Source organism: Carcharodon carcharias, chromosome 14, assembly GCF_017639515.1.
Source record: "Carcharodon carcharias isolate sCarCar2 chromosome 14, sCarCar2.pri, whole genome shotgun sequence".
Classification (NCBI taxonomy): Eukaryota; Metazoa; Chordata; class Chondrichthyes; order Lamniformes; family Lamnidae; genus Carcharodon; species Carcharodon carcharias.
In genome coordinates this window covers 133,175,031-133,751,746 of record NC_054480.1, presented here as the reverse complement: position 1 = coordinate 133,751,746, position 576,716 = coordinate 133,175,031, and the positions used below count along the sequence as shown (strand labels likewise).

At 45.1% G+C, this 576,716-nt stretch overlaps 1 protein-coding gene and 1 non-coding gene across 3 annotated transcripts; one reads left to right on the top strand and one right to left on the bottom strand.

Annotated features, from left to right (window-relative positions):
• Nucleotides 1-20,361: 20,361 nt before the first annotated feature.
• On the bottom strand, nt 20,362-20,465 carry LOC121287697. Its single transcript, XR_005945229.1, has one exon. It is a non-coding gene; the product is annotated as a U6 spliceosomal RNA (small nuclear RNA).
• Nucleotides 20,466-111,721: 91,256 nt separating this feature from the next.
• LOC121287280 (ephrin-A5-like) lies at nt 111,722-482,881 on the top strand. Of its 2 annotated transcripts, XM_041205006.1 has the most exons (5): nt 111,722-111,949; nt 434,646-434,938; nt 468,902-468,967; nt 470,735-470,806; nt 482,270-482,881. In XM_041205006.1, exons 1-5 carry the CDS (start codon nt 111,828-111,830, stop codon nt 482,383-482,385), a joined length of 669 nt encoding a protein of 222 aa, XP_041060940.1. In that variant the 5' UTR covers nt 111,722-111,827; the 3' UTR covers nt 482,386-482,881. The 2 variants fall into 2 exon arrangements, with proteins under 2 accessions (XP_041060940.1, XP_041060941.1); XM_041205007.1 differs by lacking the exon at nt 470,735-470,806.
• Nucleotides 482,882-576,716: the final 93,835 nt, after the last annotated feature.

Here is a 576,716-nt window from a genome sequence, read left to right as displayed (position 1 = left end):
AATGACAACCACCCAAGGCCCAGGATGCAGGCCAGAGCTGAATGATGGCAGGAGGAGGTTCGGAAGGTGGGGATTGTTGGAGGGAGGAGGCGTAGGGGAGTTGGCAGCAAGGGCAGCGGGTTGGCTCTCAGCGAGCTCCCCTTTCCTGTTGCCAGGTCCCTTAATCAGGCACTGATGTCTCGAGTGTCTTTGAATGAGGGAACCCCCACCCCCAACCCCCCCATCCCCTCCCCGTCCCCATCCCTCTCCCCTCTTTTCAGTTAAGACAGGGAAGGGGGCACTACAAGATGGAGGTGCTCCTTCTCCCACTTTTTAAACATTTAAATAAAAAATGCCCTCAGCAGCCGGGCCACCATTGTGGAGGGAATCCTGCTACCACCGAGAAATTGCCTTCAGGTAGTTGGCTTAGACCCCAAGGCCTCTGGGACCGAGAGGTTGACTGGAAAATTCCTTGAGTGCCCTTTAAAGAGCCTTAATTGGTTACCCCACACTCACGGGTGGGTGGCTCTGACACCTGTCTCTCGGCGAATGCCGGGGAAGTGTAGGATGATGCTGGTAAATCTGTAAGCTGGCTGGTGGCACAAATATTCATGTCTGCCCCCTGTGTGCTCACCCCCCATTGTGAGCTAAAAGCCCTGCCTATTGAGTAGCCAGTCACTGAGTATTAATGATATATGTGCAAGTAAATGGCCAAGAGTTAGCACTTTGATACACAATTTGGCTTTCCCACAACAATGACTTGATCCGCCCCCCCTGCACCCCCCCTCCCCACCGTCCCCCCACCCATGCTCTGACCCATCCTCCGGAGATGTAAGTATTAACTTTAAATGTTGCTCATCTTCATTCGACAATCGAATAAGGTGCTTTTTAATTTCAGTACCAGTTTCTGTGATTGTTGTCTCCACTCAGGAATGAGTAGCAAGAGGTTGCGAATAATGCAAATGAAATTCAAACCTTACAATACTGACTTGATCAGATCTTGCAAGTGTACCGTGGAGACAATTATATGGGCTTAGATTCTTTGCAAGGATGCAAACTGTTCTGGGAGTGTGGTGCAGCAGGAGCTTTGCTTACTTCATGTTACAAGCAATGAACCTACTGTAGTTTCTGGGATTAGTATGATTTGCAGAATTCAAGCAAGCTGTCGCCATTACAAACACTCTCGCTTGCCCATTTCGAGATGAGATATACCACGTTTCTACAGAATTTAAGTACCTGCTGCAGCTTAAAGAGTGGTCATCGTTTGAAGAAATTCTGTTCGTGACCACAAGAGCAAAGAGATAGGAGCAGGAGTAGACTGTCAATATTATGTGAATGATGTTAAGGGGGAGATGGTGGTGTAGTGGTAGTGTTATTGGCCCAAAAAGTCTAGAGGGTGAGGCTAATGCTCTGGGGATATGAGTTCAAATCCCACCATGGTAGTTGGAGGAACTTAAATTCAATTAATAAATCTGAATTTTTTTTTAAAAGCTAGTCTCAGTAACATTGACCACGAAACCACTGTCGATTGTTGTAAAACTCATCTGGTTCACTAATGTCCTTCAGGGAAGGAAATCTGTTATCCTTACCTGGTCTGGCCTACATGTGACTCCAGTCGCATAACAATGTGGTTGACTCTTAAATGCCCTCTGAAATGGCCTTGCAAGGCAATCAGTTGAAGGGAAATTAGGGATAGGCAACAAATGCTCTTTGGGATAAGGAAAGGAAAGATATGCTGCATAGAATGTCTGAAAAACCTGTTGCAGGGCACAGAGTGCCCAAATTTGCTCATGCACATGTGACACTGTTTCTGCAGGAGACTAGGTATGGAGGAAACCCCATTTGGAATGGAGAAATTTTGGGCCCCAATTAAGTCAATTTGGGGTCAATGGAGAGATATATTCAAGGCTGTAAAAACAAATTCCATATTGCTGTATGTTGACTTTCATTGCAGGAAGTTTACCAGGTCAGGCAAGGCAAGGGAATTCAGCCTCACTCTTTTATGACTGGTTTTCACTGCGCATGTCTGCCATAAACAAAGACCTCTCCTCACAAGCTGCATCGGTGCTTGATTTGCTCAACATCAATGATCAGCCAGTAATGCAGTGCCCTTCACACTTCCTGCCTTCACCTGAATGTTGTCCTTTGTTTACAGATTTACATGCAATCACAGCAATAATACCAATTTGCATTTGCCTTCAGCCTTTAATAACCCTAAGTGCCTTAACGGAGTAACAAAGGGACAGAAATACAGTGCATGGGGTGTAAAATAGGAGAGGATTGGAAGAAAAGGGAGGGTGGGTGGAAAAAGTTTTCAAGAAGGTGAGTAAGGGTCTTGGGAGAAAATCCCAGAGAGCAAGGCCTAAGCTGTTGAAGGATTAAATTTCTAATAGAGGACGTTGTGGGGAGTGGGGTGGGGGGTCAGTGGGTGGCGTGGTAGGATACTCAGAAGTTCAGAAAGTTTAAGGCAGAGATGGATAGATTCTTGGTAAGTGATAGTTATCGGTGGTAGGTAGGATGCAGATTTCAGGCTACTATCAGATCAGCCATGATCTTATTAACTGGTGGGGCAGGCTCGAGAGGCTGAATGGCCTACTCCTGCTCCTTATTCGTATGTTCGTACATTCAGGAAGGAGAGTAAAGCTGGAGGAGATTGCAGAGGCTGCTGAGCTAACTTCAAAGTGTTCCATTCAGTCCCGCAACTAAGTAGAGGGAATACTATGTATGATATCATTTTTGATATTATTCCATATTATATCCTGTTGTATGTATTATTACAATATTGCAAAATATTAGTAATCTTGTCCTTCCTTCAACAAATGCAACATTTAGTGTAAAAGGTTGATTTCATTCTTATAGCTGTCATGGTTCGTGCAATTCTAATGGGTTATACTGATCCCAAACATCCCCTGAAAAAATCAAATGTTATGGTATTCAGTCAACAAGGGAGGTCTATCACGCCCAATTTGCCAGCCTTGTTAATGATGGCAAACAGGCTCTGACACGAAGGGGCCTTATGTAAAAGTGAAGGAAAAAATGCAAGCATTAAATAGCCCTCATGCTATGTCACTTATTCACATACTCTGTGAAATGTTAAAGTTTGAAAGTAAATGAATCAAGATTCCCAGTTGGCTCACTTGGTGACAGCACTCCAGCTTGAAATATGCCAACTTTGAAAGCCCCAGGTTTGTAACCCTGAGTTAGCTGATCTCAGGTGAGGTGAAAATAGGGACAGTATAATTGGCCTCAGTGCCTTGGACAACCGAGGAAGAAGAACAGCTCCTGAGTGAACCAGTTGGAAAGTGAATGTGTGTTGGATAAGGACAAGAGCTGACTTGGTTTTGATACGCCTCCCATTTTTGAAAGTCTAATGAAACACACACTGTTCCAAGTTAACAGTGGTTAATGGGCCCTTGTGTGAGATTCAGAGTTGGCCTTTCCCCTTGGGACCAATATGCCAATAAGACCCGGGGCTTTTAAGAGGGATGAGAAAAATTTGGAAGTATTTGAAACACTAATTAAAAATAAGGCTTTTAACCAAATGAGGAGTAATATAAATAGGAAACCATACAAAATCCACAAATCCTCCGTGAGTTTATCCAGTGTGTAGTGGAATAATATTGACTGTTTGTTACTTTACAGTTATGACTACACTCAAATGTGCATTATTTGCTATAAAGCACTTTGGGATGTCCTGAGGTCACAAAAGATTCTATATAAATCCAATTTGCTCTTACGTTCAAGATTGTCCCAGGTTTGATCCTCAACCTGTGCTGAGTTAGCTGATCTCCATTGACACAACGCAACTTACCAACCCTGGGCTAGGGAATATTGGTTGGATTCCCATTCCTAATTGCTTTCCAGTGATCCCTGCTGGAATGTGACCATGGACATTGGAGGAGGGGATAGGATCAAGATGAAGTTTAAGTTTGAAAGATGGATAGTGGGAAAGTAATTGGGAAAAGTACTAAAGATTGACTGGCGGTCATGGAACAGTACAAGGCTTCCAAAAGGCTTGTCAATCCTTTCAGAAAAGGAGGTGGGAGGGACATAATGAAGAAGACGAGGCATGGGGCCAGATTTTAAAATGTTTGTGGAGGTGGGAGCTGAGGTGGGTGGGCCTGTAACTCCCCGCCACCAGCCATGTGCCAGTTTATCAGTGTGTTCCTGCCTCTGGGCTATTTTGGAACGCGCTGGTTTGTAGGGGAACCAGCTACCCACCCACAAGTGGCAGGTAGCCAATTAGATAGCATTAAGGGCCTATAAAGGCCACACTGCGGATGCTGACTGGCATTTTTCAGTCATTATGCTGGCCCCCACTGAGGTCAAAACATGGCTGAGGGTTGGACGTGGTCTCCAGGTGGCCTGTCACTTTCCAATCCTACAAATTTATCTGCCCTTGCATCCGCAGGTGCAATTGGCAGAGGCTCAGCCTTATCCGCCCTCTCTTTCTCCTACCCACCACTGTGAATGTACTTACCATGATATTTTGTACCTGGCAGTGCATTAATTATTTCACAATAAAGCTCAGTTTAGCTGTCGCATAGGATCTTGGAACATTTTGACCATTATGTCTATGATCAGCGTGGTTGTAAAGGCATAATGATTGTTGTGTTTAAAGCAACAAGCTACAGGAAAAGTTGGTCTGAAGCCAGTACAAATTAATGTTCTATGATACACTTCTTGTGGTCTTAACTGATCATCACACGTTGTTTCCATCACTAACAAGTCTGCAGCCACCAGAACTTCACCCCTTTGTATCACAGGCCAAGTTTGAAAGAGCAAAACCAAAAATCAGGTATTTTTCACAGTTTAGTTGAACACATCTCACACAAGCACGTTACAACACAGTTGTCATACTTCATTTTATCATGCTTTTGCAATTTGAAGTCAGTGATTTTGTGATGTTGCTTTCTAATTTCCTTTAATGGTGTGGCTATTACAACACCCAATCAGCTAATGTTATGAAAACTTAACATAGGACAGGATTTTCCCGTTGGTGAGCAGGAGGTGGGGCCCGCTCACTGACGTGTAAAATGACACACGGGATGACATTGGGCGGAACTCCTGACATCACCGCGCCCCATTTAAATTTTCAGGTAGGCGGGGGCCCCGCAAAATCAGCTGTGCACCCGCCGACCGGTCAATGGCCAATTGAGGCCATTGACAGAGTCATTTAAGTAATTAATGGGGACCTGCCCGTCCAACCTTAAGGTTGGTGGGCAGGCCAGGAGCCCAGGCGGGCTTCAGAAAAAGCACAAAACCTCATCCACAGGCAGGATGAGGTTTCATGGAGGTTTTAAGAAATTTAATTAAAGTATTTTTAGAAGTTATGGACATGCCCCAACTCATATGCGACAGTGTCACATGAGGGGACATGTCAGGGAATTTTTTTTTTCTATTTTTAATATTTTTTAATGTACAGCCGATCTCCCTGGGGCAGCACTTTGCTTAGGGAATCCACCCCCCCCCCCACCGCCCGCACAGGGAGCACATAGCGCTTCCGTGCGGACGTCACGCTGGGCGGGCTTTAATTGGCCCACCCACATAAAATGGCAGCGCGCCCCTAATCAACTTCACCCCCCCACCCCGATGGGGGTTAAATTCTGCTATACTTGTTTTACTAAAATCCTAGCGACAGTATCCAGAGAATAGGGCGTGGTCCGATAAGATATGCTATTAAAATTGCAGGAATTTTCTTTCAAACGGATAGGAACTAAAGATTAATTGAACATTCAGACAGTTCACATGCTGATATTTTCCATTGAGCTAATTGACAGGCTGGTTGCAGTTTGAGTAGGTGGAACGGTATTGATGTATTATTGCATTAAATTCAGGTTAAGTAGGAGATGTCAAAAGGTCGGACATTTAACAATGACATAAAATAGATACTTCATTGTGAACTCCTGTTTCACATAATAGATCAAGAGGTACATACACAATGCTTATAAGTTTTAACAGACCTTAACTATAATTAGGAGATTTATACCATTAATGGACTAAGAAAGAAATTTTGCTTCTTAAGTTTAAAGTCACTAGTTTGGCTTCTTAAAGAACAGTTCAAAGGCCAGTAGAATATGATTTTTGAGCATCTGCATGTTCTTGCTGTATCCCCACTGTGTTGGAACTAAGACTCACCAGGCTATCTTTTACTCTAGTGTCCTTTCTCAGGACATCAAATTTGTGACACCTTTTTAACACTTCAATTAATCAAAGGCCACAAACAAATTGGACAACGCTGCTCCTATTTTTAGGCACTAAATATCCTCCAACGCCTCCAATATGGCAGGCAGAAAGTGCACACTCTTTATGATGCCAGAAGTGTGCTGAAACAGGCAGTAGACTCTTTGCATATTCAGGTTTGGGTCCTATATATTCTACAAATCTAGCATCATTATGAGATGGCCGATGAGACAGTGTGCCTTCTTTCATGCAGTATTAATGAACTAGAACACACAGTGATTTACCTTAATGCTTAGCTAGGCATTCATTTACATTATCTGAACCATTCGTTCTGCTGTCAAACCCTCTTGAGATTCGAAGCCTCTGCAAGCACAGAGTGGATATATGCAGCTTGACCTGCAGATACAGGTGTGTATGTCCAGCAAATGGACAAGTACTAAAGAAGATAAGTAACACTGGAGTATTGTTGGAGCAGAGTTGAAGGGACTTTGCCCTGCTTTGCCTTGTGTTGCACTTGATCTGGGAGTGCTCGATGCTGAGTGTCCAAATTTGAAAAGCATTTATTTTCCCAGAGTTGACAGCTCACCCTTCATGAAATTCACACAACAAGTATTTTTTAAATAGTATGATTTTGATGCCTGATGCTCAGATCAAGTAGATTTAGTGAAGTGATATTAGAACAGAAAAGAGCAGGGAACTGCAATTACACATTCTACTCACACCATAAAATGTGTCAAAATATAATTTTATAGTTTTTTTTAATGATCAATCTTGCATTTGTGTTGTTATTTTAAACACTGAAAGTAGGATTATGTGTTAGCAAGGAGCCTCCTGTCACCTCCTGGTAATTACTGGGAGAGTGTGGAATAACACTGGATGGTGCAGTAGCTTTGACAATAGAACATAGGAACTTAGTAACAGATGAAGGCCTTTTAGCCCCTCAAGCCTGTTACACCATTCAAATACCTGTCTTTGCCCCATTGACTGACATTTTACCCCTGGAAGCTGCATACTATATTGATGAACATCTCTGTTTTACGTAAAATGATTTGGGCCTCACAACCAATTGATTTAAAGCTCAAGACTACCCCTAAATTGGTGAAAACAGTTTCAGAGTCTCAGCAGAGTAACGGAGCAGAAAACAATAAAAGCAGGAAGTTGGGACTATGACTGTTTGGAGCAGTGTAAAGGGAGTGCTCCATTGTAGCTGGTAGTGCTATATCTGGTGCTGTATTTTCTTGAAAGTACTTTGATTGCTGTTGACTTGCAATTTATATCATTCATGCAGTCGATGGCACTAGCTAGCTTAAACTTACCAGCCTCTCTTCAGATAACAGCAGCTGAGAACCACTTTTTCCCTGGGGTTGCTAACCTGCTGCCTGTATTCTGAACTCTCTAGGCGTTCATAAAGTTATACAGCACAGAACAGGGCCATTCGTACCATTGTGCCAGTTTCAGCTCTTTGAAAGGGCTATCCAATTAGTCCCACTCTTCTGCTCTTTCTCCATAGTTCTGTTTTTCCCATCAGATATTCATCCAATTCCCTTTTGAAAGTAAAAACAGAATTACCTGGAAAAACTCAGCAGGTTTGGCAGCATCGGCGGAGAAGAAAAGAGTTGACGTTTCGAGTCCTCATGACCCTTCAACAGAACTAGGTGAATCCAAGGAAGGGGTGAAATATAAGCTGGTTTAAGGTGTGTGTGTGGGGTGGGGGGGCGGTGGGTGGGGGGAGAGAAGTGGAGGGGGGGTGTGGTTGTAGGGACAAGCAAGCAGTAATAGAAGCAGATCATCAAAAGATGTCACAGACATCAGAACAAAAGAACACTTGGGGGTTGAAGTTGGTGATATATATCTAAACGAATGTGCTAATTAAGAATGGATGGTTGGGGAATTAAGGTATAGCTCTAGTGTGGGTGGGGAGAGCATAAAAGATTTAAAAATATTTAAAAATAATGGAAATAGGTGGGAAAAGAAAAATCTATATAATTTATTGGAAAAAACAAAAGGAAGGGAGAAGAAACAGAAAGGGGGTGGGGATGGAGGAGGGAGTTCAAGACCTAAAGTTGTTGAATTCAATATTCAGTCCGGAAGGCTGTAAAGTGCCTAGTCGGAAGATGAGGTGTTGTTCCTCCAGTTTTCGTTGGGCTTCACTGGAACAATGCAGCAAGCTAAGGACAGACATGTGGGCAAGAGAGCAAGGTGGAGTGTTAAAATGGCAAGCGACAGGGAGGTTTGGGTCATTCTTGCGGACAGACCGCAGGTGTTCTGCAAAGCGGTCGCCCAGTTTACGTTTGATCTCAGTTACTGCTGAATCAGTTTCCACTGCACTTTCAGGCAGTGCATTCCAGATCACGACAACTTACAGCGTGGAAAATATTCTTCCCACCTCCCCTCTCATTCTTCTGCCAATTAGCAAAAATTCACGGTCTAGTAAACACAATGAACCAATTCAGCATCATTTTGCGCAAGCATGTCATGATAAAATATGATATCATCTGGGATGCGTATTGACACATAGGAACATCCTGGCATCAGCACATTGACTGTTCAGTGAAATGCTAAAAAGCTGATAATCCCAACACCAGGAACCTGCATACACATGGAGCTGGCCAACATAAAGCTCGCTGCATAAACGCAGACGAGCAACACATATAAGTTATCATCTGAAACTCAGAACCAAACCCTGAATGAAACATAAAGGCCCATTGGGATGGATTCATGCTGATACTGGGTGACTAACATGAAAAAAAGCATTAACAATTACATCCTTCATCTTGATTAACGTATTATTCACCTAAATCTAAAGGGTCTGTTTTTATGTGACATGAGTTGTGTTTATCATATTGTTATAACAATAATTATAAAAAGGATATAGAGGCACTCAAAAGAGTATAGAGAAGATTTACAAGGATAATACCGGAAATGTATGAGTATACATTTTAGCAAAGAATGAATATGCTTGGTCTCTTTTCTCTTGAAAGAAGGTGGCCGAGGGGTGAGCTAATAGGGGTCTTTAAAATAATGAAAGGTTTTGATAGCGTGGATACAGAGAAAATGATTCCTCTTCTGGAGGCCGTCAATATAAGATAGTCACCAAGAAATCCAATAGGGAATTCAGGAGGAACTTCTTTACCCAAAGAGTGGTGAGATGCGGAAATCACTACCACAGGGAGTGATTGAAGTGAATAGTATATATGGATTTAAGGGGAAGTTAGACAGGGATACGAGGGTGAAGGAAATAGAATGATAGATTTAGATGAGGAAAGATGGAACTCTCGAGTGGAACATCAATGCTGGCACATACTGGTTGGGCTGAATGGCCTATTTCTATGCAATATCCTTTGTAACCTTGTGTAATTGTGGAAGTTGACCTTTAGTTGTTTATGATTCCAATGAGATATTATTACCTCAATCATATTGAACACATCACAGGACTCCTGGCACCTGCAAAGATCACATGGTAACTATAACAAGAATGCACACAATACATTTTCATTTTTCAAACCACAGACGCCATTTCGGGGCTTAGCAACATCAAAGACCACTCAAGAACCACTTCGCACAGTAATGCGCCAAGTGTCTCACTGCTGCTACTTTATTCATTTAGCCTGGTAAGTCCACATGAAATGTGAAACTGTTAAAAATATGTATTTTAATGCAAAAACCTGCAGGATATCATATAATCAAAACATAAAGAAAAAAACCTGTATTTAGAAAGTACCTTGATCTCCTCACATCCCAAAGCCATCAAAATATTTTTGAAGTGTGGTCACTATTGTAACATGGGGACATGTGGCAGACAATTTTGGGCACAGCAAGCTCCCACAACGAGCACATACATGACCAGAAAATCGGTCTTCAGAATATTGGCATTTGATCTGAAAGGCCAGACGGTGTCTCGGTTTAACAGCCCGGTCTAACAGGTGGATGTATGCTGGGGAACATCAGCTACCAGAAAATAAACTCTACAGCAGCAGATATAGGGAGCTCACAGTTAAAAAAAGTGAATACTGTGATTTATATAACATCACATTGTCAAAATGTTTCACACCATGCAAGCAGCAATTCTGCATTAGCAAATCGCTACACACTGCAGTCAGGTGATTAGTCAGTTAATCCGTTTTGATGGAGTTAGTTGAGGGAAAAAGTTCCATAAAATCTTTAAAGCCCACCTGAAACACACAGACAGGACCTCGGTTTAACATCTTGTCTGAAGGGCAGAATCTGTGACATGCAACCTAATGCCACATGTACTCAAGTCCTGAACCCACAACCTTGCAACAGGATTTAATGGTCATGCTAAGCAGTGTGTGCAGTACAAGCCAGCTTCTGGTGCTTGTGCCAGTGTTTTGAGTAAGTGATCCCAAATGTGTCTTCTAAGCGAGTGTAAGGGAGCCGGGAAGCAGACAATTGGTGAAAGACAATATAGCAACAAAGAGACTTATGAAATATGGGTTGACTCCATGATCAGGTGCTTTCAGGAAGGCAGGTCAGGAGGTTGCAGACCCAAGGGATCAAGTTACATTTTGTGACACCCATTGTCCTAAGAAAAAGGAATACAGGTACACTCTCTCAAAACCAGCAGTCTCGGGACAAAGGCCGTGCCAGGTTTTGGATTTTGCCAGATTTCAGGTCGGATGCTTTGGGCAACGGGCATTTTGGGTCAATCTGGGTTGGATGGAGTCAAGAGTCACTTGGAGCGCAGGAATAGACCAGCACGCAAGCCCTGATGGGGATAAGAAGTCTTCCGTCATGCGGTGCCCAGCTGAATTGGCCAGGTAAGTTAATATTAATTGAGTAAAATATATTTTTAAAAAATGATGCATGGCGCATTCTAAAAATGTCCAGTTTTTGGACAACTCTGGTTCTTAGACAGCTGGTTTTAAGAGAGTGTACCTGTAGTTCCATTTTATATGCATGAAAATGTAATATACTTTCAAATGGGAACTGAACTTTAAAAATTGCACTTTTATTCTGGAGGAACCAAATTGAAGACCCATAAGAGTAAATTCATCAACCTTGCATTTCCAGCAGCGAATAGTACTTGAGAAAAAAAGCAGATTGGAGATGGGGCTACAACACTGCAATGCTGATTTTCTATATAACATTCTCCTAACAACAACTTTCTAGGGGAAACATGGGATGGGTGAACTTGCCCTACAGGACAGTACACCGCAAAGATTAAATAAGACAAGAGAGAAGACAAAGCCAATTAAGAAGTAGTGATAAATGATGCTTGAATTTCAAAGGCCTGAAGATTGGTAGAAGAGGGAAGACTTTGGGAGGTAAAGAACTGCACTGTCTCAAGGTAGAATAGGAGACTGTGCGATGAGCTGAATGTGTCACACAGTGAAGAGGCAAAAGAAGGGGAAAAGAAGAGAAGCAAGGCCTACTTAAAGTTCATAAGGAATCATAGTGTACTCTGAGACCAGATCATTTTCCAGGTTCCATGTTGAAAGTTCCCTTCAATGGTAAGAACTTGCATTTATTTAGTGCCATTCACGTCCTCAGGATATGCCAAAGTGCCCTTACAACACTTTCTGAAGTACTATTAAGACGCAATCACTGTTGTGTAGACAAGTTATGCACAGCAAGGATCCACATGTGATAAATCTGGGCAGGATTTTGTGTCCCGCAGGTGGGCGCGTGCCTAACTGGACTGGGTGTAAAATAATGCGCGGTGACGTCGGGCACTCACGCGATATTTTGGTTGGCAGGCGGCTCAGGAGTTGGCAGTGCGCCCGCCAACATTTAAGAGGCCTATTAAGGTCCTTAACCAAATAATTGAAACCCATTTCTCACTGTCCGTTCAACCTTATGGTTGGTGGGTGGGTGAGTCGGCCAGGCTGCCTTTGGATTTTTTATGAAACCTCATCCATGGACGGGATGAGGTTTCCAACAGTAATTTAAAAAAAGATTTTTTTGGACATCATTTTTAATATGTCCCTGTTCATGTGACTGAGTCACATGTGGGGACACGTTTCTCTCATTTTTTGTTTGTACAATTCTTCAGCCCCCTGAGGCAGCTCTGTGCCTTCAGGGAGTTTTCAGTGCGCGTTCCACCGCACATGTGCAGACTTTAGCGCTCGCGCTCTACCCCACCCCCGGCAGCGCTGAGCTCCTCAGCACGCCTTTCACGCCGGCTGGCCGTTAATTGGCCAGCCAGCGTGAAATCATGGTTGGGGGCCGATCACGGGCGGTGGGCCGTTTCCCGGTCGCTCCTGGGTCCACCCACCGCGCCCGTCCAATGACCAGAAAATCCTGCCCTCTCTTTTAGCGGTGATGTTGGTTGAGGGGATAAACATTTGTCAGGCCACCAGGAAAACCTCCCCATTCTTCTTCAAATAAATGCCTAAGATGACAGACGAGGCTTGATTTGACAATTAAACAGAAAGACAGTAGCTCTCATAGCACTGCACTCCCTCGGTACTGCACTGAGGTGTCAGTCTTGATCATGTGCTCAAGATTCTGGAGTAGAACTCAAGCTGAAAAGCTTTTGATTCGGAAATGAGAATGTGACCACTAAGCCAAGCCTGTCACCAATATGTAGGCTCTGTATTGATCCCCAGTGGCTTATTCCAGATTTAATCAGGCCTTAATGGCAATACTAAGAGTGAAAATGAGAATTCTGGCTAACAGTAATACTTTGTTGAAAAATCAGGCACAAGAATTATAGTATTAAACAAATATGAAGCTTTCCAAATGGATTGATCCTCTGAGGGTTAATATTACAGTATCTCTACCTATCAATAATATATTACAAATTTTACATCTGCATGCATTTCCTGTCAACTTTTTTCTATTATAAATTCCTATGCACACAGTTATAATGGAGACTACTTATGTAAAGCTAGTCAGGCTGTAATCACACCCTCCAGCTAGTGGAGGGACTGAATTACATCTGCACACCCTGGTCTAATTATCCCCCAGCCCCTAACCTTGCTTGATTTGAAGGCTACACTTGGCCTTTAATTCCCAAACATATGCAACGCAATAGGAGATTGACTATTATGTATATTCATAGTTGTGCAACTGTCTGAATTTATCATGCACTTGCGTTTTTCTTTTGCCTGAATAATGTATAACAGGACGAATGAGTAATGTTTGTGCTATGAAACATTATAACCAGCTAAACTATTCACGTTTCCCACTGTACTTGGCTTTCAATTCTGCGCAAATTAGGTGGCACTACTTATGCTGCTTTTAACTTGAGCTGCACAGTGTGGAGTCCAACTCCTCGACCTGTTCTCCAGCCTTGGCTACCAGTTTGCATTGGCACTGCCTCCCCATTGCCCTCCACAACAATTCTTTGGGGTGGGTGGGGGTGCGGAGCGCTCGTTATTCGTTCTTTTGTTCATATCAAACAATTCCAGCTCTGTTCAGAACTGAACTTCAGGAAATTCAGTAGCAGCGGTAAAGTGCATCATCAGTAAAATGAAACTAATACAGCGTGTTCCGATGATGTGGAATTCATTGCTTGAAGGCTGGTGGAATCAGATTCAACAATAACTTCTAAAGGCAGTTGGATACATAAGAAAACCTTACATTTATATCGTGTGTTTCATGACCATGGGATGTCTCAAAGAGTGCATTTTACAACCAATGGAGCACTTTTCAAGGGGAGTCAGTGTTGTAATGTTAGAAAGGCGGCAGCCAATTTGCACACAGCAAACTCCCAGAAACAGCAATTTGATAGTGTCCAAATAATTTGCATTTGTGATGTTGACTGAGGGATAAATATTGGTTAGGACACCAGGGATAACTCTCCTGCTCTTCTCTGAAATAGTGCCAAGGTGGGTGGCGGTGGTGAGTTTTAATTCAATAACTCTTTCAAAGAGCTTGCGCAGGTGCGATGGGCCAAGTGGGCTCCTTCTGTGCCATATTATTCCATCTATTATTCTAAGCTAGCCTGTGGAAGAAGGGGGTTTGTTAGGCTGAAAGGCCTTTCATTAGTTCGTGTAGTATTTCCAAAATCCCAATGGGTCACCCAAGCAATGAATGTGTCAGCAAAAAACAACATTAGTAAAGAATTGATTGGGGAATGAACTGGAAGGAGAAAAAAATAATAGGAGAGCAGGGTAAGGATTTTTAAAACTAAGAGAAGGAAAGGCACAGAGAATAGGATAAAAGTGTGAGAGTCTAAATAGTCAATATTAGAAGGGGTCTGCCATGATTAAAAGGGCAGTTTTGAGAAATGTAAAACCTGGCAGCAAAGAGAGCCATGAAAGAACGCCGATGGAAGGGGAAAAAAATTGCTGAACTTCAGACATGAGGGAAACTGAAGGGCCAAGGGCCTGATAAACAAAATAAAGGATAAACTGCAAGTGCTGCAATCTGAAATCAAAACAGATGATGCGAGAAAAACATATTAGGGTTAGTGAGGACCTGGAATTGACAGGTTAATGTTTCCATTGTTTTCAAGAATGTTCCCAAAACTTTAACCCCCCCTTGTATTTCAGATTCTGATCTAACCTGTTGTCTATGTTCAGCTTGTTCTGTTTTACTGTCAGGCAGAGTGTTATGTTTTACTACGGGGTCGCTTTGCTCGTGAACCAGTTTCACACTTACCTGTCGGCAGGCAGGTTGATTACAATATACTGCGGATGCAGAGACCAAAATGAAATGAAGCACATGATTTTTATTTGCACAAACAAAAGAGCACTAACATGCTTCTCCAACCAGACCCTACCCTAGACTAATATTAATATGATAGCCCGCGCTACACAGTTGTTGGGTCTTAAAGTTATGTGGTTAATCTGCTCACAGTCTCATAAAAGTGTATTACACCTCAGATTACTACATCCCTCCCCCTTTACTTGAAAGTACATTTTACAATATATTAACTATTTACAAAAATAAACTATTTACAAATTTAGTCTCTCAGGAGGCTTTTTGAAACATGTTGACCGTTGTAGTTCTATGACTTTGGATGGTTTATCTGAGGCCTCCCTCCTGGGAGTTATCTGTCCACTAGGCTCCCCAATAGGAACCTGCAAGTTTGCCTCTTTGATTCTCTCAGGCTCAAAGGGTTCTACAGATACTTCCAAATGGGCTAGTTTGGTGCACCTTTTCTTGGTGGATCTGTTTCCTGTTTCCTGAGGTGACCTACATGTCTCCTGATTATCGGACCTTCAACCGATATATGGCAAGACAGGGGTCCTGTCACTGCACTGACTTCACCTGGTAGCCATTTGGGCCCATTTCCAAAGTTCTTTGCAAAAACAACCTCTCCTACAGTGAAGTTTCTTTCATGTCTGTGGTAATCCCATTCATTTTTCCGGGCCTCCTGACTTCTCTCTATCCTCCCCACTAAATTTGGCCTTATGAGGCTTAAAAGTGTCTTGAGGCGTCTCTTCATTAATAACTCTGTGGGGGCAATACCAGTGGTCATATGTGGGTGAGAAGTCCTGTAGCTGAGCAGGAATCGTGATAACTGCATTGCTATAGAGCCCCACTCTAGTTTTTCATTCCAGCCTTGAAGGTCTAAACTGCCCTCTCGGCCAACCCATTGGATGCAGGGTGGTATGGTGAGATCTTGACATGTGTCATGACATTTTGCGTTGTAAATGTTTGGGATTCCCCACTGGTGAATGCCATTCCATTGTCAGATACTATTATCTCTGGTAAACCGTGTATCGTGAAACTCTGATGCAATCTGTCTATGGTGGCAGCAGATGTGGGTAATCGCACCTCGTATACATCCATCCATTTGGAGTGGGAGTCGATAAGTAAGAGGAACATTGTGCCCAAAAAAGGCCCCGCATAGACAAGGTGGAGGCAGACCCATGGCCTTCCTGGCCATTCCCAAGGATGCAGTGGAGCAGAAGGAGGCAATTTCTATACCTGTTAGCACTGCATGCAGCTCTTGACCATGTTTTTGACTTCAGTGTCTATCCGTGGTCACCATCAGTATCTGCGCGCCAACATTTTGCTGGGAGTGCAATTCTATCAATAATGGTTATCTACCTCTGGGAGGCACAATGACTCTTGCTCTCCACAGTAAGATGCCATCCTGGCAGGTGAGCTCACATCTCCTGTTAAAATAGGACTTCATTTTGTCCGCCTTTGGCTTGTTAGACCATCCTTGCAAGGCTTGTTCCCTAATGTGAGACAAAACTGGATCGCGGTTTGTCTATTCTCTGATTAATTTGGCTTTCACTGGTGATTAATCCAGAAAGTTTACTAACAAGACAAGTTCTTGAGGAATGGGGACATGCACATTGCTGTCCTTTAGAGGTACTCGGCTCAGCACATGGGCATTGGCAATCTGGCTTCCTGGCCAGTGGATAAAAGTATATTCGTAAGCAGCTAGAATCAGCGCCCACCTCTGGATGCATGCCGAGGCAATAGGGGGTTTGCCTTACCTTCCCCAAACAAGCCTAGTAGTAGCTTGTGGTTAGATACTCTGGTGAAGTGGTGACCATGGCTGTATTGGTGGAATTTCTGAACACCAAATACAATGGATAATTCTCCATTTGTACCTTAGTTCTGCCAATGAGAACTGAGTGTTCTTGAAATGTAGCCAATGGGCCGTTCAGAGCCATCTGACATCTGGTGGGAGAGCACTGCCTCTACTCCGTAAGGGGATGCATTGCATGTTATGATCAATTGTTTCTTTGGCTCGAAATGTACCAACACGGTCGATGAATGTAGTAACTGCTAAAAGCCTGTTGTTGCGGGGCTTGCCAAGTCCACCTGTGGTTTCTCTTGAGTAACCTGTATAATGGAACCAGTACTGTCGACAGATTTGGTAGAAAACGATTGCAGCAGTTAACTATTCCCAAGAAGGACTTGAGTTCTGTGGCATTTTTCAGGGCTGGCGCATCACAAATAGCTCTCACCTTGTCTTCTACTTGGTGAAGGCCCTATGTCCCAGGTAAATCAGTTCTTTGGCTTGGAAGATGCCTTTTCCCTTTTCAAGCAGACTCCAGCATGTGAGAAATGTTTCAATACCTCTTCTAAGCAAGGCAGGTGTTCTTCATCAGTCAGTCCTGTTACTAGGACATCATTGAGATAAACCACCACATGGGGTAGACTTTGAAGCAAATTTTCCATAGTCTGTTGGAAAATGGCATAAGCTGACGAGGCTCCGAAGGGTAGTCTGGTATATTGGTATAACCCCTATGTCTGTTGATAGTCACAAAATCCCGAAAGGCCTTTTCTAGCTTGACTTGCTGGTAAGCGAGGCTCATGTCGAGTTTCATGTATGTGGTTCCCCCTGCCAGCTTGGAGCACAATTCATCAATTTTCGGTATAAGGTGCCTATCAAGTCTGGCGACTTTGTTAACGGTCAACTTGCAGTCCCCACATATTCGCAACTCTGGTCAGGCTTTAGTGCTGGAGCTATGGGTGCTGTCCATTCAGAAAATTGTACAGGTTGTAAGACTTCCAACCTTTCCAGATTGTCTAATTCAATATCCACTTTTTCTTGTAATGCATAGGGGTCTGGCCTCACCTTCAAATATCTGGGGGTTGCTCCTGGATCCACATGGATTTTAGCCTGCTGCCCCTGAATCTTCCCGAGCTCGACCCTGAACACAGGGGCATATTTCTGTAATAATTCTTGCAGATCTTTCATTCTGAGTTGAAAAATCTCCGTCCACTCCAACTTTATTTCCTTAAGCCAGTTCCAACCAAGTAGAGTTGAGCCTTGGGCCCTCCCCTGCTACCAGTATCAGGGGTAGTTAGCAGACTGGCTTCCATATTGTACTGGAATCTTGCATATACCTTTCACTTGTATGTTTTTGCCAGTGTGTGTCTTTAGTATGGCATCTGAGTTTTCCAGCTTTAGTGAGTGGCCTCCTCCATTCAGGTACTTAAATGTGTGTTCCCCATGACTGTCATGGATGCACTTGTATCCACCTCCATTCAAATGGGTTTTCTGTTGACTTCTACTGTCACATAGTAGGCTCTGTTTTAGTCATTTTTAAATTGTGTAGCGAGTAACTATCTGACTTTGTTTCTACTGGCTCCTCCATTATGTAAATTTCACGACATCTGCCTTTTTTGTTTGAACTTTGACCTCAATCTTTCTTTACAACAAGCTATAGGGACCCTTTACCAAAAATTGATGAATTGTACTCCAAGCTGGGAGGGGGAACCGCACATACAAAACTTGACATGAGCCTCGCTTACCAGCAAGTCGAGCTAGAAAAGGCCCTTCAGGACTTTGTGACTATCAACACACATAGGGGGTGATACCAATATACCAGGTTACCCTTCAGAGTCTCATCGGCTTGTGCCATTTTCCAAATGACTATGGAAATAGTAAAATGTGCCCATTGCGATGGCAATAGAGGCATTCGCTTCTTTTAAATTGTCATTCGTTTGTAGGCTGTCTGGTTCCAATTCTGCTATTATGAATGTGGTTTTTTAATCCGTTGCGCCATTGCTTTATGCTGGTCTGTTAATGACGGCTGTTTGCTGCCTTTCCGCGATGCCCTTCGCTTCCACACCATTTCTAGCCGGTGCTTCCCTCCTGACGTAAAGAATGGCGCCATTTTCTGCTGCCTTTATTTCTTCTGAGTCCCTGACTGCGTTTTCCATTGCGAGCGCCGACTCCAGGGCTTTGCTGAAATCCAAATTTGTCTCCAACAGCAACAGAATGGTGTCTTTGTTAATCTCACCCACTAATTGGTCTCTTAACATGTCGTTAATCGACGTCCCGAACTCACAGTGCTCTGTCAATTGTTTTAAGGCTGCTACATAGCAAGCGACTGTCTCTCCAGGGGTGCGACACCTCGAACTGAAGTTAAAACGCTACGTTGTTACTGAGTTGAAAGTGGCCTTTCGCTAGATTCACCAACTCATCAAAGCTCTTGGAACCTGGGGTGCTGGGTGTTGGGATAGACTACCAATTAGGCCGTATGTTTTACTGCCACATGTTGATAGGAGGATCACCCGCCTCTTCTCCTCCCCCGATATATTGTTGGCTAAAAAGAATAATGTGAGGCATTCAATATAATGTGACCAGTCCTCGGTGGTCTGATCAAGCAGTTCGATGCAGACAGATTGTGGCGCCCTGGAGAGCAATAACTTCGTCAACCATGGTGAGAGTTTACAATTGTAATGTACTTGCACTCAGCCTTCAAGGCATGGCTAATTCAGTACAGTTGAGTTTTCGTAGCTTTCCTGGGTGTCGTTGACTGGTCGTGTTCTGCCTTGTCGCCAGTTGTTATGTTTTATTACGGGGTTGTTTTGCTCGCGAACCGGCTGCATGTTTGTCTGTTGGCAGATGAGTCGATTACAACTTAGTGCAGATGCAGATGGAAAATGAAATGAAGCATATGCTACTTACTTACACAAACAACAGAGCACTGACATGATGTGTGCTTCTCTAACCAGGCCCTAATCAATACTAACATCAACATGATAGCCCGTGCTGCACAGCTAGTGGGTCTTACAGTCATGTGGGCAATCTGCTCACAATCCCTTAAAGATGTATTACACCTCAGGCTACCACACAGAATGACCATAATTAGTGTTACTCACAATAAGTGCTTGTCGTGGAAGAATGAGTTCAAAGCTAGTCTTTTACCTCAAGCTGGTTTATTCCCAAGGCAACTCCTCTCTGCAGCAGACCTCCGCAGTCCCTTTCACACTGGAGTGTTGCAGCTGTACCCATTTATAATCTTTAGAATGGTCAACCTAAACCGAGTTGGTGTATTTGGTGGCTGCTTTCATGCCTTCGGGGATAGCACGTTTGGCCAGTTCTCCTTGCAGTATGAGGCAGACGGTGCTCTGGATCTCTCTGGCCGAGATGGTGTGGCACTTGTAGTGAAAGAAGTGTGAGGCCTCAGAGGCGATGTGCTTGAAAATGTCAACAAAGAAGGAGTTCATGACACTCATGGCCTTGGACGAGAACCTGGTGGAAGGGTGGACCTGGGTCAACACCATGTACACATAAGTGGGGTAGCTCTGCTTGTGAGATTTCCTCTGTTTCTTGGGCGGCTTCTTGGTGACTTTAGTCAGCGACTACTTTGACGCCTTGTGGCTCGCACCGCCCTTAGCCACAACTGCCACCTCAAGATGATCTTCAGGCAAGGGGAGGCGTTGTCTTCAGCCACTGCTGGCCTTACCGGGAAAGGGCTGGGTGGGGGAGGGGTGACAGAAAGATGGTTTTCACCACACACACACACCCCCTCTCTTCCTTCCCCAAACCCTCCGACAGTCTTCTAAAGGTGAAATGTTTTGTAAGTCTAAAATATGGAACGCTTCACGAATTTGAGTGTCATCCTTGCGCAGGGGCCATGTTAATCTTCTCTGTGTCGTTCCAATTTTTGTATATGTGCTACCGAAGACAGTCTTCTAAACTTGGACCAACTCAAAACGTGAACCAATGCCCATCACCTGTTTTAACAAGCAGTTGTATTAACAATATAATTGCTAAACAATGTAATTGCCACTCAACATGGAGATTGTTACTGGACCTTGACGATGTAATTACTGATACATTGGCAATTAGGAGGGGGGATACAAATTAGCAGCAAATGACCATGTTATAGTGTATCTGAGGCTGAAGTGTTAAGTTGTATTTAAGGAGACATGAGAGAGGTGGCACAGCTGAACTGTGGGTCAATACCCCCAAACATTGCTTAAGACACTATTTTCTACATTGATGATACTGGGAGTAATTGTGAATATAGTATAATGTTTGCAATGGCGATATGCTGATGATTAGTAGTAATCATTAGTAGTAATTATGCAGATTTGAGATCACGCAGTTAATAATGAATGAGTTTGGGCAAGTAACAGTGAAAATTACAGGACTGAGAAGGGTCGGATTTATATAATAAAGTGTATCTGCTTTCAGAGCGGCATCAGTGAAAAGGAGCACGAGAGGAGCTGGGCGTTGAAAAAGAGCTGGGAGAGCAGAGGTGACTGAGGGAGTTTGGTGAGGAGGGAGGAGGTGCTCTTTTCCTTTTCTACCTTCCTTTAGAAAGAAGAATGGCAGCTTTGGTAAGTAGAGCCTGGTGAGTAAATTAGAAAACTGTAATATTTTTAACCAAGTAGCTATATTTGGATTTAACTGAGAAGCGCCAGGAATAAGGGAAATTTAAGGCCAATATATTAAAGTAATATAAATAATCCAAAGTACAATAAAGTTAATGTAAGGGAGTAGAGTTAAGACATGGCAAGGCAGCTGAGTCGGGTGGAATACGTGTGCTGTAATATGTGCAAAGTCATGGATGTTACTGGTGTGCAGGAAATGCTGCCAGCTGCAGAAACTTGAGCTCAGGGTTTCAGAGCTTGAGCAGCAGCTGGAGTCACTCAGAAAGGTGGTCACACCGCAACTTAATGGCTTGGAGACAGACAGGGAATGAGTGTCCACCAGGTAGTCCAAGAGAAGTAAGCAGGTAGTGCAGGAGTCCCCTGAGGTCCTGCTCACAAATCAGTTTTCTGTTTGGAAGCTGGTGAAGGTGCTGGTTCCTCAGGAGTGCAGTCAGAGCCATGTTTGTGGCACTATGAGCAGCCCAGCTGTACAGGAGGGGAGGAAGAAGAAAGGAAGAGCTATAGTGATAGGGGATTCATTGGTTAGAACAGACAGGCATTTCTGTGGCCATAGATGTGATTCCAGGATGGTATGTTGCCTCCCTGGTGCCAGGGTCAAGGATGTCACAGAACGGCTGCAGAACATTCTTCTGGGGGAGGGTGAACAGCCAGAGGTGGTGGTCCACATTGGTACCAATGGCTTAGGTAGGAAGGGGGATGTGGTCCTGCGGTCAGAATTTAGGGAGCTAGGTAGAAAATTAGCAAGCAGGATCTCAAGTGTCGTAATCTCTGGATTACTCCCAGTGCCACGTACCAGTGAGGACAGGAATAGGAGGATAAGGCATATGAATGTGTGGCTGGAAATATGGTGCAGGAGGGAAGGCTTTAGATTCCTGGAACACTGAGACTGGCTCTGGGGGGGATGGCACCCATACAAGCCAGATGAGTTGCACCTGAACAGAGCTGGGACTGAGTTCCTTGTGGGGTGTTTTGCTAGTGCTGTTGGGAGGGCTTTAAATTAACTTGGTGTGGGAACCATGAGAAAATATTAGAGAGGAATACCAGGGTGCACAAAATATTGGGAGGGACAGATAGCACTAATATAGAGAATAGTAATTTAATAGGTGAAGTTGGGGTGAGGAAGAAAATAAAATCTAAATCAGGGTTACTATGCATGTTTGTGAATGCATGGAGTATAGTAAATAAGATTGGGGAGTTACAGGCACAGATTGCCATGTGGAAATATGATGTTATGGCAACAACAGAGACCTGGCTCAAGGAAGGGCAGAACTACTTGTTAAATATTCCCAGGTACAAGGTGTTCAGAAAAGATAGGAAGGGAAGGAAAGGAGGGGTGGTGGCATTGGTTAAGGAGAGCATTGCAGAGCTGGAGAAAGAGGATGTCCCAGAGGGTTCAAGGACAGAATCAATTTGGCTAGAGCTAAGGAACAAAAGGGGTGCAATTGCATTGCTTGGTATAGTAAATAGACTACCAACTAGTGAGAACGATATAGAAGAACAAATTTGCAGGGAAATTGCAGAGAGATGCAAGCATTATAGAGTTGTTATAATGGGGGATTTTAATTACCCAAATGTAGACTTGGACAACGGTAATGTAAAAGATGGAGAGGGACAAAAGTTCCTAGATTGTGTTAAGGAAAAATTTCTAGAGCAATGTGTGTCTAATCCAACAAGAAAAGATGTACTGCTGGACCTGGTGCTTGGAAATGAGGTGGGCCAAGTAGATCAAGTGTCAGTGGGGGAACATTTAGGAGAGAGTGATCATTGTATTGTACATTTTAGGATGATGATAGAAAATGACGATAGGCAATCCAGAGTAAGGATAATTAACTGGATGAGAGTTGACTTCGATGGGTCAAGAACGGAGCTGGGCCAGCTCGACTGGAATGAAAGATTGGTGGAAAAAACTGTAGCTGAACAATGGGCTACCTTCAAAAAAAAATTGGTTAGGGCACAGTCAGGGTATATTCCATCGAAAGGAAAATGTTGACCAAGCAAATCCAGAGCTCCCTGAATGATAAAGGAGATAGAAATTAAGATACCGAAGGAAAAATGTGCTAATGTTAGGTGTCAGGTCAAAAATACAATTGAAAACCAAGAGGAATACAGAAGGTTCAGAGGGGAGGTAAAAAAGCATACCAGAGCAGCGAAGAAGGATTATGAGAAAAGACTGGCAGCCAACATAAAGGGGAATCCCAAAGTCTTCTATAGGCATATAAATAGTAAAAGGAGGAGTAGAGCTGATTAGGGGTCTAAAAGGGAATTTACACATGGACAAAGGGGCCATGGCTGAGATATTAAATAAATACTTTGCATCCGTTTTTACCAAGGAGGCACATGTTACACAGGCCGTAATGGCACATGAGGAAACTCTGTCACTAGAAGGGTTCAAAACTGATAAGGAGGAAGCGTTGAATAGACTGTCGGTGCTTAAAGTTGACAAGACACCGGCACCGAATGAGATGCATCCGAGGATATTGAGGGAGATGAGAGTGGAAATTGCAGGGGCACTGACCATAATTTTTCACTATTCCCTAGACTCAGGGAGGTGCCAGAGGACTGGGGAGTTGCATACATTACACCCTTGTTCAAAAAAGGTTGTAAGGTTAAGCCCAGCAATTACAGACCAGTCAGTTTAACTTCAGTGGTGGGCAAGCTTCTAGAAACAACTGCTCAGGATAGAATTAGTAGTCATCTGGAAAAATGTGGGTTGATAAGGAAGAGCCAGCATGGATTTCTACAGGGGAAATCATGTTTAACTAACTTGCTGGAGTTTTTTGAAGAGGTAACAGAAAAGGTCGATGAGGGTAATGCTGTTGATGTGGTGTACATGGACTTTCAAAAGGCATTTGATACAGTGCCACACAACAGACTTGTGAGAAAAGTTATTGCTCATGGAATAAAAGGGACAGTAGCAACGTGGATACAAAATTGGCTGAAAAATAGGAAGCAGAGAGCAATGGTCAACGCATATTTTTTGGGCTGGAGGAAGGTTTGTGTTGGAGTTCCCCAGGGTTGGTTTTGGGGCCTTTGCTTTTCCTGATAGATATTAATGATTTAGATCTTGGTGTGCATGGAACTATTTCAAAGTTTGTGGATGATATGAAGGTTGGGAGTGTTGTACACTGTGAGGAGGACAGTGTAGAACATCAAAAGGACATAGATAAGTTGGTGGAGTGGGCAGATAGATGGCAGATGAACTTCAATGCGGAGAAGTGTGAGGTGATGTATTTTGATAGGGAGAACATGGAGAGACAATATAAAACAAGGGGTGAAATTTTGAAGCGGGTGCAGGAGCAGAAAGACCTGGGTATATATGTGCATAGATCATTGAAGGTGGCAGGACAGGTGGAGAGAGCAGTTAATAAAGCAAATAGTATCCTGGGCTTTATTAATAGGGGCATAGAGTACAAGAGCAGGGAGGTTATGCTGTATTTATTTATGACATTTGTTAGACCGCAGTTGGAGTATTGTGTACAGTTTTGGGTGCCACATTATGGGAAGGATGTGAGCACATTAGGGAGCGTGCAGAAGAGGTTTACAAGAACGTTTCCAGGAATGAGAAACTTCAGCTATGAGGACAGATTGGAGAGGTTGGAACTCTTCTCCTTGGAGAAAAAGGCTAAGAGGACATTTGATAGAGATGTTCAAAATCATGAGGGGGCTGGACAGAGTAGATAGGGAAAAGCTGCTCCTGCTCGTAAAAGGATCAAGAACGAGAGGGCACAGATTTAAAGTGAGTTGCAAAAGAAGCAAATGTGACATGAGAAAAACTTCTTCACACAACAAATGGTTCAGGTCTGGAAAGCACTACCTGGAAGTGTGGCGGAGGCAGGTTCAATGGAGGCATTCAAGAGGGCAATAGATGATTATTTGAATAGAAACAATGTGCAGGGGTACGGGGAAAAGGCAGGGCAATGGCACTAGGTCATAATGCTCATTTGGAGAGCTGCTGCAGACATGATGGGCCAAATGACCTCCTTCTGTGCCATTAAAATTCTGTGATTCTGTGAAGTGTTAGACACTGTAAAATCCATTGGTGCACAACAATGGAAACATTCATTACACTGTCATAACTGGAATAGAAATATATTGCATGTTATTTGCATACTACTGAAATCGGTTACACAATCTGCGAATGTAAACTCCAGTGAGTCCAATACAAAACATATGTACCAATATATCAACACAATAAAAAATTAACCAATTTCCCCATGCCTGTGGGTAAATGGTGAGATAGCACTAAGCTTGTAGAGCAGGGCCAGTCTGATTTCCCGTCTATGACTCAATTACTTGACCATTGCTGAAATAAAGACCTGCATTTCTATAGCACTTTTCACTACCTCATGTCATCCTGAAGTGCTTCGCAACCAATGGGATACATTTTTGAAGTGTAGTCACTGTTGTCCTGTAGGAATTGCAGCAGCCAATTTACACACAGCAAGCTCAAACAAACAGCAATGTCATAATGGCCAGACAATCTATTTTAGTGGTGTTGGTTGAAATATTGACCAGGACACCAGAGAGAACTTCCTTGCTCGTCTTTGAAATAGTGGCATGGAATCTTTTGCAGCTACCTGCAAGGGCAGTCAGGAGCTCAGTTTAATGTCCATTCCAAAAACCGGCAGCAGCAACAGTGCAGCACTCCCTCAGGACTGGTACTGTCAGCCTAAATTTTGGTGCTCAGTCTCTAGAGTGAGATTCGAACCTTCTGATTCAAGAGGCCAGAGTGCTACCACCGAGCACATAATGAGCTAGATTTAGTCTCAGCACCCCTGGGCAAGGGAGAGGATGAAATAGTGTTCCAGTTCCCACTCCAGTACACACTCACTGTGTGAAACGATTTTCCTCATGTTGCTTTTGCTTCTTTTTTGGCAGTAAACTTAAGTTGGTGCCTGGCTCTCGATCCTTCCGCCAACGGGAACAGTTTCTCTCTATCTACTCTGTCCAGCCTCATGATTTTGAAAACCTTTATCAAATCTGATCTTAATTTTCTCTTCTCCAAGGAGAACAGCCCCAGCTTCTCCAATCTATATTACTCAATAAAGTTAGTCCCACTCCCAGCCTCTTTCTCCATAGCTTTACAAATCTTTCCATTTCAAATAGAGATCTGATTTTGTTTTGAAAGTCTAAATCGAATCGGTTTCCAACACCATTTCAGATACTGCATTACAAATCATAATGACTCACTGATGTGTTCAAAGGAGTCTCTTCCTCTACTCCTTGGTCCTTTTGCCAATTATTTTAAATTTGTGTCCTCTGACTACTGACCCTCCTGCCAGTGGGAACAGTTTCTCCCTATGAACAAAACCCTCAAAATTACTTGCCATATGAAGTCACAGTTAAATTTCACTGCACATTTTTCCTCTCTCACGGAGAACTAGAGAAAAAAAGAAATGGAGAACAGGCATTGAATCCCAGTATGGGCAAAATTCCAGAGCTGCAGAACAAAGTGAAGACCAGGGACTCTGGAGTAGAATGTTGGCCAAGAGCCACAGGTTAGAAGGACGTGGGCTGGAAAAGTACCTGGGTGGGTAGACAACACTGGGCCAGACTGATCTCAAAGAAGTGTCTTCCTTGAGAACTGTTTGGGCAGTGCTGAGCTGGTTCCTTGTAACTGAAGCAAAATTCCAATCCAGAACGCAGTGTGAATCATTCTGGAGCCAAGGAATGTTTCAACTGTGACAATCAATGGAAATTCTGGGGTGCTGATGAAGAACTGGTTTGAGAAGTCAACAGTTTGGTTACTTTTTGGAACGTATTAGTGAACGTTTGCGTAGTTTAATAATTAAAATGGGTTGGATTTTATTGGAAAACTTTATTCCACCACAAGATATTTATTACTTCCTTTAGTAAAATTATACTGGGCAGCATTTTCAGACTCGATCACTCCACTGACAATGAGAAGAAAATCAATCTCTGACTAGCTAGATTGCTGGCAATTCTATATTAGTATTTAACTTCCATTAACATAAACATTAACAAAATAAATATCGCTTTTTAAACCAATGTTAATTGATTCAAAGTAACTTGATCAATTTTGCCTTATGTCTACAGAATGGGAAGAGCAGGGCTTTGTATCTCAAATTTGGAAGTCAAGTAGGATTTGATCTGATGAAATTGATCCAAATGTTCTGAACCAAACGGTTTTGCATGTAGCTGACCAGTCACTATAATTGCACCCAAGCTGATCGTTTGTAGCAAAGATTTCAATGGACCATGGGGTGAATTTACCATCCTACCTCATCAAAGAATGTAACAGAATCTGTTCATGTGAACTGTATGTGCATCTGATATTACCATTGGCATCTGTGCGGAACAGGTTCGAGAAGTTAAATGACCTACTCTCCTCTTCCTATGTTTCTGTTTGTGTCAGTAGCATTTTCACAAAGAGTAATGAGCCTCTGGAATGGCTTACTGGCTTGTGTGGTGTATACTGACCTTCCACAGGAATCAAGAGGGAGCTAGACTGCCTCTTGGCTGAAACAGAGATTGGATCGTATAGAAGGTAAATGATTTTACAGTTAACAGTAATTGATCTCTTGGACTGGTTCTGATGGCATATTTCCCCAGGCTGGGGGGTTGTGGTGGGGGGGCGGTGGGGGGGTGGTGGGGGGGGTGGGTGGCGTGGTGCGGTCTTGAACTAGGGGGTCACAATCTCAGATTAAAGGATGAGCTATTTAGGATTGGAATGAGAAGAAATCTCCTCACTGAAATACCTTACAGAGCTGTGGGTTCTGTGTCATTGTGTATATTCAAGTCAGAGATTGATAAATACTAAGGGCATCAAGGACTATGCAAATAGCGCGGGGAGGTTTAGGTGAAGTAGAAGATCAGCCATGATCTTCTGAATGGCCAAGCAGGCTCAAAGGGCCAAATGGCCTATGTCTGACCCTCTTCCTTATGTTCTTATGCTTTTCTTTCTGTTTCTTTGCTTCTCCCTGGAGATTACTGACCCCATTTTGAGTCCACGTAAGCGAATGGGGTTTGAATGTGTTAAGTTCTTATGTTACGTGTGCTGGGGTGGGCAGTGTGTATAATGGTGTAGTTCTGATGCTCAAGGCATCATGAGGGTAGAGCAAGCTTGATGCAACAGTCTTTTCCGTTCAGTCATTCTCATAGGTTTGCATCAGTAATCTAGAGATATTACAGACAACTGCATCACACCAAATATCACATGTTGGAAAGCTGGCAGTCTGTCTGATAAGGACAAGGCAGGAGCACCATTATTTTCAGGAAATTACCATTGACAAGCCACAGAGATTGAAAAAACATCTGAATCTTCTCCGGAAGAAAAACAGATTTGCATTTATATAGTGCTTTTCACAGCCTCAGGTCATCCCCAAACAATTTACTGCCTTAACAAATATTCAGCTTGAAGTACTTTTGAAGTGCAATTATTATTGTAATACAGGAAACATGGCAGCCAATTTGTGCGTCGCCACAAACAGCAATGATCACTTTATATTTTTTTTAAACGCTGATGAAGGGAAAGGATGTAAGATGTATGTAATTCGGTAGGTCTCATGAACAGTTGCTGAGTCTTGTATACTTTAACAGTAAGTGTTCATTAACTACTTGTAACTATATACAGTATAAGATCTAACCTAGGAGCTGTCTCCATGCTTGTCTCTACACATGTCTATGTCCAGTACAAGACTGCTCTCTAGACTCAGGTCATGTATTCCTTTACATCATACTGTAGGCAGTACTGTACCCAGACCCACATTCACCCTTTCTATGCCAGACCTATACTACACCTCCTTCCCAAGTCTTTATCCAATGCATTCCTGTTTACCCAACTTATTTACATTACTTGTACTGCCCCATCTCCCTGCCTCGAGTCTCTGTGCTTACAGGTTCAGACAGTCTGGAGACTTTATAATTCTTCCAGATCTTGTCTTTACAACAGTTGGAAGAGTGGTAGACTCTTTGTACTGGGCAAACCTTGATGAAGAGGAGGCTTTTTTGGATGTTGTCATTCTGGTGTTTGGCTGGTTTATCTCAAATCTCTTTTTTTGTTCTTTGGAGTTGAACTGTGTCTTCTCACCTCCCCATCTGGTGTTATCGATGGTCATTAGTTTTTCTCGTTCCTTATGGGGAGAACAAACTCACTGTTGTCTATAGTGCTCATTCTGTTTTTCATGCTATGTGTAGTTCATCATGATGCATGCTGGGATGGAAGATGTCTCTTCCTATTGCGTGGGTGTGACTTATCAACGGGCTCATCTTGCAGCTTAGCCTTCTGTGCAACAACGTTCTCATTGGCTTGCTTCCTTGCCTCAGTGAGGTGTGCTGTAGTTGGTTAATAGCTGCTTCGCTGCTCCAGCATTCTCCGGCTAATGACTGTATTGGCTGGAGGTTGAAAGTTTGTGTCATGGTGACTTGAGGTATCTTGCCAACAGATGTCGGAGCTGGACGCTGAGGCTCTTCTTGCTGCTGGATCATCGCTTGGCTGTCTTCCACTCGAAGCGTCATGGCAATCATTGGAATAGTTGGCTGGTCTGGCCAACGAGGAGCTTTTGGCACCTGCAAAGTAAATGGACAAACCGGCTCGCAAAGGCTGAGGGCAATTCAGAGCTGAAGTCCCAGTCAAGAGTATCTTTTCTTTTGGGGCTCTCAGGAACTTTCGGTTCTGTACAATTGATGACGGAGATGGTTTTGACGTCTTCTGCCATTTCAAGAAGGTTCAGGGCAACACAGGCACCTCTGCTCAGAAGAGAAAAAGACTGGTTACAGATGACATACATGACTTCAAAGATTTGTTTGCCGCTGTATCTTAAAGTTTCTAGAATCACGCCTATAACTGGAGGTCAGATTCCTCCAGGCCCATAGAGTGTGTGCCTGTTGGTCATAGCCAGAGGTCTCTCAGCCACGATTCCTTGATTGAAAGGACCGTAACACTGTCCAATTTAAAGTTTGCGAGATGACCACTAACCAAGATGTCCGCATTCCAGAATGTAAATCCCGTATCCTTGACCTCACCTAAGAAGCATGGCTGTGTTTCCTCTTGGTGTGGTATCTCCAGCTCATGAATCATCTTGGAATCATCTGTGCATCTAGTTGTGTTAGTTTGGCAAAGCTTTCCAAAGTGTTGTATGCAGTTGCAATTAAAACACCATGCTGAGACTGCCGACCAGTGATCATGCCTGTGGGGTCGTTTGGCTCCACAGCACTGGCATGGTCACCCACCTCCTACTGGTCAGTTAGGGTATTGTTTCCCTTGGCCTGGAGTGGCCCTGCTCCTTTGCTGTTTTACTAGCTGGAGAGTGGACGTTGCCCTGTTGCTTGTTTTTTCCCCTTATGCTGGATCTGTGCTGCAAATGGATTTCGGATTGCTTGACAATCTGAATGGCATTTTCAAGGGTTAAATCTTCCTTAGCTTGAATCCTATCTGAGAATGTATTGCCCACCATTCTGACAACAATTCAGTCCCTGATTAGTTCTAATTTTAGGTTGCTGTAGTCACAGCCTTCAGCCATTCTGTACAGCTTATTAATGAAAGAATTAACAGGTTCTCCTAGCTATTGGATACATTTGTTAAACTTTGCTCTTTTAAGGATCTTGTTACTGCTCAAATTAAAATATGCATCAAATGATTTTAAAACTTCATCAGTTTTGCTGAGGATTCATTGATTCCTTGTCTAGCTATTATATTGTCAGCTATTGGACCTACTGAATAAAACAGTATGTTGACCTGTTCAGCTTTTGCCTTTTGTCTAGACCTGTAGCAATCATATATCCGAGGAATCTCTTACTCCAACATTCCCAATTTTGTGACTGGTCTGGGCTTTGGATGAGTCCAAACTGGTCTGGTAAGGTGGATTTTTGGTTCATGGTCTTTTAAAATTAAAAGTGTGTATAGCTTTAAATGCTATTAGGAAATCCAAACGCACTGCTTCTTCTCAATGAGTTTCTTGCGCTTGTTGGTTTTGGCTGCCTCCCACAGTGGTTGCAATTTCTGTGTTTTAAGTTTTCAGCAGTGACTCCCTGGACTGACCTTTTTTGAATCTTCCCCCCGGTATCTAAGTGCTGTCAGGTCATGAAACTGTCGATTCCCAGCTTTGGCTGGGTCTTTTAACTGCCAATTATTTGTTTATATAATTTACTTGTATTCTGTTCAGAGTGAGCTTGGCCGCCATGTAGTCAGGCGCTGACTCGGAACTTGACACTTGCTTGTCGTGACCTCACAAGGAAAGGTTTTTTAAAAAAGTAATGCCTCTTCTGCCCTCTTCCCCTTAGGGTAACCTGATGAGAAAGCCACAATGGTCTACCGCTCAGGCTTATGGTTAAAATAGCAGTCAGGCCCTGATAATGTCATCAGAAACCTATCAGTATATTTAAAAGACCCTGCTAATTTCTGGTAGGTGCCCTTCTTGCCCGCTCAGAGGAGCAGGTTAAAATCATAGCCTGTGAGAAGATAGAAAGTCCCATTGACGATCTTAAATGCCCGGTCCTGTTCCCGCTAGTGAGCAGGTTAAAATTGCCCCTTATATCATACCTAAATTCATAAAATATTATACAACTTTGGTATTAATATAAAAATCAATTTACAATAATGAAGTTCATTTATACCACCTATCGGGATCGCTTGTTTGTCTACTAGTGACAAGGGTGAGGACCAATGATGTTAATCAAGAGTTCACTGTAGTAGATGAACAGCATAAGGAAACCTTTCTGACCAAAGTGCAGCTCAGTGTTAGATTAGACTGGAGTCAAAGCTTAATTAGAACACCACAATGGAGAGCAAATGCCTCCTTTATCCACCTATTAAAATTCTGAAGGACGTTGGATGAATTGGTGGCTGCATAAATGTTCTCTTTAAATAATTCAATTTACCTATTTTAATTGAGCAGCCTAGTTGATGTGCATAGGATTGAAAGCATAAGAGAAAACACAGGAGTCTTGAAATCGTACTGTAGAGACTGGCAGGTGAAAATGCAACCATCCAACAAAAGAAGTCTGCTATTTTGGCAGATGTGTTAACTCATTTGCTACAAATAATGCAACATCTCGACTAAATTAGCAGAGAGAGAAGATTTTCAAACAAATGTCCTAAGCCTTCCCAACTCATACAATGATGCTGGTAGCAAAAACCTCCATTGTGAATCCTGCTGAACAATTGAGAGTATACTGAATGGGAGTGGGATAATTGAGGTTTCGCCGCGGGTTCATGTTAGCTTTATGACAGTAGTGCAACTTGATCAAAGTCAAGTTAAAGTTAAATACTTTCTCCTAATAGGGTAACGTCTGTGATGTCCATATCATTTGTTTAAAAACAATGGCATTTTCAGTTCAATGAGGACAAAAGTATAATCTTTAATATAATTATGTAATCGTGTGTATATCCAGTAGAGGGAACCTCAGCATGGAGGTCATGCTATTTATTAAGAAAAGGAGGATCAACAACTTGGATCACGGCTCATGAAGCACTGGTATAAACTGGAGTAACAACACTGATCTCGTGAAAGGAATGACTATTCCTCAATTTTGTCCAAATCGAGTTACACACACTCGGAAAGTATTGACGGATACAGAGCAAGTTTGGATAAATGAACATACCTGATTTCCCAGGGTAAAAGAATCGACTCACGGATCACAATAGCATCATGCCGAAACATCTGATTTTAGTTAAGTTAGTTGGCAACCTAGTATGAAACAGCATTATGTTTAAATTTTGTTTTGGGAATTGTTTCATATTAAAGTGTGTTTTAGCGTCATGGAGGTGTGGGAATTAATGGTATCATTCTGCACAAACTGAATTTCCCATCTTGAATAGGCAGCCACAAGAAGGTCCTACTCCAAGAACAGGTTTTAAAAAAAAGGGCAATTTATCTCCAGGCTGCTCTTGCACACTGCAGGACGAGGCTTCCTCTATGCATTAATGACATTGTAAACAATGCAGGAAATGTTCTTCTGTTTGGACAAGATTGCAAATTATTTAGGGGAACCTTCCAGTTATGTTCACGAGTTTCTGACACACCAGAAAATATTTTTGCTCCCTCACGTTGACTGCTTTTGGAGCAAAATTAGCCCCCAGATTAGCGATACAGGGCGAGTTGCAGGATGAAAACCAAGTGGAGGGGGAGAAAATGATGCTGATAAAGAAACAATGTCTGCATTATAAACCTGAACTTTGGTTTGTGAGAGGGCTAACTAATTGGTTGGATATGTTCTGCATCGCTGTATCATGATATGTGGTTATGCTGTGACATCCTTTATGTATAGAAGACAATGCTCATTCTGGTGCATTATTTTCTGAGGTAAATCTGATTTTTTTTTTAAAAAGCGATAAGTTTTAGCTGTTTATAAGCTCTCTCAGAACATGCAATGATTTTCTACAGACCATTTGAGCTAGCTAACCGTAAACTAGCAATAAAACCATGAGGTTGAGCTGCTTTCTAAGGGATGACATAGCTGGACTCCGCTTTCCAGGGTCCAGTTCCACCTTCGCCCAATAAATCTAATGTACACTGACAAATTGTCCCTGGGGATGGACTCCATGTCAATCTAAATTGGCCCAAATTAGATTTATTTAGAATAATACAAATTTTGGACCATGATGGATGTGGGCGAAAGATGGCGTAGTGCACTCATGTGATAAGAATTCTGACATCTGTTTTGTCTGCCCTGAATTGCAGGTGATGCAAATGCAGATCCAAAGTTTGCAAACTCTTCCTCGCTGTCACTTTAATAAGCGGACGGAGAGTACGAGAAAAGGAGACAGAGGTAATGGGGCAGATATATCAATGTCCAGAACTCAGCATTAGGAAAGCGGTTTATTTATGCTTATTTTCTGCAAGGGGGCCTTCATTTGTTGATGTCAGAGAATTAAGTCGCCCTGTTCTCAAGAGGTTAATGGACTGTACCTTTCATGAAGATTCATTGCCGACAAGAATTTGATTTCACTGACAATGATGCACATCATTCAGAGCCAACTTTGTCAGTTCTGCCACATCTTGTGCAGTACAGGAACTGGGTGAAGCCAGCTAATTCAATGTTTTAATAATACATTGTCTCTCATTCTTATGAGCTGGGTTAATGTGTGCCATGCAACATGGAAATAAGAATCAAATTCAATTGGCCAGCTTCAAGCAGCAAGCTGGGTATTTTCCATAAAAGGAATTAACTCTTGAGGAACTGAATGCTGAGTTGAAAGCATTAAATAAAAGCGCTTATAACCTGGATTTCATACTTGGGTCAAGGAACACCCTGTGTAAGGCAGTGGTAAATTCAAAGTCAAAATGAATTAAATATGAATAGAAAAAAACACCTGCAGCTGCCGCAAATCTGAAGTAAAGTCGGAAAAGGCTGCAAATGCAGTGGGTCGTTTGGTTGCAAAGGCCTTGTACACACTGAAGTTCGGCCAGTCTCAACCCGAAACTGAGTATGTGCCCATGGCACTTAACTGTTCGCAGTTCAGCATCCAATGAATATGTTGAAACAAAAGGTCAGGAAGGTATAGAGGCAAGAGGGGACTGAGAACAGCAAGAAAGAATGGAAATGGGCAGGGAGAGAATGTGACTTTATGCTCAGAGGTAGTAGTAGATTTGAACAGTCTCGAACCTAGGCAAATGCTATGCAACTACCATTTCTCTCTGCCTGGTAACAGTCCTAAGTGAATTGAGTCTGAGCGGTTTATTGCCCTTTCACCTCTGGGACCTGGGCATAGATCCAGTCTAGACAACTGCAGTGAAAGTCTCCTCTTTCCGACAGCTATTAAGAAAGGGTCATAAGTGAAATGAGTTTGGGCAGTTTCAATTTAGCTCTCAGTGGGCACAAGTCCACAGCCCAGGGCTGCCCATAATTCAGCAATAATTGACACTAATTAGACAGCCTCATTCAAAGAGGGCATCAGGTTGGCAGGTGTGGGAAATGGAAATAAAGCATTATTGCAGTAGGGGTTGCTTTTGAGGTTAGAGTGGCAACACATTGTTGGGGTGAAAGAGATGGACGTTTAACTAGCCCATGCGAAATATCCTAGAACTGATTCGTACTGACAGTTGGTGGAACTTGTTCTGATTTCAGCAATGTTTTTATCTCCTCCTCCAGGAAGGCAAACAAATCACCCAAATAAAGCAAGCAAACTGGACCAGTGTCCGTAATAGAGAAGTGCATCTATGTTTTTTGCTTTGAGCTTTTATTTTGCCTTGATAGTACCATATTAACAACAAACACATAAATACTGGTACAAAATTCCTCTGTGCAGTATTTTAACAAGCACATCAGCTCATTTAATTAATCATAAAATGTTTCAGAGAAATGCCATACAAATCCATAATATACTCTTTAGCTGCACTATAAGGCACGTTTCCTCCTGTTTTCCTTTTTTCCCTCTAGCTGTTCTCATCCTTCTTTTTTCTCTTTCTTTACCATCTTTTGATGTTGTCACTTTTCCTTTTAGCATTTTGTTTTTTTTACAATTTTCATTTCTCTCTTTTGGTTGAGTTTTTACAGATATTCCCTCAAGTGCTAATGTTTCAGTTAAAGCAATTGGGTTTTATCTGGGTTAGAGAATGGAGCCGTGTACAAGGTAGAGTCTGTAAGCTCACTGTCAGCTGTTGCATTGTCTTATGTAGGTAAACAATAAATCTCACTGATTTTCCACTGTCATTTGATACTCAATTATCAGGAATACAAATGGCAATATATAGGGCTGGATTTTCACTACTCATGTGGGTAGCTTGAGTCCCAACTTTCTCCAACTCGGTTGACTAGCCCTGGTTTAAAGAGTTCTATTAGATCCAACTTTCTCTCTGGGGAGGTGGCATCGAGTCGGGCCTGTCAACCCTGGAAGCAGATCCTAGGTGGCAATGATGGCGAGTACCGAGGTAGGCTAATTAAAAGCCCATCTCGGTTTTCTGAGACTTTGCCCCAGTTGTTTTAGAAACTGTTAGGCCCTCTAGCCTTCACCTCTCACCCTTCTCATCCCTCAACCCCACCACCCCCCACGCCCCCACATGGCCCACCCATGCCAATAATGACCTCCACCCACTCACTTGCCATCTCATGTTCCCATGGTGCCTCCATACCAACTCATACCCACCATGCCCTCTCCATAGCGTTCACCCAGTATTCACCAAGGCAGGCCTCAGGAACTATGTGGCGATAACAAAAATTAACTTCTAACAATCTAATACAGCTCTCGCTCATACACACTTGATCGGGGAAAAAAAACCTTCCACTCATGAAACCCATTTAAATCATTTAAATCTCCCCAAGTGGTTAATCTCTTATAAAAAAAACCTTTTAATCAGACATCGCATCAAAGACAGCTAACTCATTTTTAAACTGTCAATCAAACTGTGAACTCAGAACATCCCACTGAGATAATTGTAGCTTTTAAAACTCAGCCAAGCATTCATAATGACATTTCCTTGGAGAAATGTCAAAGGACGCTATTAAAATTGTACGGCTAGATGGTTTTATTTTCTAACTTACATCAGATGGCTTGTTAATCAAAACAGTCCAGCAAATGTTTTTTTTTAAAACTCTCACAGGCATCAGTCTTTTTTTTCATGTTTGAGGAGGAGGAAATCTAAAAAACTTAAGATCATAACACTTAAACAGACCTTACAGCCCTTCAGCAGCATTTATGTCTACCGCATAAACTTGCGGTTCCCACATTGTGGGTTAAGGCCCTTGCAACAGCCAAAATGGGGTCTGTTTGACCTCAGCATTAAGTTCCAATGGCCCTGCTGAATTTGGGTTTCCCTGCAGGTTGAGTCATGCTCTGCCGTCTCCCTGCCCACCAGCAAAAATTGGATCTGTAGGAAATTGGAGGCAGGACCTCTGCAACCAGGTCCCGCCCATCATTTTTAAAGTCTGCTGAGTGTTCCCAGCTCTGCTAAAATCTGGCCCACAATGTCAAAACGAAATGTAAAAGCAAGACACTGGGGAGGAGGAAAATTGCTCTTTGGAGTATAGCAAAACTGGTGCTAGTGAATCAGCAGCTTTCTTTTTACCCCACCCTTATTTAATTCATTTTTTCATTGACTATAGTCAAAAGAAAATTGTGCAGGTTGTAATACAGGGCTGCTAATTTGTTATCTCCCATTTTATGTTACCGTCAAAGGCCAGTTTCACAAGCCAATGTCTCAGAGGTGTTGAATGAGAATGAGAAAGTGAAGAATCACTGTAAATTACTGTTCCTTTTTCACATTTCAAGCTTACCATCTTATACACTGTGATTGTTCCAGTGCACTAAAATCTTGAAATCGGTACCTTATTAAAGCAAAAAGACCCACCAAGTGCATGAGCAAACAGGAGGCTGCCCTGTTCCATTGTGAAACAATGGCTTTGATACGAGGAGGAGTTGTGCAGGTTGGAAGGCTTGGCGTAGAATGAGTTGAGTAGAAATCAGCATGTTAAGGCATGATTTCAACACTATGAGGATGCATGGAGGAGTCGTCGAGGGCAATTTACCCATAACTTTTTCCTCCAAAATATTTCCCACTGATTATTGTGTACGCAGCTACTGAACATTACCTGTAAAGGAAGAACTCCAAGGTAATCCTGGAGGATTTAGTCTTCCCCACATTAAAGCAAATGGCATTGATGAACGCAGGACCACAGTCCAAAATTTAGCAGACAATATTCAAAGGAAGACACCACTAAACAGGTTGACTAACTGGTGGGAATTTTTCAGTCTAATTTCTACTGCACCTCTTAGATTTCCATACCTGGGTAGATTGGGACAATTGCTTATGGTTCCTAAAGCTCTTCACCGCTGATATTGTCCTCACATCATGCTTGGATCTGTTGTTGACTAATTGAAAGATTACTGTGATTTATCAACAACTCCATTATCATTCTATCATGCAACCAACCACAGAATGGTAGCAGACGAACTGAATGAATGTTGGTCTTTTTCACTTTAGCAATTCCTATATCCCCATCTGATTAATTTTATCAGCAGGCAAACAGTTACTTTCTTTATTCTTTTCACTTACTGTGGTCAATCACTTGGCTACTATCAGCGACTGTTACCATTTCCGACTCATTATTCACTAGTTCAACTAAAGGTCATCTCACTGTTACGTGAATAAAATTGGTGGGATTATTGGGCGATGTTATCAAAATGAAATGAGGTCTTCCAACAACAACAGCAATTTGCATTTATATAGCTCCTTTAACATAGAAAAACATCCCAAGATATTTCACAAAGCCAAAGATGGAGAATTCAGGAAAGTAAACCAAAAGCTTCATCAAAAAGATGGATTTTGAGTATAGCGGATCAGAAGTCCTGAGGCAATTTCCAGTGGAGGTGTTTAAGAAATGAGTTCGAGAGAGTGGCAGTAAGTTGGCTGACGGATTTTCTGCCAGTATTGCGATGAAAGAAGGGGGGTGGGAGGGTACTCCGGAGGCGCGAGTTAGAGGAATGGAACATTCAGGGGGGTACACTGAGCTGGAGAAGTTGCAAAGATAAAGGAAGGCAAGGTCATACGGGGATTTAAAAATGATGGCACAGGTTTTTTGAGATCTTAAAGTTGGATACTTAAGCACCAAGCCAATGCCTCCGTGATTTTATCTGGTGAGTAAATAAGCCATGCTGATAGGTTCCTGGTTCATTTCCAGCCTTTGCTGAGTTAAGATCACCTTAGCCAGAGTGATGTTAGTTCAGGGTCTCCTAATTGAGCTCTAGTTAGGGAGGGAGAAAATTCCTGCGCAGTGACCTTGTTGGGAAATGCACGTATGGGCATTGAGTAAAGACAGGACTTGACTCAGCTGTAAACCTACCTGTAGTCCAGTAACCTGCTGACATTTGCTCTCCTTCCTTCCTGAACTCAAGGGGCTAAGACCCGTTCTAACATCCCCAGTGGCACCACAGCTGAGACAAGCTATTTCAGCAAAATGGAAGGATTAGAGCTCTGACCTTCTTGGTTTACATAATTAACTCACAAACTGGGAAGCATATGTATCACTTGGGCCATAGGGAAAATGATTGTAAAACCAAGTAGGTGCCCATTAATAACCTTAAAATCTCTGCACTTCTCCAGCTGGGGCCTCTTGCATATCCCCAATTTTCTTCACTTCAACATTGGTGGGGTGCATTCAGTTGCCTAGGCCTGAGCTCTGAAATTTCCTTTCTAGACCTCTTTACCCCTGCCTCCTCCTTTAACATGATCCAGAAAAATGCCCATATGGTCACCTGTCTTAACATCTCTTTCTGCCGCTCTGTCAAATTTCACTTTTGTGAAATGCATTGAGACATTTTATTACATTAAAGACAAGTTATTGTTGCCCAATTGGACAGGAGTCAACTGAAGCACTGTTGCAGTTTTTTTTTTAAAGTTTATGAAAATATCTAATGAATATAAGTCCTATAATCCCCAGATAAGGGGGGAATGACTCCGGAATAATTGCCTTCTTGTGCGACCATTTAGCAATGAACCTATCACATGCACCAGAGTGTCATGTAAATAGCCATTAGCATTTGCAAGCAGTAGGATACTTTACCATGATAAACCATCAAACAGGATACCATTTTTTTTTGGCTTGGGCTCCATCGATTGGTAGCACCTTTAATGCAATTGAACTCTTGTAAAATCCAACTTCAAAATGTATTCTTTGAAGGAGACTCATTGTGCTGCACTGCACCCCTCCTTTGGGGCAAAATGATACTTTGCTGAACGAACACATGATGCAATCAAAATACTGTGACCTGTGTTTCAAAGCTCGTGATCTTTTAATAAGCCCGGTTTTGTGCAGTAGATCAACCTGGTATATAACAGGACTGTGACTCTGCCATTAATGACAGTGAGAGGAGTATATAACTGGATTGATTGTCCCATTAAACTGTGTGAAGAGTATATAACAGAACTGTGGCCATCCTTTAACTGATTGTGTGAGGAATGTATTACAGGACTGACTGTCACACTGGCGATTGTGTGAAGAGTGTATCACAGGACTGTGACTGTCCCATTAAACTGCGTGAGGAGTATATAACAAGACTGTAGCTACTCCATTACTGACTGCCTGGGAAACACATCACAGGACTGACTATCCCATTACTGGCTGTGCAATGAGCATAAAACCAAACTGACACTCCCATTACTTAATGTGTAAAGAACATATCACAGGACTGACTGTCCATTAATGACCCAGCTGGGGAGGAAAAGTTTGAAAGCCATATTTTTTTCAAAAATATACCATTTTATTGTCAAGCTTAAAGTTTCAGTAACAAAATCACAGAAGTCTAAATCTTTGGACACTTTACAGCTCTCCACAGTCCTGTGTTCAGGCAGCAAAGTCAGTCATGTCAGAAGATGCCCTCCAGCAATGGCACACAGAGTAGCACAGCAGCTTCTCATTGACACTTGTGCCAGCGGCAGATCTGTGCCATCTGTGTCCTATACTGATGCACGTTCGCTCAAGTTAGTTGTGGATATTATACCCTGTTATCTTTTGTATAGTCACCAATGCAGGCAGCCAACACTTCTATTCCCTCAACTTGTATTTCTCTAGCACCTTCCATAGGACTATAGGAGATAGAAGCAGGAGTAGGAGTAGGCCATTTGGCCCCTCGAGCCTGCTCCACCATTTAATTAGATCATGGCTTATCTTCTCAATGCCATTTTCCTGCACCATCCCCATAGCCCTTGATGCCTTTACTATCTAGATCTCTATCTTGAGCATATTCAATGACTGAACCTTTCCAGCCCTCTGGGGTAAAGAATTTACCACCGTTTGAGTGAAGAAGTCCCTCCTCATCTCAGTCCTAAACGGCCTACCCCTTATTCTAAGACTGTGTCCCCCAGTTCCAGACCTCCCAGCCAGGGGAAGAATCCTTCTTGCATCTACCTTGTCGAGTCCTGTAAGAATTTTGTATGTTTCAATGAGATCGCCTCTTATTCTTCTAAGCTCCAGAAAATACAAGCCCAGTCTCCTCAATCTCTCCTAATAGGACAATCCCGCCATCCCACGAATCAGCTTGGTGAATCTTCATTGCAATCCCCTTATGGCAAGTATGTCCTTCCTTAGGTAAGAAGACAAAAATTGTATGTAATACTCCAGTTGTGATTTCACCAAGGCTCTATATAATTGCAGCAAGACATCTTTACTCCTGTTCTCAAATCCTCTTGCAATAAAGGCCAGCATACCATTTGCCTTCCCAATTGCTTGCTGCACCTGCATGCTAACTTTCAGTGTCATATGAACAAGGACACCCAGGTCCTTTTGAGATCAACACTTCCCAAATTCTCAACTTTTAAAAAATACCCTGCATTTTCTGTTTCACATTCCATCTCCCATGTTCTTGTCCACTCATTTATCCTGTCTAAATCCCCTTGAAGCATCTTTGCATCCTCCTTACAATTCACATTCCCACCTAGTTTTGTGTCATCAGCAAACTTGGAAATATAACGTTTGGTCCCCACATCTTTGAAATGGTGCCATGGAATCTTTTGTGTTCAACTAAGAAGCCAGACAATAGGGTGTCGGCTTAACATCTCATCCAAAAGATGGTACCTCTGACAATGCAACAATCTCTATGTATTAAAGTGTCATCCTAGCTTATGTCCTTAAGCCTATGGAGTGGGAATTGAACCAACAACCCTTTGACTCTGAATTGATCACTTTGTTGTGCACACAGGTGATGAGCACAATGTTCACAACACACAAGGGGAAACCAACCAGCCAAATTCTTTAAACACTCACAACCACAAACACTCAGGCCAGAAACTTTGGCTCGGCAAACGGGGGCAGGGACCACTTGCCTACGCATAAAATTACACGCGGTGATGTCAGGCATGCATCCCAACATCACTGTGTGTCATTCCAATTTTCAGTTCGGTGGGCGTGTGCTGGAGTTGGCTGCACACCCACTGAACTATCAAAGGCCTATTAGGCGATCGCAGGTGGCGATCAGCTGCTTGCCTGCCCGCATCCACTCCCACTCCTGCCCAATCCCCACCCCCCACCGACGGAGAAAATTCTCCCCTCAATAAATTTAATTTGATTTTAATGCATTTCGTGGTATGCACTCCTCTCATTGTGTAAAACAGAAAATCTTGGTTTCCCCAAAGGGCAAAGAGACTGATCTCTGAGATTTTCCCAGCACCTGCCTGGAAGGACCCTGTGCCATTCAAGTGGTAATGTCACTGGACTAGTAATCCTAAATAATAAATAAACAATTAGTAAATCTGGAATATAAAACTAGTCTCAGTAATGATGACCACAAAACTATCATTGATTCTTGTAAAAGCCCATCTGGTTCACTAATATCCTTTAGGGAAGGAAATCTGCTATCCTTACCTGGTCTGGCCTACATGTGACTCCAGACCCACAGCAATGCGGTTGACTCTTAACTGCCCTTGAAATGGCCCAGCAAGTCACACAGTTCAAGGGAAATTAGGTTGAAGGCAAAATACTGTGGATGCTGCTCCATCCCCTCTTAAACAGTTTAAAATCCATCACATTTCTACTTCTCTTTAGCTCTGAAGAAAGGTCATACAGGCTCAAAACATTAACTCTGTTTCTCTCTCCACAGATGTTGCCAGACCTGCTGAGTTTTTCCAACATTTTTTGTTTTTATTTCAAGGGCAGTTGTGGATGGGCAACAAATGCTGATCTGCCCACATCCCATGAAAAGAAAAAATATGGAGACCTTCACTGTTGCTGTTATTTGATTGACTGTGTAAATCTTTGGGAATCACCAGCAGCACAGTCTCTCCAGTGAGCCTGAGTCTCCTCATCCATTGCTTTTCAATCATGCCTGACTAACTCATAGAATCATAAAATCATACAGCACAGGAGGAGATACATATGTCTAGTTGCCTTTTGAAAGCTACTGTCGAATCTGCTTTCACTAACCTTTCGCATAGTGGTTTTCCGAACATAACAACTCGATGACTATTTTAAAAAACTCAACTCCCCCATGGCTTTTTGGCCAGTTATCTTAAATCTGTGTCCTGTGGCTACTGGCCCTCCTGCCAATAGTTTCCCCTGTCCACTCTAGCAAAACCTCTCATAAATTTTGAACATCTCCAGCAATTCTCCCCGTGACGTTTTTTTCACTAAGAACTAGTCTCTTGACATAAACAGAATTACCTGGAAAAACTCAGCAGGTCTGGCAGCATCGGCGGAGAAGAAAAGAGTTGACGTTTCGAGTCCTCATGACCCTTCAACAGAACATAGTTCTGTTGAAGGGTCATGAGGACTCGAAACGTCAACTCTTTTCTTCTCCGCCGATGCTGCCAGACCTGCTGAGTTTTTCCAGGTAATTCTGTTTTTGTTTTGGATTTCCAGCATCTGCAGTTTTTTGTTTTTAGGCTCTTGACATAACTGAATTTGATGGTATAGTCCAGGCTGGTTATCTATTACCTGGGTAGTACCTGTTGTGAATTATGTAACTCCGATACCATCTCTTTCTCTCATCCTCTACTGCCTCCAATACCTTAAACCCGCTAGTGATCAATAGAAAAGACTACATACTTTTGCCTCTACTGTGCTCATATTTGGGAACAATGCTTTAACTAACTGGAGCAGAATATCCTCTTTAGTGCAACTGGGTTTAAAGGATAATTGGGGATACATTATAACAATTCGCAGAGAAGATTGAACATAAATGATGACCCTTCTCTGATTTTCCATTCATCACATAGTGTAATGGTTATGCTATTTTTTTCATTCATGGGATGTGGGCATCGCTGGCTGGGCCAGCATTTACTGCCCATCCCTACTTGTCCTTGAGAAGATGGTGGTGAGCTGCCTTCTTGAACTGCTGCAGTCCATGTGGTGTAGGTACACCCACAGTGCTGTTAGGGAGGGAGTTCCAGGATTTTGACCCAGTGACAGTGAAGGAATGGCGATATATTTCCAAGTCAGGATGGTGAGTGACTTGGTGGGGAACTTCCAGATGGTGGTGTTCCTGTCTGTCTGCTGCCCTTGTCCTTCTAGATGGTAGTGATTGTGGGTTTGGAAGGTGCTGTCTAAGGAACGTTGGTGAATTCCAGCATTGCATCTTGTAGATGGTACACACTGCTGATACTGTGGGCAGAGTTTTACTGTCGGTGAGCAGGGGTGGGGTCTGCTCGCTGACGCGTAAAATGATGCGGGATGATGTGAGGGTGGAACTCCCGACGTTGCCCCGCCCCATTTAAATTTTCAGGAAGGCGGGGGCGGAGCAAAATCAGCTGTCCGCCCGCCGACCTGTCAATGGCCAATTGAGGCCATTGACAGATCAATTAAAGTAATTAGTGGACCTGCCCGTCCAACCTTAAGGTTGGTGGGCAGGCCAAGAGCCCCGGTGGGAAGTAGAAAAAAACATGAAACCTCATCCAGCGGCGGGATGAGTTTTCATGCACGGTTTTAAAAATTTTAATGAAGTTTTGTTGGAAATTATGAACACGTCCCAACTCATGTGACATTGTCACATGAGGGGACATGTAAGGGAATTTTTTTTTCTATTTTTATATCTTTGCACGTAGAGCTGATCTCCCTGAGGCTGCACTTAGCCTCAGGGAGATGAGTGCTCTCTTTCATGCGCATGCGCGAAAGAGCACACTCTCAATTTTAGGAATCACCCCCCACCCGCACAGGGAGTGCATAGCACTTCCCTGCGGACATCATGCTGGACAGGCCTTAATTGGCCTGGCCCACGTAAAATGGCACCGCACCTCCAATCGGGGGCGCCGATCGGAAGCGCGCCTGCATGAACCTGCCTATCAACTTCCCCCCCCCGACGGGCGGAAAATTCAGCACTGTGTGTCGGTGGTAGAGGGAGTGAATGTTTGTGAATGTGGTGACAATCAAGCGGGCTACTTTATCCTGGATGGTGTCAAGCTTCTTGAGTGTTGTGGGAGCTGCACTCATCCAGGCAAATGGGGAGTATTCCATCACACTCCTGACTTGTGTCTTGCAGATGGTGGAGAGGCTTTGGGGAGTCAGGAGGTGGGTTACTTGTCGCAGGATTCTTAGCCTCTGACCTGCTCTTGTAGCCACAGTATTTATATGGCTAGTCCAGTTCAGTTTCTGGTCAATGGTAACCCCCCCAGGATGTTGATAGTGGGGGATTCAGTGATGGTAATGCCATTGAACATCAAGGGACAATGTTTGGATTCTCTCTTGTTGTGAATGGTCATTGCCTGACACTTGTGTGGTGCAAATGTTACTTGCCACTTCTCAGCCCAAGCCTGGATATTGTCCAGGTCCAGATATTGGACATGGATTGCTTCAGTATCTGAGGAGTCGCGAATGGTGCTGAACATTGTGCAATCATCAGCGAACATCCCCACTTCTGACCTTATGATGGAAAGGTCATTGATGAAGCAGCTGAAGATGGTTGGGCCTAGGACACTACCCTGAGGAACTCCTGCAGTGATGTCCTGGGGCTGAGATAACTGCCATCCAACAACCACAACCATCTTCCTTTGTGCTAGGTATGACCTAGTGGAGAGTTTTCCCCCTGATTCCCACTGACTCCAGTTTTGCTAGGCCTCCTTGATGCCACACTCAGTCAAATGTGACCTTGATGTCAAGGGCAGTCACTCTCACCTCGGGAGTTCAGCTCTTTTGTCCATGTTTGAACTAGGATTGTAATAAGGTCAGGAGCTGAGTGGCCCTGGCGGAATCAAACTGGGTGTCAGTGAACAGGTTATTGCTAAGCAAGTGCCGCTTGATAGCGCTGTTGATGACCCCTTTCATTACTTTACTGGTGATCAAGAATAAACTGATGGGGCGGTAATTGGCCAGGTTGGATTTGTCCTGCTTTTTGTGTACAGCACATACCTGGGCAATTTTCCACATTGCTGGATAAATGCCAGTGTTGTAGCTGTACTGGAACAGCCCGGTTAGGGGCGCGGCAAGTTCTGGAGCACAAGTCTTCAGTACTATTGCCGGAATATTGTCAGGGCCCACAGCCTTTGCAGTATCCAGTGCCTTCAGGCGTTTCTTGATATCACGTGGAGTGAATTGAATTGGCTGAAGACTGGCATCTGTAATGCTGGGGACATTGGGAGGAGGCTGAGATGGATCATCTACTTGGCACTTCTGGCTGAAGATTGTAGCAAATGCTTCAGCGTTATGTTTTGCACTGATGTGCTGGGCTCCTCCATCATTGAAGATGGGGATATTTGTGGAGCCTCCTCCTCCTGTGTGTTGTTTAATTGTCCACCACCATTCACGACTGGATGTAGCAGGACTGCAGGACTTAGATCTGATCCGTTGGTTGTGGGATCACTTAGCTCTGTCTATCACTTGCTGCTCATGCTGTTTGGCACATGTTTCAGCTTCATCAGTTTGACACCTCATTTTTAGGTATGCCTGGTGCTGCTTCTGGCATGCCCTCCTGCACTCTTTATTGAACCAAGGTTGATCCTCTGGCTTGCTGGTAATGATAGAGTTGGCTCATGAGGTTACAGATTGTGTTCGAGTACAATTCTGTTGCTGCGGTTGGCACACAGTGTCTCATGGAGGCCCAGTCTTGAGTTGCTAACTCTGTTCGAAATCTATCCCATTTAGCACACAACACGATGGAGGGTCTTCTCAATGTGAAGGCAGGACTTCGTCTCCACAATGACTGTGAAGTCGTCATTCCTACCGATTCTGTCATGGGCAGATGCATCAGGCAGGTTTGTGAGGATGAGGTCAAGTATGTTTTTCCCTCTTGCAGACCCCAGTCTAGCAGCTATGTCCTTTAGGACTCAGCCAGTAGTGGTGCTACCGAGCCACTCTTAGTGATGGGCATTGAAGTCCCCACCCAGAGTACATTCTGTGCCCTTGCTTCCTCCAAGTGATGTTCAACATGGAGGAGCACTGATTCATCAGCTGAGGGAGGGCGGTACGTGGTAATCAGCAGGAGGTTTCCTTGCCCATGTTTGGCCTGATGCAATGAGATTTCATGGGGTCTGGAGTCAATGTTGAGAACTCCCAGGGCAGCTCCCTCCCGCCTGTATACCACTGTGCCACCACCCCTGCTGGGCCTGTCCTGCTGGTGGGACAGGACATACCCAGGGATGGTGATGGTGGTGTCTGGGACATTACCTGTCAGGTATGATTCCATAAGGATGACTATGTCAGGCTGTTGCTTGACTAGCGTGTGAGACAGCTCAGCCCCCAGGTGTTAGTAAGGAGGGTCGACAGGGCAGAGATTGCCATTGTCGTTTCTGGTGCCTAGGCTGATGCCAGGTAGTCTGTCTGGTTTGGTACAACTGAGTGTCTGGCTCGGCCATTTAAGGGGTCAACCACATTGCTGTGGGTCTGGAGTCACTGTTGGCCAGATAAGAATGGCAGATTTCCTTCCCTAAAGGGCATTAGTGAACCAGATGGGTTCTTACAACAATCGGCAATGGTTTCATGGTCACCATCAGACTTTTAATTCCAGACTTTAATTGAATTCAAATTCCACCATCTGCCGTGATGGGATTTCAACCCGGGTCCCCGGAACATTACCCTGGGTCTCTAGATTACCAGACTAGTGACAATGCCGCCACACCATTGCGTAACAAATAAAGAGGAAGAGTTCAAATCACACCACAGCAATTTGAGAATTCATATTCAGTCCATGTGGAGTTCTGCTATTAGTAAAATTAGCGTTAAAACCTAACTGGTTCTTCACAGCCTTTTCGGGAAAGAAACCTGCTATCCTTACCTGCTTTGACCCCAGATGTGACTTTAGTCCCACAACGACATTATCTGCTCTCTGAAGCGACCAAGCAGGCACTGGATTATAACAACTATTGCCAATGGTTCAAGGATAAGATCTGGCAGCATCTTCTCAGTGCAGCCAGGATGCGAAGGACATGCCAGTGGACACCCACATCCTGAGAACTAATCTTAAAAATGGAAAACAGTCAGGTTCCCTTATGCACAGATAGTCCTCTTCTGCCCGATTCATGTAAGGTGCCCTGAGAGAAAAGTCTGCCCCGAATGTAACTGAAGTAAGACATTTGCCTTTCAGTTTGATTGTGCAGCTGTGGAATACTGCAAAAGTTCCTCATTAATGATGTTAACGAGGCCTTAACAAGCAAAGATCAGCTTCTTTTATCCCCTGGCTGTTAATGCTGCTAATCTATTTTTCTGGAGGGATTGAAATGACTAGAGCAGTGCTGAACATTGACAAGTTAGTCCATTAGTGCTTTCTAATGACAGTCCAGCACTTCTTAATCTACTCGTTAACATGAGCAAAGGGAGAGATTTTGGCCCCGAAAGCCAAAACCTGGCAACAAATGCCCAGGCTTTGGAGGGCAGGTTATTAGGAAGATTCTGAAACAGAAAATGCTGGAAATACTCAGCAGGGCTGGCAGCACCGGGAGCGAGAAGCAGAGTTAACGGGTGGAATCTTCCAGTCTCAGAATATTTGCTGGTGGTGGCACCATTGCTGGGTCATAACACTGCATGAGTCAGAGGTGTGCTGACCTGGGGATTCATCCAGAAGGTGGTCAGTTAACAGGTCCGCTCCATGTGAGGCTGAAGGCACAATCAGGGGGCATGCAACCCCAGTGGAATTGATAGGAGCTCCTGAGACAGGTAGGAGAACATGAGGGTACCGCAAGATGGAGGTGCCCTTGAAAAATCTGCTGAATATTTAAATGTAAGAGAGGCCCACCGCTCTTAGGGCCACTACTGTGGAGGGGAAACTCCTCATGGTCATGGTCAAGATCGCAGTTGCTGGATTCATGCCACTCAATAATGGGGCCAGTAAGGGGGGGATTGATGAGCCTTTGGCCTAGTTGCTGAGAGGCTGCGTCCCAGAGGCTGATGGCCTTCATATCTCAGCGGGGGGACTGAAGTCGGGAAAATCCTGGCAGTGTCTGCACCTTGGTCCGGATCCGGACCCTGAATTAGATAGCTGCCGCTGTTACCTACAGCCCGTCTACGACCAGATCTCTTGGAGGCGGAAATACGTCTAGGAGCCGATCCGATGCACGGCTTTCAAAATGTGCTCCTGGCCCCTCCTCCAAATCCATCTCTTGTGGGGCAGGGATGATTCCGCCCTACGTTTCAGCTTGATGACCTTTCAGTGGAATTGGAAACGGTCAGAGATGCCTCCATTTTTAAGGACAGCAGCTGTGATGATTCTGCTTTTCCTATCTACTCTCTTCCGGACCCATCTTCTGTTCCTTGACTTGTCCCATTAGCATCTCCTTTTGCCTTGCACCATCATCCCTTTTATCATTTAATCATTCCTGCCTTCCACCCTTCACAAACCTTCCCCTTTTGTTCTCGTCCTCCTCTCCCCAGTTTCCCTTCCTCTGCATTTGCTTGAAACAGTCTCTAACTGTTTCCAGTTTTGACAAAATTTGAATGTTAACTCTCGTTTCTCTCTCCACAGATGCTGCTGAGAACTTCCAGTATTCTCTGTTTTTATTTCAGATTTCCAGTATCTGCAGTGTTTTGATTTTGGGTTACTGGGAGGATTTATCTGTACAGCGAAATTCTAAAGCACATAGCTGACATTTGCAACCTTGCAATCTGTAGCATACAGAGAGTGGTTTGCACATTAATACATCAGACTCCACTTTAATTTCCCATTAAAAGAGGTTTGGCCTTGCAAACTAATATGAAGTATATTACAGCAATATAAATGGGAAAACTCTTTTTGTAATGGAATATTTGCATAAATGATAAACCCAGAAAGAAATAAAATTCTGAAATTGATTGTGAAATGGAACATTTGATATCTAGGGACACTCACAGCGACTGCTGCTAATTTTAAGAGGAAGCGTGTGGGTTCCTATATTCCATGATTACACATTAGTCATAAGCTGTGCTTTCTCAGCTTCTTTTGATGTTGCCTTTCTGTGCTGTATGTTTAATGGCTTTAGTATAAATGCAATTTTTAATTTTAGATTTGGAAGCGATTGCCCACAGCATTTTGACTTTAAAAGAACGCGGTGAGCTTTAAACAGGAGCTGCTGTGAAGTCGTGGACAGATACTGCTTGCCCTGCACTCCACTCTGCCACCACTAGGTGAAGTCTTGTTTTCAAATTGGAGGAGGCAGATGCGACTGAGACTGCAAGTGACTTTAAGCAGGATGGAAAGATAGCAAAGATGGGTTCAGAATGAACCAAACTTAGAGAGGAAATAACGCAGAAGAAAGAAAACAATTTACAAGAAAAAAAATACAGGTCACAGAATTATTTTTAAATTATCTAGTGGTTTGATACAACTGAACAGTGCGCTCTGCCATTTAAGAAGGCAGTTAAGAACCAATCACATTGGTGTGAGAGTGGAGTCACATACAGTACAGGCTGTACAGTGTAAGAATGGCAGATTTCCTTCCCTGAAGGACGTGAGTGAACCATTTGATTTCATTAGGACAATCTACCAGCTTCTCATTCACTTCAACTGGTAAAAGCTTTTCATTTTGTTGCTTTTCAAAAAGAAATAAAGACTTGCATTCATATAGTGCCTTTCACACCACTGGACATCTCAAAGTGCTTTACAGGCAATGAAGTATATTTGAAGTGCAGTTACTATTGATACGTAGGAAACACTGAAGCCAATTTGTGCATGGCAAGATTCCACAAACAGGAATGTATTAAGGACCAGATTATCTGTTTTTGTGATGTTATTTGAGGGATAAATATTGGCCAGCATCAGCATACCGGGGAGAAATCCGCTGCTCTGTTTCAAAACAGTGCCATGCTATCTTTTACATCCAACTGGGAGGGCAGGTGGACCTCGATTTAACGTCTCGTCTGAAAAACAGCACCTCTGATAGTGGAGCACTCCCACAGTGCTGCACTGGAGTGTCAGGCTTGATTTTTGTGCTCAAGTAATTGCATTCAAATTCTCAGTCTGCCATGAAGGGATTTGAACTCATAGGGCAGAATCATCCCAGATTTGCACAAGTGCAGTAGTGGACGGGGAAAAAGGATGTATTACCCGCCGGCCGCAATGGCGGCTTTTCACGCCATATTGTCCCTCCTCATTAATAATGCATTCCTGGGAAACATGCCGGGTCACTGGCATCAGTAATCTGGGTGCCATATTTAAAGGGCATCCCTGCACAGAGCTAGGACTCTACAAGGATTCAAAACTGCTGCAAAGTCATGACTGCCAAAGGGAGGAAGCATGTTGACCCCAAATTTAGTGACACCTCCCATGGGCACCTACTGGATGCAATGGAGGCCCACCTTGAAGTCCTCTGTCCCCGGCCTGGGCGAAGACCAGCAAGCAAGGACACCAATCCAGCATGAGAGGCTGTGGCAGCGGCGATCAGTGCCATCACCCTGCAAAAGAGGACAGCCACCCAGTGCCGAAAGAGGATGAATGATCTCTTCCGTTCCACCAGGGTAAGTCACCCTTCTCATCGCTCTCAGCTCACAAACCCATTACACATCCACCCATATCTCACTTACTGTCACCATTCACATTCTCACACATACCTTCATCTGCCCTTTGGATCATGTCCTCATTCCGTCAATGGCACCACTCATGGTCCACATGTGCCAGGCATCCTTCTCATCTGGCCTGGCAGGCATCCTGCTTACACTCTCTCCATCTGTATTCATGCAGGACAAGCTGGCACACAACAAAAGGGAGAGGTCACAGACTGGGTGGAGGAATGCCTGAAATGAAGGTCCTCACAGACTTTGAAAACAGAGCCATCCAGCTGGCCGGAGACGATCTGGACCATTCCTGTGCTGACGGTGAGGTCAGTGGTGCTCAACCAAGTGAGGATCCAGCTGTGCGACATCCATCAGACTATCATGCTGTGAGTGAGTTCCCCTGTTCCGCAGTCCCCTGCCATGCACTCACTATCTCTCCTTGCTTTCACAGGTACATCTGGGAAGGAGCTGAGGGGGTCCATAATCCAGGTCCTCGACTCAAGCCCCAAAGGCACCTTGTAGGAAGAATCTGATGACACCCTAACTGAAGACCCATCACCGCGCTCACCCACACCCCCCACCAGCACAGAGACACACACCTTGGTGGAACCTAGTTCTAGAGTAGCCTCGGGGTTCACAATCTGGTGGGCAGATGAGGAGCCTCTGGACTCAGTCATACCTCAGTTGCTGAAGCTGCAAAGGCAAGCCCAGGAACATTAGGAAGGGATGTCCACTGCACTCCTCAGATTGCAAGACACGATGGAGGAGTCCATCCGTCTTCAGGCTGAGGCGATAGCGCTGGCATGCTAACACACTGAGGTCAACACTGGTAGGATGGCAGTCGCCATGGAGAGCTGGGTCCAGGATATCAGTCCTCCACTGCTGCTTGGGTTGAACTCCATCACATAGTTGGCCACCAACAGTGTCAATGTGAGAGGGTGTGGGGCTGCTCAATCTCACTCCAGCTTCCTCTTCTCCTCAGCCAGGGGCATTCTGGCACCCATAGGGAGGAGGAGCAGCAGGTGAACACCCTGGGGAGTTCCACCCAGGTGACTCCGGGAGTGTCCGGCTCTTCCAAATGCCCTCTTACTGTGACCCCAGCAGCTCCAGCTCCACTGGCTGAGGAGGGTGCCACTGTCACACAACAGAACCCCAAAAGCAGGCCTTGAACTCCAGGTCTCGGCCCTCCGGAGGATGCCTGCCAAGGTCATCACAGACAGGGTGTAGCAGTCAGCAGGCTGCCTCCACCTCTGCTGTGGAAGTCCAGGAGCACCAAGATGTAGTGGCAGGGTTAGGAAAGTTAAGAAGAAGTAGTTGCACAGCTTGGGCAAGGATGTTAATCACTTTACTTAATGTTCACTATTGTAAATAAACTCCCAAGAATGTCTCCTTGTCTATGGCTCCTTGTTATGATGAGTAGTGTTCGTGTCACTCAGATGTGAAGCCTTGGTTCCCGCACAAGACAAAGGCAAGTGTCTCACTCCCGGGCCTCTTCCCTGTGCAGTGTATGACCTTTAGACCAAAGTTATGGTCCGGTTTCACATTCACAGGACACATCAGTGATACCTGCACCTCAACGGTGCTGGTCATTGCTGCCAGAATGTAGTGGGCAGGTATCACAGAGTTCCATCATTCTCTCTGAGTGCTCTCAGCACCTATAAGGTGGGGCTGGCCCCCCCATCTCTTCAGCATCTGTGACCAGTGACGCTGTGCTCCTGAAGGCATCAGGGGGTGATGGCTGTCAAAGGATCAGGTGCATTTAAAGTTTCACAGCTGAGTGTCCATGATATGCCCCTGATCACAAAGCGCAAACAGGCAGGAGTCAGACATTCCCAGAGGCTATGTGAAGGTCTATGGAGTGTCCTCACTACATGTCATCATCATCTTCCTGGGATCTAGCGACTATTAGGGCCTCCACTGCATCTCCATGACATGAGCCTGTATGTGCACTGCCATCAGCCACACAGGAGTCAAACATTCACAGATGCAAGGTGAGGACGTGAGGACCATCCTCACTTGCATCTTGTTGTCATCCTCCATGAACCTTGTGACTATGAGGGTCTCCTGAGTGCGCCTGCCTTCTCTGGCCAGTGCTTTGGCCTCATTGCCAGCATCCTCACTTTTAAGGACCTCTTCATCGTCATCCCCTTAAATGCCCTCCTCATCAGAGGATCCATCTCCTCCTCAGCCAGGTTCCCCCCCGCTATTGCAGTGCCAGTTTGTGGAGTGTGCAGCAAGCAACGATGATGCGCAACACCCTCTGGGGACTGTACTGCAGTGCTCCACCGGACCTGTTGAGACACCGGAACCTCATTTTCAAAATGTCTATCATTTGCTCCACCAAAGTCTGGATTGCAGCATGACCCTCGTTATACCATCGCTCTGCTGTAGTCAGAGGCTGTCGCACAGGCACCATCAGCCACAAGGAGCCAACTCTGCAGCTTCTCTGGACCCTGGAAGATAGTCAGGGATCTGAGACCTGCTAAGGATGTAGGAGTCGTGGACACTCCCTGGGAATCATGTACAGACCTGCAGGATATGTTTGTGGTGGTCACACACCAGCTGAACATTCAGCGAGTGGAAGCCCTTGTGGTTGACATAGTTGACTGCTTGTTGCCACAGAGATCTAAGCGCCATGTGAGTGCAGTCGATGGCACCCCTCACCTCTGGAAAACCAGAGATCTGGGCAAATCCCAGCGCTCTTGCTTCCTGGCTTTCCTGATCTGGGCAAAATGCACAAAGTTCTGTGACTTAGTGAAGATGGCTTCTATGACTGCCTGGATACACTTGTGTGTGGAGGCTTGTGAGATCCCGCACAGGTCACGTACTGATGTAACACATTCCCTGTTTCCCACACCAGCTGTCCTGTGGCTTCTGTGATTGGGCATTGCCAATTACAGGTTTACGGCCAGATCCTTTGAGGTTTGCTGCACAGAAAGATCCCACTGTTTCTGTGACAACCTTGTTCTCTCAGTAGAAGTTTGCTCTAGGGTCTCTACTCACTAGGAACTGTATTGAGGTTACTTAAACTAATTTCAGATAGCACCTTTTTCCATCAGCAAGGAAAACTTTCATGAAAGACCAGAGTTGCATTCACTGTGATACCTGGTCTCTGCCCTGTGCGTTGACTTACAAACATAATTATCAACAAGTAATTCATTGCTCTGACCATAGTTAAATGCATTCAGGATAAATTAGCCAGGTTAATATAACCACACAACGTGAACGTAGGCCATGTACTTTCTGTTGATTGAATGTACATTTCTGTGTGACCTAAAAGCTTGGATTTTAAAAGCCTGTGGATTGTAGAGGCGCAGGAAGATTGACAGAAGTAAGGAGTTTGTTAAAAATAAGTTTGAGTAGGTGCAATGAGTCAAGATTGCAACATAAGGTGGTTGATGTCGTAAACTGGGAGAATAAAATAAAGTTTATAAAAATATCAATTGAAATCCAAAATTAGATTATAATCTTGATCTTACCTGGCAGCTGTTATTTGCTACATCTATCTTGTTTTAAAAACTGTAGGTCTATGTGCATTTCCTTTCCTCAATGTAAATTCCTATGGCCACATGGAAGTTGTCTACACATAAGGAAAATACTGCAGATGCTAAAAATCCGAAATAAAAATGGAAAATGCTGCAAATACTCAGCAAGACAAGCAGCATCTGTGGAGAGAGAAGCAGAGTTAACGTTTCAGGTCAAGTTCCTTTCATTAAAACTGCTGTTGCATACTTGCCCCACCATAATTGTGCCCTCTTGCTAGTGATGGCACAATTAGAGATCCAGTTTGTGTCTCAGCTTTCAAAGTACAGTAACTCCTAGGCTCCAATCAACTCCACTCTCAAATTGCTGTAAGCTTTATCAAATGGTGACATAAAAATTAATAAGAACAGAATGTATGTCTTTAAAATGAGAATGGAATTATATTGCATCCTTTGGTTCAATTATCCACTGTTCTCTTAATCCTCTTTCAATTGAAGACTGCTCTTGGCTTCCCTTTGCCACAAGCAACACTACAGCAGATCCAGTGATACTGTTTAATATGTGGACGTTCACATTGTTGGCCAGTAGCTGTAATTATACCGTGAAAATGGCAAAGGAACCTTTAATACTGAGTCTGCCATATAGGATTGATTGAGTTCTAAATTTACATCTTGAGAGAGGTCATCATAGACTCCATTCACCCATAAAATGAGCCCTGAAGATGAGTAGTCAGTCAGTTGTGTTTAGAAAACTGAAATCCAAGGTTAGAATCTTCACTGGTTAGATAAGTGGTAACCAGTAGCTCTTCACATACGCTTTTTCAAACCCATGGCCTCTACCATCTTGAAGGACAAGGGCAGCAGATGCATGGGAACACCACCACCTGCAAGTTCCCCTGCAAGCCACACACCATCCTGGAATTAGAACTATCTCCCCATTCCTTCACTGTCGCTGTGTCAAAATCCTGGAACCCACTCCCTAACCACACTGTGTACCTACACCAACATGGACTGCAGCGGCTCAAGAAGGAGGCTCATCACCACCTTCTCAAGGGAAGTTAGGGATGGGAAACAATGGCTAGCCTAACTGGCGATGCCCACATCCCGTGAAAGAATAAAAATAAATAAATAATGACACAGTGCGCAGGACAACTCACCTGAAGTTGCAGGAGAGGATTGTCATCACCTTCCCAATAGTATTTAAGGCACTCACGAATCCCCATTTAACAGTCACTCCAACAGTTCCAAGTGCAGAGTTTCAACAGTGTCTTCTTGTCCGTCTATAACACGATAATGGCAGACACTGAACTTTAAGTACATCTTCTCATACCTAGCCACCAGTGACTACTTTCAAATTTCCCAACTCACCAGAACTGCCTCAGTAAAAAGTACCCTGAAATGCGGGAGTTTTGCCCTGAGGGATTTGGTGCGGGAGAGAGTCTGGCCCACTGACCCCAGAAGCAGAGTGTAGGTGGCCACAGGGATGGGCGAGTATCGAGGTGGGCTGGTCAAAAGACTCACCTCAGTTCTCTAGGGCTTTGTCCCAGTTGTGTTAGGCCCTCTAGTCCTCACCCTTTGTACACCCTTACCCCACTACCCATTCCCCCATGGTCCCTAATACCCTCCAAGCTAACTCAATGCCAACTCACCCACTATCCATCATGGTCAGACCTCAGGAGCAGTGTGGAGATGGAAAATAGTAAACTTCTAATAATCTCTCACTCTTACACACAAGATCTTGAAAAATAAACTCCCAGTCATAAAACCCATTAGAAGCTTTTAAATCTCCTCATGTGGTTAATTTCTTATAAAAATAAACAAACTTCTATTCAGATCCCACATCATAGACTGTTAATTCTGCAATGGGCTGTCAATCAACCTGTGAACTCAGAAGCCCCTGCTGAGATAACTGTAGCTTTTGAAACTCGGTAAAGCATTCATAATGACATAATCATAATAATAATCAAAACAAAGAGCTCCATTGAAACTGCATGACCAGATCTTACTTTTTTTTCCTTAGCCTGCAGCAGATGGCCTGTCAATCAAAGCAGTCCAGCACAGGTTTTTTTAAAATTCTGTAATAGCTGCAGCCTGTTTTTTTTTACGTTGAAAGAGCAGGGGGTTTATAAAAACATCAGATCATGACCACTATACAGACCTTATCCACCCTTTAAGAACATTTATGTCTGCTCTATTAATTCATGGCTCCTGCACTGCAAGTTAAGGCCCTTGGAACAGCCAAAATGGGGTCTGTTTGAGCTCAGCGCTGAGGCCAAATGGTTCTGCTGAGTTTGTTTTCCTTCCTGTGTGAATCGTACCCAGGCCCCTTTCCCCTACTGGCAAAAACGGGATCTGTTGGAAATGGGGGTGGGACTTCTGCATCCAAGTCCCAACTGCCATTTTTGAAGGTCTGCAGAGTCTTCCCGACTCCGTGAAAATCCAGCCCCCAGTGTCAGCTGTGGCTCAGTTGATAGCACTCTTTACCTCTGAGTCTGAAGGTCATAGGGCAGAAATTTGCGCTGAGTGGGCGGGCACGCATTTCACACTGGCTGGCCTTTAACTGGCCAGCCAGCGTGAAATTGATGTTGGGTTCTGATCGCAGACAGCTTCTCAACTGGTCCCAGGCCCGCCCACCACGCCTGCCCGGCAAGCTAAGAATCCTGACCATAGGTTCAAGTCCAACTTCAGGAGCTGAGCGTAAAAATCAAAACTGACACTTCAGTGCAATATTGAGGAATGCTACATTATAGGATGTGAATGTCTTTCATATGGAAGTTAAACTAATGCCCTGCCTACTTTCTTAAGCGGATGTAAAAGATCGCATGGCACTATTTTGAAGAAGAGTAGTTGAGTTACCTGGCCAATATTTATTCCTCAATCAGTACCACAAAAACAGGTTAGCTGGTCATTAGTACATTGCTGTTTGTGGGAACTTGCTGCATAAAATTGGCTGCAGTGGTATCTGCATTTCAATAACCGCTACACTTCAAGAAAAGTATATTTCATTGGCTGTAAAGCACTTTTATGTGTCCTCTGGTTGTAAAATGCACTATATAAAAATGCAAGTCTTTCTATTCTTTCCATCCAGGTTTACTCATCACGAAATGCTTGGCCCAGGTTCTTGGACAAAAGGGTTTTATACATATGTGCTGTGTTCCTGCACCACTATTCAAACAGTCTAACTTCAAGGCAGCTCACATGTGAATAATGGCCAATTGATTAAGTTCTCCAGATGAACCAGCAGATACAGAAGAGGGGAGGAAGCAAAGGGAAAGGAGAAAATAAAAGAATTAAGAGAAGCAAAATACATCAGATTTGTTGGCAATGTTGTTCCTTTGAATTTTTTGTGCTCTATGCTTTCTGATTTCCTAATTTTGCATTACACATCATAAATCCTGAGATTTGCAAACAAGGATAAGAAAAGCCTATGTTTTAATGCAGCTATGGTCTTGCCCTGTGTACATAACTGATCAACTGATGTTGATTAACATGGCTTTTTAATAGAACTTTCTAAGATTCTTGCGATGTGGCTGTGGTTAATAATAGGTTTGATTTGGCCTTTCATAGAAAGCTGAAAATGTTTCATTGAGTTCAGATCAACTGAGAGTTACAGCATTGAGGTGTTTTCCAAATTGGGTTTAGGTGGTATGGTCTATTGCACTGAAAGGGGAAGTAAAGTATACTGGGGAACAGGTTTTGTTCAAAATTGTTCCTAATACCTACGTTAAAAGTATCTATAGTTGGAAATTGATATTTCTTCCTCCTCCAGATATGTGTGAATCCTAAGAGGGCATGGAATTGGTCCATGGTCATGTTTGGCAAAGCACTGCAGTGGTTTGTTGTTGCCTTCCACAGTATGATTGACCAGGATACTCCCCCACTCTTACCACCTGCCATCAGCCATAGTAGAAAGATTTACAGGTCGATAATCAACCTGTCTGGCCATGTTATGAACACACCTTCCAAGGCCATCAAGTACTGAAGTGGGACTTGAAGCCAGAGCTTCTGGCCCTGAGGTTGGGACTCTACCCACTGTGCCCCAACTAGCTTTTAACTAGCAAGTTTCCCACCTGCCATGTTGAGACTGGGCCCCTCAAGATCACACTAATTATGGCATTTCTGAGAGGACAGTCTCTATCCTAGGGTTTCTATCTTTACACGGTTCCATCAGAAGTCAAGTCAGAGCTTACCACCCCTTCAAATGATACCGCCAGAACTTGGAAAGAAGGAAACCCAAAATGGCAAGGATCCACTGGTGATGAAATGTTCAGGTTTGTGTTAGAACGGGATGGAATAGCTCAGAGGTATAACTTCTCCCTCCAAGACAGATGGGCCAAGATGCCCCCAGGCTTAACTCGTCAAGAGTTAGCTAACTTCAGACAGAGGCACAAAAAATTGGGAAGAGCCTGTGAAGGCCAAGCGAGAACATGTTTGGGTTCAGCTCTTGTATTCTCCACAGTCATACTCACTGTTCAGGCTCTCAACAGATGATGGCCACTTGAGCGAGATATGGAGGGAAACTGCTGTGTATGGATTGAGAACATGTTTTAATAATTTGTTCTTGGGATGTAGATGTTGGTGGCATTTATTGCCCTGGTTTGTATCGATTTGATGTAACTTGTGGCTTGCTAGGCCCACTTCAGAGGGCAATTAAGATTCAATCAGATTGGTGTGGGACTGGAGTCACATTTAGGTCCAGACTGGGGAAGGACAGCAGTTTCCTTTCCTAAAGGACATTAGTGAACCAGTTGGGTTTTTACAGAAATCTAACAGCTTCTTGATCACTTCTACTGAACCCAGATTTTTATTTCCGGTTTTTAAAAAAAAACAACAATTTAAATTGTCAGTCTGCCATCATGGGATTTGAACTCACAGCTCTTGTGATTATTAGACCAGGCCACCTTTTGGAGAGGGGGAGAATGGGAGAATTTTTTTTTTAAATGGTAGGGAATATATTTCTAATTAATTTTTTTTTAGATAAACATTGAGGCTGTGATTTGGAGCAAAAGTGTTCCCTCGGCTCTCCTTCCTCTTTAGTTGTCTATTGAAAGCCAGAATTTTCTCTCACTGATCCCTGCGGACTCCTGCTCTCATAACGGTTCAATAATAAAGAGTTATTTTCTTTTAAATACCATAATTCAGGTGTGTAAATATATTTTCTGCTTTTAAGCCCTCAGGATATAAAGGCATGACTTGTGTTCCTGTTTGATTTATAAAAGATGGTGAAGACGAACAGGTCAGCCAGGCTATTAAGTGGATCCATTTGACAGAACCTAAACAGCTCCTTCTCTAGTACTTACTGGAGTTTATTCAACGCAAGTAGTAGAATGCCATTATAATAAACTCTGCAATTACAAACCTTCCTTTTTCAAAGACTGCTTCTCTGGTCCCAGTTGAAGATCCATTGTGTACATTTGAAAATATAGAAATTTACTCTGATTTATGAAAATAAAAATGCTTTTTTAAGAAAAAATGTTTCTTCTGTGATCCTCAAGTGTCAACTTGACTCAGTTGGTAACACTCTTGCCTCCAAGTTAGAAGGTTGTAACTAAAAATCCTGATTTAGGCTGACACTTGGTTGCAGTACTGAGGGGACGTTTTAAAGATAATTGGCAAAATAACTGAGGGGGAGATGAAGACATTTTTTGTTTTAAATCTGGAATGGGCTGCCTGAAAGGATGGTGGCCATAGATTCAATAGCAAAATTCAAAAAAGAATTGGATAAATACTTAAAAAGGAAAAAAAAAAGCAGGATGATGGGGGAGGAATGAGGGAGCAGGACTAATTGGATAAAATTAAAATACTGCAGATGTTGGAAATCCAAAACAAAAATAGAAAATGCTGGAAAAACTCAGCAGGTCTGACAGCATCTGTGGGGAGAGAAACAGAGTTGACGTTTCAAGTCAAAGAGAAGTAGAAATGTGATTATTTATACTGTTTAAGGGGGTGGAGCAGGTGAAGCTGGATAGAGGACCAGAGATAAGTGGGGGCAAAGGAGAGATTGACAAAGATGTCATGAACAAAAGGACAAAGGGAGTAGTAATCGCAGTGGTAAGGGCTAAAAAACGTTCTGATGGTGGCATTAAGGTAAGAAAGCAGAATGTGATAATAGCAGGACAGGGGTAATCCTGTGAAAGAACAACATGAAAAAGTAACAGATGGCCCTTGTGGGGGTGGGGTAGGGAGAGAGGGCAGTGGTGGGGGAAGAAAAAGGGATTGAAAATGGGATAAGAAGGAGGCATAAAAAAGAGGGATAAAACAATGAATAAATGAATGAAAATAAAAATAAATAAAAATAAGCGGATAAAAAATAAAAATGAATTTTGAAAAAAGGGATAACTGGATGGCTCTTTTAAAGTGCTGGCACAGGCACAATGCAGCAAATGGCCTATTTCTGTGCTTTCAGAAACTGTCATCATATGTTACACTACTGGGAATGTTATTGATTGAATGAATCAATAAACCCAGGCCCATCTGATCCCCTGACATTATTTGAAAAAGAACAGGGAATTCTTCGAGTGTCCCGGCCAACATTAACCTCTCAGCTAATACCACCAAAAAAGAGATCAACTGGCCTTTTGTCTCTTTTGCTGTTTGTTGGTTCTTGCTGTGCGTAATATTTGGCTGTTGCATTTGCCTGCAAATCAACAGTGAGCGGACACCAAAATTGACTTCATTGGCTGGGAGGTCATGAAAGGTACTATGTATGTTGTCATGAACACTTCAGTCTCAGAAAATGGTTCATCTTCAAGGACTAAGAACATTCTGAAAGAATCCGTGGGCAGAATCGTCCCAGGTTTGCACAAAATGCGATAGTGGGCAGGAAAAAAGTTGTTCTACCCGCCAGTCGCAATGGAGGGTTTTCGCTCCATATCGTCCCATTTTATCCTCATTAATTATGCAGCCACAGGAAACACGCCGTCTCGCTGATGGGCGGCCTCTGATTTGCCCACCGCACTATTACCTCGCCCCTTCCTCACGCTGGGCACCATGTTTATACTGCAGCCATGCGCACACCTCTCAATGCTTGTAGCCCAGGGCTGCTCTGATGAAGACATGACCTCAAATGCCGAGAAGAATGCAGCTCCACCCCCCCCAATTCAGAGACACATCCTTGGAACACCTTCTGGACACTGTGGAGGCCCCCTGCCATGTCCTCTAACCCCGCTCTGGCTGCAGAAGGCCTATCAGTCTCACCACTCCAGTGGTCAGTGCCAATGCTGCACACAAGAGGTTGGCCATCCAGTGCAGAAAGAGGATGGATGATCTCATCTGTGCTGCCAGGATAAGGCAACCATTTTATCACTCTAAACTCATACACACAAAAGGCCATCACACATTCGCTGAAATTTTATTGCCAGCTCAAGGGACATTGCCACTCACTCTCTCTCACACACATGCATATCTCCCTCTGGCCTCATCTCCACTGGAGACTACCTCCTCAGCTCTCACCATCTTGAGGCCATTTGCACAGATCAACATGTGCCCCCACACACACCCTAGGATACCACATTTCCCTAGTACAGCCCTCACCCTGCAGCCACATCCCTTGTCTGAGGCCACTTCTCCCCCTTCCCCAAGCAAGCCCTAGCCGTGCAACCATTGAAAAGCTTTCCCTGCATTACGGCTGGTCTGGTAGGTAGGGACCTGCCCGTGAGCCCCGTTTAAAAGTGATGTGGTGCTGCCTGTGAAGCCTGGTGCTGATGACTGCAAGTGCTGCCCAAAGCAAAGTAGGCAAACAAATCTCAAAGTCCCAAGCGAAGTGCATCTCGCCAGGTGCACATTGCTTATGTACAGTTGTGAAAGACATCAGTGTGCAATCACGCCATTGTGCCTGGATGATCCAGCTTGGGTGGCTGATTCTGGCGAGAAAGGCTTATAATGAGATATTAGTTTCCCGATGTGCACCGGTGGGAAATGTGGCCTGTCATTGACGGGTGGAGCGGACAATTGCAAACTGGTTTCACGATGGCGTAAAGCTGATTTTTGACCTTCTTGCCAATGTTGTCCCCTCACACACGTCATGACACCGGCTGCCAACGGGAGCAGAAAATTCTGGTCTGTGTTTTGAAAGAGACTGTTTCTTAAAGGGTTAATTCCAGGACACTGATTGTTATCCCTGGAAGAAATATCCCTTTAAAAGAAAAGGTAATTAAGCAGTCTTAAAGATGCTGGAAACCTCTTGACCCTGGTGGACTGTGTACAAAGGAGGCCACAATGGTAGTTTATGGCTCTGGGAGAAAAACATGCCTGGAAAACTATTGAAAAGTTGGTTTTTATTTTGATTTGAGGAAAAGAAAGACCAACAGCTTGTGAAAAGAAGACAGCAGCCTTTTTGCAGTCCTGAGCCAGTCCACAGCGGGCAGTGAATATAAGCTGCTCTTAAATTGCTCCATGTGCTGGGATTAAGTAGCTGCAAGTGTTCCTCAAGCCCATCTGAAGAGTGCAAGAGTCATCAATTGTTTCACAGATCAGCACTGAGAGACCAACCGTATAACCTGGATGCCATTTCAAGAACTCCACCATCTTTCTTTTTCCCTTGAACCCTTAACTTTTAATTTCTGGCAGAATTCCCCTATTTTTATTTTATTTTTTGGTGGTGTGTGACTGTGTGTGTGTGTGTGTGTGTGTGTGTTTGACTTAGGGTATCTTGAAAGAGTAATTAGTACACTTTCATATTCCATACTGTATATTAATAAGCTTTTGCCTTTCTGTTTGACAAGACTAGTTTCATAGTAAACTAATACTCTTGTTTATTATTGAAAGAAGCCTGGTTAAAGTTTCTTTTATTGTGGGTAACAGTAGTGAAGGTAAACAATTGGCCATTTTGCTGAGTGAATCAAACTTTTAAGCTGATGTTGCGACCTGTGGAGTCGTGGGGCTATCCAAACTGCGCGCTCCTCCCATCCTGGTTGTAACCAACGTGTTCAAGTTTTTACTTTCCTCGTGGGTCAGTGAGTAAACGCATCACCTTGTGTCTGGGGCTGAGCCAAATAGACCACCCCAAACACTGCGTGGAATGAGTGAGTCCCTCCCCATGTTGTGACTAACATTGGCCACCAGGAGGCACCATTCACTTGATATTTGATGCTGTCAAATGAAGCATTAAGTAAGGGATGTAAACACCAATTTAGTCCTTCATGTGATCACATCAAAGATTTAATTACGGTTCTGATTTAAGATGTTGTGAATTTCTAAAGTACAGCTCCTCCATATATTGTGTGGGAATGGCAGAAAGTTGGAGTGATTACAAAACAATAATCTTGTCAAGGAATTCAATTCATCTCATAAACACAGAAACAGAAAGGCTCACGTTGTTTTAAAGATTAAATTACTCCCCGCATCACTCCAGACCAGCTTTTGATAAATGGAATCTAAAGTTTATAGGACTTGTTGGTTACTTGATTTTGGTCCTAGTTTATTGTTGGTAAATTACACTTGCAGGGGACTGAGATACAGTTTATTCTGTTATTTGGTGTCTGATAATCAACCCATGTCAAAAAATTGCAGTGTAACTACAAGTTTATTGGACGATGATTAATAGTTTATTTCTTAATAATTTATTTACTGTAACTACTACAAGTTTATTGGACGATGATTAATAGTTTATTTCTTGATAATTTATTTACTGTAACTACTACAAGTTTATTGGACGATGATAAATAATTTGTTCCACATTATTCATCCTACAAGTTCTACCTTTTCTCCCCACCCTCCCTGTGTCACCTGCTCTAACTCAGTCTTTCAGTCTTAGCCAGCAGCTCAAAACTCTGCAGCTCCTCTACCCCCTCAATACCTCCTGCCTCCTACCTTCACACTTCTAAGCTCCAAGCTCGGTATCTGCCAAATGCGGTATCTTCCCACATCTTCTCTCCTGATTTAGCTGAGATCGTACTAGAAGTTGAGGCGGTCTTCCGGCACAGTGGGTAGTGTGGCTGCCCCTGAGCCAGGAGCTCTGGGTTCAAGCTCTACCCCAGGGCTTGACGGCCAAGGGAGGAGCGTTCATAATGTGGCCAAACAGGCGGCTTTTCGACCTGCCAATCCTTCCAACACATGCCAATGACAGGTGGTAAGAGTCGGAGAGATCAGCCATCTGACGGAAAGAAATTGGAGCCTCTCCCGTCACTATCCATGTTTGTCTCCAGGTTACACAACACGCAGGTAAAAGCGTTTGTTAACTCAGGCTCCTTGCGGCCGACTGGCTCAGTTTGCTGGACGATTGGTGTGGACCAGATTCAAGAACGTGGGGTTCAATTCCTATTCTGGTTGGGATGGATCTGGGACCTGCCTCCTTCCCCTACCCATAGTAGAGGTCGTGAATCCAGATTCGCGCTGAGTGCGGTAGCAGCCGGGAAGAAAGGCGTTACACCCACCGGCCGCAATGGCGGATTTTTGTGCCGTGTCGCCCTCTTCCCGTCTCATTAATTACGCAGCCACAGGAAACACGCTGTCTCGCTGGCAGGCGGCCTCCAATTTGTCCACCATTCTGTTACCTCGCTGCTTCCTCACACTGGGCGCCATATTTAAGCTGCAGCCGTGCACATAATTCTCAATTCTAGCAGCTCTGGGTTGACACCGGTGAAGACATGGCCCCAAAAGCCAAGAAGATTGCAGCTCCCCGCCAAACCTCCCCCACCCCCGCCACCGCACCCCCACCCACCCCCCCCCCCCCCCACCCGCCGCGATTCCATGATGCATCCCTGGGATGCCTTCTGGATGACATGGAGGCCCACTGCGATGTCCTCTACCCCCGTTCCGGCCGCAAGGGGGCCTATCAGTCTCACAGCTCCAGCTTGGGAGACGGTAGCAGTGGTGGTCAGTGCCAACGCTGCACACAAGAGGTCGGCCATCCAGTGCAGAAAGAAGATGAATGATCTCATCCGTGCCGCCAGGGTAAGGCAACCATCTCATCACTCAACTCACACTCTCACGAGGCCATCACACATTCACTGGCATCTCATTCACCGCCAGCTCAAGGAACATCACCACTCACTCTCTCACACATACCCTCACATTTCCACCTGGCCTCATCTCCTCTGGAGACTGCCTCCTCAGCCCTCACCATCTTGAGGCCACTTCCACAGATCAACATGTGACCCCACACACACCCTGGTATACCACCGCAGCCCCCCCCCCGCCCCCACCCCCCTTCCCCAGTATGGTCCTCGTCCTGCAGCCTCTTCCCTTGCCTGAGGCCACTTCTCCACTTCCCCAAGCAAGCCCCAGCCCCGCATTGTTGAAAAGCCGTCCCCACCTTATGGCTGGTCTGGTAGGTAGAGAACTGCCCGTGAGCTCCTCTGAAAGTGATGCGGTGCTGCCTGCGAAGCCTGGCACTGATGAGTGCTGCCTGAAGCAAGGCAGGAAAACAGGCCTCGAAGTCCCAAGCAAAGTGCAGCTCACCAGGTGCACGTTGCTTACCTACCATCTCGAAACACATCAGCACGATCCCAGATGATCCAGTGTGAGGGATGATTCTGGCGAGCAGGGCAAATAATGAGACGCTAAAGTATTGAAATTAGCTTCCTGACCTGCGAGAAAGCTGCCCGCCATTTATGTGCAAGCTGGTTTCACAATGGCGTAAAACTGATTTTTGACCTTCTCTCCATATTGTCCACCCACGCCCACCGCTAGTGGGACCGGACAATTCTGCCCTATGTGACGGCTCATGCCCCTTCATATAAGTTTCTCAGTTTAAATGAAAGACTTGTAAAAAGCGGTATAAAGAAAATGTAAAACTTGGGTTTCTCTGTAATAAAATTGTAAATCACAAGATAGTCAGTACAAATAGCACGGTTATTAATACGTTATAAGTGCCATCAGAATCTATTGTAAGTAATGCCAATGTGCATTCAGTAATACCTATCAGTTTTTCCATTGCTGTGAATGATTTCCTTTTTGCATTCTGAACCTTGGAAAGTGGCTGTTATTCTCACTTCATTACCGCTTAGTGAAGGGGCTACATGTCTTCAGCTGATTCATTTCACCAATACATTCCGCAAAATCATCTTCATTTCACTCCCTGACAAGTATGCTTGCCTTGCCTCATTCTTTTTGGGTTTCAAATTCTCGTTGTCAACTTTTTTAAAAAAAAAATATTGTTTTAAATCCCTTTTCCTAACTTGACCCTGGCTGCTAAGGGATTTTGCATGCCAAGCCCTCATGATTACAAACAAATTAACAAGTAATCCTTAACTGTTTAATATTAATAATGTCATATACTTTGGCATTTAAGCCATTAGTTATCCAATGAGTTTATTTATTATTAATATTTAAATCAATTTTTCAAGGTGGGTAATTGCTGGATTATACGTACTGCTGCTGTATTAAATTTATGCGTAGGCGCTGGAGTGTTGAGGGACAGCAGGGAGAGCAAAAGACATGCTCTCCATCACTGCTGCAAGAGCCCTTTCACACTATGAAGCTTATGCCAGGTTAAACATGGAGAAGTATTCTAATAGGTATAATGTAATGCACTATCACTTCAGGTCCACAAATATTTGACCGGGGGCAACATTTTCAGGACTATGGGAAAAGAGTGGGACTAATTGGACAGCTCATTCAAAGAACAAACATGTCAAACCCTGTCCTCATATCTCCTTCTTTGCCTCGGTGTCCATTTTTGTCTGACTGCATTCCTGTGAAGTGTCTTGGGAACATTTTACTGTATTAAAGGCGCTATAAAAAACGGCAGTTGTTGTGATGCACAAGGGTAGGAGTAAATTGTAAATTAAAGGGTAGGAGTAAAGTCGCAGTAAATTGGATTGGGCTGCAGTTGTACTGTAGCTTTCGCACCAGAATGAATTTGCACATGGCAGCTTCTTGTTAACCATACTTGCCTGTGAAAATGACTCTTTTGGCTATGAGGTAGTTCTGCGCACGACTACTTATAGCACGAGCAGTACTCAGTTCCCAGGTGACAAATTGTATCGGGAGCACTCATGGGATCAGCTTTCTCATGACTTTATATAGTGAGCAGGAGGTCCAAAAGAGCCCCCACCCCATTGACATCTTTTCAACGTCACATTGAAATAAGGGCTAAATTTGACACCAGCTGACAACGAATGAGTGGGAAAGTTCCACGTGATGCCAGTCCCAGGTGATATAAGAGAGTTAAGGAGGCTCAAGCCACTTCCCTCTGGACTCACACACGGCATCTCTAATTCCAGAGTTATACTGCTGGCTTTCGCTGTGGGGCAGAAACAGTTTTATGGTGACCCAGGGGTGCAATCGCACCTTTCAAAAAAATAATGGCACGCCAAGTGCCACATGAAATAATACAAAGCCACATTTTAAAAAGTTGGCGCTATGTGATGTGAGATAACTGACATTACCTCAATTCATTCTAAAAACCTACGAAATGCTGGGTCAGCTCACCCGCTACATGACAAAGGTTTTCATTGAGGTGAAGAGTTTTCATCTGAGGAAAGCATGTTGCCCAAAGTGGGTGCCAAGTCACCTGCTTCCTCTTTAGTGAGATGTGCGATACCATCTATGGCAGGTGGTCTCACTTGCTACCCCAACTTCGCACTGGGCACAAAGCCAAGTTTCAAGAGTTCCAACAGACCACTTGAGGGCTTTTTTTTTAAAAAAAGTTCCATATCTTATTGAAGGTTAACAGAGAGATGACAGGAGACGTGGCTTTCTGCTGCTGGCCAGATTTAACTCACGTCAGGAAGTCAGCGAATGGAGGCTCTGTGTACGTAAGTACGCACACAGAGTTCTCTCTCTAATTTCAAAGAGCAGCCAGGAACTCGGAAACCTGACGAAGGCCTTTGGGTCCCAGGCTGCGCTAACTGCAGTACATCAAGACCCCAGGAGGAAGATTCCCTTGACACAATCATCAATCTATTTTTCTACAAAAGATCTACGATTTAATTGTACATAATCCAGAGAGGCAGTCCCAATCCCTCAGCTTTGACCCCTCCCTGTACATGCATGGTGGATATATTTTTTCTTGGGTTCATGCATGTAAAGCTACAGATCCATTTTAAAAATATATTTTGAATATATAGTATCAATTTATGGGCACCACTAAGATCTGATAAATATCTTCACTTGTGAGGCTGACCATTACTCATTCGCAGTTTCGCTGCCTGTGAGTTATCTGATCTTCACGGTACAGCTATTTATCTGTTGGCCTTGACATATTCTCTATAAAATTTGTACTGGTGAGAGACTTTCCCGGAAATCCACTGCAAGTTTCCCCGATAAATTAACTGCAATGCCTTTGCCGGTGATGTTTTTGTTGCTGGAGATGCTATGTGAGGCCTGGAAATAGGGAAGCGAAATGTTCTACAAGGGTCCCTGTTCCAAATTACTCTTCAGTGACTGTGCTGCAAGTGTGGATGCGCGACCTGAGGACATGATCAGGTTCAGAAACGATGCCTTTCACAGTCGAATAACCTGCCCCTACTCACTGTCCCTTGCATCAAGAATGACTCTTGCAACGAGAGTGACTATTCAAGCCAATTGGTGTTCGCATGGGACTGTACCCTAGCAAAATTTTGTGTTCAGCAGTTGCATTATCGTCTCTGAATTAAAAGGTTGTGGGTCTCCGCTGGTGACAAAATCCAAGCGGACACTCCAGTGCAGTACTGAGGGAGCAGCACTATTGCAGGTACTGTCTTTAGGAGAGACATCAAATTGAGGCTTCGTCTGCCCTCTCAGTTGAACGCAAAATATCCCCTGGCATTATTTCAAAGAGGAGCAGGGGAGTTCTTCCCAGTGCCCTGGCCAACATTTATCTCTCAACCAACATCACAAAAAAACAGATTATTTGGTCATTTATCACACTGCCGTTTGTGGGATCTTGCTGTGTGCAAATCGGCTGCCGCATTTCCTACATGGCAACACTTTGAAAAGTACCTGTGTTGGCTGTAAAATGTTTTGGGATGCTCTGAGGTTGTGAAAAGCGCTATATAAATGTAAGTTCTTTCTTGTTTTAGCCAAAGAATGGAGAACTGTGGAGCAAGTTTATTTTTGCAACATCGGCCTTCTATCTGTACTACGAGCATCATTTTGCAACACGACACTGAGTCACCAGCAGTCAAGTCCCAACCTATCACCATTTATAATGAACAATATGTACTTAAGATGTAACATAGGATGATTTGTAGGCTGTATATTAATTTCAGGGTTTGGATGACAAGTAATAAATCACTTGTGCTTGGCTCATGTAATTTATGACATAACACAAATCTCTCAATGAGATTACAACAGACTTTCCTATTCTCTTTATTCTATGGTTACTGATTAGTAATTTATTTTACCACCCTGCCAAGATCAAAGGTGATAGCTCACATATGTGTAATATCACTTAGCGATCACTACCATTGCTTTCTAAAGTCTTTTTAAAAGACCACTGAAGATTGTATTGGCAGCCAACTCTACTAGTGATGGTGAGAGCTTCCACAGGATTCATGTGGGTTATAAATCTTTCTCAGAACTTGCCGTCACTGGTGTGCTATTATCAATCCGAAGGCCCAAAAAGTGTGTTTTGATTGAAAACAATGAGACTCCAAACTCAGCCCATAAATCACCAGTTTGACCTCTAACATTCTGTTTCCGAATTCCCAGCGCTGATACTGGGATCTTCTGAGCATCAGAGAGCTAACTGGTCACTGGAGCCAGTGCAGCACCCAAGCTTGATGTTACCCTCGCCAGACGCCAACATGCTTTGGTGTCCCTAGAGAGTCATCGAGAATTCAAGCACCGTGTGTTGTTTTTTTCTCCTACCATCTCCAAAACTTGTAGACTCTTAAGCCAGTTGTAGTACTTTCACACCTACCTTGGCTAACAACGACTGTAACACGTAACAGGAATTGAAGGAACCCTGCCTATTCTGCTGAGCCAATCATTGACACCATTGTCGAAATAGTTCTTGGTAACCTATAGCACCCTGTGGGATGCAACTGGTCAGGGTTGAGCAACAGAGACTTGTACCCTGGACATGCCTGAGGCATTAAGTAGATGTCTGGAAGTCAGGGAATTGTATCAGGAGAAGTTATGTAAAAGTTTTCCTGTGATTATTCATCATCTTCAGGTGAAGGGACGAAACCTGTATTGAAGAATGGAAGAGGAGGAATTAGTGATTGGGTGATCCCAAGTCTGGATTTTAAAATTATGGAGATTGTTGGTGAAAGGAAAAGAACAGGAAAGGAAAAGGGAGCAGGAAGTCGGAGGGATTCCCAACGCAGAGTGTGGCGGATAAACCCGCTGAATCGCGCAATGTTCAGCTAATTAATTATGCAGCCGCAAGGTTCACATCGAATCTTGTGGCAGGTCGGGCAGGAAGTCGGCTGCCCCACCATCATTTCCGGGCGCCATAGTTAAAGGCACCCGGATCCGCTCCACTTACAGAGTTGCCCTTCCCCAGACCACACACCCTCTTTCCTCCCCTCCCCACCACCACCTCTTGCAGAGCTGCCCTTCCCTGGACACCTCCCTTGCAGAATTGCTCTTTGCCGGATTACTGACCCACCACCCACCTCTCCACCCCCCCCCCCCCCCCCCCCCACCCCACCCCCCCACCCCTTGCAGAGATCCCTTACCCCGAACCACTCCCCTTGCAGAGTTGCCCTTTCCTGGGCCATTCCCTTCCCCCACCTTGTATCTCACCTCCCGACCACCTCCCCTTCCTTCGTGTGCGTGCCATATGCTGTGTGATATTCTGCCAGCACCTGGGAGAAGAGCGGTGAGAATGGCAAAGACAGTGTCTAGTGGCGGGTAAGTGAAAGAGATTCCCCGCCGCACCGGGTGCACGCCAGGTTTGCAGACCGGGAAACAGAACGGTCTGATTTCTGGCCGGCGGGGCCGAAGATTTCACAGGGGCACAAGGTTCCGGTCTGTAGCCCCGCTGGTGAGCACTGGTGACATGCAAATTACGATCCCGACGTTCCCCAGTGAGAAAGACGATCCACCATGAACCCGCCATGAAAGTGCTGAGGGGAAGATTGCAACTCATTTCCCAATCAGCGGATTTTCAACTTATGAGGCCCTGCTCCAAATTTTCCTGCTCGCCTGCCACAATTCCCGCTGTTAGCAGGACCGGAAAATTCCACCCAAAGCCCTGGAAAGGTTCCAGGGTACGTCCTGAGTTCGACACAGTAAGAAGTAAGAGAGAAAGAAGGATATTTATGACGGTGCATTTGAGCAAAGTTCATATAGGGTGTATTTTTGGTGTATTTGGAGGAAAAGTTTGCACTTTTGCTTCACAGTTGGCATATTTTAATATTCCGAATCACAGTCAAACATTTTCTGCAGCAGCTGTATTTGCTCAATATTTCCCCGAAAGGAAAAAAAAAAAGATTTTATAAAATCTGACAAGTAATTGCAGTAATTATATTTTGCTAAGTAGTAAAACACCACATCCCAGTGTTACATTAACCCATGGAGTCATTTATAACTTGCGACCACCTTGCAGTCATTTTGAAATTGGGCAGAAAGGATCACCTGCCTCTAATACCCCTTAATCTGTGGTTTAGTTGTCTTCGAGCCATGATGTCAGCAACAAATTCTTACAGATTCCTTCCCCACACACCTTGCCTTTTAGTTCACTTGTCATTTCCGGTTCTTTCTTTTTATTGAAATTTTGGGCGGAGTTTTTCCGCTCAGCGTGCCGGGGCCACCCCGACAGGCTCGTGTGTAAAAGTGCACGGTGACGCCGGTCACACACTTGCACGATATATTGGCCGGCCGGCGCGTGTTAAAGTCAGAATCGCGCCCGCCGATAATTAAGAGGGTTATTAAGCCCATTAACGGCACAATTAACTGGGATTTTTTTGGTGCCCGTCCAACCTTACTGTTGGTGGGGTGGGGGGACCAAATCGGCCAGGCGGCCTTTGCACTTTTCAGGAAACCTCATCCAAGGGCAGGATGAGGTTTCCATCATTAAATTTTTTTTAAAAAGTAAAAACGTTTGGACAGAATTTTCATGCTGTACATGTTGAGGCGACTGTTTCTGACGTGTGGGCGTTTTCCACCCCCCCCGGTTTTTAAAATCTTTATTTTGTGTATTTAAATTCTTCAGCTCCCTGAGGCAGCTCTCTGCCTTCAGGGAGCTTTCATTCCGCGGTCCCCCCGCGCTGACCTCAGCGCTCGCCCTCCTCCCACCACCCCCCCCAACCCAATTAACGGCCAGCCAGTGTGAAGTCACGGTCGGGGGGGGGGGGGGTCCGATTGCGATGGGCGGTCCGTTTCCCAACCACTCGGGGGCACGCCCGCCAAGCTGAGAATTGAGGCCTTTGTTTGACTGGAGCTTTATTGGCAGCTCTCTGAGTGCGGAACAGAGCTTTACAATTTAGTGCCCCCTTACTGCCATTAAGAGATAATTTTTCAAAATGTCATAACTACTCTGCGTTTGACCTTCTGGTGCTTATGTTGCCCATTTCTTCCAAGCTATTTATAAATAGATATTGGTTTATATGAGATAAAAACAAAAAAACTGCGGATGCTGGAAATCCAAAACAAAAACAGAATTCTCCGCCGATGCTGCCAGACCTGCTGAGTTTTTCCAGGTAATTCTGTTTTTGTATTGGTTTATATGATATGAGCGTGAGTGGAAGAGAAACAAGAGACAGTCCAATTATAGACTGATGCTTTTATTTTGACTCCTAGAATGGTTTAATGACCAAAATTCATCTCCCTTTTCTTCCCTTACCCCTACAAGCTAAAGATTGTGAAAGGTATTATCAAGTAACCTAATATTCATAAATAGTTTCAAAGCAAGGGGGACCCTGTGAAATTAAAAAAAAACATATATAGCGTCTTTCATAATCTCAGGAGGCCTCAAAGTATTGTAGACTTTGGAGAGATGGTGGCAGGGCACTAATGTCACTGGACTGGCAATCCAGTAACTCATACTAATGCACTGGGGACATGGGTTCAAATCCCACCTTTGCAGCTGATGGATTTTAAATTTAGTTAATAAGATCCGGAATTAAAAGCTGGTCTCTGTAATGTTGAGAATGAAACTATCATTGATTGTTGTAAAAACCCATCTGGTTCGCTAACGTCCTTTCGGGAAAGCAATCTGCCATCTTTACCTCATGCTGGCCTAGATGTCTTTGAACTGCCCTCTGAAATGGCCGAGCAAGCCACTCAACTCAAGGGCAATTGGGGATGGGTGACAAACACTGGCCCTACCAGCGACGCCCACATCCCACGAAAGAGTAATAAACGAGTCAATGCACGGCTTTTGAACCATAACCATTGTTGTAACGTTGCAATTACAGCAGCCAGTTTACACACAGCAAACTCCCACAAACAGCAGCAATATGACAATGACCAGGCAATCTCCTGTGTTAATTGAGGGATAAATATTGACATGGATACGAGGGATAATTCCTCTGCTCTTCTTCAAAATAGCACCATGGTATCTTTACGTCTACCTAAGAGGGCAGGCTGGGCCTCAGTTTAACATCTCATCTGAAAAAGGGCAACCTGACAGTGCAGCACTCCTTTGTTACTGCACTGGAGTGGCAACTTAGACTTTTGCACTCAAGTCACTGTGAGTAGGACTTGAACCCATGACCTTCTGACTCAGAATGCCACCAACTGAACTACATGCTCAATGCCTTTTTCTATTTTGACTCCAAGAAAGGCATAATTATCTCCTCTGGTGGCTTGGCCGGATTTTAAGCATGGGGCCAGTTTTCAGAGATTGGGAATCGGAACTCAACCGCAGCTCCAGAAAAGAGCGCTGGTGCATCTTAACTCCGAAGCCTGAATTTAAGTCTTGCCGACCAACCATACCAGGCAGGAAAATCATTCGACCTGGAGATCAGGAAAGTGGCGAGATTGAGAGCCTTCACTGTCCTGTGGGTCATTCACAACTGGGAAGCAAGAGGCAAATCTGCAGCCATTGATTTCCTTTGGGTCCTGGATGAACACTCCTGACCCCAGTGGCAAAGTGAGAAATATAAAAAAGTCCCCCCCTTGTTTATAAAAAAGACCCCACTACAGTTACCCACTCGGACCGCCGAGTTAAAATTGCAGTTGAGTCCCAAAGACTTCCGTGCCATCTCCAGGAACTGCCTACTGCTTGCTACATCAGTGAGACTGTGCTTTGTCAATTGCACTCAAAGGTCACCACAGTTTTGAAATTTTTGGATTTTTTCAGTTTGCTACAGGGGATGATAGCTACATATCTTAACCTGCAGCAGATTGTTGCATTCTGCAGATCACTAACGTCCTATTCTCCAGGGCAGGACAGTACACCACCTTCCTCGTTGACATCAGTAGATAGCTTGTGGCTTTGCAGAAGTCACTGGCTTCCTTCAATATATTGAATACTCAATACTGAAATACATGTACCATCACCCTAACCCAGACCAGTTAATTCAGCAGACTGGAATCCATCTTAGATTGTACCTGCAGGTTTGTGTGACTCCTACAGTAGAACATGTGCCTAGGATTCAATGGCTTTCCAAAAGGTAGCTTGATAAATTTTTTCATCATTGAGAGACAGCATTGCATCCATCCAGGTCAATTATTCTCCTCCGATTTACTGAGCCCTCCATTTTACACTTTGCCAATGTAGGATTTGAACTTACAATCTCTTAGCTGTTAGTCTATTACCACAATCACTGTACTACTGCTTAAGCAACTATTGAATTCTCTCTCGATTATTTCTCCCTCCTTTTAATTTTCAGAGTTTAGGGGATTACGAAGTTAAGTCTAACAGATTGTGATGGGGTCTGTTTAAAAAGTGGGCCATTTTTGCAATGCTATTAGTGTCAGAGAAACACATAAAATACATTAGCAGTAATTAATTTATTGGTAGAAATGTATACCGTAATGAATAGAGAGGGTTAATGTGCACTCTCTGGGGACGTATAATTTGTTTCAGTCACGAGCAGCCTTTACTGTAGATGATATGTCCATGCGTTACATCTGCACATTATAAAATGCAACATAAAACTGCACCAGACAGATAAAAGCTTTTCATATATTAAACTGATGTAAAGTTGACAAGTATTTTAATTCTACTTATTTCGTCTCTATTTATGCCTTTTTATGCAGCAAGGAAACTTGAGGTGGAGGCGAAGGATTCAAAGCAGCACGGGGCTCTTCAAAATAACCATCCCATTAGTTATTCATATGGGTGTGTGTTGACATTTCTTCCCACTGTTTTTCCTGAACGCTAACTGGGGTGCAGTTCAATAAGTGGCCAATACATTCCCTGCTGAGTTGCCATCATTTATCTGAGGCCAGATGTTGTGTGCTGGCAGGCTGTCTGACTGCAGAGGGCTGAACCCATCCCCTGTTCTCACCCATGAATTGGGAATGGCAATTTTGGTTTATTATTGCCCCCAACCCCCATCTGAAACTCAGGACCTCAGGGGCCAACTTGAGCATCTCAGTAGAGAGCAGCTAAACCTACCTGGATCAGAGGTCGAGCCTGGGACTTCTGGTCCATATGGCTCAGTCCCACACTTAGGAAGGATGTGAAAACTTGGAGAGGGGGTGCAGAAAACAAAAGATATAGGAGCAGAAGGGGACCATAAGGCCTGCCAAGCCTGCTCCACGATCATGGCTGATCTTGGGCTTCAATTTCATTTTCCCCCACACTCCCCAAATCCCTTGATTCCTGGGAGAGCAAAAATCTGTATATCCCAGCCTTAAATGTATTCAATGATGGAGCATCCACAACCCTCTGGAGTAGAGATTTCCAAAGATTCACAACCCTGTGAGTGAAGTAATTTCTCCTCATCTCAGTCCGACATGTTCGGCCCTTATCCTGAGACTGTGCGCCCGTGTTTTAGATTCCCCGAGCAGCGGAAACAATCTCTTAGCATCTACCCTTTCAAACCCACCCCCCTCCCCCCTTAGAATCTTGTATGTTTCAATGGGATCACCTCTCATGCTTCTAAACTTCAGAGAATATAGGCCCAATTTAGTCAGCAAGATTTAGGAGAATAGTTCCAGGGATGGGGGACTTCAGTTATGTGGATAGATTGAAGAAGCTGGGATTTTTCTCTTGGGAGAAAAGAAAGTTGAAAAGAGATTTGATAGAGGTGTTCAAAATCATGAGGGGTTTAACCAGAGTAGATGGGGAGAAAGTGCTGCCATTGGCAGAAGGACCAATTAACTAGAGAGCAAAGGGTTAAGGTGATTAGCAAAAGAGCCAAAGGTAACATGAGAAAAAACAATCTTATGCAATGAGTGGTTAAGATCTGGAATGAACTGCCCCAGATTGGTGGAGGCAGATTTAATCATAACTATCGAAAGAGAATTGAATAACTACCTGAAGGGGAAAAGATTTCATGGCTACGGAGAAAGGGTTGGGGGAGTTGGACTGGCTAAATTGCTCTTGTAGAGAGCCAGCATAAGCTGAATGGCCTCCTGTGCTGTAAACATTTCTACATGAACTCTATCTTCTAAACCCACTGGGGAGGTTTCTGTCTATTTTTAAGGCAGAGGGTAATAGTGCAAAAATAAAAAATGAAATCTGAGCTTCAACTTTTTTTTTTACAATCCTCATTAAAGCTTGCACATCTAAATTGCATTATGAAGATGGTAATGGACAGTTGGCAGAGACTTACAAGGCTATAGTTTCATTGAATGGCCATTAAAATGTCATAAACCAGCAAAGTAAAGTTTGACCAATTTATGAATATCAGCAAAATCCCTGAGATTGAATAACAAGTAATGCCATGACGAACTGTTTGTCATTTGTACAGAACAATTTATCTTTTATCCAGTCCCTCTCCTTTGCTCCCCTTTTGACCCTGGCTGGGATATAGTTCCCTGGGCACCAGTAGGCTTCAAGATAGTTTGGAATAGGAGGAGGGCATTCAGCCTGTTCTGTCAGTCAGTTAAACCGTGGTTGATTTGTACCTGAACCTCATTTTACCAGCCTTTCGGCCATACCCCTTGATAACATTAAAACTTGTCGAACTCAAAATGTCACTTGATTTCCAGCATCTGCAGCCATTTGGAAAAGAGAATTCCACATTTCCACCCTCTTTTTGTCTGAGAAAGTGCTTCCTGATTTTACTCTCGAATGTTCCAGCACTACTTTTAAGGTTTTGCCCCTTTGTTCTGGATTCTCTCACCAGATTCTCTTCATCTATATCAAATCCATTTATCCTTTTAAAAACCTCAATTTGTCACCCTTCAGCCTTCAAAACACAAGGAACCACAAATTGGTTTAATTTCTTCTCTAGCTTTATCTAAAAAAAAATGCTGCATTATTTGACCCTGAGATAAGCTGCCAGCCCCTTATCTACTCCATTACCAAGACCATCCACTCCACCCTCCATGAAAGCACACATCCAGCCCTACCTCACTGCATCTGCTGCTGAAATCCTCACCCATGCCTTTGTTACCTTTAGACATGACTTATTCCAAAGCTATCTTGACCTGGCCTTTTATCTTGCACCCTTTGTAAACTTGAACTCATTGAAAGCACTGCTTTCCATATCCTAACTCGCATTCACCCATTGTCGTTACCATTGACTGTCCCTCGATTTGATGATGAGGTGTAGTCAGAGTTGCAAGTTTCTACTATGGTTCTTCATGTGGTTGAACATGTTGGTTCTTAACCCGCAGATCTTTGGACGTGGGGGGCAGGACGTCCCAAGAGGTAGCAGGATCCGAAGTGCAGGATTTCCTTCCTTTTCTTTCCTTCTCTGCTGCCTCATCATTAAGATGTTGTGCAGCTTGATGGACAAGTTGTCACCATTCTGAATGATTTTATTTATTCATTCATGGCATGGGGACGTTGCTGGCCATTGACGATAAAAGATGGTTCATTGCCCATCCCTAATTGCCCTTGAGAACTGAGTGGCTTGCTAGGCTGTTTCAGAGGGCATTAAGGGTCAACCACATTGCTTGGGTCTGGAGTCACATGTAGGCCAGACCAGGTAAGGATGATACATTTCCTTCCCTAAAGGACATTAGCAAAGCAGTTGGGTTTTTATGACAATCGACAATGGTTTCATGGTCAGCATTGGACTTTTACTTTATTGAATTCAAATTTCACCATCTGCCATTGTGGGAGTCAAACCCTGCTCCACAGAGCATTGCCCTGGGTCTTTGGATTACTGGTCCAGTGACAATACCACTACACCAAGCTCCTCCCAGTCATTAATGTCAATGCTGCCGTGCTTTAAGGACAGCTTCAGAGTGTCTTTGAAGCATTTTCTTTGCCTCCAACACCACCGCCCCCACACCCTGACCCTTGAATGCTGGCCATTTGAGAGTTGGGGAAACAGGACTTGGTGGGGTAATGGTTTTTGACCATTTGGAGACAGTGCCCAAACCATCAAAGTTGATTTTGCAGAAATTTTGCCTGAATGCTTGTGGAGTTGGCATTTGTTTGATGGTCTTCCCATTGAATCCAGAGGATGGAGTGGAGGCATTGCTGATGGAATTTCTCCAGTGCTCTTATGCGTCATTGGTACACAATCAAAGTCTCACAACAGTACAGGAATGTGGGGACAACAACTGCTCTGTACACTTGGACTTGTGTTGACTTGTGGAGGTTTTTGTTGTCAATCACTCACTGCTGCAGGTTATAGAAGGTTGAGCTGACACAGCTGATCCGGTGTTGGATCTCCTCATCAATGGAGACCTTTTGGGAGAGATGGGTGCCAAGGTATAGGAAGTGCTCAACGTATTCCAGAGTCTCTCCTTCAACATGTATGGGAGGTAGAATATGTGGCTGATCAGGTGTGGGTTGATAAATGAGTTCTGTTTTGGCAGCATTCAAGGACAGGCCAAGTTTCTTGTATGCAGAATTGAAGAGATTGAGAATGACTTGCAAATCTGGTACAGAGTGGGCAACAACACTGCAGTCATCTGGAAACTGTAGATCATGTGTATCTATGGTGGTCAGTTTAGTTTTGGCCTGGAGGCGACTGAAGTTAAAAAGTTTTCCATCTAGACAGGATTTAATAAAACTGACACCAGAGGGCAGTTGATCTTTGATGAGGTGAACAGCCACTGTCAGGTAGATTGTAATTAGTATGGGGGCTGTCAAGACAGTCTTGCTTGACCCCGGTCTGGATTTTGAAAGCATCTGTTTCAGATCTCCTACTCAAGCCAGTTGCAGACATGTCATCATGAAGCAACTTCAGGTTTCCGATGAAGTTTCTTTCACATTTACTTTGCAGCACAATCCACAAAGTCTTGCGATTTACTGAGTCAAATGCTTTGGTCAGGATGATGAACGCACTGAAGAGTTCCTGGTGTTGTTCTTGACATATTTCTTGGATTTGTTTGGTAACAAAGATCATGTCAAAGGTTCTTCTGGAAGGTCTAAAGCCACACTGTGTCTCCTAGTGGATTTCCTCGGTCACAGGAAGTAGGCAATTCTGGAGGATGGGTGTCAGGATTTTCCCTGCTATGAACAAGAGGAAACTACCTCAATAGTTTTCACAGCATGATTGATTGCTCTTCTTGAAGATAGTTACAATTGTCACATTCCTGAAGTTGACAGGGCTTGGGGGGGTGGGGGGGTTGGGGGGGTGGTGGGAGCAGGGAGTTCCTTTTCCCCCACGAATCCATGGGATGAGTGGATGGAATCTTCAAATGAGCAAGTGTCCACCAGCTTTGAAGACCTCAGTTGGACTATTATCAGGGCTGCAGGCTTTGTTGTTTTTCATCAGTTTGATTGCTTTTTGCAATTCTCCCATCAATGGTAGTTCCCCCATGGATTCTACGGCAAGGTACTGGGAAATAGCCTGGAGAGTGTCAGCTGCCACTGTGAATTCCTGGTTAAGGAATTGTTTAACATGTTCTTTTCAGCACTGGTGGATTGCATTGTCATCCTTAAGAAGAGAAACACCAACCTGTGAATGAAGGGATTTTGTCCATTTGACCTCAGTCTTTTGATGGTCCTGGCACCTTCAAAAAAGCTTTGCATGTCATGATAGTCAGCATATTGTTGGATCGCTCAGTCCTTGTCTTCCCGCTACATGTCCTTTATCTTCCAGATTTGTCTTTAGGCTTCAGCCTTGAGCTGCTGGAACGCTGCCTTCTTGAGTTGTGAAGCTGCTCATTTTTGTTCCAAGAGGTCACATATTTCAGCACCGTTTCTGTAGAGCCAGTCTTGGTGTTGACAATGTTGAACCCAATAGTCTGGGCACAGGAGTCTGATACAGCTGAATTTATTTGATCCCACTGTTCTGGAATGGATAAAAACTTTTATGCCCCCCCACCCCCACTAGAGCTATACCTTGAGTGCCCTACCATCCATTCTTAATTAGCACATATGTTTAGATAATATCACCAACTTCAACACCTCTGTGTTCTTTGTTCTTTTGTCTGTGACATCTTTTGATGATCTGCTCCTATCACTGCTTGCTTGTCCCTACAACAACACCCTCCCCCTCCACTTCTCTCCACACCCCCCCCCACCTTAAACCAACTTATATTTCACCCCTTTCCTTGTAAAGAAAAATCAGTTCTGTTGAAGGGTCATGAGGACTCGAAACGTCAACTCTTTTCTTCTCCGCCGATGCTGCCAGACCTGCTGAGTTTTTCCAGGTAATTCTGTTTTTGTTCTGGAATGGAGTTGGGCATGTGAAGGTTTCCCAGATTGGGTGTGAGCTGTATTTGAAATTCCTCTCTTCAGTTGGGCTGCTTTAGGATTGAGACATTGATCTTCTTCCTCTTGGACTTTTGTGTCTTGTGATCTCTTAGTGCTTCGTGGATGTTCATCATTGATCGAACGAGTTTATGGCTTGTCCAGCAGACAGCAGCCCTCCACATAGATTGAGTGATTCAGACATCGCTTAGATCTTTTGTCCAAACAATGATATAATCCAGGAGGTGCCAATGCTTTGATCTAAGATGCCTCCTTGTGGTTTTGTATTTGTTCTCTTGGTGGAAGAGGGTATTCCTTATGATAAGACTATTGTTATGATCAAGTGAGGTGGCGTTGAATGGGTTCCCCTCTTTTCCCTTGCTTTGTTTGACCACAACATTTTTTTTTGGAAAAGGATATACTTGCCATTTTAGTGAGTACTTAACTGTTTACGTGCTGTGATTATAAAAGAACAGGTTTTCTTGAATTTAATGAAGGAAAATGTTAGATCAATTTAAATGCAACAAAGCTAAGTAAAACAATAGGATATACTCTGTCTTTCACACACACACACACACACTCAAAGTTCACACACAAATGCAGATTACAGAGTGGGGAAGGATAGATTGGCCAAATTAGAGTCCATCAAAATAGTATATAGGATATAATTTGGTGATTTGGCTGCTGAATTTAATGGCCTCGATGTTTCCAATTTAAAAATGTAGGCAGTGGACTTGGTTGTTCCTCTGGAGGTGGTAGTGCTGGGTTGAACTCCTTTCAGAAATCTCTGTCTGTAGCAGAGTGTTCTGGGGTGGTCATGGTCAGCAAACAGGGCTCCAAGCTTGCCAGGTGGGTTGGAGGGTGATGGAGGCAGGAGGGATCCCACTTAGGTCTTCTCTGTAAGCTGCTTGTCCTCAGCTTTGCCGAGAAAACATATGCTTAAAACATGCTAAGGGTTGGCTTGTCATGTGACGTTCCTTCTCCAACTGCCAGGGGATCCAAATAAGGTCATTGTCCATGTATTCCAAGGGTAAAATGATTAGCTCATGCCTGGGAAGTTATCTGAGTCAGGGTCCCATTGGTCAAATGATTAGTCTTAATGGTCCATCTTCAACCTCAGGTGATTGCTTTAATGCGTTGTTAATGGAACAGGAGATTGGAGGCCTTCACACTCCACTGGGTGTGATGGGTTTTGCAGTCAGATTGTTAGCCAACTTTTGCTGTAATCTCAAATCACCTTGGGGTGGAATCGTCCCAGATTTGCACTAAGTACAGTAATGGGCAGGAAACAGACCATTTTACCCGCTGGCCGCAAATGGCAGCTTTAAACACTGTATCATCCCAACCCTACCTCATTGATCATGCATTCACAGGAAACGTGCTACTTCAATGGCGGGCGGGCTCTGATTCATCTGCCACGCTGGCATCTTGATGCTTCCTAATGCCAGGCACCATATTAAAAGTGCAGCCGCGAGCGCACACCTCTCAGTGCTTCCAGCCCAGGACTGCTACAAAGAAGACATGGTCCCGAAAGGCAGGAAGACTGCAGTCCGCTAATTTAGTGACACATGGAATGCCTTTTGGATGCCATGGAAGCCCGCCGCGATGTCCTCTGCCCCCGCGTGGGTGAAGGCCAACAAGCAAGGTCACCAATCCAGCATGGGAGGCAGTGGCAGCAGTGGTCGGCGCCAACACCCTGCAAAAGAGGACAGGCCAACCAAAAGGATGAACGGTCTCATCTGCTCCACCAGGGTAAGTCACTCTTCTCATCACTCTCAACTCACACACTCTCAAACCCATCTCACATCCACAGGGATCTCACACCTCAAGGGGCTACACCACTAACACTTGCACACTCCCTCACATCTCAATCAGCTCATATCCTCTCGAGCTTGCATTCTCATACTGTCCATGGCTCCCCTCCCCACACAAACATTCCATGCAGTGCCAGGCATCCTGCTCCACTCTCTCCATCTGTTTTCATGCAGGAGAAGCGGGCTAGTAGCAGGGAGAGGTTCCAGCGCAGAAGTGGAGTGGCCCACATTAGGCCCCTCACCCACTTTGAGGAGCGTGCCAACACGCTGACTGGTGAGGACATGGACTGTGCCTGCAGTGACGGTGAGGTCAGTGGCGAACACCCAGCTGAGGATTCTGCACCACATCATCCCTCTCTCAATGTAAATGCTTTTGACTGTACTGCCATACACTAATTATCTCTACTTTGGTTCACAGGGAGCTCTGACCCCCTCAGCCAGCCAGCCCCTCAGCTCCATCCAGGTCCTCACCTCCATCCAAGGGGACACCACCTCCATTGAAGAGCTGGAAATATGCAGCCTGGAAGACCCGACACAGCTTTTAGCCAAACCCTCCACCAGCGCAGAAACACACATCTCAGTGGGGCCTAGATCTAAAGCAGGCTCGGGTTCACAATCTGACGACATGGACACGTGTCTGCAGCAGGAGGAGGCAGGTTTGGCCGACCTCCCTGGCACTTGGAGGACTGCTGGGGAAGAGGCATCTGTGAAGTCCGAGTCGGATAACAAGCCTCCAGATTCAGCCTTCCGAAAGTCAGCAGAAGGAGGGAGAACATCACGCAGAGCTGTTGGAAGATCTCAACAGAATAGCATGCGAGACGTAGCACATCCGCCTGCTCTCTGATGAAGTGGTGCCAACATGTATGGAGGTCTCCACGGGAAGGATGGCAGACATCATGGAGATGCTGGTCCATCCGAATGCGGAGATGAGTGCAGATCTCTACTCCATTGCTGTCGCCATGGGTGAGTTCCTGAAGTGGCAACACGAGGGGGAAATGGGGTACCTCGACATCCCTCCAGGTGCTCCTTCCCCTCAAGGAGTCAGGCTGTGGACCTTGGGCACCCAAAGGGAGGAGGAGCAGCAGCTGGACACCCATGGGTCATCTACTCAGGAATCTCAAAGGCAGTCTGCTCCCTCCGAGTCCCCTTTGCCTGTGACCCCCCTCAACCTCACCCTCTGTCACTGCAGAGGGAGCAGCCAGCCCATGAGTGATTCTGGAGGGAAAAGTGTGTGCGTGGCAAGGACTTTTGGAGCCTTGTGCAAGCACTCTCCTACACACGCGGATCCTTCCCGTATCACCCTCATCTCAATGTCCTGAGCATTTTCAATGCTGCCAGCTGGAGTTCACTTTCAGTTGTCCATCTGAGCTGACCTGCATCTCCGCCCACCCACTGATCACACTCCCATGCAAAAGCCTGTTCCTGCCCAACACAAGTCTCATTTCACTTTCAGATTTACAAGCATGGTGCGTCTAACATTTTTCTTCAGGACCCCATCCTTTCCCCTCCCCCAGTCCACCCATGTCCTTTCCCCCATCACCGTCGAGCCCCCTGGCATCACCTTCCACCTCCCCATCATCACCTACCAGCCAAAACCCTTTTCTTTCAGGGATATCCAGGTGAACGTGCATGTTTCCTACCTTCCTGAAAATCCCATCCCCTACAAGATTGACTTCCCCGACCTCCTCCTTCCCAACCCCAGGGTCTGTGTCTGCCTCTGTGTCCCCACCAACCACCCTCGCCGTCCCTTCTACTGCTACCATCGTGTCCTCACCATCCTACCCTATCACCTCACTCTGCCCTCTGTCATTCTCACCATTCCCTCCTACCACGCCCACCCTCAGTTCGCTCCCCAGGAGGTAGTCATCGATTCCACAGACCCCTCCCTTGCACGTTCACCTGGACATACCCAACTCCTGACTCCTTCCTAACTTGGAACTCCTTCCCCATTTTGGAACTCCTTCCCCCGCCCCACCCCGAAATCCTTCCGCATCCCTGGGCTCCTCCTTTCCTTATTCCTTCCCCCTTCCTAGCTCCTTCCTCCAGCCTTACTCCTTCCTCCAATCTTACTCCTTCCTCCAATCTTACTCCTTCCTCCACCCTTATTCCTTACCTCCCTCTTACTCCTTTCCCTCTCCAGAGTCCTTCCTCCCCCAGACTTGTTCCTCCACCTCCCGGACACCTTCCTCACCCCACCCCCCACACTACTTCCCCCTCTGAACCCCTTCCCTTACGCCTTCATCTCCCCTTACACCACTTCCTCAGTTGGCATATTCTCCTCCGCTACCCCGTCCTCCCCCCTGTACTCCCTCCCCCCCTCCCAACCTTCTGTCTTGACACCTGTACATTGATCTTCATGCATCTATCACAAGTGTACAGATTCTTGACTGGAGACTACCAGTTTCACAGACCTGATCTGTCCTCAATTCTCCATCACCACAGGACTTGGCAAATGGACCTTGTTGGAAGCCTGCACGGAACTTTGTTTAACATGGGGACCTTGGGGCACCATCATTGCCTACACGATCTTGCCAGGTTAGTGATTAGATTTCAATGATGTGCCAAACCACTGGGACCAACCTGCTACTGCAGCCTTCCTCAACCTTTGCAGCCGGTGAGATGCACAATCTTCCTTCGCCTGCTCTGCCGTTTAGGACTTTTTGGACTGCGCTTTGTCTGGCGCCTCCCCCTGACCTTGCCACCATGGGTGGTCCTACCAGCAGCAACATCCCTACCAACAGCATTGCTCAGGGGATCGTTGGCATGCACAAGCCTCTCCACCTCATCAAGGTGGAAAGATTCACCCATTATCATGGAGCTTGCTGACTTACATTGGCTCCTTTAATGGCGATATCTCCATTTTATAAACTCATCCTTGTTTTCAAATCCCCTTCTGTCTTTGCCCCTCCCTATCTCTGCAACTTTCTCAAGCCTTATAATCCTCTGAATCTCTGCTGTCCTCCAAATCTGATCTCTCATCCATCCCCGATTCTTATTGCACCAACATTGCAGTCATGTTTTCTACTGCCTGGGCACTAATCTCGGGAATTCTCTCAGTAAACCTTTCCGCTATCCATCTTTCCTCTCTCTTAGGACACACCTTAAAACCTACCTCTTTGACCATGTTTTTGGCCACAACAAATTTTGTTGTTTGTTAACGTTCCAGGATGTGTCTGGAACATTTTTCTATGCTCATGGTGAGACCTAAACACATGTTGTTGTTGTATATTATATATATATATGTGTATGAATAAATATATGCTTTGCCCCCTTCTAGCTGTGTCCTTTCAAAATTGAAAAGTTGGCTAGATTAGAATTCAAATAAAACTGCAGTAGAACGCACATATAATCCAATTTCCAGCACTTTATCTGAGATAAGCAAACACAAAACACTTGCAGAGTTCAGGGTATCAGTACAGTGAGTCAGGGATCATTCCACTTAAGGGAATCGGGATATTGTGGCCCAAATTGATTCTATCAAGACTATATCAGTTAACACAAGCTATTACCAAAGTACTACAATATGGATAAGCGTCTGTCAGTTGGGAGGACAGGTAGTTTTTGCCTGTCATTAGAATGGGTATGTCAACAAACAAGTGCTTGTCAATAAAGCTTGCCTTTATTTTATCTTGGTAAGATTGACAAATAGCTGTCATCCTTCAAACCGCAAGGCAATGCATACTAAAATTATTCTAATTGGAGATGACAATACTATTTTAAATAGGTATGTTGCTTTAATGCACCCTACTGTCAGTATATCAAGCATGATAGGGCTCAAAAAGCACCTAGAGTTCTGATTGATTGCTCTTTGATGGACTGTTTGAAAGCACACACCAACTTTTGGAAGTAGATAATGCCTTTGTGCCCAGGCTAGTAGTTCTGTCACACATTTCCTTTGGTAAATGTTTTTGTGGCTTTTGCTGTAGACAAGCTTTGAGAGGGCAATGTGTTTATATAAAGAGCAATGTTCTACGCAAAAAGTTTATATACTCAAATGAAGTGTGCCCCCAGTGAAGTTCAGTGACTTTGACATTGGAATCATCCCAGATTTGCACTCAGTGTGGTAGCAGGCAGGAAAAAGAACGTTTTACTTGCTGGTCACGCATTTCACGCTGTATCATCCCAATCCCGCCTTGTTAATCATGCATTTCCGGGAAACACACCGTTTCAATGGCAGGCGGGCGGGCTCTCATTTGCCCACCACGCCGTCACTTTGCTGCTTCCTCATGCCGAGTGCCATATTTAAAGTGCAGCTCTGTGCAAACCTCTAAGGGCTTCCAGCTCAGAACCGCAGCACAGAAGACATGGCCCCAAAAAGCAAGAAGACTGCAACCCCCAGATTCAGCGACGTGTCCCTGGAATGCCTTTTGGATGTCGTGGAGGCCCGCTGCGATGTCCTTTACCCCTGCTCTGGCTTCAGGAGGGGCAGCAATTTCACCACTCCGGCTTGGTAGTGATGGCAGTGGCGATCAGTGCTAATGCTGCACAGAAGAGTTTGTCGATCCAGTGCCGATTGGAGGTGAATGATCTCATACGTGCCACCAGGGTAAGGCTCATCACTCATCTCATCACTCTAAGCTCACACACACAAGCCCATCACACGTTCATTGGCATCTCACTCCACTCCCAGCTCAAGAGACATCACCACTCACTCTCTCACACACTCCCTCACATCTCCATCTGGCCTCATCTCCTCTAGAGACTGCCTCCTCAGCCCTCACCCTCTTGAGGCCACTTGCACAGATCAACTTGTGCCTCCCACCCCCTCCCCCCACACACACCCTGGAATACCCGCCCCCCCCCCCCCTTCCCCAATACAGCCCTCATCCTGAAGCCTCTATCCTTGCCTGAAGCCACTTCTCCCTCTTCCCCAAGCAAGACCTAGCTCTGCAGCCATTGAAAAGCCACCCCTGCCTTCGGCTGGTCTGGTAGATAGAGACCTGCTTGTGTGCCCCCCCCCGCCCCCCCAAAAGTGATGTGGTGCTGCCTGTGAAGCCTGGCGCTAATGACTGTGAGTGCTGCCTGAAGCAAGGTAATAAACCTCAAAGTCCCGAGTGAAGTGCAGCTTGCTTATGTACAGTTGTCAAACACGTCGGCGTGCAATGAAGTTCCTGGCGTTCGATGGCAGGAAACACGGCTCACCATTGACAGGCAGAGCGGATGATTGCAAAATGGTTTCACGACGTCGTGAAACCAATTTTTAGCCTTCTCGCCATATTGTCCGCTCCCACCACCTAACACACCCACCGTCAACCCATTGTTCAAGTCCATCTTAAGTGGAAGTGACTGGAGCAACTTATTGCCTTGAAATGTAAACTGACTCTTTTTGTTGAGTTTCGATTGCTTCCCTCCCCACTTCCCACCCTCACCCTCCATATTTTCTCCCCTCCTCCCATGAATGTGATGGATTTTGCTGGTTAATACATCCACGAGCACTGGCCATTCTCTACCACCTTAATAAAGTTACATGGAATGATACATCACGAAGGTTCTTTGGCCCATTGTCCCTGCGCTAGTTCTTTGGCAGAGTTAGCCAATTAGCCTCACTCTCTTGAACTTTCCTCATAGTCTTGCAAATTTTTCCCTTTTCGAATATTCATCCATTCCCTCTTGAAAGTGACCACAAGTGGAGTATCCTTTATCTGTAAATCGGAAACAGAACACATCCAAAAACTGCACTTTTTTTTTGAATATCATTGACCTTTAGTGCAGGAAGTCCCTGGCCCGAGCCAACACAACTTGTGCCAACACCAGCCTCACCGACTGCACCCAGTCTTTAGCGTGAGAAGTCTAGTTGTTTGTCTGCACTCGACACTAACCTCGCCGACACTCTGAACCCTCTCCTACAAGCAGAATCACAGCTGGTACCACGGGTGGGAACTTATTACAGATACCCTGTATTTATTATTCAGTGATACATCTTACTTTTCAAGCCATTTGATTTACTTTAGATCACAGCTAGACTAGGCTTAAGCTATTGTAATGTAAGTAAGCCTAGTCCTATATGGAAAACTGAAATTATCTGAAATCCGAAACGCAATCGGCCCCGAGGATTTTGGATAATGGATACTCGACCTGTACTGAATCTGCTTCCACTGTCCTTTCGGACAGTTTATTCCAGATCATAACACATCACTGCATGGAAATATTATCCTCATTTCCCCTCTGTTCCTACAATTTTCTTAAATCTGTTTACAACTCTGGTTTACAACTCACCTGCCAGTGAAAGCAGTTTCTCCCCATTTATTATCATGGGTGAGTTTAGACATTGAATGTTAGCAGATAATGTGATGATGGCTGGGAGGTGAGGGAAGCAGGTGATTATGACAGTTGAATCTGATGCATATTATTCTGAATCCTACAGATGTACTTTTGTTCCATCAAACGTTACGGGATTGTGATCCTGAAAGGGGCTAATTTTTAAAAAATTTATTTGTTCATGGGATGTGGGCGTTGCTGGCTAGGCCAGCATTTATTACCCATCCCTAATTGCCCTCGAGAAGGTGGTGGTGAGCCGTCTTCTTGAACCGCTTCAGTCCATGTGATGTAGGTAATAGCTGAGTTTCATCCCCTCCCTCATCCTTAAACCGAAAACCATTTACAGTATCACATACCTTGTCCTGCCAGAGACCAGCTAACTCAGATTATAGCAGAGATGAAACCTAGGACCTTCTTTTGTAGAATTATATATGTATAAAAGCACCTACTGGAGCAAGGCTATTGCATGGGTCATATCTTTAAAAGCAGCGGCACCTTTTGAGAACAGGGATGTAAATCTGGAAAGGCTTAAGTATAAAGGTCTTTAAAAGATGACTGCTTAACATTTCCCACAGAGATTTAATCTGCTCTGGGCAATATTTTTAGTGAAATCGTAATTGTTTTTATAGAGAATGCATTTGCAATACAGAACCGAGAGGAAGTCTTCCCTGATAGCTCCTATTTCATATTGATTGGGGTATCATTTAATTGAGCTATATTTATGGGTATAATACTGGGATAAGATAAAGCCAGAATCTGGCTATTCTGGAGGTTGTTTAGCAGTAATGTGCAGCTGCACTTTATATGGGTTAACTTAAGTGGGTTACATTCTGGGGAGTCACTGTACATTGAGCAGGTTTATGGTGACTTTTTGGGGAGAGAGTTGGGTGAGGGAGACTTTATTGCCAGCATTTGAATGATTGTTGAGTGTGCTGTACTTGGATGCACCACAGTGTAACCCACATTTTACCCTGCTGCTAAAAGACCAGATAGTGACCTCAATTTTCTCTCAATCTCACCATCAGGACTAAATATTTAACCTCTCCTCAATTACTACATAGTTGGCCACAAGAGGTCATCTGTCAGTTTCAGACATGTCACAGCACTGAAGCAGGCTTTCCTAACAGATTTCTTTTTAAACTTAGTTCCAGAGATTTAACTTATTCATTGTCAATGACTAGATGCCATTTATATAGTTTCCTCACCACAGGCAGTGATGAGGAGATAGTGTAACATACGAGATTTCCTGAATGAATTACCCTGGCAGTCTATAAAAGACCATTGATGTGCTCTGTGGCACCTGACTTGTTCATTTCCCAGGGCCCCAACACTATGGAGCTCTTTATCTCTAACACTCTTCCGTTCCTGCTCTAGTCTCTAGGCTTCTAAAATCTGAGTTTTAATAGCTTGTAGCTTGCAGGAGGATAGACTGAGAAAAGGAAGGAGTGCTGTGTTTTTGTGATCCTGAGGAGGAGAATGGGTACCGATTTGGAGGAGGTGTAGTGAGTTTTCATCTCAACCCCACAAAAATACAGGGTGGAGAAAGAGCCAGGTATTTGGAAATTGGACAGAATGCGAAAGTAGCCACTAGAGAACAAAAGCATGAGTGGAAATACAACAAAGAGGAACTAGGGCCTTCAGGAGAGAAGGGGGAGGGTTTATGCAAAGATTTTTAAAGATTGAAACATTGAACAAATTAAGTTAATGAAGAATATGTTCTTCTAGAGACTATGAGCCCTCATTGTTTGAAGCAATATGTATATATAATTTTTAAAATGTATTTTAATATTTATTCCTTTGTGCATTCATTATTTATTACAAATTGATGCTCCCAGGGTATGGCTGGAAACCCAATAGATTATAATTCAGTTATTTTGACAACTGCTCATACTGTAAATTTATGAATGAAGCCACGAAAAGGATCTATTACAGGAATATTAGATGTCTAAGAATTATAAACATTGCTTTTGCACAGAATCACCTGGTAGCGATACATTGAGTAACTGTGACTTGATGGGTTATGTTAAATAGACCTCTCATTCTGCAGATTAAAGAACTCATTGTGGTTCATGTTTGATTCTTTCATCCACATTTTGATTGTAATAACTGTTAAATGTCAGAATACTTGCAGATCTGGGAGCACGATAGGAAAAGTTGACATAATGTGACATTAGAAGGCAGTACAGTCTCTTTAATTCACTGCTTGCAGCAACCTGGTAGTTCTACAAGGCTCACATCAAAAGTGAAATTTAATGCAATGTATCTCCAGAACCCCTGATTACAAACTTAAAGCTCCTGTCGTACAGCATCTTGGAACAGAGAAGCAGCGGAGCATAAGCAAGAAAAGCAATTATGAGGTGATCTCCCATGGCATTGCTCATTGTGTATCAGTGAATACAGTGGAACAGGATAAAACAAAACACAGCTACAGCATTGCCAGGGCCTGTTTACATTGACAATTTCCATTACAACTAATTGCATAGACATGTTCAATGTTAGATATTGACGTCAAAATCTTGACCAAAAGACGGAAACAGACCATTCAGCCCTCGATCCTGTTCCAACATTCAATTAGACCTTGACTGATCTTTACCTTGATTGTCTCACTTTGGTCCTATATCCCCTAATACAATTGCCTAACAAAATACTAGCAATCTCAGGTTTGAAATTTTCCATTCACCTCACCAGGCTCTACAGCTTTTAGGGGGAGAGATTTCCATATTTCCTTTTCCCTTTGTGTGAGAATGTGCATCCTTACATCACCCCTGAATGACCTATCTCTAATTTTGAGGTTGTACTCCTTCCATCTACATTATGGGCAGCATTTTCCCGTCGGTGAGTTGGGGGGTAGGAGGGGGTGGGGGGGCGGGGCCCAGGGGGGGTCGGGGCCCACTCATTGACATCGGGCCAGCATCCCAACGTCACCACGCATCACTTCGATTTTCAGTTCAGTGAGCGGACAGCTGAGTCGGCTACGCACCCGCCGAACTGTCAAAGGCCTATTAAAAAGTAATTAAAGCATTTAAATGAGCTGCCCGTCCAACCTTAAGGTTGGCGGACAGGCGAAGAGCCCAGGCAGCTTTTGCTGATTTCATGGAACCTCATCCACGGGCGGGATGAGGTTTCATGAAGTGTTTAAAAAAATCAGTAAAATTTTTTCCAAAATTTCATTAACATGTCCCAGCTCATGTCACGTTGTCACATGAGGGGACATGTTTCAGAAGTTTTAAAATCCTTTATTTAAAAGTTTACCACTGAAACAACTCTCCCTAAGGCACGGAGTGCATGCATGAAAGAGTGCAGAGAACCGCTCAGGGAATCCCCATTCACCCGCACAGTGAGCGCTCAGCACTTCCGGGCGAGCGTCATGATGGTCGGGCCTTAATTGGCCCGCCCACGTAAAATGGCAGCGCATCCCTGATCGAAGGCACTGATTGGGTTTGTGCCTACCCGCACAACCCCCCCCCCAGTGGGGGGAAAATGCTGGCCCTATATATATATATATATATATATATTCCTTGCAGTGTTGTTCACTGCCAGTCTCAGTTCTGGAGCTGCTAATCTGGAGTTTTGTTTAGCTTGCATTGTCCCTTTAGGTGTTAGCCTCAATAGTATCACAAAATCTAAGCTGTACTGAGACAGTGCTGCTTGGTTGGAGGTGCCATGTTTCGGAAGAGACATTTAACAGAGGCCCTGTCTGGCCTCTCAGATTCCATGACGCTATTTCAAAGAACAGCAGGTGAGTTGTCCCTGATATCCTAGCTACTACTTATTGCTCAGCCAGCAATATTAAGACAGATTAATTGGTCATTATTGCATTGCTGCTTGTGGGATCTTGCTGTGCACAAACTGCCTCCTGCATTGTTGACAACAGTGCCCACCCTTCACAAGTATGTAATTGCTTTGGGACTTTCTGAGGTTGTGAAAGGTATAAATGTGCCTTCCTCCTTTCTTAAGGTTGCAGTTAATTCCTGTGGGGAAGTGAATCCTGGCCAGGCTACTTATCGTAGGAAGATAGACAACCACTTGTACTTCTCCAACTACAACTGGTCAGAGGCCAAGTTATCAAGGTTAAAAAAAAGTGAGGCCATGTTTGACTTCCTTTCTCTTATTTTAGTAAATTTTTGACATTCTGAAATATGACATCTGAAATTGACATTCATATTTATAGGTAGTATTTTTTATTCATTCATGGGATGTGGGTTCGCTGGCTGGGCCAGCATTTATTGCCCATCCCTAGTTGCCCTTGAGAAGGTGGTGGTGAGCTGCCTTCTTGAACCGCTGCAGTCCATGTGGTGTAGGTACACCCACAGTGCTGTTAGGAAGGGAGTTCCAGGATTTTGACCCATAAGCTTTAATAGATGCTTATTTGTTGCAATTTATATCGTCACCTGAACCCTTTGATTATGTCTTGCCAATTGACCAAGGGCTAGCTATTATCAACTACATACACATAATTAAAGGATAAATTAAGTGCACAAGGGGAGATCTTCTCAATGTAGAGTACAGGCTTACGGTTATCTCAGAGATGCAATACTGAACTACATACTAACTATTGGAACTGATATCTTATGTTGGTGGATGAATGCACCCACTGGAGTGCAAGATGAGTCTACAGGTCACTTATAGTTTCACTGAAAGTGCTATCCAAATGTTACTCCATTTTTAGTCTGGGGTCTGAAATTAGACTGCTGTTCAGGCAAAGCTTCTTCACACACTGTTCCTTGCTAACGTTCATTGAACATGTAAAAAGATCACTCGCACTATATTGCACTGTAGCAATTGGCTTTGAACACCTTGTGCTGTGGTCATCCCCTGCTGCTCCTCCCCACACCCTCCAAAGTTCTTAGCATTGACAGACTAAATTTTTTGTTCCTGCAGCTGAATTCACTGAAGAGCATTTTTAATGCAATATATTCTACTCTGAAACTCTGATAGGTCACTTCACTCCTTTAAGAACAGATTTGCATGAACAAAATAAACAAGATTGCGGTTTTTAGGATATCAAAATAAATTGATTGCATAGATAGAAACCTTTTCCACTGGTAGGGGCATCGAGGACAACAAGATATAACCTTAAAAATTAGAGCTAGGTAGTCAGCAGAGAAATTAAGAAACACTTCTTCATAATAAGTGATAGAAGTAGTCGTTTGGTAGTACAGAACTTGAAAACTTGCCAACCAATCAGCACTCTCTTCACATACAGTATAAATTGTTGCTTTCCCCTTATATTGTTATTCTTGCAAAGTGTCCTGATGAATGCAAGACAAATATCTCTTCTGACATATCTCTTTTTTCAGCAGTGATAGAATTTTGGAACTCTTTCCCGCAAAAAGCAGTAGATGCGAGTCCAATTAATAACTTTTAATAAAATGGATTGGGTTTTGTAGCCAAGGGCATTAAGGGATATGGAGCCAAGGCAGGTGGATGGAGTTAGGAGACAGATCATCCATAATTTCACTGAATAGTAGATTAGGCTCAAAAGGCTAAATGGCATCCTCCAATGTCCTATGTTCTAATGATTGAGAACAATGTAACAAGAAAATGTATTTCAGATTTATAAGTTATTTGCTGGTTAATTAGCAATTAACAAGAAAAATAGCATTAATACTATGTTTGTTTGTTAATGCACATGAAAAATATTTACTCCCAGGAGTAAATTTAGGAGTGCAGACAATGTGTATTAGCAGTCCAATAAAGCTAACACACCGAATTATTTAAAAACAAACAATAAATACATATATTAACTCTAATGCACAGAGCGATTATAGCCCAAATATTTGGTATGATTGTGATTTTCTGACTTCTGATTCTGTAATATGCTACCTTCAATAATATTTGAGAAATCCAGGTGAAGAGCCATACCCCACACTGCAGGGCATTATTGGGTGCAGGACAGAAGTTAAATCAATGTCACCATTTCGTTCAGATTCTGGGATGTTTGCATGCCAGTATCAATCACCTCTTTTCTATTTTTCCTTTGTTCTGATGAAGAGTCCTTTGGATTTGAAATGTTAACTGTATCCCTCTCCGCAGATGCTGTCAGACCTGCTGAGTTTTTCCAGGTATTTTTATTTTTGTTTTTGTCCAATGGTGCTAAATCCTGCTTTCTTATTCAGTGGCAAGTTCATCAACAATGAAAACTGGGTCTACAAATCTGCTGCTAGGAACAGAGAATACCTCCAGCAGCTCAGCTTTAGAGTGTAAGCTGTTGCTCGGTTATTAAAACTCTTGCCTCTGAGTCAGAAGGTTTTGGCTTCAAGTCCCACTCCAGGACTTGCACACAAAAATCAAGGCGGACACTCCAGGGCAGTACTGAGGGAGTGCTGCACGGTTGGAGGTGCTGCTTTTCTAGTGAGATGTTAAACTGAGGCCCCCTCTGCCCTCTCAGATGGATGTAAAAGATCCCATGGCGTTATTTCAAAGAACAGGAGATTTATCCCCGGTGTCTTGGCCAATATTTATCCCTCAATCAACGTCACAAAAAACAGATTATCTGGTCATTATCTCTGCTGTTTATGGGCATTTGCTGTGTGCAAATTGGCACTGCGTTTCCGACATTATGACAGTGATTACACTTCAAAAGTATCTCATTGGCTGTAGCACACTTTCAGATGTGAAAGGGACTATGTAAGTGCAAAGTTTTCTTTCTTTAAATGCCAAGTCCTGGCCTCCCAAAATTCAAATTAAATGTGCCAATATAAATACAGTTCAGGAGCTAATGGTGCAGACAGTAAGCTTTGTTCTTGTGTCTTCCCCAGACATAGGAGTAATATTCTTGTGCCTTACGCATTAAGGACAATATAGTTATTTTTTGAAGAGCAACGAAGTTAGAAAAACGTCTGCAGCAGTAAGTCCTCCGATACAGAATTTCAGCACTGTGAAGACAGCTCCAATAATGATTTATTGAATTTACAATATTGTTTTGATGGCTGCATTTCATTAAAATAGAAGGAAGAGTTTTGAATAGGTGGTAGGAAGACCCAGAGAAAATGCTTGCAGTCTTCCTTTCCCACCCACTCCCCCTTAACTACTTACACTTGACTTTAATGGGGTTGCAGTCACTTTTTTTTAAATAGACTTGGAGTTTTATATGCACTTCTGAAAAAATAATTTTAAAACAAGAATGTCATGCTGAGTTAATTCTAATGGTTTTAACACTCAACTGATATGTGAATTCAAAAGGGATTTTGCCTCCTTAATTAATTTCAAAGTTTGGGTGTGAATTAACATTCAATTGAGCACATGGAATTGAGCACTGTAACTCTATTTATCCTGCATAATTCAGTGTTACAGCTACACAAGCTGAAGTTTTTATGAGCTCAGTTACAAGTATTTGATTAAATTGTTCTTGACACCCTGTGTAGCCTCCTAAATAATATTAACAGAAGAGTGTCAGTGGAGAAAAAAAAAATAAGCCATTTTCAAGTTTTATTATTTGACATTATTACATGCCTTTGCAGTAGTCATGCTGAAAAGAATCTGATTTTGTTTATTGTTTACAAAACAATTCCTTTCCCTGCATACCCTGGGAGCAGACTGAGCAGGGCAATGCTGGTAACAGATTACCCTGAAGATTTCAGGAATAGTCAGAAGCTGAAATTCTATTACCTTAAATTTTAAAGTAATTTACATGAAGATAGTACCATTGCATATTTAAGTGATAATGGATGTGCAAGAGTAGCGGTAGAGGTTATAATTGAGGACGGGCAAGTCTGATTGAAGAATGAAGGCACAGGTCACATCTTCCAATCAAACTGCTCTCCTCAATTAAAATCTGCATTTCAAGCGCAAATTCATTGTTGCAATTTGATTGTAATTTTTATGCAATTTACTTTCTTAATAAAATTAATACAAAATTATTACATCTTCCCTTTACATCTCTGGGCTGCGTGCAGTCTTGGGGGTTGGAGGCAGAATGTGAATTGGTAACTAACTTTGCTGCTAAATTAAACCACTCTGTATGTCAGATGATATGCTGTGTTATAAGTCGGGAGTGTTCTGTCATGCAATGGACAATGCTAAAATGGATCAACGTCCCTTCAAGGTTAATAAGGAAACATAAGTTTGGGGAAATCAAAATGTAATTATTGTTTGGTTACTGAACAGTGCAGATTGGAAAATGGTTGTAAGTTTTGGGCAGCAGCTCAGAAGAACCCAGCATTAAATAAATTGTTATTTAGGGTTGGTTTGCATCTGTAACAAAGTGTGACATGTGGTGTGATGAGCAGACATATGTTAGACCTAATTGGAGTAGATTCATCTTCACCACCTGGACACCCTTCATAAAATCTTCCTGATTGTCATTCCATTAATTTTGATGGAATGACAGTCAAATGGTTCTATAAAGAGCATGTGATCTTCCCTGCCAGATTACCACCCAGGCAGTGAAGGTGAGAATCTACTCCATTCTTTACATAGATATATACACAAGCAGGTTGTAAGGAAATAAGGATGAAGCAAAAGTTACTACGTTTCCCATTCAACTTACCATTTCATAACGGTGTGTCTCACTGAGTTATCCCAACACCATATTGTCATGGAGTGCCTTTGATTTCCAACAACTACCTTTCAGCTGATACATAATTTTATGCTCACTTCTATTCTCTTACTTTTCTCTTCATTGCAAACTTTCTCTTCACTATTTTTTAGCAACATCACTATAGAGAAGGTGGTGCTGTAGTGGGAATGTCACTGGACTAGCAATCCAGAGGACTAGGTTAATTCTCTCGGGACATGGGTTCAAATCCCACATGGTAGGTGGTGGAATTTAAATTCAACTAATGAAGGCTCAGATCCTACACCCGCCCACCCCCCGTCCCCCCCACCAACCCTTTGAAGGGTTGTACCCAGGAAGGTGTGCTGCCAACCACCCTCCCCACCCCTCCCCCACTGCCCCAGAAGTCCCATGCAAGGACTACATGGGAATAGCCTGGGAAGTTTGAACCCCTGTTGGGCAATTACCATGCACCTAGAACCCACCAAAACTCTGATTTAAACTGGAGACTCTGGATAGTTCTGACTCTCCTAACAGAATAGTTACAGGAAAAGTTAAGAAGATTAAAACCATTTCTAACACCACTGACCCCCCCAACCCCTGATTCACCCACTTACCTTACATACTTATTTTCTCTCCTGTCAAAGTGGTTGGGACCTTTAAACTTGGCAGCTTGTACCATAAAAATGGGGCATGGCTTCACTTCCCTGACGCTGCTGCACTGCGCTGAGAGCAGCTGCAATGCATATTTCTCAGGAGGCCCAGGTTGGAGGTTGGGGCAGGAAATGTGCAGTTCCAGTCGAGGGTAAGTAAAGATGTGGAATGGCAATCCAACAGTAATTGCCAATCCATGGAAGATTTGGCCCAAAATCTGGAATATAAAGCTCGTCTCAGTAATGGTGACCATGACAACTATCATTGATTGCTGTAAAAAAAGAGACATCTGGTTCACTAATGTCCTTTAGGGAAGGAAATTTGCCTTAGTTAGTCTGGCCATATGTGACTCCAGACAATGTGGTTGACTCTTAACTGCCACATAGTTCAAGGGCAATTAGTGATGGACAACAAATCCCAGCCTTGCCAGCGACACTGACATCCCATGAAAAGATAATTTTAAAAAAATCACTATAGTTATTGTTCTAAGGTCTCCTCTCCCTCATAATTTCAAAATATTCACTCCTGCACAAATCTTCCTGCTGTCAATGGCCTGAATGGTCTTGTTTCCCGCCATCCGAAGAGTCAGCAGGGAACACCTCTCCACCAACTTCGACTGCCCCGCGACCAATTTATGCTCCAATGAACATTAAGTGGCTGCAGGCTGAACTTCCGCCCCTCACTTGGGAAGAATTCCCGCCTGAGCCTGGGCAGGAAATGGCCCTTAAGTGGGGGCCCTTTAACTGGGGCAAGGGTGGGCTTCACAACCAAGGCCTTGCCTACCCCAATGTAAAATCGCTGTGTGGTCGGAGCGGGTGGGGACCTGGGAGGAATCCCGTCCCTTCAATTTCACACCCCCCCCCCAACTCCCACCCCCCCCACATCCCCCAACCTAAAAACCCGCCGATGGCGAAGTGTAAAATTCTGGCCCATATCCTCAATGTTTTGAAGTCAAGCCTCACCCACAACGACTCATTTTTTTTCTCTCAAAACTGAGCAGCTCTTTAACTTTCTGCAGTTTTCAAAAAATATCACCCAATCACCACTCCTTGTTTTATCTCCCATTCATTTCAACTTTGGTGTGGACCCGGATGGTGGATTTGGCTCTTCACTTGGCCTCCTCAATTTAGAAAAGTAAAGTACTCCCAGTTGACCTGGTAACTTCTTTATTTAAGACTCAAGGAGATAACATTTTCACAGGTACATTAAGTGCAAATGTTAATTATATTGAGGATGTCTGGGGCAAAGGACCCTGATTATTTTCATTCAAGGCTAACCTATCTCATTCATCAATCTTGGTCAAGTCTGGAACAGTAATTTTGCATTTAGCAAGACATAAATTTTATGGATATGATTATTTCAGTGACTGAGTTCCTTTCATGCTAAAAATGTACTACTACCTACAGTGAAGAAAAGAAATTTAAATTTAATTTTAAACTTTAAAAGTTTACTTCACATTAGCTTTTTTTAACAGGACAGATTTAGATATTGCTATAACTAACCTCAGAATGTTGGGATGAGCAAAGTAAAGAGACATGCTTTTTCCTATTATTGCGACTCTTAAAAGATAAATCAAAAATGCAAGCAAACTAGTTTTGATGGCGCTTTTGTCCTACCTAGAGAACTGCTTCACTGGTAAATTATTAGGGTCTCTCACTTCTAGTTGGGAGCAGGCATAAGTGTCCATTGACCAATCTGACCAAAAAATGTCCCATGGGATTGGACAACAGTTGACCAATTGACTGGTCTGTGTTAATGGCATCTCCTGCCTCAAAATTCCAGACCTCACAGAAAATAAGGTTTGGAAATGGATGATAGAATCCCTGGTTTAGGGTGATTTTAAAGCAGACAGATTGTGGATCAAGTCCTTGTCATGCCTGCCATTGGTCAGCACTTTCCCCTTTAACTTTCTGTACCGACACAGGAGAGACTAGGTTCAGGTCCCCTGAGAATCTTGTACCTCACCTATAGACACCAAAGGAACATTCAGTGAATTCTTGGAAGTGTTCGGCTTGATCCATGTTCTTTTTATTCCTGGGATGTGGGTGTCACTGGCTAGGCTTATTGCCAATCCCTAATTGCCCTTGTTCAGAGGGTATTTAAGAGACAACCACATATTGCTGTGGGTCTGGAGTCAGATGTAGGCCAGACCAGGTAAGGACAGCAGATTTCCTTAGTCAATCAGATAGGTTTTTACAACAATCAGCAATGGTTTCATCATCAGACTTTTAACTCCCAATTTTTGTTGGTTTCAAATTTCACCATCTGCCATGGGATCCAAACCCAGGTCCCCAGGGATTACCCTGAGTCTCTGGAATACTAGCCCAGTGACAATACCACTATGCTGCCACCCCCGCCCTGGTGCTAGTGGAACAGATAGTGGGAAACTAGAAATGCTGCATAGAATAAAAGCAAATCTTGCAAGCATAGGTCAGTCATGGCTCAGTGGGTGGTACTCTTGCCCCTAAGTCAGAAGGTTGTTGGTTCAAATTCCATTCCAGAGACTTCAGCACAAAAATCCAGTTGACACTCCATGCAGTGCTGAGGGACTGCTGTACTGTCAGAGGTGCTGTCTTTCAGATGTTTAACCATGGCCCAGCCTGCTCTTTAATGTCAGCATAAAAAAATACCATGGTGATTTTCTAAAGAGCAGGCAACTTATCCTTGATGGCCTAACCAACATTTATCCCTCAATCAGCATCACAAATATTCAGATTGCTATATGTGGGAGCTTGCTGTGTGCAAATTGGCTGCCAAATTTCCTACAATAGTGACTATGCCTCAAAGGTATGTCATTGGTCATAAAATGCATTGGAAATCCTGAGGTCATGAAGGGTGCTATAGGAATGCAAGCATTTCTTAATGGTTGATTGAAGCCTTTAAAAATATGAAAGGCTTTGATAAAGTAGATATAGAATGTTTCCGCTTTTGGGGTAAAGAAAAACTAAGGGCATCAATACAAGATAGCCATCAAGAAATCCAATAGGGAATTCAGAAGAAACTTCTTTTTCCAGAGAGTGGTAAGAATGTGGAATTTGCACAGGACTGGTTGAAGTGAGTGGTATAGATGCATCTAAGGGAAATCTAGATAAGCACAAGAGAGAGGCAATAGAAGGTTATGCTGATAGATAAGGAATGATGGGAGGCAGTTTCAGTAGAACATTAAGACCAGCATGGATTGGTTGGTCTGAATGGCCTGTTTTTGTGCTGTATATTTTACGTCATACTATGTAATTGTGGGGAGAGCTTTACCATTTCATGCAAACACAGTTTTGATTGCTGCGATGTGTACAATCGTTGTGATGTGTACTATTTTTACTCTGTGAATTCCCCTCCTTACCTTGACACCGTTTTAGGATATGGACCGAAAGTAGTCATTCTTCATGTATGAGCATAGCCAATAATTGTTGGTAGGCTATTCAACCACTGGGACATTACACTGAGCTCAATCTTTCCCTCAGCTGACATTGGTACACACACACTTCCAGGATAGCAATGAAGATCTGATCAGTTTTCTTCTCCCTAAACCAGAGACACTGAGGACAATTGTCAGATCCCTATCAGCTTTCTAACTGTGTCAACCAACTCAGCACACACTGGGGATTGAACCTTGGTACTGTCCTAATTTAATTAGCTCAGCTATTCAGAATCTATACCAGCTGAGCCACTGGTGTAGCCTCAACGCTGAGTTTTAATGAAAAGCTGATTTCACAATTGTGAGTGACTTAATAACATTGAATACAATTAGACAATGTCCATGGCCACAGTTGTGATTGGTCAATTTTTGATCTTATTTACCAACAGGATGGAAACAAATAGCATTTTCTTTTGGCGGAAAACCCTTATAAATGCCACGGGTCAACTCAATGTAAAACTAAGCGAATTATTCACTATCCTAGTCTGACTAAGACTTCTGGTACTGTGCTGGAATAGAATTGAAGATTGTTTTTACGGAGAATTGTGTAATTGATTTACAGTAATTGCATCTCTACATATAATATTCGTGCCAAGTGGATACAGGAAAAGATTTTCACATAAGTTTAGTTAATTTAGGTCTTGCAACACTAAGTAGTGATATCATGCTGGCTCTAACCATTTGGTTTGTTGTGGCATATTGGCTAAAGTTATCCAAAGACTTATATAGTCTGATGCAAAGTTTTGCATTTCTGTGTGGATTCCTGATTAAATTTCATGCCTTTTAAAAAAATTTTTAGTCACCAGTTACCGTATTTCCCCAAAGTACAAGGGCCTAACACCTAACAGTCATGCACTGGACATGAAACTACGCTGGCTGAGAGTTCAGATCTCATCCTGATCATCTGTGAAGAGGAAGGGAGCTGGCCACCCCTAGCTGATCTGGCCGACAAATGATCAATGCCCAGGGGCCAACTAGAACAGAAAAGAACAATTGACAATTATATAACGCCTTTCAGGTCATCAGGACATTGCAAAGCACTTTATGACCAATTTAAGTACTATTGTTTGAAGTGTACAAGTGTTGCAATATAGGAACTAACAAGGAATAAGTAATAAACTCTAGAGATAAAAACAAAAAAACTGCGGATGCTGGAAATCCAAAACAAAAACAGAATTACCTGGAAAAACTCAGCAGGTCTGGCAGCATCGGCGGAGAAGAAAAGAGTTGACGTTTCGAGTCCTCATGACCCTTCGACAGAACTTGAGTTCGAGTCCAGGAAAGAGCTGAAATATAAGCTGGTTTAAGGTGTGTGTGTGGGGGGCGGAGAGATAGAGAGACAGAGAGGTGGAGGGGGTTGGTGTGGTTGTAGGGACAAACAAGCAGTGATAGAAGCAGATCATCAAAAGATGTCAACGACAATAGTACAATAGAACACATAGGTGTTAAAGTTAAAGTTGGTGATATTATCTAAACGAATGTGCTAATTAAGAATGGATGGTAGGGCACTCAAGGTATAGCTCTAGTGGGGTTTTTTTTTTATTTATTTTTTTTTATATAATGGAAATAGGTGGGAAAAGGAAAATCTTTATAATTTATTGGGAAAAAAAAAAGAAGGGGGAAACAGAAAGGGGGTGGGGATGGGGGAGGGAGCTCACGACCTAAAGTTGTTGAATTCAATATTCAGTCCGGAAGGCTGTAAAGTCCCTAGTCGGAAGATGAGGTGTTGTTCCTCCAGTTTGCGTTGGGCTTCACTGGAACAATGCAGCAAGCCAAGGACAGACATGTGGGCAAGAGAGCAGGGTGGAGTGTTAAAATGGCAAGCGACAGGGAGGTTTGGGTTATTCTTGCGGACAGACCGCAGGTGTTCTGCAAAGCGGTCGCCCACTTTACGTTTGGTCTCTCCAGTGTAGAGGAGACCACATTGGGAGCAACGAATGCAGTAGACTAAGTTGGGGGAAATGCAAGTGAAATGCTGCTTCACTTGAAAGGAGTGTTTGGGTCCTTGGACGGTGAGGAGAGAGGAAGTGAAGGGGCAGGTGTTGCATCTTTTGCGTGGGCATGGGGTTGTGCCATAGGAGGGGGTTGAGGAGTAGGGGGTGATGGAGGAGTGGACCAGGGTGTCCCGGAGGGAGCGATCCCTACGGAATGCCGATAAGGGGGGTGAAGGGAAGATGTGTTTGGTAGTGGCATCATGCTGGAGTTGGCGGAAATGGCGGAGGATGATCCTTTGAATGCGGAGGCTGGTGGGGTGATAAGTGAGGACAAGGGGGACCCTATCATGTTTCTGGGAGGGAGGAGAAGGAGTGAGGGCGGATGCACGGGACATGGGCCGGACACGGTTGAGGGCCCTGTCAACGACCGTGGGTGGAAAACCTCGGTTAAGGAAGAAGGAGGACATGTCAGAGGAACTGTTTTTGAATGTAGCATCATCGGAACAGATGCGATGGAGGCGAAGGAACTGAGAGAATGGGATGGAGTCCTTACAGGAAGTGGGGTGTGAGGAGCTGTAGTCGAGATAGCTGTGGGAGTCGGTGGGTTTGTAATGGATATTGGTGGACAGTCTATCACCAGAGATTGAGACAGAGAGGTCAAGGAAGGGAAGGGAAGTGTCAGAGATGGACCACGTGAAAATGATGGAGGGGTGGAGATTGGAAGCAAAATTAATAAATTTTTCCAAGTCCTGACGAGAGCATGAAGCAGCACCAAAGTAATCATCGATGTACCGGAGAAAGAGTTGTGGAAGGGGGCCGGAGTAGGACTGCAACAAGGAATGTTCCACATACCCCATAAAGAGACAGGCATAGCTGGGGCCCATGCGGGTACCCATAGCCACACCTTTTATTTGGAGGAAGTGAGAGGAGTTGAAGGAGAAATTGTTCAGCGTGAGAACAAGTTCAGCCAGACGGAGGAGAGTAGTGGTGGATGGGGATTGTTCGGGCCTCTGTTCGAGGAAGAAGCTAAGGGCCCTCAGACCATCCTGGTGGGGGATGGAGGTGTAGAGGGATTGGACGTCCATGGTGAAGAGGAAGCGGTAGGGGCCAGGGAACTGGAAATTGTTGATGTGACGTAAGGTGTCAGAGGAATCACGGATGTAGGTGGGAAGGGACTGGACAAGGGGAGAGAGAAGGGAGTCAAGATAACGAGAAATGAGTTCTGTGGGGCAGGAGCAAGCTGAGACGATCGGTCTACCGGGGCAGTTCTGTTTGTGGATTTTGGGTAGGAGATAGAAGCGGGCCGTCCGAGGTTGGGCGACTATCAGGTTGGAAGCTGTGGGAGGGAGATCCCCAGAGGAGATGAGGTCAGTGACAGTCCTGGAAACAGTGGCTTGATGTTCAGTGGTGGGGTCATGGTCCAGGGAGAGGTAGGAGGAAGTGTCTGCGAGTTGACGCTCAGCCTCCGCATGGTAGAGGTCAGTGCGCCAGACAACAACAGCACCACCCTTGTCAGCGGGTTTGATGACAATGTCAGGGTTGGACCTGAGAGAATGGAGTGCAGTAAGTTCAGAGAGAGACAGGTTAGAATGGGTGAGAGGAGCAGAGAAATTGAGACGACTAATGTCGCGCCGACAGTTCTCAATGAAAAGATCGAGAGAAGGTAAGAATCCAGAGGGAGGGGTCCAGGTGGAGGGAGAATATTGAAGATGGGTAAAAGGATCCGTTGAACTGGGAGAGGACTCCTGCCCAAAGAAGTGAGCCCGGAGACGAAGACGGCGGAAGAAGAGTTCAGTATCATGCCGAGCCCGAAATTCATTGAGGTGAGAGCGTAAGGGTATGAAACTAAGTCCTTTGCTGAGCACTGAACGTTCAGCATCGGAGAGGGGAAGGTCAGGGGGTATAGTGAATACACGGCTGGGGTTGGGATTGGAAGAAAGGGTGAGGACAGAGGGACAGGCAGGGGTGGAGGGTCCTAGATGGGTGTTGGTGTCGATGAGTTGTTGGAGCTTGCGTTGCTTAGCACTTGAGAGAAAGAGAAAAAGTTTCTTGTTGAGGCGTTGGATGAGCTGAAGGATAAAATGAAACTGGGGGCACGCGCAGCTTTGAAAAAGGGTACGGCGGTGCTGCTGGAGGGAGAGGTCGAGTGTGTTCATATGGCGGCGCATGGCACTGAGAGTGGATTTCAGAATGTGACGGGAACAGCAGTCCGAGAAACGTTTTATGTTCCGGAGATACCTGTAATCCTGGATGGGTTCGAAACATGAGGGGTGGAATTTCAGTTGAAATCCATGTGGGGTAAGTCGGAGATGGAGACAGTCACTGAGAAAGGAGATATGGCTGTGAAAGCGGGTTTTAGTAAACACCTTGTCAAACACTAGGAGAGAAATGGAAAGCAATGAAGGTGAACAAGGCAACAGAGAGATCCGGAAATCTTGTCGCAGAGAGGAACAGAACTTCTTCAAGGAGGTAGGCATTTCTTGAAGAGCAGTGGCAGTCAATTAAACACAGAGATAAAAACAAAAAAACTGCGGATGCTGGAAATCCAAAACAAAAACAGAATTACCTGGAAAAACTCAGCAGGTCTGGCAGCATCGGCGGAGAAGAAAAGAGTTGACGTTTCGAGTCCTCATGACCCTTCGACAGAACTTGAGTTCGAGTCCAGGAAAGAGCTGAAATATAAGCTGGTTTAAGGTGTGTGTGTGGGGGGCGGAGAGATAGAGAGACAGAGAGGTGGAGGGGGTTGGTGTGGTTGTAGGGACAAACAAGCAGTGATAGAAGCAGATCATCAAAAGATGTCAACGACAATAGTACAATAGAACACATAGGTGTTAAAGTTAAAGTTGGTGATATTATCTAAACGAATGTGCTAATTAAGAATGGATGGTAGGGCACTCAAGGTATAGCTCTAGTGGGGTTTTTTTTTTATTTATTTTTTTTTATATAATGGAAATAGGTGGGAAAAGGAAAATCTTTATAATTTATTGGGAGAAAAAAAAAGAAGGGGGAAACAGAAAGGGGGTGGGGAGGGGGGAGGGAGCTCACGACCTAAAGTTGTTGAATTCAATATTCAGTCCGGAAGGCTGTAAAGTCCCTAGTCGGAAGATGAGGTGTTGTTCCTCCAGTTTGCGTTGGGCTTCACTGGAACAATGCAGCAAGCCAAGGACAGACATGTGGGCAAGAGAGCAGGGTGGAGTGTTAAAATGGCAAGCGACAGGGAGGTTTGGGTCATTCTTGCGGACAGACCGCAGGTGTTCTGCAAAGCGGTCGCCCACTTTACGTTTGGTCTCTCCAGTGTAGAGGAGACCACATTGGGAGCAACGAATGCAGTAGACTAAGTTGGGGGAAATGCAAGTGAAATGCTGCTTCACTTGAAAGGAGTGTTTGGGTCCTTGGACAGTGAGGAGAGAGGAAGTGAAGGGGCAGGTGTTGCATCTTTTGCGTGGGCATGGGGTGTGCCATAGGAGGGGGTTGAGGAGTAGGGGGTGATGGAGGAGTGGACCAGGGTGTCCCGGAGGGAGCGATCCCTACGGAATGCCGATAAGGGGGGGTGAAGGGAAGATGTGTTTGGTAGTGGCATCATGCTGGAGTTGGCGGAAATGGCGGAGGATGATCCTTTGAATGCGGAGGCTGGTGGGGTGATAAGTGAGGACAAGGGGGACCCTATCATGTTTCTGGGAGGGAGGAGAAGGAGTGAGGGCGGATGCGCGGGACATGGGCCGGACACGGTTGAGGGCCCTGTCAACGACCGTGGGTGGAAAACCTCGGTTAAGGAAGAAGGAGGACATGTCAGAGGAACTGTTTTTGAATGTAGCATCATCGGAACAGATAAACTCTAGCCAGTGTTGCCCATAAATCAAGAATAAATAAAACAAATAAGAGGAAAATTGGGATATCTGGAGCTGTTCATAAGACATGCAGGAGTGAGTGGGGGGAGGGGGCGTGCGCGGGGATGGGATCAGATAGCGAAGAGTAAAACTAGAGCAGTTTAATTTGCTCACCTGTATGCAGATCAGACACGAGAATCTTGAAATCCTTCCTTTTATTCTATCTTAGCTTAGTTTTGTCTGTTTTGATGGCTGACAGACATTGATAGTGTTCAGAGCTATTCGTTATGCTCCAAATTTTAAGGAAAGGACTTTCGTTTATATAGCGCCTTTCCTGACCTCAGGATGTCCCAAAGTGCTTTCCAATCAATTAAGTATTTTTGAAGTTGTGGCCATTGTCGTAATGTGGGGAAACAATAAATAGAGATCTACTTATTAAATAAAGGATTTTGCATTGTGAGTTGAAAAACATAGAAGTGGGCCTTGACGGTGATGTACAGTGGTGCTTACACTGGACAGTTAACAATTTTGATATAGTCACTGAAAGCTCAATGTAATTGTCAGTTGGCTAGCAGAGTATAATGCTCTGTATATATTATGCAATTTAATTTAATGATTTTACAATACCATATGTTACAAAAGCTGTTATCTTATAATGAGACAATTTAAAAGAAAACTCCCAATCTCCCCACCCAGGTCGCTTAGTGGCCCAATGTACAACTAAGCTATACAGTCAGGGGAATAGTCGGAATACTCTGACTACTCCAGCCTCAGTGGAATAATTAGATAGTATTCCGATTCTATTTGCTGACCAGTGACCTGGACTAAGAAATGTACACGTGTGGTTGCTGAATTGGGTATATTGTAATTCCCCCATCCCATCACTACCAGCCCTTCTGCTTCCCCACAGCACCCCGCACCCCCCCACCCCCCACCCAAACCACCGTCAACTCAAGTTCAAACAGCCTTGTGACACTCAAAAGTCTAGGCTCACACATGAGGAATGACCAATTGGATAGATTGCCAACACTTGCGAAAACATTCCTCAGCATAGGCTAGTGCCTTAGCAGGCATGGGAAATATTAGAATTTTACAGCACAGGAGGAGGCCATTTGTTCCATCATGCCTGTGCTGGCTCTTTGAGAGAGCTATCAAATTAGTCTCACAACCCTGCTCTTTTCCCATAGCCCTGCACTTTTTTTTTCCTTTTCCAGGATCTAATCCAATTTCAATTTTGAAAGTTACTATTGAATCTGCTTCCCCCACCCTTTCAGGCAGCACATTCCAAATCGGAACATCTTGGTACATAAAAGAAATTCTACTCATTTCCCCTCTCGATCTCTTATCAATTATTTTACATCTGTGTCTTTTGGCTCTGGACCTACCAGCTAAAGGAAAACAGTTTCTCCTTACTTTCTCTGTCAAAATCCTTGTAATCTTGAACATCGCTAGTAAATCTCCACTTAACCTTCTCTTCTTTAGTCTTTCCACAGAACCAAAGTCCCTCATCCCTGTTATAATTCTGGTAAATCTCCACTGCACCCTCTTCAAAACTTTGACATCATTCGTAAACTGTTGTGCCCAGTTGTGGGGGAATCATAATATATCCAATTCAACAACCACACACGCACGTTTCTTAGTCCAGGTCACAGGACACAGCAATCCAACTGAGACCTAACCAGTGATTTATAAAGGTTTAGCAAAACTTTCTTGCTTGAAAAAATATAAATACAAGTCCATTTTTTCCATGGGTTTTCTGCAACAACTCCAGCCCAAGTAGTCTGGTTGACTAAATGAGACAACTAGTGACCCGCATAAAACTGGATCATTAAGGATACAGCAGATGATATAAATGTTACTACACTCTACAAAATATTGGGATACAGTTTAATATTCTTCCCTGCATGCTACTGATGTTCATATATAAATGAGGACAGATTCATAGTGAAAGTACATTTAATTGCTATGAATCGCATATTACACCACTCTGCTTTCATTGACCATTCTATATTTATGAACCTGTGGATAAATTAGTAATACCATAAGCGGTAATTATGATTTTATAGATGACTTGGCTAAACTGGTTTCTATCCAAGGTCCGTTTTAGGAAGATAGTAATCCATTTGAAAATACTATCAATGTTGTATTTTAAAATTTCCTGCTCTCAAATTATTTTAGTTACGACCTGTTAATTGTTCTCTATACTATTTGTGTAGAACTTACTCTTAGACAGTAATTATACTGTGCTTGGTGTGAACACAAAGGGGTGAGAGATGATCAGGCCAGGCTCTTGTAACAAACCTCTACTGGCTGCATCTGAAAACAATAGCAAAATTTGCAGCTCCTGGAACTCTGAAATAAGAACAAATAATGCTGGAAGCAATCAGCAGGTCAGGCCACATTTGGGAAGAGAGAAAGAATTAATGTTTCAAGATCATGACCGTTCCTCAGAACAATAATTATTTACATTTTTTAAAAAAATTACCTTTAACATAGTAAAATGCCCAAAACCCTTCACAGGAGAGTTATCAAAAAAAAATTGACAATGAGCTACGTAAGCAGATATTAAAACATTCAAAGAGGTAGATTTTAAAGAACAATTTAAAAGGGGGAGGAGTGTGAATGCCATGGAAGGATTGAAAATAAGGATAAAAATATTTAAATCATGTCAAACTAGAAGACAATGCAAGCCAGCCAGCATAGGGATGATGGTTGAATGGGACTTGGTGAAAGTTAGGATATCAGGACAGGCAGCAGAGTTTTGAATGAGCTTAGGTTTACAGGGCGAGTGGCCAGCCAGGAGAGCATTGAAATAGTAGGGAACCCAAGTTATACTATTACATTCATTTTGAAGTGCAGTCTTACTGTAGTTGGATGCATATGTAAGAGGGAAGAATAATTGAGTTAACGAGCACAAGAGTACGAGGTTATCTTTTTGAATAAAATAGCATTATTGAAAACAAATAATTTTAAAAGCAGTCCAATAATCTTCTGAATTAAGACATATTCTTACCTCCTACCCTTTTTGATATTCTTCACTCTATTCAGTATTACACGTGGACAGAAAGAGGTTGATTCTCTCAGTCGCTTGTGTTGCAAATTTATAAGTGGTTTTTGATTTTCTATTAGAGGCGCTGCTTCGGAAGCATGTAGAAAGGCAATTCCCTGTAAGGATTCATGCACAAATTATGCTGCCTCCAAAAAGGCTGAAAACGCAATTTCACGAATAGCACCGTGGAATTCTAGGAGGATCATGGCAAAGAATCAGTTTCAAGTTAGCGTAAACTCCAGAGTATTTAAATATGAAATTCTAATTTGTTATATGTGATTAAAGGCGGGGGTTGCCTAAAAAAAACAATATGTTTGCTGATTTACGATGCAATTACTTTTAAAATGTAGCTGCGATTTCCATTAATCATGTTTACGACTGCAGGATGATCACAGTTGCATGCAGAATGCTAGTAGGTTGAAGGTGATGTAGCGACTGGGAGCCTGAGCAGTGTTACTGAAATCATTGAGCGAGCTCCCCATTGTGACATCACCCGCCAACCCCTTCGCCCATTGGCCGACCGCCCCCTCCGCCGCTGTCACTCAACGGGGCGGTCCTCCCTAATATGGGCTGGGTCCCGCCCCCACCGGGCTCCGATTGGTCAGCATCCACGGGGCTCGGAAACTGCGCGGCTGACAACTGGTTGAGGGTGCTTTCATTCATAATTTCCGCCTTCCCTCTACCCCCACCACCCCCGCCCCCCCCCCCCTCCTCCTTTGCTCGCTTCCACACACCTCCCTCTCCAAGCAGGGTAGGTTGCGCAAGTGTAATAGGGGTTGGATTCACTCTTAAAAAAAAAAGCTGCTCCTGTTGAAAGTTGTTGGTTCAGGCACCGTATGGAGGCGGCGGCTGGAGGCTTTGATTTGCACCAAGAGTTTTGCGTGTGAAAGATCGCTTGGACGGATTCAGCGGCGATGATGAACGTGGAGGTGGCTGTGCTGCTCTTTCTGGCCCTTTGGGTTTGTGTTTGGACGGAAGATTCTGGGAAAGTAGTTGCTGACCGCTACGCCGTGTACTGGAATAGCACCAACCCCAGGTAATGCAATTTGCACATCAGAGAGGTGGAACGGGGAGCATTTGTAATTCGGTTGTGCATTTTTGAAAGGGGTTGGGGGGCTGGGTGGGGGGCATAGTTTGCACCATCCATTCCTCTAGTTCCTTCCTACACCGATTCTCAACAAACCAATTTAACCGCCGTTTCCCATTGATCTGCAGTATTTGCATTTTACAAAAGTTAATTCTATTTCTGCAGTCTCTTGTCATTATTTGACGGCTCGGCTCCTAAATCGTCATAAATTACTTTGGGGGGGGGGGGGGGGTTTACACCCCTTTTAAAACAAAAATACGTTATCTAGCGAGTGCTTTTGACCCACGGCGGATCGTGCACAGATTTCCTGACCTGTTAATTTCTGATGTCTGAAACCGATGCCGAAAAGCGAGTCTTCGGCCGGAGAGACCTGCGCCTTGGTTCGCTTTCGAACATTTTAAACACCAAAAACTTAGGGATGGCTTTAATCTCACTTAAAGGGGAACAGGCTGCTGCACTGGATTTGCGCTCTTTTTATTTTTTTAAAGAAATGTTTTTTTTTTAAAAAACCCTTTTGTATTGAGGTGAAGACGCACTTATTATTTGGAGGTGTGTAGCCGCTGAACAAGGTCGGTTTGCAAGAAGGGGCGAATTGCAGTGACTGGCACGTAAAACGCGGCTGATCCGAACAGATACTGCAGTGACAAAGATCCCTGTATCAAGATCCCTGTGCGCTGTGCCAGCCGAAATTTGGAAATCTTCTAACAGACAGGCTTACAACAGTGAATTTTTGCTTTTATGCTCACAGTAGTAATCGATGCACTGTCTTAGGGGCTCGATTTACCTGCGTAACTTATTCCTTATCGAGTTGGAGAGGTCCAGACACACTCCATCTGGAGTGAAGTGTAGCTACCTTTTTATTGTTTGAAGTTTTTTTTATTTGCAGTGTATGAGTGTGTGTGCTCCTTTCTCGACACTATTTGGCACATGCCCTTCCCAATCGCCGGCCTCTCGGCTCGCATGGGCGCGTTTAAACCATGAAGGGATCAAAAAACAGTTATTTTTCCTTGAGGGTTGATGCCGGATTGAGGTGCTGTGTGATCGAACAACCAGTTCTACCGGGCGAGCAGTCAGGTTCGCCCAGAGATGGAGGGAGAGAGAGATTTTTCTCTTGCTGTCCAGGTGTAGCTGTGAGAATCTGTCCCCTCGTTCTGCCGTAGAAAGTGAATTTAACCATTGGGGTGTCTCTGTATCCCACACCGCGTGTGTACTCTCATGTTTTCTGTGGTTGGCACCGGGTGTAATTCTAGGCTGAAGTTGAAGTTTCCAAAGCCCCACACACACATTCGTTTTCACCTCAGCGGCGAACTTTCCAGGTTAATACATAATTTAGAGGAAGGGTTGAGTAGCAGGAAGGAAGAGCAGCGGTGAATGAACGGTTGAGGTGAGCTGCCTTTCTAATGGAAAATGCGGGTTTAGATTTTACTGCGCCTCCATTGTAGGATGCAGATACTGTTCTTAAAAACTGGGTGGTTAAAAAGAATCCAGTGAAGAAACAGGTGCTGGGGCAAAGTGCTGGCATTTGTGTGGTTCAGGAACCAAGCCTGTTGCTGAGGTTTCATACCATTGCTAAAACAAATATTCATCTTAAAATAGTTCTTGCAATTCAGAGGAACAACTGCTCGATCCGGATTAAAATCGAATTCACACTGTTGCGAAGCACAGTTTATGTGCGTCGGCTGGCAACTGCTTTAGTTTATTAAATGCTTACATTTAGCACCCAAGGCAGCCGGCAAGACGAATTAGTTTGGGCTTGCGGCTGAATGCCGTCATAAGGAACACGGGTTACAGTTCTGGAAAACCCTGGATGACTTGGTGTCCGCCGGAGCCTTTAAATACGCTGGAATTGCGCTGTCCCCGCGCTTGTGATTCCCGGGTTGTGAGGAACATTGAGAGTCTTGACAATCCCTGCTCCTTCTCACCTGCAAAGTGAAAGGCAGGGTTCCTTTCGGAGTCGCCGTCTCTCTCTCTCTGCTCTCAAAATATATAAAAGTTTGAGAGGTTGCCTGTGTTTGTGTTGCTTATAAACTTGTAAACTTTTGAGATTGCGGATCCCTTCCACGCGTGGCGACTGTCTTTCACTCTCGCCCGTGAGCTGAAACAAAAAAAATAGCCTCGCATGATTTCAAGTTTGGGTTAGGAGGAGATATCTTAACAATTTTTACTGTGCCGAGATAATGTTAGCTCTCTGACTAACTACAGATTCTGTTGAACAGTGCATGGCTGGTCAACAAGTCTGATGTGTAATCAGGCTAGTGTTTATTACTATACAACAACTCAACTTGCAAGAAATGTGGTTAATATCAGCTACAGCAAAACAGTCTGTAGAAATGGCTTACATTCGCCTGGTACTGAAGGACAGGTCCACCATCATTTTAACACATCTTGATATGAAAAAAAGGTTTCAACGTGATTCTTTTTTCACCTTATTCCAATAAAATTGCAGTTTTTGTTAATTAACCATTTGATTACATCATTTCGCGTGCAAAGTATTTCCACGCTAACATCTTTAATTTTCAGTAATTTTTGGATGCATTCAAACTTTAGTAGGAAGGAAGATAACTTAAAAAATGAGCCGAGTGCTTCCAAAGACTGGTTAAGGAAATATTGATTTAAGCATTATTCTCAATTAACTTTTAAGGAAAAGTACTTCAGCTCTCCCAGTATCTGTGTACCCCTCTATCTGTCTAATGTCTGTCTGCCTTCTGATTTTGTATTTACCCAGCCTCCATGATCTTAGCGCTGCAATTAAAAAAAATCAATAAATATGTTAGTAATTTATGTTAATACCAAATTACAAATGTGTCTCGCTAATAATGGTCGGACACTCGGTAAATGGTAGCGCTCTCAATGTTACACGGACTAATTTGAATTTACTATGCAAATTACCCAGCTAGATGCAGCATGGTGATACACATCATTATAATAAATTGTCCCTATAAAATTGATAGCCTTGCTCACAGACAGTGGTAATGGGAGTTTTTAATGAAGCTGCCTGTACGTGGTTAATTTATACATGAGTTTCATAACAACAGGTTCGTTTACATAAAACAAAGATTTTGATGTTTTAGTTGTCGTTAAGGCTTTCCACCACACTGTACGTGGACCTGGGATGTGTGACATCCTATATATCATGCACGCTCAAATTTTGCCAATAGTGGAAAACTGAAACTAAATAAGCATATCATCATTCATATTTGCATAGTTCTAAGTCCAGTGAAGTGAGGACAAAAAGGATGTTGGATTCATTGCTATCTCTTTTTCCTCATTTATTCTTTACTAAAATCATTCCTAATTCCAACATTATCCCTTTCTTAACAATTGGCCTTCCTGCTTTTGCCGATGCTACTTAGCAGTCCTGTCAGCGATCAATACAGACTTAGAGACAGACTTTTGCTGTAAGCTCCACTAACAATGGTGTGCTCCCACAAAAAAAGCCAAAAAAATGTGTTCACATCTCTTTTATTTTCCACGGAGCCACTAAGCATCATTTTAAGGAAATTACATAGGAGCAGCTCTTAACAATTTCCTTTGAAATGTTATTTGTCATGGTTAATAGTGTACCAGGGGACATCAATGGGTGAATCGACAAAACCTAACATTCACTAGGTAAGGCTGCATGATTATATCATAACTGTTTAAACATGGACTGCTACTACTTTTTATTTTTCCTCCTATAAATCCAGCAATCTCTCTCTTTTTTTCAGTCGGCTAATAGGAAACTAGACTGATTGAAAGGTATTGCCTTTAAAACATGTTGCTGTCCCTCAGACAACTCACCTATAGCACACGGCAGGGCAGCTCCTACTGGAACAAAAAACCCACTGATTGGATCCTAATTATAATAATAAACATATACTGGTCCCTTCAATTAACTGGGTTACAGTGGGATCTCATTACTTGCAATATTTCAGCTTGATACACAAGTCACATATAAGAAAGGACTGATAATTTAAAGTAATTAAATTGGGGACTTGCATCTGCTGAGCGTTTATATAATTCAGAGTTGGAGAAAGGGATTTTGTTGTATAAAGTGTATTGATAACACTGTACAGAAATATTCCTTAACTCAAATCCTTACCTTTTATATGCGTAGTGTAACTCTCCTTACCTAAAATGTAGCATTACTACACAGATAATTCATTTTAAATGGAACACGGGAACAGCAGTAGGCTATTCAGCACCTTGAGTGTACTCCACCATTCAGCTGGATCATGGTTGATCTGTACCTCAACTCCGTTTCAGTCTTGCTCCATATCTCCTGATACCCTTACCTAGTAAAAATCTATCGAGCCCTGTTCTGAAAGCTTCAATTGAATTCCTTTTTTGGGACAGAGTTCTAGGTGCCTACTATCCTTTGAGTGAAGAAGTACTTCCTGATTTTTACTCCTATTCACTCTTATTCCAGATTCTTCCACAAGAATAAATAGTTTCTCTTCATCTAACTTGTCGAATCCTTCTTATCCTTTTAAAGACCTTGATCAGATCACTCCTCAGTCTTCTATATTCAGGGGAATGCATGACAAGTGTATGCAACCTGTCCTCATAGCTTAACTCTGTAATCCCCAATATCCTTCTGGTGAATTCTGCGCTGCGCATTCTTCCAAGGCCACTGTATCCTTCCTCAGACCTGATACCCAGATCTCAGGGTTATTGCCATGGACATCAAGTAACATAATCTATGGAAGGACCATGGGATGAGCAAGTGTGGGAGAGACTGTTTCAAATTTATTAATAGGTTTGCCAAGTGCACCATTATTCATTTTGAAAATTTGATTTTAGCTAAATTTACTTTACAGTCTGTTGCTGCCACCAGTAAAAAAAAGGAAAGATGGTTATTTTATGCGGCAGTGTGCGTACTAAAGAGTGACCTTCTTTCAGAAAAGGAGAGAGAGGGGGAGAGAGCAGTCTTGCTCAAGACATCTTACACTCCATTACCAAATACGCATTGTGAACTTCAAAGATCATAGTCCCACAGAAAATGCTTTCAATAGTTGATACCTCACAAATAAGCCTTACCGCGCCACATAGTCTTTGCTGAGGGGGTCCATGAGCACTTGTGCTTTCCGCTAAACACTGACTCTGGTCACTCATTAAAAGCTTAATGGCTGGCTAATCCCGAGTTGATTTGAAAACCTTGTTGACATGTATCTTACATTTGAAAAAATTAATAATTTCTGCTTCTAATTAGGATTAGTATTCCTAATGCTGGTTCTGTTCCCTCTTCCCTTCAAACACTGTATCTTTTAAAATCTAGAATGTAATCAAAATAAACAAACCACACAGTACTCCCCAAGGATTTGCTTATCTACACTTTGAATGCCTCAGTGAGAATTTCCTTTTTGGTATTACAATGATTGTTTCAGGAAATGAAGGATATTGTACCCATTAGTGGTGTATTAGTGGATTTTCTTCACTTGCAGGAGATTTGTAATTCACATGTGCCACAGTCATGGCTCACACATAATATTACGGTGTCTCTTGTACATGAAATCACCTGTGCAAAGCTGCCCTGAACACCCTTTCCTCATCACGGATTCTACTCTCTTCCTGCCCGTTGTCACAGGCTGAACCAGACTGTTCACAATCTCCGCGTCCTTTTTGACCCTGAGCTGAAATTCATATCGTGTCCTTCATGATATCACCAACCCCCACCCCCACCAACCCTGACCCCACTTATCTGCCAGTAAAACCCTAGTTTCTGCTCTTGTTTCCTCCACACTCGACTATTTCAGCGCTCTCCTAGCCAGTCTCCCATCTTCATTCTAAACTCTGTGGCCCTAGTCCTAACCTACACCAAGTCCCATTCATCCATCGCGCCTGTGCTCACTGACTGATGTTGACTCCTGGCCCACCAGCACCTTGGTTTCACAATTCTCATTGTCGTGTTCACATCCCTCTGTGGTCTCGCCCCATCCCTCTCTTTCTAACCTCCTCAGAGATGACTTGTGCATCCTCCTGCTTCCTTCGCCCCACTATTGGTATCTAGACCCTTGGGTCTGGAACTGTCTCACTAAACCTAGGTGCCTCTCTACCTTTTGCTCCTGAAAACCTGCCTCGTTCTTCAAGTTTTTGGTCACCTGTCCCAATGTTGTCTTGTTTAGCTCAGTGTCACTTCTTTTCTTGTTACCCTCCTGTGGGGCAACATGATAAACATGCAATATAAATGTAAGTTGTATGATTGCAATATTCTCCTCATTGGGCATTTGTTAGACATATATCAACAACAAAGTTGGTCAGGTGCTATTTTAAAATGGAAGTCTTTTTTTTAAATAAAAGATTCGTAAACGGGTGCAAATTTTAAAAAGGTTTAATGTCCCCTGCTGTGATAGGCCATCCACATCACCTCTGTGACTGTCACTGCATGGAAGGATATTTGGTTTACTCAATTTTGCAGCACCTTCAGCTGTGTCAGCATTCTCTGCAGAAACTTTAACACGTGGGAGGGACTGTGAGTGTGATTTTCACACGTGTCATTGTTAATTTCACTGGTGCGAAATAGCAGTGCCGACTGCTGTGAAACTAGTGATATAAAAATACAGTGTTGTCAATCATTACTAAGCCCACTTGTTTTGCACTTTCCATGGGAAAGTGAAGACATGCCAATTTCCCAAAACACCACTTGCCATTCCGTGTTGTTTGCCTCTTTCAGTTACAGTTAGCCAGTTGCTTTAATGTGGAATAGCAACCCGTCCGACGTTGTGGGTGTTGGGGAGAAAGATCTGGTTTGTGGTTTTCAAAGGAGGGATCAGGAAAATACCACCCCCACCTCCCTACAAAGCCCTGGTTAAAAAAAATAAATCCCCCAGTGCCTTGTAATAAAGATGAATCTTGACGTGGTCAGCCACTGTAATGCTGTAGCTCTGATCAGTACTAAATTGGCCATTCCAGGTTAATGCATGCCTCACCCAAGCGTAGAATTCCCATCTGCCAAGCCATTTCCCATTCAGACCCCACCCCCATGGTATAAAATTCTTTAAGTTTAACTGTAACATCTTGATCCAAGCACGACATGTTTCGCCAATTAGAAAGGCCCTTCGCTGTCTCTCACTGACGATGAATCTGCTGGCACCTTGCATCCTGTGATTTGCTGTACAGACTGCAGAGCTCTGTTGAATAATCTGGTGAAAATTTTTGTTTTTAGAGTGCAAAAGAAAGGCTTGATTAGTAGGTTAGGGCATAGAGTGTTTACTTGTTGCTTTGCTTGGTGTGAACTGCCAAATTAATGACTTCGGTAGTCTGCAGAATGAATATTAGGAGTTTGGCTGTTTTTAGTGGACAACTTAGTGTTCTGCAAGCACTTCAGAAGAGAGTAATAAGTGGATGTGTGGAATTTTCAAACTGTAGCTATCTTTTTCCTCACTGGAGTTCAGTACAGTGTGCTGGCTGTTGATTAATAAGCATCAGTCTATATCAACATGTCCTGTAGGAGAGCTGCCAGCACCCACAATGACATAGGGACCGGTAGAAGACCACTCCGCCCTTCAAGTCATTTCTGTCATTCACTTGGAACACGGCTGATCTGCATCTTAACTCCATCTACCCACCTGGGCTCCATAGCCTTTAAGACCCATGCTGAACAAAAATCTGCCACTCGGTTTTGAAATTTTCCAGTGATCCCCAGCCTCAGCAGCTTTTTTGGGGAAGGGTGAGTTCCAGATTCCCGCTGCCCTTTGTGTGATGAAGTGCTTCCTAACATTATCTCTGAATGGCTTTGCTCTAATTTTAAGGTTATGGCCCCTTGCTGTGGAGGTAAGAGGTTTTTATATAGATGCAAGTTTTTTTAAGAAATAAATAATGCTTCTGCCTCATAAGCTGCTGCTTTACCATGGAATAAAACCAGAAAATGATGAAAAAAACTCAGCAGTTTTGGCAGCTTCTGTGGAGAGGGAAACAGAGTTAATGTTTTGAGTCTAATATGACGCTTCTTCCCTTTACCATGCATGTGTTTTTGGAGAGAGCATTCTGAGTTGTCCAACACTGTGGTGAAGCAAGCACTGCTTGTCAGTCACTGGTGCTTGGAGTGTGTAAGCAATTTCAGATGATGGGTTAAGTGGATCACTTATTAAACTGTGTTGGCTTTGGGGCGTCTCTTCTTACAGCATACGAGTACCAGTAGATTCAATAATCCCAGTGATGGTAACAGAATTTATAGAAATCTGGATTTCAAAGTATAGTGCATTTTTTTTTCCAATAGCAGGTTTGGATCCCTGTATATTGATAACCTTGTTTCTTGGGGACACCTGGATGGTGTCAAGTTTCTTGCGTGTTGTTGGATCTTCACCTGCCTGGATGAGTGCAGCTCCAACAACACTCAAGAAGCTTGACACCATCCAGAAAAAGCAACCCGCTTGATTGGCACCCCATCCACCATCTTTAACATCCTCTCTTCCCACCACTGATGCACAGTGGCAGCAGTGTGTACCATCTACAAGATGCACTGCAGCAACTTGGCAAGGCTCCTTCGACAGCACCTTCCAAACCTGTGACCTCCACCACCTAGAAGGACAAGAGCAGCAGATGCATGGGAACACCTCCAAGCCACACACCATCCTGCCCATTCCTTCACTGTCACTGGGTCAAAATCCTGGAACTCCCTCCCTAACAGCACTGTGGGTGTACCTACATCACATGGACTGCAGCCGTTGAAGAAGTAGGCTCACCACCACCTTCTCAAGGGCAGTTGGGGATGGGCAATAAAAGTGCTGGCCCAGCCAGCGATGCCCACATCCCCTTTAAAGAATAAGAAAAAAACATGTGTTTCTGTGGGCACCTGCTCTCCACTGCTGTGGAACAATTGTCATCACAGAGGCAGAACAGACAGATTGGTTATAGTGGGATTTACACCTAAGTATCTGATGCTGTAAAATGATACTCTGATTGGTAAGGCCCCAAACCTAAAGGTTATAGCCTCTGTATGTATGTATGTGACAGCGATATCAGTAGCTGTCAGGTAGCCTTTGCTCCATTGGTATCGGGTATTGGATCAATACTGTATATTTCAGTGATCACTGATTTTATTTGTGTTACAGATTGGCGAAGGTCTGTTTTCATAACTGACGATCTCTCGCACAGTTCCTTTCCTTTTCAAAGTGTATAATTTAACAGTTGACTGAGAAATATTCAAGCAATTTATTGTGCTGTAGGGGGGAAAAGCGGGGCTGGTCTAGGTGACGTCTTGTGGCAGTCAACAGATTTGTACCCGTGACGCGCTCCTCCCCCCTCCCCACTATGGGCATCAGTATTACACTTGAAATAAACATGCTCATCTAAAGCCACATAACAAATGGTCTGAGGTGGCAGGATCAGTAATGTTTTATTAACTTGTTTTATTCCAGAAAGTTCTGTACTTTAAGCTGAGCAAATGTTGATTCTGTGGGCTTCTATGATTGCACTGCACCTATAGAATTAATACTGCATTAATAATATTTTTTTAAAAAATCCCATTATACTGCAGATTTTGATAATGTAGAATGTCAACATGTGATTTTGATCCTATGTCCACTTGAATTGGGGAGGTGACAGCATAGTGGTATTGTCACTGGACTAGTAATCCCAAGGCCTAGGGTAATGCTTTGGGGATCTGTGTTTAAATCCCACCACAGCAGGTAGTGGAATTTAAATTCAATAAAAATCTGGAATTAAAAGTCTAATGATGACCATGAAGCCATTGTTAATTGTCATAAAAACCCACCTGGTTCACTAATGTCCTTTAGGGAACGAAATCTGCCATCCTTATCTGGTTTGCCTACATGTGACTCCAGACCCACAGCAATGTGGTTGACTCTTAAAATGCCCTCTGAACATGGGCAATAATGAATTTTTAAAAATTGTCCAGAATACCCAGCCTCAGAGCTGTGATTTTTGTCCCTCCAAACTTGAATTGTGTCTGGAGGAAGCAGTTTGACAGTAGTGCTGGGCATGGGTGATTTCAGGTCTACCGGTAACAATTGATCAATTAATCACAATGACTTGTCTGATTATATTTTTCTGGATTATGTATTCGCGGGTTGTTTTATGAGGCAACGTTAGACAGGCTAGGCTTGTATCCGCTGGAGTTTAGAAGAGGTGACTTGATTGAAACCTTTAAGATCCTGAGGGGTCTTGACAGGGTGGATGTGGAGAGAATGTTTCCTCTTGTGGAAGAATCTAGAACCAGGGGTCACTGTTTAAAAATAAGGGGCCACTCGTTTAAGACAGAGAAGAGGAGAAATTTTTTCTCTGAGAGCTGTGAGTCTTCAGAACTCTTCCTCAAAAGGCAGTGGAGACAGAGCCTTTGAATATTTTTAAGGCAAAGGTAGATAGATTCTTGATAAGCAAGGAGGTGAAAGGTTATCGGGGTAGATGGGAATGTGGAGTTGAGGTTACAATCAAATCAGCTATGATTTTATTGAATGGCAGAGCAGGCTTGAGGGGCTGAGTGCCCTGCTCCTACTCCTAATTTGTATGTTCATATGTATGTATCATAAGCTTAGACAAGATGCAATATTTTCAGAAATTAATAGAAATGGAGAGAAGAATAGTGTGTGGCAATGGGGTGGTGAATCTCCAGGCCTCCTAAAGCACTTTATGACAAATTAAGTATTTTTACAAGTGTTGTCATAGTTGTAATATAGCATATGTTTTATGCACAGCAAGATTCCATGAACTGCAACGTGGCAAGGATTGGATAATCTGTGTTAGTGATGTTGGCTGAGGGATAAATATTTGCCAGGATACCCAGCAGAACTTGCTTTTCTTCAAATATTGCTGCAGGATCTTTTACTCCCACCTGGGGGGGCAGAATGGTGCTCGATTTAAAATCTTACCTGAAAGACAGCAACTTAGCCGGTGCAGCACTCCCTCTGTGGTAGTGTTGGCTTGGATCTTCTGCTGCAACCTCTGGAGACGGGCTCAAACCCACGACCTACTGATTTGAGAACTGAGAATGCTACCAACTGAACGGCGGATGACTAGGTGGGGGTGGGGTGCGGTCTCGAAAGAGGGAGAGAGAGAGAGATGGACAAAATGGTTTGCAGAATAATGTTCAGAACCATGCCAGGAGATCACATAAGTTTACCAGCAGTGCTGCTAATGCACAGTGTAAAAGTGTAAATTTACAGTGTAAAACTCGTTAAGCCCAAGCTTATTGGCGGCAACACCAATGTTATGCACAAGTCAACTAACAGTGCAATTGTTGTTTTCTTGAAACCGTGCCATAGATTCCAGTCCGCCTGGTGGAGATTCTAGTATATTTTGTGTATCCATTGAGCAGGCCTGCAGCAGTCAATCTGTGCGACTTGTGATGCAGAGGTACTGTGACGGTGAAGCAGTGTGTTAGGACACATGCCACTTCAGGCAGCAGCTGTTAATTGGGCTTTGCGCCAGACTTGCAGCTGGGCTGCCTTTCCTGAACGCATTGGGCCAATGGTTCCTTGATTTAGCTGAGGCATAAAACAGCACATTCTGCCATGTGCCACTGGTTTTGAAGCAGCTGCAATGGAAAAGGATTTGAATTTGGTCGGGGGGGGGGTGTGTGTGTGTGTGTGTGTGTGTTTTGTTTTTAAAAGTCTGCTTCAAAGCTCTGCTGCTTTTTCTCTTTCACCTTCCGCCCGACCCACTCACTGTTTAGCACATGCATCGGATGGTAAATTGATGCCATTGACACAGAAGCACTGCTTTGAGAACAAGGTTTTGGCAAGATTGAATTCAGTTATGATCAATAGATCTTTGAGCTCAATTCCAGCCACTATGTCAGGCCTTAACTGTACTTTAGACAGATCAACCTACAAACACACACACACACACACACACACACGCACACAAAAACACATACACACACACACACACACACACACACACACAAAGTAGAGCATCCATAAACCAATCATTTAATCCCCTTTTCCAACTATATGGCTCGTAGACAGGTTTAGCTCCCTTTGTTTTCTTGTTGACTGTTAGAATATTCAGCGCCCCTTGTAAATGTATACCACAATAAGTGTCTCTCCCAGTTTGCATTAAAGTTGTTCCACCTTTCTGGCTTTTGTTCCCTTTTTCTCTCCCTTCTTTCGTCTATCCCACTACGACCGGATTGCTCGAGCAGCCAAACTGAGCGCAAGAGCTGGGTCCTCACTCCACTGGTTTCACATGGAGTCTGTGTCGAGGTTGCAGGGGTTACAGTCTACTTGTCACGGGGTCCTGAGATGTTACATGGCTCCACTCAACTTAATGGTTCATCTCCCATTACCCATCACTTTATTTCAATAAAAAATAATTGTTATTCGGATGTGGACAATACCGGCAAGGATGCATTTATTGCCCTGAGATGGTGGTGGATGTTATTTGTTATAGGCCCTTTAGCATCAACCATAGGCCAAAACAGGTAGCCTTATGGAATGTTCCCTTCACTGAAAGACATGAGTGACTCAGTTAGGCTTTTTTTAACCACGTATGGAAGCTTGGGTTGTCGTTTCATTTCTGCTATTCATCTATAAATGACCAGATCTATTGAATTTATGATTCGCTGCTGCAGGATTGGAAGTCGTATGTCTTTGGATAGCAAGTCTGTACCAGAAACTCCGCACTGCAGCACCTTGTCCAGTGTTTGCTTACAGTTCCATGAGGTGTGAACCTTAAGACAAACAGGCTTTCTTTTTTTTTAATAAAGTGTATAAAATTGAGGGGCATAAATAGGGTAGACAGGAAGGAACTTTTCCCCTTGGTGGAGGGGTCAATAACATGGATTTAAGGTAAGGGGCAGGAGGTTTAGAGGGGATGTGAGGAAGGATTTTTTCACCCAGAGGGTGATGGGAACCTGGAACTCACTGCCTGAAAGGGTGGCAAATGCAGAGACCCTCATAACATTTAAGAAGTATTTGGCATACAAGGCTATGGGCCTAATGCTGGAAAATGGGGTTAGAATAGTTAGGTACTTGTTTGACCAGCGTAGACTTGATGGGCCGAAGGGCCTTTTTCTGTGCTGTAGATCTCTATGGCTCTATGACTCTTTGACTGAGTGTTGAAGCTCTCACTGGTAGCATTGCTTCAAGGGCTTATTCTGTACAGCAAAGTTGCCTGCCCACCCACAGATGGACCTAGATCTTGTCCTGGATCCATTTTGTAATCTGAAGCCCAATCTCTTTTACTGTATGATCTAGCCTTTGATGTGTGTGTGGTGTGTGTGTGTATAAGATATTTACACACTACAGTTTATTTTTTAAAGCAAAGCCTTTTGTGGAAAAAGTATTCTGCTTTGCTGTATTTGCCTAATTCTTCTAACCCAATCTCTCAGCTAAACAGAGTACCCTGATTGTGGCTCATCTCTTGTCCTCAACGGCATCCCATATCCAGGACGCATGGCAACAGTGTCAGGTGTATAGAAATTCTTCTCATAGAAGTGCAGAGTCTGTATAAGTGGCCAGTCTATTTCCCAACCGAGCAGGGTTCACTGCACCGCTCCGATTCACTCCTCCTAATCCACGTGAATCCTAACACTTCTTGACAAACTACTTGTGCGGTTATTAGAATTCCACTGCACTGGGGGCGGGTCTGGGAGAAAGATGGCGATTGGGAGCGGGGTACGGGTGCTCCTCAGTTCAGGGATACCCAGTTTTCACCACAGCCTCAGAACTTGCTAAATGGTACTCTGCAAACCTGATATCATGACAGTTCTCTCTCTCTCTCTTTTTCTCTTCTCTTCAGTAATTTCCCACTATGTTGGTCCAGTGTGTCTCACTCTGTTGCTTTCCCTTTCATTAAGTGACAATGGCAGTTTCTCTGGCGCTCTCTGGGAAGGGTCCATCTTGAATGGACATAATCCCTCTTTGATTAGGAAACTGCTGTCAGGGTCTGTGAAAAGACTCAGAGGCCATGATAGGTGGGGGGTTATGGGAGATGTCAGTCACTGAAGTGTACCCTTTTTAATCCTCTGAGCTCATGGGCAGTGTTTCTAAAACTGGAAGTCACACTAGTGTCATACCACCTTGAGAGAGAGTGCAGTTTTTGCTCTGATGTGACAGTTGAATGATTAAAAAAAGTGGGGGGTGGGGTAAATCTTCAGAAGGGGATATTTCATCTTCAATGCCTACTATAGGTCAGGGGATGGGATTAAATTCAAGGCCTTTTAATATATCCAAATATATGTAACTTCAGGTTCCCACAAGCCAGTGAAACTTTTAAACTTATTCACTTAGAATCAAGTTTTAGTCAATTGACTTACAGAGAATCTCAAATAAAAGCATTATATGGAAGCAAGCAAACTATAGTTAATTACTTTCTTACCTCCTTTAGTCATCTCCTCTTCACAAAATTTTTAAAATGCCGATGTTACAACACTTGAAAAGTGCTCAATTAACTGTAAAACTGCTTTGGGATGTCCTGAGGTAACACAAGGCTTGAAAGAAATGCAGGTTGTTCTTGACTCTACTGCCAATGGGAGCCATTTCTTTCTATCCATCTTGTCAAGATGCACAGAGCATTTCACCAGTGCTGCCAGATGCAATGCCAACATAGCAGCTACCGAAGGCACAAGAACTGCCATGCGTTGGGGCGAAGGTCCAGCACCACCACCACAAGACAAAGTGGGATGTGTGCTAAATATCTCCTTGCCAGTGATTCTCATATCCCAAAATAATTTATATTTTGTATAAAAAGACAACTTACAGCAAATAAACATCCCTAGAAAACAAGAAACGATGCTATTTTAGATAATTACAATATCCCATAATTAGATGGTCCACACCAATTCTTAGTCTGGTACTTTTCAACACTACCCTGTAGTTTGGAGAGAGCCATTTATATATTTTTTTAAAAAGTCAATTTTTTGGGCTCCTTAAATGCTCCTTAATAGTAGTGATCGAACAAATTCCCAATTTCAAGCACTGGGGATCGGACGTGAGAAAATTTATCCTGTGATATGTCGAAGCCCAAACCTCAGAGAAAGGCTCTTTATCAGGCACCCTTTATTTCCCAAACCTGCCATCCTTACAAATTATTCTGAGTGTGAGGTTGCCCCGGGAAGCATTTTTGTGCTATGGGCCCCCAAACCCAGGACTAATTGGATTGAGACTGCCCAAAATGATTTCACTTAGGACCATGATATTGAGTAGAGAAAGAAAACCACCAACCTGCCAGTTGTGGTTAGATAGTAATAGGTAGATCACCGCTCTTCAGGACAGGTCCTTTGCTCATTTCTCTCTGTCTTGTGCTTTCCTTTCCAGTTGCTCATAGGCGCCTCCCATTTTTAATTTCAAGTTGTCTAACATCATCATTCTCCTTCTCCCTCTTGGTCTACATCCTTCTAACATTCCTTCTGTCACCTCCTTCAGCAAGTTCTCATCCCTTAGAATGTGGCCAATCCAACCTTGTTGCCTTTTCTTGATGATATTCACAAACAATCTTTCTCCCTCCACCATCTTGAGAACTTCTTCATTCTTCTTGTGTTTCCTCCAATTGAGCCGCTCCATTCTTCTTCAGAGCCATATTTCACAACTTTCTTGGATGTCCGCTCTTCTCAAGGTCCATATTTCGACCCCATGCAGCAAAGCACCCTAAATCACAGTTTGATAATTCTTTTCTTAAGATTTGGATAGATACAAATTCAGGAACAAGAAGCGAAAGGACAATGTGGAAATCTTTTGCATCATACAGTTTTTTTTTTCAAAGGACTCGGTTTAGGGACATGGTGCATTGTCATGGAGGGGAGATGAACAAAGAGAAAACAATATCCCAAGTTAGCCTACAATCATGATAGCAATCGTGATTGTGCAGTGTGTTCAACATAACAGGCACTGCATTTCAATGTTGCCCCTGCGTCAAGTGCTGAGAGTTGTTTCTGAGACGTGATAATACATTATGTAAAAAAGTTTGTCTTTCAGTCATCCCCCAGAAGGATGATTTCAAAATGGCTGCCGGTACTCTGCCATTGATTAACCTCCCTGTCTCCCACTTTCACCTGCGGTGTGAAGAAACCAATATTCTTTCATCAGTATCAGGAAACCACGTCTCTTATTTCATATATATTCCAATAACAGCACAGTTAGGAGTACAATATACAATCAATGCATATCAAATTCACAATTCGAATGCTGGATCCTGTTAAGTGTAAGTTTCTATAACATTTAACAGCAAGAGGCTGTGCACTTTGCAGTAATTGACTAATGCATCTGGTGAAAAAGTAATGTTCTACCATTAAAGATACCAGGAGGTGCCATCACGTGGTGGATAATTTTAAAAGCACCAATACGTAGCCATCTCGGGCAAAAATATGAAATAAAAATCAATGTTTATCTTAGAGTGCTCTGGATGAGAAAATAATATGGAAGGTGGAGGTTTAAGGATTTTCATGCTGAAAGCGCTTTGAAGCTGCCATGGAGCTCCAACAGGAGAATTTCTACTTTCACATGAAAGTTTAAACAAAGCCTTGCTTGACTTTGTGGTCATCATAAAAAAAAAAATCCCAATGCAATATTCAGGGGACAACGGGGAGTACTCTGGGTCTCCAGGCCAACATTCTTCCCTTAAACCACCCCAATTATTCTGTCATTCATTCATTTTCTCTTTGTAGAATCCTGCTTTGTGCAGGTTGGTCATTCCTTTTAGACTACGGGCGGAATTTTGCGGCTGTTCCTGCTGGCGGAATCTTCCGGTTCCTCCGAACTCAATGGGCTTTTGAATGGTTTGCCCCATTTGATGGCGCCATCACTGCCATGATGGGGCTATAAAAGCAAGTTTACTTTCTCTTCTATGGCTCTTCTCCCTAAGTTACAAATGCCCTCTGCTATGTTGTCTTCAACCCCTCTTCCTCTTGACTGTGTTGAAATCAAGACTCTTGTTGCAACTCATTGAAATAGAAATTCCTTTATGACCCATTTTTGGCACAGGGAGTGTGCTCCAGAAGCTGGAGGCCCAATGCTCACCCAGAATTTTCCATTGAGCCACAATAGTGTATTGCTGACGAATTGCAGATGTCAGTCAAGCATGCAGAGGCAGCTCACCAGTTCCACGAGGACAGAGTTGCAGCCTTTGGGTAAGTTCTGGGGAGGCAGGTGATTGGCAAAGTGGGGAAGGGTAGGGGTTGGGGTGGGTGGGTGCGGTTGGTGGTGGGAACGAGTGGGAGGGGGCTGAGTGGGAGCTGGCGGTGGTCTTCAGGAATGCTGTGGAGCTGGGAGAAGCACACCTACATGGTTATCCTTAATGTAACGGGTTCAGCAGAGCACAATTTCTGGAGGCTGTGTATAGCCACACCACGATTCCAGCTTAGAATGGAGGTGATTAAGTAATTCTCTCATCAGTCATGTCTGGATACAGCATTGTTGTAAGTGACTGAGATTGGCTCTACCCACAAAATTCGTATTATGTATCTATCCTCCATTTATTGCATTTTGCTGGGAGAAATCAACCTCCTTTTATTTGGAGAAGTTGCTGTAGTTTTGGTCATGCATTTGCTACTATGCAAAGAGACATGATTTAAATAGACTCTGTAGACTGTTTGTTTTGGTGCTCTGCTTAAACAGATTCTATTTGCTGAGTAAATACTTTGTTTGCTGTGAAATAGACCATTTGCTGTGAGTCCTGTTGTAATAACTTTAAGGGTAGAAGTAAATGGAAGTGTCACACATTTGACATTTCTGAGACTGGATTAAGTTGCTGGCTGTGGAGTTTGGCAGTAATTTGGCATTGCCTCACTGGATCATAATTACACCTGACCCGAGGGCACACAATGCTGAGGTGTGTATTTGAGAGGAAAAAAAAAAGCACGAAGATCTCTCACATTAGTCTGTTGTGAGCCACTGAATCACAATTAACACGGTTTGAAGTAAAATCATAAGGCATGTGTTGCCTTCCTTCTGTGCGCATGCACCTTCTCTAGTAATACCAGGAAAGAACTCCCTTGCCAATAGAACTAGGGGACTTCCAACCCATCAGCCTCAGCTGGTGTTTGAACACCACTTTTCAAGGTGAAAGGTGAGTTGTCCGACACGTCACTGATCCCACATCTGTATTTAGAGCAAATTTTAACATTCCTGGTGATGGGAGTGCATCTCAGGAATTTGGGGGAAGTGAGGGATTTGTGGGCCCTTTGATTTCCTGTCCATTAATTTTAACGCCGAGAAAATTGTGCAACAAATTGGGCATTCTGACTTCAGCAACTAAATACCTGATATGCACTCATATTGCAGCAAAGCTCTGTGTACAGAGTGCCATGATCCTAAAGGTTATCCCCGTACTGTGATGCATTGTTACCAATCCTAAGCATCCCTCAGCTGAACAAGCAGCATAGCTGGAAGTTTACAGAAAGCGTAGGGGGAGCCAGGGTGCTGAGACAGTTCTGGTGACCTAACAATGGCATTGGCTGAGGTTACCAAACTCAGCACTGGGGTGACATCTAATCCTGAGACCTATCTGTGATGTGTTTCAGGGTTCCAGTTTTAACAACTTGCTGATCCTAAATTTCCATTCCCTTGAGCCTGTTTCGACATATGGACCTGCTTGCATTTTTTTTCAATGAGATGCATGTGAAAGCAGACTTTTGCACCTATTTAAACCCCGAGGAGTGATCCTCACTTCAAATGTGTACTCTTGAGAGTTCTGAGTTTGTAGTTCCTCTTTTCGCACCAATAATTCTAACCCTAATATAGCTCTTGTGTTGCTAACTCTCGTTAGGCACATTCCTAGAGCGTCACCATATGATCTCCTACTTCCAGTTGCCTCACCCTCTCAGTGCTGCCACTGGTCACCTGGCATGGGTGTGCTGGCATGCACCCCCTCTTGACGCACCACCTTCCCATGACAATCAGAATGCAAATTGGCATTTCTTTAAACAATTGGTTAATCATTGACTGCCAGTCAAACAGACTTTTATCCACCCACCCTGACATTTTGATGGTTTTATGATGTAAATTAAAACATTATTAGTTTTAATACCCCTATTGTTTTTGTTTTGTCTGGTTTTTGCTTGGAGCTGTGTCCTGGTGATCGATGTTCCGACGCTAATGGTCTCTCAAGATTTCCCATCTGATCTTCAACGTGCACATTTTGATATGAGCCCAGGGTTTTAACAGTCAGCAAATTGAGGAACTACGGGCTGGATTTTCAGCCCCGCTGGGGCTGGGATCGGAGGTGGACGGGAGCTAAAAGTAGTTCCGCTGGCCTGCTTGTGGGTTCCATCCTGCCGATCGCCAATAATACTCATTAAAAACCTACTTGAGGCCAATTAAAGGGGGACGACTGGAATTTTCCAGTTGGCCTCTGGATTCTTACAGGCAACAGGGGCCAGTTTAGGTGCCTGGAGATGATCTCCCAGCAGCGGGACGGAGAGAGTAATGTTCCAGGAAGGCCTAGAGGACCCCAGGTGACCCTGTAGAGGAGCTCCAGTGCCCCCCGCCCCCACCACCACTATGGTGGCTAGGCTGCTGAATTTATTTTTTAATCAAAGATTTTTAAAAAGCTGGCGACAGGATGCCTCCATGTTGAAGCATCCCCTCTCTAACTCCCCTTCCATTATAGCCTGCTGCTCCTTTCAAGCTGGAAGACTCCTGATTGGCCCTCCAGCTTCAAGATATCACCCGTCATCTTTAATTGGATGGCGAGCCTACCCTCTTGCCATTAATTGGCTGCCCCGGGGAAAATTACGGGTGAGTGACTGTTTTGCCTCGGGATGGGTTCAGGACCTGGAAACAGTCACAACTTCTACTTCCCAACCCCGGAGGGAAAATCCGTCTGCGTATCTTCAGTTGTGTAGTGTTCACATAGCTGTTGGTCCTAAAAGGGGTTTTTAAGTTAGGATTGTTTGTGCCTTCAAGCAATTCGAGAGTTACACACTCGCCCCACTCTCCAAAAACGGACTCTCAAAACAGCTGGAGTGGCAGGCATGTGAGAGAACTCATTGCATTTCCATACCTCATGTTGCTTTAGGAACATAGGGACAGGAGGAGGCCATTTGGTCCCTCGAGCCTGCTCTGTCATTCAATGAGATTGTGGCTGACCTGTGACCTAACTCTATATACATGCCTTTGCCACATATCCCTTAACAGCTTTGGTTAATAGAAAGCGTTCAATCTCGGATTTAACATTAATTGACCCACTATCAGCTGCTGTTTGCGGAAGAGGCATTTCTTAATTTCTACCACCCTTTGCACATAGAAATGTTTCCTCCTGATGGAAAGTCTGGCTATAATTTTTATGCTATGTCCCCAGGTCTTGGATTTCCCAACCAGCAGGAATAGTTTCTCTCTATTTACGTATCACTTCCCCCTAATATCTTAAACCTGGACCAAATCACCCCTCAATCTTCTAAATTCCAGCAAATAAAACCCTAATTTGTATAATTTCTCCTCATAATTTAACCCTTCAAGTTCAGAAGTACTTTCAAAGATATTTTGATCAACTGCGATAATAAAACATTTGTTGAGTTACTGGGGTCTAGATTCCACTTGTCACCTTTACTCCAGCTCATTTGCTGAGGAGGGGTAAGGATTGTGCAATATTAAGGAGTGCTCTGGCTGATGGATCTGGTGTTCCTGCTCAGTGCCAGTTATGCCCCTTTGCTGTTACTGGGTCAGTGAGATGCAAAAACATCCAGCCATTTGCCTATGCCTACAAGATATTGACAAAAGATTAGATCAAGGCCTTATTAGACCACCAATATGTCAACCAGCTGAAAACAATCATAAAATTAAAATTCCTTTTATCAGTGAAACATTTCAATTTGCGAGAGGCAAAACATTTTCTTCAGGGCACAATGGGCGGAATCGTTCCCCCCCCCCCCCAAACCCCAGTTGGGTGGGAAGTTCAGGAGCGGGCGCGTGTAGGCACGCCTCTAATCGGGGGTGCGCCACCATTTTACGTGGGCTGGCCAATTAAGGCCAGCCCAGCGTGACGTCTGCCAGGAAGTGCTATGCGCTCGCTGTGCGGATTCCCTAAGCTGAGAGAGTGCTCTTTTGCGCATGCGCATGAAAGAGCGTACTCATCTCCCTGAGGCTAAGTGCTGCAAATTCAAAAATGTTAAAAATATAAAAGTAAAATTTCCCTGACATCTCCCCTCATGTGACACTGTCACATGAGTTGGGACATGTCCATCGCTATTAGTTAACCTTTCATTAAATTTTTAAAAACCTACATGAAATCTCATTCCACCTGTGGATGAGGTTTGATGCTTTCTCTGAAGCCCGCCAGGGCTCCCAGCCTGCCTGCCAACCTTAAGGTTGGACGGGCCGGTCCTTTAACTACTGCAATTACTTTTTAAACGGCCTCAATAGGCCATTGACAGGTCGGCGGGGGCACAGCTGATTCGGCTGCACCCCCGCCGATCTGAAAATTGAAATGACGCTGGGTGACGTCGGGAGTTCTGCCTGATGTCATCCCGCGTCATTTTATGTGTGGGTCCCGCTTCCCCCACACGCTGACCAGGAAATCCCGCCCAATGTTAAGTTAAATATTCTTTACAGAGACCTTTCAACCCTTCGAACCTGTTTCGTCATTCAGTGAATCTGTGACCTAACTCCATATACCTGCCTTTTGCCCCATATCACTTAATACCTGTGGTTAACCAAGATCGGTTGATATCAGATTTAAAGTTAACAATTGACCTGCATAATTTACTGTTTGCAGGAGAGTATTCCAACCTAATTTCACACCCGAAAGGCCTGGCTCCAATTTCTTTGACTATATTTCTTAGCCCTGGACTCCCCTAACCTGCAGAAACTGGGCACAGCCTTGAAGGGTCTGCAGTCTGCTCATGCTGCCTACTGGAGGCTCTTTCAAAGAGCTGGCAGAGGCAGGTTGTGCAAATGGTCTCTTCCTGTGCTATAGCACTTTATGTGGAAAAAAAAAGGACCTTCTTTTCTCCCCCAAAGAGGAAATTGAAATCTGAGGTGATGGGCCAAAGTTGGGGAGAAGTCAAGGTAAGTCTAGAAGTAATGTTTGGTAGGATCTCTGGGTGGAAGGGATAAGGTGGGGTGTAGGTGTGGAATCGCACGGTTGTTGTAGGGTAGCTGGGACACTACTTTACTTACACTCATAATATTGGTGTTTGGTATTAAAAATAATAATGTTTTCTTTTCATTTAAATCATAACATTCCTAATTTTGTCACCAAAATCTCAATTTATCCCTTCACAAATTAAGATGCACAACTCTTTTAAAAGCTTAGTGGCTTGGGTTGCATTGTGCCTATTCGTCTCCTCTTACGTCTATCAGTCTGCCCTTGAGGCAGAGACCCATTGTAAATGAGCATTCAGGCTGAGCAGAGATATCTTGCATAAATGTCTTTAATATATAATAATGAACAGAGCAGTAAATTGGTCATTCAACTGGCACTGAAGCTTGAACATATGCTAGTTCTGAAAAGTTGGTAAAATGATATCACAGGAAATGAGAATAACTCAGTTTATAGGATTCCAATGTTTTTGAATTGCTTCCCAGTCCATTCTATTGTATAGAATTCTCAATCTGAGTGCAGCACTTAAAACGTGTAATCCTGATCCACTGATATTATTCATGTTTTCATTACTCTGCATGCTGTCGTTTAGTCCGGTCCCATTCATTTTTGGTGCTCTAATTATGACAGGATCATATTTTGTACAATAACGTGTTTTAATTTAGATTCAGCATGAGTGATTAAGCTGACTGCAACACAAACCCTGTGTTTCAGATTGAGTGTTTTATAAAAGCAGTCAATAGACATCCTAATTAAAGTAAGGAGCAATCTGAGAAGATCTTTTCTCAGGGCAAACTGGTTAACATATCACATTCTGATTCTGTGATACAGGCTTGGTTTTCCCCCCTCCCTTTCTCCCCTGACAGCTTTGGCTATTGCTGGAGTTTGTACCTTGTCTACCAGCTTCTCTCCATCCCTCCCCTTGGACAATCAAATATTCTGCCCATGTGTGCCTTGGTGGCAATTGTTTGGACAGCTGAAAGGTCAACTCAGCTGGACTGAATCCTATTCTCTCACACAGTGTGGTAACCTATGCTTTTCAAGAAGGGACATTGGACAGCTGTCAGGAAAAGAAGAATCCTGGCTGATTTTTCTCCCCCACAAACCCCCCATCCCCCTGCACTGCTTAACCGGAAGGCGCTGAGATAGCTGGCTGCAACACCCATTCTGGCTAAGGAGATCAGAGACAGAGTCTGGGAGTTGAATTTGGTGTATTTGGTTTAGTCACCACGCAAACCATTGGAAAATGTTGATAATACTGATGCTTAACACTGAACTATTGGACTTTTATACTGGGAACGGCGCATGTGACGAAATGCTCACTTAACCCGGGACTGCGCAGTCTTCCATTGCCCACTGTTTATCAGGCCAACATCCAACTGCTTCCTACCGCAGATTAACAACAAGCCCAGCATCATTAGTCAGGTGAGGACAAAATCAGGCTCAACTGTGGTGCTCCTTACATTCGAATAGGCTACAGATGCACACTGGGTAGATTGAATGGCTGCTTAGGCAAGTCACTAGAGGGTTGGCAGCGGAATATTGATATTGCCCGTGAATTCGGTACCTGGCATTGGATTCACAAACGTCCATTACCTGGTTCATGGCATTAAACAATTCCCTCTCCTTCAAGCAATGAGGATGTGGGCATATTGTTCAAAAAAAAAGTCTTGGATTGAAGATTACCTTAAAATGCTTGGTTGATTGTTCAATTTTGGTATTTTCAATCTCCTCGGTTAAAAGCAGGGCCATTTAAAGGCAATCTGGATACCTGAATCCCATTTACAGGCGCTTTTTCACCTCAGAGTGAATTCACTCAGTGATTCTTTTGATGCCTCTCAGCCATTATTATTAAATTTATTGGTTAGTTTATGATTCTATTTTTAGCTTTCAGGATGTTTTTAGCTGCTTATATCTGAAATCTTTTGCCTTAACTATGTTTGTTAAAAGTATTTTGATAGTTTCATTCTTATTAATTATAGACAATTAAACCTACCCACATTAAAATTAAACCTACCCATATTAAAACTATCGTTTTAAGAATGATATCTAAACTATGAATTTAGTTACTAATTATCATCAGTGATTGGAATGAATAATTCAGATTTTCCTTCTACTTTTGTCATTTCCTGAAGGGACCCACCCTTTGGAGTGCAGCTCCATGAGCAGCCATTTGTTATGTAGCACAAGTGACCATTTTCCATGACTTGATTTAAGGAATGAGTATCGGCAGGGGAGCACCAATCTGCTCCAGACCACATTTGACCCTCGTGTAAGCTTTGGAATAGGTGGTTGTTAAATGGTGATCTGGGGCAGGAAAGCCCCTTGCCTCTTTTCCCTCAAAAGTCATTCATTGGTTGTAAAATGCTTCTGAGGGCAAGACAGGTGAAAGGTGCTATACAAATGTAAACCTTTGCTTCATTCCCATTGCTTTGCTCCGTGGTCAGTAGCAGATGTTTTAGATGTCATGCTGTTGCTTTCTGGAATTCCGTTCCCATTCCCAGCCACCTTGCTATATCTCCCCAGAACTTCTCAACGCTTACTCAAAATTTATTTCTTCGACAGTGGCTTAAGATTCCTCCTCTCACTTTTCCCCTGGCTCTCCCTGTGGAACACATTTGGGACATTTTTGCTATGTTACCACCACCATATAGGTGCTAATTGCTGTTGCTCATGCGGAAAAATTACCAGTTAATTACCTAGTCCCTTTCCCACTGGATTATAAACAACCATTCCTTTATATGGATTTGGGTTCAATCCCACTTTTGTGCTAAAATAAATGGAATCTTAGGTGGCAAGCAAGGGTTTAGTCAGTCTTGAATCCTGTTCTATTGCCAGAAAGATAGAACTTGCTTTTATATTGCATCTGTAATAGCTTCAGGATACACCAAAGCACTTCACAGCCAGTGAATTATTTCTGAAGTGTAATCAAATCCAACTGTGCACAGTAAGATCCCATAAATAGCAAATAAGATAAATGACCACAGTTTAATCTCTTATCTTTGGCAGTGTTGGCTGAGTGATAATGGTTGGCTAGGACACCTGGGAAAATTCCCCTCATCGTTTTTGATTTAACTTCTTGTCCTTGTATTGCACTGACCCACCAGCCTAGACTACAAATAATATAGGTTTAGGGCTTGGGACCTTTGTGACTTGAGAGTGCGACCAACTGAGCCATGCTGACGGTGCTCTGGGTCTGGATTTCCAAATCCAAACAACATTATCCATCTGCATCTGATTCAGGGCCCTGACTTTAAAGTTCTCTTACATGCCACACATCTAAGATCAAAAGCTTTGTTTAATACACAGGAAAACAGAATTACTCAAAACAGCAAGCATGCTTTAGACGTTGATCACATAATCAGTTCATAAAAGACAATTTTTCCCTCCTGCCGCTGACAACACTAATCTTCAAAGGGATACAGCCGGTTTGATTAAATAATTGTAGTTTTTTTTTTGATAGTTGAATAACTTTTTGTGACAGATTTCATCAGCAGTTTGGTTTTGTTAGTCTTTTTTTGTAAGCTGACATTATTAAACCATGTCCTCGTTTGCATGTGGCATCTGAATACTTAAGGGGCCTGTGTGCTTTTAGCTGTGTGCACTGATATCAGAATCTTTACATGGGGGGGAGGGAATCCTTTTTAAAAGCCTTACTCGTTGACTGATTATATCTGTTATTAAATATGTAAGAAATCATGAGGGAATTTTAGCAGCACAGGAAATTATTGCCATCTCTCTTACATGTCCAATAAAAACATTGAGCTAATGCAGCTGTTCTAGCTGACTAAATGCTTCTTCCGAAGAGCAGAAATGATACCCCCCACCTCCACCAACCAACCGGTTTTTATGCAGTGGTCCTGAGGTAATGGATGAGCTCTAAAGATGGTATGCCATAGCTTAAGAAATAATCTATTTTCAAAACTGCTGCTTTTATGTTTTCAAATATAGGACGGCTAAGTTGTTAGTGATTGGGAATGCTTCATTGAGATTCATGAAGTAGCCGTATAGCTGTGTGAGGGCGATTCTCCTACTACACATTGACAAAGTCATGAGGGACTGGTAAGGTCATCCACTTCAATAGGAATATGTGAACGTTAGTTCATCATTGGACATTTAAATATTCTAAGGCTTTTACCATCTTAGAGCCTCCTGGGTCTGAACAATAAGCCAGAATGCCAACCCCACCCCAACCCCTTTAATGGAATCTTACAATACAGAAGGAGGCCATTTGGCCCATCGTGCTGTACTGGCTCTTTGCAAGAATTTTCCAAGTAATCCCACTCACCATGCTCTTTCCCCATAATCCTGCCAATTTCTCCTCTTCAAGCATTCATCCAATTAAAAGTCTCGATTTTTGTAAAAAAAAAGCATAATTAATATCCAACTTTTTGTATGCTTCAGAATGTACAAATGGTATTTAGCAAATTCTGCTTGACTAACCAAGTAATTGGAACCGAAAACCCAAATACCCAACTTGGATGCTTTGCTACGTTTAACTGTGAGATTATACGTAAAACACAACGTCCCCCCAAAAGCAACTTTTTGAGGAACTCCTACTCCGATGGTAATGGTTCTCAGTTTGAAACCCTGTTGATATATCCTGCATTAAAACCCACCTGCCATGGATCTTTCCCTGTTTCTAAGTTTCAGCCACTAACACTAGAAAAGTCATCTGGACATCCTTCTGTGAGGGAGAAATGGGTGCTAGTTTATGCCAACGTAGCAGAAGTCATTGCATTTCTATGTGATTCGTTGTGCATGGAAAGGTTTGAAACAGTTACCTGAAAGTGCGTCATGGCATCGAGGGGCTAGGTGGGCTGCTCTTGTTCCTGTGTTTCTAATGCAAGATGTAAATGCAAGCCTTATTTCTTTTTAAGGTTCCCGTTGTCTGTGAACTCAACCACGAAGGACTGTTTATTGTTTTGTGGTATTGCTAAGGAACCACTATGAAAACGGAGTTGGTTAATTCGAGGTCATAAGTTTCAGGGTTACTCCTGAAACTTGATAAAAATTATGCTGAAAGCGTGGAATTACTGAGAAAATCTAATCATGTATTCAGTTGGAAGGAATGGTCTTGTATTTCTGATACCCTATCTCTGTATCTCATACACGCTCTTTTTTGCAGTTGGCTGTGGATGTCCTTTTCTCTCTTTCTATCTTTGGATATCATGTCTAAATGATTATAAAAAGATAAATGCATTAAATTAGTCCAAATTCTTAATCTATTTGTAAAAATATATGAATTGATGGTGCGGGGGGGTGGAGGGTGGGGGGGGTGGGGGGGGTGGCGGGGGGGGGGGGGGGGGGGGGGGGTGGTGGGGGTGGTGGGGGGGTTGGTGGGGGAGTTTAAATAAGAAATAAGCCCAAGTAAATTGAAATTTATTTTGTTAGCTGGAGTGAAATCTTGCAAGATGCCTGTCACATAGAACCAGTACACACTAATGTCTTCTAGCCTCTGAAAGTCTTGTAAATACGTACAAACATTTGCATTTTTATAACACTTTTAACGTGGTAAAACGTCCCAAGATGCTTCACAGGAACGTCATTAGGTTAAAATTGCCTTAGCCAAAGGAGTCATTAAGACAGGTGACTAAAAGCATAGCCGGAAAGATAGTTATGCAAGTAATATAATGTGTCGTTGCAAATTAAGTGTTATTACCTTTATTTTATATTTCCCACTTCATCTCCTGGCTGAGCTCCTACATTCCACCCTCCAGAAACGTGTGGTCATCAAAAACACTCCTGTCTGTTTCTTAACTCGCAGCAAAGCCTGTTCTCCTATCACCTACATGCTCGCTGACCTATATTGGCTCCTGGTCATACAATGTCTTAATTTTAAAATTCTCATCCTTCTTTTAAAGTCTGTCCATGGTCTCACCCCTTCCTTTCACTGTAATTTCCTCCAACCCCACAACCCTCTGAGATATCTGTGCCTCTTGAGCTCTCCTGATTTTAATCTCTCCACCATAGGTGGCAGTGCCTTCAGTTGCCTAGGTGCTAAGCTCTGGAATACCCTCCCTATTGCTCTCTGCCTCTCCACCTCACTTTCCTCCTTTAAGCCACTTTTTAAAACGCACCTCTTTGATCAAGCTTTCGGTCAGCTGACTAACATCCCCTCATGTGACTTGGAGTCATATTTTGTTTCATTTATGTACCTGCGAAGCACTTTGGAGCATTTTATCACATTAAAGGCGCTACATAAATATACACTTATCATATTGGTTTGCTAAAAGGCCAATGAGCTTGTTAGAAAACAATGCAGCTAACCAATCAGATGCCTCAGGAGTGATAATTAGCTTTTCTTTAAATAAAGCTATGGCTATTACTCTTAAAATTGTTTATGCTCAACAAGGTTGTTGGATAGTACTTTTATTTTTGTCGTAACAATATGCAAAATGGAATTGAGCAATATGTCCTTGAGATTCTCCTGCAGATGATGAGACAGATGATTGAACACAAGCTGGCAAGCTTCTCCTGACTGCTAAGTCAGATGTGGAGTATGATGGTATATGATCACCAGCAGCAGGAGCATGGTTGTGGAGTGGTTTACAATGATGGTGCTTTTGGACAGTTTCAAAGGTGCAATTTGGAGATGTCATGTGTGCAAAATACTGAAGTTGCAGTGATATTCCCAAGCATGAATATTCCTGCTCCTTGACAGCTTTTACTACAACAACAACTTGCAACTAGATAGTGTCTTTAACATAGTAGAACATCCCATGGCGTTTCATAGGAGAGTTACCAAAGAAAATTTGACACCAAGCAACATAAAGTGTTATTAGAATGGATATCAAAAGCTTGTTTGAAGAGCACGATTTTAAGAGGTGTCTTTAAAGGAGGAGCGAGAGGTGGAGAGCAATTAGAGTAGTTTAATATTACTGCTTGTTGAAACACGTTGCTGTCTGCCTGAAAAGTTGCAGGGTCAGCTGTAAACCCTTTGATAAACAAATTTGCTTTTATTTAGTGAGGGCTTCACTGCAGATTATGTGATAGATTCCATAGATGCAACATTTATCTTTTGGATGATCATAAAAAAATTCCCATGGCACAATTTTGAAGAAAAGCAGGGGAGCTCCCTCCAGTGTGCTGGCCAATATTTGTCCCTCAATCAACACACAAAAACTTGCCGTGTTCCCTACATTCCACCAGTGACTATACTTCAAAAGTAATTTATAGGCTATGAAGCACTTTGGGACATCCCGAGATCCTGAAAAGTGCTATATAAGTAAAAGTCTTTCTTTATTTGATAGCATCAATTGATTTATCGGTTAGTTATTATCAACCTCATCTGCATACTTGCTGCTAACATTCCACTATCCAATTTCAGAAATATTATGTACATGTACAATGCACATACGTGACAGTGAGTTTGTATGTGTGTATGTATAATATACAAATAGAACTTGCCTTCTTGTCAACATTTACCATTATAAATAGCCATGCCAACAATTTCCAAATCTATTTTGCCTCATGAACTGTCACAAAATTACAGACTTTTATCACTAGGCGGTATGTGGGAGCTGTTTGTGCCCTGTATCTCCCATATGTGTATAAGTATGTTTGTGTGTGCTGTTGGAGGTTTTGGATGGAGGAGGAATGTTGGCCAGGACACTTGGAAAATGCCAACTCTTCATCGAATAATGCTGAGGGATCTACTGTGTTTCCCTGAACCAAAAGGCAGGTCCTTAATCTATCATTTCACCTCAGTACCAGTTCATCCAACGCTGCAAAACTCCCTGTTGTGTGTGTGTGTGTGTGTGTGTGTGTGTGTGTGTGTGTGTGTGTGTGTGTGTGTGTGTGTGTGTGTTATATATATATAGATATATATATATAAATAATGTGTGTATAAAATGTGTGTGTATGTGTATAAACATCACCACAATAGTTTAGTTCATCATCTGAACTCTTTCACTAGGTTACAGCCTAGCAATCCTTTTCCAGGCATCTATTATCTTTCATATTTAGTGCACTCACACTATTAGTATTCCAGAGTGGGGAGGATCATAGGTTAAACAATAATGTAGGTGTCCTCCACAAATGTGTGCACTCAAAATATTGCTGTTCATGACTAATCGCCTTGTAAAGGAATCTAAATTAACTTATTAGTGTGAGTGCATGCACAAATGTAGCAGTATTTCTTCCTTTCTGTTCACTGATAATGTTGTATGCCATGAGTCAGCCAAAACACTTTAAACAGCTCCAGAAATCGTCTGTCAGGCTTCTTGGTTCCGTTGTAGGGTTGGAGCTGGTGCCTGTCGTAGCTCACCAATGGATGAGGACCAGGTGGGAGGAGTAAAGCCACAATTTTAAACCCAGTGCCTGAATGAGGAATTTGAGGGGACAAACTATTGACAGTTTGGCACTTGTCTTGCCAATGTTGCTTTTGTGTTCTGCACCGTTTTAACAGGTACATCTGGGGCAGCATGTGAGGCCTTCTCAATAGCTGAGTGCCTCATTGAAATGCCAAGTATCGGGCCAGATGATGCCATTTAGAGTCTGCTCCTTTTCAACTTGTTGGGCAGCGTTACAGTGTCACTGTGATAGCAGAAATGCACTGTTAGTGTGCAGGTGTGGAGCGCTGCTTTCTCCAATTCAAGAACAGTGTGAACTGGCAGTATAACTCTGTGATAAAAACAAAAAAACTGCGGATGCTGGAAATCCAAAACAAAAACAGAATTACCTGGAAAAACTCAGCAGGTCTGGCAGCATCGGCGGAGAAGAAAAGAGTTGACGTTTCGAGTCCTCATGACCCTTCGACAGAACTTGAGTTCGAGTCCAGGAAAGAGCTGAAATATAAGCTGGTTTAAGGTGTGTGTGTGGGGGGCGGAGAGATAGAGAGACAGAGAGGTGGAGGGGGTTGGTGTGGTTGTAGCGACAAACAAGCAGTGATAGAAGCAGATCATCAAAAGATGTCAACAACAATAGTACAATAGAACACATAGGTGTTAAAGTTAAAGTTGGTGATATTATCTAAACGAATGTGCTAATTAAGAATGGATGGTAGGGCACTCAAGGTATAGCTCTAGTGGGTTTTTTTTTATTTTATATAATGGAAATAGGTGGGAAAAGGAAAATCTTTATAATTTATTGGGAAAAAAATTGCTTTCCATTTCTCTCCTAGTGTTTGACAAGGTGTTTACTAAAACCCGCTTTCACAGCCATATCTCCTTTCTCAGTGACTGTCTCCGTCTCCGACTTACCCCACATGGATTTCAACTGAAATTCCACCCCTCATGTTTCGAACCCACCCAGGATTACAGGTATCTCCGGGACATAAAACGTTTCTCGGACTGCTGTTCCCGTCACATTCTGAAATCCACTCTCAGTGCCATGCGCCGCCATATGAACACACTCGACCTCTCCCTCCAGCAGCACCGCCGTACCCTTTTTCAAAGCTGCGCGTGCCCCCAGTTTCATTTTATTCTTCGGCTCATCCGACGCCTCAACAAGAAACTTTTTCTGTTTCTCTCAAGTGCTAAGGAACGCAAGCTCCAACAACTCATCGACACCAACACCCATCTAGGACCCTCCACCCCTGCCTGTCCCTCCGTCCCCACCCCATCTTCCAATCCCAGCCCCAGCCGTGTATTCACTATACCCCCTGACCTTCCCCTCTCCGATGCTGAACGTTCAGTGCTCAGCAAAGGACTTAGTTTCATACCCTTACGCCCTCACCTCAATGAATTTCGGGCTCGGCATGATACTGAACTCTTCTTCCGCCGTCTTCGTCTCCGGGCTCACTTCTTTGGGCAGGAGTCCTCTCCCAGTTCAACGGATCCTTTTACCCATCTTCAATATTCTCCCTCCACCTGGACCCCTCCCTCTGGATTCTTACCTTCTCTCGATCTTTTCATTGAGAACTGTCGGCGCGACATTAGTCGTCTCAATTTCTCTGCTCCTCTCACCCATTCTAACCTGTCTCTCTCTGAACTTACTGCACTCCATTCTCTCAGGTCCAACCCTGACATTGTCATCAAACCTGCTGACAAGGGTGGTGCTGTTGTTGTCTGGCGCACTGACCTCTACCACGCGGAGGCTGAGCGTCAACTCGCAGACACTTCCTCCTACCTCTCCCTGGACCATGACCCCACCACTGAACATCAAGCCACTGTTTCCAGGACTGTCACTGACCTCATCTCCTCTGGGGATCTCCCTCCCACAGCTTCCAACCTGATAGTTGCCCAACCTCGGACGGCCCGCTTCTATCTCCTACCCAAAATCCACAAACAGAACTGCCCCGGTAGACCGATCGTCTCAGCTTGCTCCTGCCCCACAGAACTCATTTCTCGTTATCTTGACTCCCTTCTCTCTCCCCTTGTCCAGTCCCTTCCCACCTACATCCGTGATTCCTCTGACACCTTACGTCACATCAACAATTTCCAGTTCCCTGGCCCCTACCGCTTCCTCTTCACCATGGACGTCCAATCCCTCTACACCTCCATCCCCCACCAGGATGGTCTGAGGGCCCTTAGCTTCTTCCTCGAACAGAGGCCCGAACAATCCCCATCCACCACTACTCTCCTCCGTCTGGCTGAACTTGTTCTCACGCTGAACAATTTCTCCTTCAACTCCTCTCACTTCCTCCAAATAAAAGGTGTGGCTATGGGTACCCGCATGGGCCCCAGCTATGCCTGTCTCTTTATGGGGTATGTGGAACATTCCTTGTTGCAGTCCTACTCCGGCCCCCTTCCACAACTCTTTCTCCGGTACATCGATGATTACTTTGGTGCTGCTTCATGCTCTCGTCAGGACTTGGAAAAATTTATTAATTTTGCTTCCAATCTCCACCCCTCCATCATTTTCACGTGGTCCATCTCTGACACTTCCCTTCCCTTCCTTGACCTCTCTGTCTCAATCTCTGGTGATAGACTGTCCACCAATATCCATTACAAACCCACCGACACCCACAGCTATCTCGACTACAGCTCCTCACACCCCACTTCCTGTAAGGACTCCATCCCATTCTCTCAGTTCCTTCGCCTCCGTCGCATCTGTTCCGATGATGCTACATTCAAAAACAGTTCCTCTGACATGTCCTCCTTCTTCCTTAACCGAGGTTTTCCACCCACGGTCGTTGACAGGGCCCTCAACCGTGTCCGGCCCATCTCCCGCGCATCCGCCCTCACTCCTTCTCCTCCCTCCCAGAAACATGATAGGGTCCCCCTTGTCCTCACTTATCACCCCACCAGCCTCCGCATTCAAAGGATCATCCTCCGCCATTTCCGCCAACTCCAGCATGATGCCACTACCAAACACATCTTCCCTTCACCCCCCTTATCGGCATTCCGTAGGGATCGCTCCCTCCGGGACACCCTGGTCCACTCCTCCATCACCCCCTACTCCTCAACCCCCTCCTATGGCACAACCCCTTGCCCACGCAAAAGATGCAACACCTGCCCCTTCACTTCCTCTCTCCTCACCGTCCAAGGACCCAAACACTCCTTTCAAGTGAAGCAGCATTTCACTTGCATTTCCCCCAACTTAGTCTACTGCATTCGTTGCTCCCAATGTGGTCTCCTCTACATTGGAGAGACCAAACGTAAACTGGGCGACCGCTTTGCAGAACACCTGCGGTCTGTCCGCAAGAATGACCCAAACCTCCCTGTCGCTTGCCATTTTAACACTCCACCCTGCTCTCTTGCCCACATGTCTGTCCTTGGCTTGCTGCATTGTTCCAGTGAAGCCCAACGCAAACTGGAGGAACAACACCTCATCTTCCGACTAGGGACTTTACAGCCTTCCGGACTGAATATTGAATTCAACAACTTTAGGTCGTGAGTCCCCTCCCCCATCCCCACCCCCTTTCTGTTTCCCCCTTCTTTTTTTTCCCAATAAATTATAAAGATTTTCCTTTTCCCACCTATTTCCATTATATAAAATAAAAAAAAAAACCCACTAGAGCTATACCTTGAGTGCCCTACCATCCATTCTTAATTAGCACATTCGTTTAGATAATATCACCAACTTTAACTTTAACACCTATGTGTTCTATTGTACTATTGTTGTTGACATCTTTTGATGATCTGCTTCTATCACTGCTTGTTTGTCGCTACAACCACACCAACCCCCTCCACCTCTCTGTCTCTCTATCTCTCCGCCCCCCACACACACACCTTAAACCAGCTTATATTTCAGCTCTTTCCTGGACTCGAACTCAAGTTCTGTCGAAGGGTCATGAGGACTCGAAACGTCAACTCTTTTCTTCTCCGCCGATGCTGCCAGACCTGCTGAGTTTTTCCAGGTAATTCTGTTTTTGTTTTAGTATAACTCTGTGCTGGTTCTGCCCATATAGCTTCAAAGCTACCACTATTATGGTGGCAAGAGCACTAACTGCTCGTTGGCGGAACATACAAACATATGAAAAATGAAGGACAGGAAAAGGCCTACTGGTCCACAGATCTTGTCCCATACAGTTATGATGCCTAGGGCAACATAATATGTACACTACCCACTTCACACGGAAGATCCTAGGCCAATTAATGGGGGGAATATCTGGAAACTTTCTCTCCTTAAGCATTCAAAACGGGTCTAGGAGACCTCTCTGGCTCCTGTTATCATATGGTACCAACCTCTTACAAAAGATGGTCTCCACCCCGCTAGCCAGAAATAGCTTCAGCTCTCTCTCGAAAGAATTCAGCCAATCAGTATTCATTGCACAAGCCAGGAGTCTGTTCTGCAGGTCCACTGCTCTCTGGAGAAGAAAGAACCTCTGCATATCTAACCTATTTCTTCCCCTGAATAACTTGTGTGAGGGGCCACTGGGCAGTGGAGCTTTTCAGATTTTCCAAACTTCTGCAGCATTTCATTGACAGTTGGATGTCGCTTTGTAGTCAATGTAGAACACTGGCTCATTCCTGTCAGTAGCTCTGACTATAATCTGGCAATACATGCTCCACACTAGGTTGCTGGACCCAAAGCTACTTTGTTAGTCAGTGCAGAATGCATTTGAACAAAAGCCCTGACTGCTAAGTGACTGTGCCTGAGTTTTAACTGCATTCTGCATGCACTTCTCCAGTTTTATTGCCAAGGCCTGAAAAGTCCCTGTCAGTGTGCGGCCAAAACAAATAAAGCAAGCACCGGTAAGCTTTTAAATACCACAGGGGCTAAGAGACACTCGCTGGTGTTGCTGAGCTGAAGCAGGTGTCCAAACAGGCATTTTTCAGAGAGTATCAGGTAAACTACCGCTTTGGCAGGCGATTCACTTTATCAGATCCCTGCAGCTTGTTTACATGAGGGTTTTGGATCAGGAAGAGTATGGAAGGTGTAGATTCCACAGATTTTTCAGATTCCACAAATAATTGCCCATTGATTGAATGCTGTAATTAGTATTCCCTAGCCTGCAGGCGAAAAGCTATTAAATATAGAAGAATCATGTCATCTCTTCACATAACACTTGCCTTTCCATATCATTGGAGCATCTGAAAACACTGCATGCAATAAATTATTTTGAAATTACATACAGTGATCTGTCTGCAACAGCAACATCCACACACAATCAAAGATGAGTGATCACTTCATCAGTTTGCTTTAGTGATTTGAGGAAGAAGTGTTGACCATGGAGAACTGTCTGCTCTGCTTCATCTAGTGCCATCCACCAGAACAGACAGACCGCTTCAATTGGTTCAGTAGCTCAGCCAAAGGATGGCAAGGCAGCATTCATTCAGTTCTACGCTCGCCCTGTTTTGGAACCCCACCCCACAACTTTCTGACCAACTGAGTGAACACATAATTTTTGCATTATTTTTAATTGTTCTATAATGAGCACTGGACACCCTGAATTTTTATATCTCTCTACCTATCTCCGTATCTTATCTGTACATAGTTAAGTACAAATTATGCTGTCACTGAATGATGCATGTCAACCTCAATCTCTGCACAACATCCCTTGTGTGACATTCTTCCTATTTCTCCCACTAGCCAAACTGTGACTTCCCTGAATGTGATTTAAAAAAAAATGAATTAGGGCAGTTTTATTCCATGGAACAGTGCCCTCAAGAAACTCGAATACCCAAGTATATTCATATAGTGCACCTGCAGACAGAAGCAGGCTTTTACCCAGTCCTTCTGGACTGGATTTCTGAGGTGAAAATCAAGTGTCTAGCTTCCTCAAATGCTGTCGCTTCCTGTCACACAGTCGTGCAATTCATGTGAATAATTCAGTTTTTTTTTCAGCTGATGTAAAACTTTGCCAAAATTGGGCAAATAATTGTGTTTAGTGGAGGTAATGAACATCATCGCTAATATTCTAATATAGCAATTCAAACAGGAAATTGCGTCCATGGCAAATAACAGAAAGCCAATGGCCTGATGATTTAGTGGCAGGAGTGTTAGCTAGTCTGGTACTTAACAGAGTGGTCTGGTACAGAAGAAGTCCATGTTTGATTACCCTTTTTAGCCAGGGTAACAGTTGCAACATGACATTTGGTCCAGGCACCACACTAGCTGAAGGCAAAAAATACAGGGCATGTATGGTGCAGTAGCAAACCAGGCACATGGTTCTGTAACCTCATGTAGCTTTTCTTATTAATTCTTGATAAGTGGGCATCACTGACAAGGCCGGCACTTATCACCAGTCTCTCATTGCTCTTAAGAAGGTGGTAGTGTGCTGCCGTCTTGAGCAGTTTGATACTAATCGAGTAGCTTGCTAGGCCACTTTATTAGGGAGTAGAGCGTCAGCCACATTGGTGAGATTAGTGTGACATATCGGCCAGACCAGGTAGGGCTGACAGATTATTTCACCACCCCCCCCCCGCCAAGGAACATAAGTGAACCAGTTGGCTTTTCACGACAGTGCGACAGTTTCATGATCACCTCTGCTAAAAAATATTTTTTAATTTCTGCATTCTTTAAAAAATTGATTTCAAATCCCATCGAAGGATTAATTCGAGCAGTTCTTTGGATTATTGGTCCATTAATATAACCTACTACACTACAGTGCCCAAGTTCTACGAATTGCATAGGACCCTAAGATTATGTCCGTCTTGCCAAGTACCGAGAGGTGCCTGTTGTTTATATTTTGTTGTGAACACTTTTTCCAATTGTTGCAAAATCCTAATCTCCATTGCAAGACATTAATATTACCATGCCAGGCTCCGATTTCTGGGACAGTAGGCTGAGAGTGATAGCTTTCTGTTCAACAAGGGTATGAAGGGATATGGAGCCAAGGTGGGTTAATGGAATTGAGGTACAGATCAGCCATGATTTTTTTTTCTGAACGATGTAGCAGATTTGATGGGCTTATTGGTCTCCTCCTTGTCCTATGTTCCGTTGGCAATGTAGCACTTATGTTGTATTACCAGCTGAGTAAGTGATATTGAAGTTGTACCCAGCATGCATTGTATTTTAATTTTGATAATCTTGCAAAAATTACCCTGACTAACCTGAGCTGATACTTATACTGGAGGGGGTGAGACTGGTTTAAATAATAAGCGCTGACAGAAATAAAATGACTCAGAAGCACCTTTTGCAAAACAAGGAAATCTAACCTCATGTGCAAGTAATAAATTTTGAATGCCTGCAGTATACTGAGGCCAAAAAAAATGCAGGTGTTGATTAAACACTTCTATAACAGTGCAAGGAAGCCACATATTGCCACATGCTCTTGGGATTTGTGATGTTTATCGCTATAAGAGTGGGTTGTGTTCCAAAAAAAAGTATTTAGTTCAAGAATTCCCATTTTTTAACTAGCTTTGGTTAGAGAAGATGTTGAACCACATGAGTCAATTAGTGGACTAAGTTCCTGGAGGTGGCACCTGTGTCTCAATGGACAAAGCTAGAAATGATACTCAGAAGGAGTCAGGCATTGGAGGCTGAGCAGATAAGAGTCATGAGAGAGAGACTGGAGAGATTTTCTGCTGGAAAGGAGTGGGGTGTCCTTCTAGAGGTACATAAGATAATTAAACAAATGGAAAGAGTAAACCTGGAATAGTACTTCATAATGCGAATTGGACAAGGGAATACAGATTCAGACTAGTAAAAGGCAAATTTAGGGTGGAAATTCATCTTCATACACAGAATGCTCAATGTGTGCATCAGAGCATGTGGTGAATGACAAAACCGTTGGATGCTGAAATAGGAGGACAGTACAGAACTCCTGGATTAATGAATTAGATGGACTGAATGGCCTCTTGTTCTCTTGCTTGCACTCTAGTTCTCTCTCCTTCTCTCCCTCTCTCTTTTTCTTCTGTGAACTTTGATTGGTAAAGCCCGAGGTATGGAATTGCCTCATCATCACAGGCTTTGTTGGTAACTGAGTATGAATGTGAGTCTAGTTCGGGCAGGATTTCTGTTGGTTTTGGTTCTTGTGTGATAAGGGAACACTTGTAATGCTGCAATCCAGCTTGAATTAACACGTCCAGGTCAAGAGTGGGAGTAAGGAGCACAATAGAGAAGATGTTGGGGGAATTGGAGAGCTATGTGCCAATGTAACTCTTGAGGAGAGCAATTGTACATTGTAACTGGCATGTATCATAATGATTCTGAGATTGCTTGGATGCTGTGATTGGATAGCAAGGGGAACAAAGCTTTACTTATCAGCAGTGACCTTTTTTACCTTGATGAATGTAAATAACCTCATTTAAATACGTCCTTAAATAGAAGAGGATGTGAGTCATACTGTTGAGGTCACAAGTACAAAATTATATAGCCTAAAGTGAGATTGATGAGGAGAATTTATTTTCATTACCACCCCACACCCCCCCACCTCTGCCCAAGCGTAGCCAATGTTTGGAATACACTCCAATCAAAATTAGTTACTGCTATGTCAATATTAGTTGCCATTTAAATGGAAGCTGGATGAATACGGGATATTGAAAGGAATTGAAAGCTTTCGGTTTAGGAAATAGATGCAAATGTTCTCAGATGCTACAGCCCCAGCCCTCTCGGGACCTTGGGATTACCACCTGTCAGGGTCGAGTAACATGAATAACCAGATCCAATCTTCTGTTCTGAGTTAGCTGGTCTCAGTCAATCACAGTTATGATATTCTAATCGACCTCAGTGCAGTGGGTTAAAAAAAGGATAAACTCAGCGTGTCGAGTTGCGAACATGATGTCTTTTCACCACTTGGAGCACAGATGATACAGGGCTTGTTGGAGACATTCTTTCCAGCTTCTGCGGAATTTTGCTTCACACAAAAGCCTAAAATTGGTGCTCGTGAAAAAGATAATGGCAAACCACTCATGCGCTATGGTATTTCCTTCCAATTCTGCCACTTTGCTACTTCACTCTGTTTCTCATTTACTACTAATTATCTGCTGTTTTGCTACACTTTGATTTACAGTGTTACAACACAAGCTCATTTACTTAATATTTACATACGAACATATGATTTAGGAGCAAGAGTAGGCCACTCGGCCCTTTGAGCCTGCTCCGGCATTCAATCAGATCATGGCTGATCTTATTGTAACCTTAACCCCACATTCCTGCCTAACCCCAATAATCTTTCATCCCTTTGTTAATCAAGAATCTATCTAGCTCTGCCTTAATATTCAAAGGGCAGAATTTTGCCCCTGGATGGTGTGCGGGCCCCACCGGTTTGGCGGCGGACGGACAGCCGACCCCTGCCACCGAAACGGGGCCCGCCGCCATTTTGAGTGGGCGGGCCAATTAAGGCCCCGCCCAGCGGCCTGCCCAACAGGAAGTGCTATGCACTTCCTGTGCTGGGGGGAGAGGAATTCCCCTTCTGTCAAAGTGCGCACTGCTCCCTGAGGCAAAGTCCTGTCTCAGGGAGATTCGTGAGAGGCAAGTAAGGTCCAAAAGTTGAAAAATATTAAAATTATTAACATGTCCCCCTCATGAAACAACGTCACACGAGATGGGACGTGTTAATAAGAAACACTTAAAATTTATTACATTTTTAAAAAACGGAAATGAAACTTCATCCCGCCGGTGGATGAAGTTTCATGAATAATCTGGAGCCCGCTGGGGCTCCTGGTCTGCCCGCCAGCCTTAAGCTTGGACGGGCAGGGTCTTTAATTATCTTAACTAGCCTGTCAATGGTCTCAATTGGCCATTGACAGGTCGGCGGGCGGACAGCTGATTTCACTGTCTACCGCCTTCCTAAAAATTTAAAGGGACCAGGATGACATCGGGAATTCCTCCCGACGTCATCCCGCGTCATTTTCCCCTCGGAGAGCGGGCCCCGCCCCCAAATCGCCGAGGGGAAAATCCTGGCCAAAGACACTGCTTTCACCGCCTCCTGAGGAAGAGAATTCAAAAGATTGACAACCGTCAGAGAAAATATTCCTCCTCATCTCTGCCTTAATTGAGTGACCCCTTATTTTTAAACAGTGACCCCTAGTTCTAGATTCTCCTACAAGTGGAAACATCCTCTCCACATCCACAGGATCTTAAAGGTTTCAATTAAGTCGCCTCTTACTCTTCTAAATTCCAGTGGATATAAGCCTAACCAGCCCAGGCTTTCCTCATAAGGCAACCTGCCCATTCTTGGTATTAGTCTAGTAAACCTTCTCTGAATTGCTTCTAAAGCATTTAAATCTTTCTTTAAATAAGGAGACCAGTACTGTACACAATACTCCAGATATGGCCTCAGCAATGCACTGTGCAACTGAAGCATAGCCTCCCTACTTTTGTAATCAATTCCCTTCACAATAAAGGATAACATTCTATTAGCTTTCCTAATTACCCACTGTACCTGTATACTAACCTTTTGTGATTCATGCACTAGGACACCCAGATCCCTCTGAATCTCAGAGCTCTGCAATCTCTCACCATTCAGATAATAAGCTTCTTTTTATTCTTCCTGCCAAAATGGGCGATTTCACTTTTGCCCACATTATGCTTCATTTGCCGCCATCTACATCACTTTGTAGCCTCCTTACATCCTCTTCACAATTTACTTTGCTACCTATCTTTGTCTTGTCAGCAAATTTAGCCACCGTTCCTTCAGTCCCTTCATCCGAGCCATTTTAAATATATTGTAAAAAGATGAGGCCCCAGCACTGACCCCTGTGGCACACCACTCCTCACAGCCTGCCACCCAGAAAAAGACCCATTTGTGCCAAATCTCTGCTTCCTGTTAGGTAGCCAATCTTCTATCCATGCCAATATGTTACCCCCTACACCATGAACTTTTATTTTCTGCAGTAACCTTCTTTTTTTCATTTGTGGGGTGGGAACACCATTTGGGCCAAATGGCCTGTTTCTGTGTAATTCAATCAAACATCAGCCAGATTTTCTGCTACTGATCATGATGCAGAGACACTGGTTGAGGACAGGACAGGACAGGACTGGGTTCAGCTGCGATGATCTCCATTCTTGCTGTCCTGGTCAGCATATGATTGTTGGCCTGTGGGGAAGCGTAAACCACCTTGCTACCCAGTGGACTTCTAAGGGAGAAGACACTTCGAGAACATCGAGAGAAAATGTAAAATAGGAAGGATTTTAAACTTAACTCGTTGGTTGAAGCAACATTGGAAATAATTTTTTGTTGCTGAAATTCTTTTAGTGGCATTCTCACCTCTGAGTCAAAAGTCCTGGGTCCAAGTCCCACTCCAGGGCTTGAGCACAAAAGTAAAGGCTGACGCTCCAGTGCAGTATTGAGGGAGTGCTACACTGTTGGACATGCTATGTTTTGAATGAGACTTTAAACTGAAGTCCTGTCTGCCCTCTCAGTTAGACATGAAAGAAAAGCAGGGGAGTTATCCCTGGTGACCTGATCAATTTTTATCACTCAGTCTGCATCTCACAAAACAGATTGTCCGTCATTATCACATTGCTGTTTGTGGAATCTTGATTTGTGTAAATTAGTTGCTGTGTTTCCTAAATTACAACAGCGACTACACTTCAAAAGTACTTCAATGGCTGTGAAATGCTTTGAGATGTCTGGTGGTCGTGAAAGGTGCTATATAAATGCAAATCTTTCTTCCTCCCTTCCCTTTATTCAGTGACCATAAGGAACTGTCAAGGAGTGTTTGGAAGAAGAATTTCTCTTATTGAGCTTGTTGGACTTTCATCATTGTGTAATGAGATTCAAACCTCATTATTACTTTGAAACTTATAAATCACAAGCACTACACCTGAGTTCCATAAACTTGCGATCCACGCCAAGACTCTTGTTGAGTGCTAATGGACAATTTTAACATGCACCAAGCGATCGAGCTTTAAGCAGTGCTCTTATTTCAGAGTGGGATTGGTTCAGGGCTGGAATGTTTGGAATGTGAGTGGTCAGAATGGGATTAGTCATAAAATGAGTGTGTGTGTTGTGATGGTGAGTCAATGAAAGGGAGGCAAGGGATGGATTTTGAACTAACTGGAACAGCTTGTACAAGCAAATAGAGGGTGCAGCTTTAGAAACTAGCCAACTGAAAATGTGCGGTCATTCTGAAATCTATTTTATTTGGCTCACACGTGCATCATATAATTATACTGGACCCAGTAATCAGCCCTTAATTTTTCTGCATTGATTCAGATTTTGATGTGGCCTGTTAATCTTTGGTGGGAGAATTATATATTTTAGATGGGTTGCTAAGGAAATTTCTGAATGTTTTCTTTGCTTTGCCTGAATTATTTTTCCTTCCCTTTTGAGAGATACAAACCAGATCTTCTGGTGGCTATCATAAGACGTACATGAAGATTATGAATGGGTTTTTTGACAGTGTTGCTTCGTATCACAACTGGAACAATTCTGACACTAGATAACCAGACTGGTGAAAAAACTTGCTTGACTCAGCGAAAGGATATCCTCCTACATATAATAGCAAACCATTGCCAGGGCAGATGCATGTTGTAAGAAAATGAAAATTGTCGATATATTTAGTCCATTTCTGTTGTACTGACACAGTACTTAATGAACCCTTATTTCACTTATCTTAGCCATTGTTTTCAACATACCTTTCAGTTGGTATAGATTTTTCTTTTCCCACCTATTTCCATTATTTTTAAATATTTTAAATCTTTTATGCTCCCCCCACCCCCACTAGAGCTATACCTTGAGTGCCCTACCATCCATTCTTAATTAGCACATTCGTTTAGATAATATCACCAACTTTAACACCTATGTTCTTTTGTCCTGTTGTCTGTGACATCTTTTGATGATCTGCTTCTATCACTGCTTTTGCCTTCAACCACACCCTCCCTCCACTTGTCTCTCTCTCTGTCTCTCTCCACCCCTCCCCCCCCCCCCAACACCTTAAACCAGCTTATATTTCAACTCTTTCTTGGACTCGAACTCAAGTTCTGTCGAAGGGTCATGAGGACTCGAAACGTCAACTCTTTTCTTCTCCGCCGATGCTGCCAGACCTGCTGAGTTTTTCCAGGTAATTCTGTTTTTGTTTCAGTTGGTATGTTGTCTCTTGAGTCAGAAGGCTGTGGGGTCAAGCCCCACTCCAGAAATTAAAGCATAAAATCTAGGCTGACTCTCCAGTGCGGTACTTAGGGAGCACCACATTGTTAGAGATGCTGTTTTTTGCATGAGATATTAAATCAAGGACCCATCTTCCCTCTCACTTCAACGTTATTCAGCACTATCGGAAGAAGATGAGGAGTTCTTCCCACTATCTTTATCAGCGTTTACCTGCCAACCAGCACCTGAAACAAATTGCCATGTTATAATGGTGTTGCTGTCGTTAGGAGCTTGTTGTCATGTTTCTGACATTGCTTGGAAAGTTAATTAACCGTCAAGTGCTTTGGGACACCCTGAGGTTGTGAAGGGCACTATAGAAATGCAAGTTCTTTCTGTTCTTTACCTGCTCCTGTCTCGACAGAGACAGCACTCCTGATGCCCCATTTCCTTCGACATTTAGAAGCACATTCACATGGTTGGCCCGGATTCTGCAGCCAACATAACGGCAAGTTTGATGGTGTTCCCTGTTATTAAATGTGTAAGTCATGCAGCAACTTGGAGTGAGGAAGAGATACCCCCCATGGACTGCAAATAACCCAAGTTTCTGGGCGACTAATGCCACTGCACCATCCTGACCTTGCAATACTGTTTCCAGTGGCCTTAACATCCCATTGAAGTTGTTGTGTTTGCACGGTAATTTCCAATGACGATGATACTCAACAGTGTAAGTTCTTATTTAATGCCATTTATGTCCCTGCAAAGACAATCAACCTCCCCGGCACAGAAGAAGAACAATTTGAACAGTGGGACCTGATTTCTACAGGTGGTAAATGGCATTCAAAGATTTTTACAATTTTAATTTAAAAAGAAAATTTCCTTTCTGTCTCTTGCTCCTTCTGTACCTGATTTGACTCTAATTCTCCCGATTTCCTTCTCCTGTTTCTTCCTCAATCCTTTTGGATTGCTAATTACCCCCTTTACCAAGGCCAAAAAAATCTTTTGAGTGGAAATGGGAGGGGAAATGTTTTAGGTAACGGGATATGCAGTGCGATGTCCCACTTCGGTACACTTTGGGCCAAAGTATTTATTACTGATGTCAGACAATGTGATTTCAATGCTTTTAAAAGGCAACTTTAGTGCAGGGAGCAAAGTGCAGCTGAGAGAATAAACTTTAAATAGCCCAGTTTCAGATCTTCTCTGCAGCAGAACTACTTCAGATAAATTGGCTCCATGGTTGTCGTCAGCACTGCTGTTGCAAATGCGTCACTGTTTTACCACATTCCAAAACCAAACACGGCATAGGTATTATTTTAATTATTAACAGTGAAAGGGTTCACTAATTAACCTCTGGAACGATGCTCGCTTGTTTTATAGTGATAGGTGCAGAGCAAATTTATGTATATAGAAAGCTTCTTTTGGTTATGTCCTTGACCACTTTGGAGCCAGTGAGAGGATAGGAATACAATACCAGTGTCTGAACTCTAGCTATTACTAACATCTTTGGGAAGATCTCTTATTAATTAAAGATCTCATTTGCGTGTCTTTGACCCTCTTTACAGTGTCTAATTACAGCATCAGCCTATAGAGCTGACTTTAGTCTCCCTCATCACTGGCTGAGTCAAACAACCTTGATACTAATATTTAGGACCAAGGAGAGGGGCTGTCCAGCTGCCCCCAGCCCATTTTCCACACATTATTTGCGGCTGTAACCCTGATACCTTCAGTCCATCCCTAACCTTCTTCTGGTTGTGACCTGTAGCCAGCCATGAAAGAAAAACAAAAGAAAGACTTACATTTAAATAGCACCTTACGAACATCTCAGAATGTCCAAAATCGCTTGACGACAACAACAACTTGCATTTATATAGCATTTTGAATACAATAAAATATCCCATGCACGTCACAGGAATGTAATCAGACAAAATTTGACACTGAGGCACAGGGGAGGTATTAGGATAGGTAACCAATAGCTTGCTCAAAAGGGCAGTCTTTCAGGAGTGTCTTGTGAATTACTTTTGAAGTGTGGTTTCTGTTGTGATAGAGGCCAGGATGGCATGCTTTCCGCTCAGCATGGTTAATGGCTGTCAGACTGATTCATGAAGCCCAGGGGTATTAAATGACACGCACGAGCGCACTCAGGAGTTTAGTTTTGCTTTCCCTCACACCATCACCTATGGTGTACCAAGGTGCCTCACTGCTTCCTTCCATTTATGTGGCATGCCTGACCACATTTTTCAGTAACATCCCAAAGTATTTTCAATTGCTTTGACCTTTATATTAGCTGCATTATTTGTGGGATCGCGCATGGTACAGTGATGGGGTGAATGGTTGGAGGCAGGATATTGAGCTGATGAGCTCCCGGCTCTTTGAATAGTCCCCTGGAATTTTTAATGTTCACCCAAACAGGTAGATAGAACCCTTTTGAAGTACAGCACTTGTGTCGATGCAGCACCCTCTCCAGCTGTATGCTGAGGTGCCAGCCTTGATTATGGTCTGTGAGGAGTATCTCTCCCTTGATGTAAAATCTATTGACTGATGTCAATCACACCTTCTTACAGACAGTAGGTAAATTTGCAAACATGTTTCCCGATCTTGATAGCGAAATGGCAAATGTCTGCCCTCACATTTTTTCGTTAGTTGAAGCAAGCTCACGTAATCAGTTGGCTTGGGATGATGTTAGACAAATGTTTGGCTGGCAGAAAAAAGATGCAAGCCTTCATTTTAACTTAAGGGAACATGGTGCATTCGGGTCAGGAACATGCTTCACAATCAGCTCAACTTCTTTTGCGAAATTAATTAGAATGTAAAATAAGGACATCAAGAGGGGCATTGGACCTGAAACTGCCCCATTCCTGCTAGCCTTGTCAGGTTAAAATTGGGGCACTAAGAGTGGAAGTCTGTCCGAGGGCATTTGCACATCAGGTTTAAAGGCCCTCTTGTGGGTGAGTGACCTCCGTGCAGTTCTTAACTTAAAAAGGATTTAGTTTGTTACTGAAGCTGTGATACTTTACCCGAAAGTGCACTCAGAATCTGTTTTCTGGGGATGCAGTGCTGTCAGTTGTTGAACATTGGGTTGTTTTTACACTTTTGAGTTTAGCCAGTAGAGGGAGGACAACAAATCTGCTGTCAGTGGGAATCTTCTGTGTGTATCAGCTCCTTGAGAGCGATGGAGGGTATTAAATGGGTGTCACTATTGCTAATGTTTGTCTGCTTTGGCTCTCACCCCTCAAGTTGCTTGCTTGGGCTTTGTAGAGAACTTTGTCACCAGAATGATGGCAGGGAGGTCCAAATGCCTCACTAGCTTGCACTCCTACTATGGGAATGTGGATCTTGGAAATGGGTGTGGGTCACTCAATTCCTTGAGTTTGTTCTGCTCATCAGTTAGAACAGTGCAGCACAAAAATAGGGGGAGATGCTTTTAACCACTAAATATTCATCATTACACCCAACAATGTGGCAAAGTCAAAAACAAAATAGGTCTATAGCTGATCTTGCCCAAACCACCACTTAATCATTGGGCACTGGATAATTAATCCATAATAAATTCTTCTTTTACAATTCCCTGGACAGTATGAAATCCGTTCTGGAGTTGTGGTGGTTGCCAAGTGTCAGCCGTAGCTGAGTGTGTAGCCAGAAGGCTGTGGGTTTAAGTCCTATTCCATAGACTTGAGTACAAAATCCAGGCTGATGTTTCCAGCGCAAGATTGAGGGAGTGCTGCACTGTCAGATGCGTCTACCCCTTCAGACAGATGGAAAGGATCCCATGGCACAATTTTGAAGAAGAGCAGGTGAGTGTCCTGACCATTATTTATACCTCAACAAACATCACTAAAGTAGATTTGGGTAGATTTCGATTTCAGGCAATAATGCAAAATAGGTGATAGTAAATTTTGAAGCCCATTTTATATCACTCCATGGAAATTAAAATTCAGGAGGGATGTCAGACAGGCTACCAATTAGTTATCACCCAGTTTATACGACTGTTCAAAGCCAAAATCATCCCTGTTAACAGGATCCAAGCCAGTTAGTAAAGTCAAAACCAAGACACAGAACTTTTCCTTACAGAGAGAGCTTATTAAGGTCGTTCAGTCTCAACACTTCTCACACACAGGCCCAGTGCCCCAGCTGTCCCCTATTTATGTGTTCCAAGTACTCAATTAAACAATGCCCTTCACCTGTGTACCTTAAGAATATAATTAACATACTATTAACAATCCCCATTCTTTTTTGGAACCTGAAAGCTGGAATTCCTCACCTGGTTCAGTTCACTTCTCCCTGGCTTTTTAAAACACAGACTTGCTGTTGCCTAGACACCCCCATCTTGATTGACTTTTTTGACCTTTCTTTTGCTCTTTTCAACCATGGCGGCATCCTGCACTCTACACCTTGGCACCTCTGCCTGGGGTTCACAGTAACAAAACATCCACTTGCACAGAGCTCTCTGTGGCAGCCTGCTGCTGTTCATGTCAGCTGCCGTTTCGAGACAAAGCTGGGAGTTTTATCATTTCGCAAACATTAGCAGTCAAACCTGCTGGCAAGTGGCCAAAGCAAGTCCCTGTACATGGGCCAGATATCACAGATTGGAGATTATTGTTGGTAGTTTTTAAATACAAAGCTGTTTGGGTAAATCGAGGGGGAGGCCACCTGAAATAAAATTATGGAAGAACAACCAATACCCATGATGTGCCTGGGGAGTCAATGAAAGGCTAAACAGTGTCATCGCACTATCTGGTAAAAATATGCGTTGTCCAGAATGTGTCTGATTTTAGAATTGCAATTATCCATTGGAAATTACTCTTATTTAACAAGTCTTTGGATGCAGATGCGTACCTATTTTAATCTATCAGCACCATCAACTGCCAGCTCATATCATACCCAGTCCTCCAATGGGACTTGTGGACTGGGGACTGCACACATCTTGTGATCATAAATGTGATGCATGTAATCGCTCAAAAACCCATGACTTTGTCCTTCTTTCTCATAATTGATTTGGATATTGCTCGGGATTATCAGCTAAAACTGTGTTCAACTCAAAAGGAGTGAGCTAATCCATGACAGATGAAGTGACAGGAAGTGCCTTCAGTCTCACCTGAGTTTATTATTTTTCCACACCAAATAATACATTTTTCTCTCTCTCCTAGCTAGAACATTTTGTGGGCTAACCCTCGAGAATACTAAATGTCCTTCCACTGTGTGAACCCTTTGTGCCTTTGTCAGGAGCAAATAACAAAGGTGTGAGGCAGCTTTTCAAATTTTAGGAAAGGTGTTAAGAGGGTGGGTAACGAGAGGTTGCTTTCATTGGTGGATGAATCGTTTAGTGGTTAAAATGTGTAACGCACTCAATGAGCTGTTGAAGCAACTTGTATAGATTCCAAGATGGGGCAGCTAGATAAGTGCATGAAGGATAAAGGAGTGGAAGGATGTGTTAATGGGGTTAGATGAAGAAGGATGGGAAGAGACTTATATGGATCTGTTGGACCAAATGGCCTATTTCTATCCTGTGAATACTTTGCAATATTTTGTAATAAGGCAGAATTTACTCAGAATTACCACCAGAACAATGAAAAGACAGCTCACGAGAAATCCTTTCCCTCCCAGAATTAGTCAAGCTTGGAATACTTTGCGATAGGATAGTTCCAATTTAAGGGTTAGCACCAGCACAGTGGGCTGAATGACCTCTTCCTGTGCTGTAAATTCATAATTTTAAGCCACCCACCTTGCAATGAAACACGATGTGGAGGCCACATTAATATAAAATCTGTGGGCATCTGTGCTGGTTTTGAAAAATCTGTCTGTTCCCACTTGCCACTAGGTTTACTGAGTCTATTGATACCAATACCCAAAAGAGGTCTGTACAAACAGTGGCCCGAGGATTGTGTGTCCTCTGAGCCTTGATAATTGGACTTTTGAAGGACACATGACTCAATCCTATTTACACTTAACAAGAATATATTCTCATCTGATTAGTAACATGGAATCGGTGTTCCCCAAGTGTGCAGGCTCGAGGACAAAAGGAAAAGCTTATGAAACCGATCCACTGAGAATGGTTGAGTTGAACAACAACTTATATTTATATAGCACCTTTAACGGAGTAAAACATCCCAAGGCACTTCACGGGAGCATTGTGAGCTCAAACGAAACGGTGTTAAGTGAATCAGATTTTCTCATAAGAATTAATGTATAAACTGCAGTTAGGTTCCCCAGCGAGTCTCTCCCCGCAGCCCCCTGCCCCACTCCACCCCACCAAGCCCTGGCAAGTTTCTCTTCTCCCCAACCAGTCCCTATCTGGAGTTAGGTTCCCCATCAAGTCTCTCCCCCACTCGCCACTGAGCCCCAGAGAGTCTTTCTCACCACCCTCAGAAAATATAGCTCAGAAAATCTAGATGCAGAGTCAGTCCGATTGAGCTAAGAAGCAACAAGGGGCAGAAAACATTAGTGGGAGTTGTCTATAGGCCCCCAAGCAGTAGTGATAAGGTAGGGGACAGCATTAAACAGGAAATCAGAGATACATGTAGCAAGGGTGCTACAGTAATCATGGGTGACCTTAATCTACATATAGACTGGGCATATCAAATTAGCAATAATACTGTGGCGGATGAATTCCTGGATTGTGAATGAGATGGTTTTTTAGACCAGTATGTCGAGGAACCAACTAGAGAACAGGCTATCCTAGAATTTGGTATTGTGCAATGAGAAGGGATTAATTAATAATCCTGTTGTGCGGGGTCCTTTATGGAACAATGACCATAACATGATAGAATTCTTCATTAGGATGGAAAGTGAAGTAGTCTGATCTGAAGCTAGGGTTCTAAATCTAAACGAAGGAAACTACGAAGGTATGAGAGGTGAGTTGGCTTAGATTGGGGAACTTCATTAAAAGGCGTAATGGTGGATAGACAATGGCTAATATTTAAGCAACAAATATATTCATTGCAAGTTATACATTCCTCTCTGGCACAAAAACACAACAGGAAAAGTGGCCCAACCATGGCTAACAAAAGAAATTAAAGATAGTATTAGATGTAAAGAGGAGTCACATAAAGTTGCTAGAAAAAGCAGCAAGTCTGAGGATTGGGAGCAGTTTAGAATTCAGCAAAGGAGGACCAAGCGATTGATTAAGAGGGGAAAAATAGAGTATGAGAGTAAACTAGCAAGGAACATAAAAGCAGACTGTCAAAGCTTTTATAAATATGTAAAAAGAAACAAAAGATTAGTGAAGACAAATGTAGGTACTGTCATAAAAGTATAATAATTTTCATATTTTTCTGGTTTATTGTGAAGTAGGTTTATGGGGGTATGTGTTTGGATCTATCTGTGTGTGATTTAATTACATTTGGAGTTAAGTAGTTGGCAAGCATTAACTAATCAAAAGAAGCTAGATGCTTGACATCCTAATGAGTAAACATGGATGCTTTCTTAGCATGTAAAGTGTGAAGAGAAACCACATTTTTAGATAGACAAAGGGAGATTTGGATTTCAAAAGGATTTTAGTCTGTTCACAACTAGTCAGATAAGCAAGGCTAAGAAATGTGGGTTGTTTTTCTCAAAGGCTACTGACAAATAGTAGCAACATGAAAGTTTTTATATTGTGAGGAAGATACAGTTTCAAAGACATATGAAACAATAGAATTTACATATTAAAATGAGAGAAGCACATATAAAGGAGAATGAGGCTATGTGTCAGTAGAAGGCCCTGTGAGATGTAACAGAAGTGTGTGAAATAGTTTTAATGAAGCCTCCAGCATTTGTGCATAAGCCTGCTGTCTATCGAAACTGAAACTGGAGAAAAGCCCTTTGATATTCTACAGTCCAGGGTATTGTGTTAATTTCTTGGATCTATTTGAAATCTAAAATCTATTTTTGGACTGTTGCCTTAAAGGGGGTGCAACTGGGAGTCAGGTTAATTAGGAATTTTAGCAATTATTATAGTAGAAATTTCTGGTATCACGTATGTGCTTGAAATCTTTTCTTTTGTTATTAAATAATTTAATTTAATTTTTAAAATATATCTCAAAGTCTTGGTGGACTTATTAATTCTGAATTCAGTGCCTGCTTTTCAAAATAAATATAAATTGCAAAACTGTTGTGATAGTGTGACCAAGTTTTCCTCATGGACTTGATCCACCTGGCACACACCTACCAGGTCATAACAGTCCCTTACAGTCCAAAACAGGAGAATTTATAATAGAGAACAAGGAAATGGCAGAACAATTAGACAACCACTTTAGTTCCGTAATCATGGAAGAAGACACAAATAACTTCCCAGAAATGCTAAGGAACCAAGTGAAAAGGAGGAATTGAAGGAAATTAGTATTACTAAAACAAAAGTGCTGGAGAAATTAATGGGACTGAAAGCCGATAAATCCCCAGGGCCTGATATTCTACATCCCTGGGTACTAAAGGAGGTAGCCATGGAAATAGTGGATGCATAGGTTGTCATCTTCCAAAATTCTATAGATTCTGGAACAGTCCCGGCAGATTGGAAGGTGGCAAATGTAACCTCACTATTTAAAAAAGGAGGGAGGGAGAAAACAGTGAATTACAAGCCTTTTAGCCTAACATCAGTAGCAGGGAAAAAGCTAGAATCTATTATAAAGGATGTGATAACAGGACATTTAGAAAATATCGATGAGGCTAGACAAAGGGAAATCATGTCTGACAAACCTACTGGTGTTTTTTGAGGACATAACTAGCAGAATAGATAAGGGAAAATCAGTGGATGTGGTGGATTTGGATCTTCAGAAAGCTTTTGAAAAAGTCCCACATAAGAGGTTAGTGTGCTAAATTAAAGCACATGGGATTGGGGTAATATATTGGCATGGATTGAGAATTGGTTAGCAGACAGGAAATGGAGTAGGAATAAATGGGTCTTTTTCGGAGTGGCAGGTTGTGACTAGTGGGGTACTGCAGGGATCAGTGCTTGGGCCCCAGCTATTCACAATATATATCAATGATTTGGATGAGGGAACCAAATGTTTTATTTCCAAGTTTGCTAACGACATGAAACTTGATGGTAATGTGAGTGGTGAGGAGGATGCTAAGAGGCTTTAAGATGATTTAGACAGGTTGAGTGAGTGGCAAATACATGGAAGATGCAGTACAACATGGATAAGTGTGAAGTTATTCACTTCGGTAGGAAAAACAGAATGATTATGAACATACTATGAAATACTATGAACAGTATTATTTAAATGGTGATACATTGGGAAATGTTGATGTTCAAAGGGACCTGGTTGTCCTTGTACACCAATCACTGAAAGCAAGCATGCAGGTGCAGGAAGCATTTAAGAAGGCAGCTCGTATGTTGGTCTTCATTGCAAGAGGACTTGAGTACAAGATCAAGGATGTCTTACTGCAGCTATAGGGGGCCTTGGTAAGACCATACTTGGAGTAGTGTGTGCAGTTTTGGTCTCCTTACCTAAGAAAGAATATACTTGCCACAGAGGGAGTGCACCAAAGGTTCACCAGTCTGATTACTGGGATGGTAGGATTGTCGTATGAGGAGAGATTGGGCCGACTAGGCCTGTATCCATTGGAGTTTAGAAGAATGAGAGGGGATCTCATTGGAATGTATAAAATTCTGACGGGGATGGACAGTTGGATGCAGGGATGATATCCCCTCTGGCTGGGGGGGGGGGGGGGGGTTGGTCTGGGACAAGAGATCATAGTCTCAGGATACAGGATGAGGAATTGAGGACTGAGGATGAGGAGCAACATCTTCACTCAGAAGGTGGTGAACCTGTGGAATTCTCTACCACAGAAGGCTGAATATATTGAAGAAAGATTTCTGGACTCTAAACGCATCACAAGGGGTATGGGGAGAGAGTGGGAGTACGGTGTTGAGATAGAGGATCAGCCATGATCATACTGAATGGCGGAGCAGGCTCCAAGGGCCAAATGACCGACCCCTGCTCTTATTTTCTGTTTCTCATGAGCCCAGCGGGTGTCTCTTCCCCCACCCCCTTGAAGCCCCAGCCAGTCTCTCTCCCACTCTCTCCCCCTGCAGTCCAGTGAGTCTCTCCCCACTTAAGCGCAGTGAGTCTTCCGCGCCCCCTCCCCCACCACCTCCCTGCCCACAAGCCCCAGAGAGTCTCTCCCCAATCTCTACAAGGCAGCAAGCAGGGCAGGAGTGAGCAGCAAGTGGGAGTGGACAGCAAACCGGGCAGGAGTGGGGCAGCGAGTGGAGCGGTGACATGGTTGCGAAGGGGATGAGTAATGATGCAATAGCCCCGCGAGTGTCTCCCCCCTCACACTACCCCCTCTCCCTCCTCTCCCCCCCCGACTTCCCAGTAAGTCTCTCCACCCCTCACACCACCCCCTCCCATTCACCCTATCCCCCACTCCCCAGTAAGTCTCTCCCCCCCCTCACACCACTTGCCCCCCCTCCCCTCCCCAGTAAGTCTCTCCCCCCTCACACCACTCCCCCTTCCTCCACTCCCCAGTGTCTCCCCCTCACACCACTCCCCCCTCCCCCCCTCCCCAATAAGTCTCTCCACCCTTCTCACCACCCCCTCCCCCTCCTCCTATCCCCCACTTCCCAGTAAGCCTCTCCCCCCCCTCACACCACTCCCCCTTTCTCCACTCTCCAGTAAATCTCTCCACCCTCCACACCACCCCTCCCCCTTCCCCTAAGCCCCACTCCCCAGTAAGTCTCTCCCCGCCCCCTACACACCACTCCCCCCGCTCCCCCCTCCTCCACTGAGCCCCAGCAAGTCTTGCACAGCAACCCCTCCCACTGCCCCCCCTCCCCGCCGCACGCATTTGATTGGCGACATTATAATGAAAAAACATTGAATGGATCAGCATTAAGTGAGGTATTACTGTAGTTCAGTTTAGAGGTAACAAAGGTATGAACAGCCCAAATAAAGGCATTACCCACACCCAGCCATTCTATGAAGTAAAGTGTGCAATCACCTGTTGGTGTACAGATATAACAGGGTTAATATAAGGGTTAATATATGATATAGATCAGTTAATCAATTTCCTCAAAGTGTGAAAACTTCCCCATAATTCGTTGCTGTTTCTAGTGAAACTAAATGTTCTCACAGGGAACTGTCAATTCTGCAGGAAATGCCCAACAAAGTAAGTTTTCTGTTGTGTTAGTAAATGTCACAAGCACACGACAGCCTGACGAAATTAACCTCCTCTGTTAGTTTCTATAATTAATGATGGGAAAGAAACTGACACCTACCCAAGTTAATGTCATGTTGTGTTTTAAAGCCTAGTACTGGATTTAGCTACCTAATTTAGGCTGACATTCCAGTTCAGTGCTGCATTGTGGGAGGGGCTATCCTTTGATTGCACTTTGAGATGGTTTTTAAGCCAATGGAAGTCAAAATAGGAGAAATGTATAATGGCTGGTTGATCAGATGTTACTAGTTTTATACTAAAAGCTAAAGTTACTCCATGCCAGTTACTCCTTTCTGGCAATCCCTCTCTCTGTCAATTCGTCCCTCTCTCTCTCTCTCTCTCTCTCAGGTCCCTTGCACTCTCTCTCCCTGTCTCTCTGTCAGCCCCACTCTCTCTCTTGCACTCTCCCACTTTCATGCGCGCGCCCCCTTTCTCTCCCGCACGCGCCCCCTCTCTCTCCCGCATACGTCCTCTCTCTCCCGCACGCACCCCCTCTCTCTCCCGCATGCGCCCTCTCTCTCTCCCGCACGCGCCCCCTCTCTCTCCCGCATACGTCCTCTCTCTCCCGCACGCGCCCCGTTTCTCTCCCGCACGCGCCCTCTCTCTCCCGCATGCGCCCTCTCTCTCTCCCGCACGCGCGCCCTCTCTCTCCCGCATACGTCCTCTCTCTCCCGCACGCGCCCCCTTTCTCTCCCGCACGCGCCCCCTCTCTCTCCCGCATATGTCCTCTCTCTCCCGCACGCACCCCCTCTCTCTCCCGCACGCGCCCCCTCTCTCTCCCGCATGCGCCCTCTCTCTCTCCCGCACGCGCCCTCTCTCTCTCCCGCATGCGCCCTCTCTCTCTCCCGCACGCGCCCCCTTTCTCTCCCGCACGCGCCCCCTCTCTCTCCCGCACACGCCCCCTCTCTCCCGCACACGCCCCCTCTCTCCCGCACGCACCCCCTCTCTCTCCCGCACGCACCCCCTCTCTCTCCCGCACGCGCCCCCTCTCTCCCGCACGCACACCCTCTCTCTCCCGCACGCGCCCTCTCTCTCTCCTGCACACGTCCTCTCTCTCTCCCGCACGCGCCCTCTCTCTCTCCCGCACGCGCCCCCTCTCTCTCCCGCACACGCCCTCTCTCTCCCGCACACGCCCCCTCTCTCTCCCGCATGCGCCCTCTCTCTCCCGCACACGCCCTCTCTCCCGCACACGTCCTCTCTCACCCGCACGCGCCCCCTCTCTCTCCCGCATGCGCCCCCTCTCTCCCGCACACGCCCCCTCTCTCCAGCACGCGCCCCCTCTCTCTCCCGCACGCCTCCTCTCTCTCCCGCATGCGCCCCCTCTCTCCCGCACACGCCCTCTCTCTCCCGCACGCGCACCCTCTCTCTCCCGCACGCACCCTCTCTCTCTCCCGCACACGCCCCCTCTCTCTCCCGCACGCCTCCTCTCTCTCCCGCATGCGCCCCCTCTCTCCCGCACACGTCCTCTCTCTCCCGCACACGCCCCCTCTCTCTCCCGCACATGCCCTCTCTCTCTCTCCCGCACGCGCACCCTCTCTCTCCCGCACGCACCCTCTCTCTCTCCCGCACACGCCCTCTCTCTCCCGCACGCGCACCCTCTCTCTCTCCAGCACGCGCCCCCTCTCTCTCCCGCACGCCTCCTCTCTCTCCCGCATGCGCCCCTCTCTCCCGCACACGTCCTCTCTCTCTCTCCCGCACACGTCCTCTCTCTCTCTCCCGCACACGTCCTCTCTCTCTCTACCGCACGCGCCCTCTCTCTCTCCTGCACGCGCCCTCTCTCTCTCCCGCACGTGCCCCCTCTCTCTCCAGCACGCGCGCTCTCTCTCTCCCGCACGCGCACCCTCGCTCTCCCGCACACGTCCTCTCTCTCTCTCCCGCACACGTCCTCTCTCTCCCGCACACGCCCTCTCTCTCTCCCGCACACGTCCTCTCTCTCTCTCCCGCACACGTCCTCTCTCTCTCTCCCGCACGCGCCCTCTCTCTCTCCCGCACACGCCCTCTCTCTCTCTCCCGCACACGTCCTCTCTCTCCCGCACACGCCCTCTCTCTCTCTCCCGCACGCGCCCTCTCTCTCTCCCGCACGCGCCCCCTCTCTCTCTCCCGCACGTGCCCCCTCTCTCTCCAGCACGCGCCCTCTCTCTCTCCCGCACGCGCACCCTCTCTCTCCCGCACACGCCCTCTCTCTCTCTCCCGCACACGCCCCCTCTCTCTCCCGCACGCGCCCTCTCTCTCCCGCACACGCCCTCTCTCTCTCTCCCGCACGCGTCCTCTCTCTCCTGCACGCACCCCCTCTCTCTCTCTCCCGCACACGTCCTCTCTCTCCCGCACGCGCCCTCTCTCTCTCCCGCACGTGCCCCCTCTCTCTCTCCCGCACACGCCCTCTCTCTCTCTCCCGCACACGGCCTCTCTCTCCCGCACGCGCCCCCTCTCTCTCTCCCGCACGCGCCCCCTCTCTCTCTCCAGCACGCGCCCACTCTCTCTCCCGCACACGCCCTCTCTCTCTCTCCCGCACACGCCCTCTCTCTCTCCCGCACGCGCCCCCTCTCTCTCTCCAGCACGCGCCTCCTCTCTCTCTCCCGCACACGTCCTCTCTCTCCCGCACACGCCCTCTCTCTCTCTCCCGCACGCGCCTCCTCTCTCTCCCGCACGCGCCCCCTCTCTCTCCCGCACACGTGCTCTCTCTCCCGCACGCGCCCTCTCTCTCCCGCATGCGCCCTCTCTCTCCCACAAGCGCCCTCTCTCTCTCTCTCCCGCACGCGCCCCCTCTCTCTCTCCAGCACGCGCCCCCTCTCCCGCACACGCCCTCTCTCTCTCTCCCGCACGCGCCTCCTCTCTCTCTCCCGCACACGTCCTCTCTCTCCCGCACACGCCCTCTCTCTCTCTCCCGCACGCGCCTCCTCTCTCTCTCCCTCATGCGCCCTCTCTCTCCCGCACGCGCCCTCTCTCTCTCTCTCCCGCACACGCCCTCTCTCTCTCCCGCACGCGCCTCCTCTCTCTCTCCCGCACACGTCCTCTCTCTCCCGCATGCGCCCTCTCTCTCCCGCATGCGCCCTCTCTCTCCCGCACGCGCCCTCTCTCTCTCTCTCCCGCATGCGCCCTCTCTCTCCCGCACGCACCCTCTCTCTCCCGCACACGCCCTCTCTCTCTCCCGCACGCGCCCTCTCTCTCTCCCGCACGCTCCCTCTCTCTCCCGCACGCGCCCTCTCTCTCCCGCACGCGCCCCCTCTCTCTCCCGCACGCACCCTCTCTCTCTCCCGCACGCGCCCCCTCTCTCTCCCGCACACGCCCCCTCTCTCTCCCGCACGCGTCCTCTCTCTCCCGCACGCGCCCTCTCTCCCTCTCTCTCTCGTGCGCCCCCTCTCTCTCCCGCACGCACCCTCTCTCTCTCCCGCACAGCGCCCTCTCTCCCGCACGCGTCCTCTCTCTCCCGCACGCGCCCTCTCTCTCTCGTGCGCCCCCTCTCTCTCCCGCACGCATCCTCTCTCTCCCGCACGCGTCCTCTCTCTCCCGCACGCGCCCCCTCTCTCTCCCGCACGCGTCCTCTCTCTCCCGCACGCGCCCTCTCTCCCTCTCTCTCTCGTGCGCCCCCTCTCTCTCCCGCATGCGCCCTCTCTCTCCCGCACGCGCCCTCTCTCTCCCGCATGCGCCCTCTCTCTCCCGCATGCGCCCTCTCTCTCCCGCACGCGCCCCCTCTCTCTCCCGCACGCGCCCCCTCTCTCCCGCATGCGCCCTCTCTCTCTCCCGCACGCGCCCCCTCTCTCTCCCGCACGCGCCCTCTCTCTCCCGCATGCCCCCTCTCTCTCCCGCACGCGCCCTCTCTCTCCCGCACGCGCCCCCTCTCTCTCCCGCACGCGCCCCCTCTCTCCCGCACGCGACCGCTCTCTCTCCCGCACGCGCCCCCTCTCTCCCGCACGCGCCCGCTCTCTCTCCCGCACGCACCCCCTCTCTCCCGCACGCGCCCGCTCTCTCTCCCGCACGCGCCCACTCTCTCCCGCACGCGCCCCCTCTCTCTCCCGCACGTGCCCCCTCTCTCCCGCACGCGCCCGCTCTCTCTCTCCCGCACGCGCCCTCTCTCTCTCCTGCACGCGCCCTCTTTCTCTCCCGCACGCGCCCTCTCTCTCTCCCGCACGCGCCCTCTCTCTCTGCCGCATGTGCCCTCTCTCTCTCCCGCACGCACCCCCTCTCTCTCCCGCACGTGCCCTCTTTCTCTCCCGCACACGCCCTCTCTCTCTCCCGCACACGCCCTCTCTCTCTCTCGTGCGCCCTCTCTCTCTCCCGCACGCGCCCTCTCTCTCTCTCCCGCACGCGCCCTCTTTCTCTCCCACACACGCCCTCTCTCTCTCCCGCACACGCCCTCTCTCTCTCCCGCACGCGCCCTCTCTCTCTCCCGCACGCGCCCTCTCTCTCTCCCGCACGCGCCCTCTCTCTCTCCCGCACACGCCCTCTCTCTCTCGTGCGCCCTCTCTCTCTCCCGCACGCTCCCCCTCTCCCGCACGCGCCCTCTCTCTCTCCCGCATGCGCCCCCTCTCTCGCACACGCCCTCTCTCTCTCTCGCACACGCCCCCTCTCTCTCTCGCACACGCCCTCTCTCTCTCTCGCACACGCCCCCTCTCTCTCCCGCACGCACCCTCTCTCTCCCGCAGGCGCCCCCTCTCTCTCTCGCACACGCCCTCTCTCTCTCCCGCACGCGCCCCCTCTCTCTCTCGCACACGCCCTCTCTCTCTCTCTAGCACACGCCCTCTCTCTCTCCCGCACGCGCCCTCTCTCTCTCCCGCACGCGCCCTCTCTCTCCCGCACGCGCCCCCTCTCTCTCCCGCATGCGCCCTCTCTCTCCCGCACACGCCCTCTCTCTCCCGCACACGCCCTCTCTCCCGCACGCGCCCCCTCTCTCTCTCGCACACGCCCCCTCTCTCTCTCGCACACGCCCCCTCTCTCTCCCGCACACGCCCTCTCTCTCCCGCACGCACCCTCTCTCTCCCGCATGCACCCTCTCTCTCCCGCACGCGCCCTCTCTCTCTCTCTCCCGCACACCTCCTCTCTCTCCCGCATGCGCCCCCTCTCTCCCGCACACGTCCTCTCTCTCCCGCACACGCCCCCTCTCTCTCCCGCACACGCCCTCTCTCTCTCTCCCGCACGCGCACCCTCTCTCTCCCGCACGCACCCTCTCTCTCTCCCGCACACGCCCTCTCTCTCCTGCACGCGGACCCTCTCTCTCTCCAGCACGCGCCCCCTCTCTCTCCCGCACGCCTCCTCTCTCTCCCGCATGCGCCCCTCTCTCCCGCACACGTCCTCTCTCTCTCTCCCGCACACGTCCTCTCTCTCTCTCCCGCACACGTCCTCTCTCTCTCTACCGCACGCGCCCTCTCTCTCTCCTGCACGCGCCCTCTCTCTCTCCCGCACGTGCCCCCTCTCTCTCCAGCACGCGCGCTCTCTCTCTCCCGCACGCGCACCCTCGCTCTCCCGCACACGTCCTCTCTCTCTCTCCCGCACACGTCCTCTCTCTCCCGCACACGCTCTCTCTCTCTCCCGCACACGTCCTCTCTCTCTCTCCCGCACACGTCCTCTCTCTCTCTCCCGCACGCGCCCTCTCTCTCTCCCGCACACGCCCTCTCTCTCTCTCCCGCACACGTCCTCTCTCTCCCGCACACGCCCTCTCTCTCTCTCCCGCACGCGCCCTCTCTCTCTCCCGCACGCGCCCCCTCTCTCTCTCCCGCACGTGCCCCCTCTCTCTCCAGCACGCGCCCTCTCTCTCTCCCGCACGCGCACCCTCTCTCTCCCGCACACGCCCTCTCTCTCTCTCCCGCACACGCCCCCTCTCTCTCCCGCACGCGCCCTCTCTCTCCCGCACACGCCCTCTCTCTCTCTCCCCGCACGCGTCCTCTCTCTCCTGCACGCACCCCCTCTCTCTCTCTCCCGCACACGTCCTCTCTCTCCCGCACGCGCCCTCTCTCTCTCCCGCACGTGCCCCCTCTCTCTCTCCCGCACACGCCCTCTCTCTCTCTCCTGCACACGCCCTCTCTCTCCCGCACGCGCCCTCTCTCTCTCCCGCACGCGCCCTCTCTCTCCCGCACGCGCCCTCTCTCTCTCTCCCGCACGCGCCCTCTCTCTCTCTCACGCACACGCCCTCTCTCTCTCCCGCACGCGCCCTCTCTCCCTCTCCAGCACGCGCCTCCTCTCTCTCTCCCGCACACGTCCTCTCTCTCCCGCACACGCCCTCTCTCTCTCTCCCGCACGCGCCTCCTCTCTCTCCCGCACGCGCCCCCTCTCTCTCCCGCACACGTGCTCTCTCTCCCGCACGCGCCCTCTCTCTCCCGCATGCGCCCTCTCTCTCCCGCACGCGCCCTCTCTCTCTCTCTCCCGCACGCGCCCCCTCTCTCTCTCCAGCACGCGCCCCCTCTCCCGCACACGCCCTCTCTCTCTCTCCCGCACGCGCCTCCTCTCTCTCTCCCGCACACGTCCTCTCTCTCCCGCACACGCCCTCTCTCTCTCTCCCGCACGCGCCTCCTCTCTCTCTCCCGCACACGTCCTCTCTCTCCCGCACGCACCCTCTCTCTCTCCCGCACGCGCCCCCTCTCTCTCCCGCACACGCCCCCTCTCTCTCCCGCACGCGTCCTCTCTCTCCCGCACGCGCCCTCTCTCCCTCTCTCTCTCGTGCGCCCCCCTCTCTCTCCCGCACGCACCCTCTCTCTCTCCCGCACACGCCCTCTCTCCCGCACGCGTCCTCTCTCTCCCGCACGCGCCCTCTCTCTCTCGTGCGCCCCCTCTCTCTCCCGCACGCGTCCTCTCTCTCCCGCACGCGTCCTCTCTCTCCCGCACGCGCCCCCTCTCTCTCCCGCACGCGTCCTCTCTCTCCCGCACGCGCCCTCTCTCCCTCTCTCTCTCGTGCGCCCCCTCTCTCTCCCGCATGCGCCCTCTCTCTCCCGCACGCGCCCTCTCTCTCCCGCATGCGCCCTCTCTCTCCCGCATGCGCCCTCTCTCTCCCGCACGCGCCCCCTCTCTCTCCCGCACGCGCCCCCTCTCTCCCGCATGCGCCCTCTCTCTCTCCCGCACGCGCCCCCTCTCTCTCCCGCACGCGCCCTCTCTCTCCCGCATGCCCCCTCTCTCTCCCGCACGCGCCCTCTCTCTCCCGCACGCGCCCTCTCTCTCCCGCACGCGCCCCCTCTCTCTCCCGCACGCGCCCCCTTTCTCCCGCACGCGACCGCTCTCCCGCACGCGCCCTCTCTCTCCCGCACACGCCCTCTCTCCCGCACACGTCCTCTCTCACCCGCACGCGCCCCCTCTCTCTCCCGCATGCGCCCCCTCTCTCCCGCACACGCCCCCTCTCTCCAGCACGCGCCCCCTCTCTCTCCCGCACGCCTCCTCTCTCTCCCGCATGCGCCCCCTCTCTCCCGCACACGCCCTCTCTCTCCCGCACGCGCACCCTCTCTCTCCCGCACGCACCCTCTCTCTCTCCCGCACACGCCCCCTCTCTCTCCCGCACGCCTCCTCTCTCTCCCGCATGCGCCCCCTCTCTCCCGCACACGTCCTCTCTCTCCCGCACACGCCCCCTCTCTCTCCCGCACACGCCCTCTCTCTCTCTCCCGCACGCGCACCCTCTCTCTCCCGCACGCACCCTCTCTCTCTCCCGCACACGCCCTCTCTCTCCTGCACGCGGACCCTCTCTCTCTCCAGCACGCGCCCCCTCTCTCTCCCGCACGCCTCCTCTCTCTCCCGCATGCGCCCCTCTCTCCCGCACACGTCCTCTCTCTCTCTCCCGCACACGTCCTCTCTCTCTCTCCCGCACACGTCCTCTCTCTCTCTACCGCACGCGCCCTCTCTCTCTCCTGCACGCGCCCTCTCTCTCTCCCGCACGTGCCCCCTCTCTCTCCAGCACGCGCGCTCTCTCTCTCCCGCACGCGCACCCTCGCTCTCCCGCACACGTCCTCTCTCTCTCTCCCGCACACGTCCTCTCTCTCCCGCACACGCCCTCTCTCTCTCCCGCACACGTCCTCTCTCTCTCTCCCGCACACGTCCTCTCTCTCTCTCCCGCACGCGCCCTCTCTCTCTCCCGCACACGCCCTCTCTCTCTCTCCCGCACACGTCCTCTCTCTCCCGCACACGCCCTCTCTCTCTCTCCCGCACGCGCCCTCTCTCTCTCCCGCACGCGCCCCCTCTCTCTCTCCCGCACGTGCCCCCTCTCTCTCCAGCACGCGCCCTCTCTCTCTCCCGCACGCGCACCCTCTCTCTCCCGCACACGCCCTCTCTCTCTCTCCCGCACACGCCCCCTCTCTCTCCCGCACGCGCCCTCTCTCTCCCGCACACGCCCTCTCTCTCTCTCCCGCACGCGTCCTCTCTCTCCTGCACGCACCCCCTCTCTCTCTCTCCCGCACACGTCCTCTCTCTCCCGCACGCGCCCTCTCTCTCTCCCGCACGTGCCCCCTCTCTCTCTCCCGCACACGCCCTCTCTCTCTCTCCCGCACGCGCCTCCTCTCTCTCTCCCTCATGCGCCCTCTCTCTCCCGCACGCGCCCTCTCTCTCTCTCTCTCCCGCACACGCCCTCTCTCTCTCCCGCACGCGCCTCCTCTCTCTCTCCCGCACACGTCCTCTCTCTCCCGCATGCGCCCTCTCTCTCCCGCATGCGCCCTCTCTCTCCCGCACGCGCCCTCTCTCTCTCTCTCCCGCATGCGCCCTCTCTCTCCCGCACGCACCCTCTCTCTCCCGCACACGCCCTCTCTCTCTCCCGCACGCGCCCTCTCTCTCTCCCGCACGCTCCCTCTCTCTCCCGCACGCGCCCTCTCTCTCCCGCACGCGCCCCCTCTCTCTCCCGCACGCACCCTCTCTCTCTCCCGCACGCGCCCCCTCTCTCTCCCGCACACGCCCCCTCTCTCTCCCGCACGCGTCCTCTCTCTCCCGCACGCGCCCTCTCTCCCTCTCTCTCTCGTGCGCCCCCTCTCTCTCCCGCACGCACCCTCTCTCTCTCCCGCACACGCCCTCTCTCCCGCACGCGTCCTCTCTCTCCCGCACGCGCCCTCTCTCTCTCGTGCGCCCCCTCTCTCTCCCGCACGCGTCCTCTCTCTCCCGCACGCGTCCTCTCTCTCCCGCACGCGCCCCCTCTCTCTCCCGCACGCGTCCTCTCTCTCCCGCACGCGCCCTCTCTCCCTCTCTCTCTCGTGCGCCCCCTCTCTCTCCCGCATGCGCCCTCTCTCTCCCGCACGCGCCCTCTCTCTCCCGCATGCGCCCTCTCTCTCCCGCATGCGCCCTCTCTCTCCCGCACGCGCCCCCTCTCTCTCCCGCACGCGCCCCCTCTCTCCCGCATGCGCCCTCTCTCTCTCCCGCACGCGCCCCCTCTCTCTCCCGCACGCGCCCTCTCTCTCCCGCATGCCCCCTCTCTCTCCCGCACGCGCCCTCTCTCTCCCGCACGCGCCCCCTCTCTCTCCCGCACGCGCCCCCTTTCTCCCGCACGCGACCGCTCTCCCGCACGCGCCCCCTCTCTCCCGCACGCGCCCGCTCTCTCTCCCGCATGCGCCCCCTCTCTCCCGCACGCGCCCGCTCTCTCTCCCGCACGCGCCCACTCTCTCCCGCACGCGCCCCCTCTCTCTCCCGCACGCGCCCCCTCTCTCCCGCACGCGCCCGCTCTCTCTCCCGCACGCGCCCTCTCTCTCTCCTGCACGCGCCCTCTTTCTCTCCCGCACGCGCCCTCTCTCTCTCCCGCACGCGCCCTCTCTCTCTGCCGCACGTGCCCTCTCTCTCTCCCGCACGCACCCCCTCTCTCTCCCGCACGTGCCCTCTTTCTCTCCCGCACACGCCCTCTCTCTCTCCCGCACACGCCCTCTCTCTCTCTCGTGCGCCCTCTCTCTCTCCCGCACGCGCCCTCTCTCTCTCTCCCGCACGCGCCCATTCTCTCCCGCACGCGCCCTCTCTCTCTCCCGCACACGCCCTCTCTCTCTCCCGCACGCGCCCTCTCTCTCTCCCGCACGCGCCCTCTCTCTCTCCCGCACGCGCCCTCTCTCTCTCCCGCACGCGCCCTCTCTCTCTCGTGCGCCCTCTCTCTCTCCCGCACGCACCCCCTCTCCCGCACGCGCCCTCTCTCTCTCCCGCATGCGCCCCCTCTCTCGCACACGCCCTCTCTCTCTCTCGCACACGCCCCCTCTCTCTCTCGCACACGCCCTCTCTCTCTCTCGCACACGCCCCCTCTCTCTCCCGCACGCACCCTCTCTCTCCCGCAGGCGCCCCCTCTCTCTCTCGCACACGCCCTCTCTCTCTCCCGCACGCGCCCCCTCTCTCTCTCGCACACGCCCTCTCTCTCTCTCTAGCACACGCCCTCTCTCTCTCCCGCACGCGCCCTCTCTCTCTCCCGCACGCGCCCTCTCTCTCCCGCACGCGCCCCCTCTCTCTCCCGCATGCGCCCTCTCTCTCCCGCACACGCCCTCTCTCTCCCGCACACGCCCTCTCTCCCGCACGCGCCCCCTCTCTCTCTCGCACACGCCCCCTCTCTCTCTCGCACACGCCCCCTCTCTCTCCCGCACACGCCCTCTCTCTCCCGCACGCACCCTCTCTCTCCCGCATGCACCCTCTCTCTCCCGCACGCGCCCTCTCTCTCTCTCTCCCGCACACCTCCTCTCTCTCCCGCATGCGCCCCCTCTCTCCCGCACACGTCCTCTCTCTCCCGCACACGCCCCCTCTCTCTCCCGCACACGCCCTCTCTCTCTCTCCCGCACGCGCACCCTCTCTCTCCCGCACGCACCCTCTCTCTCTCCCGCACACGCCCTCTCTCTCCTGCACGCGGACCCTCTCTCTCTCCAGCACGCGCCCCCTCTCTCTCCCGCACGCCTCCTCTCTCTCCCGCATGCGCCCCTCTCTCCCGCACACGTCCTCTCTCTCTCTCCCGCACACGTCCTCTCTCTCTCTCCCGCACACGTCCTCTCTCTCTCTACCGCACGCGCCCTCTCTCTCTCCTGCACGCGCCCTCTCTCTCTCCCGCACGTGCCCCCTCTCTCTCCAGCACGCGCGCTCTCTCTCTCCCGCACGCGCACCCTCGCTCTCCCGCACACGTCCTCTCTCTCTCTCCCGCACACGTCCTCTCTCTCCCGCACACGCCCTCTCTCTCTCCCGCACACGTCCTCTCTCTCTCTCCCGCACACGTCCTCTCTCTCTCTCCCGCACGCGCCCTCTCTCTCTCCCGCACACGCCCTCTCTCTCTCTCCCGCACACGTCCTCTCTCTCCCGCACACGCCCTCTCTCTCTCTCCCGCACGCGCCCTCTCTCTCTCCCGCACGCGCCCCCTCTCTCTCTCCCGCACGTGCCCCCTCTCTCTCCAGCACGCGCCCTCTCTCTCCCGCACGCGCCCTCTCTCTCTCTCCCGCACGCGCCCTCTCTCTCTCTCCCGCACACGCCCTCTCTCTCTCCCGCACGCGCCCTCTCTCCCGCATGCGCCCCTCTCTCTCCCGCACGCGCCCTCTCTCTCTCCCGCACACGTCCTCTCTCTCCCGCACGCGCCCTCTCTCTCTCCCGCACGTGCCCCCTCTCTCTCTCTCCCGCACACGCCCTCTCTCTCTCTCCCGCACACGGCCTCTCTCTCCCGCACGCGCCCCCTCTCTCTCTCCCGCACGCGCCTCCTCTCTCTCTCCAGCACGCGCCCACTCTCTCTCCCGCACACGCCCTCTCTCTCTCTCCCGCACACGCCCTCTCTCTCTCCCGCACGCGCCCCCTCTCTCTCTCCAGCACGCGCCTCCTCTCTCTCTCCCGCACACGTCCTCTCTCTCCCGCACACGCCCTCTCTCTCTCTCCCGCACGCGCCTCCTCTCTCTCCCGCACGCGCCCCCTCTCTCTCCCGCACACGTGCTCTCTCTCCCGCACGCGCCCTCTCTCTCCCGCATGCGCCCTCTCTCTCCCGCACGCGCCCTCTCTCTCTCTCTCCCGCACGCGCCCCCTCTCTCTCTCCAGCACGCGCCCCCTCTCCCGCACACGCCCTCTCTCTCTCTCCCGCACGCGCCTCCTCTCTCTCTCCCGCACACGTCCTCTCTCTCCCGCACACGCCCTCTCTCTCTCTCCCGCACGCGCCTCCTCTCTCTCTCCCTCATGCGCCCTCTCTCTCCCGCACGCGCCCTCTCTCTCTCTCTCCCGCACACGCCCTCTCTCTCTCCCGCACGCGCCTCCTCTCTCTCTCCCGCACACGTCCTCTCTCTCCCGCATGCGCCCTCTCTCTCCCTCATGCGCCCTCTCTCTCCCGCACGCGCCCTCTCTCTCTCTCTCCCCGCATGCGCCCTCTCTCTCCCGCACGCACCCTCTCTCTCCCGCACACGCCCTCTCTCTCTCCCGCACGCGCCCTCTCTCTCTCCCGCACGCTCCCTCTCTCTCCCGCACGCGCCCTCTCTCTCCCGCACGCGCCCCCTCTCTCTCCCGCACGCACCCTCTCTCTCTCCCGCACGCGCCCCCTCTCTCTCCCGCACACGCCCCCTCTCTCTCCCGCACGCGTCCTCTCTCTCCCGCACGCGCCCTCTCTCCCTCTCTCTCTCGTGCGCCCCCTCTCTCTCCCGCACGCACCCTCTCTCTCTCCCGCACACGCCCTCTCTCCCGCACGCGTCCTCTCTCTCCCGCACGCGCCCTCTCTCTCTCGTGCGCCCCCTCTCTCTCCCGCACGCGTCCTCTCTCTCCCGCACGCGTCCTCTCTCTCCCGCACGCGCCCCCTCTCTCTCCCGCACGCGTCCTCTCTCTCCCGCACGCGCCCTCTCTCCCTCTCTCTCTCGTGCGCCCCCTCTCTCTCCCGCATGCGCCCTCTCTCTCCCGCACGCGCCCTCTCTCTCCCGCATGCGCCCTCTCTCTCCCGCATGCGCCCTCTCTCTCCCGCACGCGCCCCCTCTCTCTCCCGCACGCGCCCCCTCTCTCCCGCATGCGCCCTCTCTCTCTCCCGCACGCGCCCCCTCTCTCTCCCGCACGCGCCCTCTCTCTCCCGCATGCCCCCTCTCTCTCCCGCACGCGCCCTCTCTCTCCCGCACGCGCCCTCTCTCTCCCGCACGCGCCCCCTCTCTCTCCCGCACGAGCCCCCTTTCTCCCGCACGCGACCGCTCTCCCGCACGCGCCCTCTCTCTCCCGCACACGCCCTCTCTCCCGCACACGTCCTCTCTCACCCGCACGCGCCCCCTCTCTCTCCCGCATGCGCCCCCTCTCTCCCGCACACGCCCCCTCTCTCCAGCACGCGCCCCCTCTCTCTCCCGCACGCCTCCTCTCTCTCCCGCATGCGCCCCCTCTCTCCCGCACACGCCCTCTCTCTCCCGCACGCGCACCCTCTCTCTCCCGCACGCACCCTCTCTCTCTCCCGCACACGCCCCCTCTCTCTCCCGCACGCCTCCTCTCTCTCCCGCATGCGCCCCCTCTCTCCCGCACACGTCCTCTCTCTCCCGCACACGCCCCCTCTCTCTCCCGCACACGCCCTCTCTCTCTCTCCCGCACGCGCACCCTCTCTCTCCCGCACGCACCCTCTCTCTCTCCCGCACACGCCCTCTCTCTCCTGCACGCGGACCCTCTCTCTCTCCAGCACGCGCCCCCTCTCTCTCCCGCACGCCTCCTCTCTCTCCCGCATGCGCCCCTCTCTCCCGCACACGTCCTCTCTCTCTCTCCCGCACACGTCCTCTCTCTCTCTCCCGCACACGTCCTCTCTCTCTCTACCGCACGCGCCCTCTCTCTCTCCTGCACGCGCCCTCTCTCTCTCCCGCACGTGCCCCCTCTCTCTCCAGCACGCGCGCTCTCTCTCTCCCGCACGCGCACCCTCGCTCTCCCGCACACGTCCTCTCTCTCTCTCCCGCACACGTCCTCTCTCTCCCGCACACGCCCTCTCTCTCTCCCGCACACGTCCTCTCTCTCTCTCCCGCACACGTCCTCTCTCTCTCTCCCGCACGCGCCCTCTCTCTCTCCCGCACACGCCCTCTCTCTCTCTCCCGCACACGTCCTCTCTCTCCCGCACACGCCCTCTCTCTCTCTCCCGCACGCGCCCTCTCTCTCTCCCGCACGCGCCCCCTCTCTCTCTCCCGCACGTGCCCCCTCTCTCTCCAGCACGCGCCCTCTCTCTCTCCCGCACGCGCACCCTCTCTCTCCCGCACACGCCCTCTCTCTCTCTCCCGCACACGCCCCCTCTCTCTCCCGCACGCGCCCTCTCTCTCCCGCACACGCCCTCTCTCTCTCTCCCGCACGCGTCCTCTCTCTCCTGCACGCACCCCCTCTCTCTCTCTCCCGCACACGTCCTCTCTCTCCCGCACGCGCCCTCTCTCTCTCCCGCACGTGCCCCCTCTCTCTCTCCCGCACACGCCCTCTCTCTCTCTCCCGCACACGGCCTCTCTCTCCCGCACGCGCCCCCTCTCTCTCTCCCGCACGCGCCCCCTCTCTCTCTCCAGCACGCGCCCACTCTCTCTCCCGCACACGCCCTCTCTCTCTCTCCCGCACACGCCCTCTCTCTCTCCCGCACGCGCCCCCTCTCTCTCTCCAGCACGCGCCTCCTCTCTCTCTCCCGCACACGTCCTCTCTCTCCCGCACACGCCCTCTCTCTCTCTCCCGCACGCGCCTCCTCTCTCTCCCGCACGCGCCCCCTCTCTCTCCCGCACACGTGCTCTCTCTCCCGCACGCGCCCTCTCTCTCCCGCATGCGCCCTCTCTCTCCCGCACGCGCCCTCTCTCTCTCTCTCCCGCACGCGCCCCCTCTCTCTCTCCAGCACGCGCCCCCTCTCCCGCACACGCCCTCTCTCTCTCTCCCGCACGCGCCTCCTCTCTCTCTCCCGCACACGTCCTCTCTCTCCCGCACACGCCCTCTCTCTCTCTCCCGCACGCGCCTCCTCTCTCTCTCCCTCATGCGCCCTCTCTCTCCCGCACGCGCCCTCTCTCTCTCTCTCCCGCACACGCCCTCTCTCTCTCCCGCACGCGCCTCCTCTCTCTCTCCCGCACACGTCCTCTCTCTCCCGCATGCGCCCTCTCTCTCCCGCATGCGCCCTCTCTCTCCCGCACGCGCCCTCTCTCTCTCTCTCCCGCATGCGCCCTCTCTCTCCCGCACGCACCCTCTCTCTCCCGCACACGCCCTCTCTCTCTCCCGCACGCGCCCTCTCTCTCTCCCGCACGCTCCCTCTCTCTCCCGCACGCGCCCTCTCTCTCCCGCACGCGCCCCCTCTCTCTCCCGCACGCACCCTCTCTCTCTCCCGCACGCGCCCCCTCTCTCTCCCGCACACGCCCCCTCTCTCTCCCGCACGCGTCCTCTCTCTCCCGCACGCGCCCTCTCTCCCTCTCTCTCTCGTGCGCCCCCTCTCTCTCCCGCACGCACCCTCTCTCTCTCCCGCACACGCCCTCTCTCCCGCACGCGTCCTCTCTCTCCCGCACGCGCCCTCTCTCTCTCGTGCGCCCCCTCTCTCTCCCGCACGCGTCCTCTCTCTCCCGCACGCGTCCTCTCTCTCCCGCACGCGCCCCCTCTCTCTCCCGCACGCGTCCTCTCTCTCCCGCACGCGCCCTCTCTCCCTCTCTCTCTCGTGCGCCCCCTCTCTCTCCCGCATGCGCCCTCTCTCTCCCGCACGCGCCCTCTCTCTCCCGCATGCGCCCTCTCTCTCCCGCATGCGCCCTCTCTCTCCCGCACGCGCCCCCTCTCTCTCCCGCACGCGCCCCCTCTCTCCCGCATGCGCCCTCTCTCTCTCCCGCACGCGCCCCCTCTCTCTCCCGCACGCGCCCTCTCTCTCCCGCATGCCCCCTCTCTCTCCCGCACGCGCCCTCTCTCTCCCGCACGCGCCCCCTCTCTCTCCCGCACGCGCCCCCTTTCTCCCGCACGCGACCGCTCTCCCGCACGCGCCCCCTCTCTCCCGCACGCGCCCGCTCTCTCTCCCGCACGCGCCCCCTCTCTCCCGCACGCGCCCGCTCTCTCTCCCGCACGCGCCCACTCTCTCCCGCACGCGCCCCCTCTCTCTCCCGCACGCGCCCCCTCTCTCCCGCACGCGCCCGCTCTCTCTCCCGCACGCGCCCTCTCTCTCTCCTGCACGCGCCCTCTTTCTCTCCCGCACGCGCCCTCTCTCTCTCCCGCACGCGCCCTCTCTCTCTGCCGCACGTGCCCTCTCTCTCTCCCGCACGCACCCCCTCTCTCTCCCGCACGTGCCCTCTTTCTCTCCCGCACACGCCCTCTCTCTCTCCCGCACACGCCCTCTCTCTCTCTCGTGCGCCCTCTCTCCCGCACGCGCCCTCTCTCTCTCTCCCGCACGCGCCCTCTTTCTCTCCCACACACGCCCTCTCTCTCTCCCGCACACGCCCTCTCTCTCTCCCGCACGCGCCCTCTCTCTCTCCCGCACGCGCCCTCTCTCTCTCCCGCACGCGCCCTCTCTCTCTCCCGCACACGCCCTCTCTCTCTCGTGCGCCCTCTCTCTCTCCCGCACGCACCCCCTCTCCCGCACGCGCCCTCTCTCTCTCCCGCATGCGCCCCCTCTCTCGCACACGCCCTCTCTCTCTCTCGCACACGCCCCCTCTCTCTCTCGCACACGCCCTCTCTCTCTCTCGCACACGCCCCCTCTCTCTCCCGCACGCACCCTCTCTCTCCCGCAGGCGCCCCCTCTCTCTCTCGCACACGCCCTCTCTCTCTCCCGCACGCGCCCCCTCTCTCTCTCGCACACGCCCTCTCTCTCTCTCTAGCACACGCCCTCTCTCTCTCCCGCACGCGCCCTCTCTCTCTCCCGCACGCGCCCTCTCTCTCCCGCACGCGCCCCCTCTCTCTCCCGCATGCGCCCTCTCTCTCCCGCACACGCCCTCTCTCTCCCGCACACGCCCTCTCTCCCGCACGCGCCCCCTCTCTCTCTCGCACACGCCCCCTCTCTCTCTCGCACACGCCCCCTCTCTCTCCCGCACACGCCCTCTCTCTCCCGCACGCACCCTCTCTCTCCCGCATGCACCCTCTCTCTCCCGCACGCGCCCTCTCTCTCTCTCTCCCGCACACGCCCTCTCTCCCTCTCTCTCCCGCAAACGCCCTCTCTCCCTCTCTCTCCCGCACACGCCCTCTCTCCCACTCTCTCCCGCACGCGCCCTCTCTCCCGCACGCGCCCGCTCTCTCCCGCACGCGCCCTCTCTCCCGCACGCGCCCTCTCTCCCGCACGCGCCCGCTCTCTCTCCCGCACGCGCCCTCTCTCTCTCCCGCACGCGCCCTCTCTCTCTCCCGCACGCGCCCTCGCTCTCTCCCGCACGCACCCCCTCTCTCTCCAGCACGCACCCTCTCTCTCTCCCACACGCGCCCTCTCTCTCTCCCGCACGCGCCCTCTCTCTCTCCCGCACGCGTCCTCTCTCTCCCGCACGCGCCCGCTCTCTCTCCCGCACGCGTCCTCTCTCTCCCGCACGCGCCCGCTCTCTCTGCCGCATGCGTCCTCTCTCTCCCGCACGCGTCCTCTCTCTCCCGCACGCGCCCCCTCTCTCTCCCGCACACGCCCTCTCTCTCTCCCGCACACGCCCTCTCTCTCTCCCGCACGCGCCCTCTCTCTCTCTCCCGCACGCCCCCTCTCTCTCTCCTGCACACGTCCTCTCTCTCCCGCACGCGTCCTCTCACTCCCGCATGCGCCCTCTCTCTCTCCTGCACACGTCCTCTCTCTCCCGCACGCGCCCCCTCTCTCTCCCGCACGCGCCCGCTTTCTCTCCCGCACGCGTCCTCTCTCTCCTGCACACGTCCTCTCTCTCCCGCACGTGCCCCCTCTCTCTACTGCACACGTCCTCTCTCTCCCGCACGCGCCCCCTCTCTCTCCCGCACGCGCCCGCTCTCTCTCCTGCACACGTCCTCTCACTCCCGCACGCGCCCTCTCTCTCTCCTGCACACGTCCTCTCTCTCCCGCACGCGCCCCCTCTCTCTCCCGCACACGCCCTCTCTCTCTCTCTCCCGCACACGTCCTCTCTCTCTCCCGCACGCGCCCCCTCTCTCTCCCGCACACGCCCTCTCTCTCTCCCGCACACGTCCTCTCACTCCCGCACGCGCCCTCTCTCTCTCCTGCACACGTCCTCTCTCTCCCGCACGCGCCCCCTCTCTCTCCCGCACGCGCCCGCTCTCTCTCCCACACGCGTCCTCTCTATCCCGCACGCGCCCCCTCTCTCTCCCGCACACGCCCTCTCTCTCTCTCTCCCGCACACGTCCTCTCTCTCTCTCCCGCACACGTCCTCTCTCTCTCCCGCACGCGCCCCCTCTCTCTCCCGCACACGCCCCCTCTCTCTCTCCCGCACACGCCCTCTCTCTCTCCCGCACACGCCCCCTCTCTCTCTCCCGCACACGCCCTCTCTCTCCCGCACGCGCCCTCTCTCTCTCCCGCACACGCCCCCTCTCTCTCCCGCACGCGCCCCCTCTCTCTCCCGCACACGCCCTCTCTCTCTCCCGCACGCGTCCTCTCTCTCCCGCACTCGCCCTCTCTCTCTCCCGCACACGCCCCCTCTCTCTCCCGCACACGCCCCCTCTCTCTCTCCCGCACACGCCCTCTCTCTCTCCCGCACGCGTCCTCTCTCTCCCGCACACGCCCCCTCTCTCTCTCCCGCACACGCCCTCTCTCTCTCCCGCACGCGTCCTCTCTCTCCCGCACGCGCCCTCTCTCTCCCGCACACGCCCTCTCTCTCTCTCCCGCACGTGCCCTCTCTCTCCCGCACGCGCCCCCTCTCTCTCTCCCGCACACGCCCTCTCTCTCTCCCGCACGCGTCCTCTCTCTCCCGCACACGCCCCCTCTCTCTCTCCCGCACACGCCCTCTCTCTCTCCCGCACACGTCCTCTCTCTCCCGCACACGCCCCCTCCCTCTCCCGCACACGTCCTCTCTCTCCCGCAAGCGCCCGCTCTCTCTCCCGCACGCGTCCTCTCTCTCCTGCACACGTCCTCTCTCTCCCACACGCGCCCCCTCTCTCTCCTGCACACGTCCTCTCTCTCCCGCACGCGCCCCCTCTCTCTCCCGCACGCGCCCCCTCTCTCTCCTGCACACGTCCTCTCACTCCCGCACGCGCCCTCTCTCTCTCCTGCACACGTCCTCTCTCTCCCGCACGCGCCCCCTCTCTCTCCCGCACGCGCCCGCTCTCTCTCCCACACGCGTCCTCTCTCTCCCGCACGCGCCCCCTCTCTCTCCCGCACACGCCCTCTCTCTCTCTCCCGCACACGTCCTCTCTCTCTCTCCCGCACACGTCCTCTCTCTCTCCCGCACCCGCCCCCTCTCTCTCCCGCACACGCCCCCTCTCTCTCCCGCACACGCCCTCTCTCTCTCCCGCACACGCCCTCTCTCTCTCCCGCAAACGCCCCCTCTCTCTCTCCCGCACACGCCCTCTCTCTCCCGCACGCGCCCTCTCTCTCTCCCGCACACGCCCCCTCTCTCTCCCGCACGCGCCCCCTCTCTCTCTCCCGCAAACGCCCTCTCTCTCTCCCGCACGCGTCCTCTCTCTCCCGCACGCGCCCTCTCTCTCTCCCGCACACGCCCCCTCTCTCTCCCGCACACGCCCCCTCTCTCTCTCGCGCACACGCCCTCTCTCTCTCCCGCACGCGTCCTCTCTCTCCCGCACGCGCCCCCTCTCTCTCCCGCACACGCCCTCTCTCTCTCTCCCGCACGCGCCCTCTCTCTCCCGCACACGCCCTCTCTCTCTCTCCCGCACGTGCCCTCTCTCTCCCGCACACGCCCCCTCTCTCTCCCGCACACGTCCTCTCTCTCCCGCACGAGCCCTCTCTCTCTCCCGCACGCGCCCTCTCTCTCTCCCGCACGCGCCCGCTCTCTCTCCCGCACGCGCCCTCTCTCTCTCCCGCACACGTCCTCTCTCTCTCTCCCGCACGCGCCCCCTCTCTCTCCCGCACACGCCCTCTCTCTCCCGCACGCGCCCTCTCTCTCTCTCTCTCCCGCACACGCCCTCTCTCTCCCGCACGCGCCCTCTCTCTCTCTCTCCCGCACACGCCCTTTCTCTCCCGCACACGCCCTCTCTCTCCCGCACACGCCCTCTCTCTCCCGCACGTGCCCTCTCTCTCTCTCTCTCTCTCCTGCACGTGCCCTCTCTCTCTCTCTCTCTCTCCTGCACGTGCCCTCTCTCTCTCTCTCTCTCTCCCGCACGCGCCCTCTCTCCTGCACGTGCCCTCTCTCTCTCTCTCCCGCACGTGCCCTCTCTCTCTCTCTCTCTCCCGCACGCGCCCTCTCTCCTGCACGTGCCCTCTCTCTCTCTCTCTCCCGCACACGCCCTCTCTCCCGCACGCGCCCTCTCTCCTGCACGTGCCCTCTCTCTCTCTCTCTCTCCCGCACGTGCCCTCTCTCTCTCTCTCTCTCTCTCCCGCACGCGCCCTCTCTCCTGCACGTGCCCTCTCTCTCTCCCGCACACGCCCTCTCTCCCGCACGCGCCCTCTCTCCCGCACGCGCCCTCTCTCTCTCTCTCCCGCACACGCCCTCTCTCTCCCGCACGCGCCCTCTCTCTCTCTCTCCCGCACACGCCCTCTCTCTCCCGCACGCGCCCTCTCTCTCTCTCTCCCGCACACGCCCTTTCTCTCCCGCACACGCCCTCTCTCTCCCGCACGTGCCCTCTCTCTCTCTCTCTCCTGCACGTGCCCTCTCTCTCTCTCTCTCTCTCTCCTGCACGTGCCCTCTCTCTCTCTCTCTCTCTCCCGCACACGCCCTCTCTCCTGCACGTGCCCTCTCTCTCTCTCTCTCTCCTGCACGTGCCCCCTCTCTCTCTCTCTCTCTCCTGCACGTGCCCTCTCTCTCTCTCTCTGTCCCGCACGCGCCCTCTCTCCTGCACGTGCCCTCTCTCTCTCTCTCTCTCCCGCACGCGCCCTCTCTCCTGCACGTGCCCTCTCTCTCTCTCTCTCTCCTGCACGTGCCCTCTCTCTCTCTCTCTCCTGCACGTGCCCTCTCTCTCTCTCTCTCTCCCGCACGTGCCCTCTCTCCCGCACGCGCCCTCTCTCCTGCACGTGCCCTCTCTCTCTCTCTCCCGCACGTGCCCTCTCTCTCTCTCTCTCTCCTGCATGCGCCCTCTCTCCCGCACGCGCCCTCTCTCTCTCTCTCTCTCTCTCTCCCGCACACGCCCTCTCTCCCGCACACGCCCTCTCTCTCTCTCCTGCACGTGCCCTCTCTCTCTCTCCTGCACGCGCCCTCTCTCCCGCACACACCCTCTCTCTCTCTCCTGCACGTGCCCTCTCTCTCTCTCTCTCTCCCGCACACGCCCTCTCTCTCCCGCACGTGCCCTCTCTCCCGCACACGCCCTCTCTCTCTCTCCTGCACGCGCCCTCTCTCTCTCTCCTGCACGCGCCCTCTCTCTCTCTCCAGCACGCGCCCTCTCTCCAGCACGCGCCCTCTCTCCAGCACGCGCCCTCTCTCCTGCACGTGCCCTCTCTCTCTCTCTCTCTCCCGCACGCGCCCTCTCTCCTGCACGTGCCCTCTCTCTCTCTCTCTCTCCCGCACGTGCCCTCTCTCTCTCTCTCTCTCTCCCGCACGCGCCCTCTCTCCCGCACGCGCCCTCTCTCTCTCTCTCTCCCGCACACGCCCTCTCTCCCGCACACGCCCTCTCTCTCTCTCCTGCACGCGCCCTCTCTCTCTCTCCTGCACGCGCCCTCTCTCCCGCACATGCCCTCTCTCTCTCTCCTGCACGTGCCCTCTCTCTCTCTCTCTCTCCCGCACACGCCCTCTCTCTCCCGCACTTGCCCTCTCTCCCGCACACGCCCTCTCTCTCTCTCCTGCACGCGCCCTCTCTCTCTCTCCCGCACGCGCCCTCTCACTCTCTTCCGCACGCACCCTCTCTCCCGCACGCGCCCTCTCTCTCTCTCCCGCACGCGCCCTCTTTCTCTCTCCAGCACGCGCCCTCTTTCTCCCTCACGTGCCCTCTCTCCCGCACGCACACTCTCTCTCTCTCCCGCACGCGCCCTCTTTCTCTCTCCAGCACGCGCCCTCTTTCTCCCTCACGTGCCCTCTCTCCCGCACGCACACTCTCTCTCTCTCCCGCACGCGCCCTCTTTCTCTCTCCAGCACGCGCCCTCTTTCTCCCTCACGTGCCCTCTCTCCCGCACGCACACTCTCTCTCTCTCCCGCACGCGCCCTCTTTCTCTCTCCAGCACGCGCCCGCTCTCTCCCTCACGCGCCCTCTCTCTCCCGCACGCGCCCTCTCTCTCTCCCGCACGCGCCCTCTCTCTCTCGCTCCCGCACACGCCCTCTCTCTCCTGCACGTGCCCTCTCTCTCTCTCTCGCGCACGCGCCCTCTCTCTCTCTCCCGCACGTGCCCTCTCTCTCTCTCTCCAGCACGTGCCCTCTCTCCCGCACGCGCCCTCTCTCTCTCCCGCACGCGCCCTCTCTCTCTCCCGCACGCGCCCTCTCTCTCTCTCCCGCACACCCTCTCTCTCCCACACGCGCCCTCTCTCTCTCCCGCACGCGCCCTCTCTCTCTCCCGCACGCCCTCTCTTTCCCGCACGCGCCCTCTCTCTCTCCCGCACGCGCCCTCTCTCTCTCCCGCACGCGCCCTCTCTCTCTCTCTCCCGCACGCGCCCTCTCTCTCCCGCACGCGCCCTCTCTCTCCCGCACGCGCCCTCTCTCTCTCTCTCCCGCACGAGCCCTCTCTCTCCCGCACGCGCCCTCTCTCTCTCCCGCACGCGCCCTCTCTCTCTCCCGCACGCGCCCTCTCTCCTGCACGTGCCCTCTCTCTCTCTCTCTCTCCTGCACGTGCCCTCTCTCTCTCTCTCTCTTACCCGCACACGCCCTCTCTCTCTCCCGCACACGCCCTCTCTCTCTCCCGCACGCGCCCTCTCTCTCTCCCGCACGCGCCCTCTCTCTCTCCCGCACGCGCCCTCTCTCTCTCCCGCACACGCCCTCTCTCTCTCCCGCACACGCCCTCTCTCTCTCCCGCACACGCCCTCTCTCTCTCCCGCACGCGCCCTCTCTCTCTCTCTCCCGCACACGCCCTCTCTCTCCCGCACGCGCCCTCTCTCCTGCACGTGCCCTCTCTCTCTCTCTCTCTCTCCTGCACGTGCCCTCTCTCTCTCTCTCTCTCCTGCACGTGCCCTCTCTCTCTCTCTCTCCTGCACGTGCCCTCTCTCTCTCTCTCTCTCTCCTGCACGTGCCCTCTCTCTCTCTCTCTCTCCCGCACGCGCCCTCTCTCCTGCACGTGCCCTCTCTCTCTCTCTCTCTCCCGCACGCGCCCTCTCTCTCTCTCTCCCGCACGCGCCCTCTCTCCTGCACGTGCCCTTTCTCTCTCTCTCTCCCGCACGCGCCCTCTCTCCCGCACGTGCCCTCTCTCCCGCACGCGCCCTCTCTCTCTCCCGCACGCGCCCTCTCTCCCACACGCGCCCTCTCTCCCTCGCACACGCCCTCTCTCTCTCTCCCGCACGTGCCCTCTCTCCCGCACACGCCCTCTCTCCTGCACGCGCCCTCTCTCTCTCTGCAGCACGCGCCCTCTCTCTCCCGCACGCGCCCTCTCTCTCTCTCCCGCATGCGCCCTCTCTCCTGCACGCGCCCTCTCTCTCTCTCCAGCACGCGCCCTCTCTCTCCCGCACGCGCCCTCTCTCTCTCTCCCGCACGCGCCCTCTCTCCTGCACGCGCCCTCTCTCTCTCTCCCGCACGCGCCCTCTCTCCCGCACGCGCCCTCTCTCCCTCGCACGCGCCCTCTCTCTCTCCCGCACGCGCCCTCTCTCTCTCTCTCCCGCACGCGCCCTCTCTCTCCCGCACGCGCCCTCTCTCTCCCGCACGCGCCCTCTCTCTCTCTCTCCCGCACGCCCTCTCTCTCCCGCACGCGCCCTCCCTCTCTCCCGCACGCGCCCTCTCTCTCTCCCGCACGCGCCCTCTCTCCTGCACGTGCCCTCTCTCTCTCTCTCTCTCCTGCACGTGCCCTCTCTCTCTCTCTCTCTTACCCGCACACGCCCTCTCTCTCTCCCGCACACGCCCTCTCTCTCTCCCGCACGCGCCCTCTCTCTCTCCCGCACGCGCCCTCTCTCTCTCCCGCACGCGCCCTCTCTCTCCTGCACACGCCCTCTCTCTCTCCCGCACACGCCCCCTCTCTCTCCCGCACACGCCCTCTCTCTCTCCCGCACGCGCCCTCTCTCTCTCTCTCCCGCACACGCCCTCTCTCTCCTGCACGCGCCCTCTCTCCTGCACGTGCCCTCTCTCTCTCTCTCTCTCTCCTGCACGTGCCCTCTCTCTCTCTCTCTCTCCTGCACGTGCCCTCTCTCTCTCTCTCTCCTGCACGTGCCCTCTCTCTCTCTCTCTCTCTCCTGCACGTGCCCTCTCTCTCTCTCTCTCTCCCGCACGCGCCCTCTCTCCTGCACGTGCCCTCTCTCTCTCTCTCTCTCCCGCACGCGCCCTCTCTCTCTCTCTCCCGCACGCGCCCTCTCTCCTGCACGTGCCCTTTCTCTCTCTCTCTCCCGCACGCGCCCTCTCTCCCGCACGTGCCCTCTCTCCCGCACGCGCCCTCTCTCTCTCCCGCACGCGCCCTCTCTCCCACACGCGCCCTCTCTCCCTCGCACACGCCCTCTCTCTCTCTCCCGCACGTGCCCTCTCTCCCGCACACGCCCTCTCTCCTGCACGCGCCCTCTCTCTCTCTGCAGCACGCGCCCTCTCTCTCCCGCACGCGCCCTCTCTCTCTCTCCCGCATGCGCCCTCTCTCCTGCACGCGCCCTCTCTCTCTCTCCAGCACGCGCCCTCTCTCTCCCGCACGCGCCCTCTCTCTCTCTCCCGCACGCGCCCTCTCTCCTGCACGCGCCCTCTCTCTCTCTCCCGCACGCGCCCTCTCTCCCGCATGCGCCCTCTCTCCCTCGCACGCGCCCTCTCTCTCTCTCCCGCACGTGCCCTCTCTCCCGCACGCACCCTCTCTCTCTCCCGCACGTGCCCTCTCTCTCTCTACCGCACGCGCCCTCTTTCTCTCTCCAGCACGCGCCCTCTTTCTCCCGCACGTGCCCTCTCTCCCGCATGCGCCCTCTCTCTCCCGCACGCGCCCCCTCTCTCTCCCGCACGCGCCCTCTCTCTCCCGCATGCGCCCCTCTCTCCCGCACGCGCCCCCCCTCTCTCCCCTGCGCGCCCCCTTTCTCTCTATCCCAAGCGCGCCCTCTCTCTCTCTTTCTCACCCGCGCCCTCTCTCTTTCTTTCTCGCCCTCTCTATCTCAGAGCACACGCTCTGTCTATCCCACACGTGCCCCTCTCTCTCTCTCTCTCTCACGTGTGTGCCCTCTCTCCCACGTGGCCCCCCTGTCACTCTCTCACATGCCCTCTCTCTCCCCTGCCCGCGCCTCCTCTATCTCTCCCCTGCGCGCACCCCTCTCTCTCTCTCATGCATGTGCCCGCTCTCTCGCGCGCCCGCTCTCTCTCTCATGCGCGTGCCTGCGTTCTCTCTTTTGTGTGCGCCCGCTCTCCCTCTCTCTCTTGCACGCGTGTGCTCTCTCTATCTCCCGCGCGCGCCCCCCTCTCTCTCTCACTCTCACGCCCCCCCTCTCTCCCGTGCACGCCCCCTCTCTCTCCCACGTGCGCCCTCTCTCTTTTGCGCGCACACCCTCTCTCTCGCGCGCGCGCCTTCTATCTCTCTCCCATGCGTGCACCTGCTCTCTCTCGTGCGCGCACCCGCTCTCTCTCTCCCGCGAGCGAGTCCGCTCTCTCTCATGCATGCGCTCGCTCACTCTCTCTCAAGCGCGCGCCTGCATTCTCTCTCTCTCTTGCGTGCGCACCCGCTCTCCCTCCCTCTCTCTCTCTCTCACGCGCGCACCCTCTCTCTCTCCCCTGTGCCCGCTCCATCTCCCTGTCAGTCTTTCTGTGATGCTCTCATTCTCTATATGTCTCTGGTTTGCCCTGTTTCTCTGTTAGTTCATATTAAATAGTGAAGAAAAATTTGCACTCACCCAAGCTAGTGTCAGGTTGTAGTTTAATGTTCCAGAGCAGCATTTAATGGAAGCGATGTCTGCTGGCTGGAGAGCCCCACATTGCCTCCTTTTGGGAAGGCCTGCTGTATGAAGTTCCAATACCAGGATCAAGGATCCTGGGGGTGAAAATCCTGCACCCAGAGAGCTGCAAGTTATTAAGAGACTGGCTACCGGTAATGCATCCACCCGAGGTCCGGAATCACTGAGGGAACCAGGTCACAGGTGAGAGAGGGCAGGATGCAGGTCATGGGACAGGAGGTTGTTATCTCAGGCAGCCCCCCACCCCCCACCCCACTTCCTGAGGCGAGCTTGGTGCTGGGAGAGATTTTATCAGGTGGGAGGTGGCAGGTTGGGATCCTGCTGCCTTCCTGTCTCTACTCCGATTAAGTCCACTTAAAGGCCTCATTCCCCCTCCCACCACCACTGGTATTCACCCAGCAGCAGGTGAGGGACTCCCTCCCCACATTGGAAAGCCCAAAGCACAAACCCTGTTGGAACTGCTTGCGGGCTTTTGGGGGAGGGGTCCCTTTTAGTGCCTGACCGAGAGACCTCCCACTCGCCCTGTATATGAGATCAGGATCTCATCTCTCTTTCTGTTTCTCTTGCACTCTTTCTTCCCCCCCTCTCTGTGTCCCCCTCTCTCTCAGGATCATTTTATTTTTTTTTCCCATATTGTAAAGCTCATATTAATGGACTGTCCTGGCTGTCTTTTATATATTTTTCCTGATTTCATTCCCATTGAGTCAAAGGAAGTGAAGTTCTGAAGAGGCGTATAATGGTTGGTTAATCCGATATTGTGATGGTTTTACATTATCAGTAGAAGTTAAATTTACTCCGTCTCTGTATCAGTCCTGTTCTCTTACTCTCTGACTCTGTGTGTCTCTCCCTGTATCTTTATCATTCTGTCTCTCTCTCTTGCCCACTCACATTAAGGCACATGCTCTGCACTGATTTAAGATAACTGGCGATCGTATGTTTCCAGTGAATTATTTAGTTTTGGGGATCAAGATCATAGTCCATTTAACCTGAATAAAACCCGGAATATGCATTATACCTGAGATGGAAGCGATAGCTGATGGATGATCACACTGCACTGAAATACACTGAAATAGGTTTTATGCAAGGGGTGGCACAATGGTGCAGTGGTTAGTGCTGCTGCCTCATAGCTTCAGGGGCCTGGGTTCAATCCTGACCCTGGGTGTCTGTCTGTGTGGAGTTTGCAAGTTCTCCACATGGGTTTCTGCTGGGTGCTCTGGTTTTCTCAAACTCTCCAAGGATGTGATGGTTAGGTGGGTTGTCTACAGTTAAATTGCCCCTTGGTGTGAGTGTGTGCCCTGTTCTGGGTGTACCCCACTTGGTGCTCATTGCCTGTTGGGGTAGGCTCTGACTCCCTGTGACCCTGACTTGGATAAAGCAATTGAGTTTTATGCATCAGTGTGGATACAAGTGCCCTCTTTCAGCATGCAGCACTGCAGACTTTTGTTGCTTAAAACAAAACTATTTGAGTGCAACTGAAGGCTCTGGGTAATTGAATAACATTTTGTGCCAAACAGGTTATTCACTTCCCTGAAATAGACAACACTTGACTGCTGTGTCGACCTTTTGAACACTGACGATCCTTTGGTCCTTTCAATGAAGCTGTGGCTTTTATTGTGTTCCCATTCTGTGCTGGAACAAACCCTTTGCCCTGAATATTGCTGTTAATTAGGCTTTCTGTCAGCGCAGCCATTACTTTGTTTATGGCGGCTGTGCTGATTGTGCTAATGGTGCATTTGAATACTTGGGAGATAAGGGAGAGGAAGGAGGAAGGTTACGTCTATACAGAGTGCCATGGTGATGGTCTATTTTCGGTTTAATTATGCACGTGCTGACTTTGATAGCGCAGTTAACAGTTTGCAGTTGTCACTTTGCTATAAATTTCAGAATTTTGTAAAAAAAAAATTTTATTTGCCAGGTTATGAATGGAGGAGCCAGTATATGGGAGGAACAGTCCAGACCTTTTGAGATATTATGTGAAGTGCTGGGTCAGTAACACCGAAGACAGCCTCCGCACCCAAACCAAATTTTACTTGGAAAGCAACGGGGGAAAAAAAAAATTCAAACGAAACTGATGTGGAAGTGGCAGAAAATGGTGGGAAGCCGGAATTTAAAAAGAACAGAATTTTAATTCTTCAATAACGGAGATGACATGAGAGGAAACAGAGTTGTTCTGATCTGCAATGCACTGCCTAAAAAGGCAGTGAAAGCAGAATCCATAGTAACCTTCAAGAGGGATAAATGCTCGAAGGGGCAAAATTAGCAGGGCCACGGGGCTAATTGACAGACTCATTCACCGAGCTGGCACAGGCCTTGATGGGCCGAACAGCCTCCTCCTGTGCTGGATCGTTCTTTGACTCTATTTTTGTTCTTTATATTCGTTCATGGGTCGTGGGTGTCGCTGGCTCAGCCAGCATTTATTGCCCATCCCCTATTTGCCCTTGAGAAGGTGTATTTCCAGCTCGGGGGGAGTGATGAAAAGTAAAATAAGATCAAAGGAGCTGCCTGTCCGTGACCAGCAGGACATTTTCTATTCATGAACACCATCTTTGCCTCCCCTGTGCACCTTTACGATAGAAATGGAAGTTACCCCATTGCCAAAGGGCCAGCAACCTGATCGCGAGCGGGGATTTTGTCGGGATGGGAGTTATTATTTTTATTGCTTTGGGCTAACCCTCGGAGTGAAGGCGTGGCAACCTCTATCCACTGTCAGCGAGCCCGCCCGCTCTGTATTGCGAATAACAAAGAGTGAGGCTCATTTCCAGTGACACTGAGTGGCTTTAGCCGCATTGCTGAATTTTTTTTTGCCATGTGACGCGCTTGCAGGAAGGCGGAGGAGGGTGAGGGGGGAATTAGGTACGGGTATCGTGCCGCTTTCCTGTCACTCAAGCCGTTGCGACGGCAGCGCTGTCGAGTTATGAATTGAAAGCTGGGATAATTCACGTAGCCAATAAACAGTTTGAATCTGGGCTCCCTTTGTCGTGCGTGGAAGGGCTGGAAGCCTTATTTTAATTTTGGTGCAATTTCAATGCTGGCGGAGTCGGTAAAAAAGCTTTTTAAAAGAGAAGAAAGTCCAAAGCAGGTGCAGGCAATAGAACGTCCGCCGCAGCCAATCACTGAAAGGAATGTTCGGGATGTGAGCGCAGCAGACAGGGGAGATGCTGAGGCAGTCTCAGGTTTCTCACAGTTCATTTTCCATTCCTTATTCAAATTTGCCTTTTCCATTTCCACAACCACCCCCCCCCCCCCCCCCCCCACCCCCACCCCCCCACCCCCTTCCCACCCACCAGCCCCCGGCTTCACCTCAAAACTAAAATCCTCAAGAACAGAGACCTGTTCAACTTTGTTCCTGGCTTTTGAATCCTTTATATTGTCACATCTGCATCGCGATCACAAGGCATTAGCTCATGTTTTCAACAATTGATGCCAGCAAGAAAAGGTTTTATTTCTTTTTTTTTGACGGTTTCACACTGGAAAAGCCTTGTGCCTGGTGAAAGACGCGGAGCACAAAGCACAGGAAGGTGGTGGGAGGGGGGGTTTTGGGGGTTGAAAGTTGAACTTTATTGAATGTCAAGTATCATATTATCCTGGCAATCCTCACCACTTAGAGACCTATTCCTTTCAAACTGTGTGCTCCAGACTCAATATAGCCACTCGTTCCTTTCCCCTCCTTTTCTTGTTTTGTATGGCCCATGTATTCAAGGGTTTTGAAAGACGGCCATAATTCAGTGGATTATAGCTGCTTTTCGCACACCATCTTAACACCTATGGAGAGTGGCCTGGTCCATTTGTATGGCACACAAAAGGGATTGAAATTCATCAAATTATCATCACATTTCCAAGTTCAGTGCAAGAACATTGTTCCCCATTAACCTTCTGAGGGCCACATTTCCAATGCACCTTACAGCGCATGACGGGCTTCTGTTCCCAGCTTTACTTTTCACCTCAAAAAGCGCTTCCTTTAAGGAAGCAAAGAATACATTGGCGAGATTTAAAAAGCCCCATAGTCCTTTTGTCGCAAAAGGCACACCCTGATTCCGTGTTTAAAATCCTATTAGTTATGATTAATATTAAGTGGCAGAAGTGTTTTTGTTTCTTTAAGAGGTTAGAAAATTGGGACAAAAGTCTCATTTTCAGTAATGAGATTACCGACCAAGAAAGGCTGGAATCATCTATGAAAAGGACAAATGGTTTTTTTTTGGTCTGAGTGGGTTTCTCTGCAGTGCAAAAATGGAGCCCTGAATATTGTCAATAGCAAAAGTAAATATTCTATTATATATATATATATATTCTATTATGTTATATATATATAATATATTTAATAATGCAACATCTTTCATTATAAATGGCAGTCTTGCAATAGCTGCAGCTTGTTAAGCTGTCTGACTTTTTGATAAAACCAAACTTCAAGTGCGTATATTATTGGACTTGTGGTGGACCATATTCTGCCCAGCCCTATTCAATCGTTCTTCGTCTGTTCCTTGCTGCCTCGGCATCTTATTGCCTGCCTGCCTGCCTGCCCTGCCTGTGCAGTCCCGCAGACCTTGCCCACGTGATCTCAGTCGCAGCCCTTCGCCATTATCCCTGCTACTTCCCGAACCATCCATCTTGTACACAATGCTGACAGCACCAGACGCATGCGCATTTCCTCCATCGCTGCCGCTATTGTGACGTCACCTCAGCTCCTGCCTGTGCTTGTCACTGCTGGGCCCAGCCAACGCTTTACACACAAGCAAAGGAGATTTTATGTGTCTACCTTTACACGCGTTCCATCCCATCTGTTAATTACGGTTTTGCTATTTTGCAGAATTTGTTTTTTTTTATTGCAAAAACAGCATACTGGTATCATCCGATAGATTCCAATTGTTACACAAAACGGCGAGACCGATGCAGACCAGTGACCCCTGTTCTCATTTGAGCCTTGGCTTGAATGTACTCTACATATTTCCAGAGAAGTTGGCAGCCATCTTAATACTTTATTTCCTTCCCACCCTCATCACCATTCTCTGCTTTGTTATTCTTCTTGCAATTTGTTTGTTAATTATGTGGTTTTTTTTGGAGGGGTGGGGTGTGGGAATAATTTGATGCACGGAACATTGGCTGTGAGCTGTGGACACGCTCCAGCTGTCGCAGATTGACCATATTTCCCTCCCTTTTTTTTTTCATCTCCTCCCTTCCTCCTTTTCTCCTAAACAAACTGGAATTTCATTGTAGATTGATCAACGCAAGAAGAATTGTTTAACATTTCAAGTGGCAGCTGTCTTCACAAACTCCCCTTTATCAGATACATGTTCTAGGAAAAACATATCCGTTTATTGAGGATGATATATTTGTGTATATGCTGGCAATACTGCAATATTTGGGGGCCATGTTAATTTGGGGACGCTTCCTGAGGTTCACTTAAGTCAGAGGACTATTGGAGGTTCTGCCTACTTGGAGAAGGCGGGTATCCAGGGTTGGCTCATTCCATTTTGCAGGGAGGGGTGGATTGGTTGCTTTGCTTGTACCCCCAATTTTTAATTAGTGCAGTCTTAGCTTGGGGGCGGGCTGATCTAGATGGAGATGTGGAGTATCTGCATCCCTTTTCTGAAATGTTTACTGACTCAGAAAGTCCACCTGTTTGGGCTGTTATGTGTTCCAAAGTTAAGCATATACCAAAATAAAAAAAACCTGTGGTTTTCTCATCCTGATGCTGGCTGACCAGCCGTGCTTTTCCAGAATACTTTTTCTCCGAGAGTTCAGATTTTCAGTATTAGATACTAACCTGATGCATGCAGCAGTTTTTAAAAATTAAATGTCCTTTCATTTATTAGAAAGCAACTGAGCCTTAAGGATAAATGCTGATGTTTTAACTTTTTCATTATACTGATAAATTTTCCAGCCAGTTCTTCACTTAATGTGCACGTTACTCAGGAGGATTGTAGATACGGTACAGTGATGCAAAGGCTTGAGGACAAAATCCTGGCTCAAACTCCAATGCAGCATTGAGGGAGTGCTACGCTGTTGGAGACAGTGTCTCTTTTAGATGAGACATTTAACAGAGGCTCCATCTTGTCTCTCAGATGGATGTAAATGTTCCCACAGTACTGTTTTGAAGAAGAATAGGAGATCACCCTATCTGATATCTTTCTGTTCCTTTCCCCCCCTTATGTACATCTCAAATCTTCTCCTTTATTTCATCTATGTTAATTGTTCCCAACTATTCCAAGTTCCACATTCTCATCACAGAGTTTTTTTTTATTCGTTCACTGTGGGTGTTGCTTCATTTATTGTCCATTCCTAATTACATAATTATGATAATGGAGGGCACTTAAAAGTCAAGGCCAGACCAGCAGATTTCCTTCCCTAAAGGGCATTAGTGAACCAGATGGGCTTTTCCAACAATGGCTGTCATCAGATTTTTAATTCCAGATTTTTTATTGAATTCATATTTCACCATCTGCCACAATAGGATTTGAACCCACATCATTACCCTAGATCTCTGGAATACCAGTTCAGTGACAATACCACTACACCACCACCTACCTATGAAAGAAGTTGCTACTGAATCCCTTATTGGAATTATAAGTGACTATCTTATATATGTCCACACTGGAAATGTCTTCCCCATGTCTAACTCATTGAACCGCTTCATAATCTAAGACTGCCATCAAGCCAAGCCTCTGCCTTCTCTTCCATGGAGAAAAGGGCCTTTTCACCTTGCATGCACAACATAAAGTGTAATTCCCTATATCACATCAGTCCATTACTGGATCATGTCATGTAACCTGATCACAAGTTAATTGTAGAGAGCTGATCCATCCACATAGTTACAGTTCAGCTGAAAGCAATGACAAGATTCAACTGGCCCCTGAATGCCTTCACGATCCTAACTAGAATTCTATCCCAAGGATTCACTAATTTGCCCGGATATCAGTCTATTTACCCCAGTTTAAACCTGTCCCTCCTTTTCCTCCTGCTGTTGCTGCCCTTAACAGCAACTTGCATTTATAGAATGCCTCCGACATAATAAAATGTCCCAAAGCCCTTCACAGGAGCCTTATTAAATAAAATTTGACACCGTGCCACCTAAGGAAATATTAGGACTTGCCTTTCCTATGCTGTTTAATATCTTGTATACATTTCCACAAGGTCTGTTTTCTCTCTCTCCTTCTAAGACTAAAGAGCCTTTGTCTAGTCTTCCCTGAAAGCTCATTGCTCTAACTCTGGTTAATCAACCTAGTAACTCTTTTCTTTTATGATTTACCATAAAACTTGATGTTTAAATTATACATTCAATTAGGAGTTCATGATCTGTGAAACTTGGGGAGGGCAACATAGACCTCCAGGTTGTTTTAACAGCTGCTGAGAACTTTGCCTGTAAGCATTGTCTGATTTGCTCTGTCCTGTCACTATGCCAGTGTTTGGAGAGGGGAATATGCAGAGAGCATTGCCCTTCAGAATTCTGCAGTACAGGAGAGGCACAATTGCTATACATTAAATAAACTTAGAAATTTTACAGCATGGAAGGAGGCCATTTGGCCCATTGCGTCTGTGCCTTGGGTGAAATTAGTGCCTGGATCTTCCATGGAGCGGCAATCATCACTGGATTGCAGTTCCTCTCAAACATTCCCGTGCCTCGACGGCGCTTTGCATTTCTTGTCGGGCCTTCCGAGCCTGTCTTCCCCAGAACTGTGGAGTGCTGCGCCCCTTGAAGAACTGCGTGGCAGAGCTGTAGCATCGGGGAGACAGGCGGGGCATGCCCCCTTGTTACGGCACTAGCTGCTGTTTGGCAAGTTTAGGGGTCCAGTGTGGATGTTGGTGAGTGGGTGGATGGGTTGGAGGGTAGTTGGATCAGGTCAGGAAGGGTAGTCAGGTTGGGGGGTAGTCAGGTGGTCACTGGCAAGACTGCCATTTATTACGGGGATACGACTGAGTGGCTCGGTTAAAAGCAAAATTCTGCAGATGCTGGAAATCTGAAACAAAAACAGGAAATGCTGGAAAAACTCAGCAGGTCTGACAGCATGTGTGAAGAGAGAAAAACAAAGTTAATGTTTCGAGTCTGCATGACCCTTCTTCAGAGGCTAGGTGGGTCATTTGAGAGGGCAGTTTTATTGACTGTGTTGATGTGGAGATTCCTATAAGCCAGACCAGGTAAGGGTGGTAAGTTTCTTCCCCTACAGGAATGTTAATGTATCAGTTGATGATTTTTATGTTGACAATATGACTGTTTAAGGTCATTTCCAATTCCTGTTTCCAGATATTTTTAAGCTGAATCCAAATTCTGAAGCTGCCATGATGGGATTTGAGCTGACATTGCCTGGATTACTAGTCTAATAACAAGACCACCATAAATTCGTGGGCCCAGAAGATGTAGCCTTGATTCTCAGACCCACATTGGGAGGCAGGGGCAGGTCCATGTTGCGTATAGAGATTGGGATTACCTTTAATTCGTCCCAGCTCATAACTGTTTCCCTGTAATCAATTGCACAATACCTCAGTTAAGTTTCATAGCTTGAATATATTGAATATATTGAATATAGTAATAGCTTGGATTAAAAACATAGCTGAGCACCCAAAATGCAAAGAAAGCCATTTTTCTATTTCATGCCTTGGTGCTGAAAGGCAATTAATCAGCTGGGTTAGAGATTGGAATGCTCTCCAACTCAACTCAAACCAAACTTCCTCTAATTGATTCTGCTTGTGTTAGAATGGACTACAAAGCGAGTTTCAAAGGGCTGTGGCACCTAGCTAGTGAGGTGTGTCAGCCACATTAGGGTAGAAACTTTCCACGGTAGTGGTATGATAAAGCAGTGCTACAGCTGGTCTTTCACCTTGAGCTGATAGGATGAAAATCCTCTCTTGTCAAGGTCATCTGTGAAAGGAGTCTTGAAGCTGCAACACTCAATATTAAAATAGTTACTAGGCTGTGCATTAAAACTTTTAACTAGCAATGGACACCATTCAAAAAACTGGCTCAGCCAGTGCGAATGCTTAGGGCCAGTATTCCTCTACCTGGTTGTAGGGTCTCAGCATGTGCAGCATCACTTTCACATTACACATTTGTCTTTCTTTTCTGTCTCTTTTTCTCTATATATCCTTCTTTTTCCATCTCTCTCTCTCTCTCTCCATTTTCTCCTCTCCTTTCCTTTTCTCTCTCTGTCCCTTTGTCTCTTTTTGCTCTCTTTCTCACTTTCCCTTTCTCTCCTTTCCTTTTTTTACCTTCTCTCTTTCCTTTCTTTCACTTTTGCTTTCCTTCTATCTCTTGCTTTCCTTCTCCGATTTCTCCCTCTCTCTCCCTCTCTATAGTTCAGTGCACTAATCTGCTCTATGCCACAAGGATAGCCAGTCATTCCTATCCTGTAATGTATGTAATCTGCTTACAATCAAGACTACTGCCTTTGGACTTCCATGGGAAACAGCCATAATTGTGCAATGTGATCCCCAAGATGGTTTTTCAAAAAAAAATCGAGAATACAATAAAAACCAAATTCGACTTAGTCACTAGCAACTTGTCAGAGGAATGTGAGGAACAGTAGTCTCTTTGTGTACTAGAGGCAAGGCCACAAATTTTGACAGAAAAATGGATGAAATAATAGAATACGGTTCCCATAACCTCAGCAAAACCCCCCTGTGATAAAACAAATGATGACCAATTTAATCTTTGTAAACTGGTGGTCTTTACCTCACAGCCTAATTTAAATTCAGGATCAGATTCCAAGACGAAGCTTACCAAACTCATAGGATGGAATTTAATACCTTTCTGCAAGGTGAGTTTGTTGGTTGGGGGGGCATTTAATTGGGCAGAAGGGTGATGGGCGGGGATCCCATTGCCTTCTCATCTCTGCTTCAATTAAGCCTGGGCGGGAGGCTCATGGACAGCTTTCCTGCCCTGCTGTCAGTTGAGGCCCTTAGACCCTTAAGTGGGCAACTTAATGTCCACTTAAGGGCCTCATCCCGCCCCCCACTGCTATTTGGCCGGCAGCAGGACTCGCCATGAAGGAAGCCCATAAAACAAACCTTGCCGTGGTAGCTTGCAGGCTTCCGGTGGGGGTCGGGGTCCCTCATTGTCAGGCTGTCTGTGCCTCATCGAGGGACATTGCATTGGGAAGTGGGAGGGTGGGGGTGGAGGTTGAGAACCACACCCCTGCCCTTGCTGCTGACACCCCCACTTCCCCCAAATCTCTCAACCCCATCACTCAGCTTTGGCCTGGGTCCCTCAGCGGTCCTGGGCCTTGCATGGGCACATTGCCGCCAGCAGCCACCACTCCCCCTCTGATTGGCTGACGACTCTTGGGGGAGTGGGGGAGGAGTGGGGCAGCAGGATTTTTTTCCTGGGGTCCTTGATTCCAGAGAAGGCTTGCTGCTCCCCAGTTAAATGCCTGATTGGCACCTGATATGGTGGGCCTTCCCGTAAGTAGGCAGCTTGGGGCTATTGCCAGCTCTCCTTTGGGCAAGACACCTGTAGCCTCCATTAAATACCTTCCATAGTTTCAGAAGTAGGTTAGATTATGGACACTGATCCTGAATCTGTATATCCTAGAACATTGGGATTAGAAAACTGTCCCTATCCTGTTAGCTAAATCAAACGGATTCCGGCAAACTCAGTCCAGGTCAGTGTAGAGTAACAGCACAAAACCGTACAGAATTTGCTGTTAACTGGCAATTGCAACACTTCAAAAGTACAACTTTGGCTGCAAAGCACTTTTGGGACATTTTACATTGTGAAAGGCGCTATTTAAATGCAAGTCTTCCTTTTTACCACATACATCTCTCACTCCTTTCTCTCTCTCTCATTTATTGATATATATCCTTGTGAATCACACAAGTAAAACAATGGTGCAAACATCAATAAATCATTCAGAAAATCCTTAGCGCTTGGCAATGCTGGGCATAACTTTGAAATACAGATTTCTCCTGTGGTGTTCCCCAGCCATTCATTTAGAATGTGTTCCAGTCCTGCCCTGAACGGTGATTTATACCATGGAAACAAAGCTGGTTTGTATCTGTTGTGGTGTTCCTCTTTCCCCTGAGGGCTCCTCAGGTTATGAATCAGAAAACATCACAGAAAAAGGAATTATAGTTATCGAGTTTTGCAGATGGTCTGAGGAAGTGCACTAACTTCTGACTGCTTTGAACTTTGGCTTGACGTTTGGGAGCAGCCTTTATGTTCAACTGGGTTTCCAATTCTTTCAAGAAGAAATTCTTTTTTTTTTTATTAATGTCGCCTGTTAATCGCATCAGGTTTTTTTGTGAGCCCTTTAGTCATGGAGCCCCAAGTAGATCACAAGCATTTTACTAATCACAGGAAATAAAATGAGCACAGGACTGAGAGACTAAATGCACCCAGTTAATAGGTATAGTATGTATCGGAAGAATTGTTCAGGGAGCCTCTGTGTTCTATTTGCATTGTGAACCTGCAATATGGTGGGACTGCCGTGGTCTCCAGTCCATGGCTTGGATCTTGAGCACTGGCAGCTACATTGGGAATTGCATAGCTTTGTGCCATTCTGCAGACGTTACATAAAAATAGGGATCCCCTACGGGCCAGCACAATGCGAAATCTAAATTACAACAGCAAAAGCACTTCAGAAGCGCACCCAAAACAGGCGATGTGTTCATTTATCTCATAGCTGCTGGTGGGAGCTTGCTGTGCGCAAATTGGATGCTGCGATTTCTCATGTTGTAACAGTGACTACGCTTATTGGTTGTAAAGTGCTTTGGAACGCTGTGAGGTGATGAAAGGGCGCTATATGGAATGCCGGTTATTTTCTTTTTCTTGGTCTACTTTGGAAGGTTGAGGGCTCAGATCAAAAGGAACACCTGGCATTCTGTGCCACCCATTCATGTCAATGGTACCGTGCCCCTTGGTGCCAAATATTGTACCCATCCTCATCAAATGACTTTCTGCGCTGCCAGACACATTAGTAGCACCTCCTTTGTGCCATTTTAAAGGACCGAGGCAGCATTAACATGCAACCCCTTTAATACAAGACACTAACTGTAAATTTGAACAGAGGGACCTTCAAGTTAATGGAATGGGTTTAAACTGGGTGTTTGGTGAGGTGCTGCCTAATCCAATATAACCTTGGACCTGGAGCCTGTGCTCAAGTGAGGAAGATGAGAATATAGAAAGGACACTTTTAAAGTCGGACTCAGCCCATGATGTTCAAACTAAAGCCCCTGTTTAATAAGTTTAAGATTAATAAACCCGACCGGAAAATCAGGAGAAAGTTGTTAACCCAGCGAATGCTTAGAATGTGGAACTCACTATTGCAAGGAGTTGCTGAACTCTGAAGAAGAGTCACACTGACTCAGAACGTTAACTCTGTTTCTCTTTCCACAGATGCTGCCAGACCTGCTGAGTTTTTCCAGTATTTTCTGCCTTTATTTCAGAATTCCAGTTTCTGCAGTATTTTGCTTTTGCCTTTAAGGAAAGCTAGTTATTGTGAGGAAGAAAGGAATAGAAGGACCTGCTGATAAGGTGAGATGAAGTAGCGTGAAAGGAAACTTGTGTGGAGTATAGTTACTGGCTTGGAGCAGTTTGGGCTGAATGGCCTCTTTCAGTGCTGTAATTTCTATGTATACTTTCTAGAACGCAGGCGATTAGAAACCATCATCAGCAACTTGTAATAAGTCTTCCTCTTGCACTGCCAATGATGGTCATGAGGACCAATATAAAATGCAGACATCTAAGAATATAAAACACAGAGCTAGCCAAGAACAATATTATCTAGCAGTTAAAGCCCAGACTGCGATCCAATGTTCATGTTCAGATAATGGAGTGTTAACCTGAACTTTATCACAATTTATAATGCCGCAGCCCCTGACTGGATAGCTAGCCTGCAATTCAGAAGCATCCCATACCCTCAGATGGCTTCATTGAGCCTTTTAGGCGGAATACATTGCAGCTTGTTTTGAGGGTGGTGCTCCTACAAGTTATAAAATACATTATTAACATGCAGCACAGGAACCATTTTGTTCAAACTAGGATGATAGGAAGACCACCGAGTACAAAGCCATTACATTTTCAAGCGTTGGGGTTTCAGCAGGCTTCCTGTTCATCATCGGCACATAATTAGCAATAAATCACATCTGGCAACAGTAAACACTTGTTCCAGTAGTTGCAATCTAGACTCTTGCCAGCCACAGTTCAGCCACATTGAAGACTGCCTTGGCAGCCAAGAGAATCGAGACCTCACAGTCCATGGGCTAATATGGTATGAATTTGAGCACACTGCCTGTAGGAATAGCCACATGGATGAGATGCCAAGTACCATTTACCTCAGGATCGCCCGGTGCTCTCAAGAAAAGAGGAGAGGGAAAAAAAAACTTCAATCCATCTTCTCCCATCCCCCTCACTATTTTCATCTGCACCATTTCAGATATACGAGTCATGGTTGCTGACATAGATTAAACCTGATTTTCTTGATATAACCTGGCCACTGTGCCACTGAAGGACAAGTTTCTGGCATGAAGGAGTAAACAATTGATTCATGTTCTTCTGAAGATGACAGCTCCACTGGAAAATGCAGGGTTTTTTTTCATTTTTGAAAAGAAAATTTACCCTGAAAATGGAGATGTCACAGCTCTTTTTTTTAAAGGGTATTTTGGGAAATGGCCCCTTGTCATTGACTAACACAACAGATAATTTACATATCATTTACATGTGGTTTCGGTGACCGAGTTTAATATTAAATTTGCATAGATGTGTTACTCGGTGTAACTGAAAGAAACGGATCTTTATTTCCACTGGTTTAAAATAAGCCAAAGACCTCTTGGATGATTTATGTGTGTCTATCCATTAGTAACAGATCACTCGCAGATAAGCTATGGGTTTTTAAAAAAACATGTCACTTCAAATTACTATTTCAGTGATTAAAAAGTCAGTTATTCTCAGCTGTTTCATTGCTGATAATAGTTGCACAAGTATTATCACAACTTAAATTCTGAGCTAAACAAACCCTTCCATTAGCAGATTATCTACATCTTTCTCTACCATTTCCTGCACTGATAATGGAAGAAATCCTTTTCTATTGCTATAAAATTTAAAGATTCAATTCAGCATCGGAGTGTGCAATAACCTCTCTTTGTTTCCCCTTATTGCGTTCCAGTTTGTAATTAGCGAGTAGGAATACGTTACTCATATCTTAGATATCTTGGGAGATTAGGAACATCCTTGAATTACTTCAAGTTTATAGTCTACAATTGTCGTTGGTGCCTAAGGCTACTTGTTAGTTGGTCTGGATAATGATAAGCATATGTTTGGAGCTATTACCAGTCTATGTGGACTCACTTCCAACGACCACATCATCATCTGCTTGGTTACGGAGGCTTGAGCTAGCTATCCAATAAATATTCCTGGCTGTTTGTTTGTATGTTTGGCTGTTTAACTCTCCCAAGAGAAACCTCGCTGAGTGATGCAGAGGGCATCTCCAGCCACAGAGTGACAGCACCCGTGCAGGCTTGATGGGTTGAACAGCCACGTCTGCGCTATTTTATCTGTTGACTGAATGAAAGGCGCTGCTGGTAAACAATAATTTAGAGCTGTAGAGAAGAATGGGACAAAAGTGCACAGGAAGCAAATGTGCGGCTATCCAAGTGAAATGCTTTATGTTTTATATATTGTCCTTGGTTTGGGAGGGAATGAGTTGTCAGGGTTTCGTATCAGTTTGGAAATTCAAGATGTGAAACACGCAATGGAATAAATTGCCAGCTTTGCTGCATTGGATCTTCCCGGTGCAGAGTAAACCCATCCTTTATAGAACCCTACAATTTTCATCCCACTGATTTCATTGTCATGAAAAATAGCGGAATGCACAATGGCAGACATGACAGGATTACACCTCAGGCGCTGAATGTGAAAATCTACCAAATCTATCACTGAGTACAACAGAAAGTGCTAAGACAAAAATCAGCAGAAACCAAGAGCCGCTGTGAGCTCCTGTGCCTCATATTATTTGAAAACCTCTTGGAAAAGCTATTCCGGTTCCTCAAACTTGGCTTGTGGAGAAACTGGAGAACGTTTTAAAAAGCTGAATATTACTGGGGGCAGGAGCAGATGCAGTCAGCCCAATGTGCTCGCTCTCCCATCCCATCTCCTTTCCTCTGTTAAAGTCGCTGAAGCACACTGAGGTATAGTTACAGGGTAGTAGATGTCTTACAGTACCTCACTCCATATGACCAATCTTGATGTGTCGCTCTTGAGAGCAAGAATCAGAAGGCTCTTTGGCCACAGGGCATAAACTGAGGCTAGTCCTCCCTTTACCAGATCTACATATAAATGCATGCTTTCCAACAGCAATCACCAGTGATCAAAGAGCAAGAACTCAGGCTCATTTCCTTCCTCCACAACCTCAGGGCACCCTGGCACCTTAACTACTCTCTGGGCTGAGCTGGACTAAACGCCACAATGGCCAGGAATTGAACCAACGCTTTTAATTACAGATCGGGCTGCTCAACCCTCCAGAGGGCAGGTCACATCGATCCCTCTTTGACCAGCATCAATTTAAAGCACATCCTAATTGATTCCTGGAGATCATCGACATGTGACAGAAAATCAAAAAACTCATTTCCCCTCAAAAGATTAAACGACAGAGAGAAAAAACCCGGCAGAAAGAGAGAAAGAGAGAGAGAAAGAGAGAGCTAAAAGAAAATGGCAACTGTGCCGATAATTATGACTGGCACAGCACTGAATTCATTTAACTTGGTTCAGGTAGTTTTGAAACAATACTTAGAGCATGTTCTACATGAGATACATGTCCCATGTTGGTTCTCAACACCAACCTCATAAGCCAGACAAATAGAATCTCCACTACATCCTCTCTTACAAGCATGTGGCATTCATTGAGATGTTAAACGCTGTAACCTCTGTGGGAAGTAGTGACATTTCTGCAGCAGCAGAATATCTATTTACATTTTACATAGATATACTGTTAACTCACATATAGCTTTCTACATGTAAGATATTTTGTCTACAATTTTACATATATTTTGTATTTACATTTTATTTATTTTGCATCTATATAATTTAGAAATTGATATAGAGATATTATCTACAGTGTAAACATATATTTGTATCTATTAACTTTTAGATGTGTATTATACATGTATATATTTTAATTTTATGGATACTTTTTTATATTTATGTAACATATATAATGCCTGGGATATAGAAAATAATAACTTTTATGTGTTTTTTATACACTTTTATATATTACATTTTTTGTTCTGAAGGGAATGATTAGAATTATAAACACTCTTTCATTCCATAAAACTCTTGGAACTGCACTGTGCGATATTGGTGCATGATCACAACCTGTTTGTTTAAAATTGTTCTGATTCTAACAAAACCACTTACAGGTTTAATATGCTGCTACAATTTGTGCATAATTATATTCCTTCAGAACGTATTTCTGAGATTTAGAAATTTTGTATCATTCCATGTTGGAATTTTTGTGAATAGAGATCCATTGGAGACCAACTACCTTTTCAGTGGCTGCACATATATACTTTTAAGCCTTTCTGAATGACAGTTGGCCACTGTGGATTTATCTGAATATTGGCTTTGTTCTTTAATTACAATTATTTTTTTTCCAATTTACATTTTGGTCAAATTCCTTACGTCAAGAGTTCTTCACCTTGGCATTCCTGGCTGTAGAAGCTGCTGTTTTTGTTTTGCCGCGAATGGTCTGATCAATAAAATTAATTAATTTTATTTTTTTCTAAATAGATATGTTGAGCAAGCCTCTTGGCTAACACGGGTGGTGCCGCCATTTTAAAGCTGCAGAACCTGCAGACTATACGGAATGTGGTACGCTGCAGATATGTTAGGAGTCTGCCGCCCTACCTGCTTTGGAGAAATCCGAGGAAGGCTTGGATGGACAATGAGAGAAAGATTACCTTAGCTGGGATAGAATTAGAGCAACTACTAACTCTCCTTAAAAATAAAACTGTGCACTAAAGGTATATTGTCCCCTCAGTTTTATAAATATCAAATGAGGACGCATTCTATCTTTTAATCCTAGCTGAGCTAGCGATGTCCAAGTCAGGGAGAAAAGAAAAGCAACTGTTCATAAACCGTATGGTTGGCTGGGCTGAGCTGTTGGAACAAAGAGCTTTAGAACTCTCCCTCTGTGTAAAGGATATACATTGGTGAGTGATGGTCTATTTTAAAAATAAAACTCCACTGAATAACACCAGCTTAATACTAAATCAAGGCGTGTTTTATCAACTGCAGCCGTGTGACAATCTTTTTCTATTGCAAATCCATATTAAAATGAAGCGAAGCCCCTTTCTTCGAACATTTCGGGGGGGAGGGTGGTGGTTTATCTTATCACCATGAGACCCATTAGCGAGGAGTTTTCACATTGAACTGGCTAGATATAGCTCATTTATTGGGAATTTTGGATTTTGGAACTGGGGGAAGAAACATTAAAGAAGTGCCCGAGCAGATCGGAGTTCTGCCTGTTTGGTTTGAGAAACCTTCAAGGCTCCCCGCAGCTCATTGACGCTGAAAATCCTGCGCTGATAATCTAAAGTTTTTTTGCATCCGGTTTAAAATTATGTTTCTTCAAAGTAACGAAAAAGGGAACTGCTTTCAAATTTGGGTGAGACGAAGGCCTTGAGACAGCTTTGTCTTCAATGCAGCCCCTTCCTCAATCTTGAGTCAACTGAAGACCCTCACAGATTATAGAAAGGCAACTGAAGACTGAAAAAGAATAAAGCGGGAGGGAGAGTAGCTTCATTTGTGGGGAGGACATTAATTTCCCCATTGACAGTGAATGTAACTAAGCACGTATTTTTTTCTTATACTTTATATTGCAACTTTATTTTGTAAAATTTTTCCGAGTCAACTGCAAATATATTTCTCACTCAAAGTTCCGACATCAGCAGGATCATGCCAGAGTTTATCAGGCTAACTGATATCCAGCACATGCCCTCTGTTATGATAAAATGGTGCCTCACAAAACAGTCAATGGAAATGGCTTTGTTTCATTAAATGTATTTGCAGGGTAGAAAGATTGTCGGACGGTTGGAGTTTATAAAACATTTCTTGATTATTGTTAATCTGATATTCAGTGTTTTTTTTTAAAAAATGATCATCACTTTGTACATCTTTGCCACAGAGAACTCTAAAGCTCCTTTGCTTATTTGTCACAGGCTGTACCTGGTGTAATTTTGATGCTGCGACAATAATGCACTGTAATTTCTTGACTAACGTAGCATAGCATTTGATCTCTTGCATTTGCGATCAGCTTTAAGCTTGTTCTGAACAGTGGCTAGGCCAGTGTCCTTCATTAACTCTAAAAAAACCCCTCTGTGTTAAAGGCAGCGGGCTACACAAACATCTCTCCCTTATTACTCTCCTGTATTTGCAACACAGAGCACCATTGTCTTTTACGTTGTAACAACACATATTACACAACAGAATCATAAGGCAGCAGGAAAAGTAAGGGATTAGAAAATGGCGCTCGAAACGCATTCTTTTGGCACATTAGCTCGTCCATTGTGACATCTAAAGGGAGGAAATCCCCCCCTTTCGCTAATAACCCGCTTGTGAAATTAGTGGGACGAGTCAGTTTTGATGCGATTCCTGAGATTGTCGTTTTGTTAGTGGGTCTTTCAACATTGGAGAAAAGGGACGGGAATTCTTTTTTGGGTTGGAATAGTTTCTTTTTACCCCTCGATTGTTTCCTGAGCAGCCTCAAGAATCTTTCCCTGATTAATCCATTCCGTGTCCAATTATCCCAACCAACCTCAGAAGTTGTCCCTGATGTCCGTCCTCAATGTGTGTCGCTGATAATTTCCATCTGTGGATTGCTAACATCAGGAAATTTCTTTGTCGCTCGCTCACGTTTTCGATGTAATTGAAGATTTTTGGTGCCAAGACCCTTTCTCTTGGTAAAAAGGTTAAAAACATATTTTATTGTAGAAAACCTGGATAGATTTGTTTTATCGTTTCATCTGGCGGCGGGAGGGGAAGAAAACGGGGAGAACATTTTGCGACGGCTAAAGTGCACTTACCATGAAATCCGAAGCTTCACTGAGTGTGGGGGTGGGGGATGAAAAAGCTTCGCTCGCACCATAATCGATTCTGTCAGCTGCAGGCCCCTTGTGCGGTTCAATAAAGCGATTTGCCCCAATGATCGATCATAATATTGTGCTTAAAAAAGGAAAGAAATAGCTTTATTATGTAGAAATGGTCACATAAACAGACCTGAATGACAGACTCAGATATTGCTCATATCCAGTGTTTAATGATTTCTGTTGCAAAGTGGATATTCCTTATTTACCTGGACTACAAGTAATTTAAATCTTTTTTTTTAAAATTACCTGAATAGGATTGTCTAGTGCTGAGGTTCTGGCTCCTTGGCTGACTGACTCTGAACTCCGTCTGTGTTTTGTATTGTGCCTCATTTAGATGGTTGGAGATGCGATTCCGGGAATCCAACTCCTTCGGCCCGCATCCATTTGTACGTTCCACTGTGGATTTTGTTCAGCCGAGTGCTAAGGAAAAGCACCGTTTTGCTATTAATATCCAAGATAAACTGAAAATTTGGCACATCACTCTGAGCCTTGATTTTCTGTTTAATCTGAACAAACTTCAAATTCAACAAAAAAAACTTCACCACATCTTCAAACCTTTTGTTTTTGGAAGGAAACTTGATTAAGACATATTTCTTTCCTTTTCCACATCCCCCCCCCACCCCCCGCCCCAACCCCATCCCCAACCCACTCCCCACCACTCCCTTGACCACTAATTTCCAAGAGGAAAATATCGATTACAGTCAGTTTGCTCCTGGTGCAAACTCCAGGTGTTGACAGGCTTGGATTGGTGTGGATCAAAATGAAAAGGCTCCCTGAACTGAGGTTGCTTGGTTCACCCCTTCACCCTCCACCCCTTTGTGTCTGCATTTGCATTGCTTGTGCTGAATACACCGGGGACAAGCGCAGGGCGATGGGAGCTTCAGGCGGAGTCTCATTTCAGGTGGATTGTTTGTATTTCGTAATTTTAGGAAAAATCCTGATTTGTCAGTTTTCTTGCCTCTTACCCTCTCACCTTTGATTCCTCGCTGTGGTACATTTCCAAAGGGCACCAGGCACTCTCTGTTACCTTGTCCAAATAACCATGTGGGTGAATCCCGTCAGTAATTGTTGACATGCTATTTGGGTATGGAGGGCATCACAGCTGAGCTGCATGCTCTCACTCGACCTCCAAGGACATACCCTCTCAGTAAGTTGCTGTTGAAAAGCCAGTGATCAAGACGATGGACCCTGGCCTTCTTTAACCCAGGTGTATGAGGCCAATTGTATCTTGTCTCCTGCCAGCCCACCCAAGAGAGGCTAATTCACCACAGATCAGACATTAAATTTGGAGAAAGCCAGGAAAGACTTGCATTCATTTAGCACTTTTCACAAGTTCAGGATGGCCCAAAGCACTTTACGGGCAATGAAGCGCAGTTGTAATGGAGAAGCAGCAAAATTGTGCAAAGCAGGATCCCACAAATAGCAATTTAATAATGACCAGATTTGTTTTAACGAAGTTGGTTGAAGGATAAATATTGGCCAGGACATTGGGGTAGAGTAATTCCTTTGCTCTTTTTCGAAATAGTGCCATGGCACTATTGGATCCGAGTTAAGGAGCTGGAGTCCGAGCTGCAGACATTGCACCACATCAGGCAGAGGGAAAGTTACCTGCACACTTTGCTCCAGGAAGCAGTCACACCCCTCCAATTAGGTCATTCAAATTTGGTCTGTGGTCAGGGACAGGATGGTGTGACTGCAGGTGAGACAGGTATGGGGACCCAGGGGATAGCGTTTGAGGAGCTGTGGCCCCTGCAATTGTTCAACAGTTATGAGGTTCTTGCAAGCTGTTTGGGCGAGAGCGGGTACTGCAGTGAGAATGAGCGAACTGACTACGCCACCGTGGTACAGGGAGCTATTTAAGTGGGGGAGGAAATGGGAGCGTAGTAGTGGTAGGGGACAGTATAATTAGGGGGATAGATACTGTTCTCTGCAGCTGTGAGCATGAGTCCCGAAGCCTGTGTTGCCTGCCTGGTGCAAGGGTTAAGGACATCTCCTCAGGGCTGGGGTGCAACTTGGAGTGGGAGGGGAGGGATCCAGTTGTTGTCCATGTTGGTACCAACGAGATCGATAGGACTAGAAAGGAGGTTCTGCTGAAAGAATTTGAGCGGTTAGGAGCTAAATTAAAAAGCAGAACCTCCAAGGTAATAATCTCAGGATTACTACCTGAGCCACGGACAAACTGGAAAAGGTAAATAAAGTCAAGGAGTTAAATGCTTGGCTCAAAGATTGGTGTGGGAGGAATGGGTTTCAGTTCATGGGGCACTGGCACCAGTGCTGGGGTAGAAGGGAGCTGTTCCGGTGGGCCGGGCTTCACTTGAACAGTATTGGGACCTGTGTCCTGGCGAATTGAATAATTAGAGCTGTAGAGAGGACTTTAAACTAAATAGAGTGGGGGGTGGGTAGGTTCTGGAGAGGGGATATGTAGGCTTACAAAGCAAATGGATATGGCAGCAATGCAGGGCAGCTATTTAGGTAATGATACCCAGAGTGTGACAGGAAGGGACAGAGTGTACAAACTTAAAAAAAACTGCGAATAGGATCAAAGGGGGAAATGTTAAAAAGACAAAATTAGTGCCTCTTTACTTAAATGCACTTAGTATTCAGAACAAAATAAATGAATTACCTGCACAAATAGAGGTTAATGGGTATGATTTTATAGCCATTACAGAGACATGGTTACAAGGAGATCAAAGCTGGGAACTAAATATTATGGGGTATGTGACTTTTTGAAAGGACAGGCAGGAAGGGTGGTGGGGTAGCTTCGTTAGTATGAGATGGATTAAGTACAATAGCAAGAAATGATCTTGGATCGGAAGATGTAGAATCCTTTTGGGTGGAGGTGAGAAATAACATGGTGAAGAAGACAATAGTGGGAGCAGCCTACAGGACCCCTAACAGTAGCAATGCTGTAGGACAGAGAATAAATCAGAAGATAATAAGGGCATGTAAAAAAAGGCAGGATATTAATCACGGGTGGCTTTAATCTTCATGTAGATTGGAAAAATCAAATTAGCAGAGGAAGCCACGAGCAAGAATTCATAGTGTATTTGGGACAGTTTCCTAGAACAATATATTGTGGATCCAACCAGGGATCAGTCTATTTTGGATCTGGTAATGTGCAATGAGGCAGGTTTAATAAATGATCTCAGAATAAAAGATCCCCTAGGAAACAGTGACCATTACATGGTAGAATTTAGTATTCAGTTTGAGAGTGAGAAACTTGGGTCAGAGACAACTGTGCTAAATTTAAATAAGGGTAATTACAAAGGAATGAGGGCAGAGTTGGCTGGAGTGGACTGGGAAAGGAGTTTAGCAGAAAAGACGGTTGATGAACAATGGCAGACATTTATGAAAATACTTCATGGCTCACAACAAAGATATATCCCAGTGAGGAAGAAGGATTCTAGGAAGGGGACAAAACAATGATAGTTAACCAAGGAAGTTAAGGATAGTATCAAATTGAAAGAAAAAAAACATACAACATTGCAAAAATTAGTGGTAAGCCAGAGGATTGGGAAATTTTTAAAAAACAACAAAAGATGACCAAAAAATAAGAACGAGGGAGAAAACAAACTTTGGGGGTAAACTAGCAAGTAATGTAAAAATGGACAGTGAGAGCTTCTTTAAATATATAAGGAAGAGAGAGGTCAAAATGAACATAGTCCCCTTAGAGAATGAGACTGGGGAGATAATAATGGGGAACCTGGAAATGACAGAGGAGTTGAATAAATACTTTGCATCACTCTTCATGCTGGAAGACATAGTAGCATTCCAAAAGTATGAAATAATCAAGGGGCAAAATGGGGGGAGGAAATAAATTCAATAACTATCACTAGAGAAAAAGTACTAGAGAAACTAATGGGGCTAAAGGCTGATAAGTCTCCTGAACCTGAGAGGTTGCACCGTAGGATATTAAAGGAAGAAGCTACTGAGATAGTGGATGCACTGGTAATAATCTTCCAAGAATCCTTAGAATTTGGAAAAGTCCCAGAAGATTGGAAAATTGCCAATGTAACACCCTTAATCAAAAAGGGAGGGAGACAAAAAACAGGTAACCATAGGCCAGTTAGCTTAACACCCGTCATTGGGAAAATATTGGAGTCTATTATAAAGGAGTAATAGCAGAGCATTTAGAAATGCATAATATAATCAAGCAGATTCATGGATTCATGAAGGGGAAATCATGCCTGATAAGTTTATTAGAATTCTTTGAGGAGTTAACAAGCAGGATAGATAAAGGGGAACTAGAAGGTTTAATATATTTGGATTTCCAAAAGGCACTCGATAAGGTACTGCACATAAGGCTACTTAATAAAATAAGAACCCATGGTGTTGGGGGTATTATATTAACATGGTTAGAAGGATTGGCTAACTAATAGAAGACAGAGAGCTGGGATAAGTGGGTGCATTTTCAGGATGGCGACCTGTAACTAGTGGGATCTGTACTGGCGTTTTAATTATTTACAATGTATATTAATGGCTTAGATTAGGGAAGTGAATGTACTATCGCCAAATTTTTAGATGACACAAAAATAGGCGGAAAAGCAAGTAGTGAGGATGACACAGAGTCTACAGAGGGACATAGACAGTTTAAGTGAGTGGGCAAAAACTTGGCACATGGAATATAATGTGGGAAAATGTGAGGTTATGCACTTTGGCAGGAAGAATAGAGGAGCTGAATATTATTTAAATGGAGAAAGACTGCAGAAAGCTGCAGCACAGAGGGATTTGGGGGTCATCGTGTATGAATCACAAGCTAGCATACAAGTTCAGTGGGTAAGAAGGAAGGCAAATGGATTGTTAGCCTTTATTTCAAAAGGAATAGAGCATAAAAATAGGGAAGTCTTGCTAAAACTATACAAGGCACTAGTTAGACCACACCTAGAATACTGTGGAACATCTTAGGCCCACTTATCTAAGGAAAAATACATTGGCATTGGAGGCGGTCCAGAGAAGGTTCACTAGGTTGGTCCCGGGAATGGAGGGATTTTCTTATGAGGAGAAGTTAAGTAGGTTGGGCCTGTACTCACTGGAGTTTAGAAGAATGAGAGGCGACCTTATTGAAACATTTAAGATTCTTAGGGAGCTTGACAGGGTAGATGCTGAAAAGTTGTTTCCCCTTGTGGGACAGTCGAGGACCAGAGGGCATAATCTCAGAGTAAGGGGTCGCCCATTTAAGACAGAGATGAGGAGGAATTTCTTCTCTCAGAGGATAGTGAATTTGTGGAATACTTTACCGCGGATGGCTGTAGAGGCTGGGTTGTTAAGTATATTCAAGGCTGAGATAGACAGATTTTTTATCAGCAATTGGGTTATGGGGAAAAGGCGGGAAAGTGGAGTTGAGTATTATCAGATTAGCCGTGATCTCATTGAATGGCAGAGCAGACTCGATGGGCCAAATGGCCTGCTTCTGCTCTTACATCTTATGACCTTATGGTGTTGCATACACCTGAGAAGGAAGACAGAATCTCTGTTTCATGTCTTATCTGAATGACAGGTGGGAGGGAGGGGGCACAGTCCTCACTTGCTATACGCCTTAAGACGGTTGAGGCATTGAAGAAACTCGTTTACATTGGTTGGGCTCCTACTGCACGACGTAACCTCCATTCAAGGCGCCTTTCCTTGGTAAGCAAAGGGAAATCTTTTAAGGTAACAGAATCAGACATACAAGGCTCCACAGTGGGTGTGTGGTCTTGAAGACAGAGAATTCTGGCTACCGTGTAACATCTCTATCTCCATCCCACGTTTGAGCAGGGCTCAGAGTTGTGAAACACCACTTAATTACTTTGTTTATTCAAAAACAGATAATATTTTAAATATTGAACTCTTCATCTGTCTGAAAATTCCTGAATGCAAATGTTTGGGACAGTTGGGCCTACACTGCTTTGTCATCGCTTTTCCTCCAATGGCTGAGTAAATGAGTTTGCACTATACCAGAATGTAGAAGAGACATTGACGACATGATTTTTTTCCCCTCAGAAATGGACAGCAGCCAGGCAGGTATCAGAAGGGAAGGGGACAAGAAAAGGCTAAGCAGAAGCATTAAGCTGTCCATTTCTTTCCGAAGCTCTTCTGTTCTTTCTGAGCATCTTTATATTTCAGATCTCAGACATTCAGGCCTCAATGGTAATTGGATGTATTTCTGGAGGTTTCATCGCATGACCTCCAAGTGGCCCCACCCCCACATGCCCACTATCAGTTACCCGATGTGTGCATCCTCACTGCACCACAGCCGATTAGAAAGTAAGCAGGATCTTGGTTCTCCCATTGGATGATGGTGGACTGTCAGTCAATCGACTGTTTTCTTCATGTCCGACACTTTTATTCAGTAAGTGAGAAAAAAACCCACACACAATTGTTTATAAATGCCCCCAAGATTTTTTTCATGGTGTTGCTCGCATCCATGTCCTGGAGATAAATCTTCAATGCCATGGAACTCCAGAACAACTGATTGGATAATTGGCAACTCAACCTAGCTTTTGATTGTTTATATTTAGGTTTGTGCCTGTAAATTAGTGATTGACGCAATAACATCCTTGTATCCACCAATCATCCTCCTGTAATGTTACTTAAGGGGGAGGTGGTGGCCTAGTGATCTTGTCACTGGACTAGTATTCCAGAGACCCAGGGTAATGGCCTGGGTTCAGATCCCACCATGGCAGATGGTGAAATTTGAATTCAATAAAAACCTGGGTCAGGATTTTATGGTCTTTCCTGCCTGGCAGGATATTACGGTCCCACTGAACTGATTGGAAATTTACATGTCTCTCCGCATCCACTGGTTAGTGGGACACACTGCTGTGGGGTCATAAAATCCTGACCCTGGAATTAAAAGTGTGATGATGACCAAGAAACCATTGTCATAAAAATGCACTTGGTTCACTAATGCCCTTTAGGGAAGGAAACCTGGTCTGGCCTGCATGTGTCTCCAGACCCACAGCAATGAGGTTGACCCTTAAATGCTGGCCTAGCCAATGACACCCACATGGACAAATAAAAACAAAATGTGATTTTTACATTTTTTTACATGGGATACCTCAGGTGGAGAGTCAGATTCTGTTCCATCACTAAGGATGCTTGTTAATGCCATTCAAACTCTGCTAAATTTTTGCTGTAGACACTGATTGGGGAAATTGAGTCTTGTACTGGTCTTTATAGTTAATAAAAACCAAATCCATAAGACCCAGTAGTATCTTTACAGGGATGGGAGCGAGGCTATGAATTGCTCAGAAATAGCTCTGTAATATCTGTATGCATTGTTAAAAACTTTCACTGAGAACAGAAATCCATTATCTGAGCCCATGAGGAGCATTAGGTGTGTTCATCTAATTGAATACACGCACAAGATTCTGAAACACTCTGATTCCTGAACAATGCAAAATTCACGAGGCCCAGTGCCAAATTCGATAGTGGTCAAATTCAATGAAACTAATTGCTGTAAACTCACGGAATTCTCTAGATCTGAGCAGCTAAATTGTCATTAGTGCTCACTCGTTTTCTCCGTAACACTCTCTCCCTTCTTGCTTCCCTTGCCCACCCTCCAGCTAAAGGTGATTATCAAGTGTCTTCCTGTGCCCCTCAAAACAAATAAGGCATCATTAAGTCAAAGGTGAGCCAAGGAAAAACACTTTTTACACAGCCCATTGTTGTGATCTGGAATACACTTGCCTGAAAGTGTGGTGAAAGCGGACTCATTAGTGATTTTCAAAAGGCAATTGGCTAATTACTTGAAGGGTAGCAAATCGCAGGGTGATAGGGAGAGAGTGAGATTAATTGGTAGCAGCTCTTTCAAAGAGCCAGCATAGTCATGATGGGCTGAATGACCTCCTTCGTCACTGTATGTTTCTTTTTAAATGGTAGGAACAGAAAATGGCCAAGGAATTTGGGGCTGGACCATCGTTGTGGCAATGGCATAATTTTGATTCAGTAGCCCCATTAATTTGTTAAGCTTGATAGATATGAACTGAGTGAAAAGTGCATGTGCAGGAATAAGAGGATCGAGGTAATCATTCTTGTCACCATCACCGCACCCGCCCACACTCCCAACAATTCTATGCCGTTAGCTGAATAGGGAATAAATTTCAGTGTGTACGCTGTGAGGTACTTGTACACTGCCCATTAGCAAGTTCAAGGATTCATGTAATTACTTGAAGCAAATGTGTGTATCCCCATCTAATTAATGAAGAATGTAACTTCACCATGAAGGGGAGTTCTACACGTACTGTTATGTGGGATATTTTTGGGAGCTAGCTACTATAAGATGACTGCCCAGGCTTTTAACCTTCATGGGCCACTTAGCAAGCACTCGAACCGCATTGAAATCCATGTTCCCATTAATTTGTATCTCTCTTGAGTTGCTGATATTGACCAACATTGGTGTTTCAATTTGGCATTCATCCATTCATGAGGTAGCACTGCTTAAAACCCAGCCCTTTTCCAAACCTTCTGGGTAATGAACTTCCAAGGGGATAAACCAATGACTGCAAAAAGATTAATGCAAATGGCTGCAGCTCGTGGATTGATAGAAACATGTTTATGTATTCATTCCCGGAATGTGGGTATCGATGGCAAGGCCAGCATTTATTTTCCATCTCTAATTACCCTTGAGAAGGTGGTGGTGAACTGCCTCCTTAAACCGCTGCAGCCCCTTTAGTGAAGGTACTTCCACATTGCTTTTAGGTAGCGAGTTCCAGGATTTTGACTCAATAACGAGGAAGGAATGCTACGTTAGAGTGCATTATACTCCTGTGAGGATGACTTCCTCAGGCAGCTATTTAGCAGCATCATAATGGAGCTCTGGAACATTAGCACTCATTTGCACTTCGTTTTAACAACACATTTCCACTTTCATTAGAAATACTGATGAGAAGAAATGTTTCCACATTCCTCTATAATGTTGCTACATCTAACAGCCAGCCAACCTCAACCCCACAAGCAAAATGGAACAGGGATTGCAGGATTAACTGGACAGCCTTTTCAAAGTACTGGTACAGCCACTGTGGGCCAAATGGTCTCCTTCTATGCTGTAAGGTTCTGTGAAACATTCCATGAGCTGCCATTATACAGGGGAGCTGGAGGATAATGGAAATTGGCAGATAATAGGGAACGCTGAAACTCTTGGTCTTGTGTACCTCGTCCAATCCTGTGCCTGACATGAAAAGGAGGAAGGATAATATAAACTGCACTCAATCCTTCTTGGGCAGTAGGCTGTATAGCAAGGTGATGTATTATTGACTAGAGAAAACTCAGGCAGAAAATTGGAGGCTAAGTAGTAGTTTCTACTATATTTCTAACTGCACTGCGAGAGTTGATATTTTCCTACTTTGTGATGCATTCGACAGGTTTCACACTGTATTGTTTGCAAGAAACACAATTGGATTGAAGATGTGATATTATGTATATTATGATATTATGATACTGTGTGATATTAGCAGCATAAATCCATGCAAAATACCTGTTTTAGCTGATGCATTAATCTCTTCAAGTGTTGGCTATTAATATTGCCAGTGCCATTTTGACATCTTTCCAATGACAATTTACCAAGTAAAATTGTCATTATAATTGAACAATGAGGACACACAAGCCCTCTTGAAGAATCTTTAAAATTTCCTGTTTCCCTTTAAATCATATTTTACACTTGGGTGACATTGATATGCACTACACACACACACACACACACACAAACACGTGCACATAGATATACACGTGCACATAGATGCAGACACACGCACATAGACACATACACTGTAGATGCATCTAAACATGGCTTTGAATAAAAATAATTAAAAGGGGTGGGAGGGCAGAAGGAATGATGAGTGGAAGCTATGGATTATCCTCCAAGGATTATCATCGTCATCAGTGCAAGTGACCAGGAAAAGGGAGAATAAGTATTTAATTGAAGGATGGAAATATTTTGGCAAAGAGGAATTTTAAATTAAAATTCATAAAATACTTTGAAAATGAGCAACAACAAAAAAGGTGTGAAGAAAATAAAATCTGCCTTTTTGGGTAAAAAAGGCACATTTAAAACCCTGCATAAATCACTGGTCAATTATAAAATGGTTTCATTTCAGCACATCTTGCTTATCTAATTGAATAAAGATCATAAAAGCGAAACCTGTCGCCTTTATTCAGCATTCCTTCAGGTTTGTTTTCATCGAGAGATTGGCCTGAATTGCAATTTGACACTGATCCAAGTATGGCAGCTGGATTTGTGGCTGCGATTACACTTGCAAAGTTCCAATTTTTTTTTCTCTCTCTCTCTCTCTCTCTCCCCACTCTCTTGTTTGCCTTTTTTACGTCTACTACAGTATTTCTTTTCTGACTTCAGATGTAAATATGTAGCTGTTAAAAGCCGGTATCTGCTCCTCCGGCTTTGGCCGCCACTTCCAGTACTTGATATTGATCCAAGTGGAAGAATCAGATTCGTAACAAGGCTGCCGGCACCTTGCCAAGCCCATTGCATTGCTTGCTTTTTTTATTTGGACTGCCTCAGAAACGCTCGTCATGAAGTTAATTTGAAGTGAGCTTGTCACAAGCGGGACTCTGAAGTCTCGGAAATACTGAGATGTGACCCTGACACACGTTCCCAACCAGCTTCTACAAGCTTACTTTTTATCTTGTCTGGGTGCACCCAGTTAAACTAATCTGAGTTCAGGTCAATTGACAACAGGTCAGACATAAAGCTGGGTTAAAGTTCAGCCAAGTTGTGACCTATGACACGAAATGTTGACTATCCTGCCGCTTTGTGTGTATGCAACCTCCTGTACCTTCACAATGTGACCCATCAAACAATTTATTGATTATTTCAAGATTGCTTTTTTGCTTAATGGCACCTGGAGGTAATTTGGTAAATTAGACTGTATGTTAGTGTGCAGCTTGTACATTGGTGTTCTGTTAGTTTTGCTTTAGTAAGCCAAGTTGGCTGATAATCATAGCTTCCAAGAAACTAGTAAACTTTTCTGAGTTTTCTGGAGCTTGTCAGCGCATAACTAATTTGCCAAGAAGCTGCTGTGCATTGATCACTGGGTAGTGGGGTGAGGGTGGAGGAGTGAAAGGGAGATCTATTTAATCTGATGGCTAGGATTTGGACTTGCGTGCAAAGGGAAATGGGCTATTGGAATTCTATGCTTCGATTGGAGTTGTGTTGGGATTCACTGCTGTCGAAATCATCATTGGGTTGGAAATTTGCCTTCCAGCAATTTCAAGCTATGGCACTAGGTTGACTGCAAAGCAAAAATCTTCAATGCAAAGGCTGAAATGGCTGGTGCAGCCTAAAGGAGATGGAATTTAACCCCTCTTGAGCACTAGACTCAAGATCACCGCAGTTAAAAAAAAATTAATTAACCAAACACCAAGGTTTTTCTCTCTAAATTAGTTTATTCAGACATCTTTGTGTTCTGAACTATTTCCTAATTCTGCTCTTTTGTTGGAAATTCACCGAAACGAACGAGTGAGAAAGCGAACCGTGAAATTGACGCTTGGCCAGATCAAGGTCATAAAGCAGATGCTTGTCGCTGGCTCACAGGTTTTGTGTGTGATATACATATATGTATATATTTTTATACACACAAAAAAACAACAGGCAAAACATCACCGTAACAAAACTTCAAAAGCAAATGAATAAAACTGACTCGGTCTACCTTATCCAAATGAGAAGGTTTTCCACAGGCACTGAATACACATTCGCTGGTCCAGTGGAGCAAGCAGTCTCCCACTGCTCTCATGCTAAATATTCTCGTCTCACTCGACTGGACAAATGTTAATTGCTGAGCTCTGAAAGTTTATATCATTATATACCAAAAACACACTTTTTTTAAAAAAAGGACGCAAATATATTTATTGCACAGAATTTGATTCTGGGTGAGCGGGGGTGTGGGGGGAAAGAAAATTGAACATGTCATTACATACAGTGTCTTGTTTTTTAATCATGATAGGTTATATTGCACAAGCATCTCATAGTCAGTCACTTCCATTCTATCTGGACATGCTGTTTCAATGGAATAAGAGAATTTCAAATGCGCGTTCATTCTTTGCAGACTCCTGTCACCTTTTTTAAATAAAATTGGAGACGCGGCTTCCAAATTCTTCTCCCATTTTCCCCTTTGGCTTCTGCAGGAAATAATAATCAAACGGGAAAAGGGCCAAAAGGAAATAGAAGGAGAGCGGGTTTAAATGAATGGAGCATGGAGCCATCTTCCGACACAGTGTCTGACACCCAGTGTTCCAGAGATAATGGAGCCATTACACCGGCCGTCAGCCAGTGCTAGCGGCTGGAATCACATAGGGCCCAGATCTAATGGGGGAGCCCTGCTCACTTGCAACAAAAAGAGTCGGCATTAAAAAGAAAGAGAGGAGGGTGAAAAAAGCTTGAAAAGCAGTCGGTTGAGCCGCTTGTGAAAAACGCTGATCATTTAATTTTCTTCCCAGACATTGAGGCTGCTAGAAAGTCCCTCGAAGGAGCAAGGCATTATTTTGGGGTCTGCATCACCGTAGGGTTCCAGTGCTGGGAAAAAAAAATGTGTGCAGAGAGAAAATGCACTTCCTTTCTCTGCAAAAGTCTAAATCATTCTCACTTCACTCTGAGACCAGATGGTACCGCTTCATATGTTTCAGAAATAGCTGGCCACACATTCTGCCTTGCAGCCTTTGTTAGTATAACACTGTACATAAGAAAATTAATATTCTTTAACCATCATATTTCGACGGTGAGGTGTATATTGGGCTGGAGATGATGAAATGAATGTATTGGGCGAAACAACTGAAAGTGGAAAGCCAGTAAAGCTGACATTTACAATTGTAAACTAACCGATAATGCAGTCAATAAATCCCTCTGCAGTCCCAACTGGCTGATGGCTTTACCTTTGTCCTCGAAAACTACCTAAATCTCTCATTTATTTAAGTAGCGTGAAAAGCCTCGTTTTATTTTTAGCAGCAGAGCATAAATTCTTCCAATGCAATTTTTTTTTTATTGATAGCGCAACTGCAAATGTCCACTAAGATAAAAGCAAAAAACTCCGGATACTGGAAATCCAAAACAAAAACAAAAATACCTGGAAAAAAATATCCTTCTCGTTTATTCCAAATAGAAATGACACATGGAGAAGAGGGAGCAAGTTATAACTCTGACAACAGGATTCTCTTCATTCCCGGGGTCGAATTATCAGGAATATAGTTCCACATTTCTCGCTTTAAGTTATACGCTGGCATTGAAAAAAAAACTACTGGGCGGGGGGTGCGGTGTGGGGGGGTGGGAGTAGAAAAGAGACACTTAAAAATATATTTGTAGAAAACTATATCCAAAAAAAAAAGTAAGCTCCCTCCTACCCACAGCAGAGTACCTTGTTACAAATCTCAGTACTTTTTTTGACTAAAATATGCTTTCTTCACTTTACATATTATTTAAAATCTAAACTAACGTATACCGGTATATTTGCAAGGAAAATTGACTTGTCTGAATTTCTCCAATTTTCTATTTTTTCTGATCCTGAAATACACTCCTTAAAAAAAAGTCTTTGCCAATATAATTTGATGCAGCAACGTTTAAAATAATTCATAGCCACCAAATGGTTAGATTGTGTTTAATTTTTAAAATTGTCTTCCACTTGCTGTTTAATCTTTTTAAGACAAAACTTTGAGTTCTGTGTATATTTAAATTGAGTTAATTATTCGTGGTGGATGTGTTTTTCGATTAATTCACTTGCGACTTACAAAGTAAGTCACTCAATCAAGACGTTGGTTATTTCTTAAAGTTTGCTATTAATTCCTGGTAAATACTGATGAGTATGTATGAATCTTGGAGGTGTGATTTGATTTTTGGGAAAGAGTAGATTCAATGAGTGTCTCTCCTTTCATTTTGGCTCAAATGTTCAAAGCCATAAAAAATGTACCTCCATTAAGTTTCTGCGATTATATACACACAGTATATTTGATACATATTCTAAAACTATAATGGAATTTTTAAGGACCTTTGAAATAAAGATGAGATGCATTTTGAAGTGATACCATCACAGGGACAGAGAGTTAGTTTTTTTTTGAAAATTCTTTTTTTAACCAGCGCTAATCATAAATGCAGCAGTTGTAATCTTACCTAATGCATTTCTTAAGATTTAAATTTCATTACCAATTACTTAAAGGGCTGAGTATTTTTTAAAATGTAAATTTAATGGTTTAATATAACTATTTCCTTCTGAGTCGCTTTTCAAGTGTGTATTGTTTAAATTGTGTATATTATATATCTTTCTTGTATATTATAAATTATATTATATTCAGTTATGATATATTGTATATTATATATACAATGAAGTTACTTCGATATTTTTAATTTCTAGCATTTTATCTTAAAGATTTTAACTAAGTGATGTTAAAATTCCTCTTCATTTTAGCTCAGGAAAAATATGAATGTGGGACTGAGTTTTTCATTTTGTACTTGCGCTGACTTTTCTGCTAAAATTATTGGACAAAGGGATTGTACCCTGTTTGTTCCTCATTTCAGTTAGTTGCAGAAATCCTTCCACTCGATCTCTGGGTAGTCCAGCCTGCTTGGTATCTAGCTGCTGCCTTTTCTGATGATTTTATTATTTTTCTGTACCCACCAAAACCCCCCCCCCCCCGATCTTGTTTACCGAAAACTTCGTTTTTGGCACAATGTTTATTTTTCGTTCTGATTCTGTGCTCGCATTGCACCTGCAATATAATTGATTTTAAGAGGGGTGACGTTCCTCTTTTAAGGATCAGTGAGGCAGCATCGTTATTAATGTATGAACGTTCTCAGGAATCGCAGGTTTCAAAGCTGCGTACAGCTGCAACTTCGTTAGTGTTTCATTAAGTGAAGTCTGAAAAAGACATTCTCTCATTTATCAGCGGCAGAAGTTTCAGCCCTTTTCAATTTTACTGTTTTTTGGAAGGGGTGTGTGGAGAAGCTGTAAATTAAGAAAAGAAAATGAAAAGATAAATATTTAACACCATTTTTGGACAGGTGCTTGGTGACATAATCTCAGAGCCAGTAGTAAAGCTTTGCACCTGTCTTGGTGAATTAAATAGGGTTTTCTTTTCTCTCCCTCTCCTCTCTCCGATTTGTACTCTGATCAGCCAGGTTAAGTGACATTTTGCTACATGCAGTCGGTATTAGCAAGCAGGGAATTGGCAGGCGGCCCAGAGCAATCCTAGGCTTTTCATTGACAAAATACGTTTGACATACTATGCTGGAAAGAAAGGTGGTGTGACTGCTTTACTCCATAATTAAAATTGAGATTAAAACTGGGATGGTTTTTGCCCTGATTGGAATATTTTAAAGTCAGTTAGCTTTTTTTTTGGAATCCTGTGATCAAGTTCTCATTTTTGTTCACTTTTCCATTTTAATGGCTATAGAAAAAGTACAGGATTGCTAGATCATCACTTCACTCTGCTGAATTGGATTTGAGTGAGGGGGGGGGGGGGGCGGTGGCGGGGGTGCAGAAATTACGATTGACCTTCTCCTCCCCTCTCCCATATTGGAAGGCAGTTGGGGTGGGCGCGGAGGGTGGTGTGTGGGGAAATATTGGTAGTGTTCGAACCACTCAGGATCCTGACTCTCCATCCCTATCCATCACTAAGCTTCCTTGTGAATGATGGCCAGTTGGTTATGGGACTGGAGCACGTTCACGCTCCCTCTCTTAACCCTGCCACGCCCTGCTATCACCAATAAGGAGCAAGTGCCCTTAAGAGAGGAGAGGTGAAAATCAGCCAAGGAAAGATGTTTTCTAAAGCAGCCTCTTCAGTGAAATAAAAATCAACCTCGTTGCCCCAGAAATCTAGCTTTGGCTTTTCAAAGATTAAATCTTACTCCTTCCAGCAAACCTTTTCCAAGTCAAACCAGAGAATGCGCCTTTAATAAAAGCCAATTAAAATAATAGCAAATCTCATAGGTTTCGCTGCAGTACTGTACAATGAAATGCATGGGGGAACCTATAAATGTTTAATAGTTGAGATGCCTATCTCACATAGATAAACTGAGGATGATAGTTGTTTGCATAGCGCAGCCAATAAGGAAGTGACATCTTGCATAAAAAAATCAGCAGCAATCTATTTAAGAAGAGGCACCAAGTAACTCAGAGCAGAAATAATAATCTGATTGTGCGCCATGTGTTAGATTCACTAATCACACCGTTGCTTCAGTGCGACACTACTTTTGAGTTTCCACTGGGACTGGGGCCTGCCAAGGGCCACAGATAAGACAGTGTTGTCATTCTGTGAAGTAAAAAGTGTGCAGCGTTCTCTCATTACTTTTCAAAGCTGGCCTCCCCCTCCCCTGTGTGAAAGTGCACCCATGCCCTCCGTGTGGGCGACAGCATGTAGCACTCAAAAGGAGGGTCAACAAGACGGCGTGCCAGTGTTTAGCTTCGCCGCCGGCAGGTTGCCACGGTGATGTGGGACAAAGCGGGGGAAGATGAGGTAATAGCCAGAGGCGGGGAAGCATTCAAAAGCTTTTAGGCTTCCGAGGCTAACTTCTGAAGGGTAGGCTGAATGGAGTGGGGGAACCATCATTTCTAAATACTTTAATCTGATTAGTCATTGAGTGACTGACTTAAATGCAAAATAGAATGGGGCTCAGTGGCCATTGTCATCGCGGAAGCGAGTTGTCCAATATATCGTGCCAAATTAGGTCTGGGGGAATTCAGCAAGGCGAGAGTAAAAAAATAAGTGTGTTTCTGTTTGCCCTGCCGACCTCACCCCTGAACCCTTTGCTGGAGGCCCTGATTAATACCTGTACAACAGAGAAAGGACACCACACTAAATTAACAGGGCACCTTCATTATTCAGAGGCAAATCATTCCATCTCTTTTTTCTCCACCCGACCCCCCCCCCCCCCCCCCCCCCACCCCCCCCGCCGGCAACCTTTCGGGAGGGAAGGGAGTGGGTGTTTGTTTGCCAACCGCTTGACAAGTTGGCACAAACTGCGTCAAAACACGTAACTGTGTCGCCAAACAGAATTCCACCGTGTCTCTTGTGTGCGACATCACTGCATGGCCAGTGGCCCGTGCCACACTCTGACTCTTTCCTCTGCTCATTTGCCAACCCACCTCCCCAAATCTGTCTTGCCGAATGATTTAAACGGCACTGCATTTAAGGTAATAATAATTTTAGAGAATAGTTTTAAAAATGCTTCTAATTTTTTTTTTGTCAGACCAGAGTGAATTCAGTAATCTATTTGAAAGGTGGGGATGGAATGGGACAGCTGGGGAAAGCGACGGACAAATTGTAGAACTCATTGTGAGCTTAACAACTAAATCTAAATTGAAGAAATTGTTTAACCTGTTCATTCAGAATCCAAATTTAAAAATGCATCCTGTGATCTTTACTCACAGGTGACGTTTTTGGCCTTCTGGTTCTGAAGCAAACTTAAAATTGTTTGCCGCTCCATGTTGAATTCTGTTGCGATCTTTTCACTCGTTTGGTTCCCCGAGAGCACGACAACAAACAGAAGCAACTCAGTGGTCCTCAGGCTGGTTCATGTCTCGCTTTGCTGCAGAACCCCAGCCTGGTTGTGTCTGTCGGCCGCTGCGCAAATTCAGTCATCAGAAAATCCACCACCTCACCCTTTCTGGGGGGGAAGGGGCACCTTCTCGGATCTCTCACAGGCCTTTATTTTGAAATTCTTATCCTTGTTTTCAAATCCTTCCTTGGCCTCGCCTTTCCCTTTCTCTGTAGCTTCCTCCAACCTCACAACCTTCAGAAAATATGCTCGTCTCTTTCTGGCCTCTTAAACCTCCCTTTTTAATCGCTCCGCACTGGCCTCTGTGCCTTAGACCTTAAGCTTTGGAATTCTCTTGAACCACTTTGTCTCTTTACCTCTCTCCCCTCCTTCAAGACATTCCTTAAGACTTACCTCTTTGACCAAGCTTTTGATCATCTGCCTTACTATCACCTTATGTGACCCAGTGTTTGATTTTGTTTGATAAGACTCCTATGTAGCACCTTGGGATGTTAAAGTTGGTATAATTCTGATATATTCTCAGATTTTTGTTGTTAATCGACCTGACTGTAACCTTTTGAGCATCAGGAGGCCCACCTCATAATCCCTGTAATTATTTATTGAGGTACATAGTAATAACGACTGTGCAGAATAATAAATGTATTCCTCTTCACAGCGGAGCATCTTCAAATAGGCCTACGCCTGTAAAATTTGCGCCTGTTCATTTTTAAAGGAGCTCGCAGAGATGAAGCGTTAAGGTTCGCCTTCATTCCCCCAGTGGCCCAGCCTCTTGAGCCGGTGAGTAGCTGAGCAAACCAGAGGAGGAATATCAGAAGCTTCCCTAGCCTGCACTGAGCTAGCTAATGTCAGATGGGATGCACAGGCTGTTGGCCTTATCCACCAACCCCCCACCCCCCCCCACCCCCAGTGCAGTTGGGGCTAAACCAGCTGGCTCCCAGTCACTGTCCAGTAACTCTTATAATGCACACTCAGGATGGCTGTGATGCTCCCTGTGGCTAAATAGCCCGTTAATGCTCAGGGCAGAGTCGTCCCAGGAATCGGCAAAGTCTGATATTGGGGCCGGGGTGGGAGGAGGCGGGGGGGGATGGGGGGAGGGTGTTGGTGGGGGGGGGGGGTGGGTTTGGAAGCGCCGTTTGACCCGCCAATGCCAATGGTGGCTTTTTCCGTCCTATCGTGTGGCACTTTGTTTTAAAAAAGCAAAGGCGCGGGTTTCATGTCAAATCACTGGCGGGGCGGCCTCTGATTCGCTTGCCCTGCCTTCAGTAATCTGGGGCGCCATATTTAAAGGGCGCCCCTGCACAGAGCTAGCTCTCTCCAAGGGATCAGAAGCTGCTGGAAAGCCATGGCTGTCAAAGGGATGAGACATGCTGCAACCAAATTCAGTGACGCCTCCCTCCACTGGATGCAGTAGAGGCCGGCTGTAGAGTCCTCTACTCCCGCTCTGGGTGAAGACCAGCGAGCAAGATCACCTGTCCGGCATGGGAGTTAGTGGCAGCGGTGGTCAGTGCCAATGGCCTGCAAAAGAGGACAGCCACCCAGTGCCGAAAGAGGATGAATGATCTACTCCCATTCCACTAGGGTAAGTCATTCTTCTCATCACTCTCAATACAGACTGACAAACCCATCAAACATCGACAGGGATCTCACTCACTGCCAGTTCAAGGGACATCACCATTCACTCTCTCACACACATCCTCATCTGCCCCGTGGATCGTTTCCTCATCCAGTCCATGACACCACCCACCACTCACACATACCAGGCATCCTTTTCATCTGGCATGTCAGGTGACCTACTTACACTCTCTCCGTCTGTATTCATGTGGGACAAGCTGGCACACAACAAAAGGGAAATGTTGCAGACTGGTGGAAGAGTGCTCAGCATCCACGTCTTCAAAGACTTTGAAAACAGAGCCATCCAGTTGGCTGGAGACGATCTGAACCTTTCCTGTGCTGACGGTGAGGTTGGCGGTGCTCAACTAAGTGAGGATCCAGTAGTGCAACATCCATCAGACAACCTGTCTGTGTGTGAGTTCCCCTGTTCCGCAGTCCCCTGCCATGCACTAATTATCGCTTCTTGCTTTCGCAGGCACATTGGGGAAGCAACTGAAGGGGTCCACGACCCAGGCCCCGACTCAAGCCCTGAGGACACCACAGAAGAGGAATCCGCAGACTCTGACATTGAAGACCCGTCACCACGCTCACCCACACCCCCCACCGGCGCAGAGACACACACCTCAGTGGGACCTAGTTCTAGAGTATCCTTGGGGTTGCAACCTGGTGAGCACACAGCACACTGTCTGATCCACAGCAGGCGGCGGCAGGGACTTCCCAGGTCTCTGGCACTCTTAGGACTGCTGGAGGTCAGAAACCTGCTGAGTCTGAGTCAGGTGAGGAGCCTCTGGGCTCGGTCATACCTCAGTTGCTGGAGCTGCACAGGCAAGCTCGGGAACATCAGGAAGGGATGTCTGCTGCGCTCCTCAGATTGCAAGGCTCAATGGAGGAGTCCGTTCACCTTCAGCCTGAGGTGATAGCACCAGCATGTCAACACACCAAGGTCAACGTTGGTAGGATGGAGGCTGCCGTGGAGACCTTGGTCCAGGACATTGGTCCTGCCCTGCTGCAGGAGCTGCACTCCATTGCTGAGGCACTTGCTGGCATCCATCAGTGTCGACGTGAGTGGGGGACAGAGGATCTTGAGCTCACTCCAGCTGCCCCTTCCTCTCAAGGAGCCAGCCAGGGACCCTTGGGCATCCATAGGGAGGAGGATCAGCAGGTGCACACCCCGGAGCCATCCACCCAAGTAACTCCGGGAGTGACTGGCCCATCCGAATCCCATCTTCCTATGAACCCAGTAGCTCCAGCTCCACAGGCCGCGGAGGGCACTACTGCCACACAGCTGGAACCCGAAAGCAGGTCTAGGCCTGTCAGAGGACGCCGGCCAAGTTCATCACAGGCAGGGCATAGCAGTCAGCAGGCTACCTTCACCTCTGCTCTGGATGTCAGGGGAGCACTGAGACATAGCGGCAAGGTTAGAAAGGTCAAGAAGATTTAGCTGTACAACGTGGGCACGAGGGTTAATCATTTAATGTCGACCATTGTAAATACAATCCCAAGAATGTCTCCTTCTCTATGTCTCTTTGACATGAACATGACTCAACGTAACAATCAGATGTGAAACCTTGTTTCCTGTACAAAACGAAGTCCAGGGCCTCTCCCCTGTGCAGTGTACAACCTTTTGAGCACAGTGATTGGCTGGCTTCAAAGTCAGTCTCCAGATTAGTGATGCCTGAATCTCCATGTGGCTTGAGTTTGCTGCAAGGATCTCATACCCAAGCGTCACCGGGTTCCGTGATGTTCTCTGTGTGATCGCTGCACCTCCCCCCCCCACCACCATTTCAACACCATTCTTGACAGGTGAAGGTGTGGCCCTGAAGGGAACAGGTGATGAAGCCTGCCAAAGGATCAAGTTGCCTTAAAGCCCATGTGCCCACTGTTTCTGAGCAGCGTCTCCATGATACGAGCCTCTTCACAAAGCGTATGTGTGCTGCCCTCAGCCAGACTGGTGCCTGACGTTCCCAGATGCCATGTGAAGATCTAAGGAGTGTCCTCACTGCATCTAGTCATCATCCTCCTGGAATCTTGTGGAAATGAGGGCCTGACGACCAAGCCTGCCTCGTCTGGCCAGTGCAATGGCCTCTTCGCCTGCACCTTCACCTTCCAGGACCTCATCACTCTCATCCCCTTCAACTTATATACTCGAAGGAGTTTAGAAGGATGAGGGGGGATCTGATTGAAACTTACAGAATACTGAAAGGCCTGGATAGAATGGACGTGGGGAAGATGTTTCCATTAGTAGGAGAGACTAGGACCCGAGGGCACAGCCTCAGAGTAAAGGGAAGACCTTTTAGAACAGAGATGAGGAGAAACTTCTTTAGGCAGAGAGTGGTGAATCTGTGGAATTCATTGCCACAGAAGGCTGTGGAGACCAGGTCATTGAGTGTATTTAAGAATGGAGATAGATAGGTTCTTGATTGGTAAGGGGATCAAAGGTTACGGGGAGAAGGCGGGAGAATGGGGTTGAGAAACTTATCAGCCATGATTGAATGGCGTAGCAGACTCGATGGGCCAAATGGCCTAATTTCTGCTCTTATGTCTTATGGTCTTATGGTCTTAACTTCCTCTTCATCGGAAGGGATGTGCAGCTCTTGCATTTCCTCCTCATCCAGGTCCTCCCCGCTCTGTATCACCAGGTCGTGTAGCACGCAGCAAGCGTGTCGCCCTCTGGGGAGTGGACTGCAGAGCTCCACCAGATCTGCCCAGTCACCGGAACCCCATTTTCAGAATGCCAACGGTGTGCTCAACCAAACTCCGGCTTGCGGCATGAGCCTCATTGCATCTTCTTTCACCAGGAGCCGGAGGCTGCTGCACGGGTGTCATCAGCCATGTCCTTTGTGGGTAGCCCTTGTCCCCTGTGAGCCAACCCTGCATCCTGTGTGGGCCCTGGAAGATGTCAGGGATCTGAGGCCTGCTGAGGTTGTATGAGTCATGGATGCTTCGGGGGTATCTTGCACAGACCTACATGACCCATTTGTTATGGTCACAGACCAGCTGAACATTGAGAGAGTGGAACAGCCTTTGCTGTTTAAATGCTCGACTGCTTGTTGCCAGGGAGATGTAAGAACCACTTGAGTGCAGTCGATGGCACCCTGCACCTGCAGGAATCTGGAAATCTCAGCAAATCCCAGTGCTCTTGCTCCCTGGCTTGCCTGATCCTGTTGAAGCTGACAAAGATGTGTGCCCTGGCAAAAAGGGGGAACCCGTGACCTCCTGGATACATTTGTGGGTGGAGGCTTGTGAGATCCCACAAAGGTCCCCAGTGGAGCCCTGGAAAGGAGACACTGCTGTAGAAATTGTGTGCGGCAGTAACTTTAGCTGTCAATGGATGCCCTTTAAGTCTCCATGGCGCCAAACCCTGCCGAAGGTGTCACATGTGCGCAACCAGTTCCCTTGGCATGTGCAAGCGTTGGCGACACTGGTTCTCACTCATCTGCAGGTAGCACATGCGCCATCTATAGATGCTAGATCCAGCGATGTGCCTATGAATGATGGCTCTGGGTTTCATCCTCTGCGTGTGGAGGAAGCCGCGCCGTCTCTTTGTCTTCAGGGTTCTGCTCCTCCCTTTGGCGAACCTGGCTCCTCCATCACATTCTTCTCCTCCTTCTCTCCTGCCTACAAGCACTCAGGCAGACAGCAAGATGACCATATTCCATGTTCCTGATGGTCTCCGCAATGCAGTATCAAAGAGAGAGACGCACGTGTCGGCAATTGTCTCCTAAGGACCACTCAAGTCATCACCTGCGGCTGTATCTCAAGGCACCTTAACACATGCCAGAGGGTCCAGGCCACTACATGGTTGCCCAGTGTTTAGTGTGCATGATGAGTCACCGTGTCCACACCCAGCACTGACCGAGTGATGGCAGCTTCGAACACTCTACTGCACCATGAACTCTCATCTCAGGTGTAGGCATTGTCCTAACCTGGACTCCAGGTCTTCGTGGTTTGCTTGGACCACGAGGGTGGCTTTTCAATGTCATCTGAAACATAATGCAAGGGACCAGGAGGGCACACCCCTCCTTCAGTGTTCAATGGCCACCTTTCTCAACAGGATCCTCAGGCTTGTCCAGTCACACAATGGTTCTCAGCACCATAGCACTCATTCAAATTTGAAGTGTGCATGTGAGGGGTTAACAGTACTGTGAGGAATTGGCACTGTGAGGAATTAGTGCTGCTTGAGTGGGCACACTTACTTGACTAGGCTGACTCTGAGCATGTCAACTGAGCTCAAGCTAAATGCTCTCAGCTGTGGTGGAGTGCTAATCTTGGACATATTTTGCCATTCGCCTGGCTGTTTTCTTGGTTAGCTAACAAGAAGCAGAGAGTAGGAAAAAATGGGTCTTTTTCGGGTTGGCAAGCTGTAACGAGTGGGGTGCCATGGGGATCAGTGCCGGGGCCTAAACTATTTACAATGAAGGGACCAATCATATGGTGGTTAAATTTGCCAACGACACCAATATAGTTAGCAAAGTAAGTTGTCAAGAGGAAGTAGAGAGTCTGCAAAAGCAATATAGACATCTTAAGTGAGCAGGCAAAAATTTAGCAGATGGAGCATAATGTGGGGGAGGGGAGGGGAGGGGGGTAGACAGAAAAATGAAGTTGAGACCACAGCTAGATCAACCATGATCTTATTGAATGGTGGAGCAGGCTCGAAGGGCCGAATGGCCTACTTCTGTTCCTAAGTCGTATGTTCCTGTGTTCATTGTTCCATTCAACTCAGCCATTGTAAGGTAGATGAAGAGTTGTGGTGCAGTTATTGAGGACCTGGAGAGAATATTCCATTGTGTAGTGCTCAACAAAGGTAGGCCCCGACACTTTATTTTTCCTTCTGCCTTTCATGAAGCATTAAGCTGCTAATTTCAGTCATTCACATCTGAAAACTCCGTTCAATTCCAGGTGGAGATTTTTTTCATTCACTGATTACAGTCAAGAGGGTCATGGAGGTAAATGAGTTCAGGGTTGCAGGATTTCAATCGACAGATGACAATTGCCCACGTAACATAACGAGAAGATAACAAGGTCACCCATTGTCAACAACACAGTGAAGGGAACAAAGCTTGAGAAGTGTATGCCAACCTCGGACCATATCTTCTCCAAGTGACCACTGGTCCAATGCTATTGGTTAAAAGGGAGCAAGTAGCTATTTGAGCTCTATCTCAAGGAGGAAGAAAATTCTGTCCAGAAATAATTCCTTTGCCCTAACTCTATCTCTGCTGTCACTTGTATTAATATGAGAGTGAAATGACTAAATTCACCAAAATCTCTGTTATAAAATGCAAATACCTTGTTAAAAAAGAAAAAAGCCTTGCATTTCTATACCAGCTTTCATGTCTTCTGGATGTTCCAAAGCTATTTTACATCCAATTAATTAGTTTTGTAATGTGGTTACTTGTAATTGTCCAAAGTACAGCAAGCAGCCAATTTGTGCACAGCAAACTCCCACAAACAGCAGTGGGATACTGAACAAATAATCTGTTTTTTCGATGAAGTTGATAGAGGGAAAAATATTGATCACCGGGGAGAACCCTCCTGCTCTTCAGAGTAATGGCACAGGATCTTCTGTGTCCACCTGAAAGGGCCAAGGGGTCTTAATGACTCATCTGGTCAACACCTCTGACAGTGCAACACTCCCTTACTACCGCACTGAAGCATTGGCCAGATTTTGTGCTCAGGTTTCTGAAGTGGACCTTCTGGCTTCAAGGTGGGAGTGCTATCAACTGAGCCACAGCTGACAAACACATCAGCTGCTTGTGTGCTGATATCACCAGTTTCTATCGTCTCCATTGGTGGCTATCAATATCCCAGAGCCTTGTGACGTTGGTGGTGCCTGCACCTCATGGGCATTGTGAAATGATCCATAATGAAAGTGATTGTGTGACAGGTACAATGATGGTACCATATTTTCTTTTGGAGTGATGTTAATTCCATGTCTACTCCATTTAATTTGACTCTCTGGCATTACTAATAAATGCTGTGACGGAATTTAATGGGCCTTTCTGATTGAGATTGACGGGTATCGGTCGGGAAGAATGGGCGGAACCCAGTGCAAACCTGACTCATGTAGAGAAGTGAATTGACCAATCACAACCTCCCTGAATATGGAAACTCTGCAAATAAAGCAGTACCTAACTTTTAACCGCAGACTTGAGTTCATCCTCAATTATACTTTCGATTCAATTAGAGAATGATCTAAATTATTTACTGGAACACAATTAGTTGAAGGTAATGGACAACATATCACACCTTGTCAAAAACCATTTAGAAATGGAAGTCAGCCATTGCAAGCCATTACCAAGAGGAAATGAGAAAGCATGTTCTAATTGGTGATTAATCGATTCCACTATTGCATAGAATTTATAGCACCGGAACAGTCCACTTGGCTCAACAGGTGCTGATGTTTATGCTTCACATGAGCCTCTTCCCATCCTATTTCATTGAACCCCACCAGCCTTTCCTTCCCTTCCTTTCTCTCGCATGTACTTACCTAGCGTCCCTACGCTACTCGCCGCAGCTACTCTTTGTGATAGTGAGTTCGATGTTCTAACCATTCCCTGGATAAAGCTAAAAGTAAAATACTGCAGATGCTGGCGATCTGAAATAAAAACAGAAAATGCTGGACAAACTCAGCAGGTCTGGCCCCATCTGCGGAGAGAGAAAAGGAGTTAACATTTCGAGTCCAATATGATTCTTCAGAACTAGAGGGGATTCCAAAGACGAGACTTGAAACGTTAACTCTCTTTCTTTCCACAGATGCTGCCAAGTCTGTTGAGTTTTTCCAGCATTTTCTGTTATTACTCTGGGTAAAGAAGTTTCTCCTGAATTCTTTATTGGATTTGTTTGTAGCTACCTTATATTTATTGATCCGAGTTTTGGACTCCTTCAAGCGGAAACATCTATACATCTACCCTGGCGAACCCTTTCATAATTTAAAAACCTCTATTACATCATCCCACAAACCTCTCTTTTTTTGGAGAATGAACTCCCCCAACCTGTTTGATCTTTCTTGACAGTAAAAGCTTTTACTGTTGCCCAAACAACATAGTTGTCGGAATATGGCAGTGTTCGTTCCCTTGGATCTGTGCTTTGGCTCAGGAAGCAGAATTTGCTCTATTTACTTGGAGGTCACAGGCCTAATTTTATTCTTCTTGTACCAAGTGCAACCTAAGCCAGCTGAAAATGGGGAAGGGATTACTGCTTGTGCCAAAGTGATTTTATCCTTAATCATCAACAGTGATGCTTCTGTTGTCTTGAGAGCGGCCAGAGCTGTGTGCATTCTGGGCAGCTGTTGCATTTCCGTGTTCTTTGGCAACCAAGCAACTCATTGCCAACTTGAATTTCAACATCTGTTGCCAACCAAGCAATTCTTTGGCAACTGTAATAAAGCCAAGGCCGGCGTGGCATATTCTGGCATGACAGCATCAATGAACAGATTTAGGTATGAAGAAACCCCTTTCTTTAAGATTCAGGTACCCATTTTAAAACAGAACCCTCGTTCCCTTTTAAAAGATCAAGTTTGTCTGCTTCAGACTTGTTTCATTTAGGTTATTACTATAGCAAAAAAAAACTTTAAATTGTTTGGAGTGGACTGTATTTGGTTACACTACGGACTATTTCCACACTGGTTGGTGAGATGGTGATGAGAGGGCAAAGCATTAAGACGATCTCAAAAAGAATTAAAGGGGAGATTAGAATTCCACTTCTCAACCTGGGCATTTAAAAAAAAAACCTATCTATTGTTGAAAGGAACTTGTTGTTTGAAAGAGAAATATTGAAGGTCAGGAGCGAACAACGAAGTGAGATTAAGTGTCTCATTGGAGAAAAGCACTTGATGGGTTTCATAGTCTGCTTCTGTACTGTACCGTTTTATAATTCTAAACATGATAATTGGGGAAGGGGTGCTTTTTGTTGAAAGAATATTAGTCTGAAAAGAATAGAAGGATAATAGTCTGGATGTGGGCATTGCTGACAAGGCCAGCATTTATTGTCTATTCCTTGTTCCCCTGAGAAGGTTGTGGTGAGGCTTTATCTTGAACTGCCATAGTGACTTGATACAAATCACTGGCTTGCTCGGCCATTCCAGAGAGCAGTTCAGAGTCAATTAAGTTGTTGTGGAATTGAAGTCACATATGGGCCAGAATAGGTGAGGCTGGCAGGTTTTCTTCCCCAAAGGATGTTAGTCAATCAGTTGGCTTTTCACAGCAGCCCAAAAGCTTCATGATCACTTCTACTGATACCAGCTTTGCATTTTAATTTTTTTTTAAAGCTAAATTTAAATTCTAAGTCTGTCATGGTGGAATTTTAACTTCTGTTCTCTAGATTCCTTGTTCAGTGACATAACCACTCACTACCATGCCCAAGTTCTGCAGACTGATGTAGGAGTTTAAGATTTAGTCAATCATCCTAGGGGTCACCATTGACCAGAAACTGAACTGGACTAGCCATATAAATACTGTGGCTACAAAAGCAGGTCAGAGGGCTGGGAATCCTGCAGCGAGTAACTCATCACCCGACTCTTCAAAGCCTGTCCATCATCTACAACTGCTAACATCTAGAAGGACAAGGGCAACAGAAACGTGGGAACTCCACACCTGGAAGTTCCCCTCCAAGTGACCCACCATCCTGACTTGGAACTATATCGCCGTTCCTTCACTGTCGCTGGGTCAAAATCCTGGAACTCCGTCCCTAACAGCACTGTGGGTGTGCCTACGCCACATGGACTGCAACGGTTCAAGTAGGCAGCTCACCACCAACTTCTCAAGGGCCACTAGGGATGGGCAATAAATGCTGGCCCAGCCAGCGATGCCCACATCCCATGAATGAATTTTTAAAAACTCTTCCGGTACTGACTGTGCCTTGTTGTTTATATATAGTTGTGAACTTTTCCAATCCCATCACTACTGGTTGCAAAACCTTAATTCCCATTTCACAATATCAGAGACTACACGATCTGAAAGGACATTAATTGCAAGTCTGGTGATTATGGGACAGTTGGAATTTTCCAGCAGCTTCATGCTTGCTGTTTATTGATGCCAAATTTTCATTTCCAGATTTGTTTTAAGTAACTGAATTCAAGTTCCCAAACTGCAGTGGTGAGATTTGAACTGGTGTCCTCTGGATTACTGGTCCAGTAAAATAACCAATGATGGAGGTCTTGTAGCGAGGTGGGTAGAATACCTGCCTTTCTGAATCAGAAGGTCTGGGTTCAAACCTCACTTTAGGACTTGATGCCCAAGGCAGGTGCAAACAGGTTGATTATAAATCTGCAAATCCTTCCAGCACATGCTAATGGTAGGTGGTAAGGGTGGGAGAGTTTCCTAGTCATCCATGTGGTGGAAAGTAAGTTGGAGCCACTACCCATAACTCCAGACTGCAACATGCATGTGAAAGTGCACATTGCCACAGCAATTCAGACTCCGAGTGATCTGCAACACACAACACAGTCAGCGCACTAACGTAAAGGAACAATATACATGCAGAAAATATTGGTGATTGTTTTGCTGCTTGAACTTACAGTATTCCTAGAGGTTTCAACACATGACCTTCCACCTCCAATTGCCCACCTCCACTCTCCTGCCATTGGCCACTCCACATGCCAATCATCATGGTGCGGCTTCTCCTGCCAATCAGAAAGCAAAGAGAAGCTGAATGACCTGATTGGATGCTTCTTCACTCAGTCAAGAGCCTTTTATCCCCATGTCCATTATTCATATAATGAATAAATACAAATGTTTAAAGAAAATTTTAAAAAGAATTTTTTAATGCCCTTACCATTTTTCCCTTGGGCTGCTTGTAGCCGTGTCCTAGAGATTAGTTTTTAATTTCTGGAGGATTGGCAACCTTTTAAGTGTCTAAGTACATGCAGCTTGATTCATTCCAGTGGACACAAAGCACTGGCTTCAGAGAACTGATCTCAAACTGTAAAACTCCAAAAGAAAATCCCATTTCGCCTGGGTACAGGAACATTCCGATATGGAGTAGGCCATTCAGTCTCTTTATCCTGATCCACCACCATTCAGATAAATCACCACTGATCTGTAAATCAAGCTCCATTCACCTTAGTTTCATATCCCTTTATATTCTGACCTAACAAAAGTCAATTGATCTTGGTATTGAAAGTTTGAGCGAATTCTAGACTTCCATTACCCTTTTCATGAAAAGTGCTTCCTGATTTTCTTCCTAAACGGCCCAGCTTTAATTTTAAGATTATGTCTCCTCGTTTTCGATACCCCCATCTGAAGAAATAGTTTGTCTGCATCTAACTTATTTAACTCTTTTAACATTTTGAACACTTCACCCTTCTATACATGAGCTAAGTTAATGCAACCCGTCCTCATGATTTAACCCTCTAATTTGCGCCATTATCATTCTGGTCCTCGTTTAAAAAAAAAATCAGCAGAACAGAACAACACAAACTCTACCGAATGTTAAATGATGAACTATGTGAAACTGCTTTTATTAAATGGATGCATATGACCAACCATAACAACATCCACACGCGTAAGAATGGTAGCTCGCAACTTAGTGCACGCAGTTGTTCATCTTCTGTTAGCAAGTATTTTGCTTTCTGATCTAACCCAACAAAAGAAAACTCGGAGCAGTCAATCCATTGGTTACAATTCTGTTCCTTTCACCTCTGGGATCCTGGTTGAGATCCATCTGTCTCAGATGGAATTAAGGTTTTTCTTTCTTTCTGACAGCTATTAAGAATTCTAAGTGAGATGAGTTTAGACAGTCTGAACCTATTTCCCTGTAGATACGAGTCCAGTGCTCAGAACTGCCCACGATTCAGCTCTAATTGGGTCACGTCACTCAAAGAGGCCAGAAGAATGGTTTTTATAAGTAGAGGGAAGGATGACTGCACGTGCAGTTGAGACTGTTTATATGAGATCCGAGAGAATAATTTGTCATGTGCTGGGACATTGTAGAGGTTGCTTTGAAAATATGTAAAATCTCAAACTCCGAGAACAAGAATTTTATCTATTAATCTAACAGGATACTTTTCCCATCCTGCATCAGGCTTCGTGGGCTGCTGTTCAGTAAAGCTGGTGCAGAATCCTCTCAATTTGCATTAAGCTGTGCTGCCTGGGTCATGTGAAAGAACTTCTGCTTTTGAGCCTTGATTCCTACCTTGTGTGCAGTGTGCTTTGGTTCAGTTGTTGGGATCTAAACCTGGAAAGATTCTTAAGATGGGGCAGTAATGAGCCAAAGAGCAAAAGTACAATTTTTTCATTTGAGATGAAGAAGCTGAAGAAAGAATTTGTATTGATTTATGAAGGTCCTTTCACGGCATCCCAAAACACTTTACAGTCAGTGAAGTACCTTTTTGAAACGTAATTACTGTTGTAATGTAGAAACCTCAGCAGCCAAATTGTGCACACCAAGCTGCCCAAAAGATCCATGGCATAATGATCAGGTCATCTGCTTTATTGATTGATTTTATTTCATTGTTCAGCTGTTTTACTGATGGTTGAGGGATTAAATATTGGTCACAACACCTGGGATGCACTGCTCTCCTTCAAAGTAGCATCACAGGATCTTTTACTACAACCTCACAGGGCAGATGTAGCCTTGGTTTAAGCATCTCATCTGAAAGACTGTACCTCAGTACTCCCCTGGGTTCTTGATCTAGATTGGCCTGTTTAAGTCTCTGGAGTGAGACCTGAACCCACAACCTTTGGATTTTAAGGTGTGAGTGCTCCCAACTGAGCCACAGCTGATTATAAGTGCTTGAACAGTGACACGATGCAATTACTGGTCTCGTTTTTAGCTTCATTGAGCTGAGGTTGTGATTGCATATTATGTGGCGGAAGATTGGTGGAGTGAGGCAAAAATTGTGCCTTTTAGGGTTGTCCTCTTGACAATATCAACAGCTTGCAAAGTTTGATGAGGAAGCATCGACATTGTGCTTTTGCCTGGAGATGCAAAATAATGTTAATGTTTTCATATTGGCTTTCCTTTCTCACATGGATCTTTGGTGGTGAAGGATCTATCAATGCCCTCATCAGAGCCTATTAAGAAATAAACACAAGGAGATTAGAGTGCAACAGCTCATATCATGTTAGCATTTTTACAAATGTCACAGTGCGTGCTGCTGTTTCTTATGGTATTGGTTCCCACAATCAATGTGCCTCTTCTGGATAGAAGTGGTTCTCAGAAACGCTTATAACAATTCCAGTAATTGATCATTGCAAAGCAGACAGAGCTCTAACAGATCGATTAGCTGAATCTTTAGCAAAGTCACACAGCATCCAATGCAACGCCTTGTTACATCTTGACGCTGTCGAGAGAAAGGGAGAGATGTATTCTGTACAGTGGGCATTGTTCTATTTCCAGAGCCTTAAAAGACTATTGCTCTTCCAGCTACTTTGTTGCTGATGGCAACAGCAGTTTGCGGCTGCAGTATTTCATCACAGATAGTGCTGACTGTGGGTAGCACTCACACCTCTCGAGTCTGAAGGTTGTGGGTTCAAGCCCCACTCCAGAGACTTGAACAGGACATCTAGACTGGCAATTCAGCAGACTACTGTAAGAGTGCTGCCCGGTTGGCTATGCTGTCTCTTGGGCCAGATGTTAAATTGAGGCCTTGCTTACCCTTTCAAGTGGCTGTGAAAGACCCTATAGCAATATTATGTAAAGTAAGGGAATTCTGCCTTGCTGATATTTATTCTTCAACCATCATCATTAAAACAAATTATCTGGTTATTATCTCATTGTTGTTCCTGGGATCTTGCTGTGCTAAAATTGCCTTTCCTAAATTACAATAGTGACCTCCAAGGTATTTTTTTGGCTGTGAGGTGCTTTGGTTCATGGAAGGTGCTATATAAATGCAAGACTTTTTTTTAGTGCAAGCGGAAGAGTCCCATTTTCCTACATGAGTTGCTTTTTCGTCATTTCCTTCACAAACTTTTATTGTTGAAAAGTTTGCCTTGATTAGATACAGGGTGTCGCTTGGGATCTCTAACCTTCCTGGAGACTCCTGGATTTAAAAATGAATCCCCTGAGAGGAAATTGGGGAGAGAAAAGAAAAAAAATCAGAGGGGTATTGTCTTGTGCTGCTTTGCTTCAGTCAGACTTCCAACTAACGGTGACTCTACAAAGCTGCCAGGATGCAATGTGGCTCTGGCCCCTCTGCGGTCCAGCTGAAATCAGCCAATAGATAGAGTGGTTTCTGGAGGGCTGAGGATTGTGGGTACTGTCACCACCATTATTGACTGATTGCCTAGAGGTGAGGTCGGAGGTCATGTGATGAAACCTACCGGATACGATCCAAGCAGAGTTGCCAACTGAGTTGCTGGGGGTCAAGGGGCAAGGGGTGTTTGCACTCAAGGGTGGGAGGTCATGTCATGAAACCATGCTGAATACGGTCCCATCAGAGCTGGCTTCTCTACTTCCGAGATTGGTGACTGGGCTGAGAAAGAAGAGATTGATTGATTCAGCTGCCCTCCATTTCCAGCAGCCGGCTGCTTTTGAAAGCTATGGGTTGTCAGGGAGTTTCTGGTTCACAGGCCAGATACTCTGAGAAGCTAGTTTCGTCCTGTCAAAGGTGGCAGAAAAGTGACAAAGGATCAGCTGCAGTTGACGTTTTTGGACAGTTTAATACTATTAACCTGCTGCTCTGTAATCAGCTATGTCAACAAATGACAAATTTTCATTAATAGCAGTTTATGGCTTGCAAGGGAACTCTTCTTAATGGCACATCCTTTATCTCTCTCAATTATTTTATTGGTTGGCTGGGCCATTGTTAATGTTATGGGGCTGGTGCTGACACCCATGAAGAGCAGCATAGCAACAGGAGTAATAACCAGCAGAAATTAATCCCTCTATCCATCCTTCCACATCTGCAGTGATTTAATGAAAGAATTAGACAGTATAATAAGCCCTGTCGTCCTTTGTGGTGGAAATCGTATCCTGAAGCTTCTCACTAGTTTTGAATCCCACGGTCCCATTTTGGTTTCTTTCTGTGCTCTCTCCTCATATTCACAGTGTCATGCTAGGCTGGGGTGGGAGTCCCAGAGTTCCAACTGTCCTCTGTTACCTCAACCCTGGCTCAGTTGATAGCACTGTGCTGTTTGTGGGAGCTTGCTGTGTGCAAATTGGCTGTTGCGTTTCCTGCATTACAACAGTAACGATGCATCAAGAAAAGTACTTCATTGGCTGTAAAGCATGTCTTGGGGTTGTGAAAGGTGCTGTATAAATGGAAGCATTTTATTTTTCATGAGTTGGGGTGTTTCACAGCCGAACCCAATTCTACCCTTGCCCTTCCCTCGCATGTAGTCGGCATGAGTTGAAAACAATAGCAGGATTTCAGCATGGGTTGAAAATACATACAAAAGGGCCCTAAAGTGAATCAGTAACCAAACCAGGGAGCACAGAATGGCAACATATTGCATTGTATCAACACCTCTTGGACTTAGAATAGTTGAGGTGTGGTGGTGTGTGTCGGTACTTACTAAATCAAACCAGCCTGCTTAACAACCTACCCTCTTCAGTTTAGTTCTGTTGGTGCTGCATTCCTCTAGATGTCTCTCAGCCAGGCAGTTGTGTCCTTCACTTCTAGTCCCAGTGTTCCTGCAAAGAGCCAATTTGTGCTGATACCAATGATGGGCATTGATGACTCCCACCACAAATATTGGAATCTGGCTTTTTTGGAGACAGTTCATCTCTGGTCACAAATGTTGGTGAAATCTAGTTGGCTTTTATCTCCTAGACCTTTGCAATGTTCATAACATAGCACCCCCCACCTGCTTGACAAGGTGGTCAAGAAGCGCTCAAAGCATTGCTTCATAGATTTAATGGAAATTGGGTCTGCGTTAACTGACGCTTGTGAACCTGAATTGAAGTAACATTCAGATAGATGGACTGTGAAAAAATTTCCATGATCCAGAAAAAAAATGTAAGGAATAGGTATAGAATAACTTGTAGTCCAAGGACTTGAGATAACTTGCTCTTCACCACTTACGTGAATCATACAATCATAGAATGATACAGCACAGAAAAGGCCATTTGACCCATTGATGAGCTATCCAGTTAGTCCCTCCCCTCTGCTCTTTCCCCATATCTGTGCAGATTTCCTCTCCAAGTATTTATCCAGTTACCTTTTGAAAGATACTTTTGAACCTGCTTCCACCATCCTTTCGATTATGCATCCTAGATCGTAACAACTTGGTGTGCAAAAAATTTTATTTTCTCATCTTGTTTCTGGTTTTGTTGCCAATTACCTTCTGTCTGTGTCCTCTGGCAACTGAGCCTTCTGCCGTGGGAAACAGTTCTCATTATTTCCTCTATCTGAACCCATAATGATTTTGAACATCTATCAACTCACCTCTTAACCTTCTCTGCTCTAAGTTTGAAATACTGAAGTGTCTGTCTTCTGACTCCAGTCTAGGTTTTGACATTGTACTATGGTGTTGTGTGTGAGTTGCTTCAGTTTGCAGGGAAAGCAGGGTAGTTTGGATCTCACAAGAGATTAAAACATTGCTTTTTTTTTTAATGACTGGGTTTTTTTGAAATCTAAACAATCTTCCTGATCGTGTGTGAATCTGGAAGTTCTCCACCACCTTGACCAACTGCATCTTACTCATGGATGAGAGAGAGCAGACGGTGAGTGCCAGCAGGTTGCTTGGTTATTCTGACGGAATCTCAATGGGATTAGTCGCCCCTTTTTGTGCTTTACTACTTTATGCTTTGTTTTTGCATCAAAGGCTGAATCCTCATTCATTGCCTCATGCCAGACTTAAGGGGCTTCAGAGAGTGATCAGAAAAAGAAGCTCTGATTATTCAACACTAAGGCCAATTCCTGTAATCCAGTTGCTACAGCTGAACTCAGCCACCTCAACAAGTGAGAACCTCATCACAAAGGAAGATAGTTGTGGTTGTTGGAGGTCAATCGTATCAATTCTAGAGCAGCACTGCAGGAGTTCCTCAGGTAGTGTCCTAGCCCCAACCGTCTTCAGCTGCTTCATCAATGACCTTCCGTCCATCATAAGGTCAGAAATGGGGATGTTCGCTGATGATTGAACAATGTTCAGCACCATTCGCGACTCCTCAGAGACTGAAGCAGTCCATGTCCAAATGCAGCAAGACCTGGATAACATTCAGACATTCAGGCTTGGGATGACAAGTGCCAAGTAACATTCACACCACACAAGTGTCAGGCAATGACTATCTCCAAAAGAGAGAATCTCATCATCACCCTTTGACCTTCAATAGCATTACCATTGCTGACTCCCCCACTGTCAACATCCTAGTGGTTACCATTGACCAGAAACTGAACTGGACTAGCCATATAAATAATGCGGCTACAAGAGCAGGACAGAGGCTGGGATTTCTGCAGAGAGTAACTCACCTCCTGACTCTCCCCAGCCTGTCCACCATCTGCAAGGCACAAGTCAGGAGCATGATGGAATACTTTCCATTTGCCTGGATGAGTCCAGCTCTAACAACCTTCAAGAAGCCTGATACCATCCAGGACAAAGCAGCCCGCTTGATTGGCATCCCATCCACCACCTCCAACAACTACTTTTCCAAACCACCGGCACACAGTGGCAGCAGTGTGTACCATCTACAAGATTCCCTGCAGCAACTCACCAAGGCTCCCTCAACAGCACCTTCCAAACCTGTGACCTATCACCGTGAAGGACAAGTAGATGTATGGGAACAGCACCACCTTCAAGTTTCCCTCCGAGGCACAAACCATCCTGGCTTGGAACTCTGTCACTGTTCCTTCACTGTTGCTGGATCAAAATCTTGGAACTCCCTCCCTAACTGCACTGTGGGTGTACCTACACCACATGGACTGCAGCGGTTCAAGAAGGCGGCTCACCACCAACTTCTCAGGGCAGTTAGGAATGGGCAATAAAAATTCTGGCCTAGCCAGAGATGCCCATGTCCCCTGAAAGAATTTTAAAAAGCACACAATCCAGTGTAAGCATTTTCCAAAACCATTGGGAACCCTGCATCCTCAGATTTATAGGGCCAGTTTTAGCCTCTCTTGCCTTGTTGCAACAACTTGCATTTACATAGTGCTTTTAACACAGTAAAACATGCTGATATGCTTCACAGGAGCATTATTAAATAAAATTTGACACCATGTCACTTGAGGACAGATGTCTAGAATCGTCTAAAAATGAGAGAGAAAGAAAGATGTGGAGGCAGAGAGCTTTAGCGAAGGATTTCCAGAGCTTAGGGCTTTCAGAATTGAAGATTAATCTCCTGGACACTGCTGTGAGCAAAATTGTAGAGGCATAAAAAAAATCCTTTTCTTTGAACATTTTCCTTTATTAGTTATGAAAAATACAATTTGGAGGGCTGGTTGGAGGTGGTAGGTCATGTGATGAAACCATTGAACAAGAGATATCAATCCTAATGGTTACACATCATGCATCACTAAACCTACTTGATGTATTTGCGCCCCCCCCCCACCACCTCCACAATGTCCATGTTGCCCAATGCACTTTGGCATAAAGGACTCTCGAGCGGTGGATATAACTATTTCCATCTGTTGGGCTGGTTCTAAAGTTCACACGTTTCTTGCCTTGCCAGGCATCTGTAATTCTTCAGTAACTCCATTGACCAAAATATTATCCATTACCAGGTTAAAAGTTTGTAACTTCCTCTGATTCAACAGCCTCCCTGGGTTGTCTATTCCATATGTTTGCCACCCTTCGCTATTCCTACAGAGAGGTGGGGATGGCATAGAGAAAGGAATCAACAAATGTATTTGTTTGTTTGATAGTGGATAGTGAAGAACACTATCTGTTCTGTTGAAGGGTCATGAGGACTCGAAATGTCAACTCTTTTCTTCTCCTTCGATGCTGCCAGACCTGCTGAGTTTTTCCAAGTAATTCTGTTTTTGTAGTGAAGAACACCTGTTTAGTTTAAGTCTAATGACTCTGCTTGTAAGTAAGGTGTTAATGAATTTTGAATATGGCGAAGTGGCTGCAAACAAAAAGCTTTTTATTGAAGACTGTATCCCTTTCAAGATGAAATTGTCCATTAGGGATATAAGAACATAGGAAATAGGAGCAGGAGTAAACCCTTCGGCCCCTCGAACTTGCTTCATTGTCGATCATCTACTTTAACTGCACTTTGTTGCCCTATTCCACGGTGCCCTTAGAGTCATAGAGGTCTACAGCACAGAAAAAGGCCCTTCGGCCCATCGGGTCTGCACGGTCAAATAAGTACTTAACTATTCTAATCCCATTTTCCAGCACTAGGCCCATAGCCCTGTATGCCATGGCATCGCAAGTGCACATCCAAATACTTCTTAAATGTTATGAGAGTTTCTGTTTCTACCACCCTTTCAGGCAGTGGGTTCCAGATTCCCAACACCCTCTGGGTGAAAAAATCCTTCCTCACATCTCTAACCCTCCTGCCCCTTACCTTAAATCCATGCCCCCTGGTTATTGATCCCTCCACCAAGAGGAAAAGTTCCTTCCTATCTACCCTATCTATGCCCCTCATAATTTTATACGCCTCAATCATGTCCCCCCTCAATCTCCTCTGCTGCACGGAAAATAACCCCAATCCATCCAATCTCTCCTCATAACTAAAACTCTCAAGCCCAGGCAACATCCTGGTAAATCTCCTCTGCACTCTCTCCCTAGTGCAATCACATCCTTCCTATAATGCGGATTCCAGAACTGCACGCAGTACTCTAGCTGTGGCCTAACCAGCGTTTTATACAGTTCCAGCATAACCTCCCTGCTCTTAAATTCTGTGCCTTGGCTAATAAAGGCAAGTATCCCATATGCCTCCTTAATCACCTTATCTACCTGTCCCACTACCTTAAGGGACCGGTGGACATGTACACCAAGGTTCTTCTGATCCTCGGTATTTCCCAAGGTCCTACCATTCATCGTGTATTCCTGTGTCTTGTTGCAAGACATCAACATAATTTTTGCTCTCCCGCTCATTTATTTGTGATTGCAGTGTAATAAACAATGGAAATTGGACAGATAAAGTTACCGTTTTAATACTCATAATCTTTAGTAATATAGTTGCATTGAGGGGAAACAGCATATTTTTGCAACTTTGTTACACCAACTGAGAAACTTCCATTGATAGCATTGATAATGTTTGTAGCTACTTTTACCTAACTAAAGAATGCTAACTCCTCTGTAGTGATGTGTTAAACTACTTAACAAAGCAGTGCAAATATAAGTTGGTGATAAATTATGTGTTGGTAGGATAATATGGAAATACTGACTTTGAAAGAACTGTAGATATGGGTTAGGTGTTTAACACTTAGCATAATCCCCAGATGATAATTATTTCAGAATATCCCTCAAATTCTTCTTGCGTTACACATAGTTTATATGTGTTTAATTTCTAGATGAGATCTTTCTGTTAGAAATGAGCGAAATCTAAAATAGCAGAAACATCGTAGCCATGCTGAGACCGGGGAGGGGTACTTGCAGCTCAGCCTGAGTTGTCTCCTGTGAAAGAGATCATGACTTATTTTTTTTGAAAAAAAAGAAAAGCACATTTAATTTGAAAAACTAAAGCTCTCCTTTCTCCTTTCCGCCTCCTCATGAGGGGAGCGGAGAAGCGTCTGTCGCCATTGATGTCATGGTGAGACCGGGAGGTGCGACTTGAACAGGGCGAGTTAGAAAATGGCGGATTTTCTCGCTGTCGAAATGCAGCAGGATTTTCTTTTGGACAAAGGATAGAAAATGGTTCGCCACATTGTAGCTTGGATCAGGCATGTTTTCATCAGAGTTTGACTGTAGTAATGGATAGTTATTCATCCTTTGTGGCCCCTAGCATGTCTCCCACTCTTGTCAAAGGCTTTGAATCCCATTCAAGGGTCACTGTATCGGCTCTATCCTGGATATATCTTCAGGTGATCCTTAAAGCCGATTTCAAATGAATGTTTAGGCTTAACAGATAATTTTGTGTGGAATCTCAGATAAAAGCTATGATTCTAGCTTTTGGAGCGTGACTATTTATGCAGTGCCCTGTGTTTGGAGAGGTGGGGGTGGCTGGGTGGGGGAGGGGAGGGAAGCCTATTGAGTGTGAAGATGTCAAAAATAATGAACTTTAAATAATGACTCCATGAGAAATTACTGAAACGCTGAATCTGTTCTCAACCTTAAAGTGGAATTGTTACCCCCAGTTTCTCCATTAAAAGTTAGAATGTTATGGAGATTAAAATTTATGTTCTTTACTTATTTCTCTTTTTCATTTTCATTGGGTTTGCATGGGGGAGTTCCTGAGCTTGACATTGTCAAAGAGCAGAATTAAACCAGTACAGATGTATTCATTCGCCTGGGTGCTTTGCGAGTGTTGCAATTTATACCGTATGATCTCTGCTTGCTCACGTGGTTAAACTCTGTGAATCCTATTGGCTAGTTAACCTGGTAGGGTCCACCTCATGCCACACTCAGTGCAACTATATTACCAAAGATTATGCGTATTAAAACGGTAACTTTATCCGTCCAATTTCCATTCTTTATTACACTGCAATCACAAATAAATGAGCGGGAGAGCAAAAATTATGTTGATGTCTTGCAACAAGGCACGGGAATACACGATGAACGGTAGGATCCTGGGAACTACCAAGGATCAGAAGGACCTTGGTGTACATGTCCACCGGTCCCTTAAGGTAGTGGGACAGGTAGATAAGGTGATTAAGGTATGTGACATCTGGTTGAAGCACTTTATGTTCACCCTGCTTTCTCACTAACGATAGGGAATGGAGGGAAACGATACTCCATAATCTCCTCAGCACTCGCTGCTTAAACCACATCAATTCTCTTTTGGAGTCATAAAAATCCATGTTAAACCCAACTGCTGCACTTTACAAATTATTTTGAACCAAGTTGGCAATGGTGGTGGGACTCCTCAGTTAACGACCATTTGTCACACGCCTATTGCCATTTCTAGTATTTCTGTTCCTCTTTCCGACTTCTGTTGTTTGTAATTATTCTTTAAAAAAATTATCTAGACTTCATCTTGAAGTCCTAATCCATCTAAAATAAATAGTGTTGACGGCTCCATGAAAACAGCAGAGCAAAGAATTTCACACGAGTGTTAAGGCTTCACGTACTGCCATCTCATGGTGTCAGGCTTCCTTCTGTGCTGTGCAATTCCGATTCTATTCTGTGATTTCAGGTTCTTGATGCCCGCAGTGTTTTAAATTTTATTTTAGCAAGACTAAGAAATTAATGCTTATTCTTTCTGATGGGAATTGTTTCTCTTAGCACAGGGCTGCAGGGATATTAGCCCCTCAACTCATTCGGCATCACCAGTGCTACTGCCAACAGCTTTGCATTCCTGTAGCGCCTATAGTGTTGAGAAAAAAAAAATCCCAGGCGTAGTCAAAATAACTGATGCTACGTCGAAGAAAAAGGTATTGAGACAAGTGACCAAAACCCGGTCAAAGAGATAGGTTTTTAAAGAGTCATAAAGGAGAAGAGGAAGGGATTTTTGTGAGTGAATTCCAGGGTATGAGGCTGAGGTGGCTGCAGGCACGGCTGTAAGTGGCTGGGGTGAGGGGTGGGGGTGGGGGTGGTGGTGGGGGGGGTGCGGGGAGGTGGTGGGGGGTGGGGGGCGGGAGGTGGGATCTACAGGACGCCAGGTGCAGAGGAACGGAGAGTATGGGCGATCTTGAGGAGGCGGCACATTTAACAGTTGGAGGAAGTTACAAAGTTAGGAAGAGGTGAGGCCATCATGAAGAGGTTTAATAAAAGAAAGACTTGCACTTGTCTTGCGCTTTTCATGACTGTTGGACCTCTTAAAGCGAGTTTAAGATGCCCATGCTGCAGCGGTTCAAGTAGGCAGCTCACCACCACCTTCTCAAGGGCAACTAGGAATGGGCAATAAATGCTGGCCCAGCCAGTGATTCCCACATCCTGTAAATGAATAATAAAACTTTACAGCCAATGACGTACTTTTGAAGTGTCATCTCTGTTTTAATGTAGGAACCACAGCAGCCAATTTACACACCCAAACTCTCACAAACAGCAATGCGATAAGATCAGATAACCTGTTTTTGTGATGTTGATTGAGGAATAAATATTGGCTAGAGCACTGGGATAACTCACCTGCTCTTCTTTGAAATAGTGCCATGGGATCTTTTACATCCACCCAAGCAGGCAGACAGGGTCTCAGTTTAACATCTCAATGAAAAGACAACACCTCTGACAGTGCAGCACCCCCTCAGTACTGCACTGGAGGGTCAGCCTTGACTTTTGTACTCAAGTCCTGGAGTGGGACTTGAACTTTGTGACTCAGTGGCAAGAGTTCTACACATTGACAACATGAGCATCTTAAATTTGACGTGTTGGGACACCAGAGCCAATGTCAGTCACTGAGCATCGGGTGATGGCTAATGGGACACGGTGTAGATTAGGTTGCGAGCATTTTGGATGTGTTGGAGTTGACAGATCCTGGAGGATGGGAGGCTGGACAGGAGAGCATTGTAATAGTCTAAAAGGCATATAAACGTGTTACAGCAGCAGATAACTTAGGTCAGGGCTGAGATTGGCAATGTTGTGGAGGTAGTCTTGGTAATGAAGTGGGCAAAAAAAATAGAAAAATGAGTCACAGGAATGTAATTGATTGCAGCAAAATGCTATCGCTATAATACGAGGGTTGCTGTAATTACAGTATTTGGGATTAGATTTGCCTCCTTGTCCTCCTACCTCACCACCCCCCCCCCCGCCCCCCCCGCCCTGCCCACCCTCATAGGCCTTGAATGAGCATCCCATAACTTTGTTATGTGCTGCTCAGGCTCCTCGGCATATCCTGCAAGGCCTCTTTGATCCAAATCTTGGAGCACAAATCTGTTTTCTGAATTAGTTGCCTTCTCACTTAAGAGTGAAATATATTTGTGGTATGGTGGATCACTTTGTGTCCAAATGGAGCACAGCGTAGCCAGCATTCAACCAGTTCCTTCCAGCTGAATGCCTTAGAAGCTGTCACTGGTCCTCCCAAGCTTCTGACTGGAGTCCGAACAGGCAGGCATCCCCTAGCCGTGGAATCAATTAGTCATGGAAGCTGAAGTCAGTTAAAAGCTTTAATGGTCAGGAGTGTATTTTATAGTCCAGTGTGGAGACAGTCGTCTGGGAAGATGTTGATTGTAGTCGGGGGTGGGAGAGAAAGGTTCAGCGCACAGGAAGGCTTAAGAGACCAGAGATAAATAGTCTGTAAGATTCATTGTTAGTTAGAGACAGGACATCAAGTTAGCATCACGCTAATCTGGTGAAAGGTACCGAGGGATTACCCCATTGAGAGCTTGGCAGTCTTTTCTCTTTTGCTTCTTAACCAATTGTCTCCTCTTTCCATCCTTCCTGAGAATATCGAGTCCTAGCTAAAATATAGTCCCTCCAGGAGTCAGCCATCTGCTGATACTTTGCCCAGATGGTGAGTGTTGGACTATTCCACTGCAAGGGCATCGCACCACTCCAGCCATGTCCCGGTCCACCTTCCAGAGGTAACCATTTCTAGCTGAAATGGCGGGTGGTGGTCAGGGTCTTTGACCAGTTTCCCCCTCACTAACAAGAGGGTTTGGAGTTTACCAGTCAGAATCAGAATCACAGAATCTTTACAGTGCAGAAGGAGGCCATTCAGCCTATCTAGTCTGCACTGGCTCTCTGAAAGAGCATTTCACCTTGTCCCACTCCCCTGCCTTGTCCCCTTTTTCAGGTAGCAATCCAATTCCCTTTTGAATACCTCGATGGAACCTGCATGCACCACCCTTTCAGGAAGTTTGTTCCAGACTCCAACCACCCTCTGAGTGAAAATCTTTTTCTTCACATCGTATTTACTCCTTTTGCCATTCATTTTGAATCTGTACCCTCTAGTTCTTGATGCTCCCTTGAGTGGGAACAGTTTTTCACTATTTACCCTGCCCATACGCCTCAGGATCTTGAATACCCCTATCAAGAATCCTCTCAGCCTTCTATTCCCCAAGGAAAACAGTCCCAACCTCTCCAATCTATCCTCATGGCTACAGTTCTTCATCCCTGGAATCATTATTGTGAATTTCCTCTGTGCTCTCTCCAATGTCCTTTCCCTTTCGTGGATTCCCTCAGTGAGGAAACGCAATTGGCAACTTCTGGTATCAGTGCACGCTCTTAATTTGTAAAACCTTTGCCGTTAGCAAGTAAACAGGTTTGACAGACTATTTTGCAAGTGAGCGGTCCCAGGGAACAGTTTCACCCAATTTGAGGACAAATCGGACAGTTGACTGCAGGGAGGGAGCACAACTGATAGCGATGATTTTCCACCCACTGATGGACCAGAAACTATGAACTGCTAACAGGCAATATTCTCGAACCCAACACACAAATTATGCAAATACTCCTTAGATTCATGTTTAATAACTTTGATATAGTTAATGTGCAGGGTTTCCAATTGGATGAAATTGACCGTCAGTGAAGCAACCTTTTGATCTTGTCTCCAATATCTTTCTAACTAATGACAGTTCAAGGAAAATGAAAATAAATCAGACTTTTTTATTTAGATGTACCTGATGTTTTGCCTATGATACCAGTAGCAGTGCTGGGATAAATCTCTAATTCCTGGAGGATTGACAGCCCTAATGGGAGGACTTTCCCCTACCATGTTGATGACTTTGCTGCAATGGCTGGCTTTATTTTAGAGGGATTCATTTGGTTCAGCTCTTCCACTATCAGCTGCACTCCTGACCTGACCTTTAAGAACTCATTGATATTGGAGTTGCCACAAGTGCTAGTTATCAGGTTTGCTAGACGTGAGAGAGCTAGGGTCAGTTTGAATGTATGTCACTTTTAGCAAGTTTAAATTAGCCAAGTTACGAGTTCACCTGATTATCTTAAACTGGTTGTTAGTGTAGTTATCAGCGCACTCAGGATTGTTCAGCAAGTGTTGCCCAAATGTGGAATCCAATCTAGACATTTGTTTTAGGTTTTGCAAGTGGGGGCTGGTTGAGTACGGTCTGTGCTCCACCTAATATGAACAACCTATTCTTGTTCGTTAACACTCCTTTGAAGCTCCTTGGGATGTTCGACAATGTTAAGTGTCCAGTGCAAAGAAAGTTGTTGTTTTTGTTGTTGGCTGCCTGAGTGGCCGCTAAATCCTTCCCCTGGAGAAGTGAGTCAACTGACTCTGCCCTGTCTTGGACAGACCACACAGCAGGGCTGGCAGAGGCTGGGAGCAGAGCAAATGATTTGCTTGCCTTTGGATGGGGGTTTGCAGGATTCACTCGCCTCAGCCTGAAAAGAGCTGAGTGGATGGAGTTCAGTCCTGAAGGAGAGTTATATTTAATTCAAAATGTTAACTCTGTTTCTCTCTCCTCAGGTGCTGCCAGGCCTGCTGAGTTTTTCCAGTGCTTTCTGTTTTTATCCTTTGTACAGTCGCATCCTAAGTGAAGCTCGCAGTGCTGTAGTGAAATGAGCAGTCAAAAACGACTTTACCAGTTAATTATTTCAGTGCTGAGTCAGTGTTGCACTGTGGGGGTTGTCATTTCTCAGATGAGCCGTGAAATCCTTGCCCTCTCAGGTGGATATAAAAGATCTCATGGCACTGTTTCGAAGAAAATCAGGGGAGTTATCCTCGGTGTCTGGCCAATATTTATTCCTCAACCAGCATCACAAAAACAGATGATCTGCTCATTAATTATAACGTTGCTGTTTGTGGGAGCTTGCCGTGTGCAAATTGGCTTCTGCGTTTTCTGCATTACAACAGTGACTACACTCACTTCATTAGCTGTAAAATGCATTGGGATGTCATGAACTCATGAAAGGCATTTGGGCGTGGATTTGAATTGTGTCAAGTATTGCCTTTGATTTTAACGTTGCAAAGCCCCATCAGGTCATATTGTCAGGGTGCTCTCTTCAATTTACCTACGTAAGAAGCTTGCAGGTTACAAACAGGTTAGGAGGTTGACTGGGTTCTGAATTTTTCATGGATGTGCATTCCAGTGGACGACTGTGGGGTTGGGGAAAAACAACCCACAGCATAATTTCAATAATAAAATTGCAAAGCTTGTCGTGCCTACCCTGATAACAAGAAGGCTGGTGAGGCACAGTAGTAGGTTATTTGCCTGACAAGAAGTGGAATATGACAGAACTCGACATGAGGTATGTCAGTTGAATTGTCATACCTCGCAAGATAATAAAGCAGATGTTTGGTGGTGCTGGCTTCTTTTACCACTGTGCCATTTTAACTCCAGTAGCGAATCAGCAGAGCTTTTCTGTGGATTAGATTACAAAATGGAGAAAGGGAGACAGAGCTGCATGTCAGAATTCAAGGTGGACATTTTAATATCAGAAATCCTGTGTTGCAGACTGAAGGGGGATTGATTTAAACAGCCCCCTGATTCCTCCTCTTGCTGCCCATCCATAAACACTAAGGTGTCTTTCAGTGGTGTGTTTTCCCCAAACCTTCAGTTATGGTGTTATCTAATCCTTTAGTAATAACCTCACAGCAAACATGAGACAAGGTTAAAATAGGCGGACGGGTTTACTTTACACACACACAAAATACGGGAAAGGGGATTTTCAATGTCCGTCCCTTTTGCACTCATACTATAAAAAAGGGATAAGGGAAAGAAAGGGGTACAGGGAAAGACCAGGATTACAACTAAGAGTAATGGTTTCATGTGAATCCAGAGTCCAGAATCAAAAGTCCAGTGGTGTATTCCTTCAGAGGTTAGCAGGCTGGACTGTTGCAGGGTGATCTGACTTTCTAGAAGCGAGGGCTTCCACAATGGGAGAAGGCACATAGAGATGAATTACTTTTGAAGATACAGGTACCGAAGTTCCAATGTTCCAGTAGTTCACAGTGTAGATGAGGGCTAGGCACCTTACCTGGACAGAGCTCCTTCTACTACTACCTGTTAGATGATAAAATAGTAGACAGAGGCAGACTGCTTGCCTGGAGTCCTGGTTCTCTTTTGAGGTCAGACAGGGACTGAAGGTAAAATTCAAGAGCTGTATAATTAAAGGAATTCAAACAGCTCAAGTCTCAGTCATGTGACAGGGTGGTTTCAGGTCGAGCTATTCAGCTAACGAGGTGCCTGGTTGAAACCCATTGCGTTTTTTGGAGCAAGTAACAGTGGGGCCATTGGCACAACATTGGAGGTTAGGATTCACAAATACCTTTGTCCATATCTGGCTGATGCAGACTTATCGTCTACAAATCCTTTGTGTTGGCTTGGCCAGAATGTTTTTACAATACATGTCTTGGATCATGAGGTAGCCTTTGTCCATGGTACAGCTTAGAACCTTCAAGAAAACAGCGTGTTTCCTTGTTTGAGGGAGAAAGAGTTCATTTGAATTTACAAAGTGTCCCCGTGCAGCATTGAGGGAGTGCTGCACGGACAGTGGTGGTCATGTCATGTGTTCAGCTGAAGCCCTATTTCCTCTCCTGAGACAGATGTGAAAGACCCCATGGCACTGTTTAAAGAAAAGCAGGGGAGTTGCCCAGGTGTGCTGCACAATATTTATCCCTTCCCCAACACCACTAAAATAGATTCATTGTCATATGCTTTGTTGCTGATTGCGGAAGCTTGTTGTGTACAATCTCAGGAGAGATTGACATTCTCCCTTTGTCAATCTCCCCTGAGCTCCCACCTGCCCCTGACCTTCTATTGGGCTCCACTCGCTCCACCCCTTCTTAAACAGTATAAAATCCATCACATTTCTACTTCTCTTTAGCTCTGAAGTCATTCGGACTCAAAACGTTAACTCTGTTTCTCTCTCCACAGATGCTGCCAGACCTGCTGAGCTTTTCCAGCATTTTCTGTTTCTGTTGTAATGTAAGAAACGCGGCAGCTGATTTGCACCGAGCAAACATCCACAAACAGCAGTGTGATAGCAACCAGATATCTGTTTTTGTGATGTTGAGTGAAGGATAAATATTGGCCAGGACACTAGGGAAAATTCCCCTGCTCTTCTTAGAAATAGTGCCATGGATTCTTTTCCGTCCACCGGAGAGAGCAGATGGGACCTTGGTTTTAACGCCTCTTCTGGAAGACAGCATCTCTGACAGTGCAGCACTCCCTCAGTGCTGCACTGGAGGGTCAGTCTAGAATGTTGTGCTCACATGTTGAAATGGGGCTTGAAACCAGAAGCTGCTGACTCAGAGGTGAGAGTGTTACTCACTGAACCATTGCTGATGCATTAACATTTGCCACATCTTGTTAAAGATTGGGTAATATCACTCTCTCTGTAACTATTGCGAAACTCTTAAAAGATTACACTTGTATTCCATGAAACAGTAAACTATGCTATCTAAACAATGCTATGCTATTTACAAACCACCACCCCCGCCCCGCTGATTATTTTACAATAGTGAGGTGCAAACTCATCCAGCTCTGTGCTGACAAGGCTCTTTTTCGACTGAACAAACATATATTAACCACTTTGGAACCTGACTGCAAACATCTAATTTATGCTGATCTCTTGCCCTCAAAACTTAAAGCTGCGTCTGTTTTAGAACGTGCCGCTCACACCAGCCCATGACCGACGCTGCTGCTGTGCCTGATGGAAGGCTAATAGAACAATTGATCAATGCATCTGAGATAGCAGTATTTTCAGGAGGGTTGTTGACCAGCCTAAACCAACGACTGCAAATTGCACGGTACCAGGGTCTTGCAGTGATTCGCACCTTCTCATTTTTTATTACTGTTTTGCGCTGCCACCAGGTTGTGAAACGAATTGACTCCTGCACTGCCAGTTGCTTTCCTCGCTGACTCATGGCTATTTTTGGAGAAATTGAGATCCCGCAGTTTATTTTCGGGATTATCAATTAATCAGAAGTCTGGTGGTGCCTTTCTTCAAATTTCTATTCAATTTTTGTGTGGCGGGGAGGAGTTATTGAATCTAATAATCCACGGCTTTGAAAAAAAACACATAGCTTTTGAGCCATCTCTCCCCATCCAACGTATGACACCCCTCAGCATGCACCCTTTTGGCATGTGCCAGTGTATAAACTGACTGACCTGTTTGCAAATTATATACCATTCCTTAACAATCGCATTGATTTCTAATTTTTAAGGAAGCGTCACCATCACTTTGGGGGAGAAAGAATTAATCTGAATTTACAAAGTGCTCCAGTGCAATATTGAGGGCGTGCCACACGGTCAGTGGTGCTGTCGTCTCATGTGTTCTGCTGAAGCCCCATTTGCTCTCTTGATGTGAATGTTAGCGATCCCACGGCACTGTTTTAAAGAAAATCAGAGGGGCTGCCTGATTGTGCTGCCCAAAATTTATCCCTTCCCCAACACCATTAATTTAGAGTTAATTATTCATCTGTTTGGTTGCTGCTTGTGGGAGCTTGCTGTGCACAAATTGGATGCCTATTTTCACACTGCAATATTTTGTACCAAATGCTTCATTGCTCGTGAAGCAGCTTGGGATATCGTGATGCTGTGAAAGATGCTGTATAACTGCGAATTATTTCCTTTCACAATCTTGTGTTCACATCCTCCAGCAGTGGCTCTTGGGCCGTGTATTACTTTTGAGCTTCATTTTCCAATCGGTGGCCAGTTTGCTCATTGTAAAGCCTCCCAAAGAGCAATGTAGCATTTTATTGCAATGACTTTTGCTGGAAGTCACCTCCTGGAGCAGGTGGGGAGAAAGGGCAGGAAGGCGGAGGATGGAGAGCCTGTTGCCTTACCAACCCTCCCTTCCATTACCCCCTCCCCAAGCTAAGTTGCTTTGGGAAGGCTGAGGACAGGCTTCCGATCTGGAGGCCAATCTGACTCTGGGTATTTTATCAGTGGGGGGGGGAGCCAGCATGTCATGTGACAAGGCCACCAAGTATACCCTAACCCCCTCACCCTCCACACCGACATTCCATTCTCCCTTTCACCCCCCACCCCCCGCCTTTTCACACCCCCCACCCCCAGCCGGGGCTTGCCTGACTGGCCCCAACAAGGCTGCCCCCATTTAAGTGAACGACAGGGCCTCCATGGCTACTCATCATCCTGGGCCACCTGCAGTCCCAGCAGTGGCCACCACTCTCAATGGCGCTGCTGGGGTCTAGCGGGCTTCCGGCTTCTCGGGATCGGGATCCTCATCGTGAAAGCCCCCAGGGCTAGGATTTTTCAGTCGGCGTGCGGGGACAGACCCGACACACCGGCACGTAAAACGACGCGCGACGTTTCGCTCGGCGGGTACGCGCCTGCCGATAATTGATAGGCCTATTAGGGCCATTAACGAAGTACTTAACGTCAAGTTTACGCTGCCCCTCCAACCTGATGGTAGGTGGGGCAGGCGAAAAGGCTAAGCGGCCTTTACGTTGTTTGAGGAAATCTCAGCCGCGAGTGGGACGAGGTTTCCTAAAGCTTTTACTACTTAAATAAAAAAGTTTGTTGTCCCACCTGATGCGACATAGTCACATGAGGGGACAATGTTTCATTAAATTTTGAATGTCTGTAAAAAAATCTTTAAAAAAACCGCTTCAACCTCCCTGAGTCAGCTCTTTGGCACGCATCCGCGAATGAACGCTGGCCCCGACTCTCCCTCCTCCCCCCCATCCCCCCCCCCACCCCCCCGCCCGCACAGGTAGCACTACCGCTCGTGCCTTAATTGGCCCGCCCGCGTAAAATGGCGGCGCGGAGCCGATCGCGGGCGGCCGTTGGCTTCGTGACCGCTCCCACCTGCTTCCGCCCGGCGCGGGAAAGATTCAGGCCCAGGAACCCAGACGGCAGGAAGTTTATTGCCTGACTGGGATTTAATGTGATTGGGGCTCCCAGAAATGGTCACCGCAGGGTTACCACTGGCTCTCTGGCCGGTGGGCAGGGCTACCACTGCGGACTTTAGATTCAGTCCACTGTGTGTGAATGCCACCCCAACGCTTTATAATCTGGGTGACACAGCTTCATCCGTTAACAAATGTGTAGAGGAAACCCAATGATTAAAATTTTCTCAAATGTAACAGCAGGTTACCTTTATGGAGCCTTTAAGGTAGAAAACATCCCCGAGTGTTTCCTAGAATAACTGGATTTGACTCCTAGCTTACGTAATGCCCCTTTTGGAATAAAGATCAACAGAGGAACAGTTTATACTTCAATTTTAGGACCAAGGCTTGAATTCAGTTTGTAAGGAGTCTGTCCTTCCTTGAGAATAACATGGGATTTTCATTTTAACATCAACTTGAGAGGGCACACCAGGTCTCGGTTTAATATCTCACCAAAAAGTTAATACTGGAACGCTCAGTCAGTACTGCACTGGAGACTCAGCCTAGATTTTGAGCTCGGACCTTTGGAGTGGGGCTTGGACCCACCACCTTCTGTCCCAGAGGCATGAGAGGGCCACTGACTGCCACTGTTAGGGAAGAAAAATTGATAAGGACACGCATGGGATCTTTTAACATCCACCCTAACGGGCAGGTGGTATCTCAATTTCACAACTCACCTGAAGAGTGATACTTCCAAAGATGCAGAATTCTTTCAGTACTGTGCTGCAGTATGGATTAGCTTTCAGTTGGACTATGGGGAAATGTACCAGTACACTGAGTAAAGCTCTCTACCTACCATTCATTCAGAGTTCCACTTAAAAAAAAGTTCCTACCAGATTTATATCTACAGTTGCGGATAATTAGAGTTCCCACTTCCTCCTTGGAAGGAAGGGACATTGACTCAGTCAAAATTCACTCAGCCACACCGGAAAGAAATCATTTGTGTCAACCAGGGTTGCCAAACCTCCAGAATTGCTCTGGAGTCTCCAGGATTTAAAGACTAATCTTCAGGGTACTGCTGTGAGGAACTGAGGAGTAAATCAAAAGAGCATTAAAAAAATAATTTTCTTTTTTCAACTTTCTTTGAACACTTTTAGAAGACAGGGGAGAAAGGTTGTTTTGAAAATGTATTCATTCATGGGATGTGAGCGTTACTGACAAGGCCAGTATTTATTGCCTTCCCTACTTGCTTTGAGCAGTAGGCCATTCGGCGCCTCAAGTCTGCTCCGCCATTCAATAAGATCATGAATGATCTGATAGTGGCCTCAACGTCACTTTCCTGCCTGCCCCTCAATAACTTTTGATCCCCTTGTTAGTCAAGAATCTATCTACCTCTGCCTTAAAAACATTCAATCACCCTGCCTCCACTGCTCTCTGGTGAAGAGAGTTTCACAGACTCATGGCCCTCTGAGAGAAGAAATTCCTCCTCCTTGCCATTTTTAAATTTTTTTTAATTCATTCATGGGATGTGGGTGGCCAGCATTTATTGCCCATTCCTAATTTCCCTTGTTCAGAGGGCATTTTAAGAGTCAACCACATTGCTGTGGGTCAGAAGTCACACATAGGCCAGACCAGGTAAGGATGGCAGATTTCCTTCCCTAAAGGACATTAGTGAGCCAGATGGGTTTTTACAACATTCAACAATGGTTTCATGGTCATAATTAGACTTTTAATTCCAGATTTTTTACTGAATTCAAATTCCACCATCTGCCATGGTGGGATTCGAATCCAGGTCCCAAGAGCATTACCCTGGGTCAGTCGGGTGAACCTTCTCGGACTTGCTTCTAGGATTTTGACCCAGCGACAGTGATGGAACGGCGATTGTAGTTCCAAGTCAAGATGGTGTGTGGCTTGGAAGGGAACTTGCAAATGGTGATGTTCCTCTCGTCTTTCTGGGGGGTAGAGGGCATAGGTTTGGAAGAGGCTTGTTCAAAGAAGCCTTGGCAAACTGTTGCAGTGTACCTTCTAGATGGTACATGGTGCAGCCATAATGATTCTTGACTGACGTTCAATTGGGTAATGAAGTTTCGGTTTCCAGTTAGCCTGGGGAAGCGAAGGATAGGCTTATTGGACACCCAGTGGCAGGTGTGTGGGGGTGATGAGATTGGAGGCAGGAGGTCATGTGGTGACACCTCCAAGATTATGTATAACCAGAATTGACAACCCTTGTGCTCTGTCGAGAGTTGGAGTTGGATTGTGGTGTGTGGAAAGAAACTGGAAAGTAATTTACAATTTACAGGCCTCATGCCGATAAAACTGTTTAAAAAAAAATCCTTTATCCGTTCTGAAATCTGATTGCTTCAGGTCTTTAAAATTGATTTTTGCAGTTAAATGAAAACATTACACTGTTTGTTTTTCATTGGAGAGGTTTTATTTTGTTTGAAGCTTCGACTTTCTCACAATCATTTCATTTTCAGTGGAGTACTCAAAATCTTCAGTCAAGATCCTTTTTTTTATATAACCTCTTCTCCGTTCAAGGTCGGAATCTTCAATATATATCATAGAATGATACAGCACTGAAGGAGGCCATTCTTTGCCATCATGCCTGTGCCTACTCTTTGGTAGAGCTATCCAGTTAACCCCACTCCCTCACTCTTTCACCATAGCCCAGTAATTTTCTTCCCAGTAAGTGTTTACCCAATTCTCTTTAGAATGTTACAATTGATTCTGCTTCCATCCCCTTTCAGGCACTGCATGCTTGTTGTGTAAAAAGAAATGTTTCCTCATGTCGCCATTGGTTCTTTGGCCAACCACCTTCACTCTGTATCCTCTGGTTACCAACCCTTCTGCCACTGGAAACAGTTCCCCCACCTACTGACGCAATCAAAACCATTCATGATTTTGAACACCTCTTTCAAATCTCCCCTTATCTTATATTTTAGCTTCATTCCGCGCCCCCCCCCGCCCCTCCCACTTTTTAATTCCGTGTCACTCTACTTCACTGGGTGTTACAACAGGCACGATGAATGTTTATAGGAAATGGTACAGCCACACAGTGCTCCGCAGCCAGTCTCAAACAGCAATGAGTAGAGGCAAGATAATCTGTGATTTTGGTTGAGGGATAAATATTGGCCAGGGCACCAGGGAGTGTTCCCCTGTTTTTCCTTGCACAATCTGATTTGATCTTTAACACCCAAACGTTTTACCCATCAGTTATAAATAAAAATTGAATTACACCTTATCTACCTTCTTGCTTCCTTGTTACGTTAAAGTCAAGATTCATTTAAATAAATTTTTATATTGTGCCTTTCTCAACCTCAGGATGTCCCAAATCAACCATGAAACACTTTTTAAGTGTAGTGACCATTATGATGCAAGAAATGTGACAGTAATCTGCATACGGAAAGGTTCCACAAACAACGATGTGATCATGACCGGACAATTGGTCCTAGTCATGGTGGTTGAGGTATTGGCCAGGACTCCACTGCTCTTCTTTGAAATAGTGTCATGGAGTCTATGATATCCATCTGTTTAGCAACTTATCTGAAAGACAGCACCTCAAAGTGCAACAGTCCCTCAGTACTACCTTGGGATTATGGACTCAAGTCTCTGGATTGGGGCTTGATCCTGTTGTGTTATGGGTCATTTGGTGTCTCATTGATGAGGTCTTGAGACTTACATGTTTAAACATGAACCAGTTATTGGTAATCCTAAACCATGTACAGATCCCAGTTTCTGCCATGCTTGGTACTGCTCCCATGCATGCTCCTTCTAGCCTGTTCTTCGAGTCTATTAGCTTGTGATTCTATACATCATACCATGGGTGGTGCTATTCTCCAATCCCATCTAACCCTTGCTCTGCCGAGCACCTTTACATTATAATGGCATGCAGGCACACACAACAGCCCCCTTTCTTCTCAAAGGAAAACTTTCCTCCTTTCCAATGGCGTATAGCTACTTATAATACAATCTTTACCTGCTACCCCTGCTCCCCTGTCCCAGGTCTTTGACGTTATAAACCCAGATGGTCTTGAGGCTTAATAGTCCTTTCACATCTTGGCCTATCATGTTTGGAGGAATGGTAGTAGTATTCTGTGTTTCTGGTACTTGGATATCTGTTTGATTCACTTTTTGCGCTCCTTCGAGTTGCGGTTCTCTTTATTAACAACCTGTCTGCTTTTTTCAGATATTGTGAGTTTGCCAAGTTCGTTCGGCAGGGAATGTGCGCTCTGTTCATTCCTAGAGTGGACTCAAATTTTCTTTTTCCATTGGGACCACCATGTTTTTGCTGGACCTTGATATTTCCCAAATGGAACCTTCATTTCCACTTGTTTCCCAATTTCAGCCGAACATTTGTTTGCTGTTTTATTTTCAAACTGTTTTGCAAGCTTATCAATCTTTTCATTCAGCTCAGCAACTACTCTGCTGAGTTCAGTTGTCTTTGTTTGAGCTATCTGCGAGACCCTTATATACACTTATGAGAACTTCTACCTTTTGTAGCAACTGCTCAACGTTTTCTTGACATTCTCAGTTCATTTCAGCCATTTCATTTTTCAACAGCTCAATGGTTCTCAGTACACCTGAGAAACCCAGTGCTATTTCTTCCTCTAGTTCTTTGCGCTTCAATATCGGATTTGCATTTCCCAATCTCATTTCTGTCTTTTCTGTCTTCAACAGAACTCTGTCCTTGTCCTTTATTTTGGTTTCACCGTTGGCCAGGCTTGTCTCTGGTGAAGTCCTAACTTGTTTTCTGTTCTGTAATTGTGCTACTCATAGCTTCATTATCCTCTCACAGCTAGGGAAGTTCTATGGCTTTTCCTTTCAATGTTGCTTCATTGTGATTCAGCTGGCTCTTCAGCTCTTCAGTCTTTTTTCTGTAGCTTACGGCTCCCTCCTGGAGTATAGAACATTGCTGTGTCTCCTCTGCCGACTGGGTCTTCAGTTTGTTTAGAGGGACATTAAATTAACTTTGCTTCTCCTTGTAATTTTCCAGAGGAACAAACTTTGACCTGAGGGATCCTTGTAACATGTGAAGGTGTTTCAACAGGCTTCCCTTCCTTTGTGAAGATTGCTTGCTTCATATTGAGTTTTCCTGTAATTCAGTAGAGTCTCCTTGAGCTTCTTCTGCTGTGCTTCCATTCTATTGTTTAAGACAGTCTTCACTTCTTCATGTTGCTCAATGGTTACAGATTCCTTTTACATTTGATCTTGAAGGACAATCAGCTGTCCTTTCAACTGTTTATTTTCTTGCTGACCTTTTGCCAATTCAGTCTGGGCTTCAGCGCATCATTTTGTTGCTACTGATAGTTCCAACACAGCTTTTTCTGAAATAATATTCAATGTCCCCTGTAGGTCCTTATGTTTTTTGATGGTTACATAGTGATTCTGCAAGGAGTCTTTCAGGGTTGCAACAACATCTTTGCCTGCCTTCTCTGCTTGTTATTTTGCCTGACCATGCATCTGGTTGAGTTTACCCAACTCCTGCTTCGGTTTGCCAGATATGGAATTGAGGGCATTATTTCCTCCTGGTATTGCTGTGTCATCTCTGAAATGTGTTTGTTCAGATCTCGAACAGCTTGGTTCATTGGAGACTTCAATTTATCATGCGTTTTCAAAGGTATATACTCAGCTTGAACCTTGCACTTCAAATCTTCTATTTCTGATGCTAACATTTTCCTGTAGAACAACATAATTTACTTTTTGCATGCTTTGCTTCTTTTGAGTTACCTCAGATTGTTTTCCTTCATTCACTGCCACCTGCTCACTTTACACTGCCATCTGCTGTTACAGTTTGAGTACTTTGTCAGCATTTTCAAAAAGCTCTATTTCTAAGCCTTTCGACTGCTTCTCGGTCATCTCTTTCTTCTTCACTAAACTCTTTGGCTTGTGCATTTCATTACACTGACATGGCGAGCAACCATCTTGTAGTTTACTTGAACATTGGCTCCCTTGCTGCTTCCTTATTTAATCCTGCAATTCTCCTGAAACTAAAATTCCTTTGCTCCAAGACTCCCACTCTTGGGTCTGGTTTAGCCATTTCCTTAAGCAGAATGGATCTGGCTCATCTCATTTTCTGTCCATAGCTGCATTTTTTTGTAGTAGTTGCAGCTTTAAATGTTGCTGCCTCTTTAGGGCAGTAACCATTTCTTTTCACTCAGGCAGTCTGCAGCCTGTCGGTTTCTTTGCTTTTGATTTTCGCGTGCTTTTAAGATTTTGGCAGGCTCCCCGGTGATTGGCCGCTTTGTTTTTATTTAAGCTTTTAAACTTTTCAAACATTTTTCTTTCTTTGAAAATTGCACTGCAGCAATTTCTTCCTTTAAGCTCTGCAGGTTCTTTTCTTTACTCTGCAGTTTTTCCTATGCTCTGCCTGCCCTTCCTTCTGCAGGTAATTTTTTTTTGCTTGCAGCTGTCTTCCAGCTTCTGCAACTACTGGGACTCTGGGACTGCCACCTATTCTACAATGTAATTGCAGCCTTTTTGTAGTTTTGCTCACCCGTTTTGTGACCTGACCAGGTTCCCTTACTCTGCAGCGCTCAGGGTCCTGCAATGGACCTCCATTCACTCTAGTGGATTCCTCAACTTCCAAGTCTGTAGTGAAGCTTCTTCAACTGTTTTCTTCTTATTTTCCTTCTTAGCTGCATGTCTCTCTGGTCAGGCTTCAGCTGATTTTAGCTTTTCATATCTAGGAATTCTGTTCTGGGTTCATCACTTAAATGCCACCACTGATCACCATGTTGTGTTATGGGTTTGTTTGCCGTCTCATTGATGAGGTCTTGAGACTTGTATGTTTAAACATGAACCAGTTATTGGTAATCCTAAATTATGTACAAATCCCAGTTGCTGCCATGCATGATGCTGCTCCCAGGCATGTTCCTTCTGGACTGTTCTCCGAGTCTATTACCATGTGACTCTATGCATCATATCGTGGGCAGTGCTATTCTCCAGACCCACGTTAACCCATGCTCTGCTGAGCACCTTTACATTATAAAGGCACACACAACAGAACTCATAAGCTTCTGACTCAGAGGTGAGAGCGCAACCCACGGAGCCACAGCTGTTATCTCATTGTGAGCTCTCCTTCTTTAACTGATTCTTTTCCATTCCTATATGCCCCTTCCTTCCTTAGTCTTCCCTCCACCCAGTGCCATATACAATCTTTTTTCCCCCAAGCATGGGTTCTCCCCCCCCACCATCATTACTTTTTCATTTACCCCAACCCTCCCCACTCCTTTGTTTTCATTCTCTATGATGGTGTCATTGCCCTGATCCTTTACCTTTTGAAATGGGTATACGGGTACAGTCAGGAATGTACTGATATAAATTGATATATCAGCCTTGAGTCACCTGGATCAAGAAACTGACGCCTCTTCATCCAGTAGCAACAACAACAGCAACCAAAACATGCGATGCAGAATTTGCTCTAGGCACCATATTGCAATGAGGGTTAGCTGTGTACTTGCGAATAAAACCAGCAAGTTTGAACACATTCCCCATTCTCCAGCCGATGTGTGAGAGTTTCTGAAGCTGCTGGGATTATTCCACAGTGGCTGACTACAAATGGTGTTGACCATTAAACAAATACGACACGTTAATTGCTTCTAAGATGAATAAAATTGCTGTCCGCAGACAGAAGTTAAATGATCTGCACTCTGCAGAAAAACACAAGGCCAAACATATATATTTAGTGCTACATATATCACAGTATTGATCAGAGAGTAGAATGCTATTGGAATGTGTTGCTGTTTTTCTCACACTGAAAGAGGGGTCATTAATACAAGCAGTTCCCCTCTCAGTTCCTTGCCCTTACAAGAACATTATACAATAGGAAGACAGATAACTCTTAACACTTAGCGTTGCTACTTTCCAGCCTCAGTAGGTGAGATTGATTCAGTGGGAGAGAAGCTATTAATTGTCGGCCAGACAAAAGGCTGCTGTCACCCCCAGGACCTTTCGGACCTCCTGCAAGGACCTTTTATCATGTGCAGCGTAAATCACAGTCTCTGCTCCATTGTTTGCTTATCTGCTATCTGTCAGGGACACGTTAAAAAATGATATGGGACTGGACATCGTGGCGGCTGCCTTTATAAGCAACCTGGATGAGGCTCGGCCACTTCAGGTTCAATCTGCTGCTTCTCGCCACAGCTGTATTGCTCAACAGAGTGGCCCTGAAGGAGTGATTGTTCTGACTGGAGAAGACTGAACCTGCCCCATCTCCAAGGGTTTGAAAGATTACTAATGGTTTTTGTTCTGGATTAAATGCTCCCGCACATGGCATCCCATCGCGGGACTTGCAGGACTTGTTAAGCTGGTCATTAAAGATTCTTTGTCACTCCTAGGGAAAGGGTAGGGCATTCTCTGTTGCCCATGTCCTATCACCCTTGTGCTCACTGACCTGTATTGGCTCCTGGTCCAGCAGTGCCTTGATTTGAAAAATCTAATCCTTCTTTTCAAATCCGTCCATGTCTCTGTAATCTCCTCAAATTTCACAATCCTCTGGGATCTCTCTGCCCCTCTAATCCTGGCCTCTTGCACTTCACAAATTTTAGTTGTTCAATGAGTGGCAGCCATGCCTTCAGCTGCTTGCACCCTAAGCTTTGGAATTCCCTCTAAACCTCCGTCTCTCTCTTCCGCTGTCCTCTAAGATGGTCCTTACAACCCACCTCTTTGACCAAGCTTTTGGTCAACTTTCCTAATATTCCCTTTTGTGGCTTCGGTGGCAAATGTTGTTTGATAATGCTCCAGTGAAGCGCCTTGCTCTTGTCCTGTCCAATATTCCTCCAACAACAACTTGCATTTATGTAGCCAAAGACATGGGGCATTGATGTGTGTGAAATGGATACTGAGTTTACCCGCAGACCAATAATTGGAAAATGTAATTCATTGGCCGCGAAGCACATTAATGATGTTGGTTCACAGATAAATGTTACTCAGGACACTGGGAAAACTACACCGCACCCCCCCCCCCCCGCTCTTTTTTGAAATAGTGCTAAAGGGATCATTTACGTTCATCTGAGAGTGTTGACACCTCAACATAACTCGTCTTCTGAAAGATGGCACTCCTGACAGTGCAGCACTCCCTTGCTGCTGCACTGAGGTGGCAGCCTGGATTGTGCGCTCAGGTGTGTGGCATGGGCGCTTGAACAGCACAACCTCCTGACTCTAAAGGCAAGAGTGCAACCACTGAGCTAAGACTGACACTTGGTCAATCACTACTGTGTTTGGCTTGTTACACCTGTTGTTAAGTACAAGGACAGGATCAGGCTCTGTGTCCCTCAGGCTTGAGTTGTCTGCCCTACTCACTAACTAGGCGTGTGCCTGAAGACAGGGCACTTGAGCAAGATGTAACCCATGGAAGAAAAGGAGAGAGAGTAGGAAAAATTAAACATTGTTTTGCCAACATACGGGAGGAAATAGCACATTTTCACTAAGAGACTGACATTGGGCTTATAAGAGGCCTTTACAAGCTTTCTACACCTTATTACTTTATTCAGAGCAGACCCCTGCACTAGGACCCAGAGGGGAGCTCTCAGCCTGTGGCAGGGCTAATTAGAGGGTGAAATGCAAAATTCTGCGATTAATATTTTATTGCAGTTGGAAATTCTCTGACTCAAATCCCACTGTCAGTCAAAATCCCCATCTGATGGGATGGCATCACAAGAGCTGCATATTATTAAGGTCACTTCCGTTAAGTTAACTGCTTTCATCTTTCATTCAGATATCAAGAGGTGCCTCCAATTAGGGCCATTTGAACTAAAAATTCATGGTCTTCACAGCTGTGTGGCTGTACGCTACATCAATTGATTTTTACATTAATGGGCGCAATACATCCTTTGCTTCTGTACATGGAGTACGTGACCTCAGGCTGAAACGAATTTGGTTTCTAAAAAGAGCGAATGCATTAATCGTGACCGGTATTCAGAAAAGTCACCAGTTCTTGCATAATGCACAGTTCAGAGGGACTAAGGTGAGCTTAGGCCGTTTGGGTTGCACTTGACCTTGTTAACCCTTACGTCACTGCTCTTGGACAAACCTGGACGGCAGGAACTGTTTAACTGAGGAATGAGAAGGATGCGTCTGACTGAAGCTGCTCCGCTCCATTAGGAATGAATGGCAGCATTGGGTTAAGCTGAGATGGTTGGTGACAATGCTCTGCATGTTTGTGACTGTGCAGCAATCGGGAAGGAACCCCACAGGCTGCTCACGAGCTGTCACTGCGTGGAAAGAATTGAAAGCTATTGTGCATTGAACTAAACAGGCCGCAAGGCAACAACGAACATTTATCAGTTGGGGGTGGGGGTGTGGTGGCAGTCGAACTCCTGGTTTCGGCCAGCTTGGCAGGAAGGAAAGGAGCTGAGCCGGGAACTGGGGAATACTGACATACCTAGTCTGCTGGGGATGGCATGGACCTAAGGCTGAAGTTAGGGGTGGGTGGGGGGTGGGATGATGTGTTGGCCTGGGTTAGGAAGAGAGATCATCCTCCATAGCCATGTTGGCCAATCTTAAAAGGTTTGGAATGGGTTCACGATCCTCCTAGCTGCCCCCTTCACTTCTCCACCCCACTGACACTGTCACTATTAGACATTACTGTCGGCCATTGTTAAACTCTGGATGCTTGCTGCATCAACATTAAACTGAGCTGTGTGAAAAACATCCTATGAGACTTCACCCATTTAAACATGGATTTTTGTCTAGGGGAATTGCTAAATAGCATTCAGGTTACAAAGATCATTTTTTGATAATAAATATCATACCAGATGCATGTTTGCATTTTCCATCAATCTAACAATACAAGTATGTGCATCAAGTGTGTGCATCCCTAGAGCATAGTGGTAATGTCACAGGACTAGTAATCCAGAGGCCCCGGCTAACACTTTGGGGCCATGGGTTCAAATCGCACCACGGAAGCTGGTGGAATTTAAATTCAACTAATAAATCTGGAATATATAGGTAGTGATGGTGACCATAGCAACCATCTGGTTCACAAATGCCCTTTTCCATCCTCCAGACCTACAGCAACATGGTCCACTCGTAACTGACCTCTGAAGTGGCTTAACAAGCCACTTAGTTCAAGGGCAATTAGGAATGGTCAACAAATGGTGGCCTTGACAGTGGCACCCACATCCCATGAAAAAATAAAGTATATATGTGTGTGTTTTTATATTCTCTGGAGTTCAGAAGAATGAGAGGCGCCTGGCAGAGTAGCTGCTGAGAAAACATTTCCTCCAGCTGGTGAACATAGGGGTCGATCAGAATAAGGGTTTAGATGAAAAATCTTTCACTCAAAGGTCTGTGAATTTTTGGAATTCTCTACCTCAGAAAGCTGCAAATATTCAGTCGTTGCGTATATTCAAGATGGAGATCAGTAGTGTTTTTAGTTATTAAGGGATATGGGGAAAGTGCAGGAGGGTGGGGTTGAGGTGTCAGCTATGATCTTATTGAATGGTGGAACAGGCTCACAAGGACAATTTGGCCTAATCTAGCCCCTATTTCTTAGGTTCTTATCTGTGTGCTTGTAATAAACAAATACACCTTGAAACCAGTTGTTTCTTAATGACTCAGCCCTTCCTCCAGGGGTAAGATTGAGTAAGTGAGTGAGTAGGAGGCCAATCCCTAGAAGGCTCTGTCAAAATTCCTGATTGATGTCAGAATTTGCTTACCCAGAACACTTTTCCCCAACACATTGTATGGTGGCCTTAAAGTGGTGCTGTCTGGGGGCATAGGTGAAGCTGTGCTCCACACTCTATGGCATCTGTGGGCGACACAGGGTAGAACAGCTTATATAGCACCAAGGGTTAAATTACGAGGCAAGATCATGCAAACCAAGGTTGTATTACCTTGGATTTAGAAGGTTAAGGTGTGATTTGATTGAAGTTTTATATGTTATTAAGGGGGACAGATAGGGTAAATAGAGAGAAACTACTTCCCCTAGTTGGAGCTCTAAGACTAGGAAGCATAGTCTAAAAATTAGAGGACTGAAATTAGGAAACACTTCTATGCACAAAGAGAGATCTGACGTTTGGAACTCTTTTCCCCAAACAACAGTTAATGCTTTATCAATTGTAAGTTTTAAATCTGAGACTGGTTAACAAAAATCTATCAAAGGTATTAAGGGAAATGGGGCTAAGGCAGATATGTGGAGTCAGATCATAGATCAGCCATGACCTCATTTAATGGCGGAACAGGCTCAAGGGGCTGAATGGCCTCCTCCTATTCCTATATATCCAGTAAGGATGCCTGGTGACAATCTTGCTGGGATGTGGATAAAGTGGCACACCTTGTACTCCTGGTTTACAAGAACAATTTGCAATATCAGCCACCAGGAGGGATTCTGATCATATATCCAGAAAGTGTTAGAAATAGTGTCTGCACACACTTCCAGGCTACTTTTACTTTCCATTGCCATTGTTTTGTTTTTAAAACCCTGTGCCCACATTGATAATGGTACTTGCCCATATAAAAGTTGCCACAGTGTAGTAACACCCTCCTGCTAGTGATGGTGCTGTGACCCTCTATTTTGCATCTCTCTTCACTTGGGGCTGCACTGCAGTTCTAATCAATTCAACTTCTCTGCTTTCTCAATTGCTGTAATTTTTGCTACTTAATTACCAAACAAATTATGTTATATAAATATAAGGACCAAGTGTAGGAATTTATAATGACTAAATTTTGTCTGGAGCCTTGGTCCAACTCCTGCATGCCCTCTATCGCTGCTTCCCCTGAACATTGAATTTGGTCTTGGCTGTCCCTGTGCTACTTAAACAGTGGTTTCAATGTTTTACCATTAGCTAGACAAGGAGGGATGCTGCAGTTGTCCTTGGCCCTCCTGAGGTAGAGAAGGCGAATCTCAGATTTGGCTGTGCGCCTGCCGCACTGTCAAAGGCCTATTAAGGCCCGTTTAAAAACGAATTAAATCGATTAAATGAGCTGCCTGTCCAACGTTAATGTTGGGGGGCAGGCGAAGAGCCCAGGCGGCCTTCGCATTTTTCATGGAACCTCATCCACGGGGTTGGTGGGGTGGGGGGGTGGGGGGGGTGGTTGCGGGTGGGGGGGGGTGCGAGGTTTTCATCAAATGTTAAAAAATTAAATAAATTTTTAAATTAATGTTCCTTGACATGTCCCAGCTGCCACTCCTGATGAATGTACTCAGGCCACTGGTGGAAGTGTGTTGGATGAGGGATGAGTCATGCTTATGACTACGTAGCCTCTGCATAGTAAACTACCAACTCAGGTTGCTGAAGTTTGTGGTGGGAGGTGTGACTGTAACTTTAAACAAGGAGGAATCGAAGGGTGAGTAACTTCAGGATAAGTGAGGAAATAAATAAATACAATAAAATCTTTTATAATTAATCATGATTCAGACGCAGGGTTTTTACTAGAGATTTTTCCTGTTTGAGAATATTTTATAATTATTATTTTATAATTCATTCCCATTAGATCCTGTGTCATAATCAGAGATTAGGTACTATTGTTGTGAAATAAATGTAAAATATTTCTTTCATGAGCTACCTCTACACTTTGGAAGCTCCTCCCTAAAACGTCCCCCTCTCTGTATCTTTCTGCACCTTCGAGAGCCTTGTTAAAACCTGCTACCCATTCCTTTGTCATCTGTAGTGGTTAAAACTTTTCATAATGAGTGGGCTTAGACATGCAATTAAAAAGTTCTGAGATCATCATTTGACGTAACAGGACAAGAGACAGCTCATACACCAATCCACTGTCCAATCAGCCAGTTTAATTGTAAAAAACTCATTTGCTCTGAGACCTGGAGGTTTTAATTCCCAATCACTGCTTGTTCTAAGTTCTAACAGAAATACTTGTGGAAATAATCAGCAGGTCTGGCAGCATCTAAGGCAAGAGGAAACAGAGTTAGATTTACAGGTCGATGACTTTTTTTCTCCGTGGCTGCTGCCAGACCTATTTAGTATATCCAGCGTTTTCTGTTTTAATTTCAGAAACAGACTGTAACATGTTTCAGGTGATGTTAGTAGGGATTGAGGGGTGTGGGGTGGGTGGTTATATATCGTTTGGATCCCAGGCAAATTCCTTTCGTTGCACCTAGGTTTTATGTCAACTCTTCTAGTCGTTGAGTTGACCCACGATTAGTCATTTTGAATACTTTAACTCTTGAGTGCTTCATCACTTTCTTGCGTTAACTTCAGGGGGAGAATTTTCCGATCGGCGAGCGAGGGCGGGGCCCACTTGCTGACACGTAAAATGATGTGCGGTGATGTCGCGCGTGCGTCATTTAGATTTTCAGTTTGGTGGGCGCGCAGCCGACTCAGCTGCCGGACTGTCAATGGCCTGTTAAGGCCTGTTTAAAACTAATTAAATCAATTAAACGAGCTGCCCGTCCAACTTTAATGTTGGCCTTCGCATTTTTCATGGGACCTCATCCACAGGCGGGATGAGGCTTCATGAAATGTTTATAAATTAAATAAATGTTTTAATTAGTGTTCCTTGACATGTCCCAGCTTGTGTGACACTGTCACATGAGGGGGCATGTCTTAAAATATTTTCAGTTCTTGAGTTAAATGTTCGAACCTTAAACAAATCTCTCCGAGGCGCCTCTATGCCTCAGGGAGATTTCTGCGCTCTTTCACACGTATGCTCAAAAGAGCACAGGCCTGGACTCAGGGAATCCTCCCCCCCATCCGCACAGGAGCACTCAGCGTTTCCGGCCCACGTAAAATGGCAGGGCGCACCCGACCAGGGGTGCCAATCGGGTTCGCGCATGCACTCACTCCCAACGGGTGGTTGGGGGTGGTGGGGGGGGGGGGGGGGGGTGGGGGGGGGGAATTCAGCCCCAGGAGTTCTTCCAATGTCAGGGCTAGCACTCCCTACTCAAACCAACACATCCAGAAACAACCTATTGAATGATCTGCTTCATTTGTTATTTGTGAGTCCTTGCTATGCACAAATGAGCCGCTGCGTTTTCCTATGTAACAGTGACTGCCGAGGCTCAGTTGGTAGCGCTCTCACCCCTGAGGTTCCAGGTTCAAGTGCCACTCCAGGGCTGGAGTACAGAAATCTAGGCTGACACTCCAGTGCAGCACTGAGGGAGTGCTACATTGTCTGGGACGTTGTCTTTTGGGTTAGATATTAAACTGAGGTCCCATCTGTTCTCTCTCAGCTGGATGATGCCCTGACACTATTTTGAAGAAAGACAGGGGAGTTACCCCCATTTCTGGGACCAATATTTACCCCTCAATCAACATTGTAAAAAACAGATTATCCAATCATTATCACATTGCTGTTTGTGGGAGTTTGCTGTGTGTAAATTGGCTGCCATGTTTCCTACATTACAACAGTCACTACATTTCATTGGCTGTAAAGCACTTTTTCACAACCACTAGATATCTCAAGCACTATATAAATGCTAATCTTTATTTTCTAAAACAAATTTATTCTTTGGCTGTGAAGTGTTTGAGAATGGGATGTCCCCAGGATGGGGAAAGCGTTGCATGAATGCACATTCTTTTGCCTCCATGGATCATTTTTGCCGAGTTCAACTTACATTTCCACCTCTTGATCGCCGGAGTACTCGGGAGAATAAATACCTGCTCAAAAGTTTACCATTCTCAAATTTTGAAGTAATGGATTGGTTCTCTTGCACTAATGATTTAGGGAAGAGCCTAGTGCACTCACAGTGCCCCTGAGGTACAAATGCTGAACTGGCAGTTTTAAACATTTATTTTGGGGTCAGGAGGTCCTGGTATTTGTGCCCTACGCTAGTGCGTAAACATGGATTGACCACATATGAGTGGACTGCGCCATCATCTAGAGCCCTGTCCTTTCTCCCTGCCACCCTTAGTGTGAACTCCAGCACTGATTGCGAAAAGGATTGCTGCTGCCTTTGCCAAGACATTAGATTGCCCCCTGTTAACTCAGTGCCAAGGCACCATCTGAGTTCCCTATTTCACGCAGGAGGGCCCTGGCAGCACAAACCACAACCCATTTAGCGCCGGATAATTAAAGCTGCTGTTTCCCCTTTTCCCTCTGATCTGTCTGTCAATTTCAAATCAATTTTATCTGTCCTAAGTCAGCTGATCTTTGATCCCTTGTGCACTTGGGCTACAGGAGCATTAGCAAATCAGCCATCTTCTGCTGTCACAGTGATGGAGTAATGGCCTTTAAAAGAAGAATTATTGCAATACAATAGTTGCAGAAAAAAATTTCAAACCCATGAAAGTATATTAAGTTATGGATTTCAATAAGTGCGTCCCGTGCAGGTCAAGGACAAGGAAGACACTGCAGGCTTTTTTTTTATTGAAGTGAGAAACGGTGGGAAAGAAAGAACGTCCATTTGTATGACAGCTTATCACCTGGTGCAGCCACCATTATTGTGAAGGCTAACGTGGCAGCTATTTTGCACTCAGCAAGATCCCACAAGTATCAGCGAAGTGTAGTCACTGGTATTATGTAGGGGAAAATGGCAGCTAGTCTGCGCACAGCACCGCCCCACAAGCCTCAGTGATCTGTTTTTGGAGGTGTTGGGTGAGGAGAAATGATAAAAGAGAAAAAAAAAATTTGCATTTATATCGCATTTTCATGATTTCTGGACATTCTAAAATGCATTACAGCCAATGAAATGCTTTTGAAGTGCAGTTATTGCAATGTAGGAAATACAACAGCCAATTTGTGCACAGCAAGCTCCCACAAAGAACAATGTTAAAGAGGTTGATTGAAGGATAAAACTTGGCCAGGACATGTAGGAGAACTCCTCTACTCTTCTTCAAAATGCTGTGGGATCTTTTAGGCAAACCTGAGAGGGCAAAGTAGTTCTTGGTTTAACATCTCCTCCAAAGGACAGCATTTCCTCAATACTGGCCCAGGGTGTCAACTTAGATTTTTGTGACCAAGTCTCTGGAATGGGACCAGAACCCACAACCTTTTAAGTCAGCAGCAAGAGTGCTGCCCACTGAACAACAACTGATGCAAGCATCGATAAAGTGCAGTCATTGTCGTTATGTAGGTGAAAGTGGCAGCCATACAGCAAAATTCCACAAACAACAGTAATGTGAGTGGCCTGTTGATCCACGTTTAGAGGCGCTGGTTGAGCTGATATGTTGTCTAGTGGACAGGGAGAGAGAGCTCCTCTTCTCTCTCTTTGACCAGCCCTGACGACTTATTAACATCAAGCCGATGAACCTGGCAATGGTCATCTCTGGGTAACAGAACATCACCACGAGGGCTGCAGCACTTTGAGAAGGTAGCTTGCCATCCTGTCACCAACTATGGACAGGGAATAATTGCAGCCTTGCCAATGTTGCTCATATCCAAGCATGGACTAAATGGAAGAAACAGTTCACAGTGTACATGTTGAGAACATTGACCTAGATGAGGTACTGGAGTGGATTATATGCCTCTGGAGCACTACTCCGTTAGGAGCCAACAGCTCTTAAAGAGAAGTTAGGAGGAAAGAGGAATCTTCTGTCTTTCTAACACTCCCTTCTGGGTAGTGGAATTTTGGCTCCAAGCCCTGCCGACTGACCTCTGCCCTTTCACTGTCAGCAACTGTTCACCCAATGTTTCCTGAATAATACTCGAAGGTTCACATGACATCAAAATGAGCAGAACTAAAGTAGAGAGGAACAGCTCCGACATATGAGCATCTTGTTAGGTTCCTCCATTGCTCTTATAGGGGTGGTGAATTCGTAATAAGGAAGCTTTCCGTAGCTTCAGATCCACAACTGCGAGCAAATGGTTTCTGACGCCATTCTCTCACCTTTAGACCCTTTACCTCCCTTGTCCTCTTGGTATATAAGCAGAACAAATGAATGGCTAAGGAAGTGGAAGGCTTTTAATCTAGTGTGCTAAGTTTTAAACCTCACTCAAACCGCTTCTTCCTTTTCAAGCCTTGGCGCTGTCCAGCTCTGAGCTGTATGAAGGCATTGTTACGAGAGACTGGTTAAAGAGGTGGATGTAAGCAAGAGTCTTAACAGGAGGGGTGATAAAGGGAGGAATTCTAAAGAGTGGGCTCCAGGCATGGTGGCCAGTGGTGGGAGGAAGTGGGATGAAGATACATTGGAGGAGGGGTGAGTTTGAGAGTGTAGTTGTAGGGCCGGATGAAATGACAGAAATGGGCAGGCTGAGGTGCTGGAGGGATTTCAATACAAGAAAATGAATTTTCAATTGAAAACTCTGGCAGCCAAGGTCCAGTGTTGGTCACTGAGGGCAGGACTGATGGGTGAGCAGGACAGAGTGCAGTAAGGATACAGATACCCTCCAGTGTTAAGCCATTGTTTTTGATTCCCACTCCAAACTCCGTTCATTTGGCACCAATTCCATCCACTCCCTGGCATCAGTCTGAGACAAAGCCTGTCTATTCACAACCTTGGTGTGACATTTGGCCCCAAGATAAGCTTCTGACCAAATACTCGTGGGATCACTAAGATTGCCTATTTCCACCTTCGTAACTTTGCCCGGCTCCACCGTTGTCTCAGTTCTTCTGTTGCTGAAACCCTCATTCACGCCTTTGTTACTTCCAGACTTTACTATTCCATTGCACTCCTGGCTGGTCTCCCACATTCTACCCTCTGTAAACTTGAGGCCATCTAAAACTCCGCTGTTCATGTCTTAACTCACACCAAGTCCTGTTGACTTGTCACCCTTGTGCTTGATCATTTACATTAGCTCCTGGTCAAGCAACATATTGATTTTTAAAATTCTCACCCTTGATTTCTCGCCCTCTCCTATCTCTAAGATCTCCTCCAGCTCCACAACCTTCCAAGATATTCGTGCTCATCTAATTCAGGCCTCTTGGGCACCCCGGATTTTAATTGCTCTGACATTGGTGCTGTGCCTGCAGCTGCCTCCCAAGCACTGGAATTCTTTCCCTAAACCTCTTCCTCTCCCTCTCTCTTTCTTCCAGAAAGATATTCCTGAAAACCTCTCTCTTTGACCAACCTTTTAGTCATTTGGCCTAATATCTCGTTATGTGGTTGGGTATCATATTTTATTTTATAGTGGTCCTGTGATGTGCTTTGGGACACTTTATTACTTTAAAGGCACCAGAAGTTGTTGTTGTTGTTATTGTTGTTGTGATTGAGTATTTAATTGTATTCAGGTAGTGGGCATGAGGAATCACTTGTGCTCCTATATATAGGAACAGACTGAAACTGGTTTTTGGGTTTGGAGGCGCAAGCTTGTAATGTTTATCTGTGTAAATAAAAGTTTACAAAGTGTGTAAGGATTAGGCTCCTGTTCTATCCTTCACTGCCTGGCTTTCTGGAGTAGGATATCCAGCAGGACATCATGCTGATGAGCATTCACCAAAGCCTGAGGCTTTTAACAATACCTAAAATTGTATCAACATTTTGCTTCATTTTGAAATGAAAGACCGCATTGTTTTGCCGACTGCACTCCGTACACTCGGATGTCAGTCTTCAATTTTCTCTTCCTTCCCTACAATGTTTCACTGAATTATTACCATTTGTGCCATATTTTCCTTTACTCCAAACTTGATGATCAAAGAGTAGATTGTCCTCCTACCTACCATTTTAACTGTAGAAGTTAAGTCCTAAGGATGCCAGCAAGGGAGGGAGCTTCATTAAGATATCCTCAAAGGAAGGTGTGATCTATTTATCCAAAGCACCTGAATGTTGAATTTCCTCAAGACACTGCAGTGGTTAATGGGTAGGGTGTAGCCATGTAGTTAGTGCTTTAGATAACGGACGAACAATCCAGCGTTCAAACCCTGCTGTGAAAAATTGAGATAATTGAATTCAACAAACCTGGCAAAATTGCGGTTTTACAAAGGAGAGGGAAAAAAATGACCATGAAAGCTGCCAGGTTGTTGTAAAAACTCAACTGCTTCAGTCGTGCTTCCTCTGGGAAGGGAACCTGCCACTCCTACTCATTCTGGTTTAGACAGGTCTCCAGCTCTCATTACATGGTTGATGCCTTCAGCTGTCAGGTCAACCAGGGTTGGGCAATAAATGTGGCTTTGCCAGCAATCCTGGAATATAGGGAAAAAAATTGTTCCCAGCTGTTTGACTGCAGTTATTAACCTATTTATTATAAACAGAGCAAAAGCTGCGCTGAAATAGCCCACAATGGAATTTAACACATTACCAGAGGAGCTAGACCTCCCAAATTATTAAGAGGACATCATATTCAGAGCTAGCACCGCAACCAGTATAGTTAAAACATCTCACTGCTCCCCAAAGTTTTTGCAAGCCTCACACATGCCTGGAATTGGACTCAATAAATCTTTATAGCACTTGGCAAGCACTCAAAACTAGTAAAACTGCTCGTTTTATTCCAAGAGGAAGATATTGTCTGAATATCCTGAGCAAAGGTCGTGTGGGGCCCATCATTTGGAATTGTTGAGGCACTGTCGTGGGCAGCTGTTTAACAATGAGGTTATCTTATCTGAAGTTACAAACCTTAACATAACTTCAGTTTGTTAGAATGAGGTAAGTGTGCAGTTGGATGCAATTGTGTTTTTAATATAAAAAAAGGAGTTACAAAATAAATGAAAATATTGGTGCACACCTTTTTAGAGTTTGTGACGTGGGGTATTGTGAATGTTCATGAGTGTGATGTATTAGTGTAGAGAACCCTTGGCCAGTCAGATCGCACAAACAGAGTTGTTTCCATTTGTAAATGGGATCAGAACCAGGAGCCATAAATCCAAAAGGGAATTTGGGATAAACGTTTTACCCAGAGAGTGGTTAGGATGTGGAACATGCTACAACAGGGCGTGGTGATGAACAGCATAGATGAATTCAAGAGGAGGTGAGATAAACACATGAAGGCGAAAGAAGTAGAAGGTTATGCTGATAGGGTGGAATGAAGAGCAGTTGGGGGGGAGGCTTGTGTGGAGCACATCACGGGATGTGGGTGTCACTGGTTGGGCCAGCATTTATTGCCTATACCTAGCTGCCAGTGAGCCAGTGCCTTGAAGCGCTGCAGTCCATGGGGTGTAGATACACCCACAGAGCTGTCAGGAAGGGAGTTCCAGGATTTTGACCCAGCGACTGTTGGGCCGAATGACCTGTTTCAGTGCATTTTCGCTCCCAGCCTGAGACAGGGCAATTCCCAGCTCTGCAAACACGACCTGGAAAAGAGTACCCGGGAACTTTGGATTTTTCTTCTGGGGTTGGGGGTGTGGGGGTGTGCTTTTGGTGGTGGTGGGCTTTATGGGAGCTAGGCGGCTCTGGAAACAGAAGTTGCCGGGTGCAGAGGCAGGCTGAGCGAAAGGCCTGCCCCACTGGACTTTGTTGAAGGAAAAAAAACGATGAAGCAAAGAACAGCCTTCTAGCCCTCACCCCTCACACCCTCCACACACTCCTCATGTGCCTTCCCCAGCCACCCAATGGCTCCTCATACCCTCCAGGCCAATCTATGCCCTTCTACCATCCTCATTACTCCTCATACCCTCCATGTCAGCTTATGCCCTACATCCCACCCCCATGGCCCTTTATAGTCCCATGACAACTTAATGCGAACACATGCCCACCCCCCCCAAAGCTCTTCATAGCCTCTATGCCAACTTAGTGTCAACTCATACCAACCCATACCCTTTTCCTTACAACTACCATGCCAACTCACCCAGTATCCATCAAGGGCAGACCTTAGGACCCATGCTGAGATTAAATAAATTTCTTAAGTGTCTACTGATGAATTCACTGTATCAAAAAAAAAACTCTCATTGATAAAAACCCATTCAGTACATTTAACTCCCTTTAATCCCTTATAAAAATCAGCATTGGAATTCATAGTCCCACTTCAAAGAGTTTATAACACTTGGAGCTGTCCATCAAACTCTGAACTGACAGGTACCCCATTGTGATAATGAAGTTATGAAATCAGTCATGCAGGACTAATCCTGTAATGATAACCCTCAGGCTTATGTCAAGAGACAGGGTGAAATAGCAAGCAATAGTTTTTAACACTGCAGACAGTTAATTTTAAAAATATTTAAAAGGTTGGAGCTATAAATTCATTAACAGCTCCTTTTGACAGCTCTCTGTTCTGACAGTTCTAAAGAACTTGATAATTCCAATGAGTTTATGCAGTTTTTACATACATTCATGTCTAATTTTAACAACCCTAAATGGCACTTTATCTCTCCCAAAAACTTTACCTCTCTCAGAGGGCACCTGACCGCCCTCAAAGGTGTCCTGGGACCATATTCAAAAGGGTACCCTACCTCTCCAAAGAACTCCGGCAGCTTTAGACTTTCTCCTATCAGGTCTAAAGTGTACAATTCAGATCAGTCTGAGGCAGCGGCACTTTGACATGTACAGTTGCTTCCGTGAACCATGGATGTGCACATTAGAACATGCCACTCCCCACGAAAATAATAGGCGCCTTGTTTGGGGAGGGTGTTGCGGGGGAAGACTTCCAGAACCGGGCCTTCATGCCATTTTCGTAATGATAGAGAGGACCTTTATTTTTACAAAAAATCAGGCCAAAGTATTTCTGTGGCTGGGATTTTTGGCCCCGTCATGGCAGGACCTGGCACGGGAGATTCAACAGCCCCGCTAAAAGTCCATTGACGTTCGGCGGGACCAGAAAATCCCACCCTCCGTAACCAGAGATCACTGTCCCGATGATCAGTCAGTCCCAAAGGCAATGTTCTGAGCACCACCTCCAGTAGATCACTTGTGTCTGCAGAACACTCGTTGAGATTTTCCACTCGCGACTTGAGAGACCTCGGCTTTAAATACCAGCCACCAGCCGTGCCCCACACCCACACACACACCACCCAACTCCCCCCCCCACCTTCCGCCCTCCCCCACCTGTCATGGAAACCATGATAGGTGCACTGGTGAGAACAACTTTGTAAGTCTGTAAAATGGATAAATACAGCGAAATGCATTACTTCTTTCCACCCCTGCCCCGGTCCACCTACCCACTAATCAGAACTGAGACTAACATGTCAGTCAGTTAGAATGCACCGACTTAAGTAGGTCTGCAATATCATGCCGAGGCTGAGGATCAGTCAAGACACGTTTTCTTTCAGCTTCCAGGCCTGGAATTGCGGCCAACGCCTCAATGCTCTTCAGCACGCTGTCCACCAAACGTTAACTATTTATATAAAGAAAAGCCATGAGTGGCAAAAATATAAAGCAGGCCATTCAGTGCCTATTCCCACATTTATACAATGGAGGCTATTTCAGTGATATGGCCCAGCCTCCTCCTGATGAATCTTGACACATGTTGCATGGCAGACTTGGCAAGAGTGGGACAACTGTGCATTAGCAGAAGTCGCAGGCAGTCCAGGGTGTATTTTGTTATGGTCTGTAATAAAAACAGAAAGTGCTGGAAATACTCAGCAGGTCTGTCAGCATCTGTGGAGGGAGAAACAGAGTTAATGTTTCAAATCCATTATGAATCTTCTCCTGTAGAAGACTCAAACCATTAACTTTGTTTCTCTCTCTACAGACGCCAGATTTGCTGAGTATTTCCAGCACTTTCTGTTTTTCAGATTTCTAGCATCTGCAGTATTTTGCTTTTATTATCTTGGCACTTTAAAAAAAATATTTCCCAGAATGTGGGCGTTACTGGCTAGGCCATTATTTGTTACCCATCCCTAATCGGCCTTGAGAAGGCGATGGTGAGCTGCCTTCCTGAACCGCTGCAGTCCATATGGTGTAGGTCCACCCAGAGTGCTGTTAGGAAAGGAAAGTATGGTCTGTGTTGGACACGAATGCTGACCAAGGGCACTGATGTCCTATTGTGTACGTCAGACTCAGAATGGCCGGCTGAAGTGGTGAAAAAAGCTGAAGTTTATCCTTGCCAATAGTGACACACAGGGACATGACTACTAAAACCTATTTCCTTTTAGTGTCTCCAGTGCTATTGCAGTTGGATCATTGGTGCAGGATTACATGTGGCCTTGCAAGGAAGAGAAAGGTAGGTTGGTGGTTTGGGTTTAAGGTCAGATGACGGATTACACCCAAAACATGAATCTTTCTCTTTTAGAACCTGACTGAGTTGCTCTGAAAATCCCAACTTCTTAAGTTTTGAAAGGTTAAGGATAATTTTTATGACCTTCTGAATTTTGGAGTGCCCACTTGTATAATTAATTTCAAAATGGTGGAAGGAGGGACCAATTGGTGTCAGAGGGCAGCATCTTCCCCCCATCGGTGAGGGGGGTTGTGTGGGAGCAGGCGTGAGCGGGCGGGTTCCCGATCAGCACCCCTGGTTAGGGGCACGCCGCCATTTTACGCGGGCGGGCCAATTAAGGCCCGTCCGGTGTGACCTCTGCCAGGAAGCGCTATTCGCTCTTTCACGCATGCGCACGAAAGAGTGCCCAGATCTCCCTGAGGCAAAGTGCTGCCTCAGGGAGATTGGCTCAGCTTTGAAAGTTTCAATAAAGAAGGGGAAAAGAAATTACTGACACGTCCACTCATGTGCCACTGTCACATGAGCTGGGACATGTCAATTTCTTTTGTTTAAGCATGTTATAACAATTTGAATACCCTCATGAAATCTCATCCCGCCCATGGATGAGGTTTAATTTTGTTTCAGAAGCCCACCTGGGCCACTGGCCTGCCCGCCAGTCTTATGGTTGGATGGGCAGGGCCAGTAATCATGTTAATTACTTTTTTAATGGCCTTAATAGGCTGTTGACAGTTCAGTGGGTGCGCAGCCGAACTGAAAATCTAAATGACACGGGGTGACATCGGGATGTCATCCTGCATCATTTTACGCATCAGTGAGCAGGGCCCCCCCTCCACTGGAAGATGCAGCCCAGAGTATATTTGGTCAGTTGTTGGCACTTGTGCCTCTCATGGAGCCTTTCAAGCTCCATGCCAGGGGTCAAGCATGCAATCCAGGCTGTCATTTCCGTGCAGTACAGAGGGAGTGCTGGATCGTTGGAGGTGCCTTTTTCATATAAGAATTGAAAAAGAGGCCCCATCTGCCTGTTAAAGTGGACGAATGCGATCCCATGGCATCATTTGAACGAGAATTCTCCTTGTGTTCAGGTCAACATTAACTCACCCCTCAAGCAGCAGCAGCAAAGCAGATTAACTGGTTATTTTTCTCATTGCTACGTGGGACCTTGCTGTGGGCAAATTGCATGCTACATTTACCTGCATTGCAACAATGACTGCATTTTAAAAATAGTCTTTTGGCCATGCGCTGCATTGGATTGTTACACGAAAGACACTGACTAAGTCCAAAATTGTATTTTTTTTTCTTGTTCTGAGAATGAGCCCCTGGTGAAAAACCAGAAACACAAACTGAATGAAGTTGTCTCTTTTGTTTTAACTTGATGAGGATGCAGAGGAGATGAGGGGATTCAGCTCTGTGGGGAGACTAGAGAAACTGGTCCCATTGGAACTAAAAAGGCTGAGGGGAGGTTTAATGGAGGTGTTCAAAATTCTGAAGTGTTTTGATCCAGTAGATAGCGAGAAACTCTTCCCATTGACTGAAGGGCAGTAACCAGAGGACACCAATTTATGACTGGCAAAACAGCCGGGGGAGGATGAGAATATTTTTTACTCTGTTATGATCTATAATGCACTGTCCGAAAGGGTGGGGGAAGCTTTTAAAAGGGGGATCGGATTTCTTTTTAAAATTTGCAGAGCTATGAGAATAAAGCCAAGGAGTTACAGCTCTTTCAGAGAGGCAGCACAGGCACAATGGGCTGAGTGGCTTACTTCTGCGCTGTTTGATTCTCTGACTGAGAGTTTATGTTAACAAGTTATGAGGAAAATTATACCTGCCATTGATTACCTTAGAGCCTTATTCTTCAGTATTCCTTTGCGCAATTAACTCATTAAGCACTACAAATGCTATTTCATTCTCTCTTCAGTACAATGTCTGGTTCCAGGTAGACTCCAGATGGTGTCATTATTGCTGTGCAGAGTGGATGACAGTGACTGCAGAAAGCGAGGTCACGTTGGCAGAGTGTCATGAATAAGTTAATGAAGTTTCTCATTTGTGCATATTGTATTAAGAAGCTGTAGTCCAATTTGGATACAAAAGATAAGCAAAAGCTAAGAAATCCAGAATTAGTCAGAATTTACTGTCGTCTGGGAATGGTGTCATAAGCTGCAGTTGTAACACTGAGGCTGCCAATCATCTATTTAAGATGTACTATTACACAGGGGGTATGTATCAGAGTTTACAAAAAAGAATTGTGTTGCTTAACTTTCAAAATTTGTCAGTAATTTAGTTCTAGCGACTACACTGAATGATTAGCTTTTCAGAAAGATTTGTAAATGTGCATTTTATGGATAGATTCAAGCAGGCGCATGGCAGATGTTGGTCTGGGGGAAGAACTATGTGACTTCCGGCCTACTTTCAGGGTGGTTTCTATTTTTCTGGCCTACATTTGCCTTCTATTAATCTGAAGCCCCCTTGTCCCGTTTGATGTTGTATTATTCCAATTTACTCTCAGGACATGTCCAGCATTTATTGCCCATCCCTAGTTGTCCTGAGAAGGTGGCAGTGAGTCTCCTTGTGGCTTGCTAAGCTATTTTAGAGGGCAGTTAAGAGGCAATCATGTTGGTGCGGAACTGAGTCACGTAAAAGCTGCACCAAGTAAGGCAGGCAGATCCCCTTACCTAAAGTACAGTTTCTTAAATGACAATATGACATAGAGCTGTGGTCTCTTAGAATCTTCCTTTTTAAAAGAATGAATTCAAATCCTCAGACTGCCATGATGGGATTTGAACTCACGTCTTCTGAATTGTTAGTTCAGGTCACTAGATTACTTGTCCAGTAACAGTAACCACAATTTGGTCCGATAGCATTGAAAGCATGTTTTGCCTTGTCACCTTGGAGCATGTTATTATCTCTGATACATTAGGGACAAATATGAACAGAGAACACAGGAAAATATTTGAATGGGTCTTCATAAATTGTTTTTGTTTTGCATTGTCACACAAACTTTTTTCCCCCTTTGGCAAATATTAAGCAAGAGTTGGAAGGATTATGAGGCTGATTATCAATTTGTTCAACTGCATCATGAACACTCCTTCCATGGCCAGCAAGTCCTGGAGTGGGACTTGAACCTGTAGCTTTGCGTTCAGAGAAAGGGACACCACTGACTGAGCCACAAGACCTCCTTTCAGTAGCTCTTCTACTTGCCCTGATAGCAATCATTGGTGGGTAAATGCATGATCAAATGTAGAACTGGCTCACACAGAGCAAAGGGGAGATGAGGAGATGATGGCACTGGATTAGTAATCCAGATACCTAGACTAATGATCTGGTGTCATGGGTTCAAATTCCAAGGCAGCTGGTGGAATTTAAAGTCAATTAATAAATCTGGAATACAAAGATAGTCTCAGTATGGTGACCGTGAAACTATCATTTACTCTTGTAAAAACCCACCTGGTTCTTTAATGCCCCTTTAGGGCCAGAAATCTGCTGTCCTTAACAGGTATGGCTTAAATGTGACACCAGACCCACAGCAATGCAATTGACTCTTAAATGCCCCTCTGACATAGCACTCAGTTGAAGAGGAATTGGGGATGGGCAACAAATGCTGGTCATGCCAGTGATGCCATCACCCTTTGAAAGAATAAAGGGCAAAAAAAGTAATCAGGTGGTTCCCAGATCTTACTCTTAGTTAGGGGCTGGGAATTTCAGCAAGGAATGACCTTATGATTGCAATAGGTAAGCCTGCTGATGATGGTTACCCAGGCTTTCAGAGTGACTACCCCACTCATTGAATAGTGTGAAACATGAAAAATGGCCATTTGGGTGAGAGCTCAGGATAACCTAGTGGAAACATAATTGATACAGCACAGGAAGAGGCCATTTCATTGAGGCTGTGCAAGCTCACAACCTCGGTGGAGTTGTATCCAAAAATAAGTTAAGCACCTTTAGGAGAGGATAGGAGGGAGGAAAATAAGTAGCGGGGAAAAAAAGTCAAACTTTGGATATCACTGCCTGGTTATCTCTAGCTTTCTCCCGGGTTCAGTTCTCAATCACAAATGAGGTAGGTAAATGTTAGCCCCAGTTAATTCGCAACTGGGTTGCCCCTTTAAAGTCTGGATGCTGCTCACCAGTGTTAAAACTCAGTGATTATTGTTCTACACTAACATATGTTCCTTGGCTGGTCCTAATGCAGCAGACAGCTGAGCTAGCCAGGTTCTGCCAGTAACTGGCTGAGTATTCACCATTAACTGAACAGATGTGGCAAAGTGTTGTATAACATCAGTGATTTTAAAAAGCATCTGAGACGGGAAAGACAAAATTGGTGCAACTTGTGGCCCTTTGCCCAAATTTTCCATGTACCTTTAAATCTTTTAACTGTTGAGTCACTAAGACCTGCCCAGTGTGTCACGTACGTGTCACTTAACTGTGAAGAAAGATAACTGTAATCCATGGCAAAGCGAGATAGATATTCTGATGAACTATTGACTCACTTGTAGTGATGTTTTAGAAGAAAGTATTGGGCCATTTTTATCTGCAAGATACGAGACTGGTAGGGTGTCTGTGGAGCAAATGGGCCATTTAGAGCAGAGAGAGTGTGTGTCAGGGATGGTGTGGGTGGATAGATAGAGTGTTTGTGATGGGGTTGGGAAGAATCTGACCAAGATGGTGAGATTCCCATTGGAAATTCAAATTGACAATATTTTTTGCTGCTTCTCTCTCTAACCCTTTTCCTCCTCCAACACTGATTGACCAGGATGGGAACTCCCCCTGAATGTCATCCAAGGAGTCATTAATAATGTGGAGCTTGATGTGTGGTGGAAGCTGCTGGCTACTCTTCCATGAGCGGCATCACCAATGCTATACCCAGAGATGGGTGGTGTAGTGGTAATGTCAGGGGACTAGGACGCTAGGGATGCTATGGCTCTGGGGAACATGGGTTCAAATCTGCCCATGGCAGCTGGTGGAATTTAATTCCAACCATTTTTATGAATTGAATTTATAAGTTAGTCTCAATGACGGTGACCATGAAACCATTGTCAACTGCCATTATAAAACCCATCTGGTTCACTAATGGCCTTTAGGGAAGGAAATCTTCCATCCATACCCGGTCTGGCCTACATGCGACTCCAGAGCCACACCGATGTGGTTGACTCTTAACTGTCCTCTAAAATGGCCTAGCAAGCCACTCAGTTCAAGGGGGATAATTAGGGATGGGCAATAAATGTTGGCATTGCCAGTGATGCTCACATCCCATGAAATAATAAATTCTTAATAATGTACAGAGGCTCCCTCCAGTTGGGCTAGCTGGGTAGCAGTGAAGAGTGGGAGCTCTAGCTGGTTTGCGCTCCCCTCTCAGGTTAATTGCACCAACTTGGCTGAGATTAGGTGACTGGGTATAGGCTGGGGATCAGGCCTTCCTGTTCTGCTGTGGCTCTGCTACACATTGGATAAATTTCATGAGCATCTTCACTCAATGAGGCTGGTTGCCATTCCTAGGGTCTGGAAAGGTCACAGTGCCAAGGAGTAAAACAGTTGCCGGGTATTTATTCTGACCTGTACAGTTTTGATACAGATTCTTAACACCAGATCTTATGCTACAGTTGTATTAAGCATCTGTACCAAAGCCCTGTTTATTAGCAAACCTATTCACGCAGGGAAGGAAAGGCCATTCGCGCCTCTCAAATAAAATCTAAAAACAGCAATTGCTGGAAATACTCAGCAGGTCAGGCAGCAGTTGCAGAGGGAGAAACAGCATTAACAGTTCAGGAGAATGTCCATTTGTCAGAACCGTAGGAAGTTACAGACCAGAGGACAGAGAATTTAATTAGCACGCGGTAGAAGCTCAGGGTCGCTGCTGCAGACTGAACAGAAGTGTTCAGCAAAGCAACCACCCAATATGCATTTGGTCTCCATGATGTAGAGGAGGCTCTATCGGGAGCAGTGAGTACAGTGAGCAGTGAGTACAGTACACTTTTCTTTGTTGGTGTGTTTTCAGTTTTGTCAACACAGAGAGGATGGAGACTGCAAAAACATCAAGAACAAACTGAAAGCAGTTAGGCTATGATTATATTCTGGCAACACGGCATCACAAAAGGGGATTGTGGCCTTTACACAACAAGGCTGTGAAGGGCTTGAGTGGAGAGCTTGAATGCCCATTGATGACTTGTTTTAACCAGAGCTTGCATATGTTTTTTTTTGACATCCCTCATAAAATTTTTAGGAGGTTTTTTTTCTCCGAGTGAGGTGATGAATGACAGAGCCGGAGGAAGGCATTTTCCCCTTTCATCAGATACTTGAACTTTATTGTAAATTCACGGCCACTCTGCAACTCACTAGAAGCGAAGTGTAAAAGATTAATGCAGTGAAACACTGCTTGGAAGTTGTCAAGAATTTAATTTAGAAGAGAAATAAGAATGACAATATGTTAAACTTCCCGTAATCTCTCCCTGGTAGGATATACAAGAAAATAATGATATAAACTATTGAATCATAGATTACCGATCAAGCTATTGAACCTAGTCCGATTAGAATTTGACTCAGTAATAGCAGTCTGAGTCAGAGAGTTGTGGGTTCAAGTGCTACTGTAAAGACTGAAGAGCATAATCTAGGCTGACACTTCAATGCATTACTAAAGGAGTACTGCACTGCAGGAGGTGTCATCTTTAAGATGAGACATTAATCCAAGGTCCCATTTTCTCTGAGATAAAAACAAAAAACTGCGGATGCTGGAAATCCAAAACAAAAACAGAATTACCTGGAAAAACTCAGCAGGTCTGGCAGCATCGACGGAGAAGAAAAGAGTTGACGTTTCGAGTCCTCATGACCCTTCCACAGAATTCAGTTTTTCCAGGTAATTCTGTTTTTGTTTTGTCCCATTTTCTCTCACAGGTGGATGTAAAAGTTGAAGTGGAACTGTTGAAGGAAGAGCAGGGCAATTGTCCCAGCCAACAGTTACCTCCTAACCAGCATCACAACAGCAGATTATCTGTTCTTTAGTTCAGCTGCTGTTTGTGGGAGCTTGCCATGCACAGATGGGTTGTTGAATTTCTCTACACTTCAAAACTGCTTTAAAGAGAACTTGCTTTTATATGACACCTTTCTCAGCCTTAGAATGTCCAAAATGCTTTACAGCCAATGAAGTATGTTTGAACCACAGTGAGTGTTGTTGATAACCGGGGTACATGGAACAGGGTGAGCAAAAGTAATTCAGCTCTCCTGTTAATTTACTGAGTTCTGATCTTACTTTTGCTATAATACTCATGGCAAAACTGAGAATAACTTGAAAATCAAGGAATGTTGGAACATAGGATTTTCTTTCTTACACTTACCGATTTCACCCCTCCGCTCGTCTGCTGCTGAAAGCCTCATCCATGTTCTTGTTACCTCTAAACTCGATTATTGCAACTCACTCCTGGGTGCTCTGTCACATTCTACCCTCTGTAAATTTGAGGTCAACTGAAACCCTGCTGCCTGTGGCTTAACTCACAGCAAGTCCCGTTCCCCAATCGACCCTGAGCACGCTGACGTACATTGGCTCATGGTCAAGCGATGTCTTGATTTTAAAGTTCTCATCCATGTTTTCAAGTCCCTCAGTGGCCTCGCTCCTCCCTATCTAGTGCCAGGTTGACCCCGGGATCAAAGATGCTGGTGGCAGAAGTCCTGCCCACCAAGCGCTTCTGGCCAATTAGAGGCTGGCGGCTGTATTGAGTGACAGCACCACTGGGGAGGCAGTGGCTGCTGCCGGTGCTGCACCCACCCAAGATCTTGTATCGTTGCCAGATCCCTGGCCACAGGTGAGTGATGGTGAGAAGGGGTTCCTGGGGTGGGGAGCTGGTAGCGTGGGCAGGGGGTAGCTTTCAACGGCCAGTTGCCTTGATCAGACACTAAATGCTTTTTAAAGAGGAATTCCACCGCGCACCACCCCCCCCCCCCCCCCCCCCCCCCCCCCGCCCCACTACATGGATTTGCTTGTCATGCTCCCTGCTTGGCGAGCCTCCTACAGTTAAAACCAGCAGTGACAAGAGGAGGCACTTGACTGGGTGTAAATTGCCCACTTAAGGGCTTCAATTGGTGGCAGAGTGGGGAAGGCCATCCATGGGCCTTCCCATCATGCACTGAGTGGAGCCCACCTGCCTCCCTCCTGCCCAATTAAATGCCCCCCACCACCAAACTTGCCATGGGGAGGGCATTAACTTCTGCCTGTAGTTTTCATTATACAAATGAATTTATAATGGTGAGTTAACAAAGGGAAATGGTCTTATTATTATAATAGGGTGGGGAGGCTTTGTGGCACATTGGACAGCGTCCCTGCCTCTAGGCCAAAAGCTCCAGATTCAAGCCCCACTTCAGGACTTGATGGCCATAGACGAACATTTATAATGTGGCCAAACAAGTTGATTATCAGCCTGTAAATCCTTCCAACACACTGATGGCGGGCGATAAGAGCGGGTGAGTTTTCTGATCAGCCATACTGCAGGAAGCAACAGAAAACTACTGCAGTATTTTGCCAAACATAATCATGGACCAAAACAGAACAGATCTGTCGAAGGGTCATGAGGACTCTAAACGTCAACTCTTTTCTTCTCCGCTGATGCTGCCAGACCTGCTGAGTTTTTCCAGGTAATTCTGTTTTTGTTTTGGATTTCCAGCATCCGCAGTTTTTTGTTTTTGTTTTTATAATCATGGACCAGTCCAATGGAAGTCCATGGTTGCCAATGGTACCTGAAAGGAGGGGGAATAGATGAGTAGATAAGTAAATCTTACATGCAGGTTCTTTTGACCCAGAATCGGACATTTATAAGCATTTGCTAATTTGCAAACTCCCTTAACCAATAGCGACTAACTTCGAACTGATCTGTGGATATGGCCATTTATACTTAGGCTTTGTGAACTTAAGGGGACAGGCCTCATTAAACATAGCTGGGATAACACACTCCCATATTTGCATGGTTTATTGCTCCCTTTATAAAGGTGTGTACCAATGTGCTCAACTGAGCAATGCAACAGGAGCCCCTCTTAGAAACAGTGAAAATGCAACTGGCCAAAAACTAGCAGCTGTGGACAAAACTGGCTTTTTGGAGGATCCCAAATAATGCCACGAAATGTGGAATTGACAGCTGGACGTAGCAACAGAAGTAAAAATCACTCATCGATTGGATTATCTCATTAAGGACAACCCATCAGTACACTGGAAATCAATCAGTCTCTGAAAAACCTTCTCGGCCATGAGAAGGAACATAATTATCAACCACATCCTCATTACCCTGATGTCAAGTGTGCAACAGTCACCTGTCATGAACATTTCCCTTAAGTCAGTTCTGACCACTTCAGGCAGCCAGACACTGCACTGAATAATGATGGCACCATTCCTATCGACTCTTGATTGTAGTTACTAAACGCATTGACTGCTACAATGATGGCAAACACTGGGAAACAATCCTTTCATGTGGGAATCAGCTTTTCCTTTTTATGTTTTGATAAGAGCGTGGTATGTTTACATAACACAGGCCGCGAAAGCTCTGGAGATAGGCTGACAAGTTTGGCACAGCATACTGAGGAGATCTTACATTCCTATCTGCAGTTAGCTGGACGCTATCAGGGAGCATGGCCAGCATTAATTTACTGTACTAGACTCTTACAGTTCGCTGGCATTATATCAACTTCTGCACTTTTTTCTATGCTTCATCCTTGAACATCATCCTCAAAGCAACCTTAACTGCTTCCCCTTTGGTGTTGTAAAGATGACACTTAAAAATCCTTTTACTTATTGCTTCATGTGAATAATTGTTAGGAATGCATTATAATTCTTTCCTCACTTTTCTTCCCTTCTGCCCTGTAGATGCTGGGCCACAGCTTTAGTGCCTTGCCTACCTAGAATGAGGAAGGCGCCAGCATGTGGAGAGTTTGAGGCAAACAGTGCCACCTTTCCAACACCAAAGGGGAGCCTGCTGTTAAGGTTAAAAGCAAAATACTGCAGATGCTGGAAATCTGAAACAAAAACAGAAAATGCTGGAAAAACTCAGCAGGTCTGGAAGCATCTGTGGAGAGAGAAACAGGGTTAATGTTTTGTGTCTGTATGACCCTTCTTCTGGGAAGAGTCATACAGACTCAAAACATTAACTCTGTTTCTCTCTCCACAGATGCTGCCAGACCTGCTGAGTTTTTCCAGCATTTTCTGTTCTTGCTGCTATTAAGGTTACTTTGTGGATGAATTTCAAGGATGAACAGTATCTGAAAGGAAGCTATATAAGCACATGAGGGAGAAAGGATTTGGAGGATATGTTGATATAGTGAGATAAAGCAAATAGAGTAGGAGGAGGCTTATGTGGAGCATCAGCAACATAGATGGGCTGAATGACCTGTTTCTGTGCTGTAAATTCTATATATTTTAACAAATGTCGTTCGTGGCAGGTGAAGCGAGAAGTCAGTAACTGTAAAGCACTTTAGAAAGTTCAGAGGTTGTGAAAGGTGTGATATAAATGCATTTTTTTGATCATGAACATTGACCTGTCTCCTCTGCAGCTGCATTTGGGAATGTAAAGAGGTAAACTTCCGATGAGCGATAGATCTCGTGGCTTAATTGGTTCCATGTCTGGTAGGTTTCTGCTGGACATTGGTGTCAATTGTAAGTACAGAAAAGGGTGGGACAGCGCCCTGGGGTCCACATAGTGCCACCCTCTTGGGGATCTGAACTGCCTGATTATGATTCATTCTTGCCTCTGAATCAGAAGATTTTTGGTTCATGCCCACACTGTGCATCCACTTCAGTGCCGTACTGAAGAAGTGCTGCATTGCCTGAGGAGTCAACTTGTTTGATGACATTAAACCCTATCTGCTTATTCAGGTAATTGTTTAAAAAAATCCCATATTATTACTTGACAAAGAAGGTGAAGTCCTCCAGGTGTCTCAGCCAACATTGTCCCCTCAAGCTGTGTTGTCGTTAGCTAGCCATTTGTCTCATTTGCTGCTTGTGGACTCTTTCTGTCTGCAAATTGCCCATCACGTGTTCTATAGAACAATAGTGACTACACTTAAAATGTACTTAATTAGCTGTGTGCACTTTGGAGAAGTACTGAGGACACGAAAAGCACTATAGAAATGCAAGTTTTTCTTTTTTGGTGAACTATTTTACAATACAGATTACCTTAGATTGAGAGGAGTTTGCATGTTTAAGCTTCTTGTTCACACTGTCCATTCACCAAGCACTCTGTCTATGTAACCATTTGTAAAGAAGAGAGAGCTTGCTGTCATTCAGACGAGATTGTTGCATCTCCCGTGACATTATATCTGGGTCACCTCCTTCCAGGTTCTTTGCTTTTTTTCTAAATTTATTCTCAGCGCCTTGCCAATATTTATTCCTCATTGAGCATAACACTTCAAAACTACTCCATTGGCAGTAAAGCACTTTGAGACATTCGGTGGCTGTGAAAAGCACTATATAAATGCAAGTCTTTCTTTCTTTGCAAGGTCAGTGGTCCCTTTCAGTCCTGCATAAGCACGTAATAAGATTTTGCATCCAGTACTGAGCATGCATCAACCAGAAGGCCTTCTCTGAATAAGCAGGAGTGGCTGCAAAGACGTGCTACTACTGTAAATGTATGCAAGTATTTTCCTGCATAGCTATTGCACTTATAACTTTCCAATTAATACTGTGATCATTCATTTGAGAAACCTAGGTGAAAACCAAGAGTTCTAGTGTAGGGCATCAAGAGCAACAATGGCTCGTTAAATCAGGTAGTAGTGAGGAAGTGATATCAAAACTTCAAGATTGTAAAAATAAACTTGCATCCGTATAGCACCTTTCATGACCTCAGGGCACCCAAAAGTGCTTTACAGCCAATGCACTGCTTTTGAAGCATAGTCTGTACAGAGAAATACAGCTTCAAAAGCACTTCATTGGCTGTAAAGCATTTTGCGACATCCTGATGGTGTGAAAGGTGCTATATAAATGCAAATTCTTACTTTCTCTTTTCTTCAGTGGTGCCAAGAGTAGGTTTGAACTGATAGTCACCCACACTGCCCCCAAATTGTAGGAAATGTCAAGGAGAAGCAGTAAACAATTTGGAGAGTGCTGAACAGTTCTCTAGAAACAAAATGAATTTGGTATAATTCGTGTACGTCAGGCAATGACTTGCTTTTATGGGTTAGACATTAAATTTTGAATACATGACACATTTGGAGGGAGCAGCCAATGCTCACATCTGACGTGTTTGACAAGAAAATGATGATAATTGGCGTCTATAATATGCGGACAATTGCATGCAATGAAGGTGGGACTGACACTTCTTTTTCAAGAAGATGTCACTGCTGAATAAAATTTGAATGGGAAATCCAGAGAAAGAATTGGGACTTGGAAGATAGCTGGGATGAAAGGTGAGATGACAATGAGTAAGATTCATTGTGCTGTAGCTTAAGAGTGGGGCCACTGTATAACCCCCAAATTGGGCTAACAATAAAACATTTCCACATTGTGTTACATTTGGTGGGTGAGGGTAGCATTTCACAGAAGCTCCATGTGTTTTTTTTTCACGGTTAGTGACTAACCATTGAGAAAGAATCTATATCAGAGGATGTTGGAGTGATGGACAAGCTTATAACTAATGGCTTGTTTTGAGATGGCTTGCTTCATTGATTGATAAACTCGATTACGCTCGCAGTGGTTAAGATACTTGCTTTGTAGATTGTGGCTACTGACTCCTGTTGGCTCGGCTGCCACATTGCAGTCAATTTTAACTTGTAAGAAAAGATGACATTTTGGCTCATCTTGCCCACTGGACAGGAAGGTAGTTAGCAATGTGCTGATTGCTTAACCCATTCCAATCCTAACCACTGTTGACACTAATTTACTGGCGGAAATCACAAATTTATGCAAATTGGTGCTTCTCACACCCATAGGACACTGATGCTCTCTCATTGGGGCCTAACAGGGGAAAATCAGCCACTGTAGCTTTTCCATCAGGCAGACGCAGATGGTCACGTGTGGGTGTAAAAATCAGAGCTGGACCTTGCATTGGGGAAATGAGGAAACATTTGTGCACACAAGGGCTGGTAGAATTTTGGAACCCTTCCTTTTGCAAGCGGCAGCTGATGATAGCTCCTTGTTAATTTTGAGTCTGAGATTGATCATTTTTTGTTATCCAAAAGTATTAAGGGATGTCGGATAAAGTTGGGTCTCCTCCTGTTCCTATGCTCCAAGGTGTGCTACTCTAAAATATTGAAGTGACTGCTCTCTAATTGAAACTGTTTGGAAACTCAATGGCCCATAACTTCCAATCCCATGGGCAGCGTAACTGGGGGTACCCCAAAGATGCGATGGGGAACCCCTCCACCTGCAGCACCCCCCACCCCCCTTGCCCCAGATGTTCCCAGCTACAGTTTGCCAGGCATCTGCCCTGGAAGTTCAAACTCCAAAGGGCAATTTCCCTGCAATGGGAACTATCTAAAGATGTGATTTAAATGGCAAACTTCAGATGGTCCCAACTCTCTTACTGTAATAGTTACCCAAAAACCTTTAGAAGAATTAAAACCGCTCCTAACTCTGGGTAACTATTGCACTGACCTCCACCGACACCCCACTGAACATCCAACTATCTCCCACCCCTCCACAAAATGCCTCTAAACCTCCACGGGACGCCCTGACAACTTGCCATCCCCCAATAGCCCCCAACTTGCCCTCTTCTACGGCCCCCCAACTACGCCCCCAACTCACCCTGACTACCCAGCGACCCCCACCACCCCCCGCCGTCACGGGACACGCTGACCCTGCCCCTGACCTGAGTGGAACATCCCCGGCTACAACCTGCCCCCAACTATGCCTCCCCAACTATGCCCCCGACGACTACAACACCCCCCGCCGCCACCCCCCCACCCCCCGCAACCCCACACCATTCCCCTACCAACCACCTCCCTGAACATGTCTCACGGGATGCACTAACCCCACCCCTGACCTCAATGGGTTACCCTAACTACAACCTAGCCCCAACTACCTCCCCCCCCCACTGACTACCTGACTAATTGCTATGGCCCCTCTGACTAGGTCCCCCTGACTATGTCCCCACCCCTGACTGTGACCCCCCCAACTGCACCCCTTCCCCTGTCTATGCCCCCTCCCCCAACTGCAACCCTGCCTTTAACAACGGCGCCCCTGACCACGCCCCCCCGATTATAACCCCCCCACACTGCCCCCAGCTACACCCCTCCCTGACTCACCCCACCCAACTACGTCCCACCTGACTACACCCCACCTGACTATGCCCCCCCTCCTGAATATGCCCCCTCCCCTGAATACATCCTCTTCCCCCTCTACGTCCTCCCCCGACTACACTCTCCCCCCGAATTCGCATCCCTGACTACGCCACCCCCTAACTAACTATGTGTCTCCGACTATGCCCCCCCACCTACAGCCCCCGAATCACCTGACCTCAGCGCCCCCCATCCCCCAGAACGCCCAAACCCCACCTCCCTCGGAAAACCGCCCACCCAACCAACCCCCCCCCCCCCACCACCCCACTGAATACCCGAGGGAGTCTTGCAATCAGAAACTATATTACGAAGAATTTAATCCAGTTTGACTCCAGAGTGCTTTCTTTCAGTTAATTTAAATGAATATTGTTTAACTAACAAGCATTGGAGAAATAATCGCGGAAGTTAATTCAAAGTAGTTAGTGAAGGTGGCAGCATACAGGACTAAAGTAAATGCCAATAAATACTGTCATTAACCTGAAATACTTCATTTTAACAATGTATGTCAATCCTGCTCACTTAGGCTGCCAATTTCCCCTCCCAGTCTGTTTTCCCCCTTTGTGACACCTGCACTTGCTGTTTTAACAGAAGTATGTTTTACGAGAAACAAAATTGAATAAAATTGGAATCGCTTTTCCCCTTTTCCTCCCTCTCTTCCTCACTCATGATAGAACACAGCTGACAGGCACCCACCGGCAACAGCACAGCACCTCAGCTGAGCAATGGCGATTAGCGGCAGTCTCTTTGACTGCGAGGGGCGTCACTGTCATACCCGACCCGATTATCACCCAACGAGCAGAGTAACTGGCAAGAGAGAAAGGAAGATATTCCCGATCAGGACCTAAAACTGGATATTAAATGTGTGGGTCAGCCAAATGGGCCAAGTACTCTCTCTATTGTTTCTCCCTCCCCTTGTACATGTGATATTTCGTCTTCTTATTTCAGAGCAGGCTAAACGCCAAAAGTGACATCCTGGGTGGAACTTTACCCATTTGAAGAATAACCGAGGGGGTCGGGTCAGTTCCAGGTCCTGCCCTGCACTTGTCGGCTGCCAGCGCAATCTTGTGGGAGGCTGCCTCCAAGTTTTCTGATCAGAGGGCCTACAGCTTTGGCAGGGCGGCACTCCCACTGACTGAAATGGGCGCTGCCCACTGTCGGAGGGGAACCGCGAGAGCGCCTCCATCTTGATGCCACCTCTGAAGAGGTTTTCCACTTGTTTAATAATGAACTGGGGCCACAGCTGGAGGACCAGTATGGTGGAGGGGAAACCTCGCCATGGGATGGCCTCCCTCCTCACTGTCGACCACCCACTGACCCATGTGCCTCCGGTGGGTCATTGAGTGTGGAAAGCTTCGTGGGTTCGCTGTCTGGACACATGCAAGCCGTCTCCAGGCCTCTCGGAGGCCCTTGCTGCTTCCACCCATTGGCTCCAGCAAGATCGGCTGGAAGGGGGAACCCGTCTTCCCGCCGACCGGATGCCTGGGGTGAATCCGGGACAGTCCCAGAATTTGGCTTTCCATCCCGTGCCCCCGGGCCTGCACTTCCTGGGACGCCATTTGTCCCGCATTTCTTCTATGTCTGAATCTTTTTTGTTGCTCTGCGTGTAGAGACCCGAGCCTGAGCAGCCACGAGTGACCACTGGCCAGCACTCTGCTCTGAGATTTGCTTGGCTTCGGCAGCTGGTGGCCTAGGTTGGGGGCAGCATGGTGTCCAGCAGATGCCTGGGGTTGCGGGGGTGGGGGTGGGGGGGGGGGGGCGGGGGGGGGCGGTGGTGGGGTGGGGGGGGTTGCTGAGGGGTGGGGGGTGGTCCCAGCTAGCAGCGGCAACCTCAGACCTGATTTGGGTTGGTTCCAAAGTGGGGTCAGGCGTCAGGGGCAGTATGTGGCCCGAGTCCAGGCACAAACTGACCCCCTCTCTGCTCCTGCTGTTATGGTCCTGGCAGCCACTTCCCACTGCCCACACCTACGGTCTTTGAAGCACCGTCCCCTACCAGCAACCCCCGACATCCCATTCCTATGTCCCAAGCAGTATCCCCCCTCCCTCAGTGGTCATGCTGGCTTGGGTAGTTTCTCTCCAGCAGCATAGAAATTAGCATTGGCAATAGCAGAGCATGAAGCTCAACTCTGAGGTGACATTGCTCTGTTTGCTATTTTAGTCTAAATGTTAATTCACTTAAAACAAACAGATACTAAAATAGCAAAGGATTGTTGTACAAGTATGTTAACATTGACCATAATCATTTCTGACCTATCATTAAGCAGTAACTCAATACTGTGATGATTCAGTGCAATATTCTTGACTGTTTTGTTCGTGAGAAACAGTTAAAAGAAAAATATTGGTGACGCACTATTAGGTTGCACAATCACTCTTAACACGATGGGCTAGGTTTTTAAAATGACCACACAGACCTTTAAAAATGGCAGTTGGGACATGGATGCGGAAGTCCTGCCCCCATTTCCGACAGATCCAATTTTTGCCAGTAGGGATGAGGAGGCAGGGTGTGACTAGCACCGGAGGGAAACCCAAATTCAGCAGGGCCACTTGAACTCAGTGCTGACTTCAAACAAACACCTTTCTGGCTGTTACAAGGACTTTAATCCATTGTGTTGGAGCCACAAGTTGATGGAGTAGACATAAACAGTCTTGAAGGTCTGTATAACTGTTATGATCTGAAGTTTTTAAAAATTCCACACTCTTTAAATATGAAATAACAGGCTGCATCTATCGGTGAGAGTTTAGAAAAAGAAAAACCCTCTGCTCTACTGCTTCAATTGACAGGCCATCTGGCGTAGGTTAGAAAAAAAAGTAGCATCTGGTCATGCAGTATCAATAGAGCTCTTTGTTTACATTTTCCCCACAGTTAGCATTATCTCATTATGAATGCTTGGATGAGCCTCAAAAGCTACAATGATTTCAGCAGGGGACTTTAAGTTCGATTAAAATTTAAAGGCTGGAATTTTCCAGCAAGCCCCTCCCAATCCCCTCGCCGTGGTAGGTTCCCCCATGGTGGGGCTGGCAAGCCATTGAAATCTTCATTCACATCGGCAGGACCGGAAGATCCTGCTGGCATGGGCTACTGGAAAATTCTGTACAAAGAGTCTATTAAAGGACTCACTGTCTTTGAGGTGGGATCCGAATCGCAATTTGTTTATCTTTATTAGAGATTAACTACCTGAGCAGATTTAAAAGCTTTGAATGTCTCTTTATGAATGGGAGCTGCACTAGGTAGAAGTTTTCTTTTCATCTCCACATTGCTGCTGAGGTCTGCCTCTTTTGGATACTGGGCAAGTGGCCATTGTGGTGGATTGGAGGGTATGAGGGGGCCATGTAGGCTGGTTGGGAACATGAATTGATATGGATGGTCTGAAGGGCCATAGGGTTGGGTGGAGAGATGCGAGTTGGCATGGAGGGTACGAGAGGGTGGTGAGGAGTGAGGGCCTAAAAACTTCTAAAGCAACTGGCACAATGCCCCAAAGAACTAAAGTGGGCCTTCTAACCAGCCTGTGCCTGTACTTATCTGCCCCTGTGGTAGCCAATGCTGTGCCTCTGGGATGAACGAGCCCGACTGTATCCCACACCCGACACCACCACCCCCGCCCATCCTGGGAGCGAAAATTGTGCGCTCGGTGTCCTTTTTAACAAGGTTGAAATTTTCCACTTTGACTACCTGTGTCGGTAGCCAAAATCTGGCCCATTGGATCATTAGAAGTCCGTCCTAACAAAAATAACTGAAAAGCTTATGTTCAGTTGATTCCCTCTTGTAAAATCTCTTTTGAGGGGAATAATTCTGTTTTTTTTAAGTTTCTGAAGAGTTGCTCAGAAGATTCACCCCCCCCGCCCTTAAAATGACATTCCCACAAAGCCTCATAAAACGATGCTCATAATGTCCTTCTGATGACTGACTGTTAATGAAGAGATTGCGAGAAACATATGGAACTAATTGAGCATATCTCAGTATCTAAAGCACAGCGTGGAGAATGGAAACTTCTAACCTTTTATAATTTGTCGACTGGATTCAGTGACACTTTTCACAGTCTTAAAACATAGGGTTGGTGGCTATTTAATACAAAGAAAAAATATTTAATAGGCTTTACAATGAACAGTTGGACCTCTAAAGTTTCATTTGAATCCAATCTCTAATTGATTTATTTTTAAATCAGAAAAACTAAGTGGTTAATCAATGTAGCCTTGCTGAGAGCAGTAATATGCTTTAATTGGTCTAGCGCTGCTGATATTACAATTCAGTGCTTAAAAAGACATTACTGCATTATGGATCATCTAAGGTCTGATATTGACTAAGTTGAGTACGTGTCATAATGTTATTGGCTGTAGAGACTCGGTGAACTGCATCGGAACTGTTGGCTAGTTCTGACTGTGTTTAGCTTGGGTAGGGGTCGAGTCGCAACTATTCAGTCCTGATTAGGGTTGCCAGCTCTGGCCTGGTGTTTTCCTGGAGGTTACATGATGTGATCTGTTGCCGGGCACCATCACCCACCCCCACAATTACCCCACTCGGTTGAACAGCCTCTATTCTCCAATGTTTGATATTTTTATATCTAATAAACAGAAGTGTTAAAAGAAAATGAATAAAGAAAGCAAGCCTTGCGTTCTATCGAGCCTTTTACAGCCACCAAATGTCTCGTAGTATTTTACAGCCAATGAAGTGTGTTTTAAAGTGTAGTCACTGTTGTAATGTAGCAAACATTGCAACTGACTTGTGCACAGCAAACTTCCACAAACAGCAATGTGATAATGAGCAGTTAATCTGTTTCTTTTGTGATGTTGAGGGATAAATATTGATCAGAACACCGGGGATAACTCCCCTGTTCTTCTTCGAAATAGTACCATGGGATCTTTTACATTCACCCAAGAGGGCAGATTTAATGTCTCATTCAAAAAAAACCAGCACCTCCAACAGTGCAGGGGTCCCTCGATTTTTTTGTAATGCCCCTATTATTTTCCAGCAGTGATTTTTCACAGCAGTGCTGAGGCGATTAATCTTTAATTGCCGGAGACTCCAGAAAATTCCTGGAGGGTTGGCAATCCGGGTTTTGGCACTGAATTGGACACAGCTGAATTCTAGAGCGCCAGCTGGAATGCAAAGTCCTTTCAAAGTAGGGGCAGCATCTGTCACCGTTTCCTTGTTTCAGATACTGCAGTTTCCTGTTGTACAAGAGTCCTTCAACCACCCAGAAATTGCTGGGGGAATAACGGTGCCCACCATTGTCACCACGTAAATAAACCCATCAATGTGTGGCCAGGATGAGATATGCAACAAGTTCCGATCCATCGTAGATTGCTGGATGATTGTCGCCGCTCTTTAGCCTTTCCAAAACCAAACAAGTTACCATCTCACTGAGAGCCTCCCCATTGTGTGTTGTCGGGTTGTTGTTGGGTCTGCAGCATTGATACAAATGAATCTCATCGTAGCCATATAGGGCTGCTAACTGATGTCATAAGGTCTGTGTTAATGATGTGATTTATGGTCCTGAGGAAACTCAACCTTGAAGGCCCAGCAAGAAAATGCAGGGCGTAGAGCAGCACTTCCCAAACTATTTTCCAGTATGATGTCATTTTAACACTTGAAAATTAACGTGGTCCCAGATGTCAACAAAAACAAAACAATTAAGTTGCTTAATAACATTCAGTGTAAAATTATAAAAGTTCGCATGCTGGAGGTCAACATTATCAAACTTCAGATAAATAAGAAAATCTGTGTTTTTAAAGTACTTTGTAAAAGTGTTATTATTTTATGTACTCATCAATCCAATACCCGACTCTAGCTCATGGACTGTGGCCAGGAAGCAGCAGAAGTGTAGATTGAGGATCCTGAGGCGGCTGATGTTTGAGCCCAGGTCATTCCGCAGCCCCGTGCTGATGGGGTTGGGCTCAGTCAGGCCATGCAGCTCAGCAGGGCGGCAATTCCATCAGGTTCATGCTCGGGGCCAGGCTCTATGAGGAAGATGGAGTGCTTCTGAGCAGGCATATCACGTAACATGCTACAGTTACTGGCCACTGAGGTTTCAGCCAAGCTCTTCAGATTCTTCGGTGACAGAAGACTCAGCAAAGTGGCCCGGAGAGTGAGCCCGAGAGACGAGCAGGTTTGGGGCAGGTGCAGAGGCTGCCTGGGCCTTGGTGTGGGTACAGGACACAGTCTCAGAGGAGGGGAAACTCACAACCCCATTTGCTGTTCCTGCAACACCAATGGACCAATGGGGTTTCCGGCCCACAGCTTGGGAAACACAGCAGTAGAGCGTTCCTGAGTTTTTAAGTTTCTGTTTATTTTCTTACTTTTCCTTCCTGCCTTTGTTCTCCTAATCCACTTTCTCTCCCTCTCTTTATTTCTCCTTATCTAATTTGACTCATTCACCTTGTCTTTTTTCCCTCGGCCAATTGCTCTGTCCCTTTATCCTTCAATTTCATCGATATGGAGATAGAAAGACCATTGGACCCGATCATCAGAAAGTCACAGATGCTCTGTTGACCTTGTAATATCAATTTGCAATACTGTTTATACAAGCTGAAGGGTGGAGTTCACTGTGTGATGCTGTCCTCCTCAGTTTGTGGGCTACTGCTGTTGTATTCACTGAACTGATGTGGAAAACAATCAAACTGGAAAACCACAAATATTCCAGTTGACAGAGTAGCATTGATAATTGGGGTGATGGGGAAGAGGGAGGGAGACATTAGTCAATGCTTTAAATGGGTGTAGTTGAACGCTTGTACCACGTGAGGCCCAACTGATTTTTTTCTTGATGTTTCCAGACCACAAAAACGCATACACTAAAGTGACCCCAGTTAATATACATTTACTGGATTAACGGGAAAAGTAAAGCACTTTTTATATCCAGCTGTTCACTCCGTACATTGTGCAAGTCAGCAGGAACCAGGGCACATGTTGGACTGAATGAAACTAGTTAAACAAGCATCGGTTGAAAGATCATTGACCTGAAATGTTAAATTTGTTTCTCCACACATGCTACCTGAACTGCTGAATATTTCTACAATTTTTTGTTTTTGTTTCGGATTTCCTGCATCCACAGTATTTGGCTTTTGTTGCTAATGAAAGAGCCTCTTTGAGATCCCCGTGGCTGCTTAGAAACACAAAGCAGTAGTTACAACACAGAAGACGCAAATAAATGACTCACGTTTTCTCATTTAATTTAGTACCTCCAGCAAAAATACTTCCATGTTGCTCAATACTTCCTGTGTGTGATGCTTCCACCAGCAACAGGAAGAAGGTAAGAACTTGCATTAATATAGCACTTTTCACAACCTCAGCATGGCTGAAAGCACTGTACAGCCAATGATGTAGTGCGTTCACTATTGCCACATAGGAAAGGTGGCAGCAAACTTAGGTACAGCAAGGTCTTGCACACAAACAGCCAAGAGACATATAACCAGATTATCTGCTTTAGTGAGGTTGCTCGGGTGATAAATATTGGCCAGGATGCCGGGGAACACTCCTCTGCTCTTCTTCAAGATAGTGCCATGGTATATTCTGCATCCAGCTGAGAGGACAGATGAGCCTTTGGTTTAAAGTCTTAACCAAAAGGCCTCTGTCAGCGTAGCCCTTGATCTCCAGACTATATTTTTGTGCTCAAGTCCCCTGGTGGGATTTGAACCCATGACCTTCTGACTCAGGCCTGAGAGTGCTAGCAACTGAGCCTCAGGATTTTGTAACAGCACTTGGGTCTGGAAGTATTGAATCTGTGGCTAGAAAATAAGGCCAGAGAACCTTGGGTACTGAAGCTCCACAAAGAACAGTGACAAGTTGCATTTATGTAGTGCCTTTAACATGGTAAAATGTCCCAAGGCACTTCACAGGAACATTATCAAATAAAATCTGACACCATGCTACATAGGTGCCATGAGATGGGTGACTAAAAGCCTGGTTAAAGAGGTAGGTCTTAAAGAGTGTCTTGAAGGAGGAAAGAGAGGCCGAGAGGTCTACTGAGAAGAGATTGACCTGGCAGGAGTAGTACCTCAGAGGAGCGCCGTATTTTGGTTTCGCTGAAGGCCAGTTTCTTTCAGTTACCATCAAGGTTTTAAATAATATTGAACTATTAGCAGAGAGTTGCCTTACCTCTTCTGATCCACACACGATTTCGAGGAAGAGGAGGGGCATTACCCTGGTGTCCCATCGCTATTTATCTCTGAATCAACATCACTAACACTGATTATCTGATCATTATCACCTTGCTATTTATGGGAGCTTGCTGTGTGCAAATTGATTACCACATTGGTACAGTGACTACACTTCAAAAAATACTTCATTGGCTGTAAAGTGCTTTGGGCATCCTGTGGTCAGGAAAGGCACCAAAAAATTGCAGGTTTTTCTTTTCAATTTAGATGATTCTGGAGTCTAACCGTTTCATAGTTGACACAATAACCATGTGACGAGAGTCAATATACTTAAAGGAACCAATCAATAAATCATTATTCTTGACTGGTAGCAATATGAAAACTCGGGTTAATCCAGCAAAATCACAACCAGTTTTAAGCAGGGCAAGGACTGGTGGAAAAGTCCCAGGAAGCTATGGCACATTTCATAATTCTCTCTTTCTCTTGCACCACTTAAGGGACGCTACAATGTGCTAATACAATAGTGCGACTCTCCAGGAAGATCAGTGCCTTTGTATTGATGAATCCCTCCGAACTCCACAGCCTTTGGAAAGATTAATTGTTTACATCACACCACCTTCCCCTCCCCCATGGGAGCATCTTGGACCCAAAGATGAGAGAAATTTGGAAAGCTCCAGTCCAATAGGTTAAATACAGTAATTCAGAGTGGTTCCATAATGGCAATATTGATTAGTCTCACTGTGTGAGTGCTTTCCTTAATGAGGACTAATGCTAATGAGGGATGATCTTACTGAATTACAGCAGCTGCCTTAAGCCCGTTGAGATTTGATTACCAGGCAAATGACTGCTCAAAGATAGCTGTAGGTTAAATTACTGGCTTGTTTCCCTAATGATATATTTTTATCCTCCATACTGAGTAGTTAATCTTCTCATACGGAGGGGTTTAAGGCTATCCAAAACTGACCTCAAAAGAAGGAGAAATATTTCAATAATCTTAACTGGGGGTATCACAGTGACTGGAGGAGTATTAAAGCAATAAGATGACACTTGACATACATTGTTAATCCTTTGAGCATGCAATTTTACTTGTATCTTTCACAATACACAGGACCCAGCTTTGCTGTAAGGCTCTCATTTATATAACACTAATAAACCTATTGGATCCTAACTTTATCATGCTCTACCTAATGCGATGTGACTGGACGCTTGCTAGAGAACACTATCAGAGCAATTATTTTGACTTCATGTTCCTTTGTGAAGGATTGCACCTTCTGAAGGTTATATCAGAAACTCAGATCCAATTTTCTACCTGGCAGTTTAGATATTTGGGACATTACATACAACACTCCGAGTTTTTGGATGTGTGCTCCCACTGGATGAGATTCCATACCAAGAGTGATAAACTAGGAAGTTAGCTGTCCTCTGTCACTATGCACAATATGACAAGCTCCTTATTGCCAGATAATAATGGTGGACAGAATGTGCAGGGTATGATTTTTTTTTTCGACATATGAGTGCTATTTAGAAGTACTCTAACCCTGAAGTGATCACCTTCCTTTATATCCTCCTTCCGACTTGCTCTACTTTCCCTCCAGTCCCGAAGATGAACGTTCAATTTGAGTGCAGTTCCATGGGTGCTGGCAAGCCTCAGGTGTCTCCATTGCCAGTTTGTTCATTCTCAAGTGTGAACTGTGATGATCAGGCTATTCAACTTGAGGGCATCGCAGGACTGGAATGTGCACACCTGTGGACTTCGGGGAAATACAGGGAAGTCTGAAGACATTGGCCGGAATTTTCTGTCCCTGTCGGCATCGGGTGTCATAGCGGGCGTGAGCGGACAATACCGCGGGAAGGCTAAAAATCGGTTTCACGACGTCGTGAAACCAATTTGTGATTGTCTGCTCTACCTGTCAATGGAGGGCCACATTTCCCACCGCAAGACATTGGGAACATCATTTCAATACATCTGCCTATAATTATAACCCTTGCCCGCCGGACTCATCTCCCCGCCCTGGATCATCTGGGACGTGTTTCACAACTGTACATAAGCGATGTGCACTTGGCAAGCTGCACTTCACTCTGAATTTTGAGGTTTGTTTGCCTACCTTGCTTCAGTCAGCACTCACAGTCATCAGCGCCAGGCTTCACAGAAAGCACCACATCACTTTTAGGGGGGCTCACAGGCAGGTCCCTACGCACCAGACCAGCCGTAAGGCACGGGGGGGTGGCTTTTCAACAGCTGAAGGGCAAGCGTTTGTTTGGGGAATGGGGAGAAGAGGCCTCAGGCAAGGGAAGAGGCTGCGGGGCAAGGGCGGTACTGGGGAAGTGGGGCAACCCAGGGTGTGTGTGGGGGCACATGTTGATCTGTACATATGGCCTCAAGGCGATGAAAGCTGAGGAGGCAGTCTCCAGAGAGATGAGGCCAGATGGAGATGTAAGGGTGTGTGTGAGAGAGTGAGTGGTGATGTTTCTTGAGCTGGCAGTGAGTGAGATGCCAGTGAATGTGTGATCGGCTTGTGAGTGCGTGAGTTTAGAGTGATGAGATGGTTGCCTTACCCTGGTGGCTCGAATGAGATCATTCATCCTCTGTCTGCACTGGATGGCCAACCTCTTCTGTGCAGCATTGGCACTGACCACCACTGCCACTGCCTCCCAAGCCGGAGTGGTGAGATTGCTGGGCCTCCTGCGGGCAGACCGGGTGTGGGGGACATCACGATGGGCCTCCAAAAGGCATTCCAGTGACGGGTCACTGAACTCTCCTTGGGCTTTCGTGGCCATGTCTTCACTGGAGCAGCCCTGGGCTGCAAGCATTGAGAACTGTGTGGGCGGCTGCAGTTTAGATATGGCACTCGGAGTGAGGAAACGGTGAGGTGACGGCGTGGTGGGCGATTCAGAGGCTGCCGACCAGCGAGACGGCCTGTTTCCTGTGGCTGCATAAATAATGAGGCAGGAAGTGGATGACACGGAGTAAAAAAGACGCCAATATGGCTGGTTCAGCCCCCCACCCCCCACCCCACCCCGTTACCGTGCTTGGTGCAAATCTGGGACGATTGTGCCTATTGTTTTCGATCCCAATTCCAAACTCTGCTCCCCAGCTACCTGAGTTCAAGACACTCTGTTCCCCATCTTGGTGTCACATTTGACCTTCCGGCCTCATATTTGTGCCACCACCAAGACCGCCTATTCCCACCACTGCAACACCACCCAATTCTGCCCATTTCTCCCCTAGTCTGCTGCCAAAACCCTCATCCATGCCTTTGTTACCTCTAGACTCGACTATTCCAACACACTTGGCTGGTCTCCCACATTCCATCCTGCGTAAACCAGAGATCATCAGAAACTCTGGTGCCGGGGTCTTAACTCGGAGCAAGCCCCATTGACCTTTCAACCCTGTGCTCGCTGACCTACACTGGCTGCGGGTCAGGCAACATCTTGATTTTAAAATTCTCATCTATGTATTCAAATCCCTCATGGCCTCTATCTCTTTAATATATTTCAGCTGTTTCACCCTCTGAGATATCTGTGTTCCTCTAATTCTGGCCTTTGTACATCCACCATTGGTAGTTGCCTAGACCCCAAGCTCTGGAATATCCTAACTCCACCTCTCCCTCTCTACCTCACTTTCCTCCATTGTACATACGCTTCTTAAAGCAAAGCTCTTTGACCACACTTTTGGTCAGCTGGCTAAATATCTCTTTATGCTCAGTTGCTTGGCGTCATACTCTGTTTTGTAATGCTCCTGTGGAGCACCTTGGGATGTTTTATTACATTAAAAGGTGCTATATAAAGATAGGTTGCTGTTGCTGGTGGTTATTGGTTATTGATCAGGATTCATTGATTTCTGTTTGGGGAGGGCTTTTCCGGATATGGAACCAAAACAAATAGATGGAGTTAAGATACAGATAAACTTTGATCCAATTGAGCAAACTTGATGAGTTGAATATTTGTAAGAGCAGGCACTCCCACCGATTGCCCCCACTTACGATGGTGTGAAACCTGCAGCCATTTGCAATGCTTTTAGTACTTCCCTAACTGAGATGATTTTAACTTGGGACAGACCGGACATCAAACCTGTGTCCTTCCTGATGTGTTTGACTCTGAGCCCACACCATGCGGTGCAGTTAGCAGTGCAGCTGTTATGATAAAGGATAAGCCATATATCCCATTGAACCACTGGCTGAGCAGCTAAAGTATCATATCCTGAAATACTAAAAACAATCGCCTTGAAAAAGAGGTTCTGCCACAGTGAAACACTCAGAGGTCAATCTTTTGAAAAAGTCAGTGAATGAAGTATTCTGTTTCGGTCAGGAATTAATTATAGGATATTTTTTTGCTTTCTCGGTGGTGTTGGGGAGGGGTGGGCTGCTGAGACAACCCGCCCAGTGGAAATGTCAGCAGAGCAGTAAGATTGGGATAAATGTTACTGCACACAAGCTGTCTGGGTCAGCTTGCTACCCACCCCCCTCCTCCCCCTCCACCCAACCCCTTGATTGCCAGATATTTGTAACTCGTATCTGAAAATCGGTTGAAGGTTGGGAATTTAATACCTGCCATCTTGTGACATAGTGCATGTGAGCAGCAGTTTGTGTTACAGTATCTCAGAAGGTACTTGACCCCCACACAGAAATCAAAAATGACCCCTTTGACCAATAGTGCCTACAAAGCAAGCATTGTCAATCGTCAGTGCAATTAATGGCTGGTTGAGCAAGCTCTCCATGTGAAATAAATGTTCCAAATAACAGTGGCCCATTTGTCAGATTCCAAATTCCAAGGCCCACCTTTGTCATCATACGAAATACAGACCCGGTCTACAATTATTTCATGCTGATTGATTTGAATATGTTTACCGATAAGCGTCCCTTGCCCTAATTCGGAGCAGCACAGGAAGACCGGCTACTGAATTCATTAAACCGAGGATAGATTTGTTTTAAAAATACATTTGTCATGAAAAGGTATTAGAATAAAGTGAGCTGGTGCTTTGGGTTGTACTCCAGGGGTTTCCAGGGTCTCGGTGCTGTAGTCATGGGCAATAAGATTGTAAATGCTCTGAGATTACATAGAGAAAGCTGTGGAAGTGATTTCATTCATGACCCTTTCACAGCTGTCGGTAAGAGGAGACCTTTATCTTGTCCCACGGACCCCACCCCCTCCCAAGTTGGAGTCCAATTTGGGTCTCCTCAGGCAAAGGAGAATGGATGAATGCTTGAACACAGCAAACCATCCAAGAAACTGGAATATCCAGCTGTGTATTCCTATGCCTAGGCTTGATATCGTAGAGATCCTCATTTAACTAACAAAGGGACAGGGCTGTTGTACAGTATATTACTCGTACTGTCCCAATGCAATATAGCAAAAATCATACAAGACAATAGAACCTAATGTCACAGCACGATGCATCTCGTTTGCTGCTCTTTGTTGATCAACCTGGTTTCAGTTGGTGACATTCTTAGCCTTTACCATGCGTTTTACAGTAGACTGACACTCAAACTGCTTGAGGTGTAGTCTTTCAGATGGGACATTAAATCAAGGTCATCTGCTCAGCCAAGCTTATATGAAAGATCCCGAGGGGTGGAGGGATTTGCCCCAGTGTCCTGACCAACATTCGCCCCTCAACCAAGGCTACCAAAAGCAGATTGTCTGGGCATTTATCTCATCCACTGTTTATGGGATCTTGCTGTGCACAAATTTGGCTGCTGAGCTCACCCACAAAGCAATAGGAATTCTTCAGCTGTGAAGCTTTTTGAGTGATTCTAAGGGCATGAGCGGTGCTATAGAAACTAAAGTGCTTTCTTTCTCTTAGACTGGTCAGAGCTCGGAGAAAGAACTTGCATTTATATAGCACCTCATCGTAATGTCACAAGATGCCTTTGCCTGTGAACTTGGAGGGGAACGTTGTGTTCTCATGTGCCAGCTGCCCATAATTTCTAGGTAGGTTTAGGAGGTGCTTGTATATAGTACACTCCAACTGCTATGCGCTGGTAGTGGAGCGAGTGAATGTTTAAGATGGTAGATGGCGTGCCGATCAAGCAGGCTGCTTTGTCTCCGATGGTGTCGAGCTTCTTGAGTGTTTTTGGAGCCGCACCCATCCAGGCCTGTGGAAATTATTCCTGACCTGTGCCCAGTAAATGGTGAAAGGCTTGGGGAAGTCAGGAGGTAAGCTACTTGCTGCAGAATTCCTGCTGTTGTAGCCACAACATTCATGTAGCTGGCCCATATAGTTAAGTTTCTGTCTGAGAGTGGGGGATTGAATGTAAAGGGGAAGTAGTTAGACTCTCTTGCTGGAGATGGTCATTGTCTGGCACTTTTGGGGCACATATATTACCCAACAATTATCAGCCCAAGCCTGAATTTGTCTGGGTCTTGTCACATGTGGGCAAGGTCTGCTTCATTATATGAGGAGTTGTGAATGAAACTGAACAGCCCGAACGACCATCCCCACTTCTGACCTTATGATGGAGGGAAGGACCCTGATGAAGCAGCTGAAGATGTTTGGTTAAGGACACTACCCTGAGGAACTCCTGCAGCGATGTCCTGGGGCTGAGATGATTGACCTCCAACAACAACTATCTTCCTTTGTGCTAGGTATCACTTCAACCAGTGGAGAGTCTTCCCTCAGATTCTGGGAGCCAAAGGTTATCAGGTGTAGGAAAGAAAGTGAAGTTGAGGCCACAATCAGATCAGCCACGATCTTATTGAATACGGAACAAACTCGAGAGGCCGAATGGCCTACTCCTGTTCCTAATTCATATGTTCATATGACTTTAATTTTACTCCTTGACATCACACTTAAGTCAAATGCTGCCTTAATGTCAAGGGCAATCACTTTCATCTTGCCTCCGAAATTCAGCTCTTTGTCCATGCTTGGACAAAGGCTATAATGAGGTCTGGGGCTGAGTCTTGGCAAAACCCAAACGGAGCATCAGTGAACAGGCTATTGCTGATTAAGTGCCACTTCATAGCACTGTTTATGAACCAAAATCAACAAATTATGCACTGATCAACCGTTTGATATCTTATCCGAAGATGGCACTTCTAACAGTGCAGCTCTCCTTCAGTACTGCACTGGAGTGTTAGTTTGATAATGTGCTGAAGTCCCCAGGGCATGACTTGAAACCATGGCCTGCTGACTCAGCTGAGAGTACTATTGATCGAGTGCACTAATAAGAGAATCGTCAATTTTAGGAAGTGCACACACGATGCTCTCTTTAGATATTTGTTGAGATGATGTGTTGTGCGAGGAAGCATGATGGTTTGAGGAGACTGAATGAAATAAAATGGTGGAATTGAGTAGCTTTCATTTAAATTTTATCTTGCTTCTGTCACCCAAATGCAACATAAGAGAGAGTGAGAAAATCTGTCTGAGGTCCAAACTCATACTGCATTACAATGTCACAGACCGAATCTGCTAACCAATTTTTAAGCACACTTCAATGCTCAATTCAGTGATGGAAATACATTCCAAGGAACAATTTGCAACATATCCTGGGGCTCGAGGCCATGTAAACTGAAGAGAAGATGCAAGTAAATGGAAAGTGTGAAATTAACTCTATCAAAGGTTCGGGTGTAATGGACCATACTGAAACCTGCAGAGGTTTGCAGGGAAAGTGATGGAATATTGTATCTCTGGCAGGGAACACAGAAATGTATTTCTTACTTGTTTCAGTAAAGTCCAAAATCATGTAAATCAGACACTTGGTGAGGAGGCTTTATTCTCTGAATAATTCCTCAGCTGGCAATATGCTTTTGTTTGATTGTATTTACTTGCCTTTCAACTTTATTTTTTTAAACAAAATTTATATGTCTCCAAGCGGGTCGGCCCAGTTAATGGCTATTCGTTGCCTGAGTCATGAGTTGCAGTTCAATGTTTGATAGCAAGTAGATTGAGACTCGCTCAAACTATGGAAACCTTAAAGCCAACAGTCATACCCATGTGACCCCACTGCAAGATGGGAAAGGCCAAAGCCTTGTCCACCTTAATCAAACTCGAGGCATTGTTCCTTGCTACTGCAGGCAGACCAATTAATAAGCATTTATTAAATGTTTTTATATATCTATCTTCTTCAGCTCTCTTCCCACATTTAGTGGCATATGAGGCAGACAGAGCACATGCTTACATCTGTTTCCATGGCTATTTTTTTTTCAAAACAGGTTGTTAACTTGTCACCAGGGGCTATAGCTTGAGGGCTCCACATCAAGCGCAGCTGACCAGGAGATTCCCGCGGTCTTACTGCCAGCCAGCAGGGGTATTGGAAGGATTTATAGGCTGATACGTAACCTGTTTGACCAATTTATGAATGCCCTTTACGTGGCTGGGACTCGAACCAGGGAGTTTCTGGCTCAGAGGCAGGGACACTACTCGTTGCGCCGCAAGATGGCCTATATAGCTAAGCCAGCATATATTATGAAAGCAGGTACTGTACAAAGATCCAGACCTTGGATCCAGGTTCACCTTGATATATATGTATATATTATATATATATATATATATATATATATATATGGTGTATGTTTCCTGCAATCCCATTGGCTCATTCTCTCTAGGGCTAATGCTTGGAATCGTCTTTTGACAAATCCAAATTCATTCTTCAGGACAATGGGATTATTCAGTATTTAGTCATCAAATTCATTATCTAGGGATTATTGGCGAAGCAGAACTTTTAAACGCAGACAGATTTAATATTACATTTTCCATTACTTGCCTCATTGCTTTTACTAACTCCTTGTGTGGAATGCAATATGGATTTGCATACAGAACTATAGACCCTGCATTTTTACCTCGCTTGTAATTATATTCAAATATATTTTACTGCTTCAGGTAGCGCAGTTTTCGTACAATGTGCTTTCTCGAGATTTAACTGCTCACTAATCAAAATGGCGGTAGGTAGTGATAATCCTCCCACTAAATTTGTGAAAGCTGAATTTGCTTCAGGAAGTAGCCAAAATATAGCCACCCCTATAATGATTCTGATATCACCCTGCATTCACATTAACTGCCATGTTAATGGGTGTGGATGGTAAAAATTTAGTTCAGCTGTCGACTGCGTAATAGTGAGGAAAGACATTATCCTCTTGGTTTGGCCGCTGGATCTGAAAAAGTTTGATTTGGGACAGGGAGCCGAAAGAGAATCAACCGCTAAACAATGAGGTGGAAAAGTCCAGCAACCCAATGCTGGCCTTGAGTCTTCATTGCGCCAGACAAGCAGAATCTGGGAGGAATTGCAGAGGAAGTTTCATGGTTTGAAAAAGGTTGGCAAGGTGAGGCTACAATGCCTTTTTAAGAAAGGACAGATATCGACATGGCAGACATACACGGATGTGCAGTTAACTGCCTGCTGCTGACTCTGAAACTGTATGCCATTTCAGATTACCACAGGATGCTCTTAAAAAGGGCAGGATAGATTGAAATGACTATGAAATGTACTTGTTCCAACGGGCTCTTGAAAAAATTGGATTAATTTCAAACTGTGATTCACTCTGCATTAATCATGATAGTTTTTGTAGGATGAGTTGGATGTACTGAGAGGGTATAAGACATAGGAGCAGAAGTAGGCCCATCGAATCTGCTTCACCATTCAATGAGATCATGGCTGATCTGATAATCCTCCACTCCGCTTTCCTGCCTTGTCCCCATAACCCTTGATTCCCTTGCTGATTAAAAATCTGTCTATCTCAGCCTTGAATATACTTAACATGGACTTAGCATGGACTGCAAAAGGGTAGACATGCCAGTGAGTGCTTTGCAATGTTTAGCTACTGATGTGATTAAGAAAACAAAGCTCACATAGTGATGACGGAACAGAGGAAGTGCAGAATGAAGAGGGAGCAGCAGATGCGGGTCAGAAGTTTGATGGGCTGCCTGATTTTCACACTTTGTTTGAAGAAACAAGCCATATGGGACCTTTCCCACACACATGCCGGAACAGGCAAGTATTTTTTTTTATTATTCGTTCATGAGATTTGAGCATCGATAGCAAGTCAAAATTTGTTGCCCATCATTAATTGCCCTTGAGAAGGTGGTGATGGCCTTGAATTGCTGCAATCCATTTGGTGCAGGTACACCTAAGGTGCTGTTAGGAAGGGAGTTCTAGAATTTGATTCAGCGACAGTGAAGGAATGGCAATATAGTTCCAAGTCAGGATGGTGTGTTGCTTGGAGGGGAACTTGCAGATGGTGTTCCCTTGTGTCTGCTGTTCTTGTCCTTCTAGGTGTTAAGGTTGCAGGTTTGGGAGGTGCTGTTGAAGGAGCCTTGTGAGTTGCTGCAGTGCATCTTGTAGATGGTACACACCACCACTGTGCATCAGTGGTGGAGGGATTGAATGTTTATGTTGGTGGATCAGGGACTGATCAAGTGGGCTTGATACCTGGATGGTGTCAAGCTTCTTGAGTGTTGTTGGGTGAACTCATCTAGGCAAGTGGAGAGTATTCTCACACTCCTGACTTGTGCCTTGTAGAAGGTGGGCAGGCTTTGAGGATTCAGGAGGTGAGTTACTAGCTTCAGAATTCCCAACTGCTGATCTGTTCTTGTTGTCACAGCATTTATATGGCTAGTCCAGTTCAGTTTGTGGTCAATGGTAACCCCCAGGATGTTGAAAGTAGGGAATTCAGTGATGGCGATGTCAGTGATTGTCAAGGGGCGATGGTTAGATTCTCTCTTTGCCTGGCACTTACGTCACGCAAATGTAACTTTCCACTTTCCAGCCCAAGCTTGAATGTTGCTCAGGTTTTGCTGCACATGGACATGGACTGCTTCAGTATCTGAAGAGTCACAACTGGTGCTGAACATGGTGCAATCATCAGCGAACATCCCCACACTGAGACAGCAGCTTTCTCCATACAATTAATAACCATGGAAATAGACCTAGCTGGATATGGACCATGGGAGTCATGCCCTGATACTTAAACCATGAGGGAGAGAGAGAGGGCTTCAGAAGTAGCTGCTAACATTCATGCACTGAGACAGTTCATTGAGCCTTATGAGGTCATGCTACCAAGCAGTCAGCTGCATGGGAGTAGCTGGTTTATTCCAGTGTTATGAGGAGATCAGTCACTGTAGATACCACATCCAATGGTACTGAGCCTGCTGCAATTCAAGCAAAAGGTCCCCTTGCCTCGGGCATTGAGTTTTGTGAATCCCATGCAGCTCGCCTGAATGAGCATTCACCTTCTGGTGTCACAGGTAGAAGAGCATTTGGAGACAAGGGCTCAGAGAGAGAAACAACAACCACAATAAGGGTTGATGCACCAGAAGCACAAAAACCACGTGCAGTACAGGACTATGTGTACTGAAATGCCACATGTCCCAAGCCAGTTGCAGCATGTACTGAAAGACAACAACAGTTGCTACTTTAGACGTATTTTGAGATTAAACTTGAAGTGAGTTGTCCAAATGAGAAACAAATTTAGTTGAACTACACATGGATAATGCAACTCGTGCTTCTGGCTTTGAAGATATGCTGTGTAGAAGGAAAGTATGCATACAAAAAAAGCTCCCTCTGACAGGAAACCACACTGGGTAAAAATATCCTGGCGCACCTGTCCCCTTGGCTTCAGTCCTGGCTTGATGCCAGTGGATGCTTCACTCCATTGTCCTCCTGTCTTCTGTAGCTTCCTGCTGATATTGACGTCAGCACTGAGGCCTGTGCCCATGACCACACTTATAGGATATTTTTGATCTCCTTGAGGGTTTACTATGAGCTGCCTCCCATCTCCTCTTGAGCAGTCCTGGCATCCCAGTGTCCACTTAGTGAAGATCTGATTTATCCCATGTACTTGGTTATATCTATTAATGATGTGTTAATTATATTGTTAGGGTACACAAGTGGAATGCATTGATTAAAACAAAAAAACTGCGGATGCTGGAAATCCAAAACAAAAACAGAATTACCTGGAAAAACTCAGCAGGTCTGGCAGCATCGGCAGAGAAGAAAAGAGTTGACGTTTCGAGTCCTCATGACCCTTCGACCGACTTCATTCGGTCGAAGGGTCATGAGGACTCGAAACGTCAACTCTTTTCTTCTCTGCCGATGCTGCCAGACCTGCTGAGTTTTTCCAGGTAATTCTGTTTTTGAAGTGAAATGCATTGTTTAATTAAGTGCTTTGAGCACATGTAAATAGGGGACAGCTGGAACACTGTGGGGGTAGAAAAAGAGAGCTGAGACTGAACAGAGTCAATGAGCTCTATCAATAAAGAAAAGCTCTGTGTCTTGGTTTCTGCTTCACCAACTGGCTTGGATTCTGTGAACAGTATCTGTCTCTTTTGGGTGTAGGATATGAGAATTGGTGTCATTGCTGCTGCTTTGGTCACATCTCCTAGGAGGCTACATTCCATCTATCTGTATTTCCTCTTTTTTAACAGATCGAGGTGATGTTTTATTGCCTTGGAGTGGCAAAATTGCTTATTCCTTGGGAAACATGCAGCAATGTCAATGATGTGTCAGCTGTGGCTCAGTGAGTAGCACTCTTCCCTCTAAGTCAGAATGTTGTGTGTTGAAGTCCCTCTCTAGAAACTTGAGCAAAAAGCCTAGAACTAGGGGATATAGTTTAAAAATAATGGGTCCCCCATTTAAGATGAAGATGAGAAGGAATTTCTTCTCTCAGGGGGCCTAGGGTCTGGAATTCTCTTCCCCAGCAAGCAGTAGAGGCTGGGTTATTGAATGTATTCAAGGCTGTGGTTAGATAGAATTTTGGTTGACAAGGGAGTGAGGGGTTTATGGGAGGCAGGCAGAAAAGTGGAGTTAAGGCCACAATCAGATCAACTATGATCTTCTTGAATGGCAGTAGGCTCAAGGGGTTGAATGGCCTACTCTTGCTCCTATTTCTTACGTTCTTATGACATCCCAATGCAGTACTGGGGCAGTGCTGCATTGTCAGAGGTGCAATCTTTCACATGAGATGTTAAACTGAGCCCATGCCTGTCCTCTCAGGTGGACATAAATGATCCCTTGGCACTATGTTGTAGAAGAACAGGGGGGTTCTCCCCAGAGTCCTGGTCAATATTATTCCTCAGCCAACATCACAAATTCAGATTATCTAAGCATGATCACTTTGCTGTTTGTGGGAGCTTTCTGTGAACAAACAGGCTGCTGTATTTCCTATATTACAATAATAACGGCACTTCTTTGACTGTAAAGCACTTCAAGGCATTAAGGTTGTGAAAGAGTAGTAAGTGCAAGTCTTTCTTTTATTACTTTCTGGCAATAGGTGTGCACATTTTCATGTGGTCGATTATATTAATCCTCCTTGATGCGCAGCATTGCCAGAGGCAGTGTGGACAACTAATTAGGTTACAATTGGTGATCCCCTGTAGCTTGGAGAAACCACTAATGAATGATGAAAACTCCTGGTGCCTCTGCTGTTGATGCTTTGTGTCAAGGTATATGTAGGTGGCTGTGTAACTTTAGTGACCTGCTTAATGCAAGAGTGGATGACATACTGATTTATCCTTTGATGTCCCCTCAGATTCCCTGGAAGTACCCTTGTGGTTTCATTCCTGGACTCTGGTGAAGAAAGGCTGCAGCATCCATTTTGTAGAACAGATAAATTGCCTTTTTAAAAAATTAATTCATAGATCGTAGGTGTCACTGGCAAGGCTGACATTTATTGCCCAGCCCTAATTGCCTTTGAGAAGTTGGAGATGAGCCATCTTTTTGAGCAGTTGCAGGCAGTGTAGCATGTACAGGCACACCCATAGTGCCACTAGGGTGGGAGCTCCAGGATTTTGACCCAACCTGTACAATTTGCTTTTGGAAATAGGGTGCTGATCCATTCAAATCTTCCTATTTTTCCTGCGCCCCTCCGACTCATTCTGAGTGGGATTTCAGGACTCCTTTTTTGTTTAAATCTCTTCCTGTAAAAGATGTCTTGACAATGGCCTCTAATGAGGCATTCACAGTCATTAACTAGCCCTTAATGAGCCTAACTTTTTCCTATATTTGTCCTTTTTTTCCTCCATGTATCTGTATTTTGGCTAAAGGAAAAACTAATACAATTGACAATAATGGAGGGTAAATCAATTTCCACCAGTTTCAATCCCATTAACACCTAGTGAAACCATAATGCTGAATAAATCTGGCGACAGCTCTGAGATAGGATTATTCTTTTGCTGTGAGTGTTTTGTGCATCCCTTCCTACCTATTTATACAAAAGATTCCTTATGGTAATTCAAAATTTCCATGATGCAAAGTAATTGTCAGACTATTTGGTAATGAAACCCCTTTTCCTTAGAGAAATACCTCCAGAAAAAAATGATTATTTTTCTTTATTGAATAGTGAATAGCTCAAACTTTCCTGAAGGCCATATATACCATGTTCTTAGTTGATATATAATTCAGGCCTTTCAGTTGAACTTTAGCACTGACAATTATGGCTCTCTCCACAGACTGATCTCCACACGCTGTTCTCTCCCTTTTGAACATTTTAAAAGGTGCTAACCTTTACACAATAACAACAACTTGCATTTATATAGCACCTTTAATATATAAGAGATGGGTTTTAAGGAGTATCTTAAAGATGGAGGCAGAGAGGCACAGAGTGGAATTCCAGAGTTCAGACCCTATGCAGCTAAAACCATGGTCGCTGGTGGAGCAATTAAAATAGAGGATGCTCAAGAGGGCAGAATTGGAGCGCAGTGATTTTGAATGCATATTTTTTTAATTCATTCATGGAATGTGGGTATTGCTGGCTGGGCCAGCATTTACTTCCCATCCCTAATTGCCCTTGAGAAGGTGCTGGTAAGCTGCCTTCTTGAACCCCTGCAGTTCATGTGGTGTAGGTACACCCACAGTGCTGTTAGGGAGGGGGTTCCAGGAATTTGACCCAGCGACAGTGAAGGAATAGCAATATATTTCCAAGTCAGAATGGCGAGTGGTTTGGAGGGGAACTTGCAGTTGGTGGAGTTCCCATGCGTCTGCTGCCCTTGTCCTTCTAGATGGTAGTGGTCATGGGTTTGGAAGGAGCTGTCTAAGGGCTGTCGGTTACAGAGCTGGGCAGGTGTGAGTGGTGCAGGTGGTCCTGCTGTGAAATATGAAGCCTGATTTCTAGAAATGAAATTGTGGGGACCTGCTCCTTGTGTCACCTGCAGCCTTAATCCAGCAGTTGCCTGATCTATTAAACCATAGATTTTGGTGGTTTATTATTTTGACCTACTCTTAACTGGTCGTCATGTTCTTCAACCAAGCTGTTATTTAGGGCTAATCTAAGCATTTGTCTGACATTGGAATGACATTCCAACATTGAGAGCACTTCAATATGTTATGGGTGTTTGGCAATTAAACACTAGTTCAACTGAGCATTTCTATTCTTTTGCTGTTTATAGATGTCAACTGAACAATTTCCTTTCCACCCACTGCCTCGCATTGTCTGCTCTTTATAGTTTGGGGGTAGATCTTAATGGGTTAGCTCTCCCTTCATAGAGACTAGCCAAGCTGGGATGTTAGTCGGAATATCAGGCTTGAGGGTTGGTGAAGCAATTGTCAGGGCCCACTTGCTAACTTCGATGCCCAATATCCCAGCAAACATTGCCAGAGCACCAATCACTGTGCTGGGAGCACTGGTCAGGAAATTCTAACCCATAGATTTGTCTGTTTTTGATAACCTTCCTCCAAAAGCATTGGGTAGAGTTTCAGCTTTGAAAGCAATGGGAAATTGGACCTGAAATCCAGTTAGTTGCTGCACTTCAAGTTTCCATGGAAACTCCTTTGAGTCGTCACAATTGGAAGATCTTCCTCGAATCTTCGCTGTCGGGCAGCAGGATGGAACTTAGTTGTTTCTTTCTTATTTCTCTCTGTTAAAAAAGAGACCCTTGCTGTATTCATGAGTAGCTTTGTTTTATTAATACTGCTGAAAATGGGTTTGTCACCAAAAATAAGTATTTTAATAAGGGTGCACAGTTCTCCAGAGGAACAAGCTGATTTATGAAGATGACCTTAATAAAACTACACTGAATCATTTAATAGTTACATTGGTGTCACACTAGCCCAGCTTTTAATAAACTAATATAAATTTTGTTATGCAAAGTTCTTTAAAGTGTGCTTACTAGGGCCTGTGTGCCTAAGAAAATCAATGCAATTTGAAGAGCCCTTCTTAAACCAGCGTACTCCGAGAAATCTCGGTGGCGGAGCTAGCGTGACGTAGGTGACTTGATAATAAATGTGATAGTGATTAAAAGATTAATTTACCCGGCTATTTTTAGAAGACAATTCAGAGCATTTGCTTTAAACTCCTGCCTTCTTGTTTCAACAGTCATTAACCTGCTGGCCTTGAGGAAAAGCTATATGAAGATTATAGCTTGTTCCGCCAGAATCCTGAAGCAAGGTTTTCTTGCTGGAACACTTTGCCTTTATGTTGCCACAGGCCTGCATTTCCAGCATTTTATGTCTTATTGTCATTCTCCTGTCCATTATTTCAACAACAGCCCCTCGAGCCTGTTCTGCTATGAAATGAGATGATGGCTGATCTCCAGCCTAACTCCGCATACAGGCCTTTGATCCATATTCCTTAATACCTTTGGCTAACAAAAACCTATCAAGCTCAGATTTAAAATTGAATGATTGCTCTAGTATCAATGGCCATTTGTGGAAGAGAGTTCCAAATTCCACCACTCTGTGTGTAGGAGTGTTTCCTAATTTCACTCCTGAAAGGTCTGGCTGTAAATTTTAGCCCGAGGCTCCCCAAACAGTGGAAATAGTTTCTCTGCACCTCCCTGTCTGTTTCCCTTCATATCCTGAATAAATTGATCAAATCAACCCTTAACCTTCTAAATTCCAGGGAATACAACCCTAGTTTGTGTAATCTCTCCTTATAACTTAAGCTTTGGTTAAATTCTTCTGGCTGCGCTCCCTCCAAGGCCAGTATAGCCTTGCTTCAGTGCCCAAAACTATACTCCAGGTGTGGTCTAACCAGGGCTTTGTGTAGCTGAATGATGACCTCTGTTTTCCAACGACAACAAAATCTGCGAGGTATGAAACAGGCTTCCAATGTGCTCTCAGCCATTTTAAACAGTCAAACTTGCCCGCTGTGTCTTTAGGTCAGTGGGAGGTGGGTTGAAGTTTCACTCAGGGCTTCAACTGGGCCGATTCTTGAATGCCGGACTGAGGGGCGAGACATGTTAAATGCCGCCCTCCCACACAAATTCGCCACCCCAATGCCTGTTCCTCCCACCCTCTGTCAGTCAAGGATCCTGTAATCCGAAAAAGTAGAGAACTGTCCTGGGCCACGTTCCTCCTTTAGATTAACTGTTCTTGCATCTCATTGCTGAACTGCTATTGCGTTTGCCTACATAACAAGTCACTGTGCGTCTGAGTCATTCACTGTTGTTGACATGCTTTGACACATTGCCCAGATAAAAGCAAGTCCAAAATGCAAGTACATGAACCCGTACACAAACTATAGCATTTCAGTGAATTGAAAGCTTTTGGTAACCAATGGTGTGCAGCATCATTTGATTCCTTATACCCTCAGATTCAACATTACTTTGTGCTAATGGCAGTGGTGCACCAGGAAACTCGCTATATTTTGTATATTTCATTCATTTACATGGCAGACAGAGGGAAGCAAGGTTACCAGCGTTTGTTGGTTAATGACCCCTTTTACTTAACTAATCCTCCGGGTATCACTTGCACTGTGACAATGTCATGGTGAACCAGACTATAAAGTTTCACTTTGACACACAGTTCACAAAACTGACAATCTGCAAGCAGACAGTGACAAGCAGAAAGGGAAGGTGTTTTATGGATCGATGGCTGGCTTGTAACCTGATTTGGATGTTTTTTTTTGTTTGTTCTGTTTGTGTGTTTATGGAAATGCTAATCAATGCAAGCGACCTCTCACTGCTGCTTATTGCCCATTGACGATATTAAGTTTTTGACTGGGAGGCTCCCAGATTTGATACCTGCCAACCTGTCCCAGATTAGCTGATTTCAGCCAGGACAGCAGCAAACTGGGCACTGTGATTGGCCTTATTACCCCATGTCCAGAGGGTGGAAAAATTAGGCAGGAATTTCCACTCCAGATCACTTGCTGTAGAGTGTGAGCTTGGCTGTCTGCTGAGCTATGATGGCAGCTGCAGTTGACTGGCCTGAAAGAACATTATAAAACATTTGTAAATGGCCATCAGAAAAAGTCCAATCATGTTCAGTTTTTCCACATGGATCATGAGGTGCTTCAATACAATCAATGAATATTACAGTCATTTCAATATGGTCTTTACAGACTGTCAGACAGTGCAATGGTACTGGAGTTATTGACATACATCATATTGCACTCTGAGGTGCTTCAATACAATTATGATACATTTCAATGCGTACATTCATTGTGAGTCGTACAGCCCGAGGGGTCCATACCTTTCCCAGCCCCTCGCTGCACTATGGCAGAAAGATCTTAGACAGTGACCTTTCCCCAATGCGCCTTTGCGGCGGCTGCCCCAAGCTTTAGCACGTCCCTCAGCACATAGTCCTGGACTATGGAATGTGCCAGTCTGCAACACTCGGTCGGGGTCAACTCTTTGCACTGGAAGATCAACAAGTTTCGGGAAGACCAAAGAGCATCTTTCACCGAGTTGATGATCCTCCAGCTGCAGTTGATGTTTGTCTTGGTGTGTGTCCCTGGGAACAGCCCGTAGAGCACAGAGTCCTGTATCACAGCACTGCTCGGGATGAACCTTGACAGAAACTACTGCATCTCTCTCCAGACCTTCTTTGCAAAGACAAAATCCACTAGGAGATGAACAACAGTCTTGTCCCCACCACAGCCACCTCGAGGGCAATGTGCAGAGGGGATGAGACTCCTGGCGGGTAGGAAGGATCTGATGGGGAGGGCCTTTCTCACCACCAGCCAAGCTACATCATGGTGCTTGTTGGAAAGTTCTGGTGATGTTAAGATGAGTCACTCTGAGAATCTCTCTCTCCAGCCAGATACTCAAAGCTCACCCTTCTGCGACTGCAGTGGGTCAAGACATTTGAACCTCACTTTTATTACTATAGATCTGTCATTGTAAGGTGCATATTCTCTGATTCTGATTGGAGCTGAATTACGTCCAGGAAAGAGGGGCTCAAACCTTGGTGAGACCAATCTCTCGATAAGAAGAACTCCAATGTGTGTCCCCACATGTTTGCAGTAAGGAGGTTTGACTAGTTTATCCATTTCCCACACTTGCTGTCCTCTTGGCCTCTTAGAGCTGCTAAATTAGACCCAGTTAGCATCAACTCTGGGAACAATTTCTCGTTGTGAATTCCTACCCTTTGGGGAAACGAATCAAAACTGCCTGAAGTAATTTTACTTCAGACCCTGAAGAGCTATCAGATTCTGAAATACTTCTCACATTTACCTCTGCTGAAGTGGACCTGCACTCCAGAGTGAACAGGATTGTTTTTCAGACATACTGTCCCATCAGGAAACAGGGTTTATTTTCTTTGGTGAGGTAACCTTTCTGTTTATCTGATGACTGAAGTGTCGATCATTAATGATTTGAAGTTGTAATGATATGTGAGGATAATTCAAATACACTATTTGATTAATAATTAACAAAATCCCTGTGAATTTACACTTGCATCATTTACACATCACAGGATTGTCTGCATTCCCACAAGGTTGTATCATGTACATTGTGAGTACAGGAAATACATTGCAAGGTTAACATGTAGAGGGAGCCTTTGGGGATTAGATGATCGGTAGATTGATGAGACCTTGGTTAAAAGCCCCATCCTACTTCCCTCCCATGGTTTTCCACATTGTTTTATGCAGTCACTAGGATCATCTAGCTTGTTGATACCAATAACCTATATTAAAAAAATTCCAATTAAGTCATCGTCATTTAATGCTGTGCCAATATATGACCCTTGTAATTCACCACCTCAAGTTAGAGGAGAAATAAACAACACCCCTTCACCTCTCTGCTTCTCCTGCCTCTCCTTTCAGATGGCCCTTAGTACCTACCTTTTTGACCAAGCTTTTGGTCACCTATCCTGGTATTCTGCTATGTTGTTCAGCTCAAAGGTTTCTTTGATGACTCCCTTATGAAGTGCCAGGGATTGTTCACCATGTTAATGATGCTATATAATTGCAAGCTGATGTTGCTGTTTCTATAAAGCACCTTTCGCAACCTCTGGAAGTCCAAAAAGGCTTCACAGCCAATCAAAGATTTTTGAAGTGTTGCCATTAGTGTTATGGAGCTAATATGTGCACAGCAAGTTCTCACAAGCAGCAATGAGATAAACACCCAGATAATCTGTTTCACGGTTTTATTGACAGATGGATATCGGCTGAGGTCCAGAAGAACTCCCCTCCTCTTCTCAGAATAATGCCATGAGATCTTTACGTCCTAAGAGGACAGGCAGGGTCTTCACTAAAAATTTTATTCTCAAGGAAGTCACCAATAACAGTTTGACATTCTGTCGTGAACTGCACTGAGGTGTCTGCCTGGATTGCATGCTCAAGTCTCTGGAGTTCAGGTTTGAACCCACAACCTTCTGAGAGAGAGGCAGGAATGGCAGGTAGCCAACTAATGTTAATTAAGATAAAAACAAAAAAACTGTGGATGCTGGAAATCCAAAACAAAAACAGAATTACCTGGAAAAACTCAGCAGGTCTGGCAGCATCGGCGGAGAAGAAAAGAGTTGACGTTTCGAGTCCTCATGACCCTTTGACAGAACTTGAGTTCGAGTCCAAGAAAGAGTTGAAATATAAGCTGGTTTAAGGTCGGTGGGGGGGGGGGGGGGGGGGGGGAGAGAGAGAGAGAGAGAGAGAGAGAGAGAGAGAGAGAGAGAAGAGAATGTTAATTAAGAGCCAATTAAAACCAGCTATTATAGGCTGACTGCCGGTGAGCCCCCGTGGTATCAGCAGGCTGCCTGGAGGTGGCCTCCTGGTGCCAGCTTTGGCTGGAGCAGTGGAGCCCTCCAGGCAGCCTTTGAGATCCCTTTCTACCTACCTGGACACAGTTGTTGTCACAGGCCACTCTGTTTGGAGGTTTCCCCTGTACAATGGCGGCCAGGCAGTGGTGGCCATTCTTTAACTCCAAAGATTTAAAAGTTGCTGAGAAAGGACCTTAAAATGGAGGTGCCTTCTCTCTATCCCTTACCCCTCATGACCAACTGCAGTTCTTTCCGTGCCCTATTGAATGGGGAATTGCAGTGTGACATGTTTACATAGGAGGCACCCATAGAGAGGGTAGTAGAGGCTGGAGAAGCTTACAGGAATGGAGAGAGTCCCAGGTACTGAAGGAGGTTACAGAGATGGGGAGGTTTGTAGGACTGGAGTAAATTAGAGAGATTTGGGAGAGTTGGAGAGATTGAGGGAGGCTCTAGAGATAGAGAAGGATATAGGGGCTGGGGGAGGTTACAGTTAGACAGATGTTTGATTAATAAGGGAGGCAAGAGTTATGGGATCAGGCAGGAAAGTGGAATTAAGCTCACATCAGATCAGCCATGATCTTATTGACTGGCGGAGCAGCCTCGAGGGGTCAAATGCTCTACTTCTTGTGTTCTCTTGGATGGCGAGCATGCCCTCTGGCCACTAATTGCTCGATGCAGTCAAATCACTGTTGTATGACTGTTCCTTACACAGTGTGGGTCGGGACCCACTTTTGCCCCTGACACCGGGGTCCTGAATCAAAAATGCAAAATCCTTCCCCGGCTTTCCATCTTTAAAACTGGAGTCAGAGGTTTTTAGTCATGGTGCTCCGGTTAAGAATGCAGAGCAGTCTTGGTGAATCAGTTGGCCTTTTCCTGACAATCAGTCTCATATGTTTTCGCTTCAGGTTTCCAGCATTTACAGTTGACTTTTACTCTGATTACTGATTTACTGATCTTTCAGCTATTTTGTGGGGAACTTGCTGTGTGCAGTTTGGTGGCTGTGTTTTCCTATAACACAACAAAAACAGCACCTCAAAAGCTGTGGGAAATGCTGAGGAGGCATAAGATAAATGAGTGTTCTTTGACTTTTTTTTCTGCCTTGCTGTTGCCATGGGCTGTGGGCCTTTCTCAAAGAAAAGAACTACAATAAGATAAAAGGTACACATCTGGAAATGTTCACTTCCATGAAACCGCTTCACATTTTTAAAAAAATAAAGTACAACAAAATCATTTTTGATAATTTAGCCAAACCCCAGTCAGATGGTAACATCGCAAGGGCAAGAGAGAGGGAATCAGGAGAATAAATTGCTGCTTTGGATACATGAATAATTTGATTAAAATAATAAACTTTGCTGAAGACGTGACTGTTGACACGTGAGCTCAGGTTAAAATTATATTTTGAACATTTTTTTCCCATTTTTTCTTTCTTAAAGTGATTGACTCTTGATCTCTGCTTTAATTGCTTTTTTAAAAAATTTGTTTGGTTGGTGGGTGGGGGTGGGCGGGGTGCAGGGGGGGAGGTTACATTTTTCTCATCTTTCAGTTGAGACATTATACTGAGGCCCCATCTACTGTCTCAGATGAATGTAAAAGATTCCATGGCACTATTTCAAGGAAGAGCAGCTGAGGTATACCCAGTGTCCTGGCCAATATTTATCTCTGAATCAACAACACAAAAACAGATAATCTGGTTGTTATCAGATTGCTGTTTGTGCAAATTCACTGCCATATTTCCTACAACAGTGGCTACACTTCGAAAGTAATTCATTGGCTGTAAAGCTCTTTGGAACAACCTGAGGTTGTGACTGGCGCTACGCAAATGCAAGTATTTATTTCTCTTTTACTCTAACTTAGATGCAGGATGGACAAGTGGTCTACCTTATAAGTGTGCACCCGATCACACCAGTATCTTATTTCCACCCCCTCACTACAGCCACCTTCGTGACTTCTCCTTGACTGAAGAGCCAATTTGGGACCAATTGTTGCTGAACGTTGGGTGACTATTTTGTTGTGGGTTTGCAGTCCACGGGAACTGGGTTGGACTGTACAAACGCACCTCACTCAGAACACGGTCATCTCACTCAGACTCATTAGGGACCAGACATTTCGGCCTGAACTTTTCTTTGTTGGGTGTGGGCAAGCGACGGGCCCAAAGCCGACAGGAAATGGGCCCCCGGCTGCAATCAGCCCCCCCCCGACTGCCATTTCACGCTGGCCGGCCAATTAACGGCCAAGCCAGTGTGAAACGCGGCTGAGAAATAGTCAGCGCTGCCAGAGTGGGGGCGGGAATAGGGCAGGTAAGGACTTTGAGAGAGCCAGGGAGCTGCAGACCTCCGCAGAATAAAATGCTGCAAAATATGCCCACGCAGCACAATCGAGCACCTGAAAGCACCCCTCATTTTAAAAAAAAAGCAGTTCCCAAGTATCTCTTTTTATCTTTCATCTTGCCCTGGTTCGAGGTTTCAGCAAAATTGTGAAGGCCGTCTGGGAGAATGGCCCGTCCGCCAACCGTATATGTGGACGGGCCACGTAAAATCGCTGTTAATTGCATGGTTAATGAGCTTAATTGTCAGCGGGCATGCTTGCAAGTGCCAAATGTGCCCAGTGAGTGAGATATTGCGCGAGTGCGTGAGGATGTTGGGACACTCGCCCGACGTCGTCTCACTCTATTTCATGTCCAGTCGGGTCCAGCACAAGCCCGCCTGTGGGGCATATAATTCTGGCCGTAGAGGGGGACGGGACACCCACCTCCTCAGTCGCCTCAATGGCTGGGTGGCTGGCCAGCTGGCGGAGTTGGAGGCAGACTTGTGGCCAAGTGCGCTAGATCCCAGCTGTGCCGACTCCCGCTGACTCTGTGTAAGTGTAGTTGAGAGTGAGTTACCTGAGCATTTGAACGGGTTTTCAAAGAAGGGGAGAGAACTAACAGGGTGCTGAGGTTACATAGAATGTTCCAAAATGTTGGGCCAATATGGCTGATGGTCAGCAGCTTGAACTGAAACAAAGAGAAAGGAGGCAAGCGAGAACAGTCAGAAAATCAAAAGAGGCCAGATGGGAACTTTTTGGTGCGGTTATGGACTGGAATGTACTGCCTGACAGCGCGGCGGAAGCAAATTCAATAATAACTTCCAATTAATCCTTGAAGAGAAAAAAATTGCAGGGTTGGAGGGAAAGGCAAAAGAATGGGACCAAAGGAATAGCACTTGCAAAGATTCAGCACAGATATGCTGGACCAAATGGCCGCCTTCTGTGTTGCATCATTCTATGCTTGGTAGGGTGGAGAGTCTACACATGCACCATTATGGTGGGTGTGCAGATGGTTTGTATTATGGCCTGGATTTTTGCTACCAAGTCGGGAGTGCAGAGTCTGGAAAATTCCCGATTCCGCAGGTGAAAGTGCCTCGGATGTTGTAATTTTCATTTTGGACTTGTAATAAAAAGATTAAAACAAAAAATAGCCCTCACCCCTATCACCCCCCCCACCCCCCACCCCCAGTATACTCACTTGCCTCATCCATGCCAACTCATGCCCCACATCCAGCCCCCATGGCTCTTTATAGCCTCTATGCCAACTTAGTACAAACTCAGGCCAACATGTGCACCCCCCAGCACTCTTTGCCCTTACACCTTACATGTCAACCCATTCATTATCCATCATGGGCAGACCTCAGGACTCATGCTGAGTTGAAATAAAATGAAATTTTAAGTGTCAATTGATGACTTAACTGTTTCATAAACACACTCATTCCTTCAAATACTTAATCCCAAATAAAAACAAACATTTGTATTCATCCCCCCACATCAAAGATTTTGTAACCATTTGGAACTGTCAATAAAACTGCAATCTGAGTGGCACCTCAGTGTGTTAATGATAGGTTGTGAAATTAATCATGCAGCACAGATCCTACAATGACAGCCCTCAGACTTATGTAAGCAGACAGAGTGAAATAGCAAGCACTGATTTTCTTTAAACTGCAGACTGTGTTTTTTTAATTTAAAGGACAAGACATTGAAATGCCGTGACAACTTGACAGTTCCAATAAGTTTATCCTCTTTTTACACACATTCATGTCTAATTTTAAAAATCCCAAAGGGCACTCGACCTCTCCCAAAGAGCACCTTACATCTCCCAAAGCTGTCCCTGGACCTATCTAAAAGGGTACCTTACTTCTCCAGAGAACTCCGGTAAATTTAGACCTTCTCCTGAAAAGCCCACAAGTTGTATTTTGGACATTATACTAACGAAAATTGAATCTGTTTGAAGGCTTTCACATGTGCAGCTGCCCCCAGGGACCATAGACGTGCAAACTGCAACCTGTCCCCACTCTCTGCTTGGCGAAAATGGTGGGTTCAGGGGCGCGATTCCTGGAATCGGGGTTACGGTGCCATTCTGGCTCAGCTAGACACCCTCTCCATCCTTGCAAAAATTCAGACCTATATAACCACATGGGATGCGGAATAAAACCTCAAATGTATTATTAGAGATTTTGCTGTTCTGGACTTGAGTTGTGCACAGAGAACCTTTATACGTCATAATATTAAGGCATCATTTCTGCTGTAACATGGAACATAAAATGTTATTCTCTCTATGCTGCTTGTTATTCCTCGCTGATGCTTGTGGCCTGACGCTATACCTCAGCCTTCCTCACTCTTGCGTTTGGTGAGTGCTGTTCAGCTTGGACCGCCTGATAATTGTTTCTCCATTCCTACATCTTCACTCAACTGTCAGGTTCTGTCGAGTTTACCCACATCTTCATTCCTCTGTAATGAATGTTTCCAAGACTATTTATTCATAAACAGCTAATCATTGTGCCGGTTCCATAAGCTTCAGTGCTGTTCTGTTCCATATTAGCTGCAGAAAACATGGAAATGGGCCATTTGGTACTTCAGATACCTTGGTATGACTGGTCAACCAGAGGAAATCGAGCTCTGTATTTTTTGTAATCCTGTCATATTATCTTATATGTGTATCAACTAGTAGGATTTTTTGACATGAAATGGTGGTTTCAGTGTAGAGAATAAAATATTATCCCCTCAGGGAAATCAACTGAGTGACTGTCCTTTCAATAGGTTAACTGATCCTTAGGATCCTTACTGTAAATGGATGAAGGAATAAGGCGTTAAGTCATTTTTCATCCCGTTTCCTTCATAAGGAATCAACCATTTAGAATATAATTCATCATTTCTTTTCTTAATAGCACTTGTTACTGCTTTTCTGCATGAGGGCAGCTATGTTTTACACAATGGATTTAAAATATTCTGAATCCAAGGTTAATTGTTCCTCCTACACTTTTTTTCCCCTGTTTAAAGCAGTTTTTTTGCTGTTTTAATTTTGGTGTGACTCTACTCTTCAGCAACCACAATCTCCTCCCCTCCTCTCTGGGTCTATCAATTCCCCGCTACAACCACCACCACCCCCCCCCGTCGTCCTCATCATCTTCCCCTCCCTCTGGGCCTAATCATCTACTTGCTGATGCAAGGGCTGCCTGTTAAAGCCTGGTGCCACCAGACAGTGACCTCTCTGTACTTGGCCCATCTGAGGCCTGAGGTGATGGATTACTGCAATAAAATTCTAATAACTTTTGCAAAAGACAAAATGACTGGGATGATATTATTATCCTCATTTATTCCTTTGTAGATTTTTAATTAAGAAAACTTAGAGGGAAAATAATGACTCTTAGCAACTAGCTGGCACTGCTCTTTCCTAAAGCAAGATTTGCATTTATATAGCATCTATCACAACCAAGTCTCAAAATGCTTTACAGGCAATTACACAATGTAGAATTGTCAGGTGTATGAGATGGTAGTGTAATGGTAATGTCACTGAACTAATACCCCAGAGGCCTAGAATAGTGCTCTTGGGACATGGGTTCAAAGCTCACTGCGGCAGATAGTGTAATTTAAATTCAATTAACAAAATCTGGAATTGAAAGCTAGTCTCAGTAAAAACTACCATCAACTGTGGTTAAAAAAAACCCATCTGGTTCATTAATGCCCCTTTAGGGAAGGAAATCAACTGTTCTTACCTGGTCTGGTCTACTTGTGACTCCAAGGTTGACTCTCAACTGCCTCCTGGAAATGGCTGAGCAAGCTACACAGTTCAAGGGGAATTAGGGATGGGCAACAAATCCTGGCCTTGCCAGTGGTGCCCACATCCTATGAAAGAATAATTTAAAAAAATGTGGGCTGCTAATTGGTCCATAGCATTATGGATCCCTTAGCATAGTGGTTATGCTACTGGAATAATTTTCTAGAGCCTGGATTAATGATCCAGAGATGTGAGTTTAAATCCAATCCTGGTAGCTGGGGATTTAAAATTCAGTTAATTAAGTAAGACTAGAATATAATACCAGTCTTAGTAACGATGACCATGAGACTTCCAGACTGTTGTGAAAACCCATCTGGTTCACTAATGTCCTTTAGGGAAGGGAATCTGTTGTCCTTATATCAACGTATCAGTAATTACATTGTTAAGGTCCAAAAGCAACCTTCTTGTTGACTGGCAATTACATTGTATAGTAATTACATTGTTAAGACAATTGCGTTGTTAAAACAGGTGATGGACATTGGCTCACCTATAAATGGGTACTGTTGTAACACTCTAGGGTGGAAGGGTCTGGGACAATTTGCTACATTGAAGAACTGTTTTGCGAATAAGCCAGCTTGAGGTAAAAGACTAGCTTTGGACTCATTCTTCCATGACAAGCACTTATTGTGAGTAAAGCTTACCTGTTCTGGCTTAAATGTGACTCCATGCCCACAGCAGTATGATTAACTCTTAACTGCCCTCTGAAATGGCCGAACAAACCATTCAGTTCAAGAAGCTGGCTCACCACCACCTCAAGAACAATTAGTGATGGGCAAAAAATGCTGACTTTGTTTGCAATGCCTACATTCCATGATGAATAAAAAGCACAAGGAAATGACCAGGTAATCTGTTTTACATTTTGGTTGTAGGATAAATGTTTACAGGACACCAGAAGAGTTTGAACAATTCCATGGGATCTTTTATACTAATCTGAGAGAGCAGGCAAGACCTCTGTTTAACATCTCATTCAAAAGGCAGCACCACAGGCAATGCAACCCTCTCTCAGTACCGTACTGCTGTGCCAGTTTAGAGTATGTGCTCAAGACTCTAGAGTTGGGTTTGACAAGGCAATCTTTGGAAACAGGTAGAGTGCTACCCACTGAAGCAAGGCTAATGTTTGTTACTGATTTGGAAGAAATGTTTCAGTGTCTGTAATGATGCTAAGTTTCTGGGATTTTTCTTGGTATTTGCATTGAGTGGGGTCTTTGCTGCAGTCATGGTTTTTTAAGAAACCTAGAGGAAGATAAAGCAAAGGGACCAAATAAAATACAAAAGCTAAACTGGAACCAAAGGGAAACTGAATATAGGTTTCACAAAAAGGGATGAATGCTGCTTTCAGATTCCTGAAGTCTTTTATCATCTTACGAATATTAAGTTTTTTTCTCACTTCTTGCAATGTTTCTATTCCTCCCCAACCCTTTGTCTGGCCCAATTCCTTATTTCCTATCTCCCTTGCCAACCTGCACAGCCTAACCCCTCTCTCGATTAGGAGTGGTAGGATAATCCATTCTGCAGACATCTCTATAGGTGTCATCATGACTGCCCCATCAATCTGTGCTGTACGTGAGTGAGCAGGAAGGGACTCATTACTTCACCGGCAGGGAGGTACTCGTCCCCTCCCATAGCCAAATATTTGCCTCATTAAACTCTCTCTCTAGGTATCCTGGCTGCGATGAATCCAGCCTTTCTTCAACTTTGTTTTTCTCAGTTGAAGGTTTTGTTGAATCGAGCCACGTTTATGCCCTTCTCTGAGCCCTGACCAGTGTAATTCTAGTCGACTCAAATGAGGGGGGGGGAAATAGAATGTTGATTATAATTATTATATTTTCATTGTGAAATTAAAATTTGGATGAGTTTCTTACAAAGGATGTGGAGCAAAGGTAGATAAATGAGGATGAGGTGCTGATTGGCTATGATCTATTGAACAACGGAGTAGGCTTGAGGGTCTGGATGGACTACTCCTAATCCTAAAGTTGCAATGTTCATATATATTTTTAATATTAAATTACAACTGAAACTCATTATATAGATCAGAATAAGGCTGAAGTTAAAATGTCTGTGATCAGTAATCCAGTAATCCAGTAAACTGGAGCAAGACACTTGACACTTAAATGAATCAGCGCAGATAACGGTTTTAAATCCTAGCTTATTATTTCTCCAATTTCAGAATTTTCAAATTCTAGCGAGGGGAATGAAAGTATAGTAAGTAAATATTACTTTTTTTTGATTCAAGCGTTTTTCTAAGATTATAACAAGAATATGAGCAACATCTGGGAGCAAGGGAAATTGGGACCAAACTATTTTTGAGTTTATCGGTGAGACTAACTCCTGAAGCAAGCCAAAATTTAATTTCTTTCCACAACTCGAGTAACACTCATCTGATATGTACAGTGGTGATGGTGTGTTACAGTTCCCTCAGGGAGTCGGAGTTGCTGTGGCAACATACACTTTTACATGCAGGTTGTAGTCTGGAGCTATGGATAGTGATGGTAGAGGCCCCAACCTTCTTTCCATCGCATGGCTGATCAGGAATATCTCCCACTCTTCCCGCCTGCCATTGGCATGTGTTGGAAGACCAGTTTAGTTGAACTAATGGATCCGGGTTACGTGCTTGTTCAGGATGACCGAGTTAGTACTGTAGACAGAGCAGATCAGTAGAGGTTTCTCATGTAGAACACATTTTCTCTGGTCAAAATGTACTAATAGGGTGGATGAAGGCAACAGTTGTTTCACCTTTGTGAAAGCTTCTTTCTGTGGTGTTTGCCAAGACCAATGTTGGTTTTTCTTGAGTAGGTAATATAGGGGTGCCAGTTCTGTCGACAAATTAGGCAAAAAGCGTCCATAGTAATTGGTCATCCTCAAGAATGATTTTAGCTTGGAGATGTTCTTTGGCACTGGTGCCTCTTTAATGGCTCTCACTTTTTCTTCATCCAGGTGGAGGCCCTGTGCATCTACCCTGCGACCTAAATAGACTAACTCGCTTTGAACGTGGACTTTTCTTTTTACTAAATGCATTCCCGCCTGCAAAAAATGCTATACAACTTCTTCCAAGTTTGCCAATTGCTCCTTTTCAGTGAGCTGTGTCACCAGAACGTCATCCAAATAAGCTACAGTGTGAGGCAATCACTGCAGTAAACTTACCATTGTCCTCTGGACATGCAGAGGATACACCAAAAGGCAAACGGGTATTTTGGTATAGCTCTTTGTGTGTATTAATTGTGACAAACTTCTGAGAAGCCTTCTCTAACTCCAATTGTTGATGAGCGTGACTCGTATCAAGCTTCATGTAGGCAGTTCCACCTACCAGCTTAGCATACAAGACTTCAATTTTTGGTATAAGGTGTCTGTCCAACAATTGACAGTCAATTTGTCATCTCCACAAATTCAAACACTTTGTTCAGGCTTAAATATGAGAAATATTGGTGCTGCCCATTCCAAGAACTGCACAGGTTGTATCATTCCCAGTTTCTCTGATCTACCCAATTCGGCATCTACCTTTCCCTGCGTTGCATAAGGTACTGGTCTTGCCTTCATAAATTGGGGGAGGTAGAGTTTGGATCAACATGAAATTTTACTTGTAGCCCTTGGATCTTCATGAGCTCATCTTGGAAAACTGAGGTGTATTTTTGTAGTAACTCAGGTGACTCAGCGGCTCTCAGTTGGAAGATCTCAATCCAATCCAATTTAATTTCTTTCAGCCAGTTTTTTCCAAGAAGACTTGGCCTCTTACCTGCTTCCACCATCAAGGGTAATTTCACTGATTAACTTCAATACTGTACAGTAACCCTGCTTATGCCTTTGATTTTGATGTCTTCTCCCGTGTAACTTTTCAGTTTAGCACCTTTCTTCTATATTTATTTTACATTCCCCATAATTCAGGTATTTAAAAGTATGCTCAGCTATCACCATAGAGGAAGCTCCTGAATCCAGCTCCATTCTGATAGGCCTATTATTCACCCTCACCGTAACATAGATTGGTTTTGTTCTTCCTACTTTTAAATTGTACAATGAATAAATATCTGAATCTGTTACTGCAGGCTCTTCTATGTTATGAATTTCATGGGTTTTTTGTCTTTTGATTGCAAGTCTGCCTGATTCTATCCTTGCAAGGTCTCATGAGGTGTCTGTTTCGATGACAGTAAAAACATTTGACTTTTTTCAACTTTGATTCATTACAAAGTTGTTTGCTTCCACCTCTATTACCATTATTCCATGTTTTCGCTGCTAAGTCATTTCTTTTTATCTGTCTGAAAGCTGTAACTGCTTCCCACTACTCATTAGAGTTGTACAGTTTTGCACCCCTTTTGGCTGGAACTCCGCACCCAATGTGGAGAATGGTGCCATTTTGCACTCCCTGTATGGCTTTTGAGTCCCTCACTGTGCCTTTCATAGCCAGTGCTATTTCCTGCGCCTTTTGAAAATCCAAATTTGATTCAGACAGTAATCTCTTCTGAATCGTATCTTCATTTATACCGCACACCAAACGATCTCTAAGCAATTCACTTACAGATATGCCAAGCTCTTGATACTCTAACTGTTTCAGACTTGCCGCATAACATGTGGGGCTGTATTTCTTGAGTTAAATTTAAACTGTTGCATCGTTACTGAGGGCTTGGCAGGTAATGACTTGTCACAAGGTTCACTAAATCATCAAAACTATTCAAATCTGGGGCACTGAGTGTCATTAAACTTTGAATCAATCCATAAATCTTATTCCCACACATGGATAAGAGGATTACCTGCCTCTTCTCTTCCCCTGCAATGTCTTTAGCTTGGTAAAAGAACGCGAGGCATTCAACATAATAAGACCAATTTTCCACTGCTGAGTCGGAAGGATCAAGTGTTTCAAACTGCAGCGTGAGTGACTGCTTCGACGATTAGGACAGAAATCCTACTTACCATTACCATGCGAGGTACAGCCCGATTTTCGGTTCATTTGATTTCCTTCCTCACTTTCCTTTTTTGTCCTTCCTTGCTTTTTTTACTTTTTTCACCTCGTCGCCAGTTTGTTGGATCCTGGTCACTAGTTTAGTTAGGCTAATGGATCCGGGTTGCATGCTTGTTTTGGGATGACTGAGTTGATACCATAGACAGAGTAGATCAGTTCTTATGATTCTTATGTAGAACATATTCTATATATTTACAAAGAAACTCAGCAGCTACGCTTGTGTGCTTACAACTCAAACCCTGTCTCTACATTACAGACTCTTATTTTAGACTACTAACTAAAGACCACTAAGGTAGCCCGTGCTACTCTGCTATTAGGTAATAAGATCAAGTGATCTTCTATTATAACATTCTTCTTAAAGGTATATTGTGCATCAGATTGCCAAAGCCGCATTATGAACATGCCTTCCTTGTACATTAATTTCTGGAGCTTTCGGCCCAGGGAGGCAGAGATGCTACCACTGTGTCACACGACCTCTGGTACATACATTAGGTCCTTGGTATTCTTTTCTCATGTACTTATCTAGTTTTCCTTGCAAATGCCTCCATGCAATTCACTTCAATGACTTCCTATGAGAATATTAAACTTAGGCTCCCTAATTTTGGACCCCCCCCCCCCCACCCCTCACACATGTGGAGAAATATCTTCTCTATGCCTATAGTGCTTTGGGTCTCTAGGGCTAATTCTGCATTCCTATACTGCCAGGAGAAAAGGATGTTGGAAAGGATTATGGGCCAGATGTGTACTGGAACAATGTTGTGGCCCTGTTTGTCTGCCCTGTACTGGCTGGGAGCAGGAGGCCTTGCTCAGAATAGGGAGTGAGCCCTTATGATCAGAGCAAGGCAGCAAACTTAGCAATCTAATCATGGGGAAGACAGTGCAGGAATACCATCTCCAATGAACCCCACTGTTAATTGTATATCCATTGTGGTTGATTATATGCAGGTGGAGGGCATATGCTGGTTGGAACATATATAAAGATGCATTTATTGAAAATGTGATGTGGTTGAGTTAGGAGGGGTATGTTTGTAATGTTTCGCTCGGTAAATAAAAGTGAGACTGAGTAAAGATTGGCTCCAGCACTATCTTCATCAACTGGCTTTCTGGAATAGAACACCCACTACAGAAATGCCAAATCGAAAAAGTTTCAACTTTCAAAACCCTTTGCACTGATTTCCTAAATTATTCGAATGACACAAATCCCACTTAGAAACATAATCTACTCCTTATAATTCAAAGCCAATTTTGCACTTTTAAAAAAAATCCAATTATTTGAGTTAAGAAGTGTAAATATCACAGCAAACAGGGAATATAGTCCTTCAATAAATTAGACTTATCAGATCATTTGGATTAAGTAGCTTTCAGTGAAGATTGTAAATGGACTTCAGGTTGCTGTGTGCACAAAGGGTACAGTAAAGAGAAATTCCCATGGCTTTGATGCCAGAATGAAGGGAATATTTTATTGCTGAAATCCTAAAATTGTTATGTACAAGATTTGCTACTGCTACTCTCTTTCAGTGTTTTTCATGGAAAAGGTTTTATGCAGACGTTTGTGGAGCACTAGATTCTGGCTGGGTCTGTTGCATCACTAATACCATCGTCTTACAGTTTTCCATCTGTAATCGGAAGCAGGGCTGATGTGGTTTTGAGTGACTGCAAACATTTTTTTTGTATGGGTATCGAGCTTTTGCATGGCTGTTGCTGCTTTTAACGTTTATTGTTGGTTTAAACTTCTGTGACTTGTTAGGATGGACACTCCCACAAGTAAACATCGCAGTTTTTCATGAATGAGCCTAGCTGGGGATTGTTGGCAAGCTAATCAATGTTTGGCACAAGGCCCATGCACTTGCACAAAAGTCAAGAATGGCAAACACTCTGGGGGTTTTTTTACGGGACAGTTAGAACCACTGATGCCTTCTGCGATGACCTGAACTTTCCTCCTCATCTGCGTTGCCCTGGGAGATTTTAGCACGTTCAAGGCAAAGTTGCTTTTTTCATATTCAGCATGTGTTCATCAAGCTTTGATCAAAATTGGGACCTTTTGGATGGCCTGTCACCTTTCCAGTAAACAAGAACGGCTTGCACTTAAATAGCACTTTTCATGGCTACCAGACATCTCAAAGCACTTTACATCCAATGAAGTTCTTTGGAAGTGTGATCAATGTTGTAATGTAGGAGAAGCAGCCACCAATTTGTACACAGCAAGCAACCACAAACAGCAATGTGATAATGAGCAGATAATCCATTTCTGTGATGTTGATGGAAAGATAAAGATCGCCCACAACTACAGGAAGAGCTCCCAACTCATATCACCAGTGCTGTGGGGCCCTTCCACATCCATCCAAGCAGGCCTTGGTTTAACATCTCATCCGAAATACAGTGCAGCACTCCCTCCACCTTGATTTTTGTGTTAGAGCCCTGGAGTGAGATTTGAACCCACAACCTTCTGACTCAGACGGGGTGTTACCAATGAGTCACAGCTGATACTCAAGCCACTGGTAGAGCCCCTGCCACCTCTTGATTGCTGCCAGATGTCAAACTCACCTGGTGTTTTTTAAAATTAATTCATAGGATGTGGGTGTCGCTGCCTAGGCCAGCATTTATTGCCCATCCCTAATTGCCCTTGAGAAGGTGGTGGTGAGCTGCCTTCTTGAATCGCTGCAGTCCATGTGGTGTAGATACACCCACAGCGCTGTTAGGGAGGGAGTTCCCAGGATTTTGACTCAGCGACAGTGAAGGAACGGCGATATATTTCCAAGTCAGGATGGTGAGTGACTTGGAGGGGAACTTGCAGGTGGTGGTGAGAAAATAAAATTGTGACTTTAGCAACAACAACTTGAATTTATATAGTGCTGTCAACATAGTAACGTGACCGTCCACATTGGCAGCTGCCTGGCAATGCAGTGACATCAGTGGCCTGTTGTGACAAGGCACTGGCAAGCAGGGCAGTGGCATAACTGCTTCTACCCAAAACAATTTTGGGGCCAAACCAAACATGAGAGCTCACAGACAAATGAAGAAATACAGTTGCCTTTTTACAAAATTTGCAACCCTTTACTCAGTGACCTTTGCCACTCATAACTAATGTAGTACCACACTTTAAGGAGCATTTACTAATGCCATAGACTGTTTGGACCTCAGTAACCACTGCAGTAAAAGTCAATGGGCTGGTAAATCTTCGATTTAACGAGAGCAGCTTTGAGATAAAATGAATGTGGGAATGTCAAGTGCAAATTTAGTAAAAGGTTTTGAGGAAGTATTTGAGGCTTTTGTAAGGATTGAATTCAGGGAAGATGAGAGAATGCACTCTGACATTACACTGAGCTCAAAGGAGTGATCTGCTCAAAGATTTATTTGCTCTTGTTCTTCTGAGCAGTATTGTTGTTTTAAATGCCACTTGTGTCACTTTGAAAAGAGGTCTAGGTTCTCCCTGGTGGCAAACTCGATGAATTGTCCCTGGTCTGATTTCCAGACTGTATGCCAGTCTGTGAGCTCCCTGACTCCAAAGTTATTGGCCTCAGCACCTTTTGGATGAGGGAGGGCTTTGTTGTCTGCTGAACCCTGCTGGAAGGTGGACCTTGGGCAAAGAGGGGTTTAGCCTGGACTGTGCCATGCTCCATCTCTAAGGTCTCAGCAGAAGAGTGGCTGTTTGGCCAAGGACTGGAGGATGAGGGACTTGCTGGTGTACAGTAGGGCAGCAAGTAGGCTGGAGGTACAGAGTGCAGTGGGCACAAGGAAGTTACTGATGGGCAGTGGATATATAGATGAAACAGGAGGTTAGCAGGCACACTAGAGGTACCAGAGGGCACACAGGAGGTACTGGAGAGTAGTGGGCATATGTGGAAAGATCACCCAGCATGAATTGGGATAAGAGGGGATAAGATAAAGGAAGAACATAAAAATGCTAAAATGTCGCTTGCTCAACTCATCTGGCCTCACTTCGTTTTATTACCATGTCTAATTTTCTGCATCTACATGCCCCCTACTGCCTGGAAACTAGGCACCGATTGTAGCCTCGATGCCCATCCTTGTTTTCAAATCTTTCCATAGCTTTAGCCCTTCCTCCTCCTCCTCCAGCTCCACGGTGCTTCAAGATCTTGGCATTCAGCCACTTCTGGCCTCTTGTACATCTCCGATTTCAATTGCTCCATCGATGACAATGCCATCAGCAATCCAGGCCCTAGGTCCTGGATTCCCCCCCACCCCCTCCGAATCGCTACACCTCTCTTTAAGACACTGCTTGAAACCTACCTTTTCGACGAAGCTTTTGGTCATCGGTGCCAGTGCCCTTTTACTTCATTGCGAAATGGAAGATGAGCGATATACCATCAGCATTTTGGTAATAGAAAGGGACATTGACAGTCCATTGTCTCATGGATCTCCTCAATCAGCTGTATCTTAACACTGACAAACAGAAAACATCAACAGTAGTGTTAAATGATTTTAGCAAAGTGTTTGACCATGTAGATCATAACATCACAATCAACCATCTCCTTCAATTAGGAGTGAACCCATGTGTACACTGGATCTTGGACTGTCTCAATAATTGACAAGAATCGAATACTTCCAGTTGGATAACGCTACATGCTCAGGTCCCATAAGGAACCAATTCAGGCACTATTATGTTTTTAGCCATTGAAGACAATGTCTGTATTGATATCACCACACCTACTCATCACAATAAACGTATGGATGAGTTGACCCTCTTGGAGTGTCGTAATCAAGGAGATGCATCCCACATGCAAGAGCCAATCACCTTTGTTGAGTGAAAGGGCAACTGCAATGCACGTGAGACTGAGCCCCCAAAAGTGCAGTGCTACGGAATTGTTTCATTCACAATCCTCCTGATCCATCCGCCCCCAATCAACTTCAGTGCTGAGGTCGCGCAACAAGCCTACATTAAACTAATAGCAATCTACATTCAAAATGATCTCAAATGGGATTATCAAGTGCATGAAATGTTTAAGAGAAAAAACGGAGAATGGAAAATTTCACAAGCTATGTCTTCACTATGTAAGTATCACAAACTAATCTAATCACTGCTAATAGTTACACAGGATCCATTGTTGAAAACACAGTGCCTGTTCAGAATGCTGGACTTGCCAGAGAGCATATGAACGAGCTGGAAAGCATTCAGAAACAAACAGGGAAACTGATCCTGGGTTAGGTGTACCAAACCTACTCTGACACAATCAGACATCTAATACAAAATGCAGAGTCCAGCAGACCTTTCATTTTTATTCTGTAAATTAAGGAGACCTTTTATGTTTGTAATTATTTTACACTGAAATGCTCATAATTATACAATCCTTTTAGTATTTTATACCTTTATTTTTATTTTAATTGTCTACAACTGTTATGAATTACAATTACTTGTTTTATTTGTATTGTCATCACAATTCGGCAACTGCCTCCATGATGATTTTTCAATAAACCAACAATTTATTTATCTATCTACATACTTGGGTGTCAAAATTTGTTTGATTATGCTCCTGTGAAGCATCTTGAGACTTTTTGCTATTTCAAAGCTGCTATATATATGCAAATTGTTGTTGTATAGCTCAGTCCTACAATAAGTAGAGCATGAACCCCCCAGCCACTTCTCGAGCCAGAGAAAGAAACAAGTGAAAAAATTTGAACATTTCATTCCTCTTTTCTGTCCATGCTCTCTCCTCTCTCCACATGTTCAGTTACGTGCACCTCATATAGGAAAGGTGCTGAAACTGTGAACTGTGTATCCAATGGAGACTTGGGGACATACTCTGGAGGGATAGACAAATACCACAGATATTGAGCTCATGAAGCACACGATCTAACTGACGTTCCACACTATAATCAGACATTGTGGATCTGATAACCTGTCTTCTCACCATGGGAAGGATCTCTTGGGGTGTTTGGATGGGTTATTCACAAATGTTGTGTTGAAAATCTCCCAGGCCTTGAAATTATGCTGTGCGGTAACAGTGCACCAGTGCTTAATGAGCTAATGTCGAATTCTTCTGTCAGCTATTCTTAGCCAAGCCTAAAGCTTTTGCCCTTTTGTTTAAAATATGAATCCCTAAGATGGCATACTAAGGAATGTCATGAGGGTGCCCATCGACTGTTAACCACACTGTATCGTGACAAGCCCATCATTTCTAAAATTGAGGCCAGACACCCGCATAAGCTGCCTTTATATTGCTGAGATCAGATGGATTTTGCAAAGCTGGGAACAACACAACAGGCACTTTGCCAGCTTGGCTCAGACTAGTTGTCCAGAAGACTTGGTTTCAAAAAACAACAGGTATCGGGATGGAAAACAGGAAGCATGTTTTCATGAAGGGTAGTAGAAATTGTTGTATATTTTGTATGTTTGATTTGGCTCAGAGCAATGAAGAGATGACACTAGTTTATAAATGTGCAACAGGTTTATTTTCAAGAATTTAAAAATGTCTCTGCAATCACAAAGTGTCTACTCTCATGCTTATAACTCAGCTTCTAGGTCCTTTTGTGTTTCTGTTTACATTAGCTCTGAGTTGACATCCAAGCTTAACCAATTAAGCACAGTGAGCATACTGAACAATACAGAAATCAGGAACTCTCTCCCCAAGAGACTTGGGATGATTGGAGTGTGCAAGACTGAGATCGATAGATTTTTGTTAGGGAAAGGAATTGAGGGATAGGGAGCAAAGATGGGCAGATGGAGTTGGGGTGCAGAGCAGTCATGATATAACTGAATGATGGAACAGGCTCGAGGGGCTGAATGGCCAACTCCTGTTCCTATAAGTGCTGCACACTAGGAGGTAGGACACTAAACCCAATATAAAAGCAGCTTTAATTTGGATGAGGAGAACCAGTCAATTTATCTGCGAGAATATTCTCTCGAGTGAAATGAACGGTTGAAGGGTAAAACAGTTAAAAAGGTATTTATTTTTGCAGGATCAAATAGCAAATTAAATGAAAAAAAGTGTCTGGTGAAAAAAAAATCACTCTCTGATTACTGAAGCTTCAAAGAATGCCTAGTGCACTCCTGCCGAGGTAGACTCTCCAAACAGACATCATCCCATTCTAAACACCATTAAATTGCACCCTGGGTCTATGTCATATGCTTGTTTGCAATCATCATTTCAATACTGGAGAAATCAAATCAAGATTGGAGTAGAACAAGAAGAGTAAATAGAAAAGAATAAATATTTGCATTGATCAGGTTTATAAATATTGCATTGACCAAGGTTGCCCTCCCCACCACGCGCTCCTCCCCCTCCCCCCCACCCAAATTCTATCCATTTTAGAGTTGCCACCAATCTAAATTTGGGCTGATTTTTGAATAATGGGATTTTTTTCAGCTTTATTTTATAATAGAAATCCATTTTCTTGTGGCCCAGTTGATAGCCCTCTCGCCTTTGTGTCAGAAGGTTGTGGGTTCAAGTCCCGCTTGAGCACAAAAAAAAAAATGAGGTTCACTCTACATTGCGGTACTGAGAGAGTACAGGAGATGCTGTCTTTCTGATGAAACATTAAACCAAGTTTGCAATTGTCCTCTCGGGGGTTTAAAGATCCATTACACTATTTCAAAGAAGAGCAGACAAGTTATTCCAAGTGTGCTGGCTAATTTTCATCCCTTAATCAACATCACAAAAAAAAATAAGATTATCTGGTCATAATCACGTTGCTATTTTTGGGAGCTTGCTGTGCTCAAATTGGCTGCCAGATTTCCTACATTTCATTTGCTGTGAAGCACTTTGGTGTCCTGTGGTTGTGAAAGGTGCTATATAAATGTAAGCCTTTTTCTTCCTCTGGAGCTTTTAATTATCATTGAATTTTCATCAGTGGCAAAGCAAATGTCACAACTTAAGCAATAGGGTTGGGTTTTTGCTGCAGATAGCTCAGGAGATTTCTGGACACAGCAGACCCACCTCAGTTTAAAAGGCCCCATTGGACCTAATTTTCACTCTGGGAAGTCGTAGGTGTGATATATTCAGGCCCACCAACCCCAGAAGCAGATCCTGGATGATGGGGTGAGCTGGGGTATATGCCGGCAAGTGCCGCAGCGGCTGCTTAGGTGGCCCACCTTACAGTTCGCCAGGACTTTGTCCCCAGTTGTATTACAAGCTGTCAGCCCTTGCCACTCACTCCCCTACCACCTTACCAGCCACCCATGGTTCCCACACACCAACTCATCCCCTCACCCATCCCCCATACCTCTCATTCCCACCTCCCGAGCCACTTACCCAGTATCCACCATGGGCAGACTTCAGGGGTTATGTAGAGATGAAAGAAAAGAAACTTCTAACAATCTAATACAATTCTCACTCATGCACAAGGGGTAGTGAAAAAATATCTCATTTATGAAACCCATTGGAAACTTTTAAATCACCTCGGTGGTTAATCTCTTATAAAAACAAAGATCTATTCAGACTCCACATCAAAGACAACTAATCCCTTAACAGTCTTTTTAAACTGTCAGTCCAGTTGTAAACTCATAAACCCCTGCTGAAATAGTTCTCTATTTTGAAACTCAGTCAAGCATTCATAATGACATAATAACAGCCCTTACGGAAATGTCAACAAAGACTCCTGTTGAGACTGCACAAACAGATGGTAATGTTTTTTCTAATCTACACCAGGTGGCTTGCCAGTCAAAGCAGTCTAGCAAGGTTTTTCCTTTAAACTCTCACTGAAGCTTCAACTTGTTTTTTCATGTTTAACGAGCTGGGGATTTAAAAATCTTGAGATCATGACACTTAAACTGACCTTATCCACCCTTTGAGAGCATTTACGTTTGCTCCATTAATTCATGACTCCCACAGTGCGGGTTAAGACCCTTGGACCAGCCAAAATGGGGAATGTTTGAACTCCACATTAAGTTCAAATGGACCTCCTGAGTTCGGGTTTCCCTCCTGTTTTCAGTCATGGCCCCACCCCACCCCCTCCCCTTGCCAGCAAAAATTATATCCTTCAGAAATGAGGGCAGAACTTCAGCATCCAAGTCCTGCCTACCATTTTTAAAGGAGAGGCCAGCAATGTCTTGCCGACTCCACGAAAATCCAGCCCATAATCTCTCCAACTGTCCTGACCTCTGGTCTCCACCACAAAGATCACCGACTTCCACTTCTATCAAACCACCCATCTCTGATCTGCTGCTGATACCCCTCATTCATGCCCTTTTTTACAGTCAGGCTTGATTATTACAATGCTTTCCTCGTTGACCTCCCATCTTTCACCCACCATAAACTTGAACTCATCCAAAACTCTCCTGTCATATCTTAAATTGTAACAGTCCCCTGTTCACCCACCAGCCCCCTGCTTCCTGACCTGCATTGGCCCCCCCAGTCCACTAACACCTTGATATTAAAAGTCCCATCCTCAAATTCACATCTCTCCCTGGCCTCATCCTCTCTATCTCTATAACCTTCTCCAGTCCCATAATCCTCTGGGAACTCTGTGTTCATATGAACACACAAACATACGAAACAGGAGCAGGAGTAGGTCATTTGGCCCCTCGAGCCTGCTCCACCATTCAATAAAATCATGGCTAATCTTTTTGTGTTTCAAGTTCCCCATTTCCATCTACCCCCGATAACCTTTGATTCTCTTGCCTAACAAGAATCTATCTACCTCTGCCTTAAAAATATTCAATGACCCCCGCCTCCACTGCCTTCGAAGGCAGAGAATTCCAAAGTCACACAACCCTCTGAGGGGAAAAAAATTCTCCTCAACTCTATCCTAAAAGGGCGACTCCTAATTTTAAAACCTTGCGCCCTAGTTCTGGACTCACACACGAGGAAACATCCTTTCCACATCCACCTTGTCAAGACCATTTAGGACCCTATATAGTTCAATCAAGTCACCCCTCACTCTTCTAAACTCCAGTGGAAACAAGCCCGGTCTGTCTAACCTATCTTTATAAGACAACCTGCTCATTCCAGGTATCAATCTAGTAAACCTCCTCTGAATTGCCTCCAACACATTTACATCCTTCCTTAAATAAGGAGACCAAAACTACACACAGTATTCGAAATGCAGTCTCACCAATGCCCTGTATAACTGAAGCATAACTTTTATGCTCAATTCCTTTCATAATAAAGGTTAGCATTCCATTAGCCTCCTTAATTACTTGCTGTGCCTGCATGCTAACTTTTTGTGACCTGGTTCCCTCAGAATTCTGCAGCTGTTCTCTGTTTAACTAATGCTTTGCTTTTTTATTCTTGCTGCCAAAAGTGAACAACTTCACATTTTCCTACATTTTACTCCATCTGCCAGATTTTTGCCCACCCACTTAAACTATCTACATCCGTCTGCAGCTTTCTTACATCCTCTTAGCAACATACTTTCCGATCTGTCATCTGCAATTTTAGCTATCATGCCTTCACTCCCCTCACCTATGTTATTGATATAAGTTGTTATAAAATTGAGGGCCCTGCACAGACCCCTGCAGGACTCCACTCCACACATCCTGCCAGTCGGTAAAAGACCCATTTATGCATGCTCTTTGGTTTCTTCCAGCCAGCCAATCTTCTACCCATGCTAATATGTTACCCCCTACACCATGAGTTTTAATTTTCCGCAGTAACCTTTGTTATGACACCCTATCAAATGCCTTCTGGAAGTCCAAGTACAGCATGTCTACAGGCTCCCTTTTATCCACAGCTCATGTTACTCCTTCAAAGACCCCCAATAAATTGGTTAAACATGATTTCCCTTTCACAAAACCATGCAGACTCTTCCCATATACCTTGAGTTTTTCTAAGTGCCCAGCTATAACCTCCTTGATGATCGATTCTAACACCTTCCTCCAACTCTGGACTTTCTTGGACTCCCCATTGCCCAACCCCACCATTGCTGGCTGTGCCTTTCGCCATCTAGGCCCTGAGCTCTGGAATACCCTCCCCAAACCTGTTTGGCTCTAAACCGCTTTCTCCACCTCTCTTAAGACTTGGCTTAAAACCTATGGCTTTGATCAATATTGGATGTCACGCATGCAGCTTGACAATTTAGCGACAGTGGAGGGATTGTAAGAGGTCATGACAGTATGGGACAAGTTGGGAGGCAGGCGTGGTGCTTCAATTGACCTTAAGAGTTGGGAGGAGAAATATCTTCCTGGATTCTTGCTCCTAATTTCTACTCAGCTGCTTTTGCTTGAGAATTCAGCTGTCAGCCTAAGATAGGATCAAGTTTAGCTGTAATGACCCTCCCTACAGTTGAACAGCCTGCTCACACCTGGGCTTACGATTGAAGAACAAAGACCCTCGTAAGTCAAGTATTAGAGGGTGGCTGGCGATGTCATACCACAGTCTCAGCCAGTAGGCAAAATTTGGAGAGACTTTTTGAGGGGAAGGAGAAGATTGCGAGCGATTGGAGAAGCAATTATTCTTTCCCCTGGCGATCACACAAGTTCATGAATATGAAATTGTTTTTAAATTACCTTGCGTGTGTTTGTTGTGTGCAACAGCAGGGGTGAGCTGCAGCGTAAAGACTTGGAAGGTTAAAAGGGCCCCGTTGTATCTGTCAGTCAACACAACGTCAAGAACCACAGGAGCGTTGGAATGTGATTAACTTGGGAGCAGCGGAGGAGTGGAGGGAAGAGCATCCTGCCGGGGTGGGCGTGTCCAAGGCGCGCTGAAAATAACTGGACGTCTGAGGGTCTTGCAGTTCACAGAGCAGTCAAGGTCATGACCTAGCTGCACAAGGAAGCCTCACAGCTGGGGCTGGCAGACAATGGCGACTTTGCTGCATGAGAAAGCAGAGCAGCAGGAGAGAAGCTGCCTTTCTTACCCTGCCCAGAATCCATTCTTAAGCTTAATGGGCTTTGATCCAATTCAACCAAAGCAGTTTAAATTGCAGTTTCTGAAGTGCACACCAATTAGCGAGTTCAATATTTCAAGGGAATTTCGTGGACATCTAACTTCTTGTTTTCTGAGTTGGTGCGGGGTGGGGGGGTGCGGTTTAGAGGGTGGGGGAGACAATTCTTTTTGGGTGGGAGGGGGAATCTACATTATGTCGTGCTGTCTTTCAATGGGAGATGGGTTTTAAAACTATCCCCTTTAATCTTCATTTGTCCGCCCGGAGACCTGTGAGAACTAAGTCCTCGAAGTGTGCTCTTTTCGAGCCAGATCATTCATGGTGAGAAATAGCTTGCACCGAACGAAACTCTTGTATGTGCAGGTAGCAAGACTCATTAGAGTGGTGTCACAGAAGGAAGTCACCGAAAGGCTTTTTCATTCCTGGATCAGGAAGCAAACTTAAAAAACAAAACCTTCTTTCAGAACGGTGGACGATGTTTTGTTTAGTGATGCAAGGAATTGGTGGAGATACCAGCTTGCACCTTCTTTTGGAAGAGTGAATGCCACAACTGCATACCTGGAGATGTCAATCATCAGCAACTTGTTGCTGAGACCGGGGCAGATTTGCATTGCCTGTCCAGTTTTGATATTACTATACAGCGCACTCTGTCCTCTCAAGAACAGAATGTTTCTCTCCTTCCCTCCAGAGGTTCTTCTTGCCTGGGTGCCTTTAACCAGTTTACATGCCCACTATTCCCTGTGCTGCTCTCAATAAGTCGCCATACAAACTAAAGGCTTGGATTCCCCTCTGAGCCCACTCGCCATCTTGACTTGGAACTACATCGCCGTTCCTTCACTGTCGCTGGGTCCTGGAACTCCCTCCCTAACAGCATTGTGGGTGTACTTACACCACAAGGACTGCAGCAGTTCAAAAAGACAGCTCACTACCACCTTCTTGAGGGCAATTAGGAATGGGCAATAAATGCTGGCCTAGCCAGTGACACCCACATCCCTAAAAGAATATATATTTCAAAAAAGCCCCTTTCATGACATCGGGGTTGTTCCAAAGTGCCTTCCAGCCAATGAAGTACTTTTTGAAATGTGGTCACTCTCATAATGCAGGAAGCACAGCAGCCAATTTGTGCACAGCAAGATCCCGCAGACACCAATGAGATAATGACCAGATCATCTGATTTTTATTTTGGATGCTGTTGGTGGAGGGATAAATATTGGCAAGGACACGTGGTAATCTCCCTATCTCTCCTTTGAAATAGTGCCATGGGATCTTTGGTCTACATCTGTGAGGGCGAATGGGGCTGTGGTGTAATGTCTCACCTGAAATATAGCTCCCCTGACAGGACTACATTCCCTCACTATATAGCACTGTCAGTCTACATTGTGTGTTTGAGTCTGGCTCAGAGTCGAGAGCGCTTCTGCTGAGCCATGGTTGACAACAACAGCAGTTACGTTAGAGCTTTGTTTAGTAGTAAAGTACAATTATATAGACATTCCATTAAGTCCTTGCTAAGGTTTGTTTCATTCTTTAGTTCCGGCATACCAGATGTTTTTATTGTCAAGTGGAACGTAGGTAATACTGAAGAAGGATGGCTCATGTCTTCCTGATTTGCAGGTTCGGCTGTTCTGAGGATTAGTGCTAATAGACTCAAAAATAAATGGGTCAGTGCCTTTGCTGAAAAGAAGACAAAGGAATTTCATACTGACTCAGGAATTGTTCATTATGAATATTACACACTGCAGTCTCAATCCACGTGTGTTTATTCTGCAAGAAATACTTGTTCTCGTGACAACTTCGTCCCATCTCTCACTTGTCACACCGACTTCTCCCATTCCGATGCTGTACACTAACTCCTGCACCACCCTGCGTTTTTAATACTGGCTTCTTATCATTTCTCAGTCCCTGCGCCAGTCCTCTTCCTATTTCCCACTCCTCACACAGGCTTCCTGCTGTCGCTGACTCCTCACACTCATTGTCCATTACTCACTCATATTGCTGCACTGTCATCTCTCACTCCTGCGGTGACTAGCTGCAGTGCTTTGACTTTGCACCGTGTCCCCCATTATCTCTCATTTCTCACACTGCCCCTGCAGCAGTCATTGCATCACTTGCTTTCCTCGTAACATCTCCCTGCTGCCCCCTCACCCCTTGTGGTTTTTTTGTTGGGGCGATGCTCTCTCTCACAGCTGTCTGTGACCTTATGGTGGTTTTTCCACAATTGACACAGCAAGAATGAAATCTCAGCAAAAAGAGACCTTGATGGCAGTCAGATCGTTCAATTTCAAGCTGATCCATAGGTACCTAAATTGTAGCCAGTTAAGATAGTTTCAGAGTCAGATGATCTGTCACTTTAAGAAAACACCTTCTTTTGGCTTCTCGCATTTTACTTGGAGTTGTCACAATGTTGGTTGATCACTCTTCTCTGTTGCCTCCTGTCAATCACCCAATTCCTCTTCCAATCCCACTGCTTTAAGTCTCTCGCCACTGCATATTTCTATCTGGTCTTGGGCTTTCTTCTTCTCCTTTCTGGGTGTTCCATCTCCATCACTCACATCGCCACATTTTCCCTCTCTGCAACAGATGGCCAGACCATTTCAATCTCTTCTTGACTACTTTCTTTGATGGCCCCACAATCTTCACTGACCCCCTTGGTGGGCTGGTTCCTGATTCTGTCCTTTCTTATTACTCCACACATCCATCTCTGCATTTGCACCTCATAGTATCCAATCATTGTTCCTCTCCTCTTGACGTTGCCCAAGTTTCTGCACTATAGAACAAGGCCGGTTTCGCAACTGACCTGTCGATTCTTCCTTTCAGGTATATTTTTCTATCATACAACATTCCTCTTCCAATTGCTCTAACCAGAGCTAATTTATTGCTTAATTTCCATTTCTATACTTCCAACTTCTGTCACCACTGAAAACTACTCACTTTGAGAAATGCCATTAGGAAAGATGGCCCTTGTGCACAACCCCTTTCAAGCTACTGAAGCTAAGTGCACTGTTATGCATTGCAGTAATATACAAAGCTATAGCCTATCAGTAATGTTCTTGCATTGAACTTGTTTTCAGTCTCTTCATAATATAAGATGGAATTTTTTAAAAAAGAAAAGATTGCATTTATATAGCACCTGACACGACCACGAGACACTTCAAAAGTGCTTCAAGATACTTTTGAAATGTAGTGACTTAATGTAGGAAATGCGTGAGACAATTTGCACAGCAAGCTCCCAAAAACAGCAATATGATAATGACCAGCTAACCTGTTTATATGATGTTGATTGAGACAGATATTGACCAGGATACCAGGGATAATTCCCCTGCTCTTTGCAATAATGCAGTGGGATCTTTTGCATCCATCTGAGCAAGCAGAAGGGACCTTAGATTAAGATCTCATCCAAACGACAGCACCTCCAGCAGTGCATTGCTCCCTCAGTACTGTACCAGAGAGTTAGCCTGGATCTTTGTGCTTCAAGTGGGACTTGAACTCATGTTATGAAACAGCAGTTGGTAGAGGCTAAGTTGTTTAAATCCCAGAGTGAAACTTGAACAACCTATATTTTCAATTGGTATGTTTGAGATGCAGCTCTGAAGTCAGGAATAAGACCACCGAGTCTCGACATTTCTTAATTTAAAAACAAATTAAACACATGTCTATAAATTACTACCATAATAACTTTTAAACTATTCCTCAAATTAATCACTCCCAGGTAAATCTTCACCAAGGCAACAATAACCCATAGACTTTAAACAGACAGCAGGCAAAGCACATTTGACCTTACAAATTCAAAATGAGGTTCTTTGCAATTTGGTCCCTTTGCAGCCACAGTTGTAGATTTACAGGCTGGTTAGATCTTAAATGCCTCTGACTTATACACACAAACTCCTTTCTGCTCATACCTAGTTTTTCCTTTAAATGTAAGTTTTCCATTGTATCACCAGGCTTTTAACGTTACATCTCCTAACAATTTTATTAGTAGCAAAAAAATAAACACACTGCTTGGCATCTCCCAGCTTGGTGCATGATTTTACACCCACTCTTGACTGCTTTATTCAACAAATGCAAATTTACTCCTTACCTTCTATCCTCTTCACTGTTTACCCAATTAACATCTCTAACTATTAAACATCAAAGCACCCAGACTAGCTGGCTTTAATCCAATTAAGACACACACAGTCAAACACATAGACATGGGCCCCACTACAATTCCATTTTAAAAATATTTTCCAATAACATTATAGACATTAATATCTCTTCATAACACTCAAAACCTTGCAACTCAGGGGCAAGAGCACTAGCAACTGAACCACAGCTGGCACGAGCAATAACAGAATGACTTAGTATGCTTTTATAAAAGCAATAATTATGGTAGGGATGGGGCTTAAAACTGAGGCGTTCAAACAAAAGTTTCTGAAGTCAAAATGTTGATAATGTGGATTCAGCAACACTTAGCATCAGTAGTTGTGCAGGCTTTATTTACTCTCAAGTGTTTTGGCAAGGACTGCTGAGCATATTACAGTCTCCAGCTCAGGTTATGGTGTTTCTGCATTCCTTTTAGAGTTGGCCTTAGCTGTGGATCCAAAGCTTCCATGATTATTGCTGTGGCTCAAGTGGTAACAGTCTTGCCTCTGAACCACCACAGCCCTGAGTTCAAGTCCCATTTAGGGCCTGAGTGATTTACAAACCAAGGCTGACACTCCAATGCAGTACTGAGGGAGCACTACCCTCTTGGAGCCACTTTTAGATGAGATGATAATCAGAGCTCCCATCTGCCTTTTCAGGTGGATGTAAATGATCTGATGGCACTTTCAAAGAAGAGCAGGATAGCTATCCCTAAATCAACACCACAAAATAAACTGGGTATCTGTCATCATCGCATTGTTAACCACGTTCATAATAAAAATAATGTAGGCAGAATATGGATGTTTGTCTTGTGACGTTGGCATAACTAAAGAAGAATTGTTTTTTTTGGAATCTGGCAGACTCCAATATTCTGGTTCCTAAGCAGGAGCAAATGAAGAGAAAAAGGGAAACATGAAAGATTTGTGACTAAGAGGGAGTAACGCTTTCTCAACAATTCCAGGAACAGTTTAATCATGAGCTGCCAGCAAAGGCTCTAGTTTTTTTGTGGGTTATCCCAGAGGCAATCATAGTAAATTGGCAGACAGGTACAGGATCTAATGGTTGCTTCTAAATCAGAGCACGCAGCAGTCTGGATTCTATGCATTGACCCAAATTTGTTCAGTTAAGCTCCATTTGGACCCTGTAGCCTGCCACTGTATGATCTGCATATTGAGACTGACAGCCATCAACTGAGACACTGGTAAAGCCTTTGGTGAAGGAAGTGCACATTAAGTTTTGAATTTCTGCTAAAAGAAATCCCCCACTTCTCCCGCTCTAATGGCTTAAGTTGGTGAATCTGGAAATGAGCCAGACCAGCATATAGAGTCATTATGGCACAGAAGAAGGACATTTGGCTCTTTGAGTCCATGCCAGCCTTCTGTACAGCAATCCAGTCAGTCCTACTCCCCTGCTCTTTGCTGGTAGTCCTGCATGTTTATTTCCCTCAAGTGCCCATCCAATTTCCTTCTGAAATATTCATCCTCTTCTTCCACCACACTTGTAGGCAGGAAGTTTCAAGTTATTACTGCTCACTCTTTAAAATTGTTCTTCCTCACATCTCCCTGCATCTCTTGCCCAAAATCTTAAATCTGTGTCCCCTAATCCTATTGCATCCTTCATCATTTAGTCTCTTCCACACCATCTAGTCCCAGTCAATTGACCTCTGTTAGGGCATCAGTTGCTGCGATGCTATTGAACAGGGGATAGGAAGCCCTTGAGAGAAAGTGGGGGAAAAGTCAGACTGTTCTCACTTCTGATCGTTCCCTACTCTTGATCCCTACCCCCTGATCCCTGCTGGAAAGCGCACTGAAGCTTGGTTGAGGGCAGGCTGGGCCTTAGTTGTTAGGTTCTCCGATAGGGCCCACTCTTTGGCTAGGACCTTTGGTGGTGGTGATTGATTGGGCATGGTCTCGGAGGCTATCCAGTCCCTGTGGGAGTGAACCCCAGCAGATGATCCAAACCGTTTGGCAAGGGGCACAGTTTCACAGGACTGAAGTGGCAAGAGAAAGAGGGAATACTGTAATAACATAAATTGAAGAGTTCTGTTCCTATCTTAACAGATTGAAATCTATCAAACGGTGCTGTCAGATTCTCTGATTCAATCAGGTTGCAGACATGATTTGCATCTTGCAGCTGCCTCCTTCCATGTTTTTACTCCATTGCTTGGCATTGTTGTATGTCTATTAGCTTCACAAATGACAGTCTGTGGAGGAGCTGGAGAAGAAATCTTGTTCTGACAGTTCAAAGTACAACGGTAAAATGTAATATGTTTTTACATCAGATTGAAGAGCTGCATTAAAGCTTGTCCGATTATCAGGGGCAAACTGCATTAGTTCGCTGGACTGTGTTCCTGGCTTTCATTAATCAAATACTATGTTTATGCTGCAGGTTAGATCCAATAGAAATGGAAGTGATACAAATTGCATCTGATTTACCTACTCGGCATCTTTCCTTAGAACCATTGCAAAGTGGCAGGAGAGCAAGACCTGAATGGTTTAACTCTTGCGATAACTGATGACCATATCTTAGCTCTGAAAAGAGGCCTCTTTTTCCATTGGCAAGGCACCCGCGCTTCAGAGCAGCTGCCAGTTTCTGTGAGGAATGTTTGCCAAGTAAAATTGTTGATAGGTTTGCAAGACAGCGGTGGGTTGAAAGATCACACCTTCTTGCCCTGAAGCGGGATTGCTCACTCACAGTGAGATCCAGCACTGGCTCAGACTGCAAGCTGGTACCTGACTTAGAATTGGCTGACTTATTTCCCTAACTCAGCAGCACTGATTCAAGTTGCATGACCTGGGCTGAGATCAGATAATTTAATATAAAGGGCAAAGCAGTAAGACATAAGAAGATTCCTTGTCTTGGTGCAGGAATGCTCCAACAGGCAAAGTGACTGATGATAGGAATAAGCAAAATTGGGTTCAATTGAACAGCCTCCATTGTGATCCATCTTGGGTTATTCATTGACACTACCTTTTATGTTGGACACAAAAATAATTCGATAAAAGCCACTTATATATCCGAATCCCAGTGCAAATTAAAAAATAAAAAGTGAGCCAGCAAAGGCTCCAATTTGGCTCAGTTCAATCAAATTCCCCAAATTGAAGTGAACTTGAGAGTTTGGATTCAGTGTGATGCTCGCCACCGATTGAATGTTGAATTTTTCGAAGGCAGCGTATTTTGGCTAAACGCGTAGCTGGAAATCACAGGGGATTTTAGCCTTCCCTCCCAGTAATGCCAACCAGAATCAAAGTGAGGCCAATGAGCATGGATGATAAATGAAGACTGACTATTAGGACGATGAGGCTTTGGGCTCTGAACTTCACCAGTAGAAATGTACAGGTAGATTTAAGGAGTTGAGCGGTAGATTGAAATCTATGGTGGCAGAAACAGAAGCAGCAATTGCTTCCTGTTCACCCCTGTTTCCATCAAATACCAGCAAGTTTGCAGTATATATATAGTCTTTACCTCCTTCTGCCCCCCCGGGCCTCAAGTTCTTTGCTGAGTTGTTTCCACTGGAAACTTTTGAAACCCAAGCTCGGCATCATCTCAATATTATTTCTTCGTTGATCCTGTCGTCTTTTGCTCTGCTCAAACTCGGGGGTGTCTCCAGGCACTCTGGGCTTTGGTCCTTCACCCAGATTTCTCGATGAGCCGTTCAAGTCAATTTTTTATCATTCAGATGTTGTGCAACTTACGCTGACTGGAACAATTTATTTTTGAATCTCATCAAAATGTCTGTCAATGGTTTCACACAATGATGAGCTATGTTTGTCGCACAGCCAATGCTGTTGTGTGGCAGCCATTTGCACCAGGAACATTTTGTGAGTAGCAATTGAATGGATGACACGCTCGGTTGTTTTTTTTGGGGGCGTATTTGTTGAGGGAGGATCCGCCTGTGGGACAGCGGGAGAATTCCCCATTCCTCTTGGAATATTAGCAATCTCCTGATCAGACAGAACTTCAGTTTAACACCTCATCTGACAAGAAAGATTCATACAGCTGTATTCACAACCCCAGGATGTCCTAAAGCCTGTTACTGCCAATGAAGTATTTTTTGAAGTGCAGTCACTGTTGTAGGAAACACAGAAGCTACTCTGCTCACAGCAAGTTTCCACAAACAGTGATATGATAAATGACCAGACTGCCTGTTTTTAGTGTTGACGTTTCGAGTCCTCATGATCCTTCGACAGAACTTGAGTTCTGTCGAAGGGTCATGAGGACTCGAAACGTCAACTCTTTTCTTCTCCGCCGATGCTGCCAGACCTGCTGAGTTTTTCCAGGTAATTCTGTTTTTGTTTTGGATTTCCAGCATCCGCAGTTTTTTTGTTTTTATGCCTGTTTTTAGTGTTGGCTGAGGGATAACTCACCAACTTGTCCAGCCTCCTCAAATACCTTCCAAACCGATTACATCTACCACCTAAAAGGACAAGGGCAGCATAGAAACACCACAACCTGCCAATCCTTCTCCAAGCCACACACCATCCTGACTTGGAACTGTATCACTGTCGCTAGCTCAAAATCCTGGAACTCCCTCCCTAACAGTAGTGTGGGTGTACCTGCACCAGATGGACTGAAACAGCTCAAGGCGGCTCACTACCACCTTTTCAAGGGCAATTAGGGATGGGCAACAAATGTTGGCCTTCCCAATAATTCCCACATCCCATGAATGAATGTAAAAAAAAAAAAGAAATTGTTGGCCAGGACACCGGGGGAACTCTTTTTGTCGAATAGTGCCATGGGATCTTTTAGTTTCACATGGGAGGGCCTTAGTTTAAGGTCTCATTTGAAAGACATGACCTCTCCTTGAGTTCTGCACCAGAGTGTCAGCCTAGGTTATGTGCTCATCCCTAGAGTTGTTCATGAACCCACAACCATCTGACTCAGTGGCAAGGGTGTCACCCACTGGGCCAGGTGGCTGACATTATTTCCTTGCTAGACGTGTGACTTTTACTCTGGTGTGACTAATGGGCCCAGTTTCACAGGGATTTTAAAAACAATGTGATGAATTGATTTCTACTCCTCAGAATATTTCAGGGTCACTATTTTTGAGTTTTTGCCCTTCCTGCCTTCAGCCTTTGTTGATGATGTGAATGAGAAACTCCATCACCGTGGTTTCCATCCCTATAGTGATTCTTCACACATATATCACAGTAGGAACTGAAATATTTGGGTTGCTCTAGTCAGGAGAGTCTATTACCCTGACAGGGCAGAATAGCATGTAATAGTGGGGTATGGGATGGAATGGATTCAGGTGTTGTTGGGTAGGGCAGGGGTGTATTGCAGTCAGGTAGTAGAGTACAATGGACTGGATGGAATGGAGTGAAGGGTGGCATAGCGTGGGGTGGTGGAATGGGGTAGGGGATAAATGGACTGGGGGCAGGGGAGAGTGGGATAGGGTAGGGAAGTGGAATAAGGTGGAGGTGGAATGCGTTGGAGGTGGATTGCAGTGAGTAGAGCAATTTTGCTTTAAATTGAGAGGAACATTGATTAACATTTGAATGCCATAATAAGACCATAAGACATAGGAGCAGAAGTAGGTGATTTGGCCCATCGAGTCTGCTCCATCATTCAATGAGATCATGGTTGATCTGATAATCCTCAACTCCACTTTCCTGCCTTTTCCCCACAACCTTTGATTCCCTTACTGATTAAAAATTTGTCTATCTCTGCCTTAAATATACTTAATGACCCAGCTTCTACAGCCCTCTGTGGTAAAGAATTCCATAGATTACCATCTGAGAGAAGAAATTCCTCCTCATCTCTGTTTTAAATGGGCGACCCATTACTCTGAGATTATGCCCTCTGGTCCTAGACTCCCCCACAAGGGGAAACGACCTCTCAGCATCTACCCTGTCAAGCCCCCTAAGAATCTTATATGTTTCAATAAGGTCGCCTCTCATTCTTCTAAATTCCAATGAGTACAGGCCCAATCTACTCAACCTCTCCTCATAGGAAAATCCTTCCATAACCGGAATCAACCTAGCGAACCTTCTCTGGACTGCCTTCAATGCCAGTATATCTTTCCTTAGATAAGGAAATTGTTCACAGTATCGTAGGTGTAGTCTAACTAGTGCCTTGTATAGTTTTAGCAAGACTTCCCTATTTTTATACTCCATTCCCTTTGAAATAAAGGCCAACATTCCATTTGCCTTCCCTATTAACTGTTGAACTTGTATGTTAGCTTTTTGGGATTCATGCACAAGGACTCCAAAATCCCTCTGTGCTGCAGCTTTCTGCAGTTTTTCTCCATTTAAATAATATTCAACTCTTCTATTCTTCCTGCCAAAGTGCATAACCTCGCATTTTCCCACATTATATCCCATCTGCCAAGTTTTTGCCCACTCACTTAACCTGTCTAAATCCCTCTGTAGACTCTTTGTGTCATCCTCACCGCTTACCTTCCCACCTATTTTTGTGTCATCTGCAAACTTGGCGATAGTACATTCATTTCCCTCACCTAAGTCATTAATATATATTGTGAATAATTGTGGCCACAGTACTGATCCCTGTGGCACTCCACTAGTTACAGGTTGCCATCCTGAAAATGCCCTCCCACATCCCAACTCTCTGTCTTCTATTAGTTAGCCAATCCTCTCTCCATGCTAATACACTACCCCCAACACCATGGGCTCTTATCTTGTTAAATAGCCTTTATGTGCGATACCTTATCGAATGCCTTTTGGAAATTCAAATATATTACATCTACTGGTTCCCCTTTATCTATCCTGTTTGTTACCTCCTCAAAGAATTCTAATAAATATTTTAGTCATGATTTCCCCTTCTTGAGCCCATGTTGACTCTGCTTGATTAGATTACGTAGCTCTAAATGCTCTGCTATTACATCCTTTTTCATAGGCGCCAACATTTTCCTAGTGACAGATGTTAAGCTAACGGGTCTATAGTTACCTGTTGTTTGTCTCCCTCCCTTTTTGAATAAGGGTATTACGTGCTCCAGTCTTTTTACGTTCTCCAATCCTCTGGGACCTTTCCAGAATCTAAGGCCAGAATTTCACATCCAGCATGCGGGTGCGCCCAGATGTCATCGTGCCCTTGCGCAATATTTCGCTCGGCGGATGCGTGCCACAGTCGGCTGCACGCACGCCCGCTGATAATTGAAAGGCCTTTTAAGGCCACTAACAAAGTAATTAACTGGAAATTTACGCTGCCTGTCCAACCTAACGGTTGAGGTTTCCTAAAGCAGGATGAAGTTTCCTAAAGCCAATACAATTTAAATAAGAACTTTATTTTGAATTTATAAACATGTCCCATCTCGTGTGACACAGTCACTTGAGGGGACATGTTTCATTAAATTTTGATAGCCTATAGTAATTTTTTCAAATGGCGCTTTAATCTCCCTGAGGCAGCTCTGTGCCACAGGGAGGGCGGAGTGCTCTTTTGCGCCAGGCCCAGTCTCCCTCTTCCCCTCCCCCCCCCCCCCCCCCCCCCCCCGCCCCGCCCACACAGGTAGCGCTCAGCGCCGCCGCTCGCGATCCACGCAGGGAGGGCGTTAATTGGCCCGCCCGTGTGAAATCGCGGTGCGGAGCCGGCCATGGGCAGCAGGCCGCTCCCCAACCACTCCCGCCGATCCCGCCAGACATGGGAAAAATTCAGGCCTCAGGATTCTTGGAAGATTACTACCGGTGCATCCACTATCTCAGTAGGTACTTAATGTTTTAGAATAAATGTAGGATGATCCTGGAGAAACATACATTGTGGTGTGGTGCAGTTAGATTGTAGCAGAGCACTATGGCAGGTACATTTTGCCACATTTTTCCCCGTTCACTCCTGGAGGAGATGGTATTAAGACTAAAATTTCAATTAAGCATTAATATTGAGTGAATAAATGCCACTTTGGCTCAACTGCTAACATTCACACCTCATAGTCAGAAGCTCCACTCTAACATCTGAGCAATATAGGCTGATGCTGTAAATGTAATTCTGAGGCAGTGCTGCATTGTCAGAGGTGCTGTCCTTCACAGTAATTGTAAACCAAGGCACTGTCTACTGTTCCAAATGGATGATAAAGATCCCAACGTGCCATTTGTAAAAGTGTGTTCCTCCAGAATCCTGATCAACAGTCCATCTGAAAAAAGAAGTCCATTCATCTCAATCCCGGTGGTGGAATTCAACTGTGTGCAAAATGGCTGCAACACAACATTCAACGCACAATGTGATTTACTGCATCTGAGGAGCTTTGGCATGTTTCTGAGAGATGATCAAGCACTTCCATGAACGTTTCTTGTTTTCTTCGACATTTTCCCAGCGAGATAACCACCTACGCGTTATGGCGTGCTGAGGGAACTGTAGTACCCAACAGTAGTGTTATCCTCAGATAGCTTTCTTAGAAAGGCAGCTCTGGGCCTGGTATGAAAGGCAGTGAATAGCCACACCATACAGGTCCTGCTCTGCACTATTTTAGTGAATCTTCCTGGAGCAGTGGTAAAGGGAATTCAGCGCCAGGACTGAGGGGAAAAAGAACTCGAAGTTTGCTCCCTTGTTTATTGTTGCTATTCCCTACTAGAGAATATGGGAACTGTGACTGTCGAGGATCAGGTTTTACTGGCCCTCGAGTTGAGCATCTGATCAATTTTTGCTAGCCAGCCTCCGGAGGTGAGTTAACTCAGAAGAGGCAAAGAACCTGGTCGAAGGAGAGGAATTTTCCAGAGTAAATTTTCCCTGACAGGCCCTGAGCTTTACTCTGCTCTTCCTTGTCTTTCCCAGGAGATTACGTGGGAGGTGGCAGGAAGGGCCTAGACGCCATGCTGCAGCTATCATGGGTGTAGGGGAGGCGTGATGGACTGGCTAATCTTTACCCGCCCGTCATTTCCCTGCGTTCATTTGTGGCTCGAGTTACACAGAGCACAGAGAAACTTTCCTAGCAGCGTTCTCCATTTAAAAAAAAAACCATGACAAATTAGAATGCATCTCTCTGGTGTAAATGGGGGCAAGGGCACCTAAGAGAGCAGAAAAATCTAATGTAGGTGATGAGACACATGGTATGAGAAACAAATGTAATCTGCTCTAACTGCTGTTCATTTTATCTTGATTTATGAGGTTAGGGTCTGAAACCCATCTGTGATCGTTTTTTTATATAAGTTCATAATTATTCATTCCCGTAGTCAGGAGCGATCATTTTCCAATGACCTTCCCCTGCAGAGCACAGTTAATTCATTTTCCTTTAACTTTTTGCTCTCTGCGCAGGAATGTTCCCTTCAGTATTAGACTGTCTTATCAGATGGTAACAAACAACGAACGTTTAGCGTAAGAATATTTCAGATTGCTGGTCGTCCCATGGTGAAGCTTCCAGAAAACAACCACAGGAGCTGGCAGCAGCCACTTCTGCAAACCTTCCTTCAAAGTGATCTCCTCAATGATAAATATTTATGGCACAATTTACACAATTATTTGATACTGCAACGCTAACTTCTAGATTACGTGGACAGACTGTACTTAGAGAGATAATCTGAACACACTGCAAACCCAGTTTATATTCTGTTAAAATGATGGGATTTTTCCCCCCCTTTCCCCCCCCCACCACCCCCCCCCACCCCTCCTCCATCATCAAATGGTGAGCCTCCAAGATGGAGCACCTTTAATAAAGTGTCCAATTAGGCTGGATCTATAGGCTAATGGTAGCTGACAGACTGCATCACTGCTTCTGGTAGTAAATTGTCAGCTAATACATTCCTCAGGAGAGCCCTGCAGGACACTTCCATTCATCTCCATCAACAGCCACTGTCTGAGCTTTAACCCTGTCACTGCCAAGCTTCATAAGCTCCCACTTCAACCAGGAAGCAGTTATCAGCCAAAGATGCCGTTTATCTGTTGAAAGCTTAGATAAAGGACATTATTGCAGATTTTCTTTGGCTACTCGCAAATCAAAAAAGCTCAGGTTGCGATCTCTTTGATTTCCTAGCTTTTTATTTAAATTTTTGCCCATGGTAATGAATTAAGTTTTACTATAGAAGGATCAATATTTGGGCATCCAGTCAGTTTGGGGATTGGGCATTGGGGAGGTGGTCAGAGAAAAATGTGGTCACCACTGCTCTCCCACTCGCTCACAGCATCCATGATTCCTCGTGTACAATTGTGACATTGGATGAAAGACAGAAGCCTATCCTGCTCTGAGATTGCCTCTATGCTATGAAGGCCAGCAGTGCCAGAGATCAGAGTTAACCTGGTTGGAGATAGTTCTGGATTGATTCCAACTTAAATTTTGCAATTCACTACCTATTTTAAGTTACTCTGGGATACCCTTGAGGTGCTGAAGCTGCCTTATTAGTCTATGGAATGGAGTCAACAGTAACAAATGACCTAATATAAACAAGATTCATCCGTGCACAGTCAAGCCTGTACCTGGAAAACTACACTGCTGGCATGAATTTCACACACGCACAGATAGCAGAAAGTTGATAGAATCATACAGCACACAATTCAGCCCATCATGCCTTTGCCAGTTCTTTGAAAAATCTATCCAATTAGCCCTCACTCCCCTACTCTTTCTCCAGAGCACTGCAACTTTTTTTTTCCCTCTGAAGTATATGCCAGGTTGAACTTGTGGATTTGTGGATTATTATTTCGGGGGCAGTTCTGTACAGTTCAGTAATTTGATAAATATGCATTGTTGATCGCTACAGTTACTCTGATTGGTCAGCCCACCCGTGGCAGTAGCCGAATTGATGGGCACAATTTAATCACCACGATAGATAAAAGCAAAAAACTGCGGATGCTGGAAATCCAAAACAAAAGGTGTAATCTTTTGGTTATCTCCACCTATCACTGGCCCTCGATCCAACTCCACCTGTCCCACCCCCCCCCCCCCCCCCCCCCCCCCACTTAAACCAGCTTATATTTCACCTCTTTTCTATTTTTCCTTAGTTCTGTTGAAGAGTCATACGGACTCGAAACATTAACTGTGTTCCTCTCCTCAGATGCTGTCAGACCTGCTGAGTTTTTCCAGGTATTTTAGTTTTTGTATTTAATCACCAGTGGTAGCTGTTTCTCCTTGCTGTCACTGGCACTCTAGAAAGTGTTGAGGAACAACTTGGTGCCCCCATTTGGAACATTGGAGCAGGAGTAGGCCATTCGGCCCATCGGGCCTGCTCCACAATTCAATACGATCATGGCTGATCATCCACTTCAATCCCTTCGTGCCATTGGTTTTTAGAAATCTGTCAATCTCTGCCTTAAACATACTCAGTGACTGAGCTTCCACAGTCCTCTAGGGTAGAGAATTCCAAAGATTTGCAACTCTCTGAGTAAAAAAAAATCTCCTCATCTCAGTCCTAAATGGCTTCCCCCTTATTCTGAAATTGTGCCTCCTGCTTCTAGACTCCCCAGCCAGGGGAAATATCTCACCTGCATCTACCCTGTCTATTCTTTTATGTATTTTGTAGGTTTCAATGAAATCAATAAATAAATAGCACTAATAAACCCTTATTTATAGAGTCGCCTTCAGTGGGACTGTTGTCAACATGGAAATCCCTGTAGGTGGGATTGTTGATGGAACCAGTTTATCCTGACCATATCCTTCTGACTTTGACTCCTCAATCAAGATGGTGGGCACATGGTCAAGACAAAAGTGGTAGATTAAGTGCAACCATTTGTGGTTAATTATTGTACCCTCAAATGAGCATGGATTAATCTTTCAGATTGATATCTATGCAATGTCATTCAGCGCTGATTAATTTGGATGAACAATTACTGTAAGAATAAAGGCTAACCAATTAGGGAGCCATTCAGAATATGACATATCACAGTAGGAGAACCAGGGTGGGTGGTGAGGAGGTGGGTCATCAACATAACATCAATGACTTTCACTAAATTCCAATGCTAATTTTTATAGTACACAACTATAAATAGTGGTAGTTTGGATGATCTTCTAGTAAAAGCCTAAGCCTTTGTTTCAAGGGTGTGTTTTTTGTGGTTCAGTGATATCCAATAGCTCTTGGGTAAAACACGCATTACTTGTGTCTCTGAAAGAGAATCCACAGAAAAAAAAACGACTCGATAAAAGACTTTCTGTACCTCTCCCAAGGGTAGTTTATTTTTCTTTGTTTTCCTCCCTCTGACTTCTCTATTCCACTAAGTGCTACGTGTGGCTCCATCAACATTGGCAGCCATCCATTACTTCATCCAGGTAACCATGCTTCAGGTCCAAGCCTTAATAATGACTTTTGGCAAGTTATCTGATCGGTGATTGAGGGTGCATCATGGTTGGCTCCACTTCCTACAGCCACGGACTGAGTCAGGATTTCTTCCCGTAAAGGACATTGGTGGGCCAATTGGGTTTTTACACCAATCCAACAGCCTTATGGTCACTTTCACTGATGCTAGTTCTGAGATTCCTTCTCAATTATTCATTCTCGGGATGTGGACACGACAAGCAAGACTAACGTTTATTGCCTATCCCTAGTTGCACTCGAGATGGTGATAGCGAGCTGCTTTCTTTGACCGTCGCAGTCCATGTGGTGAAGCTACTCCCTCAGTGCTGTTAGGTAGGAAGCTTCAGGATTTTGACTCAATGATTGTGATAGAACACTGATATATGTCCAAGTCGGGATGATGTGACTTGGAAGGGAACTTAGAGGTGCTGCTGTTCCCATGCGCCCGCTGCCCTTGTCCCAGGCAGTGGAGGCCACATGTTTGGGAAGTGCAGCCACAGAAGTTACTTCAGTGCCTCTTATAGATAGTATGAGCTGCTGCCTTGCTGAGCCTCAGAGAAGGGAATGAATGTTTATTTCTGGATTTTATTTCAGAATGAGTTCCAATTTGTTTAACTTGGCACAGACTGGGATCAAATATGGAATCTTTCTGTTGAATCTCAGCGCCATAGAGACAATGCATTTAATCACCGAGCCATTAGGGTTGTTTGGAAAAGTCTTGAAGCAAAGACCTTGTGTAACACAGCAGACAGAACATATAGCTTTAGCCTATGTCTGCAATCCTTGTGTCAAATGAACAGTGTTGACTGTGTACTGTTTTATATTAGGTCCATCAGCACAAATAAGATGCTTTCAGAGCTGTCAGTGGTACAGTATATCACATCTCTAGTACAGTAATTTAATCACCCTCAATATGTCAACAGAAGACTATCGCGGATGACTTATGATATAAGGGTGCTCATCCATAAAATCAACACTTGTTTTACAAACTGTTCCTATTTCACAGTTTGTGTGTCACTGCTGTGTTCCGTGTAAACCTCAGAAAGTCATTAGATATTTTGGGCCTCATCCTATTTACATAAAGTAAAGAAAGACTTGCATTTATAAGTAATTTGCGTGTAGTCACCATTGTGAAGAAGGGAAATGCAGTATCCAATTCACACAGCAAACTTCTTCCACAAACAGCAATGAGACCAGATGTTTTTTTTAGAGATGTCGATTGAGTGGTAAATATTAGCCTGGAGAATTCCTCTGCACTTCTTCAAAATGATACCATGGGAGCTTCTGCATCCAACTGGAAGGGCAGACGAGGCCTCAGTTTAAAGTCTCAACTAAAAGATGGCACCTCTGACAGTGTGGCACTCCCTCAGTACTGCACTAAATTGTCAGCCTAGATTATGTGCTGCAAACTAGCCATGAGAGCCTTTGCATTTGGGGAGTAGTGCATCTAATGTCAGAATCAAGAGGTCCTGGATTCAGAGTAAAGATTCCAACCTCCATCTCAGAAGACTCACCCCCTACTTCACCAGAGTGACATTTGCTTTATACATCCCATCCTGTGGTCCCTTTTAATGGAAACTGAAAGTTTAATGCCAAATTAAAAAATAGTTTTATATCCTCTGCCCGTAACATTTTTTGGGATTGGATGACTATGCTCACCTCATAACCAGTAGAGAGGTGGATTAGTCTGGATCCTTGACTGATGAAAGGGAAGTGTCCATAAATTATTGCAACATCTGGGCCTGCATTTCTACATTGCAAAAAATTCCTATTGTCAAATGTAAAGGATGGTACTGGAAGAAATGCAGTGTACCTGAAGCCAGACTTACACATGGGTCAACTCATGGGGACAGGAGGGGAAAGTTGGTCAGCTAAATTTTACAAGTTGGCTGTTAGGACAAAGAAGATAGCTATGGCAGTGTGTCACAGTCAAAGTAACCACTTGAGCTGCACAGTGCTGTGTTTATGCAGATCCACAGGCACTAAAGCTTTCAATTTCTTTTTAATAGACAAGTATCTAACTTTTGAAATCTTAACATTACTACCTAGGGTGTAACCTGCAGGATTCATGTGGAAGGACATGTGAAAATGACAGTTAACTTGATTAAAACTATTCGAGGGTGTCCTTACTCCTGTTTCAACACAGCCAGGTTTGAATGGGATCTTAAAAATTGGCAGGCAGCATTATGGAGGCCACTTATCCATTGAGTGCAATTATCATTGGGTCCTTGTCATATTAGCAGCTTGCGGTGGTGGTCTTAATCAGCCCGAAAGTGCAGCACAATGGGACACTGTCCTCAAGAGTAGCTGTTAATACTCAACCAGCTATCTGTACATTATAACCATGTGCTACCTTTGGCTCCTTCTTTTGGCTGGTGTCCAGCACTCTTTTAAGTGGCGTCATTCATTTTCGCTTTAAAGTGGTGAGGCTTTCAGAAGAAGTGAGTCACTGAAGATCAAAATGTCTTCATTCTTCACGGGAGGACAAAAATAAAATAGATTCGTCCAGCTTTCAAGTTTCTTTCTGTCCACCAATGTTATTGGCTCACCTCAGCGCTTTGCTATTCCCTGGTTTCAATGGCAGTCTCTTCTCAGCCTTCTCCCTCTGCTCCGCTTTTATAAGTGAGATCAGCCTGGGGTGAGTCGCACTCTTCATTTTTCCCTCCACCTCTCTTCCTCATCCATTCCCCCTCTAGCAACAACAATGGCAACTTACACTTATATTGTGCGTTTAATGCAGTAAAACATCCCAAGGCACTTCACAGAAGCAATTATCAAGCAATATCTGACACTGAGGCTCATAAGGAGATATTAGGAGAAGTGACCAAAAGCATCATCAAAGATGTTGGTTTTAAGGAGCATCTTGAAGCCAGTGGTGGAGTGAAAAAAATGGAGGATGCACAAGAGGTTAGAATGGAATTGGAAAAGTGCAGAGATTCAGAGGGCTGTAGGGCTGGAAGGGTTTACAATGCACTGGTGACCTGCCATTTATTAGGAAAGTGCATGCACAAATCTGAGTCATAAATTGTATTAAAAAATGGTTAATAACATTTCTCAGGGAATCCTTGGGGCCCCACCCACTGAACACTTTATACGCAATCACAAATTTTTTAATGATATGCAGTTTTGGTCATGCCATTATAGAAAGGACATTGAAACCATGGGCCTGAATTTTCTCATCGGCGATTTGGGGGCGGGGCCCGCTCGCCAATGGGAAAATGACGCGGGATGACATCGGGAGGAACCCCCGACATCATCCTGCCCCATTTAAATATTCAGGAAGGCGGGCGGACAGCGAAATCAGCTGTTCACCCACCAACCTGTCAATGGCCAATTGAGTCCATTGACAGGATAATTAAGGTCATTAAAGGCCCTGCTCGTCCAACCACTGGCGGGATGAGGTTTCATGTCCATTTTAAAAATCTTAAATAAACTTTATGTGAGATTTATGAACATGTCCCATCTCGTGTGACATTGTCACATGAGGGGGACATGTTAATATTTTTCTATTTTGACACTTTGAAGCACTGTCTCTGATCTCCCCGAGACAGCACTTAGTCTCAGGGAGCAGTGCACACTTTGACATTTGGGGAATCCATCCCCCCCACCCCACCCAGCACAGGAAGTGCATAGCCCTTCCTGTCGGGCAGACCACTGGGTGGGCCTTAATTGGCCCGCCCACTCAAAATGGCGGTGGGGCCCGCTTCAGTGGCCGAGTTCAGCTGCCCGCCTTCCGCTGAGCCGGTGGGGCCCGCCCGCCAACCTAGGACAAAATTCTGCCCATGATAACAGGAATGAAGAAGCTGTATTTATGAGGAGAGAGTTAAGATACTGTGACTATTTCCACAGGAGCCAAGAAGACTGAGGATAGATTTACAAATTATGAAGGGTTTTAGTAGGAACAACAAATGGAGGCAATGATTTGAAGCAGAGGAAGATTCAGGACTGTGAGGAAAAGCAGGGCAGTGGGGGGTTAGGTTGTTGGATTGCACAGGGAAGGCACAATGGGCTGAGTGGCCTCTTTCTGTGCTGAAGCTGTCTAATTCAGCCTTGGATACATTCAATGACCCAGCTTCCACTGCTCTCTGAGATAGAGAATTGCAACAACCCTCTGAGAGAAGAAATTCCTCCTCAGCTCCGCCTTAAATGGGAGACCCCGTATTTTGAAACAGTGCTTCCTAGTTCTAGATTCCCCACAAGGGGAAATGTACTCTTAGCAACTACCCTGTCAAGCCCCCTCAGAATCTTATATGTTTCATTGAGATCATCTCTCATTCTTCTGAACTCCAATGAGTATACTCCCAACCTGCTCAACCTTTCTTCATAAGACAACCCTTTCATCAACCTAGTGAACCTTTGCTGAACTGCCTCCAACGCAAGTATATCCCTCCTTACTCATCCCTCAAAACTGGACATCGTACTCCAGACATGGCCCTGTACAGTTCTAACAAGACTTCCCTACTTTTATGCTCCATTCCCCCTGCAATAAAGCCAGCACTTATATGCAGAGCTCTCTTCTGATCATGAGATTTTGCCACAGAAGCAGAGCTGGTTTTGTAGCTGTTGCCGTCAGACCAGAAGCTACAGTATAAAAATAGCAGTATGTGTACCTCCTAACACCCTCTGGGGTGCCACAGCTCTGACAGCAGTTTAGCTCCTTTTAATTTTAAAAAAAATGCACTGAGTAGTCACTGGGTAAGGGTGGTTGTGTGGGTGAAATGTTCCTATTATGTCCACTTGAACTGTGAAAAACACCACGTTTTACAATTCTAGATTTTGTCTGTGTTCAGTGGGGTGAAATAAATGTCTGTTTTACAGGAGAATGAAAGATTTACATTTATATAGAGCCTTTTATAATCTCTGGACATCCCGAAGCACTTCAGAGTCAATAAAGTACTTTTGAAGTGTAGTCACTGTATTGATGTAGGAGACATGGCAGCCATTATGTGCACAGCAAGATCTGAAAGCAATGATGTGGTAAAGGAACAGATAGTCTGTTTTTATAGTGATGCCAATTGAGGGATAAATATTGGTCAGGACACTGGGGAGAACACCCCTGCTCTTCTACAAAAATAACACCATGAGATCTATACTGTCCATCTCCGACAGTGCAGCAGTCTCTCAAGCTGATACTTATAGCTTACTTTTGCTGTCTTTTAAGTGAAAGATATTTGTACGGTCTCTTAGCCCACATCTTCAGCATAAAAACAGTTCATAATTTGGCACTAATTTCCTGTAGCCTTTCCTCAGAGACAATGGAGTGATTGTTGTGGGAATTTGCAATACCAATGTTGGACTGGGGCGAGACCCTTCTCAGGTTGGATTCAGGTTGTTAATCCTGTATTTAACTTGTACTGGACTTAATGAACAGAAAGCAGAAAATTCAAGGAAGCCCTTGACAGAGGCTGTTTCACTCAGGTATTCTATCTTCAAATGGAGAAGTACCATGTAGTCTAGAGTCTAGTGTAAGGCCAGATGACTCCCCCCACCCCAATCATCAAACCATCTGTAGGAGAAGGGATATAGATGAGCCAAAGTCACATACCTGTCTCCTCCCCTCCTCTGAGCCCCAAGAACCAAACCCAAGGTGGAGGACAAAACAGGTCCAAACAACCCTGCGTTGCTTCAGCCTACAAATGCATATCAATCCCAGTGTATGTAGAACCATACACAACGTGTAAAAATACATTAAAACTTCCCATCCACAAGCACCATGCCATCAAACAGATGGTGGCTCCACTGTAGGCCACACAAAAAAAATCCTGTTATGATTTTCTTTTCGCAGCAATAAAATGTCTGATTCTAGCACGGACAAATTTTGTCATTGAAAATAAACATCCCTCAGTAGATTTAAATGATATACAGGCTTGTGTTGCCCTTTTCTTTCTCCCCAATAAAATCTCACTTCAATAGCGAAGGACCTACTTTGATGTCTCTCCACACAGGTTTGAGCATAGTGCCTCTGGGTGGCATTAACCTATCTTTAGTTTCCACAATCCACAGTCCACAATCAATAAGATTTTACATTTAGTGGGTCTGTTTTTTGCTTTGAATCAGCCCAGCCTGTGAAGTCAGAACAGGAGGAGTGTGCAGCTGCTCTGTTTTTGTGACCCAGGTTATTTATTTTCACCTGAGCAAGTTGTTTTTTTTCAATAGTACTTAGACTTCAGTGAAGGGCATGTCTCACTGGATTTCATGCCTCCCCACTCAAGTGTTGGTGAGCTCCACATCTGCCTGTTTGTCTTTGTGACTGATGTGAGGACCATGAAAGCAGTGATATTCCTTTCTGATTATTCTCCCTCTCTCCCACAGTGGCCAGAGCACCAGGGAGAACTCCCCTTAGCTTCTTCCAAAATAGTGCCATGAGATCTTTTACTCCCACCCGAGCAGGCAAATGGGACCTTAGTTTAACATTTCTTCTGAAAGGCAGCACCTCTGACTCAATCACAGAAACTGTTACAGCGCAGAAGGAGGCCGTTTAGTCCATTGTGTCTGCACCGGTGCTCCAAATGAGCATCATGACTTAGTGCCATCCTCCGTGCTTTTTCCTCTTGCTTGCTTCTAGTCAAATAATCATCTATCGTCTACCTGTCTCCACCACACTTCCAGGGAGTACATTCCAGACTCGAACCACTCGCTGTGTGAAAAAGATTTTCACATTTGCTTCTTTTGCAAATCACTCTGACACCAGAGCCTTAGCTTTGATTTTTGCTCTCAAACCCTGGAGTGGGACTTGAACTTTATGATTCAAGGCAAGAGCACATCCAACTGAGCCATAGCTGACACTCACCATAGCCATGCATAATATATCCATCCATTATATGTATATACATTTTTAATGTATATGATATATATGTGTGTGTATATATTTATATGTAATGTATCTCTATCCATCTACAATGAATTAAACATTTTGCATACAGCACCCAATTCCTGCACACATAATCCTTAACTTGCTATGTCACAATTTTCAAGTAATGGTTTTCATGCCACCATTTGCAGTGGGAAGGGGAAGATACAAATCAAAAGCAAGATGAGAAAATTGCCAATAAGAACCTCCAGAGGATTTATGAAAACAGTTAAGCTGCTGAGATAACATTTTTAAAAAAGAGAAGTTAACTAATCAAATCACTCAAAACGCTTCTGAAAAGCGATCAATTGCAATTTTTTCTAAGCAACTGAAATTTCTAATGTCCAAAATAAGTTTTTTAAATAAAACCTTAAAAAGTGACAAGTTATACCTTTCACAGTAATGTGGTTATAAGTTGGCGTTTGCATTCGAGTGCACATTTGCTTTTTTGTGGATGAATTTGTATACCAAAATGGTGAAATTTGGCACTTTTTGAGATTAATTTGTGCTTTTTGTAATGCTGGAATTCACAACTGATGGGGGATGAAGAAGGTGAAACTGCGGCATGGCCGCCGTTTAAAAATTGACAGTATTCCTCACCATCCTGGCCCGCTTGCTGCCAACAAGCTCCCACTTGGAATGTGCCATCAGATCACGGGATCAAAACTACTCGCTGATTCCAAGATATACCGCTAGAGGCAAGCAATCTTGGGAGTGCAAAAAGTCAATTCCTACACCAAGCATAGGAAGGAAAAGCAGAAGGAAACACAATGCTGAAAATGGGAACCATCTGTTCCCAGATAAACCAATTAGCAGAGTTGATAAAATCTTTAATGCATCAGCTGCAATTTAATCAGTTTGTTACGAGGAATGGGCTGTTTTAAATCGGACAGGCTTTAAAAAAAATGAAAAGTCTATAAAAGAATCTGTTATTCATGTACTATTGTTAATTACAAAGCTCATATTTAGTGCCGATAGAATTCTATTCAGTCTCAGACCAAATCTTGACTTCTTACCAAACCTTTAGCTATCATTTATTTTCACGGATCATGCTTATAGTGTCAAGCTGTTGCTGTGTACAAAACGTTCACTTTTACAGCGATCCAGTTAGAATCACCATCCTACCTATCATACAGATGCACAGGAAAGACACAGGGACTGAAGAATGGTAGGTGCACAGAGATTGACTTGGAGAGAAGAAAAGGAGAGAGAAACCTTGGATATGAACAGGGAGCAAGGGGAAAATACACATATAAAGAAAAAACCACAGATATACACAGGAAAGAGAGAGATTGAGAAAACAACAGATGAACAGAGAGATCAAAAAGAAAGGCCATCACTTGTGACCCTGAAAAGTGCCCAGTCTACCTCAGACTACCCTGAAAAGGCAAGGTATCTCAAAAAATTGAGCAAAGGTGAAGCTAACTGTTTCACACTGCCACCATGCAGTAGCAACACAAATGGTATTTGCCACTTACAGGGTGTATTGGTATTCTTGCCAAGTTTCTTGAAGAGTGAAGACGAAAAGCTTCGACGCTTCTCTTTTTTTTTACCAATACCCAAGTTCTGTCCTGTCAAAGGGCCAAAAAGAAAATAAATACACCAACAGCTGGGGAGAAAAAAACAAAATGCAGATAAAGAGTGAAAATCACTGACAGAGAGCACGAGGGAAAGAGAAAACATCGATAGAAAGTGGAAAACACAAATGAAGTGCAAGAAAAGGAAAGAGAAAAGCACAGGTGGAGTGATAATAAAAAGCAACGATGCACACTTGGCGAAGGAACCACAGATGCACATGGGAGAGAACAGGAGAAAGCCATAGATAGACAGACTGTTTTTGGCCACTGATAATGACATCAAGTTGTCATTGGTGTGTGCAAGTGTTGAACAAAATTGAAAATAAGACAATTTTGTTCTGGATCATCAGGAATTTGCTCCTAAAAATTGGATATTACCTCTCCTGCTGACTGATGTGACTTAAAGAGGCTGCACTTTTCCCGGCCATGACAAAACCTGTTCTTCCTATCAGTGGCAGGTGATGTGGCCACATTTACAAATATGGGGACATGACAACTCTGAGTCCATCTCTCCAGCTGCAGCAGTTACAAAGAATAAAAGGAATACATTGTAGTTCACTGAAGGCTCATAAGACTTTTCACAAAAGCAAACTTCACATCATAATTTCACCTCAGTCAGAACCGAGCTCCCAGACCAAAAGCCTTTCAGTAAAAGACAATGTGACAGTGAAGGGCTATGTGTCTTCAGAACAGCAGCCAATACCAATCAGTTTAGTTCTCCCTTTTATGCCCTTTTTCTGCATATAAACTGCTGTGAGGAGTGAATGGTTCCAGATTGATTGTCCCTCCACAGTTACAGTAGAATGTAGTGACTGATTAACCCCAATTGGAGCTAGTTGAAGGGATGGTGTGAATGACTGAAATCAATTTGATTGAAAGGCAATCTGTTCATATTCACAATGTAGCCCTTGTTTCACTGAAGAACTATACAGAGTATCAGGCTCAATCTCCTCTAATGAGCCTCCAATTGTGGCCTCCATGTTACATCCACAGCAGGCTATAAGCAGTTCAAAAAATGCTCCAACTGGGACAGAGCGCGGACACCAAATCATTTCTAATTGTCAATTCCAGGACTTGTCCTTTCACGAATCCACTAAAAATGGTCACACGTTTTGGGGGGGTCTTGATGACACAACAATAAGGTGGGGCTAAAATCCTGCAGCACTATATGCTTGAAGTAGCCCCATTTTAGACTTTAAACCAAGCTGACTCATTACTCTCATTTCACCAGCGTCGACAGGCCAGGAAGGGGGTGGGGTGGGGTGGGGTGGGGGATGGGAGAATGTTGTAGGGAGGTTGCAGTTAGTATCCACACATGATGTAAAGAGAAAACTGCAGCATTCACCTGAGGTTGTGACTTGCCTGGGACTTTGAAACAAAGGTCAATGCGCTGTGTAAATGTAGAGAGGCTGAATACGGCTGGGTCATTAGCCTTGCAGCCCCTCGAGCCTATTTTGCCATTTAGTACAATCATAGTTGAATTTGAACGTTGGCTCCAATTTCCCTCCTTATCTACGTATCCTTTGATTCCCTTACTCATCCTTGAGTATACTCATCCACAGCCCTCTGGGGTGGAGAATTCCAAAAATTCACAAGCCGGAATTTAATGGTCCCATTGCAGCTGTAAAATCCCACCACCATAAAATCCCACCATGACCCCAGTTCTAGACTCTTTAGTTAACATCTGTGAATTCAAAATGTGGATTTTGGGGGCTGGGGTGGAGAAACAGTGACTGGGTACTATTAAAATCGGAGAGGGAAAAAAGGCAAGGGTTAAAATGCAGCAGCACACCAATGTAAAAGGGCAGACAGCACAGTATCATGATGATCCCAAGGCGACACGGGTGGGCCGATCAATTTGATTGATCAGTTCGATCGCAATAAGGCAAGTCTGGTATTAAAGATTGGCGGGGTCACTACCAGACAAGTGTCAAGTTTAATATGCTTGGAAAGGTAATAAGTAATAAACGGAAGGGTCTATTAGAGAACGTCTGTTTTCTCTAAAAAGGGGCTATTAATTTTTAATGGACTCTTGTGGTATTGAGAAACAAAGAAAGAACATGTGTTACTTTGCCTTTCACAACTTAAGACATTCCAGAGCACCTCATCGGGAGGAAATTTTCCATCCCGGGGCTAAGTCCCATGGTGGGGGTGGGAACGGGGAGTATTTCCCACCATGGAGCCCAAAGGGAATTAGCGCTGAATTGCACGATGCTGGTTTCCTGACGTTTTGCGCGATGGGGCAGACCAGATAGCGTACCTCCCGCCATTATATCTGGGCACCATATTTAAAAGGCGCCGGGACATCAAGTTGTCTACCGTTGACGGAGAAGGCCCAGCCCCCTGGAAGGTCCTGAAAGTTAGAAGACCCATGTCACAGATGCTCCACCCGCCCACTGCTGCGCGTGGTGTTCCAGGGTCCGGTCGCTGGGAGCCCCTCCGTCTTCCCTTCCGAACCCCGCGAGCTGCCGCAGGCCTTTCTGCAGGTAAGTCCGATGTGTGCATACCACGATGGTCCGGACGTATTCTGGATTGGCGTGATATCTCACTTGTGGTTCAGACAATAGGGCCAGGGTCGGTGGTGGGTGGTGGTGGTGGTGGGGGGGTGGGGGGGGGGTATGATTCTGGTCGGGCCTTCACCTGCATCCCATTAACAGGATAGAAAACGGTTTCACACCGGCCTCTCGCCGGAATAGCGAGCCGCCATGATGGGCAAGGAAACATGTTCCCGCCATCGTTTTACGCCAGCGGGAAACTGATTTTTCAGCTTCTGCTGTATTGTAACCCCCCGCCCACCGTTAAACTTGCCGTGGGGGGTGGGGTGGTGGGGGGACTGGTCTTTGCAGCACTTTTCAAGTATTCCCACTGCTGTAGGGGAAGGTGATAGCTAATTTGTGCACAGCAAGATCCCATGAACAGCCACAAGGTAAATAGCCAGATAACTTGCTTTTGTTAATGTTGGACAAAGGCTAATTGTTGAACAGAGCACTGGCGAATTCAATTTTGAAAAATGCCATTGGACGGTTCACCTGCATCCAAATGGGCAGACGGAGCCTCAATTTAGTGCCTCATCCAAAAGACAGCACCAGGTGGCAATGCAGCATTCCTTCAGTGTTATGCTGAAGTGTCAGCCACGATTACAAGTCTCTGGAGTGGGGTTTGGGTCTTTGCCCTTTTAACTGCGAGGTGGGAGTGCAGCTACTGAGCCAAGGCTGACACATAGGGCAAGATTTTCCGTGCCTGTTGGCGGTGGACATGTTTGGAGGCGCGAGCGGACAATATGGCAAGAAGGCCAAAATTCGGTTTCATAACATCGCAAAACCAGTTTGCAATCATCCGCTCTGCCCGTCAATGGTGGGCTGTGGTTTCTGACATCAGACATTGGGAATTTCATTGTAATACGTCTGTATATCATTATAAGCCCAGCACGCCAGAATCATCCCCCCAGGCTGGATCATCTGAGCACCACGCCAATGTGTTTCACAATCATACATAAGCGACGTGCACCTGGTGAGCTGCACTTCACTCGGGACTTCGAGGTCTGTTTGCCTACCTTGCTTTGGGCAGCACTCACAGTCACCAGCGCCAGGCTTCGCAGACAGCACCACATCGGTTTTTGGGGGGCTTATAGGCAGGACTCTACCTACCAGACGAGCCATAAGGCAGAGGTGGCTTTTCAATGGCTGTGGGGTAAGGGCTTGCTTGGGGAAGGGGGAGAGGTGGCCTCAGGGAAAGGAAGAGGCTGTAGGGCAAGGGCTGTACTGGCAAAGGGGAGTATACCAGGGTGTGTGGAGGGGCACAAGTTGACCTGTGCAATTGGCCTCAAGATGGTGAGGAGGAGATGAGACCAGATGGAGATGCGAGAGTGTGTGTGAGAGAGTGAGTGGTGATGTCCCTTGAGCTGGCAGTGAGTGAGATGCCAGTGAATGTGTGATGGGCTTGAATGTGTGGGTTAAGAGTAATGAGTTGGTTGCTTTACCCCGGCAGCATGGATAAAATCATTCATCCTCTTTCTGCGCCGGCTGGCCAACCTCTTGTGTGCAGCATTGTCACTGACCCCGACTGCCACCTCCTCCCAAGCTGGAGTGGTGGAATTGCTGCCTCTCCTGAGGCCGGAGCAGGGGTGCTGGACATCACAGTCGGCATCCAGAAGGTGTTCCAGAGACGCGTCACTGAATCAGGGGGCTTCAGTCTTCTTGTCTTTCGGGGCCATGTCTTCTGTGCAGCAGCCCTGGGCCGGAAGCACTGAGAGGTTTTGCACGCAACTTGCACTTTAAATTTGGCCCTTGATGTGAGGAAGTGGCTAGGTGTTGGCGTGGTGAGCAAATGAGAGCGCGTTTGCCGGGAATGCATGATTAATGAGGCGGGATTGGGACGATACAGCGTGAAAAGCTGCCATTGCGGCCGACGGGTAAAACGTCCTTTTTGCCGCCCGTTATCGCACTTAATACAAATCTGGGACGATTCCACCCGTGGTTCTGGGGAGCAAGGCATGGGAACATTTCTTTGTGTGAATGCTTGGGTATAGGAGGTGGTCGAGGTAGAGATGATTGTATGTTTTAAGGTTAAGCTAAATTGAAATCTGAAGCAGATGAAAATGCAGACCTATGGGGAGAAAGCAGATCAATAGCATTCGTTCTGGACTGCAAGGAGCCAGCATTGAGCATGTAGCCTCCTTGAGTCCTATAAATTTCAACGCAATTCATTACTTCGCTGATTGGTCACCATTGCCTTTAGGAGAAACTCCACATTGCTGTATAAATGGGATTTCCACTGGCCTTCTGCTGAAGTTACACTGGCCAGTCAGGCAGACTTCAGAGGAAGTTTTCAGCAGTATAGTTTTTTTCATGGTTCTGCTATGCTGCAATGGAACCCTACATTAGGCACTTACATCCTAAGGTAGAGCTTGAATCCAAACCATTTTAATCTGAGATGAGAATACTTCCAACTAAGTCAAGCTGACACCTAAACTATCAGGCATATCAATAGAATTATATCCTAATTATTATGCCACTAAATTATTGTTGACTTTTTAAAAGTTACCCCTTTACTCAAATATAAAACAGGGCATGTGGAGTTTGTCTGGACTGATTTGCCAATATTTTGAAATACTTTCACCTCCCAAATGGTCTCTGCAGATAATGACCCTCAGAGATTGCCCAAATATTCAACCTCAAAAAGATTCTTCTCATCCTCTAATTGAGACAGGATGACATTCATTTCTGTTTCCTGTAATATAAGACTGAAGTGTGGGTAGTTTTATTCCTTCACATCTCCCCCGTGACTCCAGTATCTGATGCTGTGGTGCCTCCTGCTCCTCAATGTTTATCTAGGATTCCTAGATTTTTTTTTTGTTGCGCAGAAATATTTTATGAAAACATTTCAAAGTATTTATTTAACTTGTGAAACCCGCCTCCCTCTTGTGTTGCCTTTTGAAGCAAGACACCAAGGGCCGCCGTGCACAAAGGATGCTTTATATGATTAGTTCTCTATTAGTGAAGGAGCCATGAGCAGTCTGCATTCTGTCAGGCTGTGACAATCGATTATTCTTTCAGTAAGAACTCTGCATGATCACACAAATTCAAAACCTCAATTTATGTTGTTTTCTTTCAACAAAACACATTTCAGATTTCTTCCCTCTACCCCTGTAGATTGCCTATCTTTTTAGGTCATCCTGTCCCCTTTAAATCAACCCTCCTCTAACCACCCTCACCTTCTTTAGACTTCCATTATCCTTTAGATGTAGGGTTGCCAACTGTGATTAAATGTATTCCTGGAGGTTTCAACACATGACTAGCCCCCACGCTCTTACTCAGCCAGTACATCCATCCCTGTGATGTACTGCCATCCTACACCAATTGGAAAGCTAAAAGACTCATTACCCAATTGGATGATGCTTGACTGTCAACCAAACAGCTTATTTCCACCCCCCCCCCCATTTTCAATATTTCTATATCTGGTAAAGAGAAATGTTGAAGGAAAATGGCAAAAAAGCATCCTTTTTAATGTGCCACTGATTTTTCTCCAGAGTTGCACAGAGTGATGCCCTGGAGATTGATCTTCAATTCCTGGGGACTCCAGGCCAATTTTGGAGGGTTGGCAAAGCTATTTAGACTGTGTCTCCAGTTCTTCAGACGGTCCCTAGTCTTTTGGTTGCAACTCCTCCTTTAGGCCTTCGTTCATTCTTTAAACTTCCCCAAATCTTTTAGGTTGCCCTTGTTTCCTACCTTCTGACCACCCCGGTCCTTTAGACCACCCTCTTTCAGACCTCGCTCATACTTTAGATTACATCTCCTCCTTTATGATATTACTTGCTCATAAGATTTTCCCATTGCCTTTGGGCCTCAGTTCATTTATATTTTCCGTCATCCTTTGATTTCAACCCTTTGGGATTGAAATTTGAAGCCAAGGAAGATACAGAGCTATGGGGAGTGAGCAGGACAGTGCGATTAGTTTGCTTTGGACTCCCCTTTCTCCTCTTGGCCACTCGTCAACTCGGTATAAATGAGGCCTGAGGCCCAAATCAGGGGGTGGGAGGACCTCTAATCTCAAGCCTCATTGTCCAGGTGCATGGATTGTCCCACAGACACCATCCTCCCCACTGCACACCAAAAACACACTTGAATTTCCAAGCTCTATCTCGTAGCTATAATGCAACAGTAGAAATGCTAAACTGGATCCCACCTCTGTATTCTTTCACTTACTCCCTTACCCGCTATAGCAATAAACTCTTCACTCAGCAGGTCGCAGTGTAATATTAATAGCGCTAGCAAAGGTCCTTCCTGCTGCTGACTGCATGTTCAGCTGTGTGAGGTTAAGAGAGGGTGTTAGCTCGAGCGTTGAGCTCCAAAATGGCAACGCTGGCGTCAAATCAGCATTACACGCTGATTGACGACACAGTTTGCCTACCCGGTATAATTCCAGCAGGCGCTCCCTGAATGCACATTAACGCCATCACCAGAATGGCTCCTGGCATGTGTTAGCCCAGAAGCGTGCACACATGCTGAACGTGTTAGGATACATTTACAGGCCTGAACCCATTTTGAAGTTGCACTCAATTCACTTTACAAGTGAAAATCTCATCAAGAAAATGCTTGAAGGTTGTGGGTTTAAGACATTTAAAACAATTTAGGAGACACTGTGGCTCCATGCCTTTTGGGACCTTGGCATTGCAACAAGTCAGTGTTATATAACGTTAACTGTATAATTGGATAGGTATCCTGGAACTTCTCTTAATGATCTTTAAGGGCTGGGAAAAAATTTACCCAAATTTTTCCTTCTTTGATGTTTTACCTATGCTGAGTCAGCCTCCTCAGAAAACCAAAGAGATTAAAGATAATGCATTGTGATGCCAAATTTCATGATTTGGTGAACAGTTTATTGAATTGAATTCACATTATTAGTTTAGTATACTTGATTCATAAGGGTATAGAGGAAGTAATGTGATCTGTATCCCTTCTTTCCTCATAAATTATATGCAACGAAACACTGTAAAAATTGTTAATCAGATTACAATGTTAGAGATGTCCAGTCCCCTACTGTGCAAAATCTGTACAATCCATTAGGAGTGAATGAGGTGAATATGATGTTCTAATTTCATCATTTCGTTCGCTCAGGTCATGTGAGCTGTTTTTACATTGCAGTCTGGGTCTTGGTTCTCATACATATATTGGCTTGGTAATGTGTAGTCTTCCTGTAAACTGACTCTCTGGTCCACAATTTGCACATTTTGCTGCCCATGACAGCTTAGCTGGAGTGCACGTGTGGAGTTAGGGTACCAACGTCAACATATTCATGGCTGATGATGTCAGTATACCAACGACAGTGACATAAGCTAATTCTGCCATTGTAATGAAAGGTTTACCAGTCACAGCAAGACCAGTGGTAGCCAGGGTAACCCAGTTAAAAATGGGTCTTGCTGCAATTCTAAAGTCATTCTGGCACGTTTTGGCTTGATGTGGCTGCTGACTGCGGGAGAACAATATTAGGGTGGTCACAATCGTGCCTGAACATCTAGTTCAGGCTTTTTTAAAAAAAAGATACTTGCATTTATATAGCGCCTTTCATGGCTTCAGGACATCCCAAAGCCCTTTACCATCATTGAAGTACTTTTCAAGTTTAGTCCCTGCTGTAATGCAGAATTTGATTCAAAATTAATTCTAATGAATGTCTATCTAGCCACTATCTTCCCCTCAGAATCAGAATTGCAACACTGAGGGAATGTTTGGCCATGTAATGACGAGATAGCCGTGTCGATTGGAAACTACTTCTTGCAGGTTGCGATACCTTCAAACTTAAAAAAAAAATTTGGCATCCAGCACTTGGCGTAATCCCTCAGCCTTGCAAAGCTTCTAAGATCGTAAATTTGGTGTCGCCTCACTCAGGAACTCTTGACCTACCTCCATTTTCTCGCCGATCTTTTCCTTTCAGCCTTGGTGGCGTCATGCGCTATCCACCGAGGGTTCTCAATTAAAAAAAGAAACAGAAAGATTAAAATACATTCATTTAACCAAGGCAGGTCTGCTGAAGCAGTTCGCCTCAGATCCTGTGGGTCTCCCTGGAGAAGACACAATGAAAGCATTAGTCGAACTAAAGAACACAAATGTAATAGGAAATACAGGCATTACCTATTAGACATAATAGATAATGTAAAAGGCAAATAATGATTTACAATAGGGCCATAGACAAAATGGGAAGGACTGAATGACAAATCTGCTGGATAAACATTTCAGCCTGCATTATTTCATTAGGGTTATATCAGCCGACTGCCATTGTTCAATTAATTTTTTTGTGCTAAATTTGTGTAGTAGAGCTTGAAGGGTAGAATTCATTTATTTCAAATTTATATCAAAATTTCAAATTTACTTAGAATAGACTTGCTGGCACCATTGTAGCAGGCAGACTAATGCAAAAAAGGATCTTACAGATGACATAAGGTGCGTACAAAGAGATTTATAAGGAGCAGGACATGGGGAAAGAGAATGAGTAGCTGTCTGAATCAATCTTGTATTCATTTTAGCAGCAAACATTTGCATTTTGAGTAAATAAGACTTCAAAGAACCGTTTTGAACTGTTTCAATTTTCTAGCCTGTGATAATGCACTGCAGGATAGGCGCTATTATACAATAATGATGTCATCTGTTGCTAGGCAGAATATCAAAGTCCCACAGTGGTTCTGAATTTTCTTGGGATCGTCAGCTCCTTACACTGATACTGAACTATTATTGAACTAACAAAAGATTGAGGAAGCTCATGTTTAGTGCATCAAGCTGCTTAAGTTTCATTGTCAAGTGGAAAAAAGGAATCATTGAGTGGTTACAGCACATAAGGAGGTTATTCAGCCTGTTGAGCCTGTGCTAACTCACTCCAGGAACAATTTAGCTTTGATTATGTTTCTGTGAAGTGTCTTTACTGCTATAAAGACACTATATCATTCGAACTTGTTACTGTGCCAGAAACAGCTTTTCTCAAATAAAGACAGAAAATGCTGGAAAAACTCAGCATGTCTGGCAGCATCGGTGGAGAGAGAAACCGAGTTAACGTTCTGAGTCCTTATGACTCTTCTTCAGAGTAGGTTTTCTTAATCTTTTTGGCAGATCTTTAGTGATCTGCTTGCCCTAGCCCCTTGGGACTCACCTGTGTAGAAGTGCCACTCATTGCTGGAGCTGTGCCTGTGCATTTTCTGCTATTGGCTCAGATCTCCCTCTTTCCGGATTGTCGAAGACTGGACATACCCTGGAAGATACACTATGGGACTCTTCGGAAGTCCCAGCGCAAGGGTTCTGTGGAGGAAGTTTGAACCTCCAAAGGGCAATTCCCCTGCTCCTGGTACCCTCCACAAAGTCTGCAACCCTGAGTTAGGGTCGGAGACTTCAGATGGTTCTAACTTACTCACCTGGGAAGTTGCCTAGGAAATGGTAGACCTGAGAAAACCTGGGCCTGAATCTTTTGGATGGGGGGGGGGGGGCGGGTCTCCGTTTCCACCACCCTGCCGACTCCAAGTGCCCCCTAGCCATTTCATGCTTGAATGAGCATTAAGAGGCTGCAGGTGGGAGTTCCGCCCCTCACTCAGGAGGAAGTCCCGCCTTAGCTGCCGATCAATCTGATTGGCCAGCAGCACCCCAGTCTCTGCAGTGACAGTGCTGCAGTGGACAGAAGAGGAAGATCAGGAGGACGTTGGAGTCCAAGTTCAGGGAGCGGAGGCCAAGGTACGTTGAAGAGGTCCCAGGATGGGGAGGGGTCTATTGGGGTCTTGAGGGAGAGACCGGGATTGGTGGAGGGAGGTCCAGAGATCACTGGATCTTAAGGGGGGTGCCCAACTTCTGATGGAGGCGCCCCCCACCCCTTCCTGTCCAAGATCTAACTTTTGATTTTCAGCCTTTCCCCACATCAGCTCAATCCTCCCACCAGTCTAAAAATTGAGGCTGGGTGGGAAACAGCCCTTAAGTGGCCAAAAATCGGCCACTTAAGGACCTCAGCTGGGGCAAGGGTGGGTTTGTGTCTGAGGCCTTGCCCTCCCCCAGAGTAAAATCGCTGTGTGGCCGGGGTGGGTGGTGGGAACCATGGGGAATCTTGTCCCTTCAATTTCACTCTACCCCCCCCGCCCCTCCCCCCCCACCTAAAATTACGCTGGTGGCCCTGGTCTAACACCTGGGTAATTATACAACTGAACCCCACCCCGGTCACTCACATTGGACACCTCCTCTCCCCAAAAAACACCCTAAACCGCAAACTCCTTCCCACCCCTAACTACCCCCTCAACCAAACCTGGTTAGCCCCACCACCCGACTCCCTCCTGACCCTCCAACTCCCCTCCCCACCCCAACCCGACGAGACCCCTGACCTGGCGTGACTAGTCTCCACCAGCTGACTCCCACCCCTCTCGAACCCATAACTCCCTCTCCCGACCTGCCCTGACTAGTCCCTGTCCCAACCCAACCCAACTCCCCCTAACCCACCTTTCCACCTACCTCCCCTGACCCACCAACCCACTTGCTTCCCTATCTCTTTATTCATCCACTTACCCACTTACCTCACCCACCCTACCATATGGCATTTTGGGGTCCGTGCCTATGTATTATATCTAAGTGTTTTGAGCATGGAGATTTTATCCCATCACTTTTAATTAACCTGAATCATCCAGTTAAAAGCCTTCCAGGAAAGAGTTGCTGGTTTCGATACCTAATCTACTCTGACTTTTTGTTTGGATGTGGACATCGCTGGTCAGGCCAGCATTTGTTGCCCATCCCTAATTGCCCTTGAGAAGGACGGTGGCAAGCTGCCTTCTTGAACCACTGCAGTCCCTGCGGTCAAGGTACACCCACGGTGCTGTCAGGGAGGGATAATTGACCGAGCTAATCTTAGCGATGGCAGAATTTGAGGCTGTGACCACAGGCGTTTCGTTGCTTCTTTGGTATCTTTTGCTTTGTACTGTCAGCCATGGTTCAGTGGGTGAACTCTTGCCCCTGCACCGATAGATTCAAGCCCCACTCTGCCAATTAAAGCACAGTTTCTAGGCTGACACTCCAGTGCTGTACTGAGGGAAAACTGCCCTGTCTTTCGGCCGCAAGTCAAAGATCTCATGTCACCCTTTGAAGAGGAGCAGGGGAGTTCCGCCTGGTGTCCTGCTCAACATTTATCCCTTGACCAACACCACTAAAAACAGAAAATGCTAGGAATTACTCAGCAGGTCAGGCAGCATCCGTGGAGAGAAACAGAGTTAGCGTTTCAAAACGTTGACTCTGTTTCTCTCCACAGGCGCTGCCCGACCTATTGAGGGTTCCCAGCATTTTCTGTTTTTATTTCAGGTTTCCATCATCTGCAGTATTGTGCTTTTGTAGCACGAAGAACATTGAATCTTCCCAGGAGTGGGAGCCACAGTCGGATTGCCACTCCATTCGGATTTACTTGCCTTATGGCGGAGCTCCACATTTCCCACACGGGCTGCTGAACTGGGCCTCCTGAGAACCGTGGAGTGTACCTGCTTCCGGAGCCTTCCCTCGTTGTGGAGGATGGTCCAGGAAACCAAGCCACACGCCTTTTGGTACGGCGTTAGCGCCGTATTCCAGTAGGTTTAAATGTCCCAAAGGCATTTAACGAGCTACGGAGAGATGGTGTGTTTAGGGTAATTGGGTGAGGGGGTTGAATTGATCGACCGGGGTCAGGAAGGTCGTCTGGGGTGGAGGAGTAGTCGGGTGGTCATGGGGGTAGTCAAATGGCTGTTGGGGGCAGGGGGTGGGGTGGTGGTGTAGCTGGGGGATGAAATTGTTGGGGGGAGTAGTCAGAGGTTGGGAGGGTAATCAGGAGATGGGGGGGAGGGTGTAATCGGGGGTCAGGGAGGGTAGTCATGGGTCCAGTGGGAAGCCTGGGGAGTCCAGTAGTATAGTTATAGTTACACAGGAGTAAGAGCTGGTTTTAACCCTCTTAACGTTTCCTGGGTAACTATTCTGGTAAATGAGTTGGAACTATCTGAAGTTTCCAACTCTAACTCAGGGTTTTGGAGGGTTCCAGATGCAGGGCAGTTGACCCCCGGGCAATTCCCGTGGAGTTCTTGCATTGGGATTTCCGCATAGTCCCCCAGCGCATCTTCCAAGGTACCTCCAGGGTACGACCCTCCAGAGACTGAAGATCTGGACCAATATCTGGTCATTATCACAATGACGTTTGTCGGAGTTTGCTGTGCACAAGTGTTTGCTACAGCACTGGCTGCATTTCAAAAAGTATTTAATTGGCTGTAGAGCACATTGGAACGTGAATGGTCTTTCTAGGCTGAAGAATGGTAAAATCATGAAGGGTTTCTGTCTTGGATCACTGTGAATGAACAGTGAATCATTTTGGAAAGTGTGTTGGATGCAGACTGACTTTGAGCTTGCCTGTAATTCACTGTGGAGTCCAGTCACTCATTGACTCTCACTGCACTGGATCAAACTGCAATGATTATTTGGCCAAGATACTGCAGGGCTTCTGGCATCAGTGGAACTACACGTACTCTTAAGACATCTTCAACATTCACTCCCTCCACCAACAACACACAGTGATAGCAGTGTGTACCATCGACAAGGTGCACTGCAGCAATTCACCTCTGACAGCATCTTCCAAACCCATGACCATTACCACCTAGAAGGGCAAGGGCAGCAGATGCATGGGAACACCACCACCTACAAGTTCCCCGCTAAGTCACACATCATCCGGACCTGGAAATATATCGTCATTCCTTCACTGTCGCTGAGTCAAAGTATACGAACATACCGTCAAGGAGCAGGAGTAGGCCATTCGGCCCTTTGAGCCTACTCCGCCGTTTAATAAGATCATGGTTGATCTGATAGTAATCCCAAAGATGCATCCTGCCTACCCCCGATAACCTATCACCCTCTTGCTTATCAAGAATCTACCCACCTCTGCCTTAAAAATATTCAAAGACTCTTCTTCCACCGCCTTTTCAGGAAGAGAGTTCCAAAGACTCTCAACCCTCTGAGAGAAAAAATTTTGCCTCATCTCCACTTTAAATGGGCAGCCCCTTATTTTTAAACAGTGACTCCTCGTTCTAGATTCTCCCACAAGAGGAAACATCGTCTCCAGCAGGACCTTATGGGGGAGGATCTTCCCCTCATCGGGAGGAGCGGCCATGAAACGGTCCACTGCCTGTGATCGGGCCTCAGCCGCGATTTCATTGCCAATTTACGGCCAGCCAGCGTGAAAGGCGCACTGAGGAGCTCAGCACTGAAAACTCCCTGAAGGCACAGAGCTGCCTCAGGGAGCTGAAGGATTTAAAAATGAGATATAAAGATATGAAAAATAAGGGAAACATGCCCCTCCACATGTGACTGTCACATGAACAGGGGCATGTTGAAAATAAGTTTAAAATATTTTTATTGTTTTTTATTCACTGTTGGAAACCTCATCTGGCCTGTGGATGACGGTTCGCTAAAAATGCAAAGGCCGCCTGGCCTATTCGCCTGCTCGCCAAGGTTGGGCAGGCAGCGAAAAATTCAACTTAAGGGCCTTACTAGGCCTCTTAGTTGTCGGCAGGCGAAATATCGCGTGAGTGCGCGATGATTTTGGGACACTTGCCCGACATCATCACCTGCTATTTCATGCTCAGGCATGTCAGGCGTGAGCCTGCACACCGAGCTGAAAATCCTGCCCTATATATTTCAATCAAGTCTCCTCTTACTCTTCTAAATTCCAGCGGATAATTTCCTCATAAAACAACCTGCCCACTCCAGGTATTAGTCTGGTAAACCTTGGCTGAACTGCTTCCAACGCATTTACATCCTTCCTTAAAGTACTCCAGATGTAGTCTCACTAGTGCTCTGTATAACTGAAGCATAACCTCCCTACTTTTGTATTCAATTCCCCTCACAATAAATGATAACATTCTATTAGCATTCCTAATTACTTGCTGTATCTGCATTGCTAGCCTTTTGCAATTCATGCACTAAGACGCCCAGATCCCTCTGCATCTCAGAACCCTGAAATCTCTCACCATTTAGATAATATGCTTCTCTTATATTCTTCCTGCCAAAATGGACAATTTTACATTTTCTCACATTATACTCCATTTGCTAGATCTTTGTCCACTAGCTTAACCTGTCTACATCCTTTTACAGCCTCCTTATGTTCTCTTCACAAACCACCTATCTTCGTGTCGTCAGCAAATTTGGCAACCGTCCCATCCATCCCTTCACCCAAATCATTTATATAAATTGTAGACAGTTGAGTTCTCAGCACTGATCCCTGTGGCATACCACATCCTGGACCCTTCTCCCTAACAGCACAGTGGATGCACCTATACCACATGGACTGCAGCGGTTTAAGAAAGTGGCTCACCACCACCTTCTCAAGGGCAATTAGGAGTGGGCAATAAATGCTGGCCCAGCCAGCGAAGCCCACATCCTTCGAACGAATAAATAAAATAAAAACAGCAAGAGGCTGACCCTTCAGGGGGTGGTGCAAGAGGAGAAAATTAACACAAGGAAAGAAATTATTTTGTAATTTAAATGTCAAATTCATGTTTGTACTTTTGGATGTATGATTGCTTTGGAAGTGCTGTAAATTTACAGATTTGATCCACATCAAAGGAATCACATCAGCCACGTGCAAATGACTAATATAAATCTCCCGTCGTTTTAAGTAGTGAAAGGAAACTTTGGCACAGTCTAAGGATGATAATTTAATACCTCCCAGGACTACATTAACTGAACGGGGGCAGCAATGAGTGCAAAGTCAGCAGGAGACCATCCTAATCTGAAATGATTGCAACCTTGTATGAAGCTAAGCATAAATGCAGCTTTAACTAGAACACTGCAGGGCTACTGTTGCTTTCCCTCTGGGTGGGATGCCTGTACTGCACATTCTCACATTGCAATGACAGAGCTCCTTATACACAAAGGCAAACTGGAATTGCCTAGTTACCAGATTGAGGACCTCTTGACCACACAATGCAAACCCTGGACCCTGCTGTCATCAGCCCAGCCGTCTTCGTATCAAAATAGATAGCACTGCTAGTTGAAGTACCTGAGTAGCAGTGAAACCACTCCTCCTATCAAACTGTCGCTGTTAATTCTATCCAACCAATATCGAGTTGTTGGGAGGAGCTGGTGTCTGAAGAGGGTCTCAGAACCACTGAAACACATTCACAGGTTATGGAAAGTAGCCTCGACTGTTTGGTTCAGGATACTGAGAGAAGCTATGTTAAACTTATATAGAACCTTGATTAGACCACAGAGATAAAAACAAAAAAACTGCGGATGCTGGAAATCCAAAGCAAAAACAAAAACAGAATTACCTGGAAAAACTCAGCAGGTCTGGCAGCATCGGCGAAGAAGAAAAGAGTTGATGTTTCGAGTCCTCATGACCCTTCGACAGAACTGTCGCAGTTCTGATCCAGAAAAGAGATCATTGAGAACTGATAGAAGTCTTGAACATTATGAATGGGTTTATATGACAATTGTAGTGAGGATGCTTCCAGTTGTGAGGAAGTGAAAAACTAAATATAACAGAGTCCCCATTCAATAAGGAATTCAGGAGAAATCTTTTTACTCAGAGAATGTGGAACTCACTATCACATGGAGTACATTAGATGCATTTAAGGGAAAGCTCAATAAGTACATGAGGAGGAAAGAAATAGAAGGATATTTTAATGAAGAGGAGTGGGAGGATTGTGTTGAGCATAAACACCAACATAAACCTGTAGGGCCAAATGGCCTGTTTCTGTGCTCTAAAAGCCTATGTGATTCTACGCAATATGTCTATTGCATCCAATACTCTTGGCTTTTCCTTGGCTCCTGTAAAGCAACACCTTGATTTTAAAATTCTTACCTTTGTTTTTAAACCCCTCCATGGCCTTACCTGTCCCGACCTCTGTAATTGTCTCCAGCTCCACAACACTCTGGGATATCTGTGCTCATCTAATCCTGGCCTCTTGTGCATCCCGAGCTTAATTCCTCCACCACTGGTGGATGTGCCTTCAGCTGGCCAGACCCAAAAATCTGGAATACCCTCCCTAAGCCACTCTAACTCTCTTGCCCCTCTGGACAGTTTAACTCACGGGCGCAGAAGGTATCAACCTTGTCTGTCCCAAATATATCCTAATTCAAGCCCTTGAAAACATGACACCTTTCCGTGATGCGTGACTAGAACATTACAGGTTCCCAGTTCTCCTACCCTTGCCATTTGAAAGAGAGACCATGTTTCTACTTTCATTTTACTGCCTTATGACTAATCCCACTTTGATAACATTCAACAGCCCATTGTACCTCTTTATCTTACTGCTGGTGTTTTGGTCTGAGAGTGTATGGTAACAACAGGCACGCCATTGTTGGTGCTTGTACTATAAGCCAGAAGCTAGTGATTGGATTTCATGTACTTGAAGTAGTTAATAGAGGGGGTGGCTCTCTTGGTGATTGAAACAGGAGAAGCTGTTGAGAAGGCTCCCAGTGCACACAGCGTGGACTCCATCAGACTCCACAGTGCCCCATTCCACCCTGGCTATGTTTCTTTTAATGTCGCAATCATTGTAAACTGCCACACAAACCAAGCAGGTAATACTAACCGCATGTCAGAGCGTGCTAAATATTCAGCAAAAAGCTGGCAAAGTAATGAGCGAGTTTGTCATAAGAACACAGGAGGCTTAGCACATGGAAGGAAGCCATTCGGCCCATCGTGTCTGCTTCAGCCGAGAAAGAGTTATCCAACCGAATCCCACTTTCCTGCTCTTGGTCCTTATCCCTGTAGGTTCAAACGCAGATCCAAGTATTTTTTAAATGTAACAATGGTACAAACTCCTGCCACCCTCTGGAGGAAAAAATTTCTCCTCGACTCAGTAATAACTCATATATTTATGGAGCGCCTTTAACCTAGTGAAATGTCCCAAGGGGCTTCACAGGAGCTTTATAAAACAAACACTGAGCCCCATAAGGAGATATTAGGTCAGGTGACCAAAGGCTTGGTCAAAGAGGTAGATTTTAAGGAGTGTCTTAAAGGAGGAAAGGGAGATAGAGAGGCGGAGAGGTGTGAAAAGGGTATTTCAGAGCTTAGGGCCTAGGCAAGTGAACAGACATGGTGAAGTGTTTAAAATCAGGCTGTTCAATGGGCCAGAATTAGAGGAGCGCACATGTCTCGGAGGGTTGTAGGGTTGAGGAGGTTACTTCCAGATTTATGGAGGGACGAGACCATGGAGGGATTTGAAAACAAGGATGAGAACTTCACTCTAATCCTTCTGCCAATCACATATTTTCCATGCCTCTAGTTATTGATCTCTCTGCTGAGGGAAATGGATCCTTCCACTCTACAAACCTTAATTAAATCTAACCTCAGCCTTTTCTGTTCCAAAGAGAACAACCCCAAGCCTATCCAATCTCTTCTCACTGTCAATTATCACTGTATTACGTGTTCCTACGGGGGGAAAAGTCTGTCTCAAAAAGTGTTGGCTAACTGATAGCTTTTGGCCCACCTGCTTTTGAGGACCATATGTTGCTGGGCATCTTGCTGGCAAGATAATTCCTATTTTTAAACATATTCAGTCTCATGGATGATTGTAAAAGATTCACATGCAAATCTATTGGGAAGGAAGCTTCTTCTTCAAAATAAAACAGGAGAATGCCTTAACCTTTAGCAATTAAAGATTTAAAACCTGATTTTCTTTCTTCCTCCACAATAAATGGTCTAACAAAATCACATTTTCAGGAACTAATTATTGGGAATTCCAGACATACTCTTTGATTTCATTCAGATGAAATGTACCCCCAACTAAAGCTACTTCCGAGTTTGACATGGACCATGATTGTATTTGGAGTTGTGACCTCTGGGGTTTACTATCCTGGATGTAAAGTGAATCCTGAAGAGTGTGCAGAGACTTGAACCACAAGTACACCGTTGCTGCAAAGATCAGACAAAGATTGAAATCCATATGCGTGAAGTTGGACTGCTCCCATTGACATATCAGATGACGACCAGTTTAGAATATGGACCTCTTGGCGTCCATGTTTCAGACTTTTTCTAGGAAGCACCTGTAATTAGGCTTTAATGGTCAAATGGACAAACTATGGCCTGAGGGAGCATTCCAACAAGTGGTGCTATTTTGCTTTGTGTGTGTGCCTGTCTATGTGTGTGGCTGTCTGTGTATTCGTATGTGTGTCTGTCTGTGTATTCGTATGTGTGTCTGTCTGTGTGTTTGTATGTGTGTGTGTGTGTGTGTGTGTGTGTGTGTGTGTGTCTATTTGTGTGCATGTGTCTGTTTATGTGTGTATATGTCTGTTTGTGTGTGTCTGTTTATGCGTGTGTCTGTTTTTGTGTGTCTGTGTGTTTGTGTGTGTATGTGTATGTGTCTGTTTTTGTGTGTGTTTGTTTTTGTGTGTGTCTGTTTGTGTGTGTTCGCGTGTCTATTTATGTGTGTCTGTGTATGTCAGTTTGTGTGTGTGTGTCTGCATGTGTGTGTGTGTCTTTTTATGTGCATGTGTGTATCTGTTTGTGTGTGCGTGTATGTGTGTGTGTATGTGCACTTATGTGTGTGTGTATGTCTATGTGTGTGTATGTGTCTGTTTATGTGTGCTTGTATGTGTGTGTGTCTGTGTGCATATCTGTCTGTTTATGTGCGTGTGTCTGTTTATGTGTGTGCGTGTCTGTTTGTGTGTGTGCATCTGTTTATGTGTGTGTATATCTGCTTGTGTGTATCTGTTTGTATGTGTACCTATTTATGTGTGTGTCTGTTTATCTGTGTGTGTGTATCTGTTTGTGTGCATGTGTATGTGTGTGCATCTGTTTATGTGTGTATCTGTTCATCTGTGTGTGTGTATCTGTTTGTGTGTCTGTGTGTCTGTTTCTGTGTGTGTTTGTGTCTGTTTATGTGTGTGTCTGTTTATGGGTGTGTGTGTGTGTGTGTGTGTGTCTGTTTGTGTCTGTTTCTGTTTATATGTCTGTGTGTGTGTGTATATGTGTGTGCCTGTGTGTCTGTGTGTGCCTGTGTGCGTGTGTCTGTGTGTGTGTGTGTGCGCGTCTGTTTATGTGTGTGTGTGTCTGTTTACATGTGTCTGTTTATTTGTGTGTGTTTGTGTGCATATCTGTTTATGTGTATGTATGTGTGTGTGTGTCTGTTTATGTGTGTGTGTGCATGTATGCATGTGTGTGTGTCTCTTTATGTATTGGTGTGTGTGTCTCTTTATGTGTTTGTGTGTGTGTCTTTTCATGTGTTTGTGTGTGTGTGTGTCTCTTTGTGTGTGTGTCTGTTTATGTGTGTGTTTGTGTGTATATGGGGGTGTTGGGATTGGTGACGGAACCCGAGACAAAATCAACTGATTTGAACTGAGGCTGGGATTTTCCGGCCCCTGTGGTGAATTGTGGCGAGCTGTTCAAATCTCTGTTGACTTCGACGGGACCGGAAGATTCCATTGACGAGAGAGGCTGAAAAATCCCACCCTGAATGTCGTTGTGACATTGTTATACTTGGCAACTGTGATAACAGCAGCAACAAATTATGTTGACATGGTATTTTTAACAACAAAGTGGCCCAGAGGCCTTCCTTCACTAGAGTGGAGGGGTTAGGGGAGAGTAGGAATTGGAAAGCAGCTTAGATGAGATGGATGCATTGTGATTTATTAAGTGGGGAGAGATACAGGAATGCCATAATTAATAAACATGTACATTTTAATGCTACATGTTTCACCGACATCCTGTCATTGTTTTCCTTTTTGCGAAGGGAAATGTAAGGGATTTAGTCTCCCTTTGATTTTATCTAATTCTGCAGTAAAAGGAAAGGCTCACGTTTATGTAATGCCTTTCATATTCCCAGAATGTTCCAAAATGCTTTACAGCCAATGATGTACAGAACTTTTGAAGTGAAGTCACTGTTGAATGTAGGAAACATGGCAGCCAATTGTGCACAGCAAGCTCCCACAAACAGCAATATGATGATCATCTGATAATCTGCTCTTATTGACGTTGGTTGAGGGATAAATATTAGCCGGGACACCAAGAATAATTGCCCTGCTCTTCTTTCCTTTGAAATTCTGCTGCGAGTCCTCGATTTAACCCCTCAATCAAAAGACAGCACCTCCAACACTGCAACACTCCCTCAGTCTGCACTGGAATCCCAGCCTGACTTATATGCTCAGATGTGTGGAGGTGACTTGAACCCAGAACTCTCTGACACCTAAAACTGTAGCATAAATCTGTTCCTCAGAAGTTTTCTGGAAGGTGTATCCCCTAACTGTGTAATCTCTTCCAGCCCCACAATCCTCCCAGATATCTGCGCTCATCTAATTCTGGTTTATTCCAGAATAATGGTTTATTCAGGTTCAGGTTCAGGGAGGGAATTCCAGGGCACAGCTGCCAATAATGGAGTGATTAAAATCAGGGATGCGTAGGGCCAGACAGTCATTGTATTGACCTGAGGTCATTGAACCTAGGAACAGAAGGAGGCCATTTAGCTCCTTGAGCCTGTTCTACCATTCAGTGAGATCCTGGCTGACCTGTGACCTAGCTCCATATACCTACCTTTGCCCCATATCCCTTAATACATTTGGCAAAACACAAATCTATCAATTTCAGTTTTACAATTAACAATTGCTCTAGCATCAATTGCCATTCACGGAACCCTTTATGTGTAGAAATGTTTCCTAATTTCACTCCTGAAATGTCTTACTTTTCAACTGTGCCCCCTAGTCCTAGACTCTCCTAGACTGTCTTGCTCCTCACTAACCCAAACAAATGGTAAAGGTCAATAGTCTGAAGCAATGCATCTGCTCAGATTGGCCCTCCGAATTAGCACAGTGGATCATTCCAGTTGATATTGTAACTGCACTGTAGTAATACAGATTAAATGGTTTAAGCTGTCACTGTGGCTTCAAGGCGCTCTCTTGAGAAGTAATGGCATAAAGTCTTTCAGATAACACTTAATCATGAAAAGCATTACTGATCATTGACATGAATTGGTCTTACCAGAGGGACTGCTATTTGTGACCAACAGTTGTTCAAATATCTCTCTCCATGATTGACAGATGGGAGTGTAACATCAATACTAAAGAAGGATAACGGGAGATGAAGAGAGGGATTTGTGCTGCAGCTGGGTGGGCTGTAATGAAGTCACAGGTTAAGCCTAACTTACAAAAATAAATATTGGTGCAGTTGAAGCATTCAAAAGGGAACAAGCAGATTTTGATTTAACAAGGAGAAAACAGATGTAGGTTTACGGATAGGAAAAATGATCAGCTTCAAGTTTGATGATGAGGTGACCTCAACTTCATTGACTGGGCAGTGATCGTCCACCTATTGTAGAACCAGCCCAATTTTCACTCAATTGAAAATTATATCTTAATGGCATTTTCTTGTCATTATAATGCTCTGTTAGTGGGAGAGTAGCTAAACTGCTCTACTCCTCAAGGTGATAAATTTCAATGATGGGAAATGAATAATGCATGTCAGCCATGGCTCAGTTGGTGGCACTTTTGCCTCAGTGTCGCAAGGTAATGGGTTCAAATCTCCATCCAGGATTTGAGCACAAAAATCCAAGTGCAGTGCTGATGGAGTGCTGCAGTGTTGGAGGTGCTGTGTTTTGGATGAGATGTTAAACCAGAACCTGTCTGCCTTCATGGGTGGAATGGAAAAAAGTCCCATGACGCAATTTTGAAGAAGAGCAGATGTGGCATCCCCAGTGCCCTGGCTAATATTTATCCCCCAGTCAACATCACCAAAAACAGATTAATCGGGTCATTATCACATTGCTGATAATGGGAGCTTGCTGTGTACAAAAGCGTTTTTTTAAATTCATTCACGGGATGTGGGCTTCGCTGGCTGGGCCAGCATTTATTGCCCATCCCTAGTTGCCCTTGAGAAGGTGGTGGTGAGCTGCCTTCTTGAACTGCTGCAGTCCAGGTGGTGTAGGTACACCCACGGTGCTGTTAGGAAGGGAGTTCCAGGATTTTGACCCAGCGACAGTGAAGGAACGGCGATATATTTCAAAGTCAGGATGGTAAGTGATTTGGAGGGGAACTTCAAGTTGGTGGTGTTCCCATCTATCTGCTGCCCTTGTCCTTCTAGATGATAGAGGGTGTGGGTTTGGAAGGTGCTGTTGAAGAAGCCTTGGTGAATTTCTGCAGTGCACCTTGTAGATGGTACACACTGCTGCTACTGTGCGTCAGTGGTGGAGGGAATGAATGTTTGTGGATGGGGTGCCAATCAAGCGAGCTGCTTTGTCCTGGACAAGCTTCTTGAGTGTTGTGGGAGCTGCACTCATCCAGGCAAGTGGGGAGTATTCCATCACACTCCTGACTTGTGCCTTGTAGATGGTGGACAGGCTTTGAGGAGTCAGGAGGTGAGTTATTCGTCAACCGATTCCTAGCCTCTGCCCTAGGAATTGTGTGACGATTAACAACAGTGACTACAATTCAAAAGTACTTTGTTGGCTGTAAAACACTTTGACACATCCGGGGGTCATGAAAGGCATTATATAAATGCAAGTCTTTTTTTATTCTCCCCCATCCTGCAATTTCCAGTTCAGTCTTAAACTGAAAATCATTTGCAGCTCACTAAACCTTGCAAAGTTTATCAATACACAGTTATGATGTGATGTATTTTTTGAGAAATAACATCTATCAGATATCATACATTTAGGCCACTTTAGAAGAACGGCAGCATTATACCATGTTACGTTCACTATATTATTGTGTATTATAGTGTAGCGCTGTGTGTATTATACCCTGACCTGCCATTTTACAGTTTTGTTGGTGTGAAATGACAAGCTTAAGCTTAAAAACAAAAAAACTGTGAATGCTGGAAATCCAAAACAAAAACAGAATTACCTGGAAAAACTCAGCAGGTCTGGCAGCATCGGCGGAGAAGGAAAGAGTTGACGTTTTGAGTCCTCACAATCCTTCAACAGAACTGAGTGAATATTAGGAGAGGGGTGAAATATAAGCTGGTTTAAGGTGGGGTGGGGGGGTGGTGGGGGTGGCGGGAGAGAAATTGGGGTGGGGGTGTGGTTGTAGGGACAAGCAAGCAGTAATAGGAGCAGATAATCAAAAGATGTCACAGACAATGGAACAAAGGAACAAAGAGGTGTTGAAGGTGCTGATATTATCTAAAAGAATGTGCTAATTAAGAATGGATGGCAGGACACACAAGGTACAGCTGTAGTAGGGGTGGGGTGGAAAGACTAGCAGGGCATAAAAGATTTAAAAATAATGGAAATAGGTGGGAAAAAGAAAAATCTATAAAAAGTATTGGGAAAAAAAAGGAAGGGGGAAGAAACGGAAAGGGGGTGGGGATGTAGGAGGAAGTTCAGGATCTAAAGTTGTTGAATTCAATATTCAGTCCGGAAGGCTGTAAAGTGCCTAGTCGGAAGATGAGGTGCTGTTCCCCCAGTTTGCGTTGGGCTTCACTGGAACAATGCAGCAAGCCAAGGACAGACATGTGGGCAAGAGAGCAGGGTGGAGTGTTAAAATGGCAAGTGACAGGGAGGTTTGGGTCATTCTTGCGGACAGACCGCAGGTGTTCTGCAAAGCGGTCGCTCAGTTTACGTTTGGTCTCTCCAGTGTAGAGGAGACCACATTGGGAGCAACGAATGCAGTAGACTAAGTTGGGGGAAATGCAAGTGAAATGCTGCTTCACTTGAAAGGAGTGTTTGGGCCCTTGGACGGTGAGGAGAGAGGAAGTGAAGGGGCAGGTGTTTCATCTTTTGCGTGGGCATGGAGTGGTGCCATAGGTGGGGGTTGAGGAGTAGGGGGTGATGGAGGAGTGGACCAGGGTGTCCCAGAGGGAACAATCCCTATGGAATGCCAACAGGGGGGGTGAAGGGAAGATGTGTTTGATGGTGGCATCATGCTGGAGTTGGCGGAAATGGCAGAGGATGATCCTTTCAATGCGGAGGCTGGTGGGGTGGTAAGTGAGGACAAGGTGGACCTTATCATGTTTCTGGGAGGGAGGAGAAGGCATGAGGGCAGATGCGCGGGAGATGGGCCAAACGTGGTTGAGGGCCCTGTCAATGACCGTGGGTGGAAAACCTCGGCTAAGGAAGAAGGAGGACATGTCAGAGGAACTGTTTTTGAAGGTAGCATCATCAGAACAAATGCGATGGAGGCGAAGGAACTGAGAGAATGGGTTCGAGTCCTTACAGGAAGCGGGGTGTGAGGAGCTGTAGTCGAGGTAGCTGTGGGAGTCGATAGGCTTGTAATGGATATTGGTGGACAGTCTATCACCAGAAAATGAGACAGAGAGGTCAAGGAAGGGAAGGGAAGTGTCAGAGATGGACCATGTGAAAATGATGAAGGGGTGGAGATTGGAAGCAAAATTAATAAATTTTTCCAAGTCCTGATGAGAGCATGAAGCAGCACCGAAGTAATCATCGATGTACCGGAGAAAGAGTTGTGGGAGGGGGCTTAAGCTTGTTGAGATCGAACAGTGTATCCTTCATCTTACCATGAGCATCACCCTGGGACATCTGATGGTGTATCGGCTGCTGCAGAGGTTCCTGCGACGCCAGCAGAAGCTGACTGTTTTCTTTCTCTCCATTTTATACTTGTAAGTGTCACATCGCAATTTGCACGTGTGCGAAATTGTGACATTTGAACTTGATCATACATCAGTTTTATGTAAATTAGTGAATCTTTAGAGGGGATCACTGCGTCTTTTAAAGGAAAGCGGATAAATATTTGAAGCAGAGGCTGAAGGAGGACTGTGGAAACAGAGCAGGGCAAAGGGATTAGTTCGGATTGATCCACCAAAAAGCCCCTATAGACACATGAACTGAGTAGTCTCTGTGCTATAAACTTCCTTGGCCCTTATCTCCCAATGGCAATGTCACATTTAGGTGTGGTTACATAAAAGGCAGCAACATACAGTGTATCATTCTGCAACTTAAGCTGATACGTTTGCTTCTTTTGTAGCTTGTTTTGTGGAGAATTTCTCTCTTCATTAGAAATAAGTGCCTGTTACTTTAAGCATTTTTTTTCTTGAAATGTGACACAGAAAATTGCGTTCGGCGGCATGTCACATCTAAAGTGCAATGAACAGTGTGCATGCACTTCCTGCACATCTCATTTCAATTTTAAAAAATGTATATAGATATGTATTTCGTACTGTCCTAGGCCTGTTGTTGTGAATACTCAATGCTGAATAAAGTGTGTCTAAATGGTACTGACAGTTTACTTATAGAAAGAAAGAGAATGCCCTGAGGCACTTCACAACAGATTAATTACTTTTGAAGTAAAGTCACTGCTTCACATGACAAGATCTCACAAACCAGTGAAATGAATGACCAGTTAGTTTTATTTTGCATGTTTCACTTGTGGAAGGAATGTTGGCCTCAACACAAGGACAGATTCTTGCTCTTAAGAACATTGGAACAGGAGTAGGCCATTCAGCCCTCAAGCCTATTTTGCCATTCGATTAGATCATGATTGGTCTGTATCTTAGCTCCACCTTCCCAATGTGGTTCCATATCCCCTAATGCCCTTACCTAACAAAAATCTGTCAGCCTCAGTTTTGAAATTTTCAATCAATCCCCAGCCTCAACAACCCTTGGGGGAGAGTGCTCTAAGTTTTCACTATTCTTTGTGTGAAGTCATGCCAAACAGCCCAGTTCTGATTTTAAGATTAAGCCTCCTTGATTCTGGACACTCCCACCAGAGAAAATAGTTTTTAATTCGATCTATCTTAATTCTACTATGCAAGCCAAGTCTTCTTAGTGCTGTGGGATCCTTTATGTTCACCTGAACGGGCAGATGGGGCCTCATGTCTTACCCAAAAGATGGTGCCTGTGACAATGCAGCACTCTCTCAATTCTGAACTGGAAAATCTATATAGATTTTGTGCTCAATTCCCAGAAGCAGGACTTTGGATCCACAAGCCTCCTGACTTGAGAGCAGAAAGCTGGATAAAGCTGCCACTTAGATGTGACCTGTAAGATGAAGTCTCTACCTAGGACAAATATTAACTACCTAATCTGCTCTTGATATGCATTTATATGCACTAGTACCCTAGACATTGAAATCTGAGGTAAATATTCACCTGTTGTGATAAAATCATCGGAGAAGTTTCATTCACAATTATACATTTGTATCACATATTTTGGTGTTTGTAGTTATTGACTTTCAATGAGGTTTTTTGCATTTTTTTGGAGGGAAAGCTGCTCATCTCATAAAGGCTGCAATGCGAAACAATCATCAGGTGCACATTCCAATATGGTGCAGCAACAGGGGGTTCTGCACTCCAGTATTACATTCTAAAAGATGGTCTATAAGCCTTGGAAAGTTTTAGGTGGAAGGGGTTAAGCTATCCATCATAAATATGATTGCACCTTCGTGCTGACATTTACCTGTCTTATTGGACTATCTCAAAAGCAACACATGACAATCCCTCAACATTTCAACTGCGCTGATGATGTGTAGAGTGCAATCTTGTGGAATTGCAGTCAAGCGTGTGACAGTACCAGCATGGACTTGTGAAATGTCATGTACTGTCCAGAAAATGATAGGAAATGTCCAAAAAGAGAGAGAGAGGGAGAGAGAGAGAGAGAGAGAAATGTGAATACACCATTAATAATTGACAACTGCAACATGAATAATTCATTAAATATTCAGTAAATCATTGTACCCTTATGTAGATTTAATTTTTGATCGTTTCTGCAGCCATTTTCAACATAAATGTTACACCAATGTTACAATCAGCATTTTAGCACCTTTCAGGAGTGTCTTCATTCACATGTGCACGGGAAGATTTCGCATTCCAACACTCCACATGTTGGACAGATGTATTAGTTTCCCACACTTTCTTCTCTAGGACCTAATCTCCCTGAACCACACCCCCCCCCCAACACAGTTTTAACGTTTTGAAAATCCAAGCTTGTATTAACCAATCACTTCTCATCACAACTTCAAAAAGCGCTCCACTGACTGCAAAGTGCTTTGGGACATCCTGAGGTCATGACGGGTGCTATATAAATACAAGTTCTTTCCTACCTTTTACTTTTTGCAGCTTTGCTGGTGCCCTGCACTATGGGCCTTAACATCTCCATGTGGTTTCTCAATTAAAATTGTTACAACCAGGACAGGAGGAGTGTGCAGTTTCTCGAGCCCCCATGCTCCGCAGGTCACACCATAAGTGTAAATGCTTTATTCACTCACCAAAATGGCCAGTTGTTTACTTTCGCTGTTGTTAGACCCAGAATTAAAGAGTCTTTAATCAGGCCTCTTTCAATATCATGAAACAAAGCTTCTTTTTCAAAACAAGTTGCAAAAACTGGTTTGCATATAATTTGTAATCTTCGAATAGTGCCACGGAACCTTCTACCTGAGTAGACTGATAGAGCTAACCAATCATGTGGGCTGGATGGGCTGAAAGGCTTTTAGCTATTCTAAGGCACTTCACGGCATGTTGACAATTCAGGACAGCTGGTGTCGAATTTCAAAGGTAATTTCACATTCTAAGCTTTTCATTGGACGATGGGGTTGGACTCCCAAATTCATTTCACAGTGAACTCCTCACAAAGTGTAAGTACCTTCCACAATACTTGGGCAGCATTCATCCCAGATCACAGGGGTGAAAGGATCATGTTTTAACCCACTATCAGCTGTTCCATCCACTCTGTACCTTTTTTTTTGTTGCTTTTAACCTCTCGTCACTAAAATTTCAAAGCGTTTTGAGTCTCGGTGGTAATATTACAAGATGTTGATGGATGTTTTCTGGTAGCCAGTATATGTGATATTCTGTTCTGCCACTGTGTTAAATCATGAGTTGTAAAGATACCTGGATCTTAATTCAGTGGAACTATTTGGTGTGGGAAATGGCTTCCTTTTTATTTGGTAAATGTTGTGCTTATTAAGCTTTGCAATGTGATTGCTGGGAAAGGAATACTTTCTATTTCCTGCACCTGATGGCAGCATTAAATGTATCCAAATAAAGTATAAGATACATTTGCTGCAGAACATCACTCCTCCATATTGCCCCAACAATGCTCCTTAACTCCAACCATAAAAGTACTTCCCCAGTGTGCGAATATCACATTCTTTTTTCCAGCAGCCTTGCATCCTCCTTGGAATTGGCAGAGTATAGCATCGTCCTGAGAGACAGCAGTTTTATCTGTGCCAAATCCAGCCATGCTCTTGTTGCCAGCCACTAACCCTTCATGCTCGCTTTGAAGCAGGTCAGAAAGCGACATGTGAGATCGATGAAGCCACTTTTCAGGGATCTCTCCTCCCCCATCACCAAGTGCACTGAGTGAAGCTGGACAAGGATGCCCGCTGCATATCGGAACCCAGATCTGTCATCTTGAGCGTTCAGGAGAGATAACTGACCGAGCTTAGGATCCCTGCCACTATGGGCTCTGCTGAGCTGAAGGTAGCTGTGGAGTTGCTGGCAGCTCACGCCACCTTCTCAAGGGCAATTAGGGATGGACAATAAACGCTGGCCTAGCTAGCGATGTCCACATCCTGTGAATGAATACATTTTAAAAAAAATTATATTTCACAGTAGGATGTGGTGTTGGCGAAGCCTTCACATCACTGAGGTGACCAGACCTTGCTGGACCTCACACTTTCCAATGATTGTAGGAAGAACTACTACTCAAACAGCATCCTTCTTTCGGAAGAAAGAGGTGAGAAGCCCCCCCTTCCGCCCGGATGGGGGGGTGGTTTAAGCTGAAGAACAGGATCTACCTGAATGGCCAGCAAATTCCTGTTCCTCCTCTGCCTGGTTCCTGCTCTCTGCCCAACTCCATCAACTTTCCCTGCTCACTCATGCTCTCTCCCAGTTCAAACTGTCTACAGTATCCTCCGCCGTGGACATACAAACCCTTGCTGCCCTTGGCACAGATAAGGTGAGTGAAGCTGACTCAGAAATGTTGTCCTCTAGCCAGCCAAACGTGCATGTAGTTCCTTCAAGGGCACCGATAGAAACACAAAAACGTCTAAGAGTTGTGATACTGGAACAGAGTTTGCACAGCTACTACTCAGAGCAGGAGCAGGAATAGATCATTCTGCCCCTCAAGCTTGTTCAGCCATTCAGTTGGATCATGGCTAATTAGTATCGCAACTCCACCTTCGCACCTTGGTTCCATAACCCTTAAAATCCTTTCCCACCAAAAATCCATAACGTGCTATGGCAGGGTGCTACAAAGAATGTTCAGGTAAAGGGGGAGAGGGAGGGGAGGGCAAGTAACAGGAAAAGGATGAAAACTGGGAGAATTCCACCTTTACCCTGGCCGCCTCCGCCTGTGTTCACGGGCACAGTCACGTCCAGCACCACTTTTCTGTACAGAATGGGAGGATTGAAAGGAGGGGTTGGGGAACCTCCTTCAGTCGCGGCCCCGCTCCCTCCCGCGGTTCACAGCCGTTTCCAGCAAGCAAGAGAAGTAGGGCTGAAACGTAAAAAGTTTGAAAAGCGCTTAAGGTTTTATAAGGATTGCAGCTTGTGCGCGAGTAAATGATAAAGTGATGTGCAGGTCGGTCAAGTCATCAGCATACTTGGTGGAGCGACCTTTCCGAGTACCAATTAACTCTTTTAGTTGTCAGTAAGACAGTGTAACCTGTTCAAGTGTAGACATGGATATGAGGCTTCTATTAAATACAACAGTAATATTAAAAGGGGATGGTTGCATATCATAACCTCAGAAATAATTGGGGGAAATGGACATCTTTTCGAATTATTTAGCCTTCTGCTGCCGCTCTCATTTTAGAAATCTTAGGAAGGATTGCTCCTAAATCAGGCTGACTCCATTAAAAGGGAGTTTAAGAACAAGGCTGAGAGTTTTAAAATCAACGTGTTGTTGGACTTTTAATCGCGTGATTGAGGTTGTGGCCAGCAGAGTTTTAGACGAGCTCAAATTTACAGTGGGTGCAAGGCTAGCTCATGTACGATGCTTTTCACTTGCAAGCGAAGCTGCTTAATGGAACTAAACCTATATAAAAAGGTGAAACAAAACAGAAAAAAGTTGAATTAATACATTCTTGCGCAGGCCTGTTTTTAGGCTTTATATAAAATTTACTATATTTTGCTTTCCTCTAACCAAACTCTCATCAGGTTTGCAGTCGAGCAGAATCGACTGCATTGTGTTTTTCTCTTTCGTTGACAGTGTCAGTCTTATAACGGGAAAATTAAATATTCATTTTGTATTGCTCTGTAGACACTCTTCACTGCTGTACCATACCTTTGCTTATCTTGCTTCACTGTCAAATTAAGTAATTTGCTCGGACTAACAAACGCATTTTTAGTCGGGTATAATTTCTTCATTGAAAGCAACATGATCATTTTGCAGCCAGGAATGACTGACATATTTGAGTAAAGTATGGAAATTACAACTCCAGAATGACCCTGAATGATGCCATCCCCACTAACTGAAAAGGAGAGGCAAACTTGCATTTATATAGTGCCTTTTACATCATAAAGCACTTTACAGTACTGTTCGAAAGCAGGAAATGCAGCAGGGAATTTGCACGCCATGCAGATTTTCTAATGTTGGCTGAGGGGTTAGTATTGGCACAAGGCTCTTTGCAATATAAAGCCTATTGGCACAGCAGCCATTTGGGATAAAGCAAGATTGAATGACCCATTCCATTTTTTTACTCATTCATGAGGTGTGGCAAGGCTGGAATTTGTTGCCCAACCCTAATTGTCCCAGAGAATGGGTTGGTGAGCTGCCTTGCTGAATAAAGTTGAGTGACTTGCTAAGCCATTTCAGAGGGCAGTTAAGAGTCAACCACATTGCTGTGAGTCTGGACTCCATCCTACATTGACCAGACCAGGTAAGGACAGCTTTCCCTAAAGGACATTAGTGGGCCAGATTGTCTTTATAACAATTTGATAAAAGTTTCATGGTCACTATTACTGACGCGAGCTTTTTATTCCCGATTTATTTAATCAATTGAATGTAAATTCCCTAGCTGCTGTGGTGGAATTTAAACGTTTATCGCTAAATCATTTGTCTGGTCCCTCAGCACTACTTGTGCGGTAACATAACCACTACGCTACCATGCTATCTCAAATTTTTTAAATTTCTGGTGGACATTTGTTGGAGGAAGGAATATTAGCTGGGACATTGGATTGTCGTCTTTGAAATAGTACCATGAGTTCTCTAACATCTACCTCATCAGACAGGCAGGAGCTTGATTTAATCTCTTGTTCAAAGGATCTGAGTACTGCAGTGATGTGCCCTCCCAAATTATGTCCTTTTCCTGCAGTGGACTCAAAGCCACAACCTTTGATTCAAGGGCAAGAGTGCATGTGGCTAAATGGGTCTGGAGAGTTGCTGTATTTGTAGTGGTGTTTTCCCTCAGTGCCGTTTTCTCAGTATGAAGATGAATCAGTAACTGAACTAAAATGTCATCTTATTGGATTTCTGGGGAGGAGTTTGCTTGATTCTGCAATTTATCGCAAACAATTATCTTTAGCTCATGGGACACAATTGATTTTTTTTAAGAGGGTTATAAACATGTCAAATGAATTTATCTTCCTCAGATTAGCTCTTCTGCTCCGGTTTACAAAAAAATTCACACACAAATGCAGTGGTGTATAAAAACAAGAGCTGACTTGCACAAGCAGCTCTTTCACATGATAACAATGAGGATCCATTGAATAATGAAGTGAGTGAACTCCACTGGTGGTGAAGTCTGAGTAGGGTTGACAGCTTCTGTAGGAAATACACTGGATCCCAAATTGGAGCTGGTCTCACTTGGCGCAAAATGGGGTGAGCTGTGTACCCCACTCATATTTGCAGTTTGAGGTCAATGGAGTGTAAAATTATGCGGGATGAAAAGAGGGCATGTGACCTGCATCTGTCCTCGTTCCGCCAAGTGGATTATCACTGGGTGGATCATGTTAAGATCGTTGCTTCTGTATCCTTGTACAAGATGTTGGCCATCAAGGGCATGCTTGAGTTACTGTAAAATATTTTTAATATGTGGCTTGGATAAACCCCAGGTGTGACAATTTCAGTCACAAACCATGTACCTGAAGTATTGAATTTCACCAAGAAGCAAACATGAGTAAAAGCTGGAGGATCCACCATCTGTGGTGAGCTATAAAACTTAAAGATAGTATCAAATTTACAGAAAAAGCATATAATTGCACAAAGATGGGTAGCAGATCAGAAGATTGGACAGAGTATAAAAAAACAGCAAACAAGATTAAAAGAATGATAAGGAGGGAAAAATTCGAGCACGAGAGCAAGCTAGCTAGAAACACAAAGACACACAGTAAGAGTTTTTATGGGCAGAGGCATGTGGGCGCGTGCCGGACCCGATTGGAGGCGAAATCGCGCGATATTTCAGTCAGTGGGTGCACGCAAAAGTCGGAGGCACACCTGCCGACAGTTAGCAGGCCTATTAAGGTCATTAAAGGTGTAATTGTCTCCGATCTTTTGTTGTCTGCCCAACCTCTCGGTTGGCAGACGGGTGAATCGGTCAGGAAGTCTTTGCTTTTTTCATAAAGCCTCATCCAAGGGCGGGATGGGGTTTCTGTTATTAAGTAATAAAAAAAAAATTATGGACAGCATTTTTATCATGTATACGCTCAGGTGACTGACTGTGATGCGTGGACATTTTTTTCCTGGTTTTAAAAACTTTATTGGTTTTAAAGTCGACTCCTCCCTGAGGCAGCTCTCTGCCTTCAGGGAGCTTTTGTTCAGCGCTCGCCCACACTCACGCTTACGTCAGCGCCCACCCTCCTCCTGCCCCACCCCACCCCGGCAGCACTGAGCATTTCACCGTGCCGTTAATCGGCTAGCCAGCATGAAACCATGGTCGGGAGCTAACCCCAGGCCTGCCAAACGCGCCAACCTAAAAATCCTGCCCTATGGATATTTAAAAAAGAAAAGTTAACAAAGCGAGTGTCGATCCTGTAGAAAGTCAGTCTGGGGAGTTAATAATGGAAAATAAGCAGATGACAGATGAACCGAGCAGGTATTTTGCATCAGCCTTTACTATAAAGGATACAAGTAACATCCCAGAAATAGCTGTAAATCAGGAATTGGAAGGGAGGGAGGAACTCAAGAAAATTACAATCACGGGGGAAGTGAGTAAATTGTTGGAGCTGGGGGCTGACAAGTCTCCGGCTCCTGATGGAATTCATCCTTGGATCTGAAAAGAAGTGGCTAGTGAGACAGTTGATGCATTGCTTTTAATTTTCCAAAACTCACTAGATTCAGGAAAGGTGCCGTTAGATTGGAAAATAGCTAATCTAACTGCTTTATTCAAAATGGGAGGGAGACAGAAAGCAGGAAACTACAGGCCAGTTAGCTTAAAATCTGTCATAGGGAAAATGTTAGAAGCTAGATAAATTCAAGATAATCAGGCAGAGTCAACGTGGTTCTGTAAAAGGAAAATCACGTTTAACCAATTTATTGGAGTTCTGTGAAGAAGTAACAGGTGCTGTGGATAAAGGGGTTCCGGTGAATGTACTGTACTTAGATTTTTAGAAGGTATTTGATAAGGTGTCTTATCAAAGGTTGTTGTGGAAAATAAAAGCTCATGGTGTAGTAGATAACATATTGACATGGATAGAAGATTGGCTATCTAACAGGAAACAGAGTAAGCATAAATAGGTCATTTTCTGGTTGGAAGGATGTGACGAGTGGTGTACCACAGGAATCAGTGCTGGGAACTCAACTCTTCACAATTTATATAAATGATTTGGATGAATGGCATGGTTGCTAAATTTGTTGATGACACAAAGATAGGAAAGAAAGTAAGTTGTTGAGGGCATGAGGAGACTACAAAAGGATATAGATAGGTTAGGTGAGTGGGCAAAGGTCTGTCAAATGGAGTATAATGTGGGAAAATGTGAGGTTGTCCATTTTGACAGGATGAATAAAAAAGAAGCATATTATCTAAACGGTAAGAATTTGCAGAGCTCTGAGATGCAGAGGGTGACCTCGTGCATGAGTCGCAAAAGGCTAGTATGTAGATGCAACAAGTAACTAGAAAGCTAATTGAATGTTATTGTTTATTGCGAGGGGTATTGAATACAAGAGTAGAGAGATTATGCTTCAGTTATACAGGGCATTGGTGAGACCACATCTGGAATCTGATCTTATTGAATGGCGGAGCAGGCTCGAGGGGCTGAATGGCCTACTCCTGCTCCTAATTCCTATGTTCATATGTAAACCTGTGTCTGCCATGAGATTGATACCAGCCAGGCTCCCGCTTTTCATCTTTTGTTCAGTGACACTTTTGGAAAGTGTTTCTGTGTGTTGAGTGGGGTGGGATTCGGATTGGATTTGAAGCTCCTCCTCCTCCCACACATCCAGTTAAATATCATGCATGAATGGTCACTACCGGTACCCATCGAGTTGCATGCAGCAAGATCTGCAAAAGAATTGGGGAGCATAGCACCAGGAGTTCACCATTCAGCCCCCTTGGATCTGCTCTCTCAAACATGAATGATCAATACTGCAGCTGTATTTACCAGCCATAGCTCCATATTCCCGAATTCATAACAAAAATCCATCGACCTCAATCTTGAAAGCTCCAGTTGTCCCAGCAACCACTGCCTTTTGGGGGGAGTGAATTCTACCAGCATTTGTTAGAAAAGTAAGTGATCTGTCCCCTCATTTTTAATGCCCCCATCAGTTCAGTTTCTCTTTATCTCTCTCAGTGCCATGCCCTCAGGGGGCATTGGTGACCATGGATTTTCCATGGTTTTGCTTGGCAAATAGTTTGTTTTTTTTTGTGCTGACCAGGAATCGCTCCTGCTCTTGCCACAGGCTTATGTTGGAAGGATTTACAAGTTGATACTCAACCCTGTTTGGTCATGTGTACCTTCCTTGGCCAACAAGCCTTGGAGTAAGACTTGAACCCAGAGGCAGGGCCACTATCACTGCACCACTAGACCTCCTCCTCTTTATTTATCCTATCGAATCTTTCTAACATTTTGAACACGTCGATCAGGTTACACCCCAAACCTTGTATAGAGAGGAAAGGAACTGGAAAAAGAACAGAAATCTCTTTCCTAACCTAGTGTATTTATTTTTTGCATGGTCACTCGTCTCATCTTGTCGGCCTTGCTGGCATGGAAGGAATGTTGCTTTTTCCTACATAATGGCAGTCACTACACTTAGAAATGTCATTAACTGTGAGAAGTGCTTTGCGATGGTTTAATAAAGTGATAAAGGGCTTTATACATTCCAGGATTCTGTTTTTAATCGTGTCCCACTCACTATACAGTTGTGGCTTGGAGAGTCGCACTGTTCACTCTGTTTCAGAATGTCCACTCCAGAGGCTGGACAACAAAACCTCGGCTGCCGCTTCAGCACAGCATTGAAAAAAAGACTTACATTTAGATAGTGCCTTTCATGACCTCAAAATGCCCAGAATTGCTCTGCAGCCAATGAAGTACATTTGAAGCGCAGGAACAAGGAGTGCTGCACTACTAGAGGTGCCATCTTTGGGATGAAAGGTTAAACCTAGGTCCTGCCTGCTCTCTCAGGTGGATGTAAAGAATCCATGGCCAATATTTACTTATCCCCAAATCGACATCACTAAAACATGTTATTTGGGCATTATCACATTGCTGCTTCTGGGAGCTTGCTGTGCGCAAATTGGCTGCTGCCTTTCCTATATTACAACAGTGACTATATGTGTCAAAAGTACTTCATTGCTTGTAACGAGCACTGGAATGCCCTGAGTAGTGAACGGCTCTATATAAATGCAAGCCTTTCCTTTTTTCTCTTTCTGAAAGTGATACTGTCTGGCTTGAACACAGACAAGCCCAATCAATCTAATTTACAAAACACAGTGTAACATGGATCAATGGTTTGGACCAGCTATAATCTGATTTGTCTGTGTCACAGAAAAAATAAGGCTTTAAAAGCAGCATTCTCTTCATGAAGTTTTATACTGTAGACCAGCAACTAATCATCTGACAACTAGAGATTTATACCTTCGAATGATGTATAACCTGCAGCTTTATTTGTCGATGGAGGCACAATTGTCTTCTAAACCCCAGTTTGGTCAAGTGTGGTGCTGAGCTGAAGTGTCCAGAAGAACTTAGAACATGCAATTCTTAATAATGTAAAGTGTGAGTGCCATAATGAAGGATCAGAGGATAAAACGTATATGAGTAGTTATGGTGTCTGCAAAACTCGTTGCCTGTTTATATATTTTTTTAAACTAATCGACCTCCCTCGAGTTCCACGCGGGGAATCAACACTAAGTGCAATCCTTGGGTGGAAATTATTTTAGAGGCCAGAGGGATGTGATTCAGTCTCCATTTTAAATTCATTGCATTTGCCCTTATTTTTATTTGAAGCTTTGAATTTATATGACTATGGCAGTTTGAGAAGGACTGAAGTAGAGTTGTAGTAGAGGCCGGAATTTTTCAACCCTGTCTCGGTGGAGGCAACATGAATCCACAGACAGAATATGCACACAGACATGTACAAATGCAGAGAATACATGTGCGTCCAGGTTGAATATTCTGGTGCACACAAACCATGAAGGCAAGGATTTGCCTCCCCCGATGTCTCACTGTGTAAATACATCTTTTTGTGTGATAGTGAGAGTAGGAAAGGTCTCACTAGCACACCTCAGATCCACAGTCCGCGCTGACTACTGAGAGGGTGGTGGGCAGAAAGAACTTACAATGTTATATAGCGCCTTTCATAGCCACTGACTAACTTTTGAAGTGCAGTCACTGTTGTAATGTTGGAAAATCCACCAACAATTAATGGACGGCAAAGCTGCAGAAACAACAATTAGATAAATAAGCTGTTAATCAGGAGGTATTTTATTTAGTGATAATTGAATGAGGGGTAAATGTTGGCCATGACACCAGGAGAAATCCCCTGATCATCTTTAGACAGTGCCTGTGGCACCTTTTGTGTCTACTTCAGAGGGCAGATGGAGCCTCAGTTTATCCCCTCATCTGAAAGATGCACGGGACTGACGTGTCCTTCTAGATGTTTAAGGCTTTGAGAGTGAGGTTCAACCCCATGACCTTCTACTTCAGAGGCAGTGTCACTACTACTGAGCCACCGCTGACACTTGGAACACTGTAATTCCACTCAGCACCCAAGAGTGAGAGAAGGGAAAGCCTACCAGGATTTCCATTCCTGTTGGATGTACACATAGAGTAACAGCAACAATTTGCATTTTTATAGCCCCTTTAATGTAGTAAAATGGCCCAAGCTGCATCACGGGCAGGAGAAAACAAAATTTGACACCAATCCACATTTATGGCTGTGGCTCAATTGGTGACTCTCTTGCCTCTGAATTCAAACTGAATCAGACTGTGGTGTTCCATACAGTCAAATAGCCTGCTGACATTCACTGTCTAAGTCCTTATTTATTAATAATGGCCAGTAGATAGATTGTTAAAAGTTTATAAGTGTTGTGGAATTATATCCTCACCAAAGAATCAACACCTTTAGGGAGAGGAGAAAAAAATGGACAAACATTGTAAGGCTGCATTGGCCGTGAATAAATGCTTTTGACCTACAAGATATAAATGCAGTGTAGTGCAGCACAGATCATAAAAGTGACAAGCTCAATCTCTGGTCTGTTAAATCAGCTGGTCTCATCCTGGTGGAGGCTGGCACAGTACAATTAGCTCCAGTGCCCCTTGGCTAGGGAAGGGTAAGGAGGGCAGAAAATCGGAGAGGGATCTCATATCTGATGTTTATCCAGTGACCTGTATGGACATTGGGTGAATACAGCCTGATCTCCCATAAAAAAAAATAGATGATACACATCTAAGCCACCAGAAGGGGAAGGGGATAGTGGAATAGCCATGGGAGCAGGGGGCCAGGAAGAGCAGTTGGCCTGCGCCGGAGACAGCAACCTGAGGGAAGGAAGTTGAATACATCGTTCAGTACATTGGGCCTGTTGGTTGCTCGAGGCACATTAATAGAGCCAAAGGAAGGTCAGATCTCAGCTACGTTTTGGGTCGAATCCAGCTTCCTTTTTCCACTATTAATGTGCCTTAGTATCACGCAGGCCATAAGGACTGCAGGTGGTCCCAAGTGATTGAGCAGCCCTCACATTGCGCAGAGTGAGTGCACTGCTAATTAAAATGAAATGATGGGTATGAATAGGGGGCAGATGGAGGCAGTGGCCTGGTGTGCAGTGCAGGGTGACAGGAGCAACAATTCCATCTCGGTGTCAGTTCACTTTAGCATCATTGCTAATGAGCTGTGCTGTTCAGTGCTGAGCGCATCGCTTTTGTCAGTAAAATCCTCGGTCTTCAGTCTGATGGATGTGTGGTAGGGTGTACTGTTGCCAACTGTGATTGGATGCATTCCTGGAGGTTTCATCACATGACCACCTGCCTCCAATACTCTGCCCTGCCCCACCCTCACCCCCGCCCCCCCCAGGTTCTCGTCGTTGCTCACCTGATACGTCTATCCTCATGGTGCCCGCATTCCCATCTTCAATTGGAAAGCAGTCAGACACCATCATTATCCCATTGGATGATACTTCACTCTCAGTCAAACAAGCTTTTTCACCATCTCCAATATTTTTATAAACAATAAAATGAAATATTGCTGGAAAGAGAGACATGCTGTCGAAGCTTTCTGTCTTGCACTCATCAGGACAAGCCCAAGAATGCCAAATTTCAAACAATCACAACAATTTATACCACAGGAGAAAATATTTCTGATTGGTTGGCAAGTCAAGTCTGATTGACAGAGGCATTGCCATGGAGATGGCAACGGGGAACTGTAGGTTCCCCAAGATCCCAGGCTATTCAAGAAAAGCCACAAGGCTTGACCATATTCCTTTTGTTTGCAGAGAACGGGCTACTGCATATGAATGTCACTTCTAGCAATAGTGAAATTGTTCAAAGAAAATAAAAATGTGTACTTTTTAATGGCCTTTTCTAGGGGCTTGGTAAATGCTGTACTTATTGAAATGAGGGGTGGCAAATGAAATGCTGTTCCATTTCAGACACTCAAGATCAGCATCGAGCACTGTCAGGACAAAAAAGAAAAAGGAAAAAGTTGCATTTGTATAGCGTCTTTCACAACCACTGGACACCTCAAAGCACTTGACAGCCAATGAAGTACTTTCGAAGCGTAGTCACTGTTCCAATGTAGGAAATGCGGCAGCCAATTTGAGCACAGCAAGCTCCAACAAACAGCAATATGATAATGACCAAATAATCTGTTATTGTGATAGGATATTTTACGTTCACCTGAGCAAGCAGATGGGGGCCTCAGTTTAAATCTCATCCAAAAAATGGTACCTCTAACAGTGCAGCATTCCCTCAGTACTGCACTAGAGTATCAGTGTAGATTTACTGCACTCAAGCCCTGGAGTGGGATTTGAATTCAGAATCTTGTGACTCAGAGATGAGCGTGCTACCCATTGAGCCATGGCTGACAGGCAAAACATTGAATCAAATGCAAGAGTAAAGCTTTCTCTACAATGTAGCTCACACCCAAACTCATAAAAATATTTCTACTGTTGCAGTGCGATGCTTTCCACTTCTTGCATCCTCGAGTGCAAATGCCAGTTCGAGACAGCTTTGTGCTAGGGTTCCATGTAGGGTCGCAAAACTTTCCAAGATTGTTCTGAGGTCTCCAGGAATTAGAGATTAATTTCCAGAACATTATTACAGTGGTGCTCAATTGTTTAATTGATCTGTATGTGATTAAGTTAGCCTGTTCATTGATCTACGTTCACTGCGCTTGATTACTTAAGCCTGTGGGTGGAGCTAGAGAGTGTAAGTAACTGACGCCTTATGGGAGGCTCTGGGAAAATGTGTGTCCTGGGCTCAGTGTAGAAATCCTGTAATTGCTGAGATATTTTAAAGCTCTGTAAATAAACTTGTTGTAGATTTTGAACTAGTGTCATTGCTCTGAGTTAATTCAGATACAAAGATATGCAGAGAATCAGCATAACAATATATATAATAATATATATTATACATTACAATATATATAATAATATATATTCTACATAACAATATATATAACATATATTATACATAACAATGACGACAACTTTAAAAAATTCATTCATGGGATGTTGGCCGCGCTGGTTAGGCCAGCATTTATTGCCCATCCTTAATTGCCCTTGACAAGGTGCTGATGAACTGCCTCAGGTGGTGTGGAGAAGGCTTCTAGAAATATCCTTTGAAATTGTGTGCGATTCTTTTCATTTTGATTGAATATTCATTAGTAATAAAAATTGGAGATAGAATAAAAAGACTGATAGTCGAGCATCATCTGAACAGATAATTAAGAACATGATTGCTTTCCAAAGGGGGAGGGGACGCAGTGCACTATGAGGATGGACGAGTGAGGTGATGAATGGGTGAAGCATGGTGGCGGGATTATTGGAGACAGACAAGCCCATGAAAAACATTTCCAGGAATAGGCCCAACCAAAGTTGGCAACCCTAGCTCCAGGTCCAGGCGCCTTTACAGACACTATAACAGCCCTATCTGACTTGGCACCATTGATGCAAAATCTTGCCGGCAGTCACACATATTGTGAAATAGTAGATGTGCTACTGTCACTTTTTCATACAGTAAACCAAGCTTACAGCCTATTAGCCTGGCCTTACATCTAAATACATCTTACAGCATTTTATAGAGACTCTGCTTTGGGTGCAGTTGACAATCCGAGTGCAAATCGTGCTTTAAATTGTTTTGGTTTTCCTATTTGTAGAACCACAAATGCAAAATTTTCCATTAGCTGCCTAATAGAATTAAAAAGTTTAATTTTTTTTTCCTGGAATTGAAAAATATTCATTGGCATATTTAAAAGTGGTAAGCTGGTGCAGTTTTATTAATAATAACTGAAAATGAGTTGATTACAAAAAAATAAACATTTTTAATCAGCCTTTAATCACTGAAAATTTACTTTACCAAAAGTTTATTTGACTATTCAGCAGACCTGACAGCATCTGTGGAGAGAGAAACAAGAGTTGACGTTTCGAGTCTGTACGACCCTTCTTCAGAGCTAAAGAGAAGTAGAAATGTGATGAAATTTATACTGTTTAAGGCAGGTTGGAGCAGGTGAAGCTGGATAGAAGGCCAGCGATAGGTGGGGGTAAAGGAGAGATTGACAAAGATGTCATGAACAAAATGACAAAGGGAGTGTTAATGGTAGTGATAAGAGCTAAAAAAGGTACTGATAGTGGCAAAGGTAAGCCCTTCATGACACTGGCCTTCTATCCAGCTTCACCTGCTCTACCTGCCCCCCTTAAACAGTAGAACTTTCATCACATTTCTTTCTACTTCTCTTTAGCTCTGAAGAAGTCATACAGACTCGAAACATCAACTCTGTTTCTCTCTCCACTGATGCTGTCAGACCTACTGAGTTTTTCCAGTATTTTCTGTTCTTGTTCCAGATTTCCAGCATCTGCAGTATTTTGCTTTTATCTTTACTTGACTATTGCTCATTTCATTGGTCAATTTCTTAGTAAATTAGTAAATTTCAATGATTAAAAACTGTTAAAATGAGACTTTGTACTTGAGAAAAATAAATTAATTTGACCCTTCTCAAAGGTTTGCAAATGGGCACATTTGACAGAAATGTGCAAACAATGGTAATTACTTAGATGAGGAGAGAGAGAGAGAGTAGTGTATCAAAGTTTGCTGATCATACCAAGCTAGGTGGGAAGGTAAGCTGTGGGGAGGACACAGAGAGACCGCAAAGAGATATGGACAGGCTAAGTGAGTGTGCAAGAAGATGGCTGATGGAATATAGTGTAGAGAAGTGTGAAGTTATTCACTTTGGCCGAAAGAACAGAAAAGCAGAATATTTTTTAAAAGTTGTGAAACTTGTAGGTGTTGATGTTCAAAGAGACTTAGGTGTACAAGGAATGAAGAAAGTTAGCATGCTGGTGGAGCAAGCAATTGGGAAGGCAAATGGAATATTGGCCTTTATTGCAAGGGGATTTGAGTACAAGAATAAAGTAGTCTTGCTACAGTTGTACAGGGTATCTGGAATAATGTATACAGTTTTGATCTCCGCATTTAAGAAAGGATATACTTGCATTGGAGACATTACAGTGAAGGTTCACTAGAGTGGTGCCTAGCATTAGGGGGTTGTCTTTGCTGAGAAGCTAAGTAAATTGGACTTGTATTCTCTGGAGTTTAGAAGAATGAGAGGCAATCACATTGATCCCTACTAAATTCTGAGGGGGTTTGATAGGGTGGACTCTGAGAGATTTTTTTCTTACCGGTTGGGGTGTCTAAAACATGAAGGCACAGTCTCAAGAAAAGGGGCCAATCATTTAGGACTGAGATGAGGAGAAATTACTTCACCCAAAGGGTGGTGAATCTTTAGAATTCACTACCGCAGAGGGCTGTGGATGCTCCATCGTTGGGTACACTGAAGGCTGGGATGGACAGATTTTTGGTATCTTGGGGAATCAAGGGATATGGGGAGTGGGCAGGAAAGTGGAGTTGAAACCCAAGATCAGCCATGATTGTATTGAATGGTGGAGCAGGCTCGATGGGCCGTGTGGCCTACTGCTCCTATTCCTTGTGTTCTTGGATACTTGCCTTGTTCATTATTTAGATCGTGGGACAGAGACAGTTTTTGTGAGCAGGACTGGCTTCCAGCATAACTTTTTTTTAAAACCAGCGTGAAAGATTGCGCGAATTCAGTTTACACTCGACACAACTGACACTTAAAATTTCTCGATATTTTACGCTGGTTTGGGCGATTTCCGGCAATGGTAATGTGGAAACTCTGGTCTGTATAAACAGACAGGCAGACAATTACAGGTACGTGCAAGTAATGCCCATGAGAAAAAACTGCTTTGTAAATAATTGCCCAATCATTAGCCAGCTGGAATTGATTTATTACTGAGCAAATATCTGCCAATGACATATTGTTTGAAAGTGAGTGGGATGGCGTTCACCAGCTGGACTGTAGACTTTATTCTGCGGAGAAAGACGTCTTTCAGTGTTTTCCTAGTCAAGGTTCACGAGCAGACAGCCCTGCGAAAATGAGCTGCGGCTCAGCAGAGACCTACTCGCCCCCTTGGGGTAACAAACTCCGGCATCATTCAGCGTGCAGACGTCTGTATCTTCACCTGCCAAGGACCTTTCCGGGTTAGAAGTTACTGTTGAATAGAAAGACAGTTGCTTGTGAGTAAAAGAGCTGACCCAAAAGGCTAACAGGAACTTGAGGCGTGCCTTATTCATGTTTGGCTTCCATTGAAATTCTTGGAAATGTTTCTTTTCTTTCAGTTGCAGGGTAGGAATCGGCTGGTTAAGGGTCAGAAACAAGACATGTATTTTCTCAGAGTGCTTGCCTCAGACAGAAAGAATACGTTTCTTCAAAAAAGGAAAATAAGTCATTTTGAAAGGTCATTCGGGGCAGCATACTCTCTTGTTGAACTACCATAATTTCACAAAACTAACCCTCATTCAAATTTAAAGCCCATACACATTATCCGTTAGATCAGTAGCTCTTAAACCTTTTCATCTGTAGACCACTTTGGTGGGCAAAAGATCCTGTGGACCACCTACTGTTCCTCTCCCCACCCACTTTCACCTCCACAGCAAAATAACCCATCAGAGTTAATGGGAAGAATGGCGCTGCTTTTGATGAGACATCAATGAGGTAATATCTGGTTCCATGCTGCAGAGCTTCAGTCTCATGTCGGACTCCATATTCCTCTTTAGGATATGGGCTAAGCATTTATTGCCCAACCTTCATTGTCCTCGATGGTGGTGAACCTCCTTCTTGAACTGCTGCAGTCCATGTGGTGTAGGTGCTCCTACAATGTTGCCGAGTAGGGAGTTCCGGCATTGTGACCCAGCGACTTCCAGGATTGAGTCTGAATGTGCTTTGAATTCCACCATTTGGAAGACTAACCTCACAGTAGGTGTGGTTGTGAGGCTTTCTCTGGTTCAGTGTTTCTAGTGGAACCGCAGACAGGTTTATGGCATAAATCCCAAAATTATCAGAAATACATTTACAATTTCCCTCTCCATGACAACAGAAGAGCTATTACCCCAGTTAGATCATTTAACTCTTCCTGTGCCCAATTAAAGTGTCTGAAACAGGAATTGAACGGTCTGATTGGATATTTCAATCTCAAAAGAGAGTCTTCTGTGAAAGGGAAGAATATTTCTGTTTTCAGGTGGATTGCTGTACAGTTATAACCTGATGAATTCTTTGGATTATTTGTTCTTTGTTTACCCTCACAAAAGAAAGGACAGCCCCCAAATTGAATATGCGAACTTTAATCTATCGTTACATTATTTGCAGAGTGGATAGTTGATGAAGTATTGCTTGCTGTAGTTACCCGAAATTCACAATGTTCATTTGAAGTGGTTTTTGATCATAACCGAGACCTTCAGGAGAATAATTGCAGCATTAAAAAAATGAATGGAGTTCAGTGTGGTGAATGAAGACACTGTTTAATGTGTGCTGGCCTTCATGTTCTCCCTTCTTGTGTTGTGGAGAACGAGCACTGCTCCTGGGATTTCCCACTTGGGGAATTCTCGATTTCAGCAGTCTTTGCAAAAGCATCAAAGAGTTAGCTTCCCTGCGGAGGGTAGTGATGGTAATGGTGGGGGGTGGGGGAGGGGAGGTGTGGGGGGTGTGGGGAGAAGAAAGAATTCACATTTATGGCATGTCCTCAGGATGTCCCAGAGGGCTCACATCCAATTACTTCTGAATTGTAGTCAGCATTGTTATGTAGCAAGCACAGTAACCAGATCGTGCACAGCAAGGTCCCACAAAGAAAATAATTATCATGTAAATTCCTTTTGGTGTTGCTGTTGATACTGAAGATACCAGAAGAACTTCTCTGAATAGTGCCATTAGATCTTTAACATTCACCTGAACAGGCAGACATCAAAGATTACAAGAGCAAAAGACTGTGAATGTTGGACATTTGAAATAAAAACAGAAAATGCTGGAAATAATCATCAGGTCCAGCAGCATCTGTGGAGAGAGCAATGGAGTTAATGTTTCAGGTTGATGATGTTTTTGTCAGAACACTAAAGATTTCTTTGGTTCATGTCTCATCAAAGAGATAGTAATTCCAACAATGCAGCACTCACTAGGTGCTTCACTGAAGTGTCAGCCCATAGGTTATGTGCGGAAGTTCAGCGGGAGGCCTTAATCCAATAATCATGACCTAGAAAAAAGAAGGCCACTAACCAAGTCAAGTTAATGTTTGGGGAAGAAGGTCCGTCAACATTAGTCCTCCTCAGCCAGCTCTTAGTCTAGTCAGAAGCCTAGAACCGGCCTTCCTGTCCATACTCTGTTTTGTACATTACATTCTCTTGTAAATCCTCCAAATAAAATGGATAACATGAAAATTGGGTGACCTTTATTTTTAAAAATGGAGATAAACGTTAATCTATTTCCCATTTTAACACCCACCTTGAGACCCAAGGGCCTGTTTTAAAATTCTAAGGTAGATTGTAACATTGGCCAATGTGCAGTTCCATGGAGATGTGCCACCACCATGGGGCCAATGTTAACAAGTGGAAAACAAACGGTAAAGGTTCCTCTGCCCATTATTCACATCGCCCAAGTCTTTTTTTCCCCTTTCCATTGAAGTTAATGAGCGGCTGATCCACTTCCACCAATTTTTGAAAGTGAAAATTAAAACTTAAAATTTAACACTTAAAAATTTGGAGACTGTAGGTGGGCCCACCCGATATTAGCAAAACAAAATATTACCTGCAGCGAATTAAAGCAGTATTTGCAGAGCAGTCACAGAACACATCTAGCAAGCTGGATGCCATCATCGCAGGCTCCTGTTCAACAGTAGCTCAGGTACAAGCCAGAGCTCAGTATATAGGAAAAGCAGTCCACAGAGCCTCAGCCTGGCAGTCTTCCATTTCCTGGTGCCAGAGTTAGTCAGGCCCAGATGCAGATCGACTGTCAAGGTGTGTGTGTAAGCGAAAATGTGCAAGTCCCATGTCATACACAGAGCACCTGGACTTCATCTTATTAAAGTGGTTACACCCAGCAGGATAGTAAAAGCGACCACAGTCCAATCAATGGATGCATGCAGACTTTAACCATTTAAGAGGATTTTGATCTAGGAGCTATAAATATTACTGTTGATAATGACTGTTTCATTTTTACTAACTAATTAAGGTGGTAACATCCAGGGATCGTAAAGTGTTTTATAATTGTCTCCGTGTATGTTTATCAAAGGCCCAGTAGGACCGGACAGTCCTGATGAAGAAACAGCCGTCCTTGTGGGAAATTTCATTTCTGCTGCTTAAATGCTTGCCTTATTTCAAGAACATGTAGCCACAGAGTGGGGTCATCCCTTACTTTGTGCTCATTGCTGATCACTGCTGAGATGAAATATGTTGACAATTGTTTTGTTAGTGTGCGTCTCAGGGTTGGAGTGGCTGGCTGAGGTGAATTTTCCAGCAAGGCACGGTTGGCACATTTAGGGTGGAATTTTCCGTGCGCCATGGCGATGGGCGAGCTCGGCGGCGTGAGCGGACAATATGGCGAGCAGGCCAGAAATCAGTTTCACGACGCCGTGAAACCAGTGTACGATCGTCTGCTCTGCCCGTTGATGGCGGGCTGCGTTTTCTGCCATAGGATGTCGAGAATTTCATTGCAATACATCTGCCAATCGTTATAAGCCCAGCTCACCAAAATCACCCCCCCCACCACCACACCACCACGCCGGATCATCCGAGCATGTCAGCGTGATTGCACGCCGACATGTTTCACAACTGTGCATAAGCGACGCGCACTTGGTGAGCTGCACTTTTCTCGGGACTTACTTCGAGGTTTGTTTGCCTACCTTGCTACAGGCAGCACTCGCGGTCATCAGCCCCAGGCTTCACAGGCAGCACCTCATCGCTTTTAGGGGAACTCGCGGGCAAGTCTCTACCTACCCGACCAGCCGTAAGGCCTTTCAATGTCTGCAGGGCTAGGGCTTGCTTAGGGAAGGGGGAGAAATGGCCTCAGGCAAGGGAAGAGGCTGCAGGACAAGGGCTGTACTGTGGAAGGGGGGTATCCCAGGGAGTGTGTTGGGGGACGCATGTTGATTTGTGCAATGGCCTCAAGAGGGTGAGGGCTGAGGAGGCTGTCTCCAGAGGAGACATGAAGTCAGATGGAAACGTGAGGTTGTGTGTGTGAGACAGTGAGTGGTGATGTCCCTTGAGTTGGCAGTGAGTGAGATGCCAGTGAATATATGACGGGCTTGCGTGTGTGTGTGAGTTTAGAGTGATGAGATGGCTGTCTTACCCTGGTGGCACTGATGAGCTCATTCATTCATTTTCTGCACTGGATGGCCAACCTCTTCTGTGCAACGTTGGCACTGATCACCTCTGCCACCGCCTCCCAAGCCAGGGTGGTGACACTAATGGGCCTCCTGCGGCCAGGGCGGAGGTAGAGGACATTGTGCCGGGCTTCAACGGTGTCCAGATGGCATCCCAAGGATGCGTCACTGAATCAGGGGGCTTCAGTCTTCTTGTGTTTTGGGGCCATGTCTTCTGTGCAGCAGCCCTGGGCTGGAAGCACTGAGAGGTGTGCACGTGGATGCACTTTACATATGGCGCCTGGCGTGAGGAAATGGCGAGGTGACAACTTGATGGGCGAATCGGAGACTGCCCGCCAGTGAAATGGCGCGTTTCCCGGGAATGCATGATTAATGAGGCTGGATTGGGACGATCCAGCGTGAAAAGGTGCCCGCTACTGCACTTAGTGCCAATCTGGGACGATTCCGCCCTTCGTCTCTCTTCCTTTATTTGTTCTTGGGATGAGGGTGACACTGTCAGGCCCAGGATTCTTACCCAATCAAAGTTAGCCCAAGAGGGTGTTCAGCTTCTTTGTCACACTTTACAACCCAGTGGCTTGCCGCATCTTAGAATCATGCGAACATACGAATTAGGAGCAGGAGTAGGCCACTCAGCCCCTTGAGCCTGCTCCGCCATTCAACAAGATCATGGCTGATCTGACTGTAACCTCAACTCCACATTCCCGCCACCTCTTCCCCCCCCTCCCCCTCCCCACCACCCCTTGCTTATCAAGAATCTATCTACCTCATCAAATCATAGAATGGTTATAGCACAGAAGGAGGCCACTTGGCCTGTTGTGTCTGTGACGGGCTAGTCCCACTCCCCCATAGCCCTGAAAATCTTTTTCTCGAGATAATTATCCAATACCCTTTTGAAAGTCTTCCCTTCCTGAATAACACCAATAGGAATTTCCTTTCCAAAAAGGAATTGACATCTTTGGTCAACATCCCTATCAATGTCTCATTGGCCACCATTCTTAGGGGTGTTGCACCATGGCGTTATATGACCTGGGAATTTGGGAGTCCACACACACTCAACTCCTGATTTTAATCCTCAGACTCTGAGCGGTTGCTACGTGATGATTATTTCCACATAGGAAGAGGGAAAAATATCTGGATGACTAATAGTCCTGTTTTATGGGCCCTTTCATTTATTGGACAAGAACTGAGAACACCCTTCCCTCCACTTAGCATTCCTTGTTGTCCTTTGCTGTAACACAGTTAGAAAGAAAGGTAGCAACAACAGCTTGCATTTATATAGCACCTTTAAGATAGTTGTTTGGTAGTACAGGAATTGAGTATTGCTGAAAAAAGAGACATGTTGAAGCTTTTCACCTTGCACTCGTTAGGACACTTCACAAGAACACCAATATAAGGAGAAAACAACAATTTATATTATATGATAAGTTAGCAAGTGGACTCAAATTGGTAGAGGCATTGATATGGAGAACGCATATGAGAGTCCATTTGCCAGCTTCACATTCAGTATAAATTGTTGTTTTCCCCCTAATATTGGAAGTGTCCGGATGAGTGCAAGACAAAAAGCTTCCACATATCTCTCTCTCCAGCAATGTCTTTAAGATAGTAAAATGCCCCAAGGTGTCATAAATTGACACTGAGCAACATAGGGAGATATTAGGACAGATGACTAAAAGCGTTTTTAAAGAGGTAGGTTTTAAGGAGTGTCTGAAAGAAGGAGAGAGAGATTTAGGGAGGGAATTCCAGAGCTTGGGGGATCCAGGTGGGGGGTGGGGAGGGGGGGGGGGTCGGGGGAGAGACGTGGCCCTCTGTGGTGGGGCAAAGGAATTTGTGGAGAATGTACAAGAAACTGACTTTCGGTGTCCCAGGACTGGGCACAGTGTGAATTAGAGATCCAGAGGCAGTTAATGTATGCCAGGTGGAAGAGGCAAAGAGAAGGTAGATCTTGGCTGCATCATCACCTGGACATCATCAGTAAAATTCCTAGTTCACCATCAACAATTGCCATCAACAATTCCTTCTCCAGTTCCTTCCCTGGAAAACTCTTTAAGAGGAGGGCACAAGTGCCCCACACAGATGTTTCCATGTTCTGGCACTGAGTCACATAACCACAGATCAGCCTCTGCTTTCTTCAGTCTGATTCATCGCATTGCCTTGGAAAAGAAAGCTCAAAGCCTAGAATGCCTTCCCTGCTGGATCAGAACACCTGTTACTCTAGCAGAAGACACACTGTTCATTTTGTAACTAGCTGTACTGTAGCAGACTAAGTAGATTTGTGTTTACAGAAATACTTTGCGTCACCTATGCCAAAGAGCAGGATGTTATTGCAACACAGAGGGAATTAACCGCTTTAGCTTGTGGTCTTTTCTTCTTGTTGTCGAACCTGACAGCTGTTTGGGGTGCCTCGTTGATCCTGTAATCCAATTATGTTTCTGCAGCTGCCAGTCTTCCTTGATGTTAATATTTGTGTGGGTGAATAAATTACAGAGGAGTCGTGCTTCCTTGCAAAGTAAATGCTTTATTTAATCTGCTCTGTATTCATCATCTCACCAGCTCCTGGTGGGTAGGGTCACCTTCTCTGGTTGGACATACTCCAGGCGATTTGATCACATGATTTCCCACCTCCAAACATTCCACTGTCCTGCCATTGGTCACCCAACCCATAAATCCTCACAACTCCCCACCAATTGGGGAGGGAATAGACTTTTTGTTAACTGGATGATTCTAGACCATATGTCAAATAGCCATTTGTCCCATCTCTAATATTTGCACAACTAATAATCAGAAGTGCTCAAATAAAATTAGAAGAACCACAATTTTTGGAATGTTAGATCCTGGCCATGATTTTACCTGGAGTTGCTCATAGCAGTGGACATCACAAATAGAGACATTGAGTGAAAAAGCAGGGAAATTATGCTCAGCCTTTCGAAAGCTCTGATTAAGCCACAACTAGAGTATTACATTTAGTTCTGGTCACCACGCTTTAGGAAGGATGTGAGGGTCCTTGAGCGGGTGCAGAGGAGATGTACCAGAACGGTTCCGGGGATGAGGGATTTTAGCTACCAGGTTATGTTGGAGAAGCTGAATTGTTCTCTTTGGAGCAAAGGAGATTGAGGAGGGATTTGATCGAGCTGTACAAGATTATGACAGGTTTAGATAAGATAGACAAAGAAAAGCTGTTCCCATTAGCTGATAATACAAGGACTGGGAGACACAGATTTAAGCTTTTGGCCAAGACATGTAGGGGGTATGTGAGGAAGAGCATTTTTATGCAGCGAGTGGGAATGACCTGGCAAGTGGATGGATGAGTGAATGGACAGGGTGGTAGTGTAGATAGGTGGGTAAGGTAAGTCAGTAGGGTGGGTGAGATGGCAGATGGGTAAAGGATAAGGTGGGTGAGGTGGTCAGTGGATAAAAGATGACAGGTGGGTTAAGTGGCAGCTGGGTAGAGCGGCAGGTGGGTGAGGTGATAGGTGGGTGAGTGCGATCGGTGAATCCAGAGCTAGTTGGGTGGTAGGAGATGTGGTTGGGAGGGGTATTCAGGTTGGATTGGCAGGGTAGTTGGGGTGTTGCATGGGGGTGGTAGGATAGTTGGGCAATCACGGGGTTAGCTGGATCAGGTCGGGTAAGGGGGTAGCTAGGGAGTCGGCAGGGTGGTTGAGATGTCGGGGTAGTAAGGTGCTCGGGGGTAGTCAGGGTCAGGGGGTGTTCGGGGGGTAGTCAGAGGTCAGGGGTAGTAGGGCTGTTGGATGATAGCCAAGGGGGGCAGTCAGGGGGTTGGAGCAAAAATCGGGGGTCAAAGAGGGTTGGAGGGTTGAAGGAGGCAGTTGCGCGGTCATCGTGAGTGATTGGGGGGATAAGTTCTCACCAGGACATTCGGTCTCTATCAGTCTGAAGACGAGAAGATCTGGGCCGATGTGTTCCCCTGTTTACAGCCTTGTCCTTTCCAGTGTGACCTCGATTTTAAGGAGGGGAGGAAGGTAAGGTATGTGCAAGCGCCAAGAGGACTCCAGGGAGGCAAAGGCCCAGATAGATCCATCATACAGACAGCCCGCAGGCAAGGGCAGGAATTCCACAACAGGAAGCTGCAACTGGGAACGCGTGACATCAATGTCTGGCACTTGAATAAGTGACAGCATGGGAGGAGGAGTTGAAGGAGGCCTCTGGACACAATCAGGGTATAGGGTACAAAGGGTGGCAGAGTCTGTGGAAAGGGAGGCCAAAATTTACAACCTGGAAGGTCACTCCTAATCCTCCGCCTGGGTCTCTTTTAACCACAGTCCCCCTTCTTAACATGTCTGGCCTGGGGTGGGAGGCAACCATCACTGTTCTCCTGCTCAGGCCTCCAACTCAAATGGTGTGTTGGGTTCCACTGGTGCGATCAGGTTCCGATCTATATATTTAAACAAGACAATGACAGAGTGGGGAGACCGTCTGTCCTTTTTTACTGGAATGGGGGACCTAGACCACACTGAAGTTAGCTGATAGCCCTCCAGTTTCAATCAGTGTCAAAAACATTAAATTCATCACTGCAATCAGCCATGATGCCAAGGTGGTGAGTGGAGTTCAGATACAGATCAGCCATGATACCATTGATTGGTTGAACAGGCCCAAGAGGTTGAATGGCAACTCCTGTATCTATTCCGAAAACCTGACAAATGCAGGAATGAGCCAACAATAAACAGTAGACCTCATTTAGACTTAGTCTTTGATCTGCTGAACCTATTCTAGGGATTAACGCGCAGTATTGCAATATGCTAATTCTCACTGGTAAAGAGAAGGCTGTGGGGTGAGCTTTAAAATGGTCCAGAGGTTTTGAGGGGGAGAGGTAGAGAAGATGTTTTCACTTGTGGGGGAGTACATGACATCATAAGATAGTCACTAATAAACCGAATTCAGGAGAAACTTATTACCCAGAGAGTGCTTCGAATGTGGAACTTGCTAACCACAGAGAGTGGTTGAGACAAATAACAAAGATTCATTTAAGAGGCAACTAGATAAGTACATGAGTGGTAATGGCATAGAATGGTACACTGGTAAAGTTACGTGAATCGAGAGTGGGAAGAGGCCTACGTGGAGTTTAAGCACCAGCAAAACCAGTTGGGCTGAGTGGCCTGATTCTGTGCTGTAATTTTTATGCACTTCTATGCAACACCACTTACTATGAAGGAATGGACCATTTTCAAAGTGCGTTTAAGCACATCCCATGGCAGTTTAGAGAGTGCAGCTTTCATCTGTTGAAAAATAGTTTTGCCTCGCCATTTGCTGATGGCCAGACTTTAATCGCTAATGCTTCAAACTCAGGTTTTTCTTGTGGTTTGCTGTAATGCATTTGCAAATGACCATGTAACCACTGCTTTCAGTGGTTTGTGCCTTTGTTTGTACAGTAATGTAACACTTGCCCAGTCAACCACAGTGTTGGGATTGCTTCGCAATGATGGATCTGATGCCGTAGAAGTTAGCGTTTTTCTCAACTCCCCATCCTTTTTCTCCTCGTCCCTCCTGAGGTTGCTGACTCAGGCTGCCTCCTGTGGCACTCGAGTGGACAGTCCCCATGCAGTGAGTGTCAGTAGATTAATAAACTATGGGCGGGTTTGGTGGCAGGGGGCATTTAATCGGTTGGTGGGGGGGGGTGAGGATGGCAGGTGGGAACTCTGCCACCTCCTCATCTCCACCATTATTAAACCTGTGGCGGGAAGGCCCATGGACGGCATTCCCAGCCCGCTGCCAATTGAGACCCTTAAATGGCAATTAATGCCCACTTAAGGGCCTCATTCTGTCACCGCCAGCCTGTATTAATGAAGTAATAACCCCTTGGCATGTTTGTTGGGGGGAGGTGGGGTTCCCACCGAATGGAAAGCACAACGCACAGCCCCGGAGGGGTGGGGGTGGTCTCGGTGTCTGGTCAGAGGACCCAGCATCGGGAAGGAAGGGGCCTGCTGAGAGCTGACCCCTGCCCTTGCTGCCAACACCCCCTCCCCCGGTGACCCCCTCATCCCTCGATTCTCTCCCATCATCACTCATCTCGGCCTGGGATTCAGCAACTACCCTAGGCCTCAGATGGGGCCATACCGGGAGCAGCAACCACCTCCTTGGTGGAGTGTCATTCAATAGAGCTGCTAGCCTCTGATTGGCTGGATGAGGGTTGTGGATGCTCCATCGTTGAATATATTTAAGGCTGAGATAGACAGATTTTTGGTCTTTCAGGGGATAAAGAGATAAGGGGAGTGGGCAGGAAAGTGGAGCTGAAGTCCCAGCTCAACCATGATCCCATTGAGTGGCAGAGCTGGCTCGATGGGCTGGATGGTTTGCTCCTGCTCCTATTTCTTATGTTTTTATGTTCTTACCACGTACACAGATGAGGGCAGTATGTGCGCAGTGGTGTCATCACATAAGTAGTGATATCACAAAGTTCAGGGATTCTGTGCCTGTTGCAGAGGCAATGGACCAGGTTGGGTGGGGCAGGGAGAAAGCACTAAAACAAACCTGATTTTTGCATCCCTGTCACATTGAGGCTGCTGTGTGGGGAAAGGAGTAAGCACAGTTCACTGCCTATGCAGTTACTAAGGTAAATGGACTAAGGGTCAAAATAAGTGCAGGAAACCGATGTCTGGCCACCCTATAGAGAATGGAAAGGTTTCGGGAAGGGATTTCAGAGCTTAGGGCCTAAGCAACTGAAGGCATGGCCGCCAATGATGAAAATCAGGAATGTGGGGACAAGGCTCATCCAGACACACACACAGATGTTGGGAGTTGACACGCTTTCCCCCTTCCCAACCAGCCCATGTTTGCAATACTTAAAACACAGTGTCCGACGGTAGATGTGATTCCGCGATTGGACAACATTTGCTAAATAATCCTCACTGTGCTAAGAATTACGCTGACAACCAATTTAAGATTGTCAAGTTTGCAGGTGTGATGCATTTGCGCGTACTGGAAGCTAAATAAATTAATACACAGGACACTATTCTTTGCAAACAGGAAGACCATGTACACACTTTGCATCTGTTTCAGCTAAACAAACCAAGTGACAGCCATTCGCTGGTTCATTCCCCAGGGCAATGTCCTGACCAATCAGAGTCAAACTACCTGGTTTAAATTTCAAATAATGCTTGTCAGTTAATGACCAGTCACAATCAACTGGTGTATTCTCCATGGCAATGCCTCTACCAATCAGTTCCACTTGTCAACCGATTGGCACTCTCTTCTCATATGGTATAAATATGTTGTTTCACCTGACATTAGTATTTTCTTGCAAATTGCCTGATGAGTGCAAGACAGAAAGCTTTGACAAAAAAAGTCTCTTTTTTCAACAATAAGCAAGTGTTAAGCAGATACCAGAGTATGTCCACCGTCTGTCTAAGAACTAAGTCCAAGATAGAAGGACTCATCTCAGAACATCAGTGACCCACCAGGTAGTGCCATCAACTAACCAAGAACAAAGTATTGATCAGTGATTGAACAATGTACGGGTTGTGTGAGCTCCAGCTCAGATAAGGGGGAAGTGGAATTTGTGTCCTCAGAATTCTTTCTTAAGTTGTGGCTAGAGTCAAAGGTTAAAAAGTAAAGTATAGGAAGAACATTTAGTTGACTCGGAACCAGTTAAGACCTTTAACAGGAAATTGGGTGAATTATTTTTGAGAAAGTAGATTGAGGTCTGGAGAGATTTCAGAAACACTAGCCAACTTTCTTTTAAGGGAGGTAGTAGGAGAATTTTAGTGTTTCTCAAATTAGGTATTGTAATATGCCTTTAAGGGATAGGAGCATGACATCAATAGGAAGAAAGTGTGTCATGTGGTCCAGTTTAGTTTAGCTCCTTTCAGCAGAGCACACACACACACACAACTCTGCAGCTCTGATGTCATCAAGCTTTCTATCCATTTATATCTATTCACATGAATTAATAAATGAACCCACAACGTGTTTGCACAATCCCTTATGAGTGATTGGTGCCTTTATATCATCATAAAAACACAACAGTAAGGGCAACATTTTTGGGGTGAGGGGATTGGCAGAATACATGGGTTCTGGTTGACATAGATTTAATAATGGCCCGTTCAGACCAGAAGCTTTGCAAAACAAAAGCGGGGAACCCGTAAAGAAAGCAGACAAAGATGGTGGGAAATTGAAACAATTATTAAGTTGCTAATCCACATGAGGGGAAAACAGTCGTTACTTTCTAGGATTTGCATCAGTTGAGCCTGTGGATTAAAGTCAGAGCTGACAGCTTCCTCTGAATGCCAGACTGAAAATAAAGTAATTTGGAAAAATTACTTTTGACCTGAGGAGCAAGTAGTTCAAAATACTTGCTGTTTTGGTTTAAGAAAGGAAAGGAAAACTTGTGTTAGTTAATGTGTCTTTCATGACCTCTGCATGATCCAAAGGGCTTTATAGCCAGTGAAGTGCAATCACTGCTGTAATGTCGGAAACACAGGAGCTAATTGCACAAAGCAAGCAAACAGCATTGATACTGGATGAGGGATAAATACTGGACACGATACCCAGGATATCTTCCCTGCTCTCCTTCAAAATAGTGCACCAACCTGTGAGAGGACAGGGCCTTGGTTTGCTGTCTCATCTGAATGGTGGCATCTCCGCCAGTGCAGCACTCCCTTGGCATTGCACTGAAGCGTTGGGCTAGAAGATGGGTTCAAATCTTTGGAGTGGTGCTTGAACCCATAACCTTCTGAACCTGAGCTGGCACATAAAATAAAGGCCAAGCACTGCGGATGCTGGGAATCTGAAATAAAACCAGAAAGTGCTGGAAAAACTCAGCAGGCCTGGTATCTTTGGAGAGAGAAACAGAGTTGATGTCTTGAATCCGACATGACTCTTCTTCAGAACTGGCACATAAAATATTCGATAACCATTTAACACCTCAACTCACCTGGACAGCAAGTGTTTCTTTTTTATTTAACTTGAAGGAAAATTTTAAAAACCTGTTTTTTCTGGTTGAAGGAGAAAAGCGTGCAGACTGCTAATGTTGTTCAAGTAATGCATGATGCATTTGCGTATAGTTTATGTCCTCCAGCCATGTGTTTGGAAACAAATGAGAAAGGGTTTTGCCAAACAGTCTCGCAGAAATCGGCTGCCTTTTAACATTAGCAGATTGCAAATGCTTTGTTTTGGTAAAAGCACCAGTGTGATATATTAAGATTCTGTACCTGAGATCCCTAATGAGCCCTGGTGCCCTGTGCGCTGGGGTATTTCATCGGAAGAAATTAATTGAGCTTGATACACAACATGCTCATATCCCACAGGTGTCACAGTGCCCACCCAGCATTTCCACCTGGTCTTTGGGCTACATTGGGAGACTCTTGTCACGTCATTTATTCCGATTTCAATCAGTTTGCTTCCGATATAACCCTTCACATCTGGTGCTTGTTAATTGACTTTGATAAAAATAGCCACCTTGTGACCTCTAGGCCTTGAGTTTGTGACTTGGAGCCATTTGCAACTCCTGGAAACAGGGCTGGTGAATCACAACACCTGCACTGCACTGGGATCTGGTTTCCGTGCCAGGAGCTACTCAGGGGCATAAACACTGCCCACCCCTTCAAGCTTAATAGATGCTAAACCATTAAATGAACCATATGTACTCCCAGAATGTGCGCATGATGTAAGGTGTGTGCATAACCTTACCTGACTCTTCCCCGCCATTCACCCTCTGGCTCTTCTTTCATTTAACACGGCTCCTTCTATCTTTTCAATCACCTATTGTCCCAACAGGAAAGCTGTAAAATCTTCAATGAACAAGCACTTAAAAAGGCATCAGACGCCTGGGGAATTTTGTGTAATAGTGCATGCCCTTTAAAAACAGAAGGGACACTTACATGATAACTGGGTTCAGGTACACGCATGTGTAATAAATGTCTTTATCTGGTGTAGTCCAGTTAGTTTTACAGGTTAAGTTGAATCACCACCTGTGGTGTACCAGTGTTCCTCAGTGAGCGAAATGTGGAAGAGGCCAGCGCAGGATTCCACTCCTCATTTCATAACTTATCATAGAGTAGTACAGCACAGAAATAGGCCATTGAGCCTATTGATTCTATGGTGGCTCATGTGAAGGTCAGTCCATTTAATTCCCTGCAATGTTTACTCCTTCAGTTCCCTTCTGAAGGCCATTACTGAATCCACATCCATCACCTATTAGTCCGTGCACACTCATGTGGCTTCTTTTACCTCTTACTAGTTACTGACCCTTGAGCCATTGGAAACAGTTTCTCTTTATTTACTTTATCAGGTAAGCCTTCATGTGAGGAGGGCAGAATATTGGGAGAGTATTAACTAAAACCTTAAGAAGTAGGTAGTTGTTCAAACTTTGATATTTAAAAAAATTTGAATGGCAGAGAGAGAATTCCTAAGGCCATGCTCCCAATCCATATGTCTCAAATCTCATCCTTCACCCTTCTGGCTCCAGAGTACTGCTTTTCCCTGCTTTGCCTCATTATTGGAGGCTGATGCTACCGTCAGTACACAGCTGCTGTTTGAAACTTTCTTCCAAATCCTCCCTCCTTGCCTTTAAGAGCCCCACCTTTGACATGTATTTGGTCTTTCCTTATGAACATACTTGCCTCCTGCTCAGTGTCCACCTCTTTTACCAATTGTCTAATTTCAAGGTGAGAGATGCTTACAGAGAATGAAAGTCTCCGTCGTACAGACATCAAGTGTTAGTATCAAGGGCTCCCGGTTGCTGCTTAGCAAAATGCAGAAGAAAGCTCTCTCTCTACTACCCAGAGATATGCTTCAGCCCCAGCCCAGCAAAGTCAATGTGATATTTTTTCCCACTTCCTGCACCATCCATCCAGTGCCGCAATTGATTACCACATTAGGGATAGTGCTGTTCAGTACACCTGTTGTCCCTTGGAGCTGGACAGAGATTGGATAAACCATCATCACTCAAGACCTTTCAAGTGAGATCTGGTACTTTCAAATCAGCTCCACTATTCTGTAGAGCTTTGTGATGGAAGAAAGAAAGAGCTTACATTTGTCAAATGCTACCATGATATTAAAATGTACCGAAGCACTTTAACGTTAGTTAAGCACATTTTGAAGTACAATCACTCGGCAGCCAATTTGCACACAGCAAGGTCCCACAAATGGCAATGTGGTAATGTTGTGACCTATTGATTGATTGATAAATATGGGCCCTGGGACAACTCCCCTGCTCTAGGATCTTTGACACCCACCTCAGAGGGCCTCAGTTTAACTTTGCATCCGAAGGACCACACCTCTTGACACTGTAGCACTCCTTCAGTACTACGCTGGGAGGTGTACTGTCACGTGACATTTTGCACTCAAGACTCTGGAGTGGGAATTAGACCCATGACAATCTGACTAAGGGGCGAGAGTACAACCCACTGAACCATGCCCAACACTGTTAAATAGCGATTCAAGTCTAACGGGAGGTCTGACTCGATATCCTGGCAGCTTTGTTTTAAAAATTGTGCATTTTTTTGTTCAATTTATTCTGGTTGCTGAATTGTCTTTCTGCATTTTAGGTTTCACAGAGGGGACTATACAGTCGATGTCTGCATCAATGACTACCTTGACATCTACTGCCCCCACTATGATGACTCCGTGCCAGAGGAGAAGACAGAGAGCTACATTCTTTACATGGTGAATTTTGATGGCTACAGAAGCTGTGACCACAAGAACAATGGCTTCAAGCGCTGGGAATGCAATAGGCCGCGCACGCCAAACGGCCCACTGAAGTTCTCCGAGAAGTTCCAGCTCTTCACACCATTTTCTCTGGGCTTTGAGTTTCGACCTGGAAACGAGTATTATTATATATGTGAGTACACCCCAAAAATACACTGCATGAGGTGGTTAAGCCTCCTTGTTTCCAGCCATTGGCTGTGGGACAGAGGTGGAAATCTCCTGAGGCCCAGGGAGGACATCTGCAAGCAAAGGGTAATTAAGACCCAGAATACTCCCCAGGTAGTGTAGTGGAAGCAGAAATAATGAAATCATTTAGGAGGCAGCTAGAGGCGAGTAGGGCCATAAGCTCCAATGAAACATTGAAGGAGAAGGTCTGAATGGCCTTCTTCACCCATACCTAGCTTTGTGAAGTATTCAAAAGAGAATTGGCAGATGGATTCAAAATGAGTTTCTCTAGATATTCTGTTCTTGCTGTCTGATTGCACTAACTTCTACCCTCTCTGGGGCGTGGTCCATAACCATTAACCATCCACTGTCATTTCACTCAAGCTACCTTCCTGGGCATGCAAATATGGGTTGAGTGCTGGCAGCCAAATGCACTATGTGTGGGAAGGTGGTGGTGGGGCTATGTGCCGGTCATTCTCAAGTTTCCTACTTCCTGCTGGACTGTCCATTCACGTGGATGTTGGGTAAGTGGATAGTTTGTGCTGGGTTCCAATGTGTCTTCTTGCACCTCTTGGCCAAATACCCTTCCCAAAACATCTAGGCGTACACAATGAGTCACTTTTAGCAGGACGCTGGAGAGCCATCTGGACTGGTGGAACTGCACCACAGCACCAGAGATAAGGAGGGAAAGTTAGACAGAGAGAAGACAAAATGGAGGTACAGAGGTTTATTTATTCAGAAGGGGATGTTTCCATTTGTGAGACATTTTCTAGCCTTTTGTTTATTTAAAGTGAGATAGTGCATTTTAGATGGGACTGCACTGTCACTCTGTCTGTCTTTTGAATCTCACAGGAGGCAGACAGCCACATTGCTGTAAGTCTATAGCAAAACTCAGCTTGAGAACCAAAATAAATAAAAAGATAAGAGACTTTCTTGCTTGCAGGCTGAAAGGTTGATCAAATAAAACAATTAAACAGCGTGAATCCATGTCTTCGTTCGATTTTCCAGATACATTGTTAATAATGACTATTGATTATCTACTCTCCCCTTATTAGTAATCCAGGAATGTTTCAAGCACTCATTTGGCTGGGTCCAAACTAGTTTCAAAATTAAAAGAACCTGTTGGTTTGTTAATCTTAGAATTTGTTAGTGATTTTCTTGAAGCTGTAGAGCTTAAATTAATTGAAGGCTCTCTGCTGATTAATATTTTTAACTTGTTTGCCAAATGCTACCAGAGCATTTTCAGACCTGTGCTGTGTTACAAAGCTTCTCTGCCCTCTCTGGGAGAGAAGAGAATGAATCAAGGCAGATACCTCAGTCAATCAAATTCTTCAATCATTTGGGTCCTCCTGTTGTGAGGACTGAGTGGGAGTCATTCGAGGGGGTTTGAGGTTGGGGGGAATAATATGGGGAGAGGGGGAAAGGCAGAGGGCATGAGGAGGGGGGGGGTGCGTGAGGGAGCCTGAGGGTTGAGTGGCGGATTAGGGTAAAGGAGAGTGAGGAGTTTGAGTGGAGTACGGAGAAGGAAGTGGAGGAGGGGGAGTCGGTGTGTTACAGGGATTGGGAGGGAGGGGGTAATTGGGGGAAGGGGGTAAAGCTGAGTGGGGAACGGGGAACAGGACAGTGGATGAAGGTGTTGAGGGGGACTGAAGAATGGGGAGGGAATTGAGGAGGAGGGGAGGAGTGGATAGGGGGTGAAATGTGAGGGGGAAAGAAAAAATGGGGGAGGAACCAGGGAAGATAATGTGGGGCAATGAGAAGGGGGCTACAGCTGCTGAGACAGTTCACCCATTTCAATCTCCATAGTGATTAATGATTCCACTCAAAAGACAAAATTCTTTCCTAATTTTATTGATTAAGTTGTGGAAAGTCAATAAATCTGTTTAAGTATTTAAAATTAACCAAGATTATGAATTTCAACCTAAACACAACCGCCATCTTTCTCTTTCCCTTCCTCTCTCTCCCTCTCTGTCTCATTTTCCCAACGTACCGTTGTAATGTTGGGGACATGCAGCCTCGCTGATGATTTCTTTTTCCTGGAATTGCTCACAGGAGTGTCCAGGGAAGTAGTCTTTCATCCCTGAAGATTCCAGGAGAAGCCAGTGGATCCCCATTGCAGCCCCCAGTCTCTGAATGTAGCCCAGAGATTAAACAGGACAAACACAGAGCAGAAAGGGAGAGGGGAAAATCACTTCAGATTATCCTACACACAATGATAATATGGAGCAGTGATATCATGAGGTGTGACTGAATGTAAGTACTGCTTAATTGAAGCACTTACCATCATTCTGTAAAGTTCCCGACTTCATCTCAGTGGTAACTTGATTGCCTAAAGGCAATCTTTATGTCTATGCCTCTGTCTTTGTGGTTAATCAAATCTTAGACACATACATTTAGGTTTCAGATGTTGTCATTTATGCCATTAGTTGCAGCACCAGCTATCACTAGAAATTTAAGTATTGTCATAACACACATACAGAGGCCTGATAATTAAAGTGAGGAGTCAAGGCTTGTCAAATATGCTACAACAGAAGTACAATATCACATCAGAATCTTATAGTGCTGATCTTGCATTCATGAGGGCAAGCACTTATTACTATGGCGATGAAAAACAATGCAGATATTTGACTTGTAGATTTCAATCTGGACAACTCATGGCATAAACTTCAAGGCACATTTCGGTATTTTAAATCGTCGTTTAAAAGAAGGCTGCATTGAGTTAATTGAGGTACTTGCTTGTATTGACCTTGAGCTCCTATTATAGAGAGGGATGATGAAGGAAAGAAAGAGTTCTCAGTGCTGTTACCTGTCAGTAATTGGTGGAAAGAGTGCAAGTGGAGATATGGACGGGGATGACTGGGCTGGACCGAGCTGTGGTGCCCTCCGTGGTTGAATATCTTCCCAACACTTACCATTTAGGCTTACAGGTGACGAATGCCCACTTGGGTAAGGTGCACAAGGGTCTCTGGTCTCAGGAGTGCAGTTCTACAACATGAAACATCACCTTCAGTTGGAGAGGGGAAGGATGAGGAGGCACAAACATAACACACGCAATACGTGACACATGCACCACGTAATACACAGATATGGTAACATCACACACAACACAACACACCACATACTACACACACCACATAGCACACAACACAATGGACAATATGCACACCATACACCACACACCATACAACCCAACACAACACAACACATCACACAAACACATCCACTCATTCATTCATTCCACCGAGGCCATTCCTGTGCCCATTTCAGTCACATCTCCTTCTTTTTCCTCATCTGCAATGTTCTGGTGTTCCTTCCTGTAGCTGTTAATCCCCTTACTTTTAAATAAAAAAAAGCATGTCAATATGACTCCAGTAAAGCTGCAATTATTGTTCATCACTAGTTGCCCTGAGAAGATAGTGATTGGCCTTCTCTTCAAGCTGCTGCAGCCTTTGTGCTCAGGGTGCTAGCTAGGGAATTCCAGGATTTGGACCCAGCAACAATGAAGAGATATGCCCAGGTCAGAACAGTTTGGGACTTGGAGTGAAACTTCAAGCTGTTGATGTTCTCATGATCTTGGTGCTCTCGTTTTACTTGGTGGCAGAGACCAAGGGTTAGGACGTGTTTAATAAGGTACTGTTCCACAGTGCCCTCTGGTATTCCATTGCCCAATGGCCATTGACCACATATGAGTCACTATTGTGAAGGCTGGAGGGCCATCAGACTGGGTAGGACATCACAACTGAGCTTGATTGCGGCTTCATTGCTTATCTAAACTTGCGAACTTCCAACAATGGATCACTTGATTGTGGCTGGGCTGAAGACCAGAGTCCTGGCTGCTGCACTTCACTAACACGGCTTTGTAGTGAGTAAGTGAATCAGGGATTGAACCAGGGGCCTGTTAATCTGTACAGCTCAGAGAAACTGAGCTCATGGCTCCTGAGAGCAACTAATCCTACAATTACAGTTACAAAAACGGAGTCAGCTGCAACAGTCTGTAAATTCCTTTCAGATAGGAAACATATTTGACCCAAATATTGATTCCTCATTCTACTCTACCATTTTGGAGATCCCTAAGCCAATAGTTACTGTCACTGTGGATGTCCAATGCACATTGTTCTCCGCCATGGTCTTGACCTTTTAAACCAGTATTCATTCCCACTTGTGGACTTCATAAACCATTGTTCCCTCTCGTTGTCTAGACCTTTTGATTGAATGGTTCCATCACGCTGTGTAGACATTTTAACCTAATGTTTTCTCTCATTGTCCAGACCTTTTGATTAAGTATTTACTCCCAAGGTGTGGACTTCATGAACCAATGTTCACATTGACTTCTAGTGCACTGTATAGATCTTTTTATCCAGGTGCACGGTAGCACAATGGTAATGTTACTGGACTTGTAATTTAGAGGCCTAGACTAAAGCTCTAGGGATATGAGTTCAAATCTCACCATAGCAACTGGAAGAATTTAAGCAATCTGGAATTAATTCTAGCCTCATGAATAATGACCAAACCTGTCTGGTTCATTAATGTCTTTAGGGGAGGGAAATCTTCTGGCCTACATCTGACTGTGACTTCTATGGTTGACTCTGAGTTGGCACTTAGTTATTGACAGCTCCCCACCACCTGCTCAAGGGCAGTTAGGATTAACAAATGAAAGTGTTCACAGAAAAAGAAACCATTTCTTTTAATGATGTTTCTCCTGGACTTGCTCACAGCAGCAGTTTCATGGAGACGAATTTTAAATCCCTGGAGACTCCAGGACCATTCTGGAGGTTTGACAACCCAAGTTGGGATAGGCTAGCCTTCCTATTCCAAAATTTGCCAGCCTAAAAGAGCAAGCAGATCACCTATATAAATAAAACGCTGTATGTAAATCTGAAGGAGAAAAATAAAAATACGGTGTTTGCACATAAAAATGGCAACATGTTAAAAACAATGGCAGCCAGCCAGAAGCTGATGATGTAATAAAATTCTTTGTCTCGGATTTGACAAATTCATCAAAAAGCCGAGCAATAAGTGTTAAAATTAGCATTCAGGTCAGGCTAAACTTGAGAAATTACATCTTATTCGGCTTCCGTGAAAGTTTCATTAGAACAGGACTGCAAGAGAGAAAAATATCTGTCCTTTTCCTTCAGAAACTAAATTCTATTAACTTCTAAAGCCCAAAGCTACATTGGCTTTCTGAAAATAGTTGCCAAAGTTAACATTTTGTGTTTTAGTTTACTGTTCTCCATTGAAGCAAACAATGTTTCGTTATTACCCCACTTGACTTGAAATGTAAGGCATCCCTTTATTGGCTACTTATGGTTGAATGTCAAACTACGTGTTCCTTAAATCTTTTCACCAGTCTCCTCAAAAATGGTTCTGCAGGTAAATGCATGTTTCGATCTGGGACTGAGCTGTGCAGTATAGGAAGATCCCAGATTCAATTCAGAGACTGTTGAGGGTTAGCTGATCTGAGGTGGGTGGTGATTGTGGTGTTACAAAAATGACAACTGGTATTCGTAAAGCATTAGGCCTTAACGAGCAGCTGAAGGCTCATCTGCCAATGGTGGAATGATTATAATTGCGGATCACAGAATGGTTACAGCACAGAAGGAGGCCATTCAGCATCTGATGTCTGTGCAAGATGATGAAACCAGAATTGGATGAATGCAGAGATAGGGTTGCAGAACTGGAGGAGGCCACAGAGGTGTCTAGATACAATTTAGAGATGTGAAAACAAGGAGAAGAATTTTAAAATTTGAGTCATTGCTCTTAATCAGGAGCCAGTGTAGGACACTGAGTCCAGGGGTCATAACTGGTTAGGGTCAGAGAGATGCCGACCAAAGCTCCTAGTCCTGCGAACCTTGAAGGAAATGACCAGGGTGAATCTTGGGCAAGGGCGACATCTGGCTTGGACGAGATGACCCACACCCCATCATGGCCAGTTGACTATGACTGTAGGCTTATATGAAGAATGTTCATTTAGATGAACCTCCAGCATGAGACAACTCCGTCCACAAAGCAAGAGAAACAATAAATGTTTCTTCCATCAGTTCTTCTCATTACTGAGCCTAGCTACAATGCATGAGCAACAACAACTTGCATTTATTTTTATATTTGCAGTAAAATTTCCCAAGGCACTTCACAAGAGTGTTATCCAACAGGATTTGACACCGAACCACATAAGGGGATATTAGGACAGGTGGCCAAAAGCTTTTTCTGAGAGGTAGGTTTTAAGGAACATCTTAAAGGAAATAGAGAGGCAAGGAAGTTTAGGGAGGGAATTCCAGAATATAGAGCCGAGGAAACTGAAGGCTGAAAAATGAGAGAGGGAGAGAGAGGTGGAGAGGGAAATTCCATGTTTTATGTTAAGATAGGAAGCAACCATTGCTTATGGTTTCAATCGTTAGAAAGTAATTTGTCAATTGAGGCAATGTTGACAGAAATGCTTTGTTGCCAATTACTATTAGAATGTTTCCTTTGTTCATTTATAGGATGTCAGCATCGCTGTCAAGACATGCATTTGCTGCCCATCCCTAATTGCGCTTGAGGAGGTGGTGGTGAGCCGCCTTCTTGAACCGCTGCCATCTAGGTTGTCTAGACATCCACAGTGCTGTTAGGAAGGGAGTTCCAGGATTTTGATCCAGCGGCAGTGAAGGAACAGTGATACAGTTCCAAGTCCGGATGGTGTGTGCTTTGGAGGGATACTTGCAAGTGGTGGTGTCCCATGCATCTGCTGCCCTTGTCCATTGAGGTGATAGAGGTTGTGGGTTTGGAAAATGCTGTCAGAGGAGCCTTGGCAAGTTGCTGCAGTGCATCTTGTAGATGGTATATCTGCTGTCACTATGTGCCAGTGGTAGATGAAATGAATGTTTAAGGTGATGATGGGTTGCCAATAAAATGGGCTGCTTTGTCATGTATGGTTTCAGATGTCTTGAGTGTTGTTGCATTCGTACTCATCCAGGCAAGAGGAAATACTCTAACACACTCCTTGTGACATCCAGGTGGTGGAGAGGCTTTGGGGAGTCAGGACATAAAATACTCACTGAACTCCCAACCTCTAACCTGCTTTTGTAACCACATTATTGATATGGCTGGTATAGTTAGGTTTCTGGTTAATGGTAACCCCAAATATGTTGATAGTGGGGGATTCAGAAATGGTAAAGCCATTGAATATAATGGGGAGATAGATTTTGTCTTCTTGGAGATGTTCAACGCCTGGCATTTGTCTGATGTGAATGTTACTTGCTACTTATTAGCCTAAGCCGGAATGTTTTCCAGGTCTTGCTACATGAAGGCATGGACTGCTTCAGTATCTGAGGAGCTGGGAATGGTACTGAACGCCATGCAATAATCAACAAATATCCCAATTTCTGACCTTATGTTGGAGAGAAGGTCATTGATGAAGTAGACGAAGATGGTTGGGCCTAGCACACTTCCCTGAGGAACTCTTGCAGCGATGTCATGGGACTGAGATGATTGGCTTCTGACAACTGCAGCCATCTCACTTTGTGCTAAATATGACTCCAGCCAGTGAGAGTTTTCACCTGATCTCAGCTTTGCTGGGGCTCCTTGATCCCACACTTGGTCAAAAGCTGCCTTGATGCCATGAGCAGTGAGTCACACCTCAGTTCTGAAATTCAGCTCTTTTGTTCGTGTTTGGACCAAGGCTGTACTAAAGTCTGGAGCCCTGTCAGCCTTGGTGGAACCCAAACTGAGCGTTGGTAAGCAGGTTATTGCCAAGTAAGTACTGTACTGTCGACGACAGCTTCCTTGATAGTCAAGAGTAGACTGATGGGGCGGTAACTGGCCAGATTGAATTTGCTCTACAACAAAAACAGAATTACCTGGAAAAACTCAGCAGGTCTGGCAGCATCGGCGGAGAAGAAAAGAGTTGACGTTTCGAGTCCTCATGACCCTTCGACAGAACTTGAGTTCGAGTTCAAGAAAGAGTTGAAATATAAGCTGGTTTAAGGTGTGTGTGTGGGGGGCGGAGAGATAGAGAGACAGAGAGGTGGGGGGGGGTGCGGTGTATGGTTGTAGGGACAAACAAGCAGTGATAGAAGCAGATCATCAAAAGATGTCAACGACAATAGTACAATAGAACACATAGGTGTTAAAGTTAAAGTTGGTGATATTATCTAAACGAATGTGCTAATTAAGAATGGATGGTAGGGCACTCAAGATATAGCTCTAGTGGGGTTTTTTTTCAATTTTTTTTTTATATAATGGAAATAGGTGGGAAAAGGAAAATCTTTATAATTTATTGGGAAAAAAAAAGGAAGGGGGAAACAGAAAGGGGGTGGGGATGGGGGAGGGAGCTCACGACCTAAAGTTGTTGAATTCAATATTCAGTCCGGAAGGCTGTAAAGTCCCTAGTCGGAAGATGAGGTGTTGTTCCTCCAGTTTACGTTGGGCTTCACTGGAACAATGCAGCAAGCCAAGGACAGACATGTGGGCAAGAGAGCAGGGTGGAGTGTTAAAATGGCAAGCGACAGGGAGGTTTGGGTCATTCTTGCGGACAGACCGCAGGTGTTCTGCAAAGCGGTCACCCAGTTTACGTTTGGTCTCTCCAATGTAGAGGAGAATTTGCTCTGCTTTTTGTGGACAGCACATACCTGGGCAATTTTCCATATCATCAGTCAGATGCCAGTCTGTAGGCATGCTAGAACAGCTAGGCTAGGGGCCACGCTGAGAGTAAGGGCTAGAAATGAGACACTTTGCCAGTTTGACATCGCTAGATGTCACCAATGATGTTGAATTGTTCTGAGCTGATTATAAAGTCCTGAGAGCTGGGAAAGCCATATTGGAAAATCACCGGCGGTGGCGAAAGATCATGAAAAAAAATCCTTTGGTGCTGAAAGAGTTGGATTTATCTATGGCTGATCCTGTCTTCCCTTTAATAAAGTAAGCCCATCGTGCCTTCTTCTCTGAATGCTTGAAATGCAATCCCACAATGGCCTGTAGATGATAACGATAGTTTAAATACCTCTGTTGTAAGGCCCCAGGTGAGGAACATGATCCTCGACCCCACAGTGTGCCGATGATAAGTATTCAACTGTTTACCTTAAGCAGCATTCTGTCTGTCTGTTAGTGTTACAATGAGTGCTCTTCATAAATAACATGTGATTTATTGTGTTCCTTGTCTTCTGACATTGTTAAGAACAAGATATATACACTCGTCTTGAGGGAGTTTATTGAAGGGGCTTGAATAGAGAGCAGAGTGGAAAATGAGCCTTGCTTACTAACTGTCCGTTTAAAAAAACATCAGGCTTCCCATACAGTCAGTGAGGGGCAGCCGTAATTTAAAATGTTTTCAGCAGTAAATTTCCTGCATACTTTGGAGCCCAGTGTTTATTTCAAATCCTCTTTCTCCCTTATATAAAACCCTTGGAGAACATTTACAAAACACTTGTGTTTATGTAGAACCTTACCAGATGGTAAAGCTGAGTGAATTGCTATGAACTGAAGTTATGTGGAAAAACACAGCTGGTATTTCGCACAGAAAGATCCCACAAACAGCAATGGAAATAAATGCTAATCTGGTTGCGTTTTTCTTGGTGTGTTCACAAGATAACACACAGATATGGAGGGCGGTTGGATGCACCTCAATTCGTCCATCCAGCAACACCCTAAAGTCTTCCCCATTGTACTATTTAGTTGTTTCTTAACATTTGACTCCATCACTCCATGTTTATTCCAATGTTGATTACTTTCTGTCGTGGATAAGAATTTCCTGCTACATCAGATCCAAAATGAACAACTACTAACTTGAGCCTGAGTCTCCTTTTTCATTCATCAACATTTAACATAAAGTCATGTAGCAGGTTAACCTTTTCTATAGAAAATACTGGAATTATTCTTAGTGGGAAGGTTGATGTGATGTGTTCCATGGTCTGTGACTCATGGCCACAAACGGGTCATCCCTTATCCTCCAGTTAGAGAGTAGCTGACTGCTGCATCTGTTCTCTGAGTGGATTCGTTTCAGGACTGTCCATTGTCATAGAGGGAGATTGATCCCAGGGAATTCTCCTGTTTGGTTAATGGTAAAGTTTTGTTTCTTACATTGTGAGCATCCCACAATTCCAGTCATCTGGATAATGGGTAGATACCAGCTGCATGAATATTGGCTGCTGTTCCCCAGAATGGCTGGTGCGATTTTAAGTGCCCTCCTGATGGGATTTTCAAATCTTTGCACATGCAAACGTCAGTTTTGCTCTTGGCTTTTCCCATCTCATGGAGATCGATGGCATCAGAGCAATGTGGGGCAGCAGCGGCAGCCACCCAGACAGAAGGCACATAAGCGCCACTGACATTGTCCTCGTGGTGGTGTTTAGCTGCACGTCCATGACTTAGCGATGATTCACAATTGACAGAAATGTCAACAGCTCAGTTAAATTGGAAGGTCAGGTAAATTGGAAAGGTGAGATACCCTCAAGCTTACAGCAAACCTCTGTTCCTCTCCCACCCCCACAACTTCTGTGATCTTAATTGGAGCAAAAATAAGTTGCTGTAGAATGTTAACTGCTCAAAGCTGTCCCATTCTAATGCCAGGAAGATCAGATACAGCAAAGGTCAGTCTAAACCCTTTCCTTTTCTTCCAGCTTCTAAGTCATTTATGGCTGATCGAAATTTGAAAAGGTTTTGTCAAATAATCTGCCCTCTTTAACTTGTAAATTAGCTGTGTTCTACTTCTTGCCAACTTTTCTAATTTAAGTGATTTCCTGCAACGTGGATGAGTTATTGAAATTTCAGTCCTGTATCAGGGCTTGTTCCATATTGAAGCGTATTTACTGGAAACCTTCTCTTAACTATTATGATATACCCATACTCAGTATCTGTTTTGCTAATCACTCCATTAACTATACAGATCCCATTCATCTAACTGTGAGGGTGATGTCCATTGCTGCTTTTTCTCAGCTGGGCACAGACCCACCAGTGGTTGCTGCTCAAGGTGGCACTGCTGAGACTGAAGTGCTGCCAGCCCTCCGATTGGCTGGTGGCTTTTGGAGGCAGGCTCTCATCCTTTAAAGGAAACAGGAGTTCCGATGGCAACAAGTTAGTTGCCGGATGGGCCCAAATTGTGGAGGGGGCCCCACAAATGGCTGAGGCAGGGTTGACCCCGGCTTTCAGGCCCATTATCAAGGCCACCGCCACATTGGCTTAATTCAGCTTTGTAGTCTTAAAGGTCTGAGTTTCAATCCTCTTTAGGGACCAGTTGCCTTCACTTAAACTTCTTCTGAGGTGGCTTCTAGGGCAGGAATGCCTAATTCCTTGGTCCGCCAATCAAATCCCAAAGCCAATCCCAGTCCCAATCCAAATTTCCTGAGCTTTGATTTTGAACTAACGCTTCACCACAGAATGAATTGTTAATAAAAACTGTTTACCTGTGAAAATCCTGAAACAGCTGAAAGTGAGATGGGATGACGCAAAAGGAGAACATTATTCTTTGTTGCCACTTTTCTTACTGGGAGCACTCCAACCTATCCCCACCCAGTTCCAGCACTACCCAGCTCCTGCCCCCTATAGCGCTGCTCTTCCCCCTCCACTTGGGACCTGTCTCAGGAATGTATTATGTACCGTAGAATGGCTGGCGTCGATAGAAAATTTTCTCCACATGGCATACAGAGAAAAACAATTCTGTTTGAACCAAAATATCCAAATATAATTGATTAATAAATTAACATTTTAGCAAGTGAAAAGAAAAAGATAAACAGACCTCTTACCTATCCAGAAACTTCTGGATGAGATTTGCAGCTGTTGCTGTAATTATTCAGTATGTTTTATTTAGCAATTACTTACAAAAGATATGCTCATTAAAAAGATACTGGAAAATCAACAGGCTCATAGATCTCCCCTTATGATTTGTTGATACCTCCTCCTAACTGAGCAGCCTTATGCCGCTGTGTAACCATGGAACCACGCAGCACAGAAGGAGGCTATTCAGCCCATCGCCCTAGAGCCAGTCCTTTGAACATGCTATCCAATTAGACCCATTCCCTTGCCCTTTCCTCAAAGCCCTGCTCATTCAAAATCAACATTAGTCAATTGAGAACATTTGTCATTATCAAGTTGAATACCTCAAGGTTGCTGCTTTTATCTATATCAGATTTTCTGACTAATAGGAAGAAAACAGTCTAAAAACAGCCATGCACCACAGCACTGTTTTCTATCCCTTAGCCAATTTTATACCCATAGCTGTTATTGACTCTTTTATACCATTGATTTCAATTTTGCTAACAAACCTAATACGTGTTACCTTAACACTTTTCGAAACTCCATATCAACAACATCAGCTCCACTGGCCTTCATCCATCCTTTTTGTTGCCTCATACAAAAATCAGATCAATTTTGTCAAACATGATTCAGGCTTTACATCTCTGTGCTGGCTTTCCTTTATTAGTCCATGTTTGTCCAATCAGCTGCTTTCGAATGCTTCAGCATAACCAACGTTAAACTGACTTGGCCAATAATTGCCAAATTTATCCTCTTCTTTTGAGCAAGGACATTTGCAATGCCCTCATTCTTTTGACAATACCTCTTTTCTGAGGAGGATTAGAAGATTGCAGCTGCACAGTTACTCCCCTCAGCAACCTTGGATTCATCTTAGCTGGGCTGGGTCGCTTATCCACTTTGTACTGCCAGTCTTCCAAGTACCTCACCTTTATCTATGTTTTTATCTCATCCAGTATCCCAGCAGCCTCTTCATTTACCATATCTTTGGCAAAGTCCTCTTCCTTGATTAAAATCTTTGCCAGGTTTGTCATCTTTGAAAGTCCACATCTCATCGTAGGACACGGTATCACAGTGGTAATGTGGTGATCTAGAGTCCCAGGCTAATGCTGTGGAGACAAGGGTTAAAGACCCATCATGGCAGCTGGTGGAATTTAAATTCAATTAATTAATAAATCTGAAATAAAAAAGCCATTCTCATTAATGGTGACCATGAAACTGCCAGATTGTCATAAAAGACCATCTGGTTCACTAATGTCCTTCAGGGGTGGGAATCTGTTGTCTTCATCTGGTCTGCTCCACATGTGACTCCAAACTGACAGCAATGCGGTTGAGTTTGACTGCCCTCTGAAATGGCCCAGCAAGCCACTTGGTTGTTTCAAACCACTGCAAAAAAAGCCTTCTGCCCCACCAGTGGATTCCCAATCGGTCCCACCACTCCTCAAACAGCCTTTTTACTGCTAATATGCCTACAGAAGATCTTTGGATTCCAATTTATGTTAGCTGCTAATCTGGTTTTATACTGTTTTTTTTGCCCCCTTGTTTCCTTTATCACTTGTCCGTTGTACTTTTTACATTCAGCCTGATCCTCCTCCTTCTGAAGGTACCACGCCCTAAGAGGTCATTGGTGACCGTGGACTTGCATTGGATTGGTCCATGACAATGCTTGACAAAGTACTGCAGTGGTTTATCGTTGCCTTCAGCCTGATGCTCTTCATATTATCCAAACCAGCATCTGTCATATGCCCCCTTTTCCTCATTCATTCTTCTCTCTAACTCCTTTGTCATCCAGGGAGCTCTGGCTTTTTTTTGTCCATCCTTTCCCCCTTCTGGGGATGTACTGGACTGCACCCAAACCATCTCCTCTTTTAAGGCTGCCTGTTGCTCCATTATATTTCTGCCTGTTGGTCTTTGACTCCAATTTATCTAGGGGAGATTGCTCCTCAATTAACTGAAATTAGTCCTCCAAACTGAGGCGGGATCTGGCCTGTTAAACTCTGCAGGGACTGACTTGCGGGGACTGACTTACACTGATTGGTCATAAAAGAAAGCTTATTAAAAAAAAAACGATGCAAATAACTCTTCAGGTTTGCCTTCTATGAAAATCCACATCTCATTTCTTCGAAGCAACACTTCAAAATGTGGTTTGTCTGCAAAATTTTAATGAATGCCAAAGAAAATGCTAAGGCAATGTACAAGTCAAACAGCATAGCTGGAAATCCCCGACACTCAACAATTTATTAAAACATTGGATCTGTTGTTTCTCACCCTGCCAACAAACTAAGATTATTCTGAAGCAAATACTTAGCTTTTCTAAGGAGATTGTGTCTGGATGTCTGCTGCCTCTATTATTGATGTGCGATTCATATGCAAATTGCCCATCCCACATGGTTTTAGCCACTGGTTGTTGTAGATATAAGAATATCCACATCAATGACTGTACTCTGAGAATCAAAATTCTTTCCTGTAGGAATGACATTTCATCTTTAAATGTGGTGAATCTAGAAAAAATGAGATCGTTTGCCATTGACTGAGCTTGTGTTTTTATTGGACGAAGCGGTTCAATGAGGCAGCCCAAGATGAATGGGAATGTGGGATAAGAGATAGTGACTGAGGCAGTCAGAACCTCGACCAATCCAATTTTCCTATATTAACATCTTAAAGATGAAATGCTCCTTCACAAGTAGGCGTTCTACGCTCTTGGAATTTCATTATCCAAAGTACTGTTCCGATCTCTTCTTTAGCTCCCTCTCAGGTCTGCAAGGGCTTTTGAGTAAGACCTGACTCGACAGCTGCTTTGCATATAAATCCTAACATCAATAAAGTGAGGTACAAACTTTCAAATGTGCTCCTGCGAAGAAAAATTGTTTCTTTCCACTTAGCGCACAGACTTAGAACGAGTGAAAACTACCATTAAAAAAATCAAGGCACAGAATTAACTCTTTAAAATTCATTTTTAATGAATAATGCAGCAAGAATAATGTCATGTATTTTGTTCTTAATGTGAAGTTTTTCTTTTCTTATTCCCCCTCTACTTGTCCTGGGGGTGTGCTTCTGGCTGCCTGTCAGTGCTTCCTCAGAATGGCCACGCTTTATGTGTGAGGTTAGTCAGTAAGTATTGTCAAAACAAATTAATCATGGGGGACACCATAGCTGAGCCTGATCAGATGTTTACTTTAAGCGCACACAAACATATACATTCAAACATACACATGCATGTGCACATATATACTTATGTACATAAACGTGCAGACATGCACACACAAGCTTACTAGCACATACTCAAGTGCACACACAGAGATGCACACAAATAAACATGCATACCCATGCACACACACTTACTTACACAACCAAAACTCTTTTTTACCCCCTTATTTAGCCCAGCGGCACCAAGGCAAATTGTGGCTCAGCTCTGCACTGCAACCAAAATAGCCTAACCTAAGCAGACCAGGGAATGAAGGTGGTGCCTTTCTGCTCTGCATGGCTTAGTACCAAATTACACAGAGGGTTGGCCAATGAAGCCATCGAGGGGATCTTAGCTATACCTCCCGCTTTAGTAATAATGATAAAAGCAGTTGTCAAAGAGTTAAGACATGATGTGAGGGTTAAGACATGATGTGACAATTGAAAACATGACAGTGATTTCTTACTTATTGGAAGTAATCATCCCTGATAATGAATTACCGCTTACACAGCACAATCTAGACAATCACTCAGCTTCAGTACAGTCAATCGGACTTGGCGTGCAAAGGCCCTGCGTTAATTCTGAAGCTTAACACATATCAAGTTTTACGAGGAGTCAACAGTTTGGTCTGGATCACTGGCCCAATAGTCAATTAGCAGACAGAAATGTCGACAGTCAATTATGTCTAATAGTGCTTTGTTACATTAAAACGAATTGCTCTAAAGTTGCCAAACATACACTGTAGTGTATATCTTAGACTATTTGAACTAGATGGAATGAAGAATATTTAAAGTACTAATATTGCATTGCTCAGTGAAAATGTCTATATGGAATAATTAGTCTTGATGTACATCTTTTTGCATTATAAATCTAGCTGTCACTTTGCTAACTCTTGTTTCTTCCTCATGATTTATGAATCCGCGGGTTAGTTTTCTCTGAAGGCTGTGCACTCAATAAAACAGTCACAGGACCTTTCTTCTTAAATTTGCAACTGTTTATTAAATTAATGAAACCAGAAACTCTGTTTGGTTTTCACCATGGAAACGCATTTATCCCCCACTTAATTTTAATGCCCTCCAACCTTCTGAAGCAAATCAGAACCCCTTCCTCACCTTAATCATGGGGCCCATTAAGGGTACCAGTTACTGCCTGCTTCGTATTTCTGTCCCAGGCATACAATGGAGATGTCCTAATCTTGCTAGACACTGCAATTTTGCTAACCATTGCGCCCAGGGACTTGATAGTCGCATAATAATGTCCAAACGCAGAAGAAGAGTAGGGGCATTTTTAGCCTGAGAAGAGGCAGATGAAAAGTTTTGGGATTAATTCAAGCCCGTCAAATACTCAATGTGATAGTCTGCACTACCACGAATATCACATTTCATATGTGCTCAAAACATGCTAACCAAGTGAATTCCCTGTCACTAAAAAGACGTTAAGTCAATGCAGATTTCTAGAACTACAAGCAATTTGACTTGAAACTGTGCAAATAACTTTATGCCAAGCTTAATGTGACATACTGCCTTGACTCATTCACAGTCAGAATGATCATGTGCAATTTATTAGCAGATAAGTTAGTGAGCCTTTGTAATCCTGTTTGCTGAGAAAATGAATGTTAATGCATGGTAATAGCCTGCATTACTAGTACAAGCTGTGCTGCCACAGTTCAATAGCTACAGTGCAACCTATCTACTAATGGTCATGATGCCCCAGTATGTCTTACGATGGGGTAGGGGTTGGGGGGGAGCTGCTGATTAACACCATTGCCTTGCTACTCTGCTTTAATGAGCTGCCTGTCCCCTCTTCCAGCTCAAAACACTGAGCTAGTTATTATTATAAGAATAATTAATCTACAAAGCAATATTCAAATTAAGTTTTAATCATCGAGTTCGCAAATCGAACCTGTTGGGAACATGCTCCAATTTGGCAGAAACTATGAACCAAGGAACCTCAGAGATGCCAATACTAGGAAGATGTTAGGTGTGAGGAAAAGAATGAGAAGGATAGTGAAAGCCATTTAGCCACAGGGAGTAAGGTTTCCACTCTGCACTGTATATGACAATCTGTTTATAATGAATGCATTTTGCCTCCTCACCATGTTTTCTCTGTCCAACTGCCTATCAACAACTACAACAACAACTTGCATTTATATAGTGCTTTTAGTGCAGTAAAGCATCCCAAGAGGAGCATCATCAAACAAAATTTGACACCAAAGCCACATAAGGAGATATTAAGACAAATGACCAAAAGCTTGCTAAGGAGGATAGCGAGATGGAGAGGTTTAATTACGGATGGAATTCTGCACCATCTCATCATCCACCATAGGTTTCTCGTCCCCTCAGTTTTTTTTCAAATCCTTTCTTGACTTTTTCCCTTCTCTAACCATCCCCACCTGTCCCCTCACAGTCCGCTCCATCCCCATACTCGAGCTCGTGCCCTCTTCCAGCTCCACTGTCTTTGCATCGCACCCTTCCCTTAAAAAGGATGCTTGTGAACCGACCAACTTTAAAAAAGGCCACCCCTCAGCGATAACACTGTCTGGGCGCCATGAACAAACAGAGAGCGAGACTTCAAATCCGGCCCCCGAGAGCTGCCGGCCAGTCTGATTGGCCAGCAGCTCTAACCGCGCCCGCTACTGAGCAACGAGTATCGCAGTCAAGTAAGTCTGGGATTTTTCGGATGGGGAGGGACCAGGCACCCTCGGGAGGGTGGTGGGAGGTTAGGGGTGGCTTTTGGAGGCTAAGCAGGGAGGCACAAAGGTAGGGTATCATCTTGGAGGGGGGCGAGGGGGCTGCCCCCAGTGCACATAGAGCACTACCAAAAGCATATAACCCCCTCTTCCTTCCCACTTTTTCACCTGAGATGATGAAAAAGTAGACTCCCCCTCTTACCCGCCTGCCCATGCAAACCCCATTATTGCATCGGTGGTATAATATTCGGGTCAGTTGGCTTGTTAACAAGCTCCCTTGCCAGCCAATGATTTTTTGTGAGCTGGTGAGTGGGCTGCTGATTCCGGGGCCCGCCCACCTACTTTTTAATGGGGAACCGACAAGTTGACGTCAGATTCATGGCCCAGCGTCATCGCGTTAGACTCTACACGTGTGCGGGACAGCAGCTGTCCCGATTTGCAAACATAAAAACCCTGGCCATAAATGCAAACTGCTGCTGTTGTTGTACACAGGCTCCGTTGCGTGTGTTGCAAAGAGAAAGTCTTCATCCAAGCAGCTGTGCTTACTTCTAAAATGAGCCTCTTCACTAACAATTAGTCTGCAGCAATTTCTCGTTTTGATTACCATTCTTAAAGAATGATCTCAGTAACCTAGAAGGATCACAGAAGCAATTGAACTGAAAACCAAGAGACAAACAAAACCAGTCACTGACATGGGATTTTTCTGTAACAGTGGTGGTGGGGTAGTGGTATTGTCACTGGGCTAGTAATCCAGAGACCCAGGGTAACGTTCCCGGAGCCCGGGTTTGCTTCCCACAATGAATTTGAATTCAATATTTTTAAAAAATCTGGAATTAAAAGTCTAACGATGACCATGAAATGATTGTCATAAACCCATCTGCTGCTCACCTGGTCAGGCCTACATGTGACTCCAGACCCACAGCAATGTGGTTGACTCTTAAGTGCCCTCTGAAATGCAAGCCACTCACTTGTATCAAACCGCTGGAAAATATATAGGGAATGAAACTGGACGGACCACCCAGTATCGACTTAGGCACCAGAAACGACAAAGACAAACTCAGCCTTGTCAACGTTGCAAAGTCCTCCTTCCAGCAAGTCCTCCTTCCTTACTTGTGCCAAACTTCATGCAACAACCTGAGATAGTCATACTCACAGACAGCACCATCACCATCCCTGGGTACGTCCTGCAAAACAGACCTAGCAGAAGTGGCCGCACATTGGTATACAATCAGGAGAGGGTTGCCCTGCGAGACTTCAACATCGACTCTGGACCCTATGAAGTCTCATGGTATCAAGTCAAACATGGACAAGATAACCTCCTGCTGATTACCACGTACCTTGCCCCCTCCCCCGCAGCTGATGAATCAGTGCTGCTCCATGTTGAACAGCACTTGGAGAAAGCACTGAGGGTGGCAAGGACGCAGAATGTACTCTGGGTGGGGAAGTTCACTGTCCATCACCAAGAATCGCTCAGTAGCACCAGTGCTTTACGGGTAATTCAAGGGTAATTAGGGATAAATGCTCGTCTAGCCAGCGATACCCCCATCTCATGAACATAAGAACTAGGAGCAGGAGTAGGCAATTCAGCCCTTCGAGCCTGCCCCCACCATTCAATAGGATCATGGCTGATCTCATTTCAGCCTCAACTCCAAATTCCCGCCCTCTCCCCATAACCTTTCAAAATCTGTCTATCCTCTCCTTAAATTTATTCAGCATCTCGGCATCCACTGCACTCTGAGGTAGTGAATTCCACAGACTCACGACCCTTTGAGAAAAGTAATTCCTCCCCACCTCTGATTTAAACCTACGAATAAATAATTAACACAAATTTAAAAAAAACTACTGACCAAGCTGCTAAACTGTCTGTGACAGCTGGTGAGGGAACCAACAAGAGGGAAAAACATACTTGACCTCATCCTCACCAATCTGTCTGCTGCAGACATATCTGTCCATGACAGTATCGGTAGGAGTGACCACTGCACAGTCATTGTGGAGATGCAGTCTCATCTTCACATTGAGGATATCTTCCATCGTGTTGTGCGGCACTACCACCGTGCTAAATGGGATAGATTTCGAACAGATGTAGTAACTCAAGACTCGGCATCCATGAAGCCCTGTGGGTTATCAGCAGCAGCAGCAGCAGAATTGTACTCATCCACAATCTGTTACATCATGGCCGGGCATATCCCCTACTCTACCATTAGCATCAAGCCAGGGGATTAACCCGGGTTCAATGAAGAGTGCAGGAGGGCATGCCAGGAGCAGCACCAGGCATACCTAAAAATGAGGTGTTAACCTGGTGAAGCTACAACTCAGAACTACTTGCGTGCCAAACAGCGTAAACAGCATGCGATGGGCAGACTTAAGCGATCCCACAACCAACGGACCGGATCTAAGCTCTGCAGTCCTGCCACATCCAGTCGTGAATGGTGGTGGACAATTAAGCAACTCATAAGAGGAGGAGGCTCCACAAATATCCCCATTCTCAATGATGGGGGGAGCCCAGCACATCAGTGCAAAAGATAAGGCTGAAGCATTTGCAACAATCTTCATCCAGAAGTGCTGAGTGGATGATCTATTTCGTCCTCCTCCGGAGGTCCCGAGCATCACAGATGCCAGTTTTCAGCCAATTTGATTCACTGCACGTGATATCAAGAAATGGCTGAAGGCACTGGATACTGCAAAGGCTATGGGCCCTGACAATTCTCCGACAATAGTACTGAAGACTTGTGCTCCAGAACTTGCTGTGCCCTAGCCATACTGTTCCAGTACGGCTACAACACTGGCATCTACCCAGCAATGTGGAAAAATGCTCAGGTATGCCCTGTACACAAAAAGCAGGACAAATCCAACCCGGCCAATTACTGCCCCATCAGTCTACTCTCGATCATCAGTAAAGTAATGGAAGGGGTCATTAACAGCACAACCAAGTGGCACTTGCTTAGCAATAACCTGCTCACTGACACTCAATTTGGGTTCTGCCAGGGCCAGTCAGCTCCTGACCTCATTACAGCCTTGGTCTGATCATGGACAAAAGAGCTAAACTCCAGAGCTGAAGTGAGAGTGACTGCCCTTGACATCAAGGCAGCATTTGACTGAGTGTGGCATCAAGGAGCCCTAGCAAAACTGGAGTCAAGGGGAATCAGGAGGAAACTCTCCACTGGTTGGAGTCATACCTAGCACAAAGGAAGATGTTTGTGGTTGTTGGAGGTCAATCATCTCAGTTCCAGGACATCACTGCAGGAGTTCCTCAGGGTGGTGTCCTCGGCCCAACCATCTTCAGCTGCTTCATCAATGACTTTCCATCCATCTTAAGGTCAGAAGTGGGGATGTTCAATGATGATTGCACAATGTTCAGCACCATTTGCGACTCCTCTGATACTGAAGCAGTCCATGTCCAAATGTAACAAGACCTGGACAACATCTGGGCTCAGGGCTGACAAGTGACAAGTGACATTTGTGCCACAGAAGGACCAGGCAATGACCATCTTCAACAAGAGAGAATCCAACCATCGCTCCTTGATGTTCAATAGCATCAGCTTCACTGAATCCCCCACTATCAACATCCTGGGGGTTACCATTGACCAGAAAGTGAACTGAATTAGCCATATAAATACTGTGGCTACAAGAGCAGGTCAGAGGCTAGGAATCCTGCAACAAATAACTCATCTCCTGACTCCCCAAATCTTTTCTACCATCTAGAAGGCACAAGTCAGGAGTGTGATGAAATACTCTCCACTTGCCTGGATGAATGCAACTCCAACAACACTCAAGAAGCTTGACACCATCCTGGATAAAGCAGCCCACTTGATTAGCACCCCATCCACAAACACTCACTCCCTCCACCACCGATGCAAAGTGGCAGCAGTGTGTGCCATCTACAAGATGTATTGCAGCAACTCACCAAGGCTCCTTAGACAGCACCTTTGAAACCCACAACGGCTACCATCTAGAAGGACAAAGGCAGCAGGTGGAAACACCGCCACCTGGAGGTTCCCCTCCAAGCCACACGCTACCCTGACTTGGAAATATATCACCGTTCCTTCACTGTTGCTGGGTCAAAATCCTGGAACTCCCTCCCTAACAGCACTGTGGGTGTACCTACACCACATGGACTGCAGCGCTTCAAGAAGACGGCTCACCACCACCTTCTCAAGGGCATATGGAATGCGTAATAAATGCTGACACAGCCAGCGAAACCCACATCCCGTGAAGGAATTTAAAAAATGCTTCTGAGATTGTGTACTTTTTGATTTTGGGATGAAGACAGCACCATAGTTAATAGTTGTATTTACTCGATATGGGTTCTATTTGTCTGTCTGTCTCCATTCCCCTCTCTTTATATTACTCATGGACCAATATCAAAACCAAAAAGTATTGTAAATAAAAAATAAACAACCAGGAGTGCATATTAACATCGCTGAGTCAACCTATGAGTTGGAGGCAGGTTTTAGTTTACAGAGTCTCCAAATTCACTCAAGTAACTTGTGCCTCGAGTGCTGCAGGATTATTTCTCCAGCAAAGTTCAGTATGTGGACGATAGTTACATACAAGTGCTGTGCATAAAAGTCAATCCCAGTCACTTACAGCAGTGTGGCCTACAGGTATAATTGACAGGAGAATTACCCAATTGTCTCCACTCTGGCTCTTACTGTTACCCTGGAAAAAGGCGCCACTCATTCTGCATCAACAAACGGTCGTGAGATGAAACAACTAGTTAATTTGCTATTTCCATTTTTTATTGATTCCAGCTATCTGCATCTATTGTTCAACCTTGAGAAGGTGGTTGTCAACCTTCTTCTTCTGTCCTGCAACCCTTGTTCTGATGGCAACCCTATGTTGCTGTTAGGGAATTTTAGGATTTTGACTCTGTCATGCTGAAGGGTTACCTTCCCTAAAGGACATTAGTGGATCACTTGCATTTTTACAACAGTCTGAAAGATTCATGGTCATTTTTACAGATACCTGAAGAAATTACTCTCCCCTCTGCTCTTGCATTTAGCTGCTGCTACAATGTCTGGATCGAGGCTGAGACAAGGTCTAGAATCAATTAATTCCTGTATTAATTAAGAGAAGAACACTCCCTTGTCGTCTTTGAATAGGATCTTTAATAACCCCAGGAGCAGGGAAATAGAACCTTGCTTTGACATCCCATCCAGGAAAAAAAGAGTACACCTGACAATGCAGCACTCCATCAGTGCTGCACTGGAATGAGTGCACTGTGCACAAAAGCTCTGGTATGAGGCTCAAACCTTCTGACTCAGGTGTGAGAATGCTAACAACTGAACAAAGGTAGTGCATTCCAAAATAGAGGGCACATTATCGATAGTGGACTGTAACACACTTAAGCATTACCTATGATCTATGCAATTATACATTCAAAACCACTGCTGCAGATGTTGCCTGCTAATTTACAAAGCTACCTGGTACAAATTGTTAAGCTTTTACCCTCTTTACCACTGGCCACTTGTGTCAGGTACTTGAATATAGCAAACACCTGTGGAATGGTATCGCAGCCTCTGCAGCACCTTCAGGAGAGAAGGCATGTAAATTAGAGTGGGAATAAGAGCAAATTATTGGTTTAAAAATGTCCTTTTGGGAAGGAACCTGCCGTCCTTACCCAGTCTGGCTTGAGTCCCACGTCAATGTGGTTGACTCATAACTGCTCTCTGAAGTGGGCCTAATGAACTGTTACAAAGAATACCACACAGCAGTTCAGGGGAAGATTCACCACCAGCTTCTCTGAGCAACTAGGGATGGACAATAAATGCCAGCCCTGCCAGCGATGCCCACTTCCCGAGAATGAATAAAGATGCTGATCTATAGGATCTGACTGAAATCCCGCTTAAACTGAGGGGATGCGCCACTCACCTGACCACAGGATGTAATGGGCCTGTCAACTGCATTTGTCTCATTGTGATCGGGCTCTTGGTGAACATGGACCTGCTGCGCAAAACTATCCATAATTCAGTGCTAACTGGCAACGTCATTCAGAGAGAGCTCAGGATGGCGGGAGTGGGATAAGGAAAGCACGTCACATGGTTGCCGTCAGCAGCCCCTCTTTGGAAGGCTAAGGCATGTCATCCAATTAGAAGAGGGAACTTTATTCTGAGCCTACCACAATCAACCAGGAAGAGTTTGCTTGATAAAAGCAAAATACCGCGGATGCTGGAAATCTGAAATAAAAAAACAGAAAATGCTGGAAAAACTCAGCAGGTCTGTCAGCACCAGTGGAGAGAGAAACTAAAGTTAACGCTTCGAGTCTGTATGACCCTTCAGGGCTAAAGAGAAGCAGAAATATGATGGAATTTATACTGTTTGTTGGGGGGTGGTGGAGCAGGTAAAGCAGGATGGAAGTTTAGCGATAGCTGGGGGCTAAGGAGAGATTGACACAGATGTCATGGATACAAGACAAAGGGAGTGTTAAAGGGAGTGTGAAGACTAAAGAAGGTGCGGATAGTGGCATAAAGGTAAGAAAGCAGAATGAGTTTGCCTGACGATGGCATAAGGTCACCTGAAATGGTTCAGCGCAAACATCCTTCATCTCGACGAACATTCAAATGAAAGAAAAAACATTCATGATGCAATTTGCAGAAATGTTGAGAAAAAAAAATCTCTAAAACAAAATAAAGGCCCACATCAATGGAGCTGTTAATTGCCAGGTATTAAAGAGGCAAACAGTTTGCTCGCCTGGAACTTAATATACAAAAATATGCAACACTCTGGCATAAAATATTCATTACCAGTAATAACGCTATTTAAATGTTTTATTGACACATGTTCCTGTGCTTTGTAATGAAATAACAGCTGTCAGGAGAAGTGTATTTTATATACGGAATCTTTGTTAACTGCTATTTAATACCTAGTTTGCATCAATATTTTTTGAACAAATTTGATCCGGTGTTTGGGGGAATCAATCAAAATTGAAAGGCAACATGAATAAAACCGACCCTGCTGCTGAACTATACAGATTGTGGATTACATGGAGCAGCACACAGGTCATTCGAACCCAACAAGTCTGTGCCAGTGTTATTGCTCCATGCGACCCTCCTCCTACATTAGTTCATCTAACCCTAGCATAATCTATTCCTTTCTCCCTCACGCACTTACCTGACTTCCTCTTAAATGCTTCCATGCTATTTGCTTCAACCATTCCATGTGAAAACATAAGAAAGAGGAGCAGAATAGATCATTCAGCCCTTCAAACCTGTTCTACTATTTAGTAAGATCATGGCTGATTTTCTCCAGCAGCTCCACCTTCCCTGACAATCTCCATATCCCTTGTTTCCCTCAGTAGCTAAAAAAACTATTAATCTCTCTCTTGAATGTAATCAACAACTGAGCCTCCACAGCCCCCTGGGGTAGAGAATTCCAAAGATTCATAATTCTTTGCGTGAAGATCTTTCCCCTCATCTCAGTGCTAGCTGGCTAACCCATTATCCTGAGACTGACCCTATGTTCTAGACCCTCCAGCTAGTGGAAACATCCTTCCAACATCTACTTTGCCAAGCTCCTTAAGAATTTTACATGTTTCAATGATCATCTCTGATTCTTCTGACATAAATGGAATATTGGCATAATCTACTCAATCTCTCCTCATTGAATAAGCCCCTCATCCCTGAAATCGGTCTAGTGAACCTTCCTCACACCCCCTCTAAGGCAAGTATGTCCTTCCTTAAGGTAAGAACATCAAAACTGAACACAGTACATTCTCACCACTCTTTGCTTAAAGAAGTTTCTCCTTATTACTTATAGGATTTATCAGCGACTTTTTTTAAAATTATGGCCTCTGGTGGACCTCTGGTCTGGTCTCTGTTCTTTACTGAGTTCAGCAGGAGAGCTGCCTCAACTGGTCTTCATACCCCTAGATTAAGGAGAGGAAACTCAGCAGGAGTCCTGCTCCTGATGTTTATCTGGTCAACTCATGCTCAAAAATGTGCATGTCTTGATGTCAGGATGGGCTCAGTTGTGATGCCCCCCAATGGTTAAACAGATTGCCAACAGTCAGCTTCCTCACAATTTCGCTGAGGGCAGCCAGTGCCTGTAGAACTGTTCACAGGTTCAAGAGAGCACGGGAGAAAATAGTGAGGGATGGGTGAAATAATTTAAAGAACAAAGATAGAAAATGTAATGAAATGGCATACAGAATCATCCTCGAATACTTGTGGCCCAGAGTGCAGTTTGCTTACTTCAGATAGAAGCTGAATTCCATAGTAAACAAAAACAAAAATACCTGGAAAAACTCAGCAGGTCTGGCAGCATATGTGAAAAGGAGCACAGTTAACGTTAATTCCATAGTTCCTGCACCTTCACCTCTCTGTAGTCTGTGCGCTCGGGCTAAATGTTTGGGTACCTCTTGAAGCATTGTGAAATTACAATGCCTTGAAATTAGACTCTTCAAATATCAGAACATAAATTCTCACCTAATTCTCATGAAATGCTTTGTCCTGATATTGTAATGGAGCCATTAACCTGCTTTATTTTAAAGAATATGATTCAGTGCGATGGAAATGGATATTGACTGAGCTAATGCAACCCGGTCCTATATATACAACTGCTGGGTGCCCCCATGTAAACAGGAGTCAAATGAATTTGAACTGGCTCTGTTTAGATCAACATCATCTCTTTGAAAGAGTATTGATCTTTGAACCCCTAGTTGTCCATTCTAGTCAAAAGAGCAAACAAAGTGAGCCTTACGGATATATTGGGCTAGGAACAGAAGGAGATCCTACTAGTGACAGTAAAACAACTCTGGATGTGGACTGCCCATTGTGTTACTCACATTGAACATCCTCTGAGGGCCATGTACCTTTAAGACATTCGACCTCGTTCAGTAAGATGAACCTGATTTTCCATCTAGCTACATTGTACTGCCGTATTCCAGAGCCAGACAGAGCAACACTCTTATCTCTGGACAAAGAGTGTGTCTATCAGACCTGCTTTTACAGACATCCCAGCTGACTACAAAGGAGCAAGAAGGACAAAAACTAAATTCATCTCGTCTCACTGGGTGAGCGCACCCTGGCCATGCTTTGTTCGTTTTCCTTTTTTTTTCCCCTGTTGAGGTCCAGTGCACACGGTTTAGTCAGAGATTGACATCTGGGTGAATTCCTTTTAGAATTTCAAAACGCTTTAACCCCTTTTCAGCCATGTATGATGACACTGTGGTACTGTGAATGCAACATGTCAAGTTTCATCTCAACGATTCCAAGGTCACTGTTACATGACCTTTTATATGGGCTCCTGTTGTCCCTTAAAATCGGCATCTAAAAATACAACCAGCTTCGCTTCAGCTCCTTCTCTTAAACCATCGACGCCATCCACATTGTCGAGAGGGAAGGATTGTGTTGCCCATTGCCAGCTTTGCTGAGAGCATTGGAAAATAAACTCTGGAATTCGCTCCTTAAAACTCTGTAGCTCTTTCTTCCTTCAAAATGCTGCTTAAAAGCCACTTCTTTCATCTGTTTTAATATCTCCTAATGTGACTTGGCGTCAAATTCTGTTTGATAATGCTTCTGTGAAGCGCCTTGGGATGTTTTACTCTGTTAAAAGTGTTATATAAATGCAGGTTGTTGAACTGTGAGGGGCAGGATTGTCTAAGGTCATGCCAGCAAAATTCGGAGTCCTGGTGAGCAACCTCTCTCATGTTGGTGAAAGTCAGGCAAGAAGTTAACACTTAGCTTTCAGATTTTGATGATTTCTGCCACCGGTGGGACTGATCAATCCCAGCCCTTGTGTCCATAAGTGGAACTCACAGGGCAACAAGGAAGATAGGAACAGGCGTTCGGCCCCTCGAGCCTGCTTCACCATTTAACTAGATCTTGGCTGATCTTCTACCTCAGTGCCATCTTCCTGCACCATCCCTGTGTCACTTGATGCCATTGGAATCTGGAAATCTATCAACCTCTGCTTTGAAAGACGGATTTCCTTCCCCAGAAGGATATTTGTGAACCAGATGGGTTTCTGTAACAATACAGTTGTGGAATGATACTATTACCTATAACTAGCTTTTCATTCCAGACTTAGTTAATTGGATTTAAATTCTCCAGCTGTCATGGTGGGATTTGAACTTGTACTGCTGGAGCGTTATGAGGAACGTTTGAGGACTCTGGGTCTATACTCGATGGAGTTTAGAAGGATGATGGGGGATCTAATTGAAACTTACAGAATACTGAAAGGCCTGGATAGAGTGGACGTGGGGAAGATGTTTCCATTAGTAGGAGAGGCTAGGACCCGAGGGCACAGCCTCAGAGTAAAAGAAAGACCTTTTAGAACAGAGATGAGGAGAAACTTCTTTAGCCAGACAGTGGTGAATCTATGGAATTCATTGCCACAAAAGGCTGTGGAGGCCAGGTCATTGAGTGTATCTAAGACCGAGATAGATAGGTTCTTGATTGGTAAGGGGACCAAAGGTTATGGGGAGAAGGCGGGAGAATGGGGTTGAGAAACCTATCAACCATGATTGAATGGCGGAGCAGACTCGATGGGCCGAATGGCCTAATTTCTGCTCCTATATCTTATAAATCCAGTCTTCTGGATACTAAGCCAGTAGCATAACCCACTATGCTGTTGTACACCCTAACATGGCTGACATTTTGGGAATGTCCAGGGAAAAGCTTTGCTGATGGTGTGCTGGGTGAATACGGCATTGTGTGACAGTGGGTGAATTTTAGATTTCTACTTAAAATGAGTTCCTGTCACTAATTGCAACTCAACACCCGCCCCTCCCTCCCCAGCCAGGTGCTGAGGTAGTTTAAGGCACAAAAATCAGCTTTAAATCCTAGCGAGCTGGGACAAGGAATTAGTCAGAGTTCCGATTCTTCATCAGCCACCAGTGATCCTTACTGGAAAGCGTTTGTGAATGATCAAGTAAGAATCTGTGATGCTCCTCACCGCGGGCCAACACTCTCTGTCTGTACACAGGCTTGAAAAGTGAGCACTTGTTATGGCACAGTCCATGGTAAATGCTGAGCTGCTTAAATCCCCAAGGGAAACTTGAAGCAACTGCCACTTGTTTTGCAATTTGTATAAATTTCGAGATGCGCGCCTTGAATTCAGTAGTAATAAGACCGCCAAATCTTGTAGGTTTCTTACCAAGCTAAATTAAACATTTATTAATAGAGGAAATGGTTTTAAATACATACATAGATCTACAAATCACAACTGTGATCATTTCTAAACCCCCTAATTAATCTAACTCCCAGTTGCACCTTCATTAAGGCAACAGTAAGACACACAGGGCAGGATTTTTACCTCACCGGGTGGGCGCGACAGGTGGGCCCAGGACCGGTTGCGATCACCGGCCGCGATCGGGCCCCGACATCGATTTCACGCTGGCTGGCCAATCAACGGCCAGCAGCATGAAATCGCGCACTGCAACGCTGAGCGCTGCCAGGGAGGGGTGCGGGAGGAGGTGAGCACAGGAGTTTGCGCACGTGCCTATGGGTGCGCGCACTGAGCTGCCTCAGGGAGCTGAAGGTTTTTAAAAACACAGGTAAAGATTTTACAAATATAAAAAAACATGTCCCCTCATGTGACTCTGTCACAAGACCAGGGACATGTTATAACCGATGTTTCAACATTTTTATTTTATTTTTAATTCCTGTTGGAAACCTCATCCTGCTCGTTGATGAGGTTCCATGAAAAATCCAAAGGCCGGCTGAACAATTTGCCTGCCCGCCAACTGTAAGGCTGGATAGGCAGCAAAAAATCGCATTCAATTGTGTCTTTAATGGCCTTAATAGGCCTGTTAATTGTCAGCAGGCAGGCTACCGACTCGAAAACAAAAACAAAAATACCTGGAAAAACTCAGCAGGTCTGGCAGCATCGGCGGAGAAGAGCACAGTTGACGTTTTGAGTCCTCATGACCCTTCAACAGAACTAAGCAAAAATAGGAAAGGGGTGAAATATAAGCTGGATGGGGGGTTGGGACAAGAAGAGCTAGGTAAAGGGCCAGTGATAGGTGGAGATAACCAAAAGATGTCACAGACAAAAGGACAAAGAGGTGTTGAAGGTGGTGATGTTATCTAAGGAATGTGCTAATTGAGGGTAGAAAGCAGGACAAGCAAGGTACAGATAGCCCCAGTGGGGGTGGGGTGGGGTGAGGGAATCTAAAGAGGCTAAAAGGTAGAGATAAAACAATGGATGGAAATACATTTAAAAATAATGGAAATAGTTGGGAAAAGAAAAATCTATATAAATTATTGGAAAAAACAAAAAGGAGGGGGAAAAAATGGAAAGGGGGTGGGGATGGAGGAGACAGTTCATGATCTAAATTTATTGAACTCAATATTCAGTCCGGAAGGCTGTAAGGTGCCTAGTCGGAAGATGAGGTGCTGTTCCTCCAGTTTGCGTTGAGCTTCACTGGAACAATGCAGCAGGCCAAGGACAGACATGTGGGCATGAGAGCAGGGTGGAGTGTTAAAATGGCAAGTGACAGGGAGGTCTGGGTCATTCTTGCGGACAGACCACAGGTGTTCTGCAAAGCGGTCGCCCAGTTTACGTTTGGTCTCTCCAATGTAGAGGAGACCACATTGGGAGCAATGAATGCAGTAGACTAAGTTGGGGGAAATGCAAGTGAAATGCTGCTTCACTTGAAAAGAGTGTTTGGGCCCTTGGACGGTGAGGAGAGAGGAAGTGAAGGGGCAGGTGTTGCATCTTCTGCGGTGGCATAGGAAGGTGCCATGGGAGGGGGTTAAGGAGTAGGGGGTGATGGAGGAGTGGACCAGGGTGTCACGGAGGGAACGATCCCTTGAAATGCCACCAGGGGGTGGGGGGGGGTGGTGAAGGATGAAGGGAAGATGTATTTGGTGGTGGCATCATGCTGGAGTTGGCGGAAATGGCGGAGGATGATCCTTTGAATGCGGAGGCTGGTGGAGTGATAACTGAGGACACGAATGCCACCGAATCCCGCGCGTGCCCGCCAATCGAAATATTGCGCAAGTGCACAATGATGTTGGGACGCTCACCTGACGTCATTGCGCATCATTTTACACTCGAGCTGGTTGGGCCTGCTCAGCGAAAAATCCTACCCATAGATTTTAAAAGACCCAGGCAAAGAAATGTGATACCCTGAACAATCCAATTCAAAGTGAGCTTCCTTAACCTCAGTCCTTTGTAGACAGCAGCTTGAGGCATTGATTCTGAAGGCTTTTCACAGTTGTTGGATCTTAATTTGCCTTCCTTTACACACAGCCTTCTTTCCTTTATACATATTTTCCCCTTTGAATACAAAGTCCCGTTGTTTTATGATGCCTTTGGACTTTATCTCTCCAATTATAAAAACTTATCATAGTACCAATTTTACCAGTAATCCTTGGGGAGAAATAAACACACTGTTTCTTAACTTCACCTGGCTAGGGAGATTAATTAGGGGCTTTAGAAGTTCGCCCCTCCTTTGAAAACAATCTAACCCTGGTTTATTTAAAAAATTTGCATGTCTTTTTACACCTTACATTCTCAACTTGCCCCACGTTTACCTTCTTAACATTTCAAACTGAGTTTATCTTCTAATACGTCAAATCCTTCAGACCAGCTGCCTTTAATCTAATTCAGTCTCACACACAGACCCATGTCGACACAGACACCACTATTTTACAGTAAATTCCAACAACATTCTTATATCTTCCTGACACACTGGGCAAAGCGGCTGAGGATTTGGGGCTGCTTGCATCCTGCAACTGAAGCATGACCTTCAGGAGAGGAGAAGATTGAAAAACGTTCCTTTATCTGAAACTATTCCAGAGGAATTATAAAATGGGTAATTCAGAACATTAAATATTTAATAAATATAACCAATTACCCTTACGTCTCCAGTCTTTAGTAGCAGATATTTCAATGGTTCTATTATTAAAGCAATTATTCTGAAAAGAGATGTTCTGTTGAATGTCTCATCAAATTATATAAAATATTAAATGGAAAAGGTAAGGTAAACCCAGATTATTACTTCAAAGTAAGACAAGAAAATAGGACCCGAGGATATAAATGAAAATTAGGTGTAAAGTAAATTTTGAATTGATATCAGCAAAAACTTTCTTACTTAAAGACTCAGAAATGTTTAGACTGATGTGTAAAGTTAGGTGATAGACACAAAAACGTTGCAGGTCTTCACAGTAAAAGCAGATGCCACAATGGGAAAGGCATGAATTTCAGAGAATTAATCTTCCTTTTAAAAGAATTGCATTGCGCGTAACCCCTTAGTGTGATTCTCCGAAACACCTTAAGCCACTTCAGAAGCAATGGATTAGGGGCTGTTGTTTTGTTGACAGCCATTTTGTCAACAGCACAATTCCACAAGTAACCCTGTGCAGAATGGCCAGCTTTTGGTCATGGGTAGAATGTTGGCAAGGACACGCTTCATTCAAAGATGCTATAGTGTCTATGTTGAATAGTGTTATAGGGCTATGGGGGCCCATAATGAATAGAGCTATGGGCTGTGTCGTGAATAGTATAATCAATAATGCTATGGCTCTGGAATGAATAGAGCTACGTGAGAGAATTTTCTCCCCATTGGGGGGTACTGAGTGGGAGCAGGCATGGGCGGGTGCTCAGCCGATCACTGCCCGCAATCGGCTGCGTGCTGCCATTTTACGTGGGCAGGCCAATTAAGGCCCGCCCAGCGTGACGTGCACCCGGAAGCGCTCAGCACTACCTGTGCGGGTGGGAGAAGGAGGAGGGAGGAGGGAGAGTTGGGGCCTGCGCTCTTTTGCGCATGTGTGCGAAAGTGCACAGAAAACTCCCTGAGGCACAGAGCTGCCTCAGGGAGATTAGTTTGATTGTGGAAAATGGAAAAAAAAAATGAAAAGAATTATCCAGACATGTCCCCTCATGTGACAGTCAGTGTCACATGAGCTGGGACATGTCTATGAATTTTAATAAAAATTTTTATTGAAGTTGTAAACCTTTCATGAAACCGCATCCCGCCCGTGGATGAGGTTCCATGAAAAATGCGAAGGCCGCCTGGGCTCTTCACCTGCCCCCCCGCCAACTTTAAGGTTGAACGGGCAGCCCTGACATGTACCTCAATTAGTTGATTAATGGCCTTAATAGGCCTTTGACAGTTAGTGGGCGCACTGTTGACTCTGCCCCCACATGCCAAGCAGAAGATTCAGGCCATGGAGTCTGTGATGAATAGTTTTTTTATTTATTCTTTCATGGGATGTGGGTGTCACCGGCAAGGTCAGCGTTTGTTGCCCACCCCTAATTGCCCTTGAACCAAGTGGCTTGCTAGGCTGTTTCAGAGGGCAGTTAAGAGTCAGCCATGTTGTTGTGGGTCTGGAGTCATGTATAGATTAGACTGGGTAAGGATGGAAGATTTCCTTCCCTTAAGGATATCAGTGAGCCAGATGGGTTTTTATGACAATCAATGATGGTTTCAGGACCACCATTACTGAGACTGACTCATTAACTGAATTTAAATTGCACCAGCTGCCATGGTGGAATTCAAACCTGTGTTACCAGAGCATTAGCCCGGGCCGCTGGATTATAAGTCTAGTGATGTTACCACTACATTGCTGTCTCCCCAAGGAATGAGTAGAGTATTGGGGTATATAATGAATAGTGGTATGGAATCTATAATCAACAGTGCTATGGTGCTATAATCAACAGTGCAATGGGGCCTATAATGAATAGTGCTATGGGATCTATAATGACTAGTGCTATGGGATCTATAGTGAACAGTGGTATTAGCCCTATAATGAACAGTGCTATTGGATCTATAATGGATAGTGCTATGGAGCCTATGGTGAATAGTGCTATGGGATCTATAATGAATAGTGCTATGGAGTCTATGGTGAATAGTGCTATGGGATCTATAGTGAACAGTGGTATTAGCCCTATAATGAACAGTGCTATGGGATCTATAATGAATAGTACTATGGAGTCTATGGTGAATAGTGCTATGGGATCTATAATGAATAGTGCTATGAAGTCTATGGTGAATAGTGCTATGGGATCTATAATGACTAGTGCTATGGGATCTACAGTGAATAGTGCTATGGGATCTATAGTGAACAGTGGTATTAGCCCTATAATGAACAGTGCTATGGGATCCATAATGGATAGTGCTATGGAGTCTATGGTGAATAGTGCTATGGGATCTATAGTGAACAGTGGTATTGACCCTATAATGAACAGTGCTATGGGATCTATAATGGATCGTGCATTGAGGTCTATAATGTTGACCAGAGCAGATGGACAAACTGTGCTTTATCACCAACAATGCAGCATATTCTCAGTACTAGACTGAAGTGTCAACCTAAATTTAGTACAAAAGTCCGGAAGCTTTGTTACCTGATACAGTTATGAGAAGCACTAACAACGTTTCATTGTGTTTTTTCCAGCTTCACCTCACCCTAATATTGTTGGGAAACCCTGCTTAAAGTTAAAAGTATATGTCCGACCAACAAGTAAGTCCATGTGTGTTTGAGTCTGTTTTCTAAAATCTGTAGTTCGTATCATTCCCTTAAGACAACATACTTGATGTTACTAAATCAATAAGTTGAATCAGCAGAATAACACTAAAATAATTGCTTTGTTCTAACTTCTTCTTCCCTCACTGCTCTGTTGCCATTTTCTTCCCCTTTGTTTCATCTTCGCTGATACACCTTGATTTTAAAGCTGCATTGATCTGTGTACTAAGGACATCCTCATTGCATTTTGCAAAGATTCTGTTTTAAACAGATCTTTGGGTGGGTAAAAGGGGATTAAGAGTGGGATGGACCTAGGTGCCTCATCAAAATGGAGGACCTAATCGATTTAGTTGCCTGCTTTGAGGGGATTTATTGAGCAAATAACTGAGGTAAGTAAATCTTTGAACCTAACCATTGGGGACCAGAAATGCAGCTTTATCTTGAGGTGTAATATCAGTTTTCAAAAGGATAGGTTGGAGAATGGCATTAACCACGTAGGGATGAGCATAATTCCAAATGGAAAACTGAACTGGCCTAAACTGAGTCAGTTTGACTGCATTGAGTTAGAAAAGTTTTCACTTCAAAATTTTCATCCTGGGCTCTTTTGAGATGAAAAATGACAAAGCAAAATAAGGGAGAGCTTGGCCAAGTTATTTGTGATTTGGGAAGTCTTAATGGATCCAGTGGGGGGGGGTGGGGGGGTGGGGGATGCAGGGGAGAGTTGGTTGGCTCAGTTGACTAGACAGCTAGCGTGTGGTTCAGAATAAAAAGGTTCAATTCCCGTTCCGGCTGAGGTAGACTTGGGCCTGCCTCCTCGCCTTGCCTCATAGCAAAATCACAGCATACGCTGTGGGGTTCAGGGAACCTCAAATAATCGAGGATGTTACCAGAAGAATGATGGAACCTGGGAAAGGTTAGAGCCTATTTTAGGCAAAGCTTGTCCAAGAAAACCAATCGATGGCAAAATCTTTGGAAGGGTACAGGGTTGTATAAGCCCTCAGTAGAGCTATTTGAGAAAAGAAAGAGCTGGTTGAAGAGAGCCAGTCAAGGAAGCCAACATAGTGAAGATCTAATTGGATGGCTGCTGGGACTAGACCCTGCACATTAGGTACTGAACTGAAGGCAGGCAGTAACTTGAATTCATCTAATGCAGGGTGGGAAAGCTAGAGTATTAAACTCAAAATGGAGGCCAGCAGCTTTTGTGTATTGTGTTAAAGTTAAATTCAGGATTTAAATAGGGGAGATGTGGTGCTAGCAATTAAGACCCATTCCTAGGGCAGCGCTATAGTTTATATCTGGTTCCAGGGGCAGTGATACAGTTTGCGACCCAGTTCTTAGGGAGGGTTATACCGAAAACTCAGTTTCAGGGCAGGGATACTGTTCACACGGGAATTTTGTTTAAGGCTTGGTTCCAGTTGAAGATCTATAGCTTAAGGCCATTTCTGAGTAAAGACTAATTGGTTTATCCCCAGTGTACAGCTTAGGGCTAAGTTTGATGGCTTTAGGACCTCAACACTAAACCAAAGCAAAGTCACTAATCACTGGAGCCTTACTAAAAAAAAAGGTTCCTCTAGTTAATCATTAATTCTACCATTCCACCAGCTATATTTAATACTTTGTCCCTTAACATCTAACTTTTTTTTGAAGGCCCTAGTTCAAAAAAGGGGACTTTGAAACAGGATCCCTTTCTGTTGCTCACTAACCCTACGCTTTGAAAATCACCCTCACACTGACACGTAGCTACTGTTTCTATTTCCGTCGTAGACAGTTGTATGGAAGCAGTAGGGGTGAATGAAGGTGATTTCGATGTAAACAACAGTTCAGTTGAAGCTTCAGGTCAGTAATATCACAGTGCCTCACCTTTCTGTCGTCTCTCTTTTTGCTGTGTCTTCTCCTGATCCATTTCTTGGCATGTTACACCCAGGGTTATTGCATATCCTTAAGTGTTGCCATAATATAGTTTAAAGTTCAGAAGCGATGTTGAACCTGAGATATAAATTATGAAATGACAATCAAAACAGGGGCTGGGGGTCGGGGGGGGCGGTGGAGATGAGAAATGAAGGAAAGGAGGCAAAACTATGATTGGGATAACATTTAGGCATCAAAAGAGCGTTAATTCTTAGATCTCCTTTAAGGATTGAAGAAAAAAGTGATAATCCTGGTTGTACTTGCACAATCTTATAATCTTTTACTGTTTCTCTAACCAACCATTTCTAATAGTAGAATATGATACATCTCAGCTGCCATGTGTATCTATTGTATCCTGTGATTATTATAAGACTTGGCTGTTAGTAGAGTTTCAAGATGTCACATTTTTTAAATATCAAATTCATTATTATTTTATTTTGGAATTTATTTCTGCTTTTTTTTTAATATATCAGCCGACGTTGAATCCACTGACATGATATTTGTTTTGTGCAATTAAATATCCTAAACCTAGCAAGAGGAAACCAGCAACGGCCTTGAAACTATGTGAATATTAGTATGTGCTGTTCTTGCTTACCTTATTTGAATGAAGGTGTCAACCTTTTATAATGAATGGGTAAGGATAACAGGCAGAGGAACTACAAACTGCAAGTGTTAATAATCGCAATTAAGAGTGTAAATTCAAGGCCACAGTCAAAATCCTTTAGGACTGTGCGGGCCCGCTAACTCTCATTCAGAATATATGAGGCGAGTGTGAGGACCCTCTAATTCTCAATCAGAATATATGAGGTGAGTGTGAGGATCCTCTAATTCTCAATCAGAATATATGAGGCGAGTGTGCGGGCCCTCTCTCTAACTCTCGATCAAAATATATGAGGCGAGTGTGAGGACCCTCTAAATCTCAATCAGAACATATGAGGCGAGTGTGAGGTCCCTCTAACTCTCAATCAGATTTTATGAGGCGGGTGTGAGGACCCTCTAACTCTCAATCAGAATATATGAGGCGAGTGTGAGGACCCTCTAAATCTCAATCAGAACATATGAGGCGAGTGTGAGGACCCTCTAACTCTCAATCAGAACATATGAGGCAAGTGTGAGGACCCTTAACTCTCAATCAGAATATATGAGGCGAGTGTGAGGACCCTCTAAATCTCAATCAGAATATATGAGGCGAGTGTGAGGACCCTCTAACTCTCAGTCAGAACATATGAGGCGAGTGTGTGGGCCCTCTCTCTAACTCTCAATCAGAATATATGAGGCGAGTGTGAAGACCCTCTAATTCTCAGTCAGAATATATGAGGCGAGTGTGGGGATCCTCTAACTCTCAATCAGAATATATGAGGCCAGTGTGAAGACCCTCTAACTCTCAATCAGAATATATGAGGCGAGTGTGCGGGCCCTCCCTCTAACTCTCAATCAGAAGATATGAGGCGAGTGTGCGGGCTCTCTCTCTAACTCTCAGTCAGAATGTATAAGGCGAGTGTGAGGACCCTTTAACTCTTGATAAGGCTCTGTGGTGGGGTGAGGGCTCTCTAAACTAAGGTGAGAATCGATGTAGAATTGCAAGGGCCCTCTAACTCTTGATCAGGCTGCATGCATGGGTCAGGAGGTGTCAGGACCCTCTAACCCTGATGAGACTCAATGGGGACATTAAGAGCCCTCTAACCATTAATAAGGCCCTGTGGGGGAGTGTGAGGGCGGAGAGGATCATAGCCCCATAGGGGAGCCAGGCTGACTTTTCCATCCATTACATTAATGGAGAGAGCATGGGCTGGGCTCCTAGAGGGTGTGCACTATCCCCGCTGTCCAAATTACCAATGCTCAAAGGTTGACATATGGAGGGTAAAATCTACCTCACCATTTCAAGACAAGAATTGCTTCCGACCTATATTGAAGCCAAACCTTTAGTAGATAATAAACTGGGCTTTAAAACCATCACTTTGAAATATTATCAGACAAATATTTAGCATTTTTGCACCAAGCTCTTCTCCCCCTGTTGAATGGACACATTAGTCATGGATCTTACGTGGGGATCTGTTAAAGTACTGGAGCAAAGGAACTTGATCCAGCTGTGTTAGGCAATAATACTACACATGCTTTAATTCTTAACTCGGTTCATGTTTCCCATCTGCAATTCTTTTATGGCCACTGCCTGGGTGGTTTTGTCGGTAAACGCAGCCTCATAGTGTGAGATGAGCTGTACAGGTCAGAGAGCACAGGCTTCAATCGCTGAACCCGCAGATCTCAACTGCGAGCAGCTGGAGGGGTGCCATAGAAAGCCCAGGGAGTGTCAGGGCTCCTGCTACTAATTGCTATTCAGTTATTCAATAAGAGTTAACACCTCCTGGAAGGGTGGCGTGGAGAGGGGGGTGGGGGTAGGTGGGGTGAGGAGAAGCAGAAAATCAGAGCATCGATCGCGCTATCGAAAGACAAAATTGCAGCCTGCACAGTGATCATCAGAGGGAGCTGCCCCCCCCTCCTCTACAGATTGGGGGCTGAATCTTGTGCCCTCTCCTGTGCCAGGTTTGGTGGCAGAGGGGCATTTAATCGTGTGGGAGGGTGGCAGGTGGGGACTCCACCACCACCCCAATTAAGCCTGTGTAGGGAAGGCCTGTGGACAGCCTTCCTACCCTGCTGCCAATTAACTCCCACTTAAGGGCCTCATTCCACTGGTATTAACCCAGTGACGGGAGTGGTGGTGGTGGGGGGGCGGGTGGGGTGGGGCGGGGGGTGGGGGGTGTGGGGGTGGGGTGGTTGGTTGTGGTGGTGGTGGTGGTTGGTGGGGGGGCAGGGGTGGGGTGGTGGTGGTGGTGGTGGTGGTGGTTGGGGCATAATCACCACGTGGAGAGCATGACAAGCAAACCCTGGCGTGTTTGCTTGCGGGCTGCCGGGGTGTTGAGTGGGATGGGGGCGGTGTCCCCCATTCAAATACAGTCAGTGCCCGATCAAGGGACTTGGATGATGGAGGGGGCCACTGGCAGCCAACCCCTGCCCTTACTGCTGACCTCACTGCTCCCCTCCCCCGCAACACCCCTCCCACCATCTCTCACCTTTGACCTGGGATCCAGCGATGAGCCTCAGCCTCGGGTTGGTGTCATACCAGCAGCAGCAGCCACCACCTCCTCGGTGGCACTGCCGTTCGGTAGAGCTGCCAGCCTCTGACTGTCTGGCAGCAAATGCCGGGCAAGACTTCTGCCCCCACTCACCACCCCGCACCCCCCCCGCCTCCCCCCGAGATCAAGGATCCCAGGGAAACCCCACTGGCTGGTCTCTCAAGGGGCTAAGTGGCACTTAATACAGCGGGCCTTCTGAAAAGAGTCAACACAGGGATGTGGCAGGCTCTCCAGCCGGCAGCTGAAACTCCTGTCGCCTCCACAAGATTCTGCCCCCAATTGTTGCGTTACTTAGGGACCTGAGAGGTGAGGAGCTCTCCGCTTTGCAGGCCCGTGGTTTCCACAGACATGGCACTGCTCCATGATGCCTTTTGCTTCACAGTCGAACACTTCACTGATCTGAACCAATCTCTCCAGTTGAGATCTTCGAGAGAGGCAGAAGCACAAGAGTTGGGCAGACCATTTTTTCCCTTCGAGGACCACTCGGTTGACAAGTCACTAAAGCCCCACAGAACATGCATAAAGATTCAGCTAATGCTTTTGCGTGAATTTGCATTTTTGGAAGCATCTGAGACTAATGGATTCAGGTGTTCACATCGAGAGGGGTGTGAAAATCGAGCCGGGCCTCCTGTTTGCGTGATTTCACTGTCCATGTTGGCTGCTGACCCAACCCAATTTGCCGCCTCAGAATTCCCACGAGTGAATCTGGGCAGTGTGAACTAGGCCCTTCCACAATTACAGGCCTGTGAGTTTGAAACAGGGGGAGTGAAGTGCAGGTATAAATTGAGTTGCGAGGCCTCTGTGGGCTGATTGGTTGGGACTGAGGGATGAGCAGGAGCACGTAGACTACAGTTTGGACATTAAAGAAAGGAGAAAAACCCCCCATGTTATCTTCAGTTAACACACCTGGGAAGCGCCTAGGGGTGTTTTACTACATTAAAGGTGACATATAAAGGTTGCCGTTAACAATAGACAAATTTATTTTACATTATGCTTCTTTAACTGGAGGACTAAGCCTCCCTGTACCACAATTCCTAGTAACACGCTGTCACATGCCAGCACCATTATAGAGAGAGTCCGCAGTGAATCATTGAAAGTGTTGTAGTCATTTTGATCAAGCAAATAAATATCTCACAAACTCTCCAGCCCGTAAGAGATTAGCTATAGCGTCTAATCCAATATCCCTATGAAAATAAGTGTAACTGCACCCTTGGCTAAAGAAATATCGAATTTCTGAAATCTGTAATGAAAAGAGTGAAGGCTGGAAATGCACAACATGTCAATCAGGGTTTGTAAGACAAAAGATATTTTCTGGTCCTCTTTTATCTTTCCTTCTGTTGAAGCTCACACTAGAAACGTCACTCGCGCGTACATCTCTCTTCACAGACGCTGACTAACCTGGAATCAGCCAATGGCTTCAGCAGGGAAAGAAGCCATTCAGCGTGTTGAGCCCTTGCCGACTCTCTGCAAGAATATAGCTGGCTCCACTCTAATGCTGTGTGGTTCTAACGTTTGCTGTTTTTAAAAAAATTCCTGGAATTCTGCTGTGCATTCAAACTTATTACAAGAGGGGGAAGGAACGGGACCTTTAATTCAGTGTTGTGGGATATTAGAAGGGAAGAACATTTTGTTCCTGCACCTCCTTAAAGTTGAACCACTATTGCATTTATATTGCCTCTCGACTTCATTCTTCCTCCCACTTTGCACTTTACAGATCCCTGCGTTAAAGTTTACTGGTTCTAAGGTCGAAGTAAAAGTGCGCTGTGCCTGATCAGTGCCAGCCATAATGGGGACTTTGCTCTTTAAGCATCAGAAGTATAAAAAGGAGAGAAAGAAACCCAGATTTCCTAAGATTTGGCTCGCTGCTCCTGACAGGGGCTGATCCTGGGGCAGCGACTGCAATCCTGGGGCCTTCCCTGCAGAGATGGAGTAGTCGGAAGGACCAGCCATTCCTCCTTGCTTTAGGGCAGCTTTTAATGGAGGATTGTTGCTGTTTTTTTCCCCCCTGACCCTGACAGCCTGGCTTCCACCTGGGGTCAGAAATTTACAGTCAGGCATAATTACAATGAGGTTTAATTTAAGTAAGTAATATACCCTGATTGAGAAACCCTTCCTCACCAAGAATACTCTAGGGAGAAAAAAACTGACAGAGCTACAGGGAAAAGACAGGGGAGAGGGACAAGCAGAGCAGCTCTTACAGAGAGCTGGCATGGACATGATGGGCTGAATGTCCTCCTTTTGGCCTGTTACCACACTGAGATGCTATTCTACGATTCTACTTGAGCAGTGGTCTTAAAGGGACAGGTTGCCTTAAAGGCAGTTCTACTTCAGCAGCCAATACAAAAAAATCTCAACCCTAGGTTAACGAACAATGCCAGAGGGAGATCCACGACCGTGTATTTATCTTTTGAAAAACCATAGCTTTTAAAACGTGGGCATTTGCAGTTCATTTCTTGTAACTCTGAGAAAACCCACTGACCACCTCTTAACTTATTGACCGAATCCGATTAGTTCTCACAGTATTACTGGAAGCTCAGCATGTAAATTATATCGAAACTAAAGGTGGCAACTTTGCAACAACCTGCAGTGGACAATTTCCTTCACACTTGGAATTGACCAACCCTGAATCCAAGAATTGGAAAGTGGCAGGGACGTTGCCTCTCATGAGCCCTTGCACCCAAGCTCACAGTGATCTCTGCCCTCACAAAAAGAGACAAGAAAACTGGAATTCTGACAATAAACTTTAAACAGATTTAGGACTTATTTAAAACCCAAAAGTTTGGGATAAAATCACTCTTATATTATCATAAATATTTTTTACACATATCTGACTGTAATTGTTAAACTTCATAGAGTCTATCTCTTATTATACATTGAAACGTGCTCTAGGAATCTTGCTTAATGATGCCTTATGAACGGAAGAACTGACACTAATTTGCTCGCTAGTTAAATGCTTGCAGAGAATTATCAATAACCAGTGACATTTTTAATAACATTTAACTTTTCTTGGATAATGAGATGAAAGTGAATGATTGAGTGGGTGCTTCACTGGAAGAGGGGAGAAGGGAGCTTATTAAAGCAGGAGCCTAAAGACTCATTCTTTAATCAGCTCTCCTTCCAGTTATACTGGAGGCAACTCAGATGCACACGACAGCCGTTAGTGGATGGCTAAGACGACTGCTTAGATTTTCCGATCATCTTACGCCAGTTCCTGGACGTAACTTGTCGCCTAGTGAGTTGGGAAATTCTTTGGGAGCTGTTTACGCCTGCTCTCCCCTCATTCTTGCTGCTTCCAGCCAGAGTGACAGTAGGCGCGTATAAAACGCCTGCCCAAATACAGGCGAGTGCATTACAATTAGACACAAATGACGAGAATACATCATGGGGAGAATCTTCGGCTCGGCGACCGGAGGCGTAGATGGACGCAGGGTGACGTTGGGCGTGTGTCCTGATGTCACTGCGCATCATTCAGATTTTCAGATCGGCGGGCGCTCAGCTGACTCGGCTGCTCACCTGCTGAACTGTCAAATGTCTATTAAGGCCACTTAATCAATTAAATCATTGACCTGAGCTGCCCGTCCAACCCTAAGGTTGGTGGTGGGGGGCGGGGGGGCGGGGGGGGGGGGGTGGGGGGGGGGGGGGGGTGGGCAGGTGAAGAGCCCAGGCAGCCTTCACATTTTTCATGGAACCTCATCCACAGGCGGGATGAGGTTTCATGAACATTTTTTAAAGTGTTGGAAATTTTTATTAACATTAATGGACATGCTCCAGCTCATGTGACAGTTTCACACGAGGGGACATGTCCTTAAAAATTTTTTCTCCCTTTATTCGATGTTTTATACGTGAAACTAATCTTGCTGAGACGGTTCTCTGCCTCAGGGAGATTTCTGCGCTCACTCGTGCATGTGTGTGCGAAAGGGTGCACTCTCCGACTCAGCCAACTCCCCTCGCCCGCTCAGGGAGCGCCCAGCGATTCCAGGCGCACGTCACGCTGGGCGGGCCGGAACTGGCCCACCCACGGAAAATGGCGGCGCCCAGCCGATCGGTGGTGCCGATTGGCAGCGTGCCCGCCCACTCACCCCCGCACCACCCCCCCACCAACGGGGAGAAAGTTCTCCTCCATGTGACATTACTCCCACCTTAGTAACATTGAGCCAAAGGGAACCCCTTTGTACGCCGAGCTTTCTTCCAGCATTGCTGTGGGGAGTGGAAGATGTTGTGTGCTTTCTGTTTTAAAATCTCCGAGGAGAATTCAGTCAATTATGCACAATCGATTCCACCCCTGGCCCCACAACCTGGAAAACATTAAAAACAGAACAAATTCCCCTCCTCTTCAGCCGCTAGTCACTCTCCATTAAAAGGATGTGAGTAAGAGACAGAAGTGCATACTTGCAGGCACAGGTTATACTTAATGCCAATGTTACAACTGAGTGAGCTCTCCAGGCAGACACCTCTCTGCAATACTGAAAAATGGGATTTGTTGACACTGCTAATGGAAGAACAGTGTCTCAGAGTAAGGATACTGACCTCTTCCAATACCCTTCACCTCCATATGGGCTGGTACACATTCTGAAGATATCCAGCCTGGCTGAGATCATGTGTGGAGCACCAAGGAATGGTCTGCGCACTGCCACTCTATGATACTTGCCACTGGAGCCACCATAACCAGCAGGGAGTGGGCATTGGGAGGGTGGTGGTTGGGGGAGTAGGTGGGAGGGGGTGGTGGCTGCGGAATGAGTAGGCCGGCGTGCAATGAACATTGGGCCTCATTGTCATCAAGGTGGCGAGCTGTGGTCACCCACTGGGCAAGCGCCCAGCAGCTCGCTGGCGAAGAAGCCCCGAGTGCTGGGTTGCTGCATTGATGGTAGCGGCCCTCGGATAAGCCGTTAAAAGGGGCGTCGAGAGAAGGTGGTGTGGGTTGGAAGGAATGCGCTTGGCTCGGGGGGGGGTGGGGGAGGGGTGGTGGTGGGGGGGAGCTGTGTGGCAATCGGCAGAAAGGGTGGCCAGAATCAGCGAAGGGAGGAGGCTCAAGTCACAAGGTGGAAGGATTCAGTGGCCATCAGCAACCTGCGATTTAATGTGAGACCATTTCTTTTGGTGGCCGCCTGTAGTGGTCCCAGTAAGAGACTGCCTGTTAAGTCACATATAGGCCTGGGTCGCCTGAATGGAAGATCAACCAACACTAGAGAGGAGATGCCTACTCTATGCTTTGGAGCCCTTAATTGCATATGCAAGATTCACACAACCCACAGGAAGGAGGGACCATCAGCCCCGTGTATCCCAGTGGCTACCAAGGCAGAAAGCACCCCTCATTGTCTGGGGTGGGGTTTAAACCTAGCACCTTCCTACTCAAAGGCAGAAATGCTCCCACCGAGCCAATGGCATTTTCCGTGAACTGTTGGTTAATGGGAGCTTGCGGGGCAGTCAGTCGGGAATCTAAGATCTGTCTTCAAAGATCCCTTAATGCATGGTAAACACTGTCTGGCTTGGTCCCAGTGCCCATTCCGACTGCTGTGATGGGGGGCATCATAATTCTGCAAGCACGCTGAAATTTCCTGTCAGGGAGGGGCGGTGGGGAGGGTGCACACAGAGAGTAGGCTCAGAATGCCCTTTTCTCGCTCGCGCTTTTATCAGGGGGACTTCAGAGAGTCGGAGGAATAAAGAAAACAGAATGAGTCCATTAGCCACTGTCAGTCCCAGCACTTTAAATCCCACTGTTTCCATTTCACATCATAGTCACTAGGGAGAGGATTTTTTTTTTAAATGCCAAGTATCAAATGTATCGCCTTTGCTTTTAGTTGCGACATCACTCACAGTACAAGGCAGCTTATCATTTAAAGAAGTTGAGGTAAGAGCCATAGAAATTTTTGCAGCAAGGGGGTGGCCATTCAGCCCATCATGCCAGTGCTAGCCCCCCTGAAAGAACTATCCACACAGTCCTATTCCCCTGCCTAGCCATGCACTGGCTCTCTAAATGAACTCTCCCCTTAATTCCATCCTTCTGGCTTTTTAAATTTTATTCTTCAATTATTCATCTGTAAAAGCTAGCATGAATCCTGCTTCCTCTGCTGTTTCTGGTTGAAATTCCATGTCCTGGCAACATATTTCGTGAAGAAAAAACATTTTGCGAACGACTCTGTTCCTGTTTTGGGGGGCTAACTTTAAATTGGAGCCCACCCCAACTCATCAGTCAATGGAAATGCTTTACCGTGATTTATTTTTATCAAAATCCCCCATATTTTTAACCCCTGTATCAGATTGCCCCATAATCTTCTATGTCCTAATGAAAATCTCCTGTTTCCCTGCACTCTCCTCCCACCTAAATGCTGGGGTTTATCTTAAGGAAATTCTTCTCCACCTTTTCCATGGCCTTTGCATCCTTCCTAAGGTAAGGCACCTGTCTCTTGGTAGCACATCTGAGTGGCCATTCTTCACTTGTGAGCCTTAGGGAACAAGTATTAGCTTTTCAGCTGTGGGAGGCATCGCGTTTGAAGCCCATGCTGCCCTCAGTCGGTGCCCCACTTTACAGCTGGAGTCAGTGGTTAGTGTCGACAAATTGGAACCCAGGCTGATTTCAGCCCCCCTCCTTCCCCTTTACAGGATTCTTCTGATTCAATTCTTGATAAACCAGCAAACTCGACGCCCCAATAGATAGGATGGACATGTAGCCAGAGGCTGGACCAACAGTATATGCGGTGGCAAACTCCCCCCTTTTAGCTTGTTAATGCAAATCTGCATGTTGGTACCCTGAGCATCATAGGTGGGGTACAAAAACCGCCCACCCACCCTCACCTTGGGCTAGTAGAGACTCCTGCCCATGTGTAGACTCAACCATCAAGTCCAGACATGGTGCAGGTCTGTGTATGTAAGCGCTGTAGACATGGCTGACCAAAAGCTGGGCCAATTTTAGCAACCCCCTGGCTGAGAGCAGCACAGACTGGAGTTAGAACCTGGGATACCAGGCTTATTTGCCTAGAGACGGCATTTGGTTTCTCAGATAATAGATGATGGGACCAGCAGTGAGGTTAATATGGCATCTAGCCATTTGCTGCCTGCTTCATCTTGACCTGTGCAGGGGTTCTAACCTCACCTGCCTTTGACTCTCCACAGGATGGCAGGCGTGAGAAATGGGCAGACTGATCACACTCTTCGGTGGTTGGCTCATGTTCTTAGGACAGGGTAGAGAGAGGTTTACCTTGCATCTTTGTCTAGCCTGGCTATGCTTAATGTTGGCACCGGAAGCCTAAAATTGGCAGCAACTAACCTTCCTCACCATGACGTATATAAAGCACTTTTGATGTAATTAAAGTATTTAGTTTCAGACCTGAATGTAAAGCCTTTCCTCAAAGATTAGAGTTGGACATCCCCACTTTCAGAACTGGCTGCAGTTTCCTAATACAGTTTATGGCTTCATTCGACCGGTTCCTGGGATGAATGGAATTATCCCATGAGGAGAGATTGAGTAGATTAGGCCTATTTCTCTGGAGTTGAGAAGAATGAGAGGACATCCAATTGAAACATATAAAATTCTTAAGGAGCTTGACAGGGTAGACACTGGGAAAATGTTTACCCTGGCTGGGGAATCTAAAACATGGAAGCTACAGTCTCAGGATAAGGGATCGGCCATCTAGGACTGAGATGAGGAGAAATTTCTTCACTCAAAGGATTGTGAATCTTTGGGATTCTTCACCCGAGAGAGCTGTGGCTGCTGAGTCATTGAGTATATTCAAGACAGAGGTTGATAAGATTTTTAAATACTCGGAATTAAGGGACATGGTGATATTGCTGAAAGATGGAGGATCAGCCGTGATCTTGTTGAACGGTGCAGCAGGTTCGAAGGGCCAAATGGCCTACTCCAGCTCCTCTTTCTTATGTTCTTGTGGCCTTCCTCTTTGAATACAGGTCAATCGCTTAGATACCAAGCAAATAACATTCCAAAGCAACCAAACCTCACTCCATTTGGGGAGACCCTGCAACCAAAGGTCACGGACCTCCAAGTCCAGCGACAATAACTTTAAAACATTAAACAATTGAAAGAAATGATGCTATTACAGCCCAAGCTGCAAGATTAGCGGCCACTGCATTTCAAAGTAGTTTATTGCATGTGAAGGACATTGAATGTGATTAAATCGCTGTATAAAGCTTTCTCTTTGATTTGCTCCATTATGTTGTTAGATTTCACGGGGTGTCTTCATGAAGAAAATAAAAAGAATGCAACTTCATTGCTGAAAATGATGACTTTTGGTTCTTTGTTTTCCAGATGATTCTATATATGAATCGCCCGAACCGTATCACAATAACAATGGGATCACGACCTTTAGGATTTCTTGGTTCATTGTAGCAACAGCTCTCCTCCTCTTGTTTCTCACGTCATAGCACACAGACTAGAAGAGGATGAAAGCAATGATTTCTACGTAAGTGACTGAAACCAAAATGGAGGCGGCAAGAGATTGACATGGGTCACGCGGAAGAGACTCCATTTTCTGAGAAACTTTGCCGTCAACACAAATTATTTGAGGGACAGACATGCTCCATTAATGCTTTCTGAGACTGGGAACTCTCATTTTCTTGTGAAGCACTGCCTTGGGCCCACTTGGGTTTGATATAAAGTACCGAAATATAGCAACAGGTGTCTCCGTGGAGGTCTCCAGACGCAACTTTTCTCAAATGGAATCTATGTTGATGCAACCCTTCGTTCCATCGATAGGCCGAGACTTGAGTAGGACGAAGCATAGATGACTTCTGGGAGCTTTCAATCATTCACGACCCCCTTTAAGTGCAGCTTCTTTTCACTATCCTCCACTCAGGCAGCCGCAAATCTACATCATTCTTTGCTTGTTCTTGTTCTTATTTTATTTTATTCCCCCCACAAATGTCTTGAATTGACAAGAAGGTTCAGCTGAATGGAAGTTTTGGAGGGGTGGGTTGGGGTGGGGGGGGTGGTTTGGTGGGGGCAAGTTCATGCTGTCACTTCTCATGTCGGTCAGAATGGGTGGGAGTGGGTGGTGGGGTCAGAGGTTTTGGGTTTGGGTTTGGGTGGGGGGTTGCGGGAGGAGCTATAGCATTTTTACTGCAGGTTAAAGCGCAATTGCTTTGATGTGGTGAATGTTCTCATGCGGTGATCTGGCAATTTCTGACTGCCCATGTCAAAATGTACGCGACCCCTCTCCCCAAAGCCCAAGCACATATTGCTGGGGTTACTAAAATATAATGGCTCAGAAGGCGAGATCAGTGGATGAACACTGAGCATTAGATTTCACTATCCATTTAAAACAAGCAGCTTCACATCAGTGTTTAAATGGTGGACAGGCGAAATGTTTTGCTAATACATGAAGCAATTGCCTGCTAATAGGGTTGCCAACTCTGGTGGGATATATTCCTGGAGGTTTCAACCCATGACTGCCACCCCTCCGATCACCCTGCACAGTCAAAAAAACTTTTTTAATTCCATATTCAGTATTTTCATAACCAATAAAACAAGACCAGAATCTTTTTTTTTAACGCCCCTATGCCCTTCCTCCCATTGGTGTGTGCTACAGTGTCAAGGAGAGTAATTGGTAATGCCTAGAAACTCCTGGATAATCCCGGAGGGTTGGCAACCCTATCTGCTAATCTGGTGGAGAATAATTTCTAAGCTGATAGTACTAGAATATTCATACAATGCCTCAGAATTGGAGGAAGGGTTTAATTCTGCAGAGTTGAAAAGTAGCAATGGACACCTCAAAGGTATATAAACTAGCACAAGCCTTTTTTTTTAAATAAAAGTCACTTCTGAAATTAAAGAATGGATAGACTGGCTGTAAGATATTTATATATACATCTTAAAGGGACTACTTCTTGCACAACAATAAATGAGGGTTTTGCCTCAGAGACAAAGATGGCAAAATTCTCGGAAACACTGAAGTTTCAGTCAGTTGCCAGTACAGGATGACTTGCCTTTCGGTGTGAATGATTAAGGCAGCCAAACTTCTTTAGAGGTACATGATAGGCTAGAGACTTCCTTGTGGCTAGGTAAGTGCGGCATTAAGCAAGCTGAAGTCAACAGAAGATGGAAAGCTGCAGCATCCATTTCCCTTTCAGATACTGCGTCTATTTTCTCATCACCTTTGGTGTATTTAAAGCTTAGAGACTACTGAATGACCTGTTGTGGCAATTCTGTATCTGTCACGCAAAGGGATATTTTTACTAACCTGGATTGAGAATACTTTGTCTGTGTATGTGTGTGTGTATATATTAAATATATACACCCACTTATATGTATACATATATATATATATAAAATATATACATAGGTCAGTGTTGGCAGTCACCCCCCCCCCAACCCCCCTTGCTCACTCTGCCACACACAAAAGGATTACAGGGATTATTGTTTCACAGGCCGAGCTCTCGACCTCGCTTCCCTGGGTGGCCATCTTTTAGGGCAATGCAGACGAAATTGACTGCCATGTCAAAGCGCTGTACATAAAACTAAAATGCCCCTGATGTTAGTGAGAGGACTGAGCTGTCAGGGCAGAGAAGATCCAAGGGCGTTCTGTGGGAATATATGTTTTAAAATTTAGCTTGAGTTAGTGAGGTATTATTTTGAGTTACAGGTGCTTGCCAACCAGCCGAAGTGAGTGTTTCTTCCTTGTCGTTAGCTTTTTCTCGGTTTCTGTTAATAGAAGATTGTAGATCTGATAGTTTAGCTGTCAATTCCAAGTCAGTTTCACAAATGTCAAAACTCATGTAGCAACCTGTCTTTATGTGAAGGAAAGGGAAATAAGAAAGACTTGCATTTATGTAGCGTCTTTCACAACCATAGGACCTCCCAAAGTGCTTCACATCCAATGAAGCGCTTCAGAGCTGTAACCACTATGTAAAATAGGAAACGAGGCAAACAATTTGTGCACAGCAAACTCCCACAAACAGCAATGTGATAATCTCTTTTTGTGATGTTTATTGAGGGATAAATATTGGCCAGGACACTGGGGATAACTCCACTGCTCTTGTTCAAAATAGTGCCATGGGATCTTTTACATCCACCTGAGAGGGCAGACAGGCCATCAGTTTAACATTTCATCTGAAGGATAGCCCCTCTGACAGTGCAGCTCCCCCTCAGTAGTGGTGCTGGAGTGTCAGCCTAAATTTCTGTGCTCAAGCCCCTGGATCCCAAAGCCTTCTGACTCCGAGCCAAGATTATAACTTATTGATTTACAGCTGATATGGCAAAGAGGGGAATTGTCAGCACCTGCAAGCCCTGCTACATAATATCTGGGAGAAAATCATTAGGATGAAATAATCAAAAGGACAACATTCTGCAAAAAAGAATAAAATAAATTATTATTAACATGGGCCCATCAAATGAATGTAAGAGTATAGGTAATTGCATTCACAAAACATGAACAATGTTGGACATTCTTATTAAATGAAATTTGTATTTTAAGGTTGCAAGTGATAGCTAGAAAACCGGTCTTCAAAATGAATTAACATTTCACCTGGGTCACTCAGTAGGAGTTATAAGCTCATCACAAGCCTCTCATGTTTTCCACCTTTTTAGTAAGGTTGTTTATGGATCAACATTCCCCTCCTGAGAATCCCCATCAACTTGGATGGGCAGGTTTTCTCTGCTCAACAGCAGTTTCCTCACAGGGATATTTCACTCATTGCACACTGATTTTTCTGCATAAAGCAACAACCTGTGGAAAAAGGAGATGTTCAACTTCAGGAGAGCGACATCTCTTTTGCCTTCTTACCCCCACAGGTCGAGCTGACTTAACCTTGCAGATAGGAACGGCACTGACTATTGCTGGCTTGAGCTGGGGGACAATTCCATAGGCGCTAGCAATGCTCCCACGCCCTCACCCAAGTCCAGACCAGGACTGCCTGCAGGTTATTTGGCATAGGAGTGGTGAGGAGTGCCCACAGGGTGCTCTCCTGTGTCTTATCCCAGTGAGTCCCTTTAATTTGTGCCAATGGACTAGTTGGCTATGGAGTGTGATACACCAGCGCCTGCTTCTGCTGCCAACCTGCATGTCACAGTTCACTGGGCAGTGATTTTTGGTTCGGAAAGCCTGGCTGATTGGCTTGTTTTTCTCACTCCCTTGCCCAGGAGTCCTGCCCCTACTGAGAATAACCCACTCAACATGGGCTGTAGGACTCCAAACTACAGCCAGGCCACATATTTATCCGCTGGACTCACATGGGTGCGCTCACAAGAAATCTGGATGATATCCTCTAAATACGATCACAACTTAATCCTCGTAAAGATCACCAACCAAAGTGAGTCCTCAGTCTGCTTTCACGGGGTGGTTTCTATTCAATGTAAAGCTATTTTCCGCGTTAACCTTGGGTGCAAGCAAAGTACAAAATAGAGGGGTAACATCATTCGGAAGTGATGTTGGCAGCAGTAGTTTCACTTGTTTTCCATTCCCCACACTAGCTGGTTTGACATAGGTGCTCAAATTAATTGAATAAATGTGCCAACTCCTCTGCTAAAATTGGAGTTTCGTTCAGTTGATTCCCCCAATGATGGGCGGGTGCTCTGCTGCTGGTCTTGGAGTCCTGGCTCCTGCAGCTGAAGATGAATCTGTCAGAATGGTTTTCTTTCCAGACAAGTCAAACTTCACTTTTTATTGGATCTTCCTGACTGCCATTGGGTGGGAGAGCATGGAGCAGAGAGGGAATGAGGGAGTTAGTAAGTGTGCTCCTGAGTGGTGACGTCAAGGCATTGTAGCCACTCTCGTAAGACTCCAGCTTTCACTTAAAAGACCCCAATTTGGCCAGCAACCATTTGAGGGATTATTTGGTTCATGGGCTAGAACCTTGTGACCTTGTCATTGAATTTGTGATGCCTTTAACCCCTTCCTGTTGTGTATAATCTATGTGCTTTATAGACTGCTGCAAATGTTTATATGGACTTATATTAATGACCAATTGATCATATTAGAAACCCACATTAGGGCCAGTGCTGAAGAATTTGATGGATACAGGGAATTCTCATTGGTGAAATGGTTTGTAAGCAAGATCATTTATGGCTGGAATAAGCATCATATTGATTCTGTTTTATCCGAACCATTAAACCTGCTTCTGAAAGAAATAAGCCATGTGCTTGGAGGGCCGTTGTCCAGGAATCTGTTTGAACAGTACTATTTGAAAATTAACGGGGCCATTTTAGATTTCTTATACAGAGCCAAATGACAGTAAAGGCCTGACATTTCTTAAGCCAGAGGTGTCACAGAAGAAACAGTAAAGGCCATGTGGAAAGGCGTGAAATGGATACCGTGTATCCTGATGTAATGACAACTGCTACAACTGTACCATTGCCAAAGCAATTTTCACCTCCAAAAAGACATAATTGAAATATGTAAATCTATCGGATCAGGCCATTAGATAACTTCAAATCTCTTAATTGTGTTTTATGTGTTGTTCGCTATTCCAACCACCTTTGACCATTTTGTGCCATTTCTGTTGCGGGTCCCTGATCACCCAGTATGTCCCAATGTGAGTATCTACCTGAGATAATCAGTCACAATCCAGAAAACTCAGCCTTTGATCTGTGCACGTTGACACAGAGACCTGGAGGAAATGAGAAGACAATGAGCATTTCAAGATCAGTCTAAGTGAGTATATGTTGTTCTTCTTGAGCAATATAAGAAAAGTTTCTCCCAATCCCCTGCGTTATCTGAGATTGAAGACTCCAGTGATTGCCTGCGGTGTTACAGATCCCTGCACTCTAGCTACAGGGCTGGCTGAATGGACCAAGCTTCAGCTGATTATGCAAAACCAATATAGGGTTGAAGTTCTTGACTTAAGTACTTTGACCCTCTGAGAATTGAAGTAACATTCCTGTCTTCAAATAGAACAAAACAAATTAGGTTTTCAATTCTCCTCAGCAAATTAAGAAATGTGATACACCCTATCCCATGTCTATCATGCTGCGAGAGAATAGTCAGCAGCAAAATATTTGATAGAAAATCATTGTTTCTGAAAACATTTTTAAATGGTAGAGGACACTCAATCCTCAAAGGACAAGCCTGACAAAATTACATGTAGTTTACAAGCCTCTTACAATAAGTTAGGTATTTATGCAATCTGTGTAAAATTATAATATGGTTGTTGCTTGAGAGGAGTTAACCTTGAATCAGTGTAAGCGTACAATGTGATTCTCTACCCAAGTTTGTAAGAATTATTCAAACATGTCTCCATCATATACAAATGCTTCATCCAATTTGGTGTTATGAGCTTGGTTGAGGGGAGGGGGGATCTGATTATTAGTGATTATTGTATCTTTTATATGTTTCCTCAGAGCAATGCAGAAATGATACTAGTTTCTAAATGTGAAGAAACATTATTTACAGAATTTTATGCAAGGTTTAAAATGTCTCCACCATGCTTCAGCCCTTAGCTTCAGCACTGGGCTCCCCAAACTGTGGGTCACAACCCGTGTTTCTGGGGTCACGTGATCTGAGGCAGCAATGGCCATCGTGGAGCTCCGACTGAATGTTAACAGCTGTAAGGCCCCTTTAAATCCTTGTATTTCTTTTATCGGTGGGTGTGACCTAACTGACCAATGTTTGAGGCCTGATTCCTGCTCCATAAAAGCCAGTGAAAAGGTAGGCTTTTCAAAATCCCTGGAAATTAAACATTTTTCTCCTATCCTGTTCTCACAGGTCTTTCCCCACCCCCTCCTCCCACCCCCATGCCCCCCGCTCCCTCATACCTCCTACTGAGGGTATCAATGCCTCAGATGGGGTATCAACTGGAAAAGGTTTGGGAAGCACTGTTCTAGCAGCTTCTCTGTAGTCTGTTTACTTATCTCAGAGTCAACGCCCAGGCTTAACCAATTAAACAGAGTGAGCATATTATCAGTTAACCCGACTCTCATACTCAAACACAGAACAATTGAACCATGGACACTATAGTGATCACTAGCATGTCACATGATCAAGGCCACACTGCTGTTCAAGATGGCTTCTGGCTTCTCTTGGAATGTATTCTGACATGAAATATTAAATTGGCTGAAAGGAAGAGGCCAGAAAATTTGGATCAAGTTATTTTAAAATATACGTATTCCTTTCGGCTGAGTTATAAAGATGATAAACTTAGCCAGAGCTGCACTTCTGTTTTGCAGGGTTTTCATTACCAATGGTGTCACTGAGTTTGACTCCATTCCTGGCCTTTCCATATCAGTTAGACCAAGTCCTGTTCAAAGGAATGGAAATGTGTGCCAAGAAGCTTTCATAAAAATGTAATTTAATTTTACACATCACTTGTGCGCTGTAAATGTGATGTTAATCCTTCGATTTCCAGTTGATGTAAGAGGGGAACGTGCACATGAATGCTACCATTTTGCACAGGAGGCTTTCCAGAGTACAGCTGTGCTGCCCCACTGCAGGATTGTAAACTAATAAATTCAAATTGAAGGATTAATGTTATTAAAACATTGGGAAGTCGGCCAGAAATATCCCATTGTCAATCTACAGCTGCACCAATGCTGTGTATTTTGTACAAATATTATCAATTGGAAGATTGTAACAAGGATGACATTGTACAGTGGGCATCATTTTGTGAACCGTTTTACTAAAGCTCCACTTGGCCTTTGCTCTTGAATGTTGTCTGAGTCCGAGTCTCCTTCCTTTTAAGGGCGAGTGCCTTGTAAACTATAAAAATTATTTATACGCATAAACGGTCTATTTGGCTCAACAGGCCCATGCCAGTGTTTGTACTCCACCAAAGCCCCTTCCCACCCTTCTTCATCGTACCCCATCAACATATTGGCCAGGATTTGACTTTTGGCCACTCCCACCCAGGACAATGCCCACCACTGGCGGGACTGGAAAATTTGGTCCATTCTCTCTTTGAGAGACCTGTGCTTGAGAACACAGTGGTTAAGCAGGTGGCCCTCATGGCCTTTTGAAACTTGCTTCCTTTTCACCAAAAGCTTTCATCAAGTTTGCTATTCCATGTTCCTTGTGGGTACTTCAGTTATAACCTCCCAGCTGAGAAATATTTACAAGGTTGAGATTCAGTGATGTTCTCTCCACTTATTTTGTAGCCCAGCAAAAGATGCCAGGAAGTACTATTAGCAGCCTAGCTTCCATGAAACAAGTCAAATGGGCTATTAAGAATTATGTAGAATTTTACAACACAGACACAAACCTTTTAGTCCAATGATCCATGCTCCACACGAGCCTCCCCCCCCACCTTCTTTCATCTCGCCTTATCAACATATCCCTCTTGTTCCTTTCTCCATTACATACTTATCTAGTTTCCTCTTAAATGCACCTATGATGCTGCCTGCGCAGAATTATCTGGCCGCACTTAGCAGCTGATTTGGTGACGTGATTGAAATGAGAGATTCAGAGTGTGGGGAGTTAGAGACTCAAAACCCACTTCCCTCCACTCCACAGTCACCGCATTGCTGCACATTTGCCCCCCCCCCCACCAAGTAAGTAACTAGTCAGACTCACAACCCCCTCACAAAATGTAAGTGAGCACTGCGGGCCTAAGTTAGCCCACTGGCATGTGGATCATTCCGCGAGAGGAGTAAACAGGGGAAGGGGGCACCATCAGAAAGCTGGTCCCTCTGGTCTGCTGCCCCTGATCATTTTTGTCCAAGAGCCAACCCCAGTTTTACAATCAGTCCCTGTGATTCAGACAAGATCTCCTCAATAATAACTCAGATATTTGAATGATGCCTCTATGAAGGATTATGATCATTGAATGATGCAATTTGTCCAGTTTACAACATGATTGGCAGTTTAAGCACAATGGAGCAAATGGTAGATAAGCAGGAAAGTAATTGGATCAGTCAATCACAAGAAGAAATTTGAATAAGACTTTTTTTTTGGAACTAGCGGCTTCATTCATCACTTACTCAACAGCCCATGTCAAAATGAGGCATTGCAAACAGTAACAGTTTCTGTTACTGGTGGTTTTGTTAGTAGTCACAAGGGTAGAGTATAGCATAATTTAATACAGTAACTGAAAAAAAATAGTCTTGCAAGGGCAAATAGTTCGACATTCTGGGAGGTAATTGAGGGGTCACATCTTCAGAATGGACACTGCCTCCCCAGTGAACATTGCAGAATTCAGACCAAGAGTCTTGCCCACAATCTATCCATTTGTCTTGTCAGCTCTTTCCATTTCAACCACAGCTCTTCCAGCTTTGATTTTCACTTCTTTTAGTGACAGATTGTTGGGCTGAATGACCTGCTGCAGAGTTGTGAATCCTATATAATTTAGAGTATGCATTTGAATGTGCATGACTTCAAATATCTCAGCAATGCAGGACCATAGTCATGCATCATTAAAAGTTGCTCTGGATGATGAGGGGGCAGTGTAGTCATTTACTATATCTACCGGACACTTTGTTTTGGCAGTATTGTGCGGGCGAGGGAAGTCAAAACTTTCCTGTGAGGAATAACATTAGTAACAGTCACCTGCCCTAGCTCCTTGTTTTTAACTTATTTGGTGTGAGGATGAACAAATTTATTAGGTCCTAGTGGGTAGTAAAAGGTACGCAAAGCCAAATTGACAACCCTGCTGTGAGCTTTGTAGAGCTGCTTCATTTTTGCAAAGGGTCATGTGCAATAACGACAGCCATTTGGCTCCATGCACTACAAGCTCATAAAGGAGAGGTGTCCCTATAGTGTATGTAGAATGGTTTCACCTACACTGCATATCCTGGGTATGAGCTGTCACCGTCTAATCACAGATCACAGCTCACCTTTGCAAAAGACAACACCATGTGGGAACTGGCAAACCTAGAGCAGTTTGCTGACCCACTGATTTTTAAAATGCCGGTTATTATTTTAATTGAAAGTAATGCAGGTAACATACTGCCACGACCATTTTAAGATACCTGCTGCTTTGCTGATAATAAAACAGTACAGTCAGTGTAATAGGACATTGATCGTAACATTGAGGAAAATAATAAAATTAGCTGGCCAGCGCACTTTGTTTTATCTAGAAATAATTGCAACAATCTATAATAAAGCCAGGCATTGCTGTCTGTTTATCCCACTTGGCTGGCTGAACAATATGAATTTTTAACATACAATACTGTCATTTCTAAAACTGAAATGTTACTAAGTGCATTTCCAATTCTGAAAGATCACCCTGTACTACATCCAATGCCTGCCTTTATTAGAATATCTAGAACTGCTTACAAATCAAAGTGCCAGTTTCCCCTCTTTGTACTACATCAAATTCAAATGATTTTCATTCTAACCTGTTACTGCAGCATCCTCCAACTGTATATCTCTTCTCCTCTGTATACTCCATTGCTTTAACTCTGATCTATTATCATTCACATCCACCCCTTTTCCCACTATTATTTTAAAGGTATGTTGAAATGTTTTCACCCAGAGGGTGGTGGCAGATCTGGAACTCACCTTCTGAAAGGGTGGTAGAAGCAGAAACACACACCACATTTAAAGAGCACTTGAAGTGCCATAACCTACAGACCACAGGCCAAGAGCTGGAAAGGTGGCCCCAAAAGCCATAAGAGTGCAGCCCCTCCATTCCCCCTCCATCCCCCGATCCAGTGATGCATCCCTGGGATGCCTTCTGGACACCGTGGAGGCCCGCTATGATGTCCTTTATACTCACTCTGGCCACAGGAGGCCCATTAGTTTCACCACTCTGGCTTGGGAGGTGGTGGTCAGTGCCAGTGCTGCACACATAAGGTCAGACATCCAGTGCAGAAACAGGATGAATGATCTTATCTGTGTCACCCGGGTAAGGCAACCATCTCATCACTCTAAACTCACACACTCACGAGGCCATCACGCATTCACTTGCATCTCACGCACTGCCTGCTGAAGGGACATCACCACTCACTCCCTCACACACACTCTCACATGCCCATCTGGCCTCATCTCCTTTGGAGACTGCCTCCTCAGCTTTCACCATCTTAAGGCCTCTTGAACAAATCAACTTGTGCCCCCCCGACACACGCCCTGGGATATCCCCTTTCCAAGTACAGCCGTCACCGTGCAGCCTCTTCCCTTACCTGAGGCCTCTTCTCCCCCTTCCCCAAGTGAGCCCTAGCCCTGCATCCGTACAAAGTCACCCCTGCCTTACGGCTGGCCTGGTAGGTAGAGACCTGCCCGTGAGACCCCCCGCAAAGTGATGAGGTGCTGCCTGCAAAGCCTGGAGCTGCTGGCTGCGAGTGCTGCCCGAAGCAAGATGGGCAAAGAAACCTCAGAATCTCGAGCGAAGTACAGCTCGCCAGGTCCATGTCGCTTATGTACTGTTGTGAAACACATCGTGACGTGCCCAGATAATCCAGCATGAGTGGATGATTCCGGTTTGCAGGGCACATATGAGATACTAAAGTATTGAAATTAGGTTCCCAATGTGTGGCAGCGGGAAACACAGCCCGCCATTGACGGCTGGAGCGGACTATCGCACCATTGGCTTTTGGCCATCTTGCCATATTGTTCCCCGCTCTGCCCACTATGACGCCCAACGCCAACAGAGCTGGAAAATTCTGGCCAGACTCTTTAGCTATGTGGATTCTACCCTCCGGGATCCCCCTGCCTAAGCTCTATGTGATTCATCAAAACCTTTCTCTGATCTACAAAACCTTTGCATGTCCCTTCCTTAACCTCTTCCTTCTTGGCCAGCAGCACATCTTCCCTGCACCTCTCTGGGATGTCCTTCACATTAAGCCAAATATACTATACATATTTACACAGGTGACTGAAAATTCTGATCCAACTAGTGGCACAAAGCAGGAAGAGGCAAAGATTGTTTTCTTTATTATTCAGAAACCACAACATAGACCCATTGTACAGGACACCAACAAGTTCTGGGAGCGGGAAGTAGTGATGGATGAAGGTGGATGATAGACCATGGTGGGATATTAAGGGGAATTAGGGTAATGTAATTAGGAAATTCCCTCACTCACTAAAAGGAATTTTATGTTGTCTTTGCTAATGGTATCGCACAACAGGATTTTAACCCAGAGGCGGCATCAAAGACCAAAGGGTGGGGTTTGGCAAAGAAAAGATATAATTAAAGGTGTGATTATAAAAACAGAGGGACAGATGCAGTAAAAACACAGAGTTTGACAACTATTCCAATCCTTGTGGGATTGAGAGGTGACTGCGGTAGAATTTCAGGAGGTCTTGAATACAACCCTGTTGCACTCAAACTGGCATTCAGGTCCTGGAGGAGACTAGATAAAATGCAGTGCAGTGACTAACCTGTCATGAATTCTTGTATGATTGAAGTGTTTTTTTTGCCTTTGTTGCTGCTCGGTTTATAACACATAGTTGTCACGATTGTAACTAGGTTGCTGCCTATGCAACAACGCTGAATATGTTTCAAAAAGTGATCCATTGATTATAAAGCGCTTTGGATGTGATCGACTGCAGTTTGATTCCTGTTCCAGCTTTCCTATGCAATTGGCACATTTCATTGTATAACAAAGGCTGGTAGAGAGTGAGCTTCGCCCTGTAAGGGAGACTGGATTGATAGTCAGGTGTCATGTCATGGGCGCCAGCTGGAGCAATGTGAATGCCAATTAGGTCTCAGTGGGCGTGTTGCTGTAACTATGTGAACTTCCTTGGCACTTTGGTTGACTCATGCCCCTTATGTGTGGTACTTGGGCTATACGGAAAGTAGTCTATGTGTTCTAGACAACCATTAGCTACAAAGGGACACTGCATGTTGAAGAGCTTCTCCATGTTTAACCTTGGCTTGACCCAGCACATTTTTTGTTCAGTTATTTTGCGTATTCTGCTGATCTACATTGTCCGAATGATCAAATTTCCACTAGTCAAGCAGCTTCTAAAGGCTTCAGGTTTATGCCCAGGCAACCATACAGTTCATTAAGTGCAACAGCAGTGCTTTTCCCTTCAATGTATGTCGCCTAGACCTCCATCACATGGGCTATTTGTACACTTCATTTGCAAGGAAGAAGAAAGATCTACACGTTTCATATTGCTGGGGACTCTGGTTCAAATCTAGCCCATACAGATGGAGCAAAAAGCTTTATTTCTCTCAGGGCTATCACTGGTCTTATCTGAAATGAGTTTGGGCAGTTCGTAACGTCTTATACGTGTGATTTCAAGTGTGAAGTTGCTCTGGGACTTAGCTTAATCCACTTCCCAATGAACCTGAATCCATAGACGAGCACAATCCTCTGATTCAACAATTCGCAACACCTTTACTGCAATCTTGCTCACAGTGAGGCCTTGTGAATGCAGAGTATGGGAAGCACCACACTGACCTTGGGAGTATGCGTGAAAGAGAGAGATTTCTTTTCACTGAGGCTGGGACAGGGATTTTTAAATGAATTGTGTTGCGCTTGGTTTGTGGAAGTGGTTGGTGCTGCCGCTGGATTTTCACATATTAAACATTTTCTCTTTCAGTCTATATAGAAATAAAGAACAAAGTGATGCCTGTCATGTTAAAAGGTATCCACTTTTGCATTGCAGTGTTAATGCAGCCTAGTTATTTTGAGGTTGTAAAGTGTGTTTATGGTGGCTCAGTGGTGTGGCACACTGGCGGACAAGTAACACAGGAGTGGTTTACGCCCACAGAACTCATGCCAATGACCAGGTGAAGGTCCCTAGTGGAGCTACAGCACCTCACTGACATTGCTGAGCATCTGTGAATCACTCCCAAGCTGTTCCTTCACACATCCCAGTGGCTGAATGCTCTTGTCTTAGGTTTGATAACTTGTTGCATTTCACAGAATCACAGAATATCACATTGCAGAAGAGGCCCTTCGGCCCATCGAGTCTGCACCGACAAGTGCATTTGCCCTCTGTAACTATGCGAGTGCATTTGCCCTCTGAGCTGGGAACAGTCAACCGACATGGAGAGAAACTTCAAAAAAGACACTAGAAAATCACGTCAACTAAACAATAACAAAAAGGTTAACAGGATGGCTTTGAATTCCATTGTGTGCTAGCAGCAGCTGGATACTTAGTGCTATTTGTATGAAATTAGCACTGCTTGTTACTTCAATGGACCCACTTATTGCAAACAGGTTAATTCTATCATTAACAGAGGAAGAAGCATATTCATGCTGAGGTGCTGTAACTTTGATGACGTGAAACCAAGATTAAGGTGCATTCTCCATCTTGTTATATTGTGAGTTCGTGTCCAACACCACCTGCATCAGAAACGAGTACAGAAAATGCTGGAAATGGACAGTACCACTGATCGGCACCTGGATGAGAAAGATAGTTCAACAACTGAGGCCAACCCCTCCTCTATTGTTGATTTTTCTTCCTCTTTCATATTTCACAGCGAAATTCATCTTGTAAGGTGGCCTGACCTGAGTGATAGCGAATCAGAGCTGGCTTTACACCCTGCCATCATTGACTTCAACAGAACACAAAATCAGGCAAAGTATAAAGCCGGCTCCAATTCGCTATTGTTCATTTTAGTGGTGCCGCCCAAGGCCCTTTTTACCCTCTATGGGGTTTCTTCTCAGCCAGCCACAAGAGCTGTGTTTTGCCGGTTAGGACATGAGATGGGTTGCCTTGATAAGACAAAAACACTGCCTTTACCCCTCTACATCCTAACAAGCCATTTTTTTTCCTGTCACCTAAACAATGGAGGGCATCACCATTGGTGCAGGAGGAGGGCGGCGGGTGGGGGTCAAGTTTTATTTGCTCACTCTTTATCCATCCACCTTGTATATTGGGGAATGCCTAGAATGTAGACAGAGACAGAAACACATGGCTTACAGCCGAATGTAAAATTAGCAAGCGGGGTCACGCATGAAAACCTTGCAATCATTTCAGATGCGACCTAGTTTTTCTGCTTCTTTGACTAGTTGCTCTGGAGTAACTCATCGCTACAAACTCCCAGGTCTCCTAGATGCTGTACCAACATGAAGTCTAACTCCTGTTAAGTTGGCCTATGCCTTTTTCCATGGCCAGTCTGGTAACCATTGTTTGAATCTTAAAACAAAATGACCTTCAATTGAAATTGTTCCTACATAATTAATCTACACATCAGTGAATATGAAAATGGTTTTCTATATGAAAAAGATGATCTTTGCTGGGATCTAATCTAATCTTATCACAGTTTATATTCAGTGGGCTGTACTGTATTTCTTACTATATGTCTAAACAGCGATGTAAAAGAACTCTCATTTACATTCAGACTGTTGACTTCTGGACAATGGTTTCTTACAACATGATCAATATTCTCTCTCCAAGGAAGGAAGTTTGACTGTATTCATTGTAAATAATTGTTGATGTAATAAAATATCAATAAACTCTTTTATAGCTGCAACTATTGTGTCAATAATGTGGCAAATAATAATTATATACTACTTAAGATTAGCCTTTACTAAGCAGGGCAGCGAGAAACGACCAGCTGATTGTGAAGTGACACCAGCTTTATCTCAGCACAGATGGACTATATCAACACACAAGAAGCTAACGCTTTAACGGAGAAAATTGAAGGAATCTGTCATCGGCTTGAAGGTTCCATCATGTTTTGACTCTGCCTTGTTTAAAGGATAGCGTCTCCCTCAATGCAGCACTCCCTCAGTGCTTCAGCAGAGTGTTAGTTTAGATTTGGCTTCTCCGACTCATGGTCTGTAGGCCAGATTGCGGCCCCAAGCCTTCTGGACTTGGTCTTCTGGCCAAACTCATTGGACATACAACTGACCTACATTTGAAAAATGCTGCAAAACTGCTCAATCCAATCACAGGCTGGTTTCCGCCTGCCTTTGGTAAATTCAGGGAGAAACCAGCGTGTGATTGGATGAGCAGCAAACGCTGGGAAGGTAAGTTTTAAAGGTAAGTTCCAGGGCCTAGGGAGAGAACGGTAGGGCCAGAGGGCCCAGGGTGGATAGAGAATGGGGTCAGGGGAAGAGAGGCCCAGAGCGAAAGTGGGGCACGAAGGCCTGAAGTGAGAGTGGGGCAGAAGGGCCCAGAGTAAGTTCCAGGGGTCCGGGGCAAGAGCAGGGGTTCAGGGTGAGATCGGAGGCCCTGGAGGCATGGAGCGAGAGCAAGGCCCACTGGTGTGTGGGAGTGAGGGGAGTGTGTAAGTGTGTGAAAGGGGACAGTGTGAGTGAGTGTGTGTGAGAGGGGAGAGTGTGTGTGTGTGTGTGTGTGTGTTTGAGAGAGTGGAGAGTGTGTGTGTGTATTTCAGAGAGGGGAGAGTGTGTTTGTGTGTGTTTGAGAGAGGGGAGAGTGTATGTATGAGAAAGGGGAAGAGTGTTTGTGTGAGTGTGTGTGAGGGGGGAGAGTGTGAGTGAGAGAGGGGAGAGTCTGTGAGTGTGTGTGTGAGATGGGACTGTGTGAGTGAGTATGTGTGAGAGGGGAGAATGTGGGTGAGTGTGTGTGTGTGAGAAACGGGAGTGTGTGTGTGTGTGTGTGTGTGTGTATGTGTGTGTTTGTGTGTGAGAGAGGGGAGAGTGTGTATGTGAGAGGGAGGGGGAGAGTTTGAGTGAGCATGTGAGAGGGAAAGAGTGAGTGGGAGAGGGGAGAGTGTTAGAGAGTATCTGTGAGAGGGGAGAGAATGAGTAAGTGTGTGTGTGAGGGGAGAGTGTGTGTGTGAGGGGAGAGTGTGTGTGTGTATGTGTGTGTGTGTGTGTGTGTGTGTGTGTGTCTGGCTCACTCCCAGTCTCAGGGCTTTCACTCACCCTCACCTGCACACACCAACAGGCACTCTCAGCCACACTCACAGTGGGTGACAATGAGTGAGCGAGCACCCTGAGACTGGGAGTGAACCAGTCACACACACACACTCACCCTTTCACACTCTAATAGTCACCTTTATTTATTATTCATTTTTTAAATTTAACAATTTATTGCCTTGACTTTTTTTGTTTCTTTTCATACATCAGCTTTTAAAGAAATGTGTTTAAATTTGCGCCAAACCTGCACTTCCTGAAGTTTGCCCATCAGCCCCTTAAGTGAGAAAAAAATTGACATGTGGCTGCACCCCCCCCCCACCCCCCACCCCCCAACCCAGGTAAAAGGCTGGACAAGCCTGGTTTAGATTATAAACTCAATGTCCTGGTAATAGGCCTCAACATAGCGGACTAGACGTTACCAGCCCTTTGGGGAGAGACTCCAGGTGAGTAGGTTGGCAAGATGGCTTATTTTGGTCTTGCCAGTGGCAGGATGTGTCGCAGACTGCCTGCCTGCCCCAGAGCCCTTTGAACCACATAAGTGGCCAATTAAGGGCCTCTTTCTGCCTCTGCTGGCATTTTACCAATGCTGTAAGGGGCCTTATGCCATGTTGAGGACTGCCAGTTAAATACTGGTGGGCTCTGGGAGTGGGAGAAACCCTTTTTACCACTGTTTGTCCCAAGGCGGGCATGTGGTGGTGCCACTGCCCTGCAGCAATCGCTGTCCCTGCGGTGATGGCTTCATGTGTACTCAGTGACTCACCGCCCCCTCCCCACCCACCTCCTTGCCAGGTCCTCCCTGATAGATCTCAGCACCTACAGAGCTCTCTCACCTGGTTGTGAGGGTACGTGGCCCTCAATGTGTCATCTTGCAGGTGCAGCCCCAGCAGTGGCCAGCGCTCCAGATGGCGCTGCTGAGCAGCCAGCTTCCTGATCAAGCAGCCAGTCTTAATGGAGATGGCAAAAGTAATTGGCTGCCACTGACGAGATGCGACCCCATGTTTAGCTGACTGCTGAAGCGGGTTGCGCACCCCCCCCCCACCGCCAAACACCCTTTTGGGCCCAAGTGGGGGAATTCCTCCCACCACCACAACATCCGGCCCTGAATCTTCTAATCCAAAGACATATGATGGGCCATGCTGACTCCAGTATTACATACAAGAGAGAGAGAGAGAAGCGACTTGAGTGCATTCTTAAAGAAGCTATAAAATAAATAAGCCCACAAAAAATACTTGACTGTTTAAAACATGAAAATGGCAGGCAGGGAAAGACCAGCTGACCCTCAAGCCTGTACCACACAAACAATGACCAGATATTTCCTACCCACTCCCCTCTCCACTCCCGCCTCATCCCACAGTCATGTGCTCTCCTGGAGAGATGCAATTTAAAAAACAGCTAAATCATGGGAACATGAAAGGAAAACATATTCGCACTCAGGTCCTGCAGTGTGGTGTCTGGGCCAGTGTAATCTGCACTCAGCTTTGGCACATGGACTTGAACGCAGCCTTAGGCTAACACAATGAAATTCTCTTCTCCGTGTTGATTTTATTAGCGCCAAGTGTAAAATGAGTTCGGAAAATCTCAGCAGGAATGGACTCACAAAACTGCCCGTAATTTGATGCCAGGCGATAATCTCAGAAAAGTCACGTTGGTGTGGTTATGGAAGCCTTTTTGGGAATTAAGGTCATTTTAGAGCACTTTACAGTCAATGGAAAGATTGGGCTACCGTTCCATCAGTTGGATATGTTATATATTTCATAGCAATGCAGAGATGACAATAGTTTCTAAGTGTGCACCAGGCTTTATTTACAGTGCTTTAAAATATCCCTGCAGTCACAAAATAACTCAGTTTCTGGTAGCTTCTGCGGTACCTGCTCACTTTGCTCTAAGTCCACATCCAAGCTTAATCAATCGAGCACAGTGAGCAAAGATCAGTTACCAGGCTCTCATAATCAAGCACAGAACAATTGAATGCTTCACCGTCAGCCTCAGATGCGATGCCTGCTCACTTTGTTCTAAGTCAACATCCAAGTTTAACCAATCAAGCACAGTGAGCATAGATCAGTTACTAGGCTCTCATAATCAAGCACAGAACAATTGAACACTACACCATTAGCCTCAGTGGATTTCAACCAGGATAGAGCAATGCCCCTGCCCTCACAGCTCCCACCCTTCACCAATCTATCTCCTAGGAACTGTGGGGGCGTTGAAAATTTAAAATAAAATTTGAAAAATATTCACATCAATTCTACATAAAATGTACTTGAAATGGATTCATTAAAACAACATGACAAATGATCAGTGGGCGATTATGTTTATAATAGAAAATCCTCGAATGTAAAGTGCTTTACAACAATTTTGAACATTTGGTCAGGGTTAGGGGATGGAGTAAATGTATAGGGGAAAACCGCACTACATAATTATCCTGTCCCTGTCTTACCGCACAGTAAAATCAGTTTAAACTTACAGTGTCATCTGCCAACGGTCTGTTTATTCAAACAAAATGAGGAATCCTTGTAAACCTAGGTGGCCTTTACATTAATTCTACAGTGCTATGCTAACTGTCACATAATGATTCACATCTGTGGATTATGACTATGATGAATGCTCCAGCATGGTTTCTGGCACTCAGAGAGCTGATTGAAGCATTTACTGCAGTCGAGAGCTTGAATCGATATTTCCCTGCACTGAAACACCACACACCCTGTCAGCTTGGCTCGGTATGAGCACACCTACATCTGAGTTAGGAGTTTGCAAGTTCAAGACTTACTCCAGTTCTTGAACACATAATCCAGATTGTCAATTCAGTGTATAGAACTGAGAGAGTGCTACATTGCTGAAGGTGGTGTTTCTTGCTCACGGCATTAAACTGAGATGCTGTCTGTCATGTTTTTATAATGGTATAAAGGCATCAAGCACTGCTGAGCAATTGTGTAAACATGTTGTGGTTTCATTTATTTAACCTAGGCACATAATGATGGTTTTCTGCTAGCCCTTAAAGGCATATTACAACATTGTCTATCTGTTCAGATAGTGTAAAAACAAAATTCAACGGTTTTGTTGAAAGCAGAGTAGAAAGCACCCTGCATATCCTGCCTAATATTCCTCCTTAACAAATACCACCAAAACTACTTAACTAGTCATTTAACTCAGTTCCTGTTTCAGAGATCCTATGGTTTGTAAATTGGCTACCAGGTTTGTCTACATAAAGAATGACTGTGGCTGGGATTTTACAGGGCATCCATTGTCCGGAATGTCAGGGGCAACTCCCCACAACCGCCCCCACCCAACCCCCCCTCCACCCCCTCCCCTCCACTCCCCTCCCCCACCCCCACACCAACCCCCCCACATTTATTGTTCCTGGGAGTCTCGAGCGGATTTTACATCCATCAGGCAGTTACGAGTTGCCACTGGAGCTCCTGCCCCTTTAAAGGACAAACTTCCGCCCTAAGAGCTGCCAGCCAATCAGAGGGTCGGCAGCTCTTCGGTCTCAGCAGTGCTATTGGGAGCAGTGGCCACTGCTGGGTACGCACCCAGCCCGGAGAATCAGCATGGGTGTGGGCCCAGAACCAAGGTAAGTGAGGTTGGGGTCGCCGAGAGAGTTGGGGGTGGTTTCTGAGGGCAGGGTGAATGTTTCTGTGGGGGCGTTGGGGGGGGCCCTCTGTGGGCCACATCACACCTGATCGGGAGGACATTCAACACACCACAGATTGAGAGGCATGTGTCAAGCCATGGTTACTGGTCTTGTTGGTAGAATGTGGGCCCCCCCCTGTTCATTAAATGGAGGATGCACACAAGGATTCAGTGGTTTTCCCCAGAAACCTGGTGGTGGAATGACATTGGCTGCACAATTCATGACGATAAGGAGTGAGTCAGGTAAGCTGGTCCCATTTGTTCCCTGGTTTTCGTTTCTCATAAATTCTACAACCATAACTACTCTTCAAATATCAGGGAATAACGTCATGGCTTTATTGGAGACCTCCCCAACACAGGAAGCAGTGGCATGCTCCGCGATGAAGAGCTGGCATTGGTGATACGATCACAGGGTAAGCTGAGCGCTGAGGCAATCTGGCTGGTATATAAATCACGGACTCTACAAAATTGTTGGCAATGTTCTCATTTTCTTTTTAAAACATGTAAGCTGGGTCAATCAGCCCTTTGCTAGGTACAACATTGTGCCTTAGTGGGAGATTTACATGGTAAATCAGTGCCGTGTTTGGGGTAAAGGTCTATTGGAAATGCTATTTTTCGCTTTCAGTACATGTTTTCCCTTCAGATTTATCGATCCTTTCTCAGGTTTGCCGCAAATGAATAGTGAGGGAAGGAACACTTTCCTTTTCAGGCCCCAGTGGGGTTGCCAGCCTCCAGGATTGACCTGGAGTCTCCAGGAATTAGAAATTATTTTCTCAGCCACTGCTCTGAACAAAGCAGAAATGCTGAAGATAAACCATTAAAGAAACCATGCGATGTTCACTTTCTTTGAACTTTTTGTTTATTTGTTATAAAAATATTGGAGGTGTGAATAAAAGGATTGGACAGAGTGGTTGGAAACTGGAGGGCCTGTGATGAACCTCCAGGAATACATTCAACTAGAATTGGCAACCCAAAGCCCAAGCATCACCTGATATAATAACATGGCTTGATTCACGGCAAACATTCCTTAGCCACAGAAGAGAATCATCTCCTATACCGGCAACTTTTAGTCATCTCCTATGCCATTCTGTGGCATCTCTGATTCTCAATCTAGTGCCCATCAAAGTTCCCTACCCACTAGAGGCTGTGTTGGGAGTACCCAATTTGATTGCAGATATGACCATCACAATCAACAAACTTCCACCCCATCAGCCTGGGGTGGATTTGAACTCAGAGGCAAAGGGCCAGTGTCTAAACTCACCATGCCACCCATGGCTCTGGTTTGCCAGCCAATATAAAAGAAAAGAAAGACTTGCGGCTTTCACAATTCCAGTATGTCTCCAAGGGCTGTGCAGCCAAATGATTTACTATTAAAGTGTAGTCAATGTCAAAACACAGAAGCCAATTTGCACACAGCATTATTCCAAACCATAATGCGATAATGGCCAAATAATCTATTTTAGTGATGTTGGCTAAGGGACAGATATTACCCAGGACACTGGGGGCTAACTCCCCTGTTTTGTCTTGTGTTCCAGGTCAAGTTGGGGTTTCTCTGGGCTTTGCCGTCCTCACTGCTGCTTTCAAGCTAGAGGGCCTTCTATTGGCCATCCAGCTTCAAGAACCTGCCCACCGTCCTTAACTAAATGACGAGCCGGCTCTCTGGGCACTGATTGGCCAATTTGGGGAAATTCACGGGCGAGTGGCTGTTCCCCACACAGTGCGGGCTTCTGATCCCCATTTGAGCCTGATGATGGGGCTTCGGAAGCCTGGAGGAAAATCCTGCCCAATATGTTGAGTTGCTAACCATCAGCATCAGCACCTTAGCATCAGAATCACAAACTCTGAACCACTCAGTTAAGAATGTGTTGCTGTGCTTTACATACCAAAATGTAATATAGTAGAAATATGGTAGTTAGCGATAGTGGTGTTACTTTAATACATTCCCTTATTTTATAATTCGGATAACCTATTACTTCATCTCTGCATAATTAAGTTGCCTTATTTTTCTTGCCTAGTTTCTTATTTTGTTTTAATGAAGTGTCAAATTTTGTGAACTGGGCGTCTGTGCTCAGTGTATAATGACAGGGTGTCTGATGACTCCTTATGCAATTGAAAAGTGCATTCATTTCACGTTCATTTGTGTCTGCTATTTTGACTGAGTAAGGATTCTGCTTTCTTGGTCTGAGCATTGTCCGTATTAGAAAAAGGGGCAGTGAGAGTATTTGTCTGTACATTCTTTTTTTTTTGAAAAATATACTTCATTCATAAAATATCTGGAAGAACATTACAAAATATTTCAAAATGGCCATCACAAAAAGTACAATCAAAATCAACTTTTACACATGGATCACAAGGTGCTTCAATACAATCAATGAATATTACAGTCATTTCAATATGGTCATCACAGACAATCAGACAATGGTACTGGAGTTATCAACATAGATCATGTTGCTCTCTGAGGTGCTTCAATGCAATTATAATACAATTAGTATTCAATGCATACATTCATTGTGAGCTGTACAGTCTGAGGGGCTCTAAACAGTTCCCAGCACCTCGGTGCCCAATGGCAGAAAGGTTTTGGACAGCGACCCTTCCCCATTATGCCTTTACAGCGGCTGCCCCAAGCTTTAGTGCGTCCCTCAGCACATAGTCCTGGACCTTGGAATGTGCCAGTCAGGATGAACCTTGACAGAAACCACTGCATCTCTTTCCCGACCTTCTTTGCAAAGACAAAATCCACTAGGAGGTGAACAACAGTCTCGTCCCCACCACAGCCACCTCGAGGGCAATGTGCAGAGAGGGTGAGGCTCCTGGCGTGTAGGAAGGATCTGACGGTGAGGGCCTTTCTCACCACCAGCCAAGCTACATCATGGTGCTTGCTGGAAAGTTCTGGAGATGAGGCATTCTGCCAAAGGACGTTGACAGTCTGCTCGGGGAACCATCCCACAGGATCCACCCTCTCCTTTTCCTGCAGGGCCTCTAAGACGTTACGTGTCGACCACTGCCTGATGGACTTGTGGTCAAAGGCGTTTCTCTGAATAAATTTTTCCACGAGGGACAGGTGGTACGGCACGGTCTAACTACTTGGAGCGTTCCGCAGCAGCGTGGCCAGACCCATCCTTCGTAACACCGGGGACAGGTAGAACCTCAGCATGTAGTGACACTTCTTCACTCTAGGTTCGGTGGCTGGGCTTTCAGCTGCCTGGGTCCTAGATTCTGGAAGTCCCCCTCAAAACCTCGCCTCCTCTCTTTCACGCTTTAAGATGCTGCTTAAAATGTACCTCTTTGACCCAACCTTTAGTCACTTTTCCTAATACCTCATGTCACTTAGTGTCAAATTTTGTTTGATAATCTTTTCTGTGAAGCTCCGTGGGACGTTTTACAACATTAACAGTGCTGTATAAATGCAAATTGCTGTTGTTGTCTATTAGCCTGTTGACTGAATGTCCTATTCCCTTGTCTTAATCAAGAGCTCAAGGTCCAAAAGCTGTAGTGCATGACACAAGCATGAAAGAATAGGAGAGCTGGGCAAGGTAAGTCAAGACGCTTGGTAAAACTTGGGCTGTATAAACCTGTACATTGTAGGGCGGAAGGATAGGGTTGGTACTGATTTCAGCAATTCTGGGATGAAATTAACTAGAATTGAAGATGCTTGTTTTGGATAGTAACGTCCTCATCCACAATCTTTGTTGCGTAGGAGGGTTGCTTGTGCTTGTACCTTTTCTCATAGCTGCACAATGGTCTTGGGGAGAAGTCAGGTTATTCAGTCATTTAAAAAAAGCAAAAAAAATGCCTGGCTTTCTCTTTTTAATACCCTAGATCTGTGCTAAACGGAAAGAAGACTGGTGACATTTTGCGAGGATATGTTGGTACCATACCTGTCATGTGTAATGGAAAATCATATATAATATGTGTAAAATGATCTTTCAAGAGTAAGATGCCAAAATAACATTAGTTGAAGATAGAAGCAAAATACTGTGGATGCTAAAGGCCTGAAATAAAAGCAGAAAATGCTGCAAATACTCTAAAATCTGATGAAAGGTCATTGGTCTGGGAGGTTAACTTTGCTTCTGTCTCCACGTTGTTTGATAAATTTGAAACAATGGTGCTGACAAAATAGACCACCATTCCCCAATAAGTAGCAAATCATAAATCACACTCAACTCCCCCACCCACAGTAAGTATTCCCCTTCCTCCTTTGTCCCTCTTTCTTTTGCGACAAGACTGGTATAAATTGGAGAAAGGGGAATGGCTTTTCTAAGCTATCTGCAAGACTCCTTCTTCAGACCGTGCCTTTACATGTCAGCACAGGGCAGGGAGCGGTGTGTCAATATCATGTTAATTGTGTTGTTAAGGCAAGGGATAAACAGGTGGAGGATACTGAATCACAGAATCACACAGTGCAGAAGAGGCCCTTCGGCCCGTTGAGTCTGCACCGACATGTGACCTACCTATCTAATCCCATTTACCAGCACTTGGCCCATAGCCTTGAATGTTATGACGTGCCAAGTGCTCATCCAGGTACTTTTTAAAGGATGTGAGGGAACCCGCCTCCACCACCCTCCCAGGCAGTGCATTCCAGACCGTCACCAGTCTCTGGGTAAAAAAGCTTTTCCTCACATCCCCCCTAAACCTCCTGCCTCTCACCTTGAACTTGTGTCCCCTAGTGACTGGCCCTTCAACTAAGGGGAACAGCTGCTCCCTATCCACCCTGTCCATGCATCTGATAATCTTGTATACCTCGATCAGGTCGCTTCTCAGTCTTCTCTGCTCCAACGAAAACAACCCAAGTCTATCCAACCTCTCTTCATAACTTAAATGTTTCATCCCAGGCAACATCCTGGTGAATCTGCTCTGTACCCCCTCCATTGCAATCACATCCTTCCTATAATGTGGCGACCCGAACTCTACATAGTACCCCAGCTGTGGCCTCACCAAGGTTCTATACAACTCCAACATGACCTCCCTACTTTTGTAATCTATGCCTTGATTTATAAAAGACAAGTGTCCCATATGCCTTTTTCACCACCCCACTAACATGCCCCTCCACCTTCAGAGATCTATGGACATACACGCCAAGGTCCCTTTGTTCCTCAGAACTTCCTAGTGTCATGCTGTTCATTGGATACTTCCTTATCAAATTACTCCTTCCAAAGTGTATCACCTCACACATTTCAGGGTTAAATTCCATCTGCCACTTATCTGCCCATTTGACCATCCCCTCTATATCTTCCTGTAGCTCAAGACATTCAAGCTCACTGTTAACCACCTGGCCAATCTTTGTGTCATCCACAAACTTAAAATCCTACCCCCCACATAGTCATCTATGTCGTTTATATAAATGACGAATAATAGGGGACCGAGCACAGATCTCTGTGATATGCCACTGGACACTGGCTTCCAGTCACTAAAGCATCCTTCTGTCATCACCCTCTGTCTCCTACAGCTAAGCCAATTTTGAATCCACCTTATCAAATTACCCTGTACCCCATGTGCATTTGCCTTCTTTATAAGCCTCCCATGTGGAACCTTGTCAAAGGCTTTGCTGAAATCCATATAAACTACATCAACTGCACTGCCTGGTCACCTCCTCAAAAAACTCAATCAAGTTTGTTAGGCGTGACCTCCATCTGCCAAAGCCATGCTGACTGTCCCTGATCAAACCTTGCCTCTCCAAGTACTGATTAAGTACCTTGAGAACATATAAAGAGGGACTTCTCTCATCTGAAGTGACACCCACTCGGACGGAATTGGCCCCACTCCCGACACCTCCCTCAGGAGCTGCGGCCCCACAATTTGAGCCATTTTGTGGAAATTGCCTCCGTGCCTTTCTGTTTGGCGCGGAAGGGTTTCCTGTATGACCTGCTACTGCACACCCTCCTCTTCCTTGCCTTCATCCACTGTCAGGACATGCCGTGGCATGCTTTTCTACCATTTGGCGGCGGGGGAGATCCCCAGTGGAGGGCTTTCTACATGGGAGTCCTCCCTTTCTCCATCGGGCACCTGGCGTGGAGGGTTTTGCTTGCAGCAGTGCCATGCAATCGTAGGGCAAGGTGGTTCACGGGCTCCCAGGCCACATGCGGTTTCTGCGGCCAAGGGGAGTCCGTGTTCCACGTGTATATAGATTGCCCAAGGTTGAAGCCTTTCTTTCATTTTTTGAAGGGGCTGCTCCTTAATTTTTGGATGCACTTCAGCCCCGCGCTCCTGATCCTTGGTCACCCAGTGAGGAGTGGGGGTGGGAGGGAGGAGGACCTCCTAGTAAGCCTGCTCCTGGGCTTGGCCAAGGTGGCCATTAACAGGCCCTGGCAGTAGGTGGTCGTCCAGCCCGACTGTCTACCCCTCCACCGCGGCCATGTTCACGGCCGGGTGACACGATACCTGGTACACTAGAGGACTTCCACGACTGGTGGGCACCATGGGGGGTAGGTAGGGTGCACCGTCACCCCCGGAAATGACATTTTGATTTAATGTTGGAAGTTTCCTCGCACATTTTTTGTTTTAATTACAGTGCCCCACCAGGAGCTGTCACCCTTGTTCCGATTAATTAATTTTTAGTTTAATTTATTGAGTTTTGTTTTGCTTAAAAAGGGTCTATAAAGAGGGACTCCTCCTGTCTGAACGGATGCCCATACGGACGGAATTTCACATTGGCCCCATGTCCCAGCACCTCCCTCGGGAACCTTGGTCCCACTATTTGAGCCGTCTTGTGGAAATACCCTCCATGCCATTCAATTCCACATAGAGGGGTTTTCTGTACAGGCTGCTGCTGCACACCCTTCACTTCCTTGGCCTCATCAACCATCCAGACATGCCACGGTGTTCTGTGCTGCCATCCGGAGGTGGCGGGGGGGGCCCCAGTGGAGGGATCCCAGGGAACTTGGCGCGGAGGGTGTTGCATGCAGCTACCCCGTCCAGTAAGAGGCTAGGATAGCTCATGGACTCCAAGGCTGCTTGTGTCCTCTGTGGCCTTTAGGAGTCCGTGTTCCACAAGCTTTTTTCGCACTTTAGCCCCACACCCTGATCTTTGACTACCAGGTGTGGAAGAGGGGAGGACAAGGTAGGGACTTCCTTGTAAGCCTGCTTCTGGGCCTAACGAAGGTGGCCAGTAACAGGTCAAAGCCGTGGGAAGTTTGAGGGGGTGGGGGTGGGTCTGTTATTCGACCCAGCTGTCTGCCTCTCCTCTGTGGCTATGATTGTAGCCGTGTATGCCTGGAGAGGGAGCATGCAGTGTCTGCCATTATGTTTTTCGGTGACTGTTGTGTACTGCAATGTATATTCTTCTCTTAAAACACTAATTTAATTTAATTTTTATACATTTTCTCTCAAGTTTTGTTTTTGTTACAGTGCCCCTTTAAGGGGTTGTTCATTAGTTAAGTAGCTTAATTGATAAATTCAAAAGAGTATAAGGAGGGACTGATGGGACACTGGAGTATTAGTAGATAGGGGGTAGGCATAGGTAATGCTGTAGTCTTTAAATAAAACAAACTATCAAGAAAATGATTTATATCTAGTTTAATACTTCACCATCTGGCTAGTGTTGCTGGGTCTAGTGCCAGAAGTGGATCTGGTAGTTGAGATAAATCTTGGTGAGAATATTGGAAATAGTGACCATAATATGACAAGAGCGAAGGTCCATCAGAAAGGGAAAATTCAGAGGCACCAGTCTTATGAACAAAAGGTTGAACAAGTTGGGCCTATACTCATTAGAGTTTAGAAGAAGGGGAGGTAACTTTACTGGAACATATAAGAATTTGAACGTGCTTGACAGGTTAGAAGCTAAGAGGATGTCTCCTCCTGCGTGGGAATCTAGAATTCAGGGGAAAAAAATAAAAAAAATAAGGGGCTTCCCATTTAACTTGGAGATGAGGAGGAATTTCTTCTCTGAGGGTCGTTAGTGTTTGGAATTCTCTACGCCACCAAACAATGGAGGCTGGATCATTGAATGTATTCAGTGTTGAGTTAGATAGATTTTTAATTGATGAGGGAATCAAGGATTATGTGGGACAGGCAAGAAAGTGGAGTTAAAGCCACAATCAGATCAGCAATGATCTTACTGAATTTTGGAACAGGCTTGAGGGGCCGAATGGCCTACTCCTGCTCCTATTTCTTATGATCTTATCTTATTAGAACAGGGCAACAATTGAAATTAAATGAGCTAGCTGGGGTGATGGAGGAAGAGATATTGGCACATGGACTGTAGATCAACAATGGAATTCTTTAAAAACAAAATTGCAACATTGCAGAATAAATATATACCGAGATACTTGTTTTGGATATTAACACCCCAATCAGCTTAATCTCTGTTGTGACGGAGAGATTGATTATATTTCTATTCCCTGTTTTCTCTCATAGCTACGAAGTAAGCATATGTGTCAGCCATGGTTCAGTGGGTAGTACTCTTGCCTTGGAGTCTAAAGGTTTGTGGATTTGAGTCCCACTCCCGAGATTAGAGCGCAAAAATCCAGTACTCCAGTGCAGAACTGAGGGAGTGCTGCAAATGCTGTCTTTTGGATAAGAAGTTAAACTGAGGCCCTCAGGTAGAAGCTTCTACGCCTTTCAAAGAAGATCAGGGGAGTTATCCCCTGTGTCCTGGTCAATAATTATCTTTCAATCAACATCACAAAAAAACAGATTATCTGGTCATTATCACATTGCTCTGGGTGGGAGTTTGCTGCATGCGCTGCTGACATTACAATGTGATTGCGCTTCATTGGCTGTAAAGCACTTTAGGACATTGTGGTAATCTGATGTGTAATATACCTTCAAGAAGAATGTTATAATGGAAGATTACATGATCTTAGTATCCAATAGCAGAGTAGCGCGGGCTACCTTAGTAGTCAGTAGTCAGTAATGAGTAGTCAAGAGTTAGAGTTGGTAACGTAGAGACAGGGTTTGAGTTGTAAGCACACAAGCGTAGCTACTGAGTTCCTTTGTAAATAAATAGAATGTTCTCTACATAAGAACCATCTGCTGATCTGCTCAGTCTATGGAACCAACTTGGCCATCCCGAAACAAGCATGCAGCTCGGATCCATTAGTCCAACTAAACTAGTGACCAAGATTCAACAAACTGGCAACAAGAGAAAAAGCGAGAAAAAGCAAGGAAGGAAATCAAGTGAACTGAAATCGGGCCATACCTCGCACGGTAATTGTAAGTAGAATTTCTGTCCAAGTCATCGAAGGAGTCCCCTTGAGGCATGCTGCAGTTTGAAAGAATTGATCCTTTTGACCCAACCAAGGACGATTGGTCTAATTATGTTGAACACGTTTTTCCAAGCTAACGGCACTGCAGGGAGGAGAAGAGGTGAGCGATCATCTAATCCACCTCTGGGAGTAAGACCTATGGATTGATTTGAAGTTTGACGGCCCTGGATTTGAAAAGTTTTGATGACTTTTTGAACCTTGTGAAGAGTCATTACCAGCCCAAGCCCTCAGTAACTATGCAGCAGTTCAAATTTAATTCAAGAAATAGAGCCCCAGAGGAGACAGTTGCTTGTTATGTGGCAAGTCTGAAACAGTTAACAGAATATTGCAAGTTTGGTACATCTATAAATTATATGCTTGGAGGTTGTTTGGTGTGCGGTTTAAATGAAGATACGATTCAGAAGAGATTACTGTCTGAAACAAATTTGGATTTTCAGAAGGCGCTAGAAATAGCACTAGTCATGGAAAGCGCAGTGAGGGGCTCGAAAATCATACAGGGAGCGCAAAATGGCATCGTCCTCCATGTTGGGTGGGGAGCCCTAGCTAAAAAGAACAGAAAAATGCACAGCTCTGATGAGAAGCAGGAAGCAGCCACCACTTGCAGACAAATAAAAAGGAATGACGTAGCAGCGAATAATGTTAACAGGGGTGGAAGCAGACAGCCTTGTAATGAATGGAAAGTTAAACAAATCGAATGTTTTCACTGCCATTGAAAGGGACACCTACATGAGACATTGTAAGGATAGAATCTGGCAGATTTTCAGTCGAAAGGTAAAACCCTGTGAGATCCACAGCGCAGAAGAGCCTGAAGTAACTGGTTCAGATATTTATTTGTTGTATAATTTAAAGGTAGGGAGAACAGAACCAATCTATGTATCATTGAGGGTGAATGATAGACCTATCAGAATGGAAGTGGACGCAGGAGCTTCCACTACGGTAATAGGTGAGCATACCTTCACATACCTGAATTATGGAGGATGTAAATTAAATTTGGATCAAACAGATGCCAAATTGAAAATTTACAAGGGAGACGACATCAAAATCAAAGGCATAAGCAGGGCTATTGAACAGTACGGAAGTCAATCAGTAAAATTACCCTCGATGGTGGTAGCAGGTGAGGGGCCAAGCCTCCTTGGTCGAGACTGGTTGGAAGAAATGAAATTAGATTGGGTTGAGATCTTCCAGCTGGGAGCCAGTGGGCTACCTGCGCTACTACAAAAATATGCCTCAGTTTTCCAAGATGACCTCAGGCAGATCCAGGGACGACAAACAAAAATTCATGTGGATCCAAATGCTACCCCTCCCAATTTATCAGGGCAAGACCAGTATCTCATGCAATGTGGGAAATGGTAGATGCTGAATTGGATAGATTAGAGAAAGTGAGAGCTATACAACCTGTGCAGTTCTCAGAATGGGCAGCACTCATAGCCCCCGTACTGAAACCTGACCAAAGTGTTCAAGTTTGTGGAGACTTAATAAAGCGGCTAAGTTGAGCAGACACCCTATACCAAAAATTGAAGACCTGTATGCTAAACTGGCAGGTAGAAGAATCTACACGAAGCTTGATATGAGTCATGCTCATCAACAATTGGTGTTAGAGAAGGCCTCCCGGAAATTCGTCTAAATTAATACGCACAAAGGGTTGTACCAATATAGTTTACCTTTTGGTGTATCCTCTGCATGTGACACATTCCAGAGGACAATGGAAAGTTTATTGCAGTGATTGCCTCACATTGTAGTTTATTTGCTTGATGTTTTAGTTCCACGGCTCACTGAAAAGGAACATTTGGCAAACTTGGAGCAAGTTTTGAAACATTTCTCACAGGTGGGAGTGCGTTTAAAATAGAAACGTGCACGTTCCAAGTAAAAGAGGTAATTTATTTAGGTTGCAGGGTAGATGCACAGGGCCTCCACCCGGTTGAGGAAAAAGTGAGAGCCATTAGAGAGGCACCAGCGCCAAAGAACACCTCTGAGCTCAAATCATTCTTGGGAATGATCAATTATCATGGATGTTTTTTGCCTAATTTGTCGACAGAACTGGCACCCCTGTATTACCTACTCAAGAAAAATTAATTTTGGTCTTGGCAAACACCACAGAAAAAAGCTTTCACAAAGGTGAAACAGCTGTTGCATTCATCCACCCTATTAGTACATTTTGAGCAAAGAAAAGAGTTAGTTTTGACATGTGATGCATTTCCCTATGGAATGGGAGCAGTGCTCTCCCAACAAATGGACAATGGCTCAGAGAGGCCTATTGGATATGTATCAAGAACACTCAACACAGCGGGAAAGGGATACTCCCAGATAGCAAAAGAAGGCTGTCAATCATCTTTGGTGTCAAGAAATTTCATCAGTATGTACAAGGTCATCATTTTACTATTGTTTCGGGCCACAAGCCTTTACTAGGATTGTTCATTGAGGACAAGGCTATGCCGGCTATAGCCTCAGCAAGTATACAGAGATGGGCATTGATTCTGGCAGCGTATGAGTATACTTTCATCCACAGGCCTGGAAATCAGATTGCAAACACTGATGCACTTAGTCGTTTGCCTTTGAAAGAAAACGACGAGGATGTTCCGGTTCCTTAAGAGCTCATTTTATTATTGAACTTCTTAGATTCATCACCAGTGTGTGCTAGACAGATCAGAGATTGGACAAGTCAAGACCCAGTCTTATCCAAAGTATGAGAACAAGTTCATCACAGTTGGTCGCAAGGACAGGAATCTGACGAAATGAAAATGTATTTTCACGGAAGATAGAAGATAACCAGCCAGCATGGTATCTTGTTGTGGGGAGCTTGAGTAATTGTTCCTCCACAAGGACAACAGCCTTTGTTAACTGAACTACATAGTGCACATCAGGTATTTCCTGAATGAAGACCATAGCACGCAGCTATCTATGGTGGCCTGGAATGGATGGAGAAATAGAGAGCTTAGTGAGAAGTTGTGTGCAGTATCAGCAAGTGCAAAAGTTACCTCCAACTGCTCCATTACACCCTTGGGAGTGGCCAGAAAGGCTATTTATTTACAAAGGAACTCAGCAACTACGCTTGTGTGCTTACAACTCAAACCCTGTCTCTACATTACGGACTCTAACTCTAAACTACTCACCACTGACTACTAAGGTAGCCCACGCTACTCTGCTATTGGATACTGAGATCTTGTGATCTTCCATTATAACATTCTTCTTGAAGGTATATTACACATCAGATTACCACATCCTTCTGTCTTTACTCAGAAATGGTGCGATTACATATTGATCATGTGGGAGCTTTTTTGGGAAAAGTGTTTCTCCTTATTGTTGACGCTCAATCATACGGGAAGGACATATATGAGGTGAAGTCACAAACATCTTCTACAATTGACAAGGTTTTGCTATTAACGGACCACCAGAGGTAGTCATATCAGATAATGGCACAGCATTTACGAGTGTCACGTTTCAATGGTTTATCAGCCTCAATGATATCAGTCATGTAAAAACTTCACTGTACCAGCCTTTTTCGAATGGCAGGCCGAGAGAATGGCTCAAACAATCAAAACTGGCATGAAGAAATTAACCAGAGACTCCACAGTGACCAGGTTAGCATGTTTTCTTTTCCATTATAGGACCACCCCTCACATGGCAACAGGTGTCACACCTGCGGAATTTTTGATGAAACGCTGTCTCAGTACGAGATTGAGCTTAATAACACCAAATTTAGGGGGGAAGGTGGGAAGGAGTCAGGAAAGTCAGAAGACTGTACATGACTGGCATAGTCGTGACAGAAAGTTACCGTAGGAGAGATGGTATACATGAAAAAGTTTGGTGAAGGACCCAAATGGTTATCGGGTGAAATAAGTGCAACGACTGGACCTCTTTTTTACCCCATGAAAGTGGAAGACTAGGTCATACGGAGACATATAGATGATATCAGGAGGAGAGAAACAAAGTATCAGGAAATTACTCCTCTAGCATTCATGACTGCATCAGCATCTCCTGTTGAAAGAACTTAACTGAGTACAGATGCATCTGAAGGATCGGCTGTACCTGCAAGAGTTGAGGAAACAGATTTGCAGGTGCCCTCCAAAGAACCTGATGTATGGACAACACCAGAAAAGGAGGTTCCTGACAAAGCATCTGAAGCTGTAGAGCTGAGACATTCTACACGCCTAAGGGAACCCCCAGGAAGACTGAATTTGTAAATTATTTATCTGATATTTGATATTTTGAGGAAAGTTGTAATTGTAACTCTAAAAAGCATTTCTGAGTAAAGACAGAAGGATGTGGCAATCTGATGTGTAATATACCTTCAAGAAGAATGTTATAATGGAAGATCACAAGATCTCAGTATCCAATAGCAGAGTAGCGTGGGCTACCTTAGTAGTCAGTGGTGAGTAGTTTAGAGTTAGAGTCCGTAATGTAGAGACAGGGTTTGAGTTGTAAGCACACAAGCGTAGTTGCTGAGTTCCTTTGTAAATAAATAGAATGTGTTCTACATAAGGACTGTCTGCTGTTCTGCTCTGTCTATGGTACCAACTCAGCCATCCTGAAACAATCATGCAACACGGATCCATTAGTCCAACTAAACTAGTGACCAGGATCCAACAGATGTTGAATGGTCTTGAAAGGTGCTATATAAATGCAAGTTGTGCTTTCATTTGTTTCATTAAAAAAGAGACAAAGTCACAATTCAGAATATCATGGGTAAACAAGGAGATTTGAAACAAACTGTGAGGCCTATCAGCAGAGGTCTTTGGAATTGTATTTCAGGTTCTATTAAGAGTCGGTGTGTGTTCAAAGATGCGGAGTTAACTAAATTAATCCGCATTTTCAAAAGGAGAGACCGCACTAACCCAAGTAATTACAGACTAATTAGTTTAACATCTGGAATGGAGAATATTTTGGAAACTTTAATTAAAAACAAAATAACAATATATCCAGATGAAGAGAAAATAATTAGAAGCAGCCAACATGGATATCAGGAAGGAAGATCGTGTTTGACAAACTCAGGCAATTCTGTGGGGCATTCTCCAGCCACCCCACCCCCTCACATCTTACATCCCTCCACCACTGGGATTTGTGCCTTCAACTCCCTAGGCCCCAAGCTCTTGCTATTCCCTAGCTATATGTTTGTGTTTCTTCTGCTCCCTCTCCTCCATTAAGACTCCTTAGAACCTGCATGAAATCATGGTATAGTACAGCACAGAAGCAGACCATTTGGCCCCTTGCGCCTGTGCCAGCTCTTTTTGTAGCCCTGACCCATTCTTTCTCCAATTTTCTGCAATTGATTTCCTTCAAGTTATTTAATCCAATTACTTTCTGAAAGCTATTGTTGAATCAACGCCCACTGTCTTATCAGGCTGTGCATTCCGAATTCTAATCACCCTATGTGTAAAAAAACATTTTTAACTATGCTTTTAGTCCACCTCTTCTAATATCTCCTTCTTCACCCAGCATCCATTTTTGGCTGTTTATACTTCTATGAAGAGTCTTGGTCTACTTTTTTCCTTGCAAGTCATTATTGGCAGAATTCTTTGAAGAAGTGACAGGGATGGTGTATATGGAAACTCAATACAGAGAACGCCAATTGACACGAATAAAGTGTATGGAATTAGGAGCCAGGTAATAAATTGAATCAACATCACCCCCCACCCACCCCCCATTCCCTATCCCTACCCCTTTTGGACCCAATTATCCCTTTCCCTTCTAATCGTGCCTGATCTGAATGCTGCATTAGTTTTGTCTCCCCATGTGCAATGCCCTGACAGACTGACTAACATAGATTGTAGCCTTATCATTGATCATCACTGTTAGAAGTCAAATCATGACAGCGTAGCCAGCCTCCCACCTTATACTCTTCATAAACTTGAGGTCGTCAAAATGCTGCCTACCTGTGCATTAACTCGCACTCGAAGGTCATTGATGAAGCAGCTGAACACGATTGGTCCTGTTTTGTTTTTATAATGCCATAAAGGCACCAATCACTCATAAAGGATCGTGAAAACATGTTGTGGGTTCAGTTATTTATACTAGGCACATGAGAACATATATACATGGACAGAAAGCCTGAAGACAACAGGGCTATATGTGCTGTGTTTGTTCACAGACCAAAGTGAAACAGAGGCTGGATCATATGACACACTTCCCTTCAAGTGATGTTGTGCTGTTATGCCTTAAAGGCATATTATAACACCCTCCCCTCTTTTTAAAGATATTTTCCCTCCTTCCAAAGAAGTATAACTATTTACAATACATGTTTGATACACGAGTGCATAGAACTGATGAATCTATGAGTTTCTAAAGCGTAAAGGTAATCTGCTGATATGTCCAGATCTTGTGATGGTAATCTTGTCTGGAGGTTTCTTTAATTGCTCACAGTGATCTGTGGGGTTGTCATTCTTGGATATTATTCCTGGTTGCATTTGGGATCTTGTCCTTGATGCAATAGGACTGTATGGTGGCTGAGGAGCTGGAATGCATCTGATTTGTCCTCAGTTACGCCTCACTGTTGCGTGTTTTTGTGTAATGACTTCATTGGACCTTGGTTCTCAACAAACCCTTGTTGCCGTGTACCTTCTGTGGGATCCTGGATGCAAACTTGTTGCCCCAACTGTAAACTTGGCAACTCTGTACCCACGTTTTTATCATGCACCTTGGTCATCATGTCTTGCAGTTTGAAAAGCTGTTCTCTAGTTTCTGAGACAGTAGAATGGGTAAGAGTGGGTAAACTGGTACACACTTGCCTGCTAAACATGATCTCTGCCAGTGATGGAACAGTTGCATTTAAAGGTGTCGCTCTCAGATGTAACATTGCAATGTATAGATCTTGCTTGGTCTGTTTACATTTGAGAATTAGGGATTTCACCATGCAAATTATTCATTCAGCTAGGCTGTTAACTCTAGAGTAATAAGGAAAAGAAATAGTGTGATCGACATTGCACTTCTCACACATCTCATGAAATGGATACCCAGTAAGTTGTGGACTGTTATCCATAAGGATCTCTCTAGGCACACCAAATAAACTGAAAATAGCATTTTGGGTGTGTGCAACAGTTGTGCTTGACATAGTGTGAATAATTTGGTAAAGTAGTCAACGATGACGGTGAAGTCAGTGCCGCAGACATGAAAGAGGTCGGATGTGATTTTGGACCAAGGACGGGTAGAAACTTCATGCGGAATCAATGAAGCTTTGTGCTGACTTGGCATATGCTCTTGACATACCTCGCACTTCTTGACAATGGCTTCAATGTCATTGGACATACCAAGCCAATAGACTGTCTCTCTTGCAAGTCTTCTTGTCCAATCTAGGCCCATGTATGAGTGATGAAGTTGTTGAGGAATACCAAGTTGCAAAGATTCTGGTATGATGACCTGCCGGCTTTTGAAAATTACTCCCTGGGAGATGCCTAGCTCGTCCTGGTAAGGCCAAAATGGTCTCACGTGTTCATGGACATGCTGGTTTGAATCAGGCCATCCTGTGATGATGGTTTTCCACAGTTTCTGTAGTGTAGAGTCTTTCGCCGTTTCTTCTTGTAGCTGCTGACATTTGCGTTGTGCAAAATGTACCAGATCAGTTGATGGACTTGCATTCTCTTGAAACTGCCAATTTTGTCGAAACATTCTGGATATTTCGATGTTAGGTTATGAACTGAGGCAATAGGAGATTGATCTGCCTTGTGATGTCTGACTAATTCAATGGATTTTCACTAGTGCAAGGTCACGGCATGTCAGTAGACCTGCGATCGCCGGGCCTTTAGTGTCTATGATATAGTACATCTGTGACTCCCAGGTAAATTGACTGTACTAGCATGCCAGGACTATGGAACCCACAAATGGAATTAGTGAACCATTGTATGCTGAAAGCTGCGCAGTTGTTGGTTTTGCCATGGCCTTCCATATCTATGGATACATGTCTTTTAGAAGTTGCAGAGGTATATGTTGGCACTCGCCCCTGTGTCAACCTTGGCCAATAACAAGTAGTTGCCAACTTTCTTAGGGCAGATCATTTGAATCTTGGCAAACACTTCAGCTAGTGTGACAGCACCTACATTTTCCACAAGATTGATGGTGCGAAGCATGTGTTCACTACTCTTCGTCTCGTCGTGCACTTCATCATCATTTTCTGGTTTGTCAATCACCTCAGTTATACGTTTCTGATGAGATACCGGATGGTCAGTCTTATTGCTTGAAGGTACCCATCGTGCAGAGTCTGTTTGTACCAGTGCACAGCTCTTTGTAGCTGCATCAGCCTTTGCTCTAGTGCACTGCTACTGCTCGTGGCCCTTTCTGCCACATGCCTTGCAGAATTGATGGAAAGCTGGGCATTTCCTTGGTGCTTGCAGAAGGCCACACCCTCCACACGTCTTGCTAGGTTTAGGTGTGCTAGTGAGTGCGTCAACAATTGCGGTTGTACTTAGGACCTGTAAGCTTTGTCGACCTGTGAGGATCACTTCATACTTACATCCATCCTTGAGTAGCTCTTCAATGCTATATGTTTTGGGCTTGTCTAGCAGATCTTGCTGGATTGCTTCCGTGGGAGTGGATGCAATCACCAACTCAGCAATTCTGCCTGCTTGCTCTGCATTTGAAATATCGCAGTACATACACTTTTCTCTGCATCTGCTGATGAAGTGGTCTATGGATTCTGTAGTTGAAATGACATGAACTCTAGTCAATGAATATGGACGTTTAACTTGATCCTGAACCAGTCCTCCAATGTAGTCCAGATCTTTTGGAGATCCTTTAGCTCTTCTGCTGTTAAACTTGACATGTTCAGTGTGTGTAGACCTTCATTCCCAATTGCCAGGTGATGTTTTAAGCCTTGTTTGTTTGATTCAGATGTACCTGCATCACGAAAGCACAGCTCTGTTTGCTGTTTAAAAATTTTGAATTTGGATAACAGGGCAACTGCATTCCAATTCAAAATGGGGAATTTTGTGGACATTTTGACAATAATCCTTTGACCTTCCTCCTTCTTTTATTTAATTTATTGTTCAGCAACTCCCGAGGCCATCTGTTTTAATCGCAACCTTCTCCGGCCCGATTTTGATGACAGCTTTGTTTGTGTTTTTTTGTTTGACTCTCCCTCTCTCGCTATCGCTCCGGCTGACACCCTGGCCACTCACCTTTCCTGACTGAGCTACCCAGTGCTGGTCCTCTTGATGCACTGTCCCACTCACGGAACTGACAGGCTACGTGCTGCAATCTAACTACGAGGGATCTGCCTGCTTACCAGCTCTTTATTTGAGCACTATGCCGGTACTGTGTCTTCAAAGCTCTTCTGTGCAGTCACCACACCGCAATTTTAACACTCTCGGATGCAGCGAACATGCTGCAGTCTGATCAAAACGTCAAGGGTCGTCTCAGGCTGTGTATCATTATCTAAGGCTGTTCACCATGTCGTAACTGTACTTAATCTTACCGCCGTGCTGTTTGACCACCACTGAACATCATGTTGTGTTTTTATAATGATATAAAGGCACCAATCACTCATAAGGGATTGTAATCACGTTGTGGGTTCATTTGTTTAAACTAGGCACATGAGAATATATATATATACGTACACGGATAGAAAGCTTGAAAACATCAGCAGCAGGAGCTGTGTGCGCTGTGTTCTGTTCACAGGCGAAAGGGAAACTGAGGCTGGATCACATGGCACAATTCCCCTTCTAGTGGTGGCCTCCTGCTATCCCTTAAAGGCAAATTACAACAGGAGTTGCGAACGGTGCTGAATGGTGTGTAATCATCAGCGAACATCCCCACTTCTGCCCTTATAATGGAGGGAAGGTCACTGATGAAACAGCTGAATGTGGTGGGTCCTAGGGCTCCACCTGAGGAGCTCCTGCAGTGATGTCTTGGGACTGAGATGATTGACCTCCAACAACCACAACCACCTTCCTTTCTGCTAGGTGTGACTCCAACGAGTGGAGAGTTTCCCCCTGATTCCCATTGACTCCAGCTTTGCTAAGGTTCCTTGAAGCCACACTCTGCTAAAAGCTGCATTGCTGTCAAGGGCAGTCACACTCACCTCATTTCTTCCATTCAGCTCTTGTGTCTTTGTGTGGACCAAGACTGTAATGAAACCAGGAGCTGATAATGCAGTGTTCCAGTGAGTAAATTGCAGCATTGTTTAAAGTTTCTCTGACCACATTATCAGCCTCAAAGAATGATAAATAGTTCAAATAGTGAAGACAAAATCTTTGAAGTCAATGTAGAATACATTAGCTTGAGCGATGGTGGGTGGTATTCTTCTAAGTGGATGATGAGTTGACCATACTGAATAACCTTTATTGTGAATGTTAGATGTACTGTTTTTCCAGGTAACATTTCCTGACCTTTCCTGTAGAACAAAAAGGCCGTTATACATTGTCCAGGAGGGTGTAGAGCATTTCTGTAAGAAAATTATGAGGTGATTTTTCACAAATTTACAATGATGTCAGAAAAAAGTGGTTATTCCTACCACAAAATAGCCCATGTAGATGAAAATGATGGAAAATGGGAGGTAATTATTTTCATTATTGCTTCAGGCACAGACTTCAAATCGAAACAAAAGTAAAATAAAAGCTTAAGCACCAGGATGGATATTCCAAAGTGCAGTTGCCTGGCTCCCCTAATGGTTCAGCCAGTTAAGGCAGCAAACAACTGAGCTATTCTGAATAGCAAGGCCCCAGGCTTGATTTCTGGCCTGTGCTGATCTCAATTAACATTGTAGTTAGGATGCTTCAATTAATACCAGAGCATCCATTCTCATCTTGCATTGTGGTCAAATAAGCTTTGAATCCATAGTGTGACTACATCAAATTTATGAAGTAGAAGTCTCTCCTCCAAAAGGCTGTGGGTGACTGGGCCAATTGGGGCTTTCAAGACTGGGATAGATAGATTTTTATTAGGTTCGGGTAGTGAGGTAAAGGGAACAAGGGCAGAAAATTTCAAACACATGAATTAGGAGCAGGCATAGGCCATTCGACTTCTTGAGCCTGCTCCACCATTCAATAAGATCATGGCTGATCTGATTACGGCCTCAACTAAACGTTCCGCTTACCCCCAATAACCTGCTACTCCCTCGTTAGTCAAGAATCTGTCTACCTCTGCCTTAAAAATATTAAATCACCCTTCTGCCCCCGCTCTCTGAGGAAGTGAGTTCCAAAGACTCACGACCCTCTGAGAGGAAAATTTCTTCTCTTCTCTCTTTTAAATGGAAGAACCCTTATTTTTAAACCATGTCTCCTAATCCTAGTCTCTCCCACAAAATGAAGCATCCACCCTGTCAAGTCCCCTCAGGATCTTATATGTTTTAATAAGATAACCTCTCATTGTCCTAAACCCCAAAGGATACAGGCCCAGCCTGTCTAACCTTTCCCTCATAAGATAACCTCCATTTCCAGTTACAAATCGAGTGAGCCTTCTTTGAGCTGTTTCTAATGTATTCATATCCTTGCTTAAATAAGGAGACCAAAACTGTACACAGCACTCTCACCAAGGCCCTGTGCATCCCTACTTTTATATTCCATTCCTCTTGCAATAAATTACAAATTCCATTTGCCTTCCTAACTACTTGCTGTACCTGCATACTAACCTTTTGTGATTCCTGCACCAGGACACCCAGATTCCTCTGCACCTCAAAATTCTGCAATCTCTCTCTGCTTAAGTGATATGCTGCTTTTCTATTCTTCCTTGCAAAATGGGCAAGTTCACATTTTCCCACATTATATTCCATCTGCCAAAATGTTGCTCATTCACTTAACCTACCTCTGTCCCTTTGCAGACTCCTTATGTCCTCTTCACAACTTACTTTCCCACCTAGCTTTGTGTCATCATCAAATTTAGCAACCATACATTCACTCTCTTCATCCAAGTCATCGATATAAATTGTAAATAGTTGATGCCCCAGTGCCGGTCCCTGTGGCACTCCACTCGTCACATCTTGCTAACCCAAAAATAACTCATATATGCCTACTCTCTGTTTCCTGTTAGCTAACCAATCCTCTATCCATGTTAATATTTTACCCCCTACACCGAACAATCACAACAATTTATACTACAGAAAAAAAAGGCGCTGATTGGTTGGCAAGTTGGCTCTGATTAGCTAAGGCATTACCATGGAGAAAGCGACAGGGAACTATAGGTTTTTCAAGCTCCCAGGCAATTTAAAAATGGTGCAAGGCTTTAACATTTTCCTCTTGTGTGCAGAGAATGGGATCCTGTGTATGAATGTACGCTGCTTCTATCAAGTGAAAATAAGCCATGTTACGAACTCGACTTGAATTGGTTGTTAGTGTAGTTATTAGCACACTCAGAATTGTTCAACAAGTGCTGCCCAGTCACAGAATCACATCTAACAGTAGACGTATTGTGATCGTTTGAAATTTGGAATTCTTGTTTTTGACCTAATGAGTGCAAGATGAAAAGCTTTGGCAACAGGCCTCCCTTTTCAGCAAAGGCAGTAAATGGAGTTGAGGTGCCGATCAGCCATGATCTTATAGAACAGTGGTGCAGGCCTGAGGGGCTGAATGGCCTCCTTTAATAGCTAATATTCCAAAATCCCTTATCACTAAATTCTATTTATTCTCCATGTTTCCTCCTCTCTTTTCCTAAATACATTGGTTCTTGCTGAGGTTTGGCTTCTACTCACAATTCCTGAATGGCCATATGCTATAAAAGGAAACTATAGCTCAGTTGGTGGAACGCTCACCCTTGAATCAGAACATTGTGGATCTAAGTTCCCCTTCAGAGATTCGAGCACAAAATCCAGGCTAAGACTCCAGAGCCAGGCTGAGGAAATTCTGCAGTGTCAGTGTCTGTGGGATAAGGTATTAAACTGAGACCCTATCTTTCCTCACAAGAGGAAATAAAAGATCCTGCAGTGCTACTTTGAGGAAAAGTAGGGGACGGGTCCTTGTCCATTATTAGCCTTCAGCCAATGTCACTAAAAATCAGAATGGTTGGTTATGATCATAGTGTTGTTTGTGGGAGTCTGCTGTGTGCAAATTGGCTGCCACATTTCCTGCATTACAACAGTGACTAAAATTTAAAAAGCGCGTTATTGACGAAAGCACCTTACGTCATGAGGTGATGAAAGGCGCTATAAAAATGCAAGTCTTTCATTTCATTCAGAGCAAGGCCTTCCTAATCTGTCATTGTTCACACTGCAATTAGGCTGCATGCACTAGCTTAGATCAGGGGACCCACATGAGATGATTCAGTGTCAAGGTCACTCATCTTTTGAGACTCAACGTATCCCTGGCTGGAATAACAAGCGCAAGATAGCCTGAGGTGGGATGGTGCCATAGGAATTCCTTTGTGTTTCCAGATCGTGGCCCTGAGGCATTTTACAAAAAGTGCCATTAAGGGAATATTCCATTACAAATGGACTACCCAGGCCTTCGGTTTTGCTGGTGCAGCTTTTTAAAACTGAATTGTCACTCGTAACATGACCCAAGTGCTTCCATACCCTGATGCAGGGAAAGTGATGTAGACGCAAAGGGCGGAATTTTTTCCCTGCCCGTTGGTGTCAGATGTGATTGGTGGTGTGAGCGGACGATATGGCACGATCGGTTTCATGACGGTGTTAAACCAGTTTGTGATCATCTGCTCAGCCTGCCGATGGCGGGCTACGTTTCCCACCATCGGACGTTGGGATCCTGGCTGTAATGCTCTGCATATCATTTTCAGGCCAGCTGGCCGGAATCGTTCCTCCCCCCCCACACCCCCGCTGGATCATCTGTCCACGTCGGCGGGAAAGCACTTGGCGACCTGCACTTGGAGGGGAACTCGGAGGTGAGTGCACAGTAACATTGTCCAGGGCCCACCAGGGGCACCTGTTGGGCCTCGAGCTTGAGGGGTGCAGTGGGGTCGGGGTTAAGTACAGCCCTGCCGTCGAGGCTACTTGTGAGGCAGGGTGGGGCCGCGCAAGGACAGCCCTGCTGTTGAGATGACTTACGGGGGGATGATAGGGGGCAAGGGCCTGCTTTTGAATATAGCACACAAGCATTCAGGATGGGGGGTAGAGTGCGCGAGGGAAGTGGCCACATATTTAGGAAACCTGTAGAAATTGATGATTCCTCTGCAACTGAGACAGTTCAGGCGCAGCCACATTGATGTGATTGAGTTGGGCTTCTAGCTCATATGCCCACTCAAGCAATGCAGAGGCATCAAAGTGTCATAAAGTGCTCCAAAGCGTTTTACACCCACCAGCGCACCCACTCCCCCCCCGGCACAGACTGCAAACTAATGAACATTTTAGTGGACGACAGAACAGTCGGACGACTGCACACGTTGTACAATCTCCTCGCTAAAGTTGGCCATGGAGCAGTCACTGGTGGAGGTGCACACAGCCCCTGGCAATGTCAGCATCCTGGTCTGGACCAGTCTCCTCCAGGGTTCAAGCTAACAGTGTAGTGTGGGTTAGGAGAATGCCTGTGCCTGAGCTGAGAGCACAGCATGCAGTCCAGTGGACAAATCTGCCCCCAATCGGTCAGGTGTAGTGGGTTCCATTTGCTGAATGTGCAGCTGATGTGCGTCCACCAGAAACGCATCCTGCAGGTCTGCATGGTTTCCAGGAAGTGTGCACGATTCCTACATTCTCAGTCGGTCACAGATCCCTGAAGTCTCCAGGGTCCACAGAAGCTGCAGGGATGGCTCCTTGGGGACAAGGGTTACCCGCAGAGGCCGTGGCTCATGACACCCGTGTGGCAGCCTCGGACTGCAGCAGAGTGACGGTATAAGAAGGCTCATGCTGCAGCTCGCAACTTGGTGGAGCAGATTACCAGGATGCTGAAGATGCAGTTCGGGTGCCTGGACCGGTCTGGTGGAGCCCTGCAATACAGTCCACAGAGGATGTCACACCTCGTCATCATCTGCTGCGCCATTTACAACCTCCACTGGGGAGACGAGCTGGCCGAGGAGGAAATGGAGGAGCTAGAGGTCTCCTCTGATGAGGAGGACGCCGACGGGGATGAGGGTGAGGAGGTCCTCGGAGGTGACAGTGACGGAGAAGAGGGCCTCAGACTGGCCAGTTGAGGCAGGCACGCCCAGGAGGCCCTTATAGCTGCCAGATTTGTGGAGGATGATGACGGCACGCAGTGAGGTGACCCCCATAGATCCTCACATCGCATCTGTGAACATTTGACTTCAGTCCGGCTTACGGCAGCACGAGTACCCTCTGTGAGAATGGTCCTGTCATGGAGACATAGTGGAGGCCCTAATAGTCGCTCGAATGCAGGAGGATGATGACAACATGCAGTGAGGACATTCCATAGATCTTCACATAGCCTCTGAGAATGTCTGACTCCTGTCTGGCCGAGGGCAGCTCACTAGTCATATCATAGAGACACAGCCATGAAACTTTAGAAGCACCTGATCCTTTGTCCACCTTCAACACCTGAATCCTTCAGTAGCACAGTGTCACTGGTCACAGGTGCTGAAGAGATGGGGGCCAGGCCCACCTTAAAGGTGCTGAATGCACACAGAGAGAATGATGGAACTCTGTGCCTGCCCACTACGTTCTGGCAGCAATGACCAATACTGCCAAGGTGCAGGTATCGCTTCCAGGGAGTGTGAGGCTGGACCATCACTTTGGTCTGAAGGCTGTACAGAGCACAGGGAAGAGGCCCTGGACTGAGATATCTGCCTTTATCTTGTGCAGAAAGGTTTCACATCTGAGTGACAAGATCACTGCTCATCAGAACATGAAGCTATAGGCAGGGAGACATTTATTGACAATAGTTAATATTGAGAGTTTATTGGCAATAGTGAACAGTATGTACAAGTGATTAACATCCGTGCCCAGGCTATGCAACTAACTCTTCTTAACTTCCCTAACCCTGCCGCTATGTTTTGGTGCTCCCCGAACATTCACAGAGAAGGTGGAGGCAGCCTGCTGACTGCGACACCCTGTCTGTGATGACCTTGGTGGGTGTCCCCCGGAGGGCTGAGACCTGGAAGGCCCCGGGCTGATCTCAGGGTCCTTCTGTGTTGCAGTGGCACCAGCCTTGGCCTGTGGAGCTGGAGCTGCTGAGGTCACAGGAAGAGGGAACTCGGATGGGTCAGACATTCCCGGAGTCACCCAGAGTTTGCACCTGCTGCTCCTCCTCCCTGTGGGTGCCCGGGGGCCCCAGGCTGAGTCCTTGAGGTGCAGGGGTAGCTGGAGTGAGATTGGGCTGTCCGGCACCCCTCTTGCATACGTGCTTTTGGAGGTCAGCTATGGCCTCAGCAATGGAGTTGAGCCCACGCAGCAGTGCAGGGGTGATGTCCTGGAACAAGGTCTCCGTGGCAGCCGCCATCTTACCAGTGTTGCCCTCGGTGTGTTGGCATGCCGGCACTATCACCTCAGCCTGAAGGTGGCGGACTCCTCCATTGTGCCTTGCAATGTGAGGAGTGCAGCGGTCACCCCTTCCCGATGTTCCCGAGCTTGCCTTTGCAGCTCCGGCAACTGACTGAGTCCAGAGGCTCATTATCTGACTCGGACTCAGCAAATTGCTGGCCTCCAGCTGTCCTCTGAGTGCCATACACCAGGGAAGTCTCTGCCACTCCCTGCTGTGGATCAGACAGTGCGATGTGCTCACCAGATTGTGATCCTGAGGCTACTCTAAAGCTAGGTCCCACCCAGGCGTGTGTCTCTGCGCTGGTGGAGGGTATGGGTGAGCGCTGTGACAGGACTTCAGGGAGGGTGCCTCCAGATTCCTCTTCCGAGGTTTCTTCGAGGCTTGATTGGAGGCCCTGGGTCATGGACTCTCTTGGCTGTTTCCCAGATGAGCCTGCAGAAGCAAGGAGAGATAATTAGTGCATGGCAGTGGCCTGTGAAACAGGACATATTACTCACAGCATGGTTGTCTGATGTAAGTTGCCTAAGACCAGAAGATATAGGAGCAGAAGTAGGCCATTCAGCCCATCCAGTCTGCTCCGCCATTCAATAAGATCATGGCTGATCTGATAGTCCTCAACTCCACTTTCCTGCCTTTTCCCCATAACCCTTGATTCTGGACGGTTGGGCCCTCACTTGGCAGAGCACCGCCGACCTTACCGTCAGCACAGGACCGGTCCAGGTCGTTGCTAGCCAGCTGGATGACTCTGTTTTCAAAGTCAGTGGGGACCTTGACGCCAGGCATTCCTCCACCAGCCTGCGACCTCTCCCTGTTGTTGTGTACCAGCTTGTCCTACATGAATTAAGTTGGAGAGAGTGTAAGCAGGACGCCAGCCAGGATGATAAGTACGCCTGGGGTGTGTGGGTGATGAATGGTCCCATGGATGGGATGAGGACAATGGAGGTGAGTGCGAGAGAGTGAATGGCAATATCGCTTGAACCGGCAGTGAGTGAGGAAATCCAGAGATGCGCAGGGGGCGGGGATGCAGTCTTTTTACCTTTTGGGGCCATCCTGTCTTCCATGCAGCAGTCATGGTCTGGAAGCACTGAGATGTGTGCCAGCGGCTGGATTTTAAATGTGGCGTCTGGCGTGACGAAGCAGCGAGGTGATGGCGGACGGGGTGGATAAGAGCCCACCCATTGTGGAAAGGGCGTGTTTCCCGGGTGGGCTTAAATAATGAGGCGGGTTCGGGACAATACGGGGTAAAAACCAGCCATCGTGGCTGGAGGGTAAAATGTCATTTTACTCCCCCCCACCACCCCAACCACACTTAGTGTAAATCTGGGACAATTCCACCCAAACGAGAGGGAGATGGAGGAGACATAAAGACAAAATGCAGAGAGGGAGAAAATAGGAGAAAGAGAGGAGAGAAAAGGCAAATAGAAAGCTGATGGAGAGAAAGACTAGCAGGAGGCAGAGAGAAAAAGGAGGCAGAGAGAGAGAGAGAGAGAAAGAGACAAAGGAAAAACAAGGAAATTTAAAAAGGAAAAATGGAACTTAATGGACTTCTTTTGGAAAAAATCATGTTTAACTAACTTGCCGGAGTTTTTTGAGAAGGTAACAGAGAAGGTTGACAAGGCCAATGCTGTTGGTGTGGTGTACATGGACTTCCAAAAGGCATTTGATACAGTGTCACGCAACGGACTCGTGAGCATAGTTATAGCTCATGGAATAAAAGGGACAGTGGTGACATGGATACGGAATTAGCTGAGCGACAGGAAACAGGGAGTAGTGGTTAATGGATGTTTGTCATGCTGGAGGAGCTGTGTGAGCTGTAGTGAAGATCCCCAGGGTCAGTGTCGGGTACCTTGCTTTTCCTAGTTGGGGAATTTGGAAGGCACTGCCTGAGAGTGTTGTGGAGGCAGGTTCAACTGAAACACTCAGAAAGGAATTAGACTGTTATCTGAAAAGGAAGAATGTGCAGGGTTATGGGGAGAAGACAGGGGAATGGTGCCAGGTGGGTTGCTTATTCAAAGAGCCAGAGCAGACACGATGGGCCAAATGGCCTCCTTCTGTGCTGTAACAATCCTATGATTCTCCGAACTGTTGATCATTGATGATCCCAAACTGTTTTTCACAGAGAGCAGGATTCTTGAGGGCTAGAACCAGGCCTCAAACCTAACCTTTCTAATAGAATCTAGGAGGCCATTCAACCTGTCATGCCTGTGCTGGCTCTTTGAAAAAGATATCCAATTAGTCCCACTGGAAAAACATTGTTTAGTTTGGAACAAAGGAAGAAAGCATCCTTTGCATATCACTGCTAACGAGGCTCACTCACCACTGAGTAGAACGCTTCATATATTCAGTGCTTACTACATTCTGACCTCGAGGTCAAAGATGGAGCATCCCACTGCTTTGGACTGACCAAAAAAGTGCACAGAGAGACGAGTTAATAACCTTGTGCATAGACTGAGCTCTGAAAGCATGACAGCACAAAGTAATAACTACTAATGCATCACTGTCCCTAATAATTACTTGTGGTACAACATTCCACACTTAATTGACGAGTCCCCATGCTGTTTTAATCACCGCTCTCAAGCTGTGGTTCAGACCCTTCCTGTTCCTTTCACAGGGGAAGTCATGTCATCTCAGGTTGTCCGTTCTACTTGTACAACCAGGGAAGTGGCTCGAAGCTCACGGAGCTCAGTGGAGCCGTATTTAATCTCCTAGGCTGCACATACACACCTCTCACAAGCAACACATGAGCTCAGCTGAAGGAGCCCTGCTGTAGTATTTGGTTGATTTCTATCTCTTTCTTCTAAAGAGCTGCCTTGGGAAAAATGTTTCTTGTTGATTTTATCCCTCATACGAGGGATGGATTCTACAGTTGCTAACAGGTGGTCTCCAGTACCTCAGAGAAATGGTTCTTCCTTTTGCACACACCAACATAAGCAAGCTATTTATAGGCCATTATAACTGAACTCGATTCCGCTCTCATGTGCCTTCTGGCAGGAGTCACTGAATAGCAAATCAGGAGTGGGAACTCTGATTTCATCCCCACCCCCCACCTCCTAGCCTAGGGGGACCGAGGCTAATTAAACACATTGGCTCCCAATGTGATCACAACCAAGTGTAGTATAAAGGGTTAATTCTAACCATGTGATATGATTATGAGGCACAGTTTACATCATCACAGGATACAATGTGAGGGATGAAATCAACAAAAAAACATTTTTTCCCCAAGAGTGACAGCTCTTTAGAAACAAGAGATAGAAATCAACCAAATATTGTGACAAGACTTCTTGAGCTGAGCTCATGTGTTGCTTGTGAGAGGTGTTCATGTGCAATGTCTCATGATCTTGCTCTTGTTCAATCTTATGGCAAGATGAAGCCACGGCAAGTTATTTCTTAATAAATATAGTGATTTTGCTACCTCAGCAGACTCTGCAAATATTCTGTGTTAGCACAATGAGATCAAGATATTATATGGTGGCAGCGAGTGAACAAGGATGGAAGAGTCTCTGCCATTACGGGAAAGCTTTGAGCAGGTTGCAGGTCTCAACCAGGCAGAAGTATGGCTGAATTGGCACTGAAGATTTGCCAGATATTGCACTGCGTCGGGCCTCACGACAAAGCAAAGTGGCAAGCAGGTCAGTACGCTATTGTATGTGATGGGCGGCTGTGCAGACGAAATCCTAGTCAGGTATGGGATCAACAAAGAGAAAGCTATGTACAATGAAGTAATGAAAGCACTTGATGCCTACTCCAATCTGCAAAAGAACCCCACTGTCGAGCAGGCTAAATTTAATAAGCGTACCCAATGATAATGAGAAAGTATTAATGCCGTTATGAATGATCTGTATCGACTTGCAAAGAACTGTGAATATGGCAGCTTAAAAGATGACCTGATCAGGGACAGGATTGTTATGGGAATCTTGGATGAAGCATTGTCTGACCATTTGCAGTCGAGAAATGATTTAACCTCAACAAAGTTAATTCAACTGATCAGGCAAGCTGAGGTCAGAAGGCAAAATCGATCGGTGATTTAGGGTGACCGGGAGAACCACATCCCAAAAATAACCGACACAGTGAAATACATTAACTTTGAAAGTGGACAGGTGGCCGTACAAAAGGAGGGGAGGCAGGAAGAGCATCCATCAACCACTCCTGGGTTGTGTGTTAAAGCAAGAAACCTGTACAAAATAAGCAAAAAGAGAAGCCTTCGAAGGGTGACAAGTCCTATCAATCTATCAATGATATTGAGATGCCCTTACTTAGGGAGATCCAGGAACCAAGTGGAAGAAGCTGCTGGAATGCTGATATCCTAGTAGAAGGGAACAAGACACGCTTCAAGTTAGACACTTGGCAGCTTAGGTTCTCTCTGATGCTGAACCGTGGTTGGAGAAAAGTTCTCAGCCATCATGCAAAATACTACACAGGCCAGGAAGTATAGAACCCAAGGTCACAGGATACCTAAAAACAACCTTTCAATACAGAGACATAACTATCATTGAAACCTTTTAAGACCTGTTCACTCTTCTAAGCAGGAGAACCTGTACTGACTTACATCTGATTTGCAGAGTAGAGGAACTGGAGGGTTGAGAAGATCAGCCCATGAGCTTGAGAGATTTTCAATTTCTATAGCTGTTGGTAGGACTAGGGAAGCTGAAGACAGAGTACCACACCACCCTTTGTCCTGAAATGAGGCCAACGTGTCTGTTTACACCCAGAAAGTTTCTTCACCCACTCTTGCCAAAGGCAAAGAAGGAAATTGACCCTAAGTTGAAGCAAGGGGTTATTTCACTTGTGACAGAAACAACAAGCTGCTGCTCAGGTTGGTCCCAGTGCCAAATCCCAATGAATCTATCAGAATTTATGTAGATCTTACACAGCTGAAGAAAGCAGCTGAACACAAAATTAATCCTATGTGGTCTGTGAACAAGAGCTGATCAAAATTGGGAAAGAGTGCTAGATGCACGACCTTCATTACAACATTTCAGAAATTTTGTTTCAACAGATTACCCTTCAGCATCACATCAATGTCAGAAAGAAGACCACAAGATGTAGGAGCAGAAGTAGGCCATTCAACCCATCGAGTCTGCTCTGCCATTCAATGAGATCATGGATGATCTGATAATCCTAAACTCTACTTTCCTGCCTTTTCCCCATACCCCTTGATTTCCTTACTGATTAAAAACCTGTCTATCTCAGCCTTGAATATACTTAATGACCCAGCCTATACAGACCTCTGCGGTAAAGAATTCCACAGATATGCTGCTGTCTGAGAGAAGAAATTCCTCCTCATCTCTGTCCTAAATAGCCAGCCCTTTACTCTGAGATTATGCACTCTGGGCCTAGACTCTCCCACAAGAGGAAACAATCTCTCAGCATCTACCCTGTCAAGCCCCCTAAGAATCTTACATGTTTCAAAACAGTCATCTCTCATTTTTTCAATGATACAGGCCCAACCTACTCAATCTCCCCTCATAAGAAAATCCCTTCATTCCCAGGATCAACCTAGTGAACCTTCTCTGGGCTGACTCCAGCGCCAGTATATCTTTCCTTAGATAAGGGGACAAAATTGTTCACGGTATTCTAGATGTGGTCTAACTAGTTTTAGCAAGACTTCCCTATTTTTATACTCCGTTCTCTTTGAAATAAAGGCCATCATTCCATTTGCCTTCCCAATTACCAGCTCAAATTTGTATGCTAGCTTTTTGGGATTCATGCACGAGGACTCCAAAATCCCCCTGTGCTACACTTTTCTGCAGTCTTTCTCCATTTAAATAATATTCAGCTCCTCTATTCTTCCTGCCAAAGTGCATAACCTCGCATTTTCCCACATTATATTCCATCTGCCAAGTTTTTTGCCCACTCACTTAACCTGTCTAAATCCCTCTGTAGACTCTTTGTGTCATCCTCACTACTTGCCTTCTCACCTACTTTTGTTTCATTCACAAACTTGGCAATAGTACATTCACTTCCCTCATCCAAGTCATTAATATAGATTGTAAATAATTGTGGCCCCAGTACTGCTCCCTGTGGCACTCCACTAGTTACAGGTTGCCATCCTGAAAATGCCCCCCTTATCCTAACTCTCTGTCTTCTATCATTAGCCAATCCTCTATCCATGCTAATATATTACCTCCAACACCATGCGCTCTTAACTCATTAAGTAGCTTTATGTGTGGTACCTTATTGAACATCTTTTGTCTCCCAGAGGACAATATCAAGTATCCTAGAAGCACTGGATGGAGTCATATGTCACCTGGATGATATCCTGATCCAAGGATTCGCTCAGACAGAACATGACACTAGAGTGCGAGCTGTGCTTCAATGCCTACAGGAAGCAAGAGTTACACTCAACAACAAATGTGAATTCTCGCGGCCAACTGTCAAGTTCCAAGGGCATCATGTGGATGCATCTGGTGTCAGAGTTGATCCACAGAAGACAAGAGCAATCAATGAGTTTCCTTGCAACATTACTGAGCTCCAGAGATTGATGGATATGGCAAGCGAAGCCGGAAAGTTTTTGCCCAATCTAGCTGTTGTCAATGAACCACCACGCCAGCTGTTATGACAAGACAATACATGGTGCTGGGAGGAAGCACAACAGAGGTCTTTGGAGAAAACCAAAGAGGTGCAGATATCACCTGATATTTTAGCTCACTATGACCCAGAGCTGTCCACTATCATTGTTGCAGATGCATCTTCTACAGGTTTGGGAGCTCAAATCTTTCAGATACAGACAGATGGAAAGCGTGGACCAGTTTACTGCACATCCTGTTCACTGACAGAGACTGAACAGAAATATGCAGTGGTAGAGAAAGAAGCATTAGCTGCTAGCTGGGCTGACAACCAATTTATGCTTATCAGTTGGGCTCACAGTGTGGTGGACCCACACTTATATTAATAAACAGTACCCTGTTCTTTGCAGAGAGAAAGAACTCATACACACATGTGTGAGTATACATGTATACATGAGTATACATGTATGAGGCTGTTTCACATAAACAAAATAGGCAACAGCCATTCTCTGGTTCATTGACCAATCAGAGTCAATCTGCCTGGTTTGAATTTAACAAAGCTTGGCAGTTAACTGTCAGTCATCAGTTACCTGGTGCATTCTCCATGGCAATGTCTCTAATTAATCAAATTCCGTTTGCCAACCAACCAGCACTCTCTTCTCATGAATTATAAATTGTTGTTCCCTTTACATCTGGTATTTTTATGTTTTGTCCTGATGTATGTGATGAAAAGTTTTAACAACATGAGTCTTTTTTCAGCAATACTCAAGTTTTATACTACCAAATGACTATTGGTAGCAGATATCTCCCCCATCTAGAGTTAATTCTCAAAAGCACTTGCTGCGACTCACACCAAATCTCTTCAGTTTCAAGGTCCTCCTCAAAACCATTTGGTCTCACCTTTGGGTCACAACACTGACTCTGCTCCCATATCGAGCTCACTGCTCAACTTCTCCCTCCTCCAACCCTCTCCTGCCCCTTGCACCACCACCCAAATTGCCCAAAGTTCACCAAAATATCTTTGGATGTTTTGCTGCCTTAAAAGTGTGGTATGTTGTTGTCTGAGTTTTAAGTCAAAGTGCTCTCTTCAGCTAAATGTGAGTTGGCAAGTCTGAGTGTGTGTGAGTATACATGTATGTGCATGTGTGTGTGTGAGTGTGTGTGTTGACAAGGTTATGCAGTCACTTGAGGCTGAGGCTTGCTTTGAGTGATGGAGACTCAGCAGATCCAAGGAATGGTTAGTTCCAGTTACACTATAGCCAGGGGAAACAGAGCTTCAGGCCAGTATAAAGCACCCACATGCAGAGCCGCGAATATTTGTTACGTGCCGGTATCAAGAGAGAGACCATAGGACAATCTGCTTGCCGATTACATTAATAATATTAAAAATTAAGGTTGAATGTGAAAACAAACAGAAGGCTTGAATTTCTATAGCGCCTTTCACAGTCTCAGTACGTTCCAAACCCCTTTACATCCAATGCAGTACTTTTGAAATGTAGTCACTGTTGTAAAGTAGGAAACAAGGCAGCTAATTTGTGCACAGCAAGCTCCCAAAAAAAGCCATTGGATGATGGCCAGATAAATTGTTTTTAGTGATGTTGGCTGAGGATTGAAGATTATTTGGGACAGCGTGGATTATTCCCATTCGATATAATGCCGTGGGATCTATTACAGGGCAGAGGGTAGATGAGGCCTCAGTTTAACATCTTATCCAAAGTTGGTTGGTAAGGAAGAGAGAGGCCCTGTTGAAATTTATTGGCAAAGACAAGGATTTTAATGTACTGATATAAATTGGGGAATGTTTGCTCCAAGATATATTTCAATCAATTAGACTATTTAAAATTACCGTGGATTTAAATTTATTGTGAATTTAGACTAATTGTATAGTTAAATCTATTGTGAATTTAAATTCACAGCGACTATGTTCCATGTATTTGCTGCATATATCTCTCCACAGAATTAATTTTGCATGAATGTGATGACAGCGCCTGAATAAAATATTCTTTGTTTGAAACCCATTTCCAAATTTACGCTTTTGCTCTCAAATATAAAATAAAACATCTTAAATGGGTTGAAGCTCGATCTCAATGCTCTTGATCGTAAATCTAAGTTCCAAAACTTCTCAGTTTGGAGATCTTCTCACACAAACGACCCAATCAAACCAGCACAACTAATTCTGTGCTTGTCATTATATTCTCAGTCTTTTTGACACATGCAAACTGTAGATGTAACTCCCAACGGTGAAGAAAGCTTTCATGTCCGAGCAATATAAAGTCCTGTAGCCATCAACTGTGACCTCAAAATTGACCAGTCATGGTCCCACCATATGACACAGTGAAGAACTCTTGCTCCCAAAATAAAACAGGTAACAAAAGATGTCAATTAAGGAGTTAACTTAAAATTCAGGAATGTAGGAAACGTGGTCAATTTACACACAAGTTCCCACAAGTGGCATTGACAATGATGCTGGGTGAAGGATCATTATTGACAAGGACATTGGGGATGAGCTCCCGTTCGTAATGGTACTGTTGGATTCTTTCCATAAACGAGTGGCAAAACATCACAAATAAAAATCAGCCACATGTATTGCTCTACATCAATTTATCAACAACAAGTAGGCAAAAATAACGTTGCATTTTCCTGCATGGATACTGAAATTCAGCGCTTTGGAATGTTTTTCTATGTTAAAAGTGCTTTTTAAATGCAAGTTCTTGCTGTCTTTGGTGAAGATCCAAGGGTGCTTTTGCACTGAGGTCAATTACAAAGACCCCTGCATACTGACTGTGTGTTTCAAGAGCACACACCCATGCTGCTGGGAGAGGTTTTCTGTCAACAGTGAGGGGTACTCACATTATTGAGCCCTACATGTCTCGTGCTGATGTGTAGCTGTACAGTTTCATGCCAGATTTACAGCGTGTCACCTTCCACTCCACTTCAGTGTCAGGCCAAAACTTGACTTTGGATTTGGTTTGCCAGCCCTCTAGGATTGTCCTAGAGCCTCCCTGAATTAATCTCCAGGAAATTGATGTCAGAATTTCTGAAAAGATTCCAGGACCGTTAAAAACAAGTGCCTTTAATAGCTACAAAATTATTGGCAATGGGCCAAAAATGGCTGCTTGACTGGGTGTGGTTGTTGGAGCTGGAAGGTCATGTAATAAAACTTCCAGGAACACATCAAACCAGAGTTGGCAACCTTACTTCATGCCCCATACACCTTTACTGCCAAAAGAACAGCACAGGGCACTTAAACCAGACAGCGGCTCCACTCCTGATCTTTACTTCCACATCCCACCTGAAAGGCAAGTCTGGCTGCGACCTTATTAACCTCAATAAGCCCACGGTTATATAACCCACTGAGGGTCACCATTGGAAGTTCGCACTATGGAAATGCATCAGTCTGAGTCAATGCTTTGGAAGTGAGTAGAATAGGGGCGGAGGTAGAGAAAGGAACGATCTGCTGTCATATTTAATAAATGCCAACCTGCGGGGAGATTTTTCTGCACAAACTGCAATGCTCCTCTGGAATGCCAACCAACGCCAGCTGTATATGACTGGCATCCAGACAGCCCCTTATGCGCCCCCCTGCTCACAGCACTCATGCACTCTTAAGAGAAATTAATGTGTTATTCTGCAAGTTTGCAGAATTTTGATACTCCAAAGGGTTATATGTTAAATGATAAAACGTGTTTTCAAAATTAATTTCCTTTCATATATTGCTGAGCATATAATCCACGTTTCTAATGACATAATGGAAATGGTATGCTGTTAATTAAATCCCAGGTTTGCAAGAATGCTGGACTGTGTTGTCATGCAGCAGAGTGAAAGACAGATTACTCTTTTTTAATAATAATAAAAGCCATCTGGGTGGATAGGGTGACAATTATACACTGCACATTGTCAGAGAAAGCAAACATGTTAATGAGCCAATTATGAAAGCAGAACTTCAATTAACTCCTGCCCACAGATTTTTTCCCAACAATTGACACAGCAAAGGTAACAATTATAAGATGCAGTGTTGATGTGAAAAAAAAACCACACACATTGTCAAATTTCAGGAGATTATTAAATTAGCCGCGCAACGGATAATGAACGGGGTTAATCTCTCGCCTATTTTGTTTTGACCCACAGTCTCAGCCATTCACAGATAAATTGGTTAATTATTGCAAAGTTTAATGTAAATGAATGGCGTGTTAATCTGTCAGGTTCCTTTAACTCGATGACACCGTGGGTTAAATGTTTGCTGTTGGGTATTAGCTCTGAGTTGTTCATGTATGAAATCCCTTTGTCTTTTATTTTCACAGAGAGCATTAACCCATTCATTTCAACTAGGCTGATTCCCATCTCAATTTGGTGGAACAAAGAGAGGAATTATGTAACAACTAGAGTTGCCAACCCTCTAGAATTATTCTGGAGCCTCCAGGGTTTAGAAACTAATCTCCAAGACACTGCTGTGAGAAACTTGGGACAAAAATCATAGATCCATCAAAATAAATTGTCTGTAATTTTGTTTGAGCATTTATCAGTTATAATAATATTGGAGATGGAATTAAAAAAGCGGTTTGACTGACAGTCAACTGTTATCCAATTGGGTAATTAAAAACTTGTTTGCTTTCCATTTGCTGTGGGAACATGGTGCACTGTGGTGATGAACATACCAGTTGACCAATGGTGGGACCATGTGAGTGGTGCATTGGAAGCAAGCCGTCATATGATGAAATCTCCAGAAATTCACCCAGCTAGAGTTGGCAACCTCAGCTGTTCGTAATATCTCACAACACAATTTCATCATGTTGCTTATCGATGAGCAGTAAGTGCTTTTAGCAACTAGTGATTGATCTATCAGATATTCTGAGGCTATCCTTTCAGGTATTCTGATAGCATCTGGGGCTTTGAATGCAAAATTGTGTGCAACAGCAACTACTAAGTACTTCATTGGCTTTAAAGTGCTGTGGGATGGCCTGAGGTGGTGAAAGGCACGATAATATTGAAAATTGTGTCTTTTATTGGGGCAGCATATCATGTTGCATGGGGGAATGTGTCAAAGTATATAGCAGTCATTATAAGAAATCACACTACATCAAATCACTCACTCTAGTTAGTGATATTCTTAAACAGAATTTTGTTGACACTGCAACACTGTGTTAAAAAAGCACCTTTAACATGGATTCTGTGCTGAGAGGCTCACCTCCTGACTCCCCAAAGCCTCTCAACTACCTATGGGGCACAAGGCAGGAGTGTGATGGAAAACTCTCCACTTTCATGGATGAGTGCAGCTACAACACCACTCAAGAAGCTCGACACTGTATAAGACAAAGCAGTCAGCTTACTTAGCCCTCATCCACTAGCATAAACCTCCATTCCATTCACTGGCATACCGTGACTGCAGTGCATACTATATACAGGGTACACACTCCATGGTTTCTTCAGCATCACCTCCCAAATCTGTGATCTTCATTATCCATAAAGACAAAGGAAGCTGGTGTATTGAAGCCTTCAAAGCCTCACAACATCCCAGTCTGGACATGCGTTGGCTGTGCATTGATTGTCACTGGGTCAAAATCCTGGTAGTTGCTACCGAATTGCACTGTGGGAAATGCCTTCACGGCATGGACTGCATCGTTTTAAGAAAATAAGCTCACCATCACCTTCTCAAGGGCAACTCAGGATGGGCAACTAATGTCGTCCTTTCCAGCGATAGCCGTATCTTGAGAATGAATGTTTTAAAAATTGGCTTTTTGCTTATGGACACCCAACGTGATGAATTAAATCATCCTGTTACTTACTTGTCATTTTGTTGTGCTGTGGCTTTCATCCTCCAATCCTTCAAAAACGGTGGCCCGGTGCATAAATGAATTGACTGCAAAGCTGTACAACCAGATATACAAATCTATTCTTTGCCTGTGTGGAGTAGTTGATTGCAAATGGAATGGCAACGGGATTGACATAATTAGTTTCTGGAGTCATGGCTTGGGGAAGAGTTGTAAAACACAATCAGACCAATTCTTAAGCACACTGCTCCACTTCCCCTCCCTCCAGCCCCAGGACAGGATTAGTCCTGCCCACGAATGGTCCCCTGGTATAACAGGCAAACAACAGTCAGTTCAGTTCACGCAAGACAAACGGCTCCTTGATGAAGTACCACATCAGGAGAGGGAAGTCACCCCCTTTTAGAAGCGGAGGAGAATTTTGCAAGGACAAAATGGTTTGCCAAATACTTTTTTATGAGTTAAATCTTTTAGCCTTTAAGTCTCTCGTTTCTAAAAGGAGCAGACAGAAAGCATTTGAGTTCAAGAATACTGGCACCAAAAATGTGATGGTATCAAACCAAAGAGACCTTACTGACCTTGACATGTTTGCATTCCATGTGTCCACATTGAGTGTCTGAATAATTAAACTACTCAAATCAGTAAATGTCTGGGTCAGTGCAAGTTGGTACTTCATAAATATAAAGCGACATTAATTCCCATTATTTTCTGTGACACTGTTAATTTAATATTTCCTATGACATTTACAAAGGCATTGCTGCTAATATTGCAATGACACATAAAGGTGAGCCAGAGAAAAACTGGCCAAAAAATGATGCAGTCTCTCAATAGCAGAGGAGGTGCTCCTTTCTTCCCAGTGCAGCCAACTCTGACAGAAAAGACAGCTTCCTGGAATAATGTGCGACCTGGGCTATAACACACATGCAAAGCTGGCAAAAGGCCAACTCCACAAACACCTTGAGGTAACTTGCAATAAATACAAACCCCTGGGCTTATTTTATGTTACCTGTTTGTGGAAATCTGAACTGAAACAAACTGTGCAATGGGTAGTGGAGAATGAACGTGCTGACTCTCTTAGTTTTTCAAGTGCCAAATTCCGCCGGTTACATAGTCGGTGGGAGAAGTTGTCCTCTGCTATTTGCAGCAAAGTTCTGAATGCAAAAGCATTTTGAGCCTGTCACCCTTCAGATGTCAGACTCCAAGTGTTCCTGGTTGCATTCTGAGCCAAGTGGCCTGAACCACAGTGGGAGTTCCAACTTTCTCCCCTGCAAGGTCCAGCTCCTGAGCCCATCACTGACTGTAGTTTCAATGAGATTCAGCAGCAAAATCCACAGTGATGGGAAGAAGGGATGATGATGAAGGGCAGTCAGTTGAAAAGATGCCCTTGAAAGTTTAGGCAATATACACATGGCATCTTGTGCCATGTTCTGCAGGACGTCTAAACCGTCTTATTGACCAAGGCTGCCACATCTGTCCTAACTCAGTTCAAACCATTCCTCCCTCAGTCTCTCCTCCCTTTTATAATCGGCGAGCCTTTTGGAATCCGAGCTTGGTGTCAAATGCGACTTCTTTTTAAACTAGCCGCTTCCCTGTGATATGGATCTTGGCCATTTACCTGGGCTTGTCAATATAATAGGGTCATTAGCGGCTCCCTGGGATTTTTCTGGGTGCACCCCCAGGAACCTGTTGTGCGGTTAACAAATGAAAGTTTACTCTTTGAATTTGAGGTTAACACTAGGCTCTGCAGTTTACTGACCAAGCTTTTGACAGGGCTGTATCTTGATCTACTTATCAGGACTTTTTGCTATCTGATGCTATGGTGCATATAAACTGCTTCAAGCATTATCACTGTTACCCAACATGCCAAACAGCTTCCTTTGGATTCCTCACCTTCCTCCCAATTTTAAACTTGCCCCTCCTGGTATTTGACTTCCTTGTGGCAACTGAAGTGCTAATCCCCTTAAATTACTAGTTCTGTCGAAGGGTCATGAGGACTTGAAACGTCAACTCTTTTCTTTTCCGCCGATGCTGCCAGACCTGCTGAGTTTTTCCAGGTAATTCTGTTTTTGTTTTGGATTTCCAGCATCCGCAGTTTTTTTGTTTTTACCCCTTAAATTACCTTCAACCTCAAACCTGCATCACCGCTTACTCTATTTCTTGCTCCGTTAGCGGGGCCTGCAACCTTATCAAATCACTGCATCCTCACCACCCCTTTTTTTATATTCTTATTAGTTACATGTGGTGCAAAACTCCCAAAAATAAGACTCAACAAATGTTATTAGAATGCTGCAGATTTTGAGGAATTATTCAGTCGCTTTGAACAGCCTAATGAAATTTCTGAGCAAAGGTATTGATTAAATTCTGTTGCATTCCCTTCATCGTTCTTCTCCAGTATACAGTGCAATGACACTTATCCTTTCCATCACCTTGATTAAAGGGAATTGGATCCGTAGGAGAGACATTATTGGTACTGAAAAGGTATTGGCTGGGCATGCCACTGCGTATCTGGAAGCTTAAGGAAGAAGGAGAAGTTAAGGAAGCTGTGCTTGTTTTCTTTGAAGATTTTGAAGAGTTAACTGAAGTTTTGAAGATTATCAAAGAGATTGACAAAGCTGGACTGAGGGCAGGATTTTTCATCCCCGAGAGTTCCGGGCATCATCACAGCTGGGATGGGAAACTTTGGAGATCCATTAAAAGTCAACGGCTCTCCAAACTTACCCATCCTGCCTGCGACAATGCCCCCTGCTGGTGTGGCTGGAAAATCCCAGCCCCAAGTGTTCACAATGGGTTGAGATCGTCCGCTGGGACTGCAAAATACAAATTGGTTCCATGAGTGAGGGGTTGCAGCTACCTGGATTGACTGGAGAAGCTGAAGCTTTTTCTCCTCCGACCAGGGAAGGTCAAGACGAGGTTATAGAAAGGTATTTAAAACCATGAAGGGTTCAGATAGAGTAAATAAAGAGAATTTTTCTTCTAACAGCTGAAGGGTCACTAATCAGAGAGTACAGGCCTAGAGTGATTGACAAAAGAATCAGGGCGACATGAGGAAAGACTCTAATGCATCTGGTGGTTAGGATTTGGAACGCACTTTCTGACAGGGTGCTAGATACAGATTCAGTGGTAGCCTTCAAAATGGAATTGGATAAATACTTGAGGAGAAAAAATTGCAGTGATATGGGGAAAGATTTTGGAAGTGGGACTAACAGGATTGCTCTTTGAAAGAGCCACAGAGTCAATGGGCTGAATGGCCTCCTTCTGTGTTGTAATATTCTACGACCCTATGATTTTAGGCTCCATATAGTGACACCTCTTCTTGGCCAGAATGGAGATGATTGGATACTTCCACCATCAATCACGAGACTCACCGCTGTAAGCGACTGAGATTGATTTTGCCTACTTAATTTTTATATCTATTCTCCACTCACTGCATTTTGCTGGAGAAATAATCCTGATTTTGTGGGGAAACTTTTAGTCATGGGTTGCTGTACTTTTCAGAGACTATTAAACAGTCTGTGCTGCTGAGTAAATAGACTTTGTTTGCTGTTGTGGTTAAATACTCTGTTTAAGTAGACACCGTTTGCTGTTTGGTGATTACTAATCCTCCTACCACTTCCCCACTATTTCCTGAAGGAAGAAAAAAACGTGTGTGCATATATTCTAAGAAGAAGGAAATAGTCTATTTGTTGAGTGAATCGAATTGGCAAGTAAACAGATTTTGTTTGATGTTTGTGAGTATATAGACTCTGTTGTGGGAGAGATCCTATTTAAATAAATCTTGTTTGGTGTTTGATGAGTAGATTCTTTTTGCTGTGTGTGAGTAAATGGATTCTGTTTTCTGAGCAAGTAGACTCTGTTTGCTGTTTGCTGAGTAAATAAATTCTGTTTATTGTTTGCTAAGTGAAAAGATTCTGTTTGCTGTAAGCCCTAACATAAGATCTATTTCACTTGTAACTCATTAGAAGGCACAATGGCTATTTTAATGCAGGACCATCCATATTTATACTTGCATTAAAATAGCATAGGCAAGCATATTAAGCATGCGAATGAGAACAGCACCCATTGCAATTTCTACCCTGACAATGGAAGGTAGCAGCAAAAATGTCAGGATAAATAATGCACTCAGGTATTGTTCAGAACTCTGTGTGTACTTAACATGCTCATTGTGGATCAACAACACATTCCTGAAGAGCATTAAACAGCACCACAGCCTCCATTCTAACTCTGTTGTGTTTTCTGGTGAATCACTTCTCACTGCAATAAATGTCAGTTGTTAAGTTATGTTTTAAATAGCCTTCTGTCTGTTTGATTTTAATGAGTTATTTTGGGTAGTCTGGTATTGATTTACATCTACTCTGTGCTCATTTCATTCGGAGAATGTGCCGTGAATGTGATATTTTGTTGACTGCGCAAAAAGTTAATCTGTACCAATTGATTCATTTTTACGCTTGAATATTCTATTGATTATTAAAATGAATATTTGAATATTCAGAGCTGTAGGCTTCTTCAACATTGCTTTTAAATTGCTGAGCACGCACTACACACTAACGAAATGGAACAAGGCAAAGCCAATATGTTCAGATCATTGCCTATTTGTTCCATTCACTTCCTTCCTCTCCTGAAGTTGCTGACTTCTGCTCGGATAGGAGGGTTGATTCCATGACTCCTGTGCTCTCAGCTGACCAAGAATTCCTCTGAGGGAATTGCAGGCAAACAGGTTGTGATTTTCCAATTATTGTTCGACAGAAAATAATAGGGCCTGCTTATGGGTTAGTCTGCTAACCCTGAACCTAAAGAAATACTCACGACAGATGCGAGATTTGTAACACCAATCACAAAGAAGACTGATGGGAATTTAAGAAGAAACAAGGAAAGACTGGCAACTATGCAGCATCATTAACAATCTGAAGTCATCCCAAAGCACTTTGTAGCCAATGAAGTGTAAGCACTTGTAAAATAGGAAGTGCAGCAACCAATTTGCACACAGCAAGCTCCCACAAACCGCATTGTGATAATACTAGATAATCTTTTCTAGAGATGTCGATTGAGGGATAAATATTGGTTAGGAGACCGGAGAGAACTCCACTTCATCAAAGCAGCAGTATAGAATCTTTCACATCCATCTGTGAGGGCAGCTGGACCTTGGTCAAATCTGAAAGACAACAGTGCAGCATTCCCTCATTACTGCATTGGAGTGTCAAACTAGATTTTCACAATCAAGTCCCTGGACTGAGACTTGAACTCACAGCCCTCTGACTCCACATCTGACACTATAACTTTATGGGGATCAGCTTACAGGGCACTGGCCTGCCAGTGAGCTTGCACATCATGTTAGACAGCAAGGAGGGGCCAAGCTCCAATGCATGTGCTGACTTGGTGCACGGTATCAAGGTTGAAGTCAAATCAGCTCTATGACCGCTGTAGTGGGGGCGCCCACAGCCATGGAGCTTCTGGTGGCAGTTTGATGGAAGATCAGACTGTGGCCTCCTTGGGTCCAGCATCTCCTCTGGCTGACAAAGAGCATGGATAGAGGCTCCAACGGCCTCCCAGTGCACTTGTGCTCTGTTTCCATGCGGGGCAGTCATAATGTCGAGACCCAGTCCCTTAAAATGGCTGTTGCTTTACTATCACTAGGGCTTGAATTTTTAGCTTGGCGGGAGGGCGCAATCGGCGGGCGGGTCATGGATCGGCTGGGAAACGGACCCCCGACCGTGATTTCACACTGGCCGGCCAAGTAACGGTCAGCCAGCGCGAGGCGCGTGCTGAACAGCTCAGCGCTACCGGAAGTGGGTGCGGTGGGGGGGAGGAGGGTGGGCAATGGCGACAACGCGGGCGCAGGCGAGGGCTGAGAGAAAGCTCCCCAAAAGCAGGGATCTGCCTCAGGGAGCTGCAGACCCGAAAATGTTTCAATAAAGTTTTTTTTTAAAAAGCAGAAAAAGAATGTCCGAGCATCACAATCAGGCTGATGGACTGCGAGTGCCGCCCGGAGCAGGATAGGCAAACGAACCTCCGAAGTCCCGAGTGAAGTACAGCTTGGCGGGCGAAACGTGTCGGCGAGCAATCACACCGACCTACCTGAATGATCCAGTGTTGGGGGCGGGGGGGGTGGGGATGATTCCGGGGGACTGGGCTTATAATGAGATGCTAAAGCATTGAAATTAAGTTCCCGACATGTGGCGGTGGGAAACACAGCCCGCCATTGACGGGTGGAGCGGACGATCGAAAGTCGGTGTGTGGAAAACGATTTTTCGCCTTCTCTCCATATCATCTCCCCGCCCACTCCCTATGATGCCCGACGCCAAAATTTTGGCCTAAATCATCGTTACTTCACAGTTTCACCCTGGGGGCGAAAACAGTATGCTGATCATCAGGTCGACTGACTTCTTGTCTCCACAGAATATCCTTGCCTCTGACATCAGGACTCCTCGCAAGGCCGGCTGGATCTTTTTGGTCGATCAACTCATGTTTTGATTGGTCAGGTAGCACCTGCAAGTCTTGGCCAACCAAATTTAATTGCGGCTGCGTCTTTACACTAGTTCAGTGCCAATCACCACTAAGCTACCGTACACCCACTTTGTTTTGGGTAGTGTAAAGGGGGGATAGTGTAAGGCAGAGGTGGATAGGTTCTTGGTAAGCAAAGGGGCGATAGGTTATCAGGGGTAGGCAGGATGCAGATTTGAGGTCACTATCAGATCAGCCATGTTAAATGGTGGGGCAGGCTCGAGGGGCTGAATGACCTACTCCTGCTCCTTGTTCGTATGTTCGAATGAATGTTTGGAACTGAGGAGGAAAGCTTGTTACATCCAACAGCAGGATGTAGTTTCCGATTATAGACAGAATGGGCTGAATGGCCTTCAACTGTGCTATACCATTTTACGATTACGCTATCCTGCAAGAAGTCCACTTAAACCTGAATTCCGAACTCCCCTCACACTAATTAGAAAATTAATTGCTGCTTGAAATGGTTTTACTTCCCATTAGATGTCATCGATTCAGTAGAAGCTGCAGTCAACGCAATACCTTTTAAAACAAAGTTAGAAATCCACACAAAGTGTCCCCATTGCAGGCTGGAGTAATGTTTTGCTCATTTTAAAGCAATTAGCTGGGTAACTGTGTTTTAATTTGGCCGCCTTCATCTCTTTTGGTCTCGGAGATGTGTGAGCTCCTGGAGTTTTGACCACACACATGCCCAGAACCTGCGGAGTATAAACCTCCCAGATTTCATCATGGGACACGACATAAACTGACTGAAAAAAAAATCACGCAGGCATCCATAAGGAAAAACAGCTAATACAGTGGAAGTTTATATTGCACATATCCAATGATTGACACCCAATTATGTGCTGAAATCTCTCTGTGTGTGCTGCACTGATGAGTCTCCGATTTCCTAATTTAACCCAATAATCATCCCTCAACCAGCATCACCTAAAGCTGATGGAACGGATCTGTATCACGTGGGAGCTTGCTGTGCGCAAAATTGGCTGCCGCCTTTCCTACACTCCAGCACCTTCATTGGCTGTGAAGCACTGTGGGGCTTCCTGAAAATCTGAAAGATGCTACATAAATTCCAGCCTTTCTTTCTTTCATTGGCTCCGCTTTCGAATTGTGCCGAGTTAAATTTTCGTACTGGTGCTTGCAAGGGTTAATTGTGCAGTGAGGCCTTAAAGTGGCATTTCTGCTGCCCCTTCTGTCGACGTTAGAGAGGATGGGCTGGAGAGCTTCCCCCCCACCCCCCCCGCCATCCCCACCAACAACTCGCCAACTGAAATCCAGCCTTTTATAATCCAAACACTCAACATGGATTTGAAATAGGTGGTTGTGATTTTCCTGCTCTCCCTGTAGATATCTTGCGCCATCAGAATTTCCTCCTGTAACTTTGAAGGCTCTGTGACTGATGATGTCAGGAGACAAGAGTGGAATACTGCGGATGCTGGAAACCTGAAATAAAAACAAAAAAATGCTGGAAAAACTCAGCAGGTCTGGCAGCAACTACGGAGAGTGAAACAGGGTTAGCATTTCGAGTCCATTCGACTCCTCTTCAGAGCTCGAAACATTAACTAATGTCAGGAGACTCGTTGTTCAAATGATTGCAAAAGGAAAATGGTCACAGCCACAGCACGTGGTGAACGATGATACAATGCTCCAGTTCACATATCCTTGATAATGCCAGTTTCTGTATACATCACTTTCAATTTAATGGGACATTAGGAACCTGTTGCCTCTGTGCACATGAGCAGTACTTTGTTTGCTCATCTTGCCTGCTCAGGATGTTGCCTGATTTTAGAATCTTCTGGAGAAAAAAAGGGATGAGAGGAAAGAAAGAAAAGGAAGACCTGCCTTTATATGGCACCTCTTAAACCCTCAGAACACCTCAAGGTACTTCACAGCCAATCAGGTATTTTCTTGAAGTGTAGTCACCTGTTGTAATGTACGAAATGCAGCAGGCAGTTTGCACAATTGGTGGCCGCTTTAAGGGCTGCTTGTTGCCCAGCTGCAGTTTTTTAGGCCGGAAGGTAGGAACTCAGGGAATGGGGGAAGCCCAGCAGGTTAGCCTATTCAAGCCTTGGGCAGGAAAGGGAGGGCATTGCCCTCATGGACCCCCCTTCCTCCATCAGGGATACCCACCAAGGCCTGGCCACCGCCCCCCCCACCCCCCCACCCCCACCCCCCAAACAAAGGGTGTCTCCAACCCCTGGCCTTTGCAACCCGGCCCCTTCTCCTCTCCTGGCATCGCCAAGAAACCTCCGGATTTAACTGCATCCTGGTCTCATGGTTCTTTCCTTTGTTGGACTCAGTGTAGTTCCAGCAATGGCCCCCACCCCCGCACTCCTGGTGCTGTGGCTGGGTCTAGTGAGCTGCTGGCCAATCGGATTGACTGGCAGCTCTCTGAGGTTGGATTTCCTCCTCAGATGGGGGCTGAGGGCCTGCCTCCAGCCAATTAATGCTCCACAGGGAGCAGGGCTCCGTTCCCCGCTGATTAATTCGGTGGCGGTACACGGCCCATGGAAAAGTTGCTATCGTTATAAAAGTTTGATGGGTGCTCCATCCTTAGCTCACTGCATAACTGCAATGTCTTGTGTGGTACCTTGCCACATAGACTAGGGAGATCCTTGGTTCAGCTCCCATATTGAACAGGACTGGGCTGAGGTGGCAATAGGGAACACTGCTGTTAGCTTCATTGCCGCTGGTTCAAAATGAGAACGTGAACCAACCACTGGAGAGTTTAGACTTAGCAGTCATAATCTCAGGGTAAGGAGTGGGCCATTTAACTGAGATGAGGAGAAACCTATGCACCCAGGGGATTGTGAATCTTTGAAATTCAGGGACTTCTGGATGCTCTGCTATAGAATATATTTAAGATGGAGATTGATAGACTTTTGGATGCTAAAATGGAATCAAGGAGATTGGGAAATATTTACCAGACTAATCCCTGGAATGGGCGGGTTGTCTTATGGGGAAAGGTTGGACTGGCTGGGCTTGTATTTGTAGGAATTTAGAAGAGTAAGATGAGATTTGATTGAAACCGGTAAGATCCTAAGGACTCTTGACAGGGTGGATGTGGAGAGGATGTTTCCTCTTGTGGGAGAATCTAGAACTAGGGCTCACTGTTTAAAAATAAGGGGTCACCCATTTAAAACAAAGCTGAGGAGAATTTTTTCTCTTAGAGGGTTGTGAGTCTTTGGAACTCTCTTCCTCAAAAGGCAGTGGAAACTGAGTCTTTAGATATTTTTAAGGCAGCGATAGACAGATGTTTGATAAGCAAGGGGTGAAAGGTCATCGGGGGTAGGCGGGAATGTGGAGTTGAGGTTAAAATCAGATCAGCCATGATCTTGTTGAATGGTCGATCAGGCTGGAGGGGCCAAGGGGGCTTATTACTGCTCTTAGTTTGTATGTGTGAAAGTGGAGTTGAGCTAGGAGATCAACATGACCTTATTGAATGGCAGAGTAGAGTTGAGAGGCTGAATGGCCTTCCTGCTCCTATTTCTTATGTTCTTATGTTGACTTGCTACCTCTTTGAAGTTTCTGATTCAATTTTATCAGTAAAAGATACCAGTGTGGAGGCATTACACTTGCCTCAATGTAATAGCGAGGAGAAGCAGATAACAATGGTGGGATAGTGAGACCCTCCCCGCCTTAGCTTCACTGCCACCGCACCCCCCACTATCCCCGACTCCTCCCTCCCTTCACCGATTTTGGATATGTGCTGGCAGACTGTGAAAACTGACCCAAATGGCAAATTTTTAGATGGTTCCAGAATTAGAGAATGATAGATGACTGCTTTCAAGCAAAGGTCAGGTTTAAATCTACTAAACACAATTCACATGTAATCCTTTCCAGCCTTAGGCACCAGCTGACCCTTGGTTGTGACATTCACAGCACAGCTCACATGTAACTGAAGTTTCACATGGTGCACTGTATAATGCAATTGGACAGCAACAGATTTGTGTGTTCAACTGTTGGTTTTCTAATCTGACATGTTACCTCATATGCAAGTCACAACACGCGCACACCCTCACACAGAGCTGTGTCAAGCAATTAGAGACAATGGGAACTGAGTCTCGAAATCTCAGTAAATTATTGACCAACTCATTTACCTTGATGGAACCCACTCCAAATGAGCTGTCAAGCTGTAGACTACAGTCTCACAAGTTTAACCGTTTGAGATCTGAAGTCATCTTCTTGAGCATTTTTAAGCACTTGTCATAATTGAATCTTAGACTCTTACAGCACCAAAGGAGGCCGGTCAGCTCTTTGTGTCTGTGCCAGCTCGTTGAAAGATCTTTCCAAATAGACCCAATTCTCTCCTCTTTCCCCAAAGCCCCTCCTACATAATATACATCTTCACTTCATAAATTTAAGATAGGGCTGTACAATTTTAGTTGCACACACTGGTATGAAGTGCTGCCGTCTGCGACTAAAGGCTCTAACCCATGAATGAACCCCTTTGCCAAAACGGTGGATGGAGGAATTTTTACACGTTAAGGCAATTATCGCATGCTGCAATCTCAACCCAAGGAGCTCTTAAGTTTTATTGGGCGCTATATTCACAGAAGAGGCGGCCTGGCCAACATTCCTCCCTCAGCCAACACCAACGGGTCATTCAACCCTGCAAAAAGAGAAATGCTGCAGATGCTGGAAATCTGAAACGAAAACAGAGAATGCTGGAACTGCTAATCAGCTGTGGCAGCATCTGTTGAGAGGGAGGCAGAGATAGTGTTTCAAGCTGATGTCATTCACTTCTTATGTTTTTCATGGGATGTCTCCATGGACCAATTGGCTACCACGGGAGAAAAGACAGCAGCGACTGCAATTCAATAAGTAAATCCTCTGGCTTGTGAAGCATAAGGTGTTAGATACTTGCAAGTTCTTTACTTCTTCTTTCTGCTGGGCTATCTCTATGTTTTCATACCTCCGAGGCATGAAAACATAGAGAAAGCCCAGCATGTCAATAATTTTAATGGATAGCCAAATCCTATGAGGTCACTGAGCTTGTATATCCAAATACCTCATTTGCGCTCCTGGGGCAATGCTTCAGGTTAACCCGATCAGCATATCCTTTTATTCCTTTCTTCATCATGCATTATAATTGATCTCAATGTTAAAAAGGCTAAAGCTAAAGGTTCTTGACTATCCTGAATAAAAATCACCTAATTTTTCTTAAAATACGTGCTGGCTTGTAAAAAACAAATTAATTTAAACAAGCAACTCCTCTCTGTTAAAGCTACATCAGCTCCAAAATTTCTCTTATTTAAAAAAAAAATCATGCTACTTAAGCTACTTAGCTTGGCTTCATTGGTAGCATACTTACTTCTGAGTCAGAACATGCAGACTGGCCTGATACTCCAGAGCCATGCTGAGAGAGTGCTGCATGGTCGGTCATGCCGTCCTTTGTGTGAGACCTTAAACTATGGTTCCATCTGCTTTTTCCACTGGTTCATGTACATATTATAGACCCTTCAGCCCTATTCAAATGAAAAATTCACCATCAGTGGGTAGCACTCTCACCTTTGCGTAGGAACGTTGTGGGTTCAAGCCCCACTCCAGAGACTTGAGCATATAATGTAGACTAAGGGAGTGCTGCACTGTCGTAGGTGCCCTCTTTAGGATGAAATGTTAAACGAAGGCCCTGCCAGCCCTCTCAGCTGGTTGTAAAAAATCCCATGTTGCCATTTCGAAGAAAAACAGGGGAGTTATCCCCAGTTTCCTGGCCAACATTTATCCTCCAACCAACATTTCTTGAACAGATTGGTCATTATAACATTGTTTGTACAAACTTGGTGTGTGCAAATTGGTTGCTGCATTTCCGACATTACAGTTGTACTTAATTGGCTGAAAAAGCACTATGAGACACCCTGGGATCACGAAGGCACTGTGGAGATGCAAGTCCTTCTTTCCCACCTGCTTTCTAGCTGAGGCCATCCGATTGTGATCAGGAGCTGGAGATTGCTTCAATCTTTTTCTAAATATCTTCGTGGCCTCAAATTCTAGTTGTTTTGTCAGTGTCACCAGCCTTGCTGCGATCTGCCAACTCAGAAAAGGGTTAAACCTGGTCCCTTCCAGACCAGGGCTTGTATGGCTTATTTCCACATCAGCCTAAAAGTTCACCAAGTGAGGAATCAGGAGCAAGTCTCAATAAGCCTATCACCTAATTAGCATCAAGCAGATAACAAAGAGATAAAAACAAAAAAACTGCGGATGCTGGAAATCCAAAACAAAAACAGAATTACCTGGAAAAACTCAGCAGGTCTGGCAGCATCGGCGGAGAAGAAAAGAGTTGACGTTTCGAGTCCCCATGACCCTTCGACAGAACTTTTTCCAGGTAATTCTGTTTTTGAAGCAGACAATAAAGTTCTTGAAGCTTTACTCTGGGTGCACCTATGACTACAATTATCCATGTTCATGTGACATTCTGTGTGGAGAAATGTATGTTCACGTGCGCATAATTACAGTGTTTAGAGTCAATGTAAGTACAAGGTGGTTTAGTTTTTTTTACGTTGTGTTTACTTTACAGAAACAGACACACTGAAGGGACTTTTAAGTAAAATTAACAGCGCATTAGGACACCTTGCTGCCTGGCCATCTGGAGTCTTTGTGTGGAATCTGTTGGGATAAGATGCAAATTAATGCAGAAAACCTGCCGTTTGTTGAGGAAGTTGTGAATTCTCAATTGCAGGTGTTCCTCTTCAAATTCCCCCATTGTTTATCAGTCACCTTTTAATTGGTTAGCACAGCAATTTTGTTGTCAGAAAATATACTTTATTCATAAAATGTGTAAAAGTGCATTACATCACAGATCAAATTTGACATTACTTGTAGTGTAATGTAGTATAATTTCCTTCAATACTGCATGTGGCATTCTGAGATGCCTCAGTACACTTACAGTTACAGGTTATATTTACAATATGTATTTCATATCAAACGTACAGCCGAGGGGTTTAACACAGGTTCCAGCCCCTCAATGTGCTACTGTAGGAGGGTCCTTGGCTGTGACCTTTCCTCATTGAGCCTTTGCGGTGGCTGCCCCAAGCATTATTTAATTGATAAAAGTGAATGTACTGTCTGGTGATGCAGCACTTAATGCTTGTACCCTTGAGGGTTCAATACCTTCACCCAGCACCACCACCACCCACAATGGCACTATTCGTCTTACACCCGTGCCATCATTCCACCCCCCCCCCCACCACCCCTCTGAAGCTGCTCAGATTGCTCGTTAATGAAGAATGCCACAAGTTCCGAGAGAGTTTCTTGAGGAGGTAACTTTTTATGACCCTGATTTTAATTCCCACCTTGGCCTGTGAGAATCCAGGGTCAATAGCGGGGGAAGTTAAAATGAGGAGAATGACTTAACTCCTCCAATCCTGCTGCCTTTCCAAAGGGCCCAAGGTGAACCTGCTCTTTTGTACAGGTGAGCAGGGCACCCAATTAAGCTGTTGGGTCCTCTTTGTGTTAGGCATGGCTCATTTGGTAACACTCTCATCTCTCAGTCAGAGGTTGTGGGTTCAAGTACCACTACAGAAGTTGACCACAAAAATAAAGGCTGACATTTCAGTGTAATATTGAGGGAGTGCTGCACTGTCAGAGGTGCCATCTTTCAGATGTGACATTGCTGCTTGTGGGAGTTTGCTGTGCGCAAATTGGTTGCTGCATTTCCTACATTACAACAGTGTCTATACTTCAAAAGTACTTAGATGGCCGTTAAGTGCTTTGGGACATTCTGTGGTGTGAAAGGCATTATATAAATACAAGTTATTCTTTTTGGGTATGTGAATCGGGGTCTGATGTCAGAAAGACAATCTCATGTTCATTGCCATTACAATGCAGGCTCAGAACTAACCTTCATATCAGCTGTGGCATCCCTTCGAGTTAGAAGTTAGAGTTAGTGATGAGCTCCAGTCATAAACACGTAATCCTAATGCTCCTAGTGTCAGACTGCGAGAGTGCAGCAGTGTTGGGGGTGCCTTCTTTAGAATGAAATGTTCGAACTGAAGTCCCTTCTGGCTATTTAAATGAATGGTGAAGATCCCATGGCCCTATTTGAGTAAGAGTTGAACAGCTCTCCAGGTGTTCTGGTCAACATTTCTCCTTTCACCAACACCACTAAACACAGATGATCTGATCATTTACGTCATTGGTGTATATGGGGCCTGTTATGGCCAAGTGAGGAAGGATAAAAACAATTCCCCTATCCTACCATTCCAAGCCTAACTGCAATAGGGTTTTTAGTGAATTTATAAGGATGAAGGTATGTACTCAATGTCTGTACTTAACCATCTAGGTGCTGATTGCAAAGTAACCAGTATGGCAGGCTTCCCACACCCGGCCTTCGCAACACACATATGTGTACACATGCACATGCACACACGCAAACGCACGCAAACACACACAAACACACACACACACACACACACACACACACGTGCAGGACTAAAAGCTATACAGTAGGAATTTACTTTTTGGCTAAATTAAAATTCAATGCTAAAAGATAAAAAAGAGGGCAGAATTTTCTGCCTGTCGGGCGGGTGGGCCCAACCCTCTCCCAGGTGGGCAGGGAGACAATCCCCGCCGGAGAAGTGGGTCCCGCCGCCATTTTACGTGGGTGGGTCAATTAAGGCCCACCCTGTGTGACGTCCGGCAGGAAGCACTATGCGCTCCCTGTGCGGGCGATGGGGATTCCCCAAAAGTGAGAGTGTGCTCTATCGCGAATGCGCACATCTCCCTGAGGCTAAGTGCTGCCTCAGGGAGATCGCTTACACTTTTAAAAAGATTAAAAATAGAAAAAAAAATTCCCTAACATGTCCCCCTCATGCAACAATGTCACATGAGATGGGACATGTTCATAAATTACAGTAAAACTTTATTAAACTTTTTAAAACCCTACATGAAACCTCATCCCGCCGCTGGATGAGGTTTCATGTTTTCTCTATTTGCCGCCGGGGCTCCTGGCCGACCTGCCAACCTTAAGGTTGGACGGGCAGGTCCTTTAATTGGATAAATGATCCTGTCAATTGCCACAATTGGCCATTGACAGGTCAGCGGGCCTGCAGTTGATTTTGCTGCACCCCCGCCTTCCTGAAAATTTAAATGGGGAGGGATGGTGTCACGGGTTCCGCCCGCTGTCATCCCATGTCATTTTACGAGTCGGAGACCGGGCCCTGCCCCCTGCTTGTCGAAGGTAAAATTCTGCCCAGAGAGTTCATTGCTTGAGTCCTTCACTGGTGTCGATGGCTGAAGCAGAACTTTTCCACAGTGGCCTTGAAAATTCGGTGGAGTTGAAGCTCATGTAAACTACAATTTCTGGAGCCAGTCTCCTTTTAAAAATGCAATACACCTTTTCCATAGTTGATGATTTTTGCACCTGAGGTTCCTTTTGACAGAAATTCTCTATCTCTGTACTGGATTTCAAACTGACAGAGATAGGGTCTTGAACTTGAGAGAGAAGGATAGAGGGAGAGTATCACTCCCCCATTAACAAATTTCTTCCAGACTGCTGCTTAGCTTGCATGTTGTAATAAAAGTGATTTCAAAAATGGTTATTATGGTCATATGACCTCTCTCCCCATAATGATTTCAGAAGGTATTTGCTTAACTCATGTCTGGGAAGACTGCAGCTATTGTTTTATGGCCGAGGTGATTAGATTCTTTAATGTCCAACCTTTAGCTCCTGAGTGATCCATTATTTATCTTGACGAGATAGGAAAAATACTTTTCTGTATAACTATTGTCCGGGCAGACTTTCTGTCTCTGCTTGAGAGGTAGCTTTATAGAAATACAAATGAGAGGTCTTGTACAGTTTCAGTAAACTTTTTGAAGTAGCCCCTGACATAATCAGGTGTGAAATTCCATAGAAGGATGCCTGGGCATGACTTAATTGTATGCCACATTGGAACCTTGCAGAAAACTGGTCAACTCGTAATACCAGATGTCAAGTGACTCATGACAGCCATCTTAAGCCAGTGTCTTTGCTTGCTTTTAAAAAGTCCTTTTTAAACAGTTCAATCTACGTTTGATCAGCCCAAAATATTAAAGATGAATATCATTCATGTACAAGTCACATCATTGTGACAGACCATAAATGACAATAGTGTACTTCCCTGGTAATGAAGTGTTGTGTGATGTCCTGAGGAATGAAAGGTGCTATATAAATGCAAGTTAATTTTTTCATGATTTTTCAAGAATTTTGGATATTACATAGACTATACAGCACAGAGAGAGGCCCTTCAGTCCGACTAGTCTGTACTATGCTTATACTCCACACAAGTCACCTCCCATATCTCAGTCTTCCAGCTTATCTTTCTATTCTCTTTTCTCTCATGCACTCATCTAGTTTCTTTTTGGAAGCATGTAAGCTTATCTTAACCACTAGTTGTATTAACGAGTTCTATATTCTAACCACTCTGTGAGTTAAGAAATTCTCCTTATTTCCCTATTGGATTTATTAGTTACTATTTTTGTATTTATAGCCTCTAGTTTTGGATTCTCCCAGAAGTGGAAACTCCTCTCCACATCTAACCCATCCAACCCATTCATATTTTCAAAGCTCTCCATCAGTTCATCTCAAAGTTTAAAGAAGAAAAGCCTCAATCAATATTTCCCATAAATTGTAATCTCTCATTTCTGGCATCATCGTTTTTGCATTTCCTCTCTTGTTTCTAAGCCTCTTTTATAGTAAGGAGACCAGATGTGTACATGGCACTCCAAGCATGACTTGATCAGGGTGCTTTACGAGTTTAATGTAACATCACTACTTTCACATTCAGCACCCCTGGAAGTAAGCCCTAGCACTTTGCCAAAACCTCTGTTCATGAGTAAAATATTGTTTCCTAAATCTGGAAGTGCACAGCATTTTAAACGTTGAGATAACACAAACTCCAACTTTGTCTCCCCTTCACCTGTCTGTCTCTTCATCTGTGGTTTGGTGAGAAACTGAGACGCTTCAGTGAGATTATGTTGCGCTATCTTCATGCTGTGGAACCAGAGGTTGTCAGTTGTACAGCAGGCTTAGAGGAGTAGTTTGAGCCTCGCTGCATGTCTGACAACCCCACTGTGCCATAGAGACCACAAGGAAAAGAAAATAAAGAACACTGGCAAACTGAAACAAAAACAGAAAACATTGTGAATGCACAGTAGGTGTGCCTGCACCTGAAAGTGGGTGAGAAAGGATTCCTAAGTTAATGAGATAATGTGTAAATTGACTGAAATACAAATAATTTCACAGTGATCAAGATAATCTCTAGGGAGGGTGGTGCAGCGGGTCGCAAGTTGATCTTTCATCCCTACTTCCTGGAGCAGAGTCCAGCCAAGAATTAAAGAGACTGAATATCTCCCCATCTGGAAAATTAACTTGGGGCAGCCTCCAGTGAGGAGCCCAGAGCAATTTGGAACTCTCATTCCAGAGAGTCCACAAGATGGCTGCTGCTGGAAATGGAAAAATAGCATACTGGTACATTTGGGGCTGCTCCTCTGAGGTTGAAGGCAAAATAAAGTGGAATGGGTACTTTACTATGCAGGTAACCATCTTATTTGTGAACTGGAGGTCTTTCATTTTGATAATGACTCCTTGAAGCCAGCCTGAGCCAGTGGCAGAATGAGAGGCTGGGGGAGGGGGTGAGGAGGAAGGGGAATGGGGCATGTTGTACTTTACACATTCAGGGTTCATGGAGGGAGCTGCACATGTTAAAGTGCAGCTGTCTTCAGTCAGATCCAATTTTGGCTAGTGGGATGTCCACAACACAACTTGTGAACTTTAGAGCAATCAGGAGAAAGCCTAAAGTTAGCAGTGTTCTTTGGAGAACCCTTTTGGAGAGATCCAGGGGTGCCTTTTGAAAATGTAAGGTGCCCTTTAGGAGAGGTAGGTTGATCTTTAGGATTGTTAAAAGTAGACATGAATGTCTGTGAAAAGCAGATAAACTCATTGGAGCTGTCAAGGGAACTGCCAAGCTGTCAAGGCAGCTGTCAAGGGAGCTGTCAAAGGTGCTATCAAGTCAATGGAAGTGTCAAGGGAACTATAAAAGCTCAGTGGAACTGTGAAGCCATCAAGCAGTCAAGCAATTTAAATTTCCTGGCCTTCATTTTTAAAAAAAAAGCAGTCTGCGGTTTAGAAAAAAATCAGTGCTTGCTATTTCACTCTGCTTGTTGGCATAAGCCTGTGGGTTATCATTATAGGATTTGTGCTTCATGACTGATTTCACAACCTATCATTATCACAATGGCATGCCTGTCAGTTCACAGTTTGATTGACAACTCCAAGTTGTTATAAAGTCCTTGATGTAGGACTGTGACTATAAATGTTTGTTTTCTTAAGGGATTAAGTGGCTAAAGGAATTTAAATGTAGCAAAAGGGTTTTTATCAATAAGAGTGTTTCTTTAGCATAGTGAATTAATCAATAGACACTTAGAACCTTATTTTACTTCCTCTCAGCATGGTTCTTGACATCTGTCAACAGTGGATACTGGGTGAGTTGGCATGGATGGTGTAAGGGAATGGGTGCTGGGTGGGCATGAGTTGACATAGGGGCTATAAAGGGCCATGGGTGTGGGTAGAGGGGTACAGTTGGCATGGAGCATATGACAGGCTAGGGGGGTTGGGTAGAGGCATAGATTGGCATGGATGGGACATGGGTAGTTTGAGGAGGGTGTGAGGGGGGTGAGGACTAGAGGGCTGCTTTTTGTTTAGCAACAAACTTTATCACAGTATTCAGTGTCATCACCAAGTGTTCACCAGGTTGAGTCACTCCGCATGAGAATGGGAAGGTTAGAGGTGACAGCTGAAGAACAACTGACTGTTCCTGAGTGGAGGCTTAGTATTGTCACTGGGCTTGTTAAATGGCATTCTGATTCCAACTTTACAGGGTCCAATGTAAAGTGCAGAATCCCCATCCATCTGAACAGCCAAGTGACTTCTTACAGATCACATAGCATCTGTCATACAGTACACTGTTAGAGATGACTGCTCTGTGGACCTGCATTAAGTTCCATCTCCAGGGAGCCCTCAGAAACACCGGTTGCAGCACATTTGGATTGTCCCTTGGGAATGGTCCCACTGAAAGGTGATGGAGCAATGAGGTCGTCACTTCATGACATGTTCATGGTCAGTTCTAGCAATCTTGTGAATCCGTTGATTTTTTTATCTTTAGCAGGTGGGACAACTTGCCGGATCACAGAGGCAGACTTTTGGCTCATCCCACCTCTGCACTCAGCAGCTCCTGTGCTGCCTCTGAACTGTCTCTGAGGTCGGCAGGCCTGACTCCAATTACACCCCTCCCCCCCTCCCGGAACAAAAACTGGAACATTTTCAAGAGTCAGGTTTGCGTAGCTGCTTGGAGTGAAAATTCAGGCCATAATATCTTTCGGCAGTGAAGTCCCACCAAGAGTTCTATTGTAGGATGTACTTAGCCTTGAACCTACACTGTGTGAGGATTAGCCCATAGATACTTAGCAGATTGAGTTCCTTTGTTTTATTTTAATGCAAGATTTAGCTCATTTAGAATAAATAATTATGCTGTTCAAAAATTACGAGTTCGGATGTTGACACTTGCAAATAAGGCTGGCTTGGATTTAATTTAACTTAGGGCAGAATTTTGCCCTTGGCGGGCAGGCTCGGTGGGGGTAGTTGGGAAGCTGACCGCTGGCCGTGATCGGCACTGAACCGCGATTTCATGCTGACTGGCCAGTTAAGGCCTGCCTAGCATGAAACATGAGCGGCTCGGGGCTGCCTGTGCAGGTGAGGGGAGGAAGGGTGGGCAGGCCGAGTGCGGACTCTGCGCATGAGCGCAAGTGAGCGCTACATAATCTCCCTGAAGCCCAGAGCTGCCTGAGGGAGATGAAGCACTGTTACAAAAAAAAAGAAAATAAAGAAAATAAAAATGCAATAAAACATGTCCCCTCATGTGATTCTGTTGTTAATTCAATAATAAAACTTTTACTTTATTTTTATTTGCTTTTGGAAACCTCATCCTGCCAGTGGATGAGGGTTCCAAAAAAAATGCAAAGGCCGCCTGGCCTTTTCGACTGCCCACCAACTGTTAGGTTGGATGGGCAACAAAACATTTAGGTTCATTGATTATTTAATGGCCTCAACAAGCCTTTTAATTGTTGGCAGGCGCGTTGCTGACTCCAGCACCTGCCCGCCGACTGAACTATTGGGTGACTGAGTGTTGAGGTCAGCACGCTCGGCCGACGTCAACGCGTGTCATTTCACGCTCGAGTGGGTCGGGTGCATGCCCGCCCGCCGAGCACAAATTTCTGCCCTTAGAAATTGACAACAGTTGCACTTCTTTGTGTATCAGCAGTTGCCTTTAGGATGAGCTTTTGAACAAGAGCCCTATCTGCTTGTTCAGGGGAACGAGAAAGGAAGGTTTGCATTTCACAACCTCAGCACATTTCCTTGAGTCACTGTTGTAATGTGGGAAATGCCCATTTGTGCATAGCAAGGTCCCACAAACAAATGTGATACTGACCACGATCTGTTATAATTATGCTTTTTTAGGGATAAATATTGACCAGGCCACCAGGGAGAATTCCCCTGTCCTCCTTTGAAGAAGTGTCATGAGACCCTTTTGGACCAATGAGAGGGCATCTCATCTGAAAGGCAGCACCTCTGACAGTGCAGCACTCCCTCAGTACTGCACTAGAGTGTCCACCTAGCTTTTGTGTTCAAGTCTCTGAAGTGGCACTTAACCCGAACTTATATCCTGTTGACTCAAAGGTGAGAATGGCACCACTGAGCCACCTAAAAGATCCGATGGCACCATCTGAAAAAGTGCAGGGTATTCCTGACCGACATTCATCCTTCAACTAACACCATGAAATACAGAGAACTTGTCACCCACCTCATTGTCCTCTGTGGAAGCCTGTTGTGCACCAATTAACCTGCTGCGTTCACCCACAAAACAACAGTGACTACACTTCAACACTAATTCATTGGCTGTAAAGCATTTTGATTGACATGACATGAGGATGTGGGAGGCGCAAAATAATTGCCAATTCTTTTCTGTCATTTCATTACTTGGACCTATTTAAGATACATAGAGATAAAAGCAAAAAACTGCGGATGCTGGAAATCCAAAACAAAATAAAATATATAGAGGTTTATTTTCAAAGTCCACGCTGAGGACTGCTGTGTGGTTGGGTGGGGGTGGGAGTGGGGGGATGGTCCTTGCTCATTGGCATATCAAAATACCCTGGGTGTACTGTCATAATCTGCTTTCAATCAAAATAACCATGTGGACAAAGTTTCCAGTCCTAACCTGTACACTTAAAATTAGCCCCGCAATGCCTGTCTAGATGGATCTTACATATTTTTAGCTCACACCTTCACGAAACACAAATTATATAGTTATCTTGTTCAAACCTGCCTTTATCAGGATTAGCAGAGTAATATTCTTCTTACTCTATTGAAAGACCCCTTGAAATTCAAACAGGGATTATTCTAGGCTCATTATATTTTCACTACAAATCTCCTTTATAGAGAGCATTACTGTCATAATGAGATACCTTAATACTGCATTAACACAAGAAAATCATGTCTTCATTCTATTCTTTTTCTGTGCCTCATATATATATATATATATATATAAATGTAATACAGCTCCTTAAATAGCTTCTGCTGTTTTTACTAAAACTCTCCTTAGTGGAAAGCTTTGCTCAGTGGGTGTGAATTGACAGGCAAGATTATCCCTAACTTGGTGCCAATTGGTCCTGAAGTGGAACCTGGCCACAGAATGGCTGGTGTCAAATCAATGAGTAAGGGCGGGTTGGGGGGGTCTCTCTCTCAGGCTGGGGTAGACAGTCAGGACAGGGCACAGCGAACTTTAACTCTGGCAAAGATTTTTCAGTCCCAGGTTGGGCGCACAGAAAGGGATGGGCAACAAAGGCAGCAAAGCCCACATCCCGTGAATGTATATATATATATAAAAAAAGGGTTTTAGTTCCAGTTGGAGGGAGGGAGTGGGGGAGTGGGCTAGACTGGAAGTCAGGCCAGCTGCCCCAGGAATGAGTGTGGTGGTTGCTGGGTGCGGAGGGGGGCTGAGCAGAAGGCCTGCCTCTGTGCTTTGGCACTGTGTTGAATTAAATTTCAAAAAAGGGAATAAAACAAAAAACAGCCCTGCAGCCCTCAACCCCATCACTGTCCCCCCACAGCCCCCATGCCCTGGACGTGTCAGCTAATGCCATGTCATGCCTCTCTAGCCACCTCCATGGCCCTTATTGCAAACCCATGCCCCTCTACTCATCCTAAGGCCCCTCATACCCTCTGTCATGAAAAGCCAGTTAAAGCCACAAACCACTTACAGGGGAGAATTTTCTCCCCGTCAGCAGGGGCTGAGCAGGAGTGGGCGCGGGCAGGCGCGCAGCCAATCGGTGCCTGCGATCGGCTGTGTGCCACCATTTTAGGTGGGCGGGCCAATTAAGGCCCGCCCAGCGTGACGCGCACCCAGTAGTGCTATGCTGTGGGCGGGGGGGAGGAGGCTGAGTCGGGGCCTGTGCTCTTCCGCGCATGCACGTGAAATCTGAATTAGTCTGAATTTGAAAATTGTAAATAAAGAAAAAAAAATTAAGACATGTCCCCTCATGCGAAGTGACACATGAGCTGGGACATGTCTATGACTTTTCTTAAAAGTTTTTTATTAAACTTTAAAAACCTTCATGAAACCTCATCCTACCCGTGGACAAGGTTTCATGGATAAATGTGAAGGCCGCCTGGTGGTTCTTCGCCTGCCCGACAACCATAAGGTTGGACGGGCAGCTCCGTTAGTTAGTTTAACTGATATTTAAATGACTTTAATAGGCCTTTGACAGTCCGGCGGGCATGCAGCCAACTCCGGTACGTGCCCGCTGAGCTGAGGGTCAGATTGATGCGTGGTGACATTGGGACACACGCCCGATACCACTGCGCGTCATTTTACGTGTCGGCGAGTGGGGACCGGCCCTACACGTCGACCCGAAGATTCTTGCCACAAGCATATTGAACTTTCTATGGAAGGTGTGTGTGTTTTTAAAGAAGTACAAGCAAGGGCACTGAGCCATGAACGATGGCTGATAATGTAAAATGACCCCTTTCTGGAAAAATTCCTATGTGGATTATACTGACAGACCTGTCCTGAGACAACATGGTATGTCACATCTGAAAAGGCGTCATGGTCTTCTACAAGCAGAGGAACTTAAAAGGGAGATAGGAAAGATGCAAGAGACTGAACTTTAATCTCCTGTGGTTGCAGAACAAAAGACTGGTTACCATGCTTCATCTAAAATCCATCTCCTGTTGATTCATTTCTCAGAATGTGTACAATGGTTGGAGATCAAAGAAAACAGACTCTGGGCCCAAGACATGATATTTTTATACCTTACAGTATTACACAGGGAAAACTGGTTTATAAAGCTAGTTGCAGAGTAGCGCAGTGTGTGATAGTGTGCTAGTGTGCTGTGTGTGACAGCAACAAGAAGACCAACTGGTCACATCTGCAGTTGCAGGTGAAATCTCTCTCTCTCCCTGGTGCTGGAGGCAAGGCAGCAGAAGCCACAATCTAAATGGAAATAAGACAGCTCCTTCAGCTATTGTGCAGAACTAAGTGTCTCCAAACATACTGCAAAACTACCAAAGTCAGCTCTACCCAAAACATTCAACTTAACGGATGCAACGTATCAACATCGGCATCGCAAACAAGCCAAAGACTGATTTGTATATCTTTTTTAACTTTTATTTGGACTCTTAACTTCACATTTTGGATCTGTGTGTATGTGTGTTGCTTTTTTATTATTTTTCTGGGGGTTTTAGTAACTAATAAACTTAATCTTTCTTTGACTCACTTAAGTGCCTTACCTCCCCAAAAATGTGCCTTACCTCTCGCAAAAGTGCCCCAGGGCCAAATCCAAAGGGGTACCTTACCTCTGCAAAGGGGTATCCTGGCCATCCAAATGAACCCACCAAGTTCAGACTTCCTCTTACCTGGTCTGATCTGTAAATTTCTGGTTTCACATTCCTGCCCACCAAAATCCCACTTCAGTAGAGGCAGCTGGTGATTTAAATGGCCAGCTCCCTCCACGAATTGTGCATGCAGGAGCCCGGCCTGACTCCACTCCCCTCCCCCACGAAAATGGAACATGCCATATTCGGGGGCAGGACTCAGAACCTCCGGTCATTTCTGGGTTTTTTGCTGCAACGGAGAGCCTCCATTGTAGAGAAAACCTACGTCCTCTGGTTGTCTCAACACAATGGTAATGCATTCAAATTGCAAACGCTGTTAATTTGTTAAGCTATTTTGCATGATAATTTAACGCAAGCAGATTAACCAGTGCACTTAAAATAGCATACAGGGGAATTTCAGCCCCTTTCAACGCAATCCTAGCTAGCCTTCCATTTTCCACCCTCTAAACCTGAGCAGCTCATGTCCTTGCTCACACCAAGTCTCATTCTTTCATCATCTCCATGTTCACTGACCTACATTGGCTCCCAGTTGAGCAACACCTCAATATTAAAACTTTCATCTTTGTTTTCAAGTTCCTCCATGGCCTCACTTCTCCCTATCCCATTAATCGCTTGCAGACCTACATCCAATCCTGTGACATATCTATGTCCCTCCTATTCTGGACACATGAGCATCCCTGATTTTAATTGCCCCACCATCGGTTAACCATTATTCTAGTTGCCTGAGTCTCTGGAATCCCGACCCTAAATCTCGCCGGCTCTCTACCACTCTTTTCTCCTTTAAGACACTCCTTAAAACCTCTCTCTTTGACCAAGTTTTTGATCATCTGTCCTAATATCTGTTCGCATGGCTCCGTGTCAAATTTTTTTTGATAATATTCCTGTGAAGTTACTTGGGATGCTTTACTAAAGCTAAAGGCACTATATAAATTTGAGCATTTTTTGTTGGTTGTTCTGAGACTAGGAATCCTGTGGTGAGTAACTCACCTCCTGACTCCCCAATGCCTGTCTGCCATCGACAAGGCACAGGTGAGGAGTGTGATGGAATAGTCCCCACTTGCCTGGATGAGTGCAGCTCCAACAACGCTCAAGAAGCTTGACACCATCCAGGACAAAGCAGCCGACTTGATTGGCACCACATCCACAAACACTCACTCCCTCCACCACCCTTGCACAGTAGCAGTAGTGTGTACCATCCACAAGATGCTCTGCAGCAATTCACCAAGGCTCCTTAGGCAGCGCCTTCCAAACCCACGACCACTGCCATCTAGAGGGACAAGGGCAGCAGATAGATGGGAACACCACCACCTGGAAGTTCCCCTCCAAGCCACTCATCATCCTGACTTGGAAATATATCGCTGTTCCTTCACTGTCGCTGGGTCAAAATCCCTCCCTAACGGCACTATGGGTGTACCTACACCACATAGACTGCAACAATTCAAGAAGGCAGCTCACTACCACCTTCTCAAGGGTAATTATGGATGGGCAATAAATGCTGGTCCAGCCAGCGAAGCCCACATCCCATGAATGAATTTCTTTTAACAATTGGTTGTAATGGAGTGAGCCTTTTGCTGACTGGTCACATTGCTATCCTACCTCTGAAGGTGAAGAGTTTGAGCTCCACTCTAGACCATCCCAGAGAGTGGAGACTAAAACAAGGTCTCTAATTACTGGGTTGACATCCAGCAGGATACTTGCAACTGGACGGAGTGACCATTGATTCAATTGTTGTATTCCTACCTTTTGAGTCAGATTGTTTGTGTTTGAGTTCCATTCTGGACAAGGCAATAGAGCGGAGATTGCAGTGCGCAGCCTCTGAAAACTGGGTTGCTGGCCAGCAGAGAGACTTGGATCTGTTGAACACTTGGCCCCTTTCCTCATTGCAAAGGGTAGGCGGGGCTGTTTAGCCACCTTCGAATCTAACCAGGAGAAGATAATCCAAGAAGGAAAACTGTGAAGATGGCAACTTGGAAACCACTTCAGCGTCTCAACCCGAGTAAGTAGCTCAAGAATCTCATAAGCGAGACTTGGGTTAGGATCCTGGCTGAGGTAGAACACTGCAGACAAATGTAATGCACAGTAAGGGGCTAAATTTTATCAGTTGTAATCTCATTGAAACCAACTTGCATCTATTATAATTTCACAGCAAGAAAGTGGCTATAATTAATTACAAGAGTGCAGTAAGTAAACCGTCTTTGTTAATTACAAGTGTACAGTAGGTAATTAGATTTAATTAATTACATGAGCTAGACTTTATCAGTTATAAGTCTGCAGCATTGTAATGAGGCTGGTCAGTTCTGGGTATACCACTGAAGTTGGTTATGAGCTACATGTTTACATGGTGAGTCTAGCTACTATCAGCTAATTAAAGTTACTGCTCAGAAACAAACGTTTGATCAAATTCTTCATGGTTAGGTTCGAGGTGATGGGGGGTTGTCTTTGTGAGGTCATTTTTGGCAACTTAGAAATTGAATGCATCTAAAAATATGGCCTAGCCAGTGACACCCACATCCTATGCATGAATATAAAAGAAATATATTTTTGTTGGAGGTGATTACACCCTGATGGATGAACTATCATTGAAAATTAAACGCCTAATGGGATGTTGAACTGAAAGGAGACCAGAATACAAAGAATTGGAAGTTATGCTTCAGTTCTATCGAGCCTATTAGACACCACCTGGATATTATGTTTTTTTTTGTGCACTACATCTCAGAAAGGGTATAGTCACTTGAGGGGATGCATTGCAGATTCACTAGAAGCATATTGGCACTTAGAGGGATACATTATTGAGGGCAGGTTACATTTGCTGGGCTTGTATTCCCTTGAGAGTATAAGATTGAGGGGTGATCTGAGCAAGGTGTTCAAATTCTGAAGGGACACTTATCAAATGCTGGTTGAGCCTCCACTGGAATATTGTGTCCAATTCTGGGCACCACACTTTTGGAAAAATGTGTAGATGATGGAGAGGGTGCAGAAAAGATGCATGAGAATGCTTCCGAGGATGAGGGGCTTCAGTTATGAGGGTAGATTGGAGATACCGTTGTTCTCCTTTGGAGAAGTGGAGGTTGGGAGGAGATTTGATAGAGGTGTTCAAAATCAGTCAGGGGGTGCTTTCCAGAGTAGGCTGTTCCGTTGATGGAAGGGTCGAGAACCAGAGGACATGTGATTAATGTGATTGGCAAAAGAATCAGAGGCAATGTCAGGAAAAATGTTCTTGTGCAGTGAATGGTTAGGATCTGGAATGCCCTGCCTGAGAATGTGGTGGAGGCAGATTCAATTGTGCCTTTCAAAAGTGAATTGGATTACTGCATAATGAGAAAAGATTTGTAGGACTATGGGGGAAGGCAGTGGAATGGGATTAACCGAGTAGCTTTTGCAGAGAGCTGATATGGACATGGTAGGTTGAATGGCCTCCTTCTGTGCTGTAATAATTCTTTTATTTCTTCTTTCACAGGATGTGGGTGTCGCTGGCTGGGCCAGCATTTACTGCCCATCCCTAATTGCCTTTGAGAAGGTGGTGGTGAGCTGCCTTCTTGAATCGCTGCAGTCCATGTGGTGTAGGTACACTCACAGTGCTGTTAGGGAGGGAGGTCCAGTATTTTGACCTAGTGACAGTGAAGGAATGGTGATATAGTTCTAAGTCAGGATGATATCTGGCTTGGAGGGGATGATGGCATTCCCATGCATCTGCTGCTCTTATCCTTCAAGGTGGTAGAGGTTGTGGGTTTGAAAGGTGCTATCAAAGGAGCTTTGGTGAGTTTATATATTCATTCATTTATGGGATGTGGACATCACTGGCCAGCCTATCCCCTATTGCTCTTGACAAGGTGGTGGTGCCCTAGATCTGAAAGAAACATTTGCATGTATATAGTGCATTATGTTGAAATATCTCAAAGTGCCTCACACAATGGGACAAACAGTCAAACAGCTGCAGAGGTGGGCCTGGAGACTGATGGCCCTGCAATTTCTTGCCCCCTTTGCCGTGCCAGCTTCCTGTTATGGTCCCATTTCTGCATCATTTTCTTCCTGGGCTATTTTGGTGAGCCAGTGCTAAGCACCCAAGTAGAGCAACAAATGTCAACAAGTCTCATGCCAGCGAAAGCACTCTGTGCATCTGTCCAATTCTCACTATGCGGATCAGTAATACCGGCTTGCTTAATTTAGAAAGGGTACAGGCAGCTGTGGTTAGACTGTGAGAGAGAGAGAGAGAGACAGAAACACCATCAATACAGCTCAATAAATAAAACTGCTTTAAATATTTAATTGCAACTTTTGCTTCTATTTCTATTGATCTGTAAAAGGAAAATAATGTTGCATAATCAGCTGCTGACAAAGAGGTTGGCAGTTTGAGGAAGATGAATTAGTAAAAGCATAAGCTTGAAACTACATTACTCAGAACCTCAGAAAAGGGGATTAGTTAAATTTGAAGATATCATTTTAGGAAATTTGGCAAAGGACCAAAATGATGAACAGAATTGTTGGAGATTTACAATCCACCCTATGCCTACATATGGCACATTGATCATTAGATCTGTATATATTTCTTCCTACCAATATTGTCCCCTTATCTCCTTAGGCCATGAACTGCTCCTGGGATACAGTTTTCCCATGATCCTCCATACTGCTTCCAAATGCCCATTATCCATTTACATTGGAATTAGATACATAGTACAACACAGAAACCCATGTCCTCACCTTCCACCCCACCACCCTCTGTATTCAACAGATCATCCTCCGCCATTTCCACCAGCTCCAGTGTGATGCAACCCCCAATACATCTTCCCTTGTCTTCCCCTTTCAGCATTCCATAGTCCAGTTCCGTCTGTGACACCCTAGTCCGCTCCTCAGTCTCTCCTGATTTCCTTCCTTCCCTACGGCACCTTTTTGTGCAAGCAGAAGATGCCATACCTGCCCTTTCACAGAATCACAGGATTGTTACAGTGCAAAAGGAGGCCACTTGTCCCTTTGTGCCTGCTCCGGCTCTCTGATTGAGCAATTCACTGAGTGCCATTCTCCCACTTTCTCCCCGTAACCCTGCACATTCATTCTTTTGAAATAACAGTCCAATTCCCGCTTGAGTGCTTCTGTTGACCCCATCTCCACCACAGACTCAGGCAGTGCGTTCTGGACCTTAATCACTTGCTGCGGGAAGCGATTTTTCTCATGTCGCTTCTGCTTCTTTTTCCAATCACTTTCCATTCTTTCACGAGTGAGAACAGTTTCTCTGTAGCTCCCCTGTCCAGAACCCCTCATGATTTTGAATACCTCTGTCAAATCTCCTCTCAGCCTTCCTTTCTCCAAGGAAAACAGTCTCAACCTTTCCAATTTAACTTCATAGCTGAAGCTCCTCATCCCTGGAACCACTCTCATGAATCTTTTCCGCACTCTCTCCAATTCGAGAGATTCACCTCCTCCCTTTCTCACTTCCTGAGGACCCAAGCACTCCGAAGTGAAACAGCAATTTACTTGCGCATCTTTCAATTTAGTCTACTGTTTTCACTGCTCACGATAAGGTCTCCTCTACATTGAGGAGACCAAGCTCAGACTGGATGACCACTTTGCAGAACACCTTCATTCAGTCCACAAGCGTGACCCCTGATCTCCTGATTGCTGCTCTCCAGCACTCTACAGCCTTCTGGACTTAACATCGAGTTCAACAACTTTAGATCATAACTACAGCCTCCATTTTGTTCTATGTGTTCTTATCCCATTTTTTCTGTTTTGCTGGGTTGGTCTTCATCTTGTTCCTATCTATATCCCTTCAGATGATTTTCATGTAGCTATTCACACCTCATTTGGACGCAGCCTTTGTTTCTTTACTATACCCAACACCACTCTCTTTGGCCGTTGCATCACGGAATCTTTTGTTATTTAATCTCCACCCTATCACAGAACTTTCTCCTTTATTCTTCCAGCCCCCTCACCCATTCCACTGACGTAAAAACTCGGACATTTCTATCTTTCTTCAGCTTTGATGGAAGACCATCGACCTGAGATGTTGGCCGGGATTTTCCATTCCGGGCCTAAATCTTGTTGCGGGGAAGGGAACCTGGAGTGGTTCCTGCCAAAGAGCCTGGTGGGGATTCGCGTCGAATCGAGGGAGGCTGGGCTCATTAATTATGCAGTCAGGGTTTCCCGACGTGTTATGCGGCAGCGAGGGCTGGGTGACATGCGGCCCACCATCATACCTGGGCGCCATATTTAAAAGATGCCCAGGTGTCAGCTTCTTTGTCGTGAGCCCATTGTGGAAGGAGGACATGGGCCAGCAGTCCCAGGGAGCTCCAGCCCCCCAGAGTCAGCAATGCTTCCCTCGATGTGCTGCTTAATGCAGTGGAGGCCAGCAGAGGTGTTCTGTACCCTGAGCATGGAAGAAGGAGGCTGAGTTGCGTGACCAACCCTGCATGGGAGGAAGTCGCCAGGGCGGTCAGTGCTCACGGCCTCTACTGGAGAACTGCCCTGCAACACTAGAAACTGATAAAGGGCCTCATCCACGCTACCGGGGTAAGTGAACCCTCAGCTGCTCACACTCACCTCACTGAATGGTAGAGGGGATGTGGGCCTCAGTGGAAAGGGCACCGTCCACCTGGCCCATGCATAAAACAGCTACTCAACATGATAAGGTGATGCCCCCTGGCCCCACTACAGTTCATCTAGTCTGCAGTGGAGGGGCCACTGTGGGTCCCGAGTCCCTGACCCTTCCACACAGAGAGCTCAGATGGCATCTGGAGGAGGTGGGGTGGGGGGGTGGGGGGGGTGGGGGTGTAAGGGATTAGACATTGAGGGCAGCAGCAATCATTGCCAATGACATGCCTCTGTGAGCCTTATCGTTCTATCTGCATGGGCTCACTGCTCTGGAGGGGGCTGCCCAAGAGCCCTTGCAGACAACCTGCACTGCATCAATCACGAGGCACACATCCAGTGGGCTGTTTGTAAGACTGGAAGAATGAGAAGGAGGCCTGAAACCCAATTGCTCTCAGCCCATCTCTCTCAGTGCAGGAAAAATTACGGCACAACAGGAAACAGAGAGAGAAGATGGGAGCTGGCTTGTCTGTACTGAAGAGCCTCACCGAGCTCAGGGAGCGAGTGTCTGAGCTCGCTCAGAGGGAGGACCGAGACCGAGCCTGTCCAGATGGAGAGGTCGGCAGGTCACCTCTATCCGTCACTTCAGGCCGGCAGGAAACCCGTTTTTCAGCTCTTGTTGCATTGTGCACCTCAACACCTGCCACTAAACCCGCCAGAGGGGGCACTGGAAAATCCCAGCCGTTAATTCTGTTTCCCGCCAGAGATGCTGTCTGACCTGATGAGTTTTTCCAGCTTTTTTTGTCCTTACAGAAACAGGTCCAATGGGTGCTCTGCTCAAACCTCCAGCCACCTCACTTCATCTCGCCTTGTCAGAATATCCTTCAATTCCTCTCTCCCTCATGTGCTTATCTAGCTTCCCCTTAAATACTCCTCACCTCAGCTATTCCCTGTGGTAATGAGTTCCATATTCTCAGCATCCTCTGGGTAACGAAGCTTCATCTGAACGCCGTAATGGATTTTTTAGTGACTATCTTCTATTTATGGCCTCTAGATTTTGTCTCACCCACATGTGAAAACATAGTTTGTGAGTCTCAGCAGTGAGCATTGGAACCATTCAACAACAGGGGCTTCACAACTGAGCCCAACCTATTTTCATTTGATGTCCATGAACGCACAGATGTCCAGCAAAATCTGCTGGATGGTGGGCATTTGGTGCTTCCCTCCACTGACCCCCCCACCCCAGCCCCTGTGATAGTGGGGCCAGTTGCACCACACCCACTCCCTGTATGGCTGAAATCAGTATTATTAGTAACCATCTCAGGAGTTGCTAATATATTTGAGCACCATACGAAAAATGTGTGGGGAGTGGAGAGCTTACTGCTGATTCATAAACAGCAAAAGCAGGCTGGCTGAATGATCATGTTTCAATGTTAATGGTTACTATATATAGGTACTGTGAAAGTTGAAGCTAAATTTCATGTCTTGCTGATATGAACACTGTCCATTTATGCCAAGGTTGTACTTGCATAAAAAACACCCAACCACCTAAAGCCACACCCAAGTAGATTGTTTGAAAACAGGGTGGCAATACTGACTAGATGGAGTAGGTTCACGACATTACTAAGCAGCTCTCGAGTAAATCTAGGACTCCATCTACTACTGGTGTGTTCAGCAAGCATAGAGAGTGAGGGAGAGAGAAGGGGAGGCAAGAAGAGTGAGAAACAATTAGAGAATGAAAGACAGGGATAGACATGCAGCAATAGTGTTAGATATAGAGAGGCGGAGAGAGAGAGAGAGAGAGAGAGAAATAAACAATGTGAGATAAGGCATGTGAATGAGAAAGAGGCAGATTAAGGGACAGGGAAAGAGACACATAGATAGGAACAGACTGAGATACAGATACCAGAAAGGAAAGAAGGATAGAGGTACAGGCTGAAAAATGAGAGATTAAGGCAGAGAAAGAAATAAAAACAGAGAGAAAGAGATATCAGTGTTGCTTTCTGTACCAGTGTGTTATTACATAAGTAATGCCACAGGTCACCTTTTCTTCAAAGAAGCTTCAGCATTTGGAGTGGACTGGGCCTAGAACTGAATCATGCCTCGAGTAGTAATTCTTCATGTGTGATCCTGGGCAAATGCGGTGACATTCTGGCCAAGCCAGAACTGAAGAGTAACCCAAGCTGACCTTTATCCCTAGCCCTGTGGTGTTGAGGACAATTATGGTGGCCCTATTGCCATCCTGGCAGAGGCTGTAACTCAGCACAAATCGGGGCCTTCCAGACCTTCATTCCATTACAACATTACAAAGTGACTACACTTCCAAAGTACTTCATTGGCTGTAAAGCGCTTTGGGACATCCTGAGGTCATGAAAGGCGCTATAGAAATGTAAGTTCTTTTGCTTTCTTTCTTACGGCCAAATTGCACACCGGAGAGTGTAACTGTTGGGACGTTGGGCATCTTCCACATGTGACATGTTTAAAACACACTCCTAGCCTTTGTTACACTGCCTATAAATGTGGAGACAAGATGTTCTGATATCTCACACATCCAGGCCCATCTTTCAAGCCCATATACTTTCTGCTTTCCCCTCACTAAACGTCTTTCATTAACACAAGAATAAAATCGATCGCTCTCCCTTTCATCATCTTGTTATTTTCTCAGACGGCTCTGTCTTTCTCCCTATCCCTGTGATCTGTCGACTTGGGTTACAGTTTGAGCTCACATCACATTACAGCTGCTGCTTCTCCCATTGCTACTAATGTTCTACATTTTGGAACAACATTTTCAAACTAACTTTGGAATGACGTAAAATGGCTAAAATCAATATCAAGCGTTCTTCTTTCTTAAGATCACTGGCACAAAATTTCCACGGCAGCTCCTCAATTCATACACTTCTTCAAACCACCCTAGACCTTTCCAATAGACCAATTTGTGGAGAGGGCAGGTCCTCAGTGAGCCTTTTCATTGAAGAAGTGAATCATTGCTGGTTTCTTCAGATCTCTTTTGTCAATCCCATTACAAGGGTGCATTCTGGTCATATTTGTTTTTAAATTGAAAAATTTAGTGGCAGGGTTATAGTGCAGGAGGGCAAGGGCGATACAAAGACGAGAAGCAAAGATGAGGTACATCCTGATGTAGTGCTGAGGTGACACCACAGTTGCATCTTAAAAGCTTGCAGACTCCAGAAAAGGAAAGATAGCTGCATTTATATCGCGCGTTGCATAACCTCAGGATATCCCAGAGAGTTTTACGTCATTGGAGTAATTTTTTGAGGTGCAGTCACTGTTGCAATGTAGGAAATGCAGCAGCCAATAGATGTGCAGCAAGCTCCCACAAACAGCAATAAGTCAATGACCAGGTATTCTGTTCAAGTGATGTTGGGGTTGGTCGAGCATTAACCAGTGAACCAAGGAGAACTGTCCTGCCCTTCTTCAAAGACAGAATTTGCCCTCAAGTATTTGGAGTGGGAGGTTAACCAATAACCTTTGGACTCAGAGGCACACGTACTACCAACTGAGCCACAGGAAGGCATAGACATTGCACTGTGTCACTACATCATGGCGATCTAGACACACCACCATTGTCTCAATCATTGAACCTATGAGCCACAGCAACTCATGCAGTTGATTTCAGTTTTAATGACACCAAGTGTGCTCAAATAGATGGTGTTTCCATGGGATCCCCTTTAGGCCCAGCTCTCACAAACATTTTAGTCGGTTTCCACGAGAAACGCATCTTCGATGGAATGACACCTAACCTGCTACCCCTTGCATATTTCTGATAGGTAGATGTTATGTTTGCTACATTTGAATCCGCAGCTGCATGCAAGAATTTCCTTACACACCTTAATGGGCTCCACCCTGCCTCCACCCTTTGAAATGGAGCAGTCAAATAAGCTCCTTTTCCTCAATGTGCTAGATGAGAAACCTGCCAAAAGGTTCTCTACTACTGTCTACCTCAAGTCTACCTTCACTGGTCAATATATGCGTTGGGATTCCTACAGTTCCATGCACTATAGGTTTGGCATAATTGGCAACTTTGTTAATAGGGCACAAGCCATTTGCTGACCGTGCAAGTTTGGTGCTGAAATAGGGTGCGTCAAAGCCATCCTGCGGGATAATGGCTGCCCTGATCAGATGATTGCTCGCTGTATATTGCGCAAACTCATGAATGGGCCTGAGGCTGCCACTTTCGGCTTTGAAAATTATCCCATCTACCTTAGGTTAAGGTATCTCAAACATTTAAGCAACAGGTAAGGTTAACCATTTTACACTGCTACTATGCAGTAGCGACATGAGCGGTGTTCTCCACTAACAGGATGCTGCGGGAAGCCAAAAGGAAGTTCTGCCTCTCACATAAATGAGTAACGTGGTATATGAATTTCAGTGCCGCTGTGATGCCAGGTATGTAGGCCATGTGTCCAACAGCCGATGGATCCTATCAAACAGCACATCCCCTAAGCTGTTTGCAATAGGCAAAGTACTGACCTTTCCCAATCAGCCCATGTTTACAAAACTCAAAACATTGTGTCCAACATTAGATGTGATTCGATAATTGGACAACATCTGTTAAACAATCTTGCTTGCATTAAGAAACACACTGACAACCAATTTAAGGTTATCAGCTAGGCTTGCAGGGTGGCTCACTTACATGTACTGGAAGCTACATATATTCACGCGCAAGGCCGTTTCCTTTGCAGATAGAAGGAGCACGTCCACATATTGTGCCTTTTTCAGTTAAACTAAAGCCTGGGGGACAGCCATTCCCTGGATCACTCCCCGTGTCTTGACCAAACAGAGTCGACCTGCCTGGTCTGAATTTGAACAAAAGCTTGGCAGCTAATTTTTCCCTGTTGCATTCTCCATGAGAACACCTCTACCAATCAAGTGGTATAATACAGCAAGACCTGGACAATATCCAGGCATGGCCTGGCAAGTGGCAAGTAACATTCGCGCTACACAAGTGCCAGGCAATGACTGTCTCCAACAAGAGAGAATCCAACTGTCACCCCTTGACATTCAATGGCATTACCATTGCTGAATCCTCCAGCATCAATATCCTGGGGATTACCATTGACCAGAAACTGAACTGCACCAGCCATATAAATACTGTGGCTACAAGAGCAGGTCAGAGGCTGGGAATCCTGCAGCGAGTAACTCACCTCCTGACTCTCCAAAGCCTGTCCATCATCTACAAGACACAAGTCAGGAGTGTGATGGAATGTTCTTCACTTGCCTGGATGAATGCTACTCCCACACACTCAGGAAGCTTGACATCGTCCAGGACAAAGCAACCTGCTTGATTGGCATCACATCCACAAACATTCACTCCCTCCATCACCAACGCACAGTAGCAGCAGTGTGTACCATCTACAAGATGCAGGAACTCAAGGTTCCTTAGACAGCATCTTCCAAACCCACAACCACTACCATCTAGAAGGACAAGGGCAGTAGACACACGGGAACACCACTGCCTGGAAATTCCCCTCCAAGCCACTCACCATCCTGACTTGGAAACATATTGCCGTTCCTTCACTGTCACTGGGTCAAAATCCTGGAACTCCCTTCCTAACAGCACTGTAGATGTACCTACACAACATGGACTGCAGTGGTTCAAGAAGGCAGCTCACTACCACTTTCTCAAGGGCAATTAGGAATGGGCAATGAATGCTAGCCTAGCCAGCGATGCCCACATCCCATGAATGAATTAAATAAATAACTTCTTGTTCCCTGTGCAATTGGTATCCTTGCAAACTGCCCT

Bases quoted from the DNA above. Each gene is read 5' to 3' on its own strand.
- LOC121287280 (XM_041205006.1), top strand. From the start codon at position 111,828: ATGATGAACGTGGAGGTGGCTGTGCTGCTCTTTCTGGCCCTTTGGGTT. The intron at 434,939-468,901 runs GTGAGTACACCC...TGTTTTTTCCAG, and splicing joins AAACGAGTATTATTATATAT to CTTCACCTCACCCTAATATT. The intron at 468,968-470,734 runs GTAAGTCCATGT...TTTCCGTCGTAG, and splicing joins AGTATATGTCCGACCAACAA to ACAGTTGTATGGAAGCAGTA.